Raw genomic sequence first — 576,716 nt, 5'->3', positions numbered from 1 at the left:
TCCACAATCACCACACCACACCCTCAATGTCTCTCTCTCCGCCCACCGCTCCCCCCCCCCACCCCCCCCCCCACCCCCCCCACCCCCCCCACCCACCCACCTTAAACCAATTTATATTTCTCCCTTCTTCTAACTATGCTTCAGTTCTGCCGAAGGGCCATGAAGGCTCGAAACGTTAACTGATTTCTTCTCCGCCGATGCTGCCAGACCTGCTGAGTTTTTCCAGGTAATTCTGTTTTTGTTTCTAAATTTGGGTCCTGTCACCTGATTTTAAACTTTGTAGAAATATTGAATATGTTTTTGAGGTTCAATTTATATCCATTAAAAACTTTGACTTCTTATTCAATAATTTAATTTGCAGTAGTGGTATATTAAGATGCAAAAAGAATGATAAATCATGCACTATAGCATTTAGTCTGCATTTAGTCCACATATCTTAATAGATCTTACCAGAAAATTGCCTGAAATGACCTGACCACATTTAGTTATGCATGTCATAAAATGATTCAGTGAAAATTTATCTAATGTCATTATTATCGTGTATTGTATTTAATTGTTTTAGCTGGCACATTAACAACAATTTCCAGAGTGCGCCTGAATCAGATCTGTTTGAAAATTAATTCCCATTCATTGTTTGGATAGCTCTCATATGGAATGTGCTGTGCCTGCAAAATGACTGTGTGAAATCTTTCATTTAAAGATTGATGGTTGTCCTGTATGGCTATTCCATTGCAACATTACCTAATAAATGTATCTTTAAAATACAAATGGTCTTCAAAAAGACATTTTGCAAGATCATTTGTTATACCTGTCTTAACCAGGCACCAGGCATAAACACTGATACAAAATACATAATCATATATAGTTCTTCAATTCTGTCCGAATAGTGTAGTGAGTAATCAATTGAGTGCCTTCTGCAACATAAAACACAGTTGTACTATCTCATTGTGCTATGACACATCTCACAGTAATCCACAAATTTGACATATCATTGGCTTGTTTGGCAGTCTAAATTCAAAATGAGCCTCATTGGATACCCCAACAAGCAAAATTTATACTTGTTACTTCCTGTCCAAACTCAAATAAATGTATTATGCACCTGATATACATTTTGAATTGTGGGTATATTGCTCACTAATTTTAATGAGAAATGGTTAAGTACAAAGCAGATAAATTTACATATTCTTTTCAGTAAGGTTAACAAATGCAGGAAATTGTGCCCTAATATGAGCAGGATCTTGGTGCAACAAAGTGATTGTACATTAACTATCTGCCCAAAGTTTGTGATCTTTTCTATGATTTAAGGGGGTTTACAATATAATATATTAAATTAATTGGGTGCCACTGGAGTAACTATGACACTGTTAGAGCCTAGTGCTAGAATCCCTTGTTTAGAGTAAATGCCAGAGGGTATGTAATAAAGTAGAAAGACAACCATTGCCCTCCTTTTGGTTTTTTTTACATTTTTGATTTTTCTGCTTTCATAAGATTCATTGCTTCCTGTCACTGTTTCTCCATTGATTTTAAACTGCTGTGTCCTTTGTTTACTCTTCAATTATCGGGCTAGCTAATATATAAATGGAACTCAAAGAGGAGGAACAGAAACCTCAGCAGTTTCAGACACATGGGGCAGCATTTTCCCGTCGGCGAGCGGGGGGGCAGTTCGCCCACGCGTAAAATGATGTGCGTTGACGTCACCGCGCGTCATTTAGATTTTCAGTTCAGCGGGTGCACAGCAGACTCAGCTGCGTGCCCGCCAAACTGTCAAGGGCCTATTAAGATCATTTAAAACCTAATTAACTCAATTTAATGAGCTGCCCGTCCAACTTTAAGGTTGGTGGGTAGGTGAAGAGCCCAGGCGGCCTTCACCTTTTTCATGAAACCTCATCCACTGGCGGGATGAGGTTTCATGAAGTGTTTTAAAATCTAATAAAATTTTATACGTTTATTCTTTGACATGTCCCAGCTCATGTGATAGTGTCACATGAGGGGACATGTTTTCAAAGTTTAAAAATCCTTTATTTATAAGTTTAACACTGAAACAAATCTCCCTGAGGTACCTCCGCACAGGGAGCGCTCAGTGCTTCTGGGTGCACGTCACACTGGGCGGGCCTTAATTGGTCCACCCACATAAAATGGCAGTGCATATCCAATCGGGGGCACCAATCGAGTTTGCGCCCGCCCTTGCCCGTCCTCGCACAACCCCCCCCGATGGGGGATATTTTTGGTCATGGAATCAGATTCTATCTGAAGCAATGTACTGCACCGCCATCGGCCATTAATCTGTCCATCCTTGCCAACACTAAACCTACCTCAATACATCACAGGAGCAATGCTTCTGCAAGCTGCAGCTTATTCATTAGTGGCATGGTGGTAATATTACTGGACTAGTAATGCAAAGGCCACGGCTAATGCTCTGGAGATAGGGCTGGATTTTACATTCCCAAATCGGGCTCACTGCCCCCACCCAACACTGACAAAAAATTTGGCATAATGACAGCAATATGACATCATCACGCCAGCCTCTCAAATTATGGAAGACGAGCAGGCACTGAAATTGGCAACCTGCCCACCATTTTGAAATCACTAGTTAAAAAGATATTAAGCTTGTTAACAACTAATGGTCCACAATTTCCCATTGCCCACTGCATTTTTCGGGCATCGGATGAGAGACAGTATTAGAGTCCTTTGTTCCAGCCATAATGAGGTGGCACAAAGCTGGTAGAAAAAGCCTGTCCCCAGGACCAGTACCAACAGATTCTGCTGAGGAAAATGGCAGTGTCTGTTTGCACCCAGAAAAGTTCCTCATCTACTCTTGCCTAAGGTAAAGAAGCAAATTGACTCTATGTTGAAGCAAGGGGTTATTACACTTGTGACAGAACCAACAATCTGGTGCTCAGGGATTGTCCCACTGCCAAAATCCAATGGATCTATCAGAATTTACATAGATCTTACCCAACTGAATAAAGCAATTGAATGTGAGTTTCATCCTATGTCTGTGGATGAGAACTTAACAAAATTAGGAAAGAGATCAGTCTTCATGAAACTACATGCAGATAGTGCTTTTTGGCAACCAGCCCTCGATGAAGAGTCTAAGTTGCTCACAACCTTCATTATACTGTTTGGGAGGTTTTATTTCGACAGATTACCCTTTGACAGCACATCTTGTTGTCAAATATAATGACATAATGCAATGATTACACGAAGGGCATTTAGGCATCACAAAATGTCAAGGCAGAGCAAGGTATACTGTTTGGTGGCCAGGTCTCTCAAAGCTGTTGGAAGAGGTGATATTAAACTGTATTACTTGTGCTATTCATCGTCAGAAATCAAGAGAACCTTTGGTGTCATCTTCCTCTCCATGAAGACTATGGGACCATCTTGGGATGAACACAGAGGTAAGCTATTCTTGATCATAATAGACTACTACTCCAGATGAATAGAAGTCAAGCAACTGTGGGGTCATACTTCTGAACCAGTGATTACATTGCTGAAATATAATCTCAGAGTTTGTAATCTCAGACAATGGTCCACAGGAGGAGGCCATTTGGCCCATCGTGGCAGTGCCAGCTCTCCAAATGAGCAATTCACCTAGTGCCATGGCTCCGCCTTCTCCCCGTAACCCTGCACATTCTTCCTTTTCAGATAACAGTCTAATTCCCTTTTGAATGTCTTGATTGAACCTGCCTCCACCACACTCTCAGGCAGCACATTCCAGGCCTTAACCACTCGCTGCGTGAAAAGTTTTGCGTCATATTGCTTTTGTTTCTTTTGCCAATTATTTTCAATCTGTGTCCTCTCATTCTCAATCCTTTCATGAGTGGGAACAGTTTCTCCCTATCTACTCTGTCCAGAGGTCTCATGGTTTCGAATACCTCTATAAAATATCCTCTTAGTCTTCTCTTCTCCAAGGAGAACCCCCAACTTTTCCAACTGAAGTTCCTCATCCCTGGAACCATTCTCATGAATCTTTTCTGCATTCTCTCTAATGCCTTTGCATTCTTCCTAAAGTGCAGCATCCAGAACTGGATGCAATACTCCAGCAGATTCCAGACTAGTGTCTTATACAAGTTCAACATGATCTCCTTGCACTTGTAATCTATGGTCCCAATAATAAAGCCTAGGATACTGTATACTTTATTAACCACTCTCTTAACCTGCCCAATCACATTTAAAATTTATGCACGTATACACCCTGGTCCCTCTGCTCCTACACCCCCTTCAGAGTTGCACTCTTCATTTAATATTGACTCTCCATGTTCTAGCTACCAAAATAAATCACTTCACATTTCTCCACATTGAACTTTATCTTTTGACATTCTACATGATCCTCCTCACATTCCTCAATGCTTCCAAGTTTCATATCATTCACAAATTGTGAAATTGTGCCCTGTACATCAAGGCCTAGGTCATTAATATATATCAGGAAGAGCAAGGCTCCCTGGGGAACTCCACTACAAAGCTTCCTCCTGGGTGAAAAACATCCATTAACCACTCCTCTATGTTTCCTGTCACTTAGCCAATTTCGCATCCATATTCCTATAGTCCCTTTTATTCCATGAGCTCTAACTTTGTTCATAAGTCTGTTGTGCAGCACGGTATCAAATGCCTTTTGAAAGTCCATGTACACCACATCAACTGCATTGCCATCATCAAACCTCTCTGTTACCTCTTCAAAAAACTGCAACAAGTTAGCTAAACACAAATCTGTGCTGGCCTTCCTTAATTAACCCACATTTGTCCAACTGAATGATTTTGTCCCAAATTATTGTTTCTAGAAACTGCGCCACCACTGGAGTTAAACTGGCTGGCCTGTAGTTGCTTGGCTTATCCTTACACCCTTTTTTGAACAAGGGTGCAACATTTGTAATTCCCCAGACCTCTGGCCCAATCCTGTCTAACTCCAGTCTTAGGAAGACTGGAAAATTATGGCTGCTGCCTCCAGAATTTCCACTGTTACTTCCCTCAATGTCCTTGGTTGCATCTCCTCTGGTCCTGGCGCATAGACAGCCTATCTAATGCCTCTTCCTTATCAATTTTAAATCCTTCTAGTGTATTGATTACCTCCTCTTTCACTGTAGCCTGGGTAGCATTTTCTCCCTTGGTTAAAACAGATGCAATGTATTCATTAAGTAACTCAGCTATTCCCTCTGCCTCCATGTGTAAAGTCTCCTTTTACCATCTCCAACAAGAGAGAATCTAAGCATCTCCCCTCGACATTCAATGATATTGCCAATGTTGAATCCCCTACCATCAACATCCTAGGGCAATGGAGTAGTCCTGTGAGGGGCTGGGGTGAGAGAGAGCGCGAGGGGGAAGGAGGGAGTTTTGGGGGAATTGAAAAGAGAATGGGGGGTAAAGAGAGACTATGGGGAGAGAGAGCGTGGGGGAGGAGAGAGTGGCCGGAATATTCTGGCCCCATTGGTGTCAGGCATCATGGCAGGCAGAGGGAGACAATATGGTGAGAAGGCCAAAACTCAGTTTCACGCTGGCGTGGAATCACAGTGGGATCATCCGATAGTGTCCACCATGGCGGAATGCCAATCGTGCTGGGGGCCAGCTTGAACCCGATTTGCATCCCAGTAATGGGATGCAATGTAAGGCCCAACCAGAATCGTCTCGCCATGTCCAATTTACCTGTTACACCGGCAGAAAAGCATGCCAGTCCAGAACATGTCTGGGCAAGTGTGACGTGCAGAAGTCGGGACTTACCTTCAGGACCTTGCTCAGATCGTGGACATCCAAGGAGCCCTACAGCTACTGGACCCTGGAGGAATACACGCATTGCATGCTGGGTGGATCCTCATGGACATGGCTCCGCTGCAAAGCAGCTCATGGAGGGGTGATGGTTACCATTGATGCTTGGGGTTTGCTTCAGAACATCACAGCCTTGGTCATGGGCTGCAATGAATGATCAGCGAGGTGGGGAGAGAAAGGCCTGGTGGTGAATGGAAAAGGAAGGCTTACTGGGATGGGGGGGCAGCAGGGGTGGGAGAGGAAGGTCTAGGTTTGACTGGGAGAGGAAGGTGTATCTGGAAGGCTGAGGTTGAGAGATGGGGGGGCAAAGGTGTCAGGGGGTGGTAAGATTGTGGGGGGAAACAAAGGTGTCGTGGGGGTGAGGTTGGGAGGGGGGCTTGAAGGTATTGGGGGGGTGAAGTTTGGGGGGCTCAAAGGTGCCTGGGGAGGAGGGAGCATGAGGGAGGAGGGCGCAATGGGAAGAATGTACCAGGAGGGGAGGTAAGTATAAGGTGTAAGGGAGGGAGTTTGGAAGGGGGAAGGTGTCAGGGGAAGAGGGGTAAGGGTGGAGGAGGGAGTTTGTGGGGGCGGAGGGATAAGGGTGGAGGAGGGAGTAAGGGTGCAGGAAGGTATGCGGGGTTGATATCCAGGTGAACGTGCAAGCGAGGGGTCAGTGGAATCAACGACTGTCTCTTGGGTGCGAACTGAGGATGAGCGTGATAGGAGGGAATGATGTGTGAGAGGGGGCAGAGTGAGCTGGCAGGCTGGGAAGGTGAAGGTGCGTCGGTAGTGGTAGAAGGGATGGCGATGGTGGTTGGCGGGGACTTGGAGGCAGACACAGGCCCTGGAGGTGTGAGGGAGAAGGTCAGGGATGTCAGGGTGGATGGGGGTGGGATTCTCAGGAAGGTAGGGAATGTGCATGTTCACCCGGACATCCTGGAAAGACGGGTTCTGGCTGGTAGGTGATGGTGGGAAGGTGGAAGGTGATGCCTGGGGAATGACAATGATAGGGGAAAGGACATGGGTGACTGGGAAGGAGAAAGGTTGGGGAGCTAATCCAAAACTTCACTATGACCAGTGTTGTTGAAATCAGAAGTGAGCGGAGCCTCATGTTAAACAGATGCTGCATGGGAGAGTGACCAGCGGATGGGCAGAGATTCAGGTCAGTTCAGATAGACAACTGAAAGAGAACCCCAGCAGGCACCATTGAAAATGCTCAGGACAGTGAGATGAGTGTGATGAATGAAGGCTCCGTGTGTGTGGGAGAGCGCTTGCACAAGGCTATGAAAAGACCTGCCACGCACACACACTTCTCCCTCCAGAATCACTTGCGGACTGGGTGCTTGCAGCTGAACTGCAAGTGGGGAGGGTGGCAGGGGGAAGGTGGGATGCAGTGGGAGGACTCACGAACCCTGTCGATGAAGCTGAAGGGCAACATTAAACATTATTCAGTGAAAGTGTATTTTCGATTATAAAGTGACAAAATGTGTTTACCCGTTCAACCACTTGTGATCAGAATTTATTAACTTTTCTAGGTCTACCGCTTCTTCTAGGTGCTACCCTGACATCTGCAGCAGGAGTGGAGACAGCCTGTGCCATGGTTGGCCCTGTTGCCTCTGATGACTTTGGCGTGGGTCCTCTGGAGAGCCGAGGCTTTGGGGAACCCAGCTTGCTTTGGCTGTTTTCTTGTGGGGCCGCTGCTCCCTCTGGAGTGACAGAAGACAAAGTTGAGGGGGTCACAGACAAAGGGGACTTGGAGGGAATGGGCAGCCTTTAACGTTCCTAACTGGATGACCCAGGGGTGTCTAGCTGTTGCTCCTCCTCCCTTCAGGTGACCAAGGACCCCGGTCTGACTCCCTGGGGGAAAGGAGCACCTGGAGGGATGTCGAGGTGTCCCCTTTGCCTCTCGTATCACCACTGCAGGAACTCACCCATGGCTACCATGATGGACTGCAGGTCTGTGTGCATCTCTGCATTCTGCTGGACCAGGGTCTCCATGGTGTCTGCCATCCTTCCCATGGAGACGTCCATTCGCGCACATGTGGGCACCACTTCATCTGGGAGCAGGTGGAGACAATGTTCTGACTTGCGTGCCACTCTGTTGAGGGCTTCCAACAGCTCTGCGTGATGTTCCCCCGCCTTCTGCTAGCTCTCCACAATGCCTCTTCCCCAGCAGTCCTCCGAATGCCGGGGAGTTCGGCTGAACCTGCTTCCTCCTGCTGCAGACACGTGTCCATGCGGTGACTACCAGATTATGAACCTGAGCCTACTCTAGATGTAGGTCCCACTGAAGTGTGTGTCTCTGCGCTGGTGGAGGGTGTGGGTAAGTGCTGTGATGGGTCTTCCAGGCTGCTTATTTCCAGCTGTTCAATGGAGGAGGTGTCCTCTTGGCTGAAGATGAGGACCTGGATGGAGCTGAGGGACTGGCTGGCTGAGGGTGTAAGTCACTTAGCAGAGCTCCCTGTGAACCAAAGTAGAGATAATTAGTGCATGACAACAGAATCAAAAGCAGGAGAGACAGCACTCACAGTTGCGTTGAGAGAGGGATGATGTGGTGCAGGATCCTCACGAGGGTATTCGCCGCCGACCTCACCGTCACCGCAGGCACGGTCCATGTCCTCACCAGTCTGCACGATGGCACACTCCTCAATGTGAGCGAGGGGCCTAATGTGGGCCATTCCCGGAACTCTCCCTGCTGCTTTGAACCAGCTTCTCCTGCATGAAAACAGATGGAGAGAGTGTGAGCAGGACACATGGCACTGCGTGGAATGTTTGAGTGGTGAGCTGAGACATGGACAGGATAAGGACATGAGCTCAAGCAGATATGAGCCTGATGGAGATGTGAGGGTGTGTGTGGGAGTTAATGGTGTGAGAGTTGAGGTGTGAGCTCCCTGTGGATGCGTGATGGGTTTGGGAGTATGCGAGTTGAGAGTGATGAGGTGGTTGCCTTACCCTTGTGGCATGGATGAGAGCATTCATCCTCTTCCTGCACTGGATGGCTGACCTCCTCTGTGCTTCGGTGGCACTGACCGCTGCTGCCACTGACCGCTGCTGCCACTGACCGCTGCTGCCGCCACCTCCCATGCTGGATTGGTGGACCTCCTGTGGTCAGAGCGGGGGTAGAGGACATCCCAGCAGCCTTTCCTTGCATCCAGCAGGAGCCCCAGAGAAGAGTCACTAAACTTGGGCACTGCAGCCTACTTTGCTTTCAAGTCCATCTATCACCTGAAGCAGAGCTGGTCTGTAGACATAAAGTAGGCTGCGCTCTGCAGCACTTTAAATATGGCACCAGGAGTGAGGATGGTGTGTCGGGCCAATCTGAGCCTGCCCTCCAGCGCCTCAGAGTGTTTCCCATGAATGCATTATTAATGAGGCGGGATGTGCTGGGTGCAACAATTTTTTTCCCACCCGCTATCGCACTTTGTGCAAATCTGAGACTCTTCCGCCCAGTATGTGGTGGGGGGAGAGAGAGTGTGGGGAGAGAGATGGATTCACACTAATTCCTTGGCTGTGATGGCCTGAGGATGTGAAAAGCGGTATTGTTTTTATATTCCCTGCTGGCAACTTTTCATGGAATTTACAGCACAGAACCAGGCCATTTGGCCCACCTCATCTATGTTGGTGTGTATGTTCCACACAAGCCTCCTCCCACCCTTCTTGATCACACTGTCAGGGTAACCTTCAGCTTCTTTCTTCCTCATGTGTTTATCAAGTTCCTTGAATGTATGTTTACTAGAATCATAGAATGTTTACAGCACAGAAGGAGGCCATTCAGCACATTGTCTCTGTGTCAGTTCTCTGCAACAGCAGCTCAGCTAATCCCACTCCTCCACCTTTTCCCTGTAGCCCTGTAGAGTCTTTTCTCTTCAGATAATTATCCAATTCCCTTTTGAAAACAATAATTTAATCTGTCTCCACCACATGTGCATTCCAGATCCAAACTATTTGTTGCATAAAGAAGTTTTTTCTCATGTCGCCTCTGATTCTTTTGTTAATCACCTTAGGGTTCTCGACCTTCTACCGATGGGAACAGTTCCTCCCCATTTATGCTATTCAGACCCCTATGATTTTGAACACATCTAACAAATCTCCCCTCAACCTTCTCTTCTAAGGAGAACAGCCCTTGTTTCGCCAATCTATCCGCATAACTGAAGTCCCTCATCCTTGGAATCATTCTCATAAACCTTTTCTGCATCCGTTCTTAAACATTAACATCCTTCCCATTGAGGCTAAGCCAATGTTTTATGAAGGTTCATAACTTACTTGCTTTTGTACTCTGTGCCCCTATTTATAAAACCCAGGATTCAGTATAATTTTTTAACTGCTTTCTCAACCTGCCCTGCCACCTTAATGAGTTATGCACATATACACCCAGGCCCCTCTGCTCCTGCATTTCCTTTAGAATTGTACCCTTTATTTTGTGTCACCTTTCCTCATTCTTCTAACAAAATGTATCACTTCATACTTCTCTACTTTAAATTTTACCTGTAATGTGTCTGCCCATTCCACCAGTCTGTCTAAATCCTCTTGAAGTCTATCACTATCCTCCTCACAGTTCACAATATTTCCAAGCCTTGCATCATCTTCAAATTTTGAAATTGTGCCCTGTAAACACCAGGTCTAGGTTATTAATATAAATCAAAAAAGCAGCTGTCCTTCTATATACCATCTCCCAGTCAGAAGTAAAGTTTTCTGTAATTCATGTTTTACTAGGTTTGAACTAAGGAATTAAACTCTAACTATGCTACAGATTACTGATTCAAAATACAACATGGTTCGAAATAAAATGCCTACTGGCTCTAATGTTTTTCACTTCAAAAGCACTTTTACTGATATTTGGGGGACTCAAATGATTAATACATAGGAAGACAATGTAGTAGTAGATTTAGAAATGATATGGCCAACGCATTTTCTTAGAGCTCCTGCAAGTCAAAATTTGGAACTACACTACTGTCCTCGGGGGTTACTATTAACCGGAACTTAACTGGACCACACATATAAATACTGTGACTACAACAGTAGGTCAGAGACTTGGAATTCTGTGGCAAGTAACTCACCTCCTGACTCCCAAAGCCTGCATGAGTCAGAAGTATGATGGAACACTCTGCACTTGCCTGGATGAGTGTAGCTACAACAACTGAGAAGTTTGACACCATCCAGGACAAAGCAGACTGCTTGATCGGCAATCCATTCACCACCTTAAACATTCATTCCATCCACCACCAGCACATAGTGGCAGCAGTGTGTACCATCTCCAAGATGCACTGCAGCAACTCATCAAGCCCCCTTTGGCAGCATCTTAAAAACCAACGGCAACTACCACCTAGAAGGGCAAGTACAGCAGACACTTGGGAGCACCATCACCAGCAAGTTCCTGTCCAAGTCACACATCATCCTGACTTGGAATTATATCTCCATTCCTTCACTGTCTTTGGTTCAAAATATTGGAACTCCCTAACAGCACTCTGGGTGTATCTACACCACATAGATTGCAGTAATTTAAGAAGGTGACTCACCAGCACCTTGTCAAGGGCAATTATCAATGGGCAACAAGTGCAAATCACAGGCTTGCGTCCTGTGAACAAATTAAAAAAGGAAATCTCGTTCCTGCCTAGAGCAAAATTGCAGCCATCCTCTACCACCTTATAGTGATTGAAGGTATAGTCTCTCCTACTGCCTGTCAATGGTCATGTGATTGTTCTTGGAGACTCCGACCAATTACCCCTAAGTATGGGTAATTCGGTGGGGTGGGGAGGAGGAGGGTATGGTTTTCTAGTTGAGGAATTAGTTCAAGCATGTAGCATCTGAAAAGATCTTTGTAATAAAGTTATCTGTTTCAAGTAGAAACCTGTCCGGTACGTCAAGTCATTATATTTGGCGATGAGGGTAAAATATCTCCAACGCTGCACCTTGCCTTGTGAATGTGAATACATTGAATCTTAAGAAAAAAAGAAAAGTATACTCACCGGTCATGCCACTGTTCAGCAGAACCGATCCTTATGACATGACTTTGGAAGATTGGAGCCAGTATGTAGCGCGCCTTGGCTTTTATTTCATGGCAAGCAAAATTACTGCAGAGGAGAAGCAGAAAGCAATCCTCTTGAGTGTATGTGGTAGTAAGACATACAATCTCATCCGCAGTCTGATGGCCTCGAACGTGCCCAATTCTAAGTCATTTAACGAATTAGTAGACCTTGTGAAAATGCATTTTCAGCTGAAGCCACCCTTAATAATGCAGAGGTTTAAATTTAACTCCAGAGTAAGGGCCCTGGGATAGTCCATCACAACCTATGTAGCAACGTTGAAGCAATTGACTGAGGACTGTGACTTCGGAGACACAATGACATGTTGCGGGACCGATTAGTTTGTGGAGTTCACGATGATGACATTCTGCGCCATTTACTCACAGAAGTCAACATTAATTTGAAGCGCGCCATGGAAATAGCACTAGTCATGGAAAGTGCTGCGAGAGACCCACAGACTTTACAGAATGTACAATATGGCGCTGTTCTTCATGGGCGATAACCTACTGCTGGGCGAGGCGTGTAAACCAGAGACACAGCAGCGAAGCGAGAGACAATCTTTGCTGCTAGAATAATGAAAAGGCCTAGTGGAAGCCTTTCCACAGGGACTCCGAGGTTAATTTGTTATAGATGTGGGGGTAACCACATGCCGGACACCTGCAGATTCAAGGAGGCAGAATGCCATTACAGCCATAAGAAAGGTCATGTAATAAAGCAATGCAGGGCAAAATCAAAACAGCCAATAAAACAGCAGACCAAAATGACTGAAGTGAATAATATAACAGAACCTGAAATTGTCAATACAAGTATCAATTCCCTGTGCAACATCACAGCTGTAAAAACTGAACCTATAACTGTCACAATCCAAGTGAATGGGAAGCCACTAGTAATGGAGGTAGATACGGGAGCTTCAACCACAGTGATGGGAGAGCACACATTTAAATACCTAAATGATTGTACCCAGCCACTGAATCTGGAGCGAACAGCAGCTCAACTGAAGACATACACGGGAGAATCCATACAGATAAAGGACATCGCCACAGTACCTGTGTCCTATAGACAACAGACAGCCCAGCTTCCATTCATCATGGTGACAGGTGGAGGACCTAGTCTTCTGTGCTGAGACTGGTAACAAAAAATTAAGCTCAACTGATCTGAAATATTTCATTTGTGAACAGGAGGAGTTCCTGAACTGCTAAGGAAATATGACAGTGTATTTCGTGACAAATTAGGAAAGTTAAAGGCTTGCAAGCAAAAATATATGTAGATTCTGAGATGACACCCTGCTGCTTTGAGGCTGCCCTGAAGGAGAAGGTGGATGCAGAATTGTGCCAGTTAGAAAATATGGGCATCATCCAACAGTCCAATTTTCAGAATGGACAGCACCCATAGTCCTGGTGCTGAAACCTGACCAAACTATACACATTTGTAGGGACTATAAATTGACCAAGGCAGCTGAACTCGATAAATATCCTACCCCAAAGATAGACAACTTGTATGTAAAGCTGGCTGGAGGCAAATCCTAAACCCAACTGGACAGGAGTCATGCATACCAACAGTTAGAGCTGGATAGCATGTCTAGACGGTATGTAACCATCAACACGCACAAGGGCCTGTACCAATATTCACGTACCCTTTGGGGTATCATCCGCATGTGCAATCTTCCAAAGGACAATGAAGAGTCTTTTGCAAGGACCTCCCCAAGTAGTAGTATACCTAGTTGATGTTCTGATCACAGGGCCAACTGAAGCCAAATATTTGGCCAACCTGGAAGAGGTGTTAAGAAGATTCTTGAAAGCCAGTATATGATTGAAGAAAGAAAAATGTACATTCCAAGTGCCAAAAGTTACTTACCTAGCTCACCAGGTGGATGCTGTGGGTTTGTATCTGGTAGAAGAGAAAGTTAGGGCAATCAAAGAGGCACCCTCTCCATCCAGTGTAACTGAATTCAAGTCTTTTCCGTGTATGATCAATTATTATAGCCGCTTCTTGCCAAACTTGTCAACAGTGTTAGCACCATTATACTTGTTAAGATAGAATCACCGTTGGTCTTGGAATTTGCAACAGGAAGAAGCCTTTGTGAAATTTAAGAAGCTATTACAATCATCATGTTTACTGGTACATTACGATCCGTCGAAAGAATTGGTATTAACATGTGATGCATCTCGTTATGGTGCGGGAGCTGTGTTATCACATAAGATGGAAGATGGATCAGAAAGGCCAATTGGCTATGTCTTCAGAACCCTCTCTGCAGCTGAGAAGGGTTATTCACAACCAGAAAAGGAAGGTTTATCAGTGATAGTTGGAGCGAAAATATTCCAGCAGTATCTGCATGGATGACATTTCACCATTGCGTTGGACTATAAACCATTAAGAGGTTTATTCAGTGAGGATAAAGCCATTCCACCAATAGCCTCAGCAAGAATTCAACATTGGGCTTTGATATTATCAGCTTATGAGCATACCTTTATGCACCATCCTGGCTTGTATATTGTAAATGCAGACACATTCAGTCGTCTCCTATTACCAGATAGCATCGTACATGCTCCAGTGCCACAAGAAGTGGTGCTTGTGCTGAATTTCTTGGATTCTTTGCTTGTGCATGTGAAAACAATTAGATGGACAGAGATCCAATTTTGTCAAAAGTCAGGGACCTTGTATTGCAAGGGTGTCAAATTCATAAGTGCCTGAAGAGATAAGACCATTCCATGCCTGAGAAACAGAGTTAAGTTGTCAAGATGGAATCTTGCTGTGGGGATCAAGAGTTGTCATCCCTTCGCAAGGAAAGGAACCACTCTTGACAGAGCTTTATAGTGTGCATCCAGGCATATCAAAGATGAAAATGCTTGCGCAAAGTTATGTCTGGTGGCCAGGCATTGACAGTGACATTGAAAGCATAGTCAAGGACTGTCTCCAGTATCAGCAACAACAGGATTTGCCTGTTTCAGCTCCACTGCATCTGTGGGAGTGGCCTGTTCGACCCTGGGTTAGACTACATATTGATTATGCAGGACCATTCTTAGGTACCATGTTTTTATTGATTATAGATGCGCATTCTAATGAATGAATGTGTATGAAGTCGGATCACTGACATCGAGCTCAACTATTGAAAAGCTGCACCAATATTTTAGTGTACACATCCTACCGGAAGTCATTGTTTCTAATAATGGTACAGTCTTTACCAGTACAGGGTTTTAGAGAATCGAGTTTAAATGGAATTAGACATATTAAAGCAGCGCCATATCATTCCTCATCAAGTGGTTTAGCTGATAGAACTGTGCAAACTTTCAAATCAGGAACGAAGAGATTATCCGAAGGTACTCTAAAAACTCGGCTTTCCTGCTTTCTTCTCAGTTATGTACAACAACTCATTCAACTAAGGGTTTAACACCGTCTGAATTACTGATGAAACGCCGCCTATGTACAAGGCTAAGTCTGGTGTTTCCAAACCTAGAGGGAAAGTTAGACAAGAATCAGAGTAATCAAAAATTGAATCACGATATTCATAGCAAAGCTCTAAGATTTACTTTCGGAGATACAGTTTTTGTGCAGAATTTTGGGAGCGTACCCTGTTGAGTTCCTGGAATAATTGTCTCAGAAACTGGTCCCTTGTTCTTCCAGGTGGAAATGGAAGACCGAATTGTTCAAAAACATATGGGTCATCTTAGAAACAGAGAGACATTCCTACAACCAGCTATTCCTCCTGATTAACGTTGATCTGAGGTGACAGATCGACCTAGAATAAACATACCCAATGTCTCTGTAGTCGGGGGGTGCAGTTGGAGGGGTGTAATCGGGGGGTGTAGTGGGGGGGTTAGTCGGAGGGACTATTGGAGGGATAGCTTTTCAGCAATAAGTGCTATCCTCTCAAGAGATGGCTTATGACGCCTGTGAGGGTCCCAAGACCCGAGGGACAGAGGAGGTACAATGAAAGCCATGCCAGCACCAGGACCATAGAGGAACAGACAATCGGTCTTCTCAAAATACGTTTCCGATGCCTGGACCATTCAGGAGGTGCATTACAGTACTCCTCCTCACAGGTGTCCCTGATGGTCGTGGTCTGCTCTCCAGAACATCACCATACAAAGAGGAGAGACTCTGGAGGGTGAAGAAACCCCAAAAAGAGATCAGTTACCTCAGGACGATGGTGAGGATAAGGCCAGGGAACACGGCGATGCTGCTGGGAATGCCCCTGGCTGCGAACAGGTGGGGGGGCCATGACACCTTAATACAGCAACAGTTTCTGTCGAACCTCATAGCACACCTACGTAACACATCTCGCATTTACAATGAGCGCGTCCTGAAGCCCTTACATGCGATCCTTCTCCATTTACCCACCAGTTCACACATTTCCTCCAGCCCTCCTTCAAAATTTGATCTCCTACCTCCAATTTCACCCAATAGTCACACATTCCACAGCTATCAAAAAGAACACAAGCATGAGGGAATGTGACTTTGGAGTTCAATCACAAGCCATCAAGTCAAACAAACATACTTAGAGAGAAATGTCACCATGTGCCCCTGTTCGTGACTACTGTGAATGTGGTCAAAAATGTTTACGAGTGGTCCAGTGCAGTGTTTCCCTCTCGCTTGCAGCTATGCTGGAGACAGGATCTGTCACCTCCCTTACCCTGGATGACTTCAGTAGACATCCTCTGCACAGCTTAGGCCTTGAGCAAGCGGCCAATGTCAAAGTCTCTTGCACAGTCTTCAGTCGCCACGCAATGGTCAAGGCCTGTGTCGATAGCTGTTGGACGGAGGAGACACTGGCCCCTAATAAGTGCCATGAGAGTAACTTCTAGATGGAGGCAGCTGCTGCTTATTTCCCATCACTAAGACTGCTTGGTCCTCTCTGCCAGCTGGAAAGGTTACAGGAGTTAGGTGGGCGACCAGGCTGCCAGTTCCCCTGTCACTCTGGGTCTGTGCCCCTGAGCTCAGAGCCAGGCGATGGGGGTGTGTAGGTCAGAGCACATCCCAACGATTGCATCTACAATGTGGTCAATTTGCCCCCTCTAGGGTAGTCACTAGTCTGTCCATGGAGGAAGCTTGGCGCTCTGAAGAGTGGGTGATCACAATGCATGTGGCCTAGGTGGACACCTCCACAGTCTGTGCCAGAGCACACAACCCCTCTGGTACACCTGCCAAATCTTCACCAGCTTCGTGCTGAACATCCTGCATCTGCCACCTTACAAACGGCTCCAGAGGCTCACTATCTGACTTGGAATCAGACTCTGAATCACCCCAGGCACTCCTCCAATTACCCGAGGCCTGCTGCACTACAGTCTCCGGCAGCTACACTTGAGAATGTGAAGTGCCCTCGCCAGTGTGTGCATGACCCCTGTTTAACGTGCCGAATCCTGCCGAAGCACCAGTATCTGCAGTGGTGCTGGGTGCAGAGTGAGGGTGTGACGCTGCACTCTCCAAGGGTTCCTCCTTGGAGGAGAAGGGAGGCTGCTGCACAGCTTCTGCTGGAGGCTGTGCTTCACCTGTAACAGAGGGAGATCAGTAAGGGGATAATCGGGTAGCACGTTATTTAACGCATCACCCCTAACACTGGACTCACATAAACCTGACATGCATGAATAAACTCTGCAGAAACGATGAATCCCTGAACAAAGATGTGAAGTTTCTGATAATGACACTTCTAATGGTTGCAAAGTGTGAAATCCCAACACCAAATACCTTGCATTTTTCCTAACCTCCTTCAAACCACTCTGACCATCTCTTCTTATCACCCAGTCTGATACTTCTGCCATTTCACCAGAACCAGGCCTCCCTCCAATCTCACCACTGCCTACATTCCTGGTCAAGTCAATCTCCAGGAGGGACAGCACTTGCTCCAGGGTTTCCATGTGTGGTATTCCACCACCTGTACCGATTCACTCATGGGCGCTGTGGGCTGGCTTCTCCTGAAAAGATTTGACACCGAGTTGGCCTCAACAATCTCAAACAGTCATATGTCATGTCTCAATCCCATTATCAGATCAGCACGTGCCTGACTGAAGCCTATGCTCAGGTGTCAGAAGGTCATCCTGCCAACCACCCACCGTTTACATTGCCAATTGCTTGGAATGCACAATGGCATGGTTTAGGGCAGCTGTGGACTTGTGGAAACATGCAGTTTTGAACGAGCAGATAATCTTGAATATCTACTGCATTTGTTTGCTAGACCTGTATCACACTGGACCCATATTCTTCATACTGGTGCCGTACTCACCCTTGCTGACCTCACAATGTCGTTGAACCTTCTGTGACCAGGCCCTCCTCACCACCACCGCCACGCTGCACAATTCCTCGGCCAGCTCCTCCCACTGGCATGCGCCTGCCTGGGGTTCCTCCCCTTCCCACCACTTGGAATAAGCTCGTCATGTCTCCCCTCGATTGCATGGAGGAGGGCACCAACGCCAACCTCACTGAACCTGGGGGCAGCTTTGTCCCTTCTGGAGCGGGTCTCCACACACTCTGATGTTGTGGGTATCGATGCATAGGAATATAAAAATCAATTCAATGTCTGAAGCTGGTAGACTTGCTGATCTAGTAAAATTTAGGTGACAGCGGCTTCAGATGGCTTGTAGATATAAGCACTAATTAAAATTGATTTAACTGGATAGACTACAAAAGACAACATTCCTCACTGTAGGAAATTTTCTGCTCCTCTAGGTCACCTGACACTGGGCAGGATCGTCCCACATTTGCACTAAGTGTGGTAGCAGGTGGGGAAAATGACATAGCTACAACAGCGGCTTCTTACGCTGTATCATCCCAAACCTGCCGCATTAATTATGCATTCCCGGGAAACACGCTGTTTCGATGGCGGGCAGACTCTCGTTCACCCGCCATACTGTCACCTCACCGCTTCATCAAGCCAGGTGCCATACTTAAAGTGCAGCCGCGTGCACACCTCTCAGAGCTCTCAGCCCAGGCCGGCTGCACAGGAGACAGGATGGTCCTGAAAGGCAAAAAGACTGCAGCCCCCCCCACCGTTTAGTGACATGTCCCTCAAGCACCTTTTGGATGCCGTGGAGGCCCGCCATGATGTCTTCTACCCCAGCTCTAACCACAGGATGGGCAGCTGCATCACCAATCCAGCAAGGAAGGTGGTGGCAGCGGCGGTCAGCGCCAATGCCCTAGTGCCACTACAGGGTGAATGCTCTCATCCGTTCCACCAGGGTAACTCACTCTACTCATCGCTCTCAACTCACACACTCACAAACCCATCACACATCCACAAGGATCTCACACCTCAGGGGACAACACCACTAACTCTCACACACACCCTCACATCTCCATCAGGCTCATATCTTCTCGAGCTCATGTGCTCATCCCATCCATGGCTCCGCTCACCACACAAACATTTCATGAGGTGCCATGCGTCCTGCACCCACAGGGCAGAACTTTACCCTTGGCGTGTGGACCCGCGGGGGGCGGGCGGGGGTGGTCAGAAAGCCGAGCACCGCCCCCGATCGGCAGCGCACCGCAATTTTACACGGGCGGGCCAATTAAGGCCCACCCAAAGTGAGACGAGGCCTTTGAATGAGCGAGAAGGGGCAGGCGGGGGCAGAGGATTAATGTCCACCAGGTCCAACGGTGACCCAGCGGCCGATTCAACTGCGACCTCAGCAGCCCCTGGAAGGCTGCCACCGAAGGATGCGGAAGTTGTGTGCATGGGCGCCGCAGCGGGTGGACATGGCAGGTGGAAGGGCAGGTCAGCAGGGCAGTCCGCCCGTGTTTTTCAGATGAGTGCCTCACTGCCCTCCTGGAGAGATGCCAGCCTGGAGAGAAACACTTGTCCCCGGAGACAGGAGGAGGAGGCCGCCCCACCTCATCAAAAAGGCCTGGGAGGAGGTGGCATTCAGGGTCAGCAGCCACAACATGGTGAGGTGCACATGGGTGCAATGTCAGAAGTGCTTCAATGATCTCCTGTGATCGGGAAGGGTGAGTACCATGTTGGCATGGGTCACTTTGCAGAACAGTTAAGAAATGCCCATTCCCCCTGTGGAGCTCAGAGGTGTTAGAGTGTGAGTGGCAAATGTCAGTGAGGCAGGAGCTGGCCAAGGGGATGAGCCCTGGCTGCTTATACTGAGTGTCTTGTGGCTTCAGCATCACGAATGTGCTGAGCCCTGTGAGGTGCTCCTCAGGTGGGTTTGGCCAGGCTGCAAGGGGGCTGCAGGTAGAGAGTGGACTAATCAATGCTCCTCTATCCTTCCAGGAGAAGACATCCCACAACAATGCTGACAGGTCACGGACTGGCGGGGGACTCCCACACCTCCTCATCCTCAGTAGATACGAGCAGGAGGCCCTGGAGCTGGAGAGGTGGCATGCACCTCGGTCAAGCGGCCACGATGAGGTTGGGGTGCCAGAGGGAGGTAAGAGTGCAGTGCGCTGAGGTGAGAATGTGGCTTTTTACAACCATTGCAGTGCAGTCTGTATACTGGCGTGAGCCTCAAACCTGGAATGCCCATTGATAATAGAAAGACAAGGGCACCATGATGCATATCTCTGTCTCATCAGGGTGCCAGGCATGCACACTGATAGTCTAATGACTTAAACTAATGACATGTCCTTCTTGTCCCTTTAAAGCTCACCAGCAACCCCTCGTTGTGAGGAGCCTGAAGGCCCACCCCTGACCCCTGAGGACCACCATGCTCACCACGCACCAGCATCACACATTCTCTGTCAAGCAGGCACCAGCGCAGGTACCAGCACCTCAGTGGGCATAAGATTGGCGTCAAGTATCTCGGTGCACATTGGTGAGGGCACACTCGCTTGAGGTGCAGGCAGAGGTAGAGAGTACCCAGGGCTCCGGCAGTTGGAGGACTGCTAGGGGCCAGGACAATGCTCAGTCAGTGGCTGATGTTGGGCCTCTGGAGTCGTCCATGAGACAGCAGATGCTGGAAGTACCGCAGGGTGTGGGGAGGATCTGACGGAGATACGTGAGGGAATGCGTGCCATGGTATCCGTTGTGGAGGAGTCTCTGTGGAGCATAAGCACGGTGGTGGCTGTCATGGCCGAGTGCAATGCCTCATCCATAGGGAGAGTGGTGACTCTCAAGGAGAGGCTCCTCCAGGGACTCAATCAGGGGTTCCTGGGGATGTGCTCGGAGCTGCAAGCCCTCACACTGGCAATAACCTCAGCTGGTCAGTGTCAGCGTGGGAGATGGATTGGGCACCCAGTATCCCAGCTAGGTGCCCGTCCATCAATGGTGAGCAGGGAGGTCCAGAGCGACCTGACATTGTTGCACAAGCTGCCTGTTGACCCTGCGGGCTCCTCTCAGGCCGCTCCAGGTGAGGGCAGTAGCTCCTCCGCCCCTCTGCCAGTGATCGTGGCATCTGATGAGGCTGCAGCGACTGGGGAGGTGCCAGCCATGGCACTGGCTGCTCCTTCCCAGGCGGGGCCAGCACAGGCTCCATGAGCTAGAGGACGCCTGCCAAGGTCATCAAGGCCAACAAGACAGCAAAGTGAGCAGGTTGTCTCCAATGCCGGTGCCAGCGAAGGGGGAGCACCTAGGCAGAGCACCAACAAATGAAAACTTAGAGCACCTTAAGCACAACACAGGCTTATCACAGGTGATATTTGTTTCCCCCATCTTTATGTTATTTTTTTAATGGGTGTGATGTAAAACACCGATGAATGTTAATTTCTGCTATGTTTGTCACTCAGAAGTAAATGAGATTTTTTTTTGCAACTCACCTCTGGATGCTTCATTTCCCCTTTAAGTGCAGGGTAAGCCATGATGTTATGATGGACGTGTGACTCCTTAAACTTTATTGCATAGGCATATAATGTATGTTGTTGATCAAGGAACTGGTCCTGTCGAATAAGAAGCCTGCAGCCCTGGCATGTGGTGGTGGTTCTTATTTGGTAGGCTAGCTGAAGGAGCGTTGAATCAAAGCTTTCCGGGTGCCCTTGCCTCCCTAGAGGTTACCCAGGTCAACGTCTATGCCCTCAGTGTTCTCCTGAACTTGCTGCTCCTTGGGCTCACTACTGGACTCATCATCTGTTGCCTGTGCAGCTGAGTCAAGATCTTCTTCCTCCACTGCATCACCCCTTGCCAGTGCCAGATTGTGTGAAGCGCAGCATACAACCACTATCAGTGACACACAATCTGGGGGGTACTGGAGTGCACCCCCTCAACGGTCCAGGCATCAGAAGCGCATCTTGAGAAGACCGATGGTTCTCTCTACCACAGCCCTTGTGGAGGCATGGCTCCTATTGTACCGCTGCTCAGCTTCTGTTCTTGGATGGCGGAGAGGCGTCATGAGCCACCTTTTGAGCAGATAGGCCGTGTCACCCAGCAGCCATCCATCCAGCCAGGCTGGAGCACTGAAGAGCCTCGGCACCTGGGAGTACCTCAGTATGTAAGTGTCATGGGAGCTGCCAGGGTACCTTGCACACACTTGCAGAATCTGCATCTTGTGATCACACACTATCTGCACGTTCATGGAGTGGAAGCCCTTCCTGTTGACGAAGGCACCCGGCTGATCTGCTGGCACCTTGATGGCCACATGTGTACAGTCTATTGCACCCTGGACGCAGGGAGTCCCAGCAATCACTGCGAAGCCTCTGGTTCACGCAGCCTGGCTGGCCTCATCCACATGTTAAAGAATAAAGGTCAGTACCTGCCTGAACAGAGCTTCTGTCACCAGTTGGACGCAACTGTGGACAGCTGATTGGGAGACACCACACAGATCCCCCACTGACCCCTGGAAAGAACTGGAGGCATAGAAGTTTAGGGGCACCCTGATCTTCAGCACCACTGGCATGGGGTGTTCACCCACACAGTCAGAGCTGATCTCAGGGCCGATCCTCTTTCAGATGGAGGTCCCGGTATCCCTTGAGAGGCGGAGCCTCCTTTGGCATTGCACATCAGACATATTGAGGTAGCTGCATCGCTGCCTGTAAACCCTCTTAGCAGGATAGTGGCATCTTCTGCGGCCCCTTCCGCCTTGGTTTTCCTGTTGGCTCTGTGCCCCTTGTGCCTGCGCCTCTCCTCCCAAAGGTCACTCCCCTGGAAGCTGCATTGGGACACCTGGCCTCCTCTCCCTTCTGGCCCTCTCATCCTCCTTAGAGGAGGTGCCACCAGCAGAGACCACAATCCTCATTACCAGGGTAACGGAAGGCTGTCTGATACCTGGAAGGCCCCATGTGAGGTTAATCCTCTGGGGGCCTGGAAAACATCACTGAGTCCTGAACTGAAGCCTCTAATTACTCTGAATGCAGAGCTGAAGCGAAATGGAGCTGCCCTGTTCACAGAAGCAAGCAGCAGCAAATGATATCCAAAACTACTTTCGACTTGCTTTGTGAAACCCACTGATCCCTCTTATCCCGCCCATGGGTGAGGTTTTGCAAACTCTGGCCTTCCCACCTGCCCGTTTTGCCCATGTGCCAGCCTGAAAATCACACGGGCTATTTAAATTCAGAGTCAATTGGTCTCTCAAGGGCCTTAACTGGCCACATAATTAACAGCGGTCGTGCCTTCATCTTTATCATGCGCCCGCCTAACGAAATATCGCGAGAGCGCGCTTAGATGTTGGGATGCTTGTCCGACATCAACCCGCTTTATTTCACACACAGGTGTGTCGGGCATGCGCCTGCATGCCAAGGATAAAATTCTGCCCACTGTCTCCATCTGTTTTTATGCAGGAGAAGCAGGCTCACAACAGCAAGGAGGGGTCCCAGACCGGGAGTGGAGTGGCCTACATTAGCTTTGAGGAGCATGTCATCGCGCTGACTGGTGAGGACATGGACCGTGCCTGTGGCGATGGTGAGGTTGGCGGCGAACACCCATGTGAGGACCCTGCACCACATCATCACTCTCTCAACGCAACTGTGAGTGCTCTCTCTCCTGCTTTTGACTCTGCTGCCTTGCACTAATTATCTCTACTTTATTCACAGGGAGCTCTGCCAAACAACTGACACCCTCATCCAGCCAGTCCCTCAGCTCCATCCAGGTCCTCATCTTCATCCAAGAAACCTCCTCCATTGAAGAGCTGGAAATAAGCAGCTTTAGAGACCCGTCACAGCACTTACTCACACCCTTCACAAGCACAGAGACGTACCTCGGTGGGACCTAGATCAAAGCAGGCTCGGGTTCACAATCTGATGGTCACCACACGGACACATGTCCGCAGCAGCAGGAGGCAGGTTCACTCAGAAGACTGCTGGGGAAGAGGCATCTGTGAGGTCCGAGTCTGATGACAAACCTCTGCATTTGTCCTGCCAACTCATCGTGGAGTGTAGGCAAAAGGCAGGGGAACATCATGCGAAGCTGTTGGCAGCCCTCACCAGTTGAGGAGTGCGTCTGCCAGCTCTCTGATGAAGTGGTGCCACATGTGCGCATATGGAGGTCACCATGGGGAGGAAGGTGGACGTCATGGAGACCCTGGCCCAGCAGAACGCGGAGATGTGTGCAGACCTGCACTCCATTGCGGGTACAATGGGTGAGTTCTTGCACTGGCAACATGAAAGGGAAACAGGGCACCTTGATGTCCCTCCAGGTGCTCTTTCCCCTCAAGGATTCAGACCGGGGCCCCCGGGCACCCAAAAGGAGGAGGAGTGGCAGCTGGACACCCCTGGGTCATCCACTCAGGAATCTCAGAGGCTGCCACTCCGAGTCCCCTTTGCCTGTGAGCCCCTCAACCTCATCCTCTGTCACCACAGAGGGAGCAGCTGGCAAACAAGTGATTCTGGAGGGAGAAGTGTGTGTGTAGCTCGGTCTTTCGGAGCCTCGTGCAAGCACTCTCCCACGCACGCGGAGCCTTCATCCATCACACTCATCTCAATGTCCTGAGCATTTTCAATGCTGCCTGCTGGGGTTCACTTTCAGTTGTCCATCTGAGCTGATCTGCATCTCTGCCTACCCATTGTTGCACTCTCGTGCAGCACCTGATCTCACCCACCCGGGCTCTCATTTCACTTTCAATTTAGACAGCATGGTGTTGATTCAGTTTTTCATTCACTCCCCCATCTTTTCCCCTCCCCCAGGAACCCATTTCCTTTCCCCCATCATATTTGACCCACCTGGCATCACCTTCCACCTCCCTTCTGCGATCTACCAGCCACAACCCTTTTCCTTCGGGGATGTCCAAGTGAACATACACATTCCCTTCCTTCCCGCCGTTTAGTCCTTCCCCTTCCTGATTCCTTCAGACATTCTTACTTCTTCCGCCATCATTAGTCCATCCCCTTCCCGACTCTTTCCTCCAGCCTTAGATCTTCCTCCAGCCTTAGTCCTTCCCCCTTCCTGACTCCTTTCTCCACCCTTACTTCTTCCTCCCTCCCCTCTCTGCCTTCCTTCGCAGCAGAGCCAAGTCCATGATGATCCACCCAGCATGCAATGGACGTTCCCCCAGGGTCCTGCTGCTGTCAGGCTCCAGGATCTTCTGCTCCTTGGATGCCCGTGATGTGAGAAAGGCCCTGGCCTTGTCAAGACATGTTCTGCAGTGGCCAGCAATCACACCAATGTGGGCGGACGATCCAGCAGGGTGCAATGATTCTGGTGGGCAGGCCTTATAATAATATGTTGATGTACTAAACTGAAGTTCCTGATGTCCGATGGCGGGAAACACGGCCCACCATGGCGGGCTGAGCGGACGATCGCAAACTGGTTTCACGGTGTCTTGAAACCGATTTCTGGCCTTCTCGCCATATTGTCCGCTCACGCCGCCGAGCACCCGTCGCCAGTGGGCACGGAAAATTCTGCCCACCGTCTTGTGCCAGGGGGCCTTTTAAATGGCTGGCTGTGACTTGGTTCCGGGGTCACAGCCTTCAACCTCAGACCAGACATCCCATCCTCCAGTACATATTGGGTCGAATGAACTTCTATAACCTGCCCTTGCCGCTAATTTGCGTATTACCAGTCGCATGCCGACAGTGAGCCCAGAGGTCAGAAGGCCACAGACTTCTTGACGTGAAGCCCTCCATTGGCATGGGACCTTATTATTCAGCCCCTGGGATCTACTGCAATGGAGGCGAGTTCCAATCCTTCAATGTCCAGCTAGTGTGTGGCCCTACGCAGAGAATCATGCAGGTTTGTGCCTGGTATCCTGGCAAGAGTCATCATGTCTCCATTCTGTGGCAGTCCCCTCTGTTATCTGCATTTGTTCGATCAAGGCAGACCAAGGGGTGCCTATTGGACAACAAGGGCTATCCACTGACAACATGGCTTCACACTCTGGTGTGCAACCCACACACATATGGGCAGCATGCATACAATGAAAGCCACGCTGCCTCACAAAAAGTGATAGAGCAGACCATGGGGATGCTTAAACAATGCTTCTGGTACCTGGACTGCTCTGGAGGAGCCCTGCAATACTCGGCAGTGCAGGTATCAAGATGCATGGTGGTGTGCTGCATACTGTACAACCTCACCACACTGAGGGCCAGGCCTCACCACCAACTATGTAGCAAACAGTTGAGGACAAACAACGGGAAGGGAGGAGGCAACCCAGACAGCCCTTCTCTGCATTACTGTCTATGAATGACTGTCCAATCATGATATCAGTCTGAGCTTCCACTGCAGCACTCAGACACTGGGTAGCTTCTGTTTGTATTGCAATAAAAGTTGAAACATCATACTGTGCCAAGTTGGTGCAGGACTTCTGTCTGCACCTTGGCTTGCACACAGGCTTTCTGGCACCAAGCACTTCATTGTATATTTCTGTAGCCCACCCCATCTGAGTCCTCTGTAACAGAACATATGTTACAGCTTTGCCCTCCAGCCAGCTTGCACCTGTGCAACACTTACTCCCTGCTCTGGCTGCAGCACAGTCACGCCAGGTGATTCACCATGTGCAGAACCTTCCTCTGTGCTAGCTTCTAAATTATGTGCAGTGCCAGTGGCTGAGTGTGACAGTGAGTGACAGTATTTCTTCATTATCAGAGTTTCATTGCTCTTCTGCCTGTTGCTCTTCCACCACTGCCAGCTGGCTGCAGGTCTTGACAATCTGAAAGGAGAAAGGTACAAGGGTAAGATTGCAGTGAGGGTAGCTGGGGAAATTAACAGATGCAAAGTTACACCACCTGCAGCTTATAAATCAGAAGAGAGCGTGGGATGAGGGGGATGTGAGATTTGAGGAAGATGACTAGATATGAGGATACAATCATCTTCCATTATTTCAGCGCTGTTGTTGGTCACAGACTTAACAATGGTCACTCCAATGATGGTAGGCAACAGCTCATCCATTGGACATGCAGCTGGGCCTGTCTCCCGCTGGTTAGCATCTGCTGCCTCCTGTTTTGTGGCACCTCATCCTACAAGTGAGAGGGAAGTATGTTAGTGAGTGTGGTGCAATCTGTTTTGCTGAGCAGTGCTAAGTGCATGAGGCTGATGTGTAGCATATGAGTGTTAGAGAAGATTGTTACAAATTGTTGGTAGTCGAGTAATGGGGGTGTGGTGCATTGAACAGTCTTGGAGGCTAATAGGGTAGTTGGTAGGATCTGGCATTTGAAAATGAAAATTCACTGACCTCAACTACTCATGTATGTCCTTGAAACTTTTACACCACTGCAGTAGCTTCCTTGGGCCTTGACTTCTGGCATTGGCCAGCACAATGATCTGGCCCCAATGCCTTCTGAGTGTTTGCCTGGACCCCCCTGTGTGGGAATCCTTTGCACCTCCTCCACCAAGACCTCCAGGGCAGTGTCTATGAAACCTGGAAAATGCTCCCTCCCACGTTATGCCATTATTGATTCTCGTTCCGCATCAAAGTAGGTTTTACAAGAATAAGCACCTTCTCCAGTCACAATGCACCTCCCTTTAAGAGGTGAAGGCTGGCTTTAAGTAGGGCTTACTTTAATTCATGTTAGCCTCTTGCAATTTTCAGCTCCCTGCTGAGGCAGCCGCTCAATTGTGCTGGCTGCATGCTACAGTTATGATAATGGGAAGGCAGCACACTGACTATGTTACATTAAATGGGAGTGGGTTGATCGTGTATCATAAGTTCCATGCCCATTTTCAGAGGATGACCAATTTAGCCCCCATTATCCGCAATGTTAGTCAGCCTGCTGGCCACCACTGCATCAAGAAATTGATTGACAGTCTACTCCTACACACAGACACCTATATCGATTTCCTCTAGAATGGAGACCTTACATTTTTCTGGCTGCTCTAAGATGCACAGAGTTATTGATTGCACCTACAGAACCATTCAAGTCCCCACTTACAACCCAGAGCTCACATCAGCAGCTAGGTTTTCCACTGCCTGAACTTACAAATGGTTTTCTGACCACGCAGGTGAATGCCTGATTTCCTGACAGTTTACATGATGTCTTCATTTTCCTGCAGCAGTGTGTGTCCTTTATATTCATTGGAGATGGCAGGCTGACTGAACAGCTTCTGGAGGACAAAGGATTTCACTGTGTTAATTGCCACTGTTTGTGTCTCAACTGAGGGAACCTTTCTCTTGCCCCCTCCACTCACCCACAGAAACAACACAAAGAAGCAGAATTCAGAGCAGGAGCTGTCCGAGAGCAGATTTGTCAGGCCCTCAGTGCCTCTTTTGTTTGGATCAGTTGGGATGCAGTGTATTCTATGCCTCTAAACATTTAAATGTTGTAGTGGTCTGTTGTGTGCTACATCCATTTCCCTTTAGTTTCAAAGTATCCTAACATTTGACCTGTGTTTCACATTTCACCATCTCATGCAATGTTTCTGGAAAGATGTATCTTATTGTGGAAAATTATTTTTAAAATGTTTATTTTCTTCAACATACTTCTCAATGACCTTACAGCTATCCTTTCTTAATGCCAAGCAGTTGCATCACATGGCTCACTTCTTTTTCTACTTTCACCATCTCACCCCAAGAGTGTGTAGTCCCTGTAAGATAAAGCACCGATTGCAACAGTACTCAGAACTCAGTCACAGCAGGAAACTCCCTGGAAGATTGTGGAAGTGTTGTCCTCAGCATCCCTGAAGAGATCAAACATCCCTGTCAACTCATAGCAGTCTGTGGCTTGTGACCGATGAAAATGGAGAAGGGTTATTCGTGAAGGCACCAAACACATTGAGAGACTTTGTTGAGAGCACGAAGAGGAAAAGTCGAGGCGTCAGAGAGAGCGCACAAACCTACAGACAGCTCACCTACCCGACCCTTCAAGCACCGCCTGCCCCACATGTGGCAGAGTCTGCAGTTTGCACATGGGGCTTATCAGCCATCTCAGAACCCATTGAACCAGAGTGAAAGCAAGTCATCCTTGATCCTGAGGGACTGCCTAAGAAATCTATCAATGGTGGTACATCTGACATTGAATGGTGCTGAGGCCTAAGTCTGAGTACTTGCAAATAGAGAATTATGGTAACATTTTTGTAATTCAACAAACTATTAACAGATTAAAATTACAATTAAATCCTGAGTTGTAATAACACTCATTTCTTTATGTGTGCAGTCAGCAGGCCATCTATGCTGATGGCTAATTTGGCGAGCTGAATGACAGCAGGTATCAACTGAAGACTGCCAGCAGAGGAACAGTGAGAGCTGGTAATTTCGGAGAAAGAAGCTATGCTAGCAGTGGAACTGATGGCTATCTGTGACAGTAGTTACAACACAACAGGAGCTGCTGTAACTTTACACATCCATTCCTGTCTGTCCACAGTATACATGAAAGGAGAAGATCATTACAATTGTGTCCTGAGAAAAGCAGCACAGTTTGTTCTTGGCTTCCCTTCAACAGGCCATAAGAATCTTTTAGTAAGGCTGTTTAACACAATTTATTTACATTATTTCCCATTGAGTCTGAAACACTCTGGAGAAATTCTGTGAATAGTACTAACAGCACATTTTTACTTGCTTTTCACAAAATAATTTTTTTTTACTGTCAACCATAGTGTCATAAGCTAAAAATAGGTCAATCTGTGTTATGGCCACATAAATATCTATTTATTTAGAAATAAAGATAGGTTTTGAGTCAATTGTGCTTTCTTTGCTGTGTGAATTATAACATTGTGACAGGAAGTTGGTGCTGAGCTGAAACTATTCAAATTCACTAAATGCTAGGAGCTTGTTAAGGGAAGGTTCAAACCACCCACATCACAATTAACGGGCAGCCAGTGTGAAAGGCGCTCAGCGCTGCCAGGGTGGTAGCAGGAGGAGTGCAAGCGTAAAAGTCTGCTCACGCGCAGAGGAACGCACACTGAAAGCTCCCTGAAGGCAAGGAGCTGAACAAATTTAAAATCTCAAATAGAGATTCTTAAAATCTGAAAAAAATGTCCCGATATGAGAATAACTCACAATAACATAAACAGAATAAAAATTCTGCCCAAAAAATTATATTTGTTTTTTATTTAATTGTGGAAACCTCATCCCTCCCGCAGATGGGGTTTGCTAAAAAATCAAAAGTCTGCCTGGCCGATTCGCCCGCCCGCCAACCGGAAGATTGGACAGGCAACGAAAAGTAAGCTTTAAATTAATTGATTAAGGGCCTTAATAGGCTCTTAATTGTTGGCTGGCGCACTGCCAATTCCTGCCCGTGCCCACCAACCGAAATATCGCGCGAGTGCGCGATGGCGTCGGGACGCTTGCCTGACGTCATTGCGCACTATTTTACGCAGATCAGGTAGGACGTGTGCCCGCCCTTGGGACGTAAAATCCTGCCCCAAGTTACATAATTGAAAGGTCAATTCTAACTTGCAGTAAATTTCACTCCTTAAATGGTGATGTTTACTTGTAAAACAAAATTCCAGTATATGTGGAAAATAATGATTAAATTTCAAACACTTAGAAAATACCTGTGGTACAATTTAATTCTAATAAATAAGTAATACTAATTTCAAATGACCAGAAATCCAACAGAAGCATAATGAGGTAAACCATAATATTGCCCTTGAGAGGAGTATCTTAAATTTGATTGTCTCTGCTTCATTGTCTAGTCTGATCTTTGTCCCTTGATTTGATGGGTTTTACAATGAATCAAATGACTGAACTTGACTTACACCCCATTGTTCAGATATAATTCAGAAATCATTTGTGAATTGGCTGGCTCAGATCTTTGGCAGATATCCATTATATCTGAAGTGACTTTGTAAGAAAAGTAACAAGATAAATTGAAGGTGACAAGATGTGAACATCCCAGGATTGAGTATGTTTCAATATGACTGATGTAAGTAAAATAGAGCATAAGTTGCTCTCAGCGAAAAGGAGAATATTCTCCTGACTTCTTAGCCTTTAAAAATTTGGTCGGTTCCTCAAATTCTTGCCAGACATCAGAGCAGAAAGTTTGAAGAGAATGGTTCACAGATATTGTTGAAGAACAAATTTTAAAAGATTCAGATTTTTTTGCTGAAAGCACAAGACAAAAGGCTGAATTTTATGCTGGAAGAGCACCTCAATTTGGGTCCAACTGGGGAGGTTAAAATTTAAAAAAAAATGTCAGTGCATTGGGAAGCTTCATACAACCTGGCACCTTCTACAATTAACTCGAGCAGATTAGGCTATGTGCACACAAAGCCCTTAGGAGAGGTGGGTTGCCAGTTACCATATATTAATCACTCAATTGGAGCAATAACACACACTTTAGTTTTAGCTCCAGGTCCACAGCTTTCCCAGGCTTCCTGAAATTTGCCAACAAAAGCAAGGAGACAGTGGCATTTGAGGGGTTGAAGCAACCTCAGGGAAATATGCCAATAAATTCTAAGTACTCACAGCTGCTTTCTTAACAATTAGTTGAAAGTACCTTTGCTAAGTGGTTACTTTACATACTGGAGGCTACTTACTGCACTTTGGGGATTATCTTTATTGCATCAGCATGGGTATTGCTTATGCTGCTTTAGTGTGAACCTCAAATGAGGAGCAAAATGACCAGCAACAGCACCCCTAGAAGCCTACTACTTATAGGCCAGTAACTCTACAGGATAGAGGGCAACATCAGAGGGGTGACCAGCAAAGAGAAGACCACGAAACAGAGTCAACAGGCAGAGGCTGTTTCCTTGGCATGCCTGAACACCATTGTCTCAGGGGGTTCAGGATGGTGGTGGCACATATCTCCTAGAAGAGGCCTTGCTGCCTTCTGGACCTGGTGGCAATGTGTTACCAGTAGCTCTCAACATCACCACAGCCCTCAGTTTTTTTGCGTCTGGATCCTCCAGGGTTCTGCCGCAAATATATTTAGGATCTCCAGTTGATCGCTCATAAATGCATAAAAAGATGACGGATGGCTTGCTTGAACTGGGCCAGCAATTATCATTGCCTGTGATTATGCCAATCAGAATAAGTGGATGCATGAGTTTCTGTCTCTGGCTGGCTTTCCACAGGTGCAGGATACCAGTGACTTGCAATGCGCATGACAATGTGAACATCCACAAAACAGTCAGGGATATTTATCAACCACAAGTGCTTCCACTTCATCAATATGCAGTTCCTATGCAGCCACATAAAGATCTATCGTCTATCATGCGGGAGTGCGCAAGATTCCCAGGCAGTTACAATGTTGTTTTTGTCCTTCAGCAGTCCAAGCTCCCTGATCTCTTTGGACCTGGAAGCAGATTTGACGTATGTCTGCTAGGCCACAAGTGATATTCACTGTTAAACTGACTCATGGCACTCATCAGAAAGCCAACCACTAATGCCCAGCAGCATCGTGGTATCAGGAATAGCTCAGTTGGCAGCACTCTTATCTCAGAGTCAGAACGATACAGGTTCAAGTCTCACTCTGGAGACTCAAGCACAAAAATCTAAGCTTAGACTTCAGTGCAATACTGAGGGAGTACATTATAATGTTTTCTATACTGCAAAAATACTTAATTGATAGTAAAATACCTTCAAATACACTGCGCTCTTGAAAGGAGCTATATACATGTAAGTCTTTCTTTTTTTCCTGTACCGTGAGTGCCATACGATCACCAGAAGCATGATTGGAACAGGCCATTGGCAGGCTGAAGTCATGCTTTAGGTCTCTGGACAGATCTGGGTGCCCGTCAGTACACACCAGCCAAGGTCTCCAAAATGGACATGGTTTGCTGCTGTGCTTTGCACTGTGATGAGGCTTGAACTTGCAGGAGGAACAAGGTGAAGAGCTCAGATTCTCCTCAGACGGTTTGGAAAAGGAGGAAGGTGATGAGACTATCGTGGTCCCAGATGCTCACATTGCTGCCCAGGATGCCAAGGATTCCCTTACAAATGCAAAGTTCACTTAGGCTGCACTCGTGGACCCAGGTCACAAGGAAATGCAAATGTCACTCTCGCTGCTCCCCACTGCTCCACCCCCTGAATATCACTGACACAAAGCAGTCCTACAACCAACTCCTTCAATAATCTTCCATTGGTGCCTGTCAATTCATATCCTCGCATACATGTTCAAACAATTAGAAGGCCTCTTACCACACAGCATCCAAAAATGGACAAGACAGCAAAGCGGTGAAAAAGAATAACATTTATGTAAAATAAATAAAGAAATTAAATGTATCAAAGCAACATTTTCTTGGACACCCATGTGCATACCCTTGTGCAACTACGAAGCCTTATGCTTCCTTTTTCTGCTACTCCCATATGCTGCAACCAATGTGGCTTCAACAGAGGTAGATGCAGGCTGCTCAGATCCCTGTTCTGACAGCTAAGATGCTCAAGGGCCATGTCCTCTGAACTTGGAGCCAGTGAGGCTTCCTCCAAAGACAGCCCCATCTGGACCAAGGGCCGAATCAGCAGTCGGTAAGTGAGGCAGCATGTGAGCAACCGAGTGAAAGGTGAGCTATGGGTGAAAAATGGAAGCACTTTGAGTGGACTCCTCATTTCCACCTTTCCTTTGCTGTCATCCCTCCCATGGTCAAACCAAACTTCACTGCCACCACTGCACTGGAGAACACTTTGATGCAGATCAGTGCGGCACTGTAATGTCAAGGCTAAGGTATCCATCATCATATTAAAGGTGGCCTGCCAACATATTCATATCCAGAGTCTGCATGGTGATATTGAAGGAGTGTATGGACCCATTTGCCTGGAGCGTTTGATGGTCCACAGCATTGTCTATGGAAACATAAAAAAGACATCATCTCAGCGGCCTGTGATATCACCCTTCACATGCTTGTGGTGGTCTCCTCCAATCTCTTTGCAGTCATGATGCGTTTATTTTGAAAGCCTAACAGTCTACCACACATTCTCTGTGGCTGTTCGCTGATTCTCCTCTTCATTGATGGCCTCTAGGGTACAGCATGTGTCTAGGTGAGAAGAGATTGGAAAGGCCTGTGCTCTCCAGAATGGGCTCCCCTCTGCTATTCCTGTCTCCACCATCTGCTCTTGCTCACTTGTGAGGTCTGATTCACCAGATGAAAACCCACCTTTCTGTTTCACTGGTCCCACTGCAGGGCAAGCATCTGAGCTGGTGCATGGACCGAATGAGTGCTGTGATTGTTCATCCTCAGAAAGAGTCAGTTCATCTGAGGGCTCATCTCCCGCCATGTCCATCAACCTCTGCTGCGTACAAAGGCCCTGTGGGAGACAATAACATATATTTGTATAGCTCCTTTAATGTAATAAAATGCCCCAAGACACTTCGCTGGAGCATTATAACAGGAGCAAAATATGACACTGAGTCACTTGAGTAGATAAGTGGTAAAGACATAGATGTTAAGGAGTGTCTTAAAGAGAGAAAGCAAGATAGGGGGGTTGAGATGTTTATGGAGGATATTACAGAGCTTAGAGTCTTGGCCATCTATGGAGGAGTGATCAAAATTGGAGATGCTCAAGAAGCCAGAATTATCGGAGTGCAGATATCTGGGATGGTTTTGGGGCTGGAGGAGATTACAGAGATAGAGAGAGGTAAGATCATGGAGGGATTTGAAAACAAAGATGAGCATTTTAAAATCAAGGGGCAGAATTTTCTCTTCAGCGTGCTGGGCCCCACACGCCAACCCGTAAAATGACGGGCGGTGACATCAGGCGTGCGTCCCAACGTCACCGCACATCATTCCGATCTGTCATTCGGCGACCGCACGCCAGAGGCAGCTGCCCACCCGCCAAACTGTCAAAGCCTGTTAAGGTCATTAATAAACCAATTAACCAAATTGACAGGGCTGCCCGTCCAACCTTAAGAGCCAAAGCGGCCTTCGCATTTTTCATGAAACCTTGTTCACGAGCGGGATGAGGTTTCCTGAAGGGTTTATTAAATTAATAAATATTTTTTAAACATATCATAAACATGTCCCAGCTCATGTGACACTATCATATGAGGGGACATGTGTAAATAATTTTCAATTTCCTTTATTTTGAAGTTTCAAATTGAACTTAATCTCGCTGAGGCAGCTCTGTGCCTCAGGGAGGTTGCTGCGCTCTTTTGTGCGCATGTGCGAAAGAGCGCAGGCCCCAACTCTCCCTCCTCCTCCCACCCACTCAGGTAGCACTGAGCACTACCGGCCATGCGTCACACTGGGCGGGCCTTATTTGGCCCACCCACATAAAATGGCAGCGCACAGCCAATGGGGACAGCGATCGGCTCCGTGCCCGCCCACACCTGCTCCTGATCGGCCCACCCGACAGGCAGAAGACTCGGCCTGAGGTGCTGCTTGACTGGGAGCCAAATCAGCAAGCACAGGGATGATAGGTCAACATGAGTTAAGACACGGGCAACAGAGTTTTGAGTCATCTCAAGCTTATAGGGGATAGAATGTGGGACACCAGCAAGGAATGAGTTGGAACAGTCAGGTCAAGGGGTAACAAAGACATGAATAGGGATTTTGGCTGTACATAAACAGAGACTGGGTGAAGCCACGCAATATTATGGAGGTGAAAATAGACGGTCTTAGTGATAGCTTGAATATGTAGTCAGAAGCTCGCCTTAGGGTCAAATATAACCCAAGGTGGCAAACAAACTGGTTTAATTTCAAGACTGTTGCCAGGGAGAGGGATGGAGTCAGTAGCTAGGGAATGGAGTTTGGAAGGAAGATCAAAAACACTGCCTTCAGGCTTCCCAATATTTAATTGGAAGAAACCTCCACTCATCCAATACTGGATGTTAGATAAGCAGTTTGATAATTTAGCAACAGTGGAGGAATTGAGAGAGGTGGTGGTGAGATAGAACTGGGTGTCATCAGCATACATGTGAAAACTAATGCTGCGCTTACGGATGATGTTGCAAAGAGGTAGCATGTAGATGAGAAATAGAAAGATGTCAGGAAGAGATATTAAGGTATATAATGTTATTGTATTTTTTTTAAAAATAGAAGTTTAGTCTGTGTGTGTGTTAATTGGATTAAAGCCAGCTAGTCTGGGTGCTTTGATGTATAGTCGTTTTGAAATGTAAACAGTAAGGTAGAGGGTACATTTGCGTTTTGTTAAATAAAGCATTCAAGAGTGGGAGTGAAATCTTGCATCTAGCTAGGAGACACCAAGCAATATTTATATTACTAATAAAATTTATACTATGAAAGGGGTTCAAGGGGCCTGGTGATACAATGAGAATTTGCATTCAAAGAGGAAGGCTGGGTATAACAGAAAGGAGTTTGTGTGTGCGGGTCAGAGGCATGTAAGATCTAAGCCTGTAAGCCTACCATTGTGTCTGCAGAAGAACAAATTGAAAGGAACCTCATCTTTATTCCATAAGGTGCAAAATGCTTTGCCTGACGTTGCCTTAATGGAGATTAATTTGGGAATTTGTTAGAAGTTATGATAATAGTATTTTTTGTAGATATGTGTATGTGTTTAATACCTTGTACATTAATAAATGTTTCATTTGCTTTGATATATAAAACCTCTGGAGAACTGGTGCTCTTATTCCTGAATTTAGAGCTGCAATTCAAAACATATCAATTGAAAATATAGGTTATGACAGTTGTTTAAAGTTTCCCTCTGGGATTTTAAATAACTGAGCCTTTACAAACCGCTGTGTCATAACAGAGGGGACAAGGATAGATCCTTGGGGGACAACAAAAGTAATAGTGCAAGACTGGGAAGAGAAGCCATTGCAAGTGATGCTCTGATTCTGACTAGATTAATAAGTGTGGCACCAGGTGAGAACAGTCCCACCCAGCTGGATAATGGTGAAGAGACTTTGGAGGAGGATGGTGTGGACAATCATGTCAAAGGCTGCAGACAGATTGAAAACAATGAGGAGGAATAATTTAGTAAATAAAGTCAAGATTTTTTTTTGAGGAAAGATTAATTAGTCATGGCAAGTTGCAAATTATCATGAAGTAGATAATATTTCACTCACTGTTGAAACCAAAACAACATGCCTGAGTGGTCTATGACTTATATTTCATTGTGTCACCAATTAAGCATCCCATCTCCCCATCTTCAACAGCCATGGACATGGAATCATCACTTATTTCCAATTCCTCCTCCTTTTCAGTTGTGAGCTGTATGGTATGAAATAAGCTTCCTCTGCCTCTCCCTCTTCTTGATGCTCTGTGCTCTCTTTTCCTGCTACAAGGGAACGAAGAGACAAATGAATAAGTGCAATGAAATTTGTTCATTTGATGGATGCAGTGCACTTGGTGAGGGTGAGGCATGACATTGCATAAGGATTAAGATGAGTCAGAGTGAATCGAAAGATGGGGATGTGAGGAAATGGGTACCAAGGGAAGGATACATGTAACTGCAAGGTAAGTGGCATAAGGAGTAATGTGAAATGAAGAGATGTAAGGAGTAGGATTGAGAAGGCAGAGGGAAGGTGCTGAGGATGATAACACACATCAGAATTTAGGTAAATGTGGTCTTGCACTTACCTTTCCCGGCCTGCTTAGATCAATAAACTGCTCTGCACTGAACCCAGGAGTGTGGCACCATGCTCCTAGTGCTGACCTTCCTGACAACTTCAATGGCACTTTCTTTGTCACAGCAGCAAGTTTCTTATTCTGTAAAAGCAAAATGCTGCGGATGCTGGAGATCTGAAACAAAAACAGAAAATGCTGGAAAAACTTAGCAGGTCAGTATGAGGGTCATATGGACTTGAAACATTAACTCTGTTTCTCTCTCCACAGATACTGCCAGACCTGCTGAGTTTTTCCAGCATTTTCTGTTTTTGTTTCAGGTTTCTTCTTCTCATTGCTATGGAATGGCACCTCAATCTGGCCCCTCACAACCCTCAACAGCACATCCAGGGAGGTGTTCATGAAGCCTGGTGAAACTTCTGCCCATCTCAACTCCATTGCAATATTTCCAGTGCTCTGACCGCTAACTCCAAATTGTATCTTTTGAGTGTTTCTTTAAATACTGGAATGGCTTCATGTAGGGTTGTCATTGCACTGGCTGCTGCTGATTGAATGAACATCCCAGAAGAAAAATTATAATGAGGTGGCTGGGTTAAAAAGCCACTCATTGCTGCGCTTAACATATTTTCAGATGCAATATTGGACCCCCCATCCCACCCTCCTTTGCTGCCAACATGTCTGCACATTAAAATCCAGCCCATAGACCTAGTCAACTGTGATCCATGTTTCACTGACGTAACATTTCCAGATATAATGGCTGAATTATCCACTGTGCTCTGATACCGAAGAACTGTCTCCTCTTCTGATATGAAGCTTTAAACAGTGATTTGATTATAGCTTTCTTCATCACCTTGGAAGGAACCAAATATAACTTTGGACAGAATAAGCCTATGATTGTGTTCACAGTGTCACTGTGGACACTCGCAAGAATACTAATATAAGGGGGGAAAAAAACAATTTATACTGTATGTGAAGAGAGTGCTGATTGGTTTGCAAGTAGCATTGCCATGGAGAATGCACCACCAATGGTGACTGACAGTTAACTGCCAAGCATTATTTGAAATTTAAACTAGGCAGCTTGACACTGATTGGTCAAGGCATTGCCCTGAGGAATGAGTCAGCGAATGGCTGTCACTTATTTTGTTTAGCTGAGACAGGCACAATGTATGTACATGTTCTTTCTGTCTGCAAAGAACAGGGCCCTGTGTATTAATATATGTAGCTTCCAGCACATGCAAATGCACCATATTGTGAGCCCAACTGACAATCTTAAATTGGTTATCAGCGTAATTCTTAGCACATTCAGGATTATTTAGCAAATATTATCCAATCGTGGAATCACATCTAATGCTGGACATTGTGTTTTGAGTTTTGCATACACGGGCTAGTTGGGTATGGTCTGTACCTTGCCCGTTGTGAACAGTGGCTGGGACATGCTGTTTGATACGATCCGCCAGTCTTTGGGACGTATGGTTTACATACCTAACTTCACACTGACACTGAAATTCATATACTACATTATTTATTTCTGTGATTTCTTTTTAGCTTGACAGCAGCATCCTGTAAATGGTGAATACCACTCGTGTTGCTGCTGTATAGTAGCAGCGTGAAACAGCTAGCTTCACCCGTTGCTCAAATTTTTGAGATACTTTGCCCTTCCAGGATAATCTGAGGTAGACTGGGTACATTTTAGGGCTGAAAGTGACCACCTTAGGCTGTTCATAAGCTTGTGTGATATACTGAGTGAAATGATCTGATCAGGGTAGCCATTATCCTGCAGGCCATACCAACCAACCTGTGCTTGCATAACACAAAACAGTATCCAACATTAGATGTGATTCCGTGATTGGACAACATTTGCTAAATAATCCTCAATGTGATAAGAATTACCCTGACCACCAATTTAAGATTGTCAATTGGGCTGGCAGTGTGGCGCATTTGCGCGTACTGGAAGCTACATACATTAATACACAAGGCCCTGTTCTTTGTAGACAGAACGAACTTGTACACACGTTGCACCTGTCTCAGCAAAACAAAATAAATGACAGCCATTCGCTGACTCATTCCTCAGGGAAATGCCTTGACCGATTAGTGTCAAGTTGCCTGGCTTAAATTTCAAACAATGTTTGGTAGTTAATGGTCAGTTACCATCAGTGGTGCATTCTCCATGGCAATGCCACTTGCCAGCCAATCAACACTCTCTTCATATACAGTATAAATTGATGTTTTCCCCCTTATATTGGTATTCTGGCAAGTGTCCTGATGAGTGCAAGATGAAAAGATCAGATGTCTCTCTTTTTTCACCAGTGCTCAAGTTCTGTACTACCAAACAACATTGTAAAATTACTCCAGAATAATCTTGGTTACTTGAAAAAAATACAGGAAGCATTATTAACACATTGTAATACAATTAATAACATTAAATTGAACTACCTTCCCTCCTGTAACCCCTCTCCAAGCTCATCTTGTCCATGAGACCAACCTCCTGCTCTCTCAATCCTGTTCCCACCAACTGCTTCCTTTCCTGGGACCCAAGCTAGCTGACGTTGTAAGTGATTTTCCCTCCTCAGATACTTTCTATCAAATATTATCCCTGCCATCATCACCCCATCTTTTACCTTATTATCTTTGCAAACTACCTGAAAATCCCTTTGATTTCCAAATCAATTCCCAGCTTTGCAGAGTGCATGTTTGAACCTCTCCAATCAGATTTCCACCCCAGATACAACACTGAAACAGCCCTTACCAAAGTTCTAAATGGCACCATCTGTAAGTGTGACCATGACCTATCCCTCCTCATGCTTCTCAGCCTATCTGCAGCCTTTCATAAAGTCATCTTTGCCATCCTCCTCCAATGCCTCAGGTCCATTTTCCAGCTGAGTGCTACTGCCCTTACCTAATTCCACTCTTACCTATCCATTCACTGAAGGAGCTATCCTCAACTATATACCATCCCTCTGCAATAGCTTTTGAAGGTATGAGATCAGGTAGCATATGTACAATGCTGACAGTCAGCTTTATCTCACCACCGCTTGACTCCTCCAATTCCTCCTTGTTCTCGGCCTGCTTGTCCAACATCCAGTCCTGGACAAGCCATAATAGCCCACAATTACACATCGGGAAAACCAAAACCATTGTCTTCACCCCATGAAAAACACTATTCTCTTGTCACCAATTCTATTTCCCTCTCCAGCTTGAACCAAACTGTTCCCAATCTTGTTGTCCTATTTGACCATGATGAGGAGACTGGGAAATTACATGAGTGACAATTTGGTTGTAATTTAAATCAATTTCCATATTGTAATGATGCTTTAGGCAGTCCTATTAGGCCATCTACAAGGTTGCACATGGAGCAAATAATAATTTAAGAAATTAGATGCCTGCCTGATTTCCTGGCTCTTGCACTGTCTGTTTCACACAAATGAGGACAATACTACCAGCTGGAAATCTGCCTCTTTAGTTTCGGAAATATAACTGTAGAACCACCAAGTGGTAATCACTTGAACAAATAGAACAAGGAGGTGTAAAGGATAGAAATTATTAAATCAGAGACAATGTAAGTCATTTGATTTTTTCATTGGATTGCCATTCTTATAAAAATACATTTCACTCGTTCATAATGCCAAAACAGGAACTGTAATTGAAAAGCTAAACAGAATTAACATATTTTGTAATTTAAGTTGAGATATAATGAGAAGCCTTGAAAATAAATCAGGTGAGATAAGGATTTAGCTAGATGATTAATTTGGGGTCTTGTAAGTGAGTTTTAAAGTTATCTGCTTACTTAATTCTAGGATATATCTTATTAAATAAATCCATAGCAGACAGCTTGTCTAAACTGAACAGCTTTGAAATATAGCTTTACAATGTTAAATTGTACAATGCAATTTCTTAAGTGCCAAAGTAAAATAAAATAAAATATAAATTCATAAAGCTTAAAACATTAGATAAGCAAGCATCCATTGTATTTCCTTTCACAATAATCAACATTTTAACATAGAAAATTGGTACTCCATCTGAATGCTAAAATGATGTGGGAGTGTGCGCAAGGAGGACACTATTGATAAAGGCAGCTCCTGGACAGCAAGTAATAACTATGCAAGAACATGTTCGCAGAAGTTTTATATGTGTGAATAGGCACTCTTTAGCCAGGAATCTACGGTGGGACTAAACACCCTAAAACAAAATACGCTTTCAACTACTCATGGAAGAAAATTATACAGAATCATTCAAGAATTGTTAGCTTTGAACCAACCTGCACAGCTCAGATAGCTAACCTTTTCCAGGGGGCTTCACTCTTTCTGTAACATTAATCAAACATTTTAGTGCCAATTTAGGTCAAATCTAAAAGATATACTAACTATGCATTGGCATGGAAAATGTTAGAAGTCTTGTTCATTTTTTAGCTTATTAATTCAGCCTGGGCTATACATATTTTACATCTAATCTTCTCGTCACTCAGGGATTTTTATCACAGAACATTACACCATAGTCAATCAAGCTTGACCACCATCAGTTTGTGACAGCTGCTTAAGTTTGGTCACTTAATAGAAAGCAGTACTATTTATTGCTTCCACTTAAATGGCCGGGGTGGTGGGGAGGATCTGATACCTCATTTAAATTTCTTGTTCAGTTTTGGTCAATAGGTTAAGAAATTGTTTTCCATTCCCTCCATCTCCACCCCCCCTAACACAGTTTACTTTTGCCATCTCAACTTAAGTAAATTGGTGAAGTGCAAGATAACTATAGTAGAGATGTAACATATATAAGTTAAAAACAAGTTACTCACCAGGTCTGGCAGTATCTGTGGAGAGAGAAACAGAGTTAGTGTTCCATTATTTATGATGAGTGTTCACAGCAGTTTTAGGATGTCCACGGTAAGAGAACAGGGAATAAGAAATAATTACTTGTGCATTTTATTAATAGAGTTTTATAAGCACATTTTGTATTTCTGGATACTTACTTCCTTTGCTATGATTTTATCCTCAAATGGTCTTCAAAATCTGTTAGTTGCTTATTTGTGGATTGTGCGTTTGTAAATATTATTTTGGATTCCACTTGGACTGTCTGGTTAATGATTTGAAGCTGACTCCATACTGGTAACAGCTATGAATTTCTTTAAACACAAGTAAGACTTAACACACTCAGTATTTGAGCAGTAGTTGAGTCTTGCATCACTTGTGTAGCGCCCTGGGACTTTGTGTTGTCTGGCCATATCAATGAACGTGATGCACAACTAACATGAAATTGTTACACTGCTGATTGGCAGTGTACTCAGCAGAGTGCCCAGGAACATGCATTCCTAGGTTGACATACAGATAGCCAGCATTTCTTAAAGTTGACCTGATTTTCTTACTAGGAGTGTGCACTCATGCTATAGCAGCTAATGAAACTGGCAGAAAATCTTTGAGGGTAGGAAGGGGACTGTGAATGGAGCAACAGGCCAGAGGGAGAGGACTCCCAGGTTTTTCAATTCAATGAGGAAGGCCTTGGCCCAGGAAATCGAGAGAAGAGAGTGGATATTTCAACAGGGAAGCAGGGTGTCCTCAAGGCACATCCTGTAAAGGAAATGAGAGCAGGTGGCCACAGAGAATAATTCCTAGAAGCTAGACCCAAAGGCCCTGGCTGAAGTGCTGAAAAATGTTCAATAACTTCAACTGAGTGGTCAAAGTCAATGAATACATCTTCAGCTAACTTACCATGCTGCCCAATGCACCACAACCACATGGGGATTGTAAAGTAATGGTAATGTCACTTGTTACAAATTTGGGACTTTACAAGACAGTAATGTTTTGAAATGTCTCCTTTAATTTAAGGTGAAACAGGATGTTCTGGGTAAGGTGGATGGTGGCCATATTAAACTTCTCCTAGAGCCATGCTCATGTGATCTGGTAGTCATGGAAAAGAAACCCAAACTGAAACTTATCGAAAATCAAGTGACAGTTTTCACACATTGGCACAGAAAAGGGAAAGTTGTTTTCTGGGGACACAAAAACTGAGAAAGAGAATGCAGCTGTTGTGGAGAGCAGGAAAAGACTGTGTTTTTGTTAACAGCCAAGTAGGATGCTGGTGAAAGCTGATTCTTTGATCAAAGAGAAGAAAACAGAACAGACGGGACATTTGGAGATTTAAGGAACAAGGAGCCAATGAGGTGGGCCTTGCTGGTAGAAGTCGGTTCTAAAGTATTCATCACAAACAAAAACAGAAAATGCTGGAAAAACTCAGCAGGTCTGGCAGCATCTGCAGAGAGAGATACAGAGTTAATACAAGTCCGTATGACCCTACTTCAGAGAATATTCAGGTTGAGTGGGTCAATTTTCACAGGATACTGGAAGATTCAACTTGGCATGGCAGAGAGAAGTGAGCCTGCTGGAAAGCTGGGAGTATCTTGAGACTGGCTCTTTATAATGCTATATATCTGCCAGAAGCCCAGTGCACTGCAAAAGGAGTTGGAAGACATATCTTGATTGCATTAGTAAGTTGATGCTAAAGCAGCTTCTCTTTACTTCAATGTATTGCCTGTGAAGTAATGCTTGATTTATGTTGATTTTAGTTTGTTTGTTACAGCAAAAGCAGTAAAACATCAAATCTTGTCCTTCAGTTATAACTGTCAGTCGCTGGGAAATCCAACCTTTTTTTAAAAAAAAAAGTTATCAGTCTCTATGGGCATCATAAGATACTGGACTCATAACCCAGAGGCCTGGACTAATGCTGCAGAGACATGAGTTCAAATGTCATCATGACAGCTGGTGGAATTTAATTTCAATTAATTAATAAATCTGAAAAGCTAGTCTAAGTAATATGACCATGAAATAGCGTTGTCAGAAAAATCCCTCAAGTTCACAAATGTCCTCTAGGGAAGGAAATCTGCTGTCCTTAACCAATGTGGCCTACATGTGATTCTAGATCCATAACAATGTGGTTGACTTTTAACTGCCCCACAAAGTGGCTGTGCAAGCCACTCAGTTGTATAAAACTGCTGCAGAAAAGCCTAAAAAGTATAAAACCAAATGGACCACCCAGTATCAGCCTACCCACCCAGAAGTGACAAAGGCACACCCTACAAAGTCCTTCTTACTAACATATGGAGACTTTTGTCAAAAGTAGAAGAGCCATCTCACAAACTAGTCAAGAAAGAGCTTGATATAGTCATTCATGCCAAATCATAACTCACAGCCAATGTCCCAGACACCTCCATCACCATCCCTGGGTGTATCCTGTCTTACAGGCAGGACAGATCCACCAGAGGTGCAGCACAGTGCTATAGAGTCGGGAGGGAGTGGCCATAGGATTCCTCAATATTTGGTGGAATCCTGTGCACTCCTCCATGGCACTTTTGGTGGCGGTGGGTGCATTTAAACAGGTGGGAGAGTGACAGTTGGGGACGTCACCACCTTCCCAATTCCACCCCAATTAAGTCTGTGAAAGGAATGCGCATGACTACCCCACCACCAATTGAGGTCCTTAGATGGGCAATTAATAGCCACTTAAGGGCCTCATACTGCCGCCGCTAGTATTGACCCAGTGGCAGGCAGAAGGATTGCCATGTGGGGTGCTTGGGTCCTTCCTTGATCTGAGGCCTCTGGTGGGTGTCATAGTGGCAGCAGCTACAGCCTCTCTGGTGGCACTGCTGAGTACAGAAAATATGCTAGCCTCTGGATGGCTGGCAGCTGGCAGAGGGCGGGACTTCTGCTCCCTCCGGTCTTTGATTCCAGAGTAAGTCCTACCTCTAGCCTGTTAAGTGCCTGAGTAGCACAAGATGTGGCAGGCCTTCCCAAAAAGTGACAACGCACAGGTCTCACTGCCTCTCCAGCCAGTGACTGAGACACCCGGCACCTGCACACAATACTCCCTATTTTCACTGGACCCCATGAAGTCTCATGGCATCAGGTCAAACATAGGCAAGGAAACCTCCTGCTGATTACCACCTACTGCCTTCCCCCATGCTGATGAATCAGTCCTCCTCCATGTTGAACACCACTTGGAAGGAGAGCTGAGGGTAGCAAGGGTACTTTGTGTGAGGAACTTCAAAGCCCATCACCAAGAGTAGCACCACTACTGACAAAGCTGGCTGAGTACTGAAGGACATATCTGACAGACTGCAGCAGGTGGTGAGACAACCAGCAAGAGTGGAAAACCTACTTGACCTCATCCTTACCAATCTAACTGTCACAGATGCATCTGTCCATGACAGTATTGGTAGGAGTGACCGATGCACTGTCCCTGTCTTCAGTGCCATTGTGTTGTGTGGCACCATCATGGTGCTAAATGGAATAGATTCAAAATACATCTAACAGTTCATGCCTAGGCATCCATGAGGCACTGTGGACCATCAGCTGCAGCAGAATTATATTCAAACATAATCTGTAACCTCCAGGCCTGACATATCCCTCACTCTACCACCATCATCCAGCTAGGAGATCATACCTGGTTCAATGAGGAGTGCAGAAGGGCATGTCAAGACCATGCCTAAAATTGACATTCCAAACTGATGAAGCTACAACGCAGGATTCACACTGCTAATCAGCAGAAGTAACATGCAATAGAAGAAAGCTATCCCACAAGCAATGCATCAGATCAAAAATCTGCAGTTCTGCCACATCCAGTTCTGAATGCTGGTGGACAATTAAACAACTAACTGATAGGGAAGCCTAGCTTGTGAGTGCAAAAAGCAAGGTTGAAGCAGTTGTAACCATTCTCAGCCAGAAGTGCCAATTGGATGAGACATCTCGACCTTCTGAGGTTCCCAGCATAACAAATGCCAGTCTTCAGCCCAACCTGATATCAAGAAACTGCTGAATGCACTGGGTACAACAAAGGCAGTGGGTCATGTCAACATCACGCCTTGTGGGACTGAAGACTTGTGCTCCAGAAATAGACACACCCTTAGCCAAGCTGTTTCAAGACAGCTACAGCACTGCCATCCACATAATAACATGAAAAATTTCACAGCTATGTCCTGTCCACAAAAAACAGGAGAAATCCAATCCAGCAAATTACTGGCCCATCAGCAAAGTGATGGAAGGTGTCATTGACTGTGCTGTAACTAATAACCCAATCGTCAATGTTCAGTGTGGGTTTAGCCAAGATCACACAACTCCAGATCTCATTATAGCCTTGGTACAAGCATAAACAAATGAACTTGAGGGATGATTTGATAGTGACTGCTCTTGACATCAAGGCAACATTTGACTAAATATGGCTTCAGAAGCCCTAGAAAAATTGATGTCAGTGGAAGTCAGGGAAAGAACTCTCCACTGCTTGGTGTCATACATAGCAAAAAGAAAGCTAGTTACAGTTAATAGAGCCAACCATCTCAGCCCCAGGACATCACTGCAGGAGTCTCCCAGGGTAGTGCCATATGACCAATCACCTATAGCTATTTCATCAGTAACCTTCTCCCATCATAAGGTCACAAGTGGGACTGTTCACTGATGATTGCACAATGTTCAGTACCATTCGCAACTCCTCAGATACTGAAGCAGTCAGCGTCCGCATACAGTAATACCCGGACAACATTCAAACTTAGGCTAATAAGTGGCAAGTAACATTCACACCACATAAGTGCTAGACAATGACCATGTCCAACAAAAGAGAATCTAACCACCTCGTGTCATTCAGCAACATTATTTCCTATCATTAACATCCTGGGGGGTTGACTAGAAACTGAACTGGGTCAGCTATATAAATAGTGTCACTACAAGCACAGGTCAGAGGTTGGGAATTCTGCAGTGAATAATTCACCTCCTGACTCTGCAAAACCTGTCCATCATCTATTAACCACAAATCAGGAGTGTGATGGAATACTGTCTAATTGTCCGGATGAACATATGAACATACAAACATATGAAATAGGAGCAGAAGTGGCAATTTGGACCCTCAAGCCAGCTCCACCATTCAATATGATCGTGGCTGATCAGTTTGTGCTTTGAATTCCACATTCCCATCTACCCCTGATCACCTTTAATTCCCTTGCCTAACAAGAATTTATCTACCTCCATCTTAAATATATCCAATGACCCCGCCTCAACCGCCTTCTGAAGCAGAGACTTCCAAAGTCACACAGCCCCCTGAGAGAAAAAACTTCTCAACTCTATCCTAAAAGGGCAACCCCTAATTTTAAAACAGTGCCCCCGAGTTCTGGACTCACCACAAGAGGAAACATCCTTTCAATGTCCCCCTTGTCAATAATATTCAGGATCTTATATACTTTAATCAAGATACCCCTTATTCTTCTCAACTTCAGTGGAAACAAGCCCAGTCTGTCTAACCTTTCCTCGTAAGACAACACACTCATTCCAGGTATCAATCTAGTAAACTTCTTCTGAATCGCCTCCCAAGCATTTACATCCTTCCTTAAATAAGGAAAGCAAATCTGCACATAATATTCAAGATATGGCCCCAATAATGCCATGTATAACTGAAGCATAACATCCTTACTTTCATGTTCAATTCCTCTAATAATAAAGGCTAGCCTTCCATTAGCCTTCTTAATTACATGCTGTACCTGCACACTAACATTTTGTGACTCATGCACTAGAACACCTAGATCCTTCTACACCTCGGAATTCTGCAGCCATTCTCCATTTAAGTAATTCTCAGCTTTTGTATTCTTCCTGCCAAAGTGAACAATTTCACATTTTCCCACATTATACTCCATCTACCAGATTTTTGCCCACTTACTTAACCTACGTATATCCTTATGTCCTCTTCACAACATACTTTTCTACCTACCTTGTGTCATTTGAAAATTTAGCTCCCATGACTTTATTCCCCTCATCCAAATCATTGAAGCAAATTGTAAAAAGTTGAGGCCCCAGCACAGGCCCCTGCGGGATTCCACTGGTCATACCCTGCCAATTAGAAAAAGAACCATTTAAGCATAGTCTCCGTTTTCTGCCAGCCAGCCAATCTTCTATCCAGGCTAATATGTTACCCCCTACACCATAGGCTTTTATTTTCCATAATAACCATTGATGTGGCACCTTATCAAATGCTTTCTGGAAATCCAAGTACAGGACGTCTACAAGCTCCCCTTTATCCACAGCACAAGTTTCTCCTTCAAAGAATTCCAATAAATTGGTTCAACATGATTTCCCTTTCACAAAACCATGCTGACTCTTCCGATTACCTTGAGTTTCTCTAACTGCCCAGCTAAAACCTCCTTAATGATCATTTCTAACATCATCCCCACAAGAGATGTCAAGCTAACTGGCCTATACTTCCCTGTTTTCTGTCTCCCTCCCTTCTTGGGTTATATTTGCTACTTTCCAGTCTGATGGAACCTTTCCAGAATTTAGTGAATTTTGGAAAATTTACACCAATGCGTCTCCTACCTCATTAGCCACCTCTCTTAAGACCCTAGGATGAAATCCATCTGGACCCAGAGATTTGTCAGCCCACAGGCCCATCAGTTTGCTCAGTACTGCTTCCCCATTGATTGTAAATTCGCCAAGTTCCTCTCTCCCCTCCACCTCCTGATTTACAGCTACTACTGGAATGGTTTTTGTATCCTCTATAATGAAGACAGAAGCAAAATATTTGTCCATTTCTTCCACCATTACCTTATTATCTACTACTGGAGGACCAACACTTACTTTACTTACTTCTGTCCTTTTTAAATACCTGTAGATACTCTTAATATCTGTTTTTACATTTCTAGCTACCTTCCTCTCATACTCCATTTTCTTTCTCCTGATTAACCTTTTAGTCATTCCTTGCCATTCTTTATATTCTAACCAGTTATTTGAGCTGCCAATCATCTTTGCACAGTTAGATGCTTTTTCCTTAAGTTTGATGTTTTCCTTAACTTCTTTAGTTAACCATTTAGTTAACGGATGGTGGTTCCTCCCCTTAGAATTTTTCTTTATGGTAGGAATATACTTATTCTGAGTATTCTGAAATATCCCCTTAAGCGTCTGCTGCTGCTTCATTCTTAATCTACCCCCTAGCTCAGTATCTCAGTTCACTTCAGTTAGCTCAGCTTTCATGTCCACAGAGCTGCCCATATTAATTTTAAAATAGTAGTCTTAGATCCACTCTTATCCATTTCAAACTGAATGTAAAATTCAATTACATTGTGGTTGCTGCTACCTCAGGGTGCCTTCACTCTGAGGTCATTAATTAATCCTGTCACATTGCACAACACCAAGTCTAATATAACCTGTTCTCTGGTTGGTTCCAGAATGTGCTGCTCTAAGAAACTATCACGAAAGCATTCTATGAACTCCTCATCCAGGCTACTGCTGCCAATCTGCTTTTTCCAGTTTATATGTAAATTAAAATTACCTATGATTATTGCAGTCCCTTTATCACAAGGACCCAATATTACTTCTTGTACACTTTGTCCTACATTGTGGTTACTGTTAGGGGGCCTGTAGACCACTCCGATGAGTGACTTCATTCCCCTGCTACTCATCTCCATCCAAACCGATTCTATATCCTGATCTCCTGAACCAATGTCATCCCTAACTATTGCAACAATACCACCCTTGATCAACAGTGCTACTCCTCCACCTTTACCTAGCTTCCTATTCTTCTTGAATGTCATTTACACCTCAATATTCAGGAATCAATCTTGTCCTGTAGCCATGTCTCTGTAATGGCTATCAGATCATATTTATTTACTCCCATGTGCACTATCGATTCATTTACTTTGTTATGAATGCAATGTACATTCATATATAGACCCTTTCGTTTTGCCTTTTTGTTATCTTTGTAACATCTAGTCTTGACTATTCGTGTGTTCTTAGGTGCTATCTCTCTGTCCCTTCCTGCTATTCTATGACCCTCATATCCCATATTATTATTTTGGTCTCCTGCCTTGACTCTACGCCTTGATTTGCCACATGATTCAAGTGTAGACCGTCCCAATGGTACAGCCCCCACTTTCCACAGTACTGGTGCCAGAACCCACTTCTCCCACACCAGTCTTTGAGCCACACATTCATCTCTCTAATCTTATTTGCCCAATGCCAATTTGCACGTGGCTCAAGTAATAATACAGATATTATTACCTTTCCAGTTCTGCTTCTTAATTTTGTACCTAGCTTCTCATACTGACTATGCAGAATCTTTTTCTTTGTCCTGTCTATGTCATTGGTATCTACATGGACCACGATGACTGGACCCTCCCCCTCCCAATGCAAGTTTCTCTCCAGCCCTGAGCAGATGTCCTGAACCCTGGCACTGACCTTCTGGACTCCCATATTTTGCTGCAGAGAACAGTGTCAATCCCCCTCACTATACTGTGCCCTACTACCACTATATTCCTGCTGGCTCCCCCTGCTTGAATGGCTTCCTGTATCATGGTGCCATGGCCAGTCAGCTCAACCACCTTGCAGGCGTCACTTTCATCCACACAGACTGTGAGCACCTCAAACCTGTTTGACAATTGCAAAGTCTGAGGCTCCTCCTCTTCTATCTGCTCAGTCCCATTACCTGCCTCACTAGTGGTCACATCCTCCTGTCCCTCACTGCTGACCAAAACAGGTGATCCTATTCTAAGAGGTGTTCTGGAACAAAGTGTCCAGGTATTTCTCCTCCTTGCACAGTATCTGCAGTTTGGCTTCCAGATTAATAATCCTGATCTGGAATTCCTCTAGCTACTTACACTTTCTGCAGACGTGTTTGTCATGGATCGCATTGGTGCTCATAGATCCCACATTCCACAGTTGCAACGTGACACCTGTCCTGCCATTTTTACTCATGTTATTTAGTTAACTTAATTTAATTACTCATTTAATTAACTTAAAAAAATTCTATGTTTACCACAACTCTATCCCCCGTGCATTGAATTACCACATGAACCTAATTTGCTATACACTCAGTCTCCGTCGCACTCCAGCATAGTTGCCTGTCTCCTTGTGCACCCCTTACTGATTGTATGGTTTGAAAAGCCTGTATCTTTTAGAGACCCTCTGATGAGTCTCTAGCCAGTTTAGCTTCCTGCTACAGTAATTAGCATCACTCGAACCAACTGCTTTCAGGTTGGTGGCATATAACTGTGACTCCAGGCAATTCTCTGTTTAACAGCTAACCTAACGCACTTGAACTATGTCAGATCTTGATTCTTAATAAGACCATAAGACATGGGAGCAGAACTAGGCCATTCAGCCCATCGAGTTGCTCCGTCATTCAATAAGATCATCGATGATCTGATAATCCTCAACTCCACTTTCCTGCCTTGATATAACCCTTTATTCCCTTACCGATTAAAAATCTGCCTATCTCAGCCTTGAATATAGTTAATGACCTAGCCTCTACAATGCTGTGCAGTAGAGAGTTCCACAGATTCACTCCCCTCTGATAGAAGAAATTCCTCCTCATCTCTGTCTTAAATGGGTGACCCCCTTACTCTAATACTATGCCCTCTGGTCCTAGACTCTCCCGCACAGGGAAACAACCTCTCAGCATTTGCCCTGTCAAGCCCACTAAGGTTGCCTCTCATTCTTCTAAATTCCAGTGAGTACAGAGCCAATCTCATAATAAAATCCCTCCATACCCTGAATCAATCTAGTGAACCTTCTGTGGACTGCCTGCAATGTAAGTATATCTTTCCTTAGATAAGGGGACTAAAATTGTTCACAGTATTCTAGGTGTGGCCTAACTAGTGTCTTGTATAGTTTTAGCAAGACCTCCCTATTTTTGCACTCCATTCCCTTTGAAATAAAGGCCAACATTCCATTTGCCTTCCCTATTACCTGCTAAACTTGTATGTTAGCTTTTTGCGATTCATGCACAAAGACCTCCAAATCCTTCTGTACTGTAGCTTTCTGCAGTCTTTCCCAATGTAAATAATATTCAGCTCCTCTATTCTTCCTTCCAAAATGCATAACTTCACATTTTCCCACATTATATTCCATCTGCCAAGTTTTTGCCCACTCTCTTAACCTGTCTATATCCCTCTGTGGACTCTTGGTGTCATCCGCTTGCCTTCCCACCTATTTTTGTGTCATCCGCAAACATGGTGACAGTACATTCACTTCCTTCATCCAAGTCATTAATACATATTGTAAATAATTGGTGACCCCAGCACTGACCCCTGTGGCACTCCACTAGTTACAGGTTGCCATCCTAAAAATGCGCCCCCTTATCCAAACTCTCTGTCTTCTATTAGTTAGCCAATCCTCTACCCATGCTACCCCCAACACCATGCGCTCTTATCTTATCAAGTAGCTTTATGTGCGGTACCTTACCAAATGCCGTTTGGAAATCCAAATATACTACATCTACTGGTTCCCCTTTATCTATCTTGCTTGTTACCTCCTCAAAGAATTCTAATAAATTTTTCAGGCATGATTTCCTCTTCTTGAAGTCATCTTGACTCTGCGTGAATATATTCTGCATTTCTAAGTGCTCTGTTATTACATCCTTTCTAATAGACTCTAACATTTTCCCAAAGACGGATGTTAAGCTAACAGGGCTATAGTTGCCTGTTTTTTGTCTCCCTCCCTTTTTGAATAAGGGCGATACATTGGCAGTTTTCCAATCTCCTGGGACTTTTCCAGAATCTAAGGATTCTTGGAAGATTATTATCAGTGCATCCACTGTTTATGTAGCCACTTCCTTTAATGCCCTAAGATGCAACCCATCATAATCTATAGCTAAAAGCTAAAAGGACTTATCAGAACTTCCCACGAGAACCTAACTTGCTACTCACTCAGTCTGTCTCACTCGGGCGTAGATGTCTATCTCCTCTCACACCCCTTACTTCAGCTTCAACAACACTCAAGAAGTTCCATGCCATCCAGGACAAAGCAGCCTGCTATATTGGCATCCTATCCACCACTTTAAATATTCACTCCCTCCACCACTGATGCACAGATGTACCTGTAAGAAGCACTGCAATAACTCAACAAGGCTCCCTCGACAGCACCTTCCAAACCCACAACCTCAATCATCTAGTAGGGCAAATGCAACAGATACATAGCTGTAGGAAGTAGCAAGGAGAGAGTGAGTGTGTGCATGAGAGAGTGAGAGTGAATCTGTGTGTGAGAGAGGGAGAGAATGTGTGTGTGTGTGAGAGAGAGGGCGAGATTGAGTGCGTGTGTGAGAGAGAGGGGGAGATTGAGTGTGTGTGTGTGTTTGTGAGAGAGAGGGAGAGAGTGAATGTGTAAGAGAGGGAGAGAGTGAGTGTGTGCATATGAGAGAGAGGGAGAATGTGCATGAGAGAGAATAGGAGAGAGTGTTTGTGTGCATGTGTGTTTGTGTATGAGAGAGAAGGTGAGCGTGAATGTGTGCATTTGAGAAAGGGAGAGGGTGAGTGTTTGTTTGAGTTAGAGGGAGAGAGTGACTGCGTGTGAGTGTCTTTCCATTTGTGTTTGAGAGAGAGGGTGAGAGTGAATGTGTGTGTGTGAGAGACAGGGAGAGTCAGTTCTGTGTATGAGAAAGAGAGGGAGCAAGTGTGTGTATGAGAGATAGGGGGTATTGAGTGTGTGTGTGAGAGAGAGAGGGAGAGGGCGAGTGTTGGCATGTGTTAGAGGGAGAGAATGATTGTGTGATTGTATGTGTGTGTGATAGAGAGCGAGAGGAGAGAGTGAGTGTGTATTTGTATGTGAGAGGGAGGGAGGGAGTGTGTATGTGTGTGTGTGAGAGAGGGAGAGGCTGAGTGTGTATGATAGAGTGGGGGAAATTGTGTGTATGTATATGTTTGAAAGAGGGAGAGACAGTGTGTGTGAGAGAGAGGGAGAGACTGAGTCTGTGCGTGAGAGAGGGAAAGTGTGAGTGCGTGTGTGAGAGAGGGAGACACTGAGCGTGTTCATGGGAGAGGAAGAGAGTGAGTGTGTGTGTGAGAGAGGGAGAGAGTGTGTGTATGAGAGAGGGAGAGAGTGTGTGTGTGAGAGAGGGAGGAAATGACTGTGTGTGGGTGTGTGAGCCAGACACACACTCTCACCCTCTTACACTTTATTGTCATTTTTATAAATTATCAATTTGTTGCCTTGACATTGGTTTATTTTTGCTCAGCAACTTGTTTATTTTCTTCATACTCAACTTTTTTTATGGAATTCATTTGTCTTTCCAAAATCTGCTCATCTGCTCCTTGAGTGAGAAAAAAAAATGGAAATGTGCCCTCCCCCCACCCACAGCACGCATAATGGTTGGACAAGCCTGTTTAAGAGTGTAGTATAGAGTTGGGATTGTTGCGGTAAGTTGCCAGGCATGATATGTACTGCAGCCAGGCCTGGCAAAAGGATAGCCTGTGTGTTGGCTCACTGGAGGGTGAGATCACAGATGGGTTCTGCTGCAGAGGACTCAGGTGAGGACTTAGTGGGGCGGTTTACAGGAGGTGCTGATGTTCCTTGTCATGCTCATGCAATATAGAATTATAAAGCATAAAATTGGAATGGACAATTCATTTTAAAACAAGTAGAGTTGAGATGTACAGTGATCTTCTTCCTGTCACTACACATGGAACTACAAGAGCTCTGAGTTAATCTTCATGCCTGGACAAGTCATTAAAGTGCAAATGACCTTTCTGGACATATGTTTGAGAAGTCATTAAAATGCAAAAGACTGTTCCTGTGGTTAATGGCTGCCCTTCTCCAAATAATTAAAGAAACTGTTTTCACAATGCTGCTTGCGGACTTTTCCACTTCAAAGTTGAAATCCAGAGAATGGATGTGAAAAAACTCGAGTCTTTCATGATATTCTGAGAATAGGTGAAATTCAGGCTTCATTGCTTGACAATGGCCTATACATCAGAAGCCACTTCTGAGGACAATAAACAGAAATATTCTGGTCACGTGACAGAAACTAGGGGCCGAATTTTTCAGCCTCACGCAGCGGGTTCCCCCTGTAGTGGATGCAGTGAGCCATGCAAACGTCCATTGACTCTGGTGGGACCAGAAGATCCCACCAGCAGTAGGGGCTGCAAAGTGCCGGCCTAGGTTTCTCTTAAGGAGATTTAATAAGGTACATTTAATAAGGCACATCTTTGGAGCAGAAAGGGGGAAAACAACTTAGATCAGTGAGTGGGTGTAGTTGTGAATACTTTCCAGTGTTGATTAATAAACAGTTATCTTTCTTCTTAAAAACTTACAGGAAAACCTGTCATTTGTTTGGTCCTGACAGCTATAGCACTTAGGGCATTAAAACACTTACATATAAACATACAAACATAAGAATTAGGAGCAGGAGTAGGCCACTCAGCCCCTCGAGCCTGCTTCCCCATTCAATCAGATCATGGCTGATCCGATTGTAATCTCAACTCCACATTCCCACCTACCCCGATAACCTTTCACCCCCTTGTTTAGCAAGAATCTATCTACCTCTGCCTTAAAATTATTCAAAGACTCTGCTTCCATTCCCTTTTGAGGAAGAGAGTTCCAAAGACGCGCAACACTCTGAGAGAAAAAATCTTCTCCTTATCTCATTTTCAAACAGTGACTCCTAGTTCAACATTCTCCCAAAAGAGGAAACATCCTTTCCTCATTGATCCTGTCAAGACCCCTCAGGATCTTATATGTTTCAATCAAGTTGCCTCTTACTCTTTAAAACTCCAGTGCATACAAGTCTAGCCTGTCCAATCTTTCCTCTTAAGAAAACCCACCCATTCCAGGTATTAGTCTAGTAAACCTTCTCTGAACCTCTTCCAATGCACTGACATCCTTCCTTAAATAAGGAGACCAATACTGTACACAGTAGTCTAGAAGTGGTCTCACCAGTATCATGTATAACTGAAGCATAACCTCCCTACTTTTGTATTCAATTCCTCCCACAATAAATGATAACATTCTATTAGCTTTCCTAATTAATTGCTGTACTTGCATTCAAACCTCTTGTCATTCATGCACCAGGGCACCCAATTCCCTCTGCATCTCAGAACTCTACAATCTCTCACTATTTAGATAATATGCTTCTTTTTTATTCTTCCTGCCAAAATGGACAGTTTCACATTTGTCCTCATCCATTTGCCAGATCTTTGCCCACTCACAACCTCCCTATATCCCTTTGTAGCCTCCTAATGTCCTCTTCACAACTTACTTTGCTACCTATCTTTGTGTCATCAGCAAATTTAGCTACCATACCTTCGGCCCCTTCAACCAACTCATTTATATAAATTGCAAAAAATTTGATGCCCCATCACTGATCTCTGTGGCACACCACTTGTCACATCTTGCCAACCAGAAAATGACCCATTTGTACATACTTTCTGTTTCCTGTTGGCTAACCAATCTTCTATCCATGCCAATAAGTTAACCTCTACACTAGGAACTTATCTTTTCCACAATAACCTTGGCACTTTATCAAATGACTTCTCAAAATCTAAGTACAGTACATCCACCAGTTCCCCTTTATCTACAACACATGTTGCTTCTTCAAAGAACTGCAATAAATTGGTTAAACACGATTTCCCTCTAACAAAACCATGTTGACGCTGCCTGATTACCTTGATTTTTTCTAAGTGCCTTGCTATGACATCTTTAATAATAGCTTCTAACATTCTCCCTATGACAGATGTTAAGCTAACTGGCCTGTAGTTTCCTGCTTTCTGTCTTCCTCCCTTTTAGAATAAAGGGGTTACATTCTCTATTTTCCAATTTAATGGAACCTTGCCCGAATCTAGGGAATTTTGGAAAATTAAAACCAACTTATCAATTATCTTAGTAGCCACTTCTTTAAAGACTCTAGGATGAAGTCCATCAGGACCTGAGGGCTTGTCAGCCGCAGCTCCAACAATTTGCTCAGTTTAGGGAGAGGTGGTGGCGCGGAGGTATTATTACTGGACTAGTGTCCCAGAAACCCAGGGTAAAGCTCTGAGGACCCGAGTTTGAATCCCACCATGGCAGATGGTGAAATTTGAATTCAATAGAAATCTGGAATTAAGAAGCCTGATGATAACCATCAAACCATTGCTGATTGTTGTAAAAACCCATCTGTATTGACAAGCCTGCCACAAAGTCTATTGTCACTTTCAAGGAACATGAAGGTGTCCAGCTATAACTTGGCACAGGGCGTCGCACGGAGCTTGGAGATCATCCTTTACAGCATGGAAGTGGTAGTGATAACTCTATGACTGTACTTGTGGACCCAGCTCTGATGCAGCATCTGGCAGCCAATATCTCAGCTTCAGCTGTAGAAGTCACCCAAGTGCTGCATTGTTTTCAAGAGTTCATCTCAGTCCTGCAGTGAAAGCTGAGAGGAAGGTCACAAGATTATGCTTGGTGCCATATGGGCTCAGTCTGCTGCCACCTTAGTGTGCAGGCTCTCACAGCAATACTGTAATTTGTTCTCTATCAGATTATTAGGATAGGCACCACCTGGGCAGAGTGACAGTGGCTCCACAGAGTACAAATCTGCTGTCATCTCCCACCAGTGCCACTCCACTTATGCCCTTCTTGTTGCCTCTTAGGCACCAAGTCCAGATTGCTGCTGTCTATACCAAGATGGTGCAGTCTGAAACCAGGCCCTCAAGACCCAGAGCTGCTTGAGGTCATCCTTGCTCACAGCTTTCCACCAGATATGTTACACTCAATGAGGTGGCACTGCTTAGGAGCACCGGGACAGGTAAAGACAGCCTCAAGTCTGGCACTAAGGGAATGTACAAAAGCAAATAGCTCAGTTTTGTGTGTATTGTTGAAAGTGTTGTTGATTAAAGTTGTTATGGATTTTTTTTTTGTTTCAGGACTTTGGCCAAGAGCATGCTGTGATGGTCCATGGAAGAAGGATGGAAAGATGGGAGATTTGGGATCCTTAAAGACAAGAAAGTTTACTACTCTAATCAGAATAGCTGGTCATGGACAGCCTATCCTGAGTGAAAAGTCCCTGGATACTTCTTCCCTTCCGCCCTTCCACCTCCTGTTCCTCCTCCTCATCTTACTCCTCCCAAGCTGTTTGCTGGTGGCCAGATGACACAGATGAAAGCGAGGCTGTGAAGAATGTAGCAAGCCGCCATTAATTTGGAGACACATTCCAACGGGTACTGAGGGCTCCCCAATGAGCGGTTCAAGCAGCGAGCTATAGTTTCATAAAGCTGACAGTTTGCTCCTGGTGGCTGCACAGCTCTCATAAAAGGCACGCTGTCCACATGTGATCAGGTCGAAGAGGGGAGTTATGTGCTAGGTGTAGACCGGATAACCCTCGTCACCCAGCAGCCATTCTCTGGGTTTATCATGGTGGCTCAAATATAGATAATATGGCTGACTACCACAGGATAGAGGAAATGTGACTGCAGTCAGGATAGCGAGCTATAATCATCAGGATCTTCTGTGTTTGTCTACATACGTATGTGCAGGGAATGGTAGCAGTTGTAACTGTGTTACATCTCCCTGTTAATATGAGGGGCCCACAGAACCATGTGCATGCAATTTGGCTCCATACACCATTGGAAATTCTGCTTTCTTGGTAAAACCATATGCCCCCTCCTCCTGCTTCTCTCTGGAAGACAATGAAGTCCCCTCTCCTGGTGTACAGGGCTTCTGTCACCTCCCTGATGCAGCAATGCACAGCAAACTGATAGAATTAGCAATCTTGATCCCATCTAGAGGATCCACTTGTGTAGAAATTGAGGACCACAACAATCTGCACAGCCACTTGCAGCGCCATCCTCCTGTGTGGCTGCAGGTCTGGTTGTAGGAAGTAGTATAGTTTAATGGCCACCCCTCTGTTGAAATGCAGCCACCTCGAACAATGCTTCTGGCTGAGTAGGGGTTAGTAGAAGTACTCTGAATACCTCTGGTGGGTACGGCCCCCTATTGAGAACTGTCCTCCTCATCCCTCTGTGCACAGCCTCCACACTCTGCTGCTTATACTCCATGTCTCCATCATGCAGCGGCCAAACAAGCACTGCAATTATGACCCCAAATAGTTAAAGCAGGCTTTCTCTTGACAGGCCTTCCAACTAACCTGACCTCCTCATCAAATTCCAGCATCATGCCCTTCTGAATCCAATATCTTTTCTGAACCCTTCCAACAACACTGAACACAGTACTTCCTTTCTCTCCGCTGCAACAAAAGAAAGTCAACGCACCTTTGACCGGGAGAAGTGTTAAGCAGGCCAGGATCACTGTGAAGAGACTGGGAGGAGTGTAAAACAAGTCAGCATCGCTGTGAAGCAGACAGGGAGGAGTTTGAAGCAAGTCAACATCACTGTGAAGCAGATCAGGAGGAGTGTAAAGCAGGTCAGCACTGCTGTGAAAAGACTAGGAAGAGTGTGAAGCAGGTCAGGATCACTGCGAAGCAGAATGGGAGGAGTGTGAAACAGGTCAGCATCAATGTGAAGCAGACCGGGAGGAGTTTGAAGCAGGTCAACATCACTGTGAAGAGGCCAGGAGGAGTTTGAAAAAGGTCAGCATCACTGTGAAGAGACCAAGAGGAGTTTGAAGCAGGTCAGCATCACTGTGAAAAGACTAGGAAGAGTGTGAAGCAGGTCAGGATCACTGTGAAAAGACTAGGAGGAGTGTGACGTAGGTCAGGATCACTGTGAAAAGACTAGGAGAGTGAAGCAGGGTAGGATCACGGTGAAAAGACTAGGAGAAGTGTGAAACATGTCAGGATCACTGTGAAAAGACTAGGAGGAGTGTGAAACAGGTCAGGATCACTGTGAAAAGACTAGGAGGAGTGTGAAACAGGTAAGGATCACTGTGAAAAGACTAGAGGGAGTGTGAAACAGGTCAGGATCACTGTGAAAAGACTAGAAGGAGTGTGAAACAGGTCAGCATCACTGTGAAAAGACTAGGGGGAGTGTGAAACATGTCAGGATCACTGAAAAGACTAGGAGGAGTGTGAAACAGGTCGGGATCACTGTGAAAAGACTAGGAGAGTGAAGCAGGGTAGGATCACCGTGAAAAGACTAGGAGGAGTGTGAAACAGGTCAGGATCACTGTGAAAAGACTAGGAGGAGTGTGAAACAGGTAAGGATCACTGTGAAAAGACTAGGAGGAGTGTGAAACAGGTCAGCATCACTGTGAAAAGACTAGGGGGAGTGTGAAACATGTCAGGATCACTGTGAAAAGACTAGGAGGAGTGTGAAACAGGTCAGGATCACTGTGAAAAGACTAGGAGGAGTGTGAAACAGGTGGGGATCACTGTGAAAAGACTGGGAGGAGTGTGAAACAGGTCAGCATCAATGTGAAGCAGACCGGGCGGAGTTTTAAGCAAGTCAGCACCACTGTGAAGAGACCAAGAGGAGTTTGAAGCAGGTCAGCATCACTGTGAAAAGACTAGGAGGAGTGTGAAGCTGGACAGGGTAACTGTAAAGCAGACGAGGAGGAGTGTGAAGTAGGAGTGGAACAATCCGTGCCTGCTGGAGTTGGGCATGCTCAGCGGCATGAGTGGACAATATGGTGAGAAGGCTAAAAGTCGGTTTCACAATGTCGTAAAGCCAGATTGCAATTGTCCGCTCAACCTGTTGCTAGCGGGCAGTGTTTCCCGTGATCAGACATTGGGATCTTCATTGTAATACAGCTGCATATCATTACAAGGCTAGCCTGCCGGACTCACCAACCCCCCGTGCCCACTGGATCGTCCACCCACCAATCATGCTGACATGTTTCACAACAGCATATATACGATGTGCACTTGGCGGGCTGCAGTTTGAGGAGAACTCGGAGGTGAGTACACAGTAATGTTGTACAGCGCTCACGAGGGTCGCCTGTTGGACTTGAAGGTTAAAGTGCTTTGGGGGTCAGGGTAGCCCTGCAGTTGAAGCGATTTGGGTGGGGGGCAGTAAGCCCTGCCCTGCAGTTGAAGTGAAATGGCTGGGAGGGGGTGGGGGTGGGGGGTAAGGGCTAGCCTGCGGTTGAAGGCAGTGCACAAGTACATGCAGGGTCCTGGGGAGGTTAGCAGCGGCACATTAGGGAAATTAGAGTGACCATTCCTCTACTGCTGAGACAGTTCAGGCACAGCCACATTGACTGCATATAGTCGGGTCTCTAGCTTACCTGCCCACTCAAGCAACACAGAGGCATGAAAGTGCCATCAAACGCACCAGAGTTTTTCACCCCTCGGGCACACACTGAAAACTAATGAGCATTTTAATGGACCGCAGAACAGTTAGAGGACCAGACATTTTGTACCATCTCCTTGCTCAAGTTGGCCATGGAGCAGTCACTGGTGGAGATGCTCACAGCCTCTTGCAATGTCAGCATCCCGGTTTGAACCAGTCTCCCCCATGGTTCAAGCTAACAGTGCAGCCTTTCAGTGCGGGTTAGAAGAATGCCTGTGCCTGAGCTGAGAGCACAGCATGCAGTCCAATGGGCAAAGCTGCTGCCAATTGGTTAGGTAGAGTGGGGCGGTGGTGGGTGGGGTCTCGGGCAGCCATTCAGCGCACTAATCTCTGGCCATCCAAGTGGTGGCCAGCACTCTCTGTGATATATTAAGGGGCCTTCAGACTTAACCAAGATAGGCTCTTAGAACACCCATGCTAACACATGCATTTCTCTCTTTCATCCTGCAGGAGGAGTACATCAGGATCATGGAGCCTGGTGAACTAGCTGTATGCCTCATGGTGTATGAAGAGTAAAGACGATGGAGGAGAAAGCAACTGAGGATCCTGGCTGCGCAGAGGGAGGAGCAGCATCCTCAGCAAGAAGGGGCAGCTGGGGCACCCGCACATACTACCGAAGAGCCACAGCGAGCCATTGCTGGTTGGTGCCTAGCTAGACCCAGGGTCCCTAGACGCCACCTTACCTGCAGATGACCATGAACCCCAGTGTCGACGAAGACTGCACATTTCTAGGGAACTGGTTAGTCACATCTGCCAGCTGCTGCAGGACTTGGTGCCATGGGAACATTGGGGGTATCCACTGCCAGTGGCCATGAAAGTGACTGCAACACTAAATTTTTACGCCAGTGGCTACTTTCAGGACTCCCCAGGTGACCTCTGTGGGATATCACAAGCCTCCACCCACAAATGTATCCATGAGGTCACGGATGCCATCTTCGCAAGGGCACAGAACTTTGTTTACTTTGCCCTGGACCAGGAGAGCCAGGATGCAAGAGCGATTGGATTTGCCCAGATCTCAGGTTTCCCACAGGTGCAAGGTGTGATCGACTGCACTTACATGGCACTCAGATCTCCATCGCAACAAGGGGTCAACGATGCCAACTGCAAGGGCTTTCATTCGCTGAATGTTCAACTGGTGTACGATCACCACAAACGCATCCTGCAGGTCTGCGCATGGTTTCCAGGGAGTGTCCATGACTCCTACGTTCTCAGTCGGTCACAGATCCCTGAAGCCTTCCAGGGTCCACAGAGGCTGCAGGGTTGCCTCCTAGCAGACGAGGGCATAGAGGACATGGCTGAAGACACACATGCAGTGGCCTCAGGCTGCAGCAGAGCGAAGGTATAACGAGGCTCATACTGCAACTTGCAACTTGGTGGAGCAAACCATCGAGATGCTGAAAATGAGGTTCCGGTGCCTGGACCAGTCTGGTGGAGCCCTGTAATATAGTCCACAGTGGGTGTCACGTATGATCATCACTGCTGCGCCCTTTACAACCTGGCGCTGAAACAGGCAGGGGAACTGGCTGAGGAGGAGTTGCAGTAGCTGGAGGCCTCCTCCGATGAAGAGGACATCGAAGGTGATGAGGGTGGAGGTGGTCCTCGAAGGTGACGATGATGGCTTTGAGGGCCTCGCACTGGCCAGATGAGGTAGGCATGCTCAGTGGGCCCTGATAGCTGCTAGATTTGTGGACGATGATGACATCATGCAGTGAGGAGATACCATAGATCCTCACATTGCATCTATGAACATTTGACTCCAGTCTGTCTGGTCTATGGCAGCGCACATACCTTCTGTGGTAATGCTCCTGTCGTACATATGCAATGCAGGCCCTAATAGTCGCTCGATTGCAGGAGGATGATGACGACATGAAGTGAGGACACTCCATGGACTTTAACATAGTCTCTGAGAATGTTTGACTCCTGTCTGGCCGAGGGCAGCTCTCTTGTGCTCTGTGATCAGGGTCATATAGAGACGCAGCCATGAAACTTTAAAAGTATCTGGCCCTTTTTCCACTTTCAGCACATGACCCCTTCAGGAGCACAGCATCGCTGGTGACAAATGCTGAAGAAATGGAGGCCAGCCCTACCTTAAAGGTGCTGAGAGCACACAGAGAGAATGATGGAACTCTATGATGCCTACCCACGACATTCTGGCAGCAATTACAAACACCACTGAGGTGCAGGTATCACTAATGTGTCCAGGGAGTGTGAGGCCGGACCATCACTTTGGTCTAAAGGCTGCACAAAGCACAAGGGAGAGGCCCTGGACTGAGACACCTGCCTTTATCTTGTGCAAAAAGGTTTAACATCTGAGTGATACGGACACTGCTCATAGTGAACATTATGTACAAGTGATTAACACCTGTGCCCAGGCTGTGCAACTACATCTTCTTAACCTTCCTAACCCTGCCGCTATGTCTTGTTGCTCCCTGGACTTAGCGGAGGTGGAGGCAACTTGCTGACTGCTATGCCCTGTCTGTGATGACCTTGGCGGGCATCCTCTGGAGGGCTGAGACCTGGAGGGCCCCTGCCTGCTTTTGGGGTTGTCATGAAAATATAACAATTTTCATAATATTATTGTGATTTATTGTGAAGGTAGGTTAACAGTGGGGTCTGGGTTAGTTTCTCTGCATGGATGTGCATGCGGGGGATTTAATTGAACTGAAGGCAGCTGGTCTGGATCTTTTGACTTATCAAAAGGGAAGCTAGGTTTGAAATGCTAAATATGTAAACATGGCTGAAGTTTTAGAATGTGAGGTTTGGGGAATATTTGCATTTTTATATAAATTAGGTTAGTTTGAATTTCAAAGAGATGGTACAATGTTACACCTAGCCATAAGAAGCTAAACCAAACAGTGTGTTTATTTTTCCCAAAGGTTACTTATAATATGAGTACTATGAAAGATTTATATTATAAGAAAAGTAAAGTTGCAAAGGCATATTGGAACAATGGAATTTACATTAAAAGGGAGAAACATGTATAAAGGATTTGAGGCTATGTGTAAAGGGGTCGGCATTCTAAGATATAACAAGTCTGAAAAGCCTCCAGCCTCTGTGCATCAAGCTGCTATCTACAGGAACTGAAGTTAAGAAAATTCACTGCGAATATCACTGTCCAGGATATTGTTTGCTTTGCCTGGGTCTGTTGAAATGTATTTGTTTCTACTGTTGCCTTAACAGAGGTGTAACTAGGAGTCAGATTAATTAGGGAATTTAGGAGTTATTATAGTAGTAATTTGTAGACCCATGTATGTGCTTAAAATATTTTCTTCTACTAATAAATGTTTAATTTAGCTTTATAAAAACCTTTAAGACTTGGTGGACTTGTTACCATTAAATTCAAGGCATGTATCTCGAAATAAAATACAAATTGCAAAACAGTTGTGGCAGCTGTTTCCAAGTTTCGCTCTGGGATTTGGGCAGGTCAGCACTTACCATCCGCTATGTCATAGCAGGGTCCTGCTGTGTAGCAGTGGCACCCTCCTTGGCCTGTGGAGCTGGAGCTGCTGAGGTTACAGGAAGAGTGAATTCGGATGAGCCAGACACTCCTGGAGTTGCCTGGATGTATGGCCCTGGGGTTGCGCCTGTTGATCCTCCTCCCTATGGGTGCTCAAGGGCCACAGGCTGACTCCTTGAGGAGAATGGGGAGCTGGAGTGAGATCAAGCTGCCCCACACCCCTCTCGTTGGAGGCCAACCATGGCGTCGGCGATGGAGTTCAGGCCATGCAGCAGTGCATGACCGATATCCAGGACCAAGGTCTCCATGGCGGCTGCCATCCTACCAGTGTTGACCTTGGTGCATTGGCATGCCGGCACTATCACCTCAGCCTGAAGGAAGACGGACTCCTCTATCATGCCTTGCAATCTGAGGAGTGCAGCGGACATCCCTTCCTGATGTTCAAAGTCTTGCCTTTGCAGCTCCAGCAACTGTGACATGACCGAATCCAGAGACTTGTCATCTGACTCGGACTCAGCAAATTTCTGGCCATGAGCAGTCCTCCAAGTGCCGGACACCTGGGAAGTCCCTGCCGCCACCTGCTGTGGATCAGAAAGTACGATGTGCTCACCAGATTGTGATCCCAAGGCTATTCTAAAGCTAGATCCCAATGAGGTGTGTGTCTCTGCGCTGGTGGAGGGTGTGGGTGAGTGCTGTGACAGGTCTTTAGGGTGGGTTTCAGAGGTTTCCTCTTCTGAGCTTCCCTCGAGGCTTGAATGGAGGCTCTGGGTCATGGACTCTCTTGGCTGTTTGGCAAATGTACCCGTGAAAGGGGAGATAATTAGTACATGGCAGTGGCCTGTGAAACAGGACACATTACTCACAGCATGGTTATCTGATGGATGTTGTACCGCTGAATCCTCACATGGTGAAGCACCACCAACCTCACCGTCAGCACAAGATTGATCCAGGTCGTCACCAGCCAGCTGGACGGCTCTGTTTTCAAAGTCCATGAGGACCTTGATTTCAGATATTCCTCCACCGGCCTGCAACCTCTCCCTCTTGTTGTGTGCCAGCTTGTCCTGCATGAATAGAGATGGAGAGAGTGTAAGCAGGATGTCTGCCAAGCCAGATGATAAGTATGCCTGGCATGTATGGGTGTTGAGTGGTCCCATGGACAGGATGAGGACAATGATGGTGTGTGTGAGCGAGTGGATGGTGATGTCCCTTGAACTGGCAGTGAGTGAGGGCCCTGTAGATGTGTGATGGGTTTGTGAGTTGAGAATGATGGGAAGAGTGACTCACCCTGGCGAAACGGAAGGGATCTTTCATCGCCTTGCAGCAGTGGGTAGTTGTCCGCTTTTGCAGGGCATTGGAGCTGACCACCGCTGCCACTGCCTCCCAAGCCAGATTAGTGATCTTCTGTCCATCCTGCGGCAAAAGCTGGGCTAGAGGACATCAGGGCAGGTCTCCACTGCATCCAAAATGTGCCCGAGGGATGCATCATTGAACCTGGGAGCTGTAGTCTTCTTGCCTTTCAGGGCCATGTCTTCAGTACAGCAGTCATGGGCTGGAAGCACTGAGAGGTGTGCACACAACTGCACTTTAAAAATGGCATTCAGCGTGATGAAGCGGCGAGGTGCTGGCATGGTGGGCAAAAGAGAGCCTGCCCGCCATGGAAATGGCTATTTTCCCAGGAATGCATAATTAATGCAGTGGGTTTGGGACACTACTGAGTGAAAAGCCACAAATGCTGCCAGCGGGTAAATCATTTTTTCACCAGCCCACTACCGCACTTAGTACAAAACTGAGATGATTATACCCCAGGTCAGGATCACTGTGAAGCAGACCGGGAGGAGGGTGAAGTTGGTCAGGATCACTGTGAAGAGACTGGGAGGAGGGTGAAGCAGGTCAGGATCACTGTGAAGAGACCAGGAGGAGGGTGAAGTTGGTCAGGATCACTGTGAAGAGACCAGGAGGAGGGTGAAGTTGTCAGGATCACTGTGAAGAGACCAGGAGGAGTGTGAAGCAAGTCAGGATCACTGTGAAGAGACCAGGAGGAGTGTGAAGCAAGTCAGGATTATTGTAAAGAGACCAGGAGGAGTGTGAAGCAAGTCAGGATCATTGTAAAGAGACCAGGAGGAGTGTGAAGCAAGTCAGGATCATTGTAAAGAGACCAGGAGGAGTGTGAAGCAAGTCAGGATCATTGTAAAGAGACCAGGAGGAGTGTGAAGCAAGTCAGGATCATTGTAAAGAGACCAGGAGGAGTGTGAAGCAAGTCAGGATTATTGAAGTGAGAGGGGAAAAAAATCAAACTGTATTATCACGGGAAGGCTTTGAATTTATTGGCTGGTGAGTATTTTACCTTTATTTCCCTTCTACAAAGTTAAGAAGCTAATCTAAGAAGCTGTGAAATTAAAATATGCCTTTTTTTGTGATAAGAGTTAAGTAAAACATTTCAATTTACTTACCTATATTTGACTGACAACAGAAGAAGAGAATTGAGTAGCTGGTGAGTCTTTACTTTTTTAAATAGTAAGTTTTATCATTTAATAGAATGGCAGGGCAGCTCTAATCCCTGGTGTGCACATCCTGTTCCATGTGGGATCTCCAGGGCATTTTCTGTGTCCTGGATAACCATATGGGCAGGAAGTGTTATCAGCTGTAGCAGCCCAAGCTCTAGATGTTGGAACTTGAGCAACAGCTGGCACTGCTGCAGTGTATCTGCAAGGTTGAGAGCTTTGTGCATGGCACATTTATAGACGTGGTCACTCTGCAGCTTAAGAGAGCACAGGGAAAGAGGGATTGGGTGATCACCAGGCAGTCAAGACCCCAGACTCCATCTCACTCTCCAACCAGTATTTAGTTCTGAATACTGATGAAAGTGACGCTTCATTTGGAGATTGCAGCTATATCCAAGTCCATGGCACCACAACGGGCTGAGCTGTATGGCAGAGGTCAGAGGTGGTGGTGGTGCACGAAGAAGACTGGAAGAGCAATGATGATAGGAGTTTTGATGTTAGGGGAGCTGTTAGACATTTCTGCAGCTGCAGATGTGAATCCAGGATGGTACGTTCCCTCCCTAATGCCAGGTTTAAAGTGTCAATGAGCGGCTGCAGAGCACCCTGAGGCGGGGAGGTGAACAGCCAGCCAATGTCAATCACATCGGCACCAATGACATAGGTAGAAAGAGGGGCGTGGCCCTGATGTCAGAATTTAGGGAGCTAGGTAGGAAATTAGCAAACAGAACCTCAAAACTAGTAATCTCCAGATTATTCCTAGTACCACATGCAAGTGAGTAGAGAAGTAGGAAGATAAAACAAACAATGCATGGCTGGAAAGATGGTGCAGGAGAGAGGGCTTTAGATTCTTGGGACATTGAGACCAGATCTGATGGAGACGCAACCTGTATGGGTTGGACGGGTTACACCTTAACAGAGCTAATTTCCTTGTGTGCTGATTTGCAAGTGCTATTGGAGAAGGTTTAAACAAACTTGGCAGGGGTGTGGGAACCAGGGACTAATACTAGAGAGGGGAAGATGTAAAGAATATTGTGAGAGACAGATGGTAGTAGAGTAGGAAATGGTGTGGTATTTGGTGGATTCAGTGTAAGAGGGAGAGTAATAAAGTCTAAGTTAGGGTTACAGTGCATGTATGTGAATACTGGAGTGTGGTAAATAAGTTTGGTGAGTTGCGGACTCAGGTAACCACGAGGAAATATGATGTTGTGATAATAACAGAGACCTGACTCAAAAAAGAGCAGAACTAGGTATTAAATATTCCTGGATACAAGGAAAGATAGGAAAGGAGGCAGCGTGGCCATATTGATTAAGGAGAGCAGAGCAGTGCTGGAGTGAGAGAGAATGCCCCAAAGGGGTCAATGACAGAACCTATTTGGTTAGAGCTAAGGAACAAAAATGGCACAATTACATTGGCCAGTGTAGTATCTAGGCCACCAACGAGTGGGAAAGATGTAGAAGAACAAACTGGCAAGGAAATTACTGAGAAGTGCAAGAAATATAGAATAGTTATAATGGAGAACTTTAATTATCCAAATATGAACTTGGATAGTAGAAGTGTAAAGGGCAAAGAGGGGCAAAAGTTCCTAGAGTGTGTTCAAGTTTCTACAGTGGTATCATGGACAAATTTTGAAATTTTGTCCTGTACACAAAGGTCTAGGTTTACGAGAGGGCATTAACAGGACCTGCGAGGCCAAAATGGTGTTAGACACTGATGTCACAATCTGCCAACTCTGCATATTTCTGGTGCACATAAGGCAGGCCTACATGAGTGCACTGATAATCATGGCACAATGCAGGGCCACATTGGAAGTGGCTGAAAGCAGCTTGACCATTATTTTACAAGCTCTGTGCTCTGTGGCATTGGCACCAGCAGTGATACAGAGCCACATTTTGAGGACACAGCCACCTTGCTGACTAATGGTCCCTGTGAAGCAGTTACTATCCTAATGCAGAGGAGATATCTCCTTTTTTATACAGCATTCCAATGAGGTTATGTTTGACCCTGGCTCTATACTCAGCTCTATCCCACATTCTCACTGGTGGCTAATATGGGACCGAATCTTCCGAGCAACGGCAATGCTGTACTGCTCGCAAAGATTTTCCTGACCCAGTGCTACTGCGCAATTCTTCTGGAATCTTCTGATCCTTGCTGTCATAGAAATGGGCTGCATAGCATCCCCCAGGGAACTCCATCGGAGCAGAGCCAGAGTCGGGGGATTGAGAACACACACCCTTTTTATGGCACCAGCTGTATTCTGGTAAGATCCCTGTCTTTTAATGAATGTTAGTGAATGGTTGAATGAATGGGTAAATGGGTGGGTGAGTGAGGTGGGTAGGTGAGTGTGGTGGGTAGGTGGGGAGTGGGTAGGTGGATGAGGTAGGTAGGTGGGGGAATGGGTAGCTGGGTAGATGGGTGATGTGGGTGAGGCAGGTGGCTGGCTGAATTAGATAGCTGGGTGAGGTGGATAGGTTAGTGAGTGGGTAGTCAGGTTGGGGGATACTCGGATTGGGTCAGAGGGGTAGCTGGGTTGTTAGATAGGGTCAGACGGAGTGCAGTTCAGTGGTCAGGGGAAGGTCGGGTTTGGTCAGGGGTGGGGGTTAGTTGGGTGGGGGTGTAGTTGGGTTGGGTCGTGGATCGTAGTTGCTTGGGATAGTCAGGTTAAATTTGGGTGTAGTCGGGTGGTTGGGGGTACTTGGATCCGGTTGGGGGGTTGGTCATGTTGGGGAGCATTGTTGGGATAGTCAGGTTGGGTCTAGGAGTAGTCAGGTAGTCGGAGGGTAGACAGAGGGTCTGGCGGGTAGTCCAGTGGTCAAGCGGATAGTCAGCTAGTCGGGGAGGGGGGCAGTTTTCTGGCTTAGAGGTAGTTGGGTTAGGTCAGAAGGGGTAGTTGGGTGGTCAGGAGGGTAGTTGGGTGGTCAGGTGGTAGCCCCATGGTCAGGGGTGAATTGGGTGGTGGGGTGGGGGGAGTTGATTGCAGAGGTCGGTTGTGGAGTTACCCAGCTATTAGACCAGGTTTTGAACTGTCTACTATTTCCTGGGCAACTATCAATGTAAGCATAATAAACTTGGTGTACCGGACAAGTTTCTTACTTGCAACAGATAATTTTATTACAAAGCTCTTGTAGAAGCTACATGCTTGAACCAGATCCACAACTATAAATCCCTGCCTCTAAGATTACCCGTGTTTTGGCTCATTTGTCAGTACAATAACATGACCCCTAAAGGCAATAGGAAAGGTTATACCTACAATCGCTACGTTTCCTTCCCCTTTAGCTCCTTTACATTTCTTATTTACAAAGAATATCTTAATCCACAACATATACATATATACACAGGGCATGCAATTATTGATTAAGTCTCTGAGGTAGTTCTCAAATTCAGTTAGAGCGACGTAGCTCTATGACTTGAGATTCTCCCACGGGATCAACATGATCAGGAACTGCAGCATCAGGGATACCCTTTGACAATGGCAGTTCAGGATTAGGTAATTTAACAGGGACATCAGGTATGTCCATTCTAGGTCAATCTGTCACCTCAGGGATTAAAGTTCGACATCAATTACAGGCAGAATAGCTAATTGTTGGAATGTCTCTCTACTCCTTAGATGATCCACATGTTTTCAAACAATCCGGTTTTCCATTTCCACTTGGAATGACATGGATCCAGTTTCAGAGACAATTTTACCAGGAACCCAACTAGGACGACTTCCAAAATTCTACACGAAAACTGTACTTTCCACAGTAAATTTTCGAGCTTTGCTCTGAATATCATGATTCAATTTCTGACTACTCTGATTCTTCTCTGCCTTCCTCTCTAAGTTTGGAAATACCAGACTTAACCTTGTATGAAGGCGACGCTTCATCAGTAATTCAGACGGTGTTGAACCCGATGTTGCATGAGGAGTCGTACGATAGTTGAGAATAAAACGTGAAATTAGAGTTTCTACTGTACCTTCAGATAAATTCTTCATTCCTGATTTGAAAGTTTGCACTGCTCTCTCTGCTAACCCATTTGATTAGGGATGATATGGTGCTGTTTTAATATGTTTAATTCCATTTAAACTCATGAATCTCTGAAATTCTATATTAGTGAAGGCAGTACCATTATCCAAAACAATGACTTCAGGTAGGCCATATACGCTAAACCATTGACACAGCTTTTCAATAGTTGCACACGATTGGTGATCTAACTTCTTACACATTCACCCAATGTTGAATTCTGGCTGAAGCTATCGGCAGAATGGATTTATCTTCATTAAATAAACCCATGAGTGGCTTATGATGTGACACTATAATGAAATGTCGACCATACAGATACTGATGGAATTTCTTCACTCCAAATATTATTGATAAACCTACTTTATCAAGTTGCGAATAACCCTTCTCAGCTGCAGAGAGGGTTCTGGAGACAGAGCCCTTTGGCCTTTCGGAACCATCTTCCATCCTGTGTGACAACACAGCTCCCACCCCATAAGGAGATGCGTCACAAGTTAATAGTAATTATTTTGATGAGTCATAATGTACTAGTAGACATGATGAGTGTAATAGCTTCTTGACTTCTATGAAGGCTTCTTCTTGTTGCGCATTCCATGGCTAACAATGGTTCTTTTTCAATAATAATTGTAAAGGAGCTAACACTGTTGACAAATTTGGCAAGAAACGACCATAATAATTTATCATGCCCAAAAAGATTTGAACTCAATGACACTGGTAGGAGAGGGTGCGTCCTTGATTTCCCTGACTTTCTCCTCTACCAAATACAACCCCTGGGCATCCATTCGATGACCCAAGTAGGTGACTTCAGTTGTTTGGAAAGTACACTTCTCTTTCTTCAATCATACACCAGCTTCCAAAAAATCTTCTTAAAACCTTTTTTAGGTTTTCAGCTTCCATTGATCCTGTGATCAGGACATCATCCAGGTACACTACTACTGGGGGAAGTCCTTGCAATAGGCTTTCCATGGTCCTTTGGAAGATTGCACATGCAGATGATACACCAAAGGGTAGGCGGGTATATTGGTACAGGCCCTTGTTCATGTTGATGTTTATATGCCCTCTAGACATGCTGTCCACCTCTAGCTGTTGGTAGCATGACTCATGTCCAGTTTAGAGTAGGGTTTTCCTCCATCTAGCTTAGTGTACAAATCTTCAATCCTTGGGATAGGATATTTATCTAATTTAGTAGCCTTTGTCACAGTTAATTTGTTGTCTCCACAGTTGCGAATAGTTTGATCTGGTTTCATCTCGGGCACAAAAATTGGGCTGGCTGGATGATGCCTAGCTTCTCTTAGCGGCACAATTCTGCATCCACCTTCTCCTTTAGGACATCAGGCACAGGTCTGGCCTTAAAGAACCGGGATGTTGCCTTCAAATCTACATATAAATTTGCTTGTATGCCCTTTTACCTTTCCCAACTCATCACAAAATATGCTGACATATTTCCTTAACAGGTCAGGAATTCCTTCTGTTCTCACTTGAAATATTTCTGACACATGAGCTTAATTGTTTGTTACCAGTCATGCCCAGAAAACTAGGCCCTTCACCTGTTACAATGATCGCTGGAAGCTGGGCTGTCTGTTTCCTATAGGGCACAGGTACCATGGTGATGCCTTTTACCTGTATTGACTCTCCAGTGTATGTCTTCAATTGAGCCGTGGTTTGTTCTAGATTCAGTGGCTGGGTACCTTCACTTAGGTATTTAAATGTGTGTTCTCCCACTACTATGGTTGAGGCTCCTGTGTCAACCACCATGACTAGAGGCTTTCCATTCACTTGAAAGGTGACAGTGATCGGCTCAGTTTTCACTGCTTTGACATTGTATAGGGAATAGATATCAGTATCAGCAGTTTCTGGTTCAATTATATTATGCACTTCAATCATCTTCGTCTGCTGTCTGATTGGCTGTCTCGATTTCGCCCTGCATTGCTTTATAACATGGCCTTTTTTATGGCAGTAGTGGCATTCTGTCTCTTTAAATCTGCAGGTTTCTGGTACATGGTTACCCCAACATTAGTAACAGATTAATTTCAGAGTCACTGGTGAGATGCTTCCACTATGCCTTTTTGTTTTTCGAGCAGTAGAGACTGTGTCCTGCTTCACGACTGTCTGTCTGGTTTTTGCGCCATGCCCAGCAGTAGGTACCTGCCCCAACTGAAGAATGGTGCCATGTTGCACACTCTGCAAAGCCTGCACCCACCATTGCTAGTGCTATTTCCATGGCGTGCTTCAGATAACTATTAAGTTCTGCAAGTAAATGGCGCTGAATGGCGTCGATGTGTACGCCACAACCCAACAAGTCCCACAACATGTCATTTAGTGTACCCCCGAAGTCGCAATGCTCAGTTAACTGCTTCAACTTCACAATATAAGTTACGATGCACTCACCTGGGGCCCTTGCTCTGGATTTGAACTTAAACCTCTGCACAATTGCCAATGGCTTTGGCTGAAAATGCATCTTCACAAGGTCGACCAGCTCATCAAAAGCTTTAGAATTAGGTGCGTTCCGTGCCGTCAGACTATGGATGAGGTCATATGTCTTGCTACCACAGACACTTTGTAGTAATTATAGTTTTGATAAATGTAGGACTGTAGCTTTCGGAATAATCCTGTGTTGTAAGATCACATGATCTGTGTAAACCAATTGGTTTGTAGCGTGAGGAACCTCTAGGAGGAAGTTTTTCTTTAGTTATAGAGTGAGCTGCACACATGTAGCTGCTGTTGCTGCCTTGTAAATAAAGTTCAATATTTCCACCAAGAAAAGTTGCCTGGAAGATCAACTCTATAACACACTTAAAAGAATTGCTCCCTGCTTCTCCCCCGCTGTTATATCATTTGCTACGAAATAAAAACCAAGGTACTCTATGTCTTCTATGGATGAGTCACAAGGGTCGATTCTGCTGAAAAGTGGCATGACTGGTGAGTATACTTTTCTTTCTTTCCTTAAGTATTGATGTACTCACGTTCACAAGGCAAGGTATAGCGTCAGAGCTATTTATCCTCGTCGCCAATTGTAATAGACTTGGTGCACCGGACAGGTTTCTTATTTGGAAAAGATAACTTTATTAAAGAACTCTTGTAGAAACTATATGTTTGAACCAGGTCCACAACTAGAAAGCCCTGCCCCTAAGATTACCTGTGCTTAGGGCTGATTCGCCAGTACAACCACGTGATCCATAAAGGCAGGAGGAAAGGTTATACTACAATCACTACAGTAAGTTGCGTGGATCTGTCCCAAGTCTCTGACTCTAGCTCAGAGTTGGAGACATTCATGGAGGGTACCGGAGAGCAGGGCACTTGCTTATTGCAAGTTTAATAGTCCTGGGAAATTCCAACAAAGATCCTGCATCAGGTCTTCCACAGGGTCCTGATGCAAATCTTCCATCATATATCCGATCTCCAATGATCCAGGGGTCGGAAGATTTGGATTATCCACTGTTAGCCAGGCAACCCATAGCTTACCGTGATCTTACAGTGTCAGTTCTCTCCCCCTCTCTCTATCTCTCTCTCTCTCTCCTAGTTTGTCTGTACTGTGTTCTCAAAGTCATTGACAGCAGCCAGAGGCTTGTGAAGTCACAAGAAGTGTTACCCAATACATTAGTATTGCATAAAGTAGCATTTACAACCCAGGCACTCAGGTACCTCACAGGCTTTCAACTTCTTTCAGAAAAAAATAGCAGAGCAAAAGTTAACAATCAAACCGGCGAGAAGAAGATAAATGTGGATAGACTGGAAACACAACCTGCTGTTTAACTAGGGAACAGGGCCATTTAGAAATTATGTACAATGTAGAAGAATGAGAAAGAATAGGCCATCTGGTGCTGCAATGCTTTACATCTGGCATGGAATAGCTTGAGGGTGCAGAGATGAGGACAAGGTTAAACAAGAATGCTAAAGGTTGATCTGAATGCCAAAGCTGTGCAGTGAACTGGAGAAGGAAAAGTGAATGAAAGATCAGCCTATGGCAATGTTTGTAAAAGGTGTTCATGTTCTAAAGAGATTAGAATAAATTGATCATTGGAGCCCACATGTGCACTGCTACACATGAGACAAATAGAAATTCCCTACATCTCTCTATGTAGAGCATTTTGTTATGAGCTATGACTCAAATTCTTTTTGCACTGCATTAATACATGTAATGCTGTGCTTAGAGTTTGCACAAACAGACCTTATAAAGGCGTTATTAGAATTCAGTTCAGTGTTGTGTTCAGTGTACTGCTTACACAGCCAGGTAAAGGTTTATGGTGAATTGTGCAATATCTTCAAACTAAGAATTGCATACTACTAAATGGTTACTGTTTACTGATAATAGCTGTTATTGTGTGACAGTCACTGAACATAAATAGATTTATAAATCAATGTGATATATAATCAGCCTGTTCTGACACACTACTCAGCTACCGCACTCATGAGTAACACTCCAGACTGAATTTTTAAAAATTCATTACTGTCTTGCTCAAAGGATTGACACATTCATAAATAGAAATAATTTCACTTGATGACTTCTTAATTTCTCAAGCTCTTCAGTATGTGCATATCAACTTTCACTTGTCATTGTACGGCCAGGCCTTGATAGAAGAGTTACAGATTGGACTGCTTCCCAGTGTTCTTTATTCATACACCAGATTTGCAAATCTGGGAATGGAAACTTGGGTCAGAATTTTGCCCATGTCGGGCGGGCGCAGCGGGCGGGCCCGAGAGCAGTCGCAAAGCCGACTGCCGACCGCGATCGGGCCCCAACATGGATTTCATGCTGGCTGGCTAATTAACGGCCATCCAGCGTGAATCACGCGCTGCAGCTCTCAGCGCTGCCAGGGGAGGGGCAGCAGGAGCGCGAGCGCGTAAGTGTGCGCATGCACAGGGTTGAGTGCAGTAAAAGCTCCCTGAGGCACAGAGCTGCCTCAGGGAGCTGAAGATTTTTATCAATATAAATAAAGAATTTTAAAACAATGAATATGTGTCCCTTCATGTGAGTCTGTCACATGAGCAGGAACATGTAAAATATGAGTGCAAAAAGTTTTTTTTTAAATCACCGGATGAAACCTCATCCTGACCGTGGATGAGGTATCACCAAAAATGCAAAGGTTCTTGGCCTTTTCGTTCACCCGGCAACCGAACGGTTGAACGGGAAGCAAAAAATTCAAGTCAATTTGTTCCTTAAGGGCCTTAATAGGCCACTTAATTGTTGGTGGGCGCGCAGCCGACTCCTGCGTATGCCCGCCGACCGAAATGGCACACGTTCAGGTCAGACGTGCACTCACCCAACGAGTGCAATATTCTGCCCTTGGTATCAATTTAATTCTTTAAGGCAAACATGGTAATCCAATACCTGAACCAGGAAGGTCCACAGTACATTGGAGAACTGTTAATGATTAACCAGCTATCTTACTGTCACAATTTTCCGTGTCCAAATCTCTTGTTAGTTAGCTACTCTCTCATCATGCACTCTGTTTTCACTCTGCCCTCCCCTACTCCATAAATTTAGATGCTTCATGATATTGCTTCAAACTTGTTTACAAGACTTTTTGGGCTGAATTTTCCCACAGATGTCAGGACTATATGTGAGTCCTTTTTATTCATTTATAGGATGCGGTGCCGCTGGCCAGGCCAGCATTTATTGCCCATCCCTAATTTCCCTTGAGAAGGTGGTGGTGTGCTGCCTTCTTGAACCGCTGCAGTCCCAAGACTGCACGTGTCATGAAGACGCATCGTGGCACAATGCTACTTGAGGCTGGCTCCTAATTGGCTGCCTGCATGTTTGCTATCCAATTAATGATGACGGGTGGAATAATGATGCAAGAGACCCACTGAGAGGACCCATTGCATCCAGATGGCAGCCTCACTAGGAGAGGTAGATGCTGCCAAAGCAGAAAAGCCAGTGTGAAGGCAACTCACAATGGAGGTGCTATCGAAAGCTTGAATAGATTTTAAAAATAAAGAAGGCCCATAGCTGTTAGGGGCATTGGTATGGAAGGGAACTCTCCCACATGATTGATTGTGGCCATGGCTGTGGCCTTTTCATACCTGCAGATCATTCATGGGGCCAGTGAGAGGGGGCACCAATGGTCCCCCAGTCTGCCACCAGGAGGCCAGTTCCAAGTTGCTGCTGGGCTAAGAATTCAGCAGGTGACTGGTACGAAACTGGGAAAATGCCATTGGCATCTGAAAATGGCCTCTAAGTGATTGGCTACCCTAAGGTGAGCTTATTGTTGATGATTGCACCGACATTGTGGCCTTAACAAAAACCCAGATGAGTGGTGATGACACCATTCCCCAAATGAAGCCTCTCCATCGAATTATACTTTTCACCACTTCCCCCGTCAAGACCATCATGATGAGGGTGAGGAAATTATCACCAGATCATACCTGGGTCTGACCTCTTACTCCTCTGGCACTTTCTCCTCCTTTGAGCCTTTGAGCATCCCATCTTGATCCACCCCTCTCAACTCTCATTCAAATTCATCTTTCTTTACTGCCTCCCCACGCCCACCCCCCCCACCACAGTGTGATAAAAATGTTATCACAGAGATAACTTCTCTGTTTTCTTCCCTTAGCCTCTGCACCAAATAAATTCTCATCCTCAGCGATTTCCAACTCAATTCATCATGTTCTCTCTCCACTCTATTCACTGCCCACTTATCCTCCCTAAATCTCTTCCCCCATGTAACTCCCCAAACCATATTAATAGCCACCCTCTTGACCTTGCCATCCCAAGTGGTCTTGCCAGTCCCATAGTATCAATCACGAATAAAGTCATCTCTGATCTCTTCCTTGTATCATTCTCTACCACATCCCACCCCTACCTCCTCCTGTATCCTCTTTTGAAAAGAACTATTCCCAATTCACTTATAACTGCATTTTCAGAATCCAAACTGGCTAACCTTTGGCCCTCTGTTCACCATGACATTTTGAAATAGGGCACATCAAAGGCATCCTGTGGGATAATGGCTACTCTGATCAGACCATTGCACGCTGAATATCACGCAAACTCATGAACGGGCCTAAGACCATCACTTTTAGCCCTGAAAAGTGCCCAGTCTACCTCAGATTACCCTAGAAGGGCAAGGTGTGTCAAAAATTTGAGCAACAGGTGAATCTAGCTATTTCACGCTGCTGCACTGCAGTAGCAACACGAGTGGTATTCACCACCAACAGGATGCTGCCAGCAAGCCAAAAAGACGTTCTGCCTATCACACAAATGAGTCATGTAGTAAATGAATTTCAGTGCCAGTGTGATACTAGGTATGCAGGTTGTACGTCCCAAAGGCTGGGGGATCGTATCAAACAGCATGTCCCAGCCGCTGTTCAGAATGGGCAAGTTACAGACCGTACCCAACCAGCCTGTGCTTGCAAAACTCAAAACATGTGATTCTGTGATTGGACAACATTTGCTAAATAATCCTCAATGTGCTAAGAATTACACCAACAACTAATTTAAGATTGTCAGGCAGATGGAAAGAACATGTACACACGTTGTGCCTGTTTCAGCTAAACAAAATAAATAACAGCCATTCACTGACTTATTCCTCAGGACAATGCTTTGACCAATCAGGGTCAAGCTGCCTGGTTTAAATTTCAAACAATGCTTGGCAATTAACTGTCAGTCACCATCACTGGTACATTCTCCATGGCAATGTTTCTACCAATCAGAGTACACTTGCCAACTAATCAGTACTGTCATCTCATACAGTATAAATTGTTGTTTTTCCCCTTATATTGGTATTCTTGCAAAGTATCCTGATGAGTGCAAGATGAAAAGCTTCTTCATGTCTCTTTCTTTTGGCAATATTCAAGGATTAGAATTTTAATCTTGAGGTGTCACCAGGTCAGGAGTCAATGTAAGTCCAGAGTGATGGGTGAATGGGACGATGCTAGTTAGGATATGCGCAGTAGTTTTGAATGAGCCTAAGTTTACAGAAGAAGCGAGATGGGATGCTGACTAGGAGAGGTTAAATGGTCAAGTCAGATAAAGGCATGTTTGAGAGTTTCAGCAGAAAACAAGTTGAATTATGGGTGGGAACAAGCAATATTACTGAGGTGGAAATAAGCAATCTTGGTGATGGAGAGGATATGAAGTCAGATGCTCACCCCTAGGTGAAATAGGACAGCAAAACTGCCAGCAAGCCTGTGAATAATCTGGTACAACCACAGACAGTAGCCAGGGTGAGGGATAAAATCAGTGGCAGGGGAACAGTGTTTGTGGTGAAGAGCTTTAATAGCTAATTGGAGGAAATTTCTGCTGAATGACTTACAAAAATCAGAGGCAGTGGTCCTGAAAGAATGTTCATTAGCCAGCATTTTGAAACAGAAAGGCATCTGAATATGTATCTAGCCAATCTAAAAGTCATTCATAAGTTAATGGGTACTGGCATGCTTCTAAAGAGTATTGGATTACAAGTGTATTGTCATTGTTTAGATCATTGACAGATTTTTAATCAGCAAGGGAGTCAAGGGTTATGGGGAAAAGTCAGGAAAGTGGAGTTGAGGATTATCAGATCAGCCATGATCTTAATGGCAGAGCAGATATGATGGGCCGAATGGCCTACTTCTGCTCCTATGTCTTATGGTCATATGGTCTATCATTGAGGTAGTCATTCATAAACAGTAGAAAGAATGACTTGACGGGTCCATTTGCCTTTGTTTATTCTAAGTGTTTTTATGGCCTTATGTACTACAAGAATAAAATTATTTGTGGGTCTTGAAATTATGTTGGGGAGTGCTGGCATCCAAAGATTTAATATGTTCAAACAAATGCATTAACCTGTTTAAAATAAATGGGCCAATGCCTCCATTAAAATAGCAGACAAAGGAGCTTCATATGGGTACATTATGCTTTTGTACACTTGTTTCCCACAGTGCCATAATGCACTTTCAGGACATTTATCTTTCAATGATTCCTAAATAGAAACATGTTTTTTGTATGCTCTGCTTCATTTCTCCTGTCTTCTGTTTTATTGAATATATTACAAGTGACAGAATACATGTTAGTCCCTCCAAAATCAAAGGCAATTATGCTACTAATGACTGGTCTTATGTGCCTGGTTCATAGCTTTTACAAAGCATTGTCATTTTTGAAGATGTGTTAACCATATGAAATTTCTATGAAAGATTCATAAACTTTAACATAAATTACTACAGGCTTAGCTGACTAAGGGTACACTATAACATAAGCCAAAATAATTTCTCTAGAGAAATTTTTGTCAACACCATTTGCTAAATTTAACTTTGTATCCATTTTAATTTTTTTCTTGTAGTCGTGATCGTCATCAGTAAAATTATTTTGCTGATATTTATTGCATTTATTGTAAAAAAAAAGACAATATTCTATGAACATGGTTGATCTTCACGACTGAATTAATGAGTAGCAATCAATTAACTTTACAGTTAGAAAGATTTGAAGGATTTTGTTTGGAGTTACTTCTCTTTGCCAAACCATGTTGGGTGCTGGATGGATATTCATTAATTGAAATACATGAAAGAAATCAGGATTTTTTTTATTCTTAAGGAAAGTCACTGTGGATGACATCTGGCCTAATGTTTCTTCGGAAGTTACTTCAAAAACTAACATTTTAGACAAATTGCAGACCTTTGAAAGTGGAAAATAATTACATATAGCTGCATATGTAACATATTGTGATCAATCAGTTTTCTCTACAGGTCACCCCGATCATTTAAAGCTGCTTTTCACAGCATTAAAGTCATATTTAAAACTGATCAAATATCGTGAGCCCAGTGGGAATGAATCATTCACATTTTTATATATCTTTTATTGTGTGAAGTAACATTCTGAAAGTCAGTGGATATTAAACTCGCTACAAGACAATTGAGCAATGAGATGCTGGTAATAAAAATGCAGCAGCTGCCAGCAGCTGGGGGATTTCTGTTGCTCCTCATCATTAATCAAGGTGGTATATTTGTCAAAAGAAAAACCTGGATGCTCAGTTCGAAAATACCCTGCTGGTGTGAAATGTTTGACACACTGAGACTTCACTCTGAGATATGTGATTTTTATTATGCGAGTATCCTGTTTAGTTGCAAGCCTGTAGACTTTACCCACGTCATCCCATGCGTTTACTCTTGTGTCAGTTATATTGTGCTAGAGTTTTAGTATTGCAAATCATCCTAATAAAGTTTCATATGAACAAAACTTAAAAAAGGTAAAGAAATAATATCCTGTTCAGTGGAGGTTGTGCTGCAGCTAACCCTGCCATACCCCCTGAGTCAGACCATTCAAATAAGCTTTGACAGGCTCCCACCGCCTCACGACCTGCCTAGAGTTGGCTGCATTCACCTGTTAGGCTGGGAACTGCCACCCTGCTTCAGGTTTTAAAGGTCCACAGCAGCTGCAGTCCAGGGGAGGATCTGAAAAGTTGCAGAAGCCAGAAGATTTGCAGGAGAGATCGCCTTTGCTGAGATGGAAATATAGCAGAAATGTTATACTTTTAGAAGTGGTAGGTGCAAGGATGGCAGGGCTCTTTCGCACATGGAGAAGGACACCATCTTCACAACTGTCAGATTAGCAACTCTAAGATAGGACAGGTTAATGATTTGACTGCAATAGACAAGATAGGTGCACCATCCATCCCAAATGAGCCCTTCCATGCAGCATGTTATATGCAGACGACTTGGCACAATTTTTATCTCTGTTTTGCATGCGCTGTCAGCATAGACATTGTAATGCACCAATTCTCTTGTGCATAGTTGTCACCCCTGATGAATAATGTTTGGTTAGCAGCACTCTGCATGCTTTAACTGAAATTGTCACTGTCAGCCCTGTTATGTGCAGGAGGGGGCTTTAATTTAAACAGCCCTGATTTCTCCTTCGCCATCCATCTGTAATGAGAAAGGTGTTTTGATTTTTGATTTTCCCCTTTGTAAGTGGTGGGGTATTTCCCAACCCCTCCGTTTTGGTGTGATCCAATTTCTGTTAATAACCACCAGCAAACTCAAAATACGGTGAACTAAAAGGGTTTATTTATTTTACACACTCTCAAAACGTGGGAAGGGGTGTTGTTACGTAGCCCCCAGTACATTCATACAATAAAAGAGGGATAAGGGAAAGAAAGAGGTACACGGCAAAGATCACAGAGAAGATAAGAATTATTAGACTACAAGGTTTAAATTATCAAAGAGTTAGGTGTAAAACAGGCATTTGAAATGGAGACAAGTATACTCTGGTGAGGTCTCAGCAGAATGAAATTTGCATTTTTAGATCAGTTAGAAAGGTGTCTGATTTTCAAAGAGATATTGAAAATGTTTACCACTAGCAAGATAAATAAGGCAGGATCATTACGTTGAATTTTCCCAAAAATGCTAGCCATAATGGGAACGTGAAAGGTTTTTATATTCTGGGAAAAGTAACTTCTAAAGACAAGTGGAAACAATAGGATTTACAAATCAAAAGGGATAAAATATATTTAAAGAAAGATGGAAGGCTGTGTGAGGTGTGGCCATGTGAGATCTTGAAAGGTGACTATGTGAAAGAGACTTGAAGAAAAGCCTCTAACCACCCTGCAGAAGTTTGCTGTTCCAGTTACCAAAGTTGTGTTAAAAGCCTTTGGAATTCCATTGTCCAGAGGGTGCTTGTGGTAGTATTGCTGAATGACTTTATAAATTCAAAATCTATTTGGACTGTTGCCTTAAAGTGGGTGTGTGGTTGGCACTCTAGTTAAGTAGAAATTTTGGGAACTGTTATAACTGTGTAACTGAATCCTATGTAAGATTCTCCTTCTTTTGTTTATAAATGTTTTAATTTAACCTTTAAAATCTCTAAAGGTGGTAGTGAACTCATTACTTCTGACTTCAGTCCACAAGCTTTCTCGTAATTAATACAAATTGCAAAACCGTTGTGATAGTGTGGCCAAGTTTCCCTTGTGGATTTGGTCAGCATGGCAAATACCACCTACCATGCCATAATTGCGCTGGTATGGAAGTTTAGAAGTTCTCACAGAAACAGTGTAGATGAGGCCCAAGCAATTTAAACATGGACAGAGCTCTGGTTCTGCTGCTGATTGGCTGATGGAAGAATGGCAGTCTGCCTTTTTTAGCGCCACAAGGCATTATTAAAGGTTCTCGCAGCTTGGCAGAGAGGGGAATGTGGTGGGGATTGTCATGAGGCATTACTCCCACTTCTCCACCTTGGTTTGGACAAAAGATGTATTTTCCTTGTCTGGATTCGTGAGGTGGTTAACGTTTGAATCATTAAGTTCATGAGAGGTTTCAGAGTCCTTTTGTCTTCGCAGACTGATCATCTCCATTGGCCAGGGGCCTGTCCTTAGAAATGTTGAAGGCCTTTGTACATGTCCTGGGGATTTGATCTCTGCAGTCACAGGGGCATTAGCACCTGTTTAGAGATATTGAGGTTGCTGCTGTTCTGAAGATCAAAAATTCCTTTTATGTAAGGAAAAATGTCCCCCCTGTTGGGGAGGGAAGTGCGGGCCCGGGCAGGCGCGCCTCCGATCGGCGCCGCTGATCGGGGGCGCACACCATTTTACATAGGCAGGCCAATTAAGGCCCGTCCAGCTATGCGCTCCCTGTGCGGGCAGTGGTGGGGTGGGGGGCGGGATTCCCTCAGCCGAGAGTGCGCTCTGTCGTGCACGCACGTGAAAGAGTGCACTGATCTCCCTGAGGCTAAGTGCTGCCTCCGGGAGACTGGCTCCAAATTAAAAATTGTTAAACAAATGATAGCAAGATTTCCCTGATATGCCCCCTCAACATGTCCATAACTTTTATTGAAACCTTTATTAAATATTTAAAAACCCTCACGAAACCTCATCCTGCCCGTGGATGAGGTTTCATGCTTTTTCTTCAGACCTCCATGGCTCCCAGCCTGGCCGCCAACCTTAAGGTTGGACGGGCAGGTCCATTAATGATGTAAATTACTTTATCAGTGGCCTCAATAGGCCGCTGACTGGTTGACGGGTGCACAGCTGATGCGGCTGCGCCCCTGTCGACCTGAAAATGGAAATGACGCGGGGTGATGTCAGGAGTTCCGCCCAACGTCATCCCACGTCATTTTACATGACTGGAAGATCCTGCCCATAGTTTCAGTCAGTTTAAAGCCTTTGTATAGTTGTAAGAAAATAATTTTATAGATTAGCCAGGTTGATATATATAGGAAATGAGACTAATGTAATTTAGGCTGTATTTGTGTTGTGGAAGAAGGCGGTACATAATATGAAGGACACAGTCCACAGATGAGGGATGGGTGCCAAATATATCTGATTTCAACCACATTAGTCTGTGGAACTCTTCCCCAGAAAGCAGCTGAGGCTGGGTCATTGAATTTATGCAAGCTGAGTTAGAGAGATTTTTGATAAACAAGGGAGTCGAGGGTTATGGGGAGAAAGGAAGGTGGAGCTGAGACCACAACCAGATCAGCCATAATCTTCTTAAATGGCAGAGCAGACCTGAAGGGCCAAATGACCGACTCCTTCTCCTAAATCCTATGTTCCTATTTTTATATATATGTGCAATGAGAAGGCAGTGAACATTTGATGGCAGTAGGATTTGGAGATGTATAGGGATTAGTGAACAGGTGACGGGAACAAGCTTGTGCACAAATGAATCTTTTCTGGCTTCCAAGTCTTCAGCAGATAAAACACTTCCTCACCTACTTCAATAGTTTTTTCACCCTGAAAGGTTCACTATAGCTCACTGTTGGATAGCCTTATGTTAATTTCTGTTTCACTGTCATCAATCCAAGTGAAATGCAGCTTCCTGAGTCAAATGGCATGAGGGTGGGGCTTATGCGGACCTGTAAAACAGGAGTGTGGTTCAGATGGCATATTAGAATTGAGGCCAGGAGACTGTGGTAGAGTATAAGTTTGGTGCTGTACTGGGGTGGATCAGAAATCCAGGCACTGGGACACGGGACAGGATTTGGTGCTTGACGTGCTTGGGACGGGCCCCGCTCACAGCGCATAAAATGACGCGCGGTGACACCGGCCGAGTGTCCCGATATCACTGCGCGCCATTGCGATATTTCGCTGGGTGGACGCCCGATGAAGTTTGGCGTGCGCCCGCCATTACTTAACAGGCTAGTTACGGCCCTTAAAGCGGCAATCGACGCCAATTTTCAGGCGCCCGTGCGATCTTCCGGTTGGCGCACGGACAAAACGGACAGGCAGTTAAGAGATTTTTTAATAAAACTCATCCACGAGCCTGATAAGAGGGCTCCGTGGGGTTGTCAATCTGGTCTGTGTGTATTTATTGCAGAAAGTTTTTTAAACTTGCCTGTGTGATCTGTAGCAGTTCAGAACGAATTCCAGCAGTTTTCTGTGTACTTTGAACCTTCAGCTCAGCACTCTGCAGTCAGGAATCTTTATTGGGCCTGCAGCTTTCCAGAGGCCTCCCTTTAGCCTGGGTATGGGATCTGACATGTCCATTGGAGGCAGCTCCTCTGAGGAGGAAGGGGGGGCTAGTATAAGGAGGAGGCCAGGAGTGGACAATCAGCTTCCAGGGTGGCAACCTTTGGGAGGACAGGTGCAGGCACAAGGGCCGCAGGGCCAAGAGGTGGTCCAAGGTGGAAGGGACTGCAGAAGACGCCACTATCCTGCTGCCAGGGTATACAGGCGGCGAAGCAGTTACCTCAATGTGACTGAGGTGCAGAGCCGAAGGAGGCTCTGACAGTCAAGGGAGACAGTCAACTACATCTGTCAGATGATTGGCCCTGAGATCTCCCCTAACTGTGTGGGCAGACACCCCATGCCGGCCGCTCTGAAGGTCACAGCTGCCCTCAACTTCTATGCATCTGGCTTCTTCCAGGGCTTGGTGGGTGATCTTTGCAGTATCTCCCGATCAGCTTTGTACACTTGTGTCAAGCAGGTTACAGATGCTCTGTTCAGGAATGCATTGACCTTCATCCATTTCCATTGGGACCAGGCAAGTCAGGCACAGCGAACCAGAGGTTTTGCGGCCATTGCTGGCTTCCCCTGCGTCCAGGATGCTATAGACTGTACACATGTGGCCATCAAGGCGCCAGCAGGTGAGCCCGGTACCTTCATCAACAGGAAGGGCTTCCACTCCATGAACGTGCAGATAGTGTGTGATCACAGGATGCTGATTCTACAAGTCTGTGCAAGGTACCCAGGCAGCTCAAATGACGCCTACATCCTCAGACACTCCCAGGTGCCGGGGCTCTTCAGTGCTCCAGCTCGGCTGGATGGATGGTTGCTGGGTAACAAGGGCTATCCCCTCAGGAGGTGGCTCATGACGCCTCTCCGCCATCCAAGAACAGAAGCTGAGCAGCGCTACAATAGGAGCCACGGCACCACAAGGGCTGTGGTGGAGAGAGACATTGGTCTTCTCAAGATGTGCTTCCGATGCCTGGACCGTTCAGGTGACGCACTCCAGTACCCCCCAGATCGCGTCTCTCTGATAGTGGTACATGCTGCGCTCTGCACAATCTTGCGCTGGAAAGGGGGGATGCAGTGGATGATGAAGACGTTGACGCAGTGGATGCGGCTGCACATGATGAATCCAACACTGATTCTGAGGATGAGGAAGCACAGGGGAATGATGAGGAGCTAAGCGCTGACCCGGGACTACACCAAGGAGGCAGGGACATCTGGGAGACTTTAATCCAATGAACCTTCAGCTAGCTACACACACATGGATCAGCAGGACCAGCCTTGCCTGGCACTTCCATACTCGGCACTTAACTGCTAAATGTGCCACTTCATCAGCTGCAACTAAGGGCTTTGGACATAAACCTCAATGTCCACTCAAACACTCATGACATGTATGTAAAACATACAAATGCAGAACAAAGAAGCCACCCTCAGCCATGGTAACACATCTGGTTTTAATTTTGTCCATCATAAGGTCACACAAAATGAAAGCAAAACATTTTTCAACCATAAACAAATAATAATTCCCTAATCTAGGGCCAACACAAAAGCATCAGTGAGAAACCCGTGGTGTGCCTAAGGTGCCTTATGCTTACATTTATGGATGCTACATCTTGGTGCTGCCCCATCGCTCGGAGTGGCTTCTGAGACAGCCTGCTAACCCTACTGTCCTGTTGGCCTTGATGACCTTGGCTCTGGCATGTGGAGCCTGTGCTGGCCCCACCGGGGAGGGATCTGCCAGGTCCACAGCTGGCATATCCCCAGTTGTTGCAGCTTCACCCAATGAAGTGGTCACTGGAAGAGGGGCGGAGCAGCTGGTGCCCTCATCCGGAGCGCCGTGAGAGGAGCCCGCAGATACGACTGGCAGCTATTCCGCTGACGTGAGGTTGTCCTGAATCTCCCTGCTCACTGTCGATGGATGGGCAACAAGCTTAGAAGCTTGAAGCCCACACCATCTCCCACATTGGCAATGACCAGCTGTGGCCACTGGTGCTGTGAGGGCTTGCAGGTCCGAGCATAACCCCAGGAGAAGCTGCTTGTTCTCCTGGAAGCCCCTCTCCACGAGAGTCACCACTCTCTCCATGGAGGAAGCATGAGGCTCTGACATGAGACTCATTCCATCAGTGCTGCTCCACGTGGACTCCTCCACCATGGACACCAAGCGAAGCACAGCCTCATGTAACACTCCCAGATGCTCCTGCACACCCGGCCGCATTTCCTGCAGCTGCTGTGTCGCGGACAACTCCAGAGGCACATCATCAGGCACTGACTGAGCATGTGCCTGGTCCCCTGCAGTTCTCCAACTGCTGGCGCCATTGGCACTCTCTGTCTCTGCCAGCTCCTCCAGCGAATGAGAACTGCCCTCCCCACTGTGCCCTGGGACATTAGCCGATGTTGCAATTCCCACCGAGGTGCTAGTATCTGCGCTGGTGCCTGCATCGCGGAAATGGTGTGAGGCAGGTGACAGTTCAGGGCCCTCAGGTGTGAGAGGGGGCATCTGGAATTCCTCCTGGTCGACAGGCTCTGATGATGCTGAAATTAACAACAATGACAGTGGGTCAGTTAGCGTCCACACAGTGACACACATTATCCCTTTCCCCCAGGCTCATTATGCGCTCAAAGGTAAATGCCATACTTGCCTTTATTAGCCGAGGAATAGAATATAGGAACAGGGAGGTAACGTTCCAAGTGCAGAAAATGCTGCTTAGGCCACAACTATAGTTCTGCGTGCAGTTGTGAATTGCGCTTCACGGGAGGGATCTGATTGGAGTGATGAGAATGTAGAGGTCATTGACCAGGATGCTGGCTGAGCTGGAGAGTTTGACTTATGAGGAGACATAGCATAGACTGGGGCTATTTCCCCTGGAGCAGAGGAGATTGAGGGGTGACATTATTGAACTTTTTAACATTATGAGGGGCATAGATAGGGTTAACAGAAAGGAACTTTTCCCCTTGGCGGAGGGATGAGTAACCTAGTGGCATTGATTTAAGGTAAGGGGCATGAGGTTGACAGGTGAGGTGATGAGCAACATTTGCACACAGTAATGTGGAAGGCACTGCCTGAAAGGGTGGTGGACGCAGAAACCCTTCCAACATGTAATAAGTATTTGGATGTGTAGTTGCGATGCCATGGCATACAAGGCCATGGGGACAGTGCTGGGGAATGGGATAAGGTGATTTTGGAAGGTGCTTGACACGCGCATCTTTGAAGGGCCGAGGGACCTTTGTTTATGATCCACACCTCTGACTCTATCAGTCTGTGACCGAGCAATGTTGCAACAATAACAAATCAATCAATCATCAGCGCTATGGATGTTGGGAGGACAGAGCAGATCACACTGTTGACCTCAAATATCTGGCCGTTCCACCCCAGCCTCACCGACACCATTTGACCTGGACGCATGGTGCCTCTCAAGCTCCAGGGCCTCCTGTTCGAATTGGCTCAAAATCATCAGCTGGACCTGACCACCTCCAGTCCACAAACACTCACAGGCATTGTGAGCATTTTTCTCCTGAAAAACAGGGAAGACCATTCATTGCAGCTAATCGTACATGGACTCTGCACACGCACGCTGCACCCCAACCACTGTGGCTCGTATCAGGCCTCCAGTGCCTCCCCTCCCCACTACTGCTGATCAGTCACACAAAGATAGTAAGCCTACTCCAAACCCCCCAAACGGCCACCTTGGACACATTCTACGTCCATCACTTTAGGAAACACACGGACTTAGCGCCCATGGCAAGGAGGTGCAACTAGGTGCGGTGCCGAGGGCAGCAGGTGGCTCTTGGCCATGAGACCTTGAGGCTCCTCTTCCACAACCTCATCATCGTGAATAAGACATGTGTTGGAGTTCTGAGTATGCGCCGAGCTGCATCTCCTGCAGATTGCCCCCATGCTAGTCATGTGTAACTAAGAGCAACACATGGTGCAGGGGAGAACCCATCTCCTCATGAACCACTCAGGCTGATGTAAGCATGGGCACTATCTGCTTGCCCACCCAGCATACGAGAAATGCCCAACATGAGTCAATGCAGTCACAACAGTAAGGCTTTGGCGGGGGGAGGGCCCTCAAAGGCTAAGGCTACCTGCTGGATTAAAGCCCAACACCAACATGGTACTCACGCTGCCAGAGCACAACAAATCATTGAAGCGCTTCTGGCACTGGATCCAGGTGCGCCGCACCACGTCGCGGGAGCTCATCACCTCCGCCACCTCCTCCCAGGCACGTTTGGTCATGTGGGGGGGGGGCTCCTCCTCCCATCCTGGGGGACCAACACCTCCCACCGTGTTGCCATCTCCTCGAGAAGGGCAGCAAGGCAGTCATCAGAAAAACGAGGGGCGCATTGGCCCCCTGCTGGCCCACCCTTCAGCCTGCCCTGCTCCTGTGGCAGACCCTGCAGTCTGCCCTGCTCCTGTGGCAGACCCTGCAGCCTGCCCTGCTCCTGTGGCAGACCCTGCAGCCTGTACTGCTCCTCTGCCCTTCCCTCCAGTGTGCCCTGCTGAGCAGACCCCTTAGGTTGGATCTCCAGGTGGCCATTGTGAGCAGCCTACAGGAGGCTGCCAGGCCTTCTTTTAAACAGACTGCCGGGTCGTCATTGGACCCAGCGGTCTGTGCATGCCCGCCGCAGCCCGCACTCTTCCGCTATTCACAGGAGTCGGAAATGCACTGGGTGGGCCTTAATTGGCCCGCCCGCGCAAATTGGCGGCGTGGACCCGATCGGATTCGTGCCCACCTGCGTCCACTCCTGCTTTGCCCGCCCGACAAATGGAAAATTCTGGCCATGCAGTAGTTTCTGGAAGATTCCTGCTTAATTGCATCAGCATCAAAGTACAACTGAACTCACTGCACATGTTGTGCGGGTGGCTGGGTTATATAATCAGAACGTGTGATTACCATTATTTAACATACTCAAATAATACTGATTGGAAAATACAAGCTTTTGGCTTCCAAAAATATTGTAAAGTAGTTGATCTTGTCTGCCCCACACTCTTTTTTCCATAAGTGATGCAAGTCAAAAGCCTGAATTTTTGTACCCCTTCCACCTACACTTGTGTAAGTTCGGCAGCCAGGAACAGACAATGGGCAATAGTCCAACTCTTCCCATTTAACATTCATGTTCTCATCATATGCAATAAATGTTGCTAGGCACAATGGAAAGAGCACATGATCATTTAACTGGGTACACATTTAAATGGGTACACAGCTAAATAGGCAGAATTTTTCGAAAACTCATTTCCAACTTTATTTGGTAATTTTGCAACCACTCACTATTTTCAAATCTGTCTTTATATCAATTGCTATGAGCTGTGCCTTTGCCACATCCAGATGTCTAATCCAATGCTGTCCTGGCTGCCCTTCTATTTGCCGATCTTAATGAACTCATTAGAAAACTCTACTATGCATATCCAATCTCACAGCAAGTTCTCACTGACCTACATTGTCCCCCAGTCTCCATAGGCATCAAATTTAAAATTGCCATCCTTAAGCTAAAATTCATTTATGGCCTCACCACTCAGCCTCCTGCAACAATACATTCCTCCCTAATTCTTAATTCCCTCATCTCTTTTCGTACAGTACCACCCACCCGCAACCTCTCACCACAACCTTTATCACCCACTTCATCCCAATTGTAGCAACCTGCCTTCAGCCACCTAGGCCCCACACCCCAAAATTCCTTCATAAAATCCCACCACCTCCCCACCTTCTCTCCTGTTATAAGATCCTTCTTGTAGCCCATCCCTTATATTGAACTTTTGATCACCCCCCCCAATCTTTCCTTCAGTGTCTTTGCTTTCATCATTCATTATGCCTCTGTGGAGCACTTTGGGATTTTTATTTTACATTAAAGGTGGGCTTTTAGTCAGATTTCTGGGTTTTTCTCTAGTCCTTTTATATAGTGATGAAGCCATGGTTTCAATAGGTTAATGATAATTTTAAAGTGTATGGGCCTCTCTCTTAAAATTATGTTTTAATTGACAGAGAAGCAATTATAAGACACTCATATTATCTAAACACAGCGCCGTGCATAATTATATAAACATGAAATGTTGGCAAATTTATGTATAATTAGTTGATCATTACCAATAAGTAGTTGTTTTCATGCATGTGAGAGCACATCACCAGGTGCTCCATTCAATTGCTCAATCTAGAGGGAACTCCAGGGAATCCACAAGATCATCAGATTTCCGTTTCCCGGGGGCAGGAATGCCTCTGTCCATAATCGCATTATTTTTGGAGTGTTCTGTGTTTTCTTTCATATGGTGTATTATTTTTAGTTAAATACAGGAATTTATTGTTCAGAAACATTTTCTACAATGATAGCATTGTCTTCCTTTTGAATAGTTGACTCTTCAAACTCTGCCACTTCCCTGGGGCATTCCTGCCATTTGTTTAGCAGAAGTCTGTGAGGAAACCTATAAACATGTGTCAGGGCAGGTAGATAGTTCTTTGGCAGCGGCTCTCAGACCATCCTTCTCCCAGGACCAGCCTGCTCTCATTGGCATTTCTGGGATCTTCATCAAGGACCACCATATTTGTGGCTTATCACTGGCATTGCACTGCACCCCACTGTCATCTTAACTGCCCATGCACACCACACCACCCACACTGCATACCCCCACCACTGTTGTGTTATTATAATGATATAATACCTTGGACTTATTTAGTATACAAGACACAAGGCACCAATCACTCATAAGGGATTGGGTAAACACGTGGTGGGTTCTTTTATTAAGACTAGGCACATGAGAACAGTTATACATAGGTATAAAGCTTGAAGGTATCAGAGGTGCATGTGTGCTCTGCTCAAAACAAATCCTATCACAATTCCTATCTAGTGATGTCATGCTGCTATCCCTTAAAGCCACCCTACAACAACCACTACCCACCACTGGCCCTGTTTCCACCAGATGGGAAGTTGAAATCAGGGCCCACATCAATCCCAACAAAATCAATTTAAGATTCTATTTTGTTTGGCAAGCTTTATTTGTGAGCTGTATATTAATGACTGTAAAATTTACCACACAAATGAATAACAATCAATGATACAATAAAGTATTATAAACAGTCAAATTATTTTTTGGGAGAAAGAAATGAATAATTTAAGAGATCAGATATTGACAAGCTTTTTTTAAAGTTGGATTTACCCTGGCACTTTCAATATAGTTGATTCCTTACAGCAAAGCACAAGGGATCTATCAAATTCTAGTAATAAAACATAAGTGCAATATACTGTTACTGTCTCCAGGGAGACTGATAACTTTTAAAAAGTGATATGAATTTCCCAGTGACCAACTCAAAGGATCGCACAAGATTTCATGTTTTAAGACTTTTACTGTGACAAACACAGTAAAATCAATATAACGTAAATAGTACCTAGTAGGTAACTGATACACAAAACTACAGAAAAGGTATTCCCTAGTAACTTAACAACCAAAAACCCCACACCACATTTATACATTACAATGCACTCTCAGTAGAAATGTTGTCTATTTTTAAAGTCCCAAGCTCCTCCTGGCTTTAACGGGATCTCTTTGCCCTGCCCCGATAGGGTGAATCTTCCAGTGTTCTTTTAAACAAATTACCCTTCACTCAACCCTTTGAGCATAACCTAATGAACTTCCAAAAGGAAGTTACTCATTGTGATCCTATGGTCCTTGTTTCCTCTAACAGGGGCTCTGACCTCGCCAGCCCTCTGCTTGGTATTTAACCCAAAAACAGACCTTTTCCTCTGCCTGGCATAGCAGCACCTGCTTCTGGTCTTCTCTCCCAAATCCCTCTGTCTGTCTGATTCTGAGACCTGGATTTTCGCTCCCGACTAGGGTGTGCAGTCAGAAAGTTTCCAGCTCCCCACACTCGTCACAGGAAAAAGTGTCCCAAATGGCAGGAATTTTGTTCTGGGGTAGCAGGTGCGGACTGGAATGGTCTGAATTTAAAGGGCAGGGGATTCAAATAACATGACAGGTTGACAGTTCCACAAACCTTAAATGCCCTTTATGAGCATTTACTTCTACTCTAAAAATTTGTAACTCACACACTGCAGGCTAAAGCTCTCACTCCAGCAAAAATAGGATGTGTTTGGATTCAGCAATGAGTTCAAATGGCTCTACTGAGTTAGGAATTCCCCCAAGTGTGAGTCACGTCCTGCGCCCTTTCCACTTCCACCGAAAGTAGGATCTGTTGGCAATGGGGGCCTGATTTCCAGTGCTATTTTCGATACGCCATTGATTCTCCATGACTGTGCAAATCTAGGCCTGGGATCTGAGGGAAGAGTGTCCTGCAGTCAGCATCGCGGTGAAGCAATCTGGGAAGTGTGTCCTGCAGTCAGTTCTTGTTGAAAATAACAAAAGCGACATTGCATAACAGTGTGAGAGAGCAGCAGAGAGATCAGAACCAGTGCGAGTGTGGGGAAGCTTCAAAAAGTGATGTCAGCACAAAGATGAGAGCTGATTGGTGAGTAGTGGATAAGTGTTTTCCTCCATTTTTTTTCTCCAGTTTAAAATAGATTAAGCTAAGGATAGGTAAGAGTTCTAGTATTTATTTAAAATACATAAATAATTTAACTTTTTTTATTGTATTTAACTTAAAGTGAGGGTTTATTTTTTCAGCTAGAGGCATGGCAGGGCAGCTTAGTCCCATATTATGTATTGCCTGCAACATGGGGGAAGTCCTAGATGCTCCTTGCACTCTGACCGACCATGTGTGCAGGAAGTTCCACCAGCTGCAGCTACTTGAGCTCTGAGTTTCAGAGTTTGCACAGCAGCTGAAGGCACTGAGGTGCATCCGCAAGGCTGAGAGTTTCGTGGATAGCATGTTTTTAGACGTGGTCACCCCACAGCTTACAGAATTGCAGACAGAGAGGGAATGGGTGACCGTAAGGCAGAAGAAAGGTGCCAGGCAGGGAGTCAGGAAATCCCCAGGGTGCATCTTGCTCGAGAATTGTTTTTCTGTGTTGGAAAACGGTGAGAGTGATGGTTCCTCCGGGGAGTGCAGCCAAGATTACTTCCGGTGCCACACGCTACTGAGTATAGAAATTGGAGGTTAGCCCAGGTGAATGCGTGGCTAGAGAGATGGTACAGGAGGTAGGGCTTTAGATTTCTGGGACATTGGGACTGTTTCTGGGGCTGGTGGGACTTGTACAAGGCAGGAGGGTTGCACATGAACTGGAATGGGACCAACATCCTTGCGGGGAGGTTTGCTAGTGCTGTTGGGGAGCGTTTCAACTAACTTGGCAGGGGGATGGGATCCTGAGAGGATGCTCAGCAGGAGGAGATGCACAGCCAAAATTAGAAGAGAGAGCAAGTGAGTCTGGAAGGCATTGAAATTATAGGCCAGCTAAGGCACAAGGGAGCTTGGCAAGGTTGGATGGTATTTATTTTAATGCAAGGAGTCTGACAAATAAGGCAGTTGAGTTGAGGACACAAATTAACACATGGAAGTATATGTCATTGCTGTCACAGAGACATGGTTGAGAGAGGGGCAGGATTGACAGTTCAATGTTCCAGGATATAGGATCTTCGGGCGAGACAGAGGAGGGGGTATCGTAATGTTGATCAAGGAATCAATTATAGCAGTAAGGAGGGATGACATCTTAGAAGGCTCCTCAAATGAAGCCAAATGGGTAAAACTTAAAAACAAAAAAGGAGCAATCACTTTGCAGGGAGTGTACTATAGGCCCCCAAACAGTCAGAGAGAAATAGAAGAGCAGATATGTAGGCAGATTTCAAAGAAGTGTAAAAATAATAAGTTAGTAAGAGTGGGGGATTTTAACTTCCCCAACATTAACTGGGTTAGTCATAGTGCGATAGGTTTAGTGGGAGCAGAATTCCTAAAATGCATCCAGGAGAGCTTTTTAAGCCAGTACGTAGAAGGTTCTACAAGAGATGGGGCGATGCTGGACTTAATTTTAGGAAATGAAGCCGGTCAAGTGGTAGAGGTATCAGTGGGAGAGCATTTTGCAGATAGTGACCATAACTCCATTAGATTCAAGGTTGTCATGGAAAAGGCAAGGATCGGCCAGAAATCAGAGTTCTAAATTGGGGGAAGGCCAATTTTAATAAGATCAGATATGATTTGGCCAGAGTGGACTGGGAGCAGCTACTTTTAGGTAAATCTGCATCAGAACAGCGGGACTCATTCAAGAAGGAAATAGGGAGAATACAGGGCCAACATATTGCAGTAAAGATATAGGGTGGGACCAATAAATCCAGGGAATTCCAGATGTCGAGGGATATACAGGAGTGGATAAAGAGAAAAGGGGAGGCTTATGGCAGATACCGAGGGCTCAAAACAACGGAAACCTTAGAGGAGTATAGAATGTGTAAGGGTGAACGTAAAAATGAAATTAGGAGAGCAAAAAGGGGGCATGAAAAAACATTGGCAGGTGAAATATGGAAAATCCAAAGTTATTTTACGAGTACGTTAAGAGTAAGAGGATAACTAGGGAAAGAGTAGGGCCCATTAAGACCATAATGGTAATTTGTGTGTGGAGCCGGAAGACATATGTAAGGTTCGGGCAGAAGGACTGTGATATAATTAAAGAAATTAGCATAAAAAGGGAAGAGGCTCTAAGTGGTCTGGCAGGCTTAAAAGTAGATAAATCTCCAGGCCCGGATGAAATGTATCCAAGGCTGTTGAATGAAGCAACGGAGGAGATAGCAGGGGTGCTGGCAATAATTTTCAATACCTCTCTGGCCACAGGAGAGGTGCCAGAGGACTGGAGGACAGCCAATGTGGTACCATTATTCAAGAAGGGAGGAAGGGATAAACCAGGGAACTACAGGCCAGTCAGTCCAACTTCAGTGGTGAGGAAACTATTGGAAGCAATTCTGAGGGACAGAATTAATCTACGCTTGGAGAGGCAAGGATTAATCAAGGACAGTCAGCATGGTTTTGTTAAGGGGAGGTCATGTCTGACCAATTTATTTGAATTTTTCAAAGAGGTGACCAGGTGTGTAGATGAGGGCAATGCATTTGACGTAGTCTTCTTGGATTTCAGCAACGCTTTTGATAAGGTCCTGCATGGGAGACTGATAACGAAGATAAAAGCCCATGGGATCCAAGGCAATTTGGCAAATTGTATCCAGAATTAGCTGAGTGGCAGGAAGCAGAGGGTGATGGTCGAGGGGTGTTTTTGTGACTGGATGCCTGTGTCCAGTGGGGTTCCACAGGGATCGGTGTTGGGTCCCTTGCTGTTTGTGGTGTATATAAACAATTTAGACTTGAATGTAGGAGGGTTGATCGGTAAGTTCGCGAATGACACGAAAATTGGTGGGGTGGTAAATAGTGAGGAAGATAGCCTTAGATTACAGGATGATATAGATGGGCTGGTCAGATGGGCTGGTCAGTGGCAAATGGAATTGAATCCGGATAAATGTGAGGTGATGCACTTGGGCAGGACAAACAAGGCACGGGAATACACGATGAATAGTAGGACCCTGGGAAGTACCGGGGATCAGAGCGACCTTGGTGTGCGGTCCCTTAAGGTAGCGGGACAGGTAGATAAGGTGGTTAAGAAGGCATATGGGATACTTGGCTTTATTAGCCGAGGCATAGAATATAAGAGCAGGGAGGTTATGCTGGAACTATACAAAACGCTGGTTAGGCCACAGCTAGAGTATTGCGTGCAGTTCTGGAATCCGCATTTAGGAAGGATGTGATTGCACTAGAGAGAGTGCAGAGGAGATTTACCAGAATGTTGCCTGGGTTGGAAAGTTTTAGTTATGAGGAGAGATTGGATAGACTGGGGTTATTTTCCCTGGAACAGAGGAGATTGAGGGGGGGACATGATTGAGGTGTATAAAATTATGAGGGGCATAGATAGGGTAGACAGGAAGGAACTTTTCCCCTTGGTGGAGGGATCAATAACCAGGGGCATAGATTTAAGGTGAGGGGCAGGAGGTTTAGAGGGGATGTGAGGAAGAATTTTTTCACCCAGAGGGTGGTGGAAATCTGGAACTCGCTGCCTGAAAGGGTGGAAGAGGCAGAAACCCTCATAACATTTAAGAAGTATTTGGATGTGCACTTGCATCGCCATGGCATACAAGGCTATGGGCCTAGTGCTGGAAAATGGGATCAGAATAGTTAGGTACTTGTTTGACCGGCGCAGACTCGATGGGCCGAAGGGCCTTTTTCTGTGCTGTGGATCTCTATGACTGTATGAGATCTGTAAGTCTGGGCAGTGGTAAGGTTAGCTGCCTCCTCCTTTGCGTCAAGGTGTTAACATTTGCACCTGACTTTGAATAAGTTTTGATTCGAGTTTGTGTCCATAATAAACAGGTCAAACAGGTTTGTCTCTGGGCAGATTCAGTATGAGGTCGCGTGGTCTTGTCTCACGGCAAATCCCATAGGAGGTCCCATCCCCTTCTTCAAATTACTCCATTTTACCTTGAGTTAAAGGAGATAGCTTAAAACATAACCATGTTATAAAGTCCAGCATTCGTAACAATACTCTGATATAGAAACTCCATTATATTTGGTACTGCATAGATAAAGTGCCTCAATATCATTTTCTATAATAGACATTATAGACATTAAATAAAAGATAATGAGTCACAAGTGCATGAATACTAAATGAATGAGGTTTCAGAGAACTGCTGCTTTCTGAGAAAATATTTCCTTATTATTTCACAGGATGTGGACGTCACTGGCTAGGCCAGCATTTATTGCTCATCACTAACTGCCCTTGAAGAGGAGATGGTGAGCTGCCTTCTTGAACTGCTGCAGTTCATATGGTCTGGGTACATCCACTGTGCGTTAGGAAGGGAGTTCCAGGATTTTGACCCAGGGACAGTGAAGGAACTGTGATATAGTTCCAAGTCAGGATGGTGTGTGGCTTGAAGGGGAATTTGCAGGTCGTGGTGTTCCCATGCATCTGTTGCCCTTGACCTTCTAGCTGGTAGAAGTCACAGGTTTGAAAGATGCTTTTGAGGGAGGCTTGACAAGTTGCCGCAGTGCATCTTGTATTTATTATTATTATTAAGTGAGGATGATTACCTGCGATGAGTCTGATGAGGCCGATTCGGGATCTGCTGACTTTATGGTGCATAGAGCATGTGTTGTCATGTGGGATGTCTGGTCATCTATTATCAATTCAGGTCATGGCCTGTTCTTTTTGCCAGTCTCACTTTTCCACTTTATTTTGTCATCGTTGAGTCCAGGACCAAGACATGAGTATAACATGGTTATGTTTTAAATTATCTCCTTTAATTCAAGGTAAAATGGAGTAATTTGGAGAAGGGGATGGGACCTCCTACGGGATTTGCCTTGAGACAAGACCATGTGACCTCATACTGAATCTGCCCAGAGACAAACCTATTTGACCTGTTTATTATGGACACAAACTCGAATCAAAACTTATTCAAAGTCAGGTGCAAATGTTAACACTTTGACACAAGGGAGGAGGCAGCTAACCTTACCACTGCCCAGACTCTCAGATCTCAGGCCTAGATTTGCACAGAGTCATGGAGACTCAATGCCTATCCAAAATCCTTCCCACAGACTCCACTGCCATCTGGTTTGGCTAGCAGGCAGGGGGGAGACGAAGGTAGGAATGGGGGTGGGGGTGTGGTGTGTGGTACATGAGTGGGGGGGGAGGGGAGACAGAGGCAGGACAACGGGGAGACACATGAGAGCAGAGCGGGGAGACAGAGGCAGGACCAGGACATGGTCAAGGAACAGAGTCAAGTGGTGGAAAACCATCCTGGGGCTAAGGCCATGCTGACAGGGACATATTGAAGAGATTGTCCTGGAGCTGTACAGGCCACATTAGAGGGCTCTGCATGGCACTCATGTCTTGGTCCTGGCCTTGGGTGTGGGAAGGCCTCTCTGGACCATGACGGTCATGCACAGTATGGTATGCAGAGCATAGTCAGTCACGTGAGGAATTTGGTCCTGGGGGTTTGAGTCATGATGAAGCATAGAGCACAGAGACATTCAGGGGAGACATTTGGATTGTGTAAGTCGGTAGCTGAAAAGTGATTGGGGTGTGTTGGATGGTCTCACAAGGAGTCCCGAAAAGTAAGGACACTTTAGCTTCAAGAAGGGAGGGGTATGGCCAACAAAGGGCATGGAAACATCACATTAAAGGGCTCAGGGGGGAGACAGGAACATCCACATGGACAATGATGGGGTCAAGGACAACACGGGGAGGCTGGATAGTGACAGGAGGAAGGGGAATTAGGAGGTGATGAGTGTGGAGAAGGATGGGAGGAACTCAGTGGGTGAAAGAGGGATGTTGGAAGTTGGTCTCATTGATGAAGGTCAACAGCATCATTTCCAATCTTTCGAATAGCGCATTTCAAAAAAAAAGCTGGAAAACAATCGATCAACGAGGGGTCTCTGAGCGTGTGGGAGGAGTTCAGCACTGCAATTTTTGGACGAATGAAGGGGCACCCTATAAATGTCCTGTTCAAACCATGGAGAACATGGCTCAGCTGTGTGCTGGACCCGAGGGTCTAATGCACAATGAACGAGCTTGGCTCCTTCACTAATGGTGCGCATTCAGTCGAGTATGCATGAAGTTTAGGTGCTGCAGTGCATATGGTCTTAATTGGCACCTGATCCTTACAGATCTGTCAGAATGGGATGTAGAGTCAAACAATCAAGGGCCACATCTATTGCACAGAGGCAACATGGACACTACAAGCTTTCATGTTCCCAGTGTACTGGCCATGGCATTCAAGGCACCATGCTTGCAGTCAGGATATAATTGCAACAATTGGGTATCGGTAGTCACTGGAGGACAACCACCAGAAGCCTGAAAATGACTTCTAGGACTTGAGTACTTTGACTGAAAGTAAGGCCCTTGTTGTGAATGTGCAGTCATGTCTGAGGGGAAAGCTCAGCTACTTGTTGTCCTCCAGGATGATATCATCCTTCAAGGAGTGGCCTTGGTATGCCAACAGACTCAGGGCAAATCAAGAGCTCGAGACTGCATTTCTGCCTTGTATATGGAGGGAGCCCATTCAATGGGCACTACCATTGATTGCTCAATTGTATCCATTGTTATGACACAGCAGTTGGTAAAGGCTGAGTTATTTCAAATCCCAGAGGGAAACTTTAAACAACTGTCATAACCTATATTTTAAGTGGTATGTTTGAGATGCAACCCTGAATTCAGGAATAAAACCCACCAAGCCTCCAGAGATTTTTTATATAAATTAAATTAAACATTTATTAATTTTAATAACAAATAAAGTATATATTCATCTACAAATTACTAGCATAATAACATTTGAACAAATTCCCAAATTAATCACTCCCAGGTAATCTTCCCTAAGGCAACAATAACCCATAGACTTAAACAGACACCAGGCAAAGCACAAAGCATATTTTATCTTACAAATTCAAAATTAGGTCCCTTTCGATTTGTTTCCTTTGCAGACAGTTGTAGGCTTACAGGTGGCTTAGATATTACATGCCTCTGACCCACACACAAAACTCTTCTGTAGATACCTAGCCTTCCCTTAATCTCTGAAACCAATCTGAAATAATTGCCAACAGCACTAAAGGGGAAATGAGAAATTTTAACACACGGAGGGTTGTTCAGAACTGGAATGCATCACAGAAAGGGTGGTGGAATCAGGTTCCATAAAATCTTTCAAAAAGATAATTGGCCATATATTTAAAAGGAACTAATTTGCAGGGCAAGAAGCTGGGATGTGGCACTAAATTGCACAGCTCCTTCAAAGAACTAGTATAGGCTAAGACAGACCAAGTGGCTTCCTTCTGTGTTGTACGTTTCTTTGATTTGACAGTGTCTTTTGTTTTAACTGCCCTGCTTTCCCTATAACAAGGTTAGAGCACCATCTTCAGTAAGAGAAGATTCCAGCTCTGTGTTCAGATGCTTTTCTGTGAGGATAAAAGCATCACAACCTTCTGTTGTCTCATTTCCACTGACTGATTCTGGCACCAGTCGACACTTTATTAATATTTATTAATCAGCTGGTTGCCACCTTTGGTAGAAGCGATATTGCATTAATTCTCTGAAACAAATCATTCTGCTTAAATTCCAAATTCATTCCGACAGAAAAGGTTGATTTAGTTCAGAAAATGTCAGGTATTTGCAGGACTGGCATTACTATACACTCAGCAGTGTGTACAGCGCTTTGTGCCGAGTTCTAAATTTATTCCAGAGTCAGTTTTATATACAAGTGAATCTAATGGAACATCTGTGGAACTTTGTTTCAAATGTCAATGTAGATTCAAATCAAATCCTGTGTCTGTCCCAGTCCACTCCAAAAATACCATTAGAACTTCCACACAACTTAATTTTAACACTGCTTCCAACTGTAGTAGTCACATTAATTACATATGCATCTATAATATAAAGAGAAAGTGAATTTCATTTCTCCTCTTGTCCTCCCAGCGGGGCAGTGGCTTAATTGCATTCTGTGTCCAGGTTGGAGATAGGGGAATCAATCAGGCAATCCTGCCCCAGATCACTGTTCAACTATTCCTGTTGCTGGGTGATGAAGGATGTTGGGTGAAGGCAAGATCAGGCTCCATTGCAATTTATCCTTATATTGAAATGGTCACTGAGAAGAGTCACACATAGAATCATGACTACTCAGATGGGTGCTGCATTGATTGGTATCTGTGTGTCCTTACAACAAGGGAAGAGGATGAAAATTGGTGAGAAAAATCAAATAAATTATTTGAAAAAGTGGCAGGGCGCAATGGAAAGAGAAGTAGTAATTGCTAGTCTTTGGTCTTTTCTTTCTATATTGGTTGCCCAAAACATAATAAGTACTGGAATGTAGCCACCCTGCCAACATGTGTAGGTTCAGGGTGCAGTTCCATCTTCAAATATCAATGGTAGGTTTCTCTTGAGTTCCTGCCAATCAGGGGAGGCTGGCAATTCCAGCAGAGGCTAAGGATAGCCAAAATGTTTCAAAAAGGGCTGCTCTTTCACAAGGCGACACACTTCTGTGCCTGCTTTCATTCAGCATACTGGCTGCTGCTCCCTCCTCAGGTCAGTGATGAGGAATCTCCCAGCCTGAAGGTCCCTTCCCTCAGCTAACCAATGCTCCCTCCTTAAAGGGAAAACATACTTAGGCTGAATGGAGGTTTCATGCCAAAGAAGGTCCTACATAAACTGATGTGGAAGGCTGGAACCCATTCTATCCACAATTATAGAGGGTGTGTGCCAAAAGTAGATGCACATTCTTAACCCCAATTCTTTTAAGGCTGAGTGAATAATTCTTGCTAGAAAGCTTGAGCAACTCATTTACTGTCCTAATGACTAAACGTGTTTGTTTAATAGTTGACATACCTTTATTGAAATTATTGAACAAATAACAGTTTACTAAAATGGTAAACATTTCCAAAGAAGCAGCAGTTGCACATTTTTTTGAATGAATCTGTTGCACAAAAAGTGCAGGAGCCTCAGCAACGATATTGAGTGTAACCTACAGCCCTTCTATTCTAACTAATTTACTCCTGCGATTTTTAGATCAATTTGAATGGGTGAGAAAGATTGGCCAGGTCGCATTTTGTTTATGTACCAATCTCCACCACCGGTGCAATATGAGATAGATTCTTGTCTGATTTTCCTCACCTATTCTGATCCCATCTGGCAACAGGAGGGGAGAAAGAGAGAGAAAAAAAGGGTAAATACAGAGTTCTGAATGGATATAAATTTAAGTTACCTTGGCCACCCACGCATATGCCCAGGTAACTGGTTACAGAATGGCATCAATGCAGATCGCTGGACGCAAATCACCCACCTGCTCAGTTATGAGCAACAGGGTGGGACGGCTGAATCATAATATGCTGGATAATTTTCTGATGAGAAAACTTCTGTCCAGAATGAGCTGTCTTTTACTTTCTTGGAGAAAATCTTAATTGTCCATGTTTGGCAGAGATATTTGAGAAGTACATATTTGCAATTTTATGCAAGATTTTGCAAAAATATTTCTTAACCTTGTTACCTGACTATGGAAATGCTATACAAATAATGTAAAAGGTTACTTAAAATGCTGAATATTCACATGCACATGTAATCCACTGTGCATGAGTGGGAGCATATGAAAAATGAGATAATATGCGTGCAAAATGCTTTGTAGACATTCACTACATTAGGATAGAGAACCAGATATCATTAATTATGAAATATTTCTATAGTCATCAGTATTGACTAAAGACTCATGTCAGAATTTTGAAGGTAGGTTCCCTTAAGGATCTCCACTACATGTCGAAGAATGTGCAAAGAATATGCAAAGCATTGCTTACATAGTAATTTAAAGAGCCTTTATTATCAATATACCTAAGGATTTCCTTGTCATTTTATATATGTAGAAACATGTTCAAGCATGCCATGTTTAACATCTGAACTCTATTTGCTTTAATGGTTATTTTTAACAGTTAGGTACAGAAATTCATGGAATTTTTTTTCTCTTATGAATAAAGTCACTAAATATGGAATGAAAGACTGGATTACAAATAAAAAGTCAACAACAACAAAATCTTGCAATTATGTAGCATCTTTCACTTTAAAAAAAATCCCAAGGCATTATGAAGGCCCAGGGAGATCAATTGTTATTTTATTTTTCATATGTAAACAATTTCAAAACTCATTTTACTAACATGAATATGCTTTTCGATCTTTGGTACCATGCTCAGTTTTAGTGTGAAATTTAACTGCACCCTTCCAAAGCATCATTAGGACTTGCAGCATAACAAGGTTAACCTAATAAGAAAATAATTTTTCATAATTTTAGCACTGCATCTAAAATAATTAAATATCCCACGAATACTAAGTTTGTATCAATTTCAAGCTGACGTATCCCATAAGAGGGGGCATATCCATTATATCTTTCTTATAGCATTGAACAGTTTTGTAAGACTCATATTTAATGGATACTTGCCTTCACATAGCCCATCTCTGACACTTTCCTTCCTCAACTTCTCTGCCTCGATTTGTGGGGATAGATTGTCTACTAATATTCATTATAAACCCACCGACTGCAACAGCTACCTCAACTACACTTCCTCACACCCTACAACCTGTAAGGATTCCATTTCATTCTCCCAGTTTCACCGTCTCCGTTGCGACTCTTCTGACGATGAAACCTTCCACAACAGCACTTCTGATATGTCTTCCATTTTCCTCAACTAAGGATACACCCTCACTGTAATTGACAGGGTGCTCTTCCACATCTGACCCGTTTCCCACATTCCCTCCTTCCCGTCCATCCCTGAACGGCTATAGGATTCCCCTTGTCCTCGCTTTCCACCCCACCAGCCTCCACATTCAAAGGATCATCCTTGGCCATTTCTGCCAACTCCAGCACGATGCAACCACCAAACACACCTTCCCCTCACCCCCCAACCCCCTCAGCATTTCAAAGGGACTGTTCCTTCCACAACACTTTGATCCACTCTTCAAACACACTCCCCCCACCCACCCAATATTTTGTCTTCTCCCATGGCACCTTCCCATGCAATCACAAAAGGTGCAACACCTGACCTTTTACCTACTCTTTTTTTCACTGCCCAAGGCTCCAAAAACTTCCTCCAGGTGAGGCAGCAATTTACTTGTACTTAACTTTCAATTTAGTATACCATATTCACTGCTCACAATGCGGCCTCCTCTACAATGGGGAGACCCAATGCAGATTGGGTGACCACTTTGCGGAACACCTCTACTCAGTCCTCAGGCATGACCTCAAGCTTCCAGTTGCTTATCATTTTAATTCACCATCTTGCTCTCACACGGACATTTCTGTCGGCCTGTTGTGGTGTTCCAGTGAAGTTCAACGCAAGCTCGAGGAAGAGCACCTTCTCTACCGATTAGACACTTTACAGCCTCCTGGACTCAACATTGAGTTCAACAACTTCGGACCATGAACTCCATTTTGATTCTGTTTTATTTTTGCCATGTGCCTGTCTGAATCGTGTTTTTTATGTTTTTGCTTTCGAACAGAGCTGTACATTATTCTCACTCTGGATAAATGCTTTTTTTCTACTACAACCATTAACACTCCCTTTGCCTTTTGTCCCATGACATCTTTGTCAGTCAATCTCTCCCACCCTCAACACTATCCCAGACCTCCCCTTTTGTCCTTCCTCCCTCTCCCACTTTTGACAGTATATAACCCATCACATTTCTAACCTCCTTTAGTTCTAAAGAAGAGTCATATTCAACTCGAAATGTTAACTCTGTTTCTCTCTCCACAGATTCTGCCAGACCTGCTGAACATTTCCAGCACTTTCTGTTTTTATTTCCTATTTACTGGAATTCCTCTCTCTTTCTTTGCTAGTTTTCATGCATGCCTAAGCCTGCCCTTTGACATTTTACTAGTGTTCAATCAAATTTATACTGTTCTTTGGGGACCATGGCTTGAACCAACAGGGATCCGACTTGAGTTTGAAGAGATGTACAACAACTGAAATCCACCGCACAATTTGAGGCCCATTCTAAAGTGAAATTTACAGATCTCTTTGTATTTGAAAAATTTGTATTTTTTTCCTTGTTTCAAGCAGCACTTGTAATGCAGGAGGTCATTAAAATACAGGAAATCATGATGGCATCTCTTGGTTGGGGTATTGCAATCGTTCACAACTTTTTAAAAAATGTATTGAATTTACAGCATTTTAATGTGTGAAAAAGAGAGTAAGGAGACTGGGAAAAGTGAGGAAAGTTCACCCCTATCATAAATCATTCTCTGGCATAGAGAAGAGGTGACAAATAAAGGACTTTAAAATTGCAAAGGTGTTCAGTCCAGTAAATGTAGAGAAATTGTGAGCAAGTGCAAAACACGGAGCCAAAAGTATAGCATAATCACCAATATACCTAATAGAAAATACAGGAGAAACTTCTTTATTCAGAGAGTGGTTGGAATGTGGAATTCACTACCACAAGAAGTAATTTAAGCATAAACTATAGGTGCACTTAATGGAAGACTAATAAACATGAGGCAAAAATAATAGACGGTTAAGCTAATGGAATGAGATGAAGTAAAGTAGGTGTGGAGTCATGAAAATCCTAAAAGCACTTGCATGTGCCAAATAGCCTGTTCCTTGTCCATGCAAATTTGTACCTTAAAGTAATGTAAAATTAACACATTTATGAGTGTTGACAGCACAGGCTCTACTATATAAAAGGGACAAAATCTGATCCAAGGGCAGTTGACTTGGTGTTACATGTAGTATGTATGACATTTATAAACTTGGGAAGGAGCTAAAATTAGTGTTTAGACAAAGTGCAAAAAGGAGGACTGCACAATTCCTCTTATAGGTAATAATGGAATCAGTCGGAATGAACCAAGTGGTCCTACTTAATTCTGATGAGACGGAGCTCCTGCGGCAATTATAAACACATTCCAAGAGAGAAGGTTAGGAATTAAAGTAGAAATAAAATAGGGAGAATAGCTGGTTGCAGTTACTGTTGCAAAAATGGTCACTTGCTATATCAATGCCATTCTATTCAGGCTGGATGTACTTCATTTTCAGTTCTGTAGGGGAGGATAGGTTCAGTAAGAAGTGCTCAAAATATAATTGTGTGAGAGGAGAGGAGAGGCAGGATGAAAATAAGCATTAAAATGAAAGACAAGCTGGCTAGGCAAGATTATATCGACTTGCTATAACTCATGTCGTTGAAGTGTAATGTTTGCACCAAGGAAAATTTATTTTCTCTGTTCGTGAAAATCATTTGGACAAAGCAGACAAGGTTGTGTCATCAAAGCTGAAAAGTGGCCCAGCGGCCAAAGCATGTGCTCCATATTATTAGCAATAGTGACTCATGCCTTATTTCTTCACATCAATAGCATATAATGTGGGGAAGTTGCGAGACCTCCTCTCCACTTCACATAACCACTATTAAAGTACAATATTAAAATAAACAAACTGAATTGCTTCCTGCTTTTGTCAAGGTTTGGCTTGCGAGCACTGATAATTGATTCCCGAGAAAGCCACCAGTGTATATTCCTAGGTTATTATTTTCACAGGTTATTATTGTCGCTGGACTAGTAATCCAGAGACACAGGGTAATGCTTTGGGGACCTCGGTTTGAATCCCGCCACGGCAGACTGTGGAATTTGAACTCAATAAAAATCTGGAATTAAAGGTGACCATGAAACCATTGTCAATTGTTGTAAAAACACTAAGATAAAAGCAAAAAACTGCGGATGCTGGAAATCCAAAACAAAAACAAAAATACAAAAATACCTGGAAAAACTCAGCAGGTCTGGCAGCATCTGCGGAGAGGAACACAGTTAACATTTCAAGTCCAAATGGGTCACTCGGACTCGAAACGTTAACTGTGTTCCTCTCCGCAGATGCTGCCAGACCTGCTGAGTTTTTCCAGGTATTTTTGTTTTTGTGTTGTAAAAACACATCTAATTCACTAATGTCCTTTAGGGAAGGAAATCTGCTGTCCTTACCTGGTCTGGCCTACATGTGACTTCAGACCCACAACAATGTAGTTGACTCTTAAGTGCCCTCTGAAATGGCATAGCAAGCCACTCAGTTGTATTAAATGGCTACAAAGTTGAAAAGGAATTAAATTGGACTGACCACCCGGCATCGACCTAGGCACCGGAAATGACAATGGCAAGCTCAGCCCTGTCAACCCTGCAAAGTCCTCCTTACTAACATCTCGGGGCTAGTGCCAAATTTGGGAGAGCTGTCTCACAGACTTGTCAAGCAGCAACCTGACGGAATCATACCTTACAGATAATGTCCCAGACATCACCATCATCATCCCTGGGTATTTCCTATCCCACCAGCAGGACAGGCCCAGCAGAGGTGGCGGCACAGTGGTATATGGTTAAGAGGGAGTTGCCCTGGAAGTCGTTAACATCAGCTCCGGACCCCATGAAGTCTCATGGTATCAGGTCAAACATTGGCAAGGAAACCTCCTGCTGATTACCACGTACCTCCCTCCCTCAGCTGATGAATCAGTGCTCCTCCACGTTGAGCACCACTTGGTGGAAGCAAGAGAGTGACAAGGGAGCAGAATGCATTCTGGGTGGGAGATTTCAATGCCTATCACCAAGAGTGGCTCAGCAGCACCACTACTGACCAAGCTGACAGAGTCCTAAAGGGCATAACTGCTAGACTGGGTCTACGGCAGGTGGCGAGGGAACCCACAAGTGGGAAAAGCATACTTAACCTCCTCCTCACCAACCTGCCTGCCATAGATGCATCTGTCCATTACAGTATCGGTAGGAATGACCACCGCACAGTCATTGTGGAGATAAAGTCCCGCCTTCACATTGAGGGTACCCTCCATCATGTTGTGTGGTGCTACCATCATGCTAAATTGGACAGATTTCGAACAGACCTAGTAACCCAAGACTGGGCATCCATGAGGTTCTGTGGGCCATCAGCAGCAGCAGAATTGTACTCAACAACAATCTGTAACCTCATGGATTGGCATATCCCCCACTCTACCATTATCATCAAGCCAAGGGATCAACCCTGTGGCTCAATGAAGAGCACAGGAGGACATGCCAGGAGCAGCATCAGGCATACGTAAAAATGAGGTGTCAACCTGGTGAAGCTACAACACAGGACTACAGGCTTGCCAAACAGCATAAGCAGCAAGTGATAGACAGAGCTAAGCGATCCCACAACCAACGGAGCAGATCTCAGCTCTGCAGTCCTGCCACATCCAGTCATGAATGGTATTGAACAATTAAACAATTCACTGGAGAAGGAGGCTCCACAAATATCCCCATCCTCAATGACGGGGGAACCCAGCACATCAGTGCAAAATATAAGGCTGAAGCATTTGCTGCAATCTATAGCCAGAAGTGCCTCCTCTGGAGGTCCCCAGCATCACAGGTGCCGGTCTTCAGACAATTCGATTCACTCCACGTCATATCAAGAAATGGCTGAAGGCACCGGATACTGCAAAGGCTATGGGCTCTGACAATATTTCGGCAATAGCACTGAAGACTTTGTGCTCGAGAATTTGCCGCACCCCTAAACAAGCTGTTCCAGTGCAGCTACAACACTGGCTATGTGAAAAATTGCCCAGGCATATCTTGTACACAAAAAAAAGCAGGACAAATCCAACCCGGCCAATTACTACCCCATCAGTCTACTCTGGATCATCAGTAAAGTAATGGAAGGGGTCATCAACAGTGCTATAAAGTGGCACTTGCTTAGCAATAACCTGCTCACTGACGGCCAGTTTAGGTTCCGCCAGGGCCACTCAGCTCCTGACCTCATTACAGCCTTGGTTCAAACATAGATGAAAGAGCAGAACTCCAGAGGTGAGGTGAGAGTGTCTGCCTTGACATCAAGGCAGCATTTGACCGAGTGTGGCATCAAGGAGCCATTGCAAAACTGGAGTCCATGAGAATCGGGAGGAAAATTCTCCGCTGGTTGGAGTCATACCTAACACAAAGGAAAATGGTTGTGGTTGTTGGAAGTCAGTCATCTCAGCTCCAGGACATCACTGCAGGAGTTCCTCAGAGTACTATCTTTGGCCCAACTATCTTTAGCTGCTTCATCAATGACCTTCCTTCCATCATAAGGTCAAAAGTAGGGATGTTCGCTGATGATTGCACAATGTTCAGCACCATTCGCGACTCCTCAGATACTGAAGCAGTCCATGTCCAAATGCAGCTATAACTGGATAATATCCAGGCTTGGGCTGACAAGTGGCAAGTAATATTCACACCCCACAAGTGCCAGGCAATGACCATCTCCAACAAGAGAGAATCCAATCATCGCCCCTTGATGTTCAATGGCATTACCATCACTAAATCCCCCACTTTCTACATCCTGGAGGTTGCCATTGACCAGAAACTGAACTGGACTAGCCATATAAATACTGTGGCTACAAGAACAGGTCAGATATTAAGAATCCTGTCCGATGAGTAAGTCATGTCCTGACTCCCTAAAGCCTGTCCACCATCTACAAGGCACAAGTCAGGAGTGTAATGGAATACTCCCCACTTGCCTCAATGAGTGCAGCTACCACAACACCCAAGAAGCTTGACACTGTGCAGGATAAACCAGCCCACTTGATAGACACCATCTCCACAAGCATTCACAACCTCCACCACCAATGCACAGTAGCAGCAGGGATTCACCAAGGCTCCTTAACACCTTCCATACGCCTGACCACTAACATCTAGAAGGACAAGGGCAGCAGATAGATGGGAACACCACCACCTGGAAGTTCCCCTCCAAGTCACTCACCATCCTGACTTGGAAATTTTTCACCATTCTTTCACTGTTGCTGGGTCAAATCCTGGAACTCCCTCCCTAACAGAACTGTGGGTATACCTACAACACAGGGACTGCAGTGGTTCAAGAAGGCAGCACACCACCACCTCAAGAGAAACAAGGGCTGGGCGTTAAATACTGGCGTAACCAGCAAAGCCCACAGCCCGCGAATGAATTTTTAAAAAGATGGTTTCCTATTACTTGGCAGAAGCCAGTGGAGACCACATTGTAACATTGCATCACAGCTAGCAGCCATACAAGTATTTTCTTGCAGTAGATAGAAAAGTTGGAGATTGAATACTTAAATAAATCATTAAAGATAAAAGATTTAGCAATTAAATTCCATTATATGCTGAGGCAAACTTGCAGAATAATTACTTGCTGGAAACCTTCCTCATGCTGTTATGCTAGATTGACAAAGAAATTTATGGTTAGAAACATAGGAACATAGAAGCAGGAGTAGGCCATTTGGCCCTTCAGATCTGCTCTGTCATTTGATAAGATCATGGCTGATCTGATTGTGGCCTTAGCTTCACTTTCCTGTCTGCCCCCATTATCTTTGACTCCTTTGTAAGAATCTATCTGACTCCGTGTACTAATTATGGTTTTATTTTGTGTGTAATGTACCTTTAAGAATAATTCTTGTTAAGGAAGATCACTTGATCTGTAGTAACCAATAGGAGAGTAGCGTGGACTACTTCAGGAGTCAGTGTGTAGAGATAGAGTTGGAGTTGAAAGCGCACATGTAATTACTGCTGAGTATTATGTAAATAAACTTAATGGCCAGAATTTCTCACTCATCGGGCTGGCGCACGCCCAACCCAAACGAGTGTAAAATGACGCACGATGATGTCGGGCGAGCATCCCAACGTCATTGTCCACTCATGTGATATTTTGGTTGGTGGGCGCATGCAGGGGTCGTCACTGACTATTAACAGGCCCATTAAGGCCATTAAAGTAATAATTAAGTTCAATTTTTCACTGCCCGTTGGCAGGCAAGTGAAGAGGCCAAGCAGCCTTTGGACTTTTTAGGAAACCTCACCCACAGGTGGAATCAGGTTTCCAACAGCAAATAAAAGTTAAATAAAAATGTTTACATTTAATTCGTAACATGTCCCGGCTCATGTGACAGAGTCACACGAGGGGACATGTTTTTTGACATTCTGAAATTTTTTATTTTTAATTTTTTAAATCTTCAGCTCCCTGAGGCAGCTCTGTGCCTCAGGGAGCTTTTTCTGCGCGTACTCACACGCATGCATGAAGTTCCCCGTTCGCCCTCCTCCCCCCACCCCACACAGGCAGCGCTGAGCACTACAGTGCACGTTTCACGCTGGGCCAGCGTTAATTGGCCAGCTAGTGTGAAATTGCAGTCGGGCTCCTATCACGGGTGGCGTTTGGCTTCCCAGCTGCTCCTGTTTGTCCCCACCGAGCCCACCCAACGATGGCAAAATCCTGGCCAATGTTTCTACCTAAGAAGTGTCTGTGGATAAACTCTATCAATATTAGCAACTCAGCTGCCCTCACAACAAAATGGCGATGAGGATAAAACAGGATTGAACAGAAGAAACCAAGTTAAAGAAAGAAATTGGCACTGTACCTCGCGCAATGATTGTAAGTAGCAAGTTCCGTAAGAATTGAAGAAGCTATCCTCTCTCAAAGTGCCATAATTTGGGAGAATTGATTCTTTTGAACAATTAGTCTCATTAGATAGAATGCCTCGTGTTCTTTTATCAAGCAAATTAGATTATGGGGGAAGAAAAGAGGCAAGCGATCCTCTTAAGTACATGTGGCAGAAAAACCTATAGTTTGATTCGAATTTTGATGGCACCCACTGCCCCAGATTCAAAAAATTTCGATGAATTGCTGGGCCTCATGAAGGGTCATTAACAACTAAAGCCCTCAGTCATGATGCAGAGGTTCAGGTTTAATTCACAAAATAGAGCCCCGTGTGAGACAATTGCACGCCACATGGCAAATGTAAAGCAGCTAATGGAACATTGAGAGCTTGGTATGGCTTGAAATGACATGCTCAGAGATCATTTAGTCTGTGGTGCGAATGAGGACACTGTTCAGAAAAGATTATTGTCCAAAGTGAATTTGGATTTCAAAAAGGGACTAGAGATAGCATTGGCCATGGAAAGCACAGTAAGAGATTCAAAAGCAATATAGGGTGCGCAAAATGGCACCATCTTCCACATTGGGCAGATAACCCCAACTGAAAAGGGCGTGAAAATGCAAGACTCTGCCGAGAAGCGGGAAACAGACCCCGCTAGCCGAAGAATAAAGAAAAATAACTTAGCAGCGAAATCGAAGGATAATTTTAATAGAGGTGGAAACAAGCAGTCTTTTAGCAATTGGCAGTTTAAAAAAAATTGAATGCGACTATTGTCACAGAAATTGACATATAATGAAGCAATGCAAGGAAAGATTCAAGCAGGCTTGTAAACAAAAGAAGAAGCCCAATGAAATCTACAATGTAGAAGAGCCTGAAACAACAAATTCAGACATTTACTCGTTGTTTAATCTGAAAGTTGGAAAGACGGAGCCAATATTTGTCACAGTGAAGTTAAATGACAAACCTGTTAGAATGGAAGTGGACATGGGAGCTTCTACTACAGTAATTGGGAAACATACCTTCAGATATCTGAGTAATGGTGAACATCAATTCAGTTTAGAAGAAACAGCTGCCAAACTCAAAACATACATGGGTGAAGATATTCAAGTAAAAGGCATAAGCAGAGTAACTGTCCATTATGGAAGCCAATCGGCAAAGCTACCCTTGATGGTGATAGCAGGTGAAGGGCCAAGCCTCCTGGGGCTTAAGGAGATTAAGTTAGAATGGACCAAAATTTTCCAGTTGAGAACAAGTGGGCTACCGAAGCTACTTCGAAAATACGCCATCATCTTCAAGGATGAACTTGGGAAAATCCATGGACTGGAGGCAAAAATTTATGTGGATCCGGAAGCAACCCCTCACCTCATGAAGGCAAGACCGGTGCCATACAGCCTGCGAGAAAAAGTCGACATTGAACTGGACAGACTAGAGAAACTGGGCATTATTCAACCTGTGCAGTTCTCAGAATGGGAAGCACCCATAGTCCCTGTCCTTAAACCCGACCAAAGCGTCCAAATTTGTGGAGACTACAAACTGACGGTTAATAAAGTAGCTAAGCTAGACATACACCCCATTCCAAAAATCAAAGACCTGTATGCCAAGTTGGCAGGAGGGACAACCTATACGAAGCTTGACATGAGTCATGCTCATCAACAACTAGAGTTGGATAAGGGCTCCTCAGAATTTGTCACAATTAATACCCACAAAGGGTTGTACCAATATACACGATTGCCTTTGGGTGTCTCCTCAGCTTGCACCATCATTCAGGGAACAATGGAAAGCTTACTGCAGGGACTACCCCAGGTTGTAGTCTATTTAGATGATGTATTGGTGACAGGATTCACCTGAGAAAGAGCATTTAGCAAACTTAGAAGAAGTCTTAAAACATTTCTTGCAAGCTGGAGTACGTTTAAAAAAAAAGAAGTACACATTTCAATTGAGGGAGGTAATCTATTTGTGTCACCGGGTAGATTCACTGGGCCTCCATCTGGTTGAGGAGAAAGTGAGAGCCATAAGAGAGGCACCTGCACCAACGGACGCCTCAGAGCTCAAACCATTCCTAGGAACGATCAATTATTATTGGCGGTTCTTACCCAATTTGTCTACAGTGCTGGCCTCCCTGCATTCTCTACTCAAAAAGAGCCAATGTTGATCTAGGAAGGCTCTCCGGGAAGAAGCATTAATAAAGGTGAAACAATTGTTGCACTTGTCCAATCTATTAGTGCATTGTGACTAGGCAAAAGAATCGGTACTGACATGTGACGTATCTCCCTACGGAGTGGGAGCAGTGCTCTCTCACCGGATGGATGATGGCATGGAACAGCCAATAGGTTACATATCAAGAACGCTCACCACACTGCAGATAGAAAAAGAAGGCTTTCCCATCACCTTTGGTGTCAAGAAATTTCACCAGTACGTACACGGCCACCATTTTACAATGGTTTCAGACCACAAACTATTGCTCGAATTATTTAGTGAGAACAATGCTATGCCACCCGTAGCCCCAGCAAGAATACAATGATGGGCATTAATTCTGGCAGCATACAAATATACTTTTGTGCATCGGCCTGGCAATCAAATCACAAACGCTGGTGCACTTAGTCATTTGCCTTAACAAGAAAATGATGAGCATGTCCCAGTTCCACAGGAACTTGTTTTACTATTAAATTTCTTAGCTTCCTCGCCGGTATGTGCTTGACAGTCAGAGACTGGACAAGTCAGGACACAGTCCTATCTCAAGTACGAGAACAAGTGCTGCATGGTTGGTCACAGGAGCCTGTATTTGATGAAATGAAACCGTACTCCAACAGAAAACATGAAATAACCAGCCAGGACTATCACTATCACTCATGCTCCCCTTATTGTGGGGAGCCTGAGTAACAGTTCCTCCAAAGGGAAGGAGCCATTTTTAATTGAACTACACAGTGCCCATCCAGAAATTTCCTGTATGAAGACCATAGCACGCAGTATCTGTGGTGGCCAGGGATGGATGGCGAAATAGAGAGTTTAATAAAGTGTTGTGTGCAATTTCAGCATCTGCAAAAGTTGCCAGCAACATCTCCATTACACCCTTGGGAATGGCCAGGTAGGCTCTGGGTGCAGTTACAAATTGACTACGTTGGACCTGTCCTGGGAACAATGTTTCTGCTCATTGTCGATGCCCATTCAAAATGGTTGGACATATATGAGATGAAGTCACCAACATTGGCCGCTACAATTGAGAAACTACATTAAAATTTTGTCATTCACGGACTACCAGAAGTAGTTGTTTCTGATAACAGCACAGCACTTACGAATGCTAAGTTTCAACGGTTTATCAGCCTCAACAGTGTCACTCATGTAAAAACTGCACCATACCAACCTTCCTCAAATGGCCGAAAGGGCGATTCAAAGGTTCAAGGCTGACATGAAAAAGCTAACTGGTGATTCCTTGGCAACCAAGCTAGCACGCTTTCTTTCTCATTACAGGACTACCCCCCACACAACAACAGATGTCACACCTGCAGAGTTATTGTTGAAATGCCGTCTCAGGACAAGATTGAGCTTAATAATGCCAAATTTAGAGGGGAAGGTGGAAAGGAGTCAGGGAAGTCAGAAAGCTAGACATGACTGGCATAGTCGTGAGAGGAAATTTACCGTGGGAGAGATGGTAGATGGGAAGAACTTCGAAGAAGGACCAAAGTGGTTACCGGGTGAAATAAGTGCAGTGACTAGACCTTTATCTTACCACATAGAGGTGGAAGGATGGGTCTTCCATAAAAATGTGGACCATTTAAGGAAGGGAGAGACAAATCACCAAGATTTGGTTCCACCAGTGATCATGACCAGGCCTGTTTTTCCTGTTGAGGACACTCAACCTAGGGCAGATATATCTGATGTTCCTGTAAGAGTTGAGGATGCAGAATTGCAAGTGCCCACTGAAGCACCTGATGTTCAGGCAACTCCGGAAAAGGAGGTTCCTGACAAACAATCTGAAGTTGTGGAGCTGCGACATTCCACACATACCAGGAAACCACCTGAAAGACTGAACTTGTAAATTCCTTAGCCAGTATAAATATTGTGTTATCTTGAAAATCATGTAGTTGTAAATATTGTATGTATAGTCGAGTTAAAGGGGTAGGAATGTCATAATTATGGTTTTATTTAGTGTGTAATGTACCTTTAAAAATAATTCTTGTTAAGGAAGATCACATGATCTGTAGTAACCAATAGGAAAGTAGCACAGGCTACCTCAGGAGTCGGCGTGTAGAGATAGAGTTAGAGTTGAAAGCACACGAGCAGTTGCTGTTGAATACTTTGTAGATAAACTTAATGGTCAGAAACCTACCTGTGCCGGGCGGGCTGGGTGGGAGCGGGCGGGGGCAGGCGCGGAGACGATCACCACCCGCGATCGGCTGCGCACCGCCATTTTATGTGGGCAGGCCAATTAAGGCCCACCCAGCATGACACACGGCTGGTAGCGCTTGTGCGGGCGGGGGGAGGAGGGAGAGTCGGGGCCTGCACTCTTTCGCATATGCGCATGAAAGAGCGCAGGAACATCCCTGAGCACGGAGCTGCCTCAGGGAGATTAAGTTGATAGCACAAATTTTTAATAAAGGTTCTGAAAAAATATTTAAATATGTCCCCTCATGTGACAGTGTCACAAGAACTGGGACATGTTTGTGCATCTCACAAATTTTATTTAATTATTTAATTAAACTTTCAGGAAACCTCATCCCACCCGTGGATGAGCTTTCCTGAAAAACGCGATAGCCACTCGGGCTCTTCGCCTGCCTGCCAATCATAAAGTTGGATGAGCAGTATTGTTAATCAGCTTAATTAGTTTCCCAATGGCCTTAATAGGCCTTTGACAGTTCGGTGGATGCACAGCTGCCTCTGGCGCGCGCTTGCCAAATGAAATATCTAAATGAAGTGCGATGACGTTGGGACGCATGCCCAACATCATCATGCGTCATTTTGCGCATCGGCGTGTTGGGCCCGCCCCCGCACGCCGACAGCAATATTCAGGCCAATGTTTCCACCCAAGAAGTGTCTGCAGATCAACTCTATCAATAGTAACAACTCGGCCACCCTCACAAGACTCAGCCTTCAATGACCCAGCCTCCACTGCTTCCTGGGGAAGAGAATTTCACAAACTAACATCCCTCTGAGAGAAATAAATTTCTCTTCATCTCTGTCTAAAATGGGAGACCTCTTATTTTAAAACTGTGTCCCCCAGTTCTAGTCTCCCCCCTAAGAGGAAACATCATCCTGGTATCCATTTTATCAAGTCTCCTCAGAATCTTCATATGGTTCAACAAGATCACCCCTCATTCATCTAAACTCTAATGGGTAAAAACCCATCCTGTTCAACCTTCATATGATAGGCCCCTTGTCCCAGGGATAAGTCGTCAACCTTTGCTGAACTGCTTCAAATGCAATTATACTGTTATCAAGCAAGGAGACCAAAACTACACACAGTGCTCCAAATGGTCTCATCACGGCCCTTAACCTTGAACCAAACCCAATGCCAAGATAAACATCAGAGAAAATTTATGCAACTGAAACAGGATTTAACAACAATGGATAATGCTAGTAAAATGTTAGATTCTGTCACACCCCTTGCATACTCCCTCAGCACATGTAGGCCACACAATTTCTTTTTGCCTCATGGGGAAATCTAAATTCTCTCCACCAAGGAAATAAATATCTTATCTTAATTAGAAATGGCCATCCAATCATGCATCAATGAGAAAGACAAACATAATGGTAACTATGCCAACCATCAAGTTAACAAATCAGTGTTGCTATGGGGGTGGTTTTAGCCTTACCTAACCTGTGGAAATCCAGCAATTGAGCAATTCCAGTTACTTACACTTGGGGGCCATGGAAAGTTGGCAGCTTCTAATTTCCACCTATTCTTGTGAGCGAGACATCCAAAGCCTGCGAGGTCCTCATCAAAAGTGGAATGTTGAGTTCTAATGATGTCTTCAGGACTAAACTGCAATTTTAACTAGGCAATCTGCATGGGAGTTTGCACCAGGTGACCCAGCATCTAAGGATTAGGGCCAAAAGGGTCAGCTCAGAAAGCTCATTTTCTCTGGGCCCCACAAGCTTTGAGTGCCAGACCTGGCCATATCCTTCTAATCAAAGGGGCAGCTACAGTTCAGGCTGGCAGCCAATCCTGCCACTTATGTGCCGTCAACAAGCAGCCTCCAGACCCATCCCTGCTCCTGATATTTTCCACTTCCCACCAACCTCCTCCCTGGAATGGGCGGGTAGTCATTTGATGGCATTTAAATAAGGCTCAGGCGCTAGATGCCCTAGTCTTCATTCTTGGAGCTCTGAGTGAATTTTGTAAGTCTAAAATTGGCCCAGAGTTAAAATCAAGGCCTTTTTTTTTTAATGATTTCTTAGTAAGGATTTGTATTTTTGTGTGACCTGATGATCTAAAAGATGATGTCAGAAATCCAGGAGGGAATAAACTCTCAGTTATTGTAAATTACTAATGGGATGAATGCATATATATTTCATAGTGTTATTTACAACTCCATACTTGTCACTTAAAATTGAGAAAATATTAAATAATCAGAGCAAATGTTATAAATCAACTTAATTTATTTTCGCTAGTTACACATAGAGCAGCGCCTACATACTACACTATCTATTTAAATTGGCAAATAGTCATGGCCATGCCTATTAACCCATTTAAAGAGCATCTGTTAATTTGGTTTTGTACCAAATTGGCAATCATTCTAACGTAAAACACATAAAGCAAGCGGTGCAAATATGTTTACTTTGCTATTACCTTGTGCTAAAAATGCCCGCAAGCTAATGCCAGCTTTGAATTGACAGGTTGTGAATCAGAATGATTCTAATAAGACTGATTTAAAAAGCATTTGTGCCCTACTGTGAAACACGGTTTCTGTACTCATACAGTAAAAAGATACAATGTAAAAACAGAGGAAAATCAGATTTACTTTGGATCAATTTAACTTAACTGAATTTGATCTCCTGCATGCCCAGGCTGTGCTGAATGTTTGATTACAACTAATTGCTTAAGGCAAGCCATGAAAACTGGATGTTTCTCTGGAGCAGTGAATGGAGGAATAAGAAAATAATCATGAATTAGATCAACATAGCACTGTATATAACTTTAAACCAGTTATAATAATTAACTTAGGATAGCAAAAGACTGATTGTAATCATATTTATATTGTACAGACAAGGAGCATATAAGGTTATCTAAAAGTTAAAACTTAATGGAAATAATAACTTTTATTGTTGGTGGAAAACAGATGATTTTATTTTCTATTGAAGTCAGTGGAGAAGAAATCAGGCTCGATGTAAAACGAAAGGACAATTCAAGAGCACCAATTTTGTTCCCCAGGATTAGAAATTAAAATTACACCTACTTAATAATTTTACTTTCAATGCCTCATTTGTATTGGTTTATATATGAACTGGTTTTATCCCCAGCTGCTGGATGCTGAAGTTGTTTAATTGTACTTACAAATAAATTAAATCGTAATGCAGTATTTCTTGAAAGAAAGATTTTATCATTGTAAATGTAAAATTGGTTATACAAGAGGTCCAATGTATTTGGAGAAAAGAAGTCGAAATGCTAAAACAGGAAAGCTTTTGTCCTTTCTTGCAACACAAGAAAATAACAACCATAGGAACTGGAGTAGGCCATTCAGCCCTTTGCCATGGACAAAATCTGTGTGTTCTCTTACTGCCCGTGATCAATGTGTTTCACATGTGCGGTCTGTGAATTTTCTTACCGTCAGAGTGGTTGTCTCAATTTAAATAATTCCAACAGCGGTTTTGTGAGTTTAGAAATAAAGAATGCTATTTATTATCCCACACCTGCCCCAGAGGTTTAAAAAAATGCAACATCTCACTCACTTGCCTCACATACACTATCACTCACACAAAGATTAAATACAAATGAAAAAAAATACAATTACAATGTATAATTGTCTCAGTCTCTCTTTAGTGGCAGGCCTGTAGTTCTTTGATTAGTTTATGCTTTGAGTTGAAGTGAATGTCTTATAAGCAGAGGATTCTCAATGAGTTGCAGGGTTTCATGTAGCTGGATTTCAAAGAGATAGGTTCTCAGGTGAAGTTGAAGCTGGAACAGGTCCTTCTCCCACTTTCAAGGTATTGATGTTCATTACCTTGGCTGTGTAGTATACTTGCATTTGGTTCGATGGCTTCTGATGGATTTTGGAACGCTGATGGAACTTTCTCTCTGCAAGCAGCTTTTGCTGTTTTTAAAAGCACACAGAAAACATGGCTCTGCTCATCATGTGACTTGTACAAGTTCAAAACTCCTTTGTCCAAAGCAAGGTGGGGTGTTGATTACACATCCTGTGTTGTCATTTGACACTTTGAAACTCTTCCTGTTTAATTTGGATGACTGAAACCATCATAATAAAATTGACGGTCGATGAGATCCCTCTCACATTCACATTCACAAAGGATATTCACATTCGTCTAACACAAAATTAGTTTTGATGTTTCTTTTGTCCATTGTGGAAACAGAAAGACAAGTTGGCTGGAATGCTATAGTCCTTTCTGATGAAGAGCCATATGGACTCAAAACATTAACTCTGTCTTCCTCTCCACAGATGCTGTCAGACCTGCTGAGTTTTTCCAGCTATTTTTGTTTTTGCTATAGTCCTGTTTGAGACTGGGCTGTCTGGAGCAAAAATGCCAAGGGTCACATGATTTGCAGTGACCGTTTTAATACTGTGTCCAAAATTTTAAAGTATTGTCTGATTGTTTATAATATACTGGAGCATGACACCTTCAAGCCTGTTTTGCCATTCAATGAGATGATGGAGGTCTGTACCTCAACTTTATTTCATAGACCTTGGGCAAAATTTTTACCTCAGCGGCCAGGCACGCACCCAACCCGCTCATAAAATGATGTACGTTGACTTCAGGCGAGCGTTCTGATGTCAATGCGCAGCCGCGCAATATTACATTTTTCACTGCCCGTCCAACCTTACGGTTGGCCAGGCGGCCTTTGCGGGATGAGGTTTCCAAAAGCAAATAAAAATAAAATAAAAATTTTAAAATGTAATTAACAACATGTTCCTGCTCTTGTGACAGAGTCACATGAGGGGACATGTTTTATAACATTTATGAGCCATTATTTATTTATCTGAAAACTCCTTATCTCCCTGAGGTAGCTCTGTGCCTCAGGGAGATTTGCAAGCACATACTCATGCACATGCGCGAAGTTCGTGCTCGCACTCCGCACCCCCCCCCCCCACCCCGCCCGCATAGGCAGTGATAAGTGCTGCCGCCTGTGTTTCACATTGGGCGGGTCTTAATTGACCTGCCAGCATGAAATCGCGGTCCAACCCCGATCGCGGTGTAACGCACACTAACAGCTCCCTGAAGGCACAGAGCTGCCTCAGGGAGCTAAAGAACTTTAAAATGAAAAATAAACATTTTACAAATGATATAAACATTTCCCCACATGTGACTCAGTCACATGAAGAAGGACATGTTAAAAATGATTAAAAATGTTTATTTTTTTTAGTAACAGTTGAAAACCTCATCCTGCCCATGGATGAGGCTTCGTCAAAAATGCAAAGGCCACCTGGCCTATTCACCCGCCCGCCAACCAAACAGTTGAGCGGGCAGCGAAAAATACAAATTAATTGCTTTTTTAAGGGCCTAAATAGGCCTCTTAATTTTCGGCGGCTGCGCCGCTGCCTCTCATGTGCACCCGCCGACTGAAAGAGAATGCGCAATGACATCAGGATGCTCTCCCAATGTCATCACGCACTATTTCACTCCCGCTTGGGTCAGGCGCGGGGCCACCCACGGGACAAAAAATTCTTCCCACAGAGTAATTTAAGAGAAAATCAATTAGTCATGAGCACAACTCTGGTGAGAAGCCTAATGGTGGTGCATGGTGCCAAACCTTATCAGAGTCATAGGCATATGCAAAGCAATAACAGGCATTTCAACAAAATACTCAAAAACAAAGATCCCGAAGAGCATGGCAAAAAAAATCAATGATGGAATGAAGATTCTGAAAACCCAAAATGGCAACCAAAAGTAATCTAATAATTTTCAAAATGAGGATAGCTTTAAAGTTAGCAGCCACTTCCAATATGTTAAAAAAAACGCAGCGGTAAGGGTAATAAAGCAATAGTTAGAAGGATAAAGAATGATCAGCTGTTTTAAGGATAGTATTTGCATGAGTAAACTTCTAAGGAGAACTAAAGATGGATTGATCCCCACAGGGAAGTTCCAGTGAAACTGGTTCCAGTAGATCTAGTTCTGAACTGGTAGCCCAGTAGAATGCACAAGGAAAACTGGCAATAATACCAGTAGTACTGGTGATATTATCAGTAGTACAGGTCCCAACTGGTTATTTTCCCAGCTTATCTGATGGTATTCCAGGTTTTAATCATTTGCTGCATTTATTGCTGGCGTACTTAGATGTTACAGGCTCCAATGAGGATCAACTGATGTCAGTGATCAACTAAAAGTACACAGTCCCTTTCCAATGTGTGTGCGTGTGAATGAAGGTGCACTGGATTAATAAGAATGGTTCAGCAGAAATTTGAGGTTACATCTCCAATATGCGCAGACAAAACACTCAGAATAAAAGTTTGAGTCAAAGCTGTGCAAATTTTATTGTGAGTATCAACACCTTCGCAAATGTATAGTTGCTCCACCTGCATGTTTTTCTCCCCAACTGTGACAACCTCTGCGGGGGCTGCACTCTGCATGTGCCTGGGAGGTATTTATGCACTGAGAGAGGTAGTTCTGGGCTGCAACAAAGGCTGGTCTGGTGCATTATGTCCTCTTGCTGCAACTGGAAGTTTAAAAAAAGGTGTATTATTTTTATATTAGAGGAAGGCCAATAAATGAACCATCTTTTTCCAACCAGGGAGATGCTGCATTACTCAGCACTCAAGGAGGTGTGATGTGTAACTTTAAAGTGCAGTTATGCAAACAAATGTATAGCCTGCCTGAATTTCTTCTTGGAGGCACCCATTAAACCTGGGAATGTCCTCCACCTTTCCTGGAGGTCTGTTTTCTCTGCTTCCAACCTCCCAATCTTCCTCAGCAGCTCTTCCTGGCTCTGGGCATGTTCCACCATCTATCCCCGAGATTGTGAGTTGGGTGGGACTGGGCTGAGACTGGGGTTGAAGCTGAAGCCTACCTCCAAAACCGTGGAATTAATTGGACAGGAGCTCTGCGGCTAAGTACACTGCTGACTTGGGGCTGAGCGGGAGCTCCCGGGTCATCCCAGGGATGAGATCTCTACTCACAGTTGCCATGTTGCCTGACCCTCACAGCTAGGTTGGTTTTGTTGCTGTTCCTGGCTCTTATGGTCCCCTCGCCACCTCTGAAGCTGCCTCCACCTCCTCCACCACTTTTGCAGCTCCCTCTGCCGTTGTTGCCACTGCCTCCTCCTCGCTTTCCATCTCTTCCGCCACTGTTGTTGCCTCTGCTGCCACCTCTGCTGCCATTGACGCCTCCGCCTTTGTTGCTGACAACGTTGCTGTTGCGTCCTCTGTTACTGTTTCCTCACCCTCCGCTGCTGTTGCCATCCCCACTGCTGCCTCTGCCTCCTCCACTTCCTCCTCCTGTTATGGCACAGCTGATGGTAAATTCTGATTTGCTCAAATCTCAAAGGGAAACTTGAAATAACTGGCACGACTGTTTTGCAATTTGTATAAATTTCAAGATGCGGGCTTTGAATTCAGTGGTAATAAGACCACCTACTTTACCTACTTAACATTTCAAACCTAGCCTATCTTCTGATACATCAAAGCCTTCAGACCAGCTGCCTTTAATTCAATTAAGTCACACACACACACACACACACACACACCACTATTACTCTACTTTACAATAAATTCCAATAACATTATGAAAATGATTATACCTTCCTGACACTCCACCATGGTTGCTGCCATCTCCACTCCTGTTTTTGCCGCTTCCGCCACAGCCTCTGACTCCGTCTTTACTGTTGCCTTAGCCACCGTGTCAGCCACTGCCTCTTCACCGCTGTTGCCATTTCTGATGCTATTTTCATTGCTGTTGCCAACTCCATCACCATTTCTGTCACCACCGCCTCTGATGCTATTGATGACTCCCCCAAGGTGACCAACGCTGGGAAAAAATAAGTGATGCTATGCCAGAGGAGCAGGGATGGTGGGGTTCGAGACCAGCAGAGCGGTCTGCAGTTCACCCCCCCGACTTCCAATTTGTCCCGGCCCCCCTTCTCCTGCTGGGAGTTGGGACCACTCAACCCTCAGGCTTGCTGGGACCCCTCCACTCCCCTCCTCCTCAGGCCTGCCAGAAACACACTTGAGCTATGGCTGACCGACTGGATCCTCATACTGTTGAGTCAATTGGCATTTTCCTTTTGTAGTTGCAATGAAGTTGTTTTTTTTAGTGTCAAAACATACATAGCTAGTGTGTAATGTTTTTGGTATGAATTTGGAATAACAGAAGTCATTGATCAATTGGGATGGCATATTATGAATAAAATCAGAACTGTTGAAGATTTTTGTTTTTGCTGACTGATAGCTGCATATGGAATCTGAGGGTTTACCTATAAAGATGAAATAAAAGAAAGAATTGCCTTTATACAGAGGCTTTCATAACCACAGGACATCCTAAAGTTCTTTGTACTGAAGTACATTTTGAAGTAAACTCATTGCTGTAATATATGAAATGCAGCAATCAATGTGTGCACAGCAAACCCCTATAGACAATAGTATGATGATGACTAGATAGACTGTTTTTGTATTGCTGAATGAGAGATGGCTAAGACACTGGAGCTAACTTTGCTACTCTTCTTCAAAACTGCATCATGGGAATTTTACATCCACCTGAAAAGGTAAATCGAGCTTTGGTATAATCTCTCATCCAAAAGGTGTCACGTCTAACAGTGCAACACTAAATGCTTCACTGAAGTGTCAGGTTTGACTTTTCTGCTAAAGCCCTTGGAGTGGGATTTGCACCCTCAGCCTTCTCACTCAAAGTATGGAATCATCCCAGATTTGAACTAAGTGTGGTAGTGGTCATGAAAGAAAATTATTTTACCTGCCAACTACAATGGTGGGTTTTTGCGCCATATTCGCTCCTACCTGGCACATCCTGCCTCATTAATAATGCATTCATAGGAAACATGCCAGATCGCTGGTGGACAGGCTTATATTTACCTCAGTGCTTCCTCGCTCCAGGTGTCATATTTAAATTGGACCAGAGCACAGCCTACTTCATGTCTACAGACAAGGACTGCTCCAGACGACAGATCCCCAAAGGCAAAGAAGATGGCATTAGAAGTCCGCCACAATGTCCTCTACCTCTACTCTGGCCACAGGAGATCCACCAGAGCCACCAATCCGGCCTGGAAGGCAGTAGCAGTGGCGGTCAGCACCACCGAGGCACAGAGGAGGTCAGCCATCCAATGCAGAAAGAGGATGAATGATCTCATCTGTTCCACCAGGTTAAGTCAACCACCTCATCACTCTCAACTCACACACTCACACCCATTACACATCCACAGGTATCTCACACCTCAAGGGACAACAGGACCAACTCTCATACACATCCTCACATCTCCATCAGGCTCGTATCCTCTGGCGCTCATGTCCTCATCCCATCCATGTCTCTGCTCACCACACAAATTCCATGCAGTGCCATGTTTCGTGGTCACACTCTCTCCAACTGTTTTCATGCAGTAGAAGCAGGCTCACAACAGCGGGGAGAGTTCCCAGACCGGGGAAGTGGAGTGGCCCACATTAGGCCCCTCACTTTGAGGAGCGTGCCATCGTCCTGACTGGTGAGAATGTGGACCCTACCTGCAGCGACGGTGAGGTCGGCGGCGAATACCAGCGTGAGGATCCTGCACATCATCCCTCACTCAATAAAACTGTGAGTGCTCTCTCTCCTGCTTTTGATTCTGCTATCATGCAGTACTTATCTCTACTTTGGCTCACAGGAGCTCTGCCAAGCAACTGACCCCTTCAGCCAGCCAATCCCTCAGTTCCATCCAGGTCCTTACCTCCAGCCATTGAAGAGCTGGAAATAAGCAGCCTGAAAGACCCATCACAGTGCTTACCCATGCCCTCCACCAGCGCAGAGACACACACTTCAGTGGGACCTAGATCTAGAGCAGGCTTGGGCTCACAATCTCATTGTCACCGCATGGACACGTGTCCGTAGCAGGAGGAGGCAGCTTCGGCCGAGTTCCCTGGGACTCGGTGGACTGTTGGGGCAGAGCATCTGTGAGGTCTGAGTCAGCTGACGAGCCTCTGGATTCGGTCTTCAAACTCATCATGGAGAGTCAGCAGAAGGCAGAGGAACATCATGCAGAGCTGGTGGAAGCCCTCAACAGAGTGGCACACAAGTTGAAGGAGTGCGTCGCTTGCTTTCCCATGCACGCAGAGCCTTCATCCAACACACTCATCTCACTGTCCGGAGCATTTTCAATGCTGCCCTGCTGGGGTTCTCTTTTTGTGTCCATCTGAGCTGACCTGCATCTCCGCCCGCCCACTGTTCACACTCCCATGCAGCACCTGTGCCTGTTTAACATGAGGCTCCGCTCACTTCCGATTTCAACAACACTGGGCATAGTGAAGTTTTCGATCAGCTCCCCCATCCTTTCCCCTCCCCACCGTCACCTACCATCCAAATGTCCAGGTGAACGTGCAAGTTCCCTATCTTCCTGAGAATCCCACCCCCCATCCACATTGACCTCCCAGATCTCCCCCTTCCCACCCCCAGGGTCTGTGTCTGCCTCCGAGTCCCCACCAAATATTCTCACCATCCCTTCTACTGTTACCGACACACCCTCACCCTCCCACCCTACTGGCTCCATCGGCCCCCTCTCACACTCATCATTCCCTCCTACCACACCCACCCTCAGTTTGCTCTTCAGGAGACATTGACTCCACAGACCCCTCCCTTGCACGTTCACCTGGGCTCCCCCGCCCCTACACCCACCCTTACTCCCTCCTCCCCCTGGACACCTTCCCCCCTCCAAACTTCCTCCTTCCCCGGACACCTTCCCCCCTCCGAACTCTATCCCTTACACCTTCCTTCCCCCTTACACCCACCTCTTCACTTGCAGCATTCTCTCCCATTACACCCTCCTCCCCCTCCATTCCCCTTCCCAGCCTCACCCACCCCAACACCTTTGTTCCTCCCTTCCCAATCTCGACCCCGCCCAACATCTTCATCTCCCCACTTCACAACCTCGCCTCCCACTGTTACACCTTCCTCTCGCAGTCACACCTAGACCTTCCTCTCCCACTTTGCGTTCTGCCATGGCAGATACCATTGGATGATCCCACTGTGATTTCATGCCAGCGTGAAACCGATTTCTGCTCCTCCTGCCGAATTGTCCCCACCGCCCACCATGACACCCGCTGCAAACAGGACCAGACGATTCCGCCCAAAGATTCAGAAGGGAGACTACTAACAACTCAGCCATAGCTAACACTGAATGACTTTATCCCTTAACTTGCATATATATCAAGACTTAGATAATAAAAAGATTTTGGTGTTCTGATTTAAGATTTATCAACCAACGAGACAATAATTCTGAAAACAGAATTTCCAAAGCTCCTTTCATTTTCGTACCAATATGGTACAATCCTTATTTAGTGTACCTTTTTACTGCGGATGTAGACTGGGAGTACATATCAGAAATATAGACTCTGCTCAATTATTTCTAACAATGAGAAAGAAAGGAAGCTATTTAAACTGACATTCAACTTTTACTTTCTATTATTTTTAGTTGAGATGATAGATTGATTTTTTCATATTCTGTGAAACAATAAACATTTTGAGTTGCAGTAAGGAATTACTTTTGTTCAGGGTAAGAGATTCAGATAAGTAAATATAAATAAGCTGTGATTCTTTTCACTAGGAAAGAGCTGTGTGCCTGACCCAACACCCCCAGCCTCGAGCCGGCATGCATGGATGCCACACCGAGCCTGACTTTGGAGCAACCCCTGAGCCCGGCCTATGTGCCACTGCCAGCCTAGATCCAATCTCACGCCCCCCTGCCCATGCCCGGACAGAGTTGGACGCCCCTGCCGGTGTACTCCCCACCACTGGACTCCCACAGCACTAACACTCCACCAGTTTTCACCTCTGCTGCTACTGGTTCTTCCACATTGGTCACTCACACCCTTGGAGTGCACCCTGACCTTCCTCTGTCACTTCTGGCTCCAGCCCCGCCCTCAAACGCCTCACTGCATGGCAGAAAAAGGATGCTACAATCCAGAGGGGGGTAGACAAAGGGGAGGGGTGGGAAAGGATGGCAGCAGGAGGGGATAGGGAGGGGGGGAAAGGAGAGGGCGAGGGAAAGGGGAGGGAGAAGGAGGGATGGGGTGGGAGGTACTGTAATCCCGTGGAGGGGTTGGGGGACATAGCAATAGGGAGAAAGACTGAAGAGATAGCACCAGGGAAACTCAGAAGCACACATCTTGAGCATCATGGAAGCAATGTCATCAGGGATCTTATTGGAGGGCAGAATTAGGCAGACCTTCAAGGAAAGCAGCAATGAAGGAGGGTCCTTTAACAAGATTAGAGTCAGAGGTAAAAAGTGAGCCAAAATTCAACTTTCTCTTTAAGAGATATGTACCATTATGATAAATAAAGAATGGAAAGGAGTATTCACAGTACCATTGACCACTCGGTAAGAAACAATTGGGTCAATTACTCTGACCTCCTACGCCCTGGCATTAGGCAATAGGAGGACACCCAAGAGTGCAATGCTTTTGCCCACACCCAGGAATGCATTTCTTTTCCTGTTCCATGGCCTAGACACAGGCCTAAGCCTTGGGACTATTAGAAGGGGGAGGAAATCCAAATTCAGCATGTCAGGCCTACGGCTATGTAGCAGGCTTCCAAGATCAGGCCTTTTTGGTTGCTGATGGAGATCAGCATCCTCCTGCAGTGGTGAAAAATCAAGTGTCACCTTACCTTCCTGCTGGATAGCAGGCTTTTGTGCGATGCTTCATTGAGTGCCCACATCCAGTTTTGCCCAAGAATGCCCATTTCCATCTAATTTGCATGCCAGCAGCACTTTCAGGTCCAGACAGAGCTAGGCCCTGCCAGGGAACCTCCCAAAAACTTAGGGTGATGCAGCATGAGCACAGACCTGGCAAAATGGGGCAGCATTATTCCTGACCTTTGCACTTGGGTAGAATGGAAATGTTTTGTAAATCATATTCACACATTTCATTATTTTATACTAACCTTCAAAATTTTTGATTTTATTCTTAGAACAGACAATTTAAATAAATAGATTTTTCACAGCTAAGGTTTCAGACAACACTGTGAGTAAATTACCAAACTCTTTGACTGATACAAATGCAAAATGATAATCACATAACTCTGAGAAGAACCTACATTTTTTATATCCGAGTAGTACCAGGCTATTTGTTACATTTCATATATTGCATTTAGATATGTTTGTGTGTAGGCAACAGTAATCTGTATCTCTTGTGGCATCCTATAAATGAAAAGCTTTGAAAATATGTAAAATAGTACAAAATAAACTTAATAAAATGCAGTTAAAGGATTATAGAGAATAGAGAAAGTAGCATTTCAGCAAATCTAATGCTCCTTTTGAACTCCTTCCAGTTCTGGACTTCTCTCTGAATACTGATCAATCAAGCAGACTTGCATCTATTTACTTAATGCTTGCGTGAAAACCTGGCTTAAGCTACATTTATAAGACTGACATCCAGCTATTTCATCCCAAGGTATTAAAAAGTCCTTTTCTAACATGCGCACAGAACCTAACAAGAAAACCAATTATAAACCTAATCAAATGTTATCAAAGTCCCTGACAGAAGGACGTACGTTAGGTTTTTGCTCAGACGAGAACAAATTCTCCTTAAATCATTAGAAGTTGAGAAAAGTCTGGTAAACCCCACAGTAACACAAATATTGTTTATGCAAAATAGCTATAGATGAGTGGCATAAACAACACTTGCTGAGGAACTATGCACTAGAGAATGTATTCTGCTCAGAGGCAAGGAGACAGTGCATTGATGCAAAGTGAATCAGACCATGGTATCCATTTGCTTAAAAATTGTGAAGTAATTTCCCATGCCAGTACAATTTTCAGCAGTAATACTGGTCCCACTCGACTGGAAGGAGTGAACCCTGAACTGAAGCCTCACAGTATTCTTTCAGTAGCAGTCTGCCTGCTGCCAAATTGTTCCTGCGGGATAAATGTCTTGAAAAGATTTGTATGCACATTGCATACCATTCAAAATAAGGGTGTTAGTGGTTAGCTCGATTTGTTCGTAATTGTCGGGCGAAATTAGCCTGTTTATAGCCAGTGATAAATGGATTGTGGGGCTTTTAGCTTCAGATTCAAGCGAGAGATGCCTATTTTAAAAATGAGTTAAAGGAATATAAGTAATGTTGGCTTTCCTGGCTAACATTATTCTTTGAACGTGATTTGGTTTGCCAGTGAAAGAGAAAATTTGTATTTTTTAAATCTTACACTGATAACATGGAACCGCAATAGGTAGATTAACAGCAATGCTTTAAGTACTTCCACAGAGCAATGACAGCTCCAGCATCAGAGGCTCCACATACTGCACCAAATGATTATTTCTGTTCTCCAAAGGCAGCTCATCCAGGCCTGTCAGAGCCGTGCTGGTAGAATTCATGCACAAAAGCATGAAAGTAAATGATCCAATTTATTTGAATTTCATAAAATTTAATTAATGAGACAGCATTACAGAAGAAATTTGCTTGTTAAAAAAATGTGTACCTGCTGAATGCATTGCCTGAGGTGAGTCTAAGCTCAAAGGTTTTAGTTTTTAGCCCAGTTTATGCTGGCTTGGGTGATATCAGTGAACGCAAGTATGTTATAAATTGATCACTGCGCCCCTGGATGGAGGGAAAAATAAGCCAGAATTTTTCCTCTTTGTCATTATCCAGTGCCCCTCCTGCAGAATATACCTTTGGAATTTGGGTGGGAGCAGTGAGAGCTCGACTGTGATGGCCTTAACAAGGATTGCTTACTGAAAAATGCCCACTGAGTGAGATTCTATAGGAGTGTTGATATGTATACAACCTAAGCTCAGCTTGAGACAATACCTTCCTAAGCAGAAGGGACAGAGTGGTAAGTGGAAAAAATGTGTTTTGCTGGCATTGTGGAAACAAAGCAGAAGGGCTGTTAAATCAATCGATTTGACTGAACGGCCCATTTCCGTGTAATTGTGCTGACCATCATGTTAACTCTTAACTTACATGGCTGAATTGCTCACTGAAACAGAGGATGCCCCGTGAATACATTCAAATCAGGATCACTAACTCTCCTACAGAAAGAGAAGGCAAGAGTTAGTCAGTGGCTACTGAAAAGGAGAGTGAACATGTGTGCAGCTTCAGTTTGTTTTGTATATATTGAGAAGGAAGAAGTGGTTAGATACGTTATGAATGTGTCTTGTAGTTCCCAGCAGTTCAAAATAACCACACTTTTAGACATAAATACTGTAACTGACAGTGAATAGATTTTATTTCTCTTTATCGTTTCATTGGAGGCGGTACAGTGAAGGTTCACTTAATTGGTTCCTGAGGGGGGTTGCCCTATGATGAGAGGCTGATTAAGTTGGGCTTATATTCTCTGGAGTTTAGAAGAATGAGAGACAATCTCAATGAAACCTACAAAATTCTGAAGGGGCTTGATAGGTTAGATGCTGAGAGATTATTCCTGATGGTCGGGGAATCTAAAACACGGGCCACAATCTCAAGATAAGGGGCTGATTATTTAGAACTGAGATGAGGAGGAATTACTTCACTCAAAGAGTGGTGAATTTTTGAAATTCTTGACCCCAGAAGGTTATGGATGTGCCATCATTGAATACTTTTAAGGCTGGGATAGGCAGATATTTGGTCTCTCAGGGAATTAAGGGATATGGGGAGCAGGCAGGAAAATGGAGCTGAAGCCCAAGATCAGCCATGATCGTATTGAATGGTAGAACAGGCTCGACAGGCTATATGGCCTACTCCTGCTCCTATTTCTTGTGTTCTTGCAGCTCTCCATGTGGTTGGTGGACTGATACATTGTTAGTTTGATGCACAAACTGTAGTGCAGTAGTGAGTGATGTGGCATCCTGGATTCTTAGGAATACATGTGTGTAACTTCCTATCTCCTTTTGAATAATCTAACACTATAGCAAGATGCAAGCAGAACGCAGAGAGTGACAGCATTAAATAAGTGGCTGGAGTGAAGAAGGAGTCATCAGGGGACTTCTTTCTTCTGCAATCACTACCATGTGAGGAGACAACCTGTCAGTGGCTTCTGTGGAGGCAACAAGCAAGATTGTGTACCTGCCTTGAACCCAGGTTCTGGGGCTGATCTCCTGGAACCAATAATGATCTCTGCCACCTTGTAACTTTAAATGCATAATTTATAGCCACTGCCATGTCAAATTTATAACTGCCAATTTGGATGTTATAATGTTTCCTCTACATAATTGTCTTGCACATCAAAGTATCTCCTATGCTTCCTTCATAACTTGGCTGGAGAACTATCTGGTTTCACACTCAATTGAAATAATCTAAATAATACATAAAAAGCTTTCATGTTCTCCGCAGAGGATTGCAGAATTGCTCCGCAGAGAATGGCATGGATTCAATGGGCTGAATAGCCTCATTTTGTGTCATAAATTACAATGGGCAGAACCATCCCAGAATTGCACTAATGCGGTAGCTGGCATGATAATCAACATTTTACCTGCCAGCTGCAATGGCGGGTTTACACACCATACCTTCCACTTCCCGCCTTATTAATTATGCAGTCCCAGCAAACAGGATGTCCCACTGTTGTCTCACACTGTTACCTCATTGTTTCCTCACTCCAGGTGCCGTATCTAAACTGCAGCCGCTCACACCCTTCTCAATGCTTGCAGCCCAGGATTGCTCCAGTGAAGACATGGCCCCGAAGGTCAAGAAGAGTTTACTGACCCATCACTGGAATGCCTTTTGGAGGCCCGCCGTGATATCCTCCACCCCCTCTCTGGCTGCAGGAGCTTCAGCAAACTCACCACTCCAGCTTGGGAGGCAGTGGCAGTGGTGGTCAGTGCCAATGTTGCATGGAAGAGGTTGGTCATCCAGTGCAGACAGAGTACGAATGATCTCATCCATGCCGCTAGAGTAAGGCAACCATCTCATCACTCTGAACTCTCACACTCAAGCCCATCACACATTCAGTGGCATCTCACTCACTGCCAGCTCAAGGGGCATCACCATTCACTTTCTCACACACACTCTCATATCACCATCTGGCCTCATCTCCTCTAGAGGCTGCCTCCTCAGCCCTCACCATCTTGAGGCCACTTGCACAGATCAACATGTGTCCCCACACACATCCTGCGATACTCTCCTTTCCCAGTACAGCTCTCATCCTGCAGCCTCTCCCCTTGCCTGAGGCCACTTCTTCTCCTTCTCCAAGCAAGCCTTGGCCCTGCAGCCATTGAAAAGCCACCCCTGCCTTACTCACGGTCTGGTAGGTAGAGACCTGCCCATAAGTCCCCTAAAAGTGATGTGGTGCTGTCTGTGAAGCCTGGCGCTGATGACTGCGAGTGCTACCTGAAGCAAAATAACAAAAAAATCCCGAGACCCCAAGCAAAGTGCAGTTCACCAGGTGCACGTCGCTTATGTACAGTTGCAAAACATGTTGCCATGCAATCATGAGCAGGGCTTATAATGAGATGCTAAAGTGTTGAAATTATCACCAGGATTTTCCCCTCGGCGATTTCGGGGCGGGGCCCGCTCGCCGACAGGAAAATGATGCGGGATGATGTCGGGAGGAATCCCCGACGTCATCCCGGTCCATTTAAATCTTCAGGAAGGCGGGCGGACAGCGAAATCAGCTGTCCGCCCGCCGACCTGTCAATGGCCAATAAAGGCCATTGACAGGCTAATTAACCTTGTTAAAGACCTGCCCATCCAAGTTTAAGGCTGGCGGGCAGGCCAGGAGCCCCAGCAGGCTCCAGATTATTCATGAAATTTCATCCACTGGTGGGATGAGATTTCATGTCCGTTTTTTAAAAATTTAATAAACTTTATGTGTTTCTTATTAACATGTCCCATCTTGTGTGGCATTGTCACATGAGGGGGACATGTTAATAATTTTAATATTTCTCTATTTTTTGACTTTTCTTACCTGTCAGTAAACTCCCTGAGACAGGACTTTGCCTCAGGGAGCAGTGCGCTCTTTCACACGCATGCGCAAAAGAGCACACTTTGACAGTTGGGGATTCCCTCCACCCCCCCACATAGGAAGCGCATAGCGCTTCCTGTCGGGCAGGCCACTGGGCGGCCCTTAATTGGCCCGCCCACTCAAATGGCAGTGGGCCCTGTTTCGGCGGTGGGGGTTAGCTGCCCGCCCTCCGCCGAGCCGGTGGGGCCCGCATGCCAACCAAGGGCAAAATTCTGCCCTATGTTTCCGAGGTGCACTGGCGGGAAACATGGCCCACCATTGACGGTGGAGCGGATGTTCATAAAATGAGTCAGGGACCTTTAAAAATGGTGGGCGGATTTTGATTCCAGCATTCCAACCTCAATTCCCCTTTCCAGCAATTTTTGCCAGTGGAGAATAAGGGTGTGGGTAGTTAGCCCACCCGCAGCACTCCTGACATTTCCAGCTCCATTGTAGGAATTTAAAGTCCCCCTGCCCCTGCAATTTTGATGGAGTTGCGCCTATTCATTAGGAGATATGGTTAACGACATCTCAGAGGAGTCATGAACCATGGGGGAGCCTTAGTCCCAAGTTGGCAACCAAAAATCAAGCATTCCGCATTTTCATTGAAATATATTGCCCCTGTACCTTTTCATAAAGCTGTCAATCAATCTCAGCAATTCATAGTATCAATCTCAAAATGCCTTTATCCACTTCAGACCTCTTAATATTCTATAAGCAAACACACAGGCATTGGAAAACAATATCAAAGAAAGATCAGGATATTTCAAGGTAATAGCAATGCCAATAAATCAAAGTTTGCACTCCCCTTCAGGCTGTGTAAGCATCGGCCAGGATATTTTGGATGCCGGGGTTTCCCTTCCCACCATCCAAAGAGTCAGCAGGGAACACACCCCTGTCAGCTCTACCTGCCCCTCAACAATTTTGTGCACTTGTGAGTATCAATTGGATGACAAGGTAAGTTTTTAGGGTCTCCAGTTAGCAAGGGTAGGGAAGGCCTAGGAGGTTATAAATGGGTGATTAGGGTGTCAGGGGAGAGGCTGGGGGTGGGGGCAGGCCCAGTGACCACAGGACCTTAAGGGAGGGGGGGCATCTGAAGTTAGAAGAGGGCTTCTGATGGAGGCGTGCACCACTTTCCCATCCAAGTCCAAAGCCTGGTCATTTTCAGGCTTCCCCTATGCCCAGGGAATCCTCCTGCCAGCCTAAAAATTGAGTTGGCGGGAAACTGCCTTTAAGTGGCTGATATTTGGCCACTTAGGTATGCCAACTGGGGGAAGGGTGGACACCTGTCCAAGGCCTTGCCCATCCCAGTATAAAATCGCTGTGAGGTTGGGGCAAGCACCAACCCAAAGGAAAGCCCGTTCCTTCTATTTCACACTCACCCCACCTAAAAACCTGCCAATAGTGGAGTGTGAAATTTAGGACATTGTCTGCCGTGCTAAATGGAGCAGTCATTCTTGGAGCTCAGCCATGCATTCATAATGCAGTCATCTGGCAATTGTAACAACTGAAGTAGACAGGTAGATGAAGATTTTGAAAAATAAAAGTAAAGAATTTTAAAATATTAAAAAACATGTCCCCTCATGTGAGTCTGTCACATGAGCAGGGACATGGTAGAAATTAATTTGGAATTTGCCCGCCCATGAATGAGGTTTCACAAAAAATCCAAAGGCTGCTTGGCCTTTCCGACTGCCCGCCATCCATAAGGCTGGGCGGGCAGTGAAATATTGAACTTAATTATTACTTAAATGGCCTTAACAGGCCTTTTAATTATCGGCCGGCATGCAGCCGAATACCACACATGCCCGCCGACCAAAATATCAAGCACCATTTCACATTCATTCGGATTGGGTACCGCCCGCCCGACAAGTGAAAAATTCTGGCCTATAAGTCTAGCTGCAAAATCTTTCTCAAATACAGTTACTCATTGTAGAATTCAGCTCAGAGTTAATGTAAGTAAAAGAGACAAAGGGCAGAATCGTCCCAGATTTGCGCTAAGTGCAGTAGCAGGTGGGTAAAACATAGTTTTACCTGCCGGCCACAATGGCAGGTTTTCACGCAGTATCATCCCAAACACACCACATTATTTATACATTCCTGGAAAACACACTGACCAGGAGTTTCCCCTCAGCGATTTGGGGGCGGGGCCTGCTCGCCGAGGGGAAAATGACACGGGATGATGTCGGGAGGAATCCCCGACATCATCCCGGGCCATTTAAATCTTAAGGAAGGCGGGCGGACTGTGAAATCAGTGAAATTAAGGCCATTGACAGGTTAATTAAGATAGTTAAATGCCCTGCCCGGCCAACCTTAAGGCTGGCGGGCAGGCCAGGAGCCCCAGTGGCCTGTAGATTATTAATGAAACTTCATCCACTGGTGGGATGAGGTTTCATTATCGTTTTGTAAAAATTTAATAAATTTTATGAGTTTGTTATCAACATGTCCCATCTCGTGTGACATTGTCACATGAGGGGGATATGTTAATAATCTTAAAATGTCTCTATTTTTTGACTTTACTTACCTTTCACTGAACTCCCTGAGACAGGACTTTGCCTCAGGGAGCAATGCGCTCTTTCGCGCGCATGCTAAAAGAGCACATTTTGACAGTTGGGGATTCCCTCCACCCAACGCACAGGAAGTGCATAGCGCTTACTGTCGGGCAGGCCGCTGGGCTGGCCTTAATCGACCCGCCCACTCAAAATGGTGACGGGCCCCGTTTCGGTGGCTGGGTTCGGCTGCCCACCCGCCGCCAAGCCGGTGGGGGCGGCCGCCTACCAAGGGCTAAATTCTGCCCACTGTTTCCATGGTGGGTGGGTTATCATTCACCCACTATGCCATCATCTCATTGCTTCATCATGCCAGGCACCAGATTTAAAGTACAGCCATGCTCAATGTTTCCAGCCCAGGGCTGCAGCAAAGAAGACATGGCCCCGAAAGGCAAGAAGAATGCAGCCCTTAAGAGTCTTTTGGATGCTGGATTCCATGGAGGTCTACTGTGACGTCCTCTATCCCTGCTCTGGCCACAGGACGGGCAGCTACATTACCACTCTGGCTTGGTAGGCGATGACAGTGGCGATCAGTGCCAATGTTGCACAGAAGAGGTTGGCCATCCAAAGCAGATAGAGGATGAATGATCTCATCCGTGCCACCAGGGTAAGGCAACAATCTCATCACTCCAAACACACACTCAAATCCATCACACATTCACTGGCATCTCACTCACTGCCAGCTCAAGGCACATCACCATCCATTTTCACACATATACCCTCACATGTCCATCTGGTCTCATCTCCTCTGGAGATTGCCTCCTCAACCCTCACCATCTTGAGGCCACTTGCACAGAACAACATGTGCCCCCAAACATACCCTGGGATACTCTCCATCCCCATCCAGCGCATCTCTCATCCTGCAGCCTCTTCTCTTGCCTGAGGCCACTCTTCTTCCTTTCCAAAGCAAGATCTTGCCCTGCAGCCATTGAAAAGTCACCCACATATGGCTTATCTGGTAGGCAGCGACCTACCCGTAAGCCTCCCTAAAAGTGATGTGGTGCTGTTTGCGAAGCCTGGCACTGATGACTGTGAGTGCTGACAAAAGCAAGGTAAGCAAACAAACCTTGAAATCCCAAGTGAAGTGCAGCCCGCCAAGTGCATACCTTGTATGCGCTCTTTTGAAACACGTCACCGTGTTTTCTCACTAATGTGGGCGGATGATCCAGCGGGAGTGGGTTGAGCCCGGCAGGCTGGCCTTATAATGAGATGCTGATGTATTGCAAAGAGGTTCCTGATATACAATGGCGGGGAACACAGCCTGCCATCGGTGGGTGGAGTGGACAATTGCAAACTGGTTTCATGACATCGTGAAACCAATTTTTGGCCATCTTGCCATATTGCCCACTCATGCCACTGAACATGCCTGACCCTGGAGGGTATGGAAAATCCCAGCAAAAGTCTTGCTATTTTCACTTGTTGCTTTGTGGATAGAGTCACAAAGTACAATTCTATACAGAATTGTATAGATTTGCAGCCTGCAGTTCATTGACCATGCAATTTTTTTATTCATGATATTCAGTACACGACTATGATTCTTTGTGTTGCATTGATGAATGTTGTTCAATGGGGCAAAGAGCTTTTTAAATATTAAGCTCCATCCTGCATTGGATTTATATTAAACTGAATGTTTAATTTTTACGTATGTTTAATGCAGTAAGGCTTTTTCTGTAAAATATTACTTGTTACTCTAATCGCAATAATATCACATCACTGCATTGCTCATCTGTCACAAGTACCTCAATGCCTCTCAGATTTTGCCTGATCATGCAAATTTTATTGTGCTTTCCATGTTATCTTTCCTTCAGTATGAAACATAAAGAGGAGAAACATTTTATGTTATATGAAGCTGTGCACAGTTCAGATGCTGGATGATACAATATTGATTATTTCACTTGCCTGAAAGGAAATACTGAAAAGGAGAGAGGAACTATTTATATCTCCCTCTGGTTCCAATGTATCTAACCTCCTTTGCCCAAGAACTTGTTGTCAAAATTACAGTGAGTCTAATGGTGCACACAGTTATTTATTTGCAAATGATACAGCAGATGCCAGGTTAAATACAAATTTGCAAAAGTTGCTGTCTTAGTTGATCCACTTCATCATTAGCTTTGTGAAAACAGAATCTCACTGTCTGACTTACTTTTAAAATGCTTTGGTGTGAAGTAATTGTATTGGCACAGTGGACGAATCTAAACTTGCCTCAGAAAGTTAAGTCTTAACTTTTCAAGTGCAAATACCCTTTTAACAATGTGATGCATTTCAATTACTGCCGATTAACCTCCCTGGCACTGAACACTAACTATTCCAATTGTGGAGTCTCATTCTTTCAGGTTTTAGTTGAAGCTGGGGATTTTAAAAATGTGTTTTTTTTCACTTTTCGTTTCTGCCTCTTTTCATCTCTATGGTCTCTTAATCCAATATTTCTTTCCCTCTCTATATTTCTCTTTCTGTATCTGATTTGCCATTGAATTCACCCACTCCACTTTACATACCCTCTCAGTTCTTATGCTGTTAATTTCACAATCCTTCAATATAATTGGTTAAAGAGATACACAGTTGCTTGACCTGTTAACTCAAGCCCTGTTTCCCTCACTGCACTGTTACCAACTCACACTTTTGGTAATTGCCATGTAAAAAGCTAAGCAATGTTAATGTGCAGAGGCACATTTTACTGATGACAAATCCCTTTAAATGCCCTACTATAACAAATTATGGCCCAATAGGTTAGTACTGGAGCAACCTCATTACAAATCTTGAAATGGTTAAAACCCGATGCTAAAATGTTGTAAACAAATGTCATTAGCAGCACACTGTTGATGTTTCATTAACACTAGACCAGTAATTGAAATAAACATTTAGACTGGCATCAGTAAGTATTTCATTAGAATAGCAGTACATTATTGATGAATCAAGACTTTTCAGATATTGTTGCTGTATTGATATTGGGTCTAATGATGCTAGCTTGAGCAGCATTTATTAATGAAAAGATTAAAACTTTACATAGAGTCAACATTTTATTAATATGCTTTGTCTCCAAAATTTCCTTTAGGAAAAGTGTTCTGTAAAATACTGCGATTCACTGAGATGATTCAGCTCATCTGCTTATGCCTGGAAAAGTGGAATAGGATTTTTATTCAATCTTGCTCAACAAAATCCAGCCAAGGTTTCAGTAAATGTCGCAGTCACCTGCCATTATTTGACAATAACTCCATCAGTATGACCACGTAGAGAATAGAAGCAATGTCGAGTATAATGAGTGACAGTCTCCTGATCAACAACAATATTGTGATTGCATCCTGAACTCTCCTAGCTTACAAATATAGTACTTACTATAGCCCCCAGATGGAAAAGAAACTGCAGCTTTCCCCAGTATTAAATAGGAAAAGAGCAATTAGCAATTTTTACTATATGTTAGTGACAAATTCAGGTTTGTCTTTCTGCTTTTCTTTATAGCACTCCTTATAGTACAACCAAGTTGCGCAAGTTACCACCACATGACCCCAGCAGGGGTTAACATCTGTCACTGCATATAGGGTAAAATGAGTGTGCCAAAGATAAACTAAGGATTGTTATCTAGTAGTAGAGTAATAATGGGCGAGATTTTTGAGTATGTGAGTTCAGAATGATGAAATGGTTGTCTTACCCTGGCAGCACAGCTGAGATCATTCATCCTCTTCATTGGATGGCCAACCATTTCTGCGCAGCATTGGCACTGACCACCACTGCCATTGCCTACCAAGCCGGAGTGGTGAGATTGCTGCCCCTCCTGCGGTTAGAGTAGGGGTAGAGGACATCATGGTGGCACTCAGTATGAGGAAGCGGCAAGGTGATGGCGTGGCGGGCATATTAGGGCCCGCCTGCCACCAAAACGGTGTGTTTCCTGGGAGTGCTTGATTAATGAGGTGAGATTGGTACGATACGGCGTGAAAAGCCACCATTGCGGCTGGCGAGTAAATCGTTCTTTTTCCCACCCGCTACCACAGTTAATGCAAACCTGGGATGATTCCACCTGCTATCTCTAGAAAATTTCTCCAAGTGTGCTGGTATTTACATGGTAAATTGCACAGTATATATTTGTCTGCATGATATGTAAATACCTGCATATGTGCAGTGGTACTCTGAGTTTCAACCACTGCACCTGCTTGTGTATTGCCAGTCTAACCTGTGGATGAGCTTCCCTTATCTATGTTAGCAATACAACACTGGGCAATTTCACACCCTGACATTAGCGGCCTCAAAATTGGCTTGATAGCCTTACCACCCTAATGTGTCAGACGCTATTTTAATAGGGATTTAACTCTGAGTATCCAAAGTGCCCAACTTGTTCTGTGATCAGTCCCATTTTACTAAGGAAATTAAGATTCGCATAACTAGGGCTTTGCTATTTGAGGCGGAATCTGAAAACTGCACAGTGTCCAGAAAGGCAGTGTCTGAATTATTTCTGTGAGCCTTGGAGGAATTTAAGGGCTCCTTTGGGATCCACTAAATTAATCTGGGATGCAGATGGCCCAGATCCCCCATCCACCACCTCACTCTTGCCACAGAAATTACTCTTCTGGTGGCAGCTCCAAAGTGCTTCCCTTTGCCCAGTTATGGTGAACTGTTTCAGGATGCATGTCTGATGCCCTGCAGCTGGCCTGGTGAAGCTAAATATAAGTCCAAAAATCACAGGGCCAACTTTGCTGCCGGAAAAGACAACCAATCAGTGTGCTCCACCAGTCACAAACCCTCAAGTCAAAATAGACGCCATTGACTGATATTTCCCCTGTATAAAGCACAGATAGGATTTTTGTTTTGTCCTCATGGATTAGGATCCAAAAGGGACAGCTACGCATGGATTCAGAGGGCATGGCTGAGGTATTTAATGAGTACCTTGCATCTGTCTTTACCAAGGGAGAAGATGCGGCCAAAATAATAGTGAAAGAGGAAATAATTGAGATATTGAATGGACTAAAATTGATAAAGAGGCAGGTTTAGAAAGGCTGGCTGTACTTGAAATCAATAAGTCACCAGGGCCAGATGGGATGCATCTGAGGATGCTGAAGGAAGTAATAGTGGGAATTGCTGAGGTACTGACCATAATATTCCAATCATCCTTAGATACAGTTGTGGTGCCAGAGGATTGGAGAATTGCAAATGTTATACCCTTTTTCAAAAGAGGGTGTAAGTATAAACTCAGCAACTGCAGGGCAGTCAGTTTATGTTCAGTGGTGGGAAAGCTATTAGAAATAATAATCTTGGACTAAATTAGGAGTCACTTGGACAAGTGTGGATTAATTAAGGAAATGATTTGCTAAGGCAAATTTTGTTTAACTAAATAGGTTGAGTTTTATGATCACACAGCAGCGAGGGCTGATAAGGGTAATGCAGTTAATGTGGTGCACGTGGACTTCTGAACTGTGTTCGATGAAGTACCACATAATAGTCTTGCCAGAAAAGTTGAAACCCATGAAATAAAAGAGACTGTAGCAGCATGGATATGAGGTTGGCTGAGTGACCAGAAACAAAGAGTAGTGGTGAATGGTTGTTTTCAAGACAGCAGGAGGATGTACATTGGGACATATATGAATACCATTAATGACATGCACGTGGGTGTACAGGACAAAATTACAGTATTTGCAAATGACACACAACTTGGAAATGTATTAAACTGTGAAGAGGATAATGTTTAATATCCTGAGGACAAAGATAGGGTAGTGGAATGGACGTGCGGCAGATGAAACTTAATGCAGAGAAGTGTGAAGTGATACCTTTTGGTGAGAAGAATATATGAATGTATGAACATAGGAAATAGGAGCAGAAGTAGGCCATTCAGCCTCTTGCGCCTGCTCCACCATTCAAAAAGATTATGGATGATCTGTTTGTGTTCCGAGTTCCACATTCCCATCTACCCCACTGATTCCCTTGTTTAACCAGAATCTATCTACCTCTACCTTAAAAATATTCAATGACCCGCATCTCCACCACTTTCTGAGGCAGAGAGTTCCAAAGTCACACAGCCCTCTGAGAGAAAAAAATTCTCCTCATCTCTGTCCTAAAAGGGCGACCCCTAATAAGTGCCCCCTAGTTCTGGACTCACCCACAAGAGGAAACATCCTTTCCACGTCCAACTTGTTGAGACCGCTCAGGATCTTATATATTTCAATCAAGTCATCATTCACTCTTCTAAACTCCAGTGGAAACAAACCCAGTCTGGCAAACCTATCCTCATAAGACAACCAGCTCATTTCAGGTATCAATCTAGTAAACCTCATTTGAACCGCCTTCAACACATTTACACCCTTCCTTAAATAAGGAGACCAAAGCTGCACACAATCACAGAATCACAGAATCACACAATCACAGAATCACAGAATCACAGTGCAGAAGAGGCCCTTCGGTCCATCGAGTCTGCACCGACACATGAGAAACACCTGACCTACCTACCTAATCCCATTTACCAGCACTTGGCCCATAGCCTTGAATGTTATGATGTGCCAAGTGCTCATCCAGGTACTTTTTAAATGATGTGAGGCAACCCGCCTCCACCACCCTCCCAGGCAGTGCATTCCAGACCGTCACCACCCTCGGGGTAAAAAGGTTTTTCTTCACATCCTCCATAAACATCCTGCCCCTCACCTTGAACTTATGTCCCCTTGTGACCGACCCTTCAACTAAGGGAAACAGCTGCTCCCTGTCCACTCTGCCCATACCCCTCATAATCTTGTACACCTCGATCAGGTCACCCCTCAGTCTTCCCTGCTCCAACGTAAAAAACAACCCAAGTCTATCCAACCTCTCTTCATAACTTAAATGTTTCATCCCAGGCAACATCTGGTGAATCTCCTCTGCACCCCTTCCAGTGCAATCACATCCTTCCTTTAATGTGGCGACCAGAACTGCACACAGTACTCCAGCTGTGGCCTCACCAAGGTTCTATACAACTCCCAACATGACCACCCTACTTTTGTAATCTATGCCTCGATTGATAAAGGCAAGTGTCCCATATGCCTTTTTCACCACCCCACTAACATGCCCCTCCACCTTCAGAGATCTATGGACACACATGCCAAGGTCCCTTTGTTCCTCAGAACTTCCTAGTGCTATGCCATTCATTGAATACTTCCTTGTCAAATTACTCCTTCCAAAGTGTATCACCTCACACTTTTCAGGGTTAAATTCCATCTGCCACTTAGCTGCCCATTTGACTATCCCATCTATTTCTTCCTGTAGCCCAAGACACTCAACCTCACTGTTAACCACCTGGCCAATCTTTGTGTCATCCGCAAACTTACTAATCCTACCCCTCACATAGTCATCTATATCATTTATACAAATTACAAATAATAGGGGACCGAGCACAGATCCCTGTGGTACACCACTGGACACTGTCTTCCAGTCACTAAAGCATCCTTCTGTCATCACCCTCTGCCTCCTACAAGTAAGCCAATTTTGAATCCACCTTATCAAATTACCCTGTATCCCATGTGCCTTTGCATTCTTTATAAGTCTCCCATGTGTGACCTTGGCAAAGGCTTTGCTGAAATTTATAGAAACTACATCAACTGCACTACCCTCATCTACACACCTGGTCACCTCCTCAAAAAATTAAATCAAATTTGTTAGGCATTACCTCCCTCTGACAAAGCCATGCTGACTATCCTTGATCAAACCTTGCCTCTCCAAGTGGAGATAGATACTCTCCTTCAGAAATGTCTCCAATAGCTTCCCTACCAATGACGTGAGACTCACTGGCCTGCAGTTCCCTGCTTATCTCTACAACCCTTCTTAAATAGCGGAACCACATTAGCTGTTCTCCAGTCCTCTGGCACCTGCCCCGTGGCCAGAGAGGAATTCAAAATTTGGGTCAGAGCCCCTGCAATCTCCTCCCTTGCCTCCCTCAGCAGTCTGGGACACAAATCATCCGGACCTGGAGATTTGTCCACTTTTAAGCCTGCCAACACCTCCAATACCTTATCACTCCCTACATCAATTTGCTTAAGAACCTCGCAGTCTCTCTCCCCGAGTTCGATACCTTCATCCTCATTCTCTTGGGTGAAGACGGACGTGAAGTATTCATTCAACACCCTAGCGATGCCCTCTGGCTCCACCCTTAGATTGCCCCCTTGGTCCCTTATGGGTCCTACTCTTTCCCTGGTTATCCTCTTCCCATTGATATACTTATAGAATATCTTGGGATTTTCCCTACTTATACCAGCCAGAGCTTTCTCATATCCCCTCTTTGCTCTCCTAACTGCTTTCTTAAGCTCCACCCTGCACTTTCTGTACTCCACTAATGCCTCTGCTGATTTGCTCCCCTTGTACCTGCTAAAAGCCTCTCTTTTCCTTCTCATCGTAACCTGATTATCTCTGGTCATCCATGGCTCTCTGGGCTTGTTACTCCTTCCTATCACCCTAGAGGGAACATGTTGAGCCTGTACCCTCCCCATTTCCTTTTTGAACACCCCCAAATGTTCCTCTGTAGATTTCCCCACAAGTAACTGTTCCCAGTCTACCTTGGCCAGATCCTGCCTTATCTTACTAAAATCCACTCTCCCACAATCCAAAACATTTTTTTGCAACTTGTCAATTTCTTTGTCCATAACTAACTTAAACTGTACCATGTTGTGGTCGCTATCACTAAAATGCTCGCCCACCAACACCTCAGCCACCTGTCCAGCTTCATTCCACAGAATTAGGTCCAGCAATGCACCGTCCCTTGTTGGACCCTCTACATATTGACCTAAACAGTTCTCCAGTACAGATTTCAAGAAATCTACTCCATCCAAGCCCTTAACACTATGTCTATCCCAATTAATGTTGGGACAGTTGAAATCACCTAATATAATTACCCTTTTGTTGTTGTTTTTATACACCTCCGCAAATTGTGCACATATTTGCTCCTCAATTTCCCGCTGACTATCTGGGGGTCTATAATAAACACCTAATAATGTGGTTGCCCCTTTTTTTTCGAGATGTGGTCTCGCCAGAGTCCTGTATAACTGAACGATAACATCCTTACTTTTATTTCAATTCCTCTCATGAAGGATAGCAATTAGCCTTCTTAATTACTTGCTATGCCTACATACTAACTTTTTGTGACTCATGTACTAGAATCCCGAGGTGCAAAGGGATCTGCACCTCGGAATTCTGCAGTCATTCTCCATTTAAGTAATACTCTGCTTTTTCATTCCTCCAGCCAAAGTGAATAACTTCACATTTTCCCACATTATATCCCATCTTCCAGATTTTTGCCCACTCACTAAACCTATCTATATCTTTCTGCAACCTCCTTATGTCCTCTTCGCAACGTACTTCCCTACCTATCTTTGTGTCATCTACAACATTAGCTTCCATGCCTTTGGTGCCTTCATCCAAGTCATTTATATAAATTGTAAAAAGTTGAGACCCCAGCACAGAGCCCTGCGGGACCCTACTGGTCACATGCTGCCAATCAGGAAAACACCTATTTATGCATTCTCTCTGTTTGCTGCCAGCCAGCCAACCAACAACCCTATCCAAAGTGTGACCGTCTTCCGGAACAAAGTGTCCAGGTATTTCTCCCCCTTTCTTATTTTGGACAGTGTCTGCAGTTCAGCTTCCAGATTAATAATCTTGATCTAAAATTCCTCTAGCTACTTACACTCTCCGCAAACCTGTATACTTTGGATCGCCTTGACGTCCAGAAGTCCCACATTCCACAGCTACAACATAACACCTGTCCTGCCATTGTTTTCTGTTATTTAGTTAACTTAATTTAATTACATTCTTAATTAACTTAGAATAATTCTTACATATACTACAATTTACTGTGCTTATTAAAAGCCAGCACCACCCACAACTAAAAGTTATACATTATCTAATTACACAGGTATGTGTTTTATGTATTTATTTTAATTATTTTATTTTCAAGTTTTACTTATTTTCATTTATTTATTTTTTTAAATTTTAATTAATAAACCCTACTACTCCCAATAAGCTTTACTACTGCTATTACAAAAACCTCATTATGAAGAGAACTTTAAATTTACCAATAGATTGTACCAGTATTTAAAAGATAAATGAGCAAAACAAGCAAAATACTCATCAACCAATCATTTAACTAGTTCCCTATGATGTCAGACTTGATTTTCTCCAAATTTGGTCAGTCCACTGAGACCCATCATCAGCAGCAGGAGCAGCAGCTATCTTCTTTATCCCCTGGCTCCTCTCTCACTCCTTCTCACACTCTTTTAACTCCCAGCAAGGAGAAGAAATATAAACTAAAGGGTATAATTCTAAACGGGGTGCAGGAACAGAGAGTCCTGAGATGTATACACACAAATCATTGGTGGTGGCAGGGCAGGTTTAGAAAGTGATTAAAAAGGCTTACGGGGTTGTAGGCTTTATAAATAGATGCACAGAGTACAAAAGGAAAGAACTTATGATGAAACTTCATAAAACACTGGCTCGGCCTCAACTTGAATATTGTGTACAATTCTGGACACTGCACTTTGGGGAGGATGTGAAGACTTTAGAGGGAGTGCAGAAAAGTTTACTGAGAATGGTTTCAGAGGTGAGGGATTTCAGTTATGTGGATAGGTTGGAGAAACTGGGGTTGTTCTCCTTAGAGAAGAGAAGGTTGAGAGGGTTTGACTGAGATGTTCAAAATCATGAAGGTTTAGGCAGAGTAGATAGAGAGAAATTGTTCTCACTAACAGTCAGGTCAGAGTACCAAAGGGCACAAGGGCAAAAAAATGAAGAGCAACAAGACTTTTTAATGCAGTGACTGGTTTAGATCTGGAATGCACTGCATTCCACATGGAGGTGGAGATAGATGCAATCGCAGCTTTTAAAAGGGAATTAGGTAAGCACCTGAAGAGAAAAAAATCGTGGGGCCATGGGGAAAGAGCAGGGGGGGTGGGATGAGCTGAGTTGATCTTGCAAAGAGTTGACATAGACATGATGGACTGAATGGCCTCCTAAATATTTCCCTTGGGTCTGACCCAGGTGTTTTGGACACCAGAGCACAGCAAACATCAGAAATATCAGAAAGTTGGTAGGGTCAAAGTACACACCCGTAAAGGAGCCCATCCTATGTCTCTTCCATTTAGATAAAGAGACAAAAAGGCAGTCATGTATCGCAACCGGCCCAATATTCACAGTGTCACAGACCTGGGAAGATTTCCCCTGTTATTTTCTTAAACCAGTCAGCCTCATGATCTGAGATTTGGAGCTGGTGCTTGTTAGTACATCTGCACTGCTATTTTATGTTGCAAACTCATTCCTAAATGCAATCAGATGCCTAATCTAATTTCATCCACAACCTTTACAACCAGCAGAAAGAAACCTTCATGTCAATTCAGCTGTGTTCAAACTAATTTCCCAGATGTGAAGAACTGTTATAGAAAACCTAAAGCAGCACGTAGTCCTTTATGTTGGCTTTATGAAATGCTTTAATTCAAATCTACACTCTCTGAAAAACTTTGATCCAGATGCAGTACAGTAAGGAAAAATTTGTATTTTCTTCAAAAGATCTGTGGATTCTGTAATTGTTTTTAAGAATGCTTGAAAAGGACTTTTAAGAGTTTGCATCAATTGTAAAGGGATCAATTGTACTTTCCTTGGATAATAAGAAATACTGGCCCATGTGACCTGGTGATTCTTAGCCTTGAAATAGTGCCAACAGGAAGGAAGTTAAGAAAGAAGACGTGTGGCTGGAAGACACAAAGAAGAGCTGCAGGCACAAAAGAGAGCTACAAGCAGAGGCTGGAGAGTGAAGGCAATCAGCGCAGAGATGCTTTCTCAAAGACAAAGCAGACAAATACAGAAAGAGGAACACAGAGAATTCTTGTGAGGAGAAGTAAATCACTCTCTGGAAAAGGTCAGTTTTTCTGTTTGGCAGAATAGGAGACAGGAACTCTTAGATGTATTGTGCAAGCTGGCTAAAAAGGTCTAAAACCTGGAAAGCTGTATGAATAGCTCAAAGATGCTGAAGAGCTGGATGTTTGGCTAAACCGTGAACCAGGGTGTTATTGGTTGGTTGGTTAAAAAGGAACTCTGAAAACCTACACCATCAGCATTGTCATGACCCGAGGGAGAGAGGGTTTGTAGAAGTGTGCCATGCTAATGATAATTGTATCCATGAAACTCTAAAGTGAAAGCTATTGCCAGATAAGACTCCTGACCTACCCTGAATGAATGAAGAATAGCATATTGTAGAACTGGGTAGCTACGTGATACCACACTTGTGTGGGGAGTGATGCGAATGTTTTTTGGTAAGATGTATCTTTGTTGCATCAACTATTTAAAGTGAAAAATACCTGTTAATTCATGTGTAATTTTTGTTGGTTCTGATTTGTGTTAAAGTAAAAACTAAATAAAGTGCAACCTTGTTGGTAATTTCTTCATTTAGGGGTCATTTAGTAATTTTGGTTATTTTGGTTTACAGTTCCCCCATGGGGATCACAACAGCGTAGGTTTCAAGAAAAAAATAAAGGTACCAGCAAAAGTAAATGCCAAGTGTAATTACATAATTAGAACAAGGTCACATTTGATATTAATTGAACTAATTTAAATTAATGTGTTAGATATTTCTGATTAATTACCATAATTAAAACTAATGAGTTGGAGGTTTTAAACCAATTCGTCAGAACTTGCAATATGGTAAACGGAAAAGAAAAATAAAACAATTCACTTCATTTCTAAAACACATTTTGTAGAAGAAACATGCTTCTGATTCCGTGCCTTAATTTAGAATACATTTGGACCTATTTACCCTTTTTATTTATTAGAGTGCAGCTCCATTTATATATGAATTTAAGAATCCTGAACATTATTATATTGCAAAGTCTATTGGTATAACACAGACTGTGGATCTTACAGAGTGCTGTTTTGAATGTGCTGCAAGATGGAGAATTCCCCTTAACCTGCATGGTAAGCTGTGTGGTGGAAAGCAAGATGGGGGTAGATTTACAACTTGTAAGTATGATGATTTTGTACTTTTTGTACACTTCTTTTCTACTTGTTTTCGATATTCTGATGTTGAGAGATTTGAGTGTTTATTTTTAAATATTACACAGAGTCGTTTCACTCCACTTTACCCTTGCAGTTTCAAAACATACAATATTTAAGAACATGTTCAAAAATATCCCCCTTTCGGAAAAAAAAATCCAGACCAGGTCTATTTCACATAAAAATTCATGTTGACATTCATTAAATGAATATTGCCTTTGGATTTTGACAAAGGGACCACCAAAGGCTGTCTGTTCCTTGACTCTGCAAAGTCAATATAACTTTGTTTTAAGGGAAGTGAAAAGCAAAAAGAAGATAATGAAATTGCCACTGATCCATAAGGTACCTGGCCCTGAGGATTCATATAACGTTGCTCATTTGCAGTTGAGGTCGAAAATGGAAGGTCGTTTGAAACGTAGATTGACAAGAGATTTTACAAAATCTTTGCTGTCATTTTTAACATTCTTATTTAACCCAAAGGCATTACTAATTCTTTTTGTAATTTCAGTGTCAATCATGGCTTAATTGGCCGCACACTCAGCTCTGAATCACAAAATTCTAGGTTCAAGTCCTACTCCAGGGTTTAGCACAAAAACCAAGACCAGAATTTTACAGCTTCCGCCGCAGCGTGTCTTCCCCCGCCGGATGCGGCGAGCCATTTAAATCTCCATTCAGCTCGGTGGGACCAGAATATCCCACCGGGCAAAAGGCGCTGTAAAATCCTGGCCCAAGGTTGACACTATAGTGCAGTACTTGAGTGAGTGCTGCACTGTCAGTGGTATTGTTGATGAGATGTTAAGCCAAAGCCCCATTTGCCTGCTCGGGTGGATGTGAAATAACTCATGGCATTATTTTGAGGAAGAACAGGGTAATTAGGGGAGGTGATGGCGTAGTGGTATTGTCACTGGACTAATAATCCAGAGACCCAGGCTAAAGCTCTAGGGACCTGGGTTTGAATCCTGCCAGGGCAGATGGTGGAATTTGAATTCATTAAAAGTCTAATGATGACCATGAAGCCATTGTTGGTTGTTGTAAAAACCCATCTGGTTCACTAATGTTTTCACTAATGTCCTTTAGGGAAGGAAATCTGTTGTCCTTACCTGGCCTGGCCTACATGTGACTCCAGACCCACAGCAATGTGGTTGACTCTTAAATGCCCTCTTGAAATGGGCAATAAATGCTGGCCTAGCCAGCGATGCCCACATCCCATGAATGAATTTTTAAAAAATTATCCCCAGTGTCCTGGCCAATATTCACCCCTCATTCAACATCACAAAAAACAGATTATCTGGTTATTATCATATTGCTGTTTGCTGAGTGCAAATTAGCTGCCGTGTTGCCTACATTACAAAAGTGACTACACTTCAAAAATTACTTTATTGGCTCTTAAGTGCTCCCTCCACTTCTCAGGTGGTCATGAAAAGCGAAATATATATGCAAGTTTTTTAAAATTTCTCAACAGGAGGTTCGAAGTAGTTCTGAAATCATGATATTTATTGAATTATGAATGTCATGGGGCCAAATCTTCTGGTCTTCGGATCGTCGAAGACAGGATGTATGACAGAAAATGCACGTTGGGATTCTGCAGAGGTCCTGACATGCTGACCGACATGTGTTATGTTTTAACTATGGGTCCGCTTGCTCGCGAACCGATTGCACGCTTATCTGTCAACAGGCGAGACAATTACAATATATGGTAGACACGGAGACCAATATCAAATGAAGCACATACTATTTATTTACACAAAAAACAGTGCACCAACATGATGTGTGCTTCTCCAACCAGACCCTACTCTAGACTAACATTAACCTGGTAGCCCGCGCTACACAGCTATTGGGTCTTGCAGTCATATGGTCAATCTGCCCACAGTCTCTTTCTTAAAGGTGTGTTACACCTCAGATTACCACATCCCTCCCCCTTTACTTGAAAATACATTTTACAATATATTAACTATTTACAAAAATGGACTATTTACAAACTCAGTCTCTTAGGAGGCTTTTTCAAACGTGTCGACCGTTGTAGTTCCACGACTTCGGATAGTTTATCTGAGGCCTCCCTTTCAGGAGTTATCTATCCACTAGGCTCCCCAGTAGGAACCTGCAAGTTTGCCTCATCGACTCTCTCAGGCTCAACAGGTTCTGCAGGTACTTCCAAAGCAAGACGAGTTCCTTCTACCTGTGGTGTAGACTCCAAAGAGAATGATTGGCATACCTTTTCTTGTGGATCTGTTTCCCTTTTCCTGGGGTGATCTATATGCCTCCTGATTATCCGACCTTCAACCGATATATGGTAGGACAGGGGTCCTGTCACTGCATTGACTTCACCTGATAGCCATTTGGGCCAATCTCCAAAGCTCTTCGTGAAAACAACTTCTCCTACAGTGAAGTTGCTTTCATGACTGTGGTAATCATGTTCATTTTTCTGGGCCTCCTCACTTTTCTCTACCCTTCCTCCTAAATTTGGCCTTATGAGGCTTAACCATTTCCTGAGATGTCTCTTCATTAATAACTCTGCGGGGGTAATGCCGTTGGTCCTATGTGGCGTGGTTCTGTAGCTGAGCAGGAAGCGTGATAACTTAATTGTTATAGAGTCCCCCTCTAGTTTTTTTCATTCCTGCCTTGAAGGTCTGGACTGCCCTCTCGGCCAACCCATTGGATGCAGGATGGTTTGGCGAGGTCTTGACATATATTATGCCATTAAGAGCTGTAAATCTTTGGAACTCCCCGCTAGTGAACACTGTTGTCAGACACTACCACCTCTGGTAAACTGTGTATTGAAAAACTCTGACGCAATCTGTCTATGATGGCGGCAGATGTGGGAGATCACACCTCATATGCATCCATCCATTTGGAGTGGGAGTAGGTAAATAAGACGAACATCGTGCCCAAAATAGGTCCCACGTAGTCAACATGGAGGCAGACCCAAGGCCTTCCTGGCCATTCCCAAAAATACAATGGAGCAGAAGGAGACCATTTCTGCACCTGTTGGCACTTCATGCAGCTTTTGACCATATTTTTGATCTCAGGTCCATCCTTGGCTACCATAAGTAGCTGTGCGCCAACATTTTCATTCTGGAAATACCGGGTGAGCGCTATGCAATTCTATCAATAATGGGTGGCTTCTTCTAAGCGGTACAATGACTCTCACTCCCCACAGTAAGATGCCATCCTGGCAGGTGAGCTCGTATCTCCTGTTAAAATAGGGCTTCATTTCATCCAACTTTGGCTTGTTAGGCCGTCCATAGACTCATAGACATTTACAGCATAGGAGGAGGCCATTTGGCCCATTGTGTCTACACCAGTCAACAAAGATCTGACAACTCTACTCCCATTTTCCAGCACTTGGCCCATAGCCCTGGAGGCTATGGCAATCCAAGTGAATATCTAAATGCTTCTTAAATGTTACGAAAGTTTCTGACTCAACCACCCTTTCAGGCAGTGAGTTCCAGACTCCCACCACCCTCTGGGTGAAAAAACTTCCCCTCAACTCCCGTCTTAGCCTTCTACCTCTTACCTTAAATCTATGTCCCCTGGTTATTGACCCCTCTACTATTGGAAAAAGTGTCTTCCAATCCACCCTATCTATGCCCCTCATAATATTATACACCTCTATCAGGTCCCTTCTCAACCTTTGCTGCTGCAAGGAAATCAGCCACAGCCTATCCAAACTTTCCTCATAGCTCAGACCCTCCAGGCAAGGCAGCATCCTGGTAAATATCCTCTGCACCTCCTCCAGTGCAATTACATCCTTCCTATAATGTGGCGACCAGAACTGCACACTGTACTCCAGTTGTGGCCTAACCAGCATTTTATACAGTTGCAGCATAACCTCCCTGCTCTTGTATTCTATGCCTGGGCTAATAAAGGCAAGTATCCCATATGCCTTCTTAACACCTTACCTACCTGCCCTGCTACCTTAAGGGATCTGTGGATATGCACACCAAGGTCCCTCTGATCTTCAGTGCTTTCCAGGGTCCTACTATTCATAGTGTAATCCCTTGCCTTGTTAGCCTTCCCCAAGTGCATTGCCTCACACTTTTCCGGGTTGAATTCCATTTACCACTGCTCTGCCCACCTGACCAGCCCATTGATATCCTCCTGCAGTTTACAGCTATCCTCCACACTATTTACCACCCTACCAATTTTCATGTCATCTGCAAACTTCTTGATCATACCCCCTACCAGTCTTGTTCCCTGACGTGAGGCAAAACTGGATCACAGTCAGTCCATTCTCTGATCTGTTTGGCATTCACTGGTGACGAATCGAGAAAATTTAATAACAAGACAAGTTCTTGAGGGATGCGGACATTCACATTGCTGTCCTTCAGGGGTAATCGGCTCAGTGCGTCAGCATTGGCAATCTGGCATCCTAGCCAGTGGATAAAAGTATATTCGTAAGCAGCTAGAATCAGCACCCAACTTTGGATGCGTGCTGAGGCGATTGGGGGTATTACCTTATCTTCCCCAAGCAAGCCTAGTATTGGCTTGTGGTCGGATACGATGATGAAGTGGCGACGTTGGATGTATTGGTGGAATTTCTTAATGCCAAATACGATGGACAGGCCTTCTTTTTCTATTTGTCAGTATCTTCGCTCTGCCTCACTGAGTGTTCTTGAAACGTAGCCAATGAGTCGTTCAGAGCCATCTGTCATCCAGTAGGGGAGTACTGCCCCTACTCAGTAAGGGGATGCATCACATGTTAAAATCAATCGTTTCTTTGGGTCAAAATGTACCAACAGGGCTGATGAATGTAGTAACTGCTTTACTGCCATAAAAGCTTGTTGTTGTGGAGCTTGCCAAATCCACCTGTGGTTTTTCATGAGTAACCTGTATAATGGAGCCAGTATTATTGACAAATTTGAGAGCAAACGACCGTTGTAGTTAAATATTCCCAAAAAGGACTTGAGCTCTGTGGCGCATGCATGTGAAAGAGCGCTTCAATCTTCCTGAGGCAGCTCTATGCCTCAGGGAAATTAAAGAGCTTTATAAAGAAATTATTAAAAACATTAAAAATTTATTGAAACGTGTTCCCTCATGTGACTGTGTTTTCAAAACAAAGTTCTCACATAATCAATATTAGCTTTAGGAAACCTCATCCCGTTCATGGATGAGGTTCCCTAAAAAACGTAAAGGCTGCTTGGCCTTTCTGCCTGCCTGCTAACCATTAGGTTGGGCAGGCAGCATAAATTTGGAGTTAATTAGTTCGTTAATGGCCTTAATAGGCCTTTCAATTATCAGCGGACGTGCAGCTGTCCCCGTCGCATGCCCGCCAAACAAAATATCGCCAGACAACATGATGAGTCGGGATGCACGCCCGACGTCATCGCCCGTCATTTTACATTCCAGTGTGTCAGGCCCGCCCCCGCATGCCGAATCTAAAATTCTGCCCTTGGATAATTTCAATGTACTTACCTGAATAGTTACCGGGGAACTAAAATCTAGTCCAACTCCTGGGTAACTCCAAAACTGACCACATCTCCCAACCCCACCTTAATGAATCACACTGACTCACCTCCCGACTCCTCAAACGTTTTCCACTATTTTCAGGGCACAGGGTAGGAGCATGGTGGAATTCTCTCCGCTTACCTAGATGATTACGGCTGCAACAGCATTCAAGGAGCTCAACATCATTCAGGACAAAGCAGCCCATTTGCTTGGCACCCTATCCACCAACGTAAACATTCGGTCCCTGCACCACTGGTGCATAGTGGCAACAGTGTGTATCACAAGAACACAAGAATTAGGAGAAGGAGTAGGCCGTTTGGCACCTCGTGCCTCCTCCACCATTTGATAAGACCATGGTTGATCTGATTGTGGCCTCAACTTTCCTGTCTACCACAGAAAACTTTTGACTCCTTTGTTAATCAATAATCTATTTAACTCAGCCTTAAAAATATTCAATGACCCTGCCTCCACTGGTCTCTGGGCAAGACAATTCCACAGACTACTGACCCTCTGCAAAATAAACTTTCTCTTCATCTCTGTCTTAAATGGGAGACCAATTATTTTTAAACTGTGTTCCCTAATTCTAGTCTTTCCTATATGGCGTAACATCTTCTCAGCATCACTCTGTCAAGTTCCCTCAGGATCTTATATGATTCAATAAGATCACCTCATCCTACTAAACTCCAATGGATACAGGCCCAACCTGGCTAACCTTTCTTCATAAGATAACCCCTTCATCACAGGAATCAGTTGAGTGAATCTTCTCTGAACTGGTTCAAATGCTATTATATCATTTCTGAAGTGAGGAGATCAAAACTCTACACAATATTCTGAATGCAGTCTCATTGAGGCCCTGCACAGCTGTAGCAACACTTCCATACTTATATGCTCAATTCCCCTCATAATAAATGGCAACATTCCATTTGCCTTCTTAATCACTTGCTGTACCTGCATTTCCTGATTCATGTACCAGGACTCCCAGATCCCTGTGTACTGCAGAGTTCTGAAATCTCTCTTCATTTAAATAATGTACTCCCTTTCTATTCTTCCTGCCAAAGTGGATACGTGCACATGTTCACACATTATACTCCATCTGCCAAATTTTTGCCCACTCACTTAACCTATCTAAATCATTTTGTGGACTATTTATGTCATCTTCATAGCTTACTCTCCTACTTATAATCAGCAAATTTAGCTACCATGCATTAGGTCCCTTCATCAAAGTCATTGATATAGATTGTAAATAGCTGAAGGCCCAGCACTGATGCTGTGGCACTCCAAGCGTAACTGCTTGCCAACCTGAAATTAACCCTTTCATCTCTACTCTCTGTTTCCTGTTAATTAACCAATCCTCTATCCATGCCAATATATTACCCCCTACACCATGAGCACATATTTTCAGTAGCATCCTCTGATATGGCATCTTATCAAATGCCTTTTGGAAATCTAAGGATACCACATCTACAGGTTCCCATCTATGCACATTGCTTGTTACTTCCTCAAAGGCCATCTACCCATTCACTGAGGTGACTCACCAATGCCTATTCGACAGAGTCTTCTAAATTCATGACTACCTTCTGGAAAAACAGGACAGTGGGTGCAAGGAAAACCACCTGCAATTTCCCCTCCAAGCCATACGCTATCCTGACTTGGAATTTAGTCAGCATTCCTTCACTGTCTCTGGGTCAAACCCTGCAATTCCCTCCCCAAAAATACAGTGGATGTACTTACAATACATTGACTACAATGGTTCAAGAAGGTGGCTCACCCCCTCCTTCTCAAGAGCAATTAGAGATGGACAATAACTGCTGACCTTGCCAGTAATGCCCACATCCTGTGAATTAGTGAACAAAATATGCTCCACCCAAACTGCCACAGTGGCAGTGTGGCCCTTATCACCAAAGTCACATCTCGATGTAGAATTTCCATTGACTTTCCCAAATTCCCATTGTAGCTTCGGGAGAAACCCCAGAGAAATAGCCATTTGTGCCTTTTTTACAAAGTTCCCATTGATCATCCGCTGGCACTGTGCTGGGAAATTAGGAGAAGCTGCCAGAAAAATTGTATCCCATCAGTGCTACTGTACACTTTGACCTGAATAAAGAAAGAAAATAGCAAGTGAAAGCAATGCAAGGGTTTCTTTGAATAGTTTAATTGCCAGTTTTGATACACTGGTTGGTTCAGGAATGTTGCTTGTGAAGTGAAATTAAAGAATTGCTGGTTATTTCTCTTTTGCACTTTATACACATTTTGACTATTATCGGATGCTGGTAACTTAATAAATAAGAGGTTATTTGAACAAATAAAAATGTTTTATGTTAGGGCGATACAGTGCTTCTGAGGCCACACTCTCATCTTTGAAAGATGTGATGACACAGATATCAATTTGATGTGGAATTTTAATTATAATTTAACTGAGCACACCAGGACCAAATTCTTTAACTTAAGTGGAAAAACATGAATGTCGAAACAGTTGCCAGCTGAAATCGCTGGAAGTCATATTGACAGAATTACATTGCTTCATAGCTGTTTAGAATGAGTAAGTAATAAATATTGAAAGTTCTGCTTGCCAGACAAATGGAAAATAGCAATAAATATTGGTTATAGTTATCAATTGAATTGTGCATGTAGGAGAGTGATTCTGGACATTAGCTCATGGGATTTGCTGATCAACCACTTCCACACATGCCAAGCTCTTCTGTTTTTCATCCATTGAAGAAAATATTGTTCCTGTCAATCCCAACGGACAGTAAAGAAACTTTGCATCAGTCATAATTAGAACCATTGGCTTAAGACTGAACAAGTGCAACTCTGCTTCCATTATATTGAATTCCAAGATTTTTACAATGTTTTGGAGACCACGGGAGAAATTGGTCTTCGCTGAATCCAAATTTTAGGTAACTACATGGCCTCCTAATGCTTACAAATGGAGCTCTTGCCGTGCACAAACAATCATGATGGGAAATGCACCATCTTGTAAAAGGATTTGCGTGCACATATCTAACGACTGCCATCAGTGTGTTGAGCAGGCAGATTATGGCATCAATCAGTGTGCACCACTGATTTGATGTTGGTACTTCCATTTCTGAACCTCATGTTCCAGCCTTTGCCCTGTCTTAACCTTGCATTGGTGAGCACATGTTGGATGAAATGGAGGACTCCTGCACCACCAACCCCACCCCCCCCACAGACCCCTGCCCACCCTGTCATCCACCCTAAACCCTCCACCACTTGCTATTTAAAGGTATCTTGAACTACTTACAGGTTAGTTACTTGATTATTTCTTTTAGCTGCTGCTGCAATTGTACATATGTTTTGAGCTTTCACATACTTGTGCAAAGTTTCAATAGTCTGCAGGTTGCTGAGTTACTAAATTGTTGACTTACAAATTTGAACTGAAAGCAGTTGCTGCCAGACATGGGTCAACTGGTAGGGCTCCCTCTGGAAATTGAACAAGACTGGGAGAATGAAAAGAGCGCATGCAAAATAGGATAAAATGCTCGAAGAGAGAGGAGGAGGAGGAGAAAGATTCTCAGCAGGATGTGGTATATGCAAAGGTCTTTAGGTAGCAATTCAACCTCCTGACTCCCCAAAGCCTGCCCATCATCTACAAGGCACAAGTCAGAAGTGCAATAGAATACGCCCCACTTGCCTGGATGAGTGCAACTCTAACAACACTCAAGAAGCTTGACACCATCCAGGACAAGGCAACCCGCTTAATTGGCACCCCTTCCACAAATATTCATTCCCTTCACCACTGACAAACAGTGGCAGCAGTCTGTACCATCTACAAGATGCACTGCAGAAACTCACCAAGGCTCCTTAGGCAGCACCTTCCAAACCCACAACCACTGCCATCTAGAAGGACAAGAGCAGTAGATACATGGGAACACCACCACCTGGGAGTTGCCCTCCAAGACACTTACCACCCTGACTTGGAAATGTATCACCATTCCTTCACAGTCGCTGGGTCAAAATCCTGGAACTCCCTTCTTAACAGCATTGTGGGTGTACCTACACCAAATGGACTGCAGCGGTTCAAGAAGTAGCTCACCACCATCTTCTCAAGGGCAATTAGGGGTGGCCAATAAATTCTGGCTTAGCCAACCCACATCCCATTAATGAATAATAAAAAAAACCTCAATTTCCGTGAAGACCAAGACTTCATACATTTTCACTCACAAAGGTGGTCATGGTTGAAATCTGCTAACTGTGGCAGCCACAAATACAACCACAAAGTAGCAAGGTGAGCATTGTCTGTGGTTGTCAAGGTGATTGTGGCATTTTAACTTCTTTGTATCTGAATCCTTCCAGGCTGCTGCTGAAGCAACAGCACAGTTTGCAGTACACAGCTGCATAAGGGAAGTCACAGATGCTCTGTATACACAGGGAAACAATTTAAATTCATTCTCTCTTTCCAGAGACAAGCAAATGGAATGAGCACAAAGATTTTCACAAATATCAGACTTCCCACAAGTGGGGCCAGAGGCTGCAAGTGCATCACCATTTTTTAAAAATGTTTTCACAGGTTTGGGAGATGTTGCTAAGGAAGCCTTGGTGACTTGCTTCAGTACTTCTTTTAAATGGGGTATACTGCAGTCACAGTGTGCTCATGTTCAAGGGAGTGAATGTTTAAGGTGGATAGGGTGGCAGTCAAATAGGTTACTTTGCCCTGGATGGTGTCATGTTTCTTAAGTGTTGCTGGCATTGCACGCATTCAGGCAAGTGGAGAATATTTCATCACACTATTTTCTTATGTTTTATAGATGGTGGAAAGACTTTGGTGCATAACTCGTCGCAGAATTCCCAGCCGCTCTTGTAGCCACAGTATTTTTACGGCTTCCAGTTAAGAATGTCTGCATCTCATGTGAACCCGGCTATTTTCATGAACCAAAATGGATTCTAAAGATTAAAAGCAAAATACTGCGGATGCTCGAAATTTGAAATAAAAACAGAAAATGTTGGAAGAATTCAGCAGGTCTGACAACATCTGGGGAGAAAGAAACACAGTTAACGTTTCGAGTCCGTATGACTCTTCTTCAGAGCTAAAGGCCAGGATTTGTCAGTTGGCTTGTGGGGCCAGCCCGACACGCTGGCGCGTAAAATGACGCGCGATGATGTCGGGCGTGCGTCTCGACATCATCGCGCTGTCTCGCGACATTTCGTTTGGCAGGAACGCGCCGGAGTCGGCTGCATGCCCACCAATAATTAAAAGGACTAATAAGGCCATTAAAGAAGTAATTAAGTTCAACTTTACGCTGCCCGTCCAACCTTACAGTTGGCGGGCAGGCGAAAAGGCCAAGCGGCCTTTACGTTTTTTAGGAAACCTCATCTGCGAGCGGGATGAGGTTCCCTAAAGCTTTTACAACTTAAATAAAAAGTTTCTATGAAAAATAAAAACATGTCCCAGCTCAAGTGACACAGTCACATGAGGGGACATGTTTCATTAAATTTTCATTGTTTTTATTTTTTTTAACAATCGCTTCTCCCTGGGGCAGCTCCGTGCCTCAGCGAGATTGAAGCGCTCGTTCGTGTGCACGTGCGAAAGAGCACTGGACCCCTCCTCCCCCACCTGCACAGGTAGCACTCAGCGCTACCGCTCACATATTACGCTGGGCAGGCCTTGATTGGCCCGCCCGCGTAAAATGACAGTGCGCACCCGATCACGGGCAGCAGTCGGGTTCCCAACCACCCCCACCCGCTCCTGCTGAGCCCACCCAAATTCAGGCCAACGAGAAGTAGAAATGTGATGGATTATATACTGTTTAAGAGAGGGTGAAGCAGGTGGAGCAAGATAGAAGGTCGGGGATAGGTGACAGCTAAGGAGAGATTGACACAGGTGTCATGGACACAAGACAGTATAAAATCCATCACATCGCATTTCTACTTCTCTTTAGCTCTGAAGAGGAGTCATGTGGACTTGAAACAACTCCATTTCTCTGTCCACAGATGCTGTCAGACCTGCTGAGTTTTACCAGCACTTTATGTTTTGGATTCTAAAGATAATGACCAAATATTATGAAGCTTTCAGAGGTTTATAAAAGGAGTTTTAAACTTACCAGCATCTTAACGGCATGATTTTCAGAGTACGCTATGTCCAGGTGAAGCAAACCTCTCGGATGCAAGATCAGGAAAAGATGCCCCATGAAGTTCTATTACTGAGAATGCAATTCCCTGTGAATATTGTTGAACTCTCTCGGTCAACATTGCTATTAAATTTGTCGCTCACAAAAACTCACATTAATTTATTCACTACTAAAGCTATCCCAAATACTAAATTAAAATGTGTGGTCCAGCAGCTCAACTGGCTGAGCATTTGACTCCTAATTGGAATGTTGCATGGCAATGACTCAGTAGTGGCTGTCAGTCAAACCTCAGTAAGTGAATTTCATTATTTACTAGCTGTGCAACTTGGTAGAAAGACATTGTATCACATGAGTCCATTTCAAAAAAACAATATAATTCAATTCATTCTGCTTGAATCACAGGTATTTACATAGATAATGATTAAGTAAACAGGTAATAAAGGGACAGACAAATATTTCACCAAAATATCACCGTCATGTTCTGTTGTTTTCACATTGTCAAGCACATTATCTCCCAGAATTGGATGAATTTCAATAACTATAATTGTTATTACTGCCATTATCATGTACAAGAAAAATTTAATTCCCAAGTTGATTGGAGAGTATTTGATCGATGAACTGTATGCTTTAATTTTCACTCGTGTTTCCAGTTCCATGCACCATGGTTGCAGGTTAGTTCCATTTGTTATCTTTCTAATAACTTGAAACTATTTTTTCACTAATATTATGAACAATATATTAGTCTCTCCTTATCCCTATTGACCGAAGATTTACCATTAATTTTTCAGGAATGTCTAATTTGATGCTGGCAAGTTTCATAACTCCATCCATAAACCTCTGGAAACTAAGAAGACCTCAGAATATTTGGTCACTATTTGCTCATCCTTGTCAGAGTACCAACACTATACCTACAACATAATTACTAAAGCCCATAAGCTTTGTAGGTACAGTATGTACATTTAATTGGGTGAGCTGGAGCTTTGTGTTCACATAGCATGAGCTTGCTTTTGCTCAATCTACTCTTATGTCACTAGCTTTATCAATGTGTTGTAGATTTGATTTTTTCTTTGTGTTAACCTATGTTATGTTTCATCAGGTGGTTAAGTATTCAGGCTGTACTCAACCTTGAAATTACTTTGTGTTACCCCTCATCTGATTATTCTACATCCATGTTCACATCATTCTAGAACACAAGAATTTCCTGAACCAGCTTTCCATTTTAATCAGCAAAGCAGGATAAGACCCAGTGGATGAATTGTCCATCAAACAGATAGCCAGATAAACAGATGGTTATGAAAAATAGTACTATTAATGATGTGTTTATTTATGCGTGTTTCAAACCATAGGAGAGACAGGGACACAATTTGTACTCTTTCTGGTGCCTAGGTAACTGTGACACAGTTTAAAGAAAAAAAAAACAAACCTTGTGTGTAATTATCTTTAAATGCCCTCCAGCTCGGAGAAAATTCAGCTGTAGAAGATAAATAATTGGAATGGCAACTGATTATTTCCCTTTTTAAAACAAATGTCCTTGTCAAACTGAAATACAGACATCAATTTACACAATCTCTGCTCCCTCGCAGCAGGAACACATGACAAATTCAAATTTCATACAAATGAAGACAATTACTGACAACAAAATTCCCGTTGATTGCAGGCTGTTAGTGTAAAGAAGCTGTTACTTCATATTGTATTATCGGGCATCCAACAGTAAAAATATTAAGTGTACAATGTAATGAAAGGGGGTTGTTATTCATCTACTTTTTTGTTTACAATCACACAAAATCAGCAGTATTGTGTTTTGATCCAAGAAGTAAAACCTCCTCTGGTAGATTTTTGTTACACTGCTTTAGTTTGAAACCTAATATAGTAGAAATGGAATTCACCATCAAGTGACAAAGGTTCATAGGCTAGAGAGAAGACCCTGTTTATGCAGATTTGAGGGAAAAAGAGGATGAACAGCAGAAGGACGACAGACTGATAAGACAGCTCCAGGGGTTTTCTTCGCCCAGCCACTGACATCCTCACACATGCAGCTACTTTGATTGAAGATTAGTGCATGTGGGTGCTCCTTTCATCAATACACACGTGACTGTAGTGCTGATAGTGTGGGTCAACTGTGGCCCTGTTATAGCACTCTTGCCTCTGTTGCACTGTCAGAAGTCCATCTTTCAAATGAGACATTAAGCTGAGGCTCCACCTGTTTTCTCATGCAGATAGAGAAGATCTCATGGCACAGTTTTGAAGAAGAGCAGTGGACTTATCCCTGGTGGCCTGGCCAATATTTATTCCTCAATTGACATCATTGCAAGAGATTATGGGTTTGTAAAAGATGGGTCATACCTGACGAACCTGATTGATATTTTTTTTGGAGAAGTGACTAATGTAGTGGATAGGAGAATGTCTTTGGATGTTATTGATATGAAATTCCAGAAAGCATTTGATAAAGTCTGTCATAAGAGACAATTACCTAAAGTTGAAGTCCATAGAATTGAGGACCAATTATTGACCTGGTTAGGAAATTGGTTGAGCAACAGGAAACAGAGAATGAGGATAATAGACAGATACTCTAAATTTCAGGTTATGACTAGTTGTGCCCCACGAGGATCTCTGTTGGGGTGCCATCTATGTTTATTAACAACTTAGATGTTGGGATAGAAAGCCATATATTCAAATTTGCCAATGAAACAAAGGTAGGCAGCATTGTAAGCAGTGTAGATAAAACCATAAAATTGCAAAGAGATATTGATAGATAGAGTGAATGGGTAAAACTGTGGCAAATGAATTTCAATGTAGACAAAGATGAGTCATCCACTTTGGACCTAAAAATGATAGAACAGGTGAAAGGCCAGAAATAGTGGAGGTTCAAAGAGGCATCGGGGCCCATATATATGGATCAATATAATGTCATGGGCAGATACAGAAAATAGTCAAAAATACTAACGGGAAACTGGCCTTTTTATCTGGAGATGTAGATTACAGGAGGTTAGAAATCATGTTTCAGCTATACATAGACCCGTTTAAGCCACACCTGGAGTATATTGAGCAGTTCTGTGCACGACACCACAGGAAGGTTTTATTGGCCTTGTATCGAGTAAAGGGTTAACATCAGAAGCATACATGATGCTAATGTAATAATGATGTCAGATCGCATGACAGAGAAGTAAGCGAGATCTCGAAGAGAGCAGACGTTCTTACCTCATGTGGAGGCCCAAATGTGTATATACTTGCTGTGAATATAAATAGTTTCGTTAAAAAAGACTGTGGACTGGAGTGGCATACTTTTGGGAGACTAGACAATCTCCCAACATTGCCTAAACACCTACCACACAACAAAACGCATTGTAGGAAGATCAGTGTAAATTTACCAGGATTATAACTGGACTCCAAGGGAAAACTCCAAAGGTATGTGGATATATTACACAACCGTGGAATTTAGAAGGTTAAGACGCGATTAGTTTAAAGTTTACCAGATATTAAAGGGAAAAGATAGAGTAGGTAGATAGAATCTATTTCTGTTGGTTGGAAGTCTAGGCTAAGAAGGCAAGTCCAAAAATTAGAGCCAGACCTTTCAGGAGTATTAAGGTATTAAGCGGTATGGGTCTCTGGATTTAGATCGCAGATCAGTCATGCTCTCACTGAATGGCAGCAGAACAGGCTCAAGGGGCTAAATGTCATACTCCTGTTCCTGTGTTCTTATTATCTGGTCATGATAACATTCCTGTTTGTGAGAGTTGCTGTGCACAAATTGGTGCTGTGTTTCCTACATTACAGCAGTGAGTATACGAGAAGTAGGTCATTGCCTGTACTTTGGGACATCTGAGGTTGTGAAAGGCTCTATATAAATCAAAACAAAAAACTATTGCGGATGCTGGAAATCCAAAACAAAAACAGAATTACCTGGAAAAACTCAGCAGGTCTGGCAGCATTGGCGGAGAAGAAAAGAGTTGACGTTTCGAGTCCTCATGACCCTTCAGCAGAACTGAGTAAAGTTAGGAGAGGGGTGAAATATAAGTTGGTTTAAGGTGGGGGGGGGGGTGGGGGGGTGGGGGAAGAGAACCTGGGGGGGTGGTGGTTGTAGGGACAAGCAAGCAGTGATAGGAGCAGATAATCAAAAGATGTCACAGACAAAGAAACAAAGACGTGTAAAAGGTGGTGATATTATCTAAGAGAATGTGCTAATTAAGAATGGATGGCAGGACACTCAAGGTACAGCTCTAGTGGGGGTGGGATGGAAAGACTGACAGGGCATTACAGTTATAGATTTAAAAATAATGGCAATAGGTGGGAAAATAAAAATCTATATAAATTATTGGAAAAAACAAAAGGGAGGGGGAAGAAACGGAAAGGGGGTGGGGATGGGGGAAGGAGTTCAAGATCTAAAGTTGTTGAATTCAATATTCAGTCCGGAAGGCTGTAAAGTGCCTAGTCGGAAGATGAATCAAGTATATAAATCAAGTTTTTTCATGAATGCGGTAGTGATTTTCTTAATGGAAAGAGGTGGTGGAGGAGCAACAAGATTCTGGTTTCCAGGTACTACAAATCACTAAAAGCTAATATGGAGGTACTGAAGTCATCAAATGACCAAATTAAATGTTGGCCTCTATGTGAATGGGGTTGGATTTCAAAAGCGTGCATAATGAGACTTGGCTGTGAGATCAGACCAAAAGCATTAGCTCAGCAAGGGGTTCTGTTTTGAATTGTTGACTTTTCTTGATTGACATTTTTAAGTGGTATAATAAGCTCTTTCTGTGTTCTCTTTTGTCCATATCTCAATGTTTATTTGGACAAAATTAAGAAGTGTGTATTGTTTGAAGCATCTGTTATTGATGCTTTAATGGTCTGTCTGATTGACACTTTTATAGAGTTGTAGGAACACCAGTTTTTTTTCAAAAGAAGATTTTTGAATTTTTTTTTGTTTGCTCTCTCAGCAGTTCCACACTTGCCATTGTTATTTTATGACTCATTGGTTATGTACATAGTGCATAATGGGTGAATTAGCATGCAATGGGCATGAGTTAACCTTGAGTTGACATGGAGAGTATAAGGGGTGGTTGGGAGACATGAGTTGACATTGAGTTGGCATGGAAGGTATAAAGGGCCAAAGGGCATGGGTGGGGGATGAGAGGGTGTGAGGGGTGAGGGCTAGAGGGTAGATGAGGGGGCTAGAGGATCTAAAGTCCCAGAGAAACAAGGTGGGACCTTTAATCAGCCTGCCTTGGCACTCAGCTGTCACAGAAGACACCAATGCTCTGCTTCCGGGGTTGGTGGGACTGGCTCCACTCACAAACGCACCCAACCTCCACCCCCACCAATGCCTGCCCACCAAAGGAAAAATACTGTGGTGGGAGCTACCCACCTCAGAAACCAAAATCCATCCCTGAATGTCACATTTCAGAGATACTTTGGAAGATTATGTTGCTAACACAATTGTTTTTCTCTTAAATGATTCCCATTAAGGAAGAACAGCGGAATTGAAATTTCATTCAAGTCTATGCAAATTCTTTTGGAAGAAATATAGGAGGATAAATGCTGCCCTTTTTTACCACAACTGGATTCATTACATTAGCTGGCTAGCCTACTTCAGCATCTTGTATATCTTTTCTCAGAACTTTCTGAAGTGCAGTTGCCTGGACTACAGAAGAATGTTTCTTGTTATTTTAGAAGCCCGCATCGCCTTGTGGAAAGACCGGCTCGCCAGTCTCGAACAACCCCCAGCGATGGAAATTCTACCAGATGAAAGCCTTCCCCCAGGAGCTAATTGCAACTGGGCAACCTGGAAGTGCCTTAACAGACTTTTGACTGGTGTAGGTCGTTCAAAGGTGTCACTAAGCAAATGGGGATATACAACCAGCCCGACAACTTGTGAATGTGGAACTGAGCCACAGACTATGCAACATCTCCTGCAATGTCTATCGTTAGAGGAACCCTGCACTGTTGCAGATCTTGCCGAGTTCAATAACAAGGTGCAAAAATGTGTCCAGTTCTGGCTGGGCCATGTATAGACTGTCCGTGGACACGATAAGAAGAATTTTAGAAGTCAGATACAAAACTCTTGTACAGCAGGCGTTCTGTGTGCCGCTATATAGTTCAGTGATCAGCCATGTCTTTATTTACTTATTTAACTTTCTATGTTGTCCATCATCTCTATCACACATTCTGTGCACAATGGATTGAGACAAATGGAATGTTCCAATCCTCGGTAATTGGCATATACGCATATAAAATTCTAAGAACTTTCACATTCTGAGTACAACTATCAACAAAAGATTTCCTTCCAGTTCCTGCAACTGTACTTTTAGTTGGCGAAGCAACCCCCCTAACTTTTTATTCCCCTCTGTCTACCCTGACTTAACTAATAGTCTGCCCTTGTTGAAGCTAAAGTTACATCAGGGTCATAGGCTCAACAAATCATAGAATTGCAGAACCACATTGCAGAAGAAGGCCATTCGGCCCATTGTGCCTTTTTAATATGTAATGAATTTTCCCCATTCTAAATATTGCTTCTAATGACTCCTAGTTTTAAATTATTCATATACTTCATCATCATGCTCTGAATTTCTGATAATTGTGAAAGAGCAATCAGGTTCCAAATCTTATTCAATGTAAGCTATGTGAAAAGGATTGTAGTTGTAAAGTATTGAACTGTTATAGAGTCATAGAGGTCTACAGCACAGAAAAAGGCCCTTTGGCCCATCGAGTCTGCGCTGGTTTAACAAGTACCTCACTATTCTAATCCCGTTTTCCCACACTAGGCCCATAGCCTTGTATGCCATGGCATCACAAGTGCGCATCCAAGTACTTCTTAAATGTTATGCGGGTTTCTGCCTCTACCACCCTTCCAGGCAGCGAGTTCCAGATTCCCACCACCCTCTGGGTGAAAAAGTTCTTCCTCACATCCCCTCTAAACCTCCTGCCCCTTACCTTAAATCTATGCCCCCTGGGCATTGATCCCTCCACCAAGGGGAAAAGTTCCTTCCTGTCTACCTATTTATACCCCTCATAATTTTATACACCTCAATCATGTCCTCCTTCAATCTCCTCTGCTCCAAGGAAAGTAACCCCAGTCTATCCAATCTCTCCTCATAACTAAAACTCTCCAGCCCAGGCAACATCCTGGTAAATCTCCTTTGCACTGTCTTTAGTGCAATCACATCCTTCCTATAATGCGGATTCCAGAACTGCACGCAATAGTCTAGCTGTGGCCTAACCAGCACTTTATACAGTTCCAGCATAACCTCTCTGCACTTGTATTCTATGCCTTGGCTAATAAAGGCAAGTATCCCATATGCCTTCTTAACCACCTTGTCTACCTGTCCCACTACCTTAAGGGACCGGTGGACATGTACACCAAAGTCCCTCTGATTCTCGGTACTTCCTAGGGTCCTACCATTCATCATGTATTTCCATGCCTTGTTTGTCCTGCCCAAGTGCATCACCTCACACTTATCCAGATTAAATTCCATTTGCCACTGATCAGCCCATCTGACCAGTCCGTCTATATCCTCCTGTAATCTAAGGCTATCCTCCTCACTATTTACCACCCCACCAATTTTCGTGTAATCCGCGAACTTACTGATCAACCCTCCTACATTCAAGTCTAAATCATTTATACATACCACAAACAGCAAGGGACCCAACATCGATCCCTGTGGAACCCCACTGGACACAGGCATCCAGTCACAAAAACACCCCTTGACCATCACCTTCTGCTTCCTGCCACTCAGCCAATTCTGGATCCAGTTTGCCAAATTGCCTTGGATCCCAAGGGCTCTTACCTTCATTATCAGTCTCCCATGCGGGACCTTATCAAAAGCATTGAAAATAGCCAAATTTCAGTTCTGTGCAGTGTTGTCATGGAAGGTTTTGCAGTGGGATCATTTTTCTTTGGTTTTTGGTAAAATACCACTGAAGTTATAGCAGGAGATAAGGAGAATATAATAGAAATTTCAAATGATTACATGTATTGTACATGTACAAATAGAACTGCTATAAATTATGCCTTGTTATGAGCCCTTATTTAAAAACCAAGAGCCCAGTAAAACTCAGTATCTAATATGTCATTATTGGCAGAGTTGATGTTTCATGGAATGTGAAGAGGCCTAAACATTATTTGGGTGCTGAGCAAAAGTGGAGACAATTATCTAATTAGGGGAGTCTGTGAAAGAGAATGAACCTTTTTTTCTGGTTTTCTGGTTTATCTTCCACACATGCCAACTATTAAACCCAAGAACTCCAATAAAAACCCATCAATTCAATAACACATACAGGTCATTTTATGTTTAATATTAATAGAAAATAGTTCCTTGACAACACAATATTTGTTTTTATTGTATTAACATTTGTTTCAGTGCCAGAGTGTGTGAGCTGCAAAATAGCCAAAACATGTCAACCCTTGGAGCTACTGGTGATCTACACATTAAAATGGTACAATTGCAGTTCCCAGTATGAACAACACCTGCATGTCAGATTAACTACTAAATATTTCCATTTACATTGTCACTTCACCACCTTCCCCCACCCCAACAACTTGCCCAACTCCAACCACTTCCTGTTCCTACTCCCAGTCCTCCCACGTTACTATCACCCCTTCCCCTCAAGCCTCCAATTCCTCCTTCTGCAATATACTGCCAGGAGCCTGCCCACAAAATGCAAATAAGGCTGCCCCCAGAAAATTAACCAGAATTAACATTAAGTTAAACTGCACTTCCTGTGCTAATCCCATTGCAGCAACATATCTAGCTCAATACATCACCAAAATATCACTGCAGTGCTTGAATTCAATAAAAATGCAAAACAGCTCCTCTGCTTTCACTCCCAAAACACTGACAATTCCCCTTCTAAAATGAAGCAGCTGCAGATACAAACAGCAAGTGAGCAATTAGTCAGTGCTAAAGCTTAATGGGATTAATCTGTTCAAGCTGCAAACAGGGACATTTAGCAGTAAATATAACCTGCTACTGTAATTAATCCTTATACGGAGCTACACTTACTGATTATCAAGTGTGTTTGTCTCTGTGTGGGCACAGGTAGAATGGTTCAATGTTTGCACTATCCCAGTATTGAAACCAAGATTCATTTAATCTTCAGTTGAAACTTCTTTTTTTCCTCAGATCTTAAAACTGTGGAACTGTCTTCCCTTCTATCATTAATAGGTCTTCCCTTCTATAATTCGTAGCCTGGGGTCCCTCAGTCATTGCTCCCTGATTTACTCATTCTTTCCCTTGGTAAAGTCCTTGCTTTTGACTGAGGTGTTGTAATTAAAAGAAAGTTAAGTAGGTATTAACGTGCAGATCACCTGTTCAGTGTGTGGTATAAACTACTAAAATATTGACATTTCTGGCCTTTTCAATTTTAACCCATCTGTTTATCCTGCATTTTTATGTGGAAAAAGTGAATGTTATTTGGTGCTGGAATAAACTGATCTGCAGACACTTGATAATAATGTCCTCTATATGAGGGTAGCAGATATCTGGTATACTGGCTAGACCTTTGTCAAGAATGCCCATTTGATTTCATACACATTTCACTGTAAATTGGAGCACTGGAGAATTCTGTCAGTATTTATTGAGATTAAATTGATGTAGTGAGTGGCCCAGTAACCACAATGCTGGGCTGTTGGATTCTCAATTACAAGGTCCAATTTAAAATTCCAGCCTCAACTGACATTCACATTTGGCCTTCCTGTCAGAACAGGTTTGCCAAGATTACCTTCATTTGGGTGGAGAAATCCTTTACTGTGCTGGTCGAATGTGATTCTGGCTGATTAACGAATGAACTACATTGATAGTGTCCAGGGAGATAGCTGCAGATTGGATCAGGCTAAACATCTGACTGAGAGATTTGGCTGAAATGTCTGGAAGGAACTCAGGATTCCAAAAAAAAAGGGGGATCACATGAATATCTTAATAAATGTTCAGATTTCCTATTTCAAAGAAAGTATTAATTGAGCCACTTGCATTCAGGGCAAATGCAGTGGATAGTTATACACAATTTAAACTGTAGTAAAAGTGTAGGAAGGAATTCAAGTTTCTCTGACACACAAAGCTTGCAGAATAATGCTATAAATCACTCAGCCACTAAATCTCTGGCTCAAAAAATACGTGGTCAACAGAGAGAAACGAAAAATACACATCCACCCTATAAGATCATATTGGAACATTCTTTAAGTCTTCAGGTCAAATATAAAGCTCCCATGAATACTGGAGATTTGTGTTTTGAGTTCATTCACCAGTTACCACCTCAGAGATGTAGCTGAAAAGTGTAAACCACAATCGTGCATAACATGTTCTGTCTTTACCTCCGCAGTTCCACTATTGATTGGACATTATAAAAGATGAAAGAGAGAAATCAGGAAACTATATGCTCGCTAGTCTATCTGCTGTGGTGGAATTATTGGAATCAATAAGAATGACTCAGAGTGACTGAGTGCTTCGAGAAATTTCAGCTGATTAGAGAGAGAGAAAATTAATTTGTAAAGGGTAGGTCAAGTCTAACCAACCAAATTGAATTTTTTGAGGAAGCAACTAAGGTGGTAGATTTTATGTCAATGGATGTGGCTTATATGGACTTCCAGAAGGGATCTGCTGAGGTTTGAGACAATTAGCTGAGATTGAAATTCATGGAATTATTGACAGTTAGGAGATTGGCTAACTGGTAGAAGGCAGAGATTAGGGATAATTGATATGTGTTCGAGTGGAAGGAAGTGAATATTGGTGTCCCACAAGGATCTGGTTAGGGCCTGAACTAACCATTGTATTCATTAAACACTTTGATGTTGTTGTGTATTGTACTGACAGAAGATTAACATGTGGACTCACAGCTGGCAGCCATTATTAAACTAACTTTATTTATGCCATGGCATACAAGGCTATGGGCCTAGTGCTGGAAAATGGGATTAGAATAGTTAGGTACTTGTTTGGCCGGCGCAGACTCGATGGGCCGAAGGGCCTTTTTCTGTGCTCTAGATCTCTATGACTCTATACCTTCCCAACAGAGTGAGTAGCGGTGAGGGCTCAATAACAAAATGCTCAGAGGTTGCAATATACTATACTCCTCGTCACTTCAAAAAACGTATGCATTAAAATATAAAATGGTACATTTACATAATTACCCAAAATGCAATATGACTAAACCAACATCAACAATACCTGAAAATTTAACAGGCTGGGTTGCTTATTTATCAAAACCAAAACACATATGACTGATACTTCCAGAGTAATTTGCAAGTAAAAAATGCTTTTCCTTAACACCAGTATGTCATTAACAAAAATATTGTCATTTGATGAGAAATAGTGAAAAGAACAATTCACTTTTTCTTCCTTCCTACATGCTCATAATTAGCCTCTCTGGTTTTTTCTGGGTATCTCCTACCATTCCTATTAGCTCGACTCTGTTCTCCCTACACCTCTGACAGTGTCAAACCTGAACTTTGACTTTGACTGCCAATTTCACTTCATGGTTAGGACTGTGGCATTGATTTCTCTTAATCAATGGCCCTGACTCACTTTATTCTACTAATGGATTCTGGAATACCAGCAAGCTTTCAGTTCCTTTTTTTGACTTTCACTTTGTTCCTGACTTTCATTTTGGGCTGTAGGTGGAATTTGGGCTATAGGAGGTTTCTTATACTCTTCCTTTGTCAGATTCCCTCTTTTTGATCTACATGACATTTACAGAACTTCTCTCCGGTCTTCACTAGATATATGAATGCACTTGATCTCTTTAGGACAATTCCAATCACAATTTTCCTCATCACCTCAGTGATTTTTCACCGTGGCCTTCTGTCCAACACTGAACTTGTTTGTTGCCTCGTGCACCAGGGCTCATCTTCACTTTGTCTTGCTTTTCTCTTACTTTGCTGTTGATGTCAGGCTTAAGCAAATATACCTTGTCCTAGGAACGTGTTTAAACACTAACTCATAAGGTGAGCGACCTGCTGTAGACTGTGGGGCTATTCTGTAAGAGAACAGAAAATTGTCTAGCCTGTGTTGAAGAGAAAAATGGAAATTACTGCCTAGCTTTTCGCCTATAAAATACTTCTGAAAAGACCTCTTCACAATCCATACACTTGTGTCTGAGCACCATTTGACGCTGGGTGATATGGCGGTATTAGAAGGTCTTTGATTCTGTTCTTACTCAAAAATATTTCAAACTCTTTTGACATCAACTGTGGAACATTATCTGACACCAACACCTCTGGCAACCCAAAAAATGGTAACCAACTTCTCGAAACCTCCATAATTTTGGCACTTGTGGCATTGGACAAACACTGAACATTTATCCACTTGTTATAACTGTTAACCAAAACAAGGTACTCTTTCCCTTCCACTTGAAAGAAATCAACTCGTTCCCATGGTTTTTTATGTTTGACCATGGAATGAAAGGAACCTTGGTTGGATCATTTCTCATTCTGACATACACTTCACCAACTCCTCAAAGATTGATCTACCTTTGGATACCAAAATTAGCTTCTTGCTACTGCTTTCATATGATGTATCCCTTTGTGCTCTTGAAGTTTCTCTATATCTCTCTCTAAACCTTGGCAGAATAATGACTCTTAATCAGCCTTGATCTACATTCAGTCCATTTCTACCTACGAAATATTCTGGCAATTTCTCATCATCACACTCTTTAGACCAACCATTCATGACACAATTGAACAATTTACTGAGTACCACCTCCTTGCAAGTTTCTTTACTAATTTCTCTGCAGGCATGTCACCTGTTGTATGTAAAGTAATTCACAGGTAACTCCGTGGCTACAAGTTAATCAGTCTTCATGGGGATTCTTGAAAGGACATCTGCATTTGCATGATCTGCTGATTTATGATACTTAACATCGTGCTGATGGCTAATTTTATCATGTGGTCTTCCTTGCTCAAGACCACTATGTGTTCTCTAACAACTTTCTCAATGTCAGACTTACTCTTACTGATCCCTACTGTAAATAACTTGGCCCAGTTTAGCCATGTCTTCTTAAGCCAGTTCCCTCCCATCAGGGAGACTTTATTCTCCCTTATTACTACCAATAGCAAGTATTAAGATGTATCATCATATCCTACCCTCACACTAACTTGACCTAACAGTGGAATACTGTTATTGGAATAACTAGTCAGTTTCACAGCAGTTTGGCATAAGGGAATGAGACTTAGAGACTTCTTGTACTCTCCATCTGAGATAACAGACGTGGCTACAGCTGTATCAATGAAAATCAGTTATGAATCTCTGACTTTCATTTCTACTATGGGCGCTGGCATTTTACCTTTGACCTTATTACTCTCATCTTCTATATGCTGTTTCTCTTGTTCTCTAACTGAGCACAGCTCTTGATCTTCCTGCTCGATAGCATCAACTTCTGTTTCCATATCTATGACATGTGCATTCAAGGATTTCTAGACTCCTGAATTAGCTTTAAATGTAGTGCAACTTCCACCTGGTGCATGGCTGTGACCTGGAGCTTTACCATGACCTGGAGTATTACTGTTTCTTCTATGCTTGCATGCCATCTGGATATGACCAACTTTCCCACAGTCATAGCACTTTGACTGGTAATGGAAGCGTTTAAATGATTGGTAGCATCTACATTTCTGACTCTGAAATTGTGAACTTGGTAACCTTGGCTTGGATTTCACTGAAATCCAGTTGATACACCATCCCCCAACGTCACCCCCCCACCACCTCCAACCCCACCCTGCCGATTACAGAAGAAGAGGTTGCAATTTGCAGCTATCTCTTTCTGCCACTTCCATGGCTGAGGCCTCATCGCAGGCCTTTTTCCACAGCAGCTTATTACCTTCGCTCAGAAGCTTGGGCCCAGATGTTATTGTTCTTTAGGCCTCTAACATACATGTATCTATTGTTGATTTCTAAGTTCACACATCACCCACAGTAAAAAGAGAGTTTCTTTAATTCGAGATTGTAATCTGCAACAAAGTCACTTGTAAATGCTTCCTTTCATGGAATGTAACTCTCAGTGTCATCTCATTCTTAGTCATGCCATGATATGAGTCCAGAATTTTATTAATTATAGCATATTCCACCAGATTAGCGGTCTTTCAAGCAACACTGGTTAATCAGCACATCAAAAGCACCTGGCCAGAGGAAAACATTTACTTCATCCTCATCTCCTATTTTATTCACTTTCAGCCAGATGTGTAACCTTCATTCTGAATTACACCAGTATTCTTTGTTAGGGTTGAATTTCCCCATTGTCCCCAAATGACCCCTCAGTGCCATTTTTTTCAATTACGTACAGTGCTGACTCACTGTGTACCTAATTCAATGTGCACAAGACCAATCTTTCAAATGGCTCAAACATCCTCAAAATCAACTTTAGGAATTCCAAAAATGTGTCACAACGTTCTTCAGTCCTTAATTTCGCAAATGAAATGTAAAAGAACATTTCACTCCAGCCTTGTCACCAACTTTCTGTTGTGTATTACACTGAGGGAAGATTAACATATGGGGCACAATTTTTCACTTGGCGTGCGGGCGTGTGCCCGACATGCTCGAGCATAAAATAGCGCACGATGACATTGGGTGAGCGCCCCAACGTCATCACGCACTCGCGTGATATTTCATTCAGCGGGTGCGCACAGGTGCCGGAGCCACGCCCGCCATTAATTAAGAGGCCAGTTAAGGCCATTAAAAAGTCAACTGATGTCAATTTTTCATTGCCTGTGTGATTTCATGCTCATTGCACGGGAAAAACAAGCAAGTGGCCAGCCGACAATTTCAAAAACCTCATCCACCGGTGAGATTAAAATTGTCAGCAGCATTGCCAGTGTGAGCAGTAAGGAATTTGGTAGCTAGTTTGCTGCTGCTAACTTATTGGTACTTGGCAGCTTCATCTCTGTTCGGGGCTTCATTGTTAGCATTTCCAGGCTTCATTTCAGGACTCCTTGGTGTCTCCAAGGACCCTGGAGAATTCAGACTGTGCGGACCTTTCCAGGTATCAGATAGGCTTCTGTTACCTTGGTAATGGAGATTGTGGTGGCACCTCCTCTGAGGAGGAAGAGAGGGGCAGAAGGGAGAAGAGGCCAGGTATCCCTATGCAGCTTCCAGGGGAGCGACCTGTGAGAGGAGAGGCGCAGGCAAAGGGGGTGCAGGGCCAGCTGGCAGTCCAAGGCAGAAGGGGCCACAGAAGACGCCACTATCCTGCTGCCAGGGTTTACAGGCAGCAATGCATGTCTGAGGTGCAAGGCCGAAGGAGGCTCCGCCTCACAAGGGAGACAGTGACCTCCATCTGTCGGATGATTGGGCCTGAGATCACCTCCGACTGGGTGGGCGGACACCCCATGCCAGTGGCACTTAAGGTCACAGTGGCCCTCAACCTCTATGCCTCCGGCTCTTTCCAGGGCTCAGTGGGGGATCTGTGTGCAGTCTCCCAATCCATTGTTGAGTCAAGCTGGTGACAGAAGCTCTGTTCAGGTGGGTATTGACTTTCATTCATTTCCATACGGACGAGGCCAGCCAGGCTGAGCGAGCTAGAGGCTTTGCAGTGATTGCTGGGTTCCCCCGCATCCAGGGTGCAATCGACTGCACTCATGTGGCCATCAAGGCCCCAGTGGGTCAGCCGGGTGCCTTCTTCAACATGAAGGGGTTCAACTCCATGAATGTGCAGATAGTGTGTGACCATAGGATGCAGATTCTGCAAGTCTGTGCAAGGTACCCTGGCAGTTCCCATGATACGTCCATCCTGAGACACTCCCAGGTGCCGAGGTTCTTCAGTGCTCCAGCCCGACTGGAAGGATGGCTGCTGGGTGATAAGGGCTATCCCTTGAAAAGGTGGCTTAGGATACCCCTCCTCCACCCAAGAACAGAGACAAAGCAGAGGTATAACGGGAGCCATGCTTCCACAAGGGCGGTGATAGAGAAGACCATAGGTCTGCTGAAGACTCGCTTCCGATGCCTGGACTGTTCAGGGGGTGCACTACAAGAACCCCCAGAGAAGGTGTCACTGATAGTGGTTGCATGCTGTGCTCTCCACAATATGGCACTGGCAAGGGGGGACCCGCTGGAGGAAGAGGATGTTGACGCAGCTGCACAGACCACAGAGGATGAGTCCAGTAGTGAGTCAGAAGAGCAGCACAGTGAGGAGAATGCTGAGGGCATGGAGGCAGACCTCTGTAAACTCCAGGGAGGCAGAAACACCAGAGATGCCTTGATCCAACGTTCCTTCAGCCAGGCTACCAAAGATCAGCTTCAACTGCATGCCAAGGCTGCCACCTCCATCCTGGATGTCTGAAATGACCCTTTCCTTTGACCCCTAGGTCCATTCAGTGCCTGTCCAATAAAGCTTTGAGCCACCCACGTCCAGCATTACACACTGGCATGCCCGGCGCCACATTAAATAAAAAAGGTGAAGCATACTCAGGCCATTACAACAAAAGAAAATTTATCTCATGTTGACAGTCAAAACAACTTAAGAGAACCTTCTCTGGTCTCCAACCCCAGACCAGTTAAAATAAACAAAACATTGCACAACAGAAGATCACCCATGACCTGTCCCTCTTGTGTTCATGGTGCCTTAAACTTACGTTTGCGAGTGCTACATTTTGGCGCTCGCCCATCGCTGGCACCAGCATTGGAGGCAGCCTGCTGACTCTGTTGTGGCCTTGATGATCTTAGCGGTCGTCCTCTGGCCAGTGAAGCCTATGTTTGCCCTGCCTGGGAGGGAGCCAATTCCACGGCTGGCATCTCCCCAGTCGCCGCAGCCTCATCAGATGCCATGGTTACTGGCAGAAGGGCGGAGGAGCTGCTGATGTCATCCAGAGACCCTTGGGAGGAGCCCGCTGAGATGACAGGCAGTTCGTGCGCCAATGTGAGGTTGCTCTGGGCCTCCCTGCTCACCATTGCTGGACGGGCACCTAGCTGAGATACTGCCTCATCCATCTCCCACACTGACACTGACCACCTGAGGTCAGTGCCTGTGTGAGGGCTGCAGGTCTGAATGCAACCCTATGAACCCCTGATCCTGTTCCTGGAGCAGCCTCTCCACGAGAGTCGCCACTCTCTCAATGGAGGAGGCAGTGTGCTCGGACATGAGTGTCAACGCAGTGGTCATGCTCTGCATGGACTCCTCCATAACAGAGACCATGGTACACATACCCTCATGGATCTCTGCCAGATCCTCCTGCACATCCCACTGGACATCCAGCACCTGCCGCCTAATGGACGACTCCAGGGGCTCATCATCAGCCTTCGAATGAGCATCGTCCTGGTCTCCAGCGGTCCTCCGACTGCCGACGCCCTGGGCATACTCTGCCTCCGCCTATATCTCAAGCGAGTGTGAAGCGCCCTCATCGCTGTGCACCAACATTCTAGCCGAAGAACTAACGCCCACCGAGGTGCTGGCATCTGTGCTGGTCCCTGGCTCGGAAAGCGGGTGTGACGCAAGTACATCTGAAGCCTGGCGGTCCTCTGGCGTCAGGGATAGCTCTTTGGGATCCTGCAATTGGTTGCGGTGTGGCAAACCTAAGGTAGAACAACAACATGTCATTAGTTAAAGTCATCAGACTGTCACTGCGCATGCCAGGCACCCTGGTGAGACAATTGAGATCTGCACCATGGTGCCATCGTCTTTCAATCATCCATGGGGAATCCAGATTTGAGGGCCCCATCAACGATGAGACTACACAAGAATGTTGCACCATCCAAAACTCTCACCTCTGTGCACTGCACTCTTACCTTCGTCTGACTCCCCAGCCTCTCCATGGCTGGTTGACCGAGGTGCGTTCCGGTTCTCCAGTTCAAGGGTGTCCTGCTCATATCTGGTTAGGATTAGGAGGTTCAGGGGGCCTCTGCCTGTCCATGACCTTTCAGCGCTGTTATGGGCCACCTTCTCCTGAAAGGACAAAAGAGCATTGATTAGTCCGCTGTCTACCTGCAGCACCATTGCAGCCTGACCAACCCCACGTGAGGAATACCTCACAGGGCACATCCGAGTTGTGGCCCTCTAGCCACAAGGCACCCAGTCAAAGCAGCCAGGGCTCACCCCCTTGGCCAGCTCCGATGTCATTGACAGTTGGCACTCAGATTCTAACACCCTTGCGCTCCACGAGCGGATGGCCAGACCTTAACACTTCAACACACTGACCCATGCCAACACGGTGCTCACCCTTCCTGAGCACAGCAGGTCATTAAACCTCTTGTGGCACTGGACCCAGGTGCACCACACAACATCATGGTTGCTGACCAGCTCTGTCACCTCCTCCCAAACTCTTTTTGTTAGGTGCGGTAGCCTCCCCCTTCCATCCCTGGGGACAAGGGCTTCCCTCCTGGCAGTCACCTCCTCCTGGAGGACTGCGAGGCACTTATCAGAAAAACAGAAGGTCAACTGCCCACCCAACCTGCCCTCCCTCTTGGTGTCTGCAGCTGCATTTGTATCCATAATTTTTACTCGCCTGCTGACAACACTGAAGATGCCATCGTCACCGGCAGCCTTCCAGGGCCTGACTGTGCTGGTTTTTAATTGGCTGCCAGGTCATCATTGGACCCGGCGGCCGACAGGTCCCCACCCCTGCCTGCCCCTTCCCGACCATTGGGGAGTCGCCGTTCACCCTCGGCAGGCCTTATTTGGCCTGCCAGCATGAAATTGCGGCCGAGTGCCAATCGCGGGCAGTGGGCCATTTCCCGGCTGCTCCCAGGCCCACCGACCTCAAAATTCTGGCCATTTTGAACTAACTTTGTTTACACCTTCCAAACAGGGAGGGCCTTAGAGAGGGCACTATAACAAAATGTTCAGATCTTACAATATACTACTGATATATGATTCTCCATTATGATATCTAAGTTTACTGATAACATGGTATAGGAACCAGTGCAGATGAGAGCATACAATTACTAAAAGACTGTAATAAATTATGTGAGTGGGCAAAGCTGGTAGATCGATTTCAATGCAGGCAAGTGTGAGAACATCTATTTTGTAATAAAAAGTACAGGGCCAAGTATTATTTAAATGTTGTAAAGCTAGGAACAGTGGAGATCCAAGGAGATTTATGTTTCCATGTACAAAGATCACTCAGTTGTAGTAGTCAAACACAAAAAATAATTTAAAAATGCAAATAAAATGTTTGCCTTTATAAACAGAGAGCTGGAATATAAAGGCAAGAAAGTTTCCTAAAGCTATATAAAGCCATATTTAGTCCATATCTGCAGTACTGCGTACAGTTTTGGGCACCACACCCATAAGAATCCTGGGAAATCCTGATATGGGTTTTTCTTGCTAATTAATGAAAATTTTCTTAAATGCTATGACTGATTGTGCACTTCTTTAATTTCATTGTTATATTTAATCTTATACTGAAATATTTTTTATTCCTTCTTGTAATATGCCCTGGGTGAAAATGGGTGAGAGGTGAATTGACAGGGAACTGTGATTTGGGCCTTCATTGGCCAAATGGTCAAAAAGAAAAATTCAGCAGAAATATATGAAAATAGACAGCGTGCTGCTTGAGAACAGAAAGATAAAAAAAAAAACCTTAGCAGAATTCCAGAGGCCCATATAGAGAAAAGTGTAAATAATAGTGTCTTGAATCCTAAACAAATTAACCGGATGTGAACCATCGTGTTTCCTTGCTTTAGTCAAGCTTGTCATCGGAATGTTAATGAGCTGATAGGAGTCGGAGCATGGGAAATCAAAGATTCTGAATCTCTGACCTGGCTTAGGCAGGCAGATGAGTAAAAATGACATATTTTCTATTTTGGCCATTCAAATAATGGTGAGGTAATGATTGGGCTAAATCAGTCTACATAGGATTTGCTCAGCTGTAAAGAAAATATAAGAGGTTCCTTGAGCACAGAGATTGTAGAAGTATTACATGTCATATTGATTGACATGACAGTACTGGGGAACAACCAGGGAGCATGGAAATTGTGCATCTACTCAGAGTGCACTGAGAATGCTTTGATTCTACTGCTCAACTATTAAAATGTGTCAAGTCTTACTTATACAAAATAAAATATAACCACTGTCACCAACAAGGATACCACTTTGAATCATTTCAGAATTTAAGACTGAATGGATTAATTGACTCTAGCACCCTCGAATTCCAACACGCCTTAGAAAGGATATATTGACCTTGTAAGTTATGCAACCCAAATTCACTGGAATGTTACCATTGCTACAAGGGTTAGATTATTAGAAGAGGTTACATAAACAAGGCTTTTGCTCTCTGGAATGTAGTAGGTTAAAGCCTAAATTGATTGAGGTTTTTGGATTTTGAAAAGAATTGGTATGGTATTTAGAGAGAGATCTTTTCTACTGGCTGGAGAGTCTAGGCCAAAGGGATGTAACCTTAAAATCAGAGCCAAGCCATTCTGAAGAGAAGCTAGGAAATGCTTTTCACACAAGGAGTCATAGATATGCAGAATTCTCTTCCACAATAAGCAATAGATCCTAGCTGTCACTCACATTGAACTGATGTCATCAATACATTAAATGTCACGATCTGCACAATACTAACTTGGAACCTACTTTCAGCACTAACCTTTCCTCTCTCACAAACGCATCACAAGTCCTGACAGAGGAGATGAGGGAGGAGCCTGAGGAGGACCAGTGTTCTGATGGATGCACCCTTAGCTAAATGCAGATGCACGCACCATGTTGAGCCCAGCTTCTCAGATAGAAACAGTGGCACGTGGTAAGGAGCGCATTGCATGTGAGCATGAGCAGGTGTTGGGGATATCAATGGTGAGCCCTCATCAAAGGGTGAAGGACACCGAGTTCTGCTAGACACAGATGATAAATTTCAGGGGTCAAACACTAATTGGGTATTTGTGAATTGTGTGTTCCTCTATCAGCATTCCCTGAGTACTCTTGCACAGAAAATGGAGGAGTTCATATCTAGCATGAGTGCCATGATGCATTTTCACAGATGACCACCTCCATTGAAAGAGCGGCTAGCCTAATTGAGAATTAGACGCAGCAGGCCACCAAGTACATGATGGCTCACACCAATGCCTGCATATTCTGGCTGCCAGTTTACAGCGGGTCAAACGAATGGTTCAGCCTTGATGGCTGAACACCACACTGACATGTAGCAAAGTGGCCTCCAGCTCTCTTATAGCAGGAATGTGCAGGTGGGCCCTGAGACAGAGGATTGAGAAAGGGCACGTAGAAGTGGGAATTCTTCTCAAGATACTCCCACTTCTCATTCCATGACGCTCCCCCAAACCCTCTGTCAGAGTCCCACATGCTGCCTCCTGTCGTAATTACCAAGTCTGCCCCTGCACACATGCCCTAATGCACTCCAAAACCCAGCCGCCATCTGCCAAATCCATATCATTTATTTCATTTGTCAGAGCGGGTGAAGGAGCAAGCTGCCTCCAACTCTGCTGAAGCCACAAGATAGCACCACATGAAAGTGATAGAAAGCAGAAAAGGAAGACTGCATAGTTGCACAAGGGTGTTTGCAGCTATGCAAATGTAGCTTAATTTGTCAAATAGTAAATGGAGAATTATTTTTATATGTCTAGCCCTCCCCATTCACCAGTATGACACACACAAGAGTGTGAATGCAGACTGTGTGCGTATGATGGAGTGATTTATGACTGTGGGAATGCTTTGTACTGGGAGGTGAGGTGGGTGGGACCTACAGCATTCAGGATGCAGTATCATATAGCTTTAGGCTTCTACATTATCTGAACTATGCTTCAATGAGCCATCGCAGACTTCTCTGGCAACCAGATGTGTGGCTGCATCAGCCCTGGCAATATTTTTTTTATTCATTCATGGGATGTAGGCATCACTGGCTAGGCCAGCATTTATTGCCCATCCCTAATTGCCCATTTTTTTTTAAAGAGTTAACCACATTGCTGTGGGTCTGGAGTCACATAAAGCCCAGGGCAGGTAAGGACAGCAAACCTCTAAAGGACATTAGTGAACCAGACAGGTTTTTGCAACAATTGGCAATGGTTTCCATGGACTTTTAATCCCAAATTTTTATTGAATTCAAATTCTACCATCTGCCATAGTGGGATTCGAACTCGAGCCCCTAGAGCATACCCATGGGTCTCTGGAATACTGGTCCAGTGACAGTACCACTATGCCGCCGCCTCCGCCTATGCTCCTCCTCTTTCTCCACCTCATCCCTCTTTCAGAAGATGACAAGTGGTATGCAACCTCCTCCTCCTGAAGCTCCATGCTTCTTTGCAGCACTATGTTGTGCAAGACACAGCAGACCACCACCATCCTGGACTTGCAGACTGCCCAGATTGAAGGATGCCCCCAGTATGTCATTTTCTGCAAGTTAATGGCTTGTTTAATGATCTCCCTTGTGGTGATGTGTGACTCTTGTTGTACCTCCTCGGTAATTTCAGCAGGCCTCCTGACAGATGCCATCAGCCAGGCCCTTATCTCCAAGCGGCGACCCACTCAATCAGCTCAGAGGTGCAAAACCTGCAGTAGACTTGACTGGAGCAGGATACAGGAGGCATGGCAACTTGGCAGGAAATGGCAGGAATTTGTCATGATAATAGTTTATTGTGGTAGTAGACTCCAGTATTAGATACCTTATGGTACTCTGTACTAGATATGGAGTTACCTGACCTGGGAGTTGATGGTCAGAGAGCGAATGTTGGAGTCTGTCTAGATAGAATTCAGTTACTGCAGATATGTGTTTATGTTGGGAAAATGTATTATCAATAAAGTTAGCTTACTACAATGTCAACTACAGCCTGTGTGCATCATTGAAAGAAAAACAAGAGAGAATTCTTGCTTGTACATGAATGATAAACTTACAGTGGTCACAAATGATCTGCACATTGAGGGAGTGGAATCCGTTTCAATTGATGGTCCAGGATTATCTGATGCCACATACGTGCTGTCTTTGAGCCCCTGAACCTGTGGAAATCCAGCCATTTCAGAAAAGACATGAGCTCTTTGAGTCTGACAGGCCTCATCAGTGTCAAGGTGCACATATTATGTGACCTTGGCTCACATCACATCTGTGAATTGGGAGATGGACTTGATGGTTAAAGATTGTGAGACCTGTAGAGGTTCCCAGCTGAAGCCAGAAAGAAGTGGGAAAGGAAGAAATTCAGGCTGTGGGGACCTTGGTGACCACTGGCAGCGCATGTCCACCTGGCCTCTTGGAAGGAGGACTTATTCCCAGAGGCTGCAAATGTCAGCATCAAGCTGCCATGAAAGCCTGAGCCTCTTGAGGTGCTGCTGCATTGTCATATTGAGGAAGCTGACCCTCTGTCAGTACACCCTGTTTGGGGATATCACCTCCTTCCAGCTGCAACTCTGTGCCCTTGTCCTCTATCCTGTGGAGTAGCATGTGTCTGCAGAGAAGACAGGTGCTGATGATGTTGCTGTTTCTCCTGTTCCTCTGCAGAGGTCGATATAATGGCTGCATAAGCTGCACTCATTCTGCAGCGAAGGCTGACAGCAGAAAAGTTTAGATTAAGGTTGTTAACATCAAAGGTAAGGCAAATAATTTCTAAAGTTGCTTCTCTCCTCTAAAGCAGGGAAATCACACTTTCAAAACATGTGTGGAGAATACAAACCTTTCTCACAGGCATGGCTGAGCTGTTCCATTTCACTATTTAAACATATTTAAGCATGTCAGTTTCACCGATCAATGACTTCCAGCTATACTTGCACCTGTGCACCTGAGTGAGGTCCACATGGGAAATCTGTATGCTAGCTGCTGAAGCCAGAACAGAAGGGTAAATTGCCAGTCAATTGATATTTAACTGACTGACCCAACAGTTTCACGGGGGTTTCCTGCTCGCTTCCGAATGAAGCCCAGTTAACTATGAAAGAGAGTGGAAATGGATTCCTCACACACTGCCATTGTTTGGGGCTTTAACCCCTGTAAGCTCCTGAGCCCAGCTCCTCCTTGGCACATAAAATTCCTCCTATAGTGTCAGAACCTCAAGTGAAGAAGGATATTCAGTGTTGTCTGTGAATGTGTTTATGCATTTAAATAGGTATGTTTGTGTCTATCTATATATATTTTATATATATACATATATATAATATATAGGTATAGATAGATAAATCGCCTGTAAATAGTTATTTCCAGTGTAATAAAGTTTGACTCCTCCTTTATTTACTGTAGTATAATCTTATTGCCCATGTGCTGAAAAATAAAATTGGAGAGAATTAGGTTCTAATTATATCCCTGTATACATTATTTTTCACAACTTTAAAGTAACATTGATTTTTTTTTTATTGCAGCAATATACTGTGACACTGTGAAGGTGACTGATATTTTCGATTTCATAACATTTAAATGGTATTATTATCATAGGTTGACTGTAAATGTAATGGGGGGAAATGTATGCAGCAGTCATCAGAAGGCTCTCAATTATCACACCTAGAACAGCTGGACTCTGTTCGGCACTCCAGTTAATTTAGCTGTGTTGGTGATTACACAGTAGTGCTCTTGAGAATATGCAGCAATAAATAGGTATGATGTATTGGTATAGTCAAATGCATTGTACGCAAGGGGCTATTTTATTATGGTCATTTCAGTTAATTAGTTTTGGAAATATGAGTAAAAAGCAGATATGGGACTGCTTGTGATAAATATGTTTGAGAATAGTGTGGACAGCATTTCCCATTAAACACGGTTCCTTATTTGAAAGTAGTCAGTTATACTATAATGCAGGCAATTTAAGCCAGGATCTTTTGTGAAATCAAAGTGGAACAAACACCAGCTGGCAAAACGAGGTTTGAATATTTAAGTCAACAAGTGTCCCCAGCAACGTGGATGACATACAGAAGGACCCTGCTGCTTTATCACCTGAAGGCTCTCTACACCATCTGCTGGTAGAACATTCCATATACTGTTTCTCAAATCAGCTTTAACAATTTTAACAAGATATTTTGCTTAATATCCAGGAAATTTTGCAAGGCTCTGTCAGTAGAATTGAGCCTCAATGATGAAAAAAAAGTGCCAGCCAATTTTGAGGGGGCACAATGAGGCCGAACAACAGATGTGTGAGGCTTCTCATCATTCATTTGCCAAAATGAAATCCCATTGAATCTTGTAACTTTGGGCAAGTTATCAACCCATCCCATGTACCTTGCCCATATTAAATGTGCACGTCAGGAATCTTGACCCCAGTAGGCTTCTTAAAGGATAAGTACAGCTTGAGTTGTTGGTAAAATTATGTGGTGATGGGGGGCTGAAATTGGTCTGCACCAGTAGCAATATACAAGCTCTTAGAAATCGACATCGTTTTCACCACACATATCTTTCAATGGAAGTTTACAAGATGATTGTTCAAGCTCTTTTTGGAGACTCATTTCCTGATCTCACTGGAATAGCCAACTCAATCCCAAATGTCCATTATGGGCACACAATAGCCAGCTACTATATACACTATCAGGAATGGGTGAGTTGTCTTATGAGGAAAGGTTGGACAGGTTAGGCTTGTATCCACCAGAATTTAGAAGAGTAAGAGGTGACTTAATTGAAACCTTTAAGATCCTGAGGGGTCTTGATAGGGTGAATGTGGAGGATCTAGAACTAGGAGTCATTGTTTAAAAATAAGGGGTCGCCCATTTAAGACAGAGATGAGGAGAATCTTTTTCTCTCAGAGGGTTGTGAGTCATTGGAACTCTCTTCCTCAAAAGGCAGTGGAAGCAGAGTCTTTGAATACTTTTAAGGTAGAGCTGGATAGATTCTTGATTAACAAGGGGGTGAAAGGTTATCGGGGGTAGGCAGGAATGTGGGGTTGAGGTTACATTCAGATCAACCATGATCTTATTGAATGGCAGAGCAGGGTTGAGGAGCTGAGTGGCCTACTCCTGCTCCTAATTCGTATGTTCATACATGATAGCCTGTCACCAATAAGAAGCACTGTACAAATAAGCAGTCAACATAAGCATGCATCACATAAAGGGGGTGAAAAGTTGTTTACTAAATAGGTTGCGACTGAAGTTGTACTATGTTGGTCCAGAGAGTATTATTGCTATTGATTGGCTTCCAGAAATGGAAGTTTTGGCAGCTGAATGGGAGATATCAGGTAGCTTTGTGGAGTCATAATAGTGGAGAGCAAAGGAAGATGGAGATAAATCTGTTCCTGCAATGATCACATTTTCTTATTAGGAGAATGCCTCCATGAGATCCAAATAACTCAAACTCCTTAGGGGAACTCTTTAATCTCTTGATGATGTTGTTGCTTATAGTTCCCTTGATGCGTCTGGACATCTTTCTGCTTCAGAGCTCCCACGGTGATGCCACATTTCCAGGATGATGTTGTGCAACATGCAGCAGATGACGCTTGACATCCGAGCCAGGCTGTAATACAAGGTGCATGCCGAAACAAGCACATAAAATTCTGCAGTAAAAACACACCTGTTTCTAACTGGTGCCACAGAAGTGTCAGGAATCAAGGCCGCAGAGAGTAAACTCAGGAGCCTGGTTGCAACTTTGTTAGTCAAAAATGGAATGCCTTAAAATAAAAGCATCATGACAGCTGCCTGGATAGCAAGAATTAACTCATATAATACAATACTATGGTTCAATGAAGAGTGCAGGAGGGCAGGCCAGGGGCAGCACCAGGCATACCTAAAAATGAGATCTCAACCTGGTGAAGCTACAACACAGAACTACTTGCATGCGAAATAGCATAAGTAGCAAGTGATAGAGCTAGACAATTCCACAACCAATGGATCAAATCTAAGCTCTGCACTCTTGCCACATCCAGTAGTGAATGGTTGTGGACAATTAAACAACTCACTGGAAGAGGAGGAGGCTCCACAAATACCCCCATCCTCAATGATGGGGGAGCCCAGCACATCAGTGCAAAAGTTAAGGCTGAAGCATTCACAACAACATTCAGCTAGAAGTGCCAAGTGGATGACTCATCTTGGCATCTTACGGAGGATCCCAGCATTAGAGATGCCAGTCTTCAGCCAATTTGATTCACTCCACGTGATATCAAGAAATGGCTAAAGTCACTGGATAGTACAAAGGCTATGGCCCCTGATAACAATCCAGTAATAGTGCTGAAGACTTGTGCTCCGAAACTCACCGCACACCTAGCCAAGTTATTCCACTATAACTACCATACTGGCATCTACCCATCAATGTGGAAAATTGCCCAGGTATGTCCTGTATACAAAAGGCATAACAAATCCAACCCGGTCAATTACATCCCCGTCAGAATACTCTTGATCATCAGTAAAGTGATGGAAGGGGTCTTCAACAGTGCTATCAAGCAGCACTTGATTAGCGATAATCTGCTCAGTTTGGATTCTGCCAGGGTCACTCAGCTCCTGACCTCATTACAGCCTTGGTTCAAACATGGACAAAAGAGCTGAACTCCAGAGGTGAGGTGAGAGTGACTGCCCTTGACGTCAAGGGAAAATTTTTCCACCCGTTGTGAGGGTAAGTGCGGGAGGGCGCGCTTCCAATTGGCGCCCCCAATTGGGGGCGTGCCACCATTTTACATTGGCGGGCCAATTAAGGCCCGCCCAGCGTGACGTGTACCAGGAAGCACTATGCGCTCCCTGTGCAGGTGGAGAGGGGGGTGGGGATTCCCTCAGCTGGGAGTGCGCGCTTTCGTGCATGCGCGCAAAACAGCACACAGATCTCCCTGAGGCTAAGTGCTGCCTCAGGGAGATCGGCTCCGATTTAAGATTTGTAATACAAATGATAAAAAAAATTTCTCTGACATGTCCCCTCATGTGACACTGTCACGAGTTGGGACATGTCCATAACTTTTACTGAAACCAGGCCTCCCGGCCTGCCCGCCAACCTTTAGGTTGGACGGGCAGGTCCATTAATGACCTTAATTAGTTTTTCAATAGGCCATTGACAGGTCGGTGGGCACACAGCTGACTCGGCTGCGCCCCCGCCGACCTGAAAATGGAAGTAATGCGGGGTGACATTGGGAGTTCCACCCAATGTCATCCCGTGTCATTTTATGCATTGGCAAGTGGGCCCCGCCCCCACTTGCCGACCGGAAGATCCCACCCCAAAGCAGCATTTGACTGAATGTGAATCAAGGAGCCCTAGCAAAACTGGGAATCTGGGGAAATCTCTCCACTGGTTGTAGTCACACCTAGCACAAAGGAAGATGGTTGTGATTGTTGGAGGTCAATCACCTCAGTTCCAGGACATCACTGCAGGAGTTGCTCAGGGTAGTGTCCTAGGCCAACCATCTTCAGCTACTTCATTAATGACCTTTCTTCCATCATAAGGTCAGAAGTGGGGATGTTCGCTGATGATTGCACAATGTTCAACACCATCCATGACTCCTCAGATACTTAAACAGTCCGTGTCCAAATGCAGCAAGACCTGGACAATATCCAGGCTTGGGCTGACAAGCAGCAAGTAACAGTCACGCCACACAACTGCCATGCAATCACCATCTCCAACAAGAGAGAACCTAACTATCGCCCTTTGACATTCAATGGCATTACCATCACTGAATCCCCCATTATCAACACCCTGGGGATTACCATTGACCAGAAACTGAACTGGACTAAACATATATACACTATGTCTGAAAGAGCAGATCAGAGGTTTGGAGTCCTATGGCGAGTATCTCGTCTCTTGACTCCCCAAAGTCTGATCACCATCTACATGGCACAAGTCAGGAGTGTGATGGAATGCACACCACTTGCCTGGATGAGTGCAGCTCCCACAACACTGAAGAAACTTGATACCATCCAGGACAAAGTTGCCTACTTGATTGGGACCCCATCCACAAACATTCGCTCCCTCCACCACTGACACACAGTTGCAGCAGCGGTCTGCAGGAATTCATCAAGGTTCCTTAGACAGTACCTTCCAAACCCACAACCACAACATGTAGAAGGGCAAGGGCAGCAGACAGATGGGAACACAACCCACTGGGAACTTCCCCTCCAAGTCACTCACCATCCTGACTTGGAAATATGTTGCCATTCCTTCACTGTCACTGGTCAAAATCCTGGAACTCCCTCCCTAACAGTGTTGTGGGTGTACCTAAAACACATGGACTGCAGTGGTTCAAGAAGGCAGCTCACCACCACATTCTCAAGGGCAATTAGGGATGAAAAATAAGTGCTGGCCTAGCCAGTGATACCACATGCCATGAATGAATGAAAAAACACAGATAAGTTGCATGTCAATACAGTAGAATCCTTTCCAACTGATGTAGGCAGAGGGCTTGTGCGAGGGAGCATGTTGGACCTTCGAATGTTGCCACCCCATAAAGAATACAGTACTCTCTTATGCTTGAGATGGAAATGAAATTTTCTTGCTTAATCAAACAAGACATTCATGACCTGTTTAATGTGTTTTTGAATAGCTGATTGATTATGTTGTTGATGCCACAAGTGACATTTGGAATGATGCTAAAACATCAGCTTACAGACACTTGTGACTTTGACTGCTATTGACAGTGCCATGCACAGGAAGGAGTTTGTCTCCAGGTCATCTCTTACACAGACCCTCCTGTGAGTCCCAGCCTTTGCAAACATTAATATTTTGAAAAGTTGAAGAATGTGCATTTTTGTCTGAAGCTGTGGCTGCAAGGTGTGGTGTACAGCATCTTTGGTGCAGTCACCAAATCAGTGTTTTTTTTTCTATTGGTGCTCCTGAAAAGAACAGCTATGAGGGTTTTCCATGGGGAAATCTTCTGTATTACAGCTGTGGCCATAGATAGAAAATGGCAGCACTTAGCCTGGATAGAGTGTACACTGGGCCGAAACCTGGTGGCCATAGATCTTTATTTTATTGATTATATTTACTTGGTGGTGACTGACTAATTTGATCCATGGTAGGCTCACCCATACTCATTTCCTATGCTTAATTAAGTTTGTATTCAATCGTTTCTTCCCATGTTCCATTCACTCTAAATAAAATTTAATCAGATGCTTTGAGAAATATAATTCAAAAACACAAATGTGTGTAGTGCTTTGTATATGCAGAGTTAGATGTATGGGATTTTAAAAAAACAATTTGAATACTTTTTCAGCTCAAAATAACTTCTTTCAAACACCAATAAATAATGTGAATAAAACGTTTCCTCCTTTTCTCCTTGAAATTTAGATCCTGCACTCGTTTGCAAGATACCCACGGTTAAATTTGGTGAGGCACTTCACAAAACAGAGGGGTCCTTGTTTTGCCTTTTATTTCACACAGAATGGTCCTTGCTTTGCCTTTTGCTTTCCATAGAATCTATCAAATTATATCATCACATAAGAGATGAAAATTGGCCCTTCCTAATTACCGGTATGCTTTTGTATCAGGACTGAACCAAAACATTAGGAAAAAAACAAAATACTGCCGATGTTGGAAATCTGAAATAAAAACCTGAAGAAGACTCATATGAACTTGAAACGTTAACTCTGTTTCTCACAGAATCACAGAATTATTATGGTGTAGAGGGAGGCCATTCAACCCATTGTGTCTGCATCGGTTCTCTGAGCATTTTAACTTGGTGCCAATCTTTTGCCATTCCCTGTAACCCTGCACATTGTTTCTATTTAAATAATTATCCAATGCCCTCTTGAATGCCTCAATTGAACCTGTCTCCACCACACTTCCAGGCAGTGCATTCCAAACCCTAACCACTCGCTGTGTAAAAAAGTTTTTTCTCACTTCGCATTTTCTTCTTTTGCAAAACACTTTAAAACTGTGCCCTCTAGCTCTCAATCCATTTACGAATGGGAATAGTTTCTCCCTATCTACTCTGTCCAGACCCCTCATGATTTTGAAAACTTCTATCAAGTCTCCTCTTAGCCTTCTCCTCTCCAAGGAAAACAGTCCCAACTTCTCTAATCTTTCCTCATAACTGAAGTGTCTCATCCCTGGAATCATTCTCGTAAACCTTTTCTGCACTCTCTCCAATGCGTTCACATCTTTCCTTTAGTGTAGTGCCCAGAACTGCACACAATACTCCAGCTGAGGTCTAACTAGTATCTTATATAAGTTCATCATAACCTCCCTGCTCTTGTACTCTATGCCCCTATTAATGAGGCCTAGAATATTGTATGCTTTAGATCAGCTCTCTCTGCCTGTCCTGTCACCTTTAATACTTATGTATAAAAACACCCAGGTCTCTCTGCTCCTGCACACCCTTTAGGATTATATCCTTTATTTTGTACTATCTCTCCATGTTCTTTGTGCCAAAGTGTATCAACTCACACTTCTCCGCATTGAACTACATCTGCCACCTATCTGCCTACTCCATCAATGTGTCAATGCCCTTTTGAAATCCTAGACTGTCCTCCTCAATTTACAATTCTCCCAAGTTTTGTGTCTTCCGCAAACTTTGAAATTGTCTCCTGCATGCCAAGATCTAGAGCATTTATATATATCAGGAAAAGCAAGGGTCCCAATACCGACCCCCAGGGAACTCCATTACAAACATTCTTCCAGCCTGAAAAGTACCTATTAACATTACTCTCTGTTTCCTATCCCTCAGCCAATTTTGTATCCACATTGCTACTGTCCCTTTATTTCATGACCTATAACTTTCCTCCCAAGTCTGTTGTGTGGCACTACATCGAACACCTTTTGGAAGTCCATAAACACCACAGGCAGAATTTTCTGCCTATCGTGCAGGCAGGCCCGAAACAATCTCCGGTGGGCGGGAAGCCGATCCCCGCCAGAAAAGCGGGCCCCACCACCAATTAAGGCCCGCCCAGCGTGATGTCTGGCGGGAAACGCTATGCACTCCCTGTGCAGGCGGGGGGGGGGGGGGATTCCCCAAAAGTAAGAGTGCGCTCTTTCGCACTTGCGCACGAAAGAGCGCACATCTCCCTGAGGCTAAGTGCTGCCTCAGGGAGATCGCTTACACTTTGAAAAGTATGTGTATGGATGAGGTTTCAAGTTTTTTCTATTGCCCGCCAGGGCTCCCGGCCTGCCCGCCAACCTTAAGGTTGGATGGGCAGGTCCTTTAATTGTATAATTGATCCCGTCAATGGCCTCAATTGGCCATTGACAGGTTGGCAGGCGCACAGCTGATTTCGCTGTGGGCCTGCCTTCCTGAAAATTTAAATGGGCTGGGCTGACATCGGGAGTTCCGCCCCCTGCTCGCCGATGGCAAAATTCTGCCCCACATTAACGGCCTTGCCCTCATCAACATCTCTGTTGCTTCTTCAAAGAAACTCCAGCAAATTAGTTAGACTTGATTTTTCTTTAACAAATTCATACTGACTCTTCCAAATGAAGCCACATTTTTCCACGGTCAGAATTTTACGTCCTGTGGGTGGGCGTGCACCCAACCTGATCGGGCGTAAAATAGCGCGCGATGACATCAGACGAGCGCCCCAATGTCATTGTGCAGTTGCGCGATATTTCAGTCAATGGGCACGTTCAAGAGTTGGCAGAATGCCCGCCGACAATTAAGAGGCCTATTAAGGCCCCTAATCAATTAACTAAAAGCAATTTTTTGCTTCCCATCCAACCTTACGGATGGCGGCTGGGCAAATCAGCCAGTCAGCCTTTAGATTTTTCAGGGAACCTCATCCATGGGCAGGATGAGATTTCCAACAGTAATTTTTTAAAAAATGTTTACACATCCTTTTTAGTATGTCCCTGTTCATGTGACCGAATCACATGTGTGGACATGTTTCTCTCATTTTTAAATTCTTTATTTTTGTTTCCACAATTCTTCAGCTCCCTGAGGCAGCTCTGTGCCTTCAGGGAGCTTTCAGTGCACGCTTCCCGCGCATGCGCAGACTTTTGCGCTCACACTCCTTCCGCTCCTGGCAGCGCAGAGCTCCTCAGGGCATCATTCATGTTGGCTGGCCGTTAATTGGCAAGAAATCAGCGTGAAATCGCGGTCGGGGGCAGCGGACTGTTTCCCGACTGCCCCTGGGCACACCCGCCTAACGGCTGGAGAATCCTGCCCAATGTGGCTATTAATTCTACCCTGAATAATTGTTTCTACAAGATTTCCCACCACCGAAGTTAAACTGACTGGTCTGTAATTGCAGGGCAGATCTTTGCAATCTTTTTTGAACAAGGATGTAATGTTTAAAATTCTCCAGTCCTCCAGCACCTCCTCCAAATCCAGGGAACATTGAAAGATTGTCAGTGCCTCTGCAATTTCCACTCTCACTTCCTTCAATATTCTTGGATGCCCCTCATCTGGTCCCGGTGCCTTATCAACTTTAAGTACCGAGAGCTTATCCAATACCTCCTCCTTATCAGATTTAAACCAATCTGGTGACTGAGTTTCCTCCTCTGTCACCATGGCCTGGGCAGCATCTACCTCATAGGTAAGGACAGATGCAAAGTATTCATTTAACACCTCAGCTATGCCGCTTGCCTCAATGTGTAAATCCCCTTTTTGGTCCCTAATCGGCCCTATTCCTCCTTTTACCAACTTTTCATTATTGATGTGCTTATAGAATACTTTGGGATTTCCTTTTATGTTAGAAGCCAGTCTTTTTTCATAAACCCTCTTTGCTTTTTGTATTTGCTTTCTTGCATCCCTTCTAAACCTTCTGTATTCAGCTTGGTTCTCAATTGTATTTGCTACCTGTTGAAAGCACATGTTTTCTTCTTTAACTTAATTTCTATCTCCTTTGACATCCAAGGAGCTCTGAATTTGTTTGTCCTACCCTTCCCTTTTGAGGGAACATACATTGACTATGCAAAAACCATCTCCTCTTTGAAGGTAGCCCATTGTTCAGCTACTGTTTTTCCAGCCAACCTTTGGTTCCAGTATATCTGGCCCAGCTCCATTCTTGCCTCATTGAAGTCTGCTCTCTGTCAGTTGTTTATTCTTTCTCTGGATCGACCAATGTCATTTTCCACCATCATCCTAAACCTTATGATACAATGATCACTGTTCGCTAAATGCTCCCCGACTGTCATTTGATCTATGTGGCCCACCTCATTCCCAAGAACAAAGTATAGCAGCACCTCCTTTCTTGTTAGATTGGACACATACTGATGTAAGGAATTTTCCTGAACACAATCTAGGAACGCTTGTTCCCCACCGCCCCTTATACTACCACTATCCCAGTCTATATACGGGTAATTAAAGTCCCCCATTATAACTACCCTATGATGTTTACACCTCTCTGTAATTTCCTTGCAGATTTGTTCCTCTATCTCCATCCCACTAGCTGGTAGTTTATATATTACACTGAGCAATGTAATTGCACCCTTCTTATTCCTTAGCTCTGGTCAAATCGATTCTGTCCCAGAATCCTCTGACACATCCTCTTTCTCCAGTACTGCAATACTCTCCTTAACCAAAAATGCCACCCCTCCTCCTTTTTTCTCTTTCCTATCTTTTCTGAACACCTTGTAACCAGGAATATTTAACACCTAGGTCTGCCCTTCCTTAAGCCAGGTCCCTGTTATTGCCACAACATCATAATCCCACAAGACAATCTGTGCTGTAACTCCTCAATTTTATTAACTATGCTCCGTGCATTCACATACATGCAGTGTAACCCTGATTTAGACTTCATTACTTGCTCCCTTACTCTGACTCCATCTCTTAAATTTCTACTCTCTAGTTTAGTGCTATCTGCCTCTCCAAGCATTCCATGCATCCTGGTATTACTTTCTAATATTCTCTCCTGGTTCCCACACCCCTGCTGAGTTAGTTGAAACCCTCCCCAACAGCACTAGCAAAACGACCCGCAAGGAACTCAGTCCCGGATCTGTTCAGATGCAACCCACCTAGCTTGTACAGGTGCCATCTCTGCCAGAGCCAGTCCCCGTGTCCTGGGAATCTAAAGCCCTCCCTCCTGCACCATCTTTCCAGCCACACATTCATCTGTCTTATCTTCCTATTTCTGTACTCACTGGCACGTGGCACTGGGAGTAATCTGGAGATTACTACTTTGGAGGTCCTGCTTGCTCATTTTCTACCTAGCTCCCTAAATTCCAATTGCAGGACCACATTCCCCTTCCTATCTATGTTGTTAGTACCAATGTGGACCATGACCTCTGGCTGTTCGTCCTCCCCCCACAAAAATGTCCTGCAGCCTCTGTGACATCTTTGACCCTAGCACCAGGGAGGCAACACATCATCCTGGAGTCACATTGACAGCCACAGAAACGCTTGTCTGCTCCCCTAAATAAAGAATCCCCTATCATTACTTCTGCTCTTCTTCCTCCCCTCCTGTACAGCTGGGCCACCCGTGCTGCCACGGGCTTGGCTCTTGCTGCACCCCCCGCAAGGTTCCATCACCCTCACCTATATCCAGAACGGAAAACCAATTAGTGAGTGGGACCTCAGGGGACTCCTGCCCTACCTGCCTGTTTCTCTTGGACTTCCTGGCGGTCGCCTATTCCCTATCTGCCTACTTGCCCTTAAGTTGTGGCGTGACCACCTCTCTGAACGTACTATCCACGTTGTTCTCTGCCTCACAGATGCACCTCAGTGACTCCAGCTGTTGCTCAGGCTCTGAAACGCGAAGCTCAAGCTTGTGCAGCCGGTGACACTTCCTGCACATGGGCTCGTCTGGGTCACGAGAAGTGTCCACGACTCCCCACATGTCACAGGACAGGCATTCCGCTTGGCTGAGCTGTCCTGCCATGCCTTAACCTTAAACTTCTAAATCACTTTTTCACTTAAACTTTAGTTACTTTTACTTACTTTAACCTTATTCTTGTACAATTAACTATAAACTGGCCATTAATAGAAAGTAGAAATTCTTCACCATTACTCACAAATCAACTTCCTCTCCTGTGCCTATAAATTCTTACTTTCTGTGTGTTTGTTTAGAAATTTATGTTTCTATACTCACACTGTTTTCAATCTCCCAACTGTCTCTCCACTTGCACTGTTTTATTTACTGGACTCTCGCTGTTTTATCTCCCGAACCCCCGCTGTTTTATCTCCTGAACTCCCGTTGTTTTATCTCCTGAACTCTCGCTATTTTATCCCCTGAACTCTTGCTGTTTTATCTCCAAAACCCTCACTGTTTTATCCCCTGAACTCTCGCTGTTTTATCTCCTGAACTCTCGCTTTTCCAGCATTTTCCCTTAATATTTCAAAACATTGGGAAGTTATTTTCCCTGAGTTGACATCTCAACTTTAGGAAAAGGTTATTTATAGAGGTTATTTTATTGCCTTGTGTTATGCAGACTGAGGAACAAAAGCTCCTGAGTAGTTGAGATGGCAAATAGTATAAAGGTGTAAAAACCTTTGGGCCTACCATTATTTCAGATCAATTGAAAAATCAAATGAGCATAATATCTTTCTTAACATAAATTGTTTTAAAAGATTCATTTTGCTGATGCAGAGCATTTTTTCCAGGAAATCTGACGGCAGACAAATAAGGGGCCAGACCAATATCAACAGATCTTCAATTACAGCCATCCTTTATGGAATTTAAAATGTCATGTATTGCCTGAAACCCTGTGTGAAGACTCGGTTATTTTAATGGGAGGCTTTCTATAATACAATATTGATAGTTTGAATATCCAATTATAAAGGAAGAGAAGAAGAAGCTTTTCTTTTCAGTGATGGTGAAAGCAGCTGAGAATCCAAGGTTCTGACAGCCAGAGTTGTCTTTGGATTAATTATGTATTGGCTTCATTTTTTGTTATCAGTTCTCTTAAAATTATATTTTTCGTTCATTTCAAAATCTTTATGCTATGCTTTGCAGGGATACTGATGTATCGCAGAAGTGTTGAGCCAACCTCTTTTTAATTTCTTTAGATAAATACACAATACGGCTTGAAATTTGCATTGAAACATGAAATTAAGGTGTCGAGCATAAACGTAAATTATGCAGCTTCCCTCCTTCCTCTAATCCAAGTACATTTAATAAAGCATAATAGGAAATTGAATTTCAAGAGATTAACTACCATCTCCTGCTTCAGTCATCAACCACTTTCCCACATTCATTTCACTCTACCCCTCCACCTATCACTGGCCCTCTTTAGAGCTCTCCTGTCCCACCCCCTTCTACCAGCATATATTTCATCTCATTTCTATATGTCTTAGTTCTGATGAAGGGTCATACGGACTTGAAACGTCAACTGTATCCCTCTCCGCAGATGCTGTCAGACCTGCTGAGTTTTCCAGGTATTTTTGGGTTTTTATATCTAGTCATGGACCTGGGTCAAGCATGTAGCTTCTAAAAGAGTCCTGTAATAACGCTATCTGTTTCAAGTAGAAACCTGTCCAGTACATCGAGTCATTACATTTGATGATGGGAGTAAAATAGCTCCAACGCTGCACCTCACCTCATGAATGTGAGTGCATCAGTTCTTAAGCAAAAAAGAAAAGCATACTCACAAGTCATGTTCGGCAGAATCGACCCTTATGACTTGTCCATGGAAGACTGGAGCCGGTATGTAGAGCGCCTTGGTTTTTATTTTGTGTCAAGTAAAATAAATGTAGAGGAGCAGCAGAAAGCAATTCTTTTGAGCGTCTGTGGTAGCAAGATATATAACCTCATCTCCAGTCTGACGGCCTCTAACGTGCCTAATTCTAAATCTTTTAACAAATTGGTAGATTTCGTGAAGACACATTTTCAGCCGGAGCCATCAGTAATAATGCAGAAGTTTAATTTTAACTCCAGAGAAAGGGCCTTGGGAGAGTCCATCACAACTTACATAGTGAAGTTGAAGCAGTTGACTGAGCACTACAACTTTGGAGACACACTCAATGATATGTTGCGGCACCGGTTAGTTTGTTGCATTCACCACGACGCCATTCAGCACCGTTTACTTGCAGAAATCAACATTGATTTGAAGCACACCATGGAAATAGCACTAGCCATGGAAAGTGCTGTGCAAGACTTGCAGGCTTTACAAAAGGTGCAACATGGTGCCATTCTTCAGTTGGGGCAGGAACCCACTGCTGAGTGTGGTGTGAAAACCAGAGACACAGCAACGAAGCGGGAGACGGTCTCTGCTGCTCGAGAAATGAAAAGGCCTAGTGGAAGCATTTCAGCAGCGACTCTGAAGTTAATCTGCTATAGATGTGGGGGTGACCACACCTGCAGACTCAAGGAGGCAGAATGCCATTACTGCCACAAGAAAGAGCACATAATAAAGCAATGCAGAGCAAAATCGAGAAAGCCCATAAGGCAGCAGATCAAAATGAGTGACGTGAATAATACAACAGAATCTGAAGCTGCCGATACCGATATCTATTCCCTGTACAATGTCAAAGCAGTAAAAACTGAACCAATAACTGTCACAATTCAAGTGAATGGGAAGCCACTAGTAATGGAGGTGGATACGGGAGCCTCAACCACAGTGGTGGGAGAGCACACATTTAAATACCTAAATGAAGGTACCCAGCCACTGAATCTGGAGTAAATAACGGCTCAATTGAAGACATACACTGGAGAACCTATATAGGTAAAGGGCATTGCCACAGTACCTGTGTCCTCTAGGCAACAGACAGCCCAGCTGCCAGTGATCATAGTGACAGGTGAAGGACCCAGTCTTCTGGGCCTAGGCTGGTTACAATAATTAATTTCAACTGAAATATTTCACTTGAGAACAGGAAGAGTTCCTGAACTGAATATGACTGTATTTCAGAATGAGTTAGGAGAATCGAAGGACCTTCACATGATGCAAGGATCCCTCAGGTTAGAGTTGGTTCCTCTGGAAAATCATAAAGAGAAACAAAATTAATTTAGTGCCACTCGGAACAAACTGAAGAAAGAGTTGGCAGAGAAGACTCAACAATGTTCAATGTTCCAGGAGGAAGCCAAGAGATACAAGAAGGAGACTGAAGAGCTGAAGAATCAGCTGAATGAAACAAAAGAAACATTTTAAGGTAAAGTTGTGGAACTTTCCAAGATGCAAGTGGGTAACAAAGCCATGGGTAGCTCAACTACCGAACTGAACCAAGTTAAGATTTCACCAGAGAGAAATTTGGCCGACTGTGAAATCAAAATGAAGGACGAGACAAAACTCTGCAGCAAATAGAAAAAGAAAAGACAGAAATCAGATCAGAAACACCAATTGACTATGTCTCCAGACCCCTCTCTGCAGCCGAGAAGGGTTATTTACAACTAGAAAAGGAAGGTTATCAGTGATGTTTGGAGTGAAGAAATTCCACCATAGCTGCATGGCCAACATTTCACCATTATGACAGACCATAAACCATTAATGGGTTTATTCAGTGAAGATAAAGCCATTCCACCAGAAGCCTCAGCAAGAATTCAACGTTGGACTTTGATATTATCGGTATATGAGTATACCTTTATGCACTCTCCTGACTTGCACATTGCAAATGCAGATAGACTCAGTCGTCTCTTGTTACCATATAGCATTGTACATGCTCCTGTGCCACAAGAAGTTGTGCTTGTGCTGGATTTCTTGGATTCTTTGCCTGTGTGCGCAAAGCAAGTGAGGAATTGGACAAACAGAGATCCAATTTTGTCAAAAGTCTGAGACCTTGTATCGTAAGGGTGTCAAATTCACCAGTGACTGACAAGATAAGACCATTCTATGCACGCAAAACAGAGTTAAGTTATCAAGATGGAATCTTATTGTGGGGATCAGGAGTCGTCGTCCCTTTGCAAGAAAGAGAACCACTCTTGGCAGAGCTTCACAGTGCACATCCAGGCATACTGAAGATGAAAATGCTTGCGCAAAGTTATGTCTGGTGGCCAGGCATTGACAGTGACATTGAAAGCATGGTCAAGCACTGTCTCCAGTGTCAGCAACAACAGAAGTTGCCTGTTTCAGCTCCACTGCATCTGTGGGAGTGGCCTGGTCAACCCTGGGTTAGACTACATATTGATTATGTAGGTCCATTTTTATGTACCATGTTTTTATTGATCATCGATGCGCATTCTAAGTGGATGGATATGTATGAAGTTAGATCACACCGACATCGAGTGCAACTATTGAAAAACTGCGCCAATGTTTTAGTATACATGGCCTTCCGGAAGTCATTGCTTTGGATAGCAGTACTGTCTTTACTAGTATGGAATTTCAGAGATTCATGAATTTAAATGGAATTAAACATATTAAAACAGCACCACATCATCTCCCATCAAATGATTTAGCTGAAAGAGCAGTGCAAACTTTCAAATCAGGAATGAAGAGGTTATCCAAAGGTACTTTAGAAACTCGGCTTTCCCATTTTCTTCTCAATTATCATATGACTCCTCATTCATCTACGGGTTCAACACCATCTGAATTATTGATGAAATGCCGCCTATATACAAGGTTAAGTCTGGTGTCTCCAAACTCAGAGGGGAAAGTAGAGAAAAGTCAGAGGAATCAAAAATTGAATGATGATATTCATAACAAAGCTCACAGATTCACTGTCAGCGATACAGTTTTCGTGCGGAATTTTGGAAGTGGACCTTGTTGAGTTCCTGGTATAATTGCCTCAGAAACTGGTCCCTTGTCCTTCCAAGCGGAAGTGGAAGACCGGATTTTTCAAAAACATGTCAATCATGAGAGACGTTCCAGCAACCAACTATTTCGCCTGTAATTAATGTCAAACCATGAATCCCTATGGTGACAGATTGACCTAGAACAGGCACACCTGATGTCTCTGTAGAGTTGCCTAACTCTGAACTGCTACTTTCTAATGATGTGCCTGACGCTGCAGTTCCTGATCATGTCGATCTAGTGGGAGGACCCTAAAGTGGCCAAGTCGCCACTCTAACCGAGTAGGAAAATCACCTCAGAGACTTAGGGCGGGATTTTCTGCACCCCCTGCCGCCACGATCTGCCGGTCCCGTCGCAAGCCAATGGACTTCTGGCCGGGGTACCGCCTCGCCCGCGGCGGGTCTCACCTGTGACAGGGCTGGAAAATCCTGGCTTTAATCTTTAATCACCTGACCTGTGTATATGTACATGTTGTTAAAATGTTCTTTGTAAATAGGAAATGTAAAAAAAACTAAAATGGGAGGAAATGTAGCGATTGAAGCTGTAACCTTTCCTGCTGCCCATTAGGGGTCATGTGATTATACTGACGAATGAGTCCTAAGCACGGGTCATCTGGGGGTGGAGGGGGGGGTGGCTTTCTACTTGGGAACCTGGTTCGAGCATGCAGCTTCTAAAAGAGCTCTATAATAAAGTTATCTGTTTCAAGTAGGAACCTCTCTGTGTATGCAACTTTAATAGATGGCGGCCTATCAATAGCATTTTCAGATGGAGGGAGTGAATGTAAAAGAAAATACTGTGGATGTTGAAAATCTGAAATGACAAGAGAAAATGCTGGAAAACCCTCAGCTGGTCTGGCAGTATGCTGTTTGCCAGCATTTCTAAATATGTAAAGCAAATTGCTTTTAAAGAGAAAATAGGTTTTACTGCTTGTGTTAAGTGCAACCTGGGTAAACAGGTAAACAGGTAGCACTGAGTAAACAGATAAGTGACACATAACCTCACTTGTACAGTTATCATGCTGCATAAGTGGGAGGAGTACGTGAGCAAAATGCTTGCAAGCATTATGGCGATTACAGTGTAATGTTACATGTAGGATGTCCATCCTATGTTGCTCAGAAAGCATCTATAAAGATATGGATGTCACAACCAGATGAAACTACAACAATAGAAATTAAAGTGGAACAAGCTGAACTCTGTTTATTGAGTTTTGAATCATTCCACTTTCTCTTTACAAAATGTAGGACATAGTAACTAACAAGAAAGCTGATTGTCAAAACGACGATTTCCTTTATTTTAATGTGAGTACTGTACAGGTAATAGTTGGCTCAACATTTTGCAATCTAAACAGAACATGCAAACACTTTCAGGAATCTGATTACTATTAACACTAACACATGCATCAAACACTAATGGTCACAAATGAGACACAATGGGACCAGTTTTCACCTACAAGAGTCTTAATTATCTGTTTAAAATGGTTCAGAGCTGATGCTAATTTCAGCAGAATAGTAATATGCTAACAGCAGTCACATTTTGTGGGTTGACTGATTTACATAATTATTCATAGATCCAGGTGCAACTTCAGATTGGTATTGAAAATGTACTAGCTGTCTGAGCAGGAAATTGTTTCTGAAATTTAATGGAGTAGGGAAAATGAAAGGAAAATCTTGTAGAACACAACCCAGCCTCTGTAAAGCCAGTTTTCCAGAGTCATCGGGAGATAATTGTGACAAAACTGGCAACACTATAACACTTGATATTGAACAGCCAAATGCCAGGAACAGTTATGCATGTGCACTCCATTCAAACAGTGTCCACTGGTTTCTTCCACTGCTGACATATAAGTGTGTGTCCATCAGCGGGTGCCAGTACTGGTTTGCTCCTGCACATGATTACATCGGCTGCTGAACCACTCTCTCCTCCTGTCCCCTGCTCACGCACTCCATTTCCTCTCGCTTGCCCCTTATCCTGAGCCTTCGTCATCCCTTCGTCACCCATTTCCCGAGCCCTCGCTGCCCCTCTTCCAAGACTTCCCTGTATTTCTTCTGCACGGACAGCACTATTTATATACAATGGAAACTGCCCTGTATATTGTGACATCACACACTCCCCAGGAAAGACAGAACATGTATTAGATACAGAGTAAAGCAGCACACTGTCCATTTAAATTGTAAAAATACCTTTCATTCCTCCATCAGGTCAGAAAAGCATTGTTTCCTGGAGCACCGCAGTCACAGTTTGAAACAATTTGTCCTGAAAATTAGCTTAGGATCCATACAACCTCATGCAATAATTATCTGATAATCAATCTGCTTAGATAGCACTTTTATTAAAAGAAGACAAGTGCTTTTTAAAAGAAAAGGATACTGCATTGCAGTTTCCAATTCAAGGTTTATTTTTTCCCACTGTGACCCAATATCAAATTGCAAAACAGAGCTTTTAATTCAAAAATAACTCTAATCTATGTTGCTACTCAAGTCCAAGAAGAGATGAATACAATGACTGCAATCCCTCAGGGACTCAGCAGCTCATTCTCTAACCTGGCAGACACACCCCTTCTCCCCTTCTGTCTTTGTTTAATCTGCACCATTTTTTGATGCAGGCAGCTGCCTGGCACATCGCTGGCTTTGACATCACAGGCTATGCAACTACATGGGCAGAATTTTACGACAGTGGGATTTTACGTTCCTGCTGTCATCAATGGGATTTATAACAGCCCGCCGCATTTTATGGCCCCATCCCCGGTGAAATGGGGCTGTAAAATTCTGCCCCATGTGTGGGAAGTAGACACTCTGCAATTGCGGCATCACCAAACTCTGCCAATGCCAGTAACTATACTGGGGAAGAAAACCAACAGAGGTTACAAAGACTCAGGTGTTCCTAAATGTCAACCGGGAGAAAAGCAGCACAGGAAATTATCTTAAGATTGTTGAATGAATCAACTTCAAACCCACTTCTCCATTCAACAATTTTGGTGCCCATTATATACAGATATTATTTGAAAATATTTAGATTGGTACATAGAACATATAGAAGCAATATGAATTGTTAAGATGTCACTCCTTTATTTGAATATTGGGCCAGATTTTCTGGTCCCACCCGCTGCGGGAAACATTGTGTGAGGGATGGAAAATTTGCCGGGCCAGCAAAAAGTCCGTTGACTTCAGGTGGGAATTTCTAGTCCCACAGTGGGCAGGACTGGAAAATCCTGCCCGTTATCCCTGTTTTGAATTAAAACATCGGCTGGCTATGACTCAGCCAACCAGAAATGGACATTGTGGGTAAAATTGGTGAAGACCCCTGCATTATAGATTTCTAACCCTTGGTCTGGTCCACTATCTCTGTGAAGTTGTATATGGAGCATTAACAACATGCAAATCAATTTCATTGAGACATGAGGGCTGATCTTAAGCATAAAATAATAAGTAAAATACTGTGGATGCTGGAAATCTGAAATGCAGAAAACAAAAATCCTGGAACAACTCAGCATCTGTGGAGTGAAATAGAGTTAATGTTTCGAGTTGAGTGATTTTCATCAGAACTGAAGAAAGATAGAAATATAAGAGTTTTTAAACCAGCGGAAAGGGGCAGAGGGCAGGAAGAACAAAAAGGGAGGTCTATGATGGGGTGGAGATTAAATAACAAAAGATTTCATGATGCAAAGGTCAAAGGTCACCTTCGGTCTGCCTACAAGGATGACCCAGACCCCCTGTTGTTTGCCATTTCAACACACCATCCTGCTCTCATGCCCATATGTCCGTCCTTGGCTTGCTGCAATGTTCCAGTGAAGCTCAACGCAAACTGGAGGAACAGCACCTCATCTTCCGACTAGGCACTTTACAGCCTCCCGGATTTAATATTGAGTTCAACAACTTCAGATCATGAACTCTCTCCTCCATCCCCACCCCCTTTCTGATCCCCCCTTTTCCAATAATTTATAATTTAAAATTATATATTTTCTTTTCTTTTCCCACCTATTTTTAAATTTATTTTGATCTATTGTTTTATCTCCATCTTTTAGCCCATTTTGATCCCTTCCCCCCACCCCACCCCCACTAGGGCCATCTGCCACTTGCTCGTCCTGCTTGCTACCCTTAATGTCCCCATTAGCACATTCCCTAGATAATATCACCACCATCAACACCCCTTTGTCCTTTTGTCTATGACATCTTTGGCAATTTCTTCTTTGCCTCCACCTATCACTGGCCCTCTATCCAGCTTTACCTGTCCCACCCCCCCCTCTACCAGCTTATATTTCACCTCATTTCTCTATTTCCTTAGTTCTGATGAACAGTCATACCGGCTCGAGACATCAACTGTGTTCCTCTCCGCAGATGCTGTCAGACCTGCTGAGCTTTTCCAGCTATTTTTGTTTTTGTTTCAGATATCCAGCATCCGCAGTATTTTGCTTTTATCAAAGAGAATGGTAATGGGTATAGTAAAGAAACATAGGCTGTGTGCAAATGAGGCGTGCATAGCTACCTAAAAATTATCTAAATGCATCATGAAAGGATAAAGAAAGAAACAAAACAAGAACAACCCAGCAAAACAAAAAAAATAAAAGAAATCAAATCTCACAAAACAAGACAAAAGCAGAGGTTATGGTCTAATTTTGTTGAACTCGATGTTAAGTCCAGAAGGTTGGAGAGTGCTGAGTCAAAAGATAAGATACTGTTCCCTGAGTTGCATTGAGCATCACTGGAACACTATAGCAAGCCATGGACAGAAAGATCAGCATGGGAGCAAGGTGGAGAATTCAGTCTGCAAGTGTGACCCTGAGCTTCCCATCGCTTATTATTTTAACTCTCCACCATGTTCCCACTATGACTTTTCTGCCCTTGGCCTGCTACAGTGTCCCAATGAAGCTCAATGCAAGAAAAATAAAAACAGAAAGGCCCTCCAGCCCTCAGCCCACATGGCCCCTCATCCCCCACACACTCCTCATGCCCCATCATGCCACTTCATTCCCCCCACTCACTTCCTATGACCTTTTGTGCTCTCTATTCCAAGGCATGCCCCACACCCACACCATGCCCCCATGACAAAGCAAGCACTCCAAACAACCCCTTTGATCCCTCATGTCTGCATGCTATACTATGGCACTTCCATGCCCATTCGCCCACTATAAGCTGTACAGAAGCAATAAACTCTATAGTGACAGTAGGATGTGTTTTTTTTAAAAAGCTTCAATAAGACATTCATTGATGAGGTTCCACATTCTTAAAAAAATGCCTCATATTTACTGCAGGGCAATAAAAGTTTCAATCATCTAGAGGTCCTTGAGTTTCAGTGACTAAAACTGCAAGCACTTGAAATCACTTTATCTTGTGTAAGTAAACATTGTGAAATTGACAGCAGAGATCAGAAGGCCAGAGCTGTCAATCAAGAAACATTTTCTCTGAGGCTTTGGTGTTTTAGTGCTTCTTTGGATGTCTGGGATTTTAGCCAAAAATACATAATAAGACTTGGCTGAGAACCCAGAAATCCATTAGCCTGCTGAAACACCTGAGCCCCAGGGAAAACATTGCTTGATTGACAGCTCTGAATCTCTGACCTCTGCTGTCAATTTCACAATGTTTGTTTGCACAATGTTAAGAAGTTTCAAGTGCCTGTAATTATAATTAGTGAAGCTTTAAAGGGTCTGCATGATTGACACTTTTATTGCCCTATTGTAAAAAGGGTTTTTTTTAAGTGGGAAGTCATTAAGGAATGACTTTTTTTAAAGCTTTGTTTCCACACCCTATTGTCACTATCAGGTTCATTGCTTCTCTACAGTGTATAGTGGGTGAATGGACATGGAAGTGCTATAGCTTGGTATGCAGGTATTAGGGGCCATAGGGGATGGGTGGGGAGCCTTACCTTGGCATGGAGGGCATGAGGAGGACCTTTTGAATTTATCTTTTAAAAAGGTCACCTCGTACAGACTAGGTTTCATCACTCCTCTGAGTCATTGAAAATGTGGCCCGACTCCATCAAAATTGCAGAGGGCTATCCACAATGGAGCCAGCCAGATCAGGCATGCAAGGTGTGGGCTTTTGACCTGAACCAACCCACACCCTTTAAAGACCCTGTTGAAAATTGGAAACCCTGGAATGGGGTCAGGAATCCCAGAATCAGGTCATGGCCGCCATTTTTAAAGCACTCCTGAGTCATCCCGACTCAGTGAAAATCCAAGCCTTTGTTTTTCTCCAAAGATGCTACCTTCACTCAACCTCCTCTGCCACAAGGAAATTTACCCCAGCTTCTCCAATCTAATCTTGCAGCTAAAATCCCTCATCCCTGAAACCATTTGGATAAATGTCCTCTGCACCCTCTTAAAAACTTTCATATCCTTCCTAAAGTGAGGTGACCAGGACTGGATGGAATATTCCAGTTATGGCCTAACCAGAGATTTATAAAGCTTCCACATCACTCTCCTGCTTTTATACTCAATATCATTATTTATGTAGTCCATGATCCCTTATGCTTTGCTAACTATTGTCTCAGTATGTCCTGCCACCTTCAAAGATGTATCTGCATGAATTCCCAGATCCCTCTGTCCCTGCACATGCTTTAAAAAACTGTGCCATTAAGTTTATATTGCCCTATCCCTTCTGCCAAAATGCATCACCTCATACTTCTCTGTTTTAAGTTCAATCTGCCGCTGGTCTGCTCATTCTGCCAGCCTATCTATGCCCTGAAGCAGTCCATTGGTATAACCTTCACAGTCTGCCACACCTTAAAGGTTGGTATCATTGGCAGATTTTGAAATTCTGCGTTTCAAATATATATATCATAAAAATCTGTAGTCCTTGGGCAACATTGGGCAACAATTATCTTCCATCCTCTTGTCTGAAAAACAAGTATTTACCACCACTCACCTTTTTCTGTATTTAAGCCAATTTTTTTATCCAAGCTGATACTACATTTCCTATTCCATGAGCCTCAAATTTGTTAACCAGTCTTTTATGTGATAATTTTGTCAAATGCTTTCTTAAAATCCATATAGACAACATCCATGGCTTTCCCTTCATCATCCTTCTCTGCTACTTCATCAAAAATCTCAATTAAATTGTTCAAACACAATCTACATTTTATAAATTCATGATGGCTCTCCTTAATTAACTCAAACCTCTCCAAGTGCCTATTGATTTTTCTCCCTGATTGCTGTTTCTACAACCTTATCCACCACTGATGTTAAACTGACTGGCCTGTAGTTACTATGAATATCCTTACACAGTTTCTTAAATAAGAGTGTTAAATTTACCACTCTCCAATCCACTGGTATCTCTGTTATCTGAGGAAGACTGGAAGATTATGACAAACTGTTCCACTATCTCCAGCCACTAATCTCTTTAGCAACCTGGGGTGCAAGCCACCCAGACCAGGCAACTTATCCACTCTAAGCATAACCAGTCTTTCAAGTATATTCTTCCTATCAATTTTCACCCAATCCACCTCTGCTCCTACAGGTGTTTTATCAGCATCCTCTCCCACAGTAAACACCGATACCAGGAACTCGTTAAGTATTCTAGCCTTGCCTTGCACCTATTGTGAACAACCAAAATAGAAAAGGTTCATTCGGGAAGGTACCAAACACACCAAGACAGTTCATCGAGGTGAAGTCGAGAGTTGGAGAGAGCACACAAACCTCCAAATAACTCATCTACCCGACCCTCCAGGCACCATCTATCCGTATGTGGCAGAGTCTGAAGATCGCACATTGGACTTATCAGCCATCTCACAACCGACCGAACTGGAGTGGAAGCGAGTCATCCATGTTCCTGAGGGACTGCCTAAGAAGAAAAAGGACCAGGATTACCCCCTCGGCAATTTGGGGGCGGGGCCCGCTCGCCGAGGGGAAAATGACGTGGGATGACGTCGGGAGGAACCCCGACATCATCCCAGTCCCTTTAAATATTCACAAAGGCGGGCGGACAGCGAAATCAGCTGTCTGCCCGCCAACCTGTCAATGGCCAATTAAGGCCATTGACCGGCTAATTAACATTATTAAACACCCTGCCCGTCCAACCTTAAGGCTCGCGGGCAGGCCAGGAGCCCCAGTGGGCTTCAGATTATTAATGAAACTTCATCTACTGGCGGGATGAAGTTTAATGTCCGTTTTTTAAAAATTTAATACATTTTATGTGTTTATTATTCAGATGTCCCATCTCGTGTGACATTGTCACATGAGGGGGACATGTTAATAATTTTAATATTTATCTATTTTTAGAGTTTACTTACCTCTCACGAATCTCCCTGAGACAGGACTTTGCCTCAGGGAGCAGTGCGCTCTTTCACGCGCATGCGCGAAAGACCGCACTTTGACAGATGGGGATTCCTTCCACCCCTGCACTGGAAGCGCATAGCTCCTGTCGGGCAGGCTGCAGGGCGGGCCTTAATTGGCCCGCCCACTCAAAATGGTAGCGGGCCCCGTTTTGGCAGCGGGGTTCAGCTGCCCACCTGCCGCCGAGCCGGTGGGGCCCACCCGTCAACCAAGGGCTAAATTCTGCCCAAGATATCACCGCCATTCTCCCTAAAATGAGACACCTACTCTTAATACCCATTTATTATTTACATGCCAGAAGAATATTTTTGGTTCGGTTCATGTTAACTGAAATTCTATTCTTCTATTCTAGAAATCACTGAAGGGACTGGATGCAGCAAAGGGTACAAGCCCTGACAACATCCCGACTGTAGTACAGAAGACTTGTGCTCCAAAACTAGCCATGCTCCTAGCCAAGCTGTTCCTGTATAGCTGCAACACTGACATTTACCCGACAAAGCAGAAAACAGCCCAGGTATGTCCAGTCCACAAAAAGCAAGACACGTCCAATCTGGCCAATGAGTCCACCACCCCATCAGTTTACTCTTGATCATCAGCAAAGTAAAGGAAGTGCTATTGGTACTTATACAGCAACAACCTGTTCACCAGTGTCTATCAAGACCACATGGCTCCTGTCTTCATTACAGCTTTGGTCCAAACCATGTACAAAAGAACTAAACTAAAGAAGTGAGGTGAGTGACTGCCCTTGACATAAGACAGCATTTGACCAAGTATGACATCAAGAAATCTTTTTAAATTGAAGTCAATAGGAATCGGGAGGAAATTTTCCACTCTATACATTCACACCTAGCACAAAGGAAGATGGTTGTGGTTATTGGAAGTAAATTATCTCAGCCATACGATATCACTACAAGGGTTCTTCAGGGTAGTGTTCTAGGCCCAACAATCTTCAGCTGCTTCATCAATGACCTTCCCTCTGTCTGAAGATCAGAAGTGGGGATGCTCGTTGATATCTGCACAATGTTCAATACCATTTGCAACTCCTCAATACTGAAGCAATTCTTGTTCATATGCAGCAAGACCTAGACAACATTCAGACTAGGCTGGTAAGTGGTAAGTAACATTTGTCCCACACAAGTACCAATGCCCATTTCCAACAAGAGAGAACCCAACCATCTCATCTTGACATGCCATCGCTAAATTCCCCAGCATCAACATCCTGGGGGTTGGGAGTTATCGTTGACCTGAAACTGAACCGAACCAGCCATTTAATTACTGTGCCTAAAAGAGCAGGTCAGAGGTGGGAATCTCAGCTCCTGACTCCACAAAGCCACCATTTACAAGGCACGAATCAGGAGTGTGATAGAACACTCTCTACTTGTCTGGATGAGTGCAGGTCCAACAACACTCAAGAAGCTTGATACTATCCAGGATAAAGCAGCCACTTGATTGACACCCCATCCACCATCTTGGACATTCACCCCCATCCACCAATGACTCACAGTAGCAGCAGTATGTACCATCTACAAGATGCTCTTCAGCAGCTTGCCAAAGCTCTTTCAACAACACTTTCCAAACCCACGTCATCTACTACCTAGGATAAGGACAGTTGATGCATGTGAAAAGCACCACCTGCAAGTTCATTTCCAAACCACACAACACCCTGGCTTGGAACTATACCACTCTTCCTTCAATGTCACTAGGTCAAAATCCTGGAATTCCCTCCCTAACAGCACGGTGGATGTACCTACACCACATGGATTGCAGTGGTTCAAAAAGGCCACTCACCACCACCTTCTCAAAGGCAATTAGGGATGGACAACAAATGCTCACATGACGTGAAAGAGTAAGAAAAAAAATCTCATATCCTCTTTTTGCCAGCCTTATTTTCCCCTGCACTTCCCCTCTCAACTTACAGTTTTTTACCTGGAAGAATTCACCTGACATGTATCATGTACCCTCCTTTTCTTGATTCATCATCTTCTCTATATCCCTTGTTATCCAAGGAGCTCTGGCTTTGGTTCACCTACCCTTTGCCCTTGTTGCAATGTACCTAGCCTGCCCGGAAACATCGTTTCCTTAAAGATCACTCACTATCCTGTTGGAGCATTTCCTGTCAATCTGCAATAGAATCCTGTTTTCCTTACATGTCAAGCAATGGAAATACTCATGGCCAATTGTCCTTAAGCACCTCTGGGACAAGCAGCATAGGAGGAATAGCAGGGAAGAAATCTTAAACTGTTTTTTACTGTGCTCATTTGGTTCAGTTTCTGGGGAAGGGGCATTTATAGGGCAGCTACCCAAATCTATACTGATGAATCAAGCTCTTTAATTCCAGTAGAAACAAACTTCAAGTGCCAGTCTGAAATAATAATAGAGAATGCTGGAAAGCTGGCCAGGCAGCATTGTGGAGGGAGAAGCAGAGTCAACAGTCGACAACCTTCTACCAGAACTGGAGGATGTTAGAGAATGAAGCTTAATGCAAGCTCAAAGAATACCACCTTATATTTCTATTAGACACTATACAGCCTTCTGACTTTAACACAGGGTTTAACAACTTTAGAACTTAATCATCACTCCCACTTTCTCATGGCAATGGAGGACAACTGTACCAGAGCCACTGGGAGTGGAGGAGGTGTGGGGTGGGGATCCCCTATGGATACAGAGCTAGAGGGATAGCCCACATCACTGAGATTTACCCATCTTTCTCGGTCACATATCTGGGCCACAAAGGACTTGTACCAGAGCAGCAGCATTGTCATCTGACATAATCATCAGTGCTTGATGGTGGCCATAAAAGAAAACCAGTCAAAGGTGTCCTGGCTGATCAATAGGAAAACTTTGTGCATAAACTCCCTGGAAACCTAAAACAATGCAATGGAAAAGTCATGCAAGAGGGGAGAAGATATTTTAAAAGTTATAAATATTATTCCAACGTCACCATTAAAACCTATGTACCATAATGGCAAAAATAATTCCATAGGATAATCATGCTTAACTTTGGTATGGGTATTATATTCTTAATAATTAACTAATTTCAAATGGTTTGAATATTGTCAAGACCCCAGCACTATTGTCCCCATTGGTTTAAGAATATAACAGAAATATATAAATTTTAGTGCAAAGGGAGACCAATTGGTCCTTCAAAAATTTACATCTCTTTCAGGAACTAATTTTACACAATTCCATTTTCTCATTTTTCCTCACACCCTTTAGCGTTCTGCTTTAAGTAATTATTCAGGACCTTTATGAATGCTATAATCAACTTATCATCAATATCCCTTTGCATAAAAAGGTTTGTTCTAAACCCCCCCGTTATTTATTTATTATCCTTAGATGACAGTCTGTTGTTTTCGATTTACCTATCTAGGGAAGCAATCTATTTATAGTTATTGTTTCATCCTTTTATCATTTTGAACACTTCTATAAGGTATTCCCTCAGTCTTCTTAAATAGAAACATACTTTTGATATCCGCTTGCAATTTTCTCCAGAGATTCGGGAGTTTACTTATGTAGGCAACAGGAATTAAAACATTACTTAAGTTACAAATGATCATGCCATTCGTCCAAGTCAGTTTTACCCGTTGTGCATATATCCTCTACTTACATGAAGCCTGCAGGCATCATTTGGCAGTATGTTGTCTCTTGGTGATGTTCTTCCCTATTTTTAATGAGTTTATTCTGTATCAATAGCACCTTCAGCCAGTGGTATGTACTTTTGACATATTCGCAGCCTAGAGTTAACACCAGAATAAAGACACAAGGGGAAAATATCACACAGAATTAGCACAATTTCTGTTCTTGCTCTTTCCCATAAGGCTTTATGAAAATAATCTTAAAATTGTATAACTTTTTCCCTCAAGTTTGGAATAGTTTGCAGCAAGATGTTGGTATTTTCTAAACTGAAAACAAGTTGGTTGAGTGCCACTGTGCTGTGAATTTGTTTTGCTAATCTAATGTCTTCAGAAAGAAGGAAGCCTTGTGGCACAGTGGGTAATGTCCCTATATCTCAGAGCCAGAAGGTCCAGGTTTGAGTTCCACTCCAGACGTTGTTAGCTACAGAATGTACATGCATGGTGTGGTCAACCTGTAAATCCGTCCGATATGCCTATGGCAGGTGGTAAGAGTGGGAGAGTTTCCTGGTCAGCCAGAACCATGTGGTAGCTGATCACAGCAGCATCCGCACATTAAAAGACTCCACATGCAAGCTCTTGCCACAGGCTCTGTAACAAATGGTCCTCCTCGATTCAAGGGACAGTTAGAGAAAGAGCACTGAGAAAGCATTATTGAGTTTGCTTGACTGGCTCTCTGACAATGTAGGAAGCCAATTTAAGTGTGAGATAAATCTTCTAGGCTTCAGTTATACTGTCCCTTTTGGGTTAATTTAAAGCTGTTTCACATGTGCAATGCCAATAAAACTTTTGAGTCAGGTCATTAACTTAACCTGTGGATGCACTAAAGTAGGAGATATCCAACTGCTTCCAGGGGGTGGTCTCACACTACTCGAACTTTTCCCAATACACATTATAACTTGAGCATGGGTCATGACACATTTCAAAATGCCTAGGTGATCTCCTGGGAATTTCATAACCTTACTTTTTTTAATGGTTTGCTGTTCAGAGAAGACAGTTGCTCCTGTCCTTGTAAAATTAGCCAATTGGAGAGAGGTGACCTGCATACACCAAAGCATATGTGCTGAGACCTTTGAGCTAATTTCTCACAAAGTGCAGCAGTATATCTTGCATCTGTTGACTGTACTGCACCAGCAACAATTTGAAACCAGTAGCTATAAAGAAAAGAGACTTCCATATATATAGCATATTACACAACTTCAGAATGTCCCAAAGCACATTGCAGCCAATGGAGTACTTTGAAATGTAATCGCTATTGTACTGCAGAAAATGTAGCCATCTCTTCTCTTTTTCTTAGGCAGTCCCTCAGGACCAAGGATGACTTTCTTCCACTCTGGTGTTGCGGATCCTCGGATGACTAGAAATTCCAATTTTGGATCCACACACTCTGCCACAGGTGGGTCAGGTAGTGTTTGATGAGGTGGGTGGGAGGCTCGGATTTTGGCACGGCCCTTCTGCTGTTTGTGCTTGGCCTCCACCTGGGCTTGTCGGATATGTTCGAAATGGTTGGTGAAGAGCCAGCAAGCCTCACTCTTTGCCTCAGAGGCCTCCAAGATCATCTTCCGTTCCAGAGTCCGCTCCGTGGAGCAGGATGAGATGTGCTCACGTTTCTTCTTCCAAAAGGTACACAGAGAGAGCTCTGTGATCAGCAGCCTGAAGGAAGAAGACGTCTCAGTAAAGTCATCGCAGTCCGACATTTTGAGGATCAGCAAATCCTTTTATGCCGGATTGTATGACGTGAAGCCCACAGACAGCACGGTCTCCCAGTCCTTCCTGTCCTCTATCACGGAGGTCTTAGACGACAGTACACAGGAGAGCCTGGACAAACCGCTAACTCCTGACGAACTGACTAAGGCCCTTGAGTCCTTCGAGAAGAGTAAAACTCCCGGAAGCGACGGCTTGCCGGCGGAGTTTATTATGCTCTGTGGGACTGGATCAGCCCAGACCTGCTAGAAGAGTACGAGAGTATGCTTCTGGCCAGCAGCATGTCAGAATCCATGAGGAAAGGCATCATCACCCTCATCTACAAGCACAAGGGGGAAAGGGAGGAAATTAGAAATTGGCGACCCATTTCACTGTTGAATGTGGACTATAAGATTTTGTCCAAGGTCATCACCAATCGGGTCAAGTCTGCTCTGGAATTGGTGATCCACCCTGACCAGACCTGCACTGTGCCCGGCAGGAAGATCTCTGACAGCCTCACGCTGCTCAGGAATACGACTGCCTATGTGCAGGACAGGGGTGTGGACACCTGCCTCATCAGCCTGGATCAGGAGAAGGCCTTTGACAGAATATTACATGCCTACATGGTGGATGTGCTCTCCAAAATGGGGTTTGGGGAGGGAATTCGCAATTGGATCCAAGTGCCCTACATTAACATCAGTAATGCAGTTTCAGTCAATGGGTGGGAATCAGATAGCTTTCCAATTAAATCTGGAGTCAGGCAGGGCTGCCCTCTCTCCCCTGTCCTGTTTGTGTGTTGCATAGAACCCTTTGCTGAGTCCATCAGGAAGGATCCGGGCATAAGAGGAGTGATGATCCCAGGCAGTGGAGGCACTCAGGTCAAAGCCTCCCTGTACATGGACGATGTCGCCGTCTTCTGCTCGGATCCGCTGTCGATGTGCAGACTGATCCACATCTGTGACCAGTTCAAACTGGCCTCGGGAGCCAAGGTAAATTGTGGGAAGAGCGAGGCCATGTTCTTTGGGAACTGGGCTGACCGATCCTTTGTCCCCTTCACCGTCAGGGCTGATGGCCTGAAGGTGCTGGGGATATGGTTCGGAGAGACTGGGGCATACGTTAGAAACTGGAAGGAGCGAGTGTCTATGGTGAAAAGAAAACTGGGCATGTGGGAGCGACGCTCCCTCTCCATTGCGGGTAAGAACCTGGTCGTCAGGTGTGAGGCACTCTCACTGTTACTGTACGTGGTGCAGGTCTGGCCCATTCCAGGCTCCTGAGCGATGGCGATCACCCGAGCCATCTTCAGCTTTATCTGGAGGTCAAAAATGGATCGTGTCTGCAGGGACGCGATGTACAAGCCTCTAGATAAAGGGGGAAAAAACGTGCCCAACATCGCCTTCATACTGATGACCACCTTTGTGTGCAGCTGCATCAAGCTGTGCGTAGACCCTCGGTACGCAAACACCAAGTGTCACTACATGCTGAGGTTCTACCTGTCCCCGGTGTTGAGAAGGATGGGTCTGGCCACGCTGCCGCGGAACGCTCCAAGTAGTTGGACTATGCCATACCACCTGTCCCTCGTGGAAAAATTTATGCAGAGAAACACCTTTGACCACAAGTCCATCAGGGAGTGGTCAGCACGTAACGTCTTAGAGGCCCTGCGGGAAAAGGAGATGGTGGATACTGTGGGATGGTTCCCTGAGCAGTCTGTCAAAGTCATTTGGCAGAATGCCTCATCGCCAGAACTTTCCAACAAGCCCCAAGATGTAGCTTGGCTGGTGGTGAGAAAGGCCCTCCCCGTCAGATCCTTCCAACACGCCAGGAGTCTCACCCTCTCCACACGTTGCCCTCGAGGTGGCTGTGGTGGGGACGAGACTGTTGTTCACCTCCTTGTGGATTGTGCCTTTGCAAAGAAGGTCTGGAGAGAGATGCAGTGGTTTCTGTCAAGGTTCATCCCGAGCAGTTCTGTGGCACAGGACCCTGTGCTCTACGGGCTGTTCCCAGGGACACACACCGAGACAAACATCAGCTGCAGCTGGAGGATCATCAACTCGGTGAAAGACGCTCTTTGGTCTGCCCGAAACTTGTTGGTCTTCCAGCGCAAAGAGTTGTCACCGACCGAGTGTTGCAGACTGGCACATTCCAAGGTCCAGGACTACGTGCTGAGGGACACACTAAAGCTTGGGGCAGCCGCCGCAAAGGCGCAATGGGGAAAGGTCGCTGTCTAAGACATTTCTGCCACAGAGCACCGAGGGGCTGGGAACTGTTTAGAGCCCCTCGGGCTGTACAGCTCAAAATGGATGTATGCAGTGAATACTAATTGTATTATAATTATATTGAAGCACTTCAGAGGGCAACAAGATGTATGTTGATAACTCCAATACCATTGTCTAATTGTCTGCATTGAACATATTGAAATGATTGTAATATTCATTGATTGTATTGATGCACCTTGTGATCCATGTGTAAAAGTTGAATCTGATTGTACTTTTGTGACGGTGATTTTGAAATGTTTTGGAATGTTCTTCCAGATATTTTATGAATAAAGTATATTTTTCAAAAAAAAAAGAAAAATACGTTCGAAATGGTTGGTACCTTTGCAAATGCTGCTTCTCCAGTTTGGGCAGCCTCGAACAAGAGATTCCCACATATCGGTGGGGATGTTGCATTTTTCGAGGGAGACTTTGAGGATGACCCCAAAACATTTCCTCTGCCCTCCTGATAACCACTTGCCATGACGGAGCTTGGAGTAGAGAGCCTGTTTTGGGAGCCTTGTGTCAGGCATGCAAATGATGTGGCCCGCACAACGTGCTGATTCACCATAATCAGTGCCTCAATACTGGGTTGTAAACCTGAGAGTGGAAACTGATATTGGAGCGCCTATCCTGCCATTGAATTTGCAGGATTTTGTGGAGGCATTGCTGCTGATATTTTTCCAAGTATTTAAGATGTCTGCTGTAAGTTGTCCAAGGGCAGAATATTGCCGTTGGCATGCGGGGACGGGCCGGACGCGCCAACGTGTAAAATGACACGTGATGACATCGGGCGTGCGTCCTGACATCATTTCGATATTTTGTGCGGCAGGCGCACGCAGAGGCGGTTGCACGCCTGCCGAACTGTCAATGGCCTATTAAGGCCATTAAAAAAGTAATTAGAATTGTTAACAATGCTGCCTATCCAGCCTTAAGGTTGTCGGGCAGGCAAAGAGCCCAAGTGGCCTTCGTGTTTTTCAGGAACCCTCATCCACGGGAGGGATGAGGTTTCCTGAAGGTTTTATAAAATAATTAAATTAACTTTCCAAACTTCACAAACATGTCCCAGCTCATGATGGGACATGTTTAAATAAATTTTTACTTTATTTATTAAAAACTTTTAGGGCAGAATTTTACGAGTTGGCGAGCGGGGGCGGGGCCCACTCGCTGACGCTTAAAATGATGCGCGGTGACGTCGGGGGGAACTCCCGATGTCACCGCGCCCGATTTAAATTTTCAGGAAGGCGGGAGAAAAACGAAATCAGCTGCGCGCTGGCCGACCTGTCAATGGCCAATTGAGGCCATTGACAGGGCCAATTATGTAATTAAAGGACCTGCCCATCCAACCTTAAGGTTGCCGGGCAGGCCAGGAGCCCCGGCGGGAGCTAGAAGAAACATGAAACCTCATCTATGGGCGGGATGAGGTTTCATGTAGGCTTTAAAAAATTTTAATAAAGATTTCATAAAAATTATGGACATGTTCCAACTCATGTGACGTTGTCAAATGAAGGGACATGTAAGGGAAATTTTATTTTTCTATTTTTATCTTTTTTACATGTACAGCCGATCTCCCTGAGGCAGCACTTAGCCTCAGGGAGATGAATGTGCTCTTTCATGAGCATGCGCGAAAAAGCGCCCTCTTGATTTTGGGATTCCCCCCCTGCCCGCACAGGGAGCGCATAGCGCTTCCGTGCAGACATCACACTTGACGGGCACAATTAAGATTGGCCCGCCCACGTAAAATGGTGGCGCGCCTCCGATCGGGGGTGCTCGCCCATCAACTTCCCCCTCCACTGGGGAAAAATTCAGCCTTTAAAATCCATTCAACCTCAGATTGCTGCGCTTTTTCACGCGCATGCCCCAGCTCTCCCTCCTCCCACTGCCCACACAGGTAGCACTGAGCGCTACCGGCCACACATTAAGCTGGACGGGCCATAATTGGCCCGCCCAAGTAAAATGGTGGCGCGCAGCCGATTGCGGGCGGCGATCAGCTCCGGGCCCAACCCTACCCATGCCCGCCCAGCCCACCCACCATAGGAGAAATTCTCCCGCATGTCTCTGAAACATACAGGAGGGTGGGTAGCACTGCAGCCCTGTAGATCATGAGCTTGGCGCCAAGTTTCAGGTCTTTGTCATCAAATACTCTTTTCCTCAGTCAGCCAAAGGCTGCGCTGGCACACTGGAGGGGGATGTTGGGTTTCACCATCAATGTAAGCCCTCGTTGAGAGGAGGCTCCCAAGGTATGGGAAATGATTCATGTTGATACACACTGCAGTGTAACTTTAACTGTAAGAATTTGGCAGGAAGATGGGCACCAGATGAAACACTAGTGAGGAGAAACAAGGTGCAAAGAGGACTGGGAGAGGCAAATAGCACTGGAATGAAGAAGGATTGAATCAGAGGGCAAGCAAATGTGAAACGGTTTGAGGAAGGTTTGGAGTACACCTGCTTAAATAAATAAGGTGAGTAAACTGCACCACAATTTCCCACACAGTACAATGGCAGAGGCTTGGCAAAAAAAAGTGGAAGATTAAGTTTCCAACTCAACAAGGAAGGAAGCAGTGTTGCATCTAGTTCTGGTGAATGAAGAGGGGCAAGTAGGAGCATGCTTTAGTTGGAGAACATCTGGGGAATTATGTTTATAATATCAGGTTTCAATCATTATTGAAGGGACAAGGTACAATCAAATATAAAAATACATAGCTGGAGGAAGGCTAACTTCAGCAAGTTGGAAAGAGATCTGAGCTAGGTGAATTGGAAACGATATTTGGTGGATAGTAATCGAACAATGAAAGACCTTCAAAGAGATGTTTTGGGAATAGATTTCATACATTCCCATAAGGGGATGCAAACCTAGAGTTCCCAAGATAAGTAAAAATATAGAGATTAATTTGAGACAGGAAAAGGAGGCCAATGTTAATTGGAAGATTCAAAGTACATTAGGGAACCAAGCTAAATATAGAAAGTGCAGAGGAGATCTAAAAATGGAATAAGGGAGTTTTAAAAAGAAGTATGCAAATATTTTAACTGTTAACATTAAAAGTAACCCAAAAATATTTTATAAACACATAAGTAGAAAAAGGATTGCCAAAGGCAGGTTAAGGACCAAAAGGAAGATCTTATTGTGGTGGCAGAGGACATGGCTGAAGTATCTATTGAGCATCTATCTTCACTGGAGAGGAGGATGCTGCTAATGTAGCAATAAGGAAAAGGCTATAAGATCTTCTTCTTCTTCTTCAGTTCTCTGCCCGAAGGCAGGTCCTAACCGCAGCACCACAGGAAGGGCAAGGAGGCAGATCTCAAATCCACCCTGGCCTGAACAGGGATCAAATGCTGTGCTGTTGGTACTAATCTGATCCACAGTCCAGTGAACTGATCCAATGAACCTATCCCCACACCCTCCAAAGGAGTCCAAGTTGCTGTGGCAACATGCACTTTTACTTGCATGTTGTACTCCTGGAGCTAAGAATAATGATGGTAGAGGCTCCAATTTACTTTCCATTACTTGGCTGACCAGGAATTTCTCCTGCTCTCACCACCTGCCATTGGTGTATATTAGAAGGATTTGTAGGTTGATGCTCAATCTGTTTGGCCACATTATAAACACACCTTCCTTGACCATCATTTCCTGGAGTGGGACTTGAATCCAGAGCTTCTAGTTCAGAGACAAGGACGCTACCCACTGTACCACAAGACCTCCTCTTAGGATAGGATAAAAATAGATAAAGAGGGCGTAGAAAAAAGTTCCCAAATAGAAAAGTAATCCAGTCTGAATATCCTAAGTTACTGAGAGAAACATGGGTGGAAATTGTGGAGGGCCTGGCCACAATCTTCCAGTCCTCCTTGGATATCGGGATGGTGTCAGAGGAGTGGTGAATTTCAAATGTTATACCTTTGTTTAAAAAAGTGGAGAGGAATAAACTTAGCAACCAAGCCCAGTCAGCTTAACATTGGTGGCAGAAAAACTTTTAGAGATATTAATCAGGGACAAAATTAAGTGGAATTTGGAAAAGTATGGATGAGTTAAAGCGTGTTTGGATTAGTTAAAGGTGAATTGTATCTGACTAACTTGTTTAAGTTCCCTGATGAAGTAACAGAGAGGGTTGATGAAGATATTACATTTGATGATGTGCATATGAATTTTCAAAAGGTGTTTTAAAAACCACTACTTGCTAGCAAGATGAAAGGGACAGCAGTAGTATGCATATAAAATTGGTTAAGTGACAGAAAGCAGGCTGTAGAAGAGTGGAGCAGAGGGACCTGGGTGTGTATGTGCACAAATCATTGGAGTTGTCCAGGCAGATTGAGGAAGTGATTGATAAGGCATACGGGATCCTGGGCTTTATAAATAGAGGCACAGAGCACAAAAGTAAGGAAGTTAAGGTGAATCACAGAATCGCAAAGTCACAGAGTGCAAAAGAGGCCCTTCGGCCCATCAAGTCTGCACTGATACATGGGAAACACCTGACCTACCTACCTAATCCCATTTACCAACACTTGGCCCATAGCCTTGAATGTTATGACATGCCATGTGCTCATCCAGGTACTTTTTAAAGGATGTGAGGCAACCTGCCTCCACCACCCTCCCAGGCAGTGCATTCCAGACCGTCACCACCCTCTGCGTAAAAAAGTTTTTCCTCACATCCTCCCTAAACCTCCTGCCTCTCACATTGAACTTTTGTCCCCTTGTGACTGACCCTTCAACTAAGGGAAACAGCTGCTCCCTATCCACCCTATCCATGCCACTCATAATCTTGTACACCCCGATAAGGTCGCCCCTCAGCCTTCTCTGCTCCAACGAAAACAACCCAAGTCTATCCAACCTCTCTTCATAACTTAAATGTTTCATCCCAGGCAACATCCTGGTGAATCTCCTCTGCACTCCCTCCAGTGCAATCACATCCTTCCTATAATGTGGCAACCAGAACTGCACACAGTACTCCAGCTGTGGCCTCACCAAGGTTCTATACAACTCCAACATGACCTCCCTACTTTTGTAATCTATGCCTTGATTGATAAAGGCAAGTGTCTCATATGCCTTTTTCACCACCCCGCTAACATGCCCCTCTGCCTTCAGAGATCTATGGACACACACGCCAAGGTCCCTTTGTTCCTCAGAACTTCCTAGTGCCATTCCGTTCATTGAATACTTCCTTGTCAAATTACTCCTTCCAAAGTGTATCACCTCACACTTTTCAGGGTTAAATTCCATCTGCCACTTATCTGCCCATTTGACCATCCCGTCTATATCTTCCTGTAGCCTAAGACACTCAACCTCATTGTTAACCACCTGGCCAATCTTTGTATCATCTGCAAACTTACTAATCCTACCCCTCACATAGTCATCTATGTCGTTTATATAAATGACAAATAATAGGGGACCCAGCACAGATCCCTGTGGTACGCCACTGGACACTGGCTTCCAGTCACTAAAGCATCCTTCTGTCATCACCCTCTGTCTCCTACAACTAAGCCAATTTTGAATCCACCTTACCCTGTATCCCATGTGCATTTACATTCTTTATAAGACTCCTATGTGGGGTCTTGTCAAAGGCTTTGCTGAAATCCATATTACCTACAGCAACTGCACTGTGCTCAGTTACACACCTGGTCACCTCCTCAAAAAATTCAATCAAATTTGTTAGGCATGACCTCCCTTTGACAAAGCCATGCTGACTATCCCTGATCAAACCTTGCCTCTCCAAGTGGAGACAGATAATCTCTTTCGGAATTTTCTCCAATAATTTCCCTACCACTGATGTGAGACTCACTGGCCTGTAGTTCCCTGGCTTATCTCTACAACCCTTCTTAAATAGTGGAACCACATTAGCTGTTCTCCAGTCCTCTGGCACATCCCCCATGGCCAGAGAGGAATTAAAAATTTGGGTCAGAGCCACTGCGACCTCCTCCCTTGCCTCCCTCAGCAGTCTGGGACACAAGTCATCCAGACCTGGAGATTTATCCACTTTTAAGCCTGCCAACACCTCCAATACCTTGTCACTCCCTACATCAATTTGCTTAAGAACCTTGCAGTCTCTCTCCCCAAGTTCGATACCTTCATCCTCATTCTCTTGGGTGAAGATGGATGTGAAGTATTCGTTCAGCACTCTAGCGGTGTCCCCTGGCTCCACCCATAGATTGCCCCCTAGGTCCCTTATGGGCCCTACTCTTTCCCTGGTTATCCTCTTCCCATTGATATACTTATGGAATATCTTGGGATTTTCCCTACTTTTACCAGCTAGAGCTTTCTCATATCCCCTCTTTGCTCTCCTAGGGACACAAATCTCTGCAACCCAGCACAGATTCCTGTGGTACGCCACTGAACACTGGCTTCCAGTCACTAAAGCATCCTTCTGTCATCACCCTCTGTCTCCTACAACTAAGCCAATTTTGAATCCACCTTATCAAATTACCCTGTATCCCATGTGCATTTGCCTTCTTTATAAGTTTCCCATGTGGGAGCTTGTCAAAGGCTTTGCTGAAATCCATATAAACTACATCAACTGCACTACCCTCATCTACACACCTGGTCACCTCCTCAAAAAATTCAATCAAAATTGTTAGGCATGACCTCACTCTGACAAAGCCATGCTGACTATCCCTGATCAAACCTTGCCTCTCCAAGTGGAGATAAATACTCCCCTTCAGAATTTTCTCTAATAGTTTCCCTACCACTGACGTGAGAGTCACTGGCCTGTAGTTCCCTGGCTTATCTCTACAACCCTTCTTAAATAGCAGAACCACATTAGCTGTTCTCCAGTCCTCCAGGACCTTTATAAAACACTGGTTCAGCCTCAAGTGGAGTATTGTTTCCAATTCTGGGTATCACACTTTAGGAGAGATGTGAAAGCATTAAAGATGGTGCAGAAAAGAATTACGAGAATGCACCAGGGCTGAAAGACTTCAGTTATATGGATAGATTGGCAAAGCTGGGATTGTTCTCCTCAGGAAAGCAGATGTTGAGAGGAGATTTGGTAGAGGTGTTCAAATCATGAGGGGTCTAGGCAAGGTAGATAGAGAGAAACTATTCCCTTTGATACAAGGGTGAAGAAGCAGATGTTACCAATTTAAAATGACTGGCAAAAGAACCAGAAGTGACATGACATGAGGAAAACCTTACTTATGCGGCAAGTAGTTAGGATCTGGAATGCACTGCCAGAGGGTAGGTAGAGGCAGATTCAATTGTGGCTTTCAAAAGGGAAGTGGATAATTATCCAAAGAGAAAAGATTTGCAGGGCTACAGGAAAAGGGCAACTGAGATGGACTAGCTGAGTTGCTCGTGCAGATAACCAGCATAGACACACTGAGCTGAATGGACTTCTGCTCTGTTGTAACAATTAAACGATATCCATCACTCCATCATTACCATCAACCCTCCTTCAATGAGGAGCATTAGAGTGCATGCTAGGAGAATCACTATGAATACCTAAAAATGAGGTTCCAACCTGGTGCAACTACAACACAGGACTACATGTATGCTAAACAGATGGTAGCAGCATGCTATAGACAGTGCTAAATGATCCCACAACCAATGGATCTCATCAAAGCCCTGCTGACTTGCTAGATCCAGTCATGAATGGTGATGGGCAATTAAACAACTGATGGGAAGAGGACGCTCCACAACACCCTCATCTTCAATGATGGGTGGTGCCCAGCACATCATTGCAAAAGTCAAGGCTGAAGCATTTGCAACTATCTTCAACCAGAAGTGCCAAGTCAATGATATACCTCAGTCTCTCTGTGAGGTCCCCAGCATCACAGATGCTAGTCTTCAGCCATCTTGATTCACTCTAAGTGATAGCAAGAAACAGCTGAATGCACTGGATACAGCAAAGACTATGGGCCCTGACAACATTCTGGCTGATTGTAAGGATACATGCTCTAGAACTAGCATGGCCTTAGCCAAGCTGTGCACTCACAACTATAACACAGGCACCTACCTGACAATGTGGAAAATTGCCTGGGTATGTCCTGTCCACAAAAATGATGACAAATCCTATTCAGTTAATTACCACCCCACCAGTCTACACTCAATCGTCTGTAAAGTGATGGAAGGTGTCGGTGTCGGTGTCAGTGACAACCTTTTCCATCAGCTAGCATTTGACTGAGTGAGGCATCAAGAAGCCCTTGTAAAATTGAAGTCAATAGACATTAGAGGAAATATCTCCATTGGCTGGAGTCAAAGGCACAATGGAAGATGGTTGTGCTGGTTGGAAGCCAATCATCCCCGCCCCAGGAGTTCCTCAGGGTAATGTTCTGAGCCCAACTATCTTCAGCTGCTTCATCAATGACTTTCCCTCTATTCATAAAGTCAGAAGTGGAGATATTAATTGCACAGAGTTCAGTCCCATTCGTAGCTCCTCAGATACTGAAGCAGTCCACAACCTCATGCAGCAAAACCTGGACAACATTCAGGATAGGGCTGATAGGTGGCAAGTAACATTCACACTGCACAAGTGCCAAGCAGTGACCATCTCCAACAAGAGAGAATCTAACTATCTTCGCCCTGGCTTTCAAAGGGATTACCATTGCTGAATCCCCCACCATAAACATAATGAGGTTACCATTGACAAGGAACTTAACTGGACCAGCCACATAAATACTGTGGCTACAAGAGCAGGTCAGAGGCTGGGGATTCTGTGGCAAGTAACACAGCTTCTGACTCCTCAAAGCCTGTCCACCATCTCCAAGGCACAGGTCAGGAGTACGATGAAATACATTCCACTTGCCTGGATGAGTGTAGTTCCAACAACATTCATGAAGCTCAACACCATCTCGGAGAAAGCACCAACTTAATTGGCCTTCCATCCACCATCTTAAATGTTCATTCCCTCCACCATCAGTGCACAGTGGTGGCAGTGCGTATCATCTACAAGCTACATTTCAGCAACTCGCCAAGGCTCTTTTGGCAGCACCTTCCAAACTCCACCTCTACCACCTAAATAAAACAAGGGCAGCAAGCACAAGAGAGCACCTGCATGTTCCCCTCCGAGTCACACACCATCCTGCCTTTGGAAATTTCCTTTCCTTAACTGTTACTGGGCTAAAATCCTGGTAGTCCTTCAACAGCATTGTGGATGTACCTACAGCACAAGGACGGCAATGATACAAGAAGGTAGCTCATCACCGCCTTCTCAAGGGCAATTAGGGATGGGTAATAAATGCTGGCCTTGGCAGGGATGCCTCCATCCCATAAGTGAATGAAAAAAGGATTTTAAAAAATTTTGGCTTTATTTATAGAGGAATAAAACATATAACAAGAAACTAACACTAAACCTTTTGTAAATCATTGATTGGGCCTCAACCTGGAGTATTGTGTTCAATTCTGGGCACCTCATTTTAAGAAAGATTTCAAGGCCTTGGAGATGGTGCAGAAGAGATTTACTACTTACCAGGGGTGAGGTGTTTCGGTTATGTGGAAAGCAGCTAGAGAACACAGATTTAAGATGAATGACAAAAAAAAATAGAGGTGACATGAGGAATTTTTTTTACACAGCATGCTATTGTGACCTGGAATGCACTGCCTGAAGAAGTGGTGGAAGCAGATTCAATAGTAACATTCATAAAATATTGGATAAATACTTGAGGGGAAAAAAATTACAGGACTATGAGGAAGCAGCAGGGGAATTGGTTTAATAGCATATTTCTACCAAAGACCCAGCATAGGCATGATGGGTTGAATGGCCTCCTTCTGTGCTACAATATCCTATGATTCTTTGAATGAGCTTTTTGTCTCTACTAATTCCACACGTAAATGAAATTCTCCTGTGTGGATAAAATGTTATGTCAATTAGCAGAACAATGCTCCATGCCGAGAAGCAGAAGGGTAAAGGAAAAGAAACAATACAAAATTTTCTAATTCACAAATTTGCAGCATAAATTATCTGTCTATGGTGGAGAAAACTCCCAATACCACTAACCAGTTCCTTTTTGTCCACTTACTTGATCGCTTGACCTTGAGAAATGTTGTGTGTAAAGAATTTTATTTTCATCGTAGCTTACAAAGACATATCATTAAGTGCTGATGCTGCAGTTTGTAAATAATTGCATCCATCCAAGTGATGAATTGCAACTGCATTACCGACATAACCTAAATGCCACCACCACACCTAAGTTTGGCAGGCTGGCAGCAGTTACAGGTTTGAATGTACAAGAATTCCCAGAAGCCAGGGTCTTACTAATTTGCTTTTCGGATTTTCCTTTTGCCTTTTCTACTTCATCCAAGAATGCCAAAAATAAATCACAGTCTCACAACACAATACATAACTGCAGTGAGAAGACTGCAACTCACCTTAATCAGCCCCTTGCTGCTTTGTCTCTCATTCTTTATTTGCCTTGCTGTCTCTATGTATAGAAAAGTATTGTCTTATTTCTCAAGCTTTCTGCTCTTTTCCCTGTAATTAATTTGGTTGAATTGTGGAAATTCTAAGAAAAAGCAAATAATTTTGACAGTTTTGACAGCTCTGCAGCTTAGTCTTCAACACACCCTGCAATATCCCTAGTGAGGTCTTCTCTAAAGAAGTAGGAAATTGTATTATCAAATGATCAGAAATTCTTTATAATTCTATAATCGATTAGATAAAGGCTTCTGTTTATAATGTGTAATTTGTAATTTTTTATTTTTATATCTTAGCTGAGCTAAAATTAAGACAAATATAATATTATTGTCCAATCATAAGAGACTGTCATAGGTAAGATATCTTATTAAATTTTATTTGGTAAAAGCAATATCAGTGCAGATATATATTAAATTTTGCAAACCTGTCAATGTCAAGGTTACTATCAATACCCAATACTATTGAAAGGAATGAATAGTGCTTGAAGTTAAGATTAATTTTCACCTGGTAATTGGCCTTCAGCAGTTGCATATTGGAGATGAGATTCATAGAGAATTTGAAAAAGGTGAACCTGCTTTGAAATTCAATACCACACCCTTACAAACCTGGAGTGAAAGGTTATTAGTGAGGCCTGTTCCTCCACTGAATACTGAGGAGGGAGTCAGGAGATTAACAGTAATACGAACATACAAAGATACAAATTAGGAGCAGGAGTAGGCCATTCATCCCCTCGAGCCTGCTCCACCATTTAATAAGATAATGACTGACCTGATTGTGGCCTCTACTTTCCTGTGTACAATCGATACCCTTTGACTACCTTGTCAGTCAAGAATCTATCTAACCCAGCCTTAAAAATATTCAATAACCCTGCCTCCACCACTTTCTGGAGAAGGGAATTCCACAGGCTCACAGCCCTCTGTGAGAAAAAAAAAATCTCATCTCTGTATTAAATGGGAGACTCCTTATTTTTAAACTGTGCCCCCAGTTCTAGTCTCTCCCACAAGATAGTTTTAGCATCCGCTCTGCCAAGCCCCCTCAAGATCTTATATGTTTCAATAAGAAAAACCTCTCATTCTTCTAAATTCCAATGCATGCAGGCCCAATCTGTCTAGCTTTTCCTCATAAATCAACCCCCTCATCCCAGCAATCAGTCAAGTGAACTTTCTCTGCACTGGTTCCAATGCCATTGTATCTTTTCTTAAATGAGACCAAAACTGTACAAAGTAGTTCAAATGTGGTCTCACCAAGGCTCTGTAGAACTGCAGCAAAACTTCCCTACTTTTGTATTCCACCCCCTTGCAATAAACAACATTCCATTTGCCTTCCTAATCACTTGCTGTACCTGCATGCTAACTTCTTGTGATCCATGTACCAGGATACCCAGGCCCCTCTGTACCACTGAGTTATACAATCTTTCTCCATTTAAATAATACCCTTCCTGCCAACGTGGATAATTTCATATTTTCCCACATTATAATCTATCTGCCAATTTTTTGCCCACTCACTTAACCTATCTATATCCCTTTGCAGACTCCTTACGTTCTCTTCACAACTTACTCTTCTACTTATCTTTGTGTCGTCAGCAAATTTAGTAACCTTACATTCGTCCCCTCATCCAAGTCATTTATATAGACTGTAAATAGTTAAGACACCAGCACTGATCCCTGTGGCACACCACTCATTACATCTTTCCAAACTGAAGATGACCCAATTATCCCCACTCCTTGTTTCCTGTTAGCCAACCAATCCTCTATCCAGGCTAATATGTTACCCCATCACTCCATGAGCTCTTATTTTGTGTAGTAATCTTTGATGTGGTACCTTGTCAAATGTCTTTTGCAAATCCAAGTACACCACATTGTTAGGACATGGCAGATGATGTGTGCCAGGCAGACCAAATCCACAAGGAAAACTTGGTCGCGCTATCACAATGGTTTTGCAATTTGTATTTATTACGAGATGCATTAAATTCAGAAGTACTAAGTCCATGAAGAACTTTAGAGATTTTAAAAATTAAATTAAAATATTTATTAACAAAATATAAAAGATTCCAGGTGCATACATAAGACTACAAATTACTACTATAATAATTCCTAAATTACACAGTTACACCCTCTTGAAGGCAACAGTCCAAAATAAATTTTTGGTTTAAAGCAGAACCAGCAAATTAACACAATACATACTTGACAGTGGAATTCCAAATGGCTTTCCCCAACTTCAGTTTTGTTATATAGCAGACTTATGCACACATGCTGGAGGCTTCATTAATCTATTTCATATACTCCTGTTCGGTCTTACATGGCCTTTCTTTCTCACATAGCCTTTCATTCTTCTTTATACATGTTTCTCTCTTTTAATGTGTAAATTATATTGTTCCATATGTCTTTGAAATGGTATTTTCCTCAAAATGTAAGAACTTTCATGTTGCCACTATATATTGTCAGTCACCTTTGGGAAAAATAAACACATTCCTTAGCCTTGCTTATCTATCTAGTTGTAAACAGACTAGGATCCTTTGAAATCCAAATATCCTCTCATTTATCTAAAAATGCAAATTCCTTTCACACCTTACATGCTAAGCCAGCATCCATATTTACTCATTACCATGTCAAACCATGTCTTTTGATGTTTTCAAACTCGCAGTCTACTTGACTACAAAATGTAATTAAATCACAGACAGACCCAACTTACTTACCCCCATAAGTCTACTTCACAATAAACCAGAAAAATATTCTTAAAATTATTCTACTCTTATCACAGCGTCTGCAGGTTCCTTTTTTATCCACATTGCTTGTTACTTCCTCAAAGAATTCTAATAAATTAGTCAAAAGAATACCAATATAAAGGGAAAACAACAATTTATACTTTATGTGAAGAGAGCGTTGATTGATTGGAAGTGGCGTTGCCATGGAGAATGTACCAGTGATGGTGACTGACAGTTAACTACCAAGCACTATTTGAAATTTAAACCAGCAGCACATGCATACTGGAAGCTACATATATTAATACACAGGGCCCTGTTCTTTGTAAACGGAAATGACATGTACACACATTGCGCCTATTTCAGCTAAACAAAATGAGTGACAGTCATTTGCTGACTTATTCCTCAGGGCGATGCCTTGATCAATCAGAGTGAAGCTGCCTGGTCCCTTGTCTTGCCCTCTCCTTTTAAGTTATCACATCTTTCTTCACTTGATACCTTACCCCCTCGAATATTACAGTTCTTGCAATAAGGGTATATAATGGCTCAGGTTTAATGGTCAGTGGTGAAACAAAGTGTTTACATATGACCTGGAACAAACTTGCCCACTAAGATCTAGTGATCACTGGGAGGTGGGCCCAGAACTTCCGATCTCTGGGTATCATACCCCAAAGGTATCCCGGAGGATGCACTTTGGGAGCCCCCCCGGAAGTCCCCATTGCCTGGGAAGTTTAAGATCCCAACGGAAAATTATCTTGCACTAGGAACAATCTGAAACCCTGATTTAAAGTAGAGATTTTGGATGTTTCTGACTCTCTTGGCAGAACAGTTACCCAGGAAAAGTTAGAAGGATTAGAACTACTTCTAACTACTTGGTAACAATACTTCTGACCCCCCCGACTGGACACCCGACTACCCTCCCAAACAGCTCCCCACCACCTCCTGACTACCATCCTGAACCCTCAGCTAACCTCCTGAACCCACAACCACCCCGCACCACCCCTGACTACCCTCCTGATCCCCTGAATACTCGTTCCACCCTTCGACTACCCCACAACCCTGACTACCCTCCGTGTCCCCCAACTACCTCCCCACCCTGCACCACCTCCACCCCCAACTACTCACCCTACTCCTGCAACCCCCCTGACAACCCAACACCCTCCCCTTTACCACGAGGCCTCCACATGACCGTCTGACCTCCCGACCACCCTGGCGCCCCCTAATCACCCAACCATCTCCCTCTGACCACCCCGACCATCTGATACCCCTCCCCTGACCACCCAACCACCCCACCTCCCAAACAACCCTTCCCTTTCACCCACTTACCTTGCACACTTACCTTCTCTCTGTCTTCTCAAAGTGGCTGGGACCTTTAAACTTACTTGCTTCACAGCAGCTAGTGCTGTAAAAGGAGGGTGTGGCTTCACTTCCTGGCACTGCTGCCCTGCACTCAAAGGACTCGGGAACCAGATGTGCTATATATTTCTCACCAGGCCTGGGTCGGAAGTCCGGGTGAGAAATGTGAAGCTCCAGGCTAAAGTAAGTAAAAAGGAGTGAAGTGGCAATCCAACGGGAATTGTCACTCCACAGACATTCTGACCCATAATTTTCCACTAAGACAAGAAACTAAAAATAACAATAAAAAACTTATTTTTTAAAAAACGCTTGTAAAAATTGTTGATTTTTTATCATTAAAGAGAAATTTGACATCCCACAAATATGGAATTAGTTTTTCAGGGCAAGTGAGAGTGCTTAACAATAATTATAAAGTTAGCTTAGCATTAAAATGCCCTCGTTCAACAAGGTGGAACTTTTTCAAGGGTTTTTACAGCAAGATCAACAGCATTAAAGTGGGCATTCTCATCAATTCAATTGATTTCCAATGATTGTAGTCTGGGAGGGTGCCCCCATAGTGAACCATCTGGGGAAGCACAGAATCATCGACAGCAACTTCTGGAATTTTACGTTTCACCATTATCACAAAGGCAAAATCTGGGCCAATGATTTTAAGTGAAAAGGGGATGGAAAGAGCTTTTCATGACTACAATTTGATTTCAGAAAATTGAAGGGCAAATGTGATTGTCACCATGAAGTATATTGTTCATGTTGAGTGTACATGTGTAAGAATGGGTGGTGATGCCCCTTGAGCTGGCAGTGAGTGAGATGCCTGTGAATGTATCATGGGCTTGAGTGTGAGAGTTTAGAGTGATGAGATGGTTGCCATAACCTGGCTGCACGGATGAGATCATTCATTCTCTATCTGCATTGGATGGCCAACCTCTTCTGTGCAGCATTGGCACTGTCCATCACTGCCATGGCCTGTCATGCTGGATTGGTGATACCACTGCCTATCCTGTGGCCAGAGCGGGGGTAAAGGACATCATGGTGAGCCTCCACGACATCCAAATAGCATTCCAGTGACATGTCATTAAACCTGGGGTCTGAGTCTTTTTGCCTTTCATGGGCACCTTCCCTGCAGTAGTCGTAGGCTGGAAGCACTGAGATGTGGTGTGTGCGGCTGGACTTTAAATATGGCGTCCAGCATGATGAAGCAGCGAGGTGATGGCGGGTGGGCGATTGAGAGCCCATCCAACATTGAAACGGCGTATTTCCAGGGAATGCATAAATAATGTGGCAGGTTTAGGACAATACAGCATGAAAACCTGCCATCGTTTTCCTCGCCCACTACCACATTTAGTGGTAATATGGTTGATTTGTCCTTAGTGTCTGCAACTCCCCCGCAAATACCTCTGACACCACCACCAACACCCACCCCCCCCCCAATTCCCCTCCCCCCATGACCTGACCTGGCCCAACCTCACCACCCTACCCACCTGCCACCCCACTCACCTGCCACCCTATCCACCCACATATGCTACCCACCTACACACCCTACCTGCCATCCTACACACATGCTGCCCCACCATCCTACCCACCTACCGCTCTACCCATCTGCCACCCTTCTATCCTACCCATCTGCCACCCTACCCACCTGCCACCCTACCCAGCCACCCACCTGCCACACCACCCATCTGCCACTTTACCCACCTACCACTCTACCCACCTGCCACCCTACCTACCGCCTCATCCAACAGCAACCCTACTGCCTTACCTGCTTACCTAACCCACCTACCATCCTACCCCCTTATGCAATTACCTCATCTACCCTTACCGCTTAGATCACCAATCCTACCCCCTTACCCACCTACACATTCACTCATTCACTCAGGCAAATATGCTGAAAAGCTGTTTAGATGTCCTAGATTTTCATATGTTAGTGGACATTTAATGCCATAAAACAGGACTGTGACTTGCCTTCCCCCAACAATCCAGCACCATGAGGAGCAGTTGGATTGATGAAGCCGGGATTAGAAGTCCCAGCCAGAAGTGCCAGAGCTGGGGTGTGGCACAGGAAAATAGAAGCAGTGCAGCAGACCAACTGCAATTGCCACTCCTTGGAAGATTTGGACCCTTATTAACTGTGATCTTGAGCAGCCCAGGGCAATCAGTCTGGGACAGAAGCCACACAGGGAAGAGATCTATCCCAGAAAAGAAAAAGCCCTGCCTAGAAGTTTGACACAGGCAGAGGAATGGGGTTATTTTTTTACCTGCAGATTATATCTTCACTACAGGGGCTCAACTATAACTTCAACTTTAGCTAGAAACTTGCTTTTACATGGAGTAAGTCACTGTGAGTTCATCAGCAGAAATTTCCAACCTCCATTGTCTTCAGTGAACCAAGAGAGAATCCTCAGGCCTGCAGCGTTTCTATATACCATCTCGAGAACTAATAGTAAAAATGACTTTCCCATTCTTTAATAAATCTTAGTGCATGCTACATCTTTTGCAATCATCTCTTCTTGTGGATATGTGTCTTATGTGAATGAGTGAGTGGGTTCTTTTGTGATTGCATTTCGGGTGTCGAGAAAATAAATGTTTACTCTTTCTTTTAATTTAAGCCTATGAGAATGCCCATCTTGTGTCTATTCTTGAGAGTCACAGCACTCAAGGGATTGAAACATTCCTTTAAAACACATCTTGTGTCAAGTTGTGGAAAAATGGGAGAAACCATCTGCTATTTCTCTGCTGTCCATAACACTATTTGCAGGCTATTGTATTTGTAGCTGACTAAGGTTGGAAATCTATGTACCTGCATTTCTAACATAGGTACCTGTCAGCTGAAAATCCCTGTCAGGAGCATGAAGCTGGAAAATTACTTCAAGGTGTGCACCCACCAAGTGGATAGAGAAAGTATAAAATCTGGATCTAATTATTTCTCATTTACTGCAGTTTTCCAATCTATATGAAACTGATCCTAATGAAGATAATCAAACATGAAGAGGGCCCTCAAAAGAATTAGACTGTAAGTCAATTAGTTGATCAACTCATTTATTATTATAAAAGGCAAACTTAACTCCAATATGCTGCCTCCTTCAAAGCTGACCAAGCGATGCTTCAGTTCTGTGGTCATAACGTAAATTGAATACTTTGCTTGTATATATTTTGCCAATGTGATTGAGCAACATAGTTTCTCGAACGCCATTCACCGTGAAGTCTTGGCTACTGCTAAAGCGGTTCACCAATAAAAAAAAATTGACTCTGTGAGCCATTCCATGGTGCTCTTCTCTGAATCATGTCTAACCGTCCCCTTCGAAGTCTAGCAGCTTAAAATTGTGAAGAGTCACAAGCAACAATATTAAATATAATTAACATTCAGGAGGGTAGGATGAGATTTTGAAGCATCTCTCAAATATCAGGATCTCCTGAACACAATTAATATAAGAAAATGAGGTGGATGGAACACATATCTGGAAATAATCCTGTCTGATTTTCCTAGATTTAAATTAAAGGAGGGAAATTGGGTAATTCTTTACAGATCTGCACTCCCCCATACAATGTTCAACATACCCAGGTGATCAATGAGCTCAGATGCAGTTCCAGGATAACCTCCCTAACAGAGCGCAAAGAGACATTTGTGTGTGTCTTAAGCTGCAATTGATGCATTGCAGATATATAGGGCAGAATTTTTCCCTCATCGGGTGCACGCCTGACCCAACCGAGCGTAAAATGGCGTGCAATGACGTCGGACGAGCGTCCCAACTTCATCACGCACTCGTGCGATATTTCGGCCGGCAGGCACGCACGGGAGCGAAGCTGCGCGCTCGCCCTCCTCCCTCCCACACAGGCAGCACTGAGCGCTGCCGCGCACGTTTCACACTGGGCAGGCCTTAATTGGCCCTCCGGGGTGAAATCACAGTCCGGCCCCGATTGCGGGTGGTGGTCGGCATCCCGACTGCTCCTACCCACCCCCGCCGAGCCCGCCTGACGAGGGAAAAATTCTGCCCATCGATTCAGAGATTTGACTTTGGCGATTGCTAGGACAGTGCAGCCTGGAAGATAGATCCACAGGCAGAAGAATTTTACGGACTGGAAGAACATCTAATCTTCTTTACTTGCAATACACAAAATTTGCTTTCTATTTGAAGTGGGCTTGTTATTAACTGCATGAGACAGGACATGCACAAAACCAGACAGTTCTCTTTACTGTGCTGGGGGATGTGCTGAACAATACACCATTTCTAATCAGTGCACTTTAGACTTTGTGTTAGATTCTGATTTAGCCCAATACTCTGATTGATGGAATACTCTGTTCTGTATTCCAAATCAGTTAATTACCTCTATTTAGTCTTTGAGTGGTGAATTGTTTTAGCAGCTTGCAGTGTATGGCTGTTTTTCCCTCTTGTCTTTCTGTTTCCAAAAGGAACATTTCAAGTTTATGCCTTGTGAGAAGCTTAATTTGGGCAGGCAGTAAACAAGCGTTAAATGAAGCTTGTAATGAATATCTAGCATTTTAATCGTTTTTTGTTTTGTATTTATTTTCTATTAGTTGAAGAATACCAATTATTTTGGTAAAACAGCTATTATCTGAATATTTTCTGCTCTATCACCTACAAGCTTTTTTTAACCTGAAAAAAAGTATTTTAGAAACCACAGCAAGCGGCATTCAAAATGTCTCTTAAAACTGTCAACTGGAACATTCAGTACTTCAGGTATGGAATTCCACCTACTGTATTCCTGCTGAAAAAAAACTATCATTCAGAAATATATTAGAATAGTTAATATAATAATATTTTGACCTCAAAATTGAGATACAGCTGTAGTTTCAGTACTGTAAGTACAAGTGACATTGTAGAGTCCTAATGGATGTGCAAGATTCACATTGATGTTACTTCAACAAATTTATATTCTGTTTGACTATTGGTGGACATTTGACTTTTGTCATTTTAGGAATACCATTGGCAGTTGTCATTGTTTGAAGAAATATTTAGCTTACTTTACAAGGTGGCAGATTGGCAGTCATCCACACTGAACACACATATTTTCCCCATTGAGTTGCACTGGGATTGCAGCCAGGGGGCATGACCAGGCAGAAAATAATCATACCCTTATTACAAGTGATCATTTTTGAGTGTCACAGCGGTAGGATACTGTCCTTCGTTGCCCTCAACTATTTTTGTGACAGTAAAAGAAATAAGTCAGGTTGGAAAAAAAGGATCCCTTCTCTCATGGTGACTTATCCACCTCCTGTGCACCAGGTTAATCAAGGTTGAAAAAGTCTTTGCTTTAGTATTTCAGGAACGAAAGGTAATGTGATCCCTCATCATGTACAAAAGGAGGCGAGGTCAATAACAGAAATAGTTGTCTCTACGTCTAAATATGTAACTGTAAATTACAACTATATATTACACCTCTCAGAATTTAAAACATCAATAGAGATATTTTACACATTATTTTTGCATTTAGAGTTCAAAATTGAAGTACCTCTATCAGGTTATAATGGAAGATAATGATTATAGTGCATTTTAGTAGGGAGATTGAAGGGGCAACTGAACTATGCATCAGGATGAACTAAATTCACCCAGTTCTTTTGCATTTTCAATTTACTGACTGACTTCTATCGAATGCAAAACAGTGTAAGGTTTAAAACAAAAACAAAAATACCTGGAAAAACTCAGCAGGCCTGGCAGCATCTGTGGAGAGGAACACAGTTAACGTTTCGAGTCCAAATGACCCTTCAACAGAACAAAGTAAAAATAGAAGAGAGGTGAAATATAAGCTGGTTTACAGTGTGAGGTTTAAGTTCACATGTCCTATTTTTAAAAAGCATGTACAGAATCGCAAAATGGCCCTGCACAGATATAGGTTATGACACCTATATTGTCAAGATCGATCTATTCCCGTATTTATAAACATGCTTTATGTGATAACTCATGTTTAGGGAGGAGTTATAACCTGTCATGGTGGGCAGGTGTTGGTGTGTGCAAGAAGTAAAAACATCAAAAAATACCAGCATGTCGGAAAACCAGCAGGGACCCTCCTACTTTTGCATTTAACTGTATTGCACTCATGAGTGTGTGGGATGAGACAGCCAGGTCTGCTATTAGCGTATACCAAAAAACCAATTCAGTGCATCCTTAACCAAGGTCTCTGGCTTTAACTTCTTCCCAGGCATCCTGGAACTTGATATAATGAATGAGGCAAGTGGACAGTGTGATTGACAGGGCTGAGTAATTGTAGGCTGGAAAGCCTTCAAATACATTGATATGACAGCTGCTTCTTTGGCTAGGTGAAAGGCTGTATTGCTCATAGGAATTCTTCTGAAAGTGCACTTTCACTGCTTTGGAGGTGATTTCCAAAATTTTGGAGCTCATTTCTGCTACCTTGTGTTTTTGCCTTGACTGCCACTTCTCAGCTGTCAACCTTCACTGCCGTATGGGAGCCAGTTATGCACTTAACTGCTGCTGAGGAACACAAGGTGCAGCATCAGCAACACCAGCAGCAGCAGGAGGGGAACCACCATGGGCAGCAGCAGCCTTCTCCTCAGCCACCTGCACAGGATAGAGTGGATGGACACAGAGCCCCAGCTCGCAGGAGGCATGACCCCCAGCAGAGGGCCTAAAGACAGGAGATTAGCTTTCTGGGAATAATTGAGCAACGGAGGCTCAGACTTTCATATTAGGTGGTAGCTGATTTTTGCAGCCTCCTGGAAGAAGAACTCCTGCCAGTAGACCAGATGGGCACGCATTGGCAGTGGCCATCACTACAGCCCTGAATTTCTTCACCCCAGAGAATTGTTGTTGGTAATTGTAGAATCTTGCAATCTGCTGCCACAGATGCATCTCTCAGGTGATGTTTACCAGGACTGCCATTTACATTCTCTCCCTGATCGTGGCAGTCACTCATTCACTAATGAGGCCAATCAGAATAAGGGGATCCTTAGATTTGCTGCTCTGGGTGGATTCCTCTAGGTCCAGTGTAGATTGTATAGATTGTACAGATGTGAATACCAGCAATATTTATTAATTAAAATAGATTCCACTCCATCAATGTTCAACTGGCATGCAACCACCAAAGGATTATCATATATGTGCCTCGGAAGGGAAGCCCCCACAGATATTTGCACTTCCAAGCAGAGACAGCAGGTGGCTTCTTGGAGACAAGGGATACTATCTCAGGATGGGGCTTGTAATATAATGGCCTGGTGCATATAGGGTTAATGTGGAACTGTGGACAGTACCACCCACACAGTTATGTAAGAGAGAAAATGACCTATGACCAGGGTCAGTCTAGTGTTGGACAGACCTGTGTGTACCAGCAAGCAGGGAGACAGCTTCTAGCTTGTAGCCTTTACTGTATATTTATAAGTAATTCTAAGAGTCAATAAAGACTTACAGTTAACCTACATATGACTACAAAGACTTCTTCAGACCTATCGAACTGTAACCAACATCCTACAACAGGGTGGCAACTTGTGAAAAAACCCAAGAACTCACAGAAAATGAAGAGAAAAACTAAAATGCTGGAAGACTGAGAAAATATTCAGCAAAGCAGTCTGACTGGAGAAGCAGCTCCAGAAGCACAGGTGCAGAGGAAAAGTCGCTAGGAAATAGCTCCAAAGAAAGGCTTGGAAGCAGAAAGCAAAAATTTAAAATTGCTTACTTAAGCAGAAGACACCATTGAATCTCCTTTGCAGTCTAGCTTCTAATCCCAGAGTGCAGTCAGCAGATCTAGCCAAGGTGAGCTAAATCTTTAAAACTCCAGGAGTTGCTGTAGCCTGGGGCAGAATTTTGCCATTGGTGTGCGGAGGCGGGCCCGACACGCCGACGCGTAAAATGACACGCGATGATGTCGGGCGTGCGTCCCAACGTCATTGTGGGTCTTTTCGACATTTCATTCGGCGGAACTCCTGGAATTTTTCCTATGGTGGGCAGGCTGGGCGGGAGCAGGCAGGGGCGGATGCGGAGCTGATTGCCACCCGCGATCGGCTGCGCGCCATCATTTTACCCAGGCGCTACCTGTGCAGGCAGGGGGAGGAGGGAGAGTCGGGGCATGCACACGAAAGAGCACAGCAATCTCCCTGAGGCACGGGGTCGCCTCAGGGAGATTGAATGGGTTACAAAACTTTTTAATAAATAAAATTAAAATTTATTTAAACATGTCCCCTCATGTGACTGTGTCACGTGAGCTGGGACATGTTTGTGAAGTTAGGAATATTTATTTACTTATTTTATGAAAGCTTCAGGAAACCTCATTCCGCCCGTGGATAAGGTTTCCTGAAAAACACAAAGGCCACTTGGGATCTTCGCCTGCCCGTCTACCTTAAGGTGGATGGGCAGCGTTGGTAACAAGTTTAATTATTTTTTTAATGGCCTTATTGGGCCGTTGACAGTTCGGTAGGCGTGCAGCTGCCCCCGGCACGCGCCTGCCGAATGAAGTATTGAAACGACGCACAATGATGTTGGGCTCCAATCGGGTCCGCGCCATCATTTTACACGGGCGGGCCAGTTAAGGCCCAACCGTGGTGACATGCGCCCGGAAGCGCTGAGCGGACAAGTGGGGATTCCCTGAGTGGTTCCCTGCGTTCTTTTGCGCATGCGCATGAAAGAGCTCAGAGATCTCCCTGAGGCACAAAGCTGCCTCAGGGAGATTTGTTTCAGTGTTAAACTTTTAAATAAAGGTTTTTAAAACTTTGAAAATATGTCCCCTCATGTGACACTATCACATGAGCTGGGACATGTCAAAGAATAAATGTATAAATTTTTATTAGATTTTAAAACAATTCATGAAACCTCATTAAATTGAGTTAATTAGGTTTTGAATGACCTTAATAGGCCTTTGACAATTGGGAGGGCACGCAGCTGAGTCGGCTGTGTGCCCACCGAACTGAAAATCTAAATGATGTGCAGTGACCTCGGGACGCCTGCCCGACGTCACCGCGTGTCATTTTACGTGTCGGCGAGCAGGACCCCCCCCCCCGGCCTATTCACCGATGGGAAAATGCTGCCCAAGGACTTGAAGAGGGGAGACGGGATGGTGATAATGTAGTAATGACAATGTAAATGTATGACAGTAATGACAATGTTAGACATAAGTTAAGTTAAGACATAAGTTAAACGAGAATTACTTAAAATACATTGGATGAAGACTTGAGTGGAGTTGTATAAAGTTCTGGCATTGACCCATATAGGGTTAATGTGGGACTGAGTACAGTACCACCCACGCAGTGATGTAAGAGAGCATATGATCAGTCCAGTGCTGGACAGAGCCACACATACCAGCAAGCATGGATTCAGCTCCTAACTTGTGCCCCTTTCTAATAGTCAATAAAGACTTACAGTTAACCTATGTATGACAATGAAGATTACTTCAGACCTACCCAAACTGTAGCCAACACCCTACAAAAGGGCTGATGATGACACATGTGAGGAGCCTTCCACTGATACACAATAAAAATACAACCAGAGCCACGTGAGCAAAAGGATACCCACTGGGGAAATCATTAGTTTGCTGAAGATTTGATTCACATACTTGGCCAGATCTGGGGCATATGTATGCACCAGTAGAGTTATCCAGAATGATAGAGGTCTCCTGTGCCTTGCACAACATAGCACTGAAGAGAGTACTGGAGTACAGGAGGGGGAAGGTGATGACTGCTCTCCATTTTAGAGAGAAAGAGGGGCAATAACTAGTTGAACAGGAGGAGGAGCCTGATGTGTCCAGAATAGCTGTAGCCACTCATTTAAGTGCCAGAGATGACCGGAATGGCCTCATGCAGGCACACATAATCTGAGGCAGTGCAGCTATCTGGCACAGCAGTGCTGAACCTACTGTTCTCACAACCAGACCCCAGCACAAAGCAATCCCACAGTCAGCAATCCATCAATCTCACTGACCCCCTGTGATGACCTTTGACCCAAAGCAGTAACAGAAAATTTGTAATTACTTTAAAATATTTGGGGAATCTGTAAATGTATTTAAAAATGTTGGAAAAGGACCTTTAAAAGGTTGCATCACTTGTAAAGGGATCAACTGTATTTTCTGGTTAATAAGAAGTACTGGTCCATGTGACCTGTTGATCATTGACCTGGAAGCAGTATCAACAGGAAGGAAGTTTAAATATGAAGTCATGTGACAGGCAGACAAGAACAAAGAGACCAAAAGAGGAGAGGAGTTGGGAGTTGAGAAGGTTTCAGGAAGAAATGCATGACATAGGGAAGATTGCATGGGCAGAACCCTGTTTACGCTGAAGCTGCTACCTGTGAAGAATTGGCTAAATCCATGAAGGAAAGCGACTGGAATCCTACTTAGAAGAACTTTGCAGCTGAAACTGGAAATCTGCTTGGAGGAACAATGCAACTGGGACTCAGACCATATGGTTATTCAGGTTGCCTATATGAATCTTGAGAATATTCTTTGTGGTGTCTGCAATAACATGCGTAATTTATAGTTCATACTGACCATGATTTACCTGTTAATTTATGTTGATTCTGACTTGTGTTGAAGTAAAAATTACAAAAAATGAAATCTTGTTTGGTAAATTTCTTCATTTGGGGCTAGATTGTAAATTTGTTTATTTTTCCACCGGGATTATAACACACCCATGGCTCGACTTTTGCTTTTGCCATATCATTTTCTTCAATGCTAAAGACTTTTAAGGGACAAGCAACAATGCAGATGGCTGGACAAAGGAGCGTTGAAATAAACTTTACAGTGCAAAAGCATTGTCAATAAAAATGACAATTTAACCAACTTTTAAACACCTAAGTAAATTCTCTTGTGAAACCCAAAGTCTTTCTCTTCATATTCATATTACTAATATGTCATAACATCCCTGTGGTTTCAGCAAGGGCAGAGGCAGGCCGCTAGCTCAGCTGCTCTGACAACTGAAAAGCTCATGGTTGACTTCCTCTTGTAAATGAAGCCTGTGAGGATCAAGTCAAAGACTAGCCCACCTACAAGTGTACAGAGGCCGATTCAGTCATCAGGTCAGGAGCATGTGGGGCTTGGCTTAGGGGGTAGTGAGGGGCAAAGTAGAAAGAGCAGTAACATTTTAAGCAGAGTCTCCACTTCCATGTTTCTCCATCTTCACTCTCATGGCCCATCTGTACTCCAAGAGCTGGAGAACATTTTGTTGTACTACAGTGAGGTAATGAACAGCAGGGATGCAGCAGACAGACTACGTTTTTTAAAATTAATTTATGTGTTGTGGGGTTCACTGGCAAGGCGAGCATTAAATGTCTATCCCTAATTGCTCTTGAGAAGGTGGTGGTGAGCGGCCTTCTTGAACAACTGCAGCCTTTATGCTATAGGTACACCCACCATGCTGTTAGGGGAGGGAGTTCCAAGATTTTGACCCAACAGTAGCGAAGGGACTTGCAGATAGTGGTGTTCAGATACATTGGCTGCCCTTGTTCTTCTAAGTTGGAAAGGTCACAGGTTTGGAAGGTACTGTCAACGGAGGCTTGGCGAGTTGCTGCAGTGCATCTTGTAGACGGCACACACCGTTGCCGCTGTGAACCAGTGATAGTGGGAGTCAACTTTTGCGGTGGTGGCTGCAGTGCACATCAAGGTGGCTGCTTTATCCTGGATGGCATCAAGTTTCTAGTTGTTGGAGCTGCACTCATCCAGACAAGTGGGGAGTATTCCATCACTCTCTTGATTAGTGCCTTGTACATGGTAGACAAGTTATGGAGAGTTAGGAGGTGAGTTACTCACTGCAGAATTCCCAGCCTTTGACCTGCTGTTGTAGGCACAGTATTTATATGACTGGTTCAGTTAAGCTTTTGGTCAATGGTAGTCCCAGGATGTTGAGAGTGGGGGATTCAGAGATGGTAATGCCATGGAATGTCAAAGGGAGATGGTTAGATTCTCTCTTGTTGGAGAAGGTCATTGTCCCGGACTTGTGTGATGCAAATGTTACTTGCCACGTATCAGCCCAAGCCTGAATGTTGCCCAGGTCTTGTTGCATGTGACCATGGGCTGCTTCAGTATCCGAGAAGTTCTGAATTGGACTGAATACCGTGCAATCATCAACAAACATCCCCACTTCTGATCTTATGATGGAGCGAAGGACATTGATGAAGCAGCTAAAGAAGGTTGGGCCTAGAACACTATCATGAGGAACTCCTGAAGCAATGTCCAGAGACACAAATAATTGGCCTCCAACAGCCACAACCATCTTCATTTCTGTTGGGTATGACTCCAACATGTGGATAGTTCTGCTTTGATTCCAATTGAATTCAATCTTGCTAGGACACCTTGATGCCAGACTTAATCAAATGCTCCTTGATGTAAAGGCAGTCACTCTCATCTAGTGCCTGAAATTCAACTCTTTTGTCCATGTTTGGACCAAGGCTGAAAAGAGGAACCCGAACTGAACATGGGTGAGCAGATTTATTGCTGAGTGCCGCTTGATAGCACTGTCGATGACACCTTCCATAACTTTGCTGACGATTGAGAGTAGGCTGATGGGGTGGTAATTGGACAGACTGGATTTATCCTGCCTTTTGTGGACAGGACATACCTGGGCAATTTTTTAAAATTATTGGGTACATGCCAGTATTTCAGCTGCACTGGAACAGCTTGGCTAAGGGTGCGGCTAGTTCTGGAGCATGCATCTTCAGTACTACAACCAGGAGTTTGTCAGGGTCCATGGCATTTGCCAGTGCCTTCAGCCATTTCTTGATATCACGTGGAGTCAATCTGTAATGCAGGGCCCTCAGGAGGAGGTCAAGATGGATCACGCCAACTTGCACATTTGGCTGAAAATTGTTGCCAGCACTTCAGTTATGTCTTGTCCTGTGTTTCACCAGGTTGACACCCCACTTTTAAGTTTGCTTGTTGCATGCCCTCCAGCACTCATCATTGAACCAGGGTTAATCCCTTGGCTTGATGGTAATGGTAGAGATATGCCAGCGCATGAGGTTACAAATTGGAATACAGCTCTTCTGCTGCTGATGGTCCACAGTGCTTCATGGATGCCCAGTTTTAAGGTGCTAGAATGTTCTGAATCTATCCTATTTAGCACAGTGGTCATGTCACACAACACAATGCAGGATATCCTCAGTGTGAAGACAGGACTTTGCCTCCACAAGGATTATGCACCGGTTACATCCACCAATACTGTCATAGACACATACCTGTGTGGCAGGTAGATTGGTGAGGGTGAGGTCAAGTAGGTTGTTCCCTCTTGTTGATACTCTCATCTCCTTAGGCCTAGTCTGGCAGCTATGCTCGCAAGAGTTCAGCAAACTCAGTCAGTAGTCATGCCAACGAGCCATTCTTGGTGATTGACATTGAAGTCTCCCACCCAGAGTACATTCTGTGTCCTTGCTACCCTCAGTGCTTCTTCAAAGTGATGTTCAACATGAAGAAACACTGATTCATCGGCTGAGGGGGAGGCAGTAGGTGGTAATTAGCAGGACGTTTCATTGCCCAGGTTTGACCTGTTGCCATGAGACTTGACGGGGTCTGGAGTCAATGTTGACGACTCATAAGGTTACTCCCTTCTGATTGTATTTCACTGTGCTGGCGTATTTGGTGCGTCTGCCCTGCCAGTGAGACAGGACCGAGCTGGATGTGGTGATGGAGGAGTCGGGGATATTCGCTGATTCCGTGATTATGACTATGTTAGGATGTTGCTTGGTGACTCTGTGAGACAGATGTTCTAATTTTGACAAAAGCTTGTCAGATGTTCATGAAGAAGGCTTTGTAGGGTTAGGTGCTGTAAATCCCCCTTCTGGCCTAAAAGCACTTATCTCTACCCTTGATATCAACAGCATACAACAACTTGGGACACTGTTTCACTAAATGTGAACCTTTATTAAATCTCTAAGAAATAGTGCATACTCACAATGACACTAGTTGCTTAGGGATCCCACAAACTAGGGTCTGTCTCAGGTGGTCAGTTCTTCAACAGATCTCCCAGCATGACTCCAGAATGGCTGACCAGACTATTCTACCGGCTGCAGTAACAATGTCCTTGAGGGCTGTGTCTTTACAAACCTTCCTGAACATGGCCTTTGGCATACAAGGTAATACCTTGAATTGGATCATCTGATAGGCTTATTAATCCCACCCTGGTTATCCAAGACCACCCCTACATGGTCATATCCCATCCTCAGCAGGTGGGGTTTCTCCTGATACATGCCAACAATGGGTGTGATTACTATATCTTGGGGCAGGAAGAAGGCTATTCACATGTTCCCAAGTGGCCATTGTCTGATTCACTTTCAGTAGACAAAGTGTTTGTGGCAAACCATCACCTCAGGGTCCTGCCCTGACATGTCTGTGTGTTTGTGTGTCTGTTTAGTTCAAGCTGTCTTTATTTTAAAGTTCAATATGAGCCTCAGCAATGTCTTCGGTCAAAATTCTTCTCCATCTTCTTACCATCATGAGACAAACTCTGCCCACAGAACTCCACCACAACTAGCTTACATTCATTAATATGAAAGAAATAAAAGTACAGTTACATGATTAAAAGTGAATAATACAATGCAATTTAAATGCTACATTGGCTTACAGCGGGTGTGCCCGTGTGTCTAGTGCCTACATCAATGCCAGGACGTCAGTCTGGTTTTAATCTTAATAGATTTGTTCATGGTAGTTTGATAAACTTAATCGTTTGCCCGGCCATTTCAGAGGGCATTCAAGAGTCAATCTCGTTGTTCTGTGTCTGGCGTCACATATGGGCCAGGCTAAGTAAGGATGTCAATTTTTCTCTCTGCTAAAGGATATTAGTGAATGAGGAGGGTTTTTATGACAATCCAGTAAGTTCCTGGCTGCCTTTACCGCTATTTGCTTTTTATTCCAGGTTTATTTAATTAACTAAGTTTAAATTCCCCAGCTGCCATGGTGGAATTTGAACACATTTTAATCTGTGCAAGTGGTTGAGTTTTGAGTGTTAAAATTTTGCCCCATTTCTCTGTGTCATTAGTCCAGTAACATAACCACCATCCTATCGCATTCATTTCCTACAGAATAGCCAGCAGTTTTGGAATTTTCTGAAGAGCTGTTTCAAATCTAGACATTTTGTGCATTTGTTTGCATAATAAAGAAGATGGAGAGAATGAGCTTCATATAGCGCTGTTCATAACCTCATGACATCCCAAAGGACTTGACAATCAATTAAATACGTCTGAAGAGTAGTGCAGCATTTTCACTGCAAGAGGGGCGATGATATGGGGGTGGGTTTGGGTGCAGGCAGGGGTTTAAATTCCCGAGAAATGTCAGCATGATCCCACCTGGCATGGTCTCTTACAGTATGCTGCCACTGTATATGTTGAGGGTCTCAATGTAGACCTCAAGGAATTTCTATCTATGCTATCTATGTTAAGGAAGACATTGAGACTGATGAGGGTTCTGGGTGAAGTTACATGAAGTTTATTACTAGCAACAACTATATACAGCTCTGCATAGGCCTTGATCTAGCCTGGGTCCAAACAGTTACATAGGCTGATTACTTGACGATATGCCTGGCTCATGAGGTATACATAAAGTCTTACTGATACAGAGTCAGACAGTAGTGAACATCTGCAGTAGAGGTCACAGAAAATAGTGAACATCTAACATAGAGGCTGCACCTTTTATCCTCCAGCCTTACACATGGTGATGTCACAGTGACGTCACTATGCAGCTTCTGAAAGGTACATCATTGTCTGCTTTGGCATGCATACAATATCACAACACCCTCCATGCCTGGTTCACTGGGGCATGATTGCAGACAAGTAGGAATCCCCCATGGAGCTGTTGTTTAGATATTTAAATAATCGGATAATTCAATCTTTAACCCAGGATTCTGTCTTTAACGTCCAGTGAATAGTTTTCCCGAGCTGTTTGAAACTTGCCAGGGTCATATGACATCTTGGAGCAATAGCCATTGTTGAATGAAACTGACAAGTTTGAAAGTTTTTAAAAGAGTGAAATTACATAGCTTCTGGGCTGCCTATGTGAAAGGTTTGTGGTCTTCTTCTGAGAGTGATTCAGTGCTTCACAGGCGATTTCCAACTTTTTGCAAGTTGTTTTACTTACCTTGGACCTTGATCTGATGTTCCCTGCCGATGAAGAACAAGAGGAGCAACAACATCAACAGCAGCAGCAGCATCAGCATCAGCTGCCATCAACTCAGCCACATGCCTCTCCACAAGGCAGAACAGATGGATACAGAGCTCTGGCTCAAAGGAAGTGAGACCCCGATGCAGGGTCTACAGGCAGCTTTCTGGATATGTCTGAATACCAGTGCCCTATGAGAACATGGCTTCCACAGCACGTCGTTGCTGACATCTACTGCAAGACCTCCTCCAATGTAGAGGATGAGATTATGCATTGCAGTGGCCATCAAGATGGGTATCACTGGAGGACCATGACCACTTCCCTGCCTCTCCCACAAGTTCTATTCTTCCTTCTTCTGCAAGGAGCGAAAGCAGAAAGTCAAGACTTTGGGAAATGGCTGAGGTTTCCTGGCTGGGGTCTACTGCTGGCAACCAAAGCCGGGACGGGTGGAGGGGATGGAACATATTTTAGCGGCAGTGACCTTTTAAGTGGCTGCCACCAAAGCTGCCCCAAGAACTGCTAGGCCAATCAGAGGGCCAGCAGTTCAGCAGTCTTAGCAGCGCCACCGGGAGTGATGGTCACTGCTGAGGCAGGCAGCCAGGTGACCTGATAGGTGAAAAAATGTTTGAGAAAATTAAAGGCCCATGTACTGGAGGGATCATCTCTCTGAAGAAATGGCAGAGGCCACGGGGGCTGTCCTTGCCTCCATAGCCCTCCTTAGTTACATAAAACCTTCCCCACTAGGCAGTCTCTGGCAGGCACCTCTATTTAGTCGATAGCCTCCTCACGCAGTGAGGGGTTGATCTGCCATTAGCAAAATACGCCAAATCTCCCTGACATTTTCCTGCCTCCGCCCTGCCTCCCACCCCATCTCCTGGGGGCCAGTCAAATCCAGCAATGGATTTTGTGGAAAGGAGGGAATGAGACCAATTGTGGAGGGTGCCTGTGAGGCATTGGTATGAGATGTCAATAGGATGATGTGAAGGGTGACTGTGAGGTATGGGTGTGAGATGTCAATAGAATTATGTAAAGGTGAGTGTGAGATGTCATTCGGATGATGTAGAAGGTGTCTAGAAGATACAATAATTTTCATAATGTTATTTGAATTTCTTGTAAAGTAGAGTAATAGTGGGGTCTGTGTCTATGTATGTGTGTATGTCTGTGTGTGTGGAACTTAATTGAATTAAAGACAGCTAGTCTAAAGGCTTTGATGTAAAAAGAGAAGCTCGGTTTGAAATGCTAAATCGGTAAACATGGGCGAATTCAGGTGTTGGCATGAAGGATTTTTAAAGTGGCAAGACTGCAAAAATGGCTGTATCCATGGCTAAAACATTTTTGGATGTAGAGTATGTGACTCTGATTGGGTTACATAAAGTATCTAAGAGTAAGTTAACAGGGTTGGCGGATAAGTTGCAGTTAAGATTACCTGTAGGGGCAAAGAAGGCAGACATAGCCTTTAAAGTTGGAAGTGATACCTGACACTAGTGAGTCACAGCTGGAGGTAGTGAGACTTCAGTTAGAAATGAAGAGGCTTGAATTTGAACAAGCAAAGGAACTGAGAAAACTTGAATTGTAGGCAAATGAAAAGGAAAAGGAATTGGAAATGAAAAAAATGGAACTAGAGGCAGCAGAAAAAGAAAGGGCATTTCAAAGGGAGCAAGCAGAAAGGCAGTAGACAGGAAGGAAGCTGGAACTGGAATTCTAGACAAGAGAGAAGGATAAAGAAAGATAGGCAATGGAAAGAGAGAGGGAACAAGAAAGGGAATACCAGCTTAATGGGCTGGAAGATAAAAAAGAGATCTCAGATTCTGAGGAAAGTTCTGATGATGAAAAAACCTTTAACCTAAAACCCAGTGTGGGGTGTTTAAATTTGTACAAGCTCTTCCAAAATTTGAGGAAAGGGGTGTTGAATCATTCTTTATTTCATTTGAGAAGATAGCTAAACAGATGAATTGGCCACAGGAAAACTGGACATTGTTGTTACAATCCTAGTTGGCGGGGAGAGCATATAAGGTTTATGCTTCACTGTCAGAAGAAATATCGGTGAACTATGATGTGTTAAAAAAGGCTATTTTGAGTGCATACAAGTTGGTTCCTGCGGCATACAGGCAGAAATTTAGGAATATGAGAAAACAGCCTTGGCAAACTTCTATTGAGTTTGAGAGAGTAAAACAAAGTAATTTTGACCAATAGATATGGGCATTAACGATAGAGACAACATATGCAGCAATTAGAGAAGTAATTATTTTGAAAGAATTTAAAGATTCAATTCCTTCGGTAGTGAGAACTCACGTGGAAGAACAGAGGGTTGAAACAGTAAGACAAGAAGCAGAGGTAGCTGATGATTATGAGTTAGTTCATAGAGCTAAACCTTTTTTGTCACACTTTAAATCAGAAAAGGATAGAAATTGGGAAGGTGAAAGTAAGGTGGGTAGTCAGGGAAGTGAAGGAGTAGGTGGAAATTTGCAGGAAGTTTTTCATCAGAATAAAAAGGAAGGTGCTGAGTGTAGAAGTGACACTCAAAAATTGTGGTGTTTTCATTGTAATAAAGTTGGACACATGAAACCTGTGTGTTGGAAATTGCAGGGAATATCTGTTGGAATTATAGGGGTGCAGAAAAGTTCTGAAAGTAAAAGTACTGTGGGTTCTGAAGTTCAGGCACAGGAAAACCAGTGGTTTGTGTACAGGTAAAACAGGAAGAATCAGTGATGGTAAAGAAGTGGGAATGCGTTCACAATTTACCCAAAATAATTCTAAGGAGCATGCTGAAGAAATGTTTAGAGATTTTTTTGTGAAGGGAAAGTCTTTCCATGTGCATAGGGTGGAGCAGGTAAAGATGTTAAAATTTTAAGAGAAACTGGTTAGTCAATCCTTAATATTGTGGGATAGTGACATTTGTTGCTCAGAGGGAGTAGTGCAGGAACAGGTAATAGTAAGTGGAATTCATGGAGGTGCTAAACCTATTCCATTGTGGAAGGTAAATTTAAAGAGTAAGTGGAAAACAAGTGAGGTGATTGTTGGAGTAATGGTAAAATTGCCCATTGCAGGGGTTCATTTTATTTTGGATATTGAGATAACTAGGTCCCAGATGTCGTTGATGCCTATGGTTGTTGATCAGCCTATAGAACTGTTTTCAACAGAGATGTTGCAGAGAGAGCATCCTGGATTGTTTCCAGATTGTGTGGTAATGAGATTACAGGCTCATAGGTTGAAACAAGAAGAGCAGGAAGTTCAAAGGCAGAGAGAAGGTGTGGAAGTCTAATTAGCTGACACTGTGTTCAATAAAATTGCTCAGGAAGAAAGACTGGAAAACAATGCAGCTGAGATGTTTAACCCAAGACAGTTAGTGGAGTTACAGAAAAAGGATTCACAAATAAAACATGATATCAGACAGCTTACCCAGAAACAGAGGCAGAACGTTTTCCAGAATGGTATTACCCTAAGGGCAATGTTTTAATGAGAAAATGGAGGCCATATCATGTTTCAGAAAATGAGAGCTAAAGGGAGGTGCATCAGATGGTAATACCATTTGGATATAGAAATAAGATTCTGATAATTGCTCATTAAATTCCAATGGGGAGACATTTAGGAATTAGAAAGTCACAGGCGAAAATACAAAAACATTTTTTTGGCCTAGATTGCATAGGGATGTAGTCAAATTCTGTAGAGCATGTCACACATGTCAGGTGATAGGGAAACCACAAGCAGAGATTAAGCAGGCACCTTTAATTCCAATTCCAGAATTTGAAGAACCTTTTACTAGGGTCGAGATTGATCATGTAGGACCTCCCTCTAAGACTAAAAGTGTAAATCAGTACTTATTGGCAATAATGGATGCATCTACCAGGTTTACTGCAGTAATACCTTTGAGAAATATTACAACAAAAAAAAATGTGGAAAAGTTAACTAAATTTTTTACAAGATATGGTTTATCTAATGAAATACATTCAGATCACGGTTCACATTTCATGTTGCAGCTGCTTAAGAAAGTAATGAACAGTTTGGGGATAAAACAGTTTAAGTCAACAGCTTACCATCCTGAGTCACAAGTGGGTTTGAAAAGGTGGCATCAAACTCTAAAAACTATGGTGAGGGTGTATAGTCAGGATTATCCACAGGATTGGGATGGGAAATTCCATTCTTGTTATTTGCTATTAGGGATGCTCCTAATGCATTGACTGGTTTATGGTCATGAGGTATGGGGACCACAAATTGATTCATGTGAAATTGGTGGATAATAATTCAGAAACTAAGCTTCTGGGCTATGTATCAAATTTCAGAGAAAGATTAGACAGAGCATGTGAGTTAGCTAGGGAACATTTAAACATATCACAGCAAGTGATGAAAGTGAAGGCAGACAGGAAAGCTGCAGCTCATAGTTTTGTTGCTAGGGAGAAAGTGTTAGTTCTGTTACCAGTACTGGGTGACTCATTAAAGGCAAGATTGAGTGGGCCTTACAGGATTGAAAAGAAGCTGAGTGAAGTAAATTATTTAATAAATACTCCAGAAAGAAGAAAGAAGCAGAGGGTGTGTCATGTAAATATGCTTAAAAATACTTTGACAGGGAAGAGGACCAAAAGGAGGTATTAGTGGTGGTAGATAATGCAGAAGAGGTAAAAATGCAGGATCCTGAAACTGATTTTCCTCTAATCAAATTGGATCATTATCCAATGGGGTACTTAAAATTTAAATGTAATATTGAGTTACCTTCCAGACAAATGTCAAAAGTGATTTGGAGAAGCTATTGCAGTCACACAAAGCTATTTGTGGAAATAAGTTGAGGTTGACAGATCTAGCTATACATGATGTATTTGTAGAAGTTTCATCTTCATTAAGGCAACATTCTTAAAGATTTAATCTGGCAAAGTTATCAAAGTATAGAAAGAAATGAATTCATGCTTCAAAATGATATCATTGAGTCTAGTTGCAGTAATTGGAGTTCATCCACTGTGCTGGTACCAAAACCGGATGGAACACAAAAACTGTGTGTGGACTATCGCAAGATAAATGCAGTGACAAAAGTGGATTCATATCCTATGCCATGGTTGGAAGATTGCATTGAGAATTGCATTGCAGGGAAATCAAAAATTATCACAAAAATTGGCTTGCTAAGAGGATATTGACAAGCACCATTACCAGGGAGAGCAAAGGAGATATCAGCTTTTGTGACACCAGATGGACTATATCAGTTTATAGTCATGCCATTTGGTATGCAAAATGCACCTGCAACATTGCAAACACTGACAAACAAAGTAATTGCAAGTCTGAGCAATTGTGCTGTTCATATTGACGACTTGATAGTTTTCAGTCAGACATGGGAGGAGCATTTACAACATCTGTAAGAATTGTTTTGTCAATTACAAGGAGCTAATTTAGTGATGAATTTGGCTAAAAGTAAACTTTCAAAAGGGCAAGTTCCATATCTAGGCCATACCAATGGACATGGTAAAGTGGCTCTGAGAGATTTGAAATTCAAGGCTATTCTAGATTTCCATGTGCCTACAATAAAACAAGAAGTTTTATGATTTCTGGGCATGAGTGGGTTTTATCAGAAATTTGTACCAAATTTTAGCGCACCTTGAGAAGACCGATGCTTCTCTCTACCGCAGCTGTTGTGGAGGCGCGGCTCCTATTGTACCACTGCTCAGCCTCTGTTCCTGGATGGCAGAGAGACATCCAGAGTCACCATTTGAGGGGACAGCCCTTGTTATCCAGGGGCCATCCATCCAGCCGGGCTGGAGCGCTGAGGAGCCCCAGCATCTGAGGATGTAGGCGTCATGGGAGCTGCCTGGGTACATTGCACAGACTTGTAGAATCAGCATCCTGTGATCACACACTATCTGCATGTTCATGGAGTGGAATCCCTTCCTGTTGACGAAGGCACCAGGCTCACCTGCTGGCGCCTTGATGGCCACATGTGTACAGTCTATTGCACCCTGGACACGGGGGAAGCCAGCAATCACAGCGAAGCCTCTGGCTCTCTGTGTCTGGCTGGCCTCGTCCCAGCGGTAGTGGATGAAAGCCAATGCACGCCTGATCAGAGCGTCTGTCACCTGCTTGACATAAGTGTGGACAGCTGACTGGGAGACTCCACGAAGATCACTCACTGACCCCTGGAAAGAGCCGGAGGCATAGAAGTTGAGGGCAGCTGTGACTTTCAGCGCCACTGGCATGGAGTGCCCACCCACACAGATCTCAGGGTCTATCATCTGACAGGTGGAGGTGATTGTCTCCCTTGAGAAATAGAGCGTCCTTCAGCACTGCGCCTCAGGCATATTGAGATAGCTGCTTCGCCACCTGTATACCCTGGCAGCAGGATAGTGGCATCTTCTGCGGCCCCTTCCGCCTTGGACTTCCTGTTGTCCCTGCACCCCTTGTGCCTGGGCCTCTCCTCCCATAGGTGGCTCCCCTGGAGGCTGAATGTGGACTCCTGGCCTCCTCCCCCTTTTGGACCTCCCTTCCTCCTCAGAGGAGGTACCTCCAGTGGAAAGCACAACTCCCATTCCCAGGCTAAGGGAAGGCTTCCTGAAACCTACAGGCCCCAGAAATGATCTTTACTGTAGAGTCCTGGCTTGAAGGCTGTTACCCCTGTCCAAGCAGCTGTGAAGAGTTTTGAAGTATTCCTGCTCACACAGGCAAGTGTCAGTAACTTTCACAATTAAATATCTGACAAATAACACTTGCGATCCCACTCACCCCTCTTTTCCTGCCTGTGGATGAGGTTTGTCAGAATGTGGCCTACCCGTTTAGACCGTGCGATGACCTGAAGTTCACATGGGCCCCGAAAAATAACAGACAATTGCTGCCTCAAAAGCCTTAATTGGGTGATTAATTAATGGCGGGCGCGCATCGGAGAGCATCACGCGTGCACCCACCTAAATATCACGATGGCGCATGGTAACGTTGGGACGCTTGCCCGACGTCACTCCGCGTCATTTTATGCGTCAGCATGCGGGGCCCGCCCCCACATACCGACGAGAAAATTCTGGCCATATTGAAACAATGGGAATTTGCATTCAAAGGGGAAAATATGTATAAAGGAGAGAAGGCTGTGTGCAAGGGAAGACATTCTAAGATCTAACAAGTGTGAAAAAGCTTTCAGCTTCCGTGCCCAAACTGCTGTCTGCAAGAACTGAAGTTAAGAAAAGTCACTTTGAATTCGATTGTTCAGGGTATTGTGTTACTTTGCCTGGGTCTTTTAAAACCTATGTGTTTACTATTGCCTTAACAGAGGTGTAACTGGGAGTTAGATTAATTAGGGGAGCTAGAGTGGTAATTTGTACACCTATGTGTGTGCTTAAAATTATTTCTTTTATCAATAAATGTTCAATTTAGTTTTGCAAAAACCCTTGATGACTTGTTGGACTTATTACTACTGAATTCAAGGCAGGCATCTCGAAATAAATATACATATTGCAAAACAATTGTGGCAGTTGTTTTAAGTTTCCCTTTGGGATTTGAGAAGCTTAGCATTCACCATCTGCTGTGCCATAACAAGAGTGACTGTGAGGCATGGATGTGGGATGTCAATAGGATGATGCGAAGGTGAGTGTTGAAGATGAGGATGTGAGGATGTGCCAGGAGATAGAGGAATGACTGGAGCGGTAAGGTGTGTTGGTCTGGGGAGTACTGCACAGAAGAATGCTGGGGAAGTTAGAGTGTGGGCCTTGGAACCTGAAAATGGGACGCCACTCTATTTTTCTGCCCTCATGAGGCCATTGAACTTCTTGCAGCATGGAATCCAGGTTCAAGGGATCACACTCCTGCTGCTTATTTCTTCTGCCACTTCCACCCAGACCTGCCTGGTTTGAGAGGTTGGCCTCCTCCACTCATCTGCAAGAAATGGTGCTTCACTGCAGTCCCTTTCAGCTCACAGCCAGACCTCCAGGGTACACTCAGAGACCAGGGGGACAGTGTTCCCATGTCTCACTTCCATTCCTCTGGCTGCTGAAACCCCAGGAAGTAATGTATTCCATGGAACCACTGCTTCCGGGGTGCCTTTAACTAGAAATCCTTCCCTTGACAGATGCAGGTTGTCATAAAGGTGGATAAGAAGTGGCCAGGACACCAAGGAGACACCAACCCTACCCCCATTCAGCCCCACTCCACCCTGCTCTTTCTTGCCTTTTACTTCCACTTGTGAGGCAGACAGTTTAATATCTCCGCAGAAAGAGTTTGGCGGTAAAATGCAGTTTCATTGCACCAGTAGATTCAACAATAAGGTTGCTGGTTTAGCAGAAAAATGGTGTCCATGCTACTTCTATCCATTTCTCGCACAGCCCAAGTGGAACGCCATCTTGGTGAGGGCACTAGTGTAGGAATTACAAGCATGCACCAGAAGTATGGAGAGTTGGCAGATTGTGAGATCAGCCTCTAATGCCGATTTGACGCTCAACCTACTATTGCTGACCTTGCTGTGCTTGTCAAACTCACAAAACGGAACATAAGTTCAGCTTCACAAAAGACCCCCAACCCCACCACCAAGAGTATTTAAGGGATCATCATCTGTTTTGCAGGTTAGTTGCTTATTACTTTCTAATGGTTCTCGCTAAATCTTTGGAAATGGTGTTTGGAGGTGTTCATAAAATTCTGAAGGAAGTGGATGTGGGGAATGCACTTGTTACTAGTGCAACAGCTCTGAGTACATCAATTACTCCCAAACATGGGTGTTACAGTAGCAGTATCTCTTTGGCTGCAGTATCAGAGGGATATCAATCAGAATAAGCAAGTTATTCATAGAGGGTGGAAGAGGAGGAGAAGGAGCATTGTCAGTAAGAAGCCTTGCTCACCTAGGAATAGAACTTTAGATCCCCATCTCACCTTACCATCCCTCTGTTACAGACCATTAGTCTCCTCATGGCCATATTCCTGAAATAAAAGCCACAACAAAACAAGCATTCCATAACAATTTATAAAACAAAACACCCAATGCTCAACTAATCAGCCTTGTGCATTCTTTTCGTGCCTGTCTTCTGAGTGCCTTTGCCTGGTCTAGTGCTCCAATGCAGTGCCATCCATTGGCTGCAGCACAGCCGGTGGAAGACTGTTGACTTGCACTGGGAGAGACTGAAAATGCCCTTGCAGGATAACCTTGAGCAGCTCTGGGCCTTGTGGGCTGGCTTTGCACTCCACAACCTCAGTATGGGAGGCAGCAGTCTGTGCTGGATGGTTGACTGTTATCAGGAGGGGCACGGGCAGTATGTTAGTGGTGGGAGGATGAATGCTGTCATTCCTAAGAGAGGACAAATGACTCATACTCCATGGAACCACTGCCAGTTACAAGGGTGAATTACCACATCCCCATTCTACACTAACCTCTATACACACTGTGTCAGCATCTGAGCTGGTGGCAGTAAGTATCGAATCAAGTGAGGGTGCTTCTTCCTCCTGTCTGCTCTTCCTCTGGGTCTTCATCCTCCTACACTGCCGCCTGTTCAGGCGGAGGTTCCTGGAATCATAAAGACACAAGGGCAGGGTTGGGGTGAATGAAGGGGGAGAAAGCAAGGGTTGCAATGTTCGGCAAATCTGCAGATTGTTAATGATAGTAGATTGTGGGATGTGGATGAAGTGGGATGCGGGAAGTATATTAGGCAGGAAGACAGGAACACACCATCATCCTGAATGGTTTGACACCTACTATTGGCGACAGCCTCCGGAGCAACTGCTCCAATTATTCCCAGTGCCATCTCCTCCATCGGGGATGAGCACATGCCCAGTTAGTTGCTGCTGTCATCTATTAAGGGCTACCTTGCCCTGCAAGAGAGATCTAAGTGTTATTGTATGTAGTACTTGTGTTTGAGTGATGTGCCTGACACAGTTGAATAGCTAGCATGTGCTCAAGCTGTGAAATGTAAATGTGCAGCTTCCACCAGTCTTAAATGTGTGAGGGTGAGGTGAAGCTATGAATGTGGAGTATGGCTTGTGATTGATAAAGATTGGTGAGAGGAATGAATGGGTGTTGTGAGTGGAGCAGTTTGAGAGGCTAGTGGTGCATTTCATATAGGATATGACATTTGAAGGTGATTTCACTGACCATGATCACTCATGTGAGGTCATTAACTTCTTTTGCTGTTGCATTCAGGTCCTCAAAGCTAAATTGCTGGCATTGGCCGCTATAGCTATTTGATCCTGCTGCCTTCTCATACTTGCGCAGGGCTGCCTGTCTCCTATAAGGGAAGAGGATCTTTTTCCTCCTGTCAAATTCCTGCATCAAGGCATCCAGAACAGCATTCGGGAAACTTGGGGCACGCTCTCTGGCATGTTGTGCCATTTCTGCAGCTGACTCCTGGTCTTGCACTCTACTTCAAGCATTTTCAGCTCCTGCTACAGCCAGAATGCACCTCCCCCTGTCTGGCTTTAAGGAATGCAGGCAATCTGTAGGTGATGCTAGCCTTGCACAAGCCTGGGCCCCCTGCTGAGTATAGCCACTCAGCAGCATGTTCAGCACTACCACATGCCACAATCACTATTCTCAATAGGCAGCACAAAGTTTGCGTGCGGCCTGCAACACTTTGAAAGTACATGTGGTAATTACGCATGGCAATCCCAAGACCTGATTCCAGGGGTTGAGCCCTCAGTACCTCTCACAGCACAGCACTTCGACTGTACTGCATTGGAGTGTTAGAGTTTATGCTCAAGTCTCTGAAGTGGGTCATGAACTGATGATCTTCTAACTCGGAGGGGAGGGTGTTACCACTGAATCATGGCTGCAGCTCATTGGCGTCGGGCGTCATGAACACAATATGGTGAGATGGACAAAAATCAGCTTCACGCCATCGCAAAACCAGTTTGTGATCGTCCGCTCCACCCGTCAGTAGCGGACTGTGTTTCCTGCCACCACATGTCAGGAACCTAATTTCAATACTTTAGCATCTCATTATAAGCCCTGCTCACCAGAATCACCCGCCACACTGGATCATCCAAGCACATCAGTGTGATTGCATGCTGACATGTTTCATAACTGTACATAAGTGACGTGCACCTGGCGGGCTGCACTTCGCTCAGGACTGCAAGGTTTGTTTGCTTACCTTGCTTTGGGCGGCACTCAGTCATCAGTGCCTGGCTTCACAGGCAGCACTACATCACTCTTAAGGGGTCTCACGGGCTGGTCTCTACCTAACAAACCAGCCATAAGACAGAGGTGGCTTTTAGTGGCTGCAGGACTAGGGCTTGCTTAGGGAAAGGGCAAGAAATGGCTTCAGGCAAGTGAAGAGGCAGCAGAGCAAGGGTTGTACAAGTGAAGGGGGTGTGTCAGGGGGTGTGTGGGGGACACATGTTGATCTGTGCAAGTGGCCTCAAGATGGTGATGGCGGAGGAGGCAGTCTCCAGAGGAGATGAGGGCAGATGGTGATGTGAGAGTTTGTGTGAGAGAGTGAGTGGTGATGTCCCTTGTGCTGGCAATGAGTGAGATGGCAGTGAATGTGTGATGGCCTTGTGAGTGTGTGAGTTTAGAGTGATGGGATGGTTGCCTTAACCTGGAGGCACAGATGAGATCATTCATCAGTTTTCTGCACTGGATGGCCAACTTCTTGTGTGCAGCATTGGCACTGGCCACCTCTGCCACTGCCTCGCAAGTCGGAGTGGTGAGACCGATGGGCCTCCTGTGGCCAGAATGGGGATAGAGGACATCACAGCCAGACTCCACAGCGCCCAGAAGGCATCCCAGGGATATGTCATTGAATCAGGGGGCTGCACTCTTCTTGGCTTTTGGGGCCATGTCTTCACCGGAGCAGCCCTGGGTTGCAAGCATTGAGAAGTGTGTGCGCGGCTGCAGTTTAAACATGATGGCCTGCGTGAGGAAGTGGTGAGGTAACAGCGTGATGGACAAATCGGAGGCCGCCCACCAGCAAGACAGTGTGTTTCTTGTGGCAGCATAATTAATGAGGCGGGAATGGGACAATATGGCGTAAAAACTTGCCATTGTGACCAGGGGGTAAAATTACTTTTTTCCTGCCCGCTACTGCACTTTGTGCAAATCTGGGATTATTTTGCCCTTAGAGTGAGATCCAAACTTTGATACCTGATTGAATCTTGCACTGTAAGAATATAATAAAAGATAGCAATAGCACTGTACCATCTGTTTCACCTCTGGTCCACTGTACTATTGTTGACATAACAGGAACACTGCTGATAATGGTGAAGAACAGCATAGGATCCTGGAGTTTTCTGTCGAAATAACTATATAATTCTTCATACTTACCCTTCCAGAATTCCAATACGAAGCTACTCCAACAAACAAGAGAGATTTATGGCAAAGTACACCATTGCAAACAGCACCATTTACCATTACAAATTTATAGAGGACAAGATGACCGTATCCAATAAATAGAACATGCTGTGATGTTTTAAAAATAAACTGAAAAATGCATACATACAGAAAATCTTTGTAATATTCAGGTAGAGAATAAACCAAACTCTCTCAAAGGGTGATTTGTCGATTTCCATCTAAGTATAGGTACTTTAATGAAAGTTAACATTATCCTTTTGCAATGTTAGTAAATCTGCAAAATATTTATATCACAATGATATTAAGCTTAAGGTTAATATTATGGGCCCACATTTTCTGCACTGTTAGCCAATCCTTTATACATTAATGCTGATGACTAAAATATTAATTTAGTCATTTATTTGCAAGCATATCTGACTGTAATAAACCAACCTATCACTTTTGGTATTGAATTCCCTCACACAATACAAAATATAAGCTAGGATTGGAACAGACACTGGGTATTACCAGGATTAATGTGTTCTCTGATGCCTGATGCAAGCAGCCTGTGTTTACTTTAATTGCCAAAGTTTTATAGCATTGGTGAGAGAATGGATAACTGGAGAAAAAGACTCGGGCAAAGATTATTCTTTCCAAAGGAAACTTGTGTTACCAACCAACAATTTGGCCTTGACAGAGCAGTCTAGCATTCAATTTTGTAGAGAGGTATTTACTGATATCTGTCATCTGGTTAGAATCATCTTTGCAAATGTCATCTGCATTACGTTTTGTTGGATGTAACCTCAGTCGACAAAGAGTAATTATGATACATTGGGCTGAATGTTTGGCTCCTGGCAGGAGAGGGCAAAGAGGCAGACAGGGCCAAACATACCGGCATTGGTCAGCATGCTAGTTTTCCAACACCATTCCCAGAGCCAGCCATGCCCAGTCGGGCATGGGATGGGCAGCACAACGGCCCCCCAATCAGGCTACCCAGCTAAATGTCTCATTAACAGCTCGCCACTGGGTGTTCAGATTTTTATGTGGGTGCATGGTCTGCACACACTTTCTGGGGTAAGCCAAGTGAAGGAAGGCAGGTACACAGTGGGGAGCCAGGAATGGTCACCCCAGGTAATTACCACAGACCCATAAAAGGGTCAACGGTGCAGAGGGCAAGTTGACTATTGACAAGCAGGTGCCCTTGGCACAGCGCAGGTGGCGGGGTGAGTGGGCAGTTAGCGCTCTGGCAGTCCCTTTCCTGACAGCATGAGAGAAGAAGAGCAGTGGGCAAAGCTTCCAAAAACAATTGGGTGTCCACCTGACCACAAGGAAGGCAGCAGCAATGGGGTAATCTGATGTGTAATATACCTTTAAGAAGAATGTTATAAAGGAAGATCACATGATCTTTGTTTACAATAGCAGAGTAGCACGGACTACCTTAGTAGCCAGTAGTAGTAGTCTATTAGTAGTCTAATGGCTTATTTAAAATCCCAGAGGGAAACTTTAAACAACTGTCATAACCTACATTTTCAATTGGTATGTTTGAGATGCAGCTCTGAATTCAGAAATGAAACTACCAAGCCTCCAGGTTTTTTATATTAACTAAATTAAACATTTATTAATTTACAAGAAATTAAGCACATACACATATCTACAAATTATTACCATAATAATTTTTTTTTAAATCCTCAAATTTATCACTCGCAGGTAATCTTCTCTAAGGCAACAGTAACCCATAGACTTAAACAAACACCAGGCAAAGCACATTTCATCTTACTAATTCAAAATGAGGTTCCTTTCAATTTGTTCCTATGCAGACAATTGCAGGGTTACAGGCAGGATCCCTCTGACTTATATACCCAAAGCTCTTTTCTATATATACCTAGCCTTCCATTTGAATGTAAATTCTCATTGTATCTCCAGGCCCTTTGAATTCCACCTCTTCTAACAATAAAACTCCTTTCATAGTACCAATTTTATTAGTAATATAAACATATTGCTTGGTGTCTCCTAACGTGGTGTATGATTTCACCCCCAGTCTTTGAATGGTTTATTCAACGAAACGCAAATGTACTCTTTACCTTACTGTTTAACATCTCAAAAATACTATATATCAAAGCACCCAGACTAGCTGGCTTTAATCCAATTAAGACACACACTCACACCCACAGACACAGGCCCCACTACAAGTCCAATTCAAAATAATTTCCAACAACGTTATATATATTAATATCTTCATGACATCCCCCTCTCTAACAAAAAATGAACCTTCATAATTCTAAAAGACAGCTTCATTTTTAAGAACCCATCTCACACTATCTCCTATACTTATTACACTATCAGATGCCTGCATTAACATAACAATATATATACACAAGTCTTTGGTATCAACAAAAATCATTCCAGTTCAGTGTCCAGGTCTTTTTTAAAACATCCAATTTTCCTTTAAGCTTCAAACTCTTGATAACACATTTGCAAACAGATTCTCTCTACCAGCAACATGTATAATCCGTAGATTAAATAGTTCTAATAATAGACTCCATCTGAAAAGCCTTGCACTTTTGCATTGATGCCTGTCCAAAAACTTCAAAGGATTATGGTCTGTATAAACAATTGTTTCTGATGAATTGTTGGCAACATAAATTTCAAAATGCTGCAACGCTAAAACCAAACACAAGGGGAAGAATTTTCCCGTCGGCGAGCGGGGGGCGGGGCCCACTCACTGACTCGTAAAATGACGTGCAGCGACGTCAGGCAGGCGTCCTGATGTCACCACGAGTCATTTAGATTGTCAGTTTGGCGGGCGCGCAGCTGCGTTGACTGTGCGCCTGCCGAACTGTCAAAGACCTATTAAGGCCATTAACAAAGCAATTAAAGTTGTTCAGAATGCTGCCCGTCCAACCTTAAGGTTGGCGGGCAGGTGAAGAGTCCAGGCAGCCTTCACATTTTCCATGAAACCTCATCCATGGGCGGGATGAGGGTTTATGAAGGGTTTATTAATTACATAAATTTTTTTGAAAAAATTAATGGACGTGTCCCAGCTCATGTGACAGTTTCACATGAGGAGACATGTCCTTAAAATTTTTTTTTACCTTTATTCCATTTTTCAAAACTTAAACTAATCTCCCTGAGGCACCTCTGTGCCTCAGTGAGATTTCTGCGCTCTTTCACATACATGTGTGAATGAGCGCAGGCCCTGACTCAGGGAATCCCTCCCGCCCACACTCAGCGCTTCCGGGTGTGCGTCATGCTGGGCGGGCTTTAATTGGCTCGCCCACGTAAAATGGCGACGCACACCTGATCGGGGGCGCCAATCGGGTTCACGCTTGCTCCTGCCTGCCCCTACACAACCCCCCCGACAGGGGGAAATTTCTGCCCAAGGTCTCTTTTTCAATCATTGAATATCTTCCCTGTTGTACATTCAGCTTCTGTGAAAAATACCTCCAATGAAAAATAGCCCCAATGCCTATATCACTTGCATCAACGACCAACTTGAACTGCTTGGCATAATTGGGTACCGCCAAAACTGGTGTCGTAGTTAATACAGTTTTCAAGCTATCTGAAGTTATCTGAAGAGAGCAAAGGAGGTATTGACTTTTGTAACGCCAAGTGGACTATATCAGTTTAAAGTCATGCCACTTGGTATGAAGAATGCACCTGCGACATTTCAATAACAACCCCAGTGTCCATTGGAACTTCTTGTTCCTTTTTAATAGTTCAGTCAGTGGAGCAACCACACAGCTAAAATTTGGTACAGGTTTCCAGTAAAACCCACTCATGTCCAGAAATCTCCAAACTTCTCGTTTTGTTGTAGGCATTGGGAAATCCATGATAGCCTTGACTTTCGCATTTCACGGAGCCACCTTACCATGTCTAATGGTAAGGCCTAGTACTTGTACTTTTGCAAATTCACTTTTAACCAAGTTCATCACCAAATTAACTTCTTGTAATCGAGAAAATAATCCTTCCAGATGCTGTGAATGCTCTTCCCATGTAGGACTGAAAACTATTAGATCATCAATATAAACAGCACAATTACTTAGTCCTGCAATTACTTTGTCAGCCTTTGAAATGTAGCAGGTGCATTCTTCATACCAAATGGCATGACTTTAAACTGATGTAATCCACTTGGTGTTACAAAAGCCAATATCTCCTTTGCTCTCTTCAACAACAGTACCTGCCAATATCCTTTTAGCAAGTCAATCTTTGTGATAAATTTCAATTGTCCCACTTTCTCAAGGAGGACGAGGAAGTAGAAGAAAAAGATGCAGACAACTGAGGTGCTCTGGCTGCACGAGGAGAGCCTTGTCAGGATGCCATGAATGTCATGGATTATTTGATTCAGGAACTTTTAACTGAGCCCCTCTGACCCAGGCGGAATGGCATGGTAAGGAACTTACTATATTGTACCTGTGATAATAGAACTACAAAGACACAGACCGGAACATGTAAACTCTTAGCTCCAATGAAGGAAACGCATTTATTCAAAGATTCACAATACTGACAAACCCTTGCTCTCCTTCACCACTTTATTCCTCTTTTCTTGTCCCTGCTATCAATAAGAGGCTCACGCATGTGGCTTAAATTTGTCATTATTTACATAGTTTTCAGATACAGCAAGATGGCACCCCATTGACCACTCAGTCCTCTGCACTCTGCCACATCTACACTGTGCTCTCCCTGTGGCCCCAGAAGAAATGGAGACAGACTGCTCATTTAATTCGGCTTATGACTGAGATGGATGTGGTGTTCGTCCTCATCATGGAGCTGCCCGTGAGGTCATCTCTGGAGGCTGCTGCACCCATGTCATTGCAGGGTGCACCTGACACTATTGCACAGATCTTCTCACTGTCAAAGGTGCCACGGAGGCCAAGAATGAAGAAGGCACCTCATTGGGGGGTGGGGGTGGGGGGGGGGTGGCACCCATATCTTCTTTGAGGACATCCTTGGCACTTGGCTGGCGCTCAGGGTGACTGGAGATGAGCACCACCTGGGGTACAGCTGGCATCCCCTCCAGACATTCCTGCGCTAGCAGCACCGCTGATCAGTCCAGGCTTCAGACTGTGGCATGCAACCGGTGTATATCTAAGTGCAGTTTCTGTATGCACACCAAATGCTGCCCCATATGACTGTCCATGAGGTTGGCCACTTGCTCAATGGAGGAGCTCATGTGTTTAAATTCCTGTGCCATGGTGGTGCGCATGAGCTGGATCGCTTCCTCCATTTTCTGCCAATGACCATGCACTGCTTCAGGGAATTCCAACATTTGGGAGCACATCTGTTGTTGTTGGCCTAGGTAGAGCCTCCTTTCGTGTGCCTCCTGTTGCCCACGTCTGTGCCCAACTGAGCAGGGCTGTGTCTGTCCTTCTTCCTGCAAGGGTGACCGCCCGCAACTGCCTCAGTCTCTGACACCTCCTCCTGCAAACTTAGTACCGTGCTCCTCACCAAGTGCCCCCATAGCTAACCACATGCAAGGACCCATCAAGATGACTGCATCTGTGTTGATGGTTTTAGTAATTGTAAGTTAAAGCTTTCATACTGTTATAGGGATCATGTGACTGTACATGGTACAAGCATGTAGCTTCATCTGGAGCTCTGTTAATAAAGTTTACTGTTTCTAACAAGAAACTTGTCTGGTACTCCAAGTTTATTACAGTGGTGTAAGTTGTGATGATGCTTCTTCAGAGCTCTTGACCTCTGATGGCGAGGGTGCTGGTCTCCTCAGCTTGACATGTGCACCTGTAGGAGATACAAGAAGAGATCATGATAGCTAACCTTGGAGGACAGAAGCCTCTGCAGTGTTCATGCTTCCCAATTCAATTCAGTGCTCCGCATGCTGTCAGGCAGGGTGGGGAGCAATGAGCCACATCAATGAGGGAATTGCCCTCTGTAAGCACCACCTCCCAACATAAGTGCCCATTTCACCAAAGCTGACCTCATCGTTACAATCCTCGTTATTTTCTTCTCTTGATCCTCCATTGCTGTGATCATTTTAAAGTATGGTACCACTCGGGCTGTTTGGGTTTTCTCACAGGAATTATGTGCCTCTTTCTTCTGCAAAGACAAAAGAGAGAGTGATACAAAACTTCTGGCTTCTGTGGCCAATGGCGTCTGTCCCTAATCACTGCAAGTTGTGTGTTTCAGTACTGGCAGGTCCTCAGCAGCACTGTGATTCTGAACTATTCTGAGGATCAGAAAATGCCTGGAGCAGACACTCTTCCCATGTTCAGGAGCAGCATGCACCCTGAGGCTCCTGAGCTGGTCTCCTATATTGAGAGTTGTGGGCTGCACTCACTTTTCAAAAGTATCAAGCCATTAAACCTTTTCCTGCTCTGGATCCAGCTCCTTCTCACCATGTTTCTGCCACTGATAGTGGCAGCGATCTCCATCCACATCTCTTTGGGCTGTAGGTGGCCTTCTCCTCCCACCCATCGGGAACAGGACCTCCCTCATGGACTCCAGCATGACCTCCAGTCTATGACCTCCAGTCTATGGACGCAATTTCAAACATTGGCTTATAATGACCTCAGCAATCCATAGGTTTCCATTATCTATGCTTGTAACAAGGCATAAGGACTCACAACAACAGTTGGTGCTGCTGTTTGAAACTAATTTGGGTGATACCCTCAGTGTTTCTAATCCCACAATGGAGTGTGAGCCTACTTACATTCACGCCACAAAGCCTGTCGACTATTATAGTGCATTTGAGGCTATTTAGCCCAATATCAGGGATGAGGGTGGAATGAGCATGAATACAATTTGTTGACGAACAAAAATGACTTCTTTAAAAAAAAACTTTGTGTGTGCAAAGTATTGAAATGTGTTATAATTAAATGTGTACTTAGAGACACTGACCAGAATTGGTGGTAATCTCATCAGCGCCAAAGCCTCTGGCTTTCTGCAATCACTTCATAGATCACAGCTAAGGTCTTCCTGTTAGGATTGTTTTATGCCAGCATTAATTTGAAATAATGCCAGTCAGTAAATTATGGTATCTCCTTATTATGCACATGGCCTGAGGTGGCTGGTGCTCCTCTCATAGCTGCCTGAATCTATCTTTTCCTTGCTTTGTGGTTTCATTGAGGAGTATTCTGACATTCAGCCAGGTTCTTTGTTCACTTGAGATAAGTTTCAAATAGATCAGCAATCCTTTTGAATACTTTTCAATAGACTCCATAGTTTTGTGGTTTCTCTACTTACCATTAATGGTAAATTATTTGCATGAATGCAAAAGATGCCTGTGTGTTGCATACGTGGGCCAAAACATGAGCTTGAATCGATGCATGACAAAATAATTTCTCTAACAGCAGTTGTTCATAGATATAATAAACTGTTCCTGATTATAACGAGTGACAATGCAGTACTCTGTTTCCCAGGGGTACAGTATAGCCTTTCCAACATTATCTAAATATAAAGGATGTTGATAGTGGGGGGTTCAGCGATGATAGTTATACTTTGCTATCATTTGCTGTCATAGCCTCTTTAATTTGTGTTCAAGATAGTTTCCGCTTTGATGCTTATTGAAGTTCTTGAAAATTTTCAGACTGTACAGGAAAACTCTGTTAAAGATAGAACATTCTATAATTTCTACAGTAGTAAAAGTATGTTGAGTAATTATGAGCATTATACAGTGTGGACTGAATGACGGTGATTGAATACTAAGTAATGGATGATGCACCATTTATTGCATATTAAAGAACATTAACCAAAAAAGATCTATTTAACCATCATTAATCAATATTATGATATTGCATCCTCAACATACTATAAATTTCAAAGTGGTTTTGCATGTGGTCATAAGGCTAATTTAGCAGGCTACGTGTTGGAGTCATGCGAGTTATGTGGTGTTTTAAATAGTGTTTTCTCCCTTAGACCACCCCCACATAACCTTCCTATTCAGCATGGGATACTGGATCATTCATTATAGACTTATATTTAATATGTTCATTTTGCTATATTATATATATGTAATTTTTTTTCCTTTCATGAGATGGCAAGGCCAGCATTTGTTACCCATCCCTAATTGCCCTCGAGAAGGTGATGGTGAGCTGCCTTCTTGAACTGCTGCAGTCCCTGTGGTGTAGATACACCCACAGTGCTGTTAGGAAGAGAGTTCCAGGATTTTGACCCAGCGACAGTTTATTTGATACAATTGATTGGCTTGCTAGGGCATTACACGTTACTGCTACTACACATTATCACAGATATGGAGTCACATATAGGCCAGGCCAAATGATGATGGCAGATTTGCCTTCTCTAAAGGACATTAGTGAACCAGATGAGTTTTTACAACAATTGACAATGGTTTCATGGGCCAGAATTTTCCCGTCAGCATGCGAAGGGTGGGCCCCACACACCGATGCATAAAATGACACGCAGTGACTTCAGGCAAGTGTCCTGGCACCACTGCACGCCATCAGTATATTTAGGTGGGTGGGCAAGTGATTTTCTCGGATGCGCGCCTGCCATTAATTAATCACCCAGTTAAGGCCCTTGAGGCAGCAATTGTCTGCTATTTTTCGGGGCACGTGTGATCTTCAGGCCGTTGCATGGGCGCAACGGGCAGGCGGGTAGAAGATATTTGTATAAACCTCATCCACGGGTGAGATAAGAGGGGTCAGCGGGGTCGCGAATGTTATCTTTTAGGTATTTAAGTTTGAAAGTTACTGATACTTGCCTGTGTGAGCAGGAATACTTCAAAGCTCATACCAGCTGCTTGGACAGGAGTAAAAGCCTTGGTCAGGACTCTACAGTAAAGATCATTTTTGGGGCCTGCAGCTTTCAGGAAGCCTTCCCTCAGCCTGGGAATGGGAGTTGTGCTCTCCACTGGAGGTACCTCCTCTGAGGAGGAAGGGAGGGCCAGAAGGGGGAGGAGGCCAGGAGTCCACGTTCAGCCTCCAGGGGAACCACCTTTGGGAGGAGAGGCCCAGGCACAAGGGGTGCAGGGCCAACAAGAAGTCCAAGGCGGAAGGGGCTGCAGAAAATGCCACTACCCTGCTGTCAGGGGATACAGGTGGCGAAGCAGCTATCTCAATATGTCTGAGGTGCAGTGCCGAAGGAGGCTCTGTCTCTCAAGGGAGTCAGTCACCTCCATTTGTCGGATGATAGGCCCTGAGATCTCCGCAAACTGTGTGGGTGGGCACCCGATGCCAGTCGTTCTGAAGGTCACAGCTGCCCTCAACTTCTATGCCTCTGGCTCTTTCCAGGGCTTGCTGGGTGATCTCTGCGGAGTCTCTCAGTCAGCTGTCCACACCTGTGTCAAGCAGGTGACAGACACTTTGTTCAGGCATGCATTGACTACCGCTGTGATGAAGCCAGCCAATTAGAGCGAGCCAGGGGCTTTGCAGTAATTGCTGGCTTCTCCCACGTCCAAGGCACACACGTGGCCATCAAGGCGCCAGCAGGTGAGTCCGGTGCCTTCGTCAACAGGAAGGGCTTCCACTCCATGAACGTACAGATAGTGTGTGATCTCAGGATGCTGATTCTACAAGTCTGTGCAAGGTACCCAGGCAGCTCCCACGACGCCTACATCCTCAGACACTCCCAGGTGCCGGAGCTCTTCAGTGCTCCAGCTCAGCTGGATGGATGGTTGCTGGGTGACAAGGGATATCCCCTCAGAAGGTGGCTCATGACACCTCTCCGCCATCCAAGAACAGAAACTGAGCAGTGGTACAATCAGAACCACGCCTCCACAAGGGCTGTGGTAGAGAGAACCATCAGTCTTCTCAAGATGCGCTTCCGATGCCTGGACCGTTCAGGTGGCACACCCCAATACCCCTCAGTGTGTTGCTAATAGTCGTTGCATGCTGCGCTCTCCACAACCTGGCACTGGAGTGGACGAGGAAGACATAGACGCAGTTGCTCCAGATGCAAACAATGAGCCCAGCAGTGAGTCCGAGGATAAGCACACACAGAACGCTGAGGGGGTAGACACTGACCCAGGCATACTCCAGGGAGGCAGGGACACCCAGGAGGCTTTAATCCAAAGAACCTTCAGCTAGCCCATCACAGATGGACCTTCAACACATGCCAGGGCTGCAGGCTCCATATTCGATACCTGAGTGCTCCACCTGCCAATAGTAACATTAACTGAGGCCCTTCTCAATAAAACTCAATATCAAACAACTCACTCATAACATCATGGGTTCCCGTACACTTGCAGAAGTAAGGAATCACCCTGAGGCATGGCAACATGTCAAAATTTTTTGAGAGAACAAATCTAACTTCATAAACCAAAGAAAAAAGGTGTTGGACATCACTTCAAGTCTTCAATAAACCACTATGGGCCAACATAAAAGCACCAGTGAGAAACCCGTGGTGTGCCTAAGGTGCCTTAAATTTATGCTTATGGTTGCTACATTTAGGTACTGTCTCCTCGCTGGCACTGGCATCTGAGACAGCCTGCTCACTGTGGTGCACTGTTGGCCTCGATGACCTTGGCGGCCATCCTCTGGCCCATGTAGCCTTTGATGGCACCGCCTGGGAGGGAGCGGCCAGTTCCACAGCTGGCATCTCCCCAGCCACCACAGCCTCATCAGATGCCATGGTCACTGGCAGAGGGGCGGAGGAGCTGCTGCCCTCATCTGGAGCGCCCTGAGAGGAGCCCGCAGAGACAACAGGCAGCTGCTGCGCCGACGTGAAGTCGCTTTGGACCTCCCTGCTCACCGTAGATGGATGGGCAGCGAGCTGGGATACTTGGTGCCCAAAGCATCTCCCACGTGGGCACTGACCAGCTGAGGTCAATGCCCCTGTGAGGGCTTGCAGGTCCGAGCGCAATCCCAGGAGGCCCTGTTTGTTCTCTCGCCACTCTCACCATGGAGGAAGCATGGTACTCAGCTATGAGACTCAATGCATCGGTGATGCTCCATGTGGACTCCTCAAGCATGGGCACCAAGCCAAGCAACAGCCTCATGTATCTCCACCAGATCCTCCCGCACACCCTGCGGCACTTCCAGCATTTGCTGCCTTACAGACGACTCCAAGTGGCACATCACCAGCTACCAACCGAGCATGTGCCTGGACCCCAGTAGTCCTCCGATTGCCGGTGTCTTGGGCACTCTCTGTCTCTGCCCGCACCTCAAGCTAGTGTGAAGTGCCCTCATCTCTGTGCCCCTGGATCTAATTCCTACTGAGGTGCTAGTATCTGTGCTGGTGCCTGCCTGGCAGAGATGGTGTGACACTGATGAGTGGATTTCCTCTGTGCCCTCAGGTGTGAGAGGTGGCCCCTCTGCCTCCTCCTCCCTGCCCTGCTCCGGTGATGCTGAAAGGAAGAACAAGGACATTTTATTAGTTAAAATGGAGACAATGTCAATTTGCATGCCTGTCCCCTGGATCATTATGTGCTTATCCTTCCATAATCAATGGTCAACCCATGTTGCAAATTTCAATCACTGAGCATTCAGCAGTGCCATGGCTGCTGGGACACACATGGTGACCTGAGTGCTCGCCAAACATACCTCCCTGTGGCATCCCGGCTTCACCGCCACCGGTGGACCTGGGCGCATGGTGCCTCTCCAGATCCATAGCCTGCTGCACAAAAGGTGTCAGGATCGTCAACTGGGCCTGGCCTCCACCAGTCCGCATCCACTCGGTGGAATTGTGCACAGTCTTCTCCTGAAAAAGAGGGAAGAGCATTGATTAGTCCAGCCTGTACCTGGATTCCCATCGCATCCCTGCCAACCCAACCAGAGTGGGACATTGCAGTACTCCTGTGCTTCATCACCCCACTGCTGCCACACACTCACCCAAAGAAGCCAGGGCTGACCCCCTCTTGCCCAAATGCTGCCTCCATCATATGTGGCACTACAAGGTGTAACTTTGCTAAGCAAGGAGGCACAAGCACGTGGAGCGCAAAGACCAGCAGATGGATTGGTGCCCCACCACCTGGAAGCTCATCTCCCAGCATGTTAGCACCCTGACCCTGACATGCTTTCCAGTTCCAGCACTATGCCTAGGTGCAGATCCTTGACTTTCACCCCCATTCTATATGCTGGGTGTCAGTGTCACACATGCTATTGGTGCAGAACCCATCCTAGTTCAACCCTCTTAGGGTGAACTAGGCATGGGCTATATCTGCTGGCCTACCCAGCGAGGGAAACATGTCATGAGGGATTCAATGCCATTACTGTACTCAGAGTTCCAGGTGGGTTGCTGGGAGGAAAGAGTGACGACTAGATTAAGTGACCTCAGCCAACATGGTACTCACCCTTCCTGAGCGCAGGAGTTCATTGAATCTTTTATGGCACTGGACCCATGTGCACCGCACCACATCATGGGAGCTCACACGCTCCGGCACCTCCTCCCACGCACGTTTGGTCAGGTGGGTCGGCCTCCTCCCGTCCTCGGAATCAGGACCTCCCGCCGCGCTGCCACCTCCTCCAGGAGGGCAGCTAGGCACTCATCGGAGAAACGAGGGGCACACTGCCCCGCTGGCCTGCCCTCCGGCCTGGCCTGCCCTGCTGGCCTACCGTCCAGACTTGCATGATGTATAGTAGCCCTCTGTTGTACTCTCTCCCGGCCATTGTACGCAACCTTGCTAAGGCTGCCAGGCCTTCATTTAAACAGGCCGCCGGGTCGCCATTGGACCCGGCAGTCTGTGCACGCCCACTGCCGCCCACCAACTCCTGCTATCCTCGGGTGTAGAGAAATACACTGAGCGGGCCTTAATTGGCCCGCCCGCATAAGATGGGGTTGGGGATCCAATTGGGTCTGTGCCCGCATGGCATGGGGAAAATTCTCCCCATGGTCTCCATGACTGAGACTAGCTTTCAATTCCAGATCTATTAACTAAATTCAAATTCCACCAGCTACCACGGTGGGATTTGAACCCATATCCCCAGAGTATTAACTGTGCCTATGGGTTACTAGTCCAGCAACATTAACACTACACCACCATCTCCACATGTCTTTTTGATGCTTCTGTATATTTCTGTTAAATTATATATACATCAGTTATTAAAAGATGCGCTAAACGGGCAGAGAGTTCTGTGTCCAAAATATCCTGATAACTGCCTATCACATTTCAGGATTTTTGACCAAAGGATTTGGAAAAAGAGTTACTTTTAAATGTTAGATTTTGAAAGCAACGTATATACACAAAGATTCGTTTTAAAACACTGGGGCAAAAGACTTACCAGAGTGACATGATGGTGGCTTAAAAGAAATATAACAGAAACCTTTAACATGGCACCAGCTCAAAAGATGGAGTATAAAGATCACACTCAAATCTTTGGGTGTCTTGCTACATATAATTTAGGATGAAAATGTGTCTTTGAACTAAATCCTAAAGCAGCTGCAAACTAGTGTGCAAATCCTTAAAAAGGGGTAAATTCTACATTTTTCCTTTTCTGTCCCTGATTTAAATCTGGACAGTGAGGAGAAAATACCCACTAATTTTAATTCACATTTTGCTATCATGTTTCCTGTGTCCCTTTAAATAATTGCACAATTCACTGCTTGATTGAAAAAATTCAGTCTTAAATACATAGAATCACCGAACAATAGAATGTTTCGAGCACAGAAGGAGGCCATTCATCCTGTTGTGTCCATGTCAGTTCTCTGTAAAAGCAACTCAGCTGGTCCCACTCTGCTGCCTTTTCCCTGCAGTCCTTCAAATCTTTTCACTTCAGATGATTATCCAAGTTCTTTTTGAAACCTCAATTGAATCTGTGTCCACCAGACTCTCAGGCTGTGCATTTCAGATCCTAACCATCAGTTGCACAAAAAAGATTTTCCTTATGTTGCCTCTGGTTCTTTTGCCAATCATCGTAAGTTGATGTCCGGTTCTCGACCCTTCCATCAATGAGAACAATTTCTCAATTCTACTCTGTCCAGACCCCTCATCATTCTGAACACTTTTATGAAATCTCTCAACCTTAGTTTCCCTAAGCTTCTCCACTCTATCTAATAACTAAGGTCTTTGAGCCCTCAAACTATTCTCATAAATGTTTCCTGCACCCTCTCAGATGCATTCACATCTGTCCTGAAGAGTGGTGCCCAGAATTGGGCACAATATTGCAGTTGAGCTGAACTGGTGTTTTATAAAGTTTTAATATAACTTCCTTGCTTTTGATATCTATGGGCCAGATTTCCACGTTAGAGATGGGAATCGTAAGTCGGACCATTTTCCAATGCTGCATTCCTGCCTCCTGTATAAATCAGCACACACATGTTATTTACCACTGGGGAGTTGGGGTCGAGCTGGAGTCAGGGCCACCGCCTCCCAAAGCAGGCCCAAGGTATGAATGGATGCCAAGGTTGGCAGGTTAAAAGACCCACCTCCAATTATTGGAACATTAGCCCAGTTCTATTCATGACTGTTCGATCCCCTAGCCCTCATGCGTCACCCCTCTCAATCCCCCCCCACTCACCCCTCATGCCTTTCCATGCCCTCATGCCTCTTCCATGCCCCTACACCTTTTCATGTTCCATATGCCCCCTCCATGCCCTCATCATATCTCCCATGCTCCCTCTATAACCTCCATGTCCCTTCTAGTGACAAGTGGCCCTGTGGGGGGTTGGTTGTTGGGGCAGGGGGGGGGCAGGGGTGTTGTGCAGGGGGGGTGGTGTTTGGGGGAAAAAGGATTTTTTTAAAAGTAAACAATGCGAATGGAAAGTAAAATTTTAAAAACACTGAAAAAACAATTGGATTAAAAGAAGGGGTAAAGATGGAGGAGAGAGTTTATATGGACTCGAAGCGCTAACTCTGTCATTCTCTCCACATTGCTGTTCGACCTGCTGAGTTTTTCCAGAGTTTTCTGTTTTTGTTTCAGATTTCCAGCATCCACAGTATTTTGCTTTTATATAAGAGAGAGTTTATGGTCTGAGTTATTGAATTCAATGTTTTTCTTAATTCATTCATGGGATGTGGGTTTCGCTGGCTGGGCCAGCATTTATTGCCCATCCCTAGTTGCCTTTGAGAAGGTGGTGGTGAACTGCCTTTTTGAACTACTGCAGTCCATGTGGTGTGGGTGCACCCACAGTTAAGTCTGGAAGGCTGTAAAGTGCCTAATCAGAAGATGAGGTGCCGTTCCTCCAGTTTGCGTTGGACTTCACTGGAACATCGCAGCAGGCCTAGGACGGACATGTGGCCATGAGAGCAAGATGGTGTGTTGAAAAGGCAAGCGACAGGAAGGTCTGGATCGTGCTTGTGGAATCAGAGAATGTGTTCTGCAAAGCAGTCACCCAGTCTGTGTTTAGTCTCCCCAGTGTAGAAGAGACCACATTGGGAGCAACGAATATAGTAGACAACATCCCCCACAAACCTACCCACAGGGCAACCCATCACTGGTTTCTATGTTATGCTTTCACAGAGCACTGACTGTTGATCTGCTATTAACACATTCTGCTCTTATCGTTATGCCGCTACAAGCATCATCTTTAGTATTTACCACTACTGTTAGCACTCCCTTTGTCTTGTGTCCATGACATCTTTGTCAATCTCTCCTTAGCTCCAACCTATCCCTGACCTTTTATCTTGCTCCATCTACTCCAGCCCCTCTTAAACAGTATAAAATCTATCACATTTCTACTTCTCTTTAGCTCTGAAGAAGAGTCATACGGAATCGAAATGTTAACTCTGTTTCTCTCTCCACAGATGCAGCCAGACCTGCTGTGCTTTTCCAGCATTTTTTGTTGTTATTTCAGGTTTCCAGCATCCACATTATTTTGCTTTTATCTTAGTATTTAAAAGGCTGAGCCCAATGTCGCTCTAAGTGCACATTGGGATGCAACCTGCCACATTTCCTGCTCTGGTCAAATGGCAGCCGGCGGGAATTGGCTGGTAAATTTAAATTTACACTCCTTCATATCCATTTTCAGCCACTCAACATGGGTTTGCTCAGCACTGGGATTGCAAAATCTAACCCTATGCCTCTATTTATAAAGCCCAGGACTCCATAATCCTTATAAACGACTTTCTCAATTTGCCATGCCACCTTCAATGATTTGTGTGCCTATAACCTCAAATGTCTCTGCTCCTGCACCCCTTTTAGAATTGTATCCTCTATTTTATGTTGTCTCTCCTCATTATTCCTACCAAAACATATCATTTCATACTTCTGTACATTAAATTTCATCTGCCACCAGCCTATGTCCTTCTGAAGTTTATTACTATCCTCCTCAAAGTCACAGTACTTTCAAGTTTTGTGTCATTCATAAATTTTGAAATTATGTACTGCACACCTAAGCCTAGGGCTGGAATTTTCCAGCCCCACAGCGGCAGGTTCCCCCACGGCAGGGCCAGCAAGACATTGAAATCTCCATTCACATCAGCGGGACGGGAAGATCCCACTGGCGTGAGGGGCTGGAAAATTTCAGCCTAGGTGATTAATATAGATCAAGAAAAGCAGTGGTCCTAATACCGCCTCCCCGGGGAACCCCACAATATACCTTCCTCCAGTCCGGTAAACAACTGCTCATCACCTCTCTCTGTGTTCTGTCACTCAATCAACATCGTAGCCCTGCTGCTACTGTACCTTTTATTCCCCATTTGAAACTGTACTAATAATACAAAGACTGAAAGCCATTGACAGTGAAACATGAGAAAAACCTTCAAGCAATCAATCTGCAAGAGATGAAACTCAGTTAAAAACCCATAAAAGGTGAGAGTGTTCCTGATCAGGGAAACATTTGGTTGTTTATCATTTCTGTATCCGTAGTAGAGTGACAGCAGCAATAAGAAAATACTTTCGCTCCTTACTATAGTACTTGATACAGACTTTTTGAGTGAAGTTTGAGCAGTTAATCAGTGCTTGGTCATTTATGCTGTACTGGAATATGCCATTTATTAGCATATGTTTTAATAGTAATCTGAAAGAGAAGGCCATTTTGTTATTTGTCTTAAATTCCGTTGATGCTAAGATCAGGAGAACCAGTAATTGTTATGAATGTAGTTAGTCTGGAATGGCCATATTAGGGAATTAATATTTCATGACAGATCATGTTGAAGAAATGCAGGAGTGTTTGTTAAATTGTGCCCAAATACTTATACTGAGTGAAATGTGACCGTCTGAAGTAATATTTCATACCAAATGGAAAATGTGAGATTAGCAGGCTCAGGGAAAGAAATTATTCACATTGACTGACTCCTGAGGATATGGAGTCATCTGACCCAATTTCGAAAGTAGTATTAAACAAGAAAGAAAGTTTCAAGACTGGTGTAAAATTCTACCTTTCATTTTTCTTCAGGAACAATGGGTAACTTAAGTTGGTATGTGTTAGGATACAGGCAGAAGAGCTTTTGTTGAATTGAGGTTATGGAAAGTGTAAAGGATGGAGGGTTGGTTGAGAGCATTACAGAGTAATTGAGTCTGGAGATGAAAAAGTTATGCAGATGGGGTGAGGCGAGGTTGGAAGTTAGCGATGTTAGAGTTGGAAATAGGCGGTCACAAGAATACAGGAACAAGAATAGGTTATTCCATCCCTTTAGCCTGTTCCACCATTCTGTTAGAGCATGGCTAATCTCTATTTTAATTCCATTTGCCTGCCTTTATTCCATATCCCTTGATACCCTGACCCAACAAAAATCTTAGTCTTTGCGATGGAAGGACATGGAGCTGGGAGGCCAACTCAACATAAAACAGGAACTAAAGTTGTGAACATTCTGTTTAAACCTGAGATGGTGGCTTGGGAGTGTATGATCAGTGATGGTGTCCAAGACGATAGCTTTAGTCTTTCCTGCATTCAGCTTCAGGAAATTACGGCTCATCCAAGGTTTCAGACAAACAATTAGGCAGCAAAGATCCCGAGGAAATGGTGCAGTGGTAGGAAGAAAAGACATTGTTTGAGATGGTCTAATTAAAATCAAATAAATAGAAGTGGAATCAAATGGGGTTCGTCCCATTGAGTTGAATAAAATGGAGGAAAGGTGTTGGCAAAGGTTGGTATGATTATATTAGGAGCTGCAGAGGGTTTGAGAAATATCATCACACAAAATGTTGTTCATGAATTTGGTTAGGGCCATTTCAATGTTGTGGGTGGGATGGAAACCTGACTAGAAAGATTCAGACATAAAGTTAAGGAAGAAATGGCCTGAAAAATGATAACATGTTCAAGGACTTTCGAGAAGAAAGGAAGATTGGCAATGAAGATTAAGAATGGTTTTATGAGGAGGGGACGGATGATGTTTTTGAAATGAGTGAAATACTGGGTAACTTTCCCCTCCCGCCAGCGGTGGAGTTCATGGCGGGCGGGGGTGGAAAATATGCCAGGATGAAAAAAATTGATTTCCCGGCAGCAAGAAATTAACTTGCGGTCAGGATTGTCATGGCGTGTTGATGGCAAGTCACCTTTCCTGCTGAGGCTCACCAGGAACCGAATTAGCAAGCATGTCATGCATGCTAATTAGAACACCAACAGACCGGAATCGACTCCCCCAGCATATCTTCCACTCCATCAGCAGGAATTCACGCCAGTCTGATTCACATCTGGAAAAACCTGGTGTGCACGCGGCGAGAGAGTTAAGAGCACTTACCTGAGAAGCCGTGGCCGGGGGCATCAGAGGAGCACACGACCTAAAGCATAGTGTGTGCCTCGGAGACAACTGAGGGCAGGGGGGGTGGGTGCTGGAAGACATGAGGGTGTGGGGTTGGAACACACATGGCGTGGGCGCTGTCAGAACACATGGGGAGTACGAGAAGATAAGGGAGTGTGGGGGACCAGGAAGGCTTGAGGGAGAGGCTTGATGAAGAAGACTTGGGGGGAAGGTGAGCAGGAAGGCTTGAGGGTTGGGGGGGTGGTGGTGACGGTGACCAGGGAGGCTTGGGGGGTGAAAAGGAAGGCTTAGGTGGGGGTGGTGGTGACCAGGAAGGCTTAGGGAGGGGCATGGGGAGGAGTTCTTCAGAGAGAGGGTCCAGTACTATCAATGCTGGAATCTTGGGAGAGGGGGGGTAGCTAAATTGGCTGATGACACAAAGATAGGTCGGAAATTAAGCTGTGAAGAGGACATAAGGAGGCTACAAAAGGACATAGGTTAAATGAGTGGGCAAAAATCTGGCAAATGGAGTCTATTGTGGGCAAATGTGAAATTGTCCATTTTGGCAGGAAGAATAAAAAAGTCACATATTATATAAATGGTGAGAGATTGCAGAGCTCTGAGATTCAGAGGGACCTGGGTGTCCTGACATGAGTCACAAGAGGCTAGTAAACAGGTACAGGAAGTAATTGGGAAACCTAATAGAATGTTATCATTTATTGCGAGGGGAATTGAATCTAAAAATGGGAGGTTATGCTTCAGTTGTACAGCACACTGGAAAGACCTCATCTGGAGTATTGTAGACAGTATTGGTCTCCTTATTTAAGGAAGGATGTAAATGTGTTGGAAGCAGTTCAGAGAATGAATCAGTATTCACTGAGCTTATGAATTCAGCAACTCGTGCAGTTGAGCTCAGCTTTCATGACACCCTGTATGCCCAAATAGATGGTGTTGCCATGGGATCCCTTCTAGGCCCAGCTCTCACAAACAGCTTTGTTGGGTTCCATGAGAAATGTGGCTTCGATGGACTGACAGCTAACCTCCTATCACTTGCATATTTCTGATATGTGGATGATACGTTTGCTGTATTTAAATCCATAGCAGCATGTAATCATTTTCTTGTATGTCTTAATGGGTTCCATTCTGCACTCAAATTCACCTTTGGAATGGAGCAGTCAAATGAATTCCCCTTCCTTGACGTACTAGTTGAAAAATCTGACAGGTGTTTCTCTACCACGGTCTACCAGAAGCCTACATTGACCGGTCAATATACGCGTTGGGATTCTAAGGCCAGGATTGCCCCTTGTCAGGTGGGCACGACGGGCGGGCCCGGGAGAGGCCATGAAACTGACCGCCGCCCACACTTGGGCCCTGACCGCGATTTCACACTGGTGGGCCAATGAAGACCCGCCCAGCGTGAAACGCGGCTCCACACTGGCCGGGAAGAGCCAAGCAGGGGCAGGGGCCTATCAGCCACAGGGTCCAATGGCAACCCAGCGGCTGGCTTAAAAATGGCCCAGGCAGCCCCAGGAAGGCTGCCAGGGAAGGACATCCGGTTGCCTTGTAATGATGGATTCGAGTGCGGCTGCAAATGCCAGGCGGGAGGGCAGGTCGGATGGGCACTCGACTCCCCGCTTTTCTGATGAGTGCCTCGCTGTACTCCTGGAGGAGGTGGCTGCCAGGAGGGGCACCCTTGTCCCCAGAAATGGGAGGAGGAGGCTACCGCACCTCACCAAGACAGCATAGGAAGCCCACGTGAGCAGCCATGATGTGCCAGAAGCACTTCAATGACCTGCTGTGCTCAGGAAGGGTGAGTACCATGTTGGCATGGGTCAGTGCACAGAAGTGTTAAGGTCTGGCTGTCCCCCGTGGACCTTGGGTGCTAGAGTCTAAGTGCCAGCTGCCAATGACTCCGGAGCTGGCCAAGGGAGTGAGCCCTGACTGCTTGGACTGAGTGCCTTGCGGTTCGAGGGCCACGACTCGGATGTGCCCTGCCAGGTGCTCCTCAGTTGGGGATGACCAGGCTGCAATGGTGCTGCAGATAGAGATTGGACTAATCAATGCTCCTCTGTTCTTTCAGGAGCAGACAAGCCATAACCAAGTCGAGAGGGCACATACAGGCTGGGGCCTGCCCAACCTGACAGAGAGTTGCCCAGGGCAACAGCAGACAGAGGGCTGTTGGGAATCAAGATGATGCTCACTCAAAGGCTGATGATGAGCCTCTGGAGTCGTCCATTATGCGGCAGATGCTGGATGTCCAGCGAAATGTGCGGGAGGACCTTGCAGGGGTCCATGATGGTTTGGGTGCCATGGTCTCCATGATGGAGGAGTCCATGCAGAGCGTAAGCACTGTGTTGACCGTCATGGGCGAGCGCACTGCCTCCTCCACTGACAGAGTGGCGATTCTCATGGAGAGGCTGCTCCAGGGACAGAATCAAGGGTTTCTGGGGTTGCGCTCAGGCCTGCAAGCCCTCACACAGGCACTGACCTCAGGTGGTCAGTGCCAATGTGGGAGATGGATGAGGCACCCAGTATCCCACCAATGGCGAGCAGGGAAGTCCGGAGCAACCTCACAATGTTGCACAAGCTGCCTGTCGTCACTGCGGCTCCTCTCAGAGTGCTCTGGATGATGACAGCAGCTCCTCCGCCCCTCTGCCAGTGTCCGTGGCATCTGATGTGGCTGCAGTGATTGGGGAGATGCCAGGCATGGCACTGGCTGCTCCTTCCCAGGCGGGGCCAGCACGGGCTCCACTGGCCAGAGGGCGACTGCCAAAGTCATCAAGGCCAACAAGACAGCAGAGTCAGCAGGCTGTCTCCAAAGCTGGTGCCAGTGAGGGTGGTGGCGGGGGGAACACCTTGACGTAGCACTCGCAAACCTAAGTTAAAGGCACCATGAGCACAAGAGGGACAGGTCACGGGTGATATTATATTCATTTCCGTTTAGTTTATCTATATTGCTCAGGGATTGAAGACCAGAAATGTTTATGTAAATATTTTTGAACTGTCCCAAGGAGATAAATTTTGTTTCTGTCGTCATGGAATGTGTATGCATCACCTTTTTATTCTATTGGTGCGGGGTACGCCAGTATGTAATGCTGGACTGAAGTGGCTCTGAACTTTATTGCACAGGCACTGAGTGTTCTTTGTGTTCAAATGAAAGGGTCCTTTCATACATCCGAGATGGAGGAGGCAGCCTTGGCATGGGGTTGAAGCTGATCTTTGCAGCCTAGCTGAAGGAACGTTGGGTCAAAGCGTCCCTAGCATCCCTGCCTTCCTGGATATTACCAAGATCTGGTTCCATACCCTCTGCTTTCTCCTTACCATGCTCATCTTCAGACCCACTACTGGACTCATCATCTGTGGCCTGTGCAGCTGCATAAATATCTCCTTCCTCCAGTGGGTCCCCCTTGCCAGTGCCAGATTGTGGAGAGAACAGCATGCAACCACTATCAGTGACACCCACTCTAGTAGGTATTGTAGTGCTCCCCCTGAACAGTCCAAGCATCGGAAGCGTATCTTGAGAAGACCTATGTGTTCTGACACAGCAGTCGGTAAAGGCTGAGATTTTTAAATCTCAGAGGGAAACTTGAACAATTGTCTTGGCCTATATTTTCAATTGGTATGTTTGAGATGCAGTTTTGAATTCAGGAATAAGACCACTGAGCCTTGAAAGGTTTTTTTTATATTAAACTAAATTAAACATTTATTAATTTAACAAGAAATTTAACACATACTCATGTCCACAAATTACTACCATAATAACTTTTAAACAAATCCCCAAATTAATCACTCCCAGGTAAATCTTCACCAAGCTAACAGTAACCCATAGTCTTTAAACAGACACCAGGCAAAGCACCTTTGACCTTACAAATTCAAAATGAGTTTCTTTGCAGTTTGGTTCCTTTGCAGACACCGTTGTAGCTTACAGGCTGGTTAGACCTTAAATGCCTCTAACTTACACACACAAACTCCTTTCTGTTTATACCAAGCTTTCCCTTTGAATGTAAATTTTCCATGGTATCCTAGGCTTTTAACATCACATCTTAACAATAACATTTTCATCCCACTAATTTTATTAGTAATATAAACACATTGTTTGGCATCTCCCAGCTAGGTACAAGATTTTATCCATTCTTTTGGATGCTTTATTCAACAATTGCAAATTTGCACTTTACCTTTTAACTCCTTTATGTTTATCTAATTAGCATCTCAAACTACTATACGTCAAAGCACCCAGACTAGTTGGCTTTAATCCAATTAAGACACACACAGCCAAACACATAGACACAGATTCCACTACGATTCCACTTTAAAAATATTTTCCAATAACACTATAGACATTATTACCTCTTCATGACACTATGGTCACCGCTCTCGTGGAGCCACGACTCGTATTGTAACGCTTTTCTGCCCTGTTCTTGGGTGGTGGAGAGGCATCATGAGCCACCTCTTCAACGGATAGCCCTTGCCACCCGGCAGCCATCCTTCCAGTCGGGCTGGAACACTGAAAAGCCTCGGCATCTGAGAGTGTCTCAGGATGTCCACATCATAGGAATTACCAGGGTACCTTGCACAGACTTGCAGAATCTGCATCCTGGGGTCACACACTATCTGCACACTCATGGAGGGGAATCCCTTCCTGTTTATGAAGGCACCGGGCTGACTTGCTGGCACCTCGATGACCACATGTGTGCAGTTGATGGCACCCTGAATGCAGGGGAACCCAGCAAACACTGCAAAGCCTCTGGCTCGCTCAACCTGGTGGTCTCGCCCATAAAGTAAAGAATAATGATCAGTACCCACCTGAACATAGCTGCTGTCACCAGCTTGACACAATCGTGGAAAGCTGATTGGGAGGCTCCACAAAGATCCCCCATTGACCCCTGGAAAGAGCCGGAGGCACTGAAGTTGAGGGCCACTGTGACCTTCAGAGCCATTTGCATGGGGTGTCACATATAATCCGAGCTGATCTCAGGCCCAATCATCTGGCAAATGGAGGTCACGATCTCCCTTGAGAGGCAGAGCCTCCTTCGGCATTGCACCTCTGACATATTGAGGTAGCTGCATTGCCGCCTATAAACCCTGACAGCAGGATAGTGGCATTTTCTGCGGCCCCTTCCACCTTGGACTACTTGCTGACCCTGTGCCCCTTGGGCCTACGCCTCTCCTCTCACAGTTCTCTCCCCTGGAAGGTGCACTCGGTCGCCTGGCCTCCATCTCTTCTTGCCCCTCTCTTCCTCCTCAGAGCAGATGCCTCCAGCGGAGATCACAATCCCCATTACCAGGGTAACAGAAGGCTGTCTAATACTTGGAAGTGTCCACATGGTCTGAATCCTCCAGGGGCCTGGCAGACAGCAATGAGTCCTCAAATGAAGCCTGGAAATGCTATGAACGAACAAAAGATGAAGCTGCCAAATACAAATAAGCAACCAGCTGCAAACTATCTCCAAATTGCTCACTGCTCACACTGACAATGCTGCCGACCCTTTCCATCTCACCCTTGGATGAGATTTGTGAAAAAGTCGGCAGGCCGCCTGCTTTGCTCGTGCGACGAGCAGAAAATCGCACAGGCAAGATAAAATCACAGCCAATGGACTGTTAAGGGCCTTAAGTGGCCTGTTAATTAATGACGGGTGCCGCTCCAGCACCCACTCGCATTGCCCACCCGACGTCATCACGCACTATTCTACTCCTGATCAGGCCGGGCAAGTGCCCGCCGGCGGGATGAAAAATCCTGGCCTTACAGTTCCACACGCTATAAGATTGGCCCTATCAGTAACCTGGTAAATAAGGCCCAAGCCATTTGTTCACCTTGCAAACTTGATGCTGAAATAGGGCGCATCAAAGACATCCTGCAGGATAATGGCTACCCTAACCAGATCATTTTGCACTGTATATCATGCAAACTCATGAACGGGCCTAAGGCCATCACTTTTGACCATGAAAGATGCCCAGTCTACCTCAGATTACCCTGGAAGGGCAAGGTATCTCAAAAATTTGAGCAACAGGTGAAGCTAGCTGTTACACGCTGCTACTATGCAGTAGCAACACGAGTGGTATTCACCACTGCCGTCAAGCCAAAAAGACGTTCTGCCTATCACGCGAGTGAGTAATGTGATAAATGAATTTCAGTGCCAGTGTGATGCTAGGTATGTGTGCTATATGTCCCAAAGACTGGCAGATCATATCAAACAGCATGTTCCTTCCACTGTTTGGTACAGACAGTACTCAACCAGCCTGTGCTTGCAAAAAAGAGTATCCAACTTTAGATGTGATTCCACAATTGGACAACATTTGCTAAATAATCCTCAGTGTGCTAAGAAACGCTGACAACCAATTAAAGATTGTCGGTCAGACTCGCAGTGTGGCACATTTGCGTGTATTGGAAGCTACATATATTAATACACAGGACCCTGTTCTTTGCAGGCAGAAAGAACATGTACGCACATTGTGTCTGTTCCAGCTAAACAAAGTAAATGATAGCCATTCAATAGTTCATTCCTCAGGCAATGCCTTGACCAATCAGAGTCAAACCGCCTGGTTTAAATTTCAAACAATGGTTGGCAGTTAACTGTCAGTCACCATTAAGTGGTGCATTCTCCATGGCAATGCCTCCCTCAATAAGAGTCCACTTGCCAACCATCCAACACTCTCTTTTCATATAATATAAAGTTGTTGCTTCCCTTGACATTGGTATTCTTGCGATTGTCCTGATGAGTGCAAGACAGGCAGCTTGAACAAAACTGTGCTCTTCTCCACCGATGCTGCCAGACCTGCTGAGTTTTTCCCGGTATTTCTGTTTTTGTTTTAGTGTTGAGCTTGAACAAAATGTCTGTTCTCAGCAATACTCAAGTTCTGTACTACCAAACGACTAAAAGAGAAAATGCTGGAAATACTCCACAGGCCTGATAGCAATTGTGGAGAGAGAAGCAGAGCTAACCTTTCAGGCCTGCGACCTTTCATCAGATAAGCAAAAGGTAGAAACATTTTGAGCAAGTGAAACAGGGGAGGGTAGGAAGATGAACAAAAGAGAAGGTCTGTGATAGGGTGAAGGGCAGAAGAGATTAAATGGCAAAAGAGTTAATGGTGCATGGTCATAGGGAGTGATAATGAACCAAAAAGTAAAGAAACAAAAAAGAAGGATTGAACATCAGGATCCTGAAAATCAAAGTAAAGAAAAAAGTCAGAGTTCTGATGAAAGGTCAAATACCTGAAACATAGGGTGGTATTTAATGGAGGCAACAGGGGTCTCGCCAACTGGCTGGAGCCGGGGAAAGCTCCATGTCCCCCTTTAGGAAGGCCCACCGAAGTGTCACTTAGGCACTTAATTGGATGACAGAGGGCCTTCCACGGGATTCAGGAACCTAGAGTGGAGATTCCGATCCCAGAGAGCTGCCAGCCAATCAGAGGATGGCAGTTCTATTGAACGGCAGCACCACCAGAGTGTCATCGCTCAATCTCCAGCGACATTTGGGTAATGGCGAGAGGTGGTCATGGAGTGTTGCCGGCAGGGGAGTGGGGGGAGTGGGGTCGACAGCAAGGGTGGGGATGGGTGCCTCTCAGCGGCCCCTCCATCCCTGATACTAGACCCCAATAAGGCACTGAGTGCCTGACAACAAGGGACCCTTCCTGCAAGCCTACAAGCAAGCCCGCAAGGATTTGCTTGTCATGCTACCTGCATGGTGAGCCCTATGCCCTCCACTGGGTTAATACCAGTGGCGGCGAGATGAAGCCCTTAAGTGGGCATTATTTGCCTCAGTTGGCAACGAGATGGTGAGGCCGTCCAGAGGCCTTCCCTCTACAGAGTTAATAGGGGTGAAGGGGTGGAGGATCCCCATCTACCAGCCTTCTGCCTTATTAAATGCTCCCCCACCACCAATCTCGCCACAGGGGAGGCCATTAAATACTGTTTCACTTCACAAATGCTGCCATACCTTCTGAGTATTTCCAGCATGTCTGGTTTTTATTTCAGGTTTCCAGCGACTATAGTGATTTGCTTTTGCATTAGTGTTTAATTCACCGTTTCTTCTCTTCTAGAAATGCCCAACTTGAAGAAGTTCTGCTCTTTGCTCTGACAGGATTTCCATTTGCCTTTTCTACCTTGTTCACCTCATTGCTTTCTATTTCTCTTCTCATGCTTGATTAGCTATCTCCCAACATTCGCTTTCACAGCCACATTTCCTTCCTTAGCAACTGTCCCTGGCTCTGAATTATTCCAACTGAAATCCCACCCTTCACATTCTGGATATACCCACGATTACAGATATCTGCAAGACATTCACCATTCCTCAAACAGTTGTTCTCGCCACACCTTGAGATCAACAGAATGTGCCGCTACATGCATACTTTTTTATTTTTCTATTGATTGCCTCCCAGCTATTTAATCTTGGGATGAATACAGGGAATGGTACAATAAACACATTTCCACTTCCATTATGCACTGTCTTCAGAATTTCCTCACTAGTAAATGCACATATGCACACATGCGAGCCAATGCTTCAACTTGTGCAATATTGCTCTGTTTTCCTTCCCTGTCCTATTGCTGCATCTTCAACTGGAAAATTGAGGAAGAGAGGAAGATGCTCAGAAGTAAGTAGAGTGGGCAGAGACTCATGTGGAGTAGAAACATCAGCATCAGCCATTTAAATAGAATGGCTTGTTTCTGCACTGTAGCGTCTATGCAATTAAACCCTGCAGTTCAATGCTGCAAAATGACCATTTTTTTCAATACACTGATTCAAACAGGCTTTTTAACACACAGTTCTTTTGAGGATAGACTGGAAAAATGAATATATGACTGGTTATGACCCTAAAAAATAGACCCATAAGATACAGAAGATCTACTGTTTGCAATGACTGCATGCACAATGTACTTTGGACGAATCGAATACATAGAGGAGGTTAGGAGGAGATTTGATGGAGGTGTTTAAAATCATGAAAGGTTTCAACAGAGTAAACAAGGAGACACTGTTTCCAGTGTCAGCAAGGTCAGTGATGAGAGGACACAGATTTAAGGTGATTGTCTCTAGTTCTTTTGCCAATGTGAAAAAAAAAATCATGCAGCACGTTGTTCTGATCTGGAATGTACTGAAAGAATGGCAGATTCTGCCTAAATGTTTGGAAGGGAATTGGATTAATAATTAAAGGAAAAAAATTATCAGGCCATGGGCAAGAGAAGGGAAGTGGGACTTATTGAATAGCTCAAACAAGGGAAAAAATTTTGTCAGTGTCATACTGTTCCCAACGGTAGGACTAGATGTATGTGCCACTTCCACTTTCCTGCTTTTGCCCATTTCCCACACAGTTGCAATTTGGCATGCATGAGAGACACGTGTGATTCCACGTCAGGGTATTCTTTTCAGTGGTGAAACCCACCACCATCTGACAATGCTGCAGCTAAGGGCGGGCTATAAAAGAGCTTCCTCGACAAACAGGGAGGCTCTGCTGGCCCCAACTCTCCTGGATAACCCCAATGCCATTAACAGAAGACCTATTGAGAGCACATTTTAAAATTTAAAGAGAATGGTCACTTAACCAATTGATGGATATCTACTGATTAGTTAAATCGGGAAGTTTATTGTTTATGATTATCGGTCAAAACAATATAAATATTATACTAAAGTTAATGAAAATGCAATTGTTGCTTTCCTACTTACATATTATTAAACTCAAACCTGTCAGCTGTCAGCTTTTCAATCCACGTGCCAGCTTGTCAGTGTCTCATAAGAAAAAATAGGTTTTTCACTGGGTTTGGAGGTTATCAACATAAGCCTGTCAGAAGACGCTACCTTAGACCATCAGAAACTCACCATTTATCTTAGAGCTGTCACCTGAAGGATTTTGGGACTGGTAACTTAACATATCTTGAAAGGATTAGAGTGGGTCAAGAGAAATGTGTGAGGCACGCTGAAATTGTTTACTAACTGGCGGCTGTGCCAGATAGGGTTACAGTGTCATAGTGATTACATTTCAGGATGAGTGGCCCAGAGGCTTGGACTAATGACCCAGATACAGGAATTCAAATTCACCACCACAGCTGGCAAATTTAACTTCAGTTAAATAAATAAATCTGGAATAAAAAACTAATATTAGAAACTACCAGATTGTTGTAAAATCCCAACTGGTTCACAAATTACCTTTAAAAGAAGAATATTAGCTGTCCTTACCCAGTCTGGCCTTTCTGTGGCACCAGACCTAGAGCAATGTGATCAGCTCTTAACTGCCCTCTGAAATGGCCTAGCAAACCATTCAGTTGTATAAAACTGCTACAAAAAAAGGTCAAACAAGATTAAAACTGAAGTATGTGGCATCGACCTAGGAATGGGATGCAACAAGGGCACATTCAGCCTAATAGGCCCAACAAAGTCCTCCTCACTAACATCGAGAGACTTGTGCCAGAATTGGGAGATTTGTCCCACAGGCGAGTCAAGCAACAGACTGACCTTAATACAAAAGTAAAATACTGCAGCTGCTGGAAATCTGAAATAGATACAGAAAACGCTGGAAATACTCAGGCAAAATTTGCAGAGGGAAACATAGGGCAGAATCATCCTCTCCCACCATCAGCAGGATTCATGGCGGATGGGGGGGGGCGTTGAAGATATGGCAGGATGCAAAAAATCAGTTTCCCGATTTCGGGACCTTCCTCCCCTGACGTTCATGGTGGCTTAATGGCAGGTCGACTTTCCCACTGAAGCTTGGCAGGAACCTATTTTGCATCTCATGCATGCTCACCAAACCCCAACAGACCGGAATCAGGCAGTCCTGTCATTTCTTCCATCCTGCCAGCAGGAATTTACGACATTCCATTACCCAACTGCACAAGTGCACTAAAATTCTCCCATTCACCCAGCGGGGGCGGGGGCATCGATGGTGATGTGGGTAAGTTGGTGGGTGACAGGAGGAGGGTAAAAGTTGGTGGAGACAGCCTGGTATGTAACACGCACACCCTGAGACAGTGGCAGCTCCAAACCAAGATACATCCCTCAATGACCAACTGCAAAACATCAAGGTGGGGGGTGGGATCTTCTGCAGTGGGTGGAGCTGAAGGTCAGCACAACTGGACAACTAAAGGGAAACCCTAATAATCATGTGGAGACTGTCTGAGAGCTTGTTTGCTTTGCAAATCCTCACTCTTTGGTGGAGGCCACACGCCAGCAGGTCTGGCCCAGAGGGTTCCACTACAATGAGATCCTAGCAAAGTGTAGAGCTGCCATTCGCTCTGAGTCATTTGGCATCGACTCCAGTCAGAGTTAGGGAAGAAGGGAGGGACAGGGATGCCTACAAAGAGCTCGCAGGTGAATGGCAGCCAAGTTGCAACTGCAACCCTCCATCCTCCCGGGGGAATGAACCTGCCTGGCAAGTGTTCATGCGGTTAGTCTTTCCATTGTGACAAGATCTCTCCATAGAGTTTCGATGGTAGTGGAGTTAAGCGTAATAGTGTAAGTGGGGGACCTTTCACACATGGCAATCATCAGTCTTGTCAAAGAGTAATGTCTCCATGTGCAGCCATGTACTAGGGGAGGAAGACCCATCCTTGCCCCCCCAACCCCCCACCTTGGGAGGGGTGGAGTGTGAGCGACCATTAAAACTACTAGCAGCAGGAATGAATCCAGGAAACATCCAATCAGTGCAAGCTAACATATATTTAGAAGTGTCAAACCTATATGCAATGATTATACACCCATGCCACCAGTGTTAATTCAAAACTTCTTAATTTTCCTAACTCTATCGTTATGTTTAGGTGCATCCCTGACATCCGCAGCAGAGGTGGAGGCAGCTGCTGACTGCTATGCCCCCTTGGGCGTCTTCTGGAGATCCGAGGCCTGGAGGGCCCCTGCCTGCTTTGGGTCTCCTGCTCAGGGGTAGGTGCACACTTCTCGGCCTGAGCAGCTGGAGCTGATGGGGTCTCAGGCAGAGGGGATTGGGAATGCCTGGACACCCTTGGATTATCCTGGGTGGATGCCCTCGGGGTATTCACCTGATGCTCCTCCCCCTCTCGTGTGCCCCAAGGGCCCCTCCCTGACTCCTTGAGGAGAAGAGGCACCTGGAGGGAGGTCGAGGTGCCCCGTACCTGCCTTGCATAGCCACTGCAGAAGTTGACCCATGGCTAGAGCGATGGTGTGCAGATCCGAGCACATATCTGGCAGAAACTGGGCATTCTGCTGAATCAGAGTCTCCATGGCGTCTGTCGTCCTCTCCATGGAAACTCAATGCCCCCGCATTTTGGACCCACAACATCAGAAAGCACGTGAACACACTCTTCCATTTCTCAGGCCACACTTTTGAGGGTGCCGACACCTCTGCCTGATGTTCCCCTGCGTCTCTTTGATACTCCAGCACCTTTTCCATAGCTGCTTCCAGAGGCTCGTCATCTGACTCTGACTTTGCAGGGGCCTCCTCTCCAGTAACCCTCTGAGTGCCAGAGACCTTGGCTGTCACTGCCTCTGCCCGCTGTGAATGCGTATGTGTGAGGTGACCACCAGAGTGTGACCCCAAGCCTAAACAAGATATACGACTCCCCGAGGTGTGTGTCTCTGGGCTGGTGGAGGGTGCAGGCGAACACTGTGATGGGTCTACACGTGTATAATAGTCCTCGTCCTCTTCTGAGTTGTGCTGGGGGCTGGGGCTTACTTCTGGTGTGCGGGCTGGTCTCCCCCTCTTCCTGCTGGCACCTAGAATGGAAAGAGGAGGGAATAAGTGACTGTCTAAGCTGGTTCAAACATTGAACCCATAAATCACCTTGATTTTCCAAGGTTCTCCGGATTATTTATGCTTCTTCACTAATTGCTTGGGGGAGGCTGACCTCACCCTCAGTACAGGCATGGTCATGGTCCCCCCCTGCCAGCCCGACAGCCTGCTGCTCGAATTGAATGAGAGGCGTGAGTTCAGGCACCCCATCCTCTCTCTTGCCTTCCTGTTGTAGGCTGCTTCTCCTGCATACAGACATATGGATGGATTGTGAGCACGTATCATGAAAGAACAGGTCATAGACTGCTAATTTTGTAGCTAATAACTGATCTTGTGACTCCCAAACCCAACCACCATGTGAAAGGCGCAAGTGAGGAGTGAAATGAAATATTCTCCACTTGCCTGCATAAGCACAGCTCCAACAACACTCAGGAAGCTGGACACCAACCAGGACAAAGCAACTCCATCCACCACCCTCAACATTCACTCCCTCCACTGCTGGTGCACAATGGCAGCAGTGAGTACCATGTACAAGATGCACTGCAGTATGTCACCAAGGCTCCTTCAACAGCACCTTCCAACCCCACAAGCTCTACCAGCTGGAAGGACAAGGACAGCAGATCCATGGGAACAGCAGCACCTACAAGATGCCCTCTTCTCCACCCCACGGCTCTGCCTTCACCGTGGCTGGGTCAAAATCATACAGTTGCCTTGCTAACAGCACAGCACAGGGACTGCAGCGGCTCAATAAGATGGCAGACCACTACCTTCTCAAGGGCATTTGGGGATGGGGAACAGGAATGCTGGTCTTGTCAGTGACACCCACGTCCCACGACAGAAAGACAAAATGAGTGGTGATGTGAGTTGGGAGAGTAGAAGGTTCATTTACCCTAGTGGCGCAGATGTAATTATTCAGCCATTTCCTGCACTGCAGGGTGGTCCTCCTCTGGACCCCACGGGTGCTGACCAGACTGGCAACCTCCTCCCAGGCCAGCATGGTCAGTTGGGTAGGCCCCCTGCGGCCACCCCTGGGGGAGAGGAAGTCCCATCTTTCCTGCACGGCCTTGAGGAGATGCATCGCTGAAGCAGGAGGCTGGAGCTTGGTGCCTTCTGCTCATCCTTCTTTCAGCGTCCTGGCGGGGTTCATGAAGGTACGTCCAGGTGCCTTTGAAGGCATGTTGCACGCCCGGACATGATGACGGGGTGGCCAACTTCCTGCCCACCCCGCCATGAGAATTGACGCGAACTGCGCACATGCATAACTAATAAGGCGGGGAGCGCATGATTGCGTGTAACAGCTGCCCTATTCCGCAACGGGAGTCACTCTGGCATCCTGGTCCCGCCATGGAACTTAGGGCAGGAGGGGACGTTTCTGCCCATAGTTCAAGTTTCAGGTGAATGATCTAAAGGTCATTGACCTGCTTGGTTTCCCACCACAGAGGCTACCAGACCTGTTAAGTATCTCCAGCATTTTCTGTTTCTATAACAAACTGACATTGCATTCACAGCAGAAGACACAAATTGCATACCTGAAATGATGGGTAACCAAGGGGCTAAAAAGGGTGAGGAAATGTAAACAGGGTTGCGAATCTTTGGAATTCTCTGCAGAGGGTTGTGGATGCTCCAGCATGGAATAATGTTAAGGCTGGGGTAGACAGATGTTTGGCCTCGTGAGGAATTGGGGACGCGGGGAATGGGAAGGAAAGTGGAGCTGAGACTGAAGATCAGCCATGATTGTATTGAATGGTGGAGCAGGTTCAACAGGCCATATGTTCTACTATTGCTCCTTGTTCTTATGTTTTTATGTTTAAATACTTACTTAGCTTCCTCTTAAAATGCATCTGTGCTATTTACCTCAACTACTCCTTATGTTAGCACATACCATTCTCTTAGTAAAGAATATCTCCTGAATTCCCTGTTGGATTTATTAATGGTTGTCTTATATTTATGACATCTAATTTTGGACTTGCCCACAAATGGGGACATTTTCTGTACATCTAGTCATTTAACCCTTATAGAATATTAATGACTTCTATCAGGTCACCCTCTGATTTCTCTTTTCTCTGTTAAACAGGACATACCTGAGTTTTAACAAGACGACACACTTTGCACGTGAGAAGTATTGGAGATACTGAATAACCAATTGTTGCTGCATCTTAGCCCATGGGGGGAAAGCTGGTGTAAGACAGGATCCAGGGCCAGGAGAGGCCTGGGTAATTTGTTTTTTACAAAGTTTTCTGGGGAATTTTGCCAGCAGCAGGCCTTATAATTTAAAGCCCTAATAAAGGCCATTTTACGGGCTGCTGACATTTTGCCATTGGCAGGGCAACCCCCCATCCCCCTGGCACCCCCACCACTTGAGGAGGCCACCAGCCCCTTGGAGACAGCCTTCCAGAGGCTTCATAGCCCAAAGCGAGGGCTGCGGGCAGGAAAGGCAACCCCTGCAGACCTAACGATTCCCTCCAGAGGGGTTTCCTCTTTGACTCTGGGTGTCCTGACTTTTCTATTTTTAATTTACCTTCCTAGCGTTCGTTTGCCTGCCTGAGCAATGTCCACCTCTCCTGGTGGCACTACCGAGGCTCCAGAGCTGCCGGCCCACTGATTAGGCTGGAAGCATCAGAAGCCCGCCCACCGTTGTTAATTGAACAGAGGGCCTGAAGAAAATCAATTAGGGGGCTGCCTGCACTGAGCCAGGCCTATGCTGCCAAGTACAGGCTTAGGACCCACTTTTCATCCTCAGACAGTGTTCCCAAAGCCCAAGGTAAAGTTCAGGCCTTCGTAACAAATTCATGTGTGCCTAAAGCACTGTGAAAAAAGTTACAAGGATGAAGGTAGTGAACAGGCTCCTACTATGTGTAATATGTCAACTCAATGAAATATTTTCCCATTACCTCCCCATTCAGAAGGGGATAAAATTATCTGCTCAGCATGCACTTCTGGTGTCTGACTAATTAAATCAAATATCTCAAATTTCAGACTGTAAGAAAAAGACAAAAGACTGTCAAAACCCAAAACTTCTGGAGGATGAGTCCTTGAATTGCAGGATCTTTGATTCATTGGGCAGTAGATCAGCCAGAAGTCAATTAATGCTAGAAGAAACCTGGATGATGAAATAGATAGTCTCATTACAGTCTACGAGAGAGATCCTGTCATACTAAATAATGCAAGGTCACCACAAGTTAATCACACAAGGAGATTTAAAACAAAAACTGGCAGAGTCATCTAAGCAAAAACTTCAGAGAGGGCTCAAATGGATCTGAAACAATACCTCTGCTATTTAAGATCAAGCCATTCAATTGTACAATTCTAACACCTTACAATTTTATGTAACAAAATGACCTTTCCACCCAAATGCCCAGATGTATACATTCTGTACGAAAAATGTTTCCCACTTCATTTCTGCTTGGCCACCTTTTATCACTGCCCATAACTATATGGCTATGTGAAGCTGTTGATGCTGTAATATGCATTTCAATTAATTAGACAGGCGCTTTGAAACCACATCATATTAAAATATATACACTAGATACAAATGATGTGCTATAGTAATGAATCCTGCCAAGCAATTATTGGCAGTTTGAAGGCAGGAGATTCACTAAAAATTTCTCTTGAGTACTGAGTCTTGAAAGATTTTATATAAAGGGAAATCTTGAAATGAGCCTTCCTCGATGTAATGGAAGCTGCTGTATATCAATGTTATAGTAAGTATTCATTGGAATTGACTATATTTAGCATCTTAGTATAAACAGTCGCTTGGTAGTACAGAACTTCCATATTACTGAAAAGGGAGACAGGTTGCTGATGCTTATCATCTTGCACTCATCAGGACAAATGCAAGAATGCTAAATTTCAAACCATCACGGCAATCTATACTACAGGAGAAAAAGGTGTTTATTGGCAGGCAAATCAACTCAGATTGGCCAAGGCTTTATGATGGGGAAAGCAATGGGGAACTAAAGGTTCCCCAAGCCCCAGGGTAATTCAAAAAATGCACAAGGCTTGAACAGATTCCTTTTGTTTGCAGAGAACAAGACCCTGTGTATGAATGTACATCTCTTTTAGCAAGCATGATGAGCCATGTTGCAAGCTCTCGTGATTATTATAAATTGGTTGTTAGTGTAGCTATTAGCACACTCCAGATTGACCAGCAAGTGGCATCCAATCACGGAATCACATCTAAAAGTAGATGTTTCGTTTTACATTTTGCGTGCGTGGAATAGTTGAGTACGATCTATACTCTGCCTATTACAAACAACGAAAGGAACATGCTGTTTCATTCGATCAGCCAATTGATGAGATACATGGCCTACATACCTGGCATTGCAGCGGCACTGAAATTCATAGATGGTGTTGCTCAATTGTGCGGTGGGCAGAACGTCTTTTTGTACTGACAGCAATATCCTATTAGTGGGCAATATCACTCACATAGCCATTGCATAGTAGCAGCGTGAAATAGCTTCCTTAACCTGTTCAAACTTTTGAGGTACTTTGCCTTTCTAGGGTAATTTGAATTAAACCAGGCACTTTTCATGTCTGAATGTGACAGTCATTGGCTCATTTGCAAGTCTGCACAGTGAACAATGATTTGGTCAAGATAGCCATTGTCCTGCAGAGCTTTGATTGCTCTATTTCTATGCCAAGCATGCAAGGAGAGTAAATGACCAATCAACATGCTTTTCTCCTGTAGTATAAATTATTGTGATCATTTGAAATGAAAGATTGAAATCAATATTTCATTTGTCCTGATGAGGGCAAGATGAAAAGCAACATGTCTCTATTTTCAGCAATATTTCAAATAACTACTGCATTACCATCAAGGAATAACTTACATAATGTATTTATCCATACTGATTGGAATGTGTTAAGTGTTGTTATACAGGGCATTTATTATGCTGTAATTTCAAAGTGCTTCAAGTGATGTAATATTGAGTAGATTTTCAACTTCTGTGCCTCTGGCTTGAGGCCTCAATTGCCAGGAGTGCACATTGGAAAATGATTGTCTGTCCAGTAAAATGGATGGACAGAAAACAAAGGGTTGTGCTTGTACAGTTCTATACTGTGCACTTTCAGTGAATAAGCCTTCACGCTGGGCACACAGAAGCATAAATCTATCCTTGTGTTTTACAGAGTACAGTGACTGATGTTATGCTGCTAAATGTTATGTTATATAAAAGCAATATGGCTTTGGTAATTTGTTTTTGAATGGAACTGCTAAATCTCTGCTGGCACTGCTTATAGACAACCTGGAACATGAAATGTGGCTTCTAGTGTTTACCACAGCCCTGGTGTAGCATTGGGCCGCAGTTTATTCAGCAAATTCCTTGAAGCAAAAATATCGCATGACTGACTCAAGGTTAAAAATGTTATCTATCTTACTAATATTGAAATGTAAACACCTTACGGGTAGAATATTGGTAATACTATTTACCAATTGATTTACAAAATTTGCTTAAGATGCAAACAACTTTCTCCTTCCTTTCCCCAAATCTCTTATTCTGTTGTTCATTATCATCCAATGTATTGCTCTACTTCCCATAATGGACTTATGGCATTCATTTAAGATTCAAGTGCTTTCTCTGGTCATTGTCCTCCACATACCCTCCCTTTCTGAAACCTTATTTTTTTTCAGTTATCACCATAGTTAGAAAAGATAGTTTATTTTACTGGCTCCCCAAATGAATTAGGAGTTCTTACTGACATTGTTGTCTTAATATCCCAGCTGTCGGTATCTCCCATTACTGAGTATCCAGCGACCAACACATTAAACAAGTGGCCACTGGCCAGCCTGGGGCCTAACTGGCTTGACGACTTTGACCAAAACATCCATCCTCATCCAGTCCCACTGCAGATATCACTCTCAGTGACACAAACAAAAACACACTCTCAATGTTTGTTTAATTTAGCTGTAAAAAATACTGAAAAAATTGAATATTTTTCATTTATTTTTCCATTGTTTTGACCTCACAATTGGTAAATGCTCCATCCAATTGCCAAAAAAAAGTATTATAGGCACCCTAGCTGTTGTCATTCCACCTGAATGGGATAAAAAATAAAGCTACTCTGATCTATCCCTCTGTGACAATTTGCTTAACAGGGACTAAAACTTTCAAGCCCAGTTAAAGGATCTTTCTCGATGTGAAATGTGAGTTGGGTTGTCATGATGTAGTCTGTTAATTGTGGTTCCACTGGTCCATGATGATAACTACACGTCTTATGACACATCTCTGTTTCTCAAACACCAAATCTATTAAAGAACTAGATAGCCCTGGCACCCAACAATCAGGTTAGATTTCCAACCATGGAACAGAAGCAAAACTCAAGACTCAGACCCCACAGAAGGTAGAAAGTCAGTTTGGAGAAATTTTCATATAGGTGCTCTTAATAATATTAAATGACTAGTTTTATGATTTACTGCTTTTTTTTTTAGAAGTATGGAATTTTTAAGAGTATGTTATGTTCTAATTTTTATTATGGTAAGTTATAACTTCTAGCTGTATAAACTAAGCAGACTAAGGAAGAACATTACAGCTGAGCAAGTGTGAAGAAATTATTTGTGTATTGCTGAAAAAGAGACTTTTTTGTCAAAGCTTTTCATCTTGCACTCATCAGGACAATTCGTAAGAAAATGCCAATGTCAAGGGAAACAACAAATTTATACTATATGAGAAGAGAGTGCTGATTGGTTGGCAAGTGGACTCTGATTGGTCGAGGCATTGCCATGGAGAATGGCCCAGCTAATGGTGACTGACTGCCAAGTATTGTTTGAAATTTAGACCAAGCATCTAGATTCTGATTGGTCAAGACATTGCCCTGGTGAATGAACCAGTGAATGGCTGTCACTTATTTTGTTTAGCTGAAACAGGCACAATGTGTGCACAATATTTTTCTGTCTGCAAAGAGCAGGGCCCTGTGTATTAATATATGTAGCTTCCAGTACATGTAAATGCACCACACTGCAAGCATGATTGACAATCTTAAATTGGCTGTTAGCTTAATTCTCAGCACGCTGAGGATTATTTAGCAAATGCTGTCCAATCGCGGAATCACATTTAATGTTGGACACTATGTTTTGAGCTTTGCAAGCATGGGCTGATTGGGTACTGTCTGTACCTTGCCCGTTACGAACAGTGGAAGAGACATGGTGTTTGATACAATACGCCAGTCTTTGGGACATTGGCATTTTCTTGCAAAATGTCCTGATGAGTGCAAGACAAAAAGCTTTGACAAAAAAATATATTTTTTCAGCAATACTAAAGTTCTGTACTACCAAACAAAATTATTTGTGCAATTTTATTGGTTTGTTTTTGGGAAATGACTGATCTCAGATGTCAAAGTTTGGGGAAGAATAGACCAATTTGTTTGAGTTAAGGTTTCAGATCTCTGACTTTTCACCAGAACTGGGAAAAGTTAGGGGTGTGACAGGTTTTAACCAAGTGAAGTTGGTGGTGGAAGGGAGAGATAAGATAAAGAACAAAAGGGAAGGTCTGTGATAGGGTAGAAGTCAGGAGAGATTAAATGTCAGAAGGTTTCATGGTGCATGACCAAAGGGAGTGGCAATGTGACAAGCAAAGAAATGAAAGATGTGTCTCGAGGAGGTGTGAATGGCAGGATCCTGAATAGCTTGTCATTTGAAAGCAATGAGAAAGGGAAAAAAAGAGAAACAAGAGAGGAGAAAGAAGAGAGCAAAGAGAAACAATACAAAATGGGGGCAGAGGTACAGGAGGCTGTGAGATCGAAAGATGAGGTGCTGTTCCTTCAACCTGCATTGAGCATCACCGAACAATGTTTCTCTTGACTTCTCATTTTTTCTTTTCATTGTCTGTCTTCTCTATGCTTTTGGCTGCCTTAATGCTCCTACACAATGCTACCCCAATGGCTGCAGCCTGGCTGGTGGAAAGCTACTGACTTTCAGTAGATGAGACTGAATATGACCTTGGACAATGAACTCAAGCAGCTCTGTAGGCTGCGGACTGCACCATGTCAGCATGCACAGCAACAGTCTGGGTGGGCTGGCTGGCTGACTGAAAGGAAAATGCAAGAGCACTGGAAGGGTCAGTGGTGGGGATACAAATGCTGTCATCCTGAGAGAGAACAGTAGATTTGTGTTCCAAGGAGCCACTATCACACCCTCAGGCCAGCGCCTCAGCAATTCTAGTAATTAATGGAGGACAGATTGCTGGACTGCTGTGACATCCGACAAGCCCCTTTGTGCACCGTAAACCACAGCATTGTGAGCTTGCATGGCAGCAAGATGACCTTAGATGGCGGCCGTCTGCTGGCACTGCAGCTCTCAGACATTTAGTAGCTGTTGCTTGTACTGCAATGGAAGCCATTAGCCATCAATGTTGCATCATGGTTAGTTTCACAAATGGTTGTCACTTTCACACTGGAAAGGATGGGCTTCCAACACTGTGCAAAGTCCTGTTGGTGTGAGACTCCTCCACGCTCCTTACATTGACTGAAGCCTTTCTGACAGACCTGCCAATGCACCAAGCATTTCACTGCACGTACCCATCAGTCCTATTCTGCAAGCTACACCATCGATGTCCTGATCTGAGTCCTCTGCAACAGAACCATGTGCAACCTCACTCTCAAGATAACTGGCACCTGTTCTATCTATGCTCCTTGTCCTGGTTGCAAGCCTCTCATGCCTAGCATCTCATTATGTGTAGATCCCACTTCTAATCTATCCTCTAAGGTGCATGCAGTGTCAGTGTTGTAGGCTGTGCTAAGCCAGGATTGTAACAAGGAAGAGCTGCAGGTATTTCAGGATATTTACTTAAAAACTAGTTCATTTACACTGTTTACAGTATGTTCATAGTGGGTTATAGAGAAGGTACATCTTCCCTCAGGGCTACCCGTCTACTCCCTAGAGTACCTAGCACATGACTGCCTGATGTCAGTGCTACATCATCATGTACCTCATAGATTAGCATATCCATTCTGTTAACCCTGTATACTACACCTCCCCCAGTTATGCTATTGTCCATCTAACAACAATATGAAGCTATATCTTTAACAATTTACTAGATATTTGTTTTTGAACTATTTACATTACTGCCTCCTCTCCTTCCCCCACACCCCAAGCCTCCCCCCACCACCCCACCACCCCAGAGTCCCCCAGCTATAGGTTGAGTCTCTGGGGAGCCTTCATCACTCTTCCCAAATGTGCCCTGGTGACTGTTCCACTGGGTCAGAGGTCTGGGAATGGGTTCTGGGGTGAACAACTGTTGAAGCTTCTGAAGCAACGTGGGGGTCTTTGGTCTACATCTCGTGGTAGTCAAAGCTTCACAGTCTGGTGATTGTGAGTGTGATGAGGGCTCGTCGAGATCTTCGGATAGTACCAGACAGCGTCTGGACCAAATATGCATGCACGTGCTCCTTGTTAGTGAGAATGAGGCCTTCAGCTTATCAGTCCTGAATCCACACTCACTGGCATGACATTAAAGGTGGCAGAATTTTTGCTCTGTGTCTGATATTGTACCAGCGGCGCTGTTTTCCCAGAAGTTCAACTCCTTTGCTCTCACTGTGTTATGATCAGCGGGGGTGATATGCGGTTGAAGGTTCTCAGGCAATTGAGCAACCTACAATTTTAAACGGTGGCCCATAAGGAGTTCAACCAGAGAGAATCCATTATCTAAGGGTGTCGCCCAATACTGCATGAGATCTGAAGGCCAATCGAATTCTTGGGCATCAAATCTTAACTGGTCGGAACTGCTCACTCAGCCTCCACATGGCTTGCGGGGTGAAGGGGGGGCTGGTAATATGGGAGATCCCATTACTGAGTGAACTGTCAAAAATAGCCATTTTCAAATTGGGGCCCATTATCTGAAATAATTTCACCCGGGAACCATCTGGATGTAAAAGACAGTCTGAAGCGCCCTGATGACAGACTCCAATGTGGTTGTATGAAGCCTGATTATCTCTAACCATCGAGAATAATAATCAATAGCCACAAAGTACACCTTGGCTTGAAGTCAAAGAGGTAGAGCCCTTAGTTTTGCAATGGGTGGTGAGGAAAGACAGATGGTACCAAGGGTTCAATTAGTGTTGGAGTGTGAATGCGGCTGTTGTGGCAGTATAGGACAAAATCCTGGTCCACTTGTATGACGCCCGGCAAACCATATCGATTGCAGGGCTCTCGCTCTGCATTTAGCAACACCTAGGTGGCTACTGTGGAGGCTGCAAAGAATATCTTGGCTCATGGAGCATGGAATGGCCAAATGATGGTTGTGAACTAGGTGGTCATCCAGAACAGTCAAATGGGCTCGTTTCTCATAGGATTTGTGGATAAAACAGATGGCAGGGCTTTATTTAGATCAAAATTGAAGGCAGAGCTCCTGCACTTGAACACATTTGGTGTCTTCTTTTTGAGTGCTTTGAACATCCTGGAGCTTTGTGGCGGAAATGGGTAGTAGGCTCATGACTGTCAAGGAAAATGCTTCTACTTCTGACACCAAAGTAGAATCAAGGGCAACAGTGTGGTCAACCATGGTGCTAGAGAGAGCACCAGCTGTGGTTTGTGACACCCCTGAGACATAGATGGCTGTATATTGGTATCACATCAACCGGAGGTGAAATCATTTAATATGGATGGGCATTTTGACAATCTCCGTGGAGTTGTGGAGTGTTATAAGGGGCTTGTGATCTGTTTCCACTTCGAAGGACAGCCCCATTAGGTAATCAGAAAAGTGCACCACAGCCCATGAAACTGCCAGTGCCTCTTTCTCAACAGTGGAGTACCTTTGTTCAGTTGCTATCAGAGTTCTCAAAGCAAAAGAGACAGGTTTTTGATGACTGTCCTTTGCAGCTGGATGAGAACAGCCACTCAGGCCAGTGGAGGAAGTGTGAACAGTGACAACAGTAGGCACAATGGGGTCATAGTGCACCAGAGCATGCAAGGAGACTAGGTGATGTTTAATGGTTTAAAAGGCCTTGAGTTGTTCTGAGCCCGAGAACCATTGTTGGTCCTTCCACAGGAGATCTTTTAACAGGTCTGTAAGTGTGGCCCAATTAGGGATAAGCTTTCCCACCTGGCTCACCATCCCAAGGAAATGTTGAATATTAGTGACACACGTTGGTTGGGGGAACTCAGTAACATCCTTTGTTTTCTAAGGATCGACTGTAATACCATGCCATTAGTTGATGTCCCCTAGGAATTCTATGTTGGTTCTGGCAAGCTCACACTTGTCATTCAATGTGAGGCCTGCTTCTGAGAGAGCCTTGAGGACCTTTCTCACCCTATGGTTGTGTTCCTCTCTTGCAAAAGCCATGCATGAGGATGTCGTCCATATGGCAAATAACACCCTGTTTGCCCTCAAGGACTGTTGACATGATAAGTTTGAATATTTCAGGGGCAAATTAAATGGCGAAAGGAAGGCAGTTGAAGCAAAATAAACCAAAGGGCCTGATAAAGATCATGATGGGCCCTAGATTCATATTTGCCAAAACTCGCTGTTCATGCTTAATAAAAAGGATGCTATTTGCGAGCTTAGCCAAACTGTCGTCTACCAACACCAGTGGGTGGACTTCCCTCTTTATGCAGCTTCGAAACTGCCACACAAAGCCGGAGGTGGCCATTAGGCTTGGGAATGGTGACCGGACCAGAATGCCAGTGAGTTGGTTGTGTGACCGGGGAAATAATGCCCCTGTGTAACACGCTGTCAAGTTCCTCCTTAACCTTTGGAAAAAGGGATTCACCCTAGGGGTGAACAGACTCACTGGTATGGCGTCTGGGAGCAGAGAAATATGATTTTTGGTTTTCAGCTTCCCCAGCCCTTGAAAAAGTTGCGGAAGTTTCTGGTGGAATGTGACCCTGGTGTCCGATGGAAGAACCTCATCGACTTTCTGTATGATGCCTAACTGTTCCTGCTAAGTAGGGAAATGCTCTGTGTGAATGACAAAGGGACTCTGTGATTGTTGCCCCTTGTGGCATAGTGTGTTGGTAATCTGACCCTTAACATTTGGGTTCGTTTCTCCCAGCCCCTGGAGTTTTATATCAGAAGGCTGAAGAGGAATTGTGTGGAGCCAAGCAAGATGATCAGCCAGTACAGATACCCCTGCACCTGTGTCAAATTTGAAGCATGTTGGGAACTCTTTGACCTCTAAATTGATGGACCAGAAGTCATGGGAATGCTGGTGTACTGCGCCTAAGAAGTGTGAGGTAGGTATTATCTTGTCATAGTGCTGTCGTTTGCCTCATTTGTTGGAGACTCTAATTCAGCAGAAGCACTGGAAATGTCTCATCCAGCCCCATCTGAAACACTCAGCGCCCCCTGCTGGGCAATCCTGCCATTTGCGCTGTTGTCTCGCACCACAGCGCAGCCATTTCAAAATGGCGGCAGACCAGTTTCCTGCCTTTTGTACAGTTTTGCTGGGCTTGCTTGGATGGAGTTATGAGTTTGGGCCTGCAAGACAAGTGGAGTTTCTCTGCACCACGGCGTATAGCGAGGTGGTGGACCAAATTTGCTCGGTTGGGACGGGTTGACTGAGGCATTGCTGTGTCGAGGACTGTTATCGGTAAGGACTAGTTCTTGGGCATGGGGTGGCCAGGAGCGACTGAATGGCCCCATCTGAGTCCCAGGAAACATAGGCATCAAGGATCCAATTCACATCTGACACCCACCCCCCCCGCTGACAAAGAAGGAAAAGAACCAATCTGGATTGGTTATGTACAGGTGAAGAGGCCCAAGGATGGTTGAAACTACAGAAAATGTTTGCGGCATGTCTTCCAGCAACGATCTCTGTGTGGGTCTTCAAGGCTGGGAATCGGGCAGGGTAGGAGCAGTGACTGTTCTAGCAGTGCCACCATCATTACCCATCTTCAGTGAGGGTGTTGCCAAGATGCCTAATGAAGTATCGTGTCAAGCCGGAATTGCATTCATCTTGGGCCGTGGGTGTTCATCAGTGCTGCTACCATGTGGTAGCATGTGCTAAACCAGGATTGTAACAGGGAAGCGCTGCAGGCATATCAGGATATTTACATAAAAACGAGTTAATTTACACTATTTACAGTATGTACATAGTGGGTTACAGGGAAAGCACATCTCCCCTCAGGGCTTCCTGTCTAGTCCTTAGAGTACCTAACACATGACAGCCTGATGTCAGTGCTCCATCATCATGTACCTCATAGATTAGCATATCCATTCTGTTAAGCCTTTAAACTACAGTCAGTATCTGAGCTGGCTGTGAGTGTGAAATCAGGTCACATTGCTGTGTCTTTATCATCACTCTCTTCTTCTTGTTCCTCCACTGACTGGTCAGGATGCACCTCTTGGATATCTGAAAATATAAGACACAAGAGTAAGATTGTGGTGTAGTGAAACAGGGTGGGAGAGTGGGGGTGATAAGGGGTGTAAGTTAATACTATCTGCAGCTAGTAAATCAGAACAGAATGTGGGATCGGATGTGGGATGTGATATGGAGGATTAGGATTAAAGATACTGTCAAGTTTGACAGTTTCAGCCATACTACTGGGTACAGCCTCAGCAATGGGCATCCTAATGATAGCCATCACTGTCTCCTCTAAAGGCATTAGGATATGCATACATTCCTGCCCTCCGACAATTCATGACCTCCACAATGTACGAAAGCATGGGAGTGATGATGAACCTTCATAAAAAAACTGGAATATTGTATCCATTAGAAAGGATATGAAAGCTTTAGAGGGGGTGCAGGAAAGATTTACAGGAATTGTTCCAAGGATGAGGGAATTCAGTTACGTGGATAGATTGGAAGAGCTGGAGTTTTTGTCTTTCGAGCAGAGAAAGTTCAAAGGAGATTTGATAGATGTATTCAAAATCAAAAGCGGTCTGGGCAGACTAGGTAGGGACAAACCATTCCCATTGGAAAAAGGATCGAGAACGGAGGACACTAATATAAGGTGATTGGCTCCAGTTGAGGCCAAGCCAGTGTTTTATAAAGGTTCACCATAACTTCCGTGTTTTTGTACATTATGGATTTTATGAGTTAGAGGAGGGCCAGCACATTTTCATGTCCTAATGCTCTGCTTGCCTCCAGTTGTGCACCATCTTATCCTGCGAGAGCGAAATGTGTCAGTGAGTCTGGACAATTGTTGGGTATTGTGGCTGTCATGATTGAATAGCAGGCACTGTGCACAAGCTGTGGGATGTAGATGTGAGGCTTGCAGCAGTGCTAGGCATGTGAGGGTAAAGCGAAGCATATTAATGTTAGCTTTGAGTCCTGGTTGAAAGAGATTATTGATAGGTTCATGTTGGGCATGTGGTGATTTGAGCAGTGGCTGAGGCCACTGGTGCTGTTGGTGGGATATTACATTTGAAGGTGCATTCACTGACCTTGACCACTCATGTGAGGCCATTGAACTTCTTATGGCACTGTGCCCATATCTTTGAGGCTTGACTCATGGCATTGATTTCCATGGTTAGCTGCTCCCATTGCCTTCTCACCATATGTCTGGACAGCCTTCTGGCCCCCTGCAGACACAGAACATTTCTCCTACTTTCCACCTCATCCACCAATGCCTCCAGTGCAGTGTCCACAAAACTGGGAGCCCACTGTCACCCATGTTCTGTCATTCTTCATTATTCCCAAGGTCAGATTCATTTCTTACACATTTACCAACACCTACTCCAACCACGATGCACCTTCTCTTTAAGAGGTGCAGGGTAGCTCGAAGCAATACAAGTCACTTAAGTGGTTCTAGGAAGTTATGATTTTAGGCCCCCTGCTGATGTGTGTGGGCAAGGAGCAGCACATTTAGCACTGGCTGTATGCATTAATCATTCAAATGAGAAGGCAGCACAAAGTTCCAATGCTGTCTGCACTGCATTGAATAGATGCAGGGAACACCAGGCCTGATTAACTCATGCACATTTTCATATCTAGCCAGTTTAGCCCTTGTTTCTTAATGCATTCAGGGCCTGTAAACAAATGTACTATTATTAAAATTATTTCCAGCATTAGGTCTAACCTAACTGAGGAACACTAATGGCTTGAAGCTGCCTATGGGTGTTTGGAATATAACATCCAGGTCTGCTGATAAATCTGAAGAATTGAGGCCTAAATATATTAAGGAAACTGGAAAACTGCATTTGATTCCCATGGAAGAATAAAATGCCTCCCTTAGTTTTGAAAAAAATAGGGTACTGTATCATCTTCAACAGGGTTTGAATTTAGCACAGAAGTCACCAAAGCAACAGAGAAGTCATAGTATAATTTAGGGTGTCTGTGTAGAACACAGTTATGCATATCTTAAAAAGCATTATATGCCATTTTGTCTCTGTCAGTGATATTGCTAGTTCCTGCTCACATTGATTATGCTGTCCTCTCAGCTTCCTTCTTTAATAAAGGACTAATGGACAATTGCGCAGATCGAAATTAGCCCAAGCTAGCATTCTATTCAATTTCTTCAGCTTTTATAAACTTAACCCCAGTGTTTTGGTAAGTAATATTTTACAGGGAAGATTAAATTATAGGGATAGAAAGCAGATAGTTTTTTACTATTATTTCCCGGAATGGTTACAGCACAGAAGCAAGCCTTTTGACCCACTGAGCCCATGTTGCTCTCTGCACGAGCAACTCAACCAGCCCCACTCTCCCCCACTTTCTCCTTTTCAGGTACTTATCCAATTCCCTTTGAAAGCTACATTTGAATCTGCCTTCATCACACTCTCCAGGTCCTAACCACTTGTTACAAAGAAAAGATTTTACTCTTGTCACCATTGGCGCTTTTGCCAATCACCTTATATTGGTGTCCAATGGTGCTTGACCCTTCTGCCAATCTCAGTTTCTCTCTATCTACTCTGTCCAGACCACTCATGATTTTGAATGCTCAAGCTTCTCTTGTCTAAGGAGAACAGTCCAGCTTCTCCAATCTATCCACGTAACTGAAGTTCATCATCCCTGGAACCATTCATAAGATCATAGGGACATAGGAGCAGGAGTAGGCCATTCAGCCAATTGAGCCTGCTCCACCATTCAATAAGATCATGGCTGATCTGATTTTGGCCTTAAATCCACTTTCCAACCAATCCACTGTAACCCTTGACTCCCTTGGCCATCAAAAATCTGTCTAACTCAGCTTTGCATATGTTCAATAACCCAGCCTACACTGCTCTCTGTGGAAGAGAATTCCAAACGCTAATGACACTCCGAGAGAAGAAATTCCTCCTCACCTTGGCCTTAAATGAGAGATCCCTTATTTTTAAACTGTGCTCCCTAGTTTAGAATCCCCCATGGGAAAACATGCTCTCAGCATCTACCCTATCAAGTCCCCTTCAGAATCTTATGTTTCAATAAGATCACCGCTCATTCTTCTAACCTCCAATGAGTGTAAGCCCAACCAACTCAACCTTTCCTCATAAGACAACCCCTTCATCCCAGGAATCATTTCCCTTCTCTGAACTGCTTCTAATGTAAGCATATGCCTCTTTAAGTAAGTGCCGTACACCATACTCCAGGTGTGGTCTCACAATGTCTTGTACAGTTGTAGAAAGACTTCTCCACTTTTATACTTCATTCCCCATCGCAATAAAGGCCAACATTCCACCCCCCTTCCTAATTACTTCCTGTAATACCAGTGGGCTAACCTTTTGAACAAGGATGCCCAGATCCCTCTGTACTGTAACATTCTGCAGTCTCTCTCCATCTAATTAATGTTCTGCTTTTCTATTCTTCCTGCAAAGTGAGCAGACTCACATTTTCCCCCACATTATACTCCATCTGCCACATTTTTGCTCACTCACTTAACCTATCCATAACTCTTTGCAGACTCTTTGTACCTTCCTCATAACTTGCTTTCCTGGCTATCTTTGTATCATCAACAAACTTGGATACAATACAGCCGGTCCCTTCATCCAAGTCATTGATACAGATTGTAAATGGTTAAGGCTCCAGCACTGATCTCTATGGCACTCCACTAATTACAGTTTGCCAACCTGAAAATTAGCCATTTTTCCCAATGTTTTGTTTCCTGTAGATTAGCCATGCTAATGTATCACCTCCAACACCAGGAGCTCTTATTTTGTGCAGTAACCTTCTATGTGGCACCTTATCGAATGACTTTTGGAAATCCAAATACACTATATTTACTGGTTCCCCTTTATCCATCCTACTTGTTACATCCTCAAAGAACTCTAATAAATTTGTCAAACATGATTTCCTTTTCACAAATAAGATCAGAAAATGCTGGAAAAACTCATCAGATTTGACAGCATCTGTGAAGAAAGAAATAGAGTTAATGTTTTGAGTCCAAAATGAGTCTTCTTTGGAATCTCCCTTTCACAAAATCATGTTGACTTTACCTGATTGCATTATGATTTTCTAAATGTCTTGCTACTACCTCCTTAATAATAGATTCTAACATGTTAGGCTAACTGGCCTAAACTGGCCTGCTTTCTGTCTCCCTTCTTTCTTGAACAAAGGTGTTACATTTGCAGTCTTCCAATCTGCTGGGACATTTGCAGAATCTAGAGAATTTGGTGACAATCATGAGCCAAAGAGTATCCAAAAGGTGCCTCCCCCAAGCCCTCTGGGAGGCTGGCAGGCCCAAATGCTAGGAAAATACCAGTGGAGGTAGTAAGTGGCCCTTAATTGGCCTGTTACGTGTTTCAATTGGATCCAGGTGGGTCGACCGTCTGACTCAATTCCCACAACTGGCAAAATGGCATGGAGGCAGGAAGACCAACAGGCATGCCACCTGCCACCATCCCATGCCATTTTCCAGTCTTCCCTCCTCCCAGCCCGTCACAACGATCTGGTAAAATTCAGCTCCATGCCTCTATGTGTAAAGCCCAAGATCCACTATGCCTTTTCATCCACTTCCCCAACTTGTCCTGCCATCTTTTTACACAAAACCCCCAGGGCTTTCAAGTTCCTGCACATCCTTTAGAATTGTACCCCTATTTTAAATTGTCTCTCCTTATTCTTCCTACTAAACGGAATCACAGAGACCGTCACCACCCTCTGGGTAAAAAAGTTTTTCCTCACATCCCCCATAAACCTCCTGTCCCTTACCTTGAACTTGTGTCCCCTCGTAACTGACCCTTCAACTAAGGAAAACAGCTGCTCCCTATCCATCCTGCCCATGCCCCTCATAATCTTGTACACCTCGATCAGGTAGCCCCTCAGTCTTCCCTGCCCCAACGAAAATAACCCAAGTCTATCCAACCTCTCTTCATAATTTAAATGTTTCATCCCAGGCAACAACCCAAGTCTATCCAACCTCTCTTCATAACTTAAATGTTTCATCCCAGGCAATGTCCTGGGGAATCTCCTCTGCACACCCTCCAGTGCAATCACATCTTTCTTATAATGTGGCGACCAGAACTGCACACAGTAGTCCAGCTGTGGCCTCACCAGGGTTCTATACAATTCCAACATGACCTCCCTACTTTTGTAATCTATGCCTCGATTGATAAAGGCAAGTGTCCCATATGCCTTTTTCACCACCCCACTAACATGCCCCTCTGCCTTCAGAGATCTATGGACACACATGCCAAGGTCCCTTTGTTCCTCAGAACTTTCTAGTGTCATGCCGGTCATTGAATACTTCCTTGTCAAATTACTCCTTCCAAAGTGTATCACCTCACACTTTTCAGGGTTAAATTCCATCTGCCACTTATCTGCCCATTTGACCATCCTGTCTATATCTTCCTGTAGCCCAAGACACTCAACCTCATTGTTAACCACCTGGCCAATCTTTGTGTCATCCGCAAACTTACTAATCCTACCCCCCACATAGTCATCTATGTCGTTTATATAAATGACAAATAAAAGGGGTCACAGCACAGATCCCTGTGGTATGCCACTGGACACTGGCTTCCAGTCACTAAACCAGCCTTCTGCCATCGCCCTCTGTCTCCTACAACTAAGCCAATTTTGAATCCATCTTATCAAATTATCCTGTATCCCATATTCATTTTGTCTTCTTCCCATGTGGGACCTTGTCAAAAACTTTGCTGAAATCCATATTAACTACATCAACTGCACTACCCTCATCTACATACCTGGTCACCTCTTCAAAAAATGCAATCAAATTTGTTAGGCATGACCTCCCTCTGACAAAGCCATGCTGACTATCCTTGATCAAACCTTGCCTCTCCAAGTGGAGATAGATACTCTCCTTCAGAATTTTCTCCAATAGTTTCCCATCACTGACGTGAGTCTCACTGGTCTATGTCTAGATGGCCTATCTCTACAACCCTTCTTAAATAGCAGAGCCACATTAGCTGTTCTCCAATCCTCTGGAACTTCCTCCTGGCCAGAGAGGAATTAAAAATTTGGGTCAAAGCCCCTGCAATCTCCTCCCTTGCCTCCCTCAGCAGTCTGGGATACAAATCATCCGGACCTGGAGATTTGTCCACTTTTAAGCCTGCCAACGCCTCCAATACCTTGTCACTCCCTATATCAATTTGCTCAAGAGCCTCGCAGTCTCTCTCCCCGAGCTCCATACCTTCATCCTCATTCTCTTGAGTGAAGACGGATGTGAAGTATTTATTCAACACTCTACTGATGTCCTTTGGCTCCACCCATAGATTGCCCCCTTGGTCCCTTATGGGCCCTACTCTTTCCCTGGTTATCCTCTTCCCATTGATATACTTATAGAATATCTTGGGATTTTACCAGCCAGAGCTTTCTCATATCCCCTCTCTGCTCTCTTAATTGCTTTCTTAAGCTCCACCCTGCATTTTCTGTACTCTACTAATGCCTCCGCTGATTTGCCCCCCCTTGCACCTGCTAAAAGCCTCTCTTTTCCTTCTCATCATATCCTGAATATCTCTGGTCATCCATGGTTCTCTGGGCTTGTTACTCCTTCCTATCACTCAACATGTTGAGTCTGTACCCTCCCCATTTCCTTTTTGAACACCCCCCCACTGCTCTTCTGTAGATTTCCCCACAAGTAGCTGTTCCCAGTCTACCTTGGCCAGATTCTGCCTTATTTTACTAAAATCCATTCTCCCCCAATCCAAAACATTTTTTTTGCAACTTGACTATTTCTTTGTCCATAACAAGCTTAAATTGTACCATGCTGTGGTCGCTATCACTAAAATGCTCCCCAACCATCACCTCAGCCATCTGTCCGGCTTCATTCCCCAGAATTAGGTCCAGCACTGCGCCGTCCCTTGTTGGACCCTCTACATAGTGACCTAAAAAGTTCTCCTGTTCGCATTTCAAGAAATCCATTCCATCCAAGCCCTTATCACTATGTCTATCCCAATTAATGTTGGAAAAGTTGAAATTACCTAATATAATTACCCTATTGTTATTGTTTTTACACACCTCCGCAAATTGTGCGCATATTTGCGCCTTAATTTCCCGCTGACTATCTGGGGGTCTTCAATAAACAACTAACAATGTGGCTGCCCCTTTTTTATTCCTAAGTTCTACCTACAAAGCTTCATTCGATGTCCCCTCCGAGTTGTCATCTCTCCTTACTGCAGTAACTGACTCCTTAACTAATAATGCAATGCCTCTTCCTCTTTTACCCCCTCCCCTGTCTCGCCTGAAGATTCTATATCCCGGAATGTTGAGCTGCCAATCCTGCCCCTCCCTCAAACATGTCTCTGTGATGGCTACTATATCACAATTCCACATGCCAATCCTCACCCTTAACTCATCCGTTTTACTTGTAATATTCCTGGCATTAAAGTAGAGGCTATCCAGCCTTGCCTTACTCCCTTGAAACTTAATGCAGCTGTACTCCCTCTGACTTGACTGTTTTACTGTATTATGGTGTGTCCCTAATCTGCTAACATTCTGTGTCCCCTTCCCCCTGCCGATGTAGTTTAAACTTCTCCCAACAGCACTAGCAAACCAGCCCGCAAGGATGTTAGTCCTGCTCTGGTTCAGATGTAGACCGTCCCGCTTGTACAGGTCCCACCTTCCCCAGAAACGCTCCCAGTGATCCAGGAATCTAAAACCCTCCCTCCTGCACCAACTCTTAAGCCACGTATTCATCTGTCCTATTCTCCTATTTCTGTGCTCGCTAGCACATGGCACTGGGAGTAATCCAGAGATTACAACCCGAGAGATTCTGCTTTTTAGTCTACTGCCTAACTCCCTGAATTCTTGATGCAAGACCTCATCCCTCTTTCTACCTATGTCATTGGTACCAACACGTACCATGACCTCTGCCTTATCACCCTTCCTCTTCAGGATGCCCGGCAGCCGTTCAGTGACATCCCGTACCCTGGCACCAGGGAGGCAACACACCATGCTGGAGTCACATTGATGGCCACAGTAGCACAGTTCCCCTGACTATAGAATCCCCTATTATTATTGCTCTTCCTCTCGTCCTCCCCTCCTGTACAGGCAGGCTGCTTGAATCATTTCATATTTATTTTCATTAAATTTCATCTGCCATGTGTCTGCCCATTCAACCAGACTATCTTGCAGGCTATCACTATTCTCCTTACAGTTCACAATTAGTGTTGAGCCACCTGAAAATTTTGACCTGTATATGCAAGTCCAGGTCATTAATATAGATCAAGAGAAGCAGTAGTACTAATACTGATCCCAGGGGAACCCCACCTATGCTTTCCTCCAGTCCGAGAAGCAACTGTTCACTACTCTCTGTGTCCTGTCACTCAGCCAACTTCATATTCATGTTGCCGCTGTCCCATTTATTCCATAGACTTCAGCTTTGCTGGCAAGCCCATTATGTGTCCCTCTGGGAAGTCCATGTTGCTTTTATCTTCTGGGCTTTCGATGTTGCTCAGGTTATATTAAATACAACTGATCTAAGGAGAAAATAGAAGACCATCACTTATACACAGTGACACTGCACTCACACTGGTCTTTAAAGAAGATGTGATGCATGTCTTCTGTATAATGTGACTCCAGGGTAGCAATCTCACCTCCTGGGCTGAATTTTACCTGACCCAGTGTAATAGGTTTGGAGTGGCAAAGGTGGGTGGACCAGAAAATAGCAGGAGCCTATGTCAGGAACCTGACACATTCTCACCGCTGGGCAAGTTTCCTACATTACATAGGATATATGGCACAGAAATAGGTCATTGGGCCCAAATGTCCATGCTGATGTTTATGCTTCACTCAAGCCCCCTCCCATCTTTTCTCATCTAAATCTAAACCGTCTATTCCCTTCTCCCTCATATGCTTGTCTGGTTTCCCCTTAAATACATTTATACTATTCTTCCAACTACTCCCTGTGGTAATGACTTCCACATTCTTATCTCTCTTTAAGAAGTTTTTTTTTTCCCAAATTCTGAGTGATGTAAGAAGGCACATGGCCCAGAGCTAGGGTCAGTGTGGGGTTGAGCAGAGAAGTGTTAAATCTAGACATGGAGATAACTCCTTGCCTATGCCCTTTACTGTATATATGTATATAGTTACAAATAGTTAATAAAGACTTGCCGTTAACTTACAAAAGACTATGAAGACTTCCTTAACAGGCAGGTTCTGTAACCAACACCATTACAACAATGTCACCCTTCTAAATCTTCCCTGCACCCTCTCGAGTGCCTTTATATCTTTTTTAAAGTGCCGCACAACAGACTTGTGAGTAAAGTTAGAGCTCATGGAATCAAAGGGAGAGCAGCAACATGGCCGGAATTTTCCAGCGCCCCCACGGCGGGGCCAGTGAGCCATTGAAGTCTCCATTCACAACAGCGGGACAGGAAGATCCCACCAGTGTGAGGGGCTGGAAAATTCCAGCCATGAATACAAAATTGGCTGAGTGACAGGAAACAGAGAGTAGTGGTGAACAGCTGTTTTTCGACTGGAGGAACGTTTGTGGTGGAATTCCCCAGAGGACAGTGTTAGGACCCCAGCTCTTCCTGATATATATTAATGACCTAGAACCAGGTGTACAGGACACAATTTCAAAATTTGCGGATTAAGCAAAGTTTGGAAATATTATGAATTGTAAGGAGGATAGTGCAGAACTTCCAAAGGACATAGACAGATTGGTGGAATAGGTGGACAAGTGACAAGGAGATTAAATAGAGGTGTACAGATTATGACAGGTTTGGATAAGGTAGACAAGAAAATATTATTGCCCTTAGCTGATGTTACAAGGAATACTGGACAGAGGTTTAAGATTTTGGGCAAGTGATACAAAGAGAATGTGAGGAACAGCTTTTTTCTACAGCGAGTCATAATGACCTGGAACTCACTGCCCACGAGGGTGATGGAAGCAGAGGCAATGAATGTTTTAAAAGGAAATTGGGTGGTTAGCTGAAGGGAATAAACTTGAAGCACTACAGGGATGGAGCAGTGAAATGGGACTGACTGGCTTGCTCCACAAAGAGTCGACATGGACACAATGAGTCCTCCTTCTATGCCATAAATGACTCTATGACTCTATAATATGATGGCCAGAACTGCATGCAATACAATAAGTATTCAAGATTCGATACAGCATAACTTCTCTACTTTTCAATTCTATCCCTTGAGAAATAAAGCCAACTGTCTTGCTTTGCTTTTTTTTAATGGCCATGCTAACCTGTGGCACAACTTTTGGTGATTGGTGTATTTATAGTCCAGGATCCTTTTGTTCCTCTACCCCCACCTAAACTCACACCTTCTAAGTAATAAGTGACCTCCTATTCATCCTACCAAAATGTACTATTTCATATTTATCTGTGTTGTGCAATTTAGGCGACTTAAAAGGCCTGTTCACATTTTGCCTCAATGGAGATGACTCCCTGCAGCAGCCAAAGGCCCCATCTCCTTAAGGGCCATTGGCTGCAAAGCCCACACTCAGGCCTCAAAGGCTACCGCTAGAAGGGTTTGCCTTCCCCTCAATGGGACCTGCCTGCTTGCTTGATCCATCTAAGCTGAAAGTTAAAATTTTTGAGTCCGAGGCCCTCACCAGTTTGAGGCGCCCTTGATGATCCCTACCTACCTCAGCACCACCCAGCTCTCCTGGTCGGGCACCCTGTGATTAGGCCAGCAGCATTGGGTGCGACAGTGAGCATGGAGGCAGTCAATTAGAGGCTATCTCTGGGAAAATAGCAAGTCGGATCTGGCTCCTGTCAAGTGTGGGCCCACAATCTCCATTTGGGCCTTACATCAGGGTCCTGAAGCCAGGGGAAAGCCCTGTCCCCCTAGTTAGAATGTTGTGCATTTATGAACCCATTTAAAGGCTTGAGTACAAAATCTAAGCTAACATTCTACTACAGTACTGAGGGAGTGCTGCTCTATCACAGGTACTGTCTTTTAAACGAGGCTGCATCTGCTCACTCAGATGGATGCAAAAGATCCATTACACTATTTTGAAGATGAGCAGGGGAATTTTCCCTGATGTCCTGACAAATTTTCCCTCAATCAATAATACTAAAAACAGGTTATCTGGTCATTATCACATTGTTGTTTGTGAGATCTTGTTGTGTGAAAATTGGCTGTTTCCTGCATTACAACAGTCTACCTCAAAAGTACTTAATAGGATGTAAAGCGCTTTGGGATATCCTGAAGACATGAAAGACTCTGTGGAAATGTAAACCTTTTCTTGATTGAAATCCTAAATGATTTTAATAAAAGCTTTCAAGAATATTTGCTACTTATGCTTTTCAACCACAGTGTTGAGTTTGTGAATGATTACTACTATCCTTTTAAATACCGAATGAGGAACAGTTAAGGATTTTCTAATCAAATTAAAATTAAACTTGAGCAGCGAGCTAAATATTTCAACTGCAATGTTTGGCATCATATGGGAACAAAGGTGATGTATTTTATTTTAATGGATAAACATCTTTAATAAGCCAACCATGAATGAGACAGTTCATTAACAACTTACAAGTGACATTGCAGTCAAAATGAAAGTCAGACAGAATGAAGCTATAAAATTGATTAGAAAACTTTCACCACAACATTTACATGTTCTGTTCTAAAATATATGTCAACAATAATTAGAATTAAATACAATAGAATAGATGTTAAAGAACTTTAGGCGAGGTGGAATATTTTAAATAACCTAATTAGTCCAGTGAAGGACTTCAGCGTCACATCTTTCCTTTTTACATTAGAATCTTTCCAGGGTTATAATTCTGCATCTTGTAAAGGTTAACTCAGTACTCAAAATGAACAAAAGGACAGTGATATGTAATGATAGCCAGAGAGACAGATTTAGGGATAACATTAAAAGGGCATGTCAGAAAGATAAAATAGTTTTAGTAATAAATATAAGATTTTTGCAGAAGGGGGAAGAAGGAAGAAAATTAATTAGAATTTAGTGAAGGGCAAGGAAAATGAAGCAATAAAAGGTGAAAAGGTACAATATAATCATTTGACAGAAAAGATGTGAAATGGAAGACATTTTTTATCATCTTTGACATCCAATTAACACCTACACTCTCCTATCTACCTTATCATCAGATGCAGACTATTATGTGACGCAGCAGCGATTACAAAAGCAAATATTATCTTGATTGCAAATAGAAGACGTGTCTTCAAGATTTTTTTTGTTTTTATTTTATAATTTGAATAATTCTTTTGGATGCTTGACTTCACAGATACAATGTTTCATTTTCATCCTTCTAAAGGTCAAAGCCAAACAAATCAGGAGGATTAATACGTTCAAGGCTGAAAAGGGATGGTATTCTTTTTGCAAACCACAGTTACTATCCTGAAACCAAATTTTTCACATAAATACATTGCCACTCGAAGGGCAGGATTTTCCCCCCCATTGGGGGGGAAGTTGAGGAGCGGGCGCGCAAAGGCGCACCTCCGATCGGCACCCCCAATCGGGGTCGTGCCGCCATTTTATGTGGGCGAGCTAATTAAGGCCCACCCAGCGTGACGTCCGCCAGGAAGCGCTATGGTCAGGATTCCCTGAGCCGAGAGTGCGCTCTTTCGCGCATGCGCACGAAAGAGCGCACAGATCTTCCTGAGGCAAAGTGCAGCCTCAGGGAGATCGGCTGTGCATTAAAAAATATTAAAAATAGAAAAAAAAACTCCCTGAAATGTCCCCTCATGTAACACTGTCACATGAGTTGGGACATGTCCATAACTTTTAAAAGCACTTTAATTACATTTTTTAAAACCTACATGAAAACTCATCCCGTCCGTGGCTGAGGTTTCACGCTTTTTCTAATGCCCACCAGGGCTCCTGGCCTGCCCACCAACCCTAAGGTTGGATGGGCAGGTCCATTAATTACTTTAATGACTCTGTCAATGGCCTCAATTGGCCATTGACAGGTCAGCGGGCGCACAGCTGATTTTGCTGGGCCCCCGCCCACCTGAAAATTTAAATGGGGCACGGTGACGTCGGGAGTTCCGCCCGACGTCACCGCACATCATTTTACGCATCGGTGAGCGGGCCGGGCCCCACCCCCCCGCTCGCCGACGGGAAAATCCTGGCCTAAGCATCTAACATTAAATGCAACTCAAAAGAATAAAGGGTAATTAACAAATGAATAGAATAACGCCAAACATATTTCGAACATTAGAAGTTGATGTAGAAGATCAACCTTGAACTTAAAGAGTGGAAGAATAGGACTGAGGGACCATATGGTCTACTCCTGCTTCTATTTCTTATGTTCTTAGTCAAGGAGGAGAAAAGGCCATTCAGCCCATTGAAGCTTTCACTAAATTTCAATACAGAATGTTAATACTATATAAAATCTTATTAGGTATATGTTTTAAGTTATTTTGCTAATGTTATATCCAATAGTTTTATAGTCCCAAGCTCTTCAAATCTTCAAGGACATTTAACTTCTCAGAAAGTTACATATTTCCATTCAAGGTGTTTCTAAATGATACACAAGATCGAATACAACTCTAAATAAAGTGAGAATACAAGATTGACCATCTTTTGTTCCCATTTTCTCCCTGATGAAATAGCTTGAAAACTTCCACCTTGCATTATTTTAGATTATATGACAATTGTCAAAGGTCAATATCACCAGTGCAGTGGGTAAAAACATCTTTCAATATGGCTTACTGGTGCGGTGCACATCAGGGTCATGTCCCAAATGTTCGCAAATTGTCATCAATTACTTCAGTGTTTTGCATTATAACAGTTGAGGTTTGAAATTTAATCAAAAGGAAAACTTATGGGTTTGCACTCCAACATTTTCAATGGCTGATTGAATAAAAAAGTGTTAATACAGCATCAGCACTGGCATAACCAGCTAAGTATCCATTACCAGACTTACAGACTAGTTGAAACGGTGACAGTGAAAGCAGAATTAAAATTTTTAATTAACTCTTTGTGGATAGCACAGATAATAGAAGATGGATTTTTCCATTTCCTTTCTATTGTATTCCCAATAAATCCATGTAGTATTCGATAGTTTGATCTTGCTCTGTGTGGTCAAAAGTTCATTATTTTCCCTCCTTTTTCATGGAATTTACAAAAATAACTGAAGTAAAATATATTACTGAGTAATATGGCATGAATTCTTTTGTGAGACTGAGCCAGTCTAATTTCAACACCATAATCATAACTGCAATGAGTACACATCCAACCTTTTAAACTCAAACTTAAAGATTAAAGGAGCTCATATGGTCCTCTTGACTACGTTTAAATTTCTAACATTAGTAATGAGCTATCAATGTTCAGCCATTGTGATACAGCAGTTTGAAAAAAACTAATGGAATTTCAGATATATAATCAGTAGATTATAAATTTGAAGATGTTATTGTCAAGGACTTCCAAAGCACTGGGCACATGTTCAGTTTTTGTCACCACATCGCTAGAAAAAGAGTATACTTGCATAAGGAGGAATACAGAAAAATGCATAAAGACTGCTAACGAGCTTAAAGATGAACTTTGAGGAAAGATGAAAAGAGTATATAAGCTTAAAGTTATATAGAAGGTAGTTAAGGGGCCTCAAAGCACACCAAACATAGATATTCTAAAGTAAACCAGGTTATCACTTCATAGTGCGCCAAGCAAGTAGGATCAATGGGCAATAGTAGTAAAAAGTAAATTCAATCAGCTTTCCAAAAATATTTCCTTACTTAGAATAATAAATATTTGGAATAACCGACTTAGGCAGATAAATATTGGAATTATTCAAAATACTCTGAGGCACCATGAGGTGAGAGTTAGAGTCCTAACGGGGTAAACTTCAATGGGCTGATTTACCCTTCTCAACCCTGTTTTTTCTTATAAATATATTAGTTCATCCTTCAGTATTATTCAAAAATCATATGCTAATTACCCTTTCTTTCATGGCCATAATCTTTTGTGAATCTAACCATAACTTGTAGTAATTCATGTGGAGTGAAACTATTTGCAATACAAAATAAACAAGCAGCAAACAGCAAGGAACAGTAAAGTGGAGTAAGGACAACATAAGCCGCAGGACAGGAAGATCACACAGCACTCTGTGAACGTTTTGATGAAATGAATTGAGAGTAAATTGAAAACAATAACAGCACCTTCTTGAGATAAGTTTACATAGCGTGGATGCCCATGGTGCAGATGATTGCTAAAATTAGCATTGCTGCTGATACTCTAGGCAGCATCTTCTATCAACTGCGGAAACTGTTCACTCGATTGCAGCTGCAGCACGTGGCAAACAATCAACCAGACAAACTGATTGGCTTAACTGCATTAACAGCCAAAAGTAATTATGGGTAAAATTTTCCGCCCGTCGGCGGGAGGTTGTGCGGGGGCCTGATCGGCACCCCCGATTGGGTCCGCATCGCCATTTTACATGCGTGATGCGCACTTGGAAGTGCTGTGCGGGCAGGGGGTGGTGGAGTTCCCTGGGTTGGGAGTGCGCTCTTTCGAAGATTAGTTTTAAGTTTTAACAGTTCAATAAAGTGTTGAAAAAATTTTTGTGACATGTCCCCTCATGTGAAACTGTCACATGAGCTGGGACATGTGCATTAATTTCAATAAAAACTTTTGAGAAAATTTAAAATCATTCATGAAACCTCATCCCGCCCGTGGATCAGTTTCCATGAAAAATGCGAAGGCCACCTGGGCTGTTTGCCTGCCCTCCAACCTTAAGGTTGGATGGGCAGCTCCATTAATTATTTTAATTGTTAGTTAAATGGCCTTAATAGGCCTTTGACAGTTCGGCGGGCGTGCAGCGGAGTCAGCTGCATGCCCGCCGAACTGAAAATCTAAATGACGCAGGAGACTGAGCCCTCTCAAAAGTGAGCAGAACCAGCCCCTGTGTTGCAGTCACATGCAGCATTGCTAAGGAGTTTGAAATAGGGCCAAAGGGGGAAAAAATGGTAAAAAGGCAGAATTAATGGCTCTTTAGTTAAATGCATGTAGTATTCAGAACAAAATAACTGAAATAACGGCACAAATAGATGTTAATGGGTATGATCCTATAGCCATTACGGTGACGTGGTTACAAGGAGATCAAAGCTGCGAACTCAATATTCACGGGTATGTGACTTTTCGAAAGGGCAGGCAGGAAGGAAAGGGTGGTGGGGTAGCTTTGTTAGTACAAGATGGAATAAGTACGTTAGCAGGAAATGATCTTGGATCGGAAGATGTAGAATCCATATGGGTAGAAGTAAGAAATAACAAGGGGAAGAAGGCATTGGTGGGAATAGTCTGTTGGTCCCCTAACAGTAACTATACTGTAGGACAGAGAATAAATCAGGAGATAATGAGGGCATGTAAAAAAGGCAGTATATTAATCATGGGTGACTTTAATCTTCATGTAGATTGGGAAAATCCAATTGGCAGAGGTAGCCATGAACAAGAATTCATTGAGTATATTCGGGACAGTTTCCTAGAACAATATGTTGTGGATCCAACCAGGGATCAGGCTATTTTGGATCTGGTAATGTGTAAGGAGACAGGTTTAATAAATGATCTCAATGATCCCCTAGGAAACAGTGACCATAACATAATAGAATTTAGCATTCAGTTTGAGAGTGAGAAACTTGGGTCGGAAACAACTGTGCTAAACTTAAATAAGGGTAATTACAGAGGAATGAGGGCAGAGTTGGCTGGGGTGGACTGGGAAAGGAGTTTAGCAGAAAAGACAGTTGATGAACAATGGCAGATGTTTAAGAAAATAGTTCACGACTCGCAAAAAAGTTTTAGCCCAGTGAGGAAGAAGGATTCAAGGAAGGGGATAAACTAAGGAAGTTAAGGATAGTATCAAATTGAAAGAAAAAACATGCAATGTGGCAAGGATTAGTGATAATGCAGGGGGTTGGGAAAGTTTTAAAAACCAACAGAAGGTGGCCAAAAAAAAGGAAAAAAATGAACTTTGAGGGTAAACTAGCAAGTTAAATAAAAATGGACAGTAAGAGCTTCTTTAAATATATAAAAATGAAGAGAGAGGCCAAAGTGAACATTCCCCTTATAGAATGAGGCGGGGGAAATAATAATGGGGAACCAGGAAATGGCAGAGGAGTTGAATAAATACTTTGCATTAGTCTTCACGGTGAATTACACTAATAGCATTCCAAAAATAATAAATAATCAGGGGGCAAAAATGGGGGAGGAAATAATTACAATAATTATCACTGAGAAAAAGTACTAGGGAAACCAAGTCCTTGGACCTAATGGGTTGCATCCTAGAATATTAAAGAAGTAGCTACAGAGATAGTGGATGCACTGGTAGTAATCTTCCAAGAATCCTTAGGTTCTGGAAAAGTCCCAGAGGATTGGAAAACTGCCAATGTAACACCTTATTCAAAAAGGGAGGGAGACAAAAAAAACAGGTAATTATAGGCCAGTTAGCTTAACATTCACCATTGGGAAAATGTTAGAGTCTATTATAAAGGATTATTACAAATGCAGGGCATTTAGAAATGCATAATATAATCAGGAAAGTCAGCATGGTCTCATGAAGGGGAAATCATGCCTGACAAATTTATTAGGATTCTTTGAGGAAGTAACAAACAGGGTAGATAAAGGGGAACCAGTAGGTGTAATATATTTGGATTTCCAAAAGGCATTCAATAAGTTACTACACATAAGGCTACTTAATAAGATAAGAGATCATGGTGTTGGCGGTAATATATTAGCACGGATAGAGGATTGGCTAACTAATAGAAGACTAGAGAATTGGGATAACGGGGGCATTTTCAGGATGGCAACCTGCAGTTGAATGCCATAGGGATCAGTGCTGGGGCCACAATTATTTACAATATATATTAATGACTTGGATGAGGGAAGTGAATGTACTACTGCCAAGTTTGTGGATGACACAAAAATAGGTGGGAAGGTAAGCAGTGAGGATGACACAAAGAGTCTACAGAGGGATATAGACAGGTTAAGTGAGTGGGCAAAATCTTGGCAGGTGGTAGATAATGTAGGGAAATGTGAGGTAATGTATCTTGGCAGGAAGAAAAGAGGAGCTGAATATTATTTAAATGGAGAAAGACTGCAGAAAGAGGGATTTGGGGGGGTCCTTGTTCATGAATCACAAAAAGCTAACATACAAGTTTAACAGTTAATAGGGAAGGCAAAAGGAATGTTGGCCGTTATTTCAAAGGGAATGGAGTATAAAAATAGGAAAGTCTTGCTAAAACTATACAAGGCATTAGTTAGATCACACCTAGAACACTGTGAACAGTTTTGGTCCCCTTATCTAAGGAAAGATACACTGGCATTGGAGGCAGTCCAGAGAAGGTTCACTAGGTTGATACCGGATATGGAGGGATTTTCCTATGAGAGGTTGAGTAGGTTGGACCTGTACTCATTGGAGTTTAGAAGAATGAGAGGCGACCTTATTGAAACATATAGGCCAGGATATTGAGGTTGGCGAGTGGGGGGCAGGGCCCGCTCGCCGACGCGTAAAATGGCACAGGATGACGTCGGGCGGAACCCCCCATGTCACCCCGCGTCATTTCAATTTTCAGGTCGGATCAGTTGTACGCCTGCCAACCTGTCAGCGGCCAATTGAGGCCATTTAGAAACTAATTCAACTAGTTAATGGACTTGCATGGAGCGCACTCTCGGCTGAGGGAATTCCACCCTGCCCGCACAGGGAGCACCTAGCGCTTCCTGGCGGACGTCACGCTGGGTGGGCCTTAATTGGCCCGCCCACATAAAATAGCGGCGTGCCCCCAATCCGGTGTGCCGATCGGAGGCACGCCTGCATGCGCCCGCTCCTGAACTTCCGCCCCCCCGACCGTGTCAAATGACTAAATTTGTTGGACCTTGCAAGTTTTGGTTACGAACATATGAACAAGTAGCAGGAATAGGCCATTCAGCCCCTCGAGCCTGCCCCGTCATCTAATAAGATCATGGCTGATCTGATAGCAATCTGAAATCTGCATCTTACCTACCCCCGATAACCTATCACCCCCTTGCTTACCAAGGATCTATCCACCTCTGCCTTTAAAATATTCAAACACCTTGCTTCCACCACCCTTACATGAAGAAAGTTCCAAAGACTCACAACCCTCTGAGTGAAAAAATTTTGCCCCATCTCTGTTTTATATGGGTGGCCCCTTATTTTTAAACAGTGATCCCTAGTTCTTGATTCTCCCACAAGAGGAAACATTCTCTCCACGTCCACCCTTTCAAGACTTCTCAGGATTTTATATGTTTCAATCAAGTCACCTCTTACTCTTCTAAACTCCAGTGGATACAAACCTAGGCTGTCCAACCATTCCTGATAAGACAACCCACCTATTCCAGGTGTTAGTCTGGTAAACCTTCTCTGAACTGCTTCCAACGCATTTACATCCTTCCTTAAATAAGGTGACCAATATTGTACACAATACTCCAGATGTGGTCTCACCAATGCCCTGTACAATGAAGCATAATCTCTCTACTTTTGTATTCAATTCCCCTCGCAATAAATGACAACATTCTATTAGCTTTCCTAATTACTTGCTGTACATGCATACTAGCCTTTTCTGATTCATCCATGTGATTTATTCATGGTTGAACACATCCTTTGTTTTTAAAGGAATAAAAGAGGTGATTTTAGTGGGGATTTTGTAACATGCAGTTAATGTAGTCACTGAAAATTTTCCAACACTATATGTCCCCCTTTTCCTCACCTTTCGCATCACCAGCCACCAGCGTCCACAGGTTTCAGATAATCTTCTGCCATTTCTGCACCAAAACAATCCTGTCACCAAACATATTTTTCTCCCACCCCCTTCCAGGCATTCAAGAAAGATAATTCCTTCCATGATACCCTGGTCCACTTTTCATCACATTTAACACCCGCCTGGTAAACCTTAGTAGCCTCCCTGCAGGCTGAGGGGTCGGGAGAGTGTGCTCCTGATTGGACATCCGGTGGCCCACATAGGGCCCCCCATCTCCCCGTCAGAAATAGCCACACCTGGGCAACACCCTTCCCTGCCCTCACCGACAACCCCCAACCTTTTCACCAGGATCTGCCTGACTGGCCCCGACAACCCCAACCCCACTTACATTCTTCCGCTGGCAGTGACCATGCTGCTTCTTCTGGCTGGATGCAGTCTCCGAAATGGCCATTGCATACAAAGGCACTACTGGGACTGAAGAGCTGTGAGCCCTCCGATTAGCTCATTAGCTGCTTGATTGCCACAAAATCCGATTGGGATTCCCTGAAGTGGCTGAGGCGGGGTTGCCACAGGCTTTTCAGCCTGCTGTCAGGGACACCGTCACTCCAACAAAATCCAGTCCCTGGGGTCTACTTGCCTTTCTCCTTCCTACATATTCCTGGACTACTGAAACCTGCACTAGTTTCTTTTCTTTCCCATGCTGCTTCCTCTTCCCACCATTCAGATTTAACCATTCACACAACCTCAGGGTCATAGATACATCTTTTGCTTTTTTCATCATGCTTCTTTTTGGCTTATGCTATTATCATTTCCATCATTTAATCATTTCCTGATCCATGTTAATAGAATCCAAGCCTGTTGGTGGAGTCAATACCAAGGACGCGATCGTCCCAGATTTGCACTAAGTGCGGTGGTGGGCAGGAAAAAAGGATGTTTCACCCGCCGGCCGCAATGGTGGCTCTTCATGCCATATTGTCCCAATTCCACCTCATTAATTATGCAGCCACAGGAAACACACCGTCTCGCTGGCGGGCGGTCTCTGAATTGCCCACCATGACGTTACCTCGCTGTTTCCTCACTCTGGGTGTCATATCCAAACAGCAGCTGCCCACACAGTTCTCAACGCTTGCAGCCCAGGACTGCTCCAATGAAGACATGGCCCTGAAAGCCAAGAAGAACTCAGTGACCCGTCACTGGAATGCCTTACGGAGGTCTGCCATGGCTGCCGGAGGACTAGAAATCTCACCACTCCAGCTTGGGAGGTGGTGGCAGCAGTGGTCAGTGCCAGTGCTACACAGAAAAAGTTGGTCATCCAGTGCAGAAAGAGGATGAATGATCTCATCTGTGCCGCCAGGGTAAGGCAACCATCTCATCACTTCACCCATTTTATCAAATTCACACACTCACAAGCCCATTACACATTCACTGGCATCTCACTCACTGCCAGTTTAAGGGACATCACCACTCATTCTCTCACACACACCCTCACATCTCCATCTGGCCTCATCTCCTCTGGAGACTGCCTCCTCAGCCCTCACCATTTTGAGGGCACTTGCACAGATCAACATGTGCCCCCACATACACAGCCTGGGATACCCCCTTCCTTAGTACAGGCCTTGCCCTGCAACCTCTTACCTTACCTCAGGCCACTTCTGGCCCCTTCCCCAAGCAAGCCTTAGCCCTGCAGCCATTGAAAAGCCACCCCCACCTTACGGCTGGTCTGGTAAGTAGAGACTTGCCCGTGAGCCCCCCTAAAAGTGATGTGGAGCTGCCTCCGAAGCCTGGCGCTGATGACCACGAGTGCTGCCCGAAGCCAGGTAGGCAAATAAACCTTGAAGTTCTGAGCCAAGTTGAGCTTGCCAAGCGCACATTGCCTATGTACAGTTGTAAAACACGTCGGTATGTGCTCAGATGATCCAACATGAGGAAATTATTCTGATGAGCTGGGTTTATAATGATATTCAGATGTATTACAATGAAGCTCCCAACGTGCAGCGGTGGAAAATGCGGCCCGCCATTGACAGGCAGAGCGGATGATTGCAAACTGGTTTCATAACATCGTAAAACTTATTTTTGGCCATCCTGCCATATTACCTGCCCACGCTTGCCATGATGCCTGATACCAGTGGACATGGAAAATCATGCCCCAAGACACAGAGCTTTTCTTTACAGAGAGAGCTGATTAACTTTGTTCAGTCTCATACCTCTCCTCCCACACCCAGTGTCCCAGCTGCCCCCTACTTAGATGTGCTCAAAGTACTCAATTGAACAAAGCCCTTGTCTATCTTAATGAATAATTCTTCTATTATTAACAGATTCCCCACCCTTTCTTTAAACAATAACTTTATAACACACTCAAATAATTGATGACATGCATCAACCCATTTTATCTTAAAGATCTCTTTTCTCTCTCACATTTCTTTTATGCTAGCAAAGTAAATCCTTAACCTTTTCTCAGTTACATTCTTGATTGAATGTACATTATGCCATAGAGAATGGTTATCCACATAACATTCAATGGGCAAACATTTCTCAGAATGACCCATGTATAGGATTTCCCTTGAAATGTTTAAAAATAAAATCCCATATCCATCGCCTCTACCAGAGCCAGTGCTTCTGCAGCAAGGGCGCTTTTATCTACCTTATTTATATTTTTCACTTCCCAGACCATTGGACAGCATTTGTTAATCTTTCCCATCAAGAATATGATAAACCCTGCTGTACTAGAATATCCATCCAGATGATTGGCATGTGAAGCATCACTAAAAATGACTAACTTCTTATCTTTCGGATCACCCAAGACTGGGAACTTGAGTGTGCATTTCCCTGAATGTAATTTCTTTAATGTTTTATTTGCTCTCAGAACTTCCTTAACTGTGTCATGTTTCATCATCATACTCCATTCCAAAACATCATAACTAGCATCAAGTATTGTCTGAGCACACAACCAGTTAAACTGTCCAATCAAACTACTTAATTGGACAATTTCTTCCTTGGTGCAGGATCCTCTTGCTGTGAGGACTTGGTCTGGTTTATTGGAATGCAATTAACATTGTTGATTCAAGGTCAGTCCCAGCTTATTTTGCTTACTGTCTAATCTTAAATATTTCAAGGCCCGGCAAGACTGACTTCCAATCTTAAACTCCTTCTTTGTTTTATTTATCACCCATTACTCAAATTCTGCAGAACATCCCCACAGAAAATCATCCACGTGCGTGAGTTTCTCCTTGTGATACCAATAGAACATTGCAGGGTCTGCTTTTAGCTGAATACAACTTATTTTCAGCAGGATGGACAGACCTAACTGAGAAATACTACATCCTTTGAAGCTTCATCAAACCCACAAACACACTTGTTCATTTTCACAGTTTCCCTTCTATATCGCCAGCTTCTTTAGGTGGTTTCAAAAACACTTCCCTTTGAAATTTCTCACGCTGTAAAAATGTAGCTTTTATATCAATTGACCCACGTTCCCAGGAATATGTTGCTAAAAGAGCTAAGAAAATCTTCAGGCTCACTTTTCCTGCAGTGGGGGAGTCCACACTGACATCTTGATCATCAAACCTCACTTCGAAACCCCAAGCCACTAGTCTAGCTTTAGCCTTATACGTGCCATCAGGACATACCTTTTCTGTGCATATCCACCTGTGTGATAAGGCTGGCTGTCCCCTGCCTGGTATCTCAGTGTATGCACCAAATTCGTTCCAACTCTTTTTGTTTGACATTCTTCATCAACTTATCTTCTAATTTGTTAGTAGCCATTAAATCTTCTCAAGCGTTAAGGCTTCTACTTCTAATGGAATTCTTAGCTTGTCCCATGTCCTTGTTCTTGTCAAACTATGCCATTCTATCTTTTTCTGGACTACTGCTACATGATCTCTGCCTCCTACAATCAGGGTCCTTTTCGCAAGTCTATGAACTTTTCCAAGGACCTTGATCTCTTCCCAGTCCACTTTCAGAACTCACACTGCATTTTCTGGCCTTCCACATCTTTATCTCATTTTGCTAATCTTTCTGTCCCTCATCTTGCACATTCAGCCAATGTTTGTATTTGTTGGTGGCTTTTTCTGCTCTCCGTGTAATGGTGGCATCCCTCCATACACTGGCCCCTACTGACATATATGTTACTCTAGTGCCAATTTTAGCTAGTTGTCTTTGGGATAAATAGCCTTACCCTGTGCTTCAGTGTCACTTTGTTCGTATTCAATCAGCCCTTTATATGCCATAATCTGCTCCCCGTAATTGTCCACCATATGTGTATGTGAAGTGCATGGTGCCTTTAGGAATGTACCCTAATAGTTTGATTGCCATGTTGTAAATCTACTGTTTTTCTATCACTTTCTAGAAGCATACTCAGACCTTTCCAATCTTTCTGCCCTTCTCTTTTATAATATACCACGTCCGCAGGTTAAAATTTACTTCTGATGGCCTTCAGTGGTGCCATAAGGCCCACCAAATTTTGTCCAAAACCTTAGACTTGATGAATGCCCTTCTCCCTGCATGCAGGGCATTCAAGTGCTCAGAAAAAATTGAACCAATTGTTGTCCCTTCCAAGGCCGGGGCATGATCACACATCACCGAAGGTACTTTTGGATTTCTCACATAAACTAATTGTTAGGGGCTGTAGCCCCCAGACATTTAAAGTGAATTATTCGCATGGACTGCTCACACCAGGGCAGATATCAGTTTACAGCTCAGTTGGTCAGCTAAGATTTTGTGAAGCATCTCATCAGTTACTGCGTGATTTCTTTCACAAACTTCATTACTAAAGGGACTTTGTGCTGATGTGTTCATTACTACAAGGTTCATATTTTCACATATATTTTTTAATTTATTGTTGGCAAATTCCCCCCCAAATAACAGTTAGAAATTTAGCCAATGCTCTCAGTTTAGTCCCTATCCATTTTTCCATTATCTTGTCCACAGTTACCTTTGTCTTTACCATATATTATTGTTGACAGACTGAATTTAGTTGCCATGTCTATGAAGTGTAAGAGAAAAATGTTTTTGTCCTTATCCCATACCTTCAAGGTCATTGCTACAATTTCATTAAAATCTCTTGCTAATGGAAGATTCACTAGAGGCCATGATGGTGTCCTCCAATATTTTTTACATATATCGCATTTCTCACTGATCTCTTCTATATATTTGGTATATTCATCATCCATTACCCCTGCATCCTTTAGTAGGATTTTTAACCTATGCTAAGATGGATGGGCAAACTGCCGAAACAATTTGCCTTTTTTCCTTTAAACTCATATCCCTGATATCATCAACACTTCTTTGACATTGTCATTAGAAATGTTAGATCTTGTTAAAGTGATTCAATAATGTCCTGATTGTGTAAACTGTTAATCTACAGATTTCCGAAAAACAATTGCCTTATTGTGTTCCAAATCTAATTTCATTTGTGCCTTTTTCATAAACGGCTTAGTCAACAGTGAGGGTAATTCACTGGATACTACATCTGTGCTGATAAAATTGTTGGTTTATCCCAGCTGTTTTACAAGGAATCACCACTCTCTTAATTGATTATAATGTGTCATTGTCCCCGAACTTGAAGTAAGTGGAACTTTCATAATCCTTAGCCTTATTTCGGTCTTTAGTGAATCCAGATAGTACTTTAACCAATCCACTCCACAAATTGTGAAACTCTTTCGAGTTATCAACAGTCACAGATTGCAACTCTTTCGAGTACAATCACAGTTCTTGGTTTCCAGGAAACTCTTTCGAGTTATCAACAGTCACAGATTGCAACTCTTTCGAGTACAATCACAGTTCTTGGTTTCCGGGAGTGGGACATGAACCCACAACCCTCTAATTCAAAGGCGAGGGTGCTATGGACTGAGCCACAGCTGACTTGCACTCATATCTATCACAGCATAATTGAATGAGCCTACAATGAGAACAACCATTACCAGACTAAAGTATCTGGTGACCAGTATTCCGGCTGTCCCTTATCTATATGTGCTCATAGTACTTAATTAAACAATGTCCTTCACCTGTGTATCTTAGCAATATAATTAACATACTATTAACAATCCAGGCTCAGCTCATTCTTCTGAATGTCCCTTTTTCTGCCTCCTTTTCTCTTGCTCTATTCCTCCTTATAAGCTATTCATCTGTAGCATCTTAAGCTTTTGATGAAGGGAGAACAATTGGAAATGTTAACCTAACCTAGTTCCTCAATTCACAAATGTTGCCTGACCTGCTGTGTCCAAGACAGAGTTAACAAGTAGCTACTCAAATTCAAAAGAGAATTGTCAATCAATTCCAAACTGAGCCAATATCACAAAGCCTGCATATGTGTATAAAACATTGGGGGGAGTTTTAACCCTTAAGGACAGCTGGTTTCCTTTATCTCCCAGAAGAGCAATGCTCCCACAGGTGGAGGTTGGCATATCAGATGATGGCAAATACCTTCAGCCTCCTAGAGGAAGAACTGCTGTCTCTTGGATCTTGCAGTAACGCATTGCCAGTGATTGCAAATGTTTCCACCGCTCTCAATTATTTTTTCACTTTCATTTCCTGGAGAACAATACCAGGATTTTGCAGTTCACTGCACATAAATACATAAAGCAGGTGTTGGACAGATTGCCTGGCAAGGCTGCAAGTTATGTAACATTCCCTTATGATGACAGTAATCAGAATGAGTGGGCACTGGATTCACCTCTTTGGCTAGATTCCCAGAGGTACAGGGTACCACCTTCACTACACATGGCAACAAACAAGAGTTCTAATAAACTGCAAAGGATATTTATCCATCAATGAGAAGCTGTTGTGTAACCATAAAAGGTTCATGCAGGTGTACACCAGATTCGACAGGAACTGTCAGGATTCCTTCACACTGCAACAGTCCAATATTTAAGACCACGTCTTTCTAAAGGCTGGCTCCAAAGAGACATGGGAATACCCCTTTCAAACTTGGATGACTTTCATGACAACTGTGTGGAATCCCATCAGTATGGCACATGAGTACTGTGACAAGAGCAATATGACCACCAAATATGTCATTGAGCAAGCCATTGGAACATTGAAGATGTACTTCAGCTGCCTATATATATCTGGAGGCTCTTCAGTACTCACCAGCGAAGGTGTAAATAATAGAAGTGGTGTGCTACATTCTGCACAACATTGTGCAGCATAGAGGACTGCGGATGGAAGAAGACAAAAGAGCTTATCACACATCTTTGGATGCAGAGAGTTTAGAGTAGGAGGAGAATGAAGATGGGCATCCATTGCTAGGCAGGCCACCTACATTGCTGCTCAGAATGCCAGGGATAGCCAAATAGGTTTAGCTAGTATTGACTCACACAGGAAAACATAACAAATGAAGTCCTCCAGCCCACCGCATCTCACCACCCCCACCCCTTCCTTTCCACGAAGCAGTCCTTCAATCAAGCATCCCATCCATTGCACATTTGCCCAATAGGTCCCAGCATATATTGATATTCATCATGAAGCAAATGAAAGGTAAGTTAGAACACAATAATGAACAAGGAAGTGGTACTGTACAATAAATTTTATGTGGCATTTAAAAAAAAGGAAATTTAACATCATAATATTTTGTCAAACAGCGCTGTGCATGCCCTTGGTGAATTACAACTTTTTAAATTTACACTTTTACCACTTCTATGTGATGCATAGGTACAGTCATCAGAGGTAGAGTCAGATTGCTTAGATCACTTTGGCCTGTACCCTGTGGCTTTTGGAGCCCATAGGGTCCAAAGACTGTTTCATCTGCATTTGTACAGGGGCAGGCACAGTCATTGGACAATAAGGCAGCATTTGCAGCTCTGATTGAGAGAGGGGTGGAATGGGGCAATGGGCGAGCGGCCACTTCCAGGTCCCCCTTTCACCACCATCCCTCTCCTGAGCCAGCACCACATTATTCCTATAACTCAGCTGCTGATCAGCATTGTCAAAATCAGTGTCACGTTGTAGAGCCACAGATAAGATATCTGTTGCATTGTTTAAGACAGCAGGCAAGCTGACATCCAAACTCTACTTGGCCATGATCACAGCCTGCATGGATTTGTTTGAGAGCTATTTTGGACCATGTACGTGGCATGCCTGTCAGTACCTGGCTAAATTGCTGATGCACTTCCAACATTCTCCTTTCTAACCCTGGCCCCCAGGGTTTGGCATCTGTGTTAAACCGCTTGGAGACAATTGCTCACTTCAACACAGATACTCCACAGCTGTCCCTGTCACCAATGCCTGCTCATGCCCACCTGTGAGTTGTGAAACACCAGGTGAAAACCCAAGTGGATCCACTGATGTGTGACTAGCTCTGCTGGTACATGACCGTACATCCTGTGATGCTGCGTCCTCAGGAGAAATGAGGTCCTCTGACAAATCACCCTCATGTGTGTACTGCGCACTTACTGTATGTATGAATGCCCTGAAAACAAAACTAAGGGATTTAGTTATGGCAAATTCATTATCCTGACAATCACCTAACTCAGTTTTCTCATAGTTCAGTCACTGATGAGATAAAGCCGGTATCTGTGTTTCAGAGGTATTTATAACTCTGTCACCTGCTATCTGCAAGCTCTCTCCATCTCCAACAGGGATGGTCACAGATATGCTACTTATCCCTAGGGCCTCATTCTCTGCATACATACAAACATTTGAATTAGGAGCAGGAGTAGACCATTCGGCCCCTCAAGCCTGTTCTGCCATTTGTTAAGATCATGGCTCAGATTGTGGCCTCAACTTTACTTTCCTATCAACCTCCTACAGCCTTTGGCTTAATTTCATTTACTTTAACTTAATTTAATTTAAGTTAACTTAACATGGGGGTCCCTTGTTAATCAAGAATCTGTCTAACTCTGCCTTACAAACATTCAATTACCCTGCCTTGACTGGACTCTGGGGAAGAGAATTCCACATACAAACGACCCTCTGAGAGAAATAAATTCTCTTCATCTCCTCCTTAAATGAGAGGCCACTTGTTTTCAAACTGTGACCCCTAGTTCTAGTCTCTCCCATAAGGTGAAAATAAAATCCTCTCAGCATCCACCCTGTCATGTTCCCTCAGAATCTTATATGTTCTAATCAGGGCATGTCTCATTCTTCTAAACCCCAACAGGCCCAACCTGTCCAACCTTTACTCATAAGATAATCCTTTTATCCCAGGAATCAGTAGAGTGAACTTCTCTGAAAAGCTTCTGATGCAATTATATTGGGTTAGATTTTCATCCTTGAGGCGGATAGCGGGAGTTGGGAAAATTCCCAGCTTGGGAGTAAGTGCCAGGAAAGATGAGACTTTCATTCCCAGTTAAGGCGGGGCGGGGGGAGGTGCAGTGGGGTGGGTGTGGTGGTTGCGGGCTGCAGTCGGGCTAGTTGACCTGGGGAAAGGGTTGGGGGCAGCCACAAGGACTGCTGGGTGCTGAAGCAGGCTGTTTAAAAGGCCCGCCTCAGTGCTGCTGGACTTGACACCTGCTATACTGAAAACTATAAAGGCCCTTCGCCCTCGCCCCTCATATCTCTTTACCCCCACACACTCAAAAATGCCCCATCCATGCCACTTCATTCCCCACCCATGCCCATATGCTCCCATGACAAAGTGTGCCCCACACCGGCCCCTATGGGCCCTTAGGCTCTTCACCCACCCCCATGGTCCCTAATGCCCCTGATGTCAAGATATGCTCCCTCATGCCCTCCAGGCCAAGGTATGCCCCAACTACCCCCTATGGACCTCATGGGTCCATGGCAAGTTATGCCCCCCCAACCATCCCCAATGGCTCTCATGTATCCTTGCCAAGCTATGGCACTTCCATGCCCATTCACCCACATGGAATCAATGTATAATGACAATAGTATGTGTAAAATAAAGCTTTAAAAACAGTTATTGATTGATAACTTTACACTTTTGTAACAAAGTACTCCTTTTTACTTCAGACCAATAAAAGTGTCAATTGTCCAGACCCTTTAAAGTATCAATAGCAGAAACTTCAAGCACTTGGAACCTTTTTATCTTGTGTAAATAAACACTGTGCAAAAGAGATCAGAGAGCCAGAGCTGTCAATCAAACAATGTTTCCCTTAGGGCTTACTGCGTCAACAGTCTAAAGGTTTTCTGGGTTCTCAGCCAAACCTCTCCTTGGCTGAAACTTACCTTTCAAAAGATTTTCTCATCCAGGCAATGGTTCATGACACCTCTAAGGTGCCGTGAACCACGATTCTTTGAAAAGCTGGCCTGACCCCACGAAAATTGCAGAGGAATAGGGCATGCTTGTACCCATAATGGAGTCAGCCAGGTCAGGAATGCAGCATGGGGGGCTCATAACCTGAACAAGCCCTCATCTTTAAAAGGCTCCACTGAAAACTGGAACCAGGGAACCGGTTGGGAATCCCAGAATCAGGTCCCATCTGCCATTTCCACCCCTCCACAGAATCTCCCCAGCTCCATGAAAATCCAGGCTAGCCTTTATTAAGTAAGGAGGCCAAAACTGTACACAGTATTCCAGCTGTGGTCTCACCACAGCCCTGTACAACTGTAGCAAACTTCCCTACTTTAATATTCCATTCCCCTTGCAATAAATATCAACATTCCATGTGCATTTCTAATCACTTGCTGTGCCTGCATACTAAGTTTTTGTGATTCATGTTCTAGGACACCCAGATCCCTTTGCATCACAGAATTCTGCAATCTCTCACCATTTCAATAAATTGCTGCCTTTCTATTCTTCCTGCCAAAGTGGACAAGTTCACATTTTCCAACATTATACTCCATCTGCCATTTTTTCCCCAAACACTTAACTTATCTATATCCATTTGGTGACTCCTTATGTCCCCTTCACAGCATACTTTCCTACCTATATTTGAGCCATCAGCCAATTTAGCAATCATACAATCATTTAGGTCATTGATATAGATCACAAATAATTGAGGCCCCAGCACTGATCCCTGTGGCACTCCACTAGTTACAGCGTGCCACCATGCAAATAACCCATTTATCTCCATTCTCTGCTTCCTGTTAGTGAACCAAATCTCTATCCCTGCTAATATGTTACCCCTACACCATGAGCCCTTATTTTGTGTAATAGACTTTGATGTGGCACCTTATACAGAGCCTTTTAGAAATCCAGGCACACTGCCTCTACCCATTCCCCTTTATGCACTCTGTTTGTCACTTCCTCAAAGAACTCTAATAAGTTAGTCAAACACAATTTCCCTTTCTCAAAACCATGTTGACTGTGCCTGATTGCAATAAGATTTACTAACTTCCCTGCTATAACCTCGGATTTTAACATTTTCCTTCTGGAAGATGGTGGCTAACTGACCTGTAGCTTCCTTCTTTCTGTCTCCTTCCTTTCTTGAATAGAGGAGTTACATTTGCTTTTTTCCAATCCACTGGGGACTTTTCAGGATCTAGGGAATTTTGGAAAACTACAATCAACACATCTACTATTTCAGCAGCCATTTCTTTCAAGACCTAAGGATGCTGGCCATCAGGCCCTGGAGACTTGTTAGCCTTTAGATATAATAATTTTTTCAGTACCCTTTCCCTGGTGATTGATATTTTAATTGTTTTAAGTTCCTCCCACTCTTTCACCCCTTAACTTACAAGTATTTCTGGGATGTTATTTTTGTCTTCTTCAGTGAAGGCAGGTGCAAAATATCTGTCCAATGCTTCCGCCATTTCTTTATTTCCCATTATTAATTCCCTGGGCTCTCACACTAGAGAACAAACGCTCTCACTTTAGTTACTAATTTCCTTTTTAAATGCTTGCAGAAACTCTGGGCAGAATTTCCTGATTGACGTGCGGGTGGCGGAGCCCGCACATCAGTGCTGAAAATGTCACCTACCCGCCTGCCTGTTGGGTCCGTGCAAACTTCAGCTCGGCGCATGGGCCCAACAGGCAGGCGGGTAGGTGATTTTTTTACAAACCTCATCCAGTGGCGGGATGAGGTTTGATAGTGGTTTTAAAAACGTTTAATGTAGTTTTTGTTTATTTCATTAAAATGTCCCATCTTGTGTGACATTTTCATATGAAGGGGACATGTTAATGAATTTTTATTGCTCTATTTTTTACATTTGCCAGCCTTTCAGCGATCTCCCTGAGGCAGCGCTTTGCCTCAGGGAGATGTGCGCATGCGCGAAAGAGTGCACTCTGACAGTTGGGGAATCCCCCACCCCCCCGCACAGGAAGTGCATAGTGATTCCCGTCTGACAGCCCGCTGGGCGGCCATTAATTGGCCTGCCCACTTAAAATGGCAGCGGGGCCAGTTTCGGCAGCGGCGATCGGCTGCCCGTCTGCCCATCAAGGGCAAAATTCTGCCCTCTTACTACCTGGTTTTTTTCAATATTTCTAGCTAGCTTTCTTTCATACTTTAATTCCTGTCTCATTTTTTTAGTCATCCTTTGCTGATTTTTAAATTCTGCCCAACCTCCTGATCTACCACTAATCTTGGGAGAATCATATAATTTTTCTTTCAATTTGACACAACTTTAACATCCTTAGTTGGCAACAGATGGCACATCCGTCTCCTAGAGTCTTTCTTTCTCACTGGTATGTAACTTTGCCGAGTGTTATGAAATATCCCCCAAAATATCTGTGACTGCATCGCTCCTATCCCACCCTTTAACCTAATTTCCCAGTCCACTTTAGCCACTTTGTCTTCAAAACCTTGTAATTGCCTTTATTTAAGTTTAAAAGACTTGCATTAGATCCACACTCCTCCCCCCAAACCAAATGCGAAATTCAATCATGTTATGTGTATTAATCTTTTGTGTGGCACCTTATCAAAGGCCTTCTGGAAGTCCAGATATACTACATCTACAGGATCCCCATTATCCACTTTGCTTGTCACATCTTCAAAGAACTCTAGCAAATTAGTCAAACACGACTTACTCTTCATAAAACCATGCTGACTCTGATGGATTGCATTTTGACTTTCCAAATGCCCCATTACTACTTCCTTAATAATGGATTCCAACAATTTCCCAACGACGGATGTTAAACTAACTGGTCTATAGTTTCCTACTTTCTGCCTCCCCCCCGCCCTTTTTGAATAAGGGCGTTATATTACCATTTTTCCAATCCACTGGAACCTTTCCAGAATCCAATGCATCCACTATCTCCGCTGCCACTTCCTTTAAGACCCTGGTATGTAGGCCATCAGGTCCTGGGGACTTGTCATCCTTTAATCCCAATAGTTTGCTGAGTACTTTTTCTCTAGTGATGGTGATTGTTCTAAGTTCCTCCTTCTCTATATCCTCTGCACTACCTGTTACTATTGGGGTGGTACTAGTGTCCTCCACTGTGAAAACTGAGGCAAAATATTGATTAAGCGTCTCTGCTATTTCTGCGTTCCCCACTATTAACTCCCCAGCCTCGTCCTCCAAGGGACCAACATTCACTTTAGGTACTCTATTTCCTTTTATATACTTGTAGAAGCTTTTGCTATCAGTTTTTACATCTTGCGCTAGTTTTCTTTCATAACTTACCTTTGCTCTTATTATTATTTTTTCATAACCCTTTGTTGATCTTTAAAAGTTTCCCAATCTTCCAGCCTGCCACTGACCTTTGCAATTTGGTATGCCTTAGTTTTTGCCTTTAAGTTATCTTTAATTTCCTTGCTTAGCCATCGATGCTTTTTCCCTCTCTTACCATCTTTATTCCTCATTGAGATATATTTTACTTGGGAGGAATTGAATATCTCCTTAAATAGCTGCCACTATTCATCAACTGTCCTACCTTGTAGTCTTCCTGCCCAGTCCACTAGGGCCAAATCTGCCCTCATACCTATGTAGTTACCCTTGTTTAACTCCAGAACACTAGTGTGGGAGTCAAGTTTCTCGCTCTCAAACTGAACTTGAAATTCTATCATGCTGAGAAAGAAGTTCTCCGATGTGGCACTAGAAGTCTTGATAGAGGAGGGGTGCCTTATCTCTAGCACAGAGGGGCTGAGATTAGAATTTAGGAAAATAAAATGGGCAACAATATTGGTAGACAATGATGTACAAGAAAATACTAGAAATAGAAGCAGGAGTAGACAATATGGCCCATCAAGCCTGTTCCACCATTCAGTATGACTATGGTTGATCTTGGGCTTCAACTCTGCTTTTCTTCCCATTTCCGATATCCCTTGATTCCCTGGGAGATCAAAAGTCTCTATCCCAGCCTTAAATGTGCTCAATGATGGAACATCCACAACCGTCTGGGATAGAGAATTCCAAAGATTCACCTTTGAGTGAATCTTTAAGCGAAGTAATGTCTCCTCATCTCACTTCTAAATCATCGGTCCTTTATCCTGAGACTGTGCCACCATGTTCTAGATTCCCCAACCAGCAAAAACAATCTCTCAGCATTCACCCTATCAAGCCCCTTCAGAATTTTGTGAATGAGATCACCTTTCATTCTTCTAAATTCCAAATAATATGAACCCAATTTACTCAGCCTCTCATCACAGGACAAACTCCTCATACGAGGGACCAATTTAGTGTGCCTTTGCTGTACTGCCTCCAATGTCAGTATATCCTTTCTTAAATGTGGAGACCAAAATTGCACACAGTATTCCAGATGTGGTCTCACCAAACCCCTGTACAATTGTAACAAGACTTCTTTATTCCTGTACTTCAATCCTCTTGCAATAAAGGCCAACACGCCATTTGCCTTCCCAACAATAATGAGAAACATTTAAAATAGTGTTCAACAGCGTGCAGGAAAAATATTTTCCACTGAAAGGAAAGAACAAACTGAAGACCTTTGAGACTTCATGGATGAATGAAGTCATAAGGGAACAATTGAGTGTTAGGAAGAAGGCATACATTAAGTACGTGGGCAGCAGAGGAGTGCATGATAAGAAGAAATGCAAAGGAATTAAGACAGAGCTTAAAAAAATGTTTAGGAAGGCACAGAGGACCTCTGAATATAAATTATCAAGGAACATAAAACAAAATGGTAAAATATTTTACTGGCACAACAATAAAAAGGAAGGCTTGAATGGGCCAATAGGGCCATAGGATAACACCACAGGTAATAAGGGACAGACGGCAGAAGTATTAAATAATTGTTTCACTTCAGTATTTACCAGGGAGAGAGAGAACCGGTAATCATGACATTGAATGTTGAGATGAGTACTGAGGTAAGTGCATTTAAAATGAAAAAAGAGGATGTATTAAATAAACTAATCATATCAAAAAGGATAAAATCCTTGGTCTAGATAGATTGCATGCACACATCTTAGAAGAGTCTAGCAAGATTTGCAGAGGCATTAAATCACACATTTAATAATTTGTTAGAAAAAGGTTGAGTGCTAGAGAACCAATGGACAGCTAACAAAATACTTATATTTAAGAAGGGGAATAGAACATGTCCAGGGATTTATAAAACAGTCAGTTTAGCATCAGTGGTGGGAAAAACAATGGAATTCCCATGAAAGGAGAGAATATAAGAACACCTTGAAACAAAAAATATAATAATGAATAGTCAGCATGGATTTCAAGAGGGAAAATCATGTTTGACCATTCTTACTGAATTTTTTGAGGAGGCGACAGAGAGAATAGAAGGCGGTAACATAGTAGATGTGGCTTATGTGGATTTTCAAAAGGCCTTCAATGAGATGCCCCATAATAGGCTCATGAATAATCTAAGTTAATGTTACTACCGGACAAATCAGATCCCAGAGCAAAACCTGGCTTGATGGATCCTAACTTTTTTTAGAAACTGTGCAGGAAAGTTACTGAACAAATTCATGGTAGTCTGCTGATGAACTTTTAATGCAAAGAATAAAGCAGTTGCTTAAACAAGATAAATGAACTCTCTTACACCAGACAAAAAGGTTGTAAAGATCTCAATACAAGTACAAGAAGCCAATTCAAATATTCACTATTCCCATACCCCAACTATATCTCTACAGACGCATACAAATTCAGAAAGATAAATCAATTTATTATATCTATCTTATACTCTAATATTCAGGGTAAGTATGTAGTACATGTGAACCAACAGGCAAACTGTGGTCAGACACACCACATTTCAAAGTAAATGACAGATGCGACCAAAGCAGATTCTATGGATTTCTCAACAACCCAACCAGATATTTGCCATACCGTGAGCCAACCAGTCTGCGGAATCAATGCAGATTTGCACTAAGTGCAGTAGCGGACGGGATAAACGATGTTTTACCCGCTGCCCGCAATGGCAGGTCTTCGTCCCAATCCCAATTCATTAATCATACATTCCCAGCAAACATGCCATTTCACTGGTGGGCAGTGAATTTACCCACTCTGATTTGCCCACCACACCCTCACCTTACTACTTCCTCACGCCAGGCGCCATATTTAAAGTGCAGCCGCATGCACACCTCTCAGTGCTTCCAGCCCAGGACTGCTGCACAAAAGACTTGGCCTGAAAGGTAAGAACACTGTACGCCCCCAAATCAATGACGTATCCCTGGAACGCCTTCTGGACACTGTTAGAGCTTGCCACAGTGTCCTCCACCGCCACACTGGCCGCAGGAGGCCCATTAGTGTTACCACTCCGACTTGTGATGTGGGGGCAGTGGTGGTCAGTGCCAACGATGTGCAGAAGATGTTCATCATCCAGTGCAGAAAGAGGACAAATGGTCTCATCTCTGCCGCCAGGGTAAGAAAACCATCTCATCACTCTAAACTCACACACTCACAAGCCCATCACACTCACTGCCAGCTCAAGCGCCATCACCACTTTCACACATACCCTCACATCTCCACCTGTCCTCATCTCCTCTGGAGACTGCCTGCTCAGCCCTCACCATCTTGAGGCCACTTGCAAAGATCAACATGTGTCCTCACATGCACCCTGGGATACCACCCTTCCCCAGTAATGCCCTAGCCCTGCAACCTCTTCCTTTGCCTCAGACCACTTCTCCCCCTTCCCCAAGCAAGCCCTAATCCTGCAGCCATTGAAAAACCACCTCTGCCTTACAGCTAGCCTTTTAAGTAGAGATTTGCCCGTGAGCCCCACTAAAAGTGATGTGGAGCTGCCTCCAAAGCCAGGTGCTGATGACTGTGAGTTTTGCCCGAAGCAAGGTAGGCAAAGAAGCCTCAAAGTCCCGAGTGAAGTGCAGTTCGCCAGGTGCACGTTGCTTATGTTCAGTTGTGAAACACGTCTACATGATGTGCCTGGATGATCCAGTGTGAGGGGATGATTCCGGTGAGCTGGGCTTATAATGATATGTAAATGTATTACAATGAAGTCCCCGACATGCGGTGCTGGGAAACGTGGCCCGCCATGGACGGGTGGAGTGGACGATTGCAAACTGGTTTCATGATGTCGTGAAATCGATATTTGGCCTTCCCACCATATTGTCTGTTCATGCCCACCATGATGCCCGATGCCAGTGGGCACAGAAAGTTCTGCCCTCAGTCTTTCTCACGAGGGTTTCCAATCTCCACATTTGAAGATCTCATTTTGGAATTCTCTGTAAACATCTGTCCCATTCGGACAGCTTCATCAAGAATGCACACCCAGGGTTTCAGTCTCACCTTCTGAAACTCCTTACCCATGGATCTCTGCGTACACTCACCCTTCACCTTCCAAGCACACTCTCAGATCTTTGGCCGTACCAAGCAGAACACCACTGCTCCACCTTTGCCCCTACGGCCCGCAGCACAGTCACCAAACTTTGGCTACCCGCTCGGATCTTCTGGGTTTCTCTCAATCCCACTCTGCTTCAAGTTTGTTCCTCGCAGCTCTTTCTTTAACTTGGAGCCTTTTTCTCTGCTCCTGTCATTTACCTTGACTCAATGGGATCTATCTCTGTTCCTTGTCTTTGTCCGTGCTTGGTACTTTCATCTGGGACCTCTTTCTCATCTACTCCCCGGTTTAGGGACTTCATCTTGGTTTGGGACCTTCTCCCTGTCCCCCTCCCCGTGTCCTGCTCCCTGGAACACCTTCAGCACCATGGCACCCCCGTTCAGGTCACCTGACCTGCAGTTTTGCGCTGTTTTACTTCTTTGCTTCTTTTCCTTCTGTGCATGTGCACAGGGCCAGTTCCCAGGCTAAAGAATGTAAAAAGACTAACCATGCATGTGCAGCCCTTTACCAGCCAGCGCTTGTGTAGGCGTCCCAAAGCCCACTGGGAACTGTAGTTCCTGGACTGTGACTTTAAATCAGATAAGTATTGAGTTTTGAGTTTCATCACAATAAGGTCAGAGAATGTGGAGTAAGGGGGAAAGTGGCAGAATGGATTGCTTGCTGGCTTCAAGCCAGGAAGCAGAGAGTGGGAGTAACAGGTGGTTATTCATAGTGGCAGAGGGTGGAGAGTGGTGTTTCATCAGACTCAGTCCTGGAACCATGGCTGTTCACAATTTACATCAACGATTTGGATTTTGGAATCAAAAATACAGGGCAGAATTTTAACTGTGGCATGCTATTCCCAACAGTGGATTCGGAAGGGTGAAATTGAGTGCACACCACTTCTGGTCTCTTGCTCTTTCTCGTTTCCCAAGCAATTCCAATTAAAATTGAAAATGCCAACAGTATGCAAGGCAGTCATATGCAATTCCGCGGCAGAGGAAGCTTTACATTGGTGAAGCCCACCATCAGCTGACAATGCTGCAGTTACAAGCAGGCCTTAAAGAGCATCCTGGTCAAAGAGGGAGGCTCTGCATTGCTGACGGAACGCTCCAGTGATCATCCAGAATCCAATAATCATCACAAGTCTATTTGAAGAACTCTTCAGAATCCTGACTTCTCTGCCAATCTTACACCCCCATACTACAGGTTCCACAAAATAAACCCCCCAACCTCACTGTCAATCCTCTCCAAATTGCCTTTCTCCATGATGTCCGAGCATCATAACAGACCAGCCCCATGGTTCAGCGATGTGTCCCTGCAGGTTCTCTCCGGGCCATCAGGGAAAGGCAGGAGGTGCTCTTTCCTGAAGATGACATCAGAAGACCCTCCCAGTGGACCAAGGCCGCCTGGATGAAGGTGGCAGAGTGAGCAACCATGGGGTCCATACAGAACCTATGTGCAGTGCAGGAAACAGACCAACAACCTCCTTCAATCCGTAAGGGTAGATGCCAGTGTCACGTCTATATAAGGAGTCTCTCGTGGGCTCATCAATAACATATATGTGTGAGTGGGCAGCTATGCCAGAAGAGTGAATGCCTGATCAGCTTTAGTGCCACATGGCAATTGAGGCCAAAGCATGAAGAAGTTTGGCTTTTGCGTGCGTTTGGATGCAACTTGTGAATGACAGGCACAATGTGCAATGGGGATGCATGCAGACAAGGAGTTTAGGTGTCACTTGACATGTCACTAACACTGCACTTTGTCATGCAGGGCAAGCAGTCTCACAGTGCCAGGGAGAGGAGATGCACAGGAGGAGGAGTTCCTGACCTCAGGCTCCTCACAGCAGGCCGAAGAGAATGCGAAGGAAATCGCTGGGAAAGAATGGGGTGGGGAGGAGGGGACCCATCACAGATGGCATGTCTGGACTGGCCAGATGTAATGAGGAAGCGGCAACAATCCTCATGGTGGCATATGGGCATACAGGATTCAAGCAGTGAAATGTGAAGCACTTATACTCTGATGAATCTCAGTGTGGTTCTATTTGTTCCCTACCTCACATCATGCCCTTGAAGGTCAAGGCCACATAACATCCCTGAGACAAAAGCTCCACCTCTGGGGACAATGAAGCCAATGCCTCAGAGGATGCACCATTACTCGCCTTATCGACAACCTCCGCCAGCATAGTTACACCCACATGGTCCACAGAGGAGTCACGTTTAGATTCAGAAGCATAATCTGGTGAGCACAGCACAGACACATCTCAGCAGCTGAAGGGAGGCTGTGAAAGCCAGGACCCCTGGCAATTGGAGGACAGCTGTGGACCAGCCCCCTGCTGATCCCAATGCTGATGCTCATGGCCACAAGAAGCCTGCTTGACATGCAGCAGAGTTTAAGGGAAAATATGGCGGAACTACCAGCAGTTATGCGCAGCATTTCACAGGGCACTTTGAGCTCTGCCAAGTCCCATGAGTACAAATCTTCCTCCATGGAGAGGATGACAACTGCCATGGAGGGTCAAGTTAAGCATTTTATTCCTATGCACTCAGACCGACATTCCAGGACTCTAGCCATGGGCTCAGTGCATCAGTGGCTAGGTGAGAGCAGTCGAGGCACCTGGCATCGGCATAATTCTCATAATATTATTGTGATTTATTGTAAAAGTAGGTTAGCAGTGGGGCTTGTATAGTTTCTGTGTGTGTGTCTGGGATTTGATTGGATTGGAGTCAGCTGGTCTGGAGGCTTTGACTCATCTAAAGAAGCCATGCTTGAAATGCTAAATACATAAACACAGCTGAAGTTAGAATCTGAGGTGAGGAGAATTTGCATTTTTAGATAAATCAGGGCAGTTTGAACTTCAAAGAGATGGTAGGATGTTTATACCTAACCAGAGAAGCTGGGCCAAGCAGTGTGTTTATTTTTCCCAAAGGTTACTGGCAATAGTAGCACTATGAAAAGATTTATATTATGAGAAAGGTAAAGTTCCAAAGACATATGGGAACAATGGAATTTACATTAAAAGGGAAAAGCATGTATAAAAGAGAATGAGGCTATGTGTCAGGGAAGACATTGTAAGATCTCCCAGAAGTGTGAGAAGCCTCCAGTATTTGCACACTAAGCCTGCTGTCTACAGAAACTGAAGCTGGTAAAAGCCACTTTGAATTCTACTGTCCAGGATATTGTGTTAACTTGCTGGAATCTGTTTAAAATCTATTTTTTTTACCATTGCCTTAATGGGAGTGTAACTGGAAGCCAGATTAACTAGGGGTTTTAGGAGTTATTATAGTAGTAATCTGTAGACCTATGTATGTGCTTGAAACCTTTTCTTTTGTTAATAAATGTTTAATTTAGTTTTTTTTTAAAATCCCTGAAGTCTTGGGGGACTTAATACTTCTGAATTCAGGCCACGCATCTCGAAATAAATACAAATTGCAAAACCATTGTGATAGCGTGACCAAGTTTCCCTCCTGGATTTGATCCGCCTGGCACACATCATCTGCCACGTCATAACACATCCCTCCAAGAGCCCCTTCCCCTCAGAGAGACAGGGAGATACCTTTCTGCACTGAGCTGTAGGAGGAGGTGTGCCAGCTGTCCCAGGGCTTTCTTTTCAAGACTCTCCCAGGGTTAATGGCATCTCCTCATCCGCTCCACCATTGATCCCCATAGCTCCAGCAGATGAGGATGGGGACCTGCCCCTGCGTCAGTGCAGACCCCAGTAGGCTGCAGTCCTCAAGGCCTCAGACCACTAGAGCACACCTGCCATGATCATCCAAGGCAACAAGCCATCAAAGTGAGCAGACCACCTCCACCTAGCTGATGTCGGTTTTGTAACTAGACACAGTGGCCATAAGAGAAAACTTAAGGCTTAATGAAAGCACAAAGGTGGAATGGTGATTTTTACATATATGTATCCCTCGTATATAGACTCACACTATATTGTTTTTGTAATATTTACATGTACTTATTCATAATCTTTGAGACTTTCATAGTATAAGAACTAAAGTTATTGGCACACTTCATGGTTGGCACACTTTAAAGGTTCCAGAGGAGATAGGGACATTGCTTTTATTGTTGAAGAAGTGTTGCGTTTCCATGCAATCTATATGGAATGTTCACGTGAGTTCCATGCATTCTAAAGGAGATTGGCCAAGATTACTCTTTAACGCGTATTACCGATATAGGTGTTGCTGCACTCAAAGCTCTTTAAAGATGGAGATGGGTCAGAATAATTGATCATAGAAGACTGGTATATGTATGTCCAAGTGCACCAAAGATGTCCTTCATGCCAATAATCACAAGCCATTGTGTGTGACAAAGTTCCACTCCGCGTTCTATTCTAGGTGGCAGAGGACGCAAGTTTACAGGTTACTCTGCACAGGAGGATGTCAGGACTCAGTCTACATCGCAGGAAGGCATCATCCTTACCGCTTTCATCAGCTCCCACACACCTCCCTACGAGACCTTTTGAATATTCTACCATGATACTGAACCTGTCCCCCTGCCAAATCCGACTCCCTGCTGTGACTGTGACTGTGACCCTTCACCACCCAGCACTCTCAATTTGACCCACAGGACCCCTATGTTGACAGCACCGACCCCACCCTTTAACCCCCTCATTCACCTGACCTTCCGTCGCCCCCAGAAGTACCACCCAACCCAGGACATTTTGTCCTTCTTCTCTCTGCACCGCCCTGCACCCGAACCCCAACCTCTCACCATTCACGCATGCTCCCCCATTGACCCCTGACTCACTCTTTCTGGTCCCGAGCCTCCATGCAAACTGACATTCTTCTGCTCCCCACCTTTGTACTCTAGAGTTCAATAAGGAAAACTACTGACCTCAGACACAACTGCACAAAGTCAACTGCTGCAGGCCACCTTTGAATGAACATGAACCAAGTGCCACGAGATTCTGGGACGCCACTGACTTTATCTTGAAAGTAAGGGTATTTGTTAGTACTGTGGGGGAGGGTTTAAACTAGATTGGTAGGGGGATAGGAACCTGAGCAGGGAGACACAGGAGCGGGAAACAAAGATAGGAATGAAAGACAGAAAAGTAGAAAGCAAAAGTGGAAGGCAGAGGAAACAGGGCTAGCAGCAAATAGGGCCATAGCATTAAAAAAATGTGTAAAATGTTAAAACGAAAAGTCTAAAAACACTGTATCTGAATGTATGGAGCATTCGCAATAAGGTAGATGAATTAACAGTGCAAATAGATATAAATGGGTACAATATGATTGCGATTACGGAGACATGGCTACAGGGTGATCAAGGCTGGGAACTGAATAACTAAGGGTACTCAATATTTAGGACAGGCAGGCAAAAAAGGAAAAGGAGGTGGCATGGCATTGTTAGTTAAGGATGAAATGGGTGCGATAATGAGATAGGATATTGGCTCAGAAAATCTAGATGTAGAATCAGTCTGGGTGGAGCTAAGAAGCAACAAGGTGTAGATAACATTAGTGGGAATTGTCTATTGACCTCCAAACAGTAGTGATAAGGTAGCGGATGACATTAAACAGGAAATTAGAGATGCATGTAACAAGGGTGCTACAGTAATCATGGTTGACTTTAATCTACATATAGGCTGGGCAACCAAATTAACAATAATACTGTGGCGAATGAATTCCTGAAGTGTATACGAGATTTTTTTTAGAACAATATGTCGAGGAACCAACTAGGGAACAGGCTATCCTAGATTTGGTATTGTACAACGAGAAGGGGTTAATTAATAACCTTGTTGTGTGGGATCCTTTAGGTAACAGTGACCATAACATGATTGAATTCTTCATTAGGATGGAAAATGAAGTAGTCCAATCTGAAACTAGGGTCCTAAATCTTAACAAAGGAAACTTCAAGGTATGAAGTGTGAGTTGGCTAAGATAGATTATGGAATTTCATCAAAAGTCAAGATGGTGGATAGGCAATGGCTAATATTTAAGGAACGAATGTATGCATTGCAACAGTTATACATTCCTTTCTGGCACAAAAACACAACAGGAAAAGTGGCCCACCCATGGCCAACAAAAGAAATTAATGATAGTGTTAGATCTAAAGAGTAGTCATATAAATTGCTAGAAAAAGTAGCAAACCTGAAGATTGGGAACTGTTTAGAATTCAGCAAAGGAAGACCAAGAGATTGATTAAGAGGGGAGAAATAGAGTATGAGAGTAAACTTGCAAGGAACATAAAAGCGTACTGTGAAAGCTTCTATAAGTATGTAAAAAGAAAAAGATTAGTGAAGACAAATGTAGGTCCCTTATAGAATGAAACAGGAGAACTTATAATAGAGAACAAGGAAATGGCAGAGCAATTGAACAATTACTTTAGTTCTGTCTTCACGGAGGAAGACACAAATAACTTCCCAGAAATACTAGGGAACCAAGGGTCTAATGAGAAGGAAGGAATGAAGGAAATTAGTATGTTTTATGCTAATAAGAATCCATGCATGCAGATGCATTACAAGCATAAACCTACCACAGGACGGTGTGAGGCCTGAACGCCACAAACACGCTGTTGACTTTATCTCTGCATCTCAACCCGCCTTCTGGAAATTGGAATTTCAGCTCCAGCCTAATTCACTCACCCAACATACCACTTTTCCTGCCCTTGCAGGATCCATAAAATTCCCTGTACAACATCTAAATTTGAAGATGACACCAAATTGGGAAGATAATCAATACTAAGGAAGACTGCAACAAATTCTGGAAGGACATTAATAAGCTTGCAGAATGGGGAAATAATTTGCAAATGAAGTTTAGCACAGATAAATGTGAGGTAGTATAGTTTGGTAGAAAGAGTAGGGAGGTCACTCATTGCTTGAGAAGGTCTAGGTGGGGTAAAGGAACGAAGTGATCTCAGAGTACAAATACAACAATCACTAAAAGTTGCACTGCAGGTTAACAAGGTCATAAAAAAAGGAAACCAGCTGTGGGGTTTATTCCTGGAGGGATAGAATTGAAAAGTACAGAAGTTATACTAAGCCTGTATCAAGCCTTGTTTAGACCATACTTGCAGTACTGTGGGCAGTTCTGGTCACTATGTTATAAAAAGGGTATGGAGGCACTGGGGAGGCTGGAGAGAAGATTTACAAGGACAATGCCAGAAATGCTTGGGTATTTATCTGGAAAGGATGAATAGGCTGAGTCTCTTTTCTCTTGAAAAAAGAAGGCTGAAGGGGTAACATGAGATCTTTAAAATTATGAAAGGTTTTGATAGAGTGGATTATAGAGTGAATGGTCCAGATATTCCCCTTTTGTCCCTACCTGGAACTGAGTCACGAATAAAATGGGGCCCATGGGGACAGAATTTCAAACTTACCCCTCCATCCCCAACACACACCAACTTCCTCTAGACAGGAAACATGTAAAGCCGTGACCCTGCATGCACCTTTGATGTCAGGGTCGCTGTCTTAAAGGCTTATGAGAAATTTGAATTTCATCCACCAGGCTGTTTTCATCACAACTGGAAGGTGCGCAGGGGGATGAAATTTGGAAGCCTATGGGAACTCAACCAGTTAAGCCAGTTTGTAAAGCTTAGGGGAAGCCTGCTGAGGAGTTGAGAATTTTTTGACAGGTGAGTTTAAAATATCTTGCCAACGCCCCCTCATCCCTGAGCCCTTTCCATGTCCCTTTGGATCACCCATTGCCCCTTCATACTCCCTCATATCCCCTCATCACTCCCTTGTTAACATTGCCTATAGGACTGAACCATTAGTCAGTCTTGAAGCTCAGCCAAACATTTATAATGAGGCCATCTGGCAACTGTATTAACAGAAGCAGTTTGAAGAGATGGCCAGACATTTGTTCTTCCAGATGGTCTCATTATGAATACTTGGCTCAGCTCCAAGAATAGCTAATGGCCTCAACAGGGGTCTATTTACATAACTTGAAGCAGAGTGCCAGCTTTGTTTGATTGATAGCTTTATGAAGTTGTAATAAGTTATTTTTTCTTTGTGGTTTTTCAATGCTTATTTGTTTACTTGGACAAGATTAAGAAGTGTTAAGAGGATTAAAGCTTTATTCATTGACACTATGAATGGTACTTAATATAAGATTGTAAGATGAGTATTTTTTTTTTCAAAGGAGGTTTTCGATGCCCCTTTGCTTATTGTGTCAGTTTCAGAAGCATTTCAAAGACTTACCACATTTGCCAATGGCTCATTGGTTCTGTAAATAGTGGATACTGGGAGAGTAAGTGTTTGACACCCACATTATCCTGCAATTGGTACAACATACACAGCATGAAGTGGCTTCCAAGCATTCAGTCCAGGTGTTCCATCTGCTGTTGAGGCCTGCAACCCAAACTCCTATCTGGCATCCCTCTGCACTCACATACTGCTTGATTCCCCTATGAGTGTCCCTTTGCAGTGGCTACATGATGCCACTTACTCTGGTAGAGCGCAGCATATCATTTATCCTCTTTTTGCACTGCACCCAGATCCTGGAGTGGGCTCCATGAGCACTAACTCACAGTGAGACCTCCATCTAGGCTGCCTTGGTCAGATGGGAGTGCATTCTGCTGCTGCCTGTGGGAAACAGGCCCTCTTGCCTTTGGTTGGTCAGGAGGAGAACCTGCAGCAAGGCATCGCTGAACCGTGAGGGTACTCTTTGCCTTCTCTATGCATATCCAGGCGGGGAAGATCCAAAGTTTGGCTGCAGTCTTGGCATCCACTCAGACACACAGACTGATGCTGCTGGCTTGCAGGGATTGAATGCTTGGCCTGATGCCCTTTAAATATGGCACCTAGGCCTTCAATGCTGTGAGGTAATGGCAGGGGGCGTGACTTCCTGTCTGTCCCCACTACATGATTTGCCATGCTCGTCGACAATGCATAGCTAATTGACTAGCCGTTGTGTGGTCACATGTGGCCAGCTGTCCTGCTCCCGAGCGGAAGTGTTACTCACTTCCTGTCCTGCCACTGACAACCTTGCCACTACCAGAAGATTATGCCCATTGAAGTTGATCCAATCTCTGATTTTTACCAAGATCCTGTGTTCATTATATCCCGCATATCAGCATGAAAATACAGCCTCATATCCATTGAAGATGTAATGGATGTACAATCACTCCACATAGCTGAAAGTCTTTTATGTTTAGTAGCCTTTGGGTTGAGATTTTCCCTTTAGAAATAATCATGCTGCATTTTTTGCAAGTGGGGAGCCTCACGGGCCATGGCACATATCACAAATTCAGATTTACACATGCGGGTGGTGGAGTCTGCACGTCAGCGCTTAAAATGTCACGCGCTGTCATTGCACGAGCGTCCCAACGTCAGCGCGTGGCATCGCGATGTTTAGGTCGGCGGGCGCGCTATGCAGCGTGACGCGCGCCCACCATTAATTAAAGGCCTTGTTAAGGCCATTATGTCACCAATTGACGAGGATTTTAAGGAGCCCGTGCGAACTTCGGCTCGGCGCAAGGGCAGGCAGGAAAGTGATTTTTTAACAAACTTCATCCAGTAGCGGGATGAGGTTTGATTTCGGATTTAAAAAACTTTAATAAAGTTTTTATGTACTTCATTATCATGTCCCATCTCATGTGACATTTTCACATGAGGGCGACATTTTTAATCTTTCACAGCCTTTCAGCGATCTCTCTGAGGCACCACTTAGCCTCAGGGAGATGTGCGCTCTTTCGCGCGCATGCATGAAAGAGCGCACTCTCGCAGTTGAGGAATCCCCACCCGCCCGCACAGGAAGCTCATAGCCTTAATTGGCCCGCCCACGTAAAATGGCGACAGGGCCCATTTCGGCGGCGGCAATCAGCAGCCCATCCGCCACCTAGTCAGTCAGGCCCGCCCGCCTGTCAAGGGCAAAATTCAGTCCATTGTCTTCCATTTTCCAACCATTCATTTAATTGGTCAGAAAAGCCTAGAATATATAGATACTAATTTCTGACATGCACTGCCCACTGGCAAGACCTCCCATCAACAGCACAAGACTGTAAAATTGGTGCGATTAGATATTATCTATTAATTCAAAAATGTTTCTACCCTGTGTAAACACCAATCAGTCTTAATCCATTAATGATTTGGAGAAACCATAAGTAATCATTTCAAAAATATACTTGTTGCAAAACAATGGAAATAGTCACAACAATCCTGTGTGATGTGTTATTGTGATTTCAATGACACAGAAGAAGCTAAAAAAGAAGCTAAGCTAAAGCATGAAAATAATGAAAGTTGAATATAAAATAATTATTTCAAATTTCTGCATCATGTAAGATGACTTTTCAAATTTATGCACTGTCCAACATTCGATTTGAAGTGTAGCAGATTAGAATTCTGGAATTTCTTTTCTTCAAATTACTCATGACGGAGAAAACAAAACAAGATAACAAATCATTCTAAATAGTCTGTTGAGAATTAAGTTCAGTCATTTCATAATATAAAGCATTGCTTTCTGTCACTCACCAATTAAATGAATTAAAAATAAAACTCTCAAATATACCCCAGTAATTAACACACGGGTCTTCTTTCATACATTTCAAATGTCACCTATCATCTGTGACGCTACTTCACAGCACTCTATTCAAGGGAACAAATACACAGTACTGGACCAAACCTTCACTGTTAGAACAAAATTTGATCGAAACTTTCAATAAAATATCAAAAAAATTGCAGTGCATATGAAGACCGTGGAACAAGTTGCTGGATGTAATGTTTGGTGCAATGTGAACAAGCTCCATTTTACTGTTCCCTTGAACAAAAATCGTCAACTATCGATATTCCTTTGCAATGTTGAGTATTTAAATTAACATTACTATTACTGTTTCAACTGCTTGTAGCCAAGTCTTCCAAGCAGAGATTACTTATCAGGCATTTCCATTAAAATTGTAATGAAAATTTGTTCTATAATTTTTATTTTATTTTGAGTACTTGCACTCTTCTAAGTTAAAAGAAACCAGGAGTGGGGAATATCCTTGAATATCCTTGCATTTTTCCATGTTGAAGATTTTGAGGTCTTTTGCATGCACACTGCCATTTTTCTTATAGTTCTCTATTTTCTTACCAGTCCATTGTGGATGTCAATTAAGAACCTGTCCTAAATAACTCCAGCAATAATGGCAAAGGCCATTGCTATTTTAAAAATATAATTGTTAGCTGATAGCTGCAAATCCAAAATGTCTGAGGAAGTTGGTAGCTCTGAAGACACATCATTTTGATTTTTGCATCATGCTCTTTAGATTCAGGCTTTGGTACAGAGGACCTGAATATTTAAATGTGGAATTATATGAGGCCAAAACATTTCAATTTTAGGAGCACTGATTCATTCCATTACTAGATACGATGTGGGACTTAATTACTAATTCCTACCGCAGTTCCTGTATGCTTTTTTTAGAGAAATGATAAATCAGAAATTCAGGCAGTTTCTGTTATTGTTAATTGCCTTGACTGTAAATTTCTCTGCCAGTTCTTTAGAAGGTTAGTAAGGTTAACCCAAGGATTAAGTCCCTTGCTGAACAAACTGAAAGTATTTTTTATATATATGTGAAATAAATATAAATTGTTCTCACTGAAGGTCATTCTTATTAAACTGCAGGTGTCAGAACTTTGTCCTTGGTTCTGAAATGCACTGCATCTTAAGCCTCCAGTCATAATAGAATCTGACAGCCCATTTTTATGGTAACAAGTAATTACCTAATAAGATGATAGTAAGTGCCTGAAGTTCATTTTTCATCTATATTGATTAGAGATACAGTGAAACCCTTTCACAAGTGAAATCTTGCTTGCCAAGAAAAATAAAATCGTAATTAGAAACTAGTTAATTTCAAACTCATTATAGGACAATTTAGTGAAATTAAGAAAATTCAGGTTTAGTTGCATTAAATAACAACAAATGAAATATTTCATTCTTGACGTAACATAAATGGTTGTAGGTTTAATTTTCTGGAGGCTGATGATGGAGCAGGCTATGCCTGCCTGATCTCCCTGGCAGGAAGTCTGAGCCACTTTGAGTGCTAGGCCTCATCGCCATACTTCCAGCAAGCTGAATGCCCCAATGCTGTACCCCACCTGTTTCAGGCTGGTGCATATTAGATGACTTGGACACAGGGCTTGCAAGCAGAAAGGGTGGACCTGGGATTGTTGGGGATGGGTGGTGGTGCAATAATGGACTGGGGGAGGCTGAGGCAACTTATACTCCATTTGCTCCACTAAAACGTGTCCCCACTGACCTTTATTGAAACCTTCTCCCCTGGACAGTCTGGTTTAACTGAATGGAGGATCCAATGGTGCACCCTCCAGCTAATCCTCCTCCTCCTTCTTCAGGTACCATGCCCTAAGTGGGTGCTGTCGACCAGGACTTCCATTGGATTGGTCCATGATTGTGCTTGGCAAAGTACTACAGTGGTTTGCTGTTGCCTCCTGCTGTATGGCTGATGAGGAAACTCTCACACTCTTACCGCCATCCATTTATTGGAAGGATTTACAGGTTGATAATCAACTTGCTTGGCCATGATACAAATACACCTTCCATAGCCATCAGGTCCTGAAGTGGGATTTGAACCCGGTGCTTCTGGGCCAGAAGTAAGGGCGCTATGCCTGCTCCACAAGACTCCCCCTCCAGCTAATAAACCTTCTAAATTATATTGGGGTCCGTTGCACATCATAGGACCCCTGCTTGCAACGATTGATGAGGCTTCTACCCAGTGGAAGGTCGGAATTAAAAGAGGAGAAGTGTGCAAAAAGACCTGCATTCAACCACTCCTATTTTAGAGCTGCTACCGCCCCATTTCAGCAAGGCAGAGGGGTAAAACTCACTCCTATAGTGTTAGTTAAAGTCTGCCATTCAAAAGAAAAATGCTGCATTCACCACTTCTTCAAATCGGGTGCCTGACTAAAAATGCATTTGTTCTGTCAGAAAAATTATGAATAAAACTTGGCTTCCCAGCAGAATTAGTTATTATGCAGATGAGAGTAGAGAGATGATTGGATACAATATTGTCATTGATCTATAAGATGTACTCAGCTTTTTCTTATGGGATGAGCAATCAAAGGGTAGGATACTATTTTCATCATAACTTAGTAGCTTCACTCATAACAGAGCTATTATTAATGCATTTACATAGAAAGTGAATTGGCACAATGAAAAATGTGATAGATTTGCACTAAATGCGGTAGCGGTTGTGAAAGAAGACATTTTAACCATCGGCCGCATTGGCGGGATTTTGCAGCATATCATCCCCACCCGGCGCATCCCACCTCATTTATAATGCATTCACGGGAAACACGCCGGATCGCTGGTGGGCAGGCTCGGTTTTTCCCTCCACACCGTGACCTCAGTCCTTCCTCACTCCTGGCACCATATTTAAAACAAGTCCAGTGGAATGCCTGAGGTGGCGGCTGTGGTGAAGGGCGGTGATCCTGCAAGGCAGCAAAACAGTTGCTGACCAAAGTCACCAAGAAGCCACCTAGGAAGCAGAGAAAATCTCGCAGGCAGAGCTAGTCCACTTACGTGTTCCGGGGGCTGACCCAGATCCATCCTTCCACCAGGATCTCGTCCAAGGACATGAGTGTTTTGAATTCCCTCATTATTGACATTTTCGAGCACATTGCCTCCGAGTCTCGCACCTCATTCACTACAACAAGCGCCGCACCATCTCAGCCAGGGAGACCCAGAGCGCCGTCCGCCTCATGTTGCTAGGGGAACTGGCCAAACACGCCATCTCCAAAGGTACCAAAGCGGTCACCAAATACACCAACTCCGTTTAGGTCAATCATTCTAAAGATTATATTTAAAGTGCACCAAAGTGCAGCCTACTTCATGCCTACAGACCAGGGTTGCTCCAGGCGACAGATGACCCTGAAAGCAAAGAAAACAGCAGTCCCCAAATTTAGTGGACACGTCTCAGGGGCGCCTGCTGGACACAGTGAAAGGACACCGCAATGTCCTCTACCCCTGCTCAGGCTACAGGAGATCCACAAGAGTCACCAATCCAGCCTGGGGGGTGACGGCAGCAGCGATCAGCGCCACAGGAGCACAGAGGATGCCAGTCATCCAGTCCAGGAAGAGGATGAATGATCTTACCCGTTCCACCAGGGTAACTCAACCACCTCATCACTCTCAACTCACACACTCACAAACCCATCACACATCCACAGGGATCTCACACCTCAAGGGACAACACCACTAACTCTCACACACACCCTCACATCTCCATCAGGCTCATATCCTCTGGAGCTCGTGTCCTCATCCTGTCCATGGCTCCGCTCACCACACAAACTTTCCACGCAGTGCCTTGTGTCCTGCTCACACTCTCTCCATCTGTTTTCATGCAGGAGAAGCTGGCTCACAACAGGAGAGTTTCCAGACAGGGGGTGGAGTGTCCCACATTAGGCCCCTTACTCACTTTGAGGAGCGTGCCATCTGCTGACTGTGAGGATGTGGGCTGTGCCTGCGGTGATGGTGAGGTTGGTAGTGAACACCCACATGAGGATCCTGCACCACATCATCCCTCTCTCAACGCAACTGTGAGTGCTCTCTCTCCTGCTTTTGACTCTACTGCCTTGCACTAATTATCTCTACTTTGGTTCACAGGGAGCTCTGCCAAGCAACTGATGCCCTCAGCCAACCAGTCCCTTAACCCGATCCATGTCCTCACCTCCAGCTGAGAAGACTCCTTCTCCATTGAAGAGCTGGAAATAAGCAGCCTGGAAGACCTGCCACAGCGCTTACCCACACCCTGCACCAGTGCAGAGACACACACCACAGTGGGATCTAGATCTAGAGCAGGCTCGGGTTCATAATCTGGTGGCCACCGCATGGACATGTGTCCGCAGCAGGAGGCAGGTTCAGCTGAGCACCCCAGCACTCGGAAGACTGCTGGGGAAAAGCCATCTGTGAGGTCAGAGTCAGAGGACGAGCCTCTGGATTTGGCCTTCCAACTCATTGTGCAGAGTCAGCAGAAGGCAGGGGAACATCACGCAGAGCAGTTGGAAGCCCTCAACAGAGTGGCACGCAAGTCAGAGTGCATCCACCTTCTCTCTGATGAAGTTGCACCCACATGTGCGCATGTGGAGATCTCCATGGGAAGGATGGCAGATGCCATGGAGACTCTGGTCCAGCAGAACGTGGAGATGCGTGCAGACCTGCACTGTATTGCGGTAGCCATGGGTGAGTTCCTACAGTGGCAACACTAGAGGGAAACAGGGCACCTTGACATCCACCCAGGTGCTCCTTCCCCTCAACGAGTTAGGCAGGGGCCCTCGGCCACCCGAAGGGAGGAGGAGCCACAGGTGGATACCCCGGGTCAGCCACTCAGGAATCTTAGAGGCTGTTCATTCCCTCCATGTCCCTTTTGCATGTGACCCCCTCAACGTCATCCTCTGTCACTGCAGAGGAAGCAGCTGGCCCACAGGAGGACAGCCAAAGCAAGCCAGTGCCCCCAAGGCTTCACCTCCCCAGAAGACGCAGGACAAAGTCATCAGAGGTAACAGGGCCAACCGCTGCACAGGCTGTCTCCACCCCTGCTGCAGATTTCAGGGCAGCACCTAGAAGAATTGGTAGGCCTAGAAAAGTTAAGAATTTCTGATCACAAGTGGTTGCACTGGTGAACACAATTTGTTAATTTATATTCTGAAAATATAATCACATTCACTGAATAATGTGTAATGTTGTCTTTCAGCTTCTTTGACAGGCTTCGTGAGTCCTCCCACTGCATCCCACCCACTAGCAATTCAGCTGCACACAGCTGGACCACGAGTGATTCTGAAGGGAGAAGTGTGTGTGTGTGGCAGGGCCTTTCGGAGCCTCATGCAAGCACTCTCCCAGACACACGGAGCTTTCATCCATCACACTCATCTCACTGTCCCGAGCATTTTCAATGCTGCCTGCTGGGGTTCACTTTCAGTTGTCCATCTGAGCTGACCTGCATCTCCGCCCACCCACTGATCACACTCCCATCCCGCACCCCCATCCATCTAACATGAGGCTCCACTCACTTTCAATCTCTGTGAAGTAATAGTTGTCAAGTTTAGCGTTAGCTCCGCCCTCCTTTCCCCTTCCCCAGTCACCCATATCCTTTCCCCCATCACCGTGGGCCCACTGTCACCTACCAACCCGTACCCTTGTCATTCCAGGATGTCCAGATGAATGTGCACATTCCCTACCTTCCTGAGAATCCCACCCCCATCCACACTGACCTCCCCAATCTCCTCCTTTCCACCCCCAGAGTCTGTGTCTGCCTCCCAGTCCCCATTAACCACTCTCGCCATCCCATTACCGACACACTCTCACCCTCCCACCCTACTGGCTCCCTCAGACCCCTTTCACACTCACCATTCCCTCCTACCACGCCCACCCTCAGTTCACTCGCCAGGAGGCAATCATTGACTCCACAGAGTCCCCCTTGCACTTTCACCTGGACATCCCCCCCACTTACTCCCTCCTCCACCCTTACTCCATCCTCCCCCCCCGGACACCTTCCCCTCTCCAAACCCCCCACTTTACACCTTCCTCCCCCATTAGACCTATCTCCCCACTTGTAGCATTCTCCCCGTTACACCCTCCTCCCTCCATACTCCCTCCTAGCCCCTACTCCATCCTTCCCCTGTACTCCCTCCTCCCCCCTCCCAACCTATTCCTCCCCAACACCTTCATCCTCCCCTCCTAACCTCACCCCACCCCCAGTACACATTCCTTTCCCACTCACAACTGGACCTTCCACTCCCCCGTCGCTGACCATCTGTAGCAGCCCATGGCTAAGGCCGTGATGTTTCGAAGCAGAGCCAAAGCATCAACGGAGACCTCCCACCTCCTGCTTTGCGGTGGAGCCATGTGCATGGAGATTCTCCCAGCATGCGATGCCTCTGTTCCTCCAGGGTCCAGTAGCTGAGGGCTCCAGCATCTTCTGCTCCTCAGATCTCCGCGACTCGAGCAAAGCCCCAACATTAAGTCCCAACTTCTGCATGTCGCACTTGTCCAGACGTGTTCTGGGCTGGAATGTTTTCCCACCAAACCAACAGTAAATCGGGCATCGGGCCTTATTTTGCATCCGATTACCAGGATGCAAATCAGGTTCACGCCCCCTCCTAACAGGGTTTGTGTTCTGCCATAGAGGACACCATTGGATGATCCCGCTGTGATTTCATGCCAGTGTGAAACCAAATTCTCCCCCTCACACCAAATTGTAAATCCCCCCACCCAATGTGATTCCCACGGCCAACGGTGGTGGGTGATTCTGCCCTTTGTCTTTTAAATCTTTGTTCCAATGTTAGCTCCACAGCATTTCCTCCCACATTACCAGATGGTCCACTAAGCCGTTAATGCAGCAACATCCATGATTATGCCTCGTTCCCAGTTTGCTGGCTATTGTTTATAAATATACCGTACATTGAGCAGAGTGCTTTATCCGCACAGTGGAGTCAATGGGTGGGATTTTCTGGCCCCACCCACAGCAGGCGCCATGGTGGGCAGGAGCAGAAAATATCGCGAGATCGGCAAAGTCAGTTTAATGTCGTCGTGAAAATAGTCCGGGATCATCCACTCCAGCCATCAGTGACGGATCACATTTCCTGCCATGACACATTGGGAATGTAATTATGATACATTTGCATCTTATTATAAGGGCTGCTCGTTGGATACATCCTTCCACACTGAATCAAGGGGGCACGTCAAGCGAGAGGCAGTGTCATTGACACCTCCGCCTGCCCAGGGATCTGGTCTTTCAAATTTGCCACATTCTCCAGGATTTGGCACCTCAGGGACTGGGAGGGCATCGATTGCCACTGGCTGTGAAAGTAACCACCACACTGAACTTCTATGCCAGTGGCTCCTTCCAGGGCTCCACTGGGGACCTCTGCAGGATCTCTTAAGCGTCCACACACAAATGCATTCATGAGGTGACAGATGCCTTTTTTTGCCAAGGCCCACAATTACATCAACTTCGACAGAGGTCAAGCAAGCCAGGACGCCAGAGCACTGGGCTTTGCAGTGATTTCTGGATTCCCACAGGTGCAGGGTGCCATTGACTGCACTCAGGTGGCTATGAAAACTCCTTGGCAACAGGCACTCCAACACATAAACAGGAAAGGCTTCCACTCGCTCTACGTACAGCTGGTCTGCAACCATAAGAAACTGATCATGCAGGTTTGTGCCAGATACCCAGGAAGCGTCCATGACTCATGCATCTTGAGTAGATCACAGATCCCGGGCATCTTCGAGGGACCACGCAAGATCCAGGGCTGGATCCAAGGTGACAAGGGGCACCCGCAAAGGACTTGGCTGATGATGATGTCACATGTGTACCAGACATTAAAATGCCTCCTCTTTAAGACACACGTTGTGCCCTCAAGGCCAGCCCTGGCACTTGCGAACTCCAAAATGCTCAGACACAATGAGGCCCTCAAAGTGACGAGTCGTTGCTAATAAAGAGCAGACTTTAGCTTCAGTACATCCTCACTCCTATCCCATTGCTCCCTTAACATTGTCTAAAGCTATGATGCGTGCTTCCAGAGCATGCTCAAATGCTCTGTTGACCGCCAAAAATCACCATTTGCAAGTAGCATCACAAGTCTCGGCGAGTGCTTAGGTAATGGGGCAAACAGTGCTGCATCCCAACATTGAGATGAGAGCCTTGTGCCTGCAATCCAGACAATTATAGGTTGAGAAATGATCTAGGTTGTAGGTTCGAATGCAGGGCAATAATGCAGCTGAGAGGGGCAGTGCTTCAGCACCTTCAGGTGGCAAGGTGTTCCCACTTTTTGCTGAGTTCAGCAAATGTACACTCAGAAAGTCAGAAATGCAGTTGGCAGACAGGAATGCACACAAGCTCTGAGTATGGGCTCATAGCACGAAAACCCTGCCAAATGACAGAGAACACATGGAGTTCCACAATATATGACCCTTCTCCTTGCATAGACACATCTCTCCTTGCACCAACACCTTCACCAGAATGCAGACGAGATGGGAGAACACCTTTGCCTCAATCTTACAGCCAAGAATAAACATATGACCCTGAAAAGCATGTGAATGGCATTCATCCCACAAGCACACTTAACATGAAGGTCGAGGCATGACCGATCTTGAGAGCGATCTGGAAAAGGGTCACACACTGTGGTGATATGGAAGCATACTACACAGATGAGAAGCCCATGATAGTGACATCTGTGATAAATGGGGAGAGTGAACATGGTATCACCTGATTGACAGCAACACAGCTCATCATAAAAAGGAGGCATACACAAAAGGAGATGTGGAATGGGTGTGATTCTATTTACATTTCTGAACACCTGTGGCACCGTTGTGCTCCTATATTTAACTTCCCAACCCTATCAACAGCTACATCTGGGTGCACCCATGACACCCACTGCGGAGGTGGAGGCTGCCTGCTGATTGCTACACCCTGTTGTCTGTGATAACTTTGGTAGGTGTCCTCTGGAAGGTCGAGACCTGGAGAGCCCCTGCCTGCTTTGGGTCTCCTGCTGTGGGGCAGGTGGACCCAGCCTGTGGAGCTGGAGGTGTTGGAGTCACAGGAAGAGGGTATTAGGATTGGCTGGACATTCCTGGAGTCACCTGGGTGGATGGCCCCGGGTTGGCCATCTATTGTCCTCCTCCCTATGGGTACTCAAGGGCCCCTGGCTGACTCCTTGAGGAGAAGGGGCAGCTGAAGTGATGGAGTGAGATCGAGGTGCCCCGCCCCTCTCTTGCATGGCCACTGATGGATGTCACCAATGGCGACAGCGATGGAGTGCAGCTCCTCCACCAGTGCAGGACCGATGTCCTGGGCCAAGCTCTCCATGGCAGCCACCATCCTACCAGTGTTGACCTTGGTGCATTGGCATGCCGGCACTATCACCTCAGATTGAAGGTGGATGGACTCCTCCATCGTCCTTTGCAATTTAAGCAATGCAGCTGACATCCCTTCCTGATGTTCCCATGATTGTCACCGCAGCTCCACCAAATGATTTAGGACCAAATCTAGAGACTCATTATCAGACTCAGATTCCACAGAATCCTGGCCTCCAGCAGCCCTCTGAGTGCCAGTGACCTCAGATGTCCTTGCCTTCATCTACTGTGGACCAGGTTGTTTGCTAGGCTCACCAGATTGTGACCCCAAGCTTTCTCTAGAACTAGGTCCCACTGAGGTGTGTGCCTCTGCACTGGTGGAGGGTGTGGGTGAAAGTTGTGATGGGTCTTCTGCTGTGGTGTCCTCAGGATCTCATCCGAGCTGTCGCCAGGTCTCGAGCCAAGGGCTTGGCTGTTTGAGGCCATCAGGTGTTTGGTTGAGGTTCCTATGAAAGAAAAGAGAGATAATTAGTGCATGGCAGGCGACTCTAAAACAGGACAATGCACTCACAGTATGGCAGGCTGAGGAATGAGCTGGTGCAGGATCCTCATGGGGGTGTTTGCCGCTGACATCACCATTGCCATAGGATGGTCTACGTCCTCTCCGGCCAGCTCAATGGCTCGGTTTTGGAACTGAGACCTCTCCCTTTGATTGTGTGTGATCTTGTCCTGTATAAAAACAGATGGAAAGAGTGTGAGCAAGATGTATGCCAGGGATGATGATCAGGAAGCCTGGCATGTGTAGGTGATGAGGGGAGCCATGAGCCAGATGAGGATGCGATCTCCAGAGGAGATGAGCTCAGATGGAGCCGTGACGATGTGTGCAAGAGTGAGTGGTGATGTTCCTTGAGCTGGCAGTGAGTGATTTGTCAATGAATGTGTGATGGGCTTGTGAGTGTGTGAGTTTAGAGTGATGAGATGGTTGACTTACCCTGGCGGCACAAATGAGATCATTCATCCTCTTTCTGTGCTAGATGCCTGACTTCTTCTGTGCAGCATTGGCACTGACCGCTACTGCCACCGCATCCCAAGCCAGATTGGTGAGATTGCTGGACCTCCTGCAGCCAGAGTGGAGTTAGAGGACATCGTGGAGAGTCTTAACTGCATTCAAAAGGCATTCCAGTGAGGCATGACTGAACCTGGGGGCTGCCGGCTTGTTGGCTTTTGGGGCCATGTCTTCAGTGGAGCAGACCTGGGCCACAGACATTGAGAATGCTGTGCACAGCTGCACTTTAATTATGGCGCCTGGAATGAGGAAGTGGCGAGCTCACAGCGGGGAGGGGGGATAGACGAATCAGAGGCCGCCCGCCAATGATCCAGCACGTTTCCCATGCCTGCATATTTAATGAGGCGGGAAGTGGAAGTGGAAGTGCAAAAAGCTGCTATTGCGGCTGGCAAAATGTCGATTTTCACGCCCACCACCGCTCTTAGTGCGCTTAAGGGAAAATCCCGTCCAATAACTTCAACATAACATATTGTTGTAAAGGGACAATTTCTCGTGAAAACTGTATTTCATAAAATTATAAACACATACACAGATAGAAAGAACCTGGCTTCAATTTTGCTGCACAGGAATTGCAGCAACATTCTTTCCTTTAAGTATAATTCACAAACCCATTCTAATCATCAATGTATACCTACAAAATAAGCATACAAAATGCTCCTGCACTATTTGAGGCAGCAAGTACGTGTACATAATCGCAGTCTGTACACTCCTGTTAAAACCCCCGTCTGATTATGGAAGATCACTCTAAGGTCACAGCTGAATTCTAACATGTAATCACGAGCTTCTCTTGTTATAAGGAAAAGCTGGAATAGTAAAGGAAACAATGAGCTTCAATGCCTTGTTCTTACCAAAATAATAAGCATTTAGATATATTAATTATTTTCTTTCACTCCAGCTAATCAACAGAGTGGTAAATGAAATCTGCACAGCAGCTCCAGTATATAGTCAAAGGATAAATAGTTGCTTTATGGAGAGGAAGGCAGAAAAAAGCTGTTTTTAAAAATTTGCTTGCAAGTTGTTGCTACTTATCCATTTTTCATTACTGAAGAAAGAGAAGGACTTGTGGCTCAGTGGATAGTCCCTCCTCTGTGCCAGAAGCTCCAGGTTCAAGCCCTACTCTAGGACTTGTTGGCCATGGAAGGAGTGTTCATGAGGTGGTCAAGCAGTTGATAATCAATCTGCTAATCCTTCCAATACGCCAATGGCAAGCAGTGAAGAGCAAGAGAGTTTCCTGGTCAGCTGTTCCTGGCAACATGCCTTGCCAGTGGGGTCAGTATACATCAGAAGTCCCTCATGTAAAAAGGCATGAAGAGGGCTGCATTCTGCACGCAGCTGAAGAAGAACAAGAAAATGAAATAAATTGCAGGAAAGGAACTAGAGAATAGATCCCAACCCACTGCCAGCATTTCCATACAAACCCCTTAATTTAAATATATTAAGAGATATACTGTGTCTAATGTATAGCAAAATAAACAGCCTTCAGGCCAAAATGGGCTGAGGGTGAAGAGTCTTCATCTTTAGCAATGAGAAATAAAGATTTAAAATTGTTATCCTTTTTGTTGATTTTAAATATAATAAATGTCTCAATTTCTGGATAAGAGCTCCATTAATTTTGCAATGAACAACACTGTGAATGTTGTGCATTTACTGTTTCCAATACAACAGAATATTTTAAATCAAATGAAAGAGTTTTATCTTGAAGCCCAAACAAAAGTAAATATCATAATGATTGAATTTCAGTCAAATGGTCTGCAGTTCAATCAAATTATTTTCTTGAAAACAGATTATCCCTCAGAGCACTTGTTTAAATCTATAGGATTCACTGCAGTTTCCTATGGATAACATTACCAGATTGTACAATGCTGACAAGTTATTTAAAGAGCTGCTACAATACCGAAAGATCATTCTTCCTATATCCAGAACAAAAACAGATGCATATTATTAAGACAGATATTCACTAAATAGCAAAATGAAACAGTCATCTAGAAACTTAAGTAGAAATTAAACCTGATATTTGCGGTTTCTGAAACAAACCTTAACAAATAAATGTTTTTTACTTTTCATCTGCCTTCAAGGATCAAAATGCTATGCAGGTCATGGTGAAAGAGGAGGTAATTCACACATTTTAAGGGTTTTAAATTGATAAAGAGGATGTATTGGATAGGCTGTCTGTACCTAGAGTTAATAAGGCGTCAGAACCAGATGGTATTGGTGCCAGAGGACTGGAGATTCGCAAATGTTGCAGCCTTGTTCAAAAAAGGTGTAAACATGAGCCCAGCAACGACAGGCCAGTCAGTATAACCTTGGTGATGGGGAAGCTTCTACTAACAATAATTCAGGACAAAATTAATAGTCACTTGGGCAAATGCAGGTTAATTAAGGAAAGTCAGCATGGACTTGTTGAGGGCAAATCATGTTTAACTAACTTGCTGGAGTTTTTTCGATGAGGTAACAGAGAAGGTTAATGACGTTAACATGGTGTACATGGACTTCCAGAGGGCACTTGTGTCACACAACAGACTTATGGCCAAAGATATTGCTCATGGAATAAAAGGGATTGGAGCAACATGGATATGAAATTGGCTGAGTGAAAAGAAACAGAGTGCATAATTATTCCCCAGTCGGGCGGGCTCGGCGGGGGCAGGCGGGAAGCTGGCCCTCACCTGCAATCGGGGCCAGATCGTAATTTCACGCTGACAGGTTAGTTAAGGCCCGCCCAGCATGAAACACGAGCTGCAGTGCTCAGTGCTGCCTGTGTGTGTGTGTGTGTGGGTGTGGAGGGGGGGAGCGAGTGCAAACTTCACGCATGCACAAGGATGCGCGCTTGAAAATCTCCCTGAGGCACAGAGCAGCAAGATGAACAGTTTTCAAAATAAAAAATGAAGATGTTAAGAATGTTACAAAACATGTCCCCTTATGTGACTCTCTCACACGAGCAGGGACACGTAACTAAATCATTTTTAAAATTTTTATTTTTATTTTTATTTGATGTTGGGAACCTCATCCTGCCCGTGGATTAGTGGTTTAGTGGTTAATGGATGTTTTTCAAACTGGAGGAAGCTTTGTAATGGAATTCCTGATATATATGAATGACCTAGACCTTGGTGCACAGCTTGGGCACAATTTCAAATATGAGGATGATACAAAACTTGGAAACATTGCAGATTGCAGGGAGGATAGTGCAGAACTTCAAAAGGACATAGACAGGTTGATGGAACGGGCAGACATGTGGCAGATGAAAATTGAAGTGATTCATTTTGGTAGGAAGAATGTAGCGAGACAATTTAAAATAAAGGGTACAATTCTAAATGGGGCGCAGGATCAGAGGGACCTGGGTATATTTGTGCATAAATCATAGAGAATGGCAGGACAGGTTGAGTGAGCAGTTTATAAAGTGTACAGCCTCCTAGGCTTTATTAATAAAGTCAAAGAAGTTATGTTAAACTTGTATAGAATACTAGTTTAGTATCAATTGGAATATTGCGTCCAGTCTAGATGCCACACTTTAGGAAAGATGTGAAAGCATGAGAGAGAGAATGCTGAAAAGATTCACAAGAATGGCCCGAGAGATGAGGAACTTCAGTTACATAGATAAATTGGAGAAGTTGGGACTGTTTTACATGGAGAAGAGAAGATTAAGAGGAGATTTGATAGAGATACTTAAAATCATGAGGGGTTTGGACAGACTAGATAGAGAGAAACTGTTATCATTGGTGGAAGGATGGAGAACAAGACGGCACAAATTTACATTAATTGGCAAAAGAAACAATGGTGACATGAGGAAAAACTGTTTCATGCAGTGAGTGATTAGGATCTGGAATGCACTGAGAGTGTGGCAGAGGCTGATTCAATCGAGGCATTCAAGAGGGATCAGGACTGCTGCCTGAAAAAGAAGAAGGTGCAAGGTTCCGGGGGAAGGTGGGGAAGTGACACTAGGGGCTGCATCTTCCTGTCGGCGAGCGAGGGGTGGGGCCCGCTCGCTGACACGTAAAATGATGGAGGGTGACATCAGGTGTGTATCCCAGCGTCATTTACATTTTCTTTGGCGGGCGCACAGCTGACACAGCTGCGCACCCGTCGAACTGTCAACAGCCACTTAAGGCCTTTAGAAAAGTAATTAAGCTAATTAAAGGGCCTGCCCGTCCAACCTTAAGGTTGGCAGGCAGGCGAGGAGGCCAGGCGGCCTTTAGAAAAAACATGAAACCTCATCCACAGGCGGAATGAGGTTCCGTGAGGATTTTAAAATGTTTATGAAATATTGAAACTGAAGAAATTGACATGTCCCAGCCCATGTGACAGTGTCACATGAGGGGACATGTCAGGAATTTTTTTCCCACACTTCCACAAATTTTTAAAACATTCAGCGATCTCCCTGAGGTGGCACTTTGCCTCAGGGAGATCTTTGTGCTCTTTCACGCATGTGCGCGAAAAAGCACACTCCTGGCTCAGGGAATGCCCCTCCATCAGCCCGCACAGTGGGCACACAGCGCTTCCGAGCAGACATCACACTGGGCAGGCCTTAATTGACCCACCCATGTAAAATGGTGGTGTGCCCCTAATCGGGGGCGCCGATCGGGAACTCGGCCACCTGCGCCCGTTCCCGCACATCCCCCCCAACGAGGGGAAAATGTTGCCCTCGATAAATTGCTCCCTCTGAGAGCTGGCAGAGGCACAATGGGCCAAATGGCCTCCTTCTCCATTGTAACAATTCTGTGATCTGATCTTCTTGTGACTAAAAATTATAAATAATCGTAATACTGCAGTTTTCTAGTTTGTTAATATAACATATGATTTTTTTGCTTAACACATGACAGGTACTGGACCCCGTATCGGGTATGCTTGGGCCTGGATGTGTTTGAGTTTGGGGATTTTATGGATTTTGGATCCTGTACGGTGCACTTATAAAACATGATAAAAGTATGAGAAATAAAGACTAAACGACTTTTATTTACTTTGATTGTTTAATAATTTATTATTTTATTTTTTTATTTTCATAAATTACACCTCAACCAAAGAGTCAGCTGCTAAACAGACACAGACTGCAGAAGTTGAAGGTTCAAGCTCTGTCCTACTTCTGTTAAACATGTCCTGCAGCTTAAGCTGTTTCAGATATGTGGGCCTTTCTTTCAGGAACACCTCTTGTATTTTGTCGACCCACATAATGTGCTGCCCTGTAATGAAGCTCTTCTGCTCCATCCCACGAATCAATTCCTCCATAACGCTTACGCGCCTGTCAATGGACACGTTTTCCTGTTCATCGAACGCACCATTTTCATTGTAATCATTATTATTCTCATTCTCTTTATTCTAATTCATGACAATGTCACATATTTCACTGCCTGTGAGTTGGAGGTGAACCGGAGCATCATTGTCAACAATCTTCAACAGCTTCTTCATCGAACAACTTGGCTTCAGGACATGACAAACCTTTTGCAAAAGCCAATAAATCTTTAACAACTGTTTTCTCCTCAGACACACGGAAACCACTAACATCAGGTTCAACTTCACCGTCACCATTTTGGAACATGGTAAATGACCACAGGTGGTGCCATCCATTTATCCAAATATCTTGGAGTACATTGACCCAGGCCTACTCGGCACTCCAGAACGCAATTTTTACATTGAATTCTTTTTGGAATTCCTTAAATCCCAAGTCTCTGTTGCATACAGTGAGAATTTTTTAATGAATTCAGCCTTGTACCTGGTCTTAAATGCCCGCAGAATGCTTTAATCCATGGGCTGGGTGATGGCCGTACAGTTGGGGATGGGGTGGTGCAAAAAGACTCCAAAAACGCTGTCCCTGATGAGGAGTTCTGCATCGGGGTGTGCAGTAAAATTATCGACGAGTAACATGATTTTGCAGCTCCCGTGAAGACCCACGGACCGACAATGAGACCTGGATTCGGGGACAAGATGGTTCTCGTACCAATCAAGGAAAATTGGTCTAGTCATCCATGTGCACTTATTGACCTTATAAACACCAGGGAAAACCCTAATCCCCTTGAAAGACCAAGGCCAGAATTTTACGTTGCACGATCGGGCGCGCGGCTGACCCGACCTCACATGAAATCGCGCGATGAAAATGTCAGGCGCACGTCCCGATGTCATCGTTCCGTCATGTCATATTATGATCAGTGGGCGTATGCAGGACTCGGACGTGCACCTGCCGACAATTAAACGGGCAATTCAGCCCATTAAAAAGGCAATTGATTGAAATTTTATGTGCCACGTGCAATTTTGCAGTCGGCAAACAGCTCACATGGCCAGGCGGCCATCCCGCCTTTAAATGAAACTCAATCCAAGACAGGATAAAGGTCGACCAGAGCAGTGGCTTTGTGAGTAGGTAGGGGTTTAGGTGAGAATTGGTGCTTTTCTGACAGTTCATTGCATTTTCTGTGTTTTCTGGAGGAGTCTTTGGCTTACAAACTTTCTTAGAGGCTTTCTGCCAAGTGCCCCCCTTCAGGGCACTATCCTGTGTCATCTGTCTTCCAGCAAGTGGAGATTGGCTACTTTGCTGGAGGGACCTCCTCTGAGGAGGAGAGGGCCAGATGGGAGAGGAAGGCTGGTGCCCACAGGCAGCATCCCAGAGAGCGACCTGTGGAAAGAGAGGCACAGCCACATGGGGTACAGGGCCAGCAGGAAGTGCAAGGTGGTAGGGATCACAGAAGACATCATTATCCCACAGAGAGAGTCTACAGGCAGCGCTCCATCTACCTGGACATATCAGCGGGCGAGTGCCGAAGGAGGCTCTGCCTCTCCAGGGAAACTGTGACCTCCATTTGCCACACATTTGGCCCAGAGATCGCCTCAAACAGGGTCAGTGGTCACCCTATGCCAGTGGCACTTGAGGTGACAGTGACCATGACTCCCGACGCCAACGGGGCTGTAAAATCCCAGCCACTAGATCTATACACTAAATTATTGCCATTCCAAGCTGCCCTTTACTAATCTAGGTTTCATTCCACAGTAACAGGTCGCATACTTTTTCTGTCTAATTAATTAATGCATCATATCTAAATTGCTGCTTAATAAACTTAATAATCTATCTTAAAATAGTCAACTGCCCGTCCAAGGTGGCTCCCGAACCCTAAATCTCACACAAGGGCGGTAATTGAGAGGACCGTTGGCCTACTTAAGATGAGGTTCCACTGCCTGGACCAATCAGAGGAATTACTGCTATATCCTCCGGAGTGGGTCTTGCTTATTGCCATTGTGTGCTGCGCTCTGCTCAATTTGGCTCTGTCAAGGGAGGATCTTTTGGAGGATGAAGACTGCGAGGCAGCTCCCCAGGCCCCAGAGGATGACTCAACTGATGGGTCTCATGAGAAGCCGGAGAAGGCCCAGGGTGAGGACACAGCTGCAGAAGTGATGAACCTTGTGGGAGACAGGGGGACCAGGGAGGTCTTGATTCTCTGTTCACTCAGCTAGACATCCAAAGCATGGCTTGAAAATGAGGGCAAGGGTGATGCCTCCTTCCTGAATGTTCCTGATGGGGCCATCCTGTTCACCCCTAGGTCAACTAACTACTTCTGAAATAAAGTTTGCAGCCCTTCCCGTCTGGCACAAGCTATTCCCATGCCCAACACCTATGAGAAACATAAAGCATATTCAGGCCATGAAACATGATAACATCTTTAAATGATGATCATATTTAAACAATTTGAACATAGAACATGGGTAGAATTTTCCCCCCGTTAGGGGCGTTGTGTGAGGGCGGGCGTGGGCGGGCGTGGACCCGATCGGCAACCCCGATCGGGTCCGCGCCACCATTTTACACGGGCTAGCCAATTAAGGCTTGCCCAGCGTGACACTCGTCCAGGAGCTCTGAGCGCTCTCTGTGCGGGCGCAGGGGTGGGAGGGGTGGGAGGAGTTCCCTGAGTCAGGACCTACGCTCTTTCGTGCATGTGCGCCAAAAAGCGCAGAAATCTCCTTGAGGCACAGAGCTGCCTCAGGGAGATTTGTTTAAGTTCCAAAAATTTTAATAAAGAAAAAAAATTAAAACATGTCGCCTCATGTGACAGTGTCACATGAGCTTGGACATGTCAACGAACTTTAATGAAAAATTTTATTTAATTTATAAACTCTTCATAAAACCTCATCCCGCCCGTGGATGAGGTTCCATGAAAATTGCAAAGGCCGCATGGGCTCTTTGCCCACCCACCAATCTTAAGGTTGGACGGGCAGCTTTCTCAATAGCCTTAATTAGTTCATTAATGGCCTTAACAGGCCTTTGACAGTTCGGCGAGCGCGCATCCAACTCAGCTACACGCCCGCCAAACTGAAATCTAAATGATGCGCGGTGATGTCGGGGCACACGCCCAACATCCCCCCGTGTCATTTTACACCTTGGCGGGCGGGCTCTGCCCCCACTCACCGAGCCGAAGATTCAGCCCCATGTTTCAACTGAAATAATATCACCATGACAACCCCACGTGTTTTAGTGCCTTAAGCTTCCGCTTGCCCCCCTCCCCTCACTGACAGTGGCATTAGAGGTGGCCTGCTGATTGTGATGTCCCGTCGGCCTTGATGACCTTGGCTGACGTCCTCTGACTAGCGGAGTCTGTGCAGGCCCCGCCTGGGAGGGAGCGTCCAGCACCATGGCTGGACACACCTCAGTCATTGCGGCCTCAGCAGATGCATGGGCACTGGCAAAGGTTTGCAGGAGATGCTGCCTTCGTCAGGAGCTCGCTGAGAGGAGCCCGCAGATGCTACATGTAGCTGGTCCGGTAGCATGAGATTGATATGAACCTCCCTACTCACCATTGATGGATGGGCACCTAGCAGAGTAAGTGCCTCGTCCATCTCACAGACTGGCAGTGACCTGCTGAGGTCACAGACAGTGTATGGGCTTGCAGGCGCAAGAGCGACCCCAGGAACACCTGATTCTGTTTCTGGAGCTGTCTCTCCATGAGAGTGGCCACTCTCTCAATGGAGGAGGCAGTGCGCTTGGCGATGTGGGTCAACGCAGTGCTCATGCTCAGAATGGACTCCTCCAAGACAGAGACCATGGCCCGCATACCGATGGGGATCTCCACCAGATCTTCACGTGATCCCGCTGGACATCACCTGATGGGCGACCCCAGAGGCTCATCCTCTGCCTCGGACTAAGCATGCTCCTGGTCTCTAGCAGTCCTATGACTGCCAGCCCTGGGCACTCTCTACCTCTGCCAGCTTCTCAAGTGAGGGTGATGTGCCCTCACTACTCTGCACTACCAACGGATCCAACACACTATTGCCCACTGACATGCCTGTATCTGCGCCGGTGCTTGGTTCAGAGAGATGATGCGACGCGAGTGCATCTGTCCACGGCTCCTCCTTGGGTGTCAAGGCAGAGGGTCCTCAGGGTTACCGGGCATCGGAGGCTGACGCTTCTGAGGGAGGAACAGAAAGTGTCAGCTGATTACATTGCAACAAAGTGACTGTGCATGAGCTATGGTTGCTTATCAGAATGAACAACCAGCTCAATGACGCACTGTGATTGGACGAGCAATGGGAAAAGTTGATTGGAACTTCTCATTGGGGATGTCACAATCCTACAGCTCTTACACACTTCCCCAGTCTCTCACCTGTCCACTGGACTCTTACCTTCATCTGAGACCCCTGCTTCTCCGTGACCCGTTGTCCTTGCCCCACACTTGCATTCCATGTCCAGAGTGTCCATCTCGAGCCTGGAAAGCATCAGCAGATTGGGGACCCCACCACCCATTCGTGCGTGCTCCAGCTCATTAAGGCTTCTCTTCTCATGTAGGGACAAAAGTAATTCATTAGTGCACCCTCTACCTGCCACGCCATCCCAGACTCACACCCCCCAGCCTAAGGAGACACAGGTTGAGGTGCCTATCAGATTAGTACACCTCACCCTTCTACATACACAAGGCAAGCGGGTACATCTCCCAGCCTTGGCACACACAGGGATATGTGCCATTTGCCACTATACATCTCGGACCCCTGAGTGCCACAATGAACGACCACCTTCTAAGACATCAATACACAGTTCCATGCCAAATTGGTACTCCGCTTACGGAGGGCGTATCTTTGAACCGTTTCCGGCACTGGATCCATGTGTGGTGCACAACATCATATCTGCTCACCTGGGCAGCCACCTCCATCCAGACCTCCTTTGTCTGATGGGATGGCCTCCTCTTGCCATCCCGCAGCATGAGTATGTCATGCCAGGCATTCACTGCCTCCACTAGAGTGCACCGGCATTCAGAGAACCAGGAGGCAGAGTGCCCACTGACATTGTGCTCCCACCTAGCATGCCCAGCGGGTGCTGAGGCCATAACTCCTGCCCAGCATACGGTCTTGCACTCTCTCGTTGACAGCTCTTCCCCAACTCCTGGCAGCCTTCAGGGAACTGCCTGTGCTCCTTTAAATGCCCCCTCTGGGTCACCATTGCACCTGCGTGCACACGACGTGCATAAAATTTAGGCCCTAGGATTCTGACTTATACCAATAAAAGTACACTTGTGGGGCACCTGCTGTGTTTGAACACCTGAGGACAGTAAACCGTTCCATAGAATCTTTGAATTCCATCGGTGCTGTCTCATCCGTAGTTACATAGGTTTTCCTGGGAAAATACCTCCAATATAATAAGGTTTCATCAGCATTGTACACTTGCTCTGCTGTTAAAACTTCTTCCAATGTTATCTTGGAAAATTTATCCAAGCAAGCCCCTGCAGCTTCCTGCTCAGCTGGAGCTTTTTCACCGCATACTTTCATGGTGTTTTTTAAATTTGTTATACCATCCTGAGGAGCATTCACATGGTGTTGTTAAATCTAGCTCTTCATGGAACACTTTTGCTTGGGCCATGATAATGAAGCGATTCAAAGGGTATTGCTCGCTCCGACGCTGTCTGACCCACTCTAGTAATACTTTGCCTACTTGGACAGTCTTTGATTGATGGTGTGTATTTGGGCACATCACTGTCAGCATAAAATTTAAGTAACTCCCCCCTTTGCTTCTTCAAATCGTAAATGGTTGATTTACAACACCATAATCTTCATTTAATCTTTTCACTGAGGTGCCCTTCTCTGATGCATTAGTAACTCCACTTGCTGCTTAATACTCATCGACAAATGCTTCCTCTTGGTGCTCCTTCCAGCCACAGGGCTTCCTGCTGGCCTTTTGGCATAAAACCAGGGATAATTATGACTAGAATTACAGAGAGGCACTTGTGCAAACAGTGTTCAGACTGTGTGAACAGGTAATCGATGTGGGAATTGGTGGCACCACCAAATAAAGCGGGAGCTCAACAAAGTAATCTGTGCACCAATTTCAAATTGCTGCACATGAGCCATCATTGAGTGTAGCCAGCTTTTGGGGTGTTGGATAAGGGGTCCGATACCTGTATTGCGTAAATGCGTTAAATTAAATTTAATAACTAAATTCATTAAATACCATAAACAGGCTGGTTATGTTGTGTTAAAGAATATAATTCTCCAGAGTTAAATCAGTAATGGTCTTACCCAAACCCTTCAACTTTCATAACAATGAAAGTTAGGGTTCTGGAGGAAACTGTTCTGTAAACTATCTAATTTGTATCAACAACTAAAAATATTCCCCTTAGCCCTTTAGTTAAGTACAATTGGTATAGGCAGAAAATGGTTCTGTAGTATCTTTTTTTTTATTATATATATCTAACTTTTACATGCTTTACAGAAAAGAAAGTCTTAACATTTAGTTAATTATAAATTACTTCACAAAAGAGTGCTGAAAGAAACAGAATTATCATAAACTTCATGCACTTGCAAGATATGGACCAAGTAGACAGTTAAAAAGATCTGTATAGCTCAATGCAAGTTTAAATGTAAACCATCTGTGTGTTCAATTACTTGTTTTTTTTTAAACTTTATTTGAATAATATGATTTAGAACAGTTGCTAAAAGCTGTCTGTGTGTTAATCAAACAGAAGTACTGCTGAATTTCATCAGAGGATGAAAGCTCCATGAAGTGACTGCAACAAATATTGAAGTGTCCCCAGTGGCTCATTATGGAATCTAATATGAACTCCGCAATATCTATAATATTCTCCGTCTAATATGTTTCACAAGGTTTAATATTTCTTTTAAGAAGTAATGATAAATTTCTGTCAAGTTCATGAGCTGTTTCTAGTACAGTGCACAACAGTGGATGCTAAAAAGTGCCTAAGTTATTGGTTTTATTGAATGCCTTAAATGAAGTAGTCTTGTTTGGTGAATTAAAGTTTGAAAAGAAATGGATCCACAGCCAATTTCAGTCTATGATTTATATTCAGTTACCTACTCAGAAAATTATCTGAAGTTTATGATTTGTTTCCTCGGGCTCTGTAGGTTTGGGGTCTGAGGCATTTTACATTTAGATGGGCATTAAATTTATGAACAGATATCTCTGATTTATTAGTTTGAAGTTTCGGCAATTCTTTATGTGACATTACTTGTTTAAACTGCCCATTTTGTGCCACATGATGGCATCATTCCATATTGCGTGATGTATTCTTAATATCTTGTTACTAAGCAGAACCCAGTTCCCCCCAGAGGGAAGCAGGGAAGAAAATAATTCCCAGGTGTGCTTATTGCATCTGCTTGTTGCAGAGCTCCAAGCAACTCCAGGAAGCAGGTTATTTGCCTGCTCACTCGTTGGTGCTCTACAGAGAAAATTACCCATAAATAAAAAATCACATTAGAGGATTTCTACTGCGTGAAACTTGTGTAAACTTACAGTCTTGGTTCAACAGGAACTTCAGAAAAAGTAAATACACAAACTGAATTCACCAACTTCTCTGGTTTATATAGCAGTCAGTTTGGGGCAGCAAATCGTGTAACTCCTAAATAGTTCCAAAGATAAACAGTGTGGCAAGCTTCTTTGCAGCATCTAAGTGGGAGGCTAAAATACACTCAAAAGAAGGGAAAATCACCAAGATTCCAGCTGCTGATTGTTATTCAGTGGCCCCTGCTGGAAATGTGTGTGTGCCAAGTGAGCATAAGATTGGGTTCAGCTACAATGTTCTCCATGGTTAAATAAGCTGCCAAAATTCACCATTAAAAATCACGATTCAGTGACTGCTGGACATCTGTGGAACCAGGGCCCATGGAAGGAGTCAATCTCCTCATGAAATGAAGGGAGAAAATTAACAAGGAAAAATTGCAGAAGAGATTCGATCTCTTAATTTTCTACAGAAGAATTGAGCCTTACAGTTGTAACTGCAGTCAAATAATGCATTTTCTTTCCACTTTTGACTCTTTGGAACCCTGGGCTGAATCTTCTGTTTGGCTGGGAAGCGGGAGCAGGTGCGGGCAGGCACAGACGCGATCGCCGCCCGCAATCGGGCCCACTCCCCCATTTCATGCGGGCGGGCCAATTAAAGCCTACCCAGCATTACACCCGACTCCCAAGGATAGCGGGTGTGGGCGGACGGCGGCGGAAGTGCATTGTCCGCCGGGTCCAATGGCAACCTGGCGGCCTGTTTATCAGAAGCGCTGTCAGCCTTTGCAAGGCTGCTCACAATGTCAAGGGGAAGGGTTCACCAGAGGGCTTCTGGTGAGCAGGCCAGTCCGGAGGGTAGGCCAGTGGAGCAGGCGAGGCTGGAGGTTAGGACGGGGGGCCAGTGTGTTCGTTTTTCTGATGACTGCCTTGCTGCCCTCCTCGAGGAGGTGGCAGCACAGCGGGAGGTGCTGGTTCCCCAGGATGGGAGGAGGAGGCCCCCCCACATGACGAAACGTGCCTGGGGGGAGGTGGCAGAGGTGGTGAGCTCCCGCGACGTGGTGCGGTGCACCTGGATCCAGTGTCTCAAGCGTTTCAACAACTTGTTGCGCTCTGGCAGGGGGGTGAGTACCATGTTGGCATTGGGCATTTAACCCAGCAGGTCGGCTTTCCCCCCTGCTACCCACCCGAGCCTGAGTGTAGTGACTACATTGAATCATTGATGGATTGTGTCCTTCGCTGGGTGGGCCAGCAGATATTGCCCATGCTGAGGTCACCCTGAGAGGGTGATGAGGAGATGTGTTTTGCCCCCGCAGCATGTGTTACACTGAGACCCACATGACTGTTTTGGGGGCAACCTGGAGGAGCTGCACCTAAGAGCTGTGTTTGAACTGCAGGACATGTCCAAGTCAGGGTGATGACATGCTGGGAGGGGAGTTTCAAGGTGGCGTGGCAACGAACCATCTGCTGCCCTCTGCGCGCCACGTGCTTGTGCCTCCTTGCGATGGAAGGATATACTGTGTGGTGCCTAATGTGATATAGGCAGCATGTGTCCAAGAGGGGGGTGGAGGGTGGGGAGCAGGCCTATCATCTTTGTGTAAGTTCGGCAGCAGCGGGGTGAGGAGGCACTGGAGCCCTGATATGTCCCACTCTGGTTGGGGTGGGCCGTGCGCGAAGAGAGTCCATGTGCAATTTGCCCTAATCAATGCTCTTCTCTCATTTTCAGGAGAAGAATGCTCATAACGCGGCAGAGCGTGTGAGGACTGTCAGCGGCCAGGCGCAGATCACCATTCTCAGCCGCTTCGAGCAGGAGACCCTGGATCTGAAGAGGCGCCATGTGCCAAAGTTCACTGGTGTCGGTGAGGCTGGGGTGCCATGGACAGGTATATATGCCCAACAGTAAGTTCAGCATTGTTCTCCCAACAGCCATAGCAGTGCTGAATGTTAATTGATTTAATTTTGCAACGTGACGACCATTGCTTATGGAAGGATGAGCGCATGGGGGACAGGGATGCAGATTGACATTGTCTCCACGTTAACTGATCCACTGTCCTTGTTCTTCCTTTCAGCATCATCAGAGCAGAGCTGGGAGGAGGAGCAGCAGATGCCCCCTCTCACATCTGAGGTGCCTGAAGTCTCACCAGCATCTCACCATTTCTGCGAGGCAGGCACCACAGATACTAGCACCTCGATGGGAATGCAAACATTGGCTAGTGTCCCGGGGCACAGTGGTGAGAGCACTTCACAGTCGCTGGAGGAGCTGGCAGAGACAGAGAGTGCCCATGGTGACAGCAGCCGGAGGACTGCAGGTGACCAGGTACATGCTCAGTCGGTGCCTGATGATGTGCCTCTGGAGTCGTCCACGATGCAGCAGGGGCAGGAAATGCGGCCGGGTGTGCAGGAACATCTGAGGGTGATAAATGAGGCAATGCTTGGCTCGGTCTCCGTGGTGGAGGAGTCTACGCGGACAATCGCCGAAGCAATGAGCCACATGTCCGAGCGTCATGGTGGCGTGGAGAGCCTACTCCGGGGGACCCGCCAGAGCTTCCTGGGGATGCGTTCTGACCAGCAAGCCCTCACATCGGCTATGACCTCACCTGGTCAGTGCCAGTGTGGGAGGTGGTTTGGGCATCAACTTTTCCAGCTCGGTGCCCATCCATCCATGGTGAGCAGGGAGGTCCGAAGCGACCTCACGTCTGCGCAGCAGCTGTCTGTTGTCTCTGCGGGCTCCTCTCAGGGTGCTCTGGATGAGGGCAGCAGCTCCTCCGCCTCTCTCCCAGTGACCATAGCATCCAGTGAGGCTGTGATGTCTGGGGAGATGCCAGCTGTGGAACTGGCAGATCCTTGCCAGGCGGGGCCAGCACTGGCTCCACGGGCCAGAGGACGACCACCAAGATCATCGAGGCAAACAGGACAACAGAGTCAGCAGGCTGTCTCAGATGCCACTCTGAGAGATGGGGCAGCACCAAGACGTAGCACCCGAAAACAAAAACATGAGGCACCTTAGGCACACCACGGGTTTTTGACTGATGCTTTTGTGTTGGCCTGAGATGAGGTCCTTATGATTTGTTTTGTTTGGGAACACTATTCTCTTTTTTTTGGAATAAGTTGGTTTGCTTGACAGAATAAATTCAGATATGTCACCATGGCTGAGGGTGTCTCTTTTCTTCTGTATGTGGATGGTTTCAAAAAACTGTAATGAGTGCTTTGTTGGACATTCCGCTTTATTAACAAGGCCCTTAGTGACTGTGATAAAAACAAAAAGCTAAAAGCTACTGCGGATGCTGGAAATCCAAAACAAAAACAGAATTACCTGGAAAAACTCAGCAGGTCTGGCAGCATCGGTGGAGAAGAAATCAGTTAACGTTTCGAGTCTTCATGACCCTTCGGCAGAACTGAGTATAGTTAGGAGAAAAGTGAAATATAAGCTGGTCTAAGGTGGGGGGGCGGGGGGAGAGAGAAGTTGAGGGTGTGGTGGTTGTGGAGATAAGCAAGCAGTGATAGGAGCAGATAATACTTAGTCTACTGCATTCGTTGCTCCCAATGCGGTCTCCTCTACATTGGAGAGACCAAACGCAAACTGGGCAACCGCTTTGCAGAACACCTGCGGTCTGTCCGCAAGAAAGACCCAAACCTCCTTGTCGCTTGCCATTTTAACACTCCACCCTGTTCTCTTGCCCACATGTCTGTCCTTGGCTTGCTGCATTGTTCCAGTGAAGCCCAGCGCAAACTGGAGGAACAGCACCTCATCTTCTGACTAGGCACTTTACAGCCTTCCGGGCTGAATATTGAATTCAACAACTTTAGATCTTAAACTCCCCCTCCCCCCATCCCCACCCCGTTTCTCCCCCCTCCCTTTTTTTTTCAATAATTTATATAGATTCTTCTTTTCCCACCTATTTCCATTATTTTTAAATCTAAAACTAAAACTTTGTTAGTCTTTCCACCCCACCCCCACTAGAGCTGTACCTTGAGTATCCTGTCTTCCATTCTTAATTAGCACTTTTCTTAGACAATATCACCACCTTCAACACCTCTTTGATCCTTTTGTCTGTGACATCTTTTGATTATCTGCTCCTATCACTGCTTGCTTATCTCCACAATCACCACACCCTCAACTTCTCTCTCCCCCCGCCCCCCCCACTTTAGACCAGCTTATATTTCACTTTTCTCCTAACTATACTCAGTTCTGCCGAAGGGTCATGAAGACTCGAAACGTTAACTGATTTCTTCTCCACCGGTGCTGCCAGACCTGCTGAGTTTTTCCAGGTAATTCTGTTTTTGCCTTAGTGACTGTTCTTAACTTGGCAGATTTTGCACTTAGTTGTCGAGTATGGAGCCTACAGCCCAGGCTTGTCCTGGTGGTCCATCTGTGATGTGCTAGCTGAAGGTTCATTGGATTAAAGCCTCCCGGGTGTCCCTGCCTCCCTGGAGTATGCTCGGGTCAGCGTCTACCCCCTCAGCATTTCCCCGTGCCTGCTCATCCTTGGACTCACTGCTGGACTTATCATGTGCAGCCGCAGCCACTGCGTCGACATCTTCATCGTCCACTGCATCCCCCCTTTCCAGCGCAATTTGTAGAGAGCGCAGCATGCAACCGCTATCACCGAGACACAATCTGGGAGGTACTGGAGTGTGCCCCCTAAGTGGTCCAGGCATCAGAAGTGCATCTTGAGAAGACTGATGGTTCTCCCTGCCACAGCCCTTCTGGGGGCCTGGCTCCTATTGTACCGCTGCTCAGCTTCTGTTCTTGGATGGCGGAGAGGCATCATGAGCCACCTTCTGAGGGGATAGCCCTTGTCACCCAGCAGCCATCCATCAAGCTGGGCTGGAGCACTGAAGAGCCCCGGCACCTGGAGTGTCTGAGGATGTAGGTGTCATGGGAGCTGCCTGGGTACTTTGCAGCGACTTGTAGAATCAGCATCCTGTGATCACACACTATCTACACGTTCATGGAGTGGAAGCCCTTCCTGTTGACAAAGGCACCGGGCTCACCTGCTGGCGCCTTGATGGCCACATGTGTACAGTCTATTGCACCCTGGACACGGGGGAAGCCAGCAATGGCCGCGAAGCCTCTGGTTCGCTGTGCCTGACTTGCCTTGTCACAGCGGAAGTGGATGAAGGCCAATGCCCATCTGAATAGAGCGTCTGTGACCTGCTTGCCACAAGTGTGGACAGCGGATTGGGAGATACAGCAAAGATCACCCACCGAGCCCTGGAAGGAGCCAGAGGCATGGGGTGTCCACCCACACAGTTAGGAGACATCTCAGGCTCTATCATCTGACAGATGTAGTTGACTGTCTCCCTTGAGAGATGGAGCCTCCTTCAGCACTGCACCTCAGACATATTGAGATAGCTGCTTCACCGCCTGTATACCCTGGCAGCAGGATAGTGGCATCTTCTGTAGCCCCTTCAGCCTTGGACTACTTCTTGGCCCTGCGCCCCTTCTGCCTGTGTCCATCCTCCCAAATGGGGCTCCTTTGGAGGCTGAATGTGCACTCCTGGCCTCCTCCCCCTTCTAGACCTCCCTTCCTCATCAGAGGAGCTGCTTCCAGTGTACAGTTCAGCTCCCATTCCCAGGCTAAGGGCAGGCCCGGAAAAGATTACTCATTGCAGAGTGCTGACCTGAAGGTTAGGAGTCCAGAAAAAGAGCGTTTTGAAGCACGCAGATCACACAGGCAAGTTTCAAAAACTTTCAGAAATACATGTTTGACTGTGCACACTCACGACCCTAGTGAGCCCTCTTATCCCGCCTGTGGATGAGGTTTATACAAATCTGTCCTACCCGCCTGCCCATTGCGCCCATCCACCAAACTGAAGATCGCACGGGCACTGAAAAATCGGCATCAATTGGCGCCTCAAGAGCTTTAACGGGTCCCTTAATTAATGGCGGGCTCATGTCGGACATCATCATGTGCCCGCCCAGCGAAATATCACGATGGCGCGCGGTGATGGCGGGATGCTCGCCCGATGTCACTGCATGTCATTTTACGCACAGACGTGCAGGCCTCACCCCCGCACACCAAAGGGAAAATTCAGGCCCCTATTCTGTTGGGGATTATGGGAATGTGTCACTGGTGGCATGTAACCAGTCAGGCTTGAATGGTGTACTTGAAGTTTTGATATTTTGAGTTTTGGCCCCATTTTACCTTCATGGTTTAAGGACAAATCTCAGAGCATTCTCTTCTGGAAATGTTTTTCCTTAATTCCCCAAGATTTAAAATGCTTTGAGACATCCCCTGAGAGCTAGAATTGTTCAGTCTTTTCATGGAAGCTCAATGCCTGGATAATTGTTTCCCATTCAAATCTTTTGTTATTACTTCAGTAAAAATGCAACAAATTAATTTAAAATTAGTGTTTTTAATCTATTCATTAATAGAAATAAAGAAAGCATTGTGAAACGGCACATAACTTCATTTCCACACAATAAATAGCACAAACCACAGTAGTGCTAATGCTTGTTGTACCTTTCAAAGGGAAATCCTGTTCTTTGAGACAACGGTAATTGGCACGTGTTGCATAGGCCAATTATTTTGATATCTAAATAATCTATTACTCAAAAATTCATTTTTTTTCTTTATTTGTTCATGGGATGTGGGTGTCACTGACAAGGTCAGCATTTGTTGCCTATCCCTTATTTCCCTTGAACTGAGTGGCTTGCTGGGCCATTTCAGAGGCCAGTTAAGAGTCTACCACATTACTGTGGGTCTGGAGCCACATGTAGATCAAACCAAGTAAGGATAGCAGATTTCCTTCTCTAAAAGACATTAGTGAACCAGATGGGTTTTTACTACAGTCTATGATAATTTCATAGTCACCATTACTAAGACTAGCTTTCAATTCCAGATTTTCTAATTGATTTTAAACTCTACCAGCTACCTTGGTGGGATTTGAACCCAAGACTGGGGAGCATTTACCTAGACCTCCGGTTACTAATCCAGCAATATTACCACTACACCACCATGCCACCATCTCCCTAACCACCTGCCCCTACCTACCACCACCCCCCCGGCATTGAATTGAAATTGAACCCATTACAAAAGTTGCACATTTTGTTGGATAAATGTACATATTACACTGTCCATGTCCAATTGAATAGAAAGTTAACTCATTAACATTTTTCAGCTAGTGCTATTTATTGGAGAAGAAATAGGAAACCACAACTGCAGGAAATCTGAAATAAAAATGAAAAATTTTGGAAATGCATAGGATGTGCATCAGGATCTGAAAGATTTGCATTTTGGCAATTTCCCTCCATTCATTCAATTGTTAATGATGTGGTTAGTACATTATAAGGATTAAGGAAATCTTTCATCCTTTGTTTTAATACAACACCATCACAAACCTTTGTAGAATAGCAGCAGAATGACTATGAATTAGGAACAGGAGTAGGCCACTCAGCCCCTCTAGCCTGCTCCGCCATTCAATAAGATCATGATTGATCTGAATATAACCTCAACTCCACATTCCCCGCTATCCTCAATAACCTTTCACCCCCTTGTTTATCAAGAATCTATCTAGCTCTGCCTTATAAGTATTCAAAGACTCTGCTTCCACTGCCTTTTGAGGAAGAGAGTTCCAAAGACTCTTGACCCTCTGAGTGAAAAAAATTCTTCTCATCTCTGTCTTAAATGAGTGACCCCTAGCCCTAGATTCTCCCACAAGAGTAAACATCCTTTCCACATCCACACTGTCAAGACCCCTCAGGATCTTAAAGATTTCAATCAAGTTGCCTCCTACTCTTCTCAACTCCAGTGGATACAAGCCTATCCTGTTGAACCATTCCTCATAAGACAACCCACCCATTCCTGGTATTAGTCTAGTAAACCTTCTCTGAACTGCCTCTAGCATATTTACATCCTTCCTTAAATAAGGAGACCAATACTGTACACGGTACTCTAGATGCGGTCTCACCAGTACCCTGTATAACTGAAGCATAACTTCCCTACATTTATATTCAATTCTCCTCACAATAAACAATAACATACTACTCGCTTTCCCAATTACTTGCTGGACCTATATACTAGCCTTTTGTGATTCATACACCAGGACACCCAGATCCCTCTGAATCTCAGCGCTCTGCAACCTCTCACCATTTAGATAATGTGATTCCTTTTTATTCTTCCTGCCAAAATGGACAATTTCACATGTCCACGTTATACTCTATTTGCCTGATCTTTGCCCACTCACTTAATTCTCCCCGATTCAAATGCATGTCAAAACTTGAGGTGGTTTAAATTAACTCAAGTACAAGCGGGTTCTACTATATTATCTTTGCCTAGTCTAATTTGTAGCACATAGAATTCCAAGAGCCACCCATAACCTCTTGTTGTTCTTTTCTTGGTTTGATTCTTAAACAATACACTACAACAGGGGTCACAAACCCTATTATCTCCACCCCCAGAAAAAACAGCAGCACATGTAGTATTGGCTTTCATTTGTAATCTTCAGCTTCTCCTTCAACGAAATGTAACTTAAGGTGGGTAAAAAGGACATTTTCTGGCACATTTGGGTAGATCCAGGAATACAGACAGATGCCATTGTTGATCTGTTTGTAAAGGTTACTTTATGTTCATTTGCCAAATTGAAGACTGTATCCAAATTTAAAAAGATAGTGAAAGCAAAATACTGTGGATGCTGGAAATCTGGGGCAGGATTTTACCAGCAGATTTGTAGGTGGGATTGGGGGGGGGTGAGTGGTGCGGCTGACCATAACATTTTTCAGATGGCCTTCCCGCCGGATCCCCAGCCACCCACCCCACCCTCTCCACAATTTAACACTGGGACGGGTGAGGCCTGGGCTGGTCTGCCCACGCTTGCCTCAATTGAGGCCCTTAAGTGGTCAATTGTTGACCACTTAAAGGCCGTTTCCCACTCAGCCTCAATTTTCAGGCTGGTGGGAGGAGTTCAGGAGCAGGGGTAAAGCCCAAAAATTAACCATGTTCTGGCCTCGAACAGGAAGGAGGGGGTACCTCCCACAACAGCCTCCTTTTAAAATCAGGCATCCCCGCAAAAAAGTCTGCTCCCCTGCAAGTGTTCCCTTCTCTCCAAGCCTCTCCACCAACATTCCCACACCCCTCAGCCCACCCTTCATCTCCCCCAACCTGCACTGAGACCCCAACATTACCTGGTCCAGGTCTCCCGGGACTTCGACTGTGGGGACTGCTTGCATTCCCAGTCCTGTCTTCTGCAGTTTTTGGCACTGCAGGGGCTAGAGACTGCCGACCAATCAGATTGGCCATTGCTCTCTGAGGTGGAACTTCCTTCCGGGTGAGGAGCAGAAGTCTCACCTCCAGCCAATTAACACTTGTTGGAGCGTTAAATGGCTGCGTGGCAGGTAGTTTCAGTGGGGATGTGTTCTCTGGCAATTTCTTGGATGGCAGAAAGAGAAACCCCGGCATCCTAAAAATCCTGGCCCTGAAATAAAAACAGAAACTGCTGGAAGAACCCAACAGCTCAGGCAGCAAGTGTTGGGGGAGAAACAGAGTTAAAGTTTCAGGTTGAACCGTTTGATAATAGGACTTTGAACTGAAACATTGGGCAGAATTTTGCCCTTGGATGGCGAGCGGGCCCCAACGGCTTGGTGGCGGGCAGGCAGCCGAACCCCACCACTGAAACGGGGCCCGTCGCCATTTTGAGTGGGTGGGCCAATTAAGGCCCACCGAGCGGCATCCCCGACAGCGCTTCCTGTTCCGGGCGGGGGAGGGATTCCCCAACTGTCAAAGTGCGCTCTTTCGCGCGAGCGCACTGCTCCCTGAGTCTAAGTGCTGTCTCAGGGAGGTTAGTGACAGTCCGAAAAACTTTAAAAATACAAAAATTTAAAAATTATTAACATGTCCCCCTCATGTGACAATGTCACACGAGATGGGACATGTTAATAAAGACCACATAAGCTTTATTAATTTTTTTAAATACGAACATGAAACTATATCCCGCCAGTGGATGAAGTTTCATCAATAATCTGAAGCCCACTGGGGCTCCTGGCCTGCCCACCAGCCTTAAGGTTGGACAGGCAGGTCTTTAATTACTTTAAATAGTCTGTCAATGGCCTCAATTGGCCATTGACATGTTGGCGGGCGGACAGCTGATTTCGCTGTCCGCCCGCCTTCCTAAAAATTTAAATGGACCGGGATGACGTCGGGGATTCCTCCCGAAATCATCCCGCAACATTTTCCCCTCGGCGACTGGGCCCCGCCCCCAAATGAGCATGAAGTGGAAAGAAGAACTGCGGCAAGTGCTAATAATACAAACCAATTATGCTTTGGTTAATCAATCGGAAAATCTACATTACCTCTTGTAATCTATGGATAGATACCTGAAAGTCACACCCATTCTGATCCCGCATATTTTTTTTGTTGGATGTTGCTGAGAAAAACAAAGTTGTAGCTAAAATTTAGAAACACCTGTTAATGGATTATACTTTTCTATGAGCATTTTAGGATAGAGATTTACAAATCAACATTAATTCCCATCCACATCAACAATCTGAGAACCAAAAATGGAAAACATAGCCAACTTGGGACTTTGTATTTACCTAGGCAGGACTAGACAGTTTGGTGGATGTGTTTTCCATTTCTGGTTCTCAGAATATTGATATCCCTATATTTAGGCTTCATTAATGATCATGTTCCTCAGTGTGAAAACCCCCCAATCTTTCCTCTGGAGAAATCTTGCACTATTTTGGTGTTCATCTTAATGCTGGAAACCTGGCCAATCCCAATTTACCTCTGATAATTGCAGGTACACCTTCTGAAGTCACTTAACAAGTACATGTAGCACCCGTTGTTAAGCTAGCTATCTGCAGAGAGCACAATTTTGAGCTACTGTGCCTTAATTATGCACAAGAAAAATTGCTTCATAGACAAGCCTTTGTGTAAACCTATAGCTGCAGTGCTGGAAGAGAAGAAAACTCTTATTAGCTGGATCCGTCATAGCACCACTAAAATCAAACAACAGCATGCTTCACCAGATGGTGCTGGCAACATTGAATGCTTTGACCCTACAGACCAGTGATGGGTCAGAAACCCAAAGACGCAAAGTACAAAGGTAAACCAATATTAGTATGTGAATACATTTTTAAAGAACAGACCTGGATTGATGGGCAGTGTATACTAATCTACTTATAGTATTTGGCCTGTTGCCATTGGAAAATGAAGTAAATATGATGTGACAGTTGAAATAAATGTACCAACAGGCTAAAAATAGTGTAGCTAAAACATGCATAGGGAAAATTCAATCTGGCACCCAGGCACATTCATATTTCTTTGGAAGCACAGGCTGTACAGTTAAGGCAAAGGATAATCTGGAAATGGAGATGGCACAACGACAACTTGCATTTATATAGCATCTTTAACTTTAAAAAACATCCCAAAGTGCTTTACAGAAGCATAACCAGAAATGAATGGATGCCAAGCCATAGAAGCATTCAGTGGTGAAGAAATCTGTGCACCCATTAGTATTCACACCCTATGCTGGAAATGGTGCAAGTGAATTGGTATATACTTTCCATGATTTGATATAGCAGGGCATCAATGACACTGGGTTCAGAATCATTCCCATGACTCACCTATAGAGATGAAGTTACATATCTGAAGCCTCTTTCCCATCATTTGTTACAATCATTTCACCATTTCTGCCAAAGCCTAAGATCCCATTCCAGCATTGCTAACCTCCAAACTGGCCCATTTTGTATTCATTCTTAATTTGTATTCTGAGCTTTATTTTCTTGTTAAATCTAATTTAATGACATAGGGTGAAAGAATACAATTATAATGTAAAAAATCAAATTGTGCTTTTCACTCAAACTGTACAGTTGTTGAATTTGATCCCAAAGCCAGCAGTAGAGATTGTCATGTTGTTGAAATGGAGTTTAACTTATTCTGTGATTGTAAATCAGTGGCCCTGACTATATACTGTGCCTCACGTGATATAATGCTCTTATTGTTATGATACATATGAATATACAAGAAACTGAAGGGAAAGCCCAACCCATTTATATATAATGCACAGGAACATAGGAGCAGAATAGCACCTCAAGCCTATTCTGCCATTAAGTGTCTTACGCCTATTCTGCCTTCAATGAGATGTAATCAATATACCCTGCATCTGAGGGAATCCTGCCATTGATGAAAACTTCACAGCCCCTGTGCCTGACTGATCACCTCTGTGTTAAATGTGCAGAAGTCCAATGTTCTCGCAAAAAGCGCATCAGCCACGTGAGAAATGCTGCTGTGGGCTGTCGATTGCAACGTGCTGCAAGGGTCCACTGCTGACTCCTGAAATTAGCCCCAGGCTAGAAAGTTCAAACTTGAAAGCTTCCGGCATAGGGTGTCCCCTATGCCTTGTGGCTTAAGGTCATCTGCCAGGTGCATGTGCAACTCAGCCTCAATCTGCCTTGATAGGGGCAGCCATTGGCAGCACTGCTGCTCCAATATGTTCATAAAGCTGATCCTCTGAGGGCCCAGTTAATTCAGCAGGTATCGCCTTCTGGACCTTCCTGCCCTTGGCCAGCATTTCTATGTCCTTTTTTGCAGGATACCATCTGTGTTGCTGCAAATGCTGCTCCTCATCACTGGTCTAGCCGATTCTAAGTAGGTGGTCCCCATCTCCTTATGCAGTAACAATCACAAGCTCCTCAGATCATAAATAACCTGGTACCTAATTGTGACCACAGTTACTTCCAAGTCCAATTACCTCCCTGTCTTTCAGCACTCTCAAAATGAGTGCTCAGCTTCCACAGTGGTAAGTCTGTGTCTATCCATGGGCTGCTCATTGCCTCTTTCCCCTTTTAAACAGAAAAGTTAAATGTCTGAAGCTTCACTCAATTCCACTGTGCATCCCATCCGATGACCTGAATTTGAGTGTACCAGGCACAATTTCAAAATTTGCAAATGTCCAAAATTTGAAAGTATTATGAATTGTAAAGGAGGAAAGTGATAGACTTCAAGAGGACATGGACAGGCTGGTGGAATGGGCAGACATCTGGCAAATGAAATCTAAGTGTGAAGTGATACATTTTGGTAGGAAGAACAAGGGGAAGCAATGTGAAATGAAGGATTCAATTCTAAAAGTGATACAGGAGTAGAGGGAACAGGGGTATATGTGCACAATTCATTGAAAGAGGCCAGGCAGGTTGAGGAAATGGTTACAAAAGGCAGAAAGGCTCATGGGATATATAGAAGCATAGAGTACAAAAGCAAAAAAGTTATGTTGAACCTTTATAAAACACTGGTTCAACCTCAACTGGAGTATCTTGTCACTGCAATTTAAAAAGGGTGCAAAGGCGCGGGAGAAAGTTCAGAAAAGATTCACAAGAATGGTTTCAGGAATGAATGACTTTGGTTATGTGGATAGATTGCAGAAACTGGGACTGTTCTCCTGGAGAAAAGATAGTTGAGAGGAGATGTGGAGGAGCTGCTCAAGACTATGAACAGCCTTGACAGATTAGGTAGAGAGAAACTGTTCCCATTGGCAGAAGGGACGGGCACCAGAGGACACTGATTTAAGGTGAATGGCAAAAGAACCAAAGTTAACATTACTCAGCGAGTGGTTAGGATCTGGAATGCACCGCCTGAGAGTGTGGTTGAGGCAGATTCCATCATGGCTTTGAAAAGGAAATTGGATGATTATCAGAAGAGAAAATATTTTCAGGACTCCAGGGAAAGGGCAGGAGAGTGGGACTAGTTGAGTTGTTCTTGCAGAGAGCAGGCAGAGGCACAAAGACTTGAACAGCCTCCTTCTGTGCTGTGACCATTGTACTGCTTGCATGAAGGGTTGGCACAGCATGGAACCTGTGTGCCATTGGAAAAATTGCAGATGTGGGGAAATAGACCACTCAATTACATTAATAACCAGCCTAGCTGATGTCCTGCAACTATCCGACAGGCAATCCTCCCCCCCAAGATGTCACTTCCAGAGAAATTGTGTGCAAGCGGCAATGTGTTGGGCAACTGGCACACCGCTGTCCCGTACAAATTTGTGGGCTCGCCCACCTCCTAGCCCTCCTCCGCTTCCATGGGAAAATCTAGACCAAAGAGTGTGAAAGGTATTCTTAAATTTTCTCTCAGGAAATGGCAAGGCCACACTTATTGCCCATCCCTAATTACCCTGGCAAGGTGGTGGTGAGTCTTTTCTTGGAGTCACTGCAGTCCTTACCTCCCACAGCAGGTAATTCCAGGAAACTGACCAGCAATGGTTACGGGATGGCAATATATATCCAAGTCACAATGGTGTGTAACTTGCAGAACATGGATGTGATGGTGTTCCCATGACAATATTGTTCTTGGCGTCTCTATGGTAGAGAGTGTTGGGGAGGGAGTATATTCAAAACAACTATGCCAAGTTGCTGCAGCGTTTTCTGTAAAATGTACACTGTAGCTCCAGTAATGATGATAGAGGGAGTGGATGCTGAGAAACAGGGATGCCAATTGAACAGACAACTTTGTCTTAAATGTTATTAAGCTATTTGAATGTTGTTTGTCCACAGTGCAGGTGAGTGGTCTGCATTCCATTACGCTCCTGACTTCAGCCTGGTAGATGGTGAAGAGGCTTTGTGGAGTCAGGAGGTAAATCACTCTTTGCAGGGTATCCAACTATTTATGCTATTTTCTTGTGGTTTTCAAAGCTGGATGAGCAGGAGAATCATAAATGAAATACACTCCCTATGTTGGAAGAAGCTTTGGGACTCATTTAGAATTAAATGTCATATTGATGATGATTATTAGGATTTGTACCTAGCCGTAATGTTCAGAGATGTTTATTACAACGAAGAGTGCTTTATTGAATGTACACACAGAATACAGACATGAGCAAGCTCGGATTGCTGCAGTGAAGGATGTGCCTCACACAATATCGCCCGTCCTCCCACCTTCCCCCCACACACCAGCACTGCCAGAGTACAAAAGTTCTTATGGCTAAAGTTCTTACCTAGACATATCATTACAATGATAGCAACAGCTGTGGAGCTGATGGAGAAAATAGCATGACAGAGCTGGTGTCATTAGCAGGTATGTGACAGCTGACCCCAAGCTTTTGATAGCATCACCAACAAGCAGAAGAGAGAAGACAGGAGTCGAGGACAGTCAGTTACAAAAGTTTGTGACAGCAAGGGACAGAGACAATTGGAATTTTGATCAGCATTTCTCAGCCAAGCAAGTATTGAAGTAGGTTTCCAGCTGGTTACTGCATGCCATGCAGATGGGAACATCATCAACAGAGTTTGGATTACAGTTTGGATTAAATTGACAGTATGAAGGGCAGTGTGACTGAGCAAGCAGCAGTTACAGTAACCAAACTAGAAACTTCCTTCACTCTTGGGTAGGCTGAGAGAAGCAACAACATTGACACTGGAAAACATACTGCTGATTAAAATGAAACTTTCATGGTACAGTGCTCTTGTCATTATAAAACAGCATACACTGTGATTACCAAGAGCAACATTGTATGCAGTAAATCAGAGGATACAATATAGTCTGATATCAGTGTCTGCTCTGTTAATCATGCAAATTTTCTGTATCAAACTTGATCAGCTGAAATTTTATATCGACAAAACAGGGAAAAATTAAATCTGACTAGGTTTGGAGAATATCAAATAAGTGCAAAGCTATTAATGGTATGTGAAAACAACAAATCCAGGATAAACTATCAGTAATAAAAAATAGAAATCAAATTATCACTGAAAATAATTCTTGAAAGCCTTTCTGAATTTTATCATTGTTTTTCTACTAAGTTTAACGGCAAGGTATTGGAAATAATTTTTAGAGCATGAGAAATCTGTAAAAAAAATTACAAAATCCACAAGGAAATTATTAAACATATTTATACAATAGCTTTTTTGTGCTTGAATGCTTGTAATAATGTTTTACAACAGAGGCCTGTGTCTATGAGAAACCTAAGTCTTAAGTTGATGCACGTCCTTAGACCAATTATTGTGCTTTAGAGACTCAAACTAGGAGGCACGTGTGAGTTGGACTTACAGGAATGTTAGGATTGACAAAAAAAATCAAGCCATTTACAGAGTGTTCTAGAAGTTGTTGTTTATAACCTCACAACCTCTTCCATTCTGCAACATCTATGGAAAGTTATTGTGAAGAAATCCTCAAGGGAAGCCATTTTTAAAACAGTGTAGATAACTGAAACTGATTTTGTTTCATATAAATATCAAGGTAAAGCAGCAAAATACGAGAAATAATTTTCCATAAATAAATAAATTATATTTAAGTGATTACTTGCGATCTGTTACATCTGTGAAAATGAAAGCCAAAGGCAATCTTAAGTATTGCTATGTATTTTAAATCATTCTACCATGTATTTTACTTTGTTTTTATTCAGTGTAATTCAACAAATTATTTTTCTTATAAACAGGTAACAAGTACTAGAAGGACTTTTTTTAAAACTTTTTTTTAATTAAAGGATTGTTCTGTGCAGGCAGAAGTCCTGAACACAAACCATAGAAATTTAGGGTGGGATTTTCTGGCCCCACCTGCCACTGGGATCATCCGGTCCCGCCAAAGGTCAATGGACTGGTGGCTGGGCCATCGAATCTCCCGCAGTGGGTCCCACCACAACGGAGCTGGAAAATCCCAGCAATAGAAATTTACTGCACAGAAGGATGCCATTCGACCCCACTTGTCTGTGTCAGCCAATAAAGAGTGATCCAGCCTAATCCCATTTTCCAACTCTTGGTCCACGCCCTGTTGTTTACTTCACTTCAGGTGCAATCCAAGTAATTTTTTTTAAAACAGTAGGAGTTTTTACCTCCACCGTCCTTTCAGGCAGTGAGTTCCAGACCCCTACCACTAATAGTTTAAAAAAACTTGAATTTAGATAGTGCCTTAAACATAATAAAACATCCCAAGGTGCTATCCATATGGTTATAAAGCAAAATTTGACACCGAACCACATTAAGGGATATTAGACCAGGAGAAGGTTTTAAGGAAGATCATATTTTTTATCCATTCATGGGATTGAGGGTCGCTAGCAAGACCAGCATTTGTTGCCCATCCCTAATTACACTTGAGGATGTAAGGTACGATTCCGTGAGTGTGACTATGTCAGGCAGTTGCTTGACTAGTCTGTGGGTCAATTTTGGCACAGGTCCCCAGATGTTTGTGAGGAGGACTTTGCCAGGCGGACCAGCTGTTGTTTCCGATACCTAGGTTAACGCTGCGTGGTCCATCCAATTTAATTCTTAATCAACATTCTTTAACAGTTTGATACAACTGAGTGGTTTGCTCAGCCATTGCAGAGGACAGTTAAGAATCAAAAACATTGCTGTAAGTCTGGAATTACATGTAGGCCAGAGTAAGGACAGCAGATTTTCTTCCATGAAGGGCATTAGTGAACTAGATTAAGCAGAAAGTAGAGGTAGAGAGACGGAGAGGTTTAGTGAGGGAATTCTACAGCATTGGGCTTTGATAGCTGAAGTCACAACCACCATTGGCGGAGAATTTAAAATCAGGACTGCTCAGAAGTTTGAAATTAGAGGAACACAGATATCTCAGCGGAGTGTGGGGCTCAAGGAGATTACAAAGATAGGGAGGAATTTGAAAACAGGTTAAAAACCCAGTTACACTTCATTGAACTATGTTGAACTTTTTCTGGGGATTCTAGAAACAATATGAGAGCAGAAATTGATTTCATTCACTGCTAGCTCAGAGGTCTATAGCACAGCCTGTGGCAGAGCAGTGAATGACAGATTGCAATTTGAGGACATGACATTAATCTGTACTCGTGCTAAATCCTGAAGTTGGGAGTGAGATTCAGAGGGGTAATGATGGCAAACGTTGACAGTTTGCTGTCCAAAACAGCACAATTTTTCAAGCCAATATACTGCGGGAATGTATGCCTCTGCCTTGTGATTTATCGAGAAGGAATTTTTAAGAAGAGAACTGGAGAAGTTAAAAGTCTTAGAAAATTATTTTTGCTAGAACTTGGGTTTGCTTTGGCTATTTTGAAAACAAAATGGGGTTACTCTTTTGAAACTTGAAGCATTACTTTGTTGTATTCTGGGAAAGTGCATTTATTTATGGGTGGCAGCTTCTAGGAAAGGTGATCTAAGCCTGTAAAATGGGATTCACAATTGGGAATAGGCCCTAAAATGTTGAGAAAAACAGATGAACAGCAAGGGCTGTATCAGAAGCCAAGCAGATCAGACAGTTTCAGGGAACAGCCAGAGACACCCCAACCCTTAAGAATCCTTTTCCAACATATCAACAGAAGTACATGTCCAGGAGATATGTTTCATGCCTAAATTCAGAGGAGTTTTGCGCCTTGCTTTAAGATAACAACAATCGACATCAATAACAAAGACAGTGCTCATAGTTGGAGGAGAAAATTACAGCCATGTCATTGTTTTGGGGAGTTTCTACCACATTGGACCATTAATAATTCATGGAGGACAGATGGCCTTATTTATAAGTTACTTCCCAAAATAATAGGTTTTAAAAGCAATTGTTGCTGATAGAGTATTTGCATATAGTGATAACTATTCTTGGTAATACTGATACATAGACTTAAGAGTATATTTATGACAATACCTTGTGAGTTCACCAAAGAACTCTGACATTACAGTTCTCGTGCACAGGATTTACTGACGGATAGGTCTCATTGAATTCTACAGCATTTCTCTTAGCATTCCTTTATTCACCTTTTTCCCAATCTGACTACGTAAGAATCCACAGGCTTCATAGCATTACCTCATCTACCTCATTGATAACTAGAGTTTTAACAAGAATAGCTCCCCACATGCTGCATTAGCTTCACCTACCAAACTGCCAATTTAACATGAGACAGTTACAGAGAAATTAATGAGCAAAGGCCCCTTACAGGCAACATTCTCACTTGCCATACACAGGTGAAGCTTTATCCTAGGATAAGAGTTAGATCTTTGGGGCCAAGTCAAAGAAATCTTGTATCTGAACCCTTATCACCTAAATTTCTCTGACTCATAATTCACACAGACTAACTGAGAATTACTAAAACACGCATTTGAAGAACTCAATGTTAATATAAAGAGCTGAAGACAATTTAATTAACCCTTTCCTTACAGTAATATGTATGGGGCAGGTGAGAGCTACATTCTGTTTCAAGCCAGCTCACTTCATCTCAGAGAGATGAGAGGTGATCAACTTTTGAAGAAGCACTGCAGAAGTTCTTGAGGCAGTTGTTTACATGCAAGTGGCAAGATCAGCCTTAACTGCTGCCCCTCATCATTATGTCAACCTTAGGGCTTTCATTCCTTGAATGTGCAACTTGTGTGACTACAAGCACATTTTCTTGCATGCAGTCTCAATGTCAAGAAGCTACCATGACTTATTTATCCTGAAACAATCCAAAGTCCATGCTGTCTTTCCAAATTAGGGAATTTGGATGATGAATACTACCTGATACTGCCTGGGAATTTATTTAGCGTTCCAGTTATTTCCAATAATAAATTTCCAATTAATGTTAAAATTGTAATCTCATATTGTTACATTTAACATAACACACATAGGGATAGATTCTGCTCCTTGAAGTAGAGTACCATAGGGTGGGACTTCACTCCACCACTCAGATAGACATGCCAGGACTCCCACCATCAAATGGAAGCCTGCTTGAATAAAACAGGGCTGGTGAGGGATTTTAAAGGATTAAAACACCCCAAAGACAAAATGACATTTTTCCCTTTGGGCTTTGAGAAAGTTGATGATTTAGGGAAGAAATGTAGGGGGAAGAGGTCTCTATTATTCCCCCTCACCCCCATTTAAAGAATTTTAGGGCCTTACATCTATTATCTCAGGCCTACCATCATCTTCCACAAGGCAATCCCGAGGGGCAATGGTAACTGGGACACATGGGAGAGAGATGGTGTGTGATGCCCTAAGATACCCCAACCAACATTTCCATGCAGCAAACAGAGAAAGGGCAGCTATCAGCACTGTTGGCAGATGAAGGGGTGGGTAATAAATCAAGGTCAGGGCAGTATGCAACAGTAGAACACACTGCTGTATTGTATTGAAAATAGCATTGTGCATTTTGTCCACTTAAGGCTACCATACACACATGTACCAACAAGTCTACTAGGAAAAGACATAATAATAAAATGATCCATGTCATAACAGCACATGTAGTTCTAATCCTGAAAGCTTCTGACTGAATATAAACTGTTTCTGTCCCAGGAATTTCACAATGGCAACAAGGATGGTGAGAAATAACAAACATTGCTTTCAGGTATGAAAGTTTTGGAAAGTGTTTGTCTACTTTCTGCAGGCAGCATTTTCAGTTGGAGATTTAGGGACACATTGAGGCTATGTTAGTTACACACAGGAGGCACTCCAGCTTGGGATTAGCAACAGGAAAGCTTGCACAGTGTGGACACTACAAGGACCCTGCCAAGAAACTATTCAATCAAAAAAATTAATCTCAGATCATTACAGAGAAGTTTTTCTTTGAAAGGAACGTGATCCCAGGTCCTTGAACATGTTCCATCACTATGTTGCTGATGAATGTGGTGTTGTCTATACCCATTCTACCACCTTTTGATGTACATTCAGATCTATCATCTGTATTCACACATTGGCAAAAGTGGCTGCAATGTTGCAAAGATGTGATGGCAGGTTTTGCAATCACAGATGACAAAAGGAAAAAGGCCTTACTTCTCCACCATGGAGGTGAAGAATTGAAAGATATTTTTGATACACTCACACCTCAGCAAAATGATTATGACTGAGCTAAAAATGTACTAATAGCCTATTTCACACCTAAGAAAAATACAATACATGAAACAATTGCCTTCCAATTCCCTGAGCAAGAAGCAAACAAAACAATTGACCAATATTGCACATGATTGAGACAACTAGCGACTAAATGTGATGTTGGTGATATTGAACATGTCTAAAGGAAATTGAAAGTTGTCTCTCTAATCAACTATGCCAAAAGGCACTCTAGAAAGACAGAAAGCTGTCAGGGTTGTTGAGTTAGCAAGATCACTATTGTTTTCAGAATCTAGAGCTACTGAAGTTGAGGTTGCCAGCAGTAACTACCATACCCCAAGGTCAATTTCTGTGAACACTGTTCATTGCTCATGTGGCAAGAAGCCACCTTCAAGGCAACACAACAGTCTCACAGAGTTGGCGGCTTGTCTAAAGAATGTTTCGACCTTGGCAGTGCTTATTTATATCTGACAGAGTGTCCTGCTGCTGGTAAACAGTGTAAAGCATGTGATAAACCCAGCCATTTTACTCCTGTTTGTCATTCATCGGTAAAATTAACTACTAAGACCATACCATGTATGCATGCCACCGCAAAGGAGCAAGAGAATGTAGCCAATGTAAAGGCAAATGATCCTGAATATATTTATGTGCTCTCATTCGGACACAGTAACCAGCCATTGGTTGCTCAGACATAAATGTTATCCTAGGAACAGGAGCATCTGTGATGTTATGGGAGACAGAGCATTCAACAAATTTCAGGATTGCCCCATTCTCTGCAAACCAAGGAATATGAAAATTTTCCTTTACAACAGTGACAAAACACTGAAAGTTCTCAGGACTTTTGAAATGCCAATTCCATTCAAAGATGGTAGAATTATGTATTCTATATCATATGTGGAGAATGAGACATACTTATCAGTTTCTACATAACTGATCTGGACATGATTTCAGTCACATACACAATTCCTACACATACCAACAGCATCCTTGAATTGTATGCTGACCACCTCACTGGTATCAGCAAACTGAAAGGTGTTAAATGCAAGCTGCATGTAGACCCTACTGTGCCCCCAGTCACGCAGCAATGGCAACGAGCACCATTTCATGTCAGAAAACAGACTGCAAGTGAACTTCTGCATCTACTTGACCTTGACATTGAGAGGGTCTCGCCCACTCAAGTCATCAAGAAAGAGCAAGAACCAGATTAGAATCTGTGTTGATATACCATTGCGAAACCAAGACACCAATAATTGATAATTTCATAGAGAAAATGAATTGGACTAAACACTTCGCTAAACTTGACCTCAATACAGGCTATCTTCAAATTGAACTTGCAGAAAAATTGAGGTATCTTACAGTATTCTGCACTCACACCAAACCTTTTCAATACAATAGGCTCAACTTTGGAGTCAATCAGCAGCTGAGGTATTTCAGTAATGATTCAGCCTGCACTTCAAGAACTTAAAGGCGCGCTGAACATCAACGATTACATTCTCATCTACGGTCGCACTGAAAGTGAAATCGAGACACGCCTACATGCATGCCTGCAATGTCTTAGAGAGTGTAACCTCATCATGAACAAAGACAAGTGATTGTTCAATGAAAGCAGAATCAAACTCTTTGGTCAGCTGTTCAGCGGTGAAGGAGTATCATCTTATCCACGGAAAGCTGAAGCCATTGCAGACCTGCGGATCCTACAAACGTGTAGGAAGTCCATAGTCTGCTAGGACTCATCACGTACTATAGTCGCTTCATTCCTGACCTCACTATGCTATCTGTCCCCCTATGGGATCTGACAAAAGAGACCACCAAATGGGAGTGGGCTACATCACACAAACTGGCTGTACAACCAGATCAAACAATGAATGTCAGCAAATTGCACAAATGCCTGTTTTGACCCCAAGAAAACTACCCAGCTAGTCGTGGATGCAAGTGCGTCTGGCTTAGGTACAGTCCTTGTGCAGAAAGACAAGGCAGGCAACCCACCAATCGTTGCAATGGCAAGCAGATCAATAATGTTATTTGCTAATGGAGAAAGAAGCACTCTCAATCACTTGGGGGCATCTTACACTTTCACCTCTACTTGTACGGAAGTGAGACCACTAGTAAGCTTGTTCAATAATCCACATAGCAAACCATCCAGTCAAATAGAGCATTGGATACTCAAACTGCAAGAGTACAAGTTCCAGGTTGAGTTTCAGCCAGGCAAGCTCAACCCAGTGGACTATCTTTCACGACATCCGTTGCGACAGTCAATCCTACTTGTAATGAGGAAAAGGCAGCAAAACTTGATTAGGTCTTGCAACTATGTATGATGGCTATGGAATCAGCAAATTGGGAAGACATGATCGTGAGAGCATCTACAAACAAAATCGTTCACAGTTACAAGGTCTTCAGAATGTTCAAATGAGGTCACTGTTACAACCACATGTTACACAGCAACCATAATATCATTCCACACGAATTGAACGAATGTGTTGTTCATATAGTACATGAGGGTCACCAGGGAATTGTCAAAACTAAACAGCTCATTGGGGAAAAGGTATGGGGGAGAATTTTCACCCCGCCGGGTGGGTCGTGCGGGGGCTGGCAGCAGCGGGCGTGGACCTGATCGGTGCCCCCGATCGGGTCCGTGACGCCATTTTATGTGACATGCGCCCAGAAGCGCTGAGCGCTCCCTGTGCAGGTAGGGTGGTGGGGGGGGGGGGGGGGCGTGGGAGGGTGGTGGGGGGGTGGTTGGATGAGGTTCCCTGAATCGGGGCCTGCGGGGCATGCACGCAAAAGAGCGCTGAAATCTCCCTGAGGCACAGAGCTGCCTCAGGGAGATTAGTTTAATTTCCCAAATTTTTAATAAAGAAAAGAAAAAATTTTAAGACGTGTCCCCTCATGTGACAGAGGTACATGAGCTGGGACATGTCAATGAATTTTATAAACACTTCATGAAACCTCATCCCACCCATAGATGAGGCTCCATGAAAAATGCGAAGGCTGCCTGGGCTCTTCGCCTGCCTGCCAACCTTAAGGTTGGGTGGGCAGCTCAGTTTATTAGTTTAATTGATATTTAAATGGCCTTTATAGGCCTTCGATAGTTTGGCGGGCGCGCAGCCAAGTTGGCTGCGCACCTGCTGAACTGAAAATCTAAATGACGTGCGGTGATGTCAGGACGCCCGCCCAACGTCACCGCGCGTCATTTTACGTCTCGGCAAGCGGGCCCTGCCCCCACTCGCCGAGCCGAAGATTCAGGCCATGATTCCCAGGTATTGACCTCATGGTAGAATACAAAATCAATCAGTGTTTGCCGTGCCAAGCAACGACAATGCCATTACTTGCTGATCCTCTCAAGCTGTCAGAACTACCTCCAGCTACATTCATCTTAGCACACCCTATGCACACATGACTTCCTGAGCTACCCTGCAGAGCTAATGATCAATCTGTACATGAATGCAATCAAATGTGAGCACAGAAGGATCAAATTAAAGTAAATACAGAGTGAAGCATGAAATTTACCACTAAAGCTAGAAGATTAAGTCCTTGAGAAACGTGATCGTCATGTTGGAAAGCAAACAACTCCTTATGACATCTAATCAATTGTTGTTACCAACACAAAAGGATCAAAGTTTATAGTTAAGTGCGGTTCGCAAATCATCACATGAAATATGTAATTCTTTAAAGCACTGAAAACACCATTTGTAAACATTGAACATGATTCCAGCATCGACATCTCAGATGAAGAGCATGAGTTAAATGAGACCACACCTGATGTCAGACAATATCCCACTTGTGAGAGAAAACATCCGCCATACTTAGGTGACTATGTTACAAAGTGGACTATTTTTAATTGGTGAACAAATCTCATTATATATGACAAAGTCCATTGTTAACTAATAAAAAGGTTTGCATATGTAATAATGTTACTGGTAAAATTGAATGTTCAAATTACTAATTTTATTGTTTACTTTTTTGGAAATAAACCATTGAAAGATGCTATGCCTCTCATTTATTAGGAAGAGGAGGGGTGTGCAATATTGAAAATTGTATTGTGCATTTTTTCCGCTTGAAACTACCAACACCTGTACCAGCGGAGGGAATCTAGTGGAAAAAATGATAATAAAAGGATCCATGTTTTAACAGCATGTATAGTTATAAATCTGAATGTTGCTGACTGAAAATAAACTGTTTCTGTCCCAAGAACTTCACAACTGCCAGACAGTTTCTGCCATTTTGCATGTGATTGCAGAGTAAAATCCAGACCATAAAGTATAGTTATAAAGGAGCTCTCAACCTTACGCAGACAATCTAATAAAGTAAGCATTTGATTAACAATGACATATAAAATAAACTCTGTCCTCCGAGCTGCTAGTTGTTCTAAGTCTGACAGATAATCCAGTCCTTCTCTAAAGGTACATAGCTTTCATTCTCACTGTACCTTTGAAAATTTTACTCCAGTACACCATCCCACTAGCGCTAAATATGGTGGCTCTATGGCAGGCATGAAAAACTTAATTTTTTTCCATGTGGGGGTGCAATTTTCATCTCCATGTTTTGAAACAGCTCAGTTTTAATATTTGGAAGGCCAAAACTGACCCTCACCCTGCAGGCATCTTCATCATCGATTGTTAAAGAACGCACACACAGAGCTTCCTTCCTCACCAGGAAAATCTGCATTTTTCCACAACTTCAGGAACAAAATACAAGTAAAATTTAGAATCAAGAAGACTATGTCGGTATATAATGTATATCCCTTTCATTATCCATTTCCAAATTATTTCTCCAAAATCTTCTCTGACATCAAGGTAGCATTTGACTGAGTGTGGCATCAAGGAGCCCTAGAAAAACTGGAGTCAGTGGGAATCAGGGGGAAAACTCTCCATTGGCTGGAGTCATACCTAGCACAAAGGAAGATGGTTGTGCTTGTTGGAGGTCAATCATCTCAGTACTGGAACATTGCTGCTGGAGTTCCAATGACCTTCCCTCTATCATCAGGTCAAAAGTAAAGGTGTTTGCAGATAATTGCACAATGTTCAGCACCATTCGCGTTTCCTCAGATACTGAAGCAGTCCATGTCCATATGCAACAAGACCTGGACAATATCCAGGCTTGGGCTGATAAGTGGCAAGTAACAATCGAGCCACACAAGTGCCAGGCAGTGATCATCTCTAACAAGAGAGAATCTAACCATCTCCCCTACACATTCAATGAAATTACCATCACTGAATCCCTCACTGTCAATATCCTGGGGGTTATCATTGACCAGAAACTGAACTAAACCAGACATACAAATACTGTGGGTAGAAGAGCAGGTCAGAGGCTAGGAATTCTGCAGTAGGTAATTCACCTCCTGAACTCACCATCCAGGCCAAAGCAGCACCTCGTCCACCACCTTAAACACTTACTCCCTCCACCACCCGCGCACAGTAGTAGCAGTGTGTACCACCTACAAGATGCACTGCAGCAACTCACCAAGGTCCCTTCAACAGCACCTTCCAAACCCATGGCCTCTGCCATCTAGAAGGAAAAGGGCAGCATATACATGGAAACACCACCACCTGAAGGTTCCACTCCAAGTCATTCACCATCTTAACTTGGAAATATATTGCAGTTCCTTCACTGTCACTGGGTCAAAATCCTGGAACTCCCTTCCTAACAGCACTGTGGGTGTTCCTCCAACACACAGACTCTTCAAGAAGGCAGCTCACCACCACCTTCTCAACAGCAATTAGAAATGGGCAATAAGTGCTGCCAGGCCAGCGATGACCACATCCCATGAACAAATAAAAGTGCTGTCGTCCCGTCTTGTCTCCATAAAGTTGTCCGAAACCACATTATGGCTCACTTTCTGACCAGTGGATCACTAGAATTCAGCTGAGTGGGGTCCAGGAAATTGGATGATGAGTGCTGATGTGCTAAATATGATTTGTCCTTAATATGATTTGAGGTTCCCACATGAATTGCAATTCTGGTCAATTTGAGTGGGAGCTTTTTTAAGCATGGATTGAATATGCTGAGAGTCTCATTAGTTTTTCTCATGCTTGGGTAGAAGTCTCATGTAGTGTTTCTCAAGCCCATGAAGATGAAGCAGCAATGGAAAGCATTAAGGATGGAATCTATCTTATAGTTCCATTCATGTTTAGTGTCTTTATAATTTTACAAATACTGTTTTGTGCTTTTAATTGATCATTTATTCTGAAAATGTTAAGTGTATTTTGTTTTATTTTCAGTTAATATTTAGCATCAAATCAGATTGTTATAAGATGGCATACCCTCTGGCTCATTCTGCAGGAGATCTGCTAAGAATATATTAAATACACTGAGCACAGGAAATTCCATAGAGTTGCCATACTCCACTCACACCATTTTAAGGCTGGAAATGGAAAATCTTCATTATTGTGACTGAAAGAAAGAAAGATGTACATTTATACAGCCACTGTCATGACCTCAGGGTCTCTCAAAACACTTTAATGAAATACTTTTTCAAGTGTAATCACTAATGTAAAAAACGTAGCAGCAAAACTGCACACAGCAAGCTTCCACAAAATGACCAAAATGTGATAATGACCAGATAATGAGTTGATTAAATGAAAATTGGTCAGGACACTGGTGAGCTGCTCTGCTCTTCTTCAAGTGGTGTCATGGGGTCTTTTACTTTCACATGAGAGGGATAATGAGGCCTCATCTCTTCTGAAAGACTGTGGAGCACTCTCTCAGTGCTACACCGAAATGTCCGTCTAGATTTTGCTTTGAAATCTCTGGAGTGGGAGTTGAGCCCAAAACATCCTGACTCAAAAGTGAGAGTGCTTTCCACTGAGCCAAGCTGACATCTAGCAAACCAATCAGAGCATAGATAAAATGTTGACTATGCTCCAATAGGTTTTAAGAGATAATTTGGACAAATGGGCATTCAGTCTTGCAAAGTTTGTTGAACAAGTCGATTTCTTTGCAACAGCTTCAAGTCCTGGCACGACAGTAACAAGAAAAGCTTTTCAGATGATTACTTTTCAGTCAAGATTCATAAGCGTTTCTGTAACTTTCTGAAAATCATGACTAGCTTTACCTCAGACAAGAGTACAGCCCATCCAATTGCTTTTGTTTATTGTAGTTATGCCATAACCACATTTCCATGTCAGTTCCCCCGATTAGTTAATTAGTTGAAAGCAGCAGGAAAATCAATAATGGAAGAGTCAAACTGAAGGCAGCACATACCAGCTTAATGCTCAAGTCAGCATGAGTTGTAACAGATTACAAAATGCAATTAGCATCAGCCTAGAAATTCAAGAAAATAAGTAAGTATATGAATTTTCAAAAGGTGTTTGATAAAGTGTCACACAATATCTTGTTATTCAGATTAAAGCGTATGGGATTAAAGGGACAGTGTCAACATGGATATGAAAATTGGCTATGAGACAGAAAGCAGAAAGTAATAGTGAATGATTGCTTCTCAGACTGGAAGGAAGGATACAGTGGTGTCCCAGGTGTTGGCATTAGGAACACTGATCTTTGGTACAGAACATGAGCTTGACCCTCATACAGTAAAAATGTTGCCTTCCCCTTATATTGGCATTCTTGTGAAGTGTCCTGATGAGTGCAAGATGAAAAGCTTTGACATGTCTCTTTTTTCAGCAACACTGATCTTTTTGGCATATATATTAATGGACACTTAAAGTGGGGATGGGGGCATAAGTTAAAAGTCTGTGAATGACACAGAGTTTGGAAATGTAGTTCCTGCTCCAAACTCTGTTCCTGGCTACCAACTCCAGCCCTCTCCTGGGGAATAACATGAGATTAAACCAGTTTGTTTGCAAACTTGGGGCTGAATTTTGCACTTGACGGGTGTGCGGGCCCGAACGACTTGGCGGCGGGCGGACAGCCGATCACTGTCGCCGAAACAGGCCATGCTGCCATTTTGTGCGGGCGGGCCAATTAAGGCACGCCCAGCTGGGTTGCGACTCCTGTATACAAAGGGAAAAGTAAATCGGTGGCAGGCGTGTTCAGACCTCTGGTTCCAATGGGGAACCGGCAGCCAGCATAAAGAGCGGCCAGGCAGCCTCCTTTAGGCTGTTCACCATGGCCACTCATAGGGAAGGACATGATTTGAGGGCAGAGGAGGAGGAGGGGGGCAGGCTGCAGGGTAGGCCAGCGGGAGGCCACTGTGCCCCTCGGTTCTCAGATGCCTGCCTTGCTGTCCTCCTCGAAGAGGTGTCCAACCATCGGGATGTCTTGTTTCCGGAGGATCCCCTACATCACCAGGCAGGCGTAGCAGGAGGTGGCGGAGGCTGTTAGCTCTCATGATGCTGTGCGGTGCACCGGAACGCAGTGCCGCAAGTGCTTCAATGATTTGCTGCACTCTGGAAGGGTGAGTACCATGTCGGCCATGGCCATTTTACCCAGCAGGTAGCCTTAGCCTTTGAGGCCACACCTCCACCCCCCCACCTCCCCCACCCCACCGCCCCCCCGCAACATCTTAGTGTCGTGTATGCATTGAGCATTTGGCGCACGCTGGGTGGGCAAACAGATAGTGACTTTGCTTACATCAGCCTTAGTGGTTGAGGTGAAGATGGGTTCTCCCTGCAGCATATGTTGGTGTTTATCACATTTGAGTAGTCTGGGGGCAACCTGCAGGGGAGGCAGCTAGACACATACTCAGAACTCCAACACATGTCTTATTGATGGTGATGAGATGGTGGAAGGGGAGCCTTAATGTGTCGTGGCCAAGAGTCATCTGCTGGTATCGGCGCCGCACCTAGTTGCGCCTCCTTGCCATGGGCGCTAAGACCCTTGTGTTATTCAAAGTGATGAACGCCGAATGTGTCCAAGGTGGCCATTGGGGGAGGGGGTTGGGAGCAGCCGTACTATCTTCTGTGGACTGATCACCAGTAGTGTGGACAGAAGCTGCTGGAGGCCTCAGATGGGCCACTGTGGTTGGGGTGCGGCGTGCGCGTGCAGAGTACATGAGTGATCAGCCCCAATAAATCCTCTTCTCTGTTCTGCAGGCAAAAACTGAGAGCAATAGGTGGGAGCAGCAGTGGACTGGCGGTGGGCACGCCGTGCTGCAGCACCTCACCACGTATAAGGAGCAGGCCATGGAGCTGGGGTCATGGCCAGGTCGGCAGGTGTCGGTGAGGCTGGGGTCCAGCAGCCAGGTATTTGAGGGCCACAGTCCCATCCACTCAGTCTCCCCACCATCCAAAGCACTGATAATTGCTGCAATCATTAATGCTGCAACACTGCTCATTCACTGACTGATACAGTCAGACGTGTGGGTCATACACAAAGGTCCCTCGGCCCCTCGAGGATGTGCGTCTCTAGCACCTTCCAAAGTCGCCTTATCCCATTTGTGACCACTATCCCCATGGCCTAACATGCCATGGCATCACTGCTGCACAGCCAAAGACTTATTGCATCTTAGGAGGGTTTGTACCTCCACCACCCTTTCAGCCAGTGCACCCACATTACTCTGTCCAAAAGGTCCTCAGCACCTCACCTGTCAACCTCATGGCACTCAACTTAAATAAATGCCACCACGTTAGTCATCCCTGGGCCAAGGGGAAATGTTGCCTTCTGTGCACCCGTTCTATGCCCCTCATAACGGTATGAAGGTCAATAATGTGACCTGTCAATCTCCTGTGCTCCATGGCAAATGTCACAAGTGTTTGCAATGTTTCCTCATCACTCCAACTCTCCAGGCCAGCATGCATCCAGGTCAGGAACCTCTGCACTCTCCCCACTCCAATGCCATCCCTCCCACGAAGTGCAGGTCACAACTGAACGCAGAAGTGTAGATGTGGCCTCAACAGTGTTTTCTGCACTTGCAACATGAACTCCCTTTTCCTACATTCTATTCCTCGGCTAATAAAGGCAAGTCTGGCTTCGACCTTGTTAAACGCCTTATGTTCCTGTTCTGCTACCTTAACGGGTCTGCCCAGCAAGGTCCCTGTAATCATCGTGACTTCCCACGGTCCGACCATTACTCATGTATTCCTGTACCTTGCTTGTCTTGCCCAAGTGCTTAACCGAACACTTATCCACATAACATTCCATGTGGCATTCCTTAGGCCATCTGACCAGCCTGTCTGTACGCGCGTGTAATGTTTGGGCCTCCTCTTGACTATTTACACCCCACCAATGTTCATCTCCTTAGGTTCTTGAAGGGTGAGTGACTTTTGAGGCTGGTTCGGGAAAGGGATGAAAGGTGTTACTGACTGAACGCTAACTGATGCACTGTCCTTGTTGTTAATTTCAGCATCACCACCGCATGGCCGCCAGGAACAAGTCCAGAGCCCCCCCTCCACACCTGAGGTCCAAGACTTGCAACTTGCATCACATCCTTTCAGCGAGCCAGGCACCAGTGCAGGGACAAACACTTCGGTGGGGATTATGACGTTAGCTAGTGTCCCGGGGCACAGTGGAGAGGGCACTTCTCAATCGCTGGAGGAGATGGCACGGACAGAGAGTGCCGATGGCGCCAGCAGCCAGAGGACTGCAGGGGACCAGGCACATGCTGAGTCTGGCAGTGATGATGTGCCTCTGGAGGTGTCAGCCATGCAGCAGCTGCAGGACAAGTGGCCAGGTGCACGGGAGCATCTGGCAGGATTGCATGAGAGTGTGTTTCACTTGGTCTCTGCGGTGGAGGAGTCCAGGCAGAGTGTCAGTGATGGCATGAACCTCAGGACAGAGCTTCAGGCTTCCTCCACTGAGAGATTGGAGACTCTCAAGGAGAGGGGCTTTGATCGGATTGAGACTCTTCTAATTGGGTTACGCTCTGACCTGCAAGCCCTCACAGTGCTAATGGCCACAGGTGGTCATTCGCAATGTGGGAGATGTTCTGGGCACCAGTTGTCCCAGTTTGGTGCCCATGCATCTGCAGTGAGCAGGGAGGACCAATGTGACCTCACGTCGGCGCAGCAGCTGCCTGTCGTCGCTGCGAGCTCCTCTCAGGGCGCTCCGGATGAGGGCAGCAGCTCCTCCGCCCCTCTGCCAGTGACCTATGCATCTATTGAGACTGCAACAACTGGGGAGGTGCCAGTTCTGGAACTGGCCACTCCCTCCCAGGCGGGGCCAGCACAGGCTTCATGGGCCAGAGGACACCCGCCAAGGTCATCGAGGCTAACAGGACAGCAGAGTCAGCAGGCTGTCTCACAAGCCACTCCGAGCGATGGGGCGGCACCTAGACGTAGCATCCGCAAACGTAAGGATAAAGCACGTTAGGCACTCCACAGGTTTGTCACTGGTGATTTTGTGTTGACCCTAAATTAGGGAATACATCATTATGTACGTCTGAGCGATGTTTGTGGTTTATTTTGGTGGGAATAAAGTCCACTTTTCTGACCATGGCTGAGGGTGTTTCCTTTGTAAAACAAAAACAGAATCACCCGGAAAAACTCAGCAGGTCTGGCAGCATCGGCGGAGAAGAAAAGAGTTGACATTTTGAGTCCTCATGACCCTTCAGCAGAATTGCTGAAGGGTCATGAGGACTCGAAACATCAACTCTTTTCTTCTCCACCGATGCTGCCAGACCTGCTGAGTTTTTCCGGGTGATTCTGTTTTTGTTTTGGATTTCCAGCATCTGCAGTAGTTTTTTAGTTTTTTGTTTTTATCTTGGTGTTTCCTTTGTGCTGCATTTGTATGTTTCACAGACATCTCATAAGTGTTTGAGTGGACATTGATGTTTCTGTACTAAACCCTTAGTTGCAGCTGATGAGGTGGAAGATGTAGCACCTAAGTGCCACGTGTGGAAGCGCCAGGCAATGCTGGTCCTGCAGATCCATGTGTGTGGAGCTCGCTGAATGTTCATTGGATTAAATTGTCCCGGGTGTCCCTGCCTCCTTGGTGTAGTAGCAGGTCGGCGTGCTGCCCCTCATCATTGCCCTGTGCTTTTTCATCCTCTGAGCCACTGCTGGATTCATCATGTGCAGCCTCATCCACTGTGTCAAGGTCTTCATCGTCACTGCATCCCCCCTTTCCAACGCAAGATTGTGCAGAGCGCAGAATGCTACCACTATCAGAGATACGCAATCTGGGGGGTACTGGAGTGCGCCCCCTGAGCGGTCCACACAACGGAAGCGCATCTTGAGAAGACCGTTGACTCTCTCCACCACAGCCCTTGTGGTGCCGTGGCTCCTATTGTAGCGCTCCTCAGCTTCTGTTCTTGGATGGCGGAGAGACGTCATGAGCCACCTTCTAAGGGGATAGCCCTTGTCACCCAGCAGCCAACCATCCAGCCGAACCGGAGCACTGAAGAGCCCCGGCACCTGGGAGTGTCTGAGAATGTAAGCGTCGTGGGGGCTGCCTGGGTACCTTGCACAGACTTGTAGAATCAGCATCCTGTGATCACACACTATCTGCACGTTCATGGAGTGGAAGCCCTTCCTGTTGACGAAGGCACCGGGCTCACTTGCTGGCACCTTGATGACCACATGTGTACAGTCTATAGCACCCTGGACGCGGAGGAAGCCAGCAATGGCCGCAAAGCCTCTGGCTTGCTATGCCTGACTTGCCTGGTCACAGCGGAAGTGGATGAAGGTGGATACCCATCTGAACAGAGCATCTGTGACCTGCTTGACACAAGTGTGGACAGCTCATTGGGAGATACCACAAAGATCACCCACCGAGCCCTGGAAGGAGCCAGATGCATAGAAGTGGAGGGCAACTGTGACCTTCAGAGCCGCTGGCATGGGGTGTCCTCCCACACAGTTAGGGGAGATCTCAGGGCCAATCATCTGACAGATATAATTCACTGTCCCCCTTGACAGTTGGAGCCTCCTTTGGCACTGCACCTCAGTCATATTGAGGTAGCTGCTTCGCCACCTGTATACCCTGGCAGCAGGATAGTGGCGTCTTCAGCGGCCCCTTCCACCTTAGACAATCTCTTGGCCCTGCGCCCCTTGTGCCTGCGCCTGGCCTCCTAAAGGTGGCTACCCTGGAGGCTGGTTGTCCACTCCTGGCCTCCCCCTTATTCTATCCCTCCCTTCCTCCTAGAGGAGCTGCCTCCAGTGGAGATTTCAGAACCCATACCTCCAGACTAAATGGAGGCCTCTGGAAAGCTGCAGGCCCGATAAAGTTTACTGTCTGCAGAGTGCTGAGCTGAAGCTTCAAAGTACAGGGAAAGCTATTGGAAATCGATCTGAACTGCTAACAATCACACAGGCAAGTTTAAAACACTTTCTGCATTAAATACTTCAGAAAAAACATGAACAACCCCTCTGAGCCTACATATCCTGCCAGTGGATGAGGTTTGTTAAAGAATCAGTTACCCGCCTGCCCATTGGGCCCGTGCACCGAGGTGAAAATCGCAAGGGGCCCTCAAAATCGGTGTCAATAGCTGAGTTAAGGGCCTTAACAAGGCCTTTAATTAATGGCAGGTGCGCGTCACACTTCATAGCACCCGCCCACCTAAATATTGTGATGCCGCGCTCTGATGTTGGGACACTCGCGCGACGTCAGTGCGAGACATTTTAACCGCTGACGTGCGGGCTCCGCCACCCACACATCAGCCATAAAATTCAGCCCTTGGTGTTACATGTGATCCTGAGGTGAGCTTCCAATTTCATATTTGTTTCATCACTAATACCGTCTATTTCCATCTCTGTACCATCAGCCAGCTTCACCCTTGTCCCAGCTCATCTGCTGCTTAAACCCTCATCCATGCCTTCATTTCTTCTAGATTTGACTATTCCCACACACTCTTAGTTGGTCTTCCGCATTCTCGCCCCCACAAACTTGAGATCCTCCAAAACTCTGCTGCCATGTCTTGACATTCAGCAAGCCTGTTCACCTATCACTCCAATGCTTGCTGACCTACATTGACTCCTAATCAAGCAACATCTTGATTTTAAAATTCTCATCCTTGTTTTCAAATCCCTCCATGACCTGGCCCCTCACTACACCTGTAAACTCCTTCAACCCGATAACTCTCTGAGATATCTGAGCTCCTCTATTGCCTTTTGAGTATCCCTGATTTTAATCGCTCCACCACTGGTGGTCACATCTTCAGCTTCCTAGGCCCCAAGCTCTGGAATTCCCTACCTCCACCTCTCCTCTTCTATACTTCGCTTTCCTCCTTTAAGACACTCCTTAAAACTTAACTCTTTGATCAAGCTTTTGATCACCTGACTTAATACCTTCTTATGTGGCTCAGTATCATACTTCTTAAACAGTTTAATGACTGACAGAACATTTGTGTGAAATACTATTTTGTATACTTTCACAGAATTATGTTATATGTTAGTGACCTGAACATTCATCCCTCCACAGAGTTCAGACATCCACTCAGATCTAAAGCACATGGGAGTATTCCCAAACTTTTAAACACTCCAAAATCCTCTGAAGCCAAACCTGTTAATCATCCTTGATTGGCAACGCAAAGACAGGGAATATTGCACGTCATGTAATTAGATTTTCACACATCTGTTAATGTCCTGACCATATATAATTTAATTAGAATCTACCTCAAAGCTTCTTTATCCTGATAAAGAAGCTGACCTGAGTGTAATAGACTACCAGGCTCCACTTTCACATTTGTTGTGGAGAGGCAGCTTCTATTTTATTTCAAGCTATTTTAAAATACTGTGTGAAATTAAATCCTGTATATGTACCTTTCTTTGTCACAGGATGTAAACATTACTTATGTCTTAAGAATGACTTCTGTTTTCCCTACTTTGCCTACAGGAAGATGCATTGAAAACAAGATGTGGTTTCCTCATTGGGAAATTATTTAATGGGAGAGAGCTAACCTTTATTGCATGATGCAGTGCTGCTCTATATCGAATCTCAACGTATGCTTTGGTTTTCCTTTAGTAACACAAGTGTTGGAATACCAGGCATTGCAATTATTTAGAAAGGTGAAGGGGAGTAAAGTTTAGAACTTAAATCTCATTTAATCCAAACTTTGGGTGAAATCGTCCCAGATTTGCACTAATTGTGGTAACAAGCACGTAAAACCCAGCGTTTTACCTGCCTGCTACCACACTTTAATGCAAAAACAATGTTTTACTCGCTGGTCGCAATGGCGGCTTCTTACACCATATCACCCCAAATCTGCCTTATTAATTATGCATTCCCGGGAAACATGTCATTTCCATGGCGGGAATGCTCCAATTCACCCGCCACACTGTCACCCACCACTTCATGCTGGTCGCCACATTTAAAGTACAGCCGTACACACACCTCTCAGTGCTTCCAGCCCAGGACTGCTGCAAACAAGACATGGCGCTGAAAAGCAAGAAGACTGCAGCTCCCAGGTTTAGTGACACATCCCTCAAATGCCTTTTGAATGCTGTGGAAGCCCGCCATGATATCCTCTAACCCCCGCTCTGGCTGCAGGAGGGGCAGCAACATTACCAATCTGTCTTGGTAGGCGATGGCAATGGTGGTCAGTGCCAATGCTGCACGGAAGAGTTTGGCCATCCAATGCAGATAGAGAACGAATGATCTCATCCTTGCCACCAGTGTAAGGCAACAATCTCATCACTAAACTCACACTCAAGCCCATCACACATTCACTGGGATCTCACTCACAGCCAACTCAAGGGACATCACCACTCATTCTCACACACAAACCCTCACATCTCCACCTGGCCTCATCTGCCCTGCAAACTGCTTCCTCAGCCCTCACCATCTTGGGACCACTTGCACAGATCAACTTGTGCCCCCACACAAACCCTGGAACACCCCACTTCCCCAGTACAGCCGTCACCTTGCAGCCTCTTCCCTTGCCTGAGGCTACTTCTCCCCCTTCCCCAAGAAAGCCCTGGCCCTACAGCCATACAAAGTTGGTCTGGTAGGTAGAGACCTGCCCCTGAGCCCTCCTAAAAGTGATGTGGTGCTGCCAGTGAAGCCTGGCGCTGATGACTGCGAGTGCTGCCCATAGCAAGATAGGCAAACAAACCTCAAAGAGCTGAGCAAAGTGCAGCTCGCCAGGTGCACGTCACATATGTGCATTTGTGAAACACGTTGGCGTGATTTTGTGGGCAGACAATCGAGCGTGGGTGGGATGAGTCTGGCGACCTAGCCTTATAATGATATGCAGACGTATTACAATGTGGTTCCTGGCGTCTGATGGTAGGAAAACGCGGCCCACCATCGACGGCTGAGCGGACAATCGTGAACTGGTTTCACAACATCGTGAAACCGATTTCTGGCCTGCCCGTCATATTGTCCGCTCACGCAGCCCAGCACGCCCGATGCCAGCGGGCACGGATGATTCCGCCCGTTGAGACAATTACCCCAAATGTTTTCCCTGTAATGAAATCTTCTTACCTATTTTGCACAAATATTTACATCAGTAGAAAATCAGTGGAACTACCAAGGAAGGGGCTGAAACAGCTGGAGCTTCAGCAGGCGGTCTGGAGAAACTGTGAATTTCAGGGTGGTTTCTTTGTAGTATCAGGCCTGCTCATTTCTATGTAGCTGACAAAGTACTTGAAAGTATTTCTTCTGGCAGAGGTTTTCAAAGTGGAGCTCCCCGGGTTTCCACAGGGAGATTGTAAGATGCTCCTGAGGTTATCAGATTTCTATCTGAACTTTTTGTATTTGTCAATTCAATTGCATGCTCCTGGAAATGGTTGCAGTATATGAATAAAAAGCATTTCCTGAAGTGAAAGTGCTGCTTTTCCTTTGGATAGCAAGCCCTATATTTTGGATCAGGAGGTCAGGAAAATGTTAATATTTGCAGGGGCTTCCCTGTTAGCAAAGGTTTAAACACTCCTGCTCTGTAAAAGACCCACTTTACTCAGCCTCTCATCATGGAAGAGCTCTCTCATATCAGGAACTGATCGAGTGAATATTTGCTGTACTGCCTCCAAGGCAAATATATCCTTCCTTGAAGATGGAGGCCAAAATTGCACACAGCATTCCAGGTAGAAGGCCTTGTGGCACAGTGGGTAGCATCCCTGCCTCTGAAGAAGCTCCAGGTTCGAGTCCCACTCCAGGAAAGTATGTTAATAATGTGGCCAAATAGGTTGAGTATCAACTTGTAAATCCTTCCAACATAAATCAATGGAAGGTGGCAAGAGTGAGAGAGATTCCTCATCAGCCATGTGATGGAAGAAATTGGAGTCTTTACCATCGCTATCATTAGCTCCAGGCTATAACATGCTTGTAAAAAATGTATGTTGCCATAGCAACTTGGACTCATTTGGGGGTTGGTTGGCTCAGTTGGCTGGACAGCTGGTATAGATCAGATTGGTGCCAACAGCTAGGGGTTCAAACCCCCTTCTGGCTGGGGTGGATTCAGAACCTGCCCACTTGCCCTACCCATGGTGGAGATTGCAGCGCTGTGGGTTGGACCTGCCTTCCAGCAGAGAACTGAAGAAGGCAAGTTCCAGGTGTGATCTTACCAAAGCCCTGTACAATTGTCGCAAGGCTTCTTGTACTCCCTTGCAATAAAGCCAACATACCATTTCCTAATTGCTTTCTGTACCTGCATGCTAACCTTTTGTGTTCCTTGCACAAGTATACCGAAGTCTACCTGAAAATCAACACTTACAAGTTCCATGCCTTTCAAAAAATATTCTGCTTTTCTGTTCTTACAGCCACAGTGAATAACCTCACACTTCCCACATCATACTCCATCTGCCACGTTGTTGTCCACTCACTTAACCTGTTTAAATCTCTTTGCAGCCTCCTTGTATCCTCCTCGCAGCTTGCATTTCCTCCTAGCTTTGTATCACCAGCAAACTTAGATACAATAATCTCTGTCTCTTGTTTTAAGTCATTAGATTATAGGTAGCTGAGGCCCCAGCAATCGTCCTTGCAGCACTCCACTAGTCACAGCCTGCCAACTTGAAAATGTCCCTGGGTGGGTGGGCAAAAATTTGGCAGGTGGAGTATTATGTGGGAAAATGAACTTGTCTACCTTGGCAGGAAGTATAGAAAAGCAGCATATTATCTAAATACAGAGAGTGTGCAGAACTCTGAGGAACAGAGGGATCTGGGCATCCTGGTACATGAATCACAAAAGGTTAGTATTCAGGTACAGCAAGTGATTAGGAAGGCAAATAGAATGTTGTCAATTATTGCAAGGGGAATGGAATATAAAAGTAGGGATTTTTTGCTGCAGTTGTATGGGGCATTGGTGAGACCACATCTAGAACACTGTGTACAGTTTTGGTCTCCTTATTTAAGAAAAGACATAAATGCATTAGAAGCATTTCAGAGAAGTTTCACTCTACTGATTCTTGGGATGAGGGGTTTATTTTATGATGAAAATTTGAACAGTTGGGTCTGCGTTTAGAAGAATGGGAGCTGATCTTATTAAAACATATAAGATCCTGAGGGCACTTTACAAGGTGGATGCTTAAAGGATGTTTTCCCTTGTGGGAGAGACCAGACGATGGGGGCACAGTTTAAAAATCAGCAGTCTCCCATTTAAAACAGAGATGAAGAAACATGTTTTTCCTTTCAGAGGGTCGTGAGCCTGTGGAACTCTTCCCCAAAGAGTGGTAGAAGAAGGGTCATTGAATATCTTTAAGGCAGAGGTAGATAGATTTTTGACTAACAAGGGTACAGGGGGTAGGTAGGAAAATGGCATTGAGGCCACAATCCAATCAGCCATGACCTTATTGAATGGCAGAGCTGGGTTGGTGGGCCAAATGGCCTACTCCTGCTCCTAATTCATATGTTTATATGTTCGTATGCTCAAATATAGACAAAAAAACCTGAATTCCATAGGTTAAATAAGAATGACTGCCCCTGGCATCAAGGCAGCATTTGACCGAATGTGGCACCAAGGAGCACTAGCAAAACTGAAGTCAGTGGGAGTGAGGCGAAAACTCTCCACTGGTTGATAACATACCTAGCACAAAGGAATATGGCTGTGGTTATTGGAGGTCAATCATTTCAGCACCAAGACATCACTGCTGGAGTTCCTTATAGTAGTCTCCTGGGGGCAACCATCTTTAGCTGTTTCTTCAATGACCTTCCCTCTAATATAAGGTCAGAAACCCTGATCTCCTAGTCTCTCTTCAAAGCCTTGGGCTACCAATCTCATTTCAGCCTTATATGTGCCGTCTGGGAATACCTTTTCTGTGCAGATCCATCTATGAGATAAAGCTGGCTGTCCTTGGTCAGGTATTTCAGTATATACCCCAAATTCCTTCCAACTTTCTAACTCTTTCCATTTGGCTTCCTTTATCAGCTTACTTTCCAATTTATTAGCAGCTACTAGAATCTCTCAGTCATAAGGACTTCTACTTCTATTGAGATTGCTAGCTTACTCTCTAGTCCTCCTTGTTAAGCTATGGCCTCTACTCACATTCCTCTCCCTTTCTGGACTGCTACTATATGATCATTCTCCCATACAAATAGAACTCCATTCGTAAGTCTGTGATCTTTTTCTAGGGTAATGACCACTTTCTGGTCCACTGTCAGAACTCATACTGCGTTTTCTGGGTTTCCACTTCTTTACCTCGGTTTGCCAATCAATAGGTCTTGTCTCCTGTCCTTCATCCTGCACATTTAGCCAATGTTTGTATTTACTAGTCGCCTTTCCTACTCCCCTATGATAGTGGCATCCCTCTACACACTGGTCCTTTCTGGCATGTATGTTACCTTTGTTCCTTCTTTGGGTAGTTGCCCTTTTGGATGAATAGCATTTTCCTGTACCTCAGTATTACTTTGTTCATAGTCAGCCAACCCTGTATCTGCCATCGTCTGCTCCTCATAACTACCCAGTGTATGTGTATGTGAAGTGCTTGGTGCCTCTTCACGTTCTATTTCCTGTTCAGAACCTGTAAAGGTATAGTCAGTACCAATTAACCGTGAAGAATGTACCCTACCAGTTTGATTGCTGTGTTGCACAATTACTACTTTACCACCACTCCCTATTACCTTGCCAGGTCCTTTCTACTCTTTCTGGCCTTCCCTTTTATAATATACCATGTCTCCTTGTCTAAACTGTATTCCTGATGGTCTTAGGCGGTGCCGTAAGGCCTGCTGAATTTTCTCCAAAACTTCAACTTTAATGAAAGCTTTTCTGCCCACATGCAAAGCGTTCAGATGAGTAGAAAAGGTGCAGCTAATGCTAGTCCCTTCTAGAACGGGGAGGGAGCACCTGACAGCACCGGAGGTAACTTTGGATTTCTTCCATACACCAGCTGGTAGGGACTGTATCCCCCCAGCCATTTGCAGAGAGTTCTTTCCATGCACCGCCCATGCTAGTGCCGTTTGCAATTTACAATCAGGTTGATCAGCTAATATTTTATGTAACATGTCATCTATTACCGCGTGGTTTCTTTCACAAAGACCATTACTAAACGGGCTCTCAGCTGCAGTGTGCATAACTATGATGTTTAAATTTTCGCACATATCTCAAAATTCCGCACTGGCGAATTCCCCACCATTATCTGTGAGGAGCTTCATTGGTGTTCCTCATCCTGTTCCTACCCATTTCTCCATGACCTTATCGACAATGGTCTTTTTGTCCTTACCATGCATCACAGTGGATAGACTAAATCTGGTTGCCATATCTATGAAATGTAGTAAGAAAATACCACTATCCTTGTCCCAAACTTTCAATTCCGTTGCCACTGCATCGTTAAACTCCCTGGCTAGTGGCAAGCTCACAACAGGACGCAGTGGTGTCTTGTGATATTTAAGGCAAATTTCACACCGAGCAGTGATTTGTTCAGTAAGGTCATCATATCCTTTATCGACCACTCCCGCATCTCAAAGTATAGTCTTCAGTTTCTGTGGCGCCGGATGTGCAAACTGCCTATGTAATTTCTAAATGATCTTTTTATTGTCCACCAAATTTTTATTCTCGGCAGTTAACAAAACTTCATGAACTTTTTGATGAGAAATCTCTGGCTTCCTTAGTGGCAAGTAGTAATGGCCTGACCGAGTAAAATGTAGATTCACATTTTTCCCCAAACACGACTGCTCCATCATTCTTCATATCTAGCGTCATCTGAGCTTTCTTTGTTGCAGATCGGCTCAACAATAGTGGTATCTCGCTAGAAACCATATCAGTACTGATAAACAGATTGATCCCTCCTACTTAACAAGGGAGGACCACCTGTTTGGAGGATGTTAATGTATTGTCATCTCCGAACCTGAAGCAGATAGAGCTTTCATATTCCTTGACCTTCTGCCGGTTTGCCTGGTCGAGAGACTCCAGATAGCAGTCAAGCCAGTCCATGCCACACACCGTGGAAGTGGAAGTACTGTCCAGAACTGCACAGTTGAAGGAATCTACCATCAAGATACTCATCACCGGATTCAAACTCTCAGTGATCAACACAATTCCATCATGGCAGTAACCATCATCACTTTCAGTTTCAAATGAATCCGTCTCATGGGTCAATTCAAAAACAAGATTCTTTCGCTGAGGGCAGTTCAACGCGTAATGATACTGGGAATCACACCAAAAACACTGATTAATCATTCCCCGTGCATTTTTTGGGTTTAAAACCCTACGGTCACCGTCCCAGACATGCTTTTTGTCCCAACTCTCAAATTGGCTAGCGTTACGGCCATTTTCAGACCTCTTGTCATTAACCCCATCTTTGCATTGGAATCTTCATCTAATATTTGGTTGACCTCAAAATTTGGCCACCATTGAATCCTCTCTCCTTTGTTTTACAGCATAGTTGTTTGCATTTGCTAAAAAAGTGGCAGGGAACAATTGTTTCCCTAGAAAATGTTTTTAGGGGAGCAACCATTTGATTTAAGAGAGATTCTCTCCCCGGAACTGGACCCCTGTTAGTACTAAAAGACAATCAACGTGGGAAACGCGAGCACAGTCCAGTAATTTAAATGCCAATACCGATTCTGGAATTTCAAGTTCAAATCTCTGTAGTCCCCTGCACCATTTATCAAAATCCATGATATATTCTTCCATAGACTGATCAACTGATTTCGTAAACTTATTAAAGATCGCTCAAGCTTCACACGCTTCCAATAATTCATCCTTTTTGTAAAACTTATCCAAAAATTGTAACAGAAGGCTGAATCCCTCACCATGATCCAAACCATCTACTTTCCACTCTGAAAATACCTTACTCCTTATCTTACTTTTGGCTGGTAAAGATAACACCAAAGCCATACCTTGCTTCTTCCGGGGTACAGAAGTAACCTGGGTCCACATTTCAACTTCTGCCTTCCATTGCTGATAAGGTTCAGAGTCAGAAAAAATTGGTGGATAGTCAAAGCTTGCGATTTTGCAATGTCCTTCCGTCATTCCGTAACTTAAATTGTCAGCAACAGTACACTTCTTTTCCCTTAGAGGATTGAGACAGAAATCTTCATATACAGCAATTAATCAGCAAGGCTTAAAGTTCATCCTCTGCTACCATGTTAGTCAAAATAAGAGGTTGTGGTGGAATAATTAATCCAGGCTGCTCTTTTGGTTCAAGCTGGTTTATTTTCGAGACAACTCCTCAGAGCTACTCACTTCCAAGTAGCTTCCACACAAAGTGTTTCAGCTATATCTTTTTATTCTATTTCGAAGGGATAATCAATGCCCATCACCCTGTTTCACTAGCAATTGTTTTTAACAAGGTGATTGCCATATTAACACCCTGCCTCCACTCTTCTGCCATTGGTTGCCCTACACATCCACCCTTGCGACACACTGCCTTCCCAGGGCCAGTTGGAAAGTGAACATATCTGATTGGGTGAATCTTGATATCATCCTTTTTAAAACTAATATCAAAAATGTTGAAAGGAAAGGTTTATCTTAAATGCCTACAGGGATAAGGCAGGGGAGTGGGACTGATTGGATTGCTCTACCAAGAGCTGGCATGGACTCGATGGGCAGACTCACCTCCTTCTGTGCCCTAAAGACTCTATGGGCTGGATTTTTGTGGAGGAGATGGAATCGGGGGGAGAGCTCATTTGCAGATCCCGGACCAGAGCTGGTCGGTGCTGAGGTCAATGATTGGAGAGGGGACAGGTCTGCTGGTCAATTAGTGGCTGGGGGGTGCGTGGGGGGAAGGGCAGTGCCAGAATGGAGGTGGGACACAGGGACGTAGGCCACATTTGGCCTGACTCAGCTCCATTGCTGTGGTTGTCGTCTGTGAAAGATTTGAAAATTGGAAAGAATCTGCATGTTCATATTGGCCAGGGCAGATGGAGACCTGGAACCTGAGATCCATTAGGGAAATGTTAGGGTTATTAAAGACTGGCTAACTAATAGAAGACAGAGAGTTGGGATACGGGGGACATTTTCAGGATGGCAACCTGTAACTAGTGGAGTGCCACAGGGATCAGTGCTGGGGTCATATTTATTTATATTAATGACTTAGATGAAGGAAGCGAATGTACTATCACCAAGTTTGCGGATGACACAAAAATAGGTGGGAAGGCAAGTGGTGAGAATGACACAAACAGTCTACAGAGGGATATAGATTAAGTGAGTAGGAAAAAACGTGGCAGATGGAATATAATGTGTGAAAATGTGAGGCTATGCACTTTGCCAGGAAGAATAGAGGAGCTGAATATTATTTAAATGGAGAAAGACTGAAGAAAGCTGCAGCACAGAGGGATTTGGGGTTCCTCATGCATGAATCCCAAAAAGCTAGCATATAAATTCAACAGGTAATAGGGAAGGCAAATGGAATGTTGGTCTTTATTTCAAGGGGAATGGAGTATAAAAATAGGGAAGCCTTGCTAAAACTATACAAGGCACTAGTTAGACCACACCTAGAATTCTGTGAACAGTTTTTGTCCCCTTATCTAAGGAAAGATATACTGGCATTGGAGGCAGGCCAGAGAAGGTTAGATAGACAGACATATTTTTAGTCAGTAAGGGAATCAAGGGTTATGGGGGAAAGGCAGGAAAGCAGAATTGAGGATTATCAGATCAGCCATGATCTCATGGAATGGCGGAGCAGACTTGATGGGTTGAATGGCCTACTTCTGCTTCTACGTCTTACGGTTTTAAATGAGGATATTTGCTGATGCTTTTGCAATGTTCAGCTCCTCCTTGAGCAACTCCTCAGATACTCAAGCCATCTGTCCTGCCTGGAGCAAGGCCTGGACAACATTCAGGCTTGGGTTGATAAGTGGCAAGCAACATTCGCACCACACAAGTGCTAGGTAATGACCATATGCAACAAAAGAGAATCTAACTATCTTCCTGTGCCATTCAGGGCACTGAATCCCTCATCATCAACATCCTGACATTACTATTGAACAGAAACTTAACTGAACCAGCCATTTAAATACTATAGCTATAGGAGCAGGTCAGAGGCTGAGAATTCTTCAGTGAGTAATTCACCTTTTACTCTATCAAGCCTGTCCAGCATCTACAAGGCACAAGTCAGGAGTGTGGTGGAATACCCTCCACTTGCCTGAATGAGTACATCTCCAACATCACTCAAGAAGCTTGGCACCATCCAGGACAAAGCAGTCTGCCTGATTGACAATTCATCCAACACCATAAACATTCACTCCCTCCACCACCAATACAGTGGCAGCAATGTATACCACCTACAAGGTATACTGCAGCAACTCGCCAAGTCTCCATCAATATCATATCCCAAACTTGTGACCTCTACCACTTAGCAGTCCAAGGGCAGAAACACTTGAGAACACCACCACCTACAAGATCCCCTCCAAGTCACACACCATCCTGACTTGAAACTATAAGGACATTCTTTCATTGTCGCTTGGTCAAAATCCTGGAATTCTCTTCCGAACAGCACCGAGGGTAAACCTTAAAGGAGGAAAGAGAGGTAGAGAGGTGGAGATGCTTACTGTGGTAATTCTAGCATTTGGGTCCTGAGCAGCTGAAAGCATGGCCATCAATGGTTGGGTAATTAAAATTGTAAATGCTCATGAGGTGAGAACTGGAAGAGCACAAATATTTTGGAGTGTTGGAGCGGTAGAGGAGGTTACAGAAATAGGGAGTGGTGAGGTCCTGAAGGGATTTGAAAAGAAGGGTGAGAATTTTAAAACTGAGGTGTTGCCAGACTGGGAGCTAACACAGTGGTTATGAGTGAGTAGGATTTTGTGCAAATTATGGTATGGGTAGCAGAAATTTGGATGAGCTCAAGTGTATATCAGGCAGAAGATGTGGTTCTGGCCACAAGAGCATTATAATAGTGTAGTCTCAAGGCATTAAAGGCACAGATGTGCATTTCAGCAGCAGATGAGATGAGATGAGCTGGGTGGAGTCAGACAAAGTTATGGAGGGGAAGTAGGAATTCATGATGATGAAGTAGATCTGTGGTTGGAAGATTATTGCAGGGTAAAATATGGCACCAAGGTAATGAACAGTCTGAACCTCAGGCAGTTGTCAGGATGAAGGATAGAATCAGTGGTTAGGGAATGTAGTTTTTGGCAGGGACCAAAGACAATGGCTTTGGTATTCCCAATGTTTTTTTGGAGGGAATGCATGCTCATCCAGGACTAGATTTCAAACAAGCAGTTTGGCAAACCAGGATTAGTGAAAGGATTGACAGAGGTAGTAGTCATGTAGAGCTGGGTGTTGTCAACATACACATGGAACCCAACCGGTCTTTGGAAAGTGTCTTTGAGGGCAGCATGTAGATGAGAAATAGAAACAATGCTGGTGACAGTGGCTTGTTCTTCTACCTCTCTCTATTGCTGTGGATGAATTTATCTGGGCAAATATTGGCCAGTGGAGGAGGGATAGGACCTCCCTGCTGCTGCTCACTTGAACAGTGAACATCCCTATGGTAGCATTAGAAAATCTCAGGGCTCTGAACAAAATCATGCTTCCAGCTGCTTTAGAAAATCACTTTCTACTAAGTTGTTTGGTAGTACAAAACTTGGGTATTGTTGAAGAAAGAGATATTTTTGTCGAAGCTTTTCAGCTTGCACTCATCAGGACCGTTTGCAAAAAAATGCCGGTGTCAGGGAAAACAACCTACTTATACTGTAGGAAAAGAGAGTGCTGATTAGTTGGAAAGTGGGCTCTGATTGGTAGAGGTGTTGCCATGGAGAATGCACCAGTTATCGCTGTATATCGCACAAACTTATGAACGGGCCCAAGGCCATCACTTTCAGCCCTGAAAATTGCCCAGTCCACCTCAGATTACCCTGGAAGGGCAAGGTATCTCAAAAATTTGAGCAACATGTGAATCTAGCTATTTCACGCTGCTGCTATGCAGTGGCAACACGAGTGGTATTCGCCACTAACAGGATGCTGCCGTCAAGCCAAAAAGACGTTCTGCCTAATACACAAATGAGTAATGTGGCATATGAATTTCAGTGCCAGTGTGATGCTAGGTATGTAGACCATACATTCCAAAGACTTTCGGATTGTATCAAACACCATGTCTCTTCCATGGTCCAGAACCGCAAGGTACGGACCGCACCCAACATGCCCGTGCTTCCAAAACTCAAAACACAGTGTCCAACATTAGATGTGATTCTGCGATTGGACAACATTTGCTAAATAATGCTCAGTGTGTTAAGAGTTACTCTGACAACCAATTTACGATTGTCAATCAGGCTCACAATGTGGCGCATTTATATGTACTGAAAGCTACATATATTAATACACAGGGCCCAGTTGTTTGCAAAAGGAATGAACATGTACACACATTGCACCCATTTCAGCTAAACAAAGTAAGTTACAGCCATTTGCTGGTTCATTCCTCAGGACATTACCGTGACTAATCAGGGCCAAGCTGCCTGATTTAAATTTCAAATAATGTCAGTCAACATCAACTGGTGCATTCTTCATAGCAATGTCACTACCAATCAGAGTCCACTTGCCAACCAATCAGCACTCTCCTCTTATACAGCATAAATATGTTATTTCCCCTGACATTGATATTTTCTTGCGAATTGTCCTGGTCAGCGCAAGACGAAAAGCTTCGGCAAAAAATCTCTCTTTTTTTTCAGCAATACTTTCTATTAAATATCATTGAAAAGTGCATCTGCCCTAAGAGGCATCTTAAGGCCCCGTGGGTACCTTTATGAACTGTTGCCCTTCTTGAATTCCTGCCCTCTTAGTTAGGGGCTACCTAGCTGGAGTGCAATCAGTGTTGGTATTTTGCTGATTACACTTAAATGAAGACTGACCATCAAAATTATTCAGTTCCTCCACCAACTGCATTGGGTTGGCAGCATGGGCACTTTGCCTGCAGCCCACCTGATTTACACTAAACACCAGGGATGGAGGCCACTATTTTTTCTACTTGGACAAGCTAGGAAAAACAGATTTTTTTTTCTTACCAGCCTTTCCTTCCCAAACGAGGAAGCAAAATTTCAACTTACAAACAACTCACCTTGTCCATCTACGAACATATGAAATAGGAGCAGAAGTAAGCCCTTCAAGTCATTCAATAAGATCATGGCTGATCTGTTTTTATTACTAATTCCGTATTCCCATCTCCCCCAATAACCTTTGATTCCCTTGCCTAACAAGAATATGTAGCTGCGTGTTTACTTTTAGTTGTTACCAGTACCAGTCCTGCCAAACAATCAGGGTGCAATTCCACAGAACTGGCAGCTTTGGACTATCAGTGGCTTCTTCAAACAGCATTTGATAAGCAGTTTATCTTTGAGTGCTATTTTAATCCAAAAAGGAACTACAAAGTAAGATGATCAAAGTATGTCTGAACTGCACAGCTGTCATCAACAGCTGGTTGGTTATTTGATTCCCAAAACTATCAGGAACTCTTTCGCACATTAAAGGGGGTGAAATTGGCCTTCAGTGACAGCACAAATCAGGTGGTAACAAATTGCTAGCTGGATCTACACCCTGCCCAATTATCTTTTCCATTTTGAAGAGGAATCCACTCAAGCTGAAAAATAAGGTGTAAAATACTTTTTTCTTTCAAATTGGAAAACTTGAGTCTGAAATCTTCACACAATTTTCATTCTGAGTTGAAACTGCTGGGAACATTTTTTGCAAAGAAAAAGAGAAATGCACAAATCTGCTATAAAATTATTTGCATTAATTGTAAAATCCTGAAACATAGGGCAGAATTTTGCCCTCGGTTGGTGGGCGGGCCCTACCGGCTTGGCGGCGGGCGGGCAGCTGAACTCCGCCGCCGAAACGAGGCCTGCTGCCATTTTGAGTGGGCGGGCCAATTAAGACCCGCCCAGCAGCCTGCCTGACAGGAAGCGCTAAGCGCTTCCTTTGCGCGGGGTTGGGGGGGGAGGGATTCCCCATCCGTCAAAGCGCGCTCTTTCGCGCATACGCATGAAAGAGTGCACTGCTCCCTGAGGCTAAATGCTGTCTCAGGGAGATTACAGACAGTGTCAAAAACATTAAAAATAGAAAAATAGAAAAATTATTAACGTGTCCCCCTCATGTGACAATGTCACACGAGATGGGAAATGTTAATAAAAAGGACATAAAATTTATTAAAGTTTTTAAAAACGGACATGAAACCTCAGCCCACCAGTGGATGAGGTTTCATGTATTATCAGAAGCCCGCTGGGGCTCCTGGCCTGGGCGGGCAGGGTCTTTAATTATCTTAATGACCCTGTCAATGGCCTCAATTGGCCATTGACAGGTCGGCGGGCGGACAGCTGATTTCGCTGTCGGGGGTTCCTCCCGATGTCATCCCGGTCATTTTACCGTCGGCAAGCGAGCCCCACTCCCAAATCACGGATGGGAAAATTCTGGCCATAATCAAGATATTGAAAACAAATGTCCTTAATTTATAACAGAAAACACATAATCTATTTAAAATTATCACACAGTGGATTATATTTGATTTAATGGCATTCAGATTGCTCCATTTGAAATTACAAAATTAATATAATTGCTTTGTGTAGTTTGATGCTCTTTATGTCCCATAATCAGTTCCACACATTGTAGCTAGCTATGCTTTAAGAAGCAAAAAGAACATTTCCTGTGGTCTGGGTTTTCCTTAAAATCACCCAGGCTCACCCGCCTGATCTCTTATCCATGAGTCCTGCTGGAAAGTGGTTGGGAAGAATTAAGCTCCAGCGATGCAGGATCCCCACACTGGTTGGAGAATCAGTGGAAGCCCTTTGTTGCTTCGGTGAGTGAGGCCCGGTGCAATTTAATTGCTCTCAGGCACTTAAATAGCCAGCACAGGCCTTCCACAGGATCAAGGACCCCAAAGGGCAGATAATCCACCCCTCGAGAACAAATCAGAGGCCGGAAGCTCTCCATTGGCAGCAGTGCCACTGGAAGTGTTGACTGCTGCCAGTAATGCTCTGACACCTACCTAGAGGATTGACACTGGTTCCCTGGAGATAAGTGACTGGCACAGCATGGGGATCGCAGGGAGGAGCTCGCTGAAGGAGGGAAGCAGGCAGTTTGGAGGCAAGGGCAGGGGGTTGGCTTTCAGCGCCCCCCCCCCCCCCATATCCCAAAGCTGACTCCCTTGATCGCACATTGTGTACCTGTTAATATGGGGCCCTCTGTACGAGACCACAGGCAACCCGTCAGGGTTTGCTGGGTGACCTCCGGGAGCCACAGCAGACCCGTGCAGGTCCCATTAAATCCCCGAGTCACCAATAAATTGTGGTGGGATCAGAGATAATTGGCTTTAAGTGGCTAATTTATGAGGTTAATTGGCATCCCACCACCAATGGGCAGGATTCTCACTTCGGAGTCTTACCCACCCCCCGCAACTTAATTGGGGACAGTTTTCTGGATGCGAGTAATCCTGCCTGAGTCCCCTGCCATGACCACCCCCTCCCAAGCCTCATTTACAAGGCTCCACTAAATTCAGCCCTTTGTGTGTGAGCATTGGGTGAGGACTGGGTTGCCCTGAACTGTGATTCCTACCCTCTTGATAGGTGAATATTTTGCCATAACTCATGGTTTGGGTTCCCATTTAAAGGATTGTGTGGGGTGCCAGAAGGACCCTTAACAAAATTTACTTCAGCGTCCTCAGAAGAGGAGACAAAAAGGCAGGAAATGTGAGAAAGAATGGTTTTCAAAAATGGACTAAGCACATTTTTCAAAGATAAATCAAAAATAGGAGTGGGTTAGACCATTCAGCCCTTCGAGCCTGCTCCACCATTTAATACGATAATGGTTTATTCTCTACTTCAATTCCACTTATCCGCACTATCCCCATATCCTTTAACTCCCTTAGTGTCAAAAAATCTATCGGTCTCTTTCTTTAAAATCCTCAACAGCAGCTCTCTTGAGTACAGAATTCCAAAGATCTACAAACTTTTGAGTAAATAAGTCTCTCCTCATTTCAGTTGCTATTGGTTGATCCCTCATTCTCCAATGCATATAAAAAATGCAATGACAATTCAAAATTTATTGTTAAACAAGGTCAAAATAATGTGGCTTTCTGGTTGTGGCAATATCACTGTGTCCTTAAAATCTTTAAGTTTTCACATTCAGATCAGAATCCTGAATTTTGCATCTGCAAAAAACAATAATAAAATGATTAACAATAGGAATAAGACCGAGCATGAATAAACCTGCTGCACAAGTCACCTTAATTGCCTAAAATCTTCAACTTTTTAAATCACTCTGCCTAAGCAGTTACTAAGTATTCTACAGTTTCTTAATGATACTTATTTGAATGGGCATTAATAATATTGAAGACACACTTAATTGCTTTTGAAGTTATCTTATTAGTCATTTGATCTATTGTGTTAATAAAGGTAAGCTGTAGAGAAGATTTGTAAATGCTGATAATTATTTCATTAATCATTGTTTCAGATAATTTCTGGCGCATGGCTTAAAAGGTCATTAAAGCCTCTGCCACACTGTTTTGATATGTTTTATGCCCCTTTACCTCATTTGTGACTTTTAACATTAATACAAAACCTGTATAATAGAAGTGTAAATTCAGTGATCTGTCAATACATTTTATTTTTCCTGGAAGAAGGGCAAGCTTAATTTTGATCTTATTTTTTTCTTTTCATTCTTAAACATCCTATAGCTTACAGAGATGAGTAGCCTGAGACTGGATGCTCCAGTGGGTTATTATATTTACCCATTGAGACTTGGCCCAATTTTAGCCCAAACTGGTAGAATCAAAACCTCTATTTACCGTGCTGATCCTAAATGACACAAGCATATGGAGGAGCCCAGTGCAACTCATTATTTGACAATAATTGGCAGGCTCACCTGAAGGCCACAAAGACGAGTATGGTTAATGGGAATGTCATAATGGTAATTTCTGATCTTAAAATTAAGTTGGGATAATGTAGAAGAAACTTTACTTTGCCAGTTACCTGGAGGTGCCAATCTTTCAACTATAGATAAATAGAACCATTCTGCAAAGGAGTTCAAAAATATGAAACAATTGTTTTGATTGATTCCTAAATGTACCCCATTAATGTGGTCACATACATTAAGATGTAATAATGCCAGAAAAGCAAAATCTGAAGTGAAAAACAAGATCATGAACGGAAAAATTAACTCTGATACATTTTTATTATTCTTAAGAACATATTCTTAAGAAATAGGAGCAGGAGTAGGCCATTCGGTCCCTCAAGCCTGCCCCGCCATTCAATAAGACCAGACCTGATCTGCCCCAGGCCTCAACTCCTCTTTCATGCCAGCTCCTCATAACCATCAACTCCCCTTTATTTCAAAAATCTATCTACCTCCTCTTTAAATATTTTCAGTGATCTAGCCTCCACAACTCTCTGGGGTAGAGAATTCCAGACATTCACTACACTCTGAGAGAGGAAATTCCTTCACATCTCAGTTTTAAATGGGTGTGCCCTTATTCCGTAACTATGCCCCCTAGCTCGAGATTCCCCCACTCATGGAAACATCTTCCCAACATCTGTCAAGCCCCCACAGAATCTTGTACGTTTCAATAAGATCACCCCTCATTCTTCTAAACTCTAAATGAATAAAGGCCTAACCTGTTTGGCCTTTCCTGATAAGTCAACCGCTTCATCTCAGGAATCAGCCTAGTGAATCTCTTTTGAACTGCCTCCAATGCTGGTATATCCTTTCTTAAACATGAGGACCAAAACTGTATACAGTGCTCCAGGTGTGGCCTCACCAACAACTTGTACAATTGTAACAAGACTTCCCTATTTTTAAACTCAAACCCCCTAGCAATACAGGCCAAATTCCATTTGCCTTCTTAATTACTTGCTGCACCTGCATGTTAACTTTTTGTGTTTCATACACAAGAACGCCCAGCTCTCTCTGTGCTGCACTTTTTTGGAATCTCTCTCCATTTAATTAATAGTCTGCCTTTTGATTCTTCCTACCAAAGTGAATGACCTCACACTTTCCTACATTAAACTCCATCTGCCACGTTTTTGCCCGCTCAATCAACCTGTCTATATCCCCTTGCAAGTTCCTTATGGCCTCATCACAACATGCCCTCCCACCTATTTTTGTATCGTCAGGAGATTTGGGGAAGAATTTTCCCATCGGTGAGCGGGGGTAGGGCCCGCACGCCAATGCGCGGTGATGTCAGGCGGATGTCCCGACGTCACCACGCGTCATTTAGATTTTCAGTTCAGTGGGTGCGCTGCCGACTCGGCTGCATGCCCGCCAAACTGTCAAAGGCCTATTAGGGCCTGTTAAAAGCTAATTAAAACAATTTAATGAGCAGCCCATCCAACCTTAAGGTTGGTGGGCAGGCAAAGAGCCCAGGCGGCCTTCGCATTTTTCATGAAGCCGCATCCATGGGCGGGATGAGGTTTCATGAAGTGTTTTAAAATTTTTTTTAAATTATTTTAAAAATTCATGGACATGTCCCAGCTCATGTGACACTGTCACATGAGGAGACATGTTTAAAATTTTTTTTTCCCTTTATTTAAATTTTAAAACCTTAAACTGATCTCCCTGAGGCACCTCTGTACCTCAGGGAGATTTCGCAGGCCCCGACTCAGGGAATCCCCCCACCCACATAGGGAGTGCACAGCACTTCCAGGCGAGCATCACACTGGGCGAGCCTTAATTGGCCTGCCCATGTAAAATGGCGGCGTGGACCCGGTCGGGGGTGCCAATCGAGTTTGCACTCATTTGCACTCATTCCCGCCTGCTTATCAGCCCAAGCCTGAATATTGTCCAGCTCTTGTTGGATATGGGCACGGACTGCCTGAGGAGTAATGAATGGTTCTGAACATTGTTCAATCATCAGCAAACATTGCCACTTCTGAGCTTATAATGGAAGGAAAGATGTGAAGCAACTGAAGGAGGTTGGGCTTAGGACACTACCCTGAGGAGCTCCTGCAGTGACATCCTGGGACTGAGATGGCTGATCTCCAACAACCATCTTCTTTTGTGCTAGGTATGATTCTAACCAGTGGTGAGTTTTCCGCCTGATTCCCATTGACTCCAGTTTTGCTAGGGTTCCTTGAAGCCACACTTGGTCAAATACTGCCTTGATGTCAAGGGCAGTCACTCTCACCTACCCTCTTGAGCTCAGTTCTTTTGTTCACGTTTGGACCAAGGCTGTAAGGAGGTCAGGAGCTGAGCGGCCCTGACAGAACCCAAACTGAGCATCAGTGAGCAGGTTATTGCTAAGGAAGTGCCACTTGATAGCACTGTCTACGACACCTTCCATTATTTGCTGATGATCGAGAGGGGGCTAATGGAGCAGTAATTGACCAAATTGGATTTTGTCCTGCTTTTTGTGGGAAAGGACATACCTGGGCAATTTTTCACATTGCCAGGTAGATGCCAGTGCTGTAGCTGTACTGGGACAGCTTGGCTAGTGGCACAGATAGTGCTGAAGCACAAGTCTTCGGTACTATTGCCAGGATGCTATCAGGCCTCATAGCCTTTGAAGTATCAAATGCCCTCGGCCATTTCTTGATATCACATGGCAGAAATATCAAATTGGCAGAAGACTAGCATCTGTGATGTTGGAGGCCTCAGGAGGAGGCCAAGATGGATCATCTACTCAGCACTTCTGTCTGACAATGGTTGCAAATGCTTCAGCTTTGTCTTTTTCACTTATGTGGTGGGCTTCCCCATCATTGAAGATGGGGATATTTGTGGTGCCTCCTCCTCCTGATAGTTGTTTAATTGTCCACCACTATTCTCTCTCCACAGAGGCTGCAAGATCTGCTGAGTATTTCCACCATCTTTTTGTTTTTATTTGTAATAAAATCATGGTTGGTTTTCTAGCTGACTGTTCCAAATAAAAACTGACACCCTTACTAGCTAAGGTACATCAAGTATTGTTTTCCAGTGAGCTTAAAATGCAAAAATGAACCTTATCATTAAATTGTACTTTCTTATATTTTTCTACTCACTGACCTACATTGGGTTCCGGTCTGGCAATGCCTCAATTTGAAAATTCACATCCGTGTTTTTAAATTCATCCCCTCCTTATGTCCATAACCTCCTCTAATCCCATAACACTCTGAAATCTCTGAGCTACTACAGTTCTGATCTCTTGTGCATCTCTAATTTTCATTGCTTCATCATTGGCAGCCTTTCCTCAAGCTACCTTGCACCTAAGCTCTGGAATTTCCTCCTTAAATCTCTCTAGCTCCTACCATTCTCTCCAGGTTTAATACACCCCTTAAAACTTACCTCTTTGACCAAGCTTTTAGTCATCTTCCTTTGTACTTCTTTATGCTGTCAGATTTTGTTTGATGACATGTCTGTGAAGTGACTTGGGACATTTTATTACATTGAAGGTGCTATATAAGTGCAATGTCTTGTCGTAGTTGTGACAAGCACTAGACCAGAATGTACCTAATTGCAGAATGCAGGTATCTAATTTGGGAGTGTTGCAAAATATTTTGAAGAAGGAAAAAACAGAATAAGAAAAAGAAATGCAAAGCAGATCATTAATAAAATAAGCTCTGATGCATGATGTGCTTTGTGTCATAGAGAGATCAGATGCAGCAGAATTGGCTCCAAATCTCAATTTTGCCAGCATTTTATATAACGGTAAAAAAATAATTGCTCACTTACCTTGGCATGGGGCTGATTTTCTGTCAAATACCAATATAAAAGGATGCTATTTATCATGCACTTTTTGTTAATTTTTACCGTATGATGGTTTCATATGCTGAATGGACGCAATATCTTTGCAAAATTGTACAAAATATGGAAAAACCTTCCAATACTTACATGATAATTACAGAATTATGGATGGTTGGTCATGAATATTGAGATTTAGTCGATGTTGTTTACTCAAAGGGTTCAGGTAGCATGATAAACCTTGCGTAGTTTATAGATTTCATTTCAGATTAAATTACAGTCTGTTATTTTTTCTGTGGATCAGTTTTTTTCTATAATATACACTAACACCTCAGCAAACTGATAACAATAGAAGTGAAATTTAAAAGCATTGCTGAAATTAAATTTACAGTGAGGCTAGTGCAACATTATCATGAAAAATTATGATCTGGCAAGGTATAATAACATTATGCTGAAGTTGGAAAACAAAGTTTTTGACTGACTAACTGTAAAATCGATAATAATGTAATCTCTGTATAAAGACAATAAACAGAAGTTTAATAATGTTCCCCGGTGACTCCATTGGCAAAGCAAACTACAAGGTTCCAAGTAGCTGATTGCAGCTGCAATAACTGTAATGGGCGATGGGTTAGGGATGTGTTCTTCTCATTTTATTTTTTAACCCTCTCCCACCTGTTATGGGTGGGAGGTTTTAGTATTGAGGCCATTGTGAACCAATTTTTTGCTACAGCAATTCAAAACTAATCTCACTTCCCAGCGTCACAACAATGGGAAATTGTGACTGAGTGAGGTCTACCTATAACTTCACCAACTAGCCAAAAACATGTTGAACTGTTTAACGAGGACCTGATTGTTTTTTTAAAAATTCAAGAACGCTGACCAAATTTGGCCACCACCAGTCATTTGATGCCTAGGGGAGAAATTTTCCTATGGCGGGCAGGCTGGGCAGGAGCGGGCGCAGAGCTGATCAGTGCTCACAATTGGCTGCGCGCCACCATTTGTGCAGGCAGGCCAATTAAGGCCTGCCTAGCGTAACGGGTGGCCAGTAGTGCTCAGCGCTACCTATGAGGGCAGGGGGAGGGGGGAGAGTCGGGGCCTGCGCTCTCTTGCGCATGCACGCGAAAGCTCCGTGCTTCAGGGAGATTGAATGGGTTATAAAACCTTTCAATAAATAAAGTAAAAATATTTTTAAACATGTCCCCTCATGTGACATGAGCTGGGACATGTTTGTGAAGTATGGAAAATGTATTTATTTATTTTAGAAAACCTTCAGGAAACCTCATCCCACCAGATGATGAGGTTTCCTGAAAAACGCAAAGGCTGCCTGGGCTCTTCGCCTGCCCACCAACTTTAAGGTTGTACGGGCAGCATTCTAAACTAGTTTAATTACTTTTTTAATGGCCTTAATAGGCTGTTGACAGTTTGGCGGGCGCACAGCCGCCTCCGGCACGTGCCAGCCAAAAGAAATATCGAAATGATGCGCGATGACATCAGGACGCACGCCCGATGTCATCGCGCGTCATTTTATGCATCGGCGTGTCGGGCCCGCCCACGCACGCTGTTGGCAATATTCTGCCCATAGTTTCCAATCCCTGTAATCATCCTGGTGAACCTCCACTTGCCAAATTCCATCCTTTTAACACTTTTCCCTGCAAAGGAGTGCCCGATACAATGGGCAGAATCTTCCCGTCCCACCGGCAGTGGGAAGCCGGGCGGGCAGAGGAACTTAATTTGGCATAAAGCTAACGGCAGGATAAACTGTAGTAATTCTGTTCTCAGGACTTTAAAAGCGGGTCGAGCTTCCCGGTGAATAATGTTGGGAAGCCCCTTTGATTCATTAGCATGTCATGCATGCTCATTAACAGGCCACCTCAGTGGAATTAAATTGCCCCTCCAAATTAAGTTTCAGACCAATGAGAAATTAGAACATTCACTTTTACAACTGTATATAAAAGGCGTGCACCTGGCGAACTTGACTTCTTCCATGACTCTGAGGTGAGTAGATGCTGCTTTCGCCTTCTTGGATAACAACACATATTGGGTGCTAGTAGGACAAGCTGCATGAAGGCTGGACGTGGGAAATAGACGAAGGGTGGAAGCAGGGCGGAGGGCAGGCTGGATATAGATCGAAGGCTAAGGGTGGAAGGGGGTGTGGGTGTCCGGGGAACGAGGACACTGTCCGGGGAAGGGGGGAGGCAGTGAGGGGGTGCGAAGGTGCAGCGACATGGGATGGAGGGGAGGGGCTTTCGTGTTGGGTCTGGGGGATGCTGTGGCTAGGTGGGGAAGGAGTTTCACAGGCAAGGATGGTTGGAGAGAGATGATCCTAGAGGATGGGTTTGGTGCTGTCAATGGTGGGGTCCTGGGTTTGAATTGAGGGTACTAGGCAGAGGAGAGATCAGTCACAGTCAGAGGGGGGAGTGGGACACAGAGGGAGGCAGGTCCAGGATGATAGTCAGGTGGGTGGAGGTCTCATTGGTTGGTGGGGGAAGCTGTCAGGGAAGTGGACTACACAGGGTGTCCCTTTAGTTGGCCACTTGTGATCACCTTGAACTCCACCCACATGAAAAGACGCTCCCTCCCACTTCATGTGCACTGCATTTTTATTGCTGGAAAAATTATGCGCGTTAGCTTTTAGACTACTCTCCACCCTCCCCGTCACCCAACTTCCCCCATTATCCTTGACCCACCCAATATCACCATTCCGCTCCCCTCTACCACTCTTGGAGATGATGGAAATGTCTTTGGATGCTCTGGGATGCGGTTTAAGACATCTGCCAGATTCTCCATGACAAGCTGTGACTGCAAGGACTTGGAGAGAATCCCATGCCAGGGCTTTGAAGGTCACCACTACCTTTAACTTCTTTACCAGTGGCTCCTTCTAGGAATCCACTGGGGACCTGTGCGGCATCTCACAGTCAGCAATACACAGGTGCACACAGGAAGTGACAGATGCCCTCTTCAGGAAAGTAGAGCAATTTATCCAATTCTACCAGGATCCTGAAAGCCAGGCTGTGAGAACGTTGGAATTTGTAGCAATCTCAGGTTTCCCACAAGTGTAGGGTACTATTGACTGCACAAATGTGGCCTTGAGAGTTCCCTGGCAACAGCCAGTCACTATCATCAATAGGAAAGGATTCCACTCTTTGAACGTGCAGCTCATATGTGATCACAGAAGGCAAATCCTGCATGTTTGTGCTCAGTTCCTAGTGAGCTCTCATGATGCCTACATTCTGACCCACCCCCAGGTGCCACAGGTTTTGGAAGGACTTTGGCAATTGCAGGGTTTGCTCCTTGGAGACTAGGGAAACCCCCAGAAGAACTGGGTGATGACGTCAGCTCGCCATCTGCAGAGTACTGCTGAGGAGAGCCACAAGACCACACGTGCCTCCCCCAGGTCTGTGACTGAGTGGACAATAAGCCACCTGAAGAAGAGGTTCAGATGTTTGGATGGCTCAGGTGAGGTTCTCCAATACTGCCCACAGAGAGTGACCCAGATCATTATTGTCTGCTGCGCCCTGCACAACCTCGTGTTATAAATGGGGGTATGTCTTGGCTGAGGAAGACAAGGAGGAGGGAGATGTCTCCTCCAACAATCAGGACAGTGAAGGGGATGGAGCTGACGAGGGCCAAGATGTTGCCGAGCCACATGCAGAGGCCATAGCAGGGTGACAACGTAGCAGGCAAGCCTGTGCCAATTGATAGCTGCCAGATTCCAGGCAGAGTAAGCTGCTGACATATTTCTTTAACTTTTTGGTTTTCTATATTCTGTTAGCTGGAAAACCCCAGCTCCTTTTTGGTTACAGACATTATACTTTTTTCTAATGTACCTTGATTTAAGATAGCTGAATTAAATTGCACTAATTAACGTCTGGCCTGCTGGTGGTTTTATCCATGTGCCAACCTGTGCTAATATGCAGAGCCCAGGCACTAAATGTGCACATCAAACTTGCACAGCACACTCTGTTCCCCCACAACCTCAGGCACCTGTAAGTAGAATTGTGATTTCACCCATGCCCTCACAAAGTCCGTGTGCATGGCAACTTGGAAACAAATTCAAATTTAACCTTGGCAGGGATGCACTGATGCCAGCCTCACACCGGTTCCCAAAGTGGGGGGGTGGGGGGGCTGGGTGGGGGGGTGGGGGCTGCAACCTGGCAGAGAGCTCTTTCAGGCAGAACCAGATATATGGGTCCACAGGGAGGAGCAGCAGGAGATCACCATTTAGCCTCTCGAGATCGGTCCTCAATGCAGATTGTTAAGGGAAAATCATGTTCCTGTCATTCGCCACTCACTCACAGTAAACCCATATTTCTTGACATCTTTATCATGCCAAGAAGTTTCAAGGTAGCTCTTGAGTCCACTCACTGAGAGTGCCTCGCCTGCACTATGGGTTGCTGAGATGCAACCACTCTGGACCCTCCAATCGCAGAGAATCTCAGTCCTAAATGGCCTTAGCATTAGTGAGAGACTGCGATCTGTATCATTGTGGACACCCCAACCAAGGTAAACTTCTTTCCTGCATGGACCTGCAGAGGCCTAATAGAGCTGCTGATATTTCACATGGATAGCCTCTCAGTCCTCGGCATGGTCCAGCACAGAGGTCCATTCTATTCTCTGTTATGGTCTCAGCTGAGGTTACCCCTTGGAAAGCCTGATCCCACGGTGGAACCCAGCTTGACAGATCCTAACTTTTATTTGTTTGTTTAGATACGTGGAGAGTGGCTGCAGAACAGAGTCACTAGGGTCAGCTAATGAACTTTTAACAAAAGAATAAACTGCTGTTTCTTTAGTTTTCCTGTGTGTCTATGGGAGGGGCCTACCTCTCTGGACCCCTGTTGTTAGGCAACAGCACTGTTTTTTTTCTACTCTTGTGTTTGCTTAACTTCTAAATGTTGTAAAACTCTCATTAGAAATGCAAGCACCTTTTAAAGTGAAACAAAAACTCAATTTGACCTTTCTTAACACAGATACCGAAATACAAATCAAACTTAAACATTAAAGATAAAACTCATTCCTAACACCCACAAATGCCAATATAACTTACTTGAACTATCTCTATTTCCTAACATCTCTCTCAACTAATGCACTAAAATCCCAGGCCTTCAATGATGCCAAAGCATGTCGGTTGCAAACGCTTTACATGAGGTCTACTCTTGATACGGAGACAAGCAGGCCAGACAAATCTCCATGTGAGGTCTGACAAAGGCTTCAGGCAACTGCACAGACACTCAAATCCCTCTTGTAGCCAAGGCTAATTTGCCTATTTCCTTCTTACTTGCTGTCTTCACCTACATGTTAGCTGAAAATGACAAATCACCAAGGAAGGTCATTGATGATTGGACATGCCCACCACAGCTTCATCCAGACAGATGGGACAACCTCTGGTTTTCTACTGTTAAGAAGACAGTACAGAGCTTCACTGTCTCAGCCCTGAAACTGTACCTGTAGCATTCCTTGCCACTCACATAGCATGTTTAACTACCCTCAAGTACTTGTGGCATCCACCCACATCTCACATCAGGGCAACAGCAGCAAGAGCTGCAATGACCTCGCATTTTCAGAGGTCAGAATATGGTGAGCTGCAAGCAATGGCTTGCATGATGCATGGCCATGCAGTACACACACAAATATGGCCAATGCTTAATCATGCATATGTTGGATTATTGAGTAGTCATTATGTTGATAATGTGAGAGAAGTGAATCTATACGAGTTCATTATCGCACTCTGATGCGGCCCACATCCTACACCCTTAAATGGCCACAATCATTGAAGCAACCAGCAGCAAGATGGGATCCAGAAGACTTCCAAAGAGTGCAAATGAACATATATTTACAAGTGCCAAAGCTATGTAACATGATTGTACACCCATGCCATCTGTGTGCCTTCAATACTTCTTAATATTTTGTTGCCTACGTCTAAGTGAAGCCCCGATATCCTCAGCTGAAGCGAAGGCCGCCTGCTGACTGCTATTGGCTGTTGTCTATGAGAACAGCCCATTGACTGTGAGGACTTTGGCAGGTGTCTTCTGACACCCCAAGACCTCAAGTGCCCTGGCCTGCTAAGGGTCACCTGCTCAGGTGCAGGTGCAGCCTCCTCATCCAGGCCTGCTGCATGCGATGGGGTCACAGGCAGAGGGGAGGCGCAGCAGCAGGGCACCATTGGAGTGCCCTGCGATGATGCCCCCAGGGTGCCTGGCTGGTGCTCCTCCTCCCTGTGAGTGCCCGAGGGCAGCTCCCTGATTTCTTGAGGAGAAGGGGCACCTGGAGGGAGGTCAAGGTGCCCTGTCCACCTCTTGTCTAACCACTGCTGCACTGTACCCATGGCTAGAGCAATGGAGTGAAGGTCTGAGCACATACCCAGCAGCCATTATCCAATGTTCTGACGGACCTGGGTCTCCAAGGTGGCCGCCACTTTTTCCATGGAGACAGCCAAGTGCTCACATGCTGGATCCACAACATCAGACAGAACATGGATGGATTCTTCCAGCCTTTTGTCCAGTCTGCGCATGGCCTCTAAAACTGTGCCTGATGTTCCCCTGCCTGTCTCCTCATCATCAACATTTCTCAGAGAGTTGATCCAGAGGCTCATCATCTGCATGGAGCTGAGGAGAAACCAGGTCTCCAGCAGTCCTCTGAGTGTCAGAGACCTGGGCTGTCACTTCCTCTACCAGCTGTGGACCCATGACAGTGATGTGCTCACCAGATGGTGACCCTGAGCCTACCCTGGAGCATGGACCCATTGAGGTGAATCTGCACTGGTGGAAGGTGCAGGTGAATGCCATGACAGGGCATCCTCTGAGGCTTGTGTGGAATCCTCCTCAGAGGTAGGGTTGGTAATGGAGCTGTGTCTCGCTGGGTTGATGGCCTCCCCCTTTTCTTGTTGGTACATGGAATAGAAAAAAGGAAGATTTAGTGATTGGCAAAGCAGGCTCCTTAATTAAATCAATGTCCCACTCTGAGCGTGTAGCTGACAAAGGCAGACTGAAGGCATCCTCACTGGCTCCCTGGGGGAGTCCTATCCCATCTTCAACACAGGCAATGTCCTGCTCCTTCCGGCTATCTCTGTGGCCTGCTCCTCATGCGGGGTGAGGACGCGAATGTTGGAATTCCACCTCCAGTCTGCGACTGCTCCCATCTGTTGTGGGCGTTCTTCTCCAGCAGAAAATCGGAAGGATTGATTATCATCCCAATGGTTACATTAGGAGTTCAGGAGCATGCATGCCTATGGCAGCTGCTGAGCCTTGCCCATTAAGTGATCAAGAAGCAGGATGTCCTGCAAATGATATATGACCGAGAGCATAAAGTGGCTGGCAGACATTCAGTGCAGATGTCTCATCTGCTGGTGAGTGCTGCAAACCAAACTCCTGTGTGACATCCCTGTGCACTCACACACTTAGATTGCTTGATGCCCTTATGAGTGTCAGTTTGCAGTGTGTAGATGGTGCACTTACACTGGCGGAGCGCAGCAGATCGTTCATCCTATCATGACCCTACTGGGCATCCTGTGCTGGCCCCCATGGACGCGAACCCCTGCTGTGACCTCAGTCTAGGCTGCCATGGTCAGACAGTAGGGCCTCATGCTGCCATCCTGGGGAAACAGTACCTCCCACCTTTCCTGGATGGCCTGGAGGAGAGTCTCCAATGAGGCTTCACTGAACCATAGGGCAGCCTGGGACAGCATGGCTCTCAGCAGGATCCAGAGCTCTTGGCCTGCAGTGAGCGAATGGTTGTTAGGGTGCCCTTTAAATGTGGCACCTGGACCTTCGAATCCAAAAGGTAAGGATGGGGATGGCGACTTCCTGCCTGCCCTGCCACGAGATTTGCCGTACTGCACATGGATGCATAGATAATTAGCTGAACAGCGCAAGATCATGCGTGGTCAGCCATCCCGCACTCACCTCCCCAGCAGAAATGACTCCAACTTCTGTGCCCACCACTGAACTTAGACTTCAGAACAGAGGGTTCTTCCCTATGCTCTAGAAGTTGCCTTGAGTGAATTTCTCATAATTTCTTTGCATTTCTATTCAATGCCACTATTTATAAAACCCAGAATGCTAATAGCCATTTTTATGGTTCTGTTTACTCATAGTCGCATTTTCAGAATGAATTATGAGTTGACACTCTAGCTTTTCTGTTTTTCTACAATCTTCAGCATGTTTCCATTGAATGTGCTCATTCCTTGTTTAGCTTCTCAAACTGCATCATGTTTTATTGCATCTGCCTATTCTGCCAGCCCATGTCCTCCTGAGGTCTTTTACAGTTCAACTCACTGTTTTTCAATCCTGCTACATTTCTGCCTGCAGCAAGTTACGACATGGTATTCTCAATGTTTCAGTGTCAATCATCAAAATAACAAAAACAAAAGTGCACCAAGCACTGATGCCTATGGTTTACCCATTCTAACTCTGCTCCAATATCAACAACCACAATTCCTCTACAATTGGTTTCCTATCCATCAACTAACATTTTATTCATGCTGCTACATTTTCCCATAAAATAAATCAGAATTATTGTAATGAACCTCCTGTAAAACATTTTATTGAACATCTTTTAAAAATCAATATATTTCCTTTGCCTTATAATTGGTTACTTCTACAAACAGCTCCATTAAATTAGTCAAACATGACTTTCCGTTAACAAATACATGCTGGCTGCCTTGGTCCAAGTGTCACTGATCAGCTTCACCATTGAGGTTACAGAGAATACGTTGCCCCGTGGCTGGAGATGGATCTCCATGAGGAGCGTTGCCCAGTTGAAGGCTACCACCTACCAGCCCACTCAGGATAGTGGAACAGCTCCTGCCACTTGTAGGCTGCCATTGCGACTGGGATGCTGGAGAGATGCTTGAAGAGTCAGCACCTTCGGACATCTGATGGCGGGATGCACTCCACCAGTCACTGCCTCATCTCAGCAAGGACACATGCTCCCAAGTCTTCATCATCTTTCAAAGGACCAGGGCAATGTGAGCCTGATGTGGAACTACTCACTCTCATTTTGAAGTGCATGGTTGAAAAGAGGAATAGGAAAGCTGCTGTTCATGTTGGTCCATGCTGGATGGCACCTGTCCATGAGGATACTCACTGCAACTAGTCTTCCTCCTCCTGGAGGCTGGTGGCTATGAGGCCCTCACATGCAAGCCTGCCTCATCTGGCCAGTGCTATGGCCTCTTCATCTGCAGCCTCAACTTCCTTGACCTCATCGCCCTCAACCCCTTCAAGGTCCTCCTCATTGGAGGAGAAAGTGCAGCGCCTCCATGTCAGCATCTAGCAAGTCTTTCCTGTTTGCAGCGCCAGATTGTGCAGTGCGCAACAAACCACAATGATCCATGAGACCCTCTGCAGAATGCACTGGAGTGCTATGCCAGATCTGTCCAGGCTTCAGAATCACATCTTTAGGATCCCTATGGTGCGCTCCACCAGTGTCTGGTTAGCAGCATGAGTCTCGTTGTACCTTGTCTCTGCAAGAGTCTGAAGCTGCCGTGTGGGCGTCATCAGCCATGTCCTTTGAGAGTACCCTTTATCACCAAGAGGCCATCCCTGAATCCTGTGACGTCACATGAAGATGTCCGAGATCTGTGACCCACTCAAGACGTATGAGTTGTGGATGCTTCCTCGGTATCTGGCGCAAACCTCGTCAGAAACCGGCTGTGCATTGAGCGGTTGGAAGTCTTTCCTGTTCATGTATTGGAGTGCCTGTTGCCAGGGAGCTTTGATAGCTACATGAATGCAGCCGATGACACCCTGCACCTGTCGAAACCCGGAAATCTCTGCAAAGCCCATTGCTCTGGCGTCCTGGCTTGCTTGGTCTCTGTCGAAGTTGATGTAATTGTGGACCTTGATAAAAAGGGCGCCTGTGACCTCATGAATGTATTTGTGCATGGACATTTGAGAGATACCACAGAGGTCCCCAGTGGAGCCCTGGAAGGAGCCAATGGCGTAGGAGTTGAGCGCAGCTGTCATTTTCAGAACCACTGGCAATGGATGGCCTCCCAGCCCTTGTGACACCAATTCCTGGAGAATGTGGAAAATGTAAGTCATCAGATCCCTGGACATGCAGAGGCACTGGTTCTCACTCATCTGCAGATAAGGTATGCGACGTCTTTACACCCTGGGTATAGCAAGGCGCCTCTGCATGGCATTTCTGCTCTCCTCTTCCTCTGCGTCTGGAGGGGGCCATGCTGCCCCTTGGTCTTGAGGGTTTTGCTCCTTCCTTTGGTGGGCCAGCCTCCTCTGTCGCAATCTTTTCCTTCTCTCATGCCTGTATGCTATTATACAGGCTGTAATGAATCCAGGCTTCATGTTCCTGATGGCCTTCTTGCTGCAGTATCAATGAGAAACAGACAAGAGTCAGGATTAATCTGCAAAGGTCCTCTATCTATCAATGACTCGTTAGTGAATGTGGGTTCACAGGCTTTGTTCCTGTCCCAGCAAGTATTCACCTCTGAAAGGATGGGCAGTGCGGGGTGTGTATCCCCCTCCAACCCCCCTTCACATTAGCGGCTGCTATGAGATTGCTTTGGCCAGGCTCCTGGATGTGCTGCTTTCAGCCCAGATGCTGGCATCCTCATTCACAGCACTGTAATACTCGCTTTGGAACATACATGAGCGTCAATGTTTAGGCAGGCTATGAGATATTTTGAGGGGAGGGGGGCAATGTGAGCCGAAAACGTGGCATACCATTGGTGGGTAGAGCGGGCAATCGCAAACTGGTTTTACGATGATGTAAAACTGCTTTTTGCGATCTCCTGCTATGTTCCGCTCCCGCCCGCTGTGACACCCGCCATGGACAGGGCCGGAAAACCCCAGCCATTGAGTTCAATCTTTAGCCTATTTGGGCACGGGAAGAAGTTATTTTGGATAATGGACCCCAATATACTGGAAAATGATTAAAGGCGATGTGTGAAAAGTGGGGTGTTGACCATACTACCTCATCATCGCACTATCCTAGGTCCAATGGCACGGCATAAAAAATGATGCATACCTTAGAACAACATCACCCACTGGAATAATTCATTAATCAGTAGAGGTGAAGAGCAAGAAAGCCTTCTGCTGATTACCATGTACCGCCACGATTACCACGTACCTCCTGCTGATCACCACGTACCACCACGATTACCACGTACCTCCTGCTGATCACCACGTACCGCCACGATTACCACATACCTCCTGATCACCACGTACCGCCATGATTACCACGTACCTCCTGTTGATCACCACGTACCACCACGATTACCACATACCTCCAGCTGATTACCAAGTACCGCCCTCCCTCAGCTGATCAATCTGTGCTCCTTCATGTTGAATACCACTTGGAGGAAGCACTGAGGGTGGCAAGGGCGCAGAATGTAACCTGGGTGGGGGACTTCAATGTCCATCACCAAGAGTAGCCTGGTAGCACCACTACTGACCGAGCTGGCCAAATCCTAAATGACATAGCTGCTAGACTGGGTCTGCGGCAGGTGGTGAGGGAACCAACAAGAGAGAAAAACATACTTGACCTCATCCTCACCAACCTGCCTGCCGCAGATGCATCTGTTCATGACAGTATCAGTGGGAATGACCACCATACAGTCATTGTGGAGTCAAAATCCCATCTTCACATTGAAGGTACCCTCCATCGTGTTGTGTAGCACTACCACTGTGCTATGTGGGAAAGATTTTGAACAGATCTAGAAACTCAAGACTGGGCATCCATGAGGCGCAGTGAGCCATCCACAGCAGCAGAATTGTACTCGAATACAACCTGTAACCTCATGGCTCGGCATATTCCCCACTCTACCATTACCATCAAGCCAGGGGATCAACCCTGGTTCAATGAAGAGTGCAGGAGGGCATGCTAGGAGCAGCACCAGGCATACCTAAAAATCAGGTGTCAACCTGGTGAAGCTATAAAACAGGACTACTTGTGTGCCAAACAGCATAAGCCGCAAATGATAGACAGAGCTAAGCGATCCCACAACCAACGGATCAGATCTAAGCTCTGTAGTCCTGCCACATCAAGTCATGAAGGGTGGTGGAAATTAAACAACTTACTGGAGGAGGAGGCTCCACAAATATCATCATACTTAATGATGGAGGAGCCTAACGCATCAGTGCAAAAGATAAGGCTGAAGCGTTTGCTACAATCTTCAGCCAGAAGTGACAAGTGGATGATCCATCTCTGGCTCCTCCGGAGGTCACCAGCATCACAAAAGCCAGTCTTCAGCCAATTCAATTCACTCCACGTAATATCAAGAAACGGCTGAAGACACTGAATACTGCAAAGGCTATGGGATCTGACAGTATTCCAGCAATAATACTGAAGACTTGTGCTCTAGAACTTGCCGCATCCCTAGCTAAGCTGTTCCAGTGCAGCTACAACACTGCATCTACCCAACTATGTGGAAAATTGCCCAGGTATGTCCTGTACACAAAAAGCAGGACAAATCCAACCCAGCCAATTACCACCCCATCAATCTACTCTCGATAATCGGTAAAGTAATGGAAGGGGTCATCAACAGTGCTATCAAGCCGCACTTGCCTAGCAATAACCTGCTCACTGACACTCATTTTGGGTTTTGCCAGGGCCACTCAGCTCCTGACCTCATTACAGCCTTGGTTCAAACATGGACAAAAGAGCTGAACACCCGAGGTGAGGTGGGAGTGACTGCCCTTGGCATCAAGGCCGTATTTAACAGAGTGTGGCATCAAGGAGCCCTAACAAAACTGGAGTCAATGGGAATCAGGGGGAAAACTCTCCACATGTTTCAGTAACACCTAGCACAAAGGAAGATGGTTGTGGTTGTTGGAGGCCAGTCACCTCAGCTCCAGGACATCACCGCAGGAGTTCCTCAGGGTAGTGCCCTCAGCCCAACCATCTTCAGCTGCTTCATCAATGACCTTCCTTCCATCATAAGGTCAGAAGTGGGGATGTTCGCTGATGATTGCACAATGCTCAGCACCATTCACGACTCCTCACATACTGAAGCAGCCCATGTCCAAATGCAGCAAGACCTGGGCAACGTCCAGGCTTGGGATGACAAGTGGCAAGTAACATTAATGCCACACAAGTGTTAGGCAATGACCATCTCCAACAAGAGAGAAATTAACCATTGCCCCTTGATGTTCAATGACATTACCATCACTGAATTCCCCACTATCAACATCCTGGGGGTTACCATTGACCAGAAACTGAACTGGGCTAGCCATATAAATACTGTGGCTACAAGATCAGGTCAGAGACTGGGAATCCTGCAGTGAGTAACTCACTTCCTAACTCCCCAAAGCCTATCCACCATCCACAAGGCACAAGTCAGCAGTGAGATGGAATACTCCCCACTTGTCTGGATGAGTGCAGCTCCCACAACACTCAAGAAGCTTGATGCCATCCAGGACAAAGCAGCCAGCTTGATTGGCACCACATCCACAAACATTTACTCCCTCCACCACCAACGCACAGTAGCAGCAGTCTGTACCATCTACAGGATGCACTGTAGGAATTCACCAAGTCTCCTTCGACAGCACCTCCCAAACCCAAGAACACTACCATCTAGAAGGACAAGGGCAGCAGATAGATGGGAACACCACCACCTGGAAGTTCCCCTCCAAGCCACTCAGCATCATGACTTGGAAATATATTGTTGTTCCTTCACTGTTTCTTGGTCAAATCCTGGAACTTCCTTCCTAACAGCATTGTGCATGTACCTACACCACATGGACTGCAGCAGTTTAAGAAGGCAGCTCACCACCACCTTCTCAAGGGCAACTAAGGATGGGCAATAAATGCTGGCCCAGCCAGCGAAGCCCACATCCCATTAATGAAAAGATAATTATTATTGCTTGGCAGACAAGTGCAGAAGAACCGATCCAGTCATCATTCATTAATACTTCCAGGAGTACAAGATGAATTCCTTCACATACAGGGAAATAAAGGATGCACATGACAGACATGCAGGCAAAGAAATACCCAACTTAAACATTAGACAAAAGTTTCAACTGTAACACCCAATTGATGGAACATGGGATCCAGCAGAAATCATTAGCATCCAGAACCACGATCATATCCAGTACGAACACCCAATGGTGAAGAAACTGATGCCAAATCAGGGAATTACCAATACAAGAAACGCCAAGTTACTCCATCGCAATTCAAACACAATCTAAGACATGATCCAAGCACAACACTCCTATAGACAACCAGAACTGTGAGAACATACAGCAATCTCAAACCAACTTCACACTAACAAAGGCTGGTGTATCAGCAGACCACTGTTATGTTTCAGAGACTCATAGGTTTATCACTTAGTGTAATTGTATTTTTAAACACATAACAGTTTTCTTTTGATGTGATGTAAATAGTTCTGATTATTCAAGGGTACATCTTTGAAGTACAACTTTAAAGAATAAAATGTGGATGTTGTGGTAAACCTTTAAGGGCCATATCTAAAACTACTGTGTCTCACAAGACAGGATGTGCTGTATATGCACATATGATCATCAGGCAGAAGATAGCAGCCATATAGAACAAACATGTTAACTAACCTCCCAGATATTGTTGTGCATAGTTTAATCCCTTCAAATAAAAGATCCCATCTAATTGAGTTACCAATCCTTTTTGTAAGGTTGGTATGTTTGTGTAAGATAGAAAACACGTCACTAAATCCACATCACTAAATGATGTCTGCTCTGCTGTGAACTAACCACTTGCTTCTTGTACCTGCTGACTCTGTTATGCATCACTTGTCCTTCAAAGCTCCCCCACCAACCTTCACTGTACTGGGTAAGACTACCTCCTCAAGTTTTTGCAGCTACTCGCAATTTTGTATGTTAATTGCTATCTGACAGTAGTTCTTTGGACCATGGCACTTTCATTTGTACTGATTCTATGTATTTATTCTTAAGCCGCAACTGGCTTTCTGATTTCATTGCTCTTGGTCTTCAGGTTTCACTACGACTGCTCTCCGCTACTCTGATCATTCTCTATATCTGGTAGACTATACTGTTAACACCTGAGGCCTTTGCACATTTCCACTGAATCTCAGGATCGACCTCTGTTGGCTCATATTCAACTCTCTGTTCCTCCTCTTATTATACTGTACAAACGTCACCAGTGCCTCAGCTAGTGACCTATCTCTCAAATGGCTTCTCGATCCACCCATGTCCTAAATTGACTGAATCTGGGCACAGGTTTTTGAGTGCCCTCTGAGTGCATTCGTGTATGCATTTTTTCTGGAACTCAATACTCAATCACATTACTCCTATTTCACTTAATTTCCTTCAAACCTCTTGGGCTCTTTTTTCCTCTAATCCTTGCTATTATTCAGTCATGCCACCTGTTGTGTTTTTATAATGATATAAAAGCACCAATCACTCATAAAGGATTGGGTAAACATGTTCTGGGTTTATTTATTGAGATAAGGCAGATGAGAACAGACATGCATGGATCGAAAGCTAAAAGACATCGGCAGCAAAGATTTGTGTTTGTGTGTTCTGCTCAAAGGCAAAGTGAAACTAAGACTGGATCACATGAAGCACTTCCCTTCTGCTATCTCTTCATGCTGCTATCCCTTAAAGGCACATTACAACATCCCCCTTTCTTGTTAAAGATACTTTCCCCCATTCCAATGAAGTATATCCATTTACAATACATGTTAATGTTTACTTACAATTGCAAAAGTGCATAGGACTGGTGAATCTATGAGTCTTTAGAGCATAAGGGTAATCTGCTGGTGCACCAGATTTGTAATGGTAACCTTGCCTGGAGGGTTCTTTAATTGCACACTGTGATCTCTTGTAGTTCTTGGATGTTGCTCCTGGTTGCATTTGGATCTTGTCATACGAGCGTACGAATATATGAACATACAAACTAGGAGCAGGAGTAGGCCACTCGGCCTTTCAGGCCTGCTCTGCTTTTCAATAAGATCATGGCCAATCTGATTGTAACCTCCCACCTAGATTCTAGATTCTCCCACAAGGGGAAACATCCTCTCCACATCCACTCTGTTAAGACCTCTCAGGATCTTAAAGGTTTCAATCACGTCACCTCTTACTTTTCTATACTCCAGTGGATACAAGCCTAGCCTGTTCAACCTTTCCTCATAGGACAACCCTGGTAATAGTCTAGTAAACCTTCTCTAAACTGCTTCTAATGCATTTACGTCTTTTCTTAAATAAGGAGACCAATACTGTACACAATACTCCAGGTGTGATCTCACCAATGTCCTGGACAACTGAAGCATAACCTCCCTACTGTTGTATTAAATTCCTCCCTGGAATAAACGATAACATTCTATTAGCTTTCCTAATTACTTGCTGAACCTGCATACTAACCTTTTGTGATCCATGCACTAAGGCGCCTAGATCCTTCGGAATCTCAGAGCTCTGCTATCTCTCACCATTTAGTTAATATGCTTCTTTTTTATTCTTCCTGCCAAAATGGACAATTTCACATTTGCCCACATTATATTCCATTTGCCAGGTCTTTGCCTATTCGCTTAACCTATGTCACTTTGTAACCTCCTTACGGCCTCTTCACAACTTACTTTTCTGCCTATCTTTGTGTTGTCTGCAAATTTAGCAACCATTCCTTCAGTCCCTTCATCCAAGTCATTTATATAAATTGCAAAATGTTCAGGCCGCAGCACTGATTCTTGTGGCACACCACTCGTTACATCCCGCCAATCAGAAAAAGACTTATTTATGGGCTACCCTCTGTTTCCTGTTAGCCAGCCAATCTTCTATCCATGCCAATATGTTACCCCATATGTCATAAGCTTTTATTTTCCACAATAACCTTTGATGTGGCACTTTATCAAATGCTGTCTGGAAATCTAAGTATAGTATATCCACAGGTTCCCCTTTATCCACAGCATATGTTACTCCCTCAAGGCATTCCAATAAATTGGTCAAACATGATTTCCCTTTCACAAAACCATGTTGACTCTGCCTGATTGCCTTAAACCTGTCTAAGTGTCCTGCTATAACATCTTTAATAATAGCTTCTAACATTTTCCCTATGACAGATGTTAAGCTAACTGGCCTAGATGTAATAGGACTGTACAGTGGTTCAGAAGCTGGAATGGATCTGATTTGTCCTTAGTTACATCTCACGGTTGCGCCTTTGTGTGTAATGATGTCATAGGACCTTGGTTCTGAAAAAATCCATGTCACCTCAGTTGGTTGCCACATACCTTTTGTGGGATCCTGGATGTAAACTAGTTTTCCCAACTGTAAACTGTAAATTCTGTACCTGCATTTTTATTGTACATGTTGGTCATATTCTCTTGCAGTTTCAAAAGTTGCTCTCTCGTTTCTGAGAAAGTAGAATGGGTAAGAGCATGTAAATTAGTGCATACTGGTCTCCCAAACATGAGGCCTGCTGGTTGCACTTAAAGGTGTCACTCTCAGATGTAACATTGCAATGTATAGATATTGCTTGGTCTGACTACACTTGAAAATTATGGATTTTACCGTGCAAATAATTTTGCATTTTACAATAATTTTGTACAGCTAGGCCACTTGATCTAGGGTAATGGGGAGAAGAAGTAGTGTGATCAACGTTCCACTTACCACACATACCCTGAAATGACTTACCAATAAATTCCAGACCATTATCCGTAATGTTATCTCTAGGCACACCAAATAAACTGAAAATAGCCCTTAAGAGTGTGTGTGACAGTTATGCTTGACGTATTATGCAATTGTCAAATAATGTGCTACTTGGTAAAGTAGTCAGCGATGACAATGAAACCAGTGCCATTGACATGAAAGAGGTTGGATGCGACTCTGGACCAAGGATGGGTAGGAAGTTCTTATGGAATCGATGGTGCTTTGTGCTGACTTGGCTTATGCTCTTGATATGCCATGCACTTCTTGACGATGACTTCAAAGTCATCGCTCACGTCCAGCCAATAGATTGTCTATTGTGAGTCTTCTCATTCAATCTATGTCCATGTGTGAGTGACGAAGTTGTTGAAGAATATCAGGTCGCAAAGATTCCGGTATGACATGCCTGCCTTTAAAATGACTCCCCGGGCGATGCCTAGCTCATCCTGATAAGGTCAAAATGGTCACACCTGTACGTGGACATGCTGAATTGAATCAGGCCATCCTTCAATGATGGCTTTCCATAGTTTCTGTAGTGTAGAAGCTTTCACTGATTCTTCTTGTAGCTGCTGGCATTTGCATCGCGCAAAATGTACCAGATCAGTTGATGGGCTTGCATTTTCCTACAAGCGTAACATTGCAGCTCCCTTGAAACTGCCAATTTTGTCGAAACATTCTGGATTTTTGATATTAGGTCATGAACTGAGGCTATAGAAGCAGTTTCTGAGGTTGATCTACCATATGAGGTCTGACTGATTCCATGGATTGTCACTAGTGTGAGGTTACGGCATGCCAGTAGGCCATTAGTCTCCACAACGCAGAACATCTGTGACACCCAAGAGGATTGATTGTACTTGCACTCCAGGACTATGGATCCTGTACATGGAATAAATGAAGTGTTGTATGCTGAAAGTTCCACAATAGTAGGTTTCACCGTGACTATGCATGTCTCTGGATACAAGCCTTTTAGAATTTGCAGGTGTAGTATGTTGGCACTTGCCCTTGTGTAAATCTTGGCCAATAAAGAGTAGTTATCAACTTTCTTAGGACAGATCATTTGGCAAACATTTCGGATGGTGTGATGGCATCTCTGTTTTTCATGAGATTGACGTATGAAACATCTATTCGCCACTCTTCATCTCATTGTGCATATCATCATCAAGCCACACCTTCCACACATCTTGCTAGGTTTGGGTGTTCTAGTGAGAACGTCAACAATTGGGGCTGTACTTAGGAACTGTAACCTTCATCGACCTGCGAGAATCACTTCGTACTTACATCCGTCCTTGAGTAGCTTTTCAATGTTACACGTTTTGGACTTGTCAAGCAGACCTCTCTGCAATGTTTCCATGGGAGTGGATGCGATCAACAACTCAACAATCCTGTCTGCTAGTTCTGCATTTGAAAACTCACAGTACATATCCTTTTCTCTGCACCTGCTGGCAAAGTGGTCTATGATTCTGCACACTGTTGTCAAAATGACATAAACTCTAGTCGATTAATACAGAAGTTTATCCTGATTCTGGACTGGTCTTCCAAAACTGTCCAAATCTTTTGAGGATCTTTAGCCTTTCTGCTGTTAACCTTGATGTGTTCACCCCATGTAGACCTTCATTCCCAATTGCTAGGCAAGTTTTTATGGCTTGCTTGTCTGGTTCAGATGCACCTGAATCAAGAAACCATAGCTCTGTACACGGTTCAAACGTTTTGAATTCGGATAGTAGGCCAGCAGCATCCCAATACAAACTGGGGAATTTTGTGGACATGCTAACAACATCCTTTTGACCATCCTTCTTATATTGTATCTGGGATGAGTGTTACTGTAGCTGCTTTCATGTGATTTTCCAAAATTCCACCCATTGTAACTGCAAACTTCTCTGGCCTGATTTTTATGATTGTTTTGTTTTGCTTTTTTGTTTGACTCTCCCTCACTCGCTATTGATCCGTACCACACCCTGGTCACTCACCTTTCCAAACAGAGATAACCCAGTGCTGGTCCTCTCAGCACACTGTCCCACTCACTGAACTGACAGGCTATGTTCTGCAATCTCACCACAAGGGATCCATCTGCTGACCAACTCCTTATTTGATTGCTATCCTGGCACTGTGACTTCAAAGCTTTTCTGTGCATTCACCATGCTACGGTTTCAGCACTCTCTGAAGATCTGACTTCGTAGTGGTCTAACCAAAATGTCAAGGTGAGCCTCATGTCATGCAGCATGATCTAAGGCTGTTCAACATGTCATGCCTATACTTCATCTTGCTGCCACGCTGTTTGACCACCGCTGAGCACCATTTCACATTGTTATAATAATATAAAGGCACCAATCACTCATAAGGGATTGTGTAAACATGTTGTGGGTTCACTTATTGAGACTAGGAGCATGAGAACAGACATATATGGATAGGAAGCTTGAAGATATCAACAGCAGAGCTGTGCGTGTGTGTGTGTGTGTATGTGTGTGTTCTGCTTAGAAGCAAATTGAAACTAAGACTGGATTGCGTGGCGCACTTCCCTTCTAGTGATGACATGCTGCTACCCCTTAAAGATATATCACAACACTACCATGCACCCCTCACCTCTTGAGTATTTTGACACACTTCCTTTCTCATTTCTAACTCAACACTACTCTCCTGCTGCAATCCCACAATTGAATACATCTTAAATACAGCCACAGTTGCCCTTTGTATCATTCTTGACATTCTCTGAAGGACCTATCAAGGGACCCATTGCTGTATTAGCCACATTCTCAACTCCCCCATTGCATTTTAAAAGAATCTAAGGAAGAGATAGAACAGGCAATATTAATCATATTTCATTATTTGTTAGAAAAAGGTGGAGAGCCAGAGGATGGTTGGGTAGCTAACATTATGGACAGAATTTAATTCTCCCACTGGAGGTGGGCTGGGAGGCAGTGGGAGAATCAAATCAGACAGGAAGGTAAAGGGTGGTTGCCTTCCCTACTCCTCCCAATTAAGTCCAGGCCAGGAAAGTCAAGGCCGGCCTTCTCACTGAGAAGCCAATTCTAGCTTTTTAGTGACCACTTAAGGGTCTCAGCCTATCACTGCTGATCTTCAACCAGTTGCAGGTGGGGGCCACGCCATATGGGCAACCTGTCAGGTCAACCCTGATGGGTATGCCTGCGACCTGATGAAGGGAGGGGGGGTTCCTCCAACCTGGACAGCACCTGCCCAAAAGAGAGACCTGCCAAAGGCAAGGGCCTTGCAGAGGTGAAAACCCCTACCCGTCCTTAAAACAAACACCCTTCCCCTCTTTACCAGGGCTTCCCCAACTGGCCCTGGCGAGCCCACCTCACCTACTCTCATGAAGCTATTAATGTGTATAATGTTGGAAATTATTTTTTTAAAATAAACGTTAGTCTGTGGGTGTGTCTTAATTGGATTAAAGCCAGCTAGTCTGGGTGCTTTGATGTGTACTAGTTTTGAGGTGTAAGAGAGGTAGAGTGCATTTGCATTTTGTTGAATAGAGCATTCAAGAAGGGCACCTAGCTAGCAGAGACCAAGCAATCTTTATGTTACTAATAAAATTGGTACTATGAAAGGGGTTTTATTGTTAGAAGAAGTAGAGTTCAAAGGGGCTGGTGATACAATTAGAATTTACAATCAAAGAGATGTGCTGAGTATAACAGCAGTTTTGTGTGTGCAGGATAGAGGCAATGTAACATCAAAGCCTGTAAGCCTACCACTGAGTCTGCAAAGGAACCAAATTGAAAGGAACCTAATTTTGAATTTGTAAGGTGAAAATGCTTTGCCTGGTGTCTGCTTAAAGTCTATAGGTTGTTATTGCCTTAATGGAGGTTAGTTTGGGAATTTGTTAAAAGTTAAGATAGTAGTAATTTGTAGCCATCTGTATCTACTTAACTTACATAAATTAATAAATGTCTCATGTAGTTTGATGTAAAAACCTCTCGAGAACTGGAGATCTGATTTCTGAATTTAGAGCTGCATCTCAAATATACCACTTAATAATATAGGTTATGACAGTTATTTACAGCTTCCCTCTGGGGTTTTTAAATAACTCAGCTTTACCAACTGCTGTGTCATAACACCTATGTTCACTTCAGTCTCTAATAACAATACTGCAGCCTAGGCCTCCTGCAGTAGCAGCAGCAGCTACCACTCCCAGTGGCACTGCCAGTAATGGAGAGTTGCCTGCTTCTGATTGACTGGCAGCTCTTAGAGGCATTAAATGGCCCCTGATCATAAAGAGGACCCTGACACCAACCAGATAAGTATCTGAATGGTGCCAAGTCTGGTCAGGGGCCTTTGGAATAGCCGTGAGGAGAAACTCCTTCACTCAGTGGGTGGTGAACCTGTGGAATTCTCCACTGGAGAGGGCTGGGGAGGCCAACTCACTGAATATATTTAAGAAGGAAATCAATAGATTCCTAGACTCTAAAGGCATCAAGGAGAGAGAGCGGGAGTATGGCTTTGAGATAGAGGATCAGCCATAATCATATTGAATGGCGGCGCAGGGTCAGAGAGCCGAAGGGGCGAATGACCTTATCCTGCTTCTATATTCTATGCTTTCTATTTGTTTATATTTCTAATGTGACAGAATTGAAAAATAGAGAAGTTATGCTAAACCTGTATCGAACCTTGATCAGACACAACTTGGGTTGGATTTGACATTGCATGCAGCTGGTGTTGGGCAAGGGGAAAACCTCTTTTGTGGGTCCCCTATTGGGGGATAGTATAGGCCAGGACATTGCGAAGAACCCACCTGCTCTTGTTCAAATAGTGTCTTGGGATCTTTTACATCCACTTAATAGGGCAGATAAGCCCTCAGCTTAATATATCATCCAAAAGCCGGTGCAGTGCTGCACTTGCTCAGTACCACATTGAAGAATCAGCCTAGATTATGTGCCCACATCTCCAGAGTGCAACTTGAACCCACAATCTTCTGATTTAGAGTGAGATTGCTGCCAACTGAGCCATGACTGACACCATAGTACTGGTAGTTGTTATGGTGGGAAGGTTGAGTGCAAATTCATATTGACATCCAAGAACATCTGAAGCTGGACTGAAGTTACTGAGTCCACAATCTAGGGGTTGAAGATAGGAGAGCAGAGATAGGTCTCCATGAGTGAAGGCAAGGATGGGTCTGAACTGGTGTCAGTGCTGAGGCTACAGATAATATCAAGTACCAGAGCTAGAGCCTTATTAGAAGCATTAAGCCAACCCAGCCTGAGTGTTGGGAAGCACAATCAGGCATTGTACTTCAGAAGAACGCAAGCAAAAGCAAAATTAAAACACCTGAAATAAGTGTGATATGCCTAACAGATATTAAAACAATTAGTCATTCAGCATTTCTGTACTTTCATTAGAGATCTACTATAAAGTTATTCCTTTCTCACCCAAAGCAGCCATCCAAAATCCACCTCAATTCAAATTGGAAGTATAGAAAATTCAAAAATACTTAGTAAAAGGAGATTAATAGTAAAATGTTTATTTAAGTGATTTCTCTGAAATTGTCAAATACAGCTTGCGATATAGTTTGTTTTCAGAATGGTCAATAATTCATAGTTCAATAGTGCAGTTTCCCCTTTGGAATGCTATTGTTCACTCTGACATGCTATTACCTGAGGATATTCACTTTCCAACAATTAGTTTTTAGAATACGACCAGAGCTTTGATCCCACAACATGGTGCAAAAGCAGCTGAGATAAGAACTTCAAAAAGCTGCTCCTGATTTCCCATGAGGCTCAATTTCTTGAACAGTGATCAGATACTGCCAGGAAAATAAGGTATGGTGGATACCAGGTTTTGCATCTTAACATTATTTACATTATTACACTAATCAATTTCAAGCATCCCAATTGGAAAGTTTTGATTTGAAAACTGTGCAATTGTGGTATTATTTCTGCAGAGGCGATTTCCAAGACAAGGACAGATGAATGGAATAATAACCTAAGGTAGATGGTGAACTTTTTTGATCTGACCAAAGAGAAAGAAACTTTAATAAACCCGTTATTCAGGCAATATCCGACAATAAGGAGTTCTATCTCTAATTGCATAAACAGCCAGTAAGGAGGCTGTTTTCACAGATAATAATCCCAATTTTACTGCTCTGTTTAACATTCTGCAGTGAGATTGCATAACAAAGGGAAAAAATACAATTCTTGTGAAACTTGGAGGTTTGGAAATATTTAATAAATTTTGATTGATCAACTCTTGCAAAAGCGTCACCATAGAATATAATGACACATCTATAGTTATACAAAGACAGTAGACAACACAATTTGGTTTCAAGTTCCAAAGGATATGATTTACTTCTCTTCATTTTTACAGATATCTCTCAAATCTGTAGTTAAAAGTTGCCTTATGAATGGGATCTCTGAGAACTGGCAGTACACAAAGCAAATTTCTCTTTTCTAAGATGATGACAGATTGTGAGTGTTATCTTTTCAAAAGCACCAGATCTTTAAAGCTTAATCAAAATTTTAAAGATAAGCTCCTATTTGAAGACTGTCCTGTTTAAACTCTTCTAATCTGCCTTACCATCTGCTGGCAGCCTACAATATGGAAAACTGTCTGTTTTATTTCCAGTCATTTCTGCTTAACAGAAATCCTGATGGCATTGAAGCCATTGAAAATCCCGTACAATTTGCCAGTCATTTTGGACTGGAGCTTAATATGTGCCAGAATAGCCCAATTGCAGTTGAAATTCTGCACATACCATAGGCCACGTAACATAATGATGGCCAATCAATTATAGATTCTGCAAACCTCGAGCTTGACTAGCTGGAATGTGCTTTCAATTGGAATGTTTAGGATAAAAATTAATTCATAAATTGAAATGGCTTCTGAATTGTCATTCGTTACTGAGGAAAGTTTGGTTTTGCAAAGCTTCTCATTTAATTATCACATTTGCTTCCCATCGCAAAATCACTTTACAATCCAGTACCGCAAACTTGCTATTAATTCTTTGAGCCATTAACAGCCTCAAATTCTGACCTTTGCGTTTTCCCAAAATGTTTGGCTCCAAATTCCTTCTTCATCGGCTGTGCAAACTAAAATTTACAACTGAGGAATTCCGAAAGTTTGTAACAGCAAGCCTGTGGGTCACATTTATAATGAAATTCCTCCTATAAATACATGGTAACAATTCGAAACTCATAGGCAATAGCATTTAAGCTAGTGAAGTGCTTGTTAATAGCCTCTCAAGTAACATTGCACAGATTTGTGCAGTCAAAATCTTTCAGCGGGCATACCACCAATTTTGTGCCAGCTGACCATGCCTGTAGAAATGTTCAGAAGATCAGGGCTGTCAAGACTAATCTCTGCTCTCTGTTACAGAAAGACCTGCCACCATTATCCAACATCTGAATGGTATCTCAGATAGTCATTAGGGTATCTATTGCCTTTCATATTTTCATTATGTGGGTCTTTCCTGGCAACCCACAGACAACCTCAGTCACATTAGACAGTTTCAAATTCACCACTGCTTCAGTGTATAATATGTAGGACTCATCACGGATAAAATGGTTCCTTCCACAGTTCTAGTTCTCCCAGGATACAAAATGGAATTAATTGCAGTCATAAAGCCGTTTAGACCCCCAGTACCAATGATAAGTTGTGTAAACTACATTGGAATCCTGTCCCTTCCCATGTAAATTACTTATGATCACCAGTGGCACACTACCATGCGCACACGCAAGCAGCAGTGTCTCTGAAGATCACTCCTCCAGGGAGGCTATCACTGATCTGTGTGCCATGTTGCAGGTGAGCTGAAACCAATGAGGGTTGGTAGGCACACAATGTCAGTGGTGCTGAAGGTCATCATGGTAATGACCTGCCCTGGATCTTACCAGAGATCTACTGGAGATACGTGTGAGATCTCGCAGTCTGTGGTGCATTGATATATCAAGTAAGTGACCAATGCCTTTTGCAAGAGGGCCGGTGAGTATGTGCTTTTCTGCACCAAGCCATTCAGTCAAGCGGCAGGAGTGATGGACTGCAGGCATGTGGCTATCAAGACTCCCACAAACCAGCCAGCAGTCTTCATTGCAGGAAGGGCTTGAGTCACTCAAAAAACAACTGGTCAGTGAGCAACTCAGATGGATCCTTTAGTTGAATGCGTGGTTCCCACAAAGCAGCCAAGGCATCAGCATGCTTTAGCATTCCTAGGTGCCATAGCTTTTCCAATACCCTCCCACCACCACCCCCCGCACCTTCAGGGATGGATACTGTGTGACGAGGGCTACCCTGAGGACATATCTACTTACACCTGTGAGGAACCCACACTTGGGCCAGGATTTTACTGCCCCGTTACAGCATGTCTCCTTCCGGCAGATGCGGCAAGCCATTTAAATTTCCATTCAGTTTGGTGGGACCGCAATATCCCACTGGAAGGGAAGTACCGTTAAAATTCTGGCCGTGGATACAGAGAGAGAGGTACAGCATCTACCATGGGACAACCCAAGAGACCATTGAGCAGGCTGTAGGCCTTCTTAAGATAAGGTCCAGGTGAATTGTTCAATAAGGTGAAGCCCTACAGTACACCCCAGTGAGAACTTCTCATATCATGGTGGTCTGCTGTGCACTGCACAACCTAGTGCTACAGAGGGGGGAGATGTTGAACAATGAGGAACTTGTAGATCACAATGTCTCCTCCAATGTTGAGGATATTGAGAAGGCTACTAACCAGGCGATGCAAGATGAAGGACCCCAGGGACTACAAGCAAGACACAATGAGAAACACGCAAGGGAAGCTCAGGAGTATTTCAATCATTCCATAAAGCCTTACCTTTCTGCAACCCTGCTGTCACCTCCTTCATTCTGTATTCCATTGCCCAGTGCCCAGGCGCACATCACTTCCAGCTGCTTGAGGGAGCTAGGCTGTAAATGAAGACCAAAAGGTCAGAAACAATTGGACAGAGATGTAGCAGGAATACATTAACCCTTTATTACAGCACAGAAAAATGTGTGACTTAACATCAACATACAATATTCATCCATGAGCTCCAAGTGCAGCTAGGTGCTCTTCTTAAGCTTCTTATCATGCTCCTCCATGGTGTACCCCTTGTGCTTTCAGCTGAGGTGAAGGCAGAATGTTGACCTTGCTGTCTGTGGCCTGGGATGACCATGGTGGTCATCTTCTGGCACCTGTGGCCTGAAGGGCCCTGGCATGCTGAGAGGGTCCTGCGCAGGTACAGGAGGCTCATATATCATCACAGCAACTTGAAACACTGATATCACTGGCAGAGGGGCTGAGCAGCCACTGTCCACAGCAGGAGCACCCTGAGGAGAGCCCCTCAATGTGGAAGGCAGCCACTTCTCCTCCCTATAAGGCAAACTTGTACCTCCCTGCTAAGCTGAGGAGTGATGGAGACTCCAGGCGCCATGTCCTGCTCTCCTCTTGTCGCTATTGCACTGAGCTCATGGACAAGGTGATGGAATGCTGGTCTGCGTGCTTCTCTAGCATCCACTGAGTGGTTTGCTGGATCCGGCTCTCCATGAGTGTCGCTGACCTCTCGATGGTGAAAGCCATGCCCACATATACCAGAGACATAGCAGCAATTAAGACCAGGGTAGAATGCTCCAGCATCTGGCATCTCTGCCAGGTGTTCCCTTATCTCTCACTGTAGCTACAACTGTTGCCATGTTGCCAATTACCCCAGAGGCCTGTCATCATCCTGGGGCTCAGCAGCAGCCTGACCTCCTACACTCCGACTGTCAGTGACCTCGGCTGTCACAGCCTCCATCAGCTGCTCAGGCAGCGTGCTTAGGCTATGTGCTCGAATCTGAACATGCACGGATACCGACTGATGTGAGAGTATCTGTGCTGGTGAAGGGTGTGGGGGGATAATGTGACAATGCACCCGCTAAGGATCTCCCCTTCTCATCAGAGGCTACCAGCTATTCCCTGGCCTCTCCAGCTCTCGTTCTTCAGCCTGACCCTGATCTGCATGGAAAAACAAATAGATTGAAGGGTTACACGCTTCCCATTGCATGATTTCAACTATCACCAGTGTGGAACACCGTGTGTCCAGCAGTGGACATGTGGACTATACCTCATGTAGGTCTCTGTGCTCAGCCATTCTCTTTGGATTCCTCAGTAATGGAGCGACTTCCTGCTTCCTTGCCAGTTCAAAAGCCTCCTCCTCCATGGGGGTTAGGATGGCCAGAAACCCCACTGCCTACGTCGACCCTTTTCTTCATGTTATGAGCTCTCTTCTCCTGCACTGTTAGCTTTTCCATGGGGTGAATTCGGGATCTATTCGGGATCGGGCGCCAGCGGGCACAGAGCCGATTGCTGCCCACGATCGGCTCCGCACTGCCATTTTACACGAGCGGGCCAATTAAGGCCCGACCTACATGAATCACGGCTCCCGAGAACAGCGGGAAGGGACTGGCAGCAGCGGGAATCCAATGACCGCTGGGTCCAATGGTGACCAGGTGGCCTATTTAAAAACGGCACAGGCTGCCAACGATGGCGCACAGAAGGATTCCCGAGAACGCTCTGAGAGAGCAGGCCAGGTGGGAGGGCAGCTCAGCAGGGCAGTCAGCCCCGAGGTTCACGGATGAGTGCCTCACTGCCCTCCGCAAGGAGGTGGCAGCACGCCGCGACATCCTTGTGCCAAGGGACGGGAGGAGGAGGCCCCCCCCACATGACGAAACGTGCCTGGGAGGAGATGGCAGAAGGGGTCAGCTCCCACGATGTGGGGAGACACACCTGGGTGCAGTGCCACAAGCAGTACAATGACCTCTTGCGATCGGGAAGGGTGAGTACTGTGTTGACATGGGTCACTTAGCACAGCAATTAGGTTGGCCCCCACTGGCCCCACCCCAGCTTGGAGTTTTGTTATTGCCTTCACTCATTCACGGCGTGTGGCCTTCGCTGGGTGGGCCAGCATTTATTGCATATGCCATGTTGCCCCTGAGAGGGTGGTGGTGAGCTGCCTTCTGTATCTGCTGCATGTGGTGCAGGTGTTTTTGGGCGAGCTCCAGGACCTAGACCGAGGCACAGTGGTGGAGCACCAAAACATTTCAAAGTCAGGATGCTGAATGACTTGGAGGGGAACTTCCAGGTGGCGGGGGTAGCCATCCATCTGCTGCCCTTGTCCTTCTAGGTGGTAGTGCTCGTTGGTTTGGAAGGTCTTAGAGTGTGAGTGGCAAATGTGATGGAGGCAGCATCTGGGCAAGGGGGTCAGCCCAGCTGCTTGGAATGAGTGTACGGCGGCTCCAGGGTCATGAATCAGATGAGCCCTGCAAGGCTTTCCTCAGGTGGGGGTGGCAAGGCTGCAATGGCAATGCAGGTACAGGGTGGACTAATCAATGCTGCTCTATCCTTTCAGGATAAGACAGCCCACAATAATGCAGAGCGGCTGCGGACTGGTGGAGGGCAGCCCCACCTTCTCATCATGACCAGATACGAGCAGGAGGCTCTCGAGCTGGAGAGGCACCATGCGCCCAAGTCTACCAGCTGCAGTGAGGTTGGGGTGCCACTGGGAGCTAAGAGTGTCGCGCCCTGAGATCACAATGTCTGTCAGGCTCCCTTGCCTCACCACTGTTAACTGGTCAGCCTTGAAGATCACAGAAGGCCGGTCGTTCAACACTGGAAGGGGAGTGGCACCCATTTCCAGTCCCAATATCGCGACCTCTGGCCTAGTCCCAAAGTTCAGCCCAATGTACTTATACAGCGGTGATTTTCTGTGATGCTTCTTTTTAGAGGCGAGGGCAAAATAAAGACTGATTTCTTGATAACAAAATATATCTTGCATAACTATGGCTCATGTCACCAATTAGGAACATTTGTACTCAGTGGACTAAGTACAAAGAGTCCCAACGCAGAACAAACACCTTCACTGAGCAGACATTCAAATGACTTACGCAACATTTCTATTGCCTTGATTGTTCTCGATTAGATTTTACAGTGTGTGCGAGAATATGTTCTGGTAGTTGCGTTACATTATCTGAGGCAGAGTAATTCATGGTCTGGATCCATTATAGTTCTAGATGTGAGCAGGGCCCATGGAAGATTTGTTCAGCAGACTTTCACCAAAGACTTCTTCACTGATGAATAAACCACATCAGCCGGAATCTGCTCAAGAGGCTGTTAACCATTAACAGGAAACTGCCATCGCCTACAGCATATTTTCAATCTCTCTGAAAAGCCTGCATTCTATCATTGATATAGGTTTAAATGTTTTGCTATACCAGCCAAGTTCCATATTCTCCTTATAGGCAGAAGCTTCAGGGAAGATACTACTATGCTACTAACCAATAAAAGAGTGTTCAGCCGTACTTGGCTTATGAATCAGTTCCTACTGAATACGGTGCCACAATTATAAAAGTACAGTGTGATAATTTAGCTCTGAACATATTTAAAGCAGGAGTGAGACTAATTTCTCAGTATTTGCAGTTTATTCTACAGAACTATACCCTCCCTTATTTGCCTCCTGGTGATGCTGCTTGGTTACATTATTTGCTGCTTCTAAGTGAATCTCATTGACTAGAAAAAATAAGTATTGCAAAAGGCTAGGTGGGTCTGCTCAGGAGTTTCCATAATTTGGGCTGGATCGCCACCTTTAGATAATTAACTGAGGGCCCCTCAGACATTTCTTGAAGGGAGTCACTGTGACAACACAAAGACCGGAATCTTCCATTCTGGAGTATAAGTTTGGTAGCAGGCATGGAAGTGAGAGTGACTTCCACCGTGGGGCAGGATGGCTGACCACTCACAATCTTGCGCTGTTCAGCTTATTACCTATGCATCTGTCAGGAACTCGCCAAATCTTGTGACAAGGAGGGTAGGAAGTCACCGTCCCCACCGTTACCTCACAGGGTCAAAGGTGGGACATCATATTTAAAGGGTACCCAGGCAGCCATTCGTTCACTGCAGACAAGGAGCCTCAGTCTGGCTGTCCTTCAAGACTCTATCAATGAGAATGTCCCAGAGCAGACAACATGCTGTCCCACATTTCAGTGAAGCATCCCTGGAGATTCTCTTCCAGGCCGTCCAACAAAAGCGGGTACTGTTTCCCTGGGATGGCAGTAGAAGGCCCTCCCATCTGACCACGGCAGCCTGGACGGAGGTCCCAGTAGAGGTTAGCGTCCCTGAGGCCCTCCAAAGAAATGCCCAGCAATGCAGAAAGAAAATGAATGACCTGCTGCACTCCGCCAGGTGAAGCGGCACTACAAAGTGACACTTATAACGGCATCAGGAAGCCTAACTGTGCAAGTTCACAGGGATTGTCAGACAGCAGTTTGCATTCCAGCACTCACCAGTGAATGGGACAACTGCACTGACCGTGTGTCAGCCACTTCATGCTTTCAATCTTCTATTAGTTGCAGGGCATCCTGCTTCTTAATCATCACTGAGGAGGATTCAGCAGCTGCCACAGGCATGCATGCTCCTAAACTGCTCATGCAACCGTTGGGATGGCAAACAATCCTCTCTTTCTGCAGGATAAGAAAGCCCACAATAAGCAGGAGCAGTCCAAGACTGAAGGCAACATTCCAGACATTAGGGTCCTCACACCATATGAGGAGATGGCTGCTGAGCTAGCCAGGGAGGAGCAGGACTGTGCCTGTGCTGAAGGCAAGATAGAACTCCCCCAGGAAGCCAGTGAGGATGCCTTCAGTCTGCAGTTGTCAGCTGCACCCAGAGAGTAACACTTTGGCTTAATTAAGGAGTCTGCACAGGCATTCACTAAATCTTTCCTTTCTCTATTCCAGGTACCAGCAAGAAAAGGGGGAGATGCACAATGCAGACCACCCACAGAATAAGCCCTAACCCTAGCCCTGAGGAGGATGCCCCAGATTTCTCAGAGGGTGTACCGTCACGGCGTTCACCTGCACCCTCCACCAGCGCAGACACAGTCACCTCAATGTGTCCACGTTCTAGAGTAGGCTCGAGGTCACAACCTGATGAGCACATCACTGATGCGGGTCCACAGCTGGCGGAGGAAGTGATAGCTGAGGTCTCTGACATTCAGGGCACTGCTGGAGACCAAGCCCTTACTCAGTCCCATGCAGATGACAAGCCCCTGGACTCGGCCCTAAAAGACATTCTGGAAATCCAGAGACATCCAGGGCAACAGCATGCAGAGATGCCAGAGGCAAGAGTGGATGAAAGGCTGAAGGATTCCTTCCACATTCTGCTTGATGTCATGGCTTTGCCTGCAAGCGTTTGGCTGCCTCCATGGAAAGGGTGGCGGTCACCTTGGAGACCCACGTCCTCTAGTTATTTCCATCGATCAATGGAAATTGTTTTTCTCCATTTAACTTATAAAAGCCACACACAATTTTGAACACCAAGTTCAGATTTCCTCTTAACCTAATGAAAAGAGTCCAGGGGCAGAATTTTCACCTCGGCGGGCGGGCACCCGAGCATGAAATAACACACAATGACGTCAGGCGAGCGTCCTGACGTCAACGTGCAGTCACGCGATAGTTCGGTCGGCTGGCGCACGTGGGAATCGGCAGTGCACCCGCCGACAATTAGAAGGCCTATTAAAGCCATTAAAGTGTTAATTGACTTAAATTTTTCACTACCCGTCCAACCTCACAGTAGGCGGGCAGGCGAAAAGGTCATGCAGCTTTTGCACCTTTTAGAAAACCTCATTCATGGGCAGAATGGGGTTTCCAACAGCAAATAAAAATAAAATAAAATAATTTTACATCTCATTCATAACATGTCCCTGCTCATGTGACATAGTCATATGAGGGAACATGTTTGTTAACACTTAAAATTTCTTTTTTTTTTCAGAACTCTTCATCTCCCTGAAGCAGCTCTGTGCCTCAGGGAGCTTTTCCAGCGCGCACCCGTGCACATGCATGAAGTTCCTCCGCCCACCCCGCCTCCCCCACCCCCCCCCCCCCCCCCCCCCCGCAACACAGGCAGCGCTGAGCACTGCAGCACGTGTTTCACGCTGGGTGGGCATTAATTGGCTCACCAGCATGGAATCATGGCCCAGCCCCAATTGCGGGTAATGGTCAGCTTCCCAACCACCCCCACCCACCCCCGCCGAGCACGCCCAACAAGGGCAAAATTCTGCCACAGGTACCACCAGTCACTCCTCATAACTAAAGCTTTTCCTCCCTGGAATCATCCCTTCTACACCTTGCCATGGCCTTGCCATCGTTCTTAAAGTGGGATGAGAACCACACACCAGTTGCAGTGGAGGAACCCACTGAAGGCCAGCTTCTTTCTGTGTGAGCTGCTGAGAAACTGAAAGTTTTGAATTGGAAGCAGCCACTCAGTGTTAAGCCAGGAGAGTCTTTGTTTTAGGAAACAGTTTGTTTCTGAACCCCCTTTTGGAATTCCACATCAGTGTGAAAGTGTCTGAGAAGTCGTGAGGTATACCTTTATTGAAGTGGCAACAACTCCAACAATTACCCCCCAGTCTCTTGCTCTCCCTTTCTCTCTCCCTCTCCCCCCAGTCTCGCTCTCCCTCTTTTCCCAGTCTCTCTCTCCCTCTCCCTCCCCACTCTCTCTCTCCCTCTCTCCCCACAGTGACAACAATTCTAAAGGTGTTTCTGGAGCTCTATGCTTTTGAGGTCAGTAGCTCTTCCTCCTCATTTTCACAATAAAAAAAAATTTATAATCAGTGAGACAGACTTCACGCTGGGATCTGACTTGCTCAGCAATAACATCAGCTGTGGTTGTAACAATTTGAAAAAGAAGTTCGCCTTCTTACTCACATCCAAGCCACCCATTCTTGGGGATTATAATTCCACCCTTTCACTTTGTTTCTTTGGGTAAACATTTCCTCTGCTCTTGGTTAGGGTGTTTTGGAGAAGTTCCAATTACTTCTAGTTCCAATCTTAAATTTTAATTGAAGCTTTTCAGTATTGTGTTTGGTTGAAAGATATTTTCCCAAACTGGAGAAATGTAAACACTCCCCTATTCAGGTGTCTGGTTATTTTAACAGGACTTCAAAGAGAGAGACAGATTTTGCTGAAATATGGAATTTGATTTGAATAAGTTGATAAGATGCTGTGAAAGGTTGATGATGGTATTCCTTTCAAGACATCTCACCACATTATTCATCTCAATATTTGCTCTTGATTAATAATCAATTGAGAACACTCTGCTAATGGAGATGGATTTTCTGCTAGCTCTATATAATCATTTTTCTTGACCTCAACCAGGAGCTTTGCATTGTTCTTTGCAATTGGAAAATCAATTTACATCTTGGTACCAGATTTACCTCTGCTTTTTTGGGGAGTAAGGGGTGTAAGGGAGGGGTAGCATTTCTCGAATGTGGACTTGCTGTACTCTTTGGAGTGGCTCATCTTGTATTTATCCACACCTTCAACCAACTTTCACCTGTGGCTCCAAGCAGTTGTTAGCAAGCATAGCAGCCGCTCCATGGTAAACACTTCAACTGGTGTGCCAAACCAGGTGAGAATTTACTACCCTTGCCAACGTAGGAATTTGTCTACCCTGGCATATAAATACTGATTCCAGTGGACTGGGTGGATGAGACCAATCTAAGGTCCAACAGTCTTGAAGGCATGTCAGCACCGTGCTCAACAAGGCACAGAAGACGTCCTGGTCGCCCACTGCATCCGTATATATCTCCAGCCATCTAAACTCATCTTGCCACTGAACCAAGATAGGTCAGAATGAGAGAGTGAGGTTGATGGTGTGCAACTCTCCTTAACTATAATCCAATTCACATGCAAATCATGTTCATCATCTTTCTATCATCTGTCATCCATCATCTGTCATCCATCATCTATCTGTCACAAGTCCTGTGGTGCTGGGCAAATGCTGTAGCAGCAGCAGTGAATTCATTGGGAGCTGTAACCATGAACCTGCACATAAGCGACTCAGGCCATAGGGTCGTTTTCACTGGAAGGAAGCAGAAGCAGAATTCGGCAGCTCCCTGAGTGACTGAGCAGCCCTTTTCAGGACCACACTTATCACCGAGCTTATCACTTTGTCTGCTTCACCTCCCTGACCAGCAGTCCACCGCTGGCAGGGATTCCATCAACGCAGCCATAAGTAAATCTCAAAAAAGAAAGCAAAAGTTGACACTGGTCACCATTGGAGCACGGAACATGTGCACCCTTATGGACAACACGACCGCCGACAGATCTGATAGAAGAACTGTTCTTGTCGGTAGATGGCTGGTTAGGTACAATGTCCAGATCAATGCCCTCAGTGAGACTCGTCTATCTGAGCAGGGTCAGCTCAAGGACCTCGATGCAAGTTACACATTAATTTGGAGTGGCCGTGGAAATGAAGAACAGCATGAAGCTAGTTTTGGATTTGCTGACATGAACGATCTCATCAGTAAGGTGCCTTGCCTTCCCAAGTGTTTTAATGATCGTCTGATGCTACTTAAACTGCCCCTGCATGGCAACAGGCAAGCCACTGTCATCAGTGTATACAGCCCTACCATGACCTATCCTGATGAAGTCAAGGAGGAATTCTATGACAACCTTCACTCCTTGATTGTTACTATGCCAAAGTCAGACAAGCTAATCATTCTTGGTGACTTCAACACAAGACTTGGTGCAGATCATCAGGTGTGGAAAAGGGTCATTGGTAAAAAACAGGGTTGGCAGCTGCAACATCAATGGTCTCCTCTTGCTGAAGATGTGGGCTGAGCAAGAGGTCTTAATCAGTTTCCCACCTCCCTAATCGCAACAAGATGTCTTGGATGCACCCGTGTTCTATGTATTGGCATCTAATCGACTATGTCATCACCAGGCATTGAGAAAGGCAGGATGTGCGTGTAACAAAAGCCATGTACAGCGCTGAATGCAGGACTGACCACTACCTTATTTCAAAGCTATACATCAAGATTTATCTGCCTAGATGCCCTCAGGGTATGAAGATCCAGAAGTGCCTTGATGTCTCAAGGCTCAAACAGACAGTCATGAAGGAATCTCTGTCGGAGAAACTCAAGAGTCAGTGTACAGTGAAAATGGACACTCACTACATTGAGGAGACTAGACGACCTTCATGGATATAGTGTACTCTATTGCTCTAGAGGCCCTTGGCCCTACCTCTCAAAAGCATCATAATTGATTCAATGAAAACAATGGGGTAATCCAGAAACTACAGAAGGGTTGTACTCTAAATGAGGGTTTACCTCTGTTCCCTGCCTAAACATCTGCAGGACTGTCCAGTTCAAGCTCAGAGAGATGCAAGCCATTTGACTGAATCAGAAACAGATGGACTTCAGTCACATGCAGACCACAAAGACTGGAAGGGATACTATGATGCTCTGAAATCAGTCTATTGATTCATCATCAATCCTCGGTGACGACCAGTTAACACTGCTCACAGAAAAGTCCCAAATTCTAAAAAGATAGACAAAGCAATGTAACCACATCCTCAATCGGTCTTCATCCATCAATGAAGAAGTAATCAACAGGCTGCCTCAGGTTGCCATTAGCTGCTCTCTTGGCAACCCTCCCACAGTGTGAGAATTGACAAACACAATCAAACCCCTGTCTAGCAGAAAGTTCCAGAAGCTAATGCTATCCCAGCTGAGTTCTACAGGCTGGAGGCCAATACCTGGTCAAGAAGGTCACTGAGCTCTTTCAGTCTATGTGGGAGCAAGGAACCATCCCACAAGAATACAAAAAGATGCATCCATTGTCGACCTGTACAAATGGAAAGGAACTTGCCAAACATGTGGCTGTTATGATCCCAGCTGAGGTTACCCATGGACAAGCCTGATCCCAGAGTGGCACCCAGCTTGATAGATCCTAACTTTTATTTTGTTTGTTTAGATACATGGAGAGTAGCTACTGAACAGAGGCACAGGGGTCAGCTGATGAACTTTTAACAAAAAGCTGAAACATTTATTCAACAAGAAAAGATGAACTATATTACAATACTCCTTCACCCAAAACTATAACTTTACAGATGTATACAGGTTTCTAAGGATAACACAAATTACAAATGCTATCTTATACTCTAATGTACACAGTAAGTACACAGTCCATGCAAATCTATGGCACTCTGTGGTCAGACACACCGCACTCCAAAATCAGGTGACAGATGCCACCTCAACCAGATGCTATGGATCTCTCCTCAACTCCCCCCAGGCACTTGTCACAATGTGAAACACCCAGACTCACTGAATTCCGTCCTTCACAGACCTCACCTTGAAATCTTCTCCCAAACCAATACTTTTTCTCAGACGCCTTCTGCAAGGGTTCACCTCCAGGGTTTCAAACTCTCCTTCTGGTGTTCCTCTTCCCTGGGTCACCATATGCATTCAAGCTGCCTTCCACGCACTATGTCTCTCTGAATCAGCCGACAGCAGTACACCACAGCTTCATATGCCTATGGCAAAGAGTTACAGTCCTTCAGTTGTCTCTTCGGACCTTCTTGCCTCTTGCAAGCTATTCTCACTTCAAATCTGCTTTCTGCAGCTTTTGTCTCTTTAAATCTGAACCATAGATCCTTTCCCCCGGCTCCTCACTCTTAACTTCACTTAACAGGACCTTTTCCTCAGTTCTTGGCCTTACTTTGACGAGAAAGTCGTCTTTGGACTTTCCCTTCTTCCACTCCCCTGGAATTTTTTGGGATTTTTCTTTAGCTTGGGAGTGGCTAACTGTCCCCTTTGCTCCAGACTCTCCTGGCAGCAACTTTTAGAACCAACTGCACTCAAACAGCTTCCAAAATAATTGCTGTTCCTCTTCTTATGTGTGTGTGTCTGTGGGAGGGACCTGCCTCCCTGGGCCCCTGTTGCTAGGCAACAGTCCAATTCTTCTACTCTTGCATATTTACCTTCTATTTAGTGGTCATAAAACTCCTCATTAGAGATGCAAACGCCTTTTTAAAGTGAAACTAAAACTCCATTTGACCTTTTGTAACACACAGATACAGAAATATAAATCAAATTTAAACTTTAAAGCTAAAACTCATTCCTAACTGTCGCGGAAAATGGAACACTCAGACCCAGGAGGTTTGTCTCGGAAGCCTTTATTAAATCGTGATATCACGGAGAGCCCAGCAGCATACAATGGAGCTAGCTGACACTCTGAGGAAGCATCAGAGTACATTCATAGTTATAGTAAAAGCATGCGTAATTAATAACATTGAAATTTTATCTTTGGCATGCATACAATTGTTCTGTCTTCGTTTATAATTACACAAAAACCTTGAGTAGTTACACAAAACCTTGAGTCGCCCATCTGGCGACTAGTCATCTGGACAGACAACAGATAGCATGACTAGGCCCTGTCTCATGTGCTGATAACAGACCTCCTAACTTTGTTTCAAGGACTCTTGGTAGTTTGATTATGATACTTGTTTTTCTTCCTTCACAATAGCTGACACGCAGGTTTGTCTGCTACTGGTGCAAGGAGACTTCGTTGTAGTATTCCACTATGGTTCAACCACTTAACCCTTTGTTATCCTGTAGATGTATTTTATTCTCTCACAATCCCTCCTTGTTAATCTTCTAGATTAATACCAATGAGGAATGGTATCTTCATTATCATAAGGGGGTTCATAACCATAAGGAAAAGGCCTATCTCTGGCAGGGTAAACTTTCTCTCCCCGCCAGTGGGCTTCACTGGGGCCAGTGCGCATCATTTGGGGAACAATTGGGGCACCACCTAATCCAGTAGAGACACTGTTAATAACCTGGGAACAGCAAATTCGCAGAGCAACACATGCACAACACCCTATAACACATGCTATGACCAACCCAATTAAAACATACAGCAGCCAACTTCCCCAACCGGAGAACCACCCCATTACTGTAGCCCACCAGGAATCCTTGTTATAAAAATTACTCAGTCTTTCCCCAACTTTCTTTATTTCTTGCACTTTATCCATAACATGCTGTCCCAGGTTAGTAATGTTCTCAGAAACATCAGGCACATAAGTGCAGCACTCTGAACCTATCATGGCACAAGTGCCACCTTTTTCAGCTAGGAGGAATTCAAGGGCCATTCTATTTTGTAAGACAGTCAGGCGTAGGGCTATCATTTCAGTAGTGGTAGCTGAAATCTGTTTCTGTGTCTCAATCAAAGCATCAGCCGTTGAATTAGCAAATTTTTCAAGTGCAGCTGCCAGGTTGATAATCTCTCGGGAATTACGAGCAGCTCCATAAGAGGGGATAGCAATCATCCAGAATCGTTCAGATTCCGAGATGTCACGGCGATGTAGACGCCGATGCGGGTGAATATCTAATTTACTTATATAGCGAAGATAGGGATTCAAATATGCTAGGTAGCAGCAACCACTCCAGGTGGGAGCGGTAGCGCCCTTCCCCAAACTTCCATTATCTTGATTAAAGAAGGAAGATAATTGCAGCATCCCAGGCAGCCAGGGGTATGCTTTTTCCCCACAAACCCAGTATGTACTATTTAGAGGATTTTGAGGGTCATAACTGCCAGGGCTAGTAGATATGGTGTTTTTGCAACTACTGCTTCCCAGGTTATAGGTACCGGTTGCAAGGTTCGAACACCAACAGGTGGCGTTTATCGGCTCCTGAGGAGGCTTGATTCTTATCCCATGATCTGTATAGTTCCACCCATTAGCAGGTGGAGAGCGACAGAACCATCCCCTGAACATATTGGATTCTGCATCATCTGACTGGGTGTGGAAATTTGTGAGATCCTTCACTTCTTCCTCAGTCATTGGTTTTGCCTGATAGGTGCTTGACTCATCCCCATGTTGGGGAGTCTGGGCACATATCCAACAGGAGCCCTGTCCTGCTTGTCTAGCATAGGCGTGGCATAAAGACAAAAAGATGTTGGGGTGAGAATCCTTTGGGTACACCCCCCAAAATATAGCAAGAAGACAGAATATAGCAAAAGGCAGTATCCGATACATAATGCAAATTAGTTCACTGGTAACGACGGTTATAGGACTGCCGGACAATGTTTTTTTCAACGAGTGGCGTGCACCCAGTCTTCCTTCCCTTTAACCTTCAAGGCCGTTCGAGTTGTTAGCAGCACAAGGTAGGGTCCTTTCCACCCTCTCATGCAATTCAGCTGCTGTTTTGCATAGAGGAAAATGAGTACAAATCTAACACTTAGTCCGATTAACTTGCGAGGCTACGGCCTGCAGTCGTTGAACCGCAGAATTGGTATTCCATGCCCCCGCAAGGACCACGCAGGACAGGATCCAAATCAGAGTCAGCATTCTGACGGCTCAGTTAAAGTTCTTGCACAAGCACTTCCGTCCGAGGTCAGCGTCCGTTTGACGTGTGATGCGTGGATCCACAAGGGCGTCCTTCAACCTTTACAGCCATATGGGTGGTGAGCAGGACTTGGAAAGGCCCTTCCCATCAAGGTTCCAAACAGTTCTTTCTCCTGAAGGTCTTTACTAGGACTAGGTCCCCGGGCTGGTATTGATGGCAATCTTCAATGGTGGGCTTTTTCTGAGCTTCGACTACCTGTATATGCAAGCTCCTGAGACAGTTAGGGTGGGAGCGCATAGTCATGAGCCCCAAGGGTAGAGCTTCAGGCCCTTTCAAACTGGTTTCTTCACATAATTTAGCTAGTTTGTTTTTCAGAATACCATTTTGTCTTTCCACCGCTCCAGTAGACTGGTGGTGGCATGGGCAGGAAAGGTGATGGTTGCATTGTAAGGCCTTCAACAGTTCCTTTATCGCTTTAGCCGTAAAATGAACAACAATTTTACAACAACAACAGCATCATTTCGTCGGGTGGGATACGCCTCCACCCATCGCGAGAACAAACATACTAGAACTAAAACATAATTATATTCCATACATTTAGGCATTTGTATAAAGTCCATTTGTAGGTGTACAAATGGGCCCCATGGCTGGGGTCCCGTACCAGCAGTCACTGTAGGCGTCTTGCCTGGGTTATGTCATTGACATAGGTATGACAGGTATTACTAATACAATGCCTATTAGCATATTACTATTCACTATACATTCAACATTCATTCTACATACATGTGTTAAACCCCTGAGCTGGCAACCGGTCAAGTCATTATTCTTGTGTCGTGAGAGATTCAATAAGTGCTCATTAGTTACCCATAAAGGGACTACCCCTTCTTTAGTCTGTCTTAAATTTTCTCTTAGAATTATCCCAGATTCATTAACTCAGCCAAAAATTGGATTTCTGCCAAACTTTGTCAAGGTCTTGAGCTTAGCTTCATATTTTGGGAACAGACTTACAAACACAAAAGCTTGCAGCATTTGAATTAGTGCCAATTGTTGTCAGACCTTTTAAAATGAAAATTCCCTTTTGAGAACTTTATCAAGAACCAAACCTCAAATTTTTAAACTTTGTAAGAACTGTAATTTACACTATCAAAATTAAAACAACCTCTTTTTCATGTGTAATGATTTGTATCCAAGTTATAATTTCCGTATGTTTATCGACACATTCTTTATCTTAGATAGCATCTTAGTGATTCAAAAGTAACCTGTTAAATTACACTGCACTTTACATCTCAAGATTGTCCCAAATTCAAATTCCAGTGCTTTTGAAATGCAGATTTCTTTTAATATTCAATTCATCTCTTCTTAAGAAACCCCTTTTTATCCATTGGAACCATCTAGACCTTGTGTTTATGTCTTTTCGTTTTCCTAGAATCTTTCTGAATTTCAAGTAATTTCTTTTTCTCAGAATTTTAGAATACTAACTCGTATGTATTAATCCCAATCAGCTTGGAAGCTGATGATGAGGGTTATTCCCTACTAGTCTGCAAGGGGGTGGTACAACGGTTGGTTCATCTCTAACAAAGGCAAGCCTTGTTTTATCTTTACATTACCTTCAAATTATGATTTTTGCCAGAAATCTCAACTCAAACCTTATACTCAAAACTTTGGAATATTTGAATAAACTTTTCCTTTAATCTAATATGGGGCTTTCGACTCTAAAGTGCTCAACTACACACACAAAAGACAATTCAGGGAAGAAAACACATTAAAGCTCAAATACAAATGCTTCATTGCACACAAACAAACACATATATGAAGGTATGTATCGATACTCCTATAATATTGAACTTAACTCTAAACGAAGCTTCGAGTAGCAGTGGGGGGAATAAAGGGATCTTGAAGGCTCCACCTATAGGGACCTTCAAACTGACGAAAGCCCACATTTTCTCTGCTGCTGCTTGTGAATTGCTCATTAACCCCATAGGGGTACCCTTTCTCTCTCTCTCTCTCTCTCTCACTTCAGCACAAACAGCTCTTGTAACTTAGATCAATTCAATTTTTTTTAAATTACAGAAAATTCAGTCGCGGACTATCTACCTCCCTTAAAACATATTATAAGCGCTCAAATCTGTCCTGATTAAAAGTTACAGCTGGTGGGAAGCTCTCTCCTTTACTTTGAGTCCATTTAACCCAATCAGAAACATATTGGACAATTTCAGGACTGTAATGGACATACATATAAGCATTTGGGGTTCCCTTCAAAGGGGGAACCTGGGGTTTCTTTGATGTCATATTTCCCATTTTACTTAATAATATATACAAAAGAAAACACAGAAATTACTTACTTTTCACCTCCATGGGACTCGAACCCCTGGGTATACTACTACTACTTTTTTTTACCTCCATCCATTTTTCATTCAGTTTTCTTGCCCATCTTCAATGTTCCTGATTTAAACTCCAGTTTCGCCGGTTTCAGTTTGTTCTTAGTACTTTGCGAAGCGGGGGGAGTGGCAGAGCCCGCTCTGCTGTTGCGACCTCCCATTTTTCTGAAAAGAAAACACAATTAACAGCGCGGCGCGTTTCCTACCCTATGCGCTCACCGGTGTTTAAGAGTTCCTTAACAAGTCCTCCGATTCTTTGGGTCACTTAAGTCTTTTTGGTCGGTAGCTACCCTTTTACTCGCAGTCCCCCTTTCAGCTGGGACGCTAATTCACTGCAATCCCCCTCTCAGCTAGGATGCAGTTCGTACTCTCCCTAACTTAGGAGAGTTGTTCCTCCCTTTCTCCGCGAGCGTTCTTTTTTTAGAGATCCGACGGCCCAGGATTTCAATCACCTCTCCAATTTAAGAGGTTACTGGACTTCAGTCGGATCCCATCCTCGTCGCCAATTTGTCACGGAAAATGGAACACTCAGACCCAGGAGGTTTGTCTCGGAAGCCTTTATTAAATCGTGATATCACGGAGAGCCCAGCAGCATACAATGGAGCTAGCTGACACTCTGAGGAAGCATCAGAGTACATTCATAGTTATAGTAAAAGCATGCGTAATTAATAACATTGAAATTTTATCTTTGGCATGAATACAATTGTTCTGTCTTCGTTTATAATTACACAAAAACCTTGAGTAGTTACACAAAACCTTGAGTCGCCCATCTGGCGACTAGTCATCTGGACAGACAACAGATAGCATGACTAGGCCCTGTCTCATGTGCTGATAACAGACCTCCTAACTTTGTTTCAAGGACTCTTGGTAGTTTGATTATGATACTTGTTTTTCTTCCTTCACAATAGCTGACACGCAGGTTTGTCTGCTACTGGTGCAAGGAGACTTCGTTGTAGTATTCCACTATGGTTCAACCACTTAACCCTTTGTTATCCTGTAGATGTATTTTATTCTCTCACACTAACACCCACAAATACTAATATAGCTTGCTTAAATTATCTCTATTTCCTAACAGTGACACTCATAGAGGAATCTTGCCCCTCTCCATTGCTGGCAAAATCTTCACCAAAACCACTTAGTGCAACATCTCGATCAGGATCTGCTGCCAGAGAGTCAGTACATTTTCAGAAAAGGTTGAGGAGCCACTGAAATGGTGTTTGCAGTTAGTCAACCCCAAGATAAATACCAAGGACAGAACATGGACCTTTACACCACAGTCAGCCGTGAGTGCATTTGGAAGATAATGAGGATATTTGGCTGCCCTGAGAAATTCATCACAATGGTTTGACAGTTCTATGAAGGTAATGCTCACACTGCGTGTTCTGGATGGTGAATCTTTAAAGTTAATTATAACCTTAACCCTTTTTTGGGTTACCCAGATCGGGAGCACTCCCTCAATAATTATCCTCACCTGAGTTCAAAATATCCACTTCCCACAGACACTGGTTTTTGGGTCTGAGCAAGTGAACTACTTCTCCCCCATGGAAGGCAACTATCAAGACATATTGATCGTTAACCATAAACTGAACTGGACGAGCCATATAAATATTGTGCCTACAGGAGCATGTCAAAGGCTAGGAATCCTGCGGTGAGTAACTAACCTTCTGACTTCCTAAAGCCTGTCCACCATCTACGAGGTACAAGTCAGGACTGTGATGGAATACTCTCCACTTGCCTGGACAAATGACGCTCCAACTACAGCCAAGAAGCTTGACACCATCCAGGACAAAGCAGCCCGTTTGTTTGGCACCCCGTCGCAAACATTCACTCCCTCCACCACCGCCACACAGTGGCAGCAGTGTGTACCATCTACAAGATGCACTGCAGGAGCTCAGCAATCCTCCTTAGACAGCATTATCCAAACCCATGACTACTACCATCTAGAAAGACAAGGGGAGCAGACAGTTGGGAACACCATCACCTGGAAGTTCCCTTCCAAGCCACTCACCATTCTGACTTGGAAGTGTATCACCTTTCCTTCACTGTTGCTGGGTCAAAATCCTGGAATTCTCTCCCTAACAGCACTGTGGATGTACCTACACCACATGGACTGTAGCGGTTCAAGAAAGCAACTCACCACCACCTTCTCAAGGGTAGTTTGAGTTGGGCAATAAATGCTGGTCTAGCCAGCAACACTCACATCCCATGAACGAATAAAAAAAAATTACCTTCTTCCAGATAATCTTTGAAATAATTATCAGCTAGCTTACAATTACCCAGATATTATAAGGGTCCGGGGAGGTCTCTTCAAAAAAATTGCATTTCCCCACTTTTAGGAAATACAGTGAGGGTTCTTAAGCTGCTTACAAAAAAATACATGAGACGTTATATTTTACTAACTTATTTACAATTTTATTAAAGTGCCAATTAACATGCAACACACTCAAAAGTTGATAAGTACATTGCAATGTTAAAGACTATAGAAAGATGGAAAACAGTCTTAGTTCTAATATAAAATCCAGTAAAAAAAAGACTTTAAAAATAACACTACAGCTTAAAGGCTCTTTTTTGGATGTCCATCAAATATTTAAAGCGAAGTATTACCTTAAATCCCCGAGTGGTTTCAGCTGTCTGAAAAGCAGGACATGTAAAGCTGTTTGTTTAGAGTGTCCACCTCTTAGACAACTTGATAAGCATTGGTTTAAGGTTTGCTTCTTAAACCCCTCTTCAATACTTCTGATTTTCTTGAGAAAAAGCTGTACCTTATACACATCTAAACGAACTTACATCATCTCTAGCAGCTATGTCTGCTGCCTCCTCGATTAAACTCTTCCCCTATTAATTACTCCTTATAATTCACTATTATTTAATTGTTGAGGATGGCCTTATATGAACACAGTGAGCAGATATCTGGTCAATATGTGCTTGTGATATATTCAAATATCAATCCTAAATAATTTCACTTGTTTCTATATTTTCATGTGATTTAAACATTTTTACACAAAAACTATGATTTTTAAAGTTGCTTTTTCTCCAGCTCAGTGAAAGCTACATTCTTACAGCATCTGTCTTTTGTACCAGGTGTCTAATAATCTACAATTCTGACATTTAGACGGCCATCTGTCTTTCATGATATGGTGAACTAAAGTTTAAGAATGCCTTCTTAATAGGTAACGACGTCAATCCCAGGCTGAACTACCATTAATGTGTGTTACCACCTTTCTTTTAAATTCCTTTGGTAGGGAATAAGGTATTTAAATTGTGAAAAGATAGTCCTGATCGGTATCCATTTCCAAAACAGGCAAGAGCGCTGGTGGATTCCAGTGTATGCTACCATCACAAGGTAATGTTGTCTGTTTTTAATTAAAATAAGAGCTGTTTCTAATTAAGTTCAGTGCTGCCCATGTATGTGTGTGAAAATGTTTCTGGCTAAAATGGCTACCTGTTAGCCTGTAACCATTTTCTCAATTCTGAAATATAATGTCCTAATTATATATATGAATTCTACCTAATATCTGTATTTTACCTTACTATTCGTGTAATCCATCGCATACTTTGACCCATTTCCAGTCACAGGTGGAATTAAACAGGGCTGCATTATAGTGCCAAACCTCTTCAACATGCTTTTCTCTGCATGCTCTCCAATGCCACCCCTGATGGCGATCCTAGCATTGAAATCAGATATCACCTGGATGGGAAGCTGCTCAACCTGAGACAACTCCAGGTAAAGACAAAGGTCTCCAAGGACATACTTCGCATTTCCCTGTTTGCCGATGACTGTGCACTAGCTGCCAGTTCAGAAATGGACATGCTGGACTTGTTCTCCAATGCATGCGACAAGTTTAGCCTTACCAGCAGCACAAAGGAAACTGAAGTAATGTACCAGCCTGCTCCAGGAAAGCCCTACCTCGAACCCAAGAGGTAGAATCTTAACTATGGCGGGCGGGCTGGGCAGGAGCGGGTAGGGACGGGGGTGGGCGCGGAGCCGATCGCCGCCCGCGATCAGCTGCGCGCTGCTATTTTACGCAGGTGGGCCAATTAAGGCCCACCCAGTGTAACGCGCGGCCGGTAACGCTCAGCGCTACCTGTGCGGATGGGGGGAGGAGGGAGAGTCGGGGCCTGCGCTCTTTCGCACAGGAGCGTAGCAATCTCCCTGAGGCATGGAGCTGCCTCAGATAAATTAAGTAGATAATAAAAGTTTTTTAAAGATAAAGTAAAAAATTATTTAAATATGTCCCCTCATGTGACAGTGTCACATGAGCTGGGACATGTTTGTGAAGTTTACAACATTTATTTATTAATTTTATTAAACTCTCAGGAAACCTCATCCCTCCTGTGGATGAGGTTTCCTGGAAAACGCGAAGGCCGCTTGGGCTCTTCGCCTGCCATCAACCTTAAGGTTGGAAGGGCAGTGTTGTTAATAAGATAAATTGCTTTCTTAATGGCCTTAACAGGCCATTGACAGTTCAGCGGGCGCACTTCCGCCTCTGGTGCGATGACATCTCGCGTCATTTTATGCGTCGGCATGTCAGGCCCATCCCCGCACGCCGACGGCAATATCCTGCCCAAGGTTTCAGTCTATGGCCAGGGACTGTCAACAGTGGATAAGATCACCTATCACAGCAGGACACTCTCTTGAGCTGTCCATATTGGCGACGAGACACAGTCAAGAATTGCCAAAGCAAGTGTTGCCTTCAGCAGTCTTCAAAGAGGAGTAAATCTACCAACCAAATTGAAAGTCTGTCGAGTTATAGCCCTGCCCATTCTGCTCTACGCACGCAAGAATTTGACTGTATACCAGCATCATGCAAAGAAGTTTAACGACTTTCACTTGAGCTGCCCTTGGAAGCTTCTGAAGATCAAATGGCAGGAGGATTGTTGGGTGCACTAACGTAACAGCAACTGCAGTTGAAACTATCATGTAGCCAGAATGTATGACACCTGCTTACCAAAACGAATCTTCTACGGACAGCTTGAGTCTGGGGAGCGCTCACATGGCTGTCAAAGGAAATGCTACAATGACACTGTGAAGGCTTCACTTAGGAGTTTTAATACCAACTTCAAGTCCTGGGAGAAGCTCGTCCAGGGTCGCTGCACCTGGTGCAACCAAATAAAAAATGGTGCTCCCTCCTTTGAAAGCAAGCACACATCAGGAGCAGAGAGAAAACACAAGGAAAGGAAATCCTGAGCCAACAACTCATTCAAAGCTCAGTCATCTTCAGTATTCTGTACTATTTGCAGCAGAACCTTCCAGGCACAGTTCAGCCTTAAAGATCACTTACATACTCACTGGAACCCTAACAAACCACCACAGTTGATGAACATGGTCATCGTCGCCTCGAAGAGCAAACAAAATCTTTTTTTGTAAATGCTTTGTGACTTTATTGCCTGATTAAATACTCTGCATTTTTTTTTGTACTGATGGAGGGTAGAGTAAAAAATATAGAAGAATTCACTGATGGAAGCTCATGGTCTACAGGGTGCAGAGTAAGAATTGTAGTGGTTCAATGGTTTGTATCTGGGTGAAAGAGGAAACTTTGCTTGACATCTTAATTGCTCCCTGCTTCACCCTAAGTTGTGATTATTTGCTGATCGTAGCTACCAAATGTTTCATCAGCATCAACAACCCTATACATACAATACTCAATCCCTAAAAAGGGAAAGGGTTAACATGACACTGAACACTACTTAAACAAGAGACTTTGCATAATTTTCAATATACATAAACCAAAATACTGCGGATGCTGGGAATTTGAAATAAAAACAGAAAATGCTGGAAAAACTCAGCAGGTCCCACAGCATCTGTGGAGAGAGAAAAACAGAGTTAACAGGCTGAATTTTACTGGCCATCCATGGAGAGGAAAGCAGGCATTTGAACCTGTAAATTAGGGCACCATGCCATCAGCGGCTTGCCCACCTCCAGCCCACCCACCCCCACTCCCACCACAATTTTATGAACAGCAGAGGTGACATCAAGTGGGTCACCTGCCCATGGCCCAACTGAATCCCTTAAGTGGTCAGCTAATATCCATTGAAGGTCCTCACCCGCCACTGCTCTGATTCAGCAGGCGGTGGGAGAGGCCAGTGCTCAATGTAGAAATTGCAGTCTGAAGTTGTTGAATTCAATATGGAGTCCAGAAGGCTGCAAAGTGAATAATCGAAAGATGAGGTGCTGTTCCTCAAGCTTGCGTTGAGATTCACATTGAGCTTTCACATTATATTCAACTGTGCACAAGGCTGAGGAGAATTTAAGACTGGAATATTATATTGGTGCTAAAGTAAAAAAGTTTTCTTCTTCCTGCTTTCTCAAAAAGGATAATTCCAATGTAAAATATACCACCCAGAGCACTGAGTTGCAAAATACTGCTGTAATTAAGAGCTTTAATTTATATGTTCATTTATATTCAATGAGAATTGAATGGTATCATTGGATGTATTGGCTTGGGAGGATTGTTGAGTTTAAATACCTTGGTGGGAGCTGATTAACTTTGTAGAAACAGTTGTTAACCTGATAGTGCTTCAGCAGTAACTGCTTTTCAATTTAGCCGTCTCACTCTGTTGGATTCAGATCCTCCTTTAAACTAGAATCCTAATAATATTACCAGCACATTTAATATTCAATAAAGTCAGGCAGATAGAAAGGGATCTTTTAGACAATAACAACTCTTTGATTTGTTTTGACAAATAAATGTTGACGTTCGTTCCTTCACCCTTATTTTCTTCAGCAAAAAATAAAGCAGGAAACCGTGAACAGCCTTTCAAAATGATACAAAAATAGGAAAAAGCTCCAAACAGTTATAAGGTAAAAGAAATGATGGGTGCACTAACGTAACAGCAAAATTTAAAAGTAAGATGATGATTAAAAGATGAGTGGTACTGGCAAAAGAAATTTCACATTGTATAAGAGCAAGGTGAAAGGTACAACTACAGCAAAAAATTGCACCAATATAAACAACTGTTTAGAGGCTTTATAAAGTTAACATACAAAATACCTCAGTAGGTTGAACTATTTTTTAAATTTGAAGGGGATGCTATTTTACCACTGATAGATGCCTTCATGTTAAATTTCTCTCATTAATTTGAACATTTTAATTGAGTTAAGCATAGCTCAAAGACAAAATTAACCCATAAGATTTAATTTTTAAAAAAATCCTATTCTATCAATTTGTTGCTAACCTTAAAAATGACACTTGGAGATGAAGACTCATGAGCAGTGTGCTGTATGGGAGTTCAAGTGCATTAACAACTGAAAATGTTGAAAAAACTCGGCAGGTCTAGCAGCATCTGTGGAGAGAGAAACAGAGTTAACGTTTCAAGTCTGTAAGACTCTTTTTCCAGTATTTTCTGTTTTTATTTCAGATTTCCAGATCCACCATATTTTGCTTTTGTTTAAGTTCAAGTGCATATGGGTAAAACTGTTTGAAGTGATTCCAGAATTATGCAAGTGGGTATTGTTATTTGACATCACAGCACCAGTAGTCTAATTGCAGAATCAGCAAGTTGAAGGCAACTAATGGCCGGAATTTTACCATGTTGTGGGTTCCACTACCGGGACCAAATGCGGGTCCTGAGATTACACAGAATGGCAGGGAGCGTATGGCCATTTTACAAGCAGTGGCCATTTAAGAGGCTGCCACTGGGGCCTGCTGCCCCATTAAGGAGTGGCTGTCAAGCTGTCAAACCAACCAGAGGGTCCGCAGCTCAACAACCTTGGCAGCACCACCAGTGGAGGTGGCCGCTGCCAAGGCTGCAAGTGGAAGGAGAGGGCACTGCCATATTGAGAAGCCCCTCACCTCCTTGCAGGTAAATGTAAAATGTTTTTTGTGTGCCAAGGTCATACAAGCCCTGGCGATCGGAGAGTTGGACCTGCCAGTGTCAGGGCCACAGGGGCAGTCTCTGGAAAGGAAGGCATCACCCCACCCCACCACCGCCTTGATGTATTTGGCAAACTCATCAAGTAGCAGGGACTATTCCAAGGCTCATAATATCTTAGCGTCCTGGTAAAGTGTCTGCCAATATGCCAATTAATTACTTTAATTGGCCACCCACCACCGGTTGCTGGGTGGCCAAGCCACTGCTGGTCCCACCATTGGTAATATCCCATGGCAGCAGGAAGACAACACCTTCCACCATTATTTTACGACTCCTCCCACCTCCCAGCCCATCTCCAAAGGGCTGGCAAAACTCCAGCTAACATGTATCATTATCCTTAAATATCAGCATACACAACACTGATTCAGTTAATTGACCTAGAAGGATTTGGATCAAGCCAGTGTGCGATTCAGTCTAGAATAGGCACTGACAAATTCCACAGACCATTAACATTCATTTATATTTCCATAGTGTTCCACATGTCTAATAAGGCAGAGAGATTTAGGAGCTTCACATGGTTATGGCTAAACATACCAAAAAGACCTTTGTTGCCTCTTATACATAAACCAATTTAGTTATTCTTCATTGGTGCTGACCCACCTAATGGAGGGGCAGATATACAAAGACCAATATGATCATAAAGTAGCAGCATAGCTACAATCAGATTTTCCCAAATTGTTCATCCAGCCCTTCTTTCATCCAGCTTCTGCAACACCTCTTCACAGTACCAAAATAAATTAACACGACAAATACAAATATATGGTAATATTATATTAAACTCTGTGTCAAATATGTGTATTTTGTTTTATTACATCTCCAGAGTTGCATCATATATAAATCACTTAGCTCTTCTCTATCCTTCCAGCTAATCTGAGTGCAAAATGTAGATTATGGCACTGAGTATCAGGCAATATAATTGAGAGTCAGGCATTTTATCAGCCTCAAAGTGAAATAATGGATGGATGAATCAATTTATATTCAGTAGAATTCATGTTCCTTCATTTTCAAGTTGTAAAGGTGTTAATGACATTAGCAACAGAAGAACTGAAATGTATTTTATATTTTGCATCATAATTTGCTCCTCACAGAATTTAAAAAGACCATTTGCATTAGTCTTGCCTGCTTTTATAATAAATCAGTAGAACACATGATTTTTCTAGGTTGGAAGACGAACAACTTCTTGGAAGGTACTTCACCTGTCTTGCATTTCATTCCCATTCAGCTGCACTTCCCAGCTGCCAGTCTTCAACACAACATAGAAGCAGCTAATGTAGTTCCAACTTCCACCTCTGCTGAGGGTCAAGAGCAAAGCCCACACCATTACCAACTGCTCCAACAGCAGCAGGAGCAACACCAGCAGCAACAGCTGCCTTCTCCTCAGAAATGGAACCAGGCAGCCTTCAAGCAAACAACAATTTAAAAGAACCGAATGTTTCTACTGCCATCGCAATGGGCACATTATGCGATATTGTAAAGACAGATTAAGACAAATTTTTAAGCAGAAAGGTAGAAATCATAAAATCCACATAATAGAGGAACCAGAAGAAACAGTGTCATTTACTCACTACTCAACTTAAAACTGGGTAAAACAGAGCCAATCTACGTGACAGGAGAAGTCAATAGAAAACCCATCCGAATAGATGTGGATACAGGGGCATCCACGACAGTTATAGGTGAACATATGTTCAAATATCTGAATGGAGGAGACCACTCATTGAACTGGAAAATTCAGATGTTAAGTTAAAGACGTACACTGGTGAAGGCATGTGAGTAAGAGGCTTATGCAAGGTTCCAGCACAGCATGGAAATCAGTCTGTTAATTTACCCCTGATAGTGGTAGCAGGGGAGGGTCCAAGCCTACTTGGCTGGAACTGGCTTAAGGAAATAAAGTTGGAGTGGACCGAGATTTTTCAGCTCAGAATGAAAGATCTGCAAGAATTATAATAGAAATATGCCTCTGTTTTCAGGGAAGAGCTTGGGAAGATTCAATGGTATTGTCACTGGACTAGTAATCCAGAGATGCAGGGTAATGCTCTGGGGACCAGGGTTCGAATCCCACCATGGCAGATGGTGGAATTTGAATCCAATAATAATCTGGAATTAAAAGTCTAATGATGACCATGAAACCATTGTTGATTGTTATAAAAACCCATCTGGTTCAATAATGTCCTTTAGGGAAGGAAATCTGCCGTCCTTACCTGGTCTGGCCTACATGTGACTCCAGACCCACAGCAATGTGGTTTATTCTTAAATGCCCTGGGGCAACTAGGGATGGGTAATATATGCTGGCCAAGTCAGCGATGCCCACATCCCCTGAACGAATATTTTAAAAAAGGGGCTACAAGCCAAAATCCACATGGATCCTGGGGCAACCCCCATATTCTTGAAGGTGAGGCCAGTCCCTATGCATTATGAGAAAATGTTGATGTTGAATTAGACTGGTTGGAAAGGTCGGGAGCCTTATAACCTATACAATTTTCTGAATGGGCAGCACCCATACTTCCAGTACTAAAGGCTGACCCAGAATATGCAAATATGCAGGGACTACAAGTTGACTGTTAACAAAGTGGCCAGACTTTGCAGGCATCCTATACCGAAAATTGATGAATTGTACTCCAAGCTGGCAGAGGGAACCGCATATACGAAACTCGACATGAGGCACACTAACCAGCAAGTCGAGCTAGAAAAGGCCTCTCGGGATTTTGTGACTATCAACACACAAAGGGGGTTGTACCAGTATACCAGGTTATCCTTCGGAGCCTCATCGGCTTGTGCCATTTTCCATAGGACAATGGAAAATTTACTTCAATGTTTGTCCCATGTTGTGGTTTATCTTGATGATGTCCTAGTAACAGGACTAACTGATGAAGAACACCTGCCTGACCTGGAAGAGGCTTTGAAGCATTTTGCACAAACCGGAGTACGTTTTAAAAGAGAAAAATGTATCTTCCAAGCAAGAGAAGCAGTTTACCTGGGTCATAGGGTCGAATTGCAGGGCCTTCACCCATTACAACGTGAGAGCTATTTGTGAGGCGCCAGCATCAAAAAATGCCATAGAACTCAAGTCCTTCTTGGGAATGATTAACTATTATGGCCGTTTTCTCCCAAATTTGTCAACAGTACTGGCTCCATTATACGATTCGCTCAAGAAAAACCAGAGATGGACTTAGCAGGCTCCACAACAACAGGCTTTTATGACAATAAAGCAGTTGCTACATTCAACGGGCCTGTTGGTACATTTCAACCCAAAGAAAGAATTAATTTTGACCTGCAATGCATCCCCTTACAGAGTAAGAGCAGTACTCTCCCACCGGATGGTGGATGGCTCTGAACGGCCCATTGGTTATGTCTCAAGGACACTCAATGATGCAAAATGAAGATACTCACAAATAGAGAAAGAAGGCTTATCCATCGTATTTGGCATTAAGAAATTCCACAATACATCCATGGTCACCACTTTACCATTGTATCCAACCACAAGCCACTACTAGGCTTGTTCGGAGAAGATAAGGCAATACCCCCAATTGTCTCTCCATGCATCCAAAGTTGGGCACTGATTCTAACTGCTTATGACTATGCTTTTATCCACCTGCCAGGAAGCCAGATTGCCAATGCCAACGCACTGAGCCGATTACCTCTAAAAGACAGCAATGTGAACGTCTCAATTCCTCAAGAACTTGTCTTGTTATTAAACTTTCTGGGTTCATCACCAGTACATGCCAAACAAATAAGAGATGGACAGACCACAATCCAGTTTTGTCCCACGTAAGGGAACAAGTCTTACAGGCATGGTCCAACAAGCCAAAGTCTGACGAAATGAAGCCCTATTTTAATAGGAGATACAAGCTCACCTGCTGGGATGGCATCTTGCTATGGGGAGCGAGGGCCATTGTGCCTCTGAGAGAGAGAAAGCCATTATTGACCGAATTGCATAGTGCTCACCCTGGCATCTCTAGATGCAAATGTTGGCACGTAGCCACGGATGGGCCACCGGTATTGCCCCCGCAGAGGTATTGATGAAGAGACACCTCAGGACATGTTTGAGTCTCATTAGGCCGAATTTAGAGGGGAGGATAGAGAGAAGTCAGGAAGCCCAGAAAAATGGACACAATTATCAAAGTTGCAAAAGAGACTTCACTGTTGGAGACACAGTTTTTGCAAAGGACTTTGGAAATGGGCCCAAATGGCTATCAGGTGAAGTTAGTGCAGTGACAGGACCCCTTTCCTATCACATATCGGTCGAGGGTCAGATAATTAGGAGACACGTAGATCACCTCAGGAAAAGGGAAACTGATCTACAAGAAAGGATGCTCCAAGCATTCCCATTGGAGTCTACACCACATGTGGAAGGAACTTCACTTGCTTTGGAAGGCCTGTAGGATCCGTCGAGCCTCAGAGAGTCAAAGGAACAAACTCAGGAGAGCCTAGTGGAGAGCCTAGTGGACACATGACTCCTGAGAGGGAGGCCTTGGATAAACCATCCAAAGTCGTAGAACTATGACATTCAGCACATTTGAAGAAGCCTCCAGATAGACTGAACATGTACATAGTTTATTTATGTAAATAGTTGATATATTGTAAAGATTGTAAATTGAACTTTTAAGTAAAGGGGGAGGGATGTGTTAATCTGAGGTGCAATACACCTTTAAGAGAATGTGAGCAGATTGACCATGTGACTGTATTGCCCAATTGCTGTGTAGCACAGGCTAAAATGTTAATCAATAGTTCAAAATGGGGTCTGGTTGGAGAAGCACACATTGTGTTAGTGCTCTGTTACTTGTGTTAATAAACAGCATGTGCTTCATCTTACGTTGATCTCTGCGTCTGCAGTATCTTGTTTACCAACTCACTCACCAGTAGATAGGCTGAGCAAAGTGACCCAACAGAAGGAACATACCCACCATGGTGACTGATTCAGTTTGGGGGCGTGGCCAGTTTTGTTGGCAGGAATGGCCTCTAGAGCAATATTTTTTAAACTCGTGCAAAATGTTGCAGGAATGTGATTGCACTAAATAGAATTTGCATTTGGAAAGACTCGATCTTTTGTTCTGGCTTTCCCGATTTCAGGTATTGCTGTGAGGAAAGTGGCTCAGGGCATAGGCTTCATCCTGGAGTCCAGTAGCCGTTACACTTCCTGATTCAAATACACGATACATAAAGAAGAGTTATTTATATAATGCTATTCAAGACTTTCTTCTTCTTAGGCAGTCCCTCGAGGCTGAGGATGACTTGCTTCCACACTAAAAATGAATTCTCAGGCGCTACCAGTCTCTGTCACAGGTGGGACAGAAGGTGGTAGGGGAAACGGGTGGGTGGGGTGCCCGGGTTGCCACGCGGTCCTTTCACTGTCAACGTTTGGCTTCAGCTGGCCCTTGACAATGAGACTCGAAGTGTTCAGCTACTTCCTGGAACCTAGAAGGAGAAATCTCATGGCCTAGACTGTGTAACGCCTGCAGTCTTGTATATCTGTAAGTAGTTATTTTCATACAATAAACAGTTATTTGTTCAGACATCTATGTCTCTGCAACCATTCCTTAACCAGTCACAACCAACATACAACAGCAAACTTGCAACATGGTTAGCAATAAAATATATTAAAAAGTAAAAATCCCTTGAGGTGATGCAGTGTAAGTTTAAGTTCATAAATGTAAGTGACAAATTCCAATTACACAAATCGTTCTAGAAAGCAGCAAACAAGAATGAAGAGGCAGAGGGTGAAGGAGAGGTGAAAAGACACCGATCAATAGCCAAGTCAGATGGCAGTTAATTAGCCATGACCCTTCAAACACAAACAGTGACTCTGGGTAAACGTGTGCACAGTGCTCGAAAGTGGATTGGTTAAGCTTCATGAGTAGCAAGCAGACTATTGTTTCCTTGGTATGAAAAATGACACCTAAATCAAATAGGTGACCCATCTGAAATCAGATGATATCCTCTTCGTGGAATTGTTCAGCAAGCGATTTTAGAGAAATCATGGCCACTCAAACAGCTAATATCTTCTCCTGTCATGTCAGATCATTTATTGTTTGGATTAACCGGGATTCTGTCTGATTTCCTGATGTGTCACCTGGATGGTAGTAGGGAGATTACAGCAATAGTTGTAAGTTTGGGTAATTGAACAATTTATGTTTGAATCAAAGATCACATTAGAGAACACAAGACACTCATCTCATTTTTGACTTAAAATTAGCTATACCTATGAAAAATGTTAGTTAAGATTCATGTACTTGATAAAAAGGATACAACTCTGTATCTAACACATGCAGAAGATATGCTGCAATAACTTTTCCAGTAAGCCCCATCTTTTTTTATAAGATATGTACTATGCATCAAGGTGCTTCATTTTTAATCACTGCTCCAGAGTAAATCTGAAGTTTTTAACTGCCATGCTGCCAGTTTTTACCCAGTATATGAATCCTGGTTATGATGCCTTATTGAGTCCAATGCAATCAGTGTAGGATTTAACTTTCAACTCCAATGGTGATCCAATCCTTTGGCCTATCTGGAGCTCTTCAGAATCACTGAGATAGGGAGTAACATTTTCATGTATTTGAGTAAAATTTTAGTGCAATATAATTTACAATGGACCAGAAAACTTATGAAAATAAACCAGTTTAAAATGCTGACTCACTTTGAACGAGCAATGTGTTGATAATGGCATTCCTAAAAAAACTTAAACCCTCAAAAAGAAAAACAAATTATAAGCTGTGATGCAAAATGTGATTCAGTGCTCTTCAGCTCAGGAGATCATTCTAGCATGCATTATTCCAAAACCTTCAAAAACTTTTGTTGTTCCATTGACCCTTGAGAAGAATTCAATTTATTTGAGCATATATAGCGTGAAAAGCTAAGCCTGTAAGAGGTCATACATCTCTTAGCTCTTAAGTTTTGCTTGGTTCTATAGTTTATCTCTGCTACAATAATGCTAACACTAGCTTTCTCTTTGCCCGTTTCGAAAATCTATGCAACCTATGTGTGGTTCCCCCAGAGCTAACATTACACATGGTGGAATTTGCTATAGAGTATTTGACAGCATTAACCAAGCAGCCATTCTGAAGACAGCTGCACCAACGGAACAATGATGTGCAACAGAAAATGCCATGACACATATGAGCAAGTCACACACACACACACACACACACACTCCGCACCCACCACCCACCCCCACCCACCACCCACCCCCCCCCCACCTCCCCACCCACCCCCCACCCACCCACCCACACCCCCACCCCCCCACCCCCCCGCCAAAGAAACCACAGCATATGGTATTAACACTCAGATATTGAACATCAGACAGTCCTCAAGATCGCTGAAATTCATTATTCCTTTCATGACTATTCCATTTTATTTAATGCATGCAAAAATACCACTAAGTATGAGAAGTGGGAGTGTTCTTTATGCATGATCAAAGGTCCTCATTAAAAATTGGCTTGTCTAATTGAATGAAGTGAAGTATCTTCTATCTTCTCTTACACTAATTGATATTGAGTCTTAGAATATGGAATGGAAAAGGTAAAATGTGGTAGAAGCAGAATTAAATAGCTGTGTGATGAGAATAGGATTGTACTAGTTATAAGGACTCTCATTGTTGAATAATCTGCCAATTTGCACTTTACAAATTCACAAGAGAGGAAAGGTCATTTGGACACCGTGCTGGAGGGCTTTTCCTCATCACAACAACAACTTCCATTTATGTAGAGCAATAAAGTGTCCCAAGGCGATTCCCAGGAGCTTCACCGAACAAAATTTGACACCAAACCATATAAAGAGATATTAGGATATAGGTAGGTTTTAAGAGAGGGGAGGGAGGTGGAGAGGCTTAGGGAGAGAATTACAGAGGTTAGGGCCCAGTGAGCTGAAGGCACAGCCATATATGGAGGAGCAATTAAAATTGGGAATGCCCAACAGGTCAGAATTGGAGAAGTGCAGAGATCGTGAAGGGTTATAGAGCTGGAGGAGGTTACTGAGACAGACAGGGGCAAGGACCTCGAGGTATCTGAATAAACAAGGATAAAAATACTAAGCACAGAACCACATGACAACATGAACACTATTTGCAGGAGTAGAAAAAATTAAATTAAGTGGGGAGAAATCTTTATGCGCACTAACACTTTTGGAAACCAATTTACAGAAGTTGTAAAATCTTTAAGTATACTTACTTCATGGTTGAAAAATATTCTCAAAAAATAATAAGCTACAGGAAATGAAAAAAAATCATTAGCTTTTGCTTGTGAACAAGGCCTGCATTGTGTCAAGAAAGGTGCTTCCATGATAGATTGAAGGATTTGGATAATCATTTTTAGATAATCTAGTGCTGGAAAATTTATCCTTTGCAGCAGCAGTGATGTGTTTCACAATATAAATGATGATATACATTCTTTAAGAAGTATTATAATGAGAGTTGTGAAAATTTGTGACAATTTTCTCTCGGATCACCCTAAAATGTTAGAAAATAATTTTGTAGCAGCAAAATAGTTAAATCATCAAAGGCTAGGAACATAGGAATATAGGAACAGGAGTAGGCCACTTAGCCCCTCGAGCCTGTTCTGCCATTCAGTAAGATCATGGCCGATTTGCCACATAACTCCATGTACCTACATTTGCTCCACGTGCCTTTAATACCTTTGGTTAAAAAAAGCTATCAATCTCCAATTTAAAATTAACAATCTAGTATCAATTGTTATTGGAAGAGCGTTCCAAACATTTATCACTCTATGCACACAGAAGTGTTTCCTAAAAGATTTTGTTCTAATCTTTCAACTATGTCCCCTAGTTCTAGGCTCCCCAACCAGCAGAGATAGTTTCCTTCTATCTATCGTATGTTTTCCTTAATACCTTCAAAACTTCAATCAAATCACCCCTTAACTTTCTAAATTCTAGATATGCAGCCCCAGTTTGTGTAAGTGGTTCTCATAACTTAACACTTTGAGTTCAGGTATCATTCTGGTAAGACTAGCTGCATTGCCTCTGAAGCCAATATATCCTTTCCAAGGTGCGGTGCCAGGAGCTGTTTACACACCAGGTGTGGTCTAGCTATGCCTGCGTATAGCTGAAGCATGACCTCTACCTCTTGTTTCTATACCTCTAGATACAAAGCAGGGAGGGGTCCATTAGCTCAGTTGGCCAGATGACTGGCATGTGGATCAGATTAACGGCAATGGTACAGGGTTCAAACCCCATTCCAGTTGTGGTAGATTCAGGACTGCCTATTTATCCTAACCACAATGAGAAACTAAAGCACTTTGTTGTGGTTTGGTAAATAATAGTCAAGAACCTGACTTTGGGCAGAGAGCTCAAGAAGATATAAAGGCCAGCTTTACACCAGCCTTTTTGATTATTTTCTATGCCTCTTAATGATATTTTAATGATCTATGTATCTGAACCCCCAGTCTCTTTGGACATTCACTGTTTCTAGCTTTTCATCATTTAGAAAGTACTCTTTCTATCCTTTTTGGGTCCAAAATGGATGACCTCACATTTGCTTAGATTGAAATCTATTTGCCACAGTTTTGCCCATTCAGTTACTATATCAATATCTCTTTGTAATTTGATGCTTTCATCTACACTGATTATCATGCCATCTATCATTGTGTCACTGGATATGTGGCTTTCTTTCCCATCAGTTAAGTCCCTAATAAATTCAATGATTAGTTGAGACCCAATACAGATCCTTGTGGGACACCACTAGTCACATCCTGCCAATTAAAGTACTTGTCTATTAACCCTATACTCTTGTCTCCTACCACTCAGCCAATTTCCTAATGAAGTCAATAATTTGTCTTCAATTCCATGAGCTTCGGTTAACAATGTCTTATAAGGGACTTTATATCAAATAACTTTTGAAGTTCGTGTAAATAACATTGCTAAGCTTTTTGTCTTGCACTCATCAGGACATTCACAAGAATACCAATATAAGGAGAAAACAACAATTTATACTGTATGTGAAGAGATTACTGACAGGCACATCTGAATTTTCGCATTATTCTGCACATGTAAGGGCTTTCGAAGTTGCTATCAGTTTCAGTGGACTAACGGCAAACCCTGACAATTTCACCATCATTATCAATGCAAATTTCAGGTCACTTCTATCCTTGTTCATGATTCCCTCACCAGAGAAAATAGTTTCTCCAAATCTATTCTATCAACTCCATAGTTGGCATTGATTAGAAAGATAAAAATGGAACCAGAAGAGGGCAACCTCACTTAGCTGCACAACAGAGGAGAGATGTTGGAGGAGTCAAACATGTTGAAGGCTGCAGAAAGATGGAGGAGGAGGAGGAGGGATAATTTACAATGGTCACTGGCATATAGGATGTCATTTGTGACCTTTATAAGAGCTGTTTCAGTACTATGGTGGGCACATAAACTTTATTGTTTTAGTCTTGTGGGAAAGTCATAGAGGTCTACAGCACAGAAAAAGGCCCTTTGGCCCATTGAGTCTGCGCTGGTTACACAAGTGCCTAACTATTCTAATCCCATTTTCCAGCACTAGGCCCATAGCCTTGTATGCCACAGCATGGCAAGTGCACATCCAAATACTTCTTAAATGTTATGAGGGTTTCTGCCTCTACCACCCTTTCAGCAGTGAGTTCCAGGTACCCACCACCCTCTGGGCGAAAAAATTCTTCCTCACATCCCCTCTAAACCTCCTGACCCTTACCTTAAATCTATGCCCCCTGGTTATTGATCCCTCCACCAAGGGGAAAAGTTCCTTCCTGTCTATCCTATCTATGCCCCTCATAATTTTATACATCTCAATCATGTCGCCACCACCCCCCCCTCAATCTCCTCTGCTCCAGGGAAAATAACCCCAGTCTATCCAATCTCTCCTCATAACTAAAACTCACCAGCCCAGGCTGTATAGCTTCATGTAGATTCCTCTTGGACTATTTATTATTCTCAATCTGTACTTTTTACAGAATACACAGTATATAATTTACTTGCTTAGAAAAAGCAATAAATCTCTGTATGGGCTGGAAGCCTTAGTTTGGATGAAGGGGTTGTTTCAGATTGTAGATTTGATGAACTTTCAAAGGCCTGAATGAAATATCACACAGCTCACATCAATGACTAAAAAGTACTGATGGTTTATGTTATGAATTTATTTGAGAATGCATTTTCAACAAATCTATTTAGGCCCATCCTCAGGAGCATATTTCTTAATAAAAGTTTTTGGAACTGCTTCTTGTTTATAAATGCAGGATGCAAGGATGCAAATTGTGTTGAGAAACATACTTTTTATCACTTGCACATATCACCTTGATAAAGAATGATACTTCAGGGTTTATTCCTTCCCCAAACAAGGAAAAAATGTTTCTAATGAAAATATTACCCCTTCTCATTTTTTAATTATGTCACCAAATGTGCTATAAATAAAATATAATAGAATCATCCACAAATTGACAGAATGTATGAAGAGACTATATTATTCAAATACTGTATTGACTATTTATCTTAGAGACTATATTATTCAAATGCTGTTTGACTATTTAGCTTAGAGATTATATTTTTCAAACTCTGTATTGACTATGTAGCTTAGAGGCTATATTATTCGAATATTGTTTGACTATTTAGCTTACAGACTATATTTTTCAAATACTGTATTGACTATTTAGCTTCAATTTAATGTTTTCTGTTGAAATAGAAAGTCAGTATTCTTACCTCGGTAATAGAACACTGATGGCAAGTGTTTGAAGTTCGAAAAATGTGACCACAGCTCCTCCTAGAGTAAGAATTATTATATTCAGTTCAGAGGGATCTATATTGGAACTGTCTTAAAACGCAGTATTTTAGTCAGAAAGGCATTTATCTATCGTTCTTTCTCTGAAGCTGATTCACATTTGTAATCAATTGACTAGCTGTGCTATAATTCTTGTACAGACATACTGAAGTACTAAAAACACACTGCTAAAATAAGATTTCTGTATTTCTTATGCTTCCATTAATATGTGATATGAACTTTACAATGTAAAATGTAAAACAATTCATGAAAATGCTGCTAAGGTGTCACACTCTCTGGAGGAATATTTGGGTTAGGCTCATTTTGGCTGGGCATGTCATGATGTATGATTACCCAGTGTTACCCAGACACCTTGAAAATTTCATGCTGCAAATTCATTTCATTGATTGCAGGGCACAGCTGAGCATGGAACACGTTGCTGAATGCTTCGTGCTCGAAAAGGCTTCCAGCAGTGTGCATGGCTAGCATGAGTTTCAGCACATTTTAAAGGCAGCTTACATCTCTTAAAGTGGAACTGCACTCATTACCCAGAAGCCACTGGTGATTGTGGAGGAGTTGGCAACAAAGAGAAGCACAGAAAATACAGCAGCAAATAAGAAAGAAGGCTGCCAGGTATTCAAAAGCAGTGCTGGAGACATTAGTACAAGACGTGGAAAACAGGAGAGAAGCAATGTTCCTGCAGGGGGTAAGGAATTCCTCAAGACAAACCCCGAGGAGGCTAATTCCCTGGCAGCAATGTTGGAAGAAGTTGAATGATCTCACACCGCTGCACCACCAACCTCTAATGGTGCTCAACACACCACCCCCCATCATCCACCCATCAGCAGTCAGGATCTATGGGCTCAAGTATTCTGGTTAGCATTGGCACCGCTGAATCCGACACTGATCAGGATCAGAAATCTACCCACTTAGCTAGACATGTTTTAAAAGGCTCCGACTTCCGATCCACAATTCAGAAGAACTCACTCAGCGCAGGAATCCTCACAGAGAGCAATGAAGGGCATCAGTTCAGAAGTCATGCCTAATTTTTACGGCACTAGCTTCCTTAAGGTAAGTTTAAATGGCCAGTGTAAATGTTAGTGAATGGGTGATGGATGAATGAGTGAATGGGTAGGATGGTAAGCTGGGTAGGTAGGTGAGGTAAGTGGGTAAGTGGGTAGGATGGCAGGTGGGTGAGATGGTAGGTGGGTAGGGTGACAACTGGGTATGGTGGTATTATGGCAGGTTGGTAAGTTGGTAGGGGGGCAGGTGGGTGCGGTGACAGGTGAGTAGGATGGCAGGTGGGTAGGGAGGGAGGTGGATGAGGTGGTAGGTGGGTGAGGTGTTAGGTAGGTAGGCTGGTGGGGTGTCAGATGGATAAGGTGGTAGGGTGGCAGGTGAGTAGGATGGCAGGTGAGTAGGGTGGCAGGTGAGTAGGGTGGCAGGTGGGCAGGGTGGTGGTGAGTAGGATGGCAGATAAATGAGGTGGATGAATGCATAGGTGGGTCATGAGGTAGTTGGTTTGGATAGGGAGGGGTTATCAGGTCGGGGGCTAATCAGGTTGGGTCGTGTTGGTAGTCGGGTGGTGGGGCCTAATCAGATTGGGTCGGCGGGTAGGCTGGTCAGACCAGGTCAGGTCAGGGGGTAGTACGGTTAGGTCGGGTCAGGTCTGTGGGGTAATCTGGTCAGGCCGGGTTGGGGGGGTAGTATGGTCAGGTCGGGATGGGGAGGGGTAATCGGGAGTCGGGGGCCAGTTGGGGAGTCAAGGGGTGGGACTGTCAGTGTGAGTGATTACGGGGGGTCAGTTGTATAGTTACCCAGGAGTTAGACTAGGATTTTTCTGTCTAACATTTCCTGGGTAACTATCCAGGTAAGTAAGTCAGAACTGTCTGAAGTCTCCAACTTTAGCTCAGGGTCAGCCTTATTCGGACAATTCCCATGGAGTCAGCACGTCTGGACTTCTGGGGTCCCAATGCACATCTTGGGTCATAAGTCCGGTCTCCGGTGATCCAGAAGCCGGAAAACCCAGGCCATGGATTCAGTCCCACGTTCTAATGTTCAGAGACTCTGGGTAGAATTTTATCAGTGCAGCAGAGATTGGCTGGCAGGCAGGAAGGGCAGTAAAGTGCCGATGGATTGCGTTAGCTGGGAAACCTATGTGTTTACACCACTAAAGGATATTCCCAAGCTGGAGGGTAAAGGCTGTGCTTGAAGGCAGTGAGAAGGCAGTGCGTCTGTTAAACAAGCAATTAATGGCAATCTTATGAGCCATTTACAGTAAACAGCTGCAGTGGCAATCTGAAGGCTTCCCAAATTTGGCAAGCACAGTGAAGGCTTTCTGACTGAGTGTCCTCTCTGGTTTGCCACTTGTGTGTGAAGTATAAGTGGGGGGAGGCCTTGAGGAGTGAGGGCAGCAATCGGCAATGGATCTCATTCATTCAGGCTTTAAGATCTCCAGTCAGGAGGTGCATCAGAGACTGAAAGAGCTACAACTGCTGGGAGGGGGTTGCAGCACCCAGAGGGACACAAGAGTCATGAACCTTGAAAGGGTCATGGAGAGGCACACAACTGGACTCCTGTGCATAGATGATACTACCCGCTTGTCGGGGGGTCTGCTTCATGCTAATATCAGAGCAGCATTATTGCTGAAGACTGCGCCACTCCAGGGAGCTGATCATTGAACTGTGCACCATGCTGCAGAATGAACTGAGCCCAATTGCAAGTGGAGGGCAACCTTTCCTGTGAAGGTTATCATGGTGCTGAATTTCTACACCTCAGGATCATGCCATAGATCCTCTGAAGATATTTGTAGGGTCTCCCAGTCTGTGGCTCATCACTCATTCAAAATAGTCACCAATGCACTGTTCAGGATGGCAAGCCAATATGTGCAGTTTTGCATGATCCAGACAGTAAAACTGAAAGGGCCATAGGGCTCGGGGCCATTGCTGGGTTTCCCCAGGTGCAGAGCATCACCAACTGCATGCATTTGGCCACAGACAAGTCATCAGCCATCAACAACCGGAGGGGCTTCCACTGACTCACTGTACAATTGATCTCCAAAGAGATCATACAGATCTGCGCTAGATCCCTGGGAAGCTCTCACGGCACCTTCATACCAAGGCAGTCCTAGATACCCAAACTTTTCCAGCCCCCAACTCGCTTTCAAGGATTGCTACCAGGTGACAAGGGCTAGCCACTGTACACTTGGTTTCTTATGTCTGTGTGGAGCCCCACCACAGACACAGAAGAGACATACAACAGCTGCCATGCAACAATGTCCAGCTGAGTCCAACTCCCTCATCCTTGTCATTCCTTCACTGCCAAGAAATATAAAAACGAACAGCAAGAGCTTCTATGGTTATTTAAAAGGGAGTAGCGAAAGTGATCATGGGGCCCTAGGAGAATGCAACTGGAGAATTGAAAACGGGGAACAGGAAAATAGCAGATAATTTAAACCAATATTTTTCACCAGTCTTCACTGTGGAGGACATATAAACATCCCAAAGATATCAGATAAGCAAGGATCTAATGGGAGGAAAGATCTTGTCACAGTCCCTATCACGAGGGACAAAGTATTTGACAAACTAATGGGACTAAAGGCAGACAAGTCACCAGGGCCTGATGCCCTGCATCCAAGGGTTTTAAAGGAAGTGGCTGCAGAGATAGTGGAGGCATTGGTCGAAATATTCCAGAACTCACTGGATTCTGGGAGGGTCCCAGTGGATTGGAAAACCGCTAATTACCCTGTTCAAGAAGGGAGGGAGATAAAAAGTAGGAAACTATAGGCCAGTCAGCCTAACATCTGTCGTTGGGAAAATGCTAGAGTCCATTATTAAGGAAGAAATAGCAGGACATTTAGAAAATGCAATCAAATAGAGTCAACATGGTTTTGTGAAAGGGAAATCATGTTTGACAAATTTGCTAGAGTCCTTAGAGGATATAACAAGCAGAGTTAATAAAGGGGAACCGGTAGATATAGACTATTTGGATTTCCAGAAGGTATTCAGTAAGGTGCCACATAAAAGGTTGCACAAGATAGGAGCTCAAGGCATTGGGGATAATGTATTAGCATGGATTGAGGATTAGTTAACACACAGAAGACAGAGAGTCTGGATTAATGGGTCTTTTCCAAGTTGGAAAGACATAATTAGCGGAGTGCCACAAGGATCAGCCTTAGAGCTTCAATTATTTACTATCTATATTAATGACTTGGAGGAGGGGGCAGAGTGTAATGTATCCAAATTTGCTGAAGATACAAAAATAGATGGGAGGACAAGTTGTGTTGAAGGCATAAGGAATCTGCAAGGGGATATGGATAGGTTGAGTGAGCGGGCAAAAACTTGGCAGATGGGGTTTAATGTAGGAAAGTGTGAGGTTGTGCACTTTGGTAGGAAGAATCAAAAGGCAGACTATTATTTAACTGAAGAGAGACTCCAAAAGAGTGCAGCACAGAGGGGTCTGGGTGTTCTTGTGCATGAAACACAAAAAGTTAGCATGCAGGTACAGCAAGTAAATAAAAGACAAATGGAATTTTGGCCTGTATTGCTAGGGGGTTGGAGTTTAAAAATAGGGAAGTCTTTTTACAACTATACAGAGTGTTGGTGAGGCCGCACTTGGAGTACTGTGTACAGTTTTGGTCCCTGTATTTAAAAAAGGATATACTGGCATTAGAGGCAGTTCAAAAGAGATTCACGTGGCTGATTCCTGGCAAGAAGGGGTTGACTTATCAAGAACAGCTAAACAGGTTAGGCCTTTATTCATTAGAGTTTAGGAGAATGAGGGGGATCTTATTGAAACATACAGGATTCTGAGGGGGCTTGACAGGGTAGATGTTGAGAAGATGTTTCCACTAGCGGGGGAATATCAAACTATGGGACATAGTTACAGAATAAGTCGACGTTTATTTAAAACTGAGATGCGAAGGAATTTCTTCTCTCAGAGGGCAGTGAATGTCTGGAATTCTCTATTCCAGAATGTTGTGGAGGCTAGATCACTGAAAGTATTTAAAGAGGAGGTGGATAGATTTTTGAAATATCAGGGAATTGAGAGATATGAGGAGCTGGCACAAAAGAGGAGTTGAGATCGGGGGCAGATCAGCCATGATCTTATTAAACGGCAGGGCAGGTTTGAGGGGCCGAATGGCCTACTCCTGTTCTTATTTCTTATGTTCTTATGTTCAGACTGTTGAACACCAATCCTTCATTACGTGACATTTGCATCAATCCATTTGTATCAATAAGTGCAGATTACAATCACGTTCTTGCTTTGTTCTTCCAACAACAACAATATCATCTGCAATACAGATGCATCCTGGCACAGTGCATGTAATGCAGTCCATGTGAGCTTGAAAGAGATCCTGGCTAACAGATAGCCTGAAAGGAAGTAATTGAAAACAGTGTCATCTGAATGAGGTACGAAGTGTAGTGAGCGCTTGGGACTACTTGCGAGATGTACTGACCAGTGACCATGCTTGGCCTCAAGCTTCAATAAGAATTTTGCACCTGCAAATCTCAGATTTAACTCTTCAAATGTGGGTATTTTGTAAGGATAATGTTTCAAAGCTGCGTTTAGACATCATGGATTGAGGCATACTCTCAATGATCCGTTCTTCTTTATGACACATGATTGAGCTGCGTCAATCTGTGTGCTCTTCTATTGATGCTGTCTTTCTCCATTTTGTCTAGTTCAACTTTCAATTTGTCTTGTATGTGGATACTGCACCTACATGTTGGATCAATTGATGACTTGCATTCTCCTGCAAGTGTAATGTATAAACTCCCTTGAAACTGCCAATTTTGTCGAAACATTCTGGATATTTCGATGTTAGGTCATGAACTAAGGTGATAGAAATAATTTCTGAGGTTGATCTGCCTTGTGATATCTGACTGATTCCTTGGGTTGTTACTAGTGTGAGGTCACAACATGCTGGTAGGCCTGCAATTGTTGGGCCTTTAGATTCCACAGAGTAGTACACCTGTGACATCCAGGAGGATTGATTGTACTTGCACTCCAGGACTATGGATACTGCACATGGAATTAGTGAGCCATTGTATACTGAATGTTTCACCGCAGTAGGTTTCACCATGGCCTTCCATGTCTGTGGATACATGTCTTTTAGAATTTTCAGGGATAGTATGTTGGCGCTTTCCCCTCTGTCAATCTTGGCCAATAACGAATAGCTACCAACTTTCTTAGGGCAGATAATTTGAATCTTGGTGAACACTTCAGCCGGTGTGACAGCATCCACGTTTTCCATGAGATTGACAGTGCAAAACATGTGTTCACTGCTCTTCATCTCATCGTGCACATCTTCATCATTTTCTGGTTTGTCAATCAGCTCATGTATATATTTCTGATGGGATACTGGACGGTCATTCCTATTGCTTGAAGGTACCCGTTGTGCATGCTCTGTTTGGTTCAGTGCATGGCTCTTTATAGCTGCAACAGCCTTTGCTCTAGTGTACCGCCTTTGCCAATAGCCCTTTCTGCCACATGCCTTGTAGAACTGATGAAAAGCTAGGCATTTCCTTGGTGCATGCAGAAGACCACACCTTCCACATGTCTTGTTGGGTTTGAGTGTTTTAGTGATTGTGGCAACAATTGGGGTTGTACTTAGGTCTTGGAAGCTTTGTCAACCCGCGAGGATTGTTTTGTACCTATGTCCAACCTTGAGTAGGCCTTCGATGCTATACATTTTGGACTTGTCTAGCAGATCTTTCTGGAATTCTTCCATGGAAGTGGATGGGATCACTGACCTAACAATTCTATCTGTTAGCTCTGTAGTTGACAAATCACAGCACATACTCTCTTTTCTGCATTGGCTGACGAAGTGGTCTATGGATTCTGTAGGCTGTTGTCGAAATGACATGAATGAATATGGAAGCTTAACCTGATTCTGAACCAATGTAGTCCATACCTTTCGGGGACCCTTTAGCTCTTCTTCTGTTAATCCTGACATGTTCAACCCATGTCGGTTCAGATGTACCTGAATCTTCACTGTATAAACATTTAGAATTCGGATAGTAGATCAGCCGCATCCCAATTCAAATTGGGGAATTTTGTGGACATTCTGACAACATCCCTTTGATCTTCATTCTTCCGCAGTACTTAAAGGTTGAATGTCACCGTTGCTGCTTTAGCGTGCTTATCCGAAGCTCCGCCCACAAAGACAAGTTATGGCGGGGACGCACCATGGAGTGATAGCAGGCTATGCACTGCAATCTCACCACAAGGTATCCATCTGCTTACCAGCTCTTTACTTGAGCACTAGCTCGGCGCTGTGCCTCTAAAGCATTTCTCCGCAGTCACTGCACTGCGTTTTCAACACTCTCCAATGCTGCAACTTAGTTGCAGCCTGACCAAAATATCAAAGATCTTCTCATGCCATGCAGCATGATGTGAGGCTGTTTACCATGTCATACCTGTACTTACCCTTGCTGCCACCTATCTGACCACCATTAATCACCGTGTCATGTTATTATAGTGATATAATACCTTGGGCTTATTTACTACAAGACACATTGCTCATAGGGGATTGGGTAAACACATTCCGAGTTCATTTATTCAGACTAGACACATGAGAACAGTTATACATAGGTATACAGCTTGAAGGCATCGGAGCTGTGTGAGCATGTTCTGCTCAAAGCAACAGTGAAACTAAGACAGGATTACATGACACACTTCCCTTCTAGTCATGTCATGCTGATATCCCTGAAAGGCATATTACAACAGCCACAAGAGCACCATGCTTTTTGCTCAACCAAGGGTCTATTGGCCCTATCCATTGGGACACTCGCTGTCTGGGGGCTCCATACCCATCTCACCATCAGTGATTCCCTGCTGCCATGTTTCCCAGTTCCAATGCCTCTTCTTCCATTGGTGAGAGGCTAGCAATGTTGGACCCACCGCCTCCTGTTCTCGTTCTTTCTCACACATTGTGAGCTCTTTTCTTCTGCAAGCAAATAAATTTCTATTGTTACTCATCCATCATAGGCATGCACCAAGCCTATGTTGGTGGAAGCCTAACTGTCCATCATAGTGCCAAAGGAATGCCTTCTGCTTGCAGCCATTCAGGCTGGCAGTGCAAGGTTCACCTCTAACTGACAAGTGTCCTCCACAGATACCATGCATATGGAACCAATGCTGCTGCCTGGGCATTGCTGCTGTCTGGTTGGGCACCCTATTCTCCAAACTCATATTGACATTTTGTCACGTGTGAGGCTGAAAGATTAGTGTTATGTGCTGCACTCAGCTTATCAGAACATATCAAGTCATTGATCCACTTTCCACACTGCAGCCATCTACATAGAACAGTGGCTGCTCACCTCCTCCATTGTCTCCGTCCATGCCCGTTTCGTCTGGCAAACCAGCCTGCTCCTCCCATCCCAGGGGAGGCATCAATAAACTTGGGCATCTCCCTTGTTTTATATTCTGCAAATTTCTGATCACTTCAGTTGCCAGGGCTCCCTCACTGTTCCCTTAAGGGTGACTGCCTTTAAAGCTATGACTGACTGCCTTTTAAAGATGTCCCCACCCTAACCTAACCCAGTACACTGCCTAACTGGCTCCCATGCCAATCAGCCATTAATTACATTGCCCTGACAATATTACAGTTTCAATTCCCCCTACAAACCCAATCCCTCCACGAGTGACCACGCCACCCTCTTTACTTGCAGACATCGGAAGTTCACCAGTAAAATCCCAACCTTCATCTCAGCCTCACTCACTTTCCAATGCTTCTTCACGTCCACCTCTCACTGTGTCCACAAACCACCAGCTATTCATTCACGCAGGCACATCACCAGAGCACATTCACACTTCCCTCTCTTAGAGGGCTGGATAACCCAAAACATGAGGGAGTCAAGCAGAACCAGAGGGGGATAGGCACGTATACAGCACCTAAACCTGCTGGAGGAGACAGTACTCTACATCAGGGGAATGGCTACACAGAGCCTGTTGCATCATGAATTACCAAGAAGATTGAAGGTGCTGGTCTTTTCCTGCCTGGTGCCCCTCCTCATGTCCAATATTATCTGGCATGAGGTGCAAGCTGCAGGTAGTGTGAACATGGACCTTTTGCTTTCCACCCTCTTTGAACAACAATGTTTAAAAGTTTCATACATTTTAAAAATATTCTGCTTTTCCATTCTTAGGATCAAAGTGAATAATTTCACAGTGCTCTAAATGTGTTCTCATCAATACCCTGTGCAGATGTAACAAGACTTCCTTACTTTTATACGCCATTGCCCTTGGAATAAAGGCCAACATTCCATTGCCTTCCTAATTTTTTGCTCTACCTGCATGCTAACTTTTTGTGATTCATGTACAAGGACATCAAGATCCCTCTGTATCACAATATTCTGCAGTCTCACTACATGTAAATATTATTTTGCTTTTGTATTCTTCCTGCCACAGTGGACAACCTCGTATTTTCCCACATTATCCACCATCTTCCAAATGTTTGCCCACACACCCTCTGCAGAGTCTTTGAGCTGGATGTTCCCCTTCTGCCATTGAGTGAACTTGCATCAGGAGGCCCAAACTGAAGGTTTCCAGAACTGCAACTTAGAAATTAACAGGCCATTCCCAGCAGACACCACTTTCCCCGGGGTGAGAATACCAGAATTTTCCCAATGACAGATGTTAAGCTGACTAGCCTATAGTTTGCTGCTTTCTCTCTCCCTCCATTTTGAATGGAGGTGATACATTTGCAGTTTTCCAATCCGCTAGGATCCCTTTAGAGTCCAAGGGATTCTGAAAGATTGCAACCAATACATTCACTTCTTTTAAGACCTTATGTTACAGGCCATCAGGCCCTGGAGGCTTGTCAGCCTTTCCTTGTTTCCTATTATTAATTCCCCAGTCTCATCCCCTAAGGTGCCAATGTTTACTTAGGTTGCTCTCTTCCTTTCTAGAAGGTCTAACTGTCTGTTTTTCATATTTTTCTAGTTTATTCTCATATTCTAACTTCTCCCTCTTCATATTGTTTTGGACATCTTTTATTGATTTATAAAGTATTAGCAGTGTTCTGGCCTATCACTAATCTCCACAGCATTGTACACCATTTCTTACAATTTGATATCATCCTTATCTCCCTTAGTCAACCATAGATCGTGCATCCTTCTCATAGGATCTTTCTTTCCCAGTGGAATATATCTTTGTTGAGAGTTATGAAATATCTCCTCAAATGTCTGCCACTGCTTCTCTATTATCTTACCTTTCAACCTACTTTCTCAGTCCACTATAGCCAACTCTGCAACTCTGCAAACAACAGACTCAGCCTGCCTTTGAATACTGCTAAAACAAAACTCACATATTAACCCACACCTGGTCAGCCAAATACTCCACCCCCGTATATGTTGAAGAAGAGAATGTGGCATATGTTGAACACTTCCCGTACCTTGGCAACCACTTCTCTCGAAAGGCCACCATTGATGAGGAGATCCGACACCAGATTAACTGCGTCAGCTGAGCCTTCTACAAACTTTGACAGAGAGTCTTTGACAACATAGACCTTAGCAAATCAACAGAAGTCCTAGTGTACAGAGCAATTGTTGTCACCACAATCCTATAGTGCAATGAGGCCTGGACTGTGTATCTGCGGCACATAAGTGCGAAAGAGAAATTCCATCAGCAATGCCTCTGCCAAATCCTCCAGATTCAATGCGAGGATCATCGAACAAATGTGTCCTTCTTGAAGCTAACTCCATAGGCATTCAGGCAAAATCCCTGAGAAAGGAACTTTGATGGACTGAACAATGTGTCTCCCCCGCCAGGACCTGTTTTTTTTTCCAATTTTCAAATAGCCAGGATTCCAGGGAAGGACAAATAAAACGCTTCAAAAGCACTCTGAAGTTCTCTGTGAAGGGCAGCAGCTTAACAATAATGACTGGGAGGACCTTGCTACCAATTGCTCAAAGTGGCAACAACATGTCCATCAAGCTGCATCATGCTTTGCATCCAAACACCTTAATGATGACGCAGAGCAGCAACAGAGAAGGAAAGAAAATAAAGCAAATCCTGCACTCCAGATCCCACTGACTCATGGGATATCCTTCTCCATGTGCCCTAAGATCTGAGGGACAAGAATCAGCCTGTTCAGTCACATGAAGACCCATTGCAGAAACTCACAATTCTGAGTGAATATCATCCTCGAATCAAGGGACAGCCAATGATAATGAGCCAATCTGCCTTCATACCTTTGTAATTGCCTTTATGTTTAAGACACTAGTTTCAGAACCAAATTTCTCGCCCTCAAACTGAATGTGAAATTCTATCATGTTATGATCACTCTTGCCTTGGGGATCCTTTATCATAGGATCATTAATTAATCCTGTCTCATTGCACATTACCAACCAAAATAGATTGTTCCCTGGTGGGTTCCACAACCTATTGTTGTAAGAAATTGTCCTGAGTACAGAAATCTAAAGGTTCATATAAAGTCAGGACCTTTTGCTTTAATTCTTTTCACAGGATGTGGACGTTGCTGGCTAGGTCAGCATTTTTATTGCCCTTGAGAAGGTGGTGGTGCGCTGCCTTCTTCAACCGCAATCCATGTGATGTGGGTACACCCACAGCACTGTTAGGGAGGAAGCTCCAGGATGTTGACCCAGCAGCGAAGGAATGGCGATATAGTTACAAGCCAGGACGGTGTGTGGCTTGGAGGGGAACTTGCAGGTGGTGGTGTTCCCATGCATCTGCTGCTTTTGTCCTTCTAGGTAGCAGAGGTCACAGGTTTGGAATGCACATGGTGAGTTATCAGACATGAGTGGGATGCAGCCAGGCCAGAGGGGAAGAGTAATTTGTGTGCAGCTCCCCAGAAGATGAGGTTGCAGATACATTCTGCTGCAAGGGACTCAGATGAGAACTTCAATGTGATTAAATACAGATAAATGCTGATGGTCAAGCACAGTGAGATGCCAGGTGTATTGGAAGATTTGCTAGACAGTCTCTGATCACTGTCAAGGAGCATGTAGGAGCCCAGTTTCAACATGGCAGAGGGTATCGTTCAGAGATCGCTCTCTCTGCAGCCTCTGTTACATCACCCTGCTTTGTTGCAGATGCAGAGGCACTGCAACTGCAGCTCCAACACCTGTTGCAACCTTTATATGGACAGGTCGTCAAATCATCGGCTCTTTGTAAGCAGCAACATTCCTTCCAAATCCAATAATTCACCAAAACACCACACCAAAGCACCGTCTGGCAGGACATCACTCTGGTAAGTTAATTTTAACTATTGGGCCTCAATTAAATGATGTTGCCCCACTTTCATGAATGAGTAAAAGATGCCGACAGAGAAAGATTGGGCAGCTCTTGGCCATCCATTAGCTTCCAGATAACATTTTAGGAGGATTTCTTTAGAGGTAAGGGGGAATCTGGGAACGCACAAAGGATATTTTTTCATTGACATTGGGTACCTTCATCTTTCCCGGTAGCCACCGACCTGCTTTAGCTGGAGGGAAATCTACAGTAGTTTCCTGCTCAGCTATGGTTAAAATGTCATCAGAGTTCTAGTGATGTAATAGGGCCCCAATTTGCAAAATTCATCGGGCCTCTGCATATTTTAGACAGGTGCCTCAACTCTGCAACGTCCAATCTTCTGAAGCCGGGAGTGAGGAGATGGGGATGTACAGGGCAGGACAGGCTAAAGTCTTCCTGTAGGCTTAGAGGAGAACACCACCCAACAAGGAACCAATAAAAATTATAATTTACTGACCATTTATGGGCCTGCTCCTGCATGGTGCCAGGCTTACCAGACAAGGTTGGCATCAGGCATGCACATTAAAATTGCATTGATGTCTGAATAACATGATTGGGCCCTGATGTTTGCATCTTACTCAAGCTCTCACCTGCCTTAGTGTACGTGGCATAGACAGGCTGAGTAGAATGCTGCTAACATTTTAAATCTCACACCTTGAAGTCAGTGAAAAAGAAAATTGGACACAGCATATAACAGCTAGACCGCCAATGTGATTTAAAATCTATCCCATAATCAATAACTTGAAGATTTTCTATAGCATTGTAGCAGGAGATAAATTTTTCTCTGTATCTCTTTTTTTTACTTCTTTGTGACATGGCACAGAAGTTTCGATCGGACTTCCAAATTTAAAAAAAAAATCCCTTTTTATTGTAACAAATGTAAGCAATATTCTTTCAGGAAATTTTAAATGATCATTGAAAATGGCAGCTATTTTTCTGCAGGCAATGTCATGATGCACAAATCTGTTAGAGGGAACGACAGAAAACCACCCAACTAATAAAGCACACCCTTCACAAAATTGATGAAATACAGGCCAGTCTAACAGTGAACTGTGAAATGCCTGTGTTTAATGGTTCCACAAAAATGGAGATAGTCCTGATTTACCCACAGGCACAAAATGTCCACATTGATCCACAAGAACTACTTTGTCCAATAAAAATTAACAATTACATATTTCACTTTAAGAATACCTGTCAAATCCTACATTTAAATTGTGCAGGTCTACACAAATATATCTACACTGCTTGTATCTGTTTGCAAGAAGATCATTAAGAATGTGTTGCACAACAGGATGCTTTGAGGATTTTTTTTTTCTGTGTTGATTGCTGTAGCTTTTATTCGTCCAAAAATTAATGCCTGATTAGCCAATAAAAGTAGAAATCTGTCTGTTCCCAATGCCAAAATATAATTGAGGCACATTTTCCTATTCCTACAGTTAGGACTATTCCATAGCACAAACATAGTGAATACAGGAAAACTGAGCTGGGTGGAGAGAGCGCACATGATGTTCCTTCTTTCTCCCTATTGGACAGAAGATAAGACAGGCTTTTTTGGGGCATAGTTTTCTCCTTACCCAGCTCTCCTGTGTCCACAATGCCCAAGCAATCCTAAGCACTGGAAGAGTAGCATTTGCTCCATCATTTTTGTTTAAACCGAAGAAAATAGAAGGCTTATATCAGCCAAGCATCAATTGTGCCATATACACATTAGTTCACTATTGTATTCCAGCTGTTGTTACTTTTGTACATTTTTCCTTAACATAAATTAATGAAAATTTGCACTTGTGTACAATGAATAGCTCCACATATGTAGTAATTACTGCTTGAATGATTTGTTAGATAGTGTCACATTATGATTAACTTCCACAAAAAAAATTCTAAACTCAGACCATGGCTCGGTGCACTTTTAATTATTGCACACTCGCAGCACTGCAAAACTCTCATATGAACATCTCCACAATCTATCCATATAAACACACATATACCAAAAGGCAACAAGATGCACTTGTAATTAAAGTCTGTCATATACTTATGTAAATTTATGCCCTTGAGATTTAAATAAAATGTAATTTTCAAATACAATTTTTAAAGTTGCAACATTTATTGCTTTTATGCTAGGAAGAGTCACTAAAGTTGTACAGGTATCAAAATATTTAATTTATTTCATGCGCTGCATTTCCTCATATTGCAAGGAATTTAAAAGCAAGAAACGGTCTGACCATGATACTGCAGGGCATAAAATATCTCCGAAACAAAGATGTGAATAATCATAAAATACTATTAAAAACGTTCATTTTCACCCTTTGAAATGGTTATTGAATTGGGAATATTACTGACAGATATTTCAAAAAATTTAGGTTGTATAAATGGTGAAAGAAAGAAACCGAATAAATCTAATAAAATATTTTAAGATCCAGGGGCCTGAATTTCCATGGAATTTGCTGACCCCCTTCACCATAGCTTAGCCAGAAGACCAGCAAAACCCCATGGGGAATGGTGTGAACAGCCATTTTTAGCCATTTACACTGTATCTTTGGGGTTTCTGTTGACCTATCATTGAAAAATCACCACTGAAATCCCAGGCACAGTTCTTTCAGCTACTTAATCCTTTCATTGTACAGTTGAGCCAGGTTTGTGTAAAAATCACTGGATCATTTACAAAAATATTAAAAATGCTTTTTCCTATACTAGTAAATTGAGTTAACAATCATAATATTGAAGTGGTTTTCTCATTATATAGTACAGCACTATTGACTTTTTAACTAAATCAATATGAATGACAGACAAACTTTCATTTGATACTCTATGTACCAGATAAGCCATAAATAATAAATCTTTCAGAATGAAAATGTTCATGTAAAATATTAAATATCTTATTCCTATGCTAATGTGAGAAAGAATGTGCACCGACAGTACTGCATAATTACAAACTTATGTCAACCTGGTGCCACCATAGATTAAGTATATATTTGTCCTTGAGCTGCCCTGAGAGGCACTGTTCCTTTACTGTCCATTTGCAAGATGATAACGGCCATAAACAACTCTCAACACATCTCACCGATAGCTTTGTGTGTCTTCTTTTGCCAGCGTGATGATTTTTATTTACTGAGCTGCAGTCTGAGTGATGTCTCTTGGGGAAATCATACTGGAATTTATGGAGGGCACAGAGATATCTTCTACCAGCAGATCTATATTTTTGTCTCTGTGGGTTGAAGATACTGCAGATTCCACTTATTGTTTTCTCTTTTATGACTATTCAACGCTCCCTGTACCAATTTTTCTTTCGTGCTAATTCTTTCTTCCATTCTTTTTCTGGTTACTTTTTATTGTGAAATCTCACCTCCTGTCATTTTGTGGTATGAAATGTTTCTGCATATTTAAATTTTATTATCATGACAACCTGATGAATGTTTCCTGTGAAGGCACCATAATCTAAATCACCACAAAATTGCGGCATTTGAGTAAAAAGTAACTGGTTTATGTTACAAAGTAAAATAATTTCAAAATGTCTCATCTTTAATGTTTATCCGATGAAAACATTAATGAGAGTCCCTGCTGTTGTCATTTCACACTCTCACTTATGTAACTGACAAATAGAACGTGATGCTAAGGGGAATCCATTGTAATTAAGCTACATGTGGTGGAAGCAGAATTTATCAGTTGTCATCAAAGAATTTTAGATTACACCATCTAATATTTCAATAGTTCTCTTCTTTCCAGTAAATGTAAATGACCTGCTTGAAGTTAACTATCATTATAATCCTTTTCCATCCTTCTCATATTTGGAAAAAAGTGTTTTTTTGCTGAAACATTCTCTGCAATTCTTTTCAGAAAACACTGCTCACCATGTGTCCTGTTTAAATTAATATGATATGATTGCACTGCTGAAGATATTGGACTCTATTCTTCCCTTCTCTGTTAATATTCCTATTCTTAGTGCTCAGTCATGTCTTACTCTGTTGACTATCATGTTTTGAGGTAGATAAAAAGATTGCATTCTAAATGCAAAGGAGAAGTGTAAGAATCAAATAATAAATTATACCAATGCATAATGGCCCAGAATTTCCAATGTAACTATAGCATATAAACTGAATTGCGCATTTATTTCCCCAAGGAAGTTCATTCATAACTGAATTGCATCAATTTTAAACCAAAACATCGCTAAATTACGAAGGTCCTCCATCATTTGCACTGTTCCCAAGTTACGTTCACTGAAACCCCACTTAACTCATTAACATATCTCTGTCCCATGCAAAACAACAGAGGCTGAGTTCTGAATTTTTGGCACAGAGAAGGGAAACAGGAGAAGGTCTGTGTTTGGGTCAAAACCCACCACCGATGAAAAACTGACTAAAGTCCCAATTATAACAGGGGTGAGCCCTTAATTGGTAAGAAGATGGGTTCCCTGTTCACTTAGATCCAGTGGGAGTGGGAATGGAGGTGGGTCAGGTAAAGTGTGGGACTGGTTTAGACTCCCTAAGGCAGATATCACTGTGGATGCTGGTTGTCCTGAGGCTGAAATCTGCTGGTTGTGCCAAAGCTTCATATAGCACCAGGGAGAAGCAAGATGTCACAGTGGAGCCAGCCACCCAGGGTAGGGCAGGCCCTCATTTCATCAGTGCTGGCCTTGATTTAATGCTGGAGGCTGTGAGGGAGAGGAGGGAGGGTGTCTTTCTGGAGGATGGCAGAAGGAGCCACCTCATTGTTCAGCAGGGTCACCGCCAAATTCAGCATCATCACCTCCACCTCTAATTCCTCCTCTTCTCTTACCTCCTGCTCCTCTCCTGATGAGCTGTCTCCTTCCAAGGCCTCACTGTCCTCAAGATCCACACCTTTCTGGAGGGCCATGTTATGCAGAGCGCAGCAAGTCAACACAATGAAACAAGACCCTTGCAGGAAAGTATGGAGGGCAACCCCAACCAGTCCAGACACCAGAATCCACTATAGTCCTGCTCAATGGTTTTCCTGCTAAGCAGGTGGCATTAGTTGTGTCACCTCTGTGCTATTGTCTGGGGCTCCCAAAGAGGGATTTTCCTTGTCTCCTTGGATCCAGTCATGCACTTTGAAGTTGGAGAGAAGATCTGAGGCAGCCTGGACTGCCGGAGGATGAAGGAGTCATGGCAGCTGTGAGGACAGCAAGCGCACATAGAGGAAGCTCTTGTGGTGGCAAACCAATTGGACCTTAAGGGAATGGAAGCCCTTCTGGTTGATGGATCTCACTGACTGGCTATTGGGTGTCTAGATGGCCACAAGGGTGCAATCGGTGATGTCCTGCACATCAGGGGATCCATAGATGGAGGCTAAATCCTTTGTCCCTGTGAGGCCACCACTGTCATGGAATGAATGTGCTATCCAACTCAGGCAAAGACTGCATCAGTGACCAGTGTGGTACCACTAAGATCCGCAGCTGATCCTTGAAAGGAGCCAGAAGCGAAGAACTTCAAGCCTTGGTGACTTTGATGGAACTGGCAGGGCATGGCAACCAGTGAGACGAGGTGTGAAGTCTTCAGCAATGAGGTCACGGTGGCTGAGATGATCTGCCTGGTGAGCTACAGTCTCCTGTGACACTGGATCTTGGTTATCTCCAGATAGCTCTATCTTCGCCGGCAGATCCTATGTTGAAGGTACAGCCTCCATGTCCTTCCTGCCACTTTTCTCCTCTCCCATGCCCTCCTGTTGCTCATGGTCCCTCCTTTCCTGTGGAAGGTGTTAGCCATCATTGACATTGGATCCAAAATCTGACAGTCGTGCCACCATTGCCAGTTGGAGTCATCCTTCCGGGCAGCTGGTTGCCCAACTGTTTACGGTAGCCTTTCCCCCTGCTCTTTTACCCCAGCAATGCTAGAGGCTACAGATCCCTTCAAAGGCCAAGTACTGAGCATCCACGCTCCCTGCTACATGAACTGCACCAAGGGTGGGCCCTTGATAAGAGCCGAGTCCCTCTCTACCTTGATGGTCCTTTTGTGGGGCTGGAGAGAGGCTCTGGGGGAGAAATGGTTGACTCCCACTCCGGGTCCAATGGAGACGTGGAGGAGGGGGTTCAAAAACTGCACAAGCAACTCCCTAAAGGCTGCCAGGAGTTGGTGAGGAGCCTCAGGGAACTGTCCAGGAGAGAATCTAATATCTGGCAGTAGTTATGGCGTCGACACCCGCTAGATGCACCAGGCAGGAGGACAATGCCAGTTGGCTTTCCGCCTCACCATTCTCTGATGAGTTCCTGCCCAGTCTCGTAAAAGCAGTAAGTGCCTGGCGTGATATTCTCATGCCACAGGGTGGCAAGAAGAGGCCACCCCACCTGACGAAGAAGGCCTGGATGGAGGCCACTGCCCAGGTGAGTGGGCATGAAGCTATGCACTACACATAGATCCAGCGCTGGAAAAGATCCAGTGATCTTGGGCACTCCACAAGGGTGAGAACCGATTTGGCGTGGAGCTGTGTATAGATGTCTTGGAGGGTGGCCGTTCATCATGGCACTCAGGGGTGTGAGATGCAGAGTGCCGAATGGCACATATCCCTGTTCTGGCTAGGGCTGGGAGATGTGCCCGCTTGCCTTGGGTGTACAGAAGGTTGAGGTGTGCTACTCTGACAGGCACCTCAAGCTGGCCCTCCTGGGGGGGGTGGGTGGGTATGAGGTTGGGATAGTATGGCAAGTAGAGGGTGCATTGATGAGTGCACTTTTGTCTGTACAGGAGAAGAGAAGCCATAATGCACGGAGCGCGCACGAATGGGTGGTGAGGTCCCCAACATACTGATATTTTCCAAGTTCTGAGGTGGACGCCCTGGACATGGAATCCGAGCAAGGAGCCAGGTCCACAGCTCACAGAGAGGCAGGAGGACAATCAGAGTCCAGTAGGCAGATGAGAGACTGGGGGAGAGTGCAAGAAAAGTAAGGTCGTGGCATCTCCAATGAGAAGTCCGAATCCACAATGTCCACTGCTTGTCCAATCATAATGCCTCAGTGAGGCAGTTGTCCTTTGTGGCAAGCAAGCATTGTGCATGCACAGTCACTTAGTAATAATGTTCACAACTGACATATTCTCTTCCTCCCTCAGATACGCCATCCTCACGACACGCCATGGACCCCAAGGACCCACCCCCGCCTTGACACCCAAGGAGGAGCCGCCAACCGATGCACCCACGTCACATATTCTCTCTGCACCAAGCACCAGTGCAGATGCAGGCACGTCGGTGGGCAATCATGCGTCTGCTCAGTTGGTAGTGCACAGTGGTGAGGGCACATCACATTCACTTCAGGAGCTGGTGGAGGCAGAGAGTGCCCAGGGCACCAACAGTTGGAGGATTGCTGGAGAGCAGGATGATGCTAAGTCAGAGGTAGAGAGTGAGCCTCTGGAGTTGTCCATCAGGCAGCAGATGCTGGATGTCCAGTGGGATGTGCAGGAGGATCTGGCAGAGATCCCTGAGGGTCTGCGTGTCCATGGCCTCTGTCATGGAGGCGTCCCTGTAAAGAATGAGCGCTGCATTGTTCCGGATCTCCAAGCTCACAACCTCCTCCATTGAGAAAGTGGTGACTCTCCTGAAGATGCAGTTTCAGGAACAGAATCAGGGGTTTCTGGGGCTGTGCTCGAATCTGCAAGCCCACATACTGGCAGTGACCCCAACAGGTCATTGCCAGTGTGAGAGATGGATGAGGCATCTAGTCTCTCTGCTGGGTGCCCGTCCATCAATGATGAGCAGGGAGGTTCAAACCAATCTCACGCTGTCAGACCAGCTGCATGTTGCATCTGCGAGCTCCTCTCAGGGGGCTCCAGACAAAGGCAGCAGCTCCTCTGTCCCTCTGCCAGTGCCCGTGGCATCTGATGAGGAATGCCCAGTCATGGTGCTGGACGCTCCCTCCCAGGCAGGGCCTGCAGTGGCTGAACCAGCCAGAGGGCATCCACCAAGGTCATCAAGGCTGACAGGACATCACAGTCAGCAGCCTGCCTCTAATACCGCTGCCAGTGAGGGGAGGGGGGACACCAAGACACTGCACTCACAAGTGGAAGTTTAAGGCACCATACACACAAGATGGTTGGCATGGGTGATATTATTTCAGTTAAAACGTATTCTATGTTCAAATTGTTTAAACATGGCCACCATTTAAAGATGTTATTATGTTTCATGGTCTGAATGATGTGCTTTATGTTTTTTATAGGTGTTGGGCATGGGAAGTGGCTTGTGACAGCCGGGAAGGGCTGGAAACTTTATTTCATAGGTAATTAGTTGACATAAGGGTCACGGGGATGGGCTCAACAGGAACGTTCAGTAAGGAGGCGTCACTCTTGCCCTCACTTTCAAGCCATGCTTTGGATGTCTAGCTGAATGAATGGAGAATCAAGGCCTCCCTGGTCTCCCTGCCTCCCACAAAATTAGTCCCTTCTGCAGACACGTTCTCACCCTGGGCCTCCTCCGACTTCTAATCAGACCCATCAGTTGAGTCGTCCACTGTGGTCTGGGGAGCACCCTTGCTGTCTTCATCCTCCGAAAGACTCCCCCTTGACAGAGCCAAATTGTGCAGAGCCCAGCACACTAGGGCAATAAGTGAGATGCACTCGGGAGGATAGTGCAGTACCTGATCGGTCCAGGCAGTGGAATCTCATCTTGAGCAGGCCAATGGTCCTGTCAATTACCGCCCTTGTAGAGACATGACTTTTATTGTACCTCTGCCGCTTCTGTTTTTGGGTGTCAGAATGGCGCCATGAGCCACCTTTCTCAACCAGGAGCCAACCATCCAACCAAGCTGGAGTGACAAAGAGCCTTGGCACTGGGAGTGCTGCAGAATGTAGGCATCAAGAGAGCTGCCCAGGTACCTATTGGAGACCTACAAAATCTGTGCCCTGTTGTCACAAACAATCTGGATGTTGATGGAGTGGAAGCCCTTTCTGTTGAAGAAGGCACCCGGCTCACGCACTGGCACCTTTATGGCCATATGAGTGCAATCTATGGCACCCTGGATCCGGATGAACCCAGCAATTGCAGTGAAGCTTCTGGCCTCCCTCAGCCTGGCGGCTTCATCGGTCCAGAAATGAACGAAGTTCATGACCAGTCTGAACAGAGGTCAGTGACCATTCAGAAACCAGTGACGCAGGTGTGGGCAGCAGATTGGGAAGCACCACACAGATTTCCCACTGACCCTTTGGAAGGAACCAGAGGCGCAAATGTTCAGGGCCACTGTCACCTTACGAGCCACTGGCATCGGGTAGCCACAAACACAATTTGAGGTGATCTCTGGGCCAATCATGTGACAAATGGAGGTCACAGTCTCCCTGGAGAGGCGGAGCTTCCTTCAGCACTGGACCTCCGGCATGTCCAGGTAGCTGGAGCGCTGCCTGTAGACTCTCCCTGCAGGATAACAGCGTCTTCTGAGGACCCTTTCGCCTTGCACTTCCTGCTGGCCTTGCACCATCTTTGGCTGTGCCTGTCTTTCCACAGGTCGCTCTCTGGGATGATGCCTGCGGACACCAGCCCTCCTCTCCCTTCTGACCTTCTCCCCCTCAGAGGAGGAGGTCCCTCCAGCAGAGTAGACGATCCCTATTTCCTGGAAGACAGATGACACAGGATAGTGCCCTGAGGGGGGCACTTGGCAGAAAGCCTCTAAGAAAGCTCGTAAGCCAAAGAGTCCTCCAGAAAACACAGAAAATGCAATGAACTGTCAGAAAAGCACTTACAACCAGCTCTCTCACCTAAACTCCTACTTACTTACATAGCCACGGCTCTGTTGGCCTTTCCCCCGCCCCGGATTGAGTTTCACTTAAGAACGGGGTGGCTGCCTGGTCGTGTGGACTGTGTGCCGACTGCAAAATCGCATTGGTCATGTAAAATTTCAATCAATTGCCCTTTTAATAGGCTCAATTGCCTATTTAATTGTCAGCAGGCACGCTTCCAACTCCCGCGCAAGCCCGCCAACCATAATATGGCGTGACGGCGCGATGACATCGGGATGCCCGCCCAGTGTTTGCTCACATGATTTCACACAAGGTCGAGTCGGCAGCACGCCCAAACCTGCAACGTAAAATTCTGGCCCAGGTGATATCAACAGAATCTGTCGCATTATAAAGGGAAAAGGTGCCATGGTTGCATTTTCTTACAACTGTTGTCCTTTCCATACATAAATAATGATCTGATGGGTTAAAATGTTAACTTCACAACATCAGTCAGATGAGGAGGGACCAATTAAAATAGATGACATGGGGCCAGGTTTTCCCAGTGGAGGTGGGAACTTCCGGATTCTGGATCATGAACCTGGCCCCAAAGCCAGCACGATTTTCACAGGGTCGGGTTTTAATGACCCTAGAGATGGGTCTGCCATCCAGTTAGTGGCTTTGGTGTGCAGGAATGGAGGTGAAACGCAACAGAAATGGGCCACGTTCTGGCCCAAATTGGCAGGCATTGCTTTGGCTGCCATCTGTGCGTGGCCTTAAAAACAAATGAGAGGATCTTCTTGGTCAAACTGGCCAGGATAAATGGACAGCCGGGATCTGGGATAGGATAGGGAATTATTAGTTACTAAAATTTTATTACTGCTCAGGTCTTTTTGGTTCAAGCTTTCACTCCTTTGCATAAACTGTTTCAACATGGTTGGCCCTGTTCCCGCCAGATTACAGCTGGTCAGCTTCAGAGAACTCCTAAAGCCGCCTACCCCCATGAAAAGCTCAGGAGGTCAGAGGGCAAGATCTTAACGAGCTCCCTAATGACCTCAAGCCGCACAATTAACGAGGCAGGCAATCTCACTTTCCCACCACGCCTGCTCTCCTCTCCAACCCAGCCGTCGGGAAAATTGGCAGAGTCAGGAATGGAGATGACAAACAGACACGGAGGCCAATGGAGCCATTTTTAAAATTTTGCCATCCTGCTTCTGTTCTGGCCCAATTCAGGAAAGGAAATTTCCAACCCGTATGTTCCTTGGCATGCAGTTGTTGACACTAATTTCTGCTGTTTTACGATGGCTTTTATGTTCTGGCGCATTGCTGCAAAATCTTCAAGAAATGTATTTCTTTTGGGCCCAACCCAGGCTGATATACACTCTGTTCTTGAGCCATTTCAAGATACTAAAGAAAACCCCAGCAAAAGAAAAAAACTCTTTTGGATGACGAGAACAAAAAATGTTTAGAGCAAGTAAATATGGCATGAATTTAAATATATTGGTTTATATATCCTTCACAATTGCCTTAAGAGTATTGCCAATTTAATATCTGATTTTTTTTTTAAAAAGCACATCTCTTGGGGATCTGAGATTCCGTGTTCTCCAATTTCCTCACCATGGACGGAAAGCTTTGACATCTTGTTCTTTTTCCAGCAATGCTCAGGTCTTTTACTGCCAAGCAACTATTTGTTTTAAACATAGTAATTATGTATAAAATCCAAATTGTTACTTCCTATTCATAGAATCATACAGAATGAGGCCATTCATTCCATCCTGTCTGTGTCAGCATGTATATTTTTCCTTTGGGACATGACGTTAATTCAAAATGGCTGCTGTTCAGCACACAACCAATGTTTTTCAACAGCATCACCAAACTTGCACAAAATTCAAATCTCCAGTACCATAAGGATTCTGACAGTATATCAGGAAATAAAAACAATGTATTTAATTACATGTTGATGCAGCGGAGCAGATGTTCTACCAGCTATAAAACAGAAATGAATGGAAGTTAAAATCTGGTGGTTTCTTTCACAGGCAGCCAATCCCCAACTTGTGTGGGTAGCAAGTTGTAAGCTTGCCCTGCATGATGCCCACAAGTTAGAAATAATACCTATCCAAATGCGGAAAGCAATTTCATTTTCTGCAGGCATCTTTATTTCTACATATGCACAATCAATCACACCAAGCAGCCATAAAACACAACAAGCACAAGGAAATGCTACCATGTATGACCTTGGTGTTTTTAGACAGTGGTGAGATAATGTAGCAATCAGCTCTCCTGAGTGGTGCATCAGTAACTTGACTAATGGGCCCAGATATGACAGATTGGCTGACATTAGAGAGATATCCATCGGATATGCAAAAAATGAAGCCAGAGTTTTTGGCAAATCTCAACTTCATGCCTCCCCGTAAGTCTGTGTTAACTGCTGACTGTTTCCAAGCACTCCTGCAAGAACCATATGAACAGTCACTTGAGAGTACAGAATTGGAACATTGCTGAAAAAAGAAGCATGTTGCTGAAGCTTTTCATCTTGCACTCATCAGGACAAACATAAGAATGCCAAATTTCAAACAATCATAACAATTTATGCTACAGGAGGAAAGAGTGCTGAATTGTTGGCAAGTCAGCTCTGATTGGCCCAGGGATTGCCATCAATAAGGCAATGGGGAACTATAGGCTCCCCATGTCTCCATATGTATATCACTTTGTAATTGTTTACTCTATCTTTATTCACAGCTGGGTTGTTTAACCAAAGAATCACAGAACTCCAGCAGGTACATGAATCAGCTGTTAAATTCATGCTAAGCCAGCATTCATTGCCCATCCCTAACTGCCCCTTAGAAGGTACTGGTGAGCTACCTTCTTGAATTGATGCAGTCCATGTGGTGTAGGTACACCCACAGTGCTGTTAGGAAAGGAGTTCCAGGATTTTGACCCAGTGACAGTGAAGGAACGGTGATATATTTCCAAGTCAGGGTGGCGAGCGGCTTGGAGTGGAACTTCCAGGTGGTGGCGTTCCCACGTGTCTGCTGCTCTTGTCCTTCTAGATGATAGTGGTTGTGGGTTTGGAAGGCGCTGCCTGAGGAGCCTTGGTGAGTTCCTGCAGTGCACATTGTAGATGGTACACACTGCTGCCACTATGAGTTGGTGGTGCAGTGAGTGAATGTTTGTGGAATGGGTGCCATTCAAGCAGGCTGCTTTGTCCTGATGGTGTCAAGCTTCTTGAGTGTTGTTGGATCTGCACTCATCCAGACAAGTGGGGAGCATTCCATCCCACTTCTGACTTGTGCTTTGTAGATGCTGGACAGGCTTTGGGGAGTCAGAAGTCGAGTTACTTGCCACGGGATTCTTAGCCTCTTACCTGCTTTTGTAGCCATAGTATTTATATGGCTAGTCCAGTTCAGTTTCTGGTCAATGGTAATACCCAGGATGTTGATATTTGGGGACTCAGCGATGGTAATGCCATTGAATGTCAAGGGGCGATGGTTAGATTTTCTCTTCTTGGAGATGGTCATTGCCTGGCACTTGTGTAGCGTGAAAGTTACTTTCCACTTGTCAGCCCAAGCTTGGATATTGTCCAGGTCTTGATGCATTTGGACATAGACTGCTTCAGTATCTCAGCAGTCACAAATGGTGCTGAACATTGTGCAATCATCAGTGAATATCTCCACTTCTGACCTTATGATGGAAGGAAGGTCATTGATGAAGCAGCTGTAGATGGTTGGGCCTGGGACACTACACTGAGGAACTGCTGCTGTGATGCCCTGGAGCTGAGATGATTGACCTTCAACAACCACAACCATCTTCCTTTGTGCTAGGTATAATTCCAACCCGTGGAGAGTTTTCCCCCTGATTCCCAATGACTCCAGTTTTGCTAGGGTTCCTTGATGTGGCATTCGGTCAAATGCTGCCCTGGTCAAGGACAGTCACTCTCACCTCACCTCTCTTTGCCATAATTGAGTCAAGGCTCTAAATAAGTCAGGAGTTGAGTGGCCTTGCCAGAACCTAAAATGAGTATCAGTGAGCAGGTTATTGCGAAGCAAGTGCAGCTTGATAGCACTGTTGATGACCCCTTCCATCACTTTACTGATGATTGATAGTAGACTGGTAATTGGTTGGATTTGTCCTGCTTTTTGGGCAATGTTCCACATAGCCAGGTAGATGCCAGTATTGTAGCTGTACTGGAACTGCTTGACTAGGGGTACGGCAAATACTGGAGCACAAGTCTTCAGTACTATTGCAGGAATATTGTCAGGGCCCATAGCTTTTGCAGTATCCAGTGCCTTCAGTCATTTCTTGATATCAAGTGGAGTGAATCGAATTGGCTGAAGACTGACACCTGTGATGCTGGGGACTTCCGGGAGCCGAGATGGATCATCCACTCGGCACTTCTGGCTGAAGATTGTAGCAAATGCTTCAGCCTTATCTTTTGTACTGATGTGCTGGGCTCCCCCATCATTGAGAATGGGGATATTTGTGGAGCCTCCTCCTCCAATGAGTTGTTTAATTGTCCACCACCATTCCCGACGCTGCTCAAAATATGCCTGTAAAACGGGTCCACTGATGTTGAATATTTTCCCCAAGAAAGGAACAAACCACTAAAATAATTTTCCTCTAAACAAGGACATATTATGACCCTTCTTTATTGCTACATATATGATGGTATTTGTATAAAGAACTTCATAATCTGGAATTATAAGTCTAATGATGACCATGAAACCATTGTTGATTGTTGTAAAAGCCCATCTGGTTCACCAATGTCCTTTAGGGAAGGAAATCTGCCGCCCTTACCTGGTCTAACCTACATGTGACTCCAGACTCACAGCAACGTGGTTGACTCTTAAATGCCCTCTAAACAAGGGCAATTAGGGATGGGCAATAAATGCTGGCCCAGCCAGCAATGCCCACATCCCTTGAACAAATAAGAAAAAAATGGTGAATTATTATAGACGGAACAAACATTGGGAGCATAATTGGGGAGTGCAGGTTGAATTTCTATTGGGGTTCTCCCACTTGTCCATTGTGACTTGGTGGAGTAGCTGCAGAAACCATGGAAACAATGATAAACCCAGGTGGAGATTCATCCCCAACAAATTTTGATAAAAAGAATGTGTGAAACCTACAGTGACACTTCCAAAAAGCTAGATGTTTTGTGACAGCTTGGCATTCATTTTTCTCTATCACTGCTGTTCTTTATTTAGGGGGTAGATTTCCCTGAGGGTTCTCCCATTTATCCTGTTGATGGAATTTTTCTGGGGTTTCTGTAGCTTCGCTCCATTGTCACAGTGGATGATTGGGAGTCGCAAGTTGTCCTTGCCTTTAGTCTGGCATCCTATGGAAAATTATATCATTCTGTAGCATACTGAATCACTTTTGCTTATTATGTACAATACATATAACCAAAGAGCATTTTCTCAGGCTAATGGTTAAAGGTTTTGGATGTGAAATTTGGACCAGTAGTGTCACTGGAGAGAGTGTTACTGATGCTGATCACCCTCCTGGGATGCATGCTGCACCACCACCTGCTCCTGGCAATGCCCATGTGGCACACCACCAGTCACTTCTGATGATTGCCCTTGAGTGCCTCCTGCACCTCACATCCGCCGACACGTACCCGTCTCCCTCTCCATCTCCACCACTAAGGCCCCTGCTGCTGCATCTGTGAACATGGTGCCATCTTTCGATCCTAGTGTTCCATTTTGCTTGTTCAGAATTGCAGCAAGTGCATTCTGCAGCAGCCTCCTGTCATTCAGTTTAGTGCCCATATAAGATGGACAGGTTGCCTTTAAGAACAGAAGGCAAGCTGAACCATATGCTATTAGCACATTGCTGCTAGGCTCCCTGCTAAATGCAGAGGCAGCCAACAACTTGCAGTGGCAACCAACAGCACAGCAGCTGCTCAGCTATCGATCCTATCTGGCAAATGATGTGGCAACACCAAATTTACAAGCTGTCTTCCTCCACTGGAATCAGAGCGGGCAGATCCCAAATTGTGATCCTAGCGCCCGAATAACTGCATAATCCAATTTTTAGCTCTTTGTATATTATATGACATGAGTGTATAAACTTGCATCAAAATATTACATAAAAATAGCCAACGTGTATGAAAAGGAAAATCTACAAATGTACTGTAAGTCCTCACTTAAAGTTATAGTTCCATTCCTGAAAATCGTGACTTCAAGTGAAACAGCTTCAAGTGAACCACATTTTCCTATTAAAACCAATTTAAAAGTTGAGGTTTGTTTCTGTGGGACCTTCCTCATCAGAAAAAAAATGGTAAAACATTATACCCTGTAAGTGGAAATACTTGACATTGCTAAATTCCTAAATTAGTAAATGAAATAACTTATAAAATAAAATAAATTTACTTACTTACTTACAATACCTCCCACTCACTGATGATACTGCTCACCACCCATCCTGCTTCCTGAACCTCCCACTCACCACACATCCCACTTACTGACCCTCCTGTTGCTGCAGACCCTTCCTCTCACTGACCCTCCTGAACCTATGTTGCTGTTCAAGGTCCAGATCCAACCTGAAGCAGGAGGTCCGGGTTGTGAAAGTGCACTGGAGTCTTTACAATCAATGATTTTTTTTAATGTTCCCGCTCACTGTTTCCCTCTCCTGAACCCTTGCAGGTGAGCAGGGACATATCCCCGGAGCCCTCGTCCACCAGCGAGGGTTCAAGAAAGTGAAGCGGTGAGGGAGAGTCAGGGATTGGGAGCAACAGGAAGTTTTGGCGAGAGGGAGGGTCAGGGAGCAGAAGAGGCCACAAGCCGGAAGACCAGCAGCAGGAGGGCGGGTGAGGGAAAACCTGATCCAAAATTGCGCCCATCAGGTCAGGCAGCCTTACGTCAGACAGTGGGATACGACCTTAAAACAAATCTCACAATGCTAAACAGGAATAAAGCCCCATTAACCAACTGACGTTAAAGCAAAACGATGTTAAATGTGGCGATGTTAAACGAGGACTTACTGTATAGTATAAAAGCTAAATACCACGGATACTGGAAACCTGAAACAAAAACAGAAAATGCTGGAAACACGCAGCAGGTCTGACAGCATCTGTGGAGAGAGAAACAGAGTTAACGTTTCGAGTCCATATAACTCATCTTCAGAGCTTCGCATCCTTATGAAAGAAGAATGCTCTGAAAAGAACCACATGGACTCAAAACGTCAACTCTGTTTCTTTCTCCACAGGTACTGTCAGTCTTATTGTATAGTACTCCAGACAGCCTAGAAACTGTGGATTTTTATTAACAGGTAGATCTTAGGAGCAATTACAAGAGCTTAATATGTCTTGACCAGAAAATATATTTTATACATTTGTGAATAATTATTTGTTATAATGATGCTTTCCATTTTTTAGATTTAAACTTCTATCATAACAGCATTGTTAAATGGAGCAGCAATCTGTTGTCCAAGAATACATAATACAATGTATTATTGCTAGCTAAATCCACACAATTTTATATATGAGAATATGTTGTAAAAGATACTATTGTTTGTAAAAGAATAGATTTTGAGTGGCAATCATTTTCTCTTACGTGTGTATTGCCATGTTAAAAGGTTTGTACATTTCTTATAGCTTATACTGCATCTATTAGATAGGATGATGAATACCTGAAAGATCGTCTGGGAATTTTTTTTTTTAATAAAGTAACATTTTTACCTTTGGGAAGCTCTTGCCTTCCTTGTTCATTGGCTCATTTCAATTCCTCCGATAATCTAAGTCCCTGAGACATATATATTTTGAAAGCTATTTAACTGTTGCTAACTAGAATATTGATTATACTGCAGAATGACAGAGTGAGAACATTTGGCTGTTCTAGTGAACTCTTTGGATTGTTATCACATCAGCAATTATCATTCCAAGTTGATAATTTGAATTCAATGGCTTGTTGTATATTATTGGGATTATTAGCCATCGAGACTTTCAAAGATGCATTCAGAATACAACTATTAGCCTGAGCTTCGTAACTGCAGTTAGGCAATTAGGGATGGCCAATAAGTGCTGGCTTTGCCAGTGATGCCTACATCCCATGAAGGAATACAATAAATTGTCCATTTACTTTTCCTGGATGTAACTTGAATTGCTTCACAATGAAGAACTCTGCACATATATGCTTGCACATATTTGGGTCTGCCTTAGATATTTTCTTGGGTCCAGCACTGCTAATCACCTCCTAAGTGGTCTTATGTTTACAATTTGTTTATACCACCCAATAGCAAATGATCCAATAATGTAATCTGGAAGTATAGCAGTAGGACACCATTGTTACCTGAATTGAATATTGTGGCCCAGATTTTCACCACAACAGAGAGGGTCACCTCTCAGCAAAAGTAGAGGAACTGCCTGAAAATCATAAGTCCCATTCCTGAACCCAGCACTTCCCATTTTTGCAGGGGCAGGAATGGGAGCAGAGTGCATTTCACACATGCACATTTTACAGAGGTAGCTGGTCACTTAAGTCATCAACTGCCTCCACCCTAGTCTGATTTTTGTAGCCTGTGACTGTGGAATCCAGAGTGTGCAAAATAGATCTGGTAAGGGCACTGAGTTCCTCAGGGTAGTGTCCTAGGCCCAACCATCTTCAGCTGTTTCATCAATGACCTCCCTTCCATCATAAGGCCAGAAGTGGGGATATTCACTATTGATTGCACAATGTTCAGCACCATTTGTGACTCCTCAGGTACTGTAGCAGTCCATGTCCAAATGCAGCAAGACCTGGATGATATCCAAGCTTGGGCTGACAAGTGGCAAGTATCATTCGCACCACACAAGTGCCAGGCAATGACCATCTCCAACAAGAGAGAATCTAACCATTGCCCCCTTGACATTCAATGGCATTACCATTACTGAATCCCCCACTACCAACATCCGAGAGGTTACTGTTGACCAGAAACTGAACTGGACTAGCAATATAAATACTGTGGCTACAAGAGCAGGTCAGAGACTAGGAATCCTGCAGCGAGGAACTCACCTCTTGATTCCCCAAAGCCTCTCTACCATCTACAAAGCACAAGTCAGGAGTGTGTTGGAATACTCCCCACTTGCCTGTATGAGTGCAGCTCCAACAACACTCAAGTAGCTTTACGCCACCCAGGACAAAGCAGTCCGCTTGATTAGCACCCCTTCCACAAAAATTCACTCCCTCCACCACTGATACACAGTGTACTGTCTACAGGATGCACTGCAGGAACTCACCAAGCCTCCTTTAACAGCACCTTCCAAACCCACGACCGCTACCAACTAGAAGAACAAAGGCAGCAAGCCACTCACCATCCTGACTTGGAAGTATATCACCGTTCTTTCACTGTCTCAGGGTCAAATTCTTGGAACTACCTCCCTAACAGCACTATGGATATACCTACACTACATTGAGTGCAGCTGTTCAAGAAGGCAGCTCACCACCATTTTCTCAAGGGCAATTAGGGATGGGCAATAAATGCTGGCTTAACCAGTGATGTCCACATCCTGTAAATGAATTTTTTTTAAAAGAGCAGGTCTGAACTTGGTGTATTTCTTTGGATAGCTAGGGGCCCATATAGAGAGGCCCTGTGGAATTTGCCTTAAAATGTTATTCACTGGACCAGAAGAGGCAGAAAACAAATTCCAACTGTCTTCCCTTAACCCAGTGGAGGAGGAGGATGGGGCTCCTGATTTCACAAGGCAATTATTTATGACGCTACTGACTTGTGCATCCAGGTGCCAGGAAGAGCCTTGTGCTGGAGAAGGGTGCATAGCGCTTTGTGCAAAGGAACATAGTAGATGGACATGGCACCCTCGCAAATAAAGGCCATAGAAACCAGTCACTATGATTAGCCAGAGGCCAGAGGGAGGGCAGAAGATCTGGAGGAAGAGGCTGCTGCCCACAGGAAGAAGGAAGAAGAGAGGCAGGAACTATTGTGGGAAGGGTGTACAGACATAGGACATCCTACCTCAGTATGACAGAGAACCTGTACCAAAGGTAACTGAGGGTAAGTTGTGAGTTGCTGACAGACATATGTTGCATGGTCCAGCAGAAACTCGAGCCACAATGCACTCCATGCTTTTAGTGGTTCAGTAGAGTTTACTTTGATTAGGCGCCAACAATGACAATCCTCCCATAGGGAAAGCCCATGATAGATCATTCACTCCAGGGTCAGTTAACAGGTGGGCAACATTTACAGCTTGAACCCTCACCTGACAAGGCAATGACATCTCCTCCAAGGTACAGGGACTTCATCATTACGACCTACCTCTCAAATGGGCCTTTCTGAAAGCTTGTTTTTTATCCGTGCCTGAGTCACCCAACCTGCGCCAGCCCTGCCTCCAACCTCTCTCTACTGCTGGGATCACCTGCCCCAACTCCTATTCTAGCCCGCCTCACCACAATGGGTGTGGATTTTTGTTGGCCACTGAGACAATGTGACAAACTATTTAAATTCCTGTTAATGAACTGGGAACATCCAATCTTGGTTGTACTAAACTGTAAACTGTGACAAACCCCACACTGTTTTGTCTGGCTTCAACACACATATTCCATGGCTGTAGGTTGTGGACTTTCATTGTGAATTCACTCTGTTTTATAACACAATTCTTAAATATAAATCAATCCCAACAAAAAGATCAACAATTTCAAAATGGTCTGAAACTTCACTTGTGGTGCACAATAGAATACTCTAGAGTAGAGGTAGTTCTATGCCCATTAGCACCTCTCCAAGCAATTAAGTTTAACATACTCAGAAAGTGCAGTTGGCAACAGCGAAACTTTTTAAGGACTTAAATTAAAAATATCCCAAGGGCCTGTGAGACCCACTTTTTACACTCGGTTGCATTATACGAGCTGTCAAACCAAAGCAGCGTGTGACAAATGCCCCCAGGGCTCTTACCCTACAATCGTAGCATTGGTGCCGGGCGTAATCCAAATCACAGACAAGCTGAAATAGTGATCTAAACATACCCAGAGATAGTTTTAATTTTTCATGCAAGTCAGCATTTTCTAAAAATACCACAGGATGACATTAATTTGATATAATAATGCAAATTACTACATTATACAGTTACCACACACCATTATAAGTGAAATCAACAGTTTCAAACTGCCTTTTCTTTCACCTATCTTGCTGATCAGTACATTCCATTTTCTCATCATGGGCCTGAATTTTTCAGGGGGCGGGCGGGCTCAGTGGGAGCGGGCGGAGGTGGCCACTGCCCGCAATCAGCTCCACGCCGCCAATTTACGCAGGCAGGCCAATTAAGGCCCGCCCAGCGTAAGACACGAACCTTGGTGCTCAACGCTACCTGTGTGGGCGGCAGGGAGGAGAGAGAGTCAAGGCCAGCACTCTTTCACATATGCCTCTGTGCCTCAGGAAGATTGAATCGCTACTGAAATTACTATATACATGGATTAAAAATTTATTTAAACATGTCCCCTCACATGAGATGGGACAAGTTTTTATATTTAGGATAATTTTTTTATTTATTTAATAAAAGCTTTAGGAAACCTCTTCCTGCTCATGGATGAGGTTTCCTAAAAAATGTGAAGGCTACTTGGCCTTTTCGCCTGCCCAACAACATTAAGGTTGGACCGGCAGTGTTAACAATTACATTAATCACTTCCTTAATGGCCTTAATAGGCCATTTAAATATCGACAGGTGCGCAGTTGACTCCGGCACGTGCCCACCGATCGAAACATCACAAGACAGCGTGATGACGTCAGGATGCACGCCTGACATCATCGTGCATCATTTTACATGTCAGAGCGTCAGGCCCGCCCCCGCACGCCAACTGAAAAATCCCGCCCATGGTTTCTTTGCCTGCTATTATGGACAGGGTGACAGAGAACTGCTGAAATCCTTATCCCCTTCCCAACTGTCTGTAATCAGTGAATTTTTGAGAGGGAAATGTGTCTGTTTTAAAATCCCTGAGTGTGTTTAGAATAACCAGTAGCAGGCTTTCTGTGAGTTTAAACAAAAACAAATAACAGTTTATTTAATCAGTCACCCCAAAACTGAATGCTACAGCACCCACTCATACAGTCACATATGCACAAACACATTCAAGGAAGGTACCGTTTAAGAGAATAGTGTACTTTTACAACTTATGGGGAAAAAAGAATTGTTCATAATTCACACAGCTGTCTATTTTTGGAAGATGTATGCTGAAGGCATGATGGAAGGATTTCTTCACACCTGAAGTGCAGTTTAGGTGAGCTCAATAGCCGACGTCATATGTTGAAGTTGTTTGCAGGATTTTCTCGAGGTGATGGGCTTTCTGTAGGTGACATGTCAGCTTTTTGTAGCCTTGTTTGCTGTTTTGCTGGACCGATTTGAAGCAGGCTTGGAGATCTTACCATGTTACAGTCTTCAGATCTTTGTCAGGCACAGATGTTACTACCTTTTCTGTGTCTCTCTTTCTCAGTAGACAGTATTTCTTACTTAAAGATTCAAAGGAACAAATGTGGCTGCTCCACCATGTTACTTCTCACAACTGTGGTTTCTTTACCAAATATGGTGATGTTCTAAGATTGTTGTGCCACATCCTGCTTTATTGTTTCTGAATTATTGTCCCAAAGATTTAAGACATCCACCTTGATGGGTTAAAATAATTACTTTCTTTCTTTTCAAAAATCCCATTCAGTTTAGGATGCCTTCTGACGGTCCTACAGGATGTGTGTAATTATTCACCCTTTAGTCTGGAATGCACCTTTTGTCCTTGTGAGACAGTGAGTCAGTTCTTGGGTTAGTTTTTGGAATACACGGACCAGGTCACCTGACCTCCAGTGGCTATCTTTGTCCATTTTAAGTCAATTCGAAGATTCCACATTGAATAAAGTTCACGTTTTAAAGGTTTTGCTGAAAAAAGAGAAATGCTTCATCTTGCACTCATCAGGATAGCTTCCAAGAAGTTACCAAACTGTAATAGGGGAACAACAAATTATACCGTATAAGAGGAGAGTGCTGCTTGGTTGGCAAGTGGACTCTGATTGGTGGATGTGTTGCTATGGCGTATGCAGCATGGAGTAGTTAGCTGTCCAGCTTTGTTCAAATTCAAACTGACAGGTCGACTCTGATTGGTCAAGGCATTGCCCTGGGGAATGAACCAAGGAATGACTGTTCCCTAAGCTTTTGTTTAGATGGAAAAGATCAGAGTGTGCATATATTCCTTCTGTCTGCAAAGGGTGGGGCCCTGTGTGTGAACATATGTGGCTTCTAGCGTGCATAAGTAAGCCATACTGTGAGCACGACTGACAATTTTAAACTGGTTGTCAGTGTAATTCTTAGCACAATCAGGATTGTTTAGCAGGTGCTGCATTCTCCATGGCAATGCCTCCACCAATCAGAGTCCACTTGCCAGCCAATCAGCACTCTCCTCTCATGCAGTATAAATTGTTGTTCCCCATTTTGAGTTTGGTAATTTCTTGCGAGCTGTTCTGGTGAATGCAAGACAAAAAGCTTAGAAAGCATGTCTATTTTTTCAGTGATACTCAAGTTCTGTACTACTAAATGACTATTTTAAAGGCTATGAATATGACATGCCTTAATGGGCATGACACTGAACATGTTGCTTTAGTGTGATGTGATAAACAAGTCTTAGTTCCGCCTACATTCTGATGATCATAACCTTATTTTATCTCAACCAGTAGGATGTTTAGTTGCTGCTACCAGAATGTGACTCTGCCATGAAATGCCCCACCTATTGACTGAAAAATATAAAATAGTTATCCTACACATGGCTGAAGCTGAGAGTAAGGTAATTCATTGCGAAGCAAAGAGAACAATAACCACTAAAATGGCTTCATTTCAAGCAATAATCCAGCCAGGTAACCTCAAAATGTATTGATATTAGGGAATAAATGCTCGATGGGTTCCCATGACAGTTACATACTAATTACTCATATTAAATGTTTTAACACTTCCACTGAAACAGTAGACAGGAAAATCTGAAACCAACATAGGAATTGTCAGGTGGAAGAAAAACATTGTCCATTGAATTTCCTTTCACCAACCTGACAGTCACATGATACAATAATAATGGAAGTGTAGAGCTTGATTGGCTGGGCACTTATGTATTTAGTGCAGCTCTCCAGAACTTGAGGAGAAGGGATATAAACTGTGAGGATGCAATCTCCATCGGAAGAAGTTTCTGAAGTTATCCTTTTCTCAAAAATGCATTTATTTCTTTGCTGAACTTCCTCGCTCCTGCAGTCTCCCGACTAGCTTATAGCAGTGGCACCTCTGGCCCTGGTTATCGTGAAATTTCCATCCATATACGGGGGGCTCCTGCAGGAAGACTGACTTTCCCCTCCTTGGGGGGTAGGGGCAGGGGTGCACCTGCCTTTCTCTCAGTGGATGATCCATGATTGAGGGATATTTTTCCTGGGAAATAGCAAGTGAAAACTTCTTCATCTTGCCCTGTCATGGTGGATTAGGTTAAGGATACAACTTTCCCTACCCCACCTTTCTTTTTAACATAACTTTTTAACCCTGTTATTAAAATGCTCTCTTCTGTTGACCTTTGGAGGGCCCTGGCTGAGCAGTTCCTGAACCCCCTGTATTGGTATCTGCTGATAAGATTCCCTCAAGTGCTCCAGGTACCACTGTCTGTGATCTCTTAGAATCCTATTGCTCTGCTGGAGTCTGTAACTCCACCAAATGTTTTCTCCCAATAATCTGATGAGGTCTAAATTGACTAAACAGAAGTATTATTTTTGTTTTTTTTAAGATCAATAAATATGAAATATGATTGTACTAGAAAATAAGGTACTGGACTCTGGCAGCCTGGATTTTGGGAGTTCAAATTCCACTGTGGTGAGTTGGAATGTATAGAATTGAGTGAAATTTGGTGATTTGCGAGCTGGCAACAGATAAAATGCCCATGAGAGTGTGAAATTATCTGGTATGCATTGCCAGAAACAGAATCTATAGTAATTTTCAAAAGGGAATTGGATAAATATTGAAGGGGAACAATTTGCAGAGCTATGCGAAAAGAACAGTGAAGTAAGATTAAGTGGATCACTCTTTTAAAGACTTAACACAGGCACAATGGGCCAAATGGCTACCTTCTGTGTTGTATCATTCTATGATTCTAATGTCCTCCAGGGAAGGGAACCTGCCATCCTTACTTGGGTCTGTGCTTTATGTAACTCCAGTCCCAATTCAATGTAATTGACTCATTTTATAGCCATAGGGCAATAACAGGTGGGCAAGAGGGCACATATTTAAAGTATTTGGCAAAAGAAGCAATGGACACACGAGAAGAAACTTTTTTCACGCAGCAAGTAGTTAAGATCTGGAATGCGCTGCCTGAGAGTTAGGTGGAGGCAGGTTCAATCAAAGTATTCAAGACGGAGTTGGATTATTATCTGAAAAGGAAGAATGTGCAGGGGCCTATGTGCTAGCGCAGACACGAAGGGCCAAATGGCCTCCTTCTGTGCTGTAACAATTCTGATTCTGTGGCGTTGTTTCTGAATCATCATAGCAATCACAACATGTTAGTCTTTCATCTGCTAATATTGTCACTCATCTTTTCTAGGGAATATCACTTAACACCTGTGCAGCGCACCATCTAGGCACGTTCCTGAGAAATGATACACCTGATCTGACTTGGGCAGGTGCTTTCAGTTGGCACAGCACTTAAAGCTTTTAGAGCAGTAACATTGGGCTCAGGAGACAAATCCGCCACTACAAGCTGAAATAAAATCATTAATAAGTTTCTATTTGCCATCTTAGGCTAACAACTGTTTAAAGCATCTAATACTATCTGCAATGACAAAATATCTAATTTCTGTTATGGTTTCAAGTGCTTCAGTGCAGGTTGAGTAAGAACTCAACTTCTGATCATACTCATAAGAAAGTTTACAGTGACAATAAACATTGGCTCCATTCATAGCTCACATGTATTCATTCTATCAAGGACTTCCTTCACTCCGACCAACTAAACCCCGACTTTACAGGATACTATCGGGTAACTTCAATGATCGACACTTCCAGCAGGGAGCTGAGTCAAAGGGGAGCAGGTGTCAACAAGTGAGTGTGACAGTGAAATCACTCTGTCTCTGACCTGTGCTCCCTTCAGTGCAGCTACCTCCTGGGAGTACAGGAAGACAAGGTCCCGGATCTTTTGGTCAGTGGTGGAGTGGGAACACTCGCCACTGACCGCGTTTGAAACTGCAGCCATCTCTTTAGGTTGGAGCCTTAGGACCTTCCTGTACCAGCTGCAGTATGAATCCATTGGTGAGGGGAGTTGGGAGGCCCGGTAGTGAGCGGTAGTAATCCCACATTCCCTTTCACGTCCCAGAATGAAAACACGCCCTTTCATTGTTTTCAAACATACATGTTATCCGTTTTTAATTCTAGGTTCACAGCCCGGTCAACCTGCTAACCTCATCCCAGATTCTGCTCATCCCACCCCCCAGACACTGCTCAACCCTCCCAGACACTGCTCACCCCCATACCAGACACTGCTCACACCCCCACCCAGACACTGCTCAAACCCCCAGACACTGCTCACCGCCATCTCAGATACTGCTCATCCCACCCCCCAGACACTGCTCACCCCTCCCAGACACTGCTCACCCCCATCCCAGACACTGCTCACACCCCCACCCAGACACTGCTCACCCCCATCCCAGACACTGCTCACACCCCCATCCCAGACACTGCTCACACCACCACCCAGACACTGCTCAAACCCCCAGACACTGCTCACCGCCATCTCAGATACTGCTCATCTCACCCCCCCAGACACTGCTCAACCCCCCTAGACACTGCTCACCCCCATCCCAGACACTGCTCACACCCCCATCCAGACACTGTTCAAACCCCCCAGATACTCCTCAAACCCCCAGACACTGCTCACCCCCATCCCAGACATTGCTCACACCCCCATCCTGACACTGCTCAAACCCCCCAGACACTCCTCAAACCCCCAGACACTGCTCACCCCCAACCCAGACACTGCTCACAACCCCATCCCAGACACTGCTCACACCCCCACCCAGACACTGCTCAAACCCCCAGACACTGCTCGCCGCCATCTCAGATACTGCTCATCTCACCCCCCCAGACACTGCTCAACCCCCCTAGACACTGCTCACCCCCATCCCAGACACTGCTCACACCCCCATCCAGACACTGTTCAAACCCCCCAGATACTCCTCAAACCCCCAGACACTGCTCACCCCCATCCCAGACACTGCTCACACCCCCATCCAGACATTGCTCAAACCCCCCCGACACTGCTCAAACCCCCAGACACTGCTAAAACCCCCAGACACTGCTCACCGCCATCCCAGATACTGCTCATCTCACCCCCCCAGACACTGCTCACACCCCCACCCAGACACTGCTCACCCCCATCCCAGACACTGCTCACACCCCCATCCAGACACTGCTCAATCCCCCAGTTCTGCTCAAACCCCCAGACACTGCTCACACCCCCATCCAGACACTGCTCAATCCCCCAGACCTGCTCAATCCCCCAGACCTGCTCAAACCCCCAGACACTGCTCACACCCCCTCCCAAACACTGCTCACCCCCATCCCAGACAGTTCTCACACCCCCATCCAGACACTGCTCACACCCCCATCCAGACACTGCTCAAATCCCCAGACACTGCTCACACCCCCATCCAGACACTGCTCAAATCCCCAGACACTGCTCACACCCCCTCCCAAACACGGTTCACCCCCATCCCAGACAGTGCTCACACCCCCATCCAGACACTGCTCACACCCCCATCCAGACACTGCTTAAATCCCCAGACACCGCTCACACCCCCATCCAGACACTGCTCAAATCCCCAGACACTGCTCACAGCCCCTCCCAAACACTGCTCACCCCCATCCCAGACACTGCTCACACCCCCATCCAGACACTGCTCAAACCCCCAGACACTGCTCAAACCCCCAGACACTGCTCACCCCCATCCAGACACTGCTCAAACGCCCAGACACTGCTCACCGCCATCTCAGATACTGCTTATCTCACGCCCCCCATACACTGCTCACACCCCCACCCAGACACTGCTCACCCCCATCCCAGACACTATTCAGCCCCCCCAGACACTGCTCACACCCCCAGACACTGCTCACACCCCCACCCAGACACTTCTCACCCCCATCCCAGACACTATTCATCCCCACCCAGACACTGCTCACACCCCCAGACACTGCTCACACCCCCACCCAGACACTGCTCACTCCCATCCCAGACACTATTCAGCCCCCCCAGACACTGCTCACCCCAGACACTGCTCACCCCAGACACTGCTCACCCAAGATACTGCTCACCCCAGACACTGCTCACCCCAGACACTGCTCACCCCAGAGACTGCTCACCCCAGATACTGCTCACCCCCATCCCAGTCACTGCTCAACCGCCCCCAGACACTGCTCACCCCCATCCCAGACACTGCTCACACCCCCATCCAGACACTGCTCAAACCCCCAGACACTGCTCAAACCCCCAGACACTGCTCACCCCCATCCAGACACTGCTCAAACCCCCAGATACTGCTCACCCTCATCCCAGTCACTGCTCAACCGCCCCCAGACACTGCTCAACCCTGGACACTGATCATCCCCATCCCAGGCACTGCTCATGCCCCCCACCCCCATCAGACTCTGCTCAGCGCCCCCCACCCCGGCACTGTTCACCCCCGACACTGCTCAACCCCCCAGACACTGCTCATCTGCCAGAACCCCTCCAACACAGCTCGCACCTCCCGATCACCTCCAACACTGCTCAACCCCATGGGTTTGGGGAGGTGAGCAGTGTAGGGGGTGCTGGAGAGGGTAAGCAATGTAGGAGGTGCTGGAGGAGGTGAGCAGTGTTGGGAGTGGGGGAGGGTCTGAGCAGTGTTGGGGATGGGGGAGGGAGTGAGCAATGTTGGGGGTCGGGGAAGGAGTGAACAGTGTTGGGGGTGGGGGAGAGAGTGAGCAGTGTTGGGGGTGGGGGAGAGAGTGAGCAGTGTTGGGGGTCGGGGAAGGAATGAGCAGTGTTGGGGGTAGGGGAGGGGGGAGCAGTGTGGGGGGTGGAGGAGGGAGTGAGCAGTGTTCGGGGTGCGGGAGGGCCCGAGCAGTGTTGGGGGTCAGGGAGGGAGTGAGCAGTGTTGGGGGTACAGGAGGGAATGAGCAGTGTTGGGGGTACAGGAGGGGGTGACCAGTGTTGGGGGTTTGGGAGGGAGTGAGCAATGTTGGGGGTGCAGGAGGGAGTGAGCAGTGTTGGGGGTGCAGGAGGGAATGAGCAGTTTTGGGGGTGCAGGAGGGAGTGAGCAGTGTTGGGGGTGCAGGAGGGAGTGAGCAGTGTTGGGGGTGCAGGAGGGAGTGAGCAGTGTTGGGGGTACAGGATGGAGTGAGCAGTGTTGGGGGTGCAGGAGGGAGTGAGCAGTGTTGGGGGTACAGGATGGAATGAGCAGTGTTGGGGATGCAGGAGGGAGTGACCAGTGTTGGGGGTGCAGGAGGGAGTGAGCAGTGTTGGGGGTGCAGGAGGGAGTGAGCAGTGTTGGGGTGCAGGAGGGAGTGAGCAGTGTTGGGGGTACAGGAGGGAATGAGCAGTTTTGGGGGTGCAGGAGGGAGTGAGCAGTGTTGGGGGTGCAGGAGGGAGTGAGCAGTGTTGGGGGTGCAGGAGGGAATGAGCAGTTTTGGGGGTTTGGGAGGGAGTGAGCAGTGTTGGGGGTGCAGGAGGGAGTGAGCAGTGTTGGGGGTGCAGGAGGGAATGAGCAGTTTTGGGGGTGCAGGAGGGAGTGAGCAGTGTTGGGGGTGCAGGAGGGAGTGAGCAGTGTTGGGTGTACAGGATGGAATGAGCAGTGTTGGGGGTGCAGGAGGGAGTGAGCAGTGTTGGGGGTGCAAGAGGGAGTGAGCAGTGTTGGGGGTACAGGATGGAATGAGTAGTGTTGGGGGTGCAGGAGGGAGTGAGCAGTGTTGGGGGTGCAGGAGGGAGTGAGCAGTGTTGGGGGTGCAGGAGGGGGTGAGCAGTGTTGGGGGTGCAGGAGGGAGTGAGCAGTGTTGGGGGTGCAGGAGGGAGTGAGCAGTGTTGGGGGTGCAGGAGGGAGTGAGCAATGTTGGGGGTGCAGGAGGGAGTGAGCAGTGTTGGGGTTGCAGGAGGGAGTGAGCAGTGTTGGGTGTACAGGATGGAATGAGCAGTGTTGGGGTGAGCAGTGTTGGGGGTGCAGGAGGGAGTGAGCAGTGTTGGGGGTGCAGGAGGGGGTGACTAGTGTTGGGGGTGTGGGAGGGAATGAGCAGTGTTGGGGGTGCAGGAGGGAGTGAGCAGTGTTGGGGATGCAGGAGGGAGTGAGCAGTGTTGAGGGTGCAGGAGGGAGTGAGCACTGTTGGGGGTGCAGGAGGGGGTGACTAGTGTTGGGGGTGTGGGAGGGAATGAGTAGTGTTGGGGGTGCAGGAGGGAGTGAGCAGTGTTGGGGGTACAGGAGGAGTGAGCAGTGTTGGGGTTGCAGGAGGGAGTGAGCAGTGTTGAGGGTGCAGGAGGGAGTGAGCAGTGTTGGGGGTACAGGAGGAGTGAGCAGTGTTGGGGTTGCAGGAGGGAGTGAGCAGTGTTGGAGGTTGTTATAGACCAGAGGGTGTTTAATTCAAACAGCCCTGATTTCTCTTCTCACTACCCGTCCGTAAGCAGAAAGATGTTTTTGATTTTTGATTTCTCCCCTCCATAAGTGGTGGTGTATTTTCCCCAACCTTTCAGTTTTGCAGTTATCCAATCCTCTAGTAATAACCCCACAGCAAACTCGAGATAAGGTGATATAAGAAGGCTGGTTTATTTTACCCACACAGAAAAGACTGGAAAGGGGTTTGCAAGTCCGCCCCTTTTTGCACTCATACAAGAGGGATAAGGGAAAGAAAGGGGTACAGGGCAAGACCACGATAAAAATAAGAGTTATAGTTTCACATGAGTCCAGAGTCCAGAAGCAAAAGTCTAGCGGGATATCCCTTCAGAGGGTAGCAGGCTGAAACTGTTGCCGGGCATTCCAACTTTCCAGAAGTGAGGACATCCACAATGGAAGAAGGCACCTAGAGATGAATTAGTCTTTAAGGCATAGAAACAGACGTTCCAAGGTTCCAGTAGTTCACAGTGTAGATGAGGGCCATTCACATTCACATTTACGGTGTCTGCGCAATTCCGCACTTATCGCACAGGCAAAACTGGTGGGCAGGTAGCCCATTTTTAACGAAACTTCATCCAAGGGTGGGATAAAAAGCATCTGCTGCATTGCCATTGTGAGTAGTGAGGCATTTAGGAGGCAGTTTGCTGCATGTTGCTTATTTGAACTTGACAGCTTCATCTCTGCTCTGAGCTTCAGTCTTAGCATTTCCAGGCTTCATTTGAGGACCCATTGGTGTCTCCAAGGCCCCTGGAGGATTTTGACTGTGTGGACCCTTCCAGGCACCAGGCAGCCTGGTAATGGGGATTGTGGTCTCCGCTGGTGGCACTTCCTCTGAGGAGGGAGACTGGGGCAGAAGGGAGAGGAGGCCAGGTGTCCCAAGTCAGCTTCCAGGGGGTGACCTGTGGGAGGGGAGGCGCAGGCAGAAGGGGCCGCAGAAGATGCCACTATCCCATTGTCAGGGTTTACAGGCAGTTACCTCAACATATCCGAGGTGCAATGCTGAACGAGGCTCTGCCTCTCCAGGGATTCTGTGACCTCCATCTGTCAAATGATTGTGCCTCAGGTCACCTCCAACTATATGGGTAGGCACCCCATGCCAGTGGCTCTGAAGGTCACAGTGGCCCTCAGCTTCTATGCCTCCGGTTCTTTCCAGGGGTCAGTGGGGTATCTTTGTGGAGATTCTGAATCAGCTGTCCACAGTTGCTTCAAGCTGGTGACTGATGATATATTCAGGCGAGTAATGAAATTTATTAATTTCCGTACAGGCGAGGCCAGCCAGGCTGAGCGAGCCAGAGGGTTTGCAGTGATTGCTGGGTTCCCCCACGTCCAGGTTACAATCGACTGCACACACATGGCCACCAAGGTGCCAGTGGGTCATCCAGGTGCCTTTGTCAACAGGAAGGGCTTCCACTCGATGAACGTCTGGATAGTTTGTGACCACAAGGCACAGATTCTGCAAGTCTGTGCAAGGTAAACTGACAGCTCCCATGGCACTTACATCCTCAGACACCCCCAGGTGCCAAGGCTATTCACTGCTCCAGCCCGACTGGATGGATGGCTGCTGGGTGACAAGGGTTATCCATTGAAAAGGTGGCTTCTGATGCCTCTGCTACTCAAGAACAAAGGCAGAGCAGCATTATAATAGGACTCATGCCTCCACAAGGATGGTGAAAGAGAGAACCATAGGTCTTCTGAAGATGCGCTTCCAATGCCTGGACCGTTCAGGGGGAGCAGTACAATTCATTCCAGAGCAGGTATCACTGATAATAGTTACATGCTGCGCTCTCCACAAATCTGGTTCTGGCAAGGGGGGACCCACTGGAGGAAGAGGATCTTGAGGCAGCTGCACAGGCCACAGAGGATGAATCCAGTAGTGAGTTAGAAGAGGAGCCCGGTGAGGAGAGCACTGAGGGTGTCGAGGCGGACCTCTGTATCCCTCAGGGAAGCAGGGACAACAGGGACGCCTGATCCAACGCTCCTTCAGCTAGACTGCCAAAGATCTGCTTCCACCTCAAGCCAGGGCTGCCACCTCCTTCCCAGATGTTTAAAACGACCCTTTCCATTGAACCCAAAGTCCACTCAGTGCCTGTGCAATGAAGTTTAGACCCACTCACGTCCAGATACTGGCCTGTCCTGCACCTACAAAACAAGTGAAGCATCCTCAGGTCATTAAGACAAAAGCAAAATTTCTATCATGTTGGCACTCACATTGAATGAACATAACAATATATGGTGTTAACGGTCACACCAGTAAACAGATTAACAAAACATGGCAGAACGGAAGATCACCCACAAACAGTCGCTCTAGTGCTCATGGTGACTTAAACATACGTTTGTGAGTGCTACATCTTGTTGCTCCCCCCCACCCCAATTCGCTGGCATCAGCATTGGTTGTAACCTGCTCACTGGGCTGTCCTGTTGGCACTGATGACCTTGGCAGTCAACCTCTGGCCAGTGGAGCCTGTGCTGGCCCCACCTGGTGGGGAGTGGCCAGTGCCACGGTTAGCATCTCCCCTGTCATCACAGCCTCATCAGATGTCATGGTCACTGGGGAGATGCCACTGGGCAAAGAAGCGGAGGAGCTGGTGCTGTCATCCAGATCGCCCTGAGAGGAACCCACAGAAAAGACAAGCAGCTCGTGCACCAACGTGAGGTCGCTCTGGACCTCCCTGCTCGCCATTGATGGATGGGCACCTAGCTGGGATACTGGGTGTCTCATCCATCTCCCACACTGGCACTGACCACCTGAGGTCATTGCCTATGTGAGGGCTTGCAGGTCCGAGCGCAACTCCAGGAACCCTTGATTCTGTGACTGGAGCTGCTTCCCCATGAGAGTAGTCACTCTCTCCATGGAGGAGGCAATATACTCCACCATGAGGGTCAACGCCGTGCTCATGCTCCGCACGGACTCCTTCACAATGGAGACCATGGCACACATACCCTCATGGATCTCCTCCAGATCCTCCTGCACATCCCGCTGGACATCCAGCATCTGCTACCTAATGGACAACTCCAGAGGCTCATCATCTGCCTTCAAATCAGCATCATCCTGGTCTCCAGCAGCCCTCCGATTGCCGACTGAGTACTCTCCGCCTCTGCCTGCTACTCAAGCAAGGGTGAGGTGTCCTCATCGCTATGCACTGACATTCTAGCTGCTGATCTAGTGCCCCCCGAGGTGCTAGTATCTGCGCTGGTGCTTGGTGCAGAGAGGGGGTGTGACGCATGTGCATCTAAAGCCCAGTGATCATCTGGCCTCAAGGGAGGCGCTTCAGGACGAGCTGTGTTCGTGGCGAGCTGGCGATTCTAGGGGAGAACAATGACATGTCATTAGTTTAAGTCATCACACAGTCACTGTGCATGCCAGATGCCCTGGTGAGACAATGGAGATCTGCATCATGATGCCATCATCTTTCAATGATCAATGGGGACTCCAGGTTTGAGGCTCCCATTAATGATGAGACTTATGTTTGCACAATCCCACACTCTCACCTCTGTGCACTGCACGCTTACCTTCATCAGGGATCTTTGCCTCTCCACAACCCGCTGAACAAGGTTGGTGGCAGCACTCCAGCTCCAAGGCATCCATCTCGTACCTCATCAGAATGAGGAGGTTTGGGTGACCTCCGCCTGTCTTAGTTCTTTCTTTGTTGTTATGGCTTCTCTTCTCCTGAAATGACAGAGGAGCATTGATTTGTCCACCCTCTACCTGCAGCGCCATTGCAGCCTGACAAACCCCAACCCACCCACACCCCAGGACACCTTGCAGTTGTGGCCCTCGACCTGCAAGGCACTTAGGCCAGCAGCCAGCAGCCAGGGCACACCACCTTGGCCGATGCCGGTGTCAGTGACAGTTGGCACTCAGATTCTGACACCCCTGAGTTCCACGGGGCGGGGGGAACGGCTGACCCTGAACACTTCTCCGCACTGATCCATGCCAACTCGGCACTCACCTTGCCGAGCGTAGCAGATTACAGAATCACACAGAATCACAGAATCATAGAATCACAGTGCAGAAGAGGCCCTTCGGCCCATCAAGTCTGCACCGACACATGAGAAACACCTGACCTACCTACCTAATCCCATTTACCAGCACTTGGCCCATAGCTTTGAATGTTATGACATGCCAAGTGCTCATCCAGGTACTTTTTAAAGGATGTGAGGCAACCTGCCTCCACCACCCTCCCAGGCAGTGTATTCCAGACCGTCACAACCCTCTGGGTAAAAACGTTTTTCCTCACATCCCCCCCTAAACCTCCTGCCCCTCACCTTGAACTTATGCCCCCTTGTGACTGACCCTTCAACTAAGGGGAACAGCTGCTCCCTATCCACCCTGTCCATGCCCCTCATAATCTTGTACACCTTGATCAGGTCGCCCCTCAGTCTTCTCTGCTCCAATGAAAACAACCCAAGTCTGTCCAACCTCTCTTCATAACTTAAATGTTTCATCCCAGGCAACATCCTGGTGAATCTCCTCTGCACCCCCTCTAGTGCAATCACATCCTTCCTATAATGTGGCGACCAGAACTGCACACAGTACTCCAGCTATGGCCTCACCAAGGTTCTATACAACTCCAACATGACCTCCCTACTTTTGTAATCTCTCCCTCAACTGATATAGGCAAGTGTCCCATATGCCTTTTTCACCACCCCAGTAACATGCCCCTCCGCCTTCACAGATCTATGGACACTCACGCCAAGGTCCCTTTGTTCCTCAGAACTTCCTAGTGCCATGCCATTCATTGAATACTTCCTTGTCAAATTACTCCTTCCAAAGTGTATCACCTCACACTTTTCTGCCACTTATCTGCCCATTTGACCATCCCGTCTATATCTTCCTTTAGTCCAAGACACTCAACCTCACTGTTAACCACCCGGCCAATCTTTGTGTCATCCACAAACTTACTAATCCTACCCCCCATATAGTCATCTATGTCGTTTATATAAATATAACATCCAGATTGTTGAACAGTTTGCGGCACTGCACCCATGTGTGCCACACAACGTCATGGCCGCTGACTTCGGCTGCCACCTTTTCCCAGGCTTTTTTGGTCAGGTGCAGTGGCCTCTTTCTGCCATCTCTGGGTACTAGAGTGTCCCACCTGACACCTACCACCTCCACAAGGACCGCGAGGCACTCATCCAAGAAATGGGGGGTCGAGTACCCACCCAACTTGCCCTCCCATCTGATCTCTCCAGTCGCTGGTGAGTCCATTGTTCAAATGAAATGGTTTCCTGGGTAGACTTCAAAGATTCTCCTCTGGCAGCCTTCAGGGAGCTGCCTCTGCTGGTTTTAAAGCACCCGCCGGGTCACCATTGGACCCGGAGCCCGACAGGCCCCTGCCCCCACCCGACCCTTCCCAACCATTGAGAAGACGTGTTTCACGATGGGCAGACTTTAATTGGACATCCAGCGTGAAATCGCCTTTGCAATGTGACCATGGCTGGGAGCAGATTCCACATCCGTTTCCACTCCCGCCGACTTGGCGCGCACACCAAGTTTGAAATTCAGGCCAAGGTGACTGGTTGAAATCCATTGTGTTTTGGAGCAGGCAGTAGTGGGGCCATTAGCAACACGTTGGAGATGGGGAGTCACAAACAGCTGGCTGGTGCATACTTTTCTCTATGAATCCTTTGTGTTGGCTTGGCTGGAATGTTTATACAAGTCATATTCCAGGATGTTGAGGTAGCCTTTGCCTATTGGAATAGCTTAGAATCTTCCAGAAGCTAGCATGTGATCAGCCCAGCAATTGTCTACTTTGAAAAACAGAAAAAATATTTTTATAAAGTAGCCAGGCAGTCTTAGATATATATATCTATATATATAATATATATCTATATATATATATATATATATCTTTCTTCCTGTCTCCTGGCTGGGACATGGTGCTGAAATGGGTGAGCAGTGTTGGGGCTGCGGGAGGAAGCAAGCAGTGTCCGGGTTGAGCACTGTCAATGGTGAGCAGTGTTAGGGGTGAGCAGTGTTAGGGGTGAGCAGTGTCGGGGGTGAGCAGTGTCGGGGGTGAGCAGTGTATGGGGTGAGCAGTGTCGGGGGTGAGCAGTGTCGGGGGTGAGCAGTGTTGGGGGTGAGCAGTGTTGGGGGTGAGCAGTGTTAGGGGTGAGCAGTGTTGGGGGTGAGCAGTGTTAGGGGTGAGCAGTGTTAGGGGTGAGCAGTGTTGGGGGTGAGCAGTGTTGGGCATGAGCAGTGTTGGGGGTGAGCAGTGTTAGGGGTGAGCAGTGTTGGGGGTGAGCAGTGTTGGGCGTGAGCAGTGTTGGGGGTGAGCAGTGTTAGGGGTGAGCAGATTTGGAGGTTGCAGGAGTGGGCGAGCTGTGTTAGGGGTTGCGGGAGAGAGTGAACAGTGTCTGGGGTGAGCAGTGTCTGGGGTGAGCTGTGTCTGGGGTGAGCAGTGTTGGGGGTGAGCAGTGTTGGAGGTTGCAGGAGTGGGTGAGCTGTGTTAGGGGTTGCGGGAGAGAGTGAACAGTGTCTGGGGTGAACAGTGTTGGGGGTGAGCAGTGTTGGAGGTTGCAGGAGTGGGTGAGCTGTGTTAGGGGTTGCGGGAGAGAGTGAACAGTGTCTGGGGTGAGCAGTGAGCAATGTCCAGGGTGCGGAGATGCTGGAGTGATTTGACACTCCTCCTGACTTAAAGGGCTGTGCTCCTGAGCAGGCTTTACATCTGCTAGGAGCAGCTCTAAATAAATCAGGATTGAAAAACAGCGTAAGTGTCAGGCAAACAGCCCAAGTTTACGTAATGACAGATCCTGGGGGATGATGAGCGAGGGCTCCAACGGAGCCATTTCTTGCGAACTGGAAGTTCCGATGTTTCAATGTCCACCACTATTGGGACCTGAAGATCTGGGCTAAGATCTTTCATCCCCCTCCCTGAACAAAAAATATTGAGCAAATGTTGTTATTCAGGGCAAATTTCCCTTGGGCCCTCTGGACCTGAACACGTACCCTTAACTTGTGAAATATGGCAGGGAAGCCCTTCCTGCATGTTCTCAGCTCATTTTATGCTGAAATCAATCTTACTCCATTATGTGAATCATGTTCTCACATGAAATTTGCAACAGCTTCATTAAGAAGCTGGCATTTATTGAAACATATTCAACTGAAACAAAGGTGCTATTTGCAAATTTCTCTCGTTAATGCTCTTTGTGGTCAATACAAAATGGGCAATTCTAGAATGACATGTTAGAGATCGAGATCCTAATGATGCTTTCGTGTTCACTGCTTGGATTTGAGCTTCTTGCAGTAGTTTTTCTACAACTTTTTTTGCATTTGTCTTTGCAATCTGCCTATCTTTTTTGGGATTTCATTTGGTGTTGCCAGAATTCAGGGGTGTGAGAACTCCTCTGGAGATTCCTCTTTCATTATGTTGGTGGTGGCACAGAAGATTCTGAGGAGAACTGATCAGCCTGGCCATTTATGTGAGAGACAGACAGGCTGCACTCACTCTTACCCAAATAGCCAATTCTACAGACTCCGGCCTGAGGAGATTTGCCTTTGCAACTCCACCTCACCAGATGGGTTGCTTGCCAGGACATGAAAAGGGCATTGTGATTTTCTGTGTGGTAGCATTCTCCAACTGGATTTTTGAACTGTACTTAGAAATCCACTTTATTCAATAGAGCTGAGAATCCAAGGAGAAAGAAAGGAATCTATCAACAATAGCAGCAGTGCAGCTAATTGATAATACTCTTGGTACTGCAATTCATTAGTATTTGTCACACTAATCTTCTGGTAGGAGACTGCTGATCTCTAGCTCATTAAATTCGGTACCTTGAATGTATTGATTAATGACATACTGCTATCATTTGTCTAGGCTCTGTCCTTTTTATCAGTCCTTGCATCACTGGACATTACTAATTGGAAATAAAAACAGAAAATGGTGGAAATACTCAGCAGTTCAGGCAGCATCTGTGGAGAGAGAGAGTTAGTGTTTCAGGTCGATGACCTTCCATAAGAACTGGGAAACCTTAGAAATGTAATAGGTTTTGAGCAAGGGTTGAGTGGTGCAAGGACCAAAGGAAGGTCTGTGATCGGGTGAAAGACAGGAGAGATTAAATGACAGAAGAGTTAGTCTTCCAGGGCCAAGGGGAATGGTGATGGGGCAAGAAAAGAAAGAAATAAAAGATGTGCCTAGACCAGGTATGCTACTGTATGAACGCAAAAATGAGAGAAAAACTGAAACAATCAAAGAAAGTGGAACAAAATGAGAGCACAGATTAATGTCTGAAATTGTTGAACTCAATGTTGAGTGCGGAAGATTGTAAAGTGTCTAATTAAAAGATGAGGTGCTGTTCCTCAAACTTATGTTGAGCTTCACTAATTGGAGAAGTTGCTTTTTAAATCTATTGAATTAATACATCCAGAGCAATGTTACATATCACATTGGGTACAGAGGGAGTAAACAGTGGCTAATCATGGTTCATGAAAAATGTGTTAATGATTGAGTGAAAACCTCGCAATCTAAGAAAGCAACACTTAGTGCATCCATCGCAGGCGATCAACAGAAGTCCTTTTCCAAGTTCAATGTCTACTGCTAGCTAATCTATCCACAACTACTGTGAAGAATTCATTATATCCTATTACATTTAGTTAAAACGATTATTTCCAGCCAGTCAGAATGATTAAGTAAAACCTATTTTATATTTGTTGTTTAATATAGAATTTGTAAGCAAGTATTGGACAACTGAGCGTGTGCAGAGGTCTAACGGAGGAAAACATCAATGGGTGGTAACTATAAAATGAAGAGAAAATGTTAGAAATCCACAACAGATTAAATAGGATCTGACCATGATGCAGGCTGCCACCCAAAATGTTATCCTATTTTCGGTTTCAGATGCTGACGAACCTCCTGTCCATTCCCAGCATTTCTGTTTTTATACTTAGATATAGAAGTGTGCTAATTATGTAAATACAAAATTGAGTAGATGTTTTTTCTTAAACCCCACTAGGCATTGAATCTCCTGAAGCACAGAAAGGATGACATCCCTCTCACAAAACCTGCTTGACTTTGCTTCCATTAATTAAAACATAATTAAACTTAACATTTTATGTCAAATCATAACATGTTTTATCAAATCCCTCAATGTTTATGAAAATGAAGCAGAAAATAAATCGTTCGTTTCATTTTATTAGAGGTTAGCACACTGCTTATTGATTACATCGAATTTTACAGCACAAGATGTGGCCATTCGGCCCATTGCTCCAGTGTAGCTATCTGCGAATTTCCACTGAATCCCCTTCAAGTGCCCTTTTCCCAGGCCATTTAAAGATGTTATTTTTCAAATATTTAACTGACAAGAACACTGTCACAACAGATCTCACGGACTTGTTCAACAAGATCTGGGCTGCGGAGGATGTCCCAGATGACTGAATGCGAGGTGTAATCATCAAGCTACCAAAGGAAGGGGACCTCAGTGACTGCAGTCACTGGAGGGACATAACACTGCTATCAGTGCCTGGCAAGGTCTTCAGCTTGGTGCTCCTCAACAGATTGAAGTCAGAAGTAGATGGTACCCTTCGTGAAGAACAGGAAGGTTTCTGGTGTGGCAGATCACGCTACAAATGCAGGAACATCACAGAGCAGAACCTATCAGAAGCTATTTGCTATCAACTTTATTGATTTCAAGAAGGCTTTTGACAGCATCCATCAGCAGTCACTCTGGTGTATCGCAAGACAGCATGGCACCCCAGAGCAGTATATTAATATCTTTAAAGCCTTATACCGTGACTCCAGCAGTTGCGTCAATACTAGCGTGGGCACCACGGACTCCTTCAACATCATCCAAGCAATATGACAAAGCTGCATACTCTCCCCATTCCTTTCCCTCTTAGTTATTGATTTCATCATGAGGAAGGCGATGGTGGGTGCAGGCTTTGGCATCCCTTGGCAACACTACTGGTTGATGGACCTTGATTTTGCAGATGACATCGCCTTGCTGGCTGAAGAACCGCGCACACTCCAAGAAATGACCACCACTCTTGTAAGTAATGCTGCCAAGATTGGTCCATGGATCAGCTGCGAGACCAAGACAATAATGACTGCACAGTGAAAGGTCCTCCCAGCACCACTCGACACTGAACATTGAGGACATCGACTACTTCCCCTCCCCAGGGAGCAACATCTCCAGAGAGGGTGATGTAGAGATCAACGTCCACACAAGAATTAGCAAAGCAGCATCAGTCATCCAACACCATCAACATGGCCATGAATCTGTGACTCTACATGTCCATAGCAATACCAACCACAATCTATGCCAGTGAGACGTGGAAGAGAGCAGTAAAAGGTGTCACCTAAGGGAGATGTCGTGCCTCAGTGCTGCCTTTTTAAGATCCTGGGCATCACATGGAGAGACAGTATCACCAATTACAAAGTTCTACAGACAACTGGTCAGTGATGCCTGCAGGACATCATGACGGAAAGACAACTGAGGCTAGAAGGACACGCATTTCATCTCCCGGACAGAGTGGCAGTAGCATGTACACCACCAGGTGGAAGAAGAAGATGGGGCCAGCCAAAGAAAACTTGGCAAAGTACATTTAAGGAGGACTTCCAAGGGTGGGGCAACATCTGGGCCGGAGCAAAAGAATATACGATGGACTGAGGCCAGTGGCGGAGTTCTGCTGTCCATTGCCCTGCATGGGACCAGAGGAAATGAAGGCAGATTTTTCCGTGCCCCCTGGCATCATGCGTGTTCAGTGGTGTGAGCGGACAATATGGCGAGAAAGCCAAGAATCGGTTTCACGACATCATGAAACCAATTTGTAATCGTCCACTCTACCCATCAATGGCAGGCCACATTTCCCGCCGTCAGATGTCGGGAACCTCATTGTAATACATCTGCACATCATTATAAGGCCAGCCCACAGGAATCATGCCCCATTGCTGGATCATCCGCCCACATCAGCAGGAAAACACGCTGGTGCAGAACACATCTTAACAATTGTGACGTGCAGAAGTTGGGACTTACCGTCAGGGCCTTGCTCACATCGCGGACATCAGAGGAGCAGAGAATGCTGGAACCCGACAGCAACGCGACACTGGAGGAATGCCCATGGCATGCTGGGTGGATTCTCATGGACATGGCTCTGCTGTGAAGCAGCGCACGGAAGTTGGAAAGTCACCGTTGAGGATTTGCTCACAATGGATGATGGTCGAGGGATGGAGAGGAAGGTCCAGCTGTGTTTGGAGGAGGAAGATGTACCTGGGGGGGACAGTAGGTGGGTGGGAGAGGAAGGACTAGGATCAACTGGGAGAAGAAGAGGTGTCAGGAGGCGAAGTAGCGATGCAGGGGATGAAGATGCCGGGGATGCTGAGGTTGAGGGGGGTGTGGAACGAAGGTGTCATGGGTGAGGTTGGGAGGGGGGAATGAAAATGTCTGGGGGAGGTTGGGACGGGGTGGAGGGTCTACGAGGGGAGAGGGTAACGGGGGAGAAGATGGCAACTGGAGAGGTAGTTGTTTAGGGAGGGCTAAAAGTTTTAAGAGAAGAAATTCAGAGAGGGAAGGAGTGCAGAGATGGAAAGGAGTCCAGGGAGAATAAGGAGTCTAGGGGAAGGAAGGAGTCCATGGGGAAGAGTGCAGAGAGGAGAAGGGTGCAGAGGGGAAGGAGTAAGGGTGGAGGAAGAAGTAAGGCTGGAGGAAGAAGCAAGGGTCTCTGAGTTCCAACGGGGAGGGGGGGGTTGAGTCCAGGCGAACTTGCAAGGAAGGCCTCTGATGAGTCCATGACTGCCTCCTGGGGAGAAAGCTGAGGGTGGGCATGGTACAAGGGAATGGTGAGAATGACCGAGGGCAGAATGAGGCGGTAGTGTGGGAGGGTGAGAGTTCGACGGTATCGGTAGAAGGGAATGACGAGGGTGGTTGGTGAGGACCCAGAGGCAGACACGCACCCTGGGAGTGGGAACGAGGAAGTCGGAGAGGTTAATGTGGATGGGGGTGGGATTTTCAGGAAGGAAGGGAATGTGCATGTTCACCTGGACATCCCCAAAGGGAAAGGGTTGTGGCTGGTAGGTCATGATGGGGATGTGGAAGGTGATGCCAGGAGGGTCGACAGTGATGGGGGAAAGGAAACTTAACCTTGTATGAAGGTGGCATTTCATCAGTAATTCAGACAGTGTTGAACCTGTAGTTGCACGAGGAGTCATTTGATAGTTGAGAAGAAAACGTGAAATTAGAGCTTCTGACGTTCTTTCGGGTAACTTCTTCATTCCTGATTTGAATGTTTGCACTGCTCTTTCTGCTAACCCATTTGATGAGGGATGATATGGTGCTGTTTTAATATGTTTAATTCCAGTTAAACTCATGAATCTCTGAAATTCCATACCAGTGAAGGCAGTACCGTTATCAGAAAAAGATGACTTCTAGTAGGCCATGTACACTAAACCATTGACACAGCTTTTCAATAGTTGCACACAATGTCGGTGATCTAACTTCATACATATCCATTCACTGAGAATGCACATCGATGATCAATAAAAACATGGAACCTAAAAATGGACTTACATAGTCTATATGTAGTCTAACCCAGGGCCAATCAGGCTATTCCCACGGATGCAGGGGAGCTAAAATGGGCAACTTCTGTTGTTGCTGATACTGGAGAGAGTGTTTAACCATTTTTTCCATATCACTGCCTATACCTGGCCACCATATATAGCTTTGTGCAAGAATCTCAATCTACAAAATGCCTGAATGCACATTATGTAGCTCTGTCAAGGGCTCTTCCTTTCGAAAGGACAATGACTCTTGATCCCCCCAGCAAGATTCCACCTTGACAACTTAACTCAGTTTTATGGGCATGGAATGGACTTGTCTCTTCAGAGACTGGTGCATTCGACCATCCTTGCAATACCTGGACTTTGATAAAATTGGATCCCAGTTTGTCCAATTCTTTATTTGCTTCGCACATACTGGCGAAGAGTCCAGGAAATTCAACACAACTACAACTTCTTGTGGTATTGGAGCATGTACAATGCTATCTGGTAACTGAAGATGACTGAATGCATCTGAATTGGAAATATGCACACCCGGACAGTGCATAGAGGTGCACTCATATGCCAACAAAATCAAGGCCCATCATTGAATTCTGGCAGATGTTATTGGTGGAATTGCTTTATCTTCACTAAATACACCCAAGAGTGACTTGTGATCTAACACCATGGTAAAATGTCGACCATGCAGATAGTGATGGAATTTCTTTACTCCAAATATTACTGATAACCCTTCTTTTCAAGTTGTGAGTAACCCTTCTCGGCTACAAAGAGGGCTCTGGAGACATAGCCTATTGGCCTTTTGGAACATCTTCCATCCTGTGTGACAACACAGCTCCCACACCATAGGGAGATGCATCACAAGTTAACATTAATTCTTTTGATGGGTCAAAATGTATTAGTAGGCATGGTGAGTGTAATAGCTCCTTGACTTTTACGAAGGCTTCTTCTTGTTGCACCTTTCATGACCATTGATGGTTCTTTTTCTGTAATAAGTGTAAAGGGGCTAACACTGTTGACAAATTTGGCAAGAAGCAACCATAATAATGTATGATGCCCAAAAAAGACTTGAGTTCAGTGACACTAATAGGAGATGATGCCTCATTGATTGCCCTGACATTCTCCTCTACTGGATGCAACCCCTGGGCATCCACTCAATGACCCAAGTAAATGACTTCAGTAGCTTGGAAAATACACTTCTCTTTCTTCAATCATACACCAGCTTCCAAAAAATCTTCTTAAAACCTCTTCTAGGTTGGTCAAATGTTTGGCTTCCATTGATCCTGTGATCAGGATCTCATCCAGGTACACTACTACTCGGGGAAGTCCTTGCAATAAGCTTTCCATGTCCCTTCCAAGATTGCACAGGCAGATAATACATCAAAGAGTAGGTGGGTATATTGGTACAATATACCAAGATGACCTTGTGCGTGTTGATGGTTACATACCCTCTAGATGTGCTGTCCAGCTCTAGCTGTTGGTATGCATGGCTCATGTCCAGTTTGGAGTAGGATTTTCTTCCAGCTGGTTTAGCGTACAGATCTTCAATCCTCGGAATAGGATATTTATCTAATTTAGCAGCCTTGCTCACAGTTAATTTGTAATCTCCACAAATGCGAATCGCTTCATCTGGTTTCATCACAGGGACCATGGACGCTGCCCATTCCAAAAATTGGACTGGCTGGATGATACCTAACTTCTCTAAGTGGCACAATTTTGTATCTCCCTTCTTCTTTAGGGCATAAGGCACAGGTCTGGCCTTAAAGTACCAGGGTGTCACCTCCGAATCTACATATATTTTTGCTTGTAAGCCTTTTATCTTTCCCAATTCATCACGAAACACGCTGGCGAACTTCCTTAACAGCTCAGGAATTCCTCCTGTTCTCACTTGGAATATTTCTGACCAGTTGAGCTTAGTTTTTTGTAACCAATCGCAGCCCAGAAAACTAGGTCCTTCACCTGTTACTATGATCACTGGGAGCCGGGCTGTCTATTGCCTGTAGGACAGAGGTACAGAGACAATGCCTTTCACCTGTACTGACTCTCCGGTGTGTGTCTTCAATTGAGCCGTGGTTTGTTCCAGATTCAGTGGCTGGGTGCCTTCAGTTAGGTATTTAAATGTGTGTTCTCCCAACACTGTGGTCAAGGCTCCTGTGTCTACCTCTATGACTAGAGGCTTTCCATTCACTTGAAGGGTGACGGTGATTGGTTTAGTTTTTACTGCTTTGACATTGTATAGGGAATAGATCTCAGTATCAACAGTTTCTGGTTCAGTTATATTGTGCACTTCAATCATCTTGGTCTGCTGTCTGATTGGCTGTCTCGATTTTGCCCTGCATTGCTTTATTACTTGCCCTTTTTTGTGAGAGTAATGGCATTTTGCATCTTTAAACCTGCAGGTTTCCGATACATGGTTACCCCCACATCAGTAACAAATTAATTTCTGAATCGCTGGTTAGATGTTTCCAGTGTGCCTTTTCATTTTTCAAAGAGTAGAGGCTGTCTCCCGCTTCACGACTGTCTCTCTGGTTTTTGCGCCACACCCAGCAGTAGATCCCCGCTCCAACTGAAGAATGGTGCCATGTCTGCAAAGCCTGTGAGTCCCTCTCAGCATTCTCCATTGCTAGCACTATTTCTATGGTGTGCTTCAGATCAATATTAACTTCTGCAAATAAATGGTGATGAATGTCGTCGTCGTGTACGTCACAAACCAAACGATCTCGCAACATGTCATTGAGAGTATCTCCGAAGCTGCAGTGCTCAGCCAACGGTTTTAACTTAACAAAATAAGTTGCGATTGACTCACCCAGGGCCCTTACTCTGGAGTTGGACTTAAATCTCTGCATAATTACCGATGGCCTCGACTGAAAATGTGTCTTTGAAAGGTCTACCAGCTCGGTAAAAGATTTAGAATTGGGCGTGCTCGGGGCCATCAGACTATGGATGAGGTTATATGTCTTGCTCCCGCAGACACTTAAAAGAATTGTTTTCTGCTTCTCCTCTGCTGTTATTTCATTCACCACAAATTAAAAACCTAGGCAGTCTACATGTTGGCTCCAATCTTACATGGATGAATCATAAGGGTCAATTCTGCTGAAGAGTGGCATAACTGTGAGTATACTTTTCTTTCTTTCCTTAAGAATTGATGTACTCACATTCACGAGGCAAGGTGCAGTGTTGGGTCTGTTTATCCTCGTCACCAATTGTAATAAACTTGGGGCAGTATTTCTCGTTCGTCAGGCTGGCGCGCGCCCGACCCAAATGAGCATAAAATGACGCACAATGACATCAGGCAAGCGTCCCGACGTCATCATGCACTCGCACGATATTTTGCTCGGCGGGCTCACACTGGGGTCGGATCCACAACTGCCATTAATTAAGAGGCCAGTTAAGGCCCTTGACAACCCAATTGATAGCAATTTAACAATCCCCATGCAATTTTTTGCTTGACGCACAGGCAAAAGGGGCAGGCAGGCAGCTCACAATTTGCAAAACCTCATCCACAGGTGGGATAAGAAGGGTCAACAGCATTGTCAATGTGAGTAGTGAGGAGTTTTGCAGACAACTTGCTGCTGATGGCTTATTGGTACTTGTCAACTTAATCTCTGATCAGGGCTTCATCCTTAGCATTTTCAGGCTTCATTTCTGAACTCATTGGTGTCTCCAAGGCCCCCTGAGGATCCGGACCGTGTGGACCCTTCCAGGTATTAGACAGCCTTCCCTTACCCTGGTAATGGGGATTGTGGTCTCCGCTGGAGGCACCTCCTCTGAGGAGGAAGAGAGGGGCAAAAGGGAAAGGAGGCCAGGTGACCCAATGCAGCTTCCGGGGAGGGACGTGTGGGAGGAGAGGCCCAGGCACAAAGGGCGCAGGGCCAGCAGGTAGTCCAAGGCGGAAGGGGCTACAGAAGACGCCACTATCCTGCTGCCAGGGTTTACAGGCAGCGATGCAACTTTCTCAATATGTCCAAGGTGCAATGCCGAAGGAGGCTCCATCTCTCCAGTGAGACTGTGACCTCTATGTGTCAGATGATCAGGCCTGAGATCAGCTCCGACTGTGTGAGTGGACACCCCATGTCAGTGGCTTTGAAGGTCACAGTGGCCCTCAACTTCTATGCTTCCGGCTCTTTCCAGGGATCAGTGGGGGATCTGTGTGGAATCTCCCAACCAGCTGTCCGCAGTTGCTTCAAGCTAGTGACAGAAGCTCTGTTCAAGCAGGTATTGACGTTAATTCATTTCCGTACGGATGAGGCCAGCCGGGCTGAGCGTGCCAGAGGCTTTGCAGCAATTGTTGGGTTCCCCTGCATCCAGGGTGCAATCGACTGCACACATGTGGCCATCAAGGCACCAGCGGGGCAGCTGAGTGTCTTTGTTAACAGGAAGGGCTTCCACTCCATGAATGTGCAGATGGTGTGTGATCACAGGGTGCAGATTCTGCAAGTCTGTGCAAGGTACCCAGGCAGCTCCCATGACGCTTACATCCCAAGACACTCCCAGGTGCTGAGGGCCTTCAATGCTCCAGCCCAACTGGATGGATGGCTGCTGGGTAACAGGGGCTATCCCTTGAAAAGGTGGCTCATGGCGCCTCTCCGCCACCCAAGAGCAGAGGCGAAGCAGTGATACAACAGGCGCCATGCCTCCACAAGGGCGTGGTAGAGAGAACAATAGGTCTTTTCAAAATGTGCTTCTGATACCTGGACCCCCCAGATAGTGGTTGCATGCTGCACTCTCCACAATCTGTCACTTGCAAGGGGGCACCCACCAGAGGAGGAAGATGTTGACACAGCTGCACAGGCCACAGATGATGAGTGCAGTAGTGAGCCAGAAGAGGAGCAGAGCGAGAAGAACACTGAGGGTGTGAAGCCAGACCTCGGTAACCTCCAGGGAGGCAGGGACACCAGGGACGCCTTGATCCAACACTCCTTCAGCTAAGCTGCCAAATGAGAACTACCGCCTCATGCCAGGGCCGTTGCCTCCATCCTGGATCGCAGAAATGACCCTTTCCTTGGCCTCAGTGCCTGTACAATTAAGTTTCGCGCCATCACGTCCAGCATCACATACTGGCCTGCCCTGCACCTACAAAACAAATGAAGCATACTCAGGCCAATAACACAAAAGCAAATGTAACTGTCTTTCTCTCCACAGACAATGTCAGACCTGCTAAGATTTTCCAGCAATTTTTGCTTTTGTTTCAGATTTCCAGCATCCGCAGCACTTTGCTTTTATCTTAGTGTTTAATTAACTGCCACTCTTCTTCCAGGAATGCCTACCTTGAAAAAGTACTGCTCTTCTCTCCGACAGGATTTCCGATTGTCTCTTTTGCCCTGTCTACCTTCATTGCTTTCCATTTCCCTCCGGGTGTTTGACAAGGTGTTTACTAAAATTCACTTTCACAGCCATATTTCCTTCCTCAGTGACTGTCTCTATCTCCGGCCTACCCCACATGGATTCCAACTGAAGTTCCATCCCTCAGGTTTCGAACCCACCCAGGATTACAGGTATCTCCGGGGCATACAACGCTCCTCAGACTACTTTTCTCGCCCCATCCTGAGATCCACACTCAGTGCCATGCACCGCCATATGAACACACTCGACCTCTCCCTCCAGCAGCACCAACTCACCCTATCTCAAAGCTGCCCATGCCTCCAGTTTCATTTCATTCTTCGTCTCATCCGCCTCAACAAGAAACTTTGTCTCTTTCTTTCAGGTGCAAAGGAACGCAAGCTCCAACAACTCATCGACACCAACGCCCATCCAGGACCCTCCATCCCTTCCCGTCCCTCTGACCCCATCCCATCTTCTAATTCCAGCCCCGGCCATTTATTCACCATATGCCCTGACCTTCCCCTCTCTGATGCTGAACATTCTGTACTCAACAAAGTACTCCGTTTCATACCCTTGCGCCCTCATCTCAATGACTTTCGGGCTCGGCACGATGCTGAATTCTTCTTCCGCAGCCTTCACCTCCGTGCTCACTTCTTTGGGCAGGAGTCCTCCCTGCCGCCGTTCCACAGGTCCTTTCACCCAACTCCAGCATTCTGCCTCCACCTGGACCCCTCCCTCTGGTCTCTTACCTGCTCTTGATCTTTTCATTGAGAATGGTTGGCTTGACATTGGCCATCTCAAATTCTCTGCTCCTCTCACCCACTCTAACCTGTCTCCTTCTGAACTTGCCACACTCCGTTCTCTCAGGTCCAACCTTGAGTTTGTTATCAAACCTGCTGACAAGGGTGATGCTGTTGTTGTCTGGCGCACTGACCATTACCTCGCATAGGCTGAGCGCCAACTCTCAGACACTTCCTCCTACCTCCCCCTGGACCCCACCACCAAAAATTAAGCCATTGTTTCCAAGACTGTCACTGACCTCATCTCCTCTGGAGACCTTCCCTCCACAGCTTCCAACCTCATAGTCTCCCAACCTCGGGCAGCCTGCTTCTACCTCCTACCCAAAATCCACAAACAGGGCTGTCCTGGCAGACCAATCAGTCAGCCTATTCCTGCCCCATGGAACTCATTTCTTCCTATCTTGGCTTTGTTCTCTCTCCCTTCCTCCAGCCTCTTCCTACCTACGTCTGTGATTCCTCTGATGCCCTACTTCATATCAACAATTTCCAGTGCCCTGGCCCCACCCGCCTCCTCTTCACCATGGACGTCCAATCCCTCTACACCTCCATCCCCCACCAGGATGGTCTGAGGGCTTTCCGCTTCTTCCTTGAAGAGAGGATTGGAGGAGCTGCTGCCATCATCCGGAGCACCTTGAGAGGAGCCTGCAGAGACAACAAGCAGCTCGTACCCCAGCATGAGGTCACTCTGGACCTCCCTGCTCGCCATTGATGGATGGGCACCTAGCTGGGATACTGGGTGTCCAATCCATCTCACACATAGACACTGACCAGCTGAGGTCAGTGCCTGTGTGAAGGCTTGCAGGTCTGAGCGCAGCCCCAGGAACCCCTGATTCTTTTCCTGGAGCAGCCTCTCCATGAGAGTTGCCACTGTCTCCATGGAGGAGGCATTGCGCTCAGCCATGAGGGTCAACGTAGTGCTCACATTCCGCAGGGATGCCTCTATTACGGAGACCATGGCATGCATACCCTCTTGGATCTCCGTAAGATCCTCTCACACACCCTGATGTACGTTCAGCATCTGCTGCCTAATGGACGACTCCAGAGGCCCGTCGTCAGCCTTCGACTGAGCATCATCCTGGTCTCCAGCAGTCCTCCGACTGCTGTCGCCGTGGGCACTCTCTGCCTCCACCTGCACCTCAAGCGAGTATAAAATGCCCTCACCATTCTGCATCAAGATACTAGCTGTTGAACCAATGCCCACGGAGGTTCTGGTACTGCACTGGTGCCTGGTTCAGAGAGTGGGTGTGATGCAGGTGCTTGGGGGGCATGGTGGTCCTCCGGTGTCAGGGGTGGCCCTTCAGGGTCCGGAGAGCAAACGTCTGCTGGCAAACCTGAAAGGGAGAAGAAGGACATGTCATTAAAGTCATCACACTGTCACTGTGCATGCCAGGCACCCTGGAGAGACAACGGAGATCTGCATCATTCAGTGATCAACTGGGTCTCCAGGTGTGAGGCTCATATCAATGAAGAGACTAAAATGGTTGCACAAGCCAAAATTCTCACCTCAGTGCACAGCACTCTTACCTTCATCCGACACCCCAGCCTCACCGCGGCCGATTGGTGCCACATGGTGCCTCTCGAGCTCTAAGGCCTCCTGCTCGTACCAGGAGTGGATGAGGTGGTGTGGGGGTCCTCCACCAGTCTGCGACCTCTCAATATTGTTATGAGATGTCTTCTCCTGAAAAGACAGAGAAGTATTGATTAGTCCACTCTCTACCTGCCGCGCCATTGCAGCCTGGCCAACCCCAGCTGAGAAACACCTTGCAGGGCAGATCTGAGTCGTGGCCTTTGAGGCGCAAGGCACTCAGTCAAAACAGCCAGGGCTCACCCCCTTGGCCAGCTCCAGCATCATTGACAGTTGGCACTGTCAGACTCTAGCACCCCTGAGCTCCAAGGGGGGATGGCCAGCCCAAAACAATTCAACACACTGACCCATGCCAACACGGTACTCACCCTTCCTGAGCACAGCAGGTCATTGAAGCGCTTCTGGCACTGCACCCAGGTGCACCGCACCACGTTGTGGCCGCTCACCTGGGCTGCCACCTCTTCCCAGGCCTTTTTGTGAGGTGCGGTGGCCTCCTCCTCCCATCACCCGGGACAAGGTTGTCCCTTCTGGCAGCCACCTCCTCCAGAAGGACGGCGAGGCACTTGTCAGGAAAATGGGGGGCTCAGTGCCCAGCCGACCTCACCTCCCGCATGGTCCCTGTTTCCTCGTTTGCAGCCATGGTGTTGCAGCAACTCGGACGCGGGCAGACTCCCTGGGGGCTGCCTGCGTCGTTTTTCTACTGGCCACTGGGTCGCTATTGGACCCAGCGGACAAAAGGCCCCTCACGCCCACCCGACCCTTCTCGGAGGTTCTCCAACCGGTGTTCACGCTGGGAGGGCCTTAGTTGGCCCACCAGCGTGAAATCACGGTCTTGCCTTGATCGCGGGCAGCGGTCGGCTTCCCGACCGCCCCCGCCAAGCCCTACCGACAAGGGAAAAATTCTGCCCTTGGCATACCAGACAGGTTTCTTACTCGAAACAGATAACTTTATTTACAGAGCTCTTGAAGAAGCTACATGCTTGAACCAGGTCCATGACCAGAAAGTTCTGCCCCTAAGATTACCCGAACTTAGGAAAGCTTTTACCCACAATCTCCGCGGGGGGTATCTCTTGTTAGGCATTGAGTACCTGATCGAGTGACCCAGCATAAGGAAAGGGGAGGTGCTAAGACTCATCCCACTGCCTTTGCTGCAGACACCCTCCCCCGCAACCCCAACCCTACAATCCTGATCCAACAATGATCCTAGGTCTCAGGCACGTGTGGTACCAGCAGCCAACTGCCTGAATGGCACATGATGTGGCGGGTCTTCCCGAGAAAAGGTGACACAGGGCTCCCGCCATCTCTCCTGCCAGCGGCCGAGACCCCCTTCACTCCACAAGATCCCACCCCAGGATTCATTAAGGAAATTTCATCTAGGATCCTCATTAGAATTATGAGTCAGATCCAAAATACTAGGAGTAGATCAGAGGAATGTGAATATTGTGTCGCAATAAAATGGAAAAAAGAGCCACATTCGATGTATTGGGCAAATGGTAAAAAGAATGATTGCCACCCATAAGTGCGCCACCTGACCCACAGAATGTTCTTCTTATGGGAACAACAACAAATTCAAAACACTTCTTGAGAAACATCAGAAAATATAACAGCTGAGTAGAATCACCAAGAAATCCCTTTAGTTTGGCTCAAGAAAGAAAGTATTGCTGAAAAGAACGACATGTTACCAAAGCTTTTCATCTTGCACTCATCAAGACAAACACAAGAATGTCAAATTTTGCTACATTAACAGCCAATTTAAGATAATCAGTCGAGCTTATAATGTGTCTCATTTAAACTTGTGTTTTCATAGTGATACAAAAGCGCCAATCACTCATAAGGGGTTGGGTAAACATGTTGGGGGTTTATTTATTTAGATGAGGCATGTAAGAACATAAATACATGGATAGAAAGCTTGAAGACATCAGCAAAAGAGCTGTGAGTGTTGTGTTCTGCTCACAGGCCAAAGTGAAACTAAGACTGGATCACATGACACACTCCCCTTCTAGTGATGGCATGCTGCTATCCCTTAAAGGCATATTACAACAGAAGAGACATACATTCATACAGGGACTCGTTCTCTGCAATCAAAAGGAATATTTTCAAGCCTTGAACTTTTTTTGAATTACCTTGGAACTTGGGCCACAGATAGTTCCCCATTGATTTTCCCATGACAACACCTCAGCCAATCAGAGTCAACTTGCCACCGAATCAGCACCTTTTTCTCCTGTATCAAAAGCTGTTATGATCGTTTGAAATTTGGCATTCTTGCATTTTTCCTGATGAGTGCAAAATGAAAGGGGGTTGGCGGGGGTGAAGCCACGGCCCCTTTTGTGGCACTAGCTGATGTAAAGCAGGTGGATTTAAAGCCCCAGCCACTTTGAGAAGCCAGGGAGAAGATAAGTGTGTAAGGTAAGTGGGTAAGATGGCAACGGGGTTGTAGGATGAAGAGGCGGTAGGGTGGGTCAGGGGGTAGGGTGGGTGGGGGGAAGGTTGGGGTGGTAGGATGGGAAGGGGGTAGGGTGAGAATAGGGGCAGAAGTCAGGGTAGTCCATGGGTGGGAGGGTAGTTAGGGGTGGGGGAGTAGTCGGAGGGTTTGGAAGGATAGTTAGGGGGTGGAGGGGGGTAATCAGGGGTCGGGAGGGCGTGGTGGGGGGTGTAGTCAGGGAATCTATTGGGGATCGGTGGAGTAGGCGGGGGGAGTGGGCATCAGTACCATACTTACCCAGGAGTTAGAAGTGGTTTTAATCCTTTCAACTTCTCCTGGGTGACTATTCTGCTAAGAGAGTTAAAACCATCTGAAGTCTCCAATTTAAATCAGAGTATCAGATGCAGGGTAATTGTCCACCAGAATTTTGAATTTCCTGGCAATTCCCATTCAGTCCTTGTATGGGGACTCCCGGGGGCTTGGGGCCGGGGGGGGTGGTGACCGGAATGGGGGGGCTTGCTGGGGGTGGGGAAAGGGGGGGGCGTTGCCGGGGGTTGATCCCCCAGTGCATCTTTTGTGGTACCTCTGGGGTACAACTCCCCTGGGAGTGGAAGGTCTAGGCCTACAGCAATGTAAAGAGATTTCATTGTATGCAACCCAAAGATTGCCTTGACATTTGTTGTAAAGCACAAATTACTATCATGTCCCAGTAATGCCCTGTTTAAGAAGACCAAGACAAACTTACATCACAAATCATAAATATTACGTCCTTTAGTCTATAAAGGAAATTGTATACTATGTTCTAGACTGTAGCGGCAGATTAGAAGGAATGGTGCAATACACAAGACTACAACAGCTAGAAGTGATTCATTGAATCACTTTGTTGTTTGATTGATGATATACTCTTGCAGCTAGTACGGACAAATAAAACAAAGAAAGTCTGTTATAAGTCAGCACTGTCAATGCTTTTTGTTGAACTGGAAAGTTATAGTTCTTTAGATCTATACCCAGATTTTATGCCTTTGAACATCAATGGACTTCATGTGCAGAAAACCATCATTTGACCTGCTGCTAAGAATTCTAAAAGATTCGCTTTCAAGTAACTATCTGAATATTGACAGTGTCTGAAGCAGTGTCAAAGTCACAGTGAAGGTTACAAATTATTTAAGACACCGTCACAAGATATAAAGAAAAAATACACTTTATAAAATATTTTAAATTATGAAGACTAAGGAAAGCAAATATATTTTGTTTAAGTTAGGACTGTAACAGCTTAAAAAGAAAATATTACTAAATGGATAGTTGCAACAAAGGTCATATCTGTTTGACTCCCATTGCATCATCATATGCAATTTTTGTTTGAAAATAAGATTAGCAAACAGAACTTGATGAAGAATACAAAACCAAGATGGCATTCAGAACTGCAAATGACTTGTCCCACTTTTTAAGTTTTACTTACTCTTTACTCCAATCAGGTTTTCTCATGGATGTGCCCCATTTTCCAAATATGACAGTGAGCAGATCATCTGTTAACAGAAGGCTAGCAATTATGAAGTGTATGACCATAAAAACATTAAAAAATAATTGCAGGAGTGGGCCATTCAGCCCCACAATGAGATCATGGCATGATCTGCTTGTGGCCTCAAATCCACTTTCCTGCCTGCACCCCACCCCCAACTACATAGGTTTTAACGCTCTTGTAGATCAAAAATCTGCCCAACTCAGCCATGAATATGTTCAAAGACCCAGCCTCCATTGCTCCCGGGGTAGAGAATTCAAACGATCAATGACTGTCTGAATAGTTGTTTTAAATGGGGGACCCCTCATTTTGAAAATGTGCCCCCTAGTTATAGATTCCACTCTGTCCCTTCCAGTCACATTCTGGTTATCATTCCCCTATCACTACCCTTAAATCTCCCCTCTTGTGAACCCATCCCCCACTATTTAGTTTAAAGCCCTCTCTACAGTCCTAGTTATACAATTCGCCAGGGCACTGGTCCCAACATGGACCAGGTGAAGACCGACCCACAGCTCCTTCTTTCTCCAGGGCTGGTGCCAGTATCCCATGAATCAAAACCTACTTCTCCCACACCAATCCTCGAGCCACTCTCTAATCCTGTTTACCCAATGCCAATTTGTTCGTGGCTCAGGTATTAATCCAGAGATCATTATTTTTGTGTTTTGCTTTTTAGTTTAGCCCCTAGCTGCTCATATTCCCTCAGCAGACCCTTTTCCTTTGTCCTATCTATGCTGTTGGTACCCAGAAGCACCTCAACAACTGGATCATTCTACTCCCAATCCAAATTCCTCTCCAGTCCCGAGGAAATGTCCTTGACCCTGGCACCAGGCAGACAGCACAGCCTCCTGGATTCAAGCTTTCAGCTACAGAAAACACAATCTATCCCCCTAACTATACTGTCCCCCACTACAAATACGTTGCTTCTTATCCAGCCCCCCTGCACCATGGTGCTGTGGTCAATTTGCTCATCCACCCTGTGGCCCCTGCTCTCATCCACACAGGCTGCAAGAACCTTGAATCTGTTTTTTTTCATTCATTTATGGATGTGGGCGTCTCTGGCTGGGCCAGCATTTATTGCCCAAACCTAATTGCCCTTGAGAAGGTGGTGGTGAGCTGCCTACTTATACCGCTGCAGTGCATGTGGTGTAGGTACACCAACCGTGCTATTTGGGAGGGAGTTCCAGGATTTTGACCCAGTGACAATGAAGGAACGACAATATATTTCCAAGTCAAGATAGTGTGTAGCTTGGGCGTCCAGGTGATGGTGTTCCCATGCATCTGCTGCACTTGTCCTTCTAGATGGTAGCAGTCGTGGGTTTGGAAGGCACTGTCTAAGGAGCCTTGATGAGTACCTGCAGTGTATCTTGTAGATGGTACACACTGCTGCCACTGTACATTGGTGGTGGGGGGAGTGAATGTTTGTGGATGGAGTGCCAATCAAGCGAGCTGCTTGGTCCTGGATGGTGTCAAGCTTCTTGACTGTTGTTGGAGCTGCACTCATCCAGGCAAGTGGAGAGTATTCCATCACACTCCTAACTTGTGCTTTCTAGATGGTGGATTGGCTTTGAGGAGTCAGGAATTGAGTTACTCATTGTAGGATTCCCATCCTCTGACCTGCTCTTGTAGCCACAGTATTTAAATGGCTAGTCCAGTTCAGTTTCTGGTCAATAGTAACCCCCCAGCGATGTTAATGCCATTGAATGTCAAGGGGTGGTGGTTAGATTCTCTCTTCTTGGAGTTGGTCATTGCCTGGCACTTGTGTGGCATGAATGTTACTTGCCACTTGTCAGCCCAAGCCTGGATATTGTCCAGCTTTTGCTACATTTGGACATAGACTGCTTCAGCATCTGAGGAGTTGTGAATGGTGCTGAACATTGTGCAATCATCAGCGAACATCCCCACTTCTGACTTTATGATGGAAGGAAGGTCATTGATGAAGCAGCTAAATATGGTTGGGCCTAGGACACGACCCTGTGCAACTCCTGCAGCGATATCCTGGCACTGAGATGATTGACCTCCAACAACCACAACAGTCTTCTTTTGTGCTAGGCATGACTCCAAACAGCAGAGAGTTTCACCCCTGATTCCTATTGACTCCAGTTTTGCTAGGGTCCCTTGATGGCACACTCGTTCAACTGCTGCCTTGATGTCAAGGGCAGTCACTCTCACCTCACCTCTGGAGTTCAGGTCTTTTGTCCATGTTTAAACCAAGGCTGTAATGAGGTCAGGAGCTGAGTCATCCTGGCAGAACCCAAAATGAGCATCTGTGAGCAGGTTATTTCTAAGCAAGCGCCTCTTGATCGCACTGTTGATGACCCCTTCCGTCACTTTACTGATGATCGAGAGTAGACTGATGAGGCTGTAGCTGGCCGGGTTGGATTTGTCCTGCTTTTTGTTGGACAACTGCAAGGGCTACAGCACCAGTGCTACCTTCTGGATCCCCATACCTGCCTCACACGGAGCCACACCCTCCTTTCCCTGAACACGGACAAAATCAGAAATACCTAGCTTTAGAGGTGTCACTGCCTCCTGGGACAAAGTGTAATCATCCCCCTCCCTGGTGCTTCGCAGTGTCCAAAGCCTGCACTCTAGCTCATTAAATCTAAGCTGAAGTTCCTCAAGCTGCAGACATTTACTGCAAATGTGGTTGCCGTAAATCACACTGGTGTCCACCAACCCCCATATGCTATAGCTGCAACACATCACCTGACCTGCATCGCTCTTGCATTTTGCTTCACTAATTAAGGTTTCAAGTTTAGAAATATCACTCAATGATTATTGTAGTTATATCATGTAATTAACTAGTTAAGCTAGAAATTTAGTACAATACTTATATCCCCCAGCACTAGTTTAAACTACTGCTTATTTAGAGAGAAAAAAGCCTTAAAAATAACCAACCAATCAGCTAATTAATGTTTTGAGATATCAGCTCTCAGGTCTCTGTGTTTCCTGCTCCCTCTCCTGGACCACTCCTTGTTCTGTAAAAGACCAGTGCAGCACCAAATTCCCTCATTCACTTAATTCTCTGAGTTAAGCATGTACTCTGTCTAGCAGAGCACTGTTGAGCTAGACTTTGTGCTTTTTCTTTATTCATCATGGGGTGTGGGCATCACTGGTTAGGCCAGCATTTATTGCCGATCCCTAATTGCCCCTGAGAAAGTGGTGGTGAGCTGCTTTCTTGAACCGTTGCAGTCAATGTGGTGTAAGCCAGCACCACTGTACTACATACGACTATGTTACAAATTTTCGGGACTTCTGCGCAGATCCACCATTACCATCACCAAAAATACTTAAAGTAATTAAATTAATGGCAATGATGATTTTCCTGTATTTAAGAAGGTCTTCATGCCACTGGCACACAGGCTTGAAAGCAATTGTCTAAGTGTCCTGGCAGCAGCAAGATTTATTGTTCCAAGATTAGGTTTAAAATCCAAGTTGTGAAAATTATATTATGGTTGCACTGATTTAACAACTAGGATCTTTGAATACTTACTTCCTGCACTTGGGATTTTCAGTTTTAATATTGCCATTTATGAGACTATTTTCAGAATTTAAATGGCTCCTTCTCTATTTTCCCACAATGCCCAGCCTCCCCAAAGGCACGAGCACAATATACATACATTTCCTAATAACTGCAATTTGATTAATCACTATAGTTTCATTTAAGGTTAGAACAAATTACATCAGAAAATAGGAATTGTTAGACAACTGAAGACCAGCCTACCACCAGCCTGCTAGTTGTATGATATTGATTATAGAGCTCTGAGTAATCATAGTAATCAATCACAATCAATTAATCCACAACAGATCCAGACATGTGACAAGGAAACCCCCAATGGTGGAGAGCTTAGCAATCATAGATTCAAAGTCACCTACTAAATGTACTGCACGTAATGCTTCAAATCATTCATATAGCTTATTCCAAAATATTATTTTCTGAAAGAATATACCTAATTTGCATTTGAACTAGTCAATACTATCTGCTTCTATTGTCTCCCTTGGGAACCTGCTTTAAATTGATCCCCTCTGGTTCTACTGTTCTGTAGAAGATGGAATATCCTGTCCCTTTAGAATCCTATAAACAGTAATCTCAACCTTTCCTTTTCCAGTGAGAACATTTACATAATTGTTGTTCATAATCCAATCTTTCCATTCCCTCAATAATTCTAGTTGCTCAAAAACATTTGAAGCTCAACTACACAGGGGAAAGTTAGCATGTCATTATGTCAATTTCAGCTGTACACAAAGATTTGTAATTTCCAATCTCATTCAAACGCAATCTTTTCAGTAAGTTAATTATTCAAGGTTGTCAATTTAGTTCATTTTATGCCCTTATAATCCATAAAAATAAAATTCAGCAATTATTTTAATACTTAAATTATGCATAAAGAATAACATGGATTGACCTAAATTCACAAATTATACACAGCAATGAAACTGACACAAATTACAAAATTCGAAAAGGGGCAATTGACAGCATCTCTCACCTGCAGTTTCAGTCCAGGTTTGCACCGTCAGGTGCACTTAAGTATCAGCTTTGTCCATATACCACGCCAGGGCAGCAGGTAGAAGGAGAACATCAGCTTTGATGAAGACCTCCAAGCACTCCCCTAAAAGGTACAAGGCAGGAGCCTCACCCTCTTAGATCTTCCTTTCACCAAGCAAAACATCAACATCTGAATTCCAAAGCACTGAATTCCAACTCTCTCACTACAAGGAATGACTAACTGTGCTGAAAGAAGTGAAAACACTTCATTTAGTCAAGTATAGCCAGTCACCACACTTTCTGTTTCCATCCTACCGATGCTGGGCACTAGCTGCCAAGCTGTTTACCCTCATAAAGGGACACTTGCACTACTAACTCTTCACACTACACTCTATAAGTAATGCCACCTACAACTCCCCTAAGTCATGTCAGCTGCCTTGCACAAGTCCCAAACTTCTTCTACTCTAACATCCTGACAACCTCGCATTTCTCATTTCATCTCTCCCTTCACAATTGCTACAAACTACTTAACTGACATTATCTTCACACATGTAACTTACACCCCATGAGCTCACAATAAAATACATTTTCTTTAACATAGCCTGCACTTGTCTCCTTATTTATTGTTGCTAAGTCCAGAAATAGACCATTTGATAAGCTCAGAATGTTTCATGGGCATAAGGATTCCTGGCAGGATCATGCTGAATCAGAGAAATCTGCTTTAGTGTCATCTACTAGGGTGTACCAAAGAAGGTCGGGGTGCTATCAGTGCAGTCACTCAGACAATGAGGACACCCTGAAAAATCTACCCTCTGATGTGCCTTACAGCAATGAGTGAGGGCATGGATTGGTTTGCATGACAGACCAACTGGACATCCTGAAATAGACCTCCTGCCTATTCATAATTGTCAGTGACTGTTGAGTAGCTGCTTTCAGTGCCGCTGAATTCAGTGCTGTTATTGGCACCCTGCATTCTGGGAATCCAGCTATTGTGCAGATGTCCCTGACTCTGTGCCTCCACTGTCTGGGGGTGAAGCTGAGATAGCATGCATTCCAGAACTTTATTATTTTAATGATCTAATATGAGTTCTTAAAGATTTAAAGTCCACATCCTTTGTGTAACAGCTTATTCCTTAAATGCCGTATGTGATTTTCTACTTACAGTTACATAGGAACTAGCAGCTTTTGAGGATCGCCCACTCTACTCTTGAACTAAAATTACCAATAGAAAGGAAATAAATCCCTAACCTAATCCCTTTGTTTCAAACATTACTTATTAGTAATGAGGGTACTTTTGCCCTTGAACAACATGGAATCCTCTTGTTAGGAGAGCCATATCCTCACAAACTAGATTTTCCTTTAAAATTTGGAAGTACATTGCATTATTTGGACCTTTGGTGCTGACTTAGAGTTTTTTTAAAAAGGTCATAAGTTCACCAAGGAAATGACAACAAGCATGCCTTTTCCAAGAAATCACCTGATCGGCATGGTGCTTGAGGGGTGAAGAGCTCTGTGCTTGTTTGCATTGCAATTACATTAATTGATGAAAAAACAGCAGGTTTAAAGGCAAAAAGTTAGAGAGTTACTGGAAATCATAAGACAGGGATGAGCTTTAAATTTTGGACTTGTGTTTTTGAGTTCAGTTGGGACTGAACTGAGAAAGTAAAAAGGTGAATTAAACTTTTAAAGTAATGGTGCGACACGTGGAGTAGTGGGGCTAGAAAAACTGACCACTTCTCCCATCCTGGTCGTAACAATCTTGAAGGACCATGAAATCTAGAGGCTTCTCATAGAGAAAGCAGATAAAGAATTTGAAATGGGCAATGCGTTTGAATAGATTTCAAATTTGAGGCACATTTTCAATGGTCTTATACCACATGCAGGTAAGTTATTAGGAAGGCCAAAAAGTAAGAGAATCTGACAAAAATAACCTGATGTGATTATGGCTAAAGTCATTGTTCAGAACTGAAGACTGCGGAGTGCCTTGGAAGTAGGTGCTATATTATTCCTGAAGTTTGTATTAAATGTGATTGGAAGAATGCAGAAGGCCAAAGGTGGAAACAATGGAGTGGGAATGGAATAGCTATATAAAGTCATAAGTTACTGGAAGCTAGAGATTATACTACTCTTGCTCCTATTGTTTATGTTTTTATATTACCGCCAAACAGAACAGATAAAATACCTGTTTATTCTTTTCTATCCACACTATTATTTATAATACTAAGCAGTCTTGTCAGGTGTAACCTTTCTGTGCACTTTTGCTCCTTTCCTGTTGTTCTCTCTTCCAATCATATTGACTAGTCCTATAACTGAACTTTTCTGTCTTACTCTAGCCCTAAAAAAGGATCTCCACCTGAAACATTAGCCTATTTTTTCTCCTTTTAAATGTTGGTGGATCTGCTGTGTATTTTCAGCATCTTCTAATGTAAGCCAGGGATCAGCAATAGTACTCTCACCTACAAGTCAAACTGGCACAAATTCCAGCAAATAAGGAAAATTGGGAGGAGTAGAGTGCACATCTTTCACAGAGGCTGCCATTAATGTAAATGGACAGAAAATCAAGTAGGCTCTCTTGCAAGTGTACAGTCCTTCTTGCTTTATTTTCTCATATTTGCTGCAGGCAGGCAACCTAATTGTTCCATTTTCTGGAAAATTATATCTGCTTTAATTCAATATATTATTGAGAACTAGCACCCCCTACTATACTGAAAGTGGTTGAAATGCATTTATATTGATCCTATTTATTTAACTTGATCCATTGTTATTATTGTGAACAGCATAGCAAAATAAGGGCATAAAGAATAGTATAACAACATTTATGTGAAGTACAACATAAAAAAAGACTTACTATAAAGAACAACATAGAAATTTTTTTTGTGAAGGATAGCATAACAACACACATCCATAAAGATTAGCTGAGTAACCGGTCAGCCTGAACAGGAGAGTACTAACATGAACTGTACAACTCTTCATGGATGTTCATTCCAGAATTCCATCATGAGTTGGTAGCACAACAAAAACAATACATTGAAGAGTAGCTCAGAGTATTCATCAAGAGCGAGAAGAAAAGGGCACTGAACAGGAGATAGGAATCAAGGAGGGGGCCCAAAAATAAAAGACAATTTTTTAAAGAGACTTTGGAATGATTGGAGAGAATAAATATAGTCATAAGGAAAAGAGAAAAATGGGCATATGAGCTTGTGTAAGAAGGGGTTCAGGCGACAAGTGTGTGCATTCATTGGAGTTCACTAAGGTGGATGAGGGCAGTATAGCAAAGGGAGCATTCTAGAAGACAATCCTTAATGTGATCATGAGCTTTGCAGCAGAGGGAGAGAAATTGGGTGTAACTGAATGATGTAGAAATGAGGAAAAATGTAAACTTTGGCACTGATTTAGGAGAAATCCATCAGATCAAAATAAGCACAAGGACAAGGACATGTGCCATCAAGTTCAACCTGATTAGTAGCTGAGAAGGTTAATGGAGTTGCAGTCATAAACCTGTAGATGGTGTCAGGATGTCAGCAACAAAAACAACTTTCTTCCAAATGTTATCTTTCATAATGTAGTAAAATGTCCCAAGCTTTTTCACAAGAGAATTATCAAACAAAATTTGACACTAAGCCACATTAGGTGATATTAGGACAGATGACCAAAAGCTTGGTCAAAGAGGCAAGCTTTAAGGATCAATGCAAAGAAGAAGAGAGAGATAGAGCTGTAGCAGTTTGGGGAGAAATTCTAGAGCTCAGGGCTTATGTAGCTGAAGGGACTGCCACTAATGCTGGAGTGATTAAATTGGAAATACACAAGAGACCAGAATTAGAGGAGCACTGAAGTCTCAGAGGGGTGTAGGGCTGGAGGAAATTACAGAGACAGGTAGAGCTGAGGTCCTGGAGGTATTTGAAAACTAGCATGAAAATTTTAATCAACAGGAGTCAAGGTAGATCAGCAAGCACAGGGGGGATGGTTGAACAGGATTTGGTGCAAGTTAGGAGATGGTCAGCAGAGCTTTGGACAAGGTGGCTTCTGTCAATATGAAAAAGATGCTGGAACTACCTACCATAAGCTGGATAAACATTGGCCTGATTGCAATTCCCTACAACCTATGAATATTTGGGTATAGTCAGTGGATATATATAATTAATAGGAACTTAGTAACAGGAGATAATCATTCATCCTCTCAACCCTCTTCTGCCATTCAGTTAGACTATGGCTGATCTGCATTTTAACCCTATATTCCTGTCTGGTTCCATATCCCCTAACACCCTCACACAACAAAAATCTAGCCATCTCAGTTTTAAATGGTAGCCTTCATTGCATGTGTCCTCGAGTACAGTTCTACACGGGAGGTTAAAAAAAATTAGAACAATTAAACACAACAACATTAATGGAGTCATATTGTCTTGGAGACAAGATACTAATAAGAAAGGTTTCACAATTTGATGGAGCACAGCTAATCTTGAACATCAGTAGGAAGTTCCAGCAAAATTATAAAATAGGTGTCACGGTCTGCATTGAAGCTTAGAACAATGGATTTTTTTATAATAGTCATTTCAAGCTATTCCTTAGTGTGATACAGATCAGGGAATCAAAGTAACTGAAGAGCAGCATGAGGTAGCTCATCACAATCTCTATAGCAACAAACTCACTCATTGCTTTTATACAACAAAAAGATGCAGGAGACAAGAGCTGTTACACCTCAGAGATCCACAAATGGTTAGACTATTTCACAGAGTCAAATAACTGAACTTAAGGCCTTGAACTTTATAATTAATTTAAAGCAGATGAAACTAAACTTCATGCCATTGATTTCTCTTCATGGTTGTCTGAAAATAAACAACAACAATTTGTATTAATGTAGCATCTTTAACGTTGTGAAATTTCCCGAGTCGCTTCACAGGACGTTATCAAATATTGAGCCATATAAGAGGATATTAGGGCAGGTGATCAAAAGCTTGGACAAAGAGGTAGATTTTTAAAGATTGTATTATAAGAGGAGATAAGTAAAGAGGTGGAGAGATTTAGAGAGAGAATTACAGATCTTAGTGCCTCAGCAGTTGAAGGCATGGCAACCAATGGTGGAGAAATTAAAATCGGGAATGCTCAAGAGGCCAGAATTAGATGAGAACAGATACCTCAGAGGCTTGTGGGGCTGGAGTATAATACAAAGATAGGGAGGGACGATGCCATGGAAGGCTCTGAGAACAAGGATGAGAATTTTTAAATCAAGGCATTGCTTAACTTGGAACCTGTGGAGGTCAGCAAGGACTGGGGTGATGGGTGAACAGAATTTGTTACAATTTAGTGCATGGGCAGCAGAGTTTTGGACAATCTCAAGTTTATGGAGGGTAGACGTGGAGGGCATTAGAATAGTGAAAGCTAGAGGAAACTATGCATGGATGAATGTTTCAACAGCAGATGAGCTGAGACAGGGCAGTCAGGCAATATTATGGAGGGGGAAAGAGGCGGCCTTCGTGATGGAGCAGACATGTGGTCAGATGCTCATCTAGGATCAGATATGACACCATGGTTGCAAACAGTCTGGTTTAGTCTCAGAAGAGAGATGGAATCGGTAGCTAGCGGCAAAGATTCTGTGGGGACCTAAGTCAACCTCAGTTTTCCTATTTAGCTGGAGGAAATTATAAACATCCAGTACTGGATGTTAGGTAATCAGCTTGACAATTGAGAGACAGTGGAAGGGGTGAGAGAGGTAGTGGTGAGGTAGAGCTGGGCAGCATCAGCGTGCACATGGATATCAATGGTTTGTTTTTGGGTGATGTTGCCAAGGGGCAGCATGTAGATGAGAAATAGGAAAGGAGAAGTAGCAAAGCTTTTGTGTGGTGGACTTCAGATGTATAATTTGATTATTACAAGATAACATTATTATTCAAGATTTTTGATCTCATAGAAATCATAACTTTGCAGTGCAAGTGATACAATATGTTTTTATTTCACAATTGAATAAATGTGGAACATTTGTTTTAATTTCCTTTTATTTTGAATTATTGATTTATAATTGTTTCTGTTCAGCGTTATGATATCATTATGCCTTTGTTAAATTAATTTACATTATGAGTATAGACTTTTGCTTTCAGTGCCTTTCATCTGGAAGAAACTCATTTATACTAAGTCAATGGCTAAAAGTCGAGAAGATATGATATTATCCATTGTAATTTGATAGCATTCACTTATGTAACTGTTTCACGACCCAGTTTGGAATATCACATTCTGATACCAGACTTTTTTACTGTATGAATTGTGAAATATAAAAACAAAATCGCTAATCCCAGAGAGAATGGTATTGAGATCACGCTAAAATTGTTTCGTGCTGGCAGAGTAAGAACCTAACTGCATCAGATTTGACAGAAGCGGCTTACTTAAATCTCCTCCCTGCACAGCTTTGGACTTTGTACAAGGAGCACAATGAAGAGATACTCACTGAATATGGAGCATGCAGACACTTAAGCTGAAGGGACTGAAACTCAGAATGAAAGCGGGACAGCCACTTAAAGTTAAGTGACCACAAATATGATGAAAAGAGTTGGAGCCTTTGTCAAGGCTCTAAAATAGACAGGGCAGTTTCAGCCTCTGCAAAAGCTGTATGTATGTACAGTATCCAGTTGTATAAAACTGGAAACAGAGGAATCAAACCTGTAAGCAAATGGTAGCATATTGCTGCCCAACATATGTTATACTCCAGAAAGCCAGTTGCTGAATGATGGGCAGAATGTTCCATTTGACGTGCGGGGAGCGGGCCCCGCAAATCCACGCATAAAATGACGGGCGGTGACATTGGGCGAGCGTCCCAACACCACCGCATGCCATCGCGATATTTTGCTGGGCGGGCGCGCGATGAAGTCCAATGCGTGCCCGCCATTTATGAACAGGCCATTTAAGGCCCTTTAGTCTTCAACCAACATCGATTTTTCGGCACCCATGCGATCTTCGCGTCGGCGCACAGGCGCAACGGGCAGGCAGGTAGGAGACATCTGTGTTAATCTCATCCACAGGCAAGATAAGAGGGCTCAGTGGGGTCGTGAATCTGCTCTGTGAAGTATTTATTGGTGAAAGTTTTTCAAACTTGCCTGTGTGATTTGCAGTACTTCAGAACGCATCCCAGCTGCTTTTTCTGGACGCTTAACGTTCAGGTCAGCACTCCGCAGTGACGAATCTTTTCCGGGCCTGCAGGTTTCAGGAAGCATTCCCTTAGCCTGGGTATGGGATCTGATCTGTCCACTGGAGGCAGCTCCTCTGAGGAGGAAGTGAGGGCTAGAAGGGGGAGGAGGCCAGGAATGCACATTCAGTCTCCAGGGGAGCCACCTTTTGGAGTACAGGCTCAGGCACAAGGGGGGCAGGACCAAGAGGTAGTCCAAGGTGGAAGGGGCCACAGAAGACGCTACTATCCTGCTGCCAGGGTATACAGGCAATGAAGCAGTTACCTCAATATGACTGAGGTGCAGTGCCGAAGGAGGCTCCGACTCTCAAGAGAGACACTCAACTATATCTGTCAGATGATTGGGCCTGAGATCTCCCCTAGCTGTGTGGGCGGACACCCCATGCCAGCTGCTCTGAAGGTCACAGCTGCCCTCCACTTCTATGCCTCTGACTCCTTCCATGGGTCGGTAGGTGATCTTTGCAGTGTCTCCCAATCAGCTGTCCACACTTGTGTCAAGCAGGTCACAGACGCTCTGTTCAGACGTGCATTGACCTTCATCCACTTCCGCTGGGACCAGGCAAACCAGACACAGCAAGCCAGAGGCTTCACGGCCATTGCTGGCTTCCCCCGCATCCAGGGTGCAATAGACTGCACACATGTGGCCATCAAGGCACCAGCGATTGAGCCCGGTGCCTTCGTCAATAGGAAGGGCTTCCATTCCATGAACGTGCAGATAGCATGTGATCACAGGATGCAGATTCTACAAGTCTGTGTAGGGTACCCAGGCAGCTCCCACGACACCTACATCCTCAGACACTCCCAGGTGCTGGGGCTCTTCAGTGCTCCAGCTCGGCTAGATGGTTGGCTGGTGGGTGACAAGTTCTATCCCCTCAGAAGGTGGCTCATGACGCCTCTCTGCCATCCAAGAACAGAGGCTGAGCAGCAGTACAATAGGAGCCACGCCTCCAAAAGGGCTGTGGTGGAGAGAGCCATCGGTCTTCTCAAGATGCGCTTCCGATGCCTGGACCGTTCAGGGGGCGCACTCCAGTACCCCCCAGATCGTGTGTCACTGATAGTAGTTGCATGCTGCGCTCCCCACGATCTTGCGCTGAAAAGGGGGGACGCAGTGGACGATGAAGACGTCTACACAGTGTCTGCGGCTGCACACGATGAGTCCAGCACTGATTCTGAGGATGAGCAGGCACAGGGAAATGCTGAGAGGGTAGACGTTGACTCGGGACTACTCCAGGGAGGCAGGGACACCCGGGAGGCTTTAATGCAACGAACCTTCAGCCAGCACACCACAGATGGACCTCTAGGACAAGCCTGGGCTGCTGCCTCAATACTCGACACCTAAGTGCAATATCTGCCAGGTCAGCAGCACTAAGGGCCTTGTAAATAAAGCTGAATGTCCAACAAATCACTCATTACACTTTTCTTAAGCATACACATGCAGAAGAAACGAGGCACTCTCAGCCATGGTCACACATCTGGCATTTAATGTGTGAAGCAGAAGTTATCACAAATAGAAAACAATAGTGTAAAAATCAAAAAGAAATCATAAGGACCTAATCTCCGGCCAACACAAAAGCACCAGTGACAAACCCGTGGTGTGACTAAGGTGCCTTGTGCTTTTATTTACGGGTGCTACGTCTTGGTGCTGCCCCATCGCTCGGAGTGGCATCTGAGACAGCCTGCTGACCCTGCTGTCCTTTTGGCCTTGATGACCTTGGCAATCATCCTCTGGCCCGAGGAGCCTGTGCTGGCCCTGCCTGGGAGGGGGCTGCCAGTTCCGTAACTGGCATCTCCCCAGTCGTCGCAGCCTCACTGGATGATACGGTCACTGGGAGAGGGGTGGAGGAGCTGCCGCCCTCATCCGGAGCGCCCTGAGAGGAGCCCGCAGAGACCACAGGCAGCTGCTGCACCGACATGAGATTGCTTCAGACCTCCCTGCTCACCGTAGATGGATGTGCAACGAGATACTAGCACCTCGGTGGGAATTAGAACAACGGCTAGTGTCCCGGGGGCACAGTGGTGACGGCACTTCACACTCACTGGATGAGCTGGCAAAGACAGAGAGTGCCCATGGCGCCAGCAGTTGAAGGACTGCAGGGGACAGGCACATGGTCAGTCGGTGCCTGATGATGTGCCTCTGGAGTCATCCACGATGCAGCAGGGGCAGGAAAAGTGACTGGGTGTGTGGGAGCATCGGGGGGAGATACATGAGGCTACGCTTGGCTTGGTGTCTGTGGTAGAGGAGTCTATGCGGACGATTGCCAAAGCAATGAGCCACATGTCCAAGCGCCAAGCATCCTCCATGGAGAGATGGACGGATGTGCACCAGTGCCTGCCTCGCAGAAATGGTGCGACTTCGGTGAGACTTCAGGCCCCTCAGTTGTGAGAGGGGGCATCTGCTGCTCCTCCTCCTGGCTGTGCTCCGATGATGCTGAAAGGAAGAACAAGGACAGTGGATCAGTTAGTGTGCAGACAATGACAAAGTTCTTCCCTGTCCACCCCGGCTCATTATGTGCTCAACCTTCCATGGCCATTGGTCCAACAATGTTGCAACAATAACTAATTTAACAATCATCAGTGCTATGGCCATTGGGAGGACAATGCGGACCTCACTGTTGGCCTTAAATACCTGGTCGTGGCACCCCAGCCTCATCGACACCAGTAGACCTGGGTGCATGGTGCCTCTCCAGTTCAAGGGCCTCCTGCTCGAAGTGGCTTAATATGGACAGCTGTGCCTGGCCGCTTCCAGTCCTCACATGTTTGGCCACGTTATGAGCATCCTTCTCCTGGAAAAGAGAGGAGAGCATTGATTAGGACAGATTGCACATGGACTCCGCTCGTGCATGGCACACCCCAACCAGAGTGGGACATATCAGGCCTCCAGTGCCTCCTTATCCCGCTGCTGCCGAACACTCACACAAAGATGCTAGGCCAGCTCCCCAGCCCCCCACCGCCCCCTTGGACACATGCTGTCGACATCACATTAGGAAACACACAGTATTTCCTCCCATAGCAAGGAGACGCAACCACGTGCAGCGTAAAGGGCAGCAGATGGTTCATTCCCACGCCACCTTGAGGCCCCCCCTTCCACCATCTCATCACCCTGACTAGGACGTGTCCTGGAGTTCTGAGTCTGAGCCTATGTGCAGCTCCTCCAGGTTGTCCCCAAACCAGTCATGTGGGACTAAGATCAACACATGCTACAAAGGAAAACTCATCTCCTCATGGCCCACTCAGGCTGACCTCAGCATGGGCACTATCTGCTTGCCCACCCAGCAAAGGAAAAATGCCCTCAATGCAGTCACGACACTAAGACTTGGGGCAGATGGGGCCGCAGAGGGTAAGGATACCTGCTGGGTTAAATGCCCAATGCCAACATAGTACTCACCCTGCCAGAGCACAACATATCATTAAAGTGCTTGCGGCACTGGATCCAGGTGCGCTGCACCACGCCGCGGGAGCTCACCACCCCCGCCACCTCCTCCCAGGCACGTTTTGTCATGTGGGGGGGCCTCCTCCTCCCATCCTGGGAGACCAGCACCTCCCACCGTGCTGCCACCCCCTTGAGGAGGACAACAAGGTAGTCATCAGAAAACCGAGGGGCGCATTGGCCCTCCGCTGGCCTATCCTCCAGCTTGGCCTGCTCACCCGAACCCCTCTGCTGTGGCCTGGAACTGGCCATTGTGAGCAACCTACAGGAGGCTGCCAGGCTTTCTTTTAAACAGACTGCCGGGTCGCCATTGGATCCAGCAGTCTGTGCACGCCCACCGCTGCCCGCACACTCTCACTATTCATGGAAGTCGGGCAATACGCTGGGTGGGCCTTAATTGGCCCGCCCACGCCAAATGGCAGTGCAGACCCGATCGCGGGCGGTGATTGGGTCCATGCCTGCCCACGCCCACTCCCGCTTACCCCCTCCCACAAAACAGAAAATCCTGGCCAATGAAATTGGAGTCAATCTTTACTCAGTCTTACATTTATTTACAGATTGAAACATTACAAGCTTACACCTCCTAACTCAACCACACACAGTTCCAGGAAGTGCTTATACTCTTTTGAGTGTCTCTTTTTATGTGCTCAAGTGAAACTCCAGTTAATGCCTGGCAGCTGCATGTAATTAAACACGTTTGATGAGAACTCCAAAAGATCTAAAATTCCTATAGGCTCAAGGAACAGATGCAGGGGAAAGCTACACAATTGAAGGAATCTAGAAAGGTGAGACTAGCCAGTTGTTCCAAATATCAGATTCGTGAAGCATGCCACAAAATGGAGGCTATCAGCCTGCTCTACTTTTTCTGCTCACCCACAATAAAACTTCACACAACCTTACAGCGGTTTCAGTATAACCCCATTTTTCAGCAAGACAGAGTCAAGTTACAATGTAAAATTGTAAAGTTTGTTACAGTCTCATGTTCTAAAGGCTTTAGGTTGGACACATGGCAGCAATCAGAGAACCCATGTAGACTGGGGAATACACTGATGTGGTGACACTGAGCACGTGTGTTATGTTCAGTGGGGAAAAAAAAGTAAAAATGCTGACCATACTGAACAGAGAATCAATCACCTTTTTGTTGCATATGTGGGCAGTGCAGTATTTAATATTGCATCCTTTCAATGCAACAACTGATGACACTGGTGATCTTACAAATCATGGGTATGCTAACTCTATGCTGCAAGTTTGCTGCAAGTATTCTTGCTACAGGTGACCATGTTCTGCCCTGCTGACCTGTAACAAGATACGCGGTTGTCTTGGATCATCGATAAACAGGTTTGCTAAGGTCTGCAGCATGTTCTGTGTGTATTGGTTTCCTTGGTATATCTTCCCTCATCTCATACCACCTCAATTTTGAAATATTCTAATTGTTACTTTGCAGTTTAGTTATGGGGAATGGTAACATAATGCTAATGTTACTGGACTGAGTTCAAAACACACCATGACAGCTAGGGAATTTAAATTCAGTTCAGTTTAAATTCCGGGAATTCAGGGAATAAACCCGAGATAAAAAGCTAGTATCAGTAATGATGATCATGTTACTATTGGATTGTTGTTAAAAATCCATCTGGTTCACTAAAGTCCTTTAGGGAAAAAAATACGTGGGCGGAATTTTACACCGTTGGGATTTTACAGTGCCGTCAAAGTCAATGGACTTTTGAACGGCTCGTCAAGTTTTATGGCCCTCCCCTGCCACGACAGGGCGGTAAAACTCTGCCCCCTGTATTTACATGGTGTGATCTACATGTGACTCCAGATCCCACAGCGATGTGATTAAAACTCAACTGCCCTCTGAAATGGTCTAGCAAGTCACTCAGTTAAAGGCAATTAGGGGTGGGCAATAAATGATAAAGCAAAAATGATTGCCACATTGTACTTCAAGAAATTAATTGCATTTTTTTAAAATTTAGAAATATGCCTAACAAATGCTACACTAGGGGAGGTGGTGGCATAGTGGTATTGTCACTGGACTAGTATTCCAGAGACCCAGGGTAATGCTCTGGGGACCGGGATTCAAATCCCACCACGGTGGTGGTGAAATTTGAATTCAATTAAAAGTCTGATGGTGACTATGAAACCCTTGTTGATTGTTGCAAAATTCCATCTGGTTCACGAATGCCTTTTAGGGAAGGAAATCTGGCATCCTTACCTGGTCTGGCCTACATGTGACTCCAGACTCACAGCAATGTGGTTGACCCTTAAATGCCCTCTGAATTAGGTATGGGCAATAAATGCTGGCCTAGGCAGCGATGCCCACATCCCATGAACGAATGAAAAAAAACACTATAAAAGTGGTGAAAATATTAGTATAAACCCTCACAAACATTCTGGGCTGGAATTTCGCTACCAAGGTGGGTAGTTTAAGTCGGGAAAT

The sequence above is a fragment of the Cetorhinus maximus genome, chromosome 18 (assembly GCF_964194155.1).
Source record: "Cetorhinus maximus chromosome 18, sCetMax3.hap1.1, whole genome shotgun sequence".
NCBI lineage: Eukaryota > Metazoa > Chordata > Chondrichthyes > Lamniformes > Cetorhinidae > Cetorhinus > Cetorhinus maximus.
This window is presented reverse-complemented; position numbering follows the sequence as displayed.